Here is a 531154-nt window from a genome sequence, read left to right as displayed (position 1 = left end):
TACAGTTTGATTTTATTATGGGTTATAAGACAGAAAACTAGTAATATATTAAAATTATAACAATAAAAATGATCTTCCTCCCACACATAAACCCTGTGTTCTGTTGAGAGACTTTCACTGTTTATCGAGTGTTATCAAGTTGACATATAAATATATCTAAACTGGGAAGCATGCTTTAAACAGAAGTTGGTTTATAACCTTTCATAATCTTATGACAACTGATCATAAAACATAATGTCAAGTTGATATAACACGCAATGTACTCTGGCAGGAGATATATTTCAGAAGGTCTCCTTTTAAAGGTATTCTGGTCAGAAATGCTATTTAATAATAAGAATAGATAAATGTTATTTAACTTTTATTAATTATTATCGTCTCTGCTGGTAAAAGCGCTAAAATTAGGTTGTGTGATGATGATGCGGATGATGTAACCACACACAAAGAGAGACTCTTCAGCCTTATTTGCATATTTAACTGACCTCTCGCCAACCCGCTGCCTGCTCATTAAATATTCATGAACTCTTCATTCACTCAGAGCGGCCCGGGCGGAGTTTAGTCTGAGGGGCGGGACGAATGTAAATGAGCAGAGCTCCTCTGCTCATCGACGTACAATCAGGCCACGCTCGAGCGGGCGATCTGATTGGACGACAGCGCCCGATCTTACGACGGCGATCGCCGAGCGCGAGCCAATCAGGCGCCATCCTCACTGTTTGTGAATGACGTCACTGCTGAGGCGCAAGATGGCCGCGTCTAGTCGGTAAACGCTCGTCCGACCGCGGAACCGAGCGAGTGTGTAGATGCTGTGAGCGAGTGAATACACGGAGTGTGTGGATGCTGTGAGCGAGTGTTGAGGAGCGAATAACCCGACAGAGACTCGCGAGGATGGACGCCTCCGAGTTCATGGACACGATGGACCCGAGCCTATCCGAACTGGGCGATGAGTTCACCCTGGGAGACATCGACGGTGAGAGATGAGGATGATGATGATGATGATGATGAGTTCAGTGTGTGTGTGTGTGTGTGTGTGTGTGTGTGTGTGTGTGTGTGTGTGTGTGTGTGTGTGTGTGTGTGTGTGTTCAGATCAGTGTTTTTCTGTGTTGTTTGCACTGTTATAGTCGATCATGTGCGATTCATCTACAGTAAATCTTCAGATAACACGTAAAAGTACTGGATATATATTTATATAATAGATAGATATTATAACCTATGGCAGCAGAGAAACAGTTGAGTCTGGACTGGTTGTTCAGGTGATGATGATGATTATGATGATGATGATGATGAACTCTTCATCATCATCGTGTGTGTGTGTGTGTGTGTCAGCGTCAATCTGATGAATCAAAGAGTGCAGGATAAAGATATTGTGCTGACTGTTATTAATGCTGTTATTAGTGTTGTAATTGGTGAAATCGGTGTTAATATTGTTATTATTGTTGTTATTAATGTTATTAGAGCCATTTTAATTGTTTTCGGTGTAATTGGTGTTATTAGTGTTGTTTTTATTAGAGTTATTAGCGCTGTTTTTGGTGTAATTAGTGCTTTTATTGTTGTTGTTATTAGTGTTATTGTTGTCATTAGGGTTATTGTTAGTGTTGTTATTTGTGTTATAGTTGTTTTTAGTGTTATTGTTGTCATTAGGGTTATTATTAGTGTTGTTATCTAGGTGTTTTTGTTGTTATTAGTGTTATTGTTGTCATAGGGTTATTATTAGTGTTGTTATTTGTGTTATAGTTGTTTTTAGTGTTATTGTTGTCATTAGGGTTAGGGCTGGGCGATATGGCCAAAAAAAAAAATCACGATAATTTTTTTTATATCAGTCGATATCGATAATTATCACGATAAAAGTCAAATCTTTATTTCTTTCAAGTTTAAAGGCAGATTTTTGCTCCTAAGTGAAAGTTGTAGAAACCAGAGCGTTAACTGTGGTTTTAAACTACTCTTTATTGTCAGACTCAGAACATATCAGGACAAACACTCTTGCCAAACTGGTGAACATTTCACAAATCTGAGGAAGAACATTCAAACATTTGTCATTTTTCCTTAACAAAATAAAAAGCTTTATTGGATAATTAATTTCTTAGTTTCTGCATGTGCTAATTTTTATTTGGTAAAATGTAATATTCTGACTGTTTGAGTTTTATTAAACTTAACCACTGGTCATCCAGTATCATGCATTTAGATCATGATAACCACAGATAAACCAGGCATAGCCTGTAGCACCTCACTATCATGGCAAAATGTAACTTTATGGTTTCTATGGTATTTGTATGAAAAACAGTAGCCTAAATACTGTAATTATATTCCATTAGTCCTTTAATACATAGTCTACATGAATAATATAATACAATTCAATATGTATATCCCACATTTCATGGTGCAGTTAATATTACTAGGCTAACGTTACAGTAAATCCATGGTAAATGATGGGAATTTGTAGACGGAAAAGCCTTCTGACTGTATCGTTGCGCACAGTGTTTCTCCTGTTTGTCAGTGCTGTTTCATCTGCCTTTAAACTGGTTTAAATCACGAAGACATTTGTGTTCTTCGCTGAATTCAAGCGCTTCTCACTGGATCTCGTGACCGAGAGCGATCAGAGTAAACGCATCGGCTCTAGTGAGCTGCCGTTTGGACTTTGAGCCGAGCGGATAAATGGTCCGTGTGGTTTCAAATGAGTTTCGTTACGCTTTTGGCGCATAAACATTGTCAAACATTTATCGAACTCTTGATATCGTTTTATCGAGAAAAAATATATCGCGATAATTATCGTTATCGTTTTATTGCCCAGCCCTAATTAGGGTTATTATTAGTGTTTTTATCTTAGTGTTATTGTTGTCATTAGGGTTATTATTAGTGTTGTTATTTGTGTTATAGTTGTTTTTAGTGTTGTTGTTGTCATTAGGGTTATTATTAGTGTTGTTATCTGTGTTTTTGTTGTTATTAGTGTTTATAGTGTTATTGTTGTCATTAGGGTTATTATTAGTGTTGTTATCTGTGTTTTTGTTGTTATTAGTGTTTATAGTGTTATTGTTGTCATTAGGGTTATTATTAGTGTTGTTATCGGTGTTATTAAAGTTGTTGTTTTTAGTGTTATTGTTGTCATTATGGGTTATTATTAGTGTTATGTGTTGTTATAGTTGTTGTTTTTAGTGTTATTTGTTGTCATTATGGGTTATTATTAGTGTTATGTGTTGTTATAGTTGTTGTTTTTAGTGTTATTTGTTGTCATTATGGGTTATTATTAGTGTTATGTGTTGTTATAGTTGTTGTTTTTAGTGTTATTGTTGTCATTATGGGTTATTATTAGTGTTATGTGTTGTTATAGTTGTTGTTTTTAGTGTTATTGTTGTCATTATGGGTTATTATTAGTGTTATGTGTTATAGTTGTTGTTTTTAGTGTTATTTGTTGTCATTATGGGTTATTATTAGTGTTATGTGTTGTTATAGTTGTTGTTTTTAGTGTTATTGTTGTCATTATGGGTTATTATTAGTGTTATGTGTTGTTATAGTTGTTGTTTTTAGTGTTATTGTTGTCATTATGGGTTATTATTAGTGTTGTTATCGGTGTTATTAAAGTTGTGGTTTTTAGTGTTATTATTCAGGGCTCAATGTTCAGGATGTTTTGCACTGGCCTGGTCGCTCACCACTATACTGTAATGAATAAATAAAACAAATAAAACAGGCCTAGTTAGTTATTCTGTCCGCAATGTTTTTGACCCGTAACCTTAATAAATAAGGTTGTGACACCAAAAGCTACTAGCCTAACTCATATAAATGTAAAATACTAAAAGACAAGTAAACTGTCAGTAATACAATAAGAGCTAATAATAAAACTAAGAGCAACAGCACAAACACAAAAGAAAAGAAAAAACATACAAATAAAATAAACAGTGTTTTTCAGGTAGAAATAAATAATCAAATGTTAAATAGCACTGCATAGTCTTCACTGACTTAAATACAGATTAAAGTTATTTATGATACTTAGTCAGTTTAGTCGAGTGATTTTTTTTTCTTTGTTGTTTGATGAACATTAAAGCACAGCAGGTTTATTAGGCTACTGTCACTTTAAGAGCTGCAGGTTTATTAGGCTACTGTCACTTTAAGAGCTGCAGGTTTATTAGGCTACTGTCACTTTAAGAGCTGCAGGTTTATTAGGCTACTGTCACTTTAAGAGCTGCAGGTTTATTAGGCTACTGTCACTTTAAGAGCTGCAGGTTTATTAGGCTACTGTCACTTTAAGAGCTGCAGGTTTATTAGGCTACTGTCACTTTAAGAGCTGCAGGTTTATTAGGCTACTGTCACTTTAAGAGCTGCACTGGTCCAGTACACTGATACACACCTGTTTTACTCCTCAACTGTTTATGTTCATTAACATATAGTAGTGTTGTTGTTAGTGTTTTTATTGATGATGTTGTCAGTGTTGGTATTTTTGTTAATATTGTTGGTGGTTATAATTAGTGTTGTTATTTATTGGAGTTATGATTGTTGTTATTAGAGTTATTGGTGTGGTTATAAGTGACGTTAAGGTTAGTGTTGTTATTTGTGTTATCAGTGTAGTAAGTGTTGTTGTCGTCGTCGTTATATAGCTATCAAGGCCGTGCGTTTGATTCAGGGCCGCATGAACTGATAAGCATGTAAAAGTCAGTGAAAGTCATGAATGAAAGTAAATGTTTCACACACACACACACACACACACATCAGATGATTCTCAGTCAGTGATCAGAGCGTGATCAGTGATCGCTGATCATTTAAACATCAGGTTTACAGCGTGAGTCGACTCTGGTTCTCCTGAAGGAGTGTGTCGTGTGGAGATGAAGAGTGTGTGATCACACACACACACACACACAAGCTAAACCTCTCTGTGAAGGATCATGTGAACACACACACTGAATTTGATCGTCCGCTCCTGTGTCTCTCTGTGGTTCTCTCTAAAGACAGACACACTCGTGTCGTGTGTGTGTGGTTATTATTGTAATTTGCACGTTGTTGTGATAGTGAGTAATGTGATTATATGACCGTCGTTGTGTGAATGTGTGTGTGTGAGACTATGTGAATTAGTGTGTGTGTGTGTGCGTGTGAGGGAGAGAGTATGAGAGTGTGTGTGTGAGAGACTGTGTGAATTAGTGTGTGTGTGTGTGAGTGAGTGAGTGAGTGAGTGTGTGTGTGAGGGAGAGAGAGAGAGTATGAGAGTGTGTGTGTGTGAGTGTGTTTGTGAGAGAGTGTGTGTGTGTGTTTGTGTGGGAGTATGAGTGTGTGTGAGTGAGAGAGAGTAAGTATGTGTGTGTGTGTGTGTGTGTGTGTGTGTGTGTGTGTGTGTGTGAGTGAGTGAGTGAGTGAGTGTGTGTGTGAGGGAGAGAGAGAGAGTATGAGAGTGTGTGTGTGTGAGTGTGTTTGTGAGAGAGTGTGTGTGTGTGTTTGTGTGGGAGTATGAGTGTGTGTGAGTGAGAGAGAGTAAGTATGTGTGTGTGTGTGTGTGTGTGTGTGTGTGTGTGTGTGTGTGTGTGTGTGTGTGTGTGTGTGAGTGTGTGAGTGTGTGAGTGTGTGAGTGTGTGAGTGTGTGAGTGAGTGAGTGAGTGAGTGAGTGAGTGAGTGAGTGAGTGAGTGAGTGAGTGAGTGAGTGGGTGAGTGAGTGAGTGAGTGAGTGAGTGAGTGAGTGAGTGAGTGAGTGAGTGAGAACAGTTTCTAAAGCTTAGTAAGATCCAGAAGCTGTCGTGAATCTCATGAACCCCGTCAGACGTCCAGCACACACACACACACACACACACACACACACTCTGGTGTTTCGCTGATGTGAAACTCATGAACCTCGTCAGACGTCCAGCTCTCTCTCTCACACACACACACACACACACCAGCTCACCCACACATCAACACAAATGACAAGATATTACTTACATAATGACAACGAAGCATTTCCATGACTATTAAACACGTTTCACATGAACTGTTTGCAAATAAAGTTGGACACACTTATAAACGTAACTGCGTTAGAGATGCACCGATCTGACAAACCGATAATCCTTCATATTTGAAAGCCCATAACTGATCATATTTGCAGATAAATCAACATTTTCATATACTTTTTTTGAGTGTCTGGTGACAAAAACAAAAGCCTCACCATTAAAAGCTCAGCATAAATCACACATATAGTGAACCGGTGTGAGAGTCATCAACTTTGCACATTATTTTTACTCTCTGATGGCCAAAAAACATAATAATTTGCCTTGCAAAAAACATAAATAATGCCTAGTCATTGGACAACGTATAAAAAATAGAAATGCATGTGCCATGAATAAATAACAGTCTACATCCAGACAGTAATGATTTCAATTAAACCATATCGCTTATGAAAATAATACGAGACAAAACTGTTGTTTTTGGTAATAATGCATCAATGTTGTTTTGTTTCTGAAGAAGAAATGACTAACTAGGAACCCTGGGAAACTGAAGAGCTTATGATTTCAGTCATATTTCAAGCCATTCAATCCGTGAAGTGTCTCAGATGAAGGAATCATACATGATCGGCTTTCAGATATCGGCCTAATTTACTGATCGGGTGGATAACGATAAATCAACAATAAATGATCATATCAACCGTATGATACCGATATGATGGCCGAGATACTGCGCTTCCCTAAACTGTGTACATTACTCATATGTCCAACTTTATATGATCACAGCGATTTGATCTGAGAGCATTCTTCTTTATTCAGCCCAATCTGACCAGAATGAAGCGAGCCGTGAGTTTCGACTGGTTTAGTGGTGAAACGGGACACTCCTCCACTGGAAACACTGGTTTGGCTTGTCCTGTGCGCGCTGGGACGTGTTTTATGATGTGTCACTCATTACTGTGATGTAAATCAGTGCTTCACACACAGGAAACACAGCGTGTCGAGGTCTGATGTGTGTGTTATCTATCACTGGCCTTGAGTCACTGACCTTCAGCTCATTATCTCAGGTCAAAGGTCACGGTCAGGAGTGTGTTAGACAGCAATTGACCTTTATTAAAGCTCCGCCCCTTTCACCTTTACACAGCCCTCCCGTAATAATGAGGTGTATTCTCCTGATCCGTCAGTGTGAGGCTCGTGATGAGCTGTGTTTGTCATCGCTGCTTTCATAACATCGAAGTCGTTCACGGCTAGTTTTCAGTCATAATCTTTTGAGTTTTGACTAAAATGTCATTTTTTTAGTCATCTACAGTATTTAGTCCACTAAATATAATGGGTTTAGTTAAACTGTAATGCATTCATTTAGAATTTCTCTATAACTTCCAACCCCATTATATTCTCCTGGAGAAAACATCTATCAACCTGTTAATATGAATAATTTTTAAAGTTTGAACATGCAATAGAGCCACAGATTTAACATTAAAAATATCAAATCCTCCCTACTGAACAATGTCATCTAGTTTTTATTCATTATTCGATTTTCGTCATAGTTTTTGCCATTCAAAACTGGTTTATATTTAGTTATCGTCTCGTTTGCGTCTGTGAAAAAATGATGTTGACGAAAATAATGAAATTATTAATTATAATGAACGAAATTAACACTGAGGGCTTTTAGGCTCTTCGCTGAATGCAGTGAGGCTGTTCGTGATGTCGTGATTTCAGCATGTTACACACAACAGTCACAGTCTGTGTGTTATAATATGTTGTGTGTTTGTGTCGGTCAGAGATGCTGCAGTTCGTCAGCAATCAGGGGGATTTCCCGGATCTCTTCGAGGATCAGATGGGGGGCGGATCTGTGGCCCCCGTGAGGCCCCTCCCACTGACGGCCCCCAGCGCCATCCTGACCCCCCCACACACACCTGTGCAGACCAGCAGCCAGACACACACACAGACGCAGATACAGACGCAGATACAGGCACAGACTCAGACACACACACAGACGCAGATACAGACACGCACACCGCCGCTGCTGCAGCCTCGACCACAGCCCATCACACAGGTGAGTCTGACCACACCCCTAAAATCTGACCACACCCCCTCACACTCTGACCACACCCATCACACTCTCTGACCACACCCCCCACTGTCTGACCACCCCTCACACTCTGACCACACCCATCACACTCTCTGACCACACCCCCCACTGTCTGACCACCCCTTACACTCTGACCACACCCATCACACTCTCTGACCACACCCCCCACTGTCTGACCACTTCCCTCACTCTCTGACCACACCATCACACTCCCTGACCACACCCATCACACTCTCTGACCACACCAATCACACTCTCTGACCACACCCCTAAAATCTGACCACACCCCAACTGTCTGGCCACACCCCTCACTCTCTGACCACTCCCCTAAACTCTGACCACACCCCCTCACTATCTGACCACTCCCCTTACACTCTCTGGCCACACCCCTCACACTCTGACCACACCCCTCACTCTAACCACACCATCACACTCTGACAACACCCCCTCACTCTGACCACACCCCTAAACTCCCTGACCACACCTTCTCAAACTCTGACCACACCTTCTCAAACTCTGACCACACCCCTCAACTCATTGACCACACCCATCACACATGACCACACCCTCTCAAACTCTGGCCAAACCCCTCACTCTCTGGCAGCACCTCCTCACGCTCACCCAGGTGCGAGACACATAACTCATGTTGATTAAGCAGTCACATCTCACGCTGTGCTCTGATTGGTCAGGTGCAGACGTTCCCCATGCAGACGCTGGCTGTGCAGACGCAGGCGCAACCGCAGACGGTGATGCTCACGCAAACTGCCAACCCTTCCCGATTCATCCAGAACCAGGTGATCTGCCAGCAGAACCACGGCACGGGCTTCCAGGGTGAGAAACACACACACACACTCACACAAACATAAATAAATAAATGTATTTTGGTTATTAAAATGTAGTAAACCATGTTACTTGAAATGCGTTATTTGTAACATCAAAATCTGATTACGTGATGTACGTTTCTTGTAACACGCTATTTTACTCGTAACAAAAAAAGTGATCTGATTACGTAATGCACACGAGGAAAACACACGCACTAGCGCTGCTCACACAGCTGTATCTCCTCTCAGTCCTCCAGCCGCAGATGCAGAGCATTATGACATCACCGCAGGTCCAGCCAATGACGATCCAGCACCAGCGTGTGTTGACTTCGTCCGGTCAGACCATCCAGACGCTGTCGACGACGCCCATGCACACCATGTCACCTGTACGTCACATGCACACATTTACCCACAATTCCCTGCTGCAGTTCACAACCTGTATAATAGTGTATTCTGCATACAAACTGCGTACTGTGATGCTGCGTTCTGATTGGCCCTCAGCTGTTGGTGCACCAGCCTCAGATCCTGAAGACGGACTCTCTGGTCCTGACCACGCTGAAACCGGACGGGACGCAGGTTCTGTCGACCGTACAGAACCCGACGGGCATCACGACCCTCACCGCGCCCATCCAGACCACCATGCAGGTTCCTGTACGTCACATGACATGAACAGGCGTTACGCTACACTCACAGCCATGATAGACTGGCAGAAATATCAAATATCTTAAAAATATATATATTTTTTTTCTATCAAATATTAAACTGAAATTGCTTATGTATTTGTTACATTGTTGTAAGAAAATATAGTTAAATATTTTCTTTATTTATTGACATTTTTGTTACCATTTTAACCCTTTCACGCATAGAAGTCACTACAGTAGACAGCTATTAAAAAGCATTTTATTGCGTATGCATGGGTTTTGATGGCATAGTTGCACATCGACCACTCCAGTGGACCCTAGTGCATCACCCTACACACTGCCACCAAGTGGCAAGCCTTTGTATGTGGACACTTTTTTTTTCTCCAAACCAAGATGGCCGACGGCCAGTCAGAAATTTCAAGTTGTTCCGGAATATCCATCCATTCCTTCTATCCTAGGAGACTCTTGCAGGTAAAAAAAATGTTGTAACATCTAAGGAGTAATGTCATTGTTAAATTTCCCAAGTATTACTTTTAGATTGGGAGGGAATTCTAATTAATCATCTGTTTACTAAATTGGACACCATGCATCACTAGCTATATTAGAGGCTACAATTCGTACTATTACTGTGGCTGTTATTCTTGAAAATACGTCATCTGCAGTAACTTCAAATAAATGTATTTGTGTTATTAAAATGTAGTAAAGCATGTTACTTTTAATGTTACTTGTAACATCAAAAAGTAATCTGGTTACATAATGCATGTTACTAGTAATGCGTTACTTTACTCGTAACATCAAAAAAGTAATCTGATTGAGTAATGCACGTTACTTGTAGTTACTTTACTCGTTACATCAAAAAGTAATCTGATTGAGTAATGCACGTTACTTGTAGTTACTTTACTCGTTACATCAAAAAGTAATCTGATTGAGTAATGCACGTTACTTGTAGTTACTTTACTCGTTACATCAAAAAGTAATCTGATTGAGTAATGCACGTTACTTGTAGTTACTTTACTCGTTCAATCAAAAAAGTAATCTGATTATGTAATGCACATTATTTGTAATGCGTTACTTTACTCGTAACATCAAAAAAGTAATCTGATTGAGTAATGTACGTTACTTGTAGTTTACTCGTTACATCAAAAAAGTAATCTGATTGAGTAATGCATGTTACTTGTGGTTACTTTACTTGTTACATCAAAAAGTAATCTGAGTAATGCACGTTAATTGTAGTTACTTTACTCGTAACATCAAAAAAAGTAATCTGATTACGTAATGTACGTTACTTGTAGTTACTTTACTCGTAACATCAAAAAAGTAATCTGATTACGTAATGCACATTACTTGTAGTTACTTTACTCGTTACATCAAAAAGTAATCTGATTACGTAATGCACGTTACTTGTAGTTACTTTACTCGTTACATCAAAAAGTAATCTGATTACGTAATGCACGTTACTTGTAGTTACTTTACTCGTTACATCAAAAAGTAATCTGATTACGTAATGCACGTTACTTGTAGTTACTTTACTCGTTACATCAAAAAGTAATCTGATTACGTAATGCACGTTACTTGTAGTTACTTTACTCGTTACATCAAAAAGGTAATCTGATTGAGTAATGCATGTTACTAGTAATGCGTTACCCCAACACTGCTCATTTCAGATGAGATTGAAAACCCCTGATCGCTGGTTTTTCGGCAGTCTGAAAACATCAATAGATCAGTGTAGATTTAAGTCTGAGGTTTTCCCAGAGAGGAGAGCTAAATGTGTCCAAGGGTAAAGCGACAAACTCTGGTAGACTGGAGTGAGCCTAAGCGTTTTCCACATCAGTGTTTCCCGTGCCGTGGACAATATCAAATGCCAATAAATAAATAAATGGCCTAATGGTTAGAGTTAGACTAGTGACCTAAAGGTTGTGGGTTCGAGTCTCAATACCGACAGGACATGACTGAGGTGCCTTGAGCAAGGCTTGCAGTGTGTGTGTTCACTACTCACTACTCCTAATGTGTGTGCACTAACTGGATGGGTTAAATGCAGAGGACAATTTCCAAGTATGGGTTACCATACTTGACCCTAAAAAATAAATAAAAAAACTTGTATCTTGTAACCTCGTAAACGTCGTATTTTTGTTTTGTTTTATTTTTTAAAATCAATGCTATTGGTCACCCTTTATGTCTGTTACTGTATGTGGGTTTTACAAATATTTACAATGAAAAGTATTAAAAAGAGCTTGTGACTAAACCTCATAACTCCATTGCATCCACAATACCAGCTTTGATGACACGGGGATTAATTCTTTAAAAAATATGAGGTTTTCACCCGACAGCGATAATATGCAAATTTGTTGTTTTATCAACACCAACACCATATAGCTACTTATATGGCCTTATTGTGTTCATACCTGAATTTGCCGTGGGATTGCAAAAACCGGTTGGGAAACACTGCTCTATATAGTTGAGTTTCCACAGCTGTACCTTCACAATAATTGAAGCTGTATTATAGTTTTAGTACAGTTTTTACATGATTTTATATCACTTTAGTCATTGGTTTGTTAATACACACAGCATTGCTGTGTTATTACTGTATTATTTTTAATATCGTATGTCTTGATTTAAAAACATAAACGCATACTGTCCACTCAAATGGACATCTGAAAATCTCTTTGAAAAAAGAAGTTTCTTGTACAAAAAAAAAATCTTAGACTACGTTTAATGTTTTTATAATTGGTTTATTTTTTTAATTTTTTTGTAAGAAATGTCTTACTGCATATGATTTATTTATTGACGTTTTATTGTGCTTAAGATTATTTTATTTAGTTTCTACTATGAGTTTGTCATGAGAATAGCCTTTGCTGCTGATTTGCCGTTAAATAAATAATTAAGAATATCTAAAGAAATTTCGTTAATATATTTAAGAAAAAAGGGACTTGTTAGATTTTCTATCAAATATTAATCTGAAAGACCTTATGTGAAAGACTGAAAGATTATATATTAATGGATTCTTTATATGTTTGCAAGAATGTATTGTTTTATTATTGCACATGATTTTCTTAATTCATTAAAGTATTACTTTATTTATTATGATTACTAATTTCTACTACTCTGAGTTTGCGATGAAAGCAGCCTTTGCTGCTTATATGGCATTCAATAAATAAATAAATAAATAATATATTTTTTATTTACGATATTTAAAAATAATTATTAATATAAATATATAAATCAATAAATATAATTTTAAATATAGAATTATAAATTTTTTTTTTTTAAATATGAATGTCTTACAATGTCTAATGTAGTTTTCCCTCATGAGCATGTCTGGTAGTTTAAGAGAGATTTTAACTAGACAATAAAGTAAAAAAGATGCTTGTCAGAATGTTCTCTTTATGGTTGTGTCGTCGCTCTCTTTCACAGACGCTGATGAGCAGCAACATCCTGACCACCGTTCCCATGGTGATGGGGGGTGGAGACAAGCTGCCAATCAAGCAGCTGTCGACGGGCTCTGCCCACACTGGGGGCGGAGCCAGGGTGGTCCTGGATCAGGGATTGGCTGTTGCCACAGGACCGGGAGGAGTCGTGAAAGAGGGCGAGCGACGCACGACACACAACATCATCGAGAAGCGCTACCGCTCGTCCATCAACGACAAGATCCTGGAGCTGCGTGACCTCGTCATGGGCAACGACGCCAAGGTGTGTGTGCCGTGCATGCTGGAAGCTTTGGGGGTCTCATGAGCATCACAGTTCAGTTTAAATAAGTTCAGTGATGGTTCATTTCTGTTGTAAAAAAAAAATTTATTTAGTTCATTTATATATACTGGCGCTCTGGAGAAAACCGTGGTGTCATCGTCCTGCTCAGCTCAGTTCTCGTATAATGGTGTCAGTGCAGGAGATCAATAATATTGCTGAATATTAAGTGATTATCTGTGTTGAATGACAGATGCATAAGTCTGGTGTTCTGCGCAAAGCCATCGACTACATCAAGTACCTGCAGCAGGTGAACCACAAGCTCCGGCAGGAGAACCTGGCGCTGAAGATGAGCAGTCAGAAGAACAGTGAGTCCATCACACCGTTACTTCACTGGATATGTTTACATGCAGCCACATAATCCGGTAGTTATCGGATTGACGGCTCAATCGGACTGTAAAGCCTTCATGTGAACGCCTTAATCGATCCGACTGGGATCGGTGTTTATTCCTTTTCTAATCCGATCGAGAGAACATGTAAACACTCGATCGGATTGAAAACCAAAACTGAGAGGGAACAGCGGGAAACTCTGTATATTTGTGCCGTGTGCACATGTCAAAAATATATTCAGATTTGAAGCTTGTGACATATGAACACACACACCAACCCGATCACATGTTCAGCGCTCATGCTAACACTACGCTCAGGTTCATCATTTGGAATGAATTCAGTCCGACTGAAACTAAAGTTGTGCATGTAAACGTGGCCACTGATGCGTGTGTGTCTCTGTGTGTGTGTCCGAGTCTGTGTGTGTGTCAGTCAGAGTCTGTGGGTGTGTCTGTGTGTGTCTGAGTCTGTGTGTGTCTGTGTGTGTGTCTGAGTGTGTGTCTGAGTCTGTGTGTGTGTGTGTCTGAGTCTCTGTGTGTGTCAGAGTCTGTGTGTGTCTGACGATCTCTCTCTCTCTCTCTCTCTCTCTCTCTCTCTCTCTCTCTCTCTCTCTCTCTCTCTCTCTCTCTCTCTCTCTCTCTCTCTCTCTCTCTCTCTCCGCCAGAGTCTGTGTGTGTGTCTGACGATCTCTCTCTCTCTCTCCGCCAGAGTCTGTGTGTGTGTCTGATGATCTGGATCTCTCTCTCCCTCCTCCAGAGTCTGTGTGTGTGTCTGATGATCTCTCTCTCTCTCTCTTTCTCTCTCTCTCCGCCTCTCTCCGCCAGAGTCTGTGTGTGTGTCTGATGATCTCTCTCTCTCTCTCTCTCTCTCTCTCTCTCTCTCTCTCTCCGCCAGAGTCTGTGTGTGTGTCTGATGATCTGGATCTGAAGCCTGAGACGACGTTCATCTCTCCTCCTCCGTCGGACTCGGGCTCCAGTTCTCCCGCTCAGCTCTCGCCCTTCTGCCTCGACTCTGAGCCGGGGAGCCCGCTGATGGAGCACGAGCAGGTGTGCACACACACACACACACACACACACACACACACACACACACACACACACACACACACACACACACACACACACACACGCTGATGGAGCACAAGCAGGTGGATGATTATCACACTGTTGACACATAGGGCCCTAGCATATACATGGTGCTACGCGCAACGCAAGTGTGTTTTGCTATTTTCAGCCCGACGCAGTTTTCATTTTCGCGTCCTGCGCCACGTTGTTTAAATAGCAGCTGTGCGCCCATCGTGTGTTCAGGCGCATTGTTGGAGCGTTGCTGTTTCGAGGAACTGAAATAGACTGAGCCAGTAACCAACTAAAACCTGCTCTAAAGTCAATGGCGCAATATTTTTTTGTTATTTAAAGGGCGTGTTAGTAATGTGGTGCGCGTTAGTAATGTGCGCCTATAGGCGGGGCCACAATGTGCGAACTCTCTGCTTATTACACACACACACTCTGTTTATTAAACACACAGGAACGCGCAGCAGCACACAGACATGCCAAATATAAAAATAAAAGGATTACACTGTAAAGATGTGTACATAAAGATATGGTGAATCTTGTCCCGTAGATGGTCTGCTTGCGCTTTAACCTCGCACACACGCACACAGCTTTAACCTCGCGCACGAGCAGATCCGTTTGCGCTCTCGAGACGTGTTCAGTTTTTCCGCTTGCGATTCCGTCATGTAAATATCGATTTATTATTTTATATATTTATTTATTTATCGATCATGGCACGAGCGCAACTGGCTTTTAAAGGGAATGGGAGAAGAGACTCTGATTGGTTTATTGCACGTTACACACAAAACACACCCATTACTCATTAAGACAATAGTGACAACCCTTTTAGGCCATGCACCGGGAGCGCCGACCATTTGTCCCGTCATTAAATTAGCAAAAGTGGATTCGGTCACGCTCTGTGTGCGCTTTAGACCATGAGATGGTTAAAATAGGGCTCTGAGTCTCTAACTGGAGCTGGTGTGTTCCAGGTGAAGAGCGAGCCGGACTCGCCCTCGTCAGTCGGTGTGATGGACCGCTCGCGGCTGCTGCTGTGCGCGCTCACCTTCCTCTGCCTGTCACTCAACCCGCTGCCTTCTCTGCTGCGCGCCGACGAGGACCAGGCGGGTCTGAGCGCTGCCCACGGGTCCTCACGCTCACTCTTCTCTCTGCCCGGACACACACAGAGCTTCGGTGAGTTCAGGAGCGCAGGAGGAGTCATGTGAGGGGTGTGGTCAGAGTGTGACTGGTGTATGGTCAGAGTGTGTGAGGGGTGTGGTCAGAGTGTAAGGGTGTGGTCAGAGTGTGTATGGTCAGAGTGTGTGAGGGGTGTGGTCAGAGTGTAAGGGTGTGGTCAGAGTGTGTGAGGAGTGTGGTCAGAGTGTGTGAGGGGTGTGGTCATGTGAGAGGGTGTGGTCAGAGTGTAATAGGTGTGGTCAGAGTGTGAGGGGTGTGGTCATGTGAGAGGGTGTGGTCAGAGTGTAATAGGTGTGGTCAGAGTGTGAGGGGTGTGGTCATGTGAGAGGGTGTGGTCAGAGTGTAATAGGTGTGGTCAGAGTGTGAGGGGTGTGGTCATGTGAGAGGGTGTGGTCAGAGTGTAATAGGTGTGGTCAGAGTGTGAGGGGTGTGGTCATGTGAGAGGGTGTGGTCAGAGTGTAATAGGTGTGGTCAGAGTGTGAGGTGAGAGGGTGTGGTCAGAGTGTAATAGGTGTGGTCAGAGAGTGAGGGGTGTGGTCATGTGAGAGGGTGTGGTCAGAGTGTAATAGGTGTGGTCATGTGTTGACTCTCTGAAATTGTCGTCTGTCTGTCTGTCTGTCTGTCTGTTAGGGGCGTGGCTATGGTGTGTGCTGCCATGGTTTCTGGTGTGGCTGCTGAGCGGGGTGGGCGTGGTCTGGGGGTGTGTCCGAGTGCTGTACCTGTGGGAGCCGGTCACGCCCCTTCACTCGCCCACCTCAGTGCGCTTCTGGAGACAGCGCAAACAGGCCGACCTGCAGCTCTACCGGGTGAGCAAACACACACACACACACACACACACACACACAGTAAGCTAGATTTTTTGTGCCTGCAGTGTGATCAGTTGCTGATTGTGTGCATATGTGTGTCTCTCAGGGCGATTATGCGGGCGCTGTTGCGAGCCTGCAGACGTGTCTGTCCGCGCTATCCAGAGTCCTGCCCTCCTCCACGCTCGACGTCATGTGCTCCCTCTCCTGGAACCTGATTCGCTTCTGCCTGCGGAGGCCCGCCCCCCTGGGCCGGCTGCTGCGTTTGGTAGGAGGACGACACGAGGGGGAGGAGTCACAGACCAGCTCTCGGGACGCAGCGCTGGTGTATCACAAACTCAGCCAGCTGCAGCTCACAGGTGTGTGTGTGTGTGTGTGTGTGTGTGTGTGTGTGTGTGTGTGTGTGTGTGTGTATGTGTGTGTGTGTGTGTGTGATGATGTCACATGAGCAAACAGTGAGTGTGTGCTTGTGTTCAGGTAAGATGGAGCGGCGTCCGCTGTGGGGTGTGTGTGTGTCTCTGAGCGCCGTGAATCTGACTGAGAGCGCCGTGGGGAAGATGTCTGTGACTCAGCAGATCCAGATCTACGTGACGGCCGCCATCAGCCTGAGATCAGCTCTGGGGAAACACCTCAGCTGTGTGCCCGTGAGTACACACACACACACACACACACACACACACACACACACATCTGCAGCACTGGGGAAACACCTCAGTTTGATTTTTAATGTAATAAAATAAGAAATAATAAAAGTATTCTGTATTTAAAGCTTCGTCACCTCTCTCAGCCATGATGAGTTCGCGTCATTGACAAATAAACACAGTTAAAGAAAAGGATAGTTAAAAAATATATACACAATAATACATCAGATAAATAAGAATAGAATTAAATAATTGTCCTACTAATGATTAACAGTAACTGTCTGTCTGTCTCTCTCTCAGGGTTATTTGTTAAGCTGTGCCGAGGCTCTGGCCTGTCAATCAGACTCTAAGCCCCTCCCACCGGATGCTAAGCTCCTCCCAGACTGCCTGCGCTGGATCTTCACGCCATTGGGCCGTCAGTTTTTCCTGAGCTGTGATTGGTCGGTGAGGTCCGAGAGCAGCGAGCAGGTGTTCACCTCTCAGAGAGATGAAGGTAACAAACACAGACGGACTGACGGACACACGCCGAGTGTGTGTGTAGCTGCGGGTTTAACGTGTGTTTGTGTGTCCAGCGGATCCCATCGCACAACTGCACCGCTGCTTCTGTGAGAAACTCCTGGAGAGAGCCGTACACACACTGATCGAGCCTCAGAGCAGCAAACACGCCGAGGATGCTGGGTAACACACACACACACACACACACACACACACACACACACACACACACACACACACACACACACACACACACACACGTAAATTCCGTCCAGCTAGTGACGCTGTTTCCCATCATGCCTCTGTGCAGGGAGTTCACTGGTGTGTTGGAGTTCCTGCAGCTGTTGAACAGCTGTACTGAAGACTCCGCCCCCTCGACCGCCCCTTTCCCCGCGCTGGCCAATCAGAACTCAGCCTCAGGTGCGTGTCACTCCCTCCACACTGTGTTTTTACTCGCCTCCACACACGCTGACGTCTAAACAGTGTCGTCTGTGCAGTGAGGGACCCCGTGTGCCGCTGGTGGGCGTCGGTCCTCAGGGCTGCGGTTCATTGGCTGCAGGGTGATGATGCGTCGGTGAGGTCACTGCTGGCGGAGGCGGAGCGGATGCCGCGAGCGCTTCACACGCTAGAGTGAGTGTTTGACCGTCTGAGTGTGTTTAGACCCATGATGCCCCAGTCTAACGTGTGTGTGTGTGTGTGTGTGTCAGTCACCCGCTGCCCAAGGCCGTGCTGGCACTGTGTAAGGCGGTGCAGATGAGTGTGTGTCCGCAGAAGGGCGAGGGAGTCGTGAGCTGCCTCAGTCACTGCCAGCGCGCCAGTGCTCACCTGAACATCAGTGTGTGTCAGTCACACAACAACACCTGGCTGCACAAGGTACACACACACTCACTCACTCATGACCGATTTAACACACTCTACATGCACAGCATGTGTCACACGAACTACATTATTTAAAGCGACACACAACAAAACTGAGAATAAACAGTATGACATCGTCCTCTGATGTGGTTGCTAACATAGTTATCATTCTTATTATTACAGTTATTGTTAAAGTTATAGTTATCCTAGTTTTACACTCGATCACTCTCGACACACTTTCAGGGGGTGGAGCTTCTGGTCTGTGACCTCCTCCTGACTCTGAGAACCAGCCTATGGCAGCGCGGGGGCGGGTCCAACGGAGAGCCTGGCCCCGCCCCCGGATCCCAACTGGCTGGATTCCAAAGGGACCTGAGCTCTTTGCGGAAGCTCGGACAAGCCCACAGACAGGCCCAGCACAAGGTGACCTTTGACCCCAGCTACAGCTGACCTCTGCGCTTGACCTCTGCGCTTGACCTCTGCATGTTTAAACGCGTGTGTGTGTGATTTCAGCTGTTTCTGCACGAGACGACGGTCAGGCTGATGGCAGGAGCCAGTCCCACTCGCACACACCAGCTGCTGCGACACAGAACACACAACTACACAACAGCAGGTAAACACTCACACACTCACTCACAGGTTAGCTGATGCTGTACTGTATGTGTAGTAGATTGTGTTGACGTCCCACTGTGTGTGTGTGTGTGTTCCGCAGCCGCCGGTGGAGAGCGCGAGAGAGCTCATGCTATCCTGCTAGCGTGTCGTCACCTGCCGCTACCGCTGCTCACGCCGCCGGGTCACCGAGCTCGACTGCTGGCCGAAGCCAAGCGCACACTGGAGAGAGTGGGGGACCGGCGCTCACTGCAGGACTGCCAGCAGATACTGATACGCCTGGGGGGGGGCACCACCATCGCTGCGTCATAACACACACACACACATGAAAAAATACTATAGTGTTTACTATGAGTCCACACTCAGTGTGTTATAAATAACATTATGATGATTGAGCATTATTGATGAACACCTGCTGTTAACCAGCAGAATCACTGAAGGAGACAAATCACAGTTACGTCACCATTATGATGATCAGCGTGTGCTTTAGTTGGGCTCTTGACCCTTACATTATTCACATTACATTTAGTTTGGCTGCTGTAACTGAGTTAAAACTGCCAGATGAGCAAAGAGAAAAGATGATCTGATGGTGTTGATAATGCTTTAAAATGTAAGATTTCTTCTTTTTTGTATCAGAACAACTTTTGGATTACATTGAAAATGCTAAGAATATTGTGCTGTAGAATCACAGTGCTGCTATAATCAATAAAGTAAACCTAACTAAGAGATTAGAGGCCAACTAAAGCAAACACTGATCATCATAATGGTGACTTACATGTGATTTGTCTCCTTCAGTGATTCTGCTTGTTAACAGCAGGTGTTCATCAATAATGCTCAATCATCACTCAATTAATCACTTAATTATCTCATTAACTTTAACACTGCTTCAGTGTTACTAATAACTGAGTGTGGACTCATATAAACACTGATCAGTGTTCATTTAACATGGGAAGTTTGCCCTGTATGGTTCAAAAACACTATAGTATTTACTAGAAAAAATACTATAGTATATTATAGTAAAATTACTCATATGGGACACTCTCTCTCTCTCTCTCACACACACACACACACACACACACACACACACACTGCTGCGCCTCGGGGAAGTTGGTTATCGGTGGTTATCGACCACCATTGCTGCGTCATAACACACTCACTCTCTCTCTCACACACACACACACGCACGCGCACACACACACTCTCAAAACTCTCCTTTCAGGCTCATATTCATCCCTGAATATAGTTACCAATCAGTTATATTTAGTTTAAACAGAGTTTAGAAGTAAATGTTTAATTGTCATAATAATAATGCTAGATTACATGATCCAAGTGACAAATCAGTAATGCAGAGAACGTGCGTTTGCAATGGATGTACATGAAGAACACACACTCACTGTTGAGCCCTGATGTTTGAAACATGAGATTCACACTGAGGAACACACACACACGTTGTACAGAACTGTGTCATAGACCAAAGTCTTATAGAGCGCTAGTGCGGGACAGACATGGAGGTTTTTATATAATTATTTCACATGCCGACTTTAATGCCTCATCATGTGTAATTACTTCATATTTAGTGTCTGGCGTGTTTTTGTTATTTTGCTTCAGTAGTTTGTCTTTATCCTTTTATATATTTGGAAATGTGACAGCGGGACTTTTATTATGACAACACGTGATGATGATGATGATGATGTAACGGTCACACACACACGACAGAAGTGAGCTGTAAATAGAGTAACAAGGAATATAAAAACTAGCGTGTGTGTTATGTAGTGTTTTATTAATTTAATCTAAAGGTTCTGGTCGTGTTTTAATATCTAACTATAATAACTCTCTCCGCAGCTCCGTCACATTCACTCTTTCTTTCACGTGTTGGTATGAATTTCTACGTCTTTTGACTTTTTTTTGTAATAAAACAGCAGATGCCGTTGAAGAACCATCATGTCTCTGTGTGCATTTGATTAAACACGACATACTAGTTACTACACGACATACTCTTTAGGTTTATTATAGTGCTTTTTTGGTCATATGTACTATGGTTTGATGATGAATTATAAAATCTGTTACGTTGAAAACGCTTCAAAAATCCACATCTATTCTTTGTGTATTTATTACCTATAAAAACAGGATGTAAAACACATTTATAAGTGATACAAATAAGATTTTGTGCACACAGAAATTACTGGAATAATCAAACCCACATACTTTTAGATAATAGTGTATTTAAAATTTAGAAACATTCATGCAAACTATCATTTTAATGGTCAAAAATGTGTGACCGATTAGTGATGGCCGCTTCGTGAAGCTTCGAAACCTTTATGAATCTTTTGAATCGAATCAGTGGTTCGGATCGTCAAGAAAAGTCAATGCGGATTCACTGAAATCCCCCCCGGCGGCGAAACATTGAAGTGTCTATGATTTTTACATTTGTAGACGGTTTAATTAGACATTATGGTATTTAAAATGAATAATAGAAGTTAATAGTCGGGTATCGGCTTGTTTAGCGCAGCCATCCGTGCAACAAACAAAACAAGTCCTGAAAATGTATATAAGAACACATAGTATATTTAATCGTATTAAATGATTAGTCAATTGCATAGGATATATTTTACTTTCAATAAAACATTTGCAATGGGTTTGTAGAAGCTGTTTGTATGCATGTTTGGTATGAGTTGTTGTATTTACACCGTTATGATCAGCAGGGGTGGCAAGGTTTCGAACGCTTTGAAACACTGATTCATTTGAATCATTCAATTGATTCGATGCTTTGAAAAGCTTCGTCTCTCCCATCACTAGTGTGAACGAGATGAAGTCGACAATATTAGGGGTTTTTTCTCGATACATACACTAGCGTATAAATGACCACAAACGTGAAACGCTTTTCTTCAGGAGGACTTTAATTTTTCGATGCGCGTTCTGTGGAGGACCTTTATTTTGGCACTTCCGGCAGCTTCCCCAGAAGCGGAAGTTGAGCAGCGCGTCACACGTGTTTAGTGAAACTGATGGGAAATGGCGAAAACCAGCAAATTAAAGCAGAACTCAAAGTTTAAAAGTGGAGGGAAACAGAAGCAGCGTAAATGTGTGCTGATGTTCGATGATCAAGACAGACAGTAAGTGAAATTTATTCAGCACTTTAATTATTGAGAGGGTTTAAAAACCGAATTACACAGCAGCAGTAAATCAGTGTATTTGTGTGGATTAAATACTGTGGCATTAATGTATACCCATACATCAATACTTATGCATAACACACACAAACAAACAATAACATACATACACACACACACACACACACACATACACGTGTGTATAATGTCACAGTATATATACACACGCACGCAGTGTGTGTATATATAATGTCACAGTGTATATATATATATATATATATATATATATATATATATATATATATATATATATATATATACATACATATATATATATATATATATATATATATATATATATATATATATATATATATATATATATATATATACATATACATATACATAAATACATACACACATACACACACACGCACACACGCTGAGTTGCTGTGTAAAGGTGTAATGTCACAGTATATACACACAGAGTTGCTGTGTAAATGTGTGTGTGTGTTTGTATATTGTACAAGCCTAGATTATGTCCTATTTGGAAGGCAGAAGTTTTTCAGTGATGCTGTGTCCTCTTCGGCTCCTCTGTCGTGCGGAGTTCCTCAAGGGTCTGTCCTTGGGCCGCTACTTTTTTCAATGTACCTGCTGCCTCTTGGGTCAATCCTCAGAAGTCACAATGTTTCGTTCCATTTTTATGCTGACGACTGCCAAATATATGTGCCGCTAAGTCAGTCAAAAACCCTTTTAGAGTGTCTGAATGAAGTGAAAGCATGGATGGCTATGAATTTTTTGTATTTAAATGAGAGCAAAACTGAGTTTGTGTTACTTGCTCCTAGTGACTCAGCTGCTGCGGTTCCTGTTGACCTGGGTTGTCTAACCCGAGACATTAGCCCTGTGGTTACAAACCTGGGAGTCAAGTTGGACGGTCGTTTAAAACTTGATGCCCAGATTAGTGCAGTGGTGAAGACCAGCTTCTTCCAGCTGAGGCAACTAGTCAAAATAAAACCGGTTTTATCTCGACATGATTTAGAAATTTTAATCCATGCTTTTATCACCACTCATTTAGATTATTGCAATGCACTTTACACTGGTCTTAGTAAATCACTTATGGCACGATTACAACTAGTCCAAAATGCAGCTGCTCGTCTTTTAACTGGAACTCGAAAATTTGACCATATCTCACCCATCCTCCAATCCCTCCACTGGCTTCCTGTGCACTTTCGCACTGATTTTAAAATTCTTTTATTTGTTTTTAAATGTCTGTATGGCCTGGCCCCCCAGTACCTGTCTGATCTGCTCGTGCCCTACACCCCCTTTCGTTCGCTCCGGTCAGCTGACCAGGCACTGCTGGTCGTCCCCAAGACCAAACGTAAATCCAGAGGTGACCGTGCGTTTGCCGTGGCAGCTCCGAGACTCTGGAATGAGCTGCCTTTGCACATCAGACTGATTGAGTCTCTTCCTGTTTTTAAATCCCGTCTTAAAACTCATTTATTTTCTTTGGCTTTTAACTCAGTTTGAGGGTTGATTTTCAGTTTTGTATTACTGTTGCATTTATTTAAGTTATTTATTGTTTTATTATTGCGCCTCTGTTGTATGTTATTGTTTATTTGTAGACTGTGTTCAGCACTTTGGTCAACAGTGTTGTTTTTAAGGTGCTTTATAAATAAAGGTGGATTGGATATTGAGTTGCTGTCTAAAGGTGTGTGTGTGTGTGTGTCAGGGATTTCCTGACGGGTTTCCACAAGAGGAAGCTGGAGCGTCGGAAAGCAGCGCTGGAGGAGATGAGGAGCAAACTGAAGGAGGAGCAGAAGCGTGTCAGAGAGGAGGTGTGTATGTGTGTGTGATGAGGAGCAAACTGAAGGAGGAGCAGAAGCGCGTCAGAGAGGAGGTGTGTGTGTGTGTGTGTGTGTGTGTGATGAGGAGCAAACTGAAGGAGGAGCAGAAGCGCGTCAGAGGAGGTGTGTGTGTGTGTGTGTGTGAGTGTGTGTGTGATGAGGAGCAAACTGAAGGAGCAGAAGCACGTCAGAGAGGAGGTCTGTGTGTGTGTGATGAGGAGCAAACTGAAGGAGGAACAGAAGCACGTCAGAGAGGAGGTGTGTGTGTGTGAGAGAGATGAGGAGCCAACTGAAGGAGGAGCAGAAGTGTGTCAGAGAGGAGGTGTGTTTGTGTGTGTGTGTGTGAGTGTGATGAGCAAACTGAAGGAGGAGCAGAAGCGCGTCAGAGAGGAGGTGTGTGTGTGTGTGTGTTTGATGAGGAGCAAACTGAAGGAGGAGCAGAAGTGTGTCAGAGAGGAGGTGTGTGTGTGAGAGAGAGATGAGGAGCCAACTGAAGGAGGAGCAGAAGCACGTCAGAGAGGAGGTGTGTGTGTTTGATGAGGAGCAAACTGAAGGAGGAACAGAAGCACGTCAGAGAGGAGGTGTGTGTGTGTGTGATGAGGAGCAAACTGAAGGAGGAGCAGAAGCGCGTCAGAGAGGTGTGTGTGTGAGAGAGATGAGGAGCAAACTGAAGGAGGAGCAGAAGTGTGTCAGAGAGGAGGTGTGTGTGTGTGTGTGTGTGATGAGGAGCAAACTGAAGGAGGAGCAGAAGCGCGTCAGAGAGGAGGTGTGTTTGTGTGTGTGATGAGGAGCAAACTGAAGGAGGAGCAGAAGCGCGTCAGAGAGGAGGTGTGTGTGTGTGTGTGATGAGGAGCAAACTGAAGGAGGAGCAGAAGCGCGTCAGAGAGGAGGTGTGTGTGTGTGTGTGTGTGTGATGAGGAGCAAACTGAAGGAGGAGCAGAAGCGCGTCAGAGAGGGTGTGTTTGTGTGTGTGATGAGGAGCAAACTGAAGGAGGAACAGAAGCACGTCAGAGAGGAGGTGTGTGTGTGTGTGAGAGAGATGAGGAGCCAACTGAAGGAGGAGCAGAAGCGCGTCAGAGAGGAGGGGTGTGTGTGTGTGTGTGTGTGATGAAGAGCAAACTGAAGGAGGAGCAGAAGTGTGTCAGAGAGGGTGTGTGTGTGTGATGAGGAGCAAACTGAAGGAGGAGCAGAAGTGCGTCAGAGAGGAGGTGTGTGTGTGTGATGAGGAGCAAACTGAAGGAGGAGCAGAAGCGCGTCAGAGAGGGTGTGTGTGTGATGAGGAGCAAACTGAAGGAGGAGCAGAAGCGCGTCAGAGAGGAGGTGTGTGTGTGTGATGAGGAGCAAACTGAAGGAGGAGCAGAAGCGCGTCAGAGAGGAGGTGTGTGTGTGTGTGTGTGATGAGGAGCAAACTGAAGGAGGAGCAGAAGCGCGTCAGAGAGGGTGTATGTGTGATGAGGAGCAAACTGAAGGAGGAGCAGAAGCGCGTCAGAGAGGGTGTGTTTGTGTGTGTGATGAGGAGCAAACTGAAGGAGGAGCAGAAGCGCGTCAGAGAGGAGGTGTGTGTGTGTGTGTGATGAGGAGCAAACTGAAGGAGGAGCAGAAGCGCGTCAGAGAGGAGGTGTGTGTGAGTGTGATGAGCAAACTGAAGGAGGAGCAGAAGCGCGTCAGAGAGGAGGTGTGTGTGTGTGAGATGAGGAGAATGTGTGTGTGTGATGAGTGTGTGTGATGCTGATGAAGAAAATGATGATGATGATGATGTTGATGTTCCTCCTCCAGAGACACAGAGAGTATCTGAAGATGCTGATGGAGCGCCGACAGGCTCTGGGTGAGTGTCACGCGTGTGTGAGGTCAGAGGTCATGTGACACATCTATATATGTGTGTGTGTCCGGGCCTGAGGCCATCCTTAAAAATATTTTGGTTTGCAGTAACAGCAAAAAAAAAGAAAAAAAGGGGCGGTAGGTAGGTCTATATTTTTTTATATATAAAAAAAATAATATAAAAAAGTTTATTTTTTTTATTTTTAAAAAAAAAAATCGGGGTCGGGTCGGGATACATTTTTCACCTATGTCTAGGGGCTGTTTACACTAGGCCACTTCATGCGTTTTCTCAGATGGGATTCCAATCTGATTTATCAAAACGATTCCATTTACACCTGGTTACATAAATGTGTGTTGTTGTTTTTTTGCTGATATAAATCCGATCTTCAATTCCCGCTATATGCAGATTTAATGGAGTGCACGTCACCGAAAGCCACGAGATACATTATTTTATTGATCATTAGCTAAAATTTCTGAATCAAAGCCCGCAATAAGAGAAAGCGGAAACAGCCCTGGTAAGATCATTTCGTTTCTTTACATTTAATGAAGACGATTGTGTGTTAAGCGTCTGCGACTTACTTTCACTTTGATTTGCGATAGTTTGTACGTTGATGCAGCTTCTCATCTGCGGCGAGTGTGTTGCAGTAGCGTCGTCATATCTGACTAAAACACGCTCTCGCATGTTTATTTTTTAATAAACCATATTCAACAACATATAAAAATGAAATAATCTTTAGAGTAAAGCCGCAGCCATCATTACCAAGCGCGAACCGTTGACAGTGAATGAAACGAAGCGAACTTAGCTTGCAGGCTGTAGTGTGATGCGTTAACCAATGGTGTAAACATAATCATAGATGACGCGCCACGGGTTTTTATTTAAAAGAAAGAACGTAGCTTATGTTTGTATGTAGGTCTAGGCAATACTTCACAATACTTAATAACTAATATTATTTTATTGCATTTGTATTAGTTGTTTTAAGAGTTAAAAAAAAAATCGGTCGGTCTTAACGCAAGTTTACAACCGGCAAGTCGGTCGGACTAAAAGGGAAAAAAAATAAATAATTGGGTCGGTACTAAATTGACAGGGTCGGTCGGGTTACGGCAAACAAGAATATTTTTAAGGATGGCCTGAATTGTGTTTTGGGAATTCCCCCTTAGGTTTATTCTTATGGGGGGATTTTATTTTAGACATTTTTTTTTATTACATTTCACCTACATGTTTGCTCACTCTATGTGTTTTTACAATGGGGTCATTTTGTTGTTTAGAGTTTGATTTCAATCCTTAATTTAAATTGAAAAAAGTAGCAAAAATAAATACAATAGAATAAAGTGAAAAATAAAAAGAGAAATAAAAAGTAAAGTGTTTGTGTTGGTCTAACACTGGTATTCAGAAATACTACAGAAACTGAATAAAGTAATCAAATGTAAAATTACACAGGATAGTCTTTTAGTCCTGACTAAATGAAATGCAGATTAATCCTGGGGTCGACACTATGACGCCGGTTTAGGGGGCTAGCCAGCTGTGTTTGTAGTATTGATACTGACATAATGACATAAAATAAATATGGAAAATTGAAAACTGCACGATTGAGGGAGCAGACTACACAGTGAACTCCGAGAAAACGCTACGCTTGAGCAAACAGTTTGTGAATAGGCTACTACAAATGTGAACGCATTGAATAGGATATGTTTAGTTGGTGAATAGCATAGGCTACTATTACACAGTAGCGATAACGTTAAGCGTACCAGAATGAAATATAATATTCAGAAGTAAACGGTGAAGCTGACTTACAGATTCAGTTAACATCCACAAATGAATAAGTGTGACGGTTCAGCTCCGCTGCTTTCCTCAACCCTCTCTGTGTCTGGTCCTGCGCTGAGTTCACTCAGTGTGTGATGGGAAGTCCGGTTCTTTTCCGCGAACTGGTTCTTTCGGGCAGTTCGTTTCAATGAACCGGTTCACCAGTTCTTTTACGTCCTCACGCAATGACGTCAGTTCCATCATCCCGGCGGATAAAAATACATTCAAATAAAGGCATTTGTAATCATAACTGCAGTTAAATAATAATAATCAGCGTCATAATCATCTTGGATAAGTTTCTTACATTTACCTTTTGCAAATGAACCCTGTACAGTGTACAGGCGATAAGTGAATAAACTGGTCTCCATCAATTTGATTTGATTTGTTATTAAATAAACGTACATTTCGCTGAATTCGGCCCCTCATTTAAGTCCTCGGTTCACCCGTGCTCATGTCTCAGCACAGCATCAGTTCAAGTGAAAGTTCGGCTCAGAGACGGTGCGATCACGCATGCGCAGTCTCTCCAGCTCATCGGTTCTCCGTGTCCAGCGTGTCCGACAGAAACCGTTCTCGGTTCTGTATTGGTGATCAGAAATTAAAAGAGCTTTTCCTGAAAATAATGTTTTAGTATAATAATAATAAACGTTTAGTTTGACAGTTTTACAATCCTTTATAGTAATTATGTGATAAACATGTGTCCAACGTTTTATTTTGTTACACTTACTGATGTTCAACAAAATACTTAAGAAACGTGCATTTCGTTGGCAATATTCAAGCCCTGTGTGTGTGTGTGTGTGTGTGTGTGTGTGTGTGTGTGTTTAGACGAGGCAGACGAGCTGGAGGACGTGATCACGGCCACGACGGAGAGCGTTCAGTACGATCATCCCAACCACACCGTCACCGTGACGACCATCAGCGACCTCGACCTATCAGCAGGCAGAATGCTGGATCCGCCGAGAGAAGAGCAGGACGGCGAGGAGAAGACGACAGCCCTCCCCAAGGTCGCCGGAAACCCCCTGCTGTCCAAGAAGTATGACTGATCACTGTCATCATTCGCTTTCTATCAGGTCTAACGCTTTACACACAAGTAATAATGTACATCCAGTCGGTTATTATCTCGGAATAAACCCGACAGGGTGATCAGGACACACACACACACACACACACACACACACACACACACACACACACACACCTGAAGGGGTTTATTCTGAGATAACACACACACACACACACCAGAAGTGGGGTTTATTCTGAGATAACACACACACACACACACACACACACCTGAAGGGATTTATTCTGAGATAACACACACACACACACACCAGATGGGTTATTCTGAGATAACAAACACACACACACACGCCAGAAGTGGGGTTTATTCTGAGATAACACACACACACACACACACACACACACCTGAAGGGATTTATTCTGAGATAACACACACACACACCAGATGGGTTATTCTGAGATAACAAACACACACACACACGCCAGAAGTGGGGTTTATTCTGAGATAACACACACACACACACACACACACACACCTGAAGGGATTTATTCTGAGATAACACACACACACAAACACCTGAGGGGTGTTTATTCTGAGATAACACACAAACACACACACACCCACGCCAGAAGGGGTTTATTCTGAGATAACACACACACACACACACACACACACACACACACACAAACACCTGAGGGGTGTTTATTCTGAGATAACACACACACACACGCGCCAGAAGTGGGGTTTATTCTGAGATTACACACACACACACCTGAAGGGATTTATTCTGAGATAACACGCACACACACAAACACCTGAGGGGTGTTTATTCTGAGATAACACACAAACACACACACCCACGCCAGAAGGGGTTTATTCTGAGATAACACACACACACACAAACACCTGAGGGGTGTTTATTCTGAGATAACACACAAACACACACACACCCACGCCAGAAGGGGTTTATTCTGAGATAACACACACACACACACACACACACACACACAAACACCTGAGGGGTGTTTATTCTGAGATAACACACACACACACGCGCCAGAAGTGGGGTTTATTCTGAGATAACACACACACACACCTGAAGGGATTTATTCTGAGATAACACGCACACACACAAACACCTGAGGGGTGTTTATTCTGAGATAACACACAAACACACACACACACACACCCACGCCAGAAGGGGTTTATTCTGAGATAACACACACACACACAAACACCTGGGGGGGGTTTATTCTGAGATAACACACACACACACGCGCCAGAAGTGGGGTTTATTCTGAGATAACACACACACACGCGCGCGCGCCAGAAGTGGGGTTTATTCTGAGATAACACACACCAGTGATGGAGTACTCGAGTCCGACTCGAGACTCTATTCTCTGGACTCGTGACTTGACTTGGACTCGCGGACTAATGACTCGTGCTTGGACTCAGACTCGAGGATATATAAAATTGGACTTGAGCATTCATCAAATGAATGACGTTGGATGAAGTTTCTGACCAAATAGGTAATAACATTTTGATTTAAGATGTTACACTTTTCCTGTTTCGGGCTCCAAGACCGGCCGGGATCTCTTTTTTCCCGCATATAAGAACGAGCAGAGAGAAAGCCCCGGCCGCGCGCGCACTCACCATCTTCAAACAACACGAGCGCTGTCTTGCTCCCTCTCCCTCGCGCATATTAAATCAAAATCAATTGACACGATAGTAAAAGGTCGAAAGAATGAAGTTTCACGTGGAGCATTCTGAGATTTTTTTTCTCCTTAATTACCGCGGGGTGTGAATTATAAAAAAAAAAAAAAACGTTTGCCTTATCTTCTCTGAAAAGCGTTCCGCACATTCAGCTGACATAAACAACAATTTCAATAAACGAAAAAACCTATCCAGTGATGAAATGTTTTCTGTGTTGACACAAATCTTGTGCGATGTCCTAAACTGCCGAGATAATCACACAACGCGTGCTGTAGGCTACACGTCCATTAATGACACGTCCGATTCGCGAACTAATGACTCCTTTGAACCGACTCACTTTAATGGAATGGTTAAAACAACTGTCCATCTGTCCAACACTGAATTCACGAGTCTGAATCGGTGTATAACAAATCTGTAACACTTTACAATAATGTTCCATTTATTAAACTCTAGTTAACTACATTAGTTAACATTTACTATTAATAAACTGCACTTCTACAGCATTGTTAAAGTTTATTTCAACATTTAGGCTAATAATAGCCTACATTATTGAAATAATTTTTTTTTTAACACAGTGGTGTCATTTTTGTTTAATGTAGACCCTCTTTTACAATTATGTCAGCTCTTTAAAGGTGTCAGAGTGGAGAAATGTAGGCAGTCTTGAAATATAACACAGACTTGATGACTCGACTCGGACTCAAACACTGAGGACTCGAGACTCGACTCGGACTCGAACTCAGGTAATGGTGACTCGACTCGGACTCTTCTTTGGTGACTCGGACTCGAACACTGAGGACTCGAGACTCGACTCGGACTCGACAGTTGGTGACTCGACTATAACACTGACACACAAACACACACACACACACACACACACACACACACACACACACACACACACACACACACACACACACACACACACACACACAAACACCTGAGGGGTGTTTATTCTGAGATAACACACACACACACCAGATGGGGGGTTATTCTGAGATAACACACACACATATGCCAGAAGTGTGGTTATTCTGAGATAACACACACACACACACACACACACACACACACACACACACACACACCTGAAGGGGGTTTATTCTGAGATAACATACACACACATACACACGCCAGAAGTGGGGTTATTCTGAGATAACACACACACACACACACACACACACACACACACACACACACACACACACACCTGAAGGGGGTTTATTCTGAGATAACACACACACACACACCAGAAGTGGGGTTATTCTGAGAGAACACGCACACACGCACACACACCAGAAGGGGGTTTATTTTGAGATAACAAACACACACACACACACACCCCTGAAGGGGGTTTATTCTGAGAGAACAACCGGCCTGATGTACATTATCCCGCTGATTACACGACTACTTGCCACAGAAGTAAATAATTATCATCAGATTCAGATCGTGTTGTAAAGCTCTTTGAATGAGTCAGTGATTCATTGAATCAGTGATTCAGATGATTCAGATTTGTCGTGTGTGTGATTCTGCAGGATCCAGAGCCTCACAGCGTCACTCAACAGCCTCACTAAACAGAAGAGCACCAAGCGAAGGTCCAAAAAGGAAATGAGGCGCAGAAACCGTCAGAGCGACAGGAAGTCGGCGTCAGCGCAAGACAACAAGCTCCGTCAGGGCAGAAGCACCAAAGCTCAGAGACGCAGACAGACGGGCCGGAACGAGCGGCATCAGGACTGATGAACGGCAGACTCGTGGAGCGACTGATGCGCCACACTCATGAACTCTCGCCGTTCTGTGTGTTTGTGTTTTTACATGTTGATACTTTAAACGGACATTAAAAAATAAACTTTTCATGCTACAGTGTCAAACTCTCATTCCCACATTAGGCAAGTTCACAACCGGAACCATAACTGTAACGATAACTAACTATACTGTAATAACAAACTACAAGGACAACGATTTGAAAGACAATGTGTGGCGTAGCATTGCCAACCAACTCGGTTATCACGACTGTGAGTGTGTTGTGTGATAGTTTTAGTCGTTGTATAGTCCTGTGCTGTGTAGGCTAGCGGGCTAAACTACATCTGGGATAGAAAGCTAACACTATTATCATCAAAGATAGAGACAGAGACCGTGTTTACTTTGAACATGTAACAAAATGTAGTGAGACTATTTAGGGCTGCTTTTAGTCTACTATGCATTCTTTGTGTGATATCTACAGTTTCTAGTCGAATGATTTTAACTTGTTACTTCGTGTGTTACATGTAATGTGTATTGACATTACAAAACGCACTGTGTTTAGTTGAAGACGCAAAAAAACTGGAAAAACCTCAGGGACACCTATGAGAGAAAAGGAAACTAAGAGTGGACATTAGCATACTCCCCTTCAGACTCTCTGTTCTGTAAGATTGGCTGCACCCAAAACCTTCTTTTCTGTCTTTTAAAGAAAACGAAAAGCTCGTCTTCACTGGATGATGATGATGAAGTGTTTTCTCAGCTGTCGGCGCGAAAGTTTTGGAATGTTGAATCTCTGAACGTCACAGACATCGCAAATTCGCGTCGCGGCTGATGTGAATGGTTTCCAAGCTAAAGGCTGATTTATACTTCTGCGTCGGACCTACGCATGAATGACTACGCTGTAGGCAACGCGTTGGTTTTAATTTATACTTCTGCGTCGTTGTCCGCGTTCACGCGTGCAGAGAGAGCATGTGAAACCCGAGGGAGCGGTCCTAGCAGACCAATCACAGCGCTTGCATCCGCGTAGAGTTGACGCGTTTTTCCATTTTTGGAGAGGTGCACGTCAGGGTATGCCGAAGGGTACGCGCGCTACACACAGCCTTTGACGTAGCTACGGCGTTAGTTCGACGCAGAAGTATAAATTGGGCTTCACACACGACGTAACCGTTACGTAATGTATTCTTACTTTTTGGTCATGTCATGACTTTACTAATTGACAACGTAACTACAACGTTGCTTGCTCGTACTGGATGTTTACGGATCCAGGAATTTCACTTTTGCCACGACGAAAGTTTGATCACCAGATTACGTTGCAGTTACGTAACAGTCATGTATTTGTGTTAGCTGGGTTTGACGTGAACTATTCGCTTTTTCGTTTCGCTTTTTAGTTACGCGTCCGGTGTGAAAGGTTATTATAGCCTTAACTATAATAACCTTTGATAACTGTAACAATAACTATAATAACCTTTAACTATAATGATAACAGTAATATTATTATTACCTTTAACTATAATGATAACAGTAATAATTAATATAATAACTGTAACCATAACCCAGTTTACAATGACCTGGCGGTCCACCAGCGTTTTTTGGGCGGCACAAAGTCAGCGGCTTGGCACGGTCGGACCTCCAGCAGCACACCATCGGCAACCCGACCAATCTGAAAATCCCGTCGGTCTGCCCGCGTTTTTTGGGTGGCACGTACGCCACCGGCGGTTTTCCGCGGCTGGGCCACCGTCGGCACATATAGTCGGTAGTCAGTCGACCGATAGTCGATAGACCGATAGTCGACCGATAGCTAAGAAACACGTTGACCGATAGTCGGTCAACGTGTTTCTTAGCACTTACAGGACATCTTTAATTTATAAATGTATTTTTGTTTAAATTAATTTTCACAGTTAAAAAGAATCTGAAAGCACAGAATAAAAAAAATGGTGAAACTGACCTAATAGCTGTAGCAATATCAAAAGCAAAGTGTTGGTGGTATAAAAAATACTGCCTATGAGCATTTTTAGCACACGTTCAAATGAAATATGGGGCTTGAGTGTTCATAAAAACAACAATAAAAAAAAATCTGAAATTATAAAAAGCCACAGTTGTCCCACTATCACGTGCAGGAGTGGTAATTTGCACGAATGGGTCATATAACTTCAAAATGTGTTTTAAATTCATGATTTAATAATGAGATTTTTAAGTAATGTTCTAATTCTAGATGTTTATGTTTGTAAATGCTGTGTGACTTTGACGCGTTTTAATGTGCGTGCATGTGAACACTAGCCTGGTTAAAACCAGACCCTTCTCAGTTGAAACTGAGTATAGGGTCTGGCGAAGCTATGTAGACAAATCATTTCCAAAGGGGCGTCACCAACTGACGTAGCTCAAATTCCACTGGGCGCAATTGGATAGTCATAAAACCAATCAGATCGATGTATGCTTCGAGTGTTGTTCTTTGCTCCGGTTTTAAAGCGATAGTTCACTTTGAAATTAAATTTTGGTATGTTTTAGCTTACCTCAAGGGCATCCAAGATGTAGGTGTCTTTTTTTCCGCAGTAGTTTAAATTTTGATATTTTTAGGTCAAACCGTTCTTGTCTGTCAGTCATATAATGCAGGTCTATGGTCACTGTCTCAAAGAGCATGCACAGAGTCCAAATTAAAACAATTCCCCATCGTCCAAATTAAACAATTCCCCATCGTAAGTACACATTGATGGCCTAAGACACGAAACGAGCGGTTTGTGTTAGAAAACGAACAGTATTTATATCGTTTTTAGCTCTTATACACAGCCATGTCCAAGTGATTGAGGGCGCGCGCGCATCCTGGTGTGTGACGTGTACGCAGACTGGTGCATAGATATATACACTAGATGTCGCCTTAAAGACATTCGTTCCAATGAACTGCCGTAGACAAGGCGACATCTAGTGTATCTATGCACCAGTCTGCGTACACGTCACACACCAGGATGCGCGCGCGCCCTCAGATCACTTGGACATGGCTGTGTATAAGAGCTAAAAACTATATAAAACTGTTCGTTTTCTCACACAAACCGCTCGTTTCGTGTCTTAGGCCATCAATGTGTACTTATGATGGGGAATTGTTTAATGTCTACTGTCTATGATTCGAACGAGTGATGTTCCACGGCTCCTTCAGCGTCGCAGCGCTGTCGTCATCATGTAAATCCCTCCCCAAACGTTTCTGATTGGTGCCGCGATTTCGGCGGCACAGAAATGAGTTTGAATGGGCTCTTCTCCAGACTATCCTGGAGAGAGAATTAAAATTCGCCGGAAGTAGTCTGGGTTTTCCCAGGCTATGTGAACACACGAGTCGCCTTCAAACCCGCTCCAAACACTGGAGCGGAGATGAGTTGCCATGGAAACGGCGCGGCACCGCACTACTGCAACTGTCCAATAGAATTTGACATATCGTGTGGTTCTGTGTGATTTGGACAACTTCAAGTTACGCCCACTTCAAGTTACTCCCCTCTCTTGCAGTCCGCAGACAGACCCATCTCCAACTGTCAGCAAAACTCCGTTTCTCGCTGTTGTTTTCACTGCTTTCAGGTGAGTTTAGCCTCTAGAATCACACAAATAATACACACAACTGTTCTTGACACTTGTCTTACTTGTAATTGACACGCTTCTGTGGAATATTTACTTTATAGAAATGGTTAAGTGTCTTCGAAAAAGTCCGTTAGCATCTCAAACGTTGAGCTTTTGTCACCATGTTACTACACTTATGGTGTTCCCGGTCAAAAATGACGGGCCTACAAAAAAATTGCTTATAAATCACTTGTTATGCTATATTATCACCCAATTTTGGATTCAATATTTTTGTCAACTTGTTCTCTTTCAATTAGGACTGGTTTTATATCTCTATTTGCATCTGATTAATCGTAGGCAAGGCAAGGCAAGTTTATTTATATAGCACATTTCATACACAATGGCAATTCAAAGTGCTTTACATAGAAGAAATAAAAATAATAAAAAGAAATAAGAATAATTAAAACAGTTTAGAAAAATAAAATGAAATACAGTACAGTACAGTCGGACGAACAGTGGCACAGTGCTCATTCAGTAAATGCATAGCTAAACAAAAGTGTTTTGAGTCTGGATTTGAATGTGACCACTGTAGGAGCACATCTGATCTCTTCTGGAAGCTGGTTCCAGCTGCGGCTGGCATAATAGCTAAAAGCAGACTCACCATGCTTAGAGTGAACCCTTGGTATTTCTAGCTGATATGATCCTAATGATCAGTGATCTGTTGGGTTTATATTCAGTGAGCATATCTGCAATGTATTGAGGTCCTAGGCCATTGAATGATTTATATACCAGTAATAATACTTTAAAATCAATCCTAAATCTAACTGGGAGCCAGTGTAAAGACCTGAGGACTGGTGTGATATGTTCATATTTTCTGGTTCTGCTCAGAATCCTAGCGGCAGCGTTCTGTATGAGCTGCAACTGTCTTATGGTCTTTTTGGGAAGGCCAGTGAGGAGTCCATTACAATAATCCACCCTGCTGGTGATGAAAGCATGCACAAGTTTCTCTAAGTCTTGTCTGGAAACAAAGCATCTAATTCTTGCAATATTTTTCAGATGATAGTATGCTGATTTAGTTATTGCTTTGACATGACTACTGAAACTAAGGTCTGACTCTAGTGTCACACCAAGATTCCTGACTTGATTTTTAGTTGTTTGACCCCTGGAGTGAAGGTATGCGTTCACCTTGAGAACTTCATCTTTGTTTCCAAATGCAATGACTTCAGTTTTATCTTTGTTTAACTGAAGAAAGTTTTGACACATCCAACTGTTGACCTCATCAATGCATTGGCACAGGGAGTCAATGGGGCTGTAATCGTTAGGCGATAGGGCCAAGTACAGCTGTGTGTCGTCTGCATAGCTGTGGTAAGCAATTTGGTTCTTTCTCATTATTTGGCTCATTGGGAGCATATACAGGTTGAACAGGAGTGGCGCAAGAATTGAGCCTTGAGGGACTCCGCATGTCATGGATGTCCACTCAGACTTATGGTCTCCTATACTCACATAATAACCTCTCTCATCTAAGTATGACCTGAACCATTTTAGGACTATCCCAGAAAGCCCCACCCAGTTTTCCAGCCTGTCCAGAAGTATGTTATGATCGACAGTGTCAAATGCAGCACTGAGGTCGAGTAGTACCAGCACTGATAATTTGCCTGAATCAGTATTTAAGCGAATATCGTTTATTATCTTTATGAGCGCTGTCTCTGTGCTGTGATGCGGTCGGAAACCAGATTGAAAATTGTCAAAGTATCCATTCGAGCTTAAGAATTTGTTCAGCTGATTGAAGACAACTTTTTCTATGATCTTGCCTATGAAAGGAAGATTTGAGATCGGTCTATAGTTGCTTAATATGGTCTTATCCAGATTGTTCTTTTTCAGGAGGGGCTTGACAACTGCAGTTTTCAGGGAGTTTGGAAAACTCCCAGAGAGAAGTGAGGCATTTACCACTTCTAGAAGATCTGCTTCTAAACTGTTTAGCACACTTTTAAAAAAAGATGTGGGAAGTGTGTCAAGAGCGCATGTTGATGTTTTAAGGTGCTGTACGGTTTCTACCAAAATTTTGCCATCAATTTTATTGAAATCAGACATAGTAACTACTTTCTCAGGTGGTCTGATCTGTCTGACCCCAGAGCAACTCAAGGATGTGCTGATCACCTTTCTGATATTATTGATTTTGTCAGAGAAGAAGGAAGCAAACTCACTGCACTTGCTGTTTGAGAGCATTTCACTGGGAATCTGGCTTGGGGGGTTTGTCAGTCTCTCTACAGTAGCAAAAAGAGTGCGTGTGTTGTTTAAATTGCAGTTTATAATATTTGAGAAAAAAGTCTGTCTAGCTTTGCCTAGTTCCATATTGAAAGCATGAAGGCTGTCTTTGTAGATGTTATAATGGACTACAAGTTTTGTCTTCCGCCACATGCGCTCTGCTTTTCTGCATTGTCTTTTCATATTTTGCACTGCTGTTGAGTTTCTCCAAGGTGCTTTTTGTCTGCCACTCTTCTTCCTGACTTTCACAGGAGCAATATCATCAATTGCACTTTTAACTTTTGAGTTAAAAGAATCAAGGAGAAAATCAACAGAGTCAGCAGATATGCTTGGTGTTAAGGAAATAGCCTTCATAAATAGTACACTAGTGTTCTCATTTAAGCATCTCTTCTTGACAGACACAGATTTAGCTTCAGTGGCAGGAGAGATCAATATATCAAAGAAAATACAGAAATGATCAGACAGTGCTACATCCTTAATAACAATCGATGAAATGTTTAGACCCTTACTGATAAGTAAATCTAGAGTGTGTCCATGATTGTGTGTGGGTCCATGTACATGCTGAGTCAGATCAAAAGTTTTTAAAACAGTTTTGATTTCTTTTGCCATATTGTTTTCTGCATTATCTATGTGAATGTTAAAATCTCCAGCAATGGCAAAACAGTCAAGCTCTGAGGTAATTGTTGATAACAGTTCTGTAAATTCCTCAGCAAAGGCTGGAGAATATTTTGGAGGCCTGTAAATAATGATGAGTAAAATGCGTGGAGCACCTTTTAATACAATACCCAGATATTCGAAAGACGAGTAGTTCCCAAATGATATTTGCTTACATTGATAAATATCTTTAAAAAGAGCAGCTAGACCCCCACCTCTCTTAACAGCTCTGCAGACACTCATAAAAGTAAAGTTAGGAGGGGCTGTTTCATTGAGGATTGTTGCACTGCAGCTGTCTTCTAGCCAGGTTTCATTTAGAAGCATAAAATCCAGGTTGTTTGTGGTTATTAAGTCGTTGACTAGAAGTGATTTATTTTTAAGTGAGCGGATGTTTAAAATTGCTAACTTAACAGTCGTACTTTTTTTCCCTACACCAATCTTAGTTAGACGTGCAATAGGCACCAGATTAGTTGAGTTTGCTGTACGGCTATTGAAGGCCTTAGACTTTCTATCTTGTAATAGAACAGCAATAGAGAAAGATACAGGCACACTGGGTTCCCGCTTGTTCTGTAAACATTTGAGAAAGTTACTGTTATCAAAACGGGGACCCGACACACATCACTGAGAGCTGGTATCAGATGTTTTTGGTTCACCTCGAGCAGATGGAGGAGGGTGTGGGCCCTGGCGTTGTGGCAGAGGCCGAAGAGCTCTCACAGAGGCAGGGGGAGGGTGAGCTGGGCCTGCAGGCTTTGGTGGGAGCGGTGCCCTACGTTTTTTGGTTGATATCTGGGGGCTTGCAGCAAAAGAGTGTGATAGTCTGGTTCCAGCATGCACTAGTTCTTCCATTTTCTGTGAGAAGCACAGGAGTGGAGTTGCTGGCGAGAGGGTGAAAGTGTCTGGTGAAAGGGGCTGTTGCTCTGGTGTTATAGGAGGCTGTGATATGCTGTCCTGGCTTCCCTGGCTGTTTTCCAGGAAGTCGTCCTTGGGTGCTGAATCTTGGAGCAGTTCTAATTAGGCATGTGCCGGTATCACATTTTCATGCTGCGATTAATTGAGTGATCTTTTATCACGGTATACGGTATTATCACGATATTTTAATTGCACATGAGAAACAGATGGATTTGGGGGAGATGTAAAAAATAAAAATAAAACTTGCATCACAAGGTGTAATTGTGATTGTCAAAACTGAATTTTATTAAGTTTAGTGACAACATGTTACAATGATTACATGGTACAATGACTGGTAGGCTACTGTTTGTATTGCTTAACACAAATTTAACGATTTCAATTCAATACTTGGGATTTGATTTAAATCTTGATTCAATATTGACTTATTTTGGATAAATATTAGGAAGGCTACAGTAGATAGCCCACATGTTATATTTTTCTCAATGAAAAAAAAAAAAAAATCACATAATGCTATGTAACCATATAGAGCCCTATCAGCTGGTATTATTAAAGGTTACAAATAACTAATTAAATCAAATATAATGTGGTTTTCATTATAATAACAATTATGTAATGACACAAGTAAAAATATAATAAATATGTAAAAAAGTGCAGTGCACATATTCAGCAAAATACTCCTCTTTATCTATATGTTTTAGTCATCTAACATGCTGCTGGTCATTAAATAGTTTAAATGTAACGTTCTGTGACACAATTGTTCTCCTGTTTCATATCAAAAGTAACCTGCTCTGTCTTGTTTGACGGTCTTCGTGTCTTCTTTGCTCCGCGATATTTCTCTGCGTGAGAAAACGGATGTGTGGCGTGAGCGTGTGAGGAGTCTCGCGCTGAATGCGTCGAGTTGGCAGCTCTGCTTTTAGAAGCGGGATGGATCCGGATAGATCGGCGGCGGCCATAGACTGTAGGCGGCGGCGTTCCTCCTTCCGCCATGCTGCTTCTCCATGTGAGGACTGTTTACATTAGACTAGAAGTGCGCACCGGCCGCATGCTTATTATACACGTGGCGATTGTTTACATCAGAGTGCGCACGTGTTTCGCGCAGCATATACGCAGTGTTTGTTTAAGCGGTTGATGGAAAATAAGCTATAATGCGCGTTCTAAAAATCTAAATTCGGATCTATTATTTTTCACGGTATTTTGAAGTGCCCGCGATAACAATATCGTGCATATTCATTACCGCGATTTATCGCATTACCGAATACCGGCACATGTCTAGTTCTAATATGTCTGTCTGTGGTGAGCTCTGTGGGCATGGCTCAGCTGAGATGGTGTCCGTGAGCAGAGGTTGTTGTGGCTCAGTGGTGTTATCATTGTCCTTGTGTGATATGTCAACATCATGTCCAATCTGAAGTGAAGTCCTGTGGTCATTCATACTGTGTCCAGGTGTGTGTGTGCCGTTCTGATTGAGTGGATTGGCACACACTGCAGAAGGATGATTGAGGGAGAAGTAGATATTGTCCTTTAACACTCTTGAACCAAGTTTGTTTGGGTGATGGCCATCCCGATGAAATAGTTGTCTCTGACTCCAGAAGAGATTGAAGTTGTCAATGAAGTTTACTCCTTTTATATTGCAGGTTTTTTGCAGCCATGTATTAATCCCAAGCAACCGTGAAAACCTGTTTGTTCCTCTTGCTGGGAGTGGTCCACTGATGAATGTCTGAACTTTCAGTTTTTTAAGTGTTTCAAAAAGTTCATTGAAATCCTTCTTAAGGAGTTCTGACTGCTCTTTATGAATGTCATTCTTCCCCACATGAATTATGAGTCGATTTGCAGTCTTATGTTTCATCAGAATGTTCTGAAGTTCCCTGTTTATATCAGAAGTTGTTGCTTGTGGAAGGCAGCATGTAGTTGTATCCCTGCTGCTAATGTTTCTGATTATGGAGTCCCCCACTATCAGAGTCCTGGGCTCGGCTGTACTCTGAGCTGAGTGCCGCTGTCTGCTTGACCTTGAGCGCCAGTTAGCATCAGTGTTAGCTACTGGCTGATACAGTCTGTGTTCGATCACATTCATCACGTTTGGGGGTTCCTCATTTACATTCATTAGTACTTCAAATCTGTTCTCAAGATGTATAGGTGTTGGTAGGAGACCAATCTTTGCAATCTTTGTCATAGCTGTATCTGGGGTAGAGGATGCTACTGCGGTAATATGTGAGGCTCGTGACAATCTGATGTCTCGAGTGCCTTTGGGTCTCGCTCCCTGTTTGTGCCATCGATTTGTAAGTCGATCGGCTTGTTTCTCTACCTGTCGAGGAGCACTAGTTTCATGGGACTCACCGGCTATATGCTGAGGGTGTCCCTGACGAAGCTCTGTTGTGTGTTCCGTCTGGTTTGGTGGTCCCGTAAATAACTTTGTTTCAAGAACTGCAATCCTTTGTAAAAGTCTGTGGCAGTTAGTGCAGCAAGTAGATTCCAGAAGAGGCATTTTCTCTCTTATCCTTGTAGGCAGTTGTGTTTTCCTTTCCCCGGAATGTAAGCTGGTCGGGTAGAAGAATTCTGCGTTTTTGTAGTAATCCAAACTTTGTCGTTTGAGCACTGTGCTGATTTGAAGTTAAAGTTAGGTGATAAAAGGAGCTAAAATTATAAAAGTATAGAAGATAAAATATAAAAGCGATAGAGCAAAGCGCGGAGCTGTAAGCAAGAGCGTCCGAACAGTAGCTGAGCAGGAAGTAATCGTAGGCCTCATATATCTGAGAGTAGGCATTTCTGAATAATTTTATAACAATGTTATATAGCTCAACATGATGAAATGTTAGAATATAATCAGTACTAGGCTATAGTCTAATGTTGATCTAGCTTACTGCTAGTCTCATACAGCCCACAAACTAACACATAGAATAACATTATAACTTTCAACACACTCAAATGCAGTTTAGTAGGATAGTGTGGACCAAGTGAAACAGCGCTGTGTTACCTCACATTTTTAATTTGTCTAATAAACTGACCTGTGTTCAGAGTAATTTATTCAGCACTTGCGGGTAGTTCAGTTAAAGGAAATGTCCTCATTTCTTTAGGCTATATCCCGTGTGGCGCTGATTATCTGTCTCTCATTAGCTATCGCACCCTTATTCAAACCACAGTCACGTTACAAAAACATGAATGCATTCACTCATCCATAAACATTATTTCCCCATAAACATGATTAGATCCATCGGCATGACAAGAAGTTATATGATTACAATCATTCACTGCGTCATCAATCTACGCCTTTGTTATTGTTTTGAAGAGGTTAGCAACCCCTAGCAGCGAAAAACTACAATCTTATTCAGAGAAATAAGTATTCTCAGTGCCAGCTATTTGTAATGGAACATCTTAAACAATTTCAGCTGCTAATGTACAAATGAATGAATGCCCAAATTGTTAGGACTTTGTTTAGAATATTGGCAAAGGTATTCTGGTGGTGCTATGGAAAGTGAAAAGTGCATTGGTTAAACTTTAAAGACACTTTTAAGACTTCTAACTGTGTGCTTCATGCAAATGAGTCCCTCTAAATCCAGCAGCCAATCACAGCACTGGAATGGAAAAGTGCCAAATTTCAATCTCCCCCTGCTCTGAACGAAGAGGTGAGCCGCTGAACCGTCTGAGCGCGCTCTAGAACCGCTTCCAGGCTGGGAGACAGTGAGCTCTTAGTTGAATTAAGTCTGAGTCATAGGCATTTCAGATGGAGGAGCACAAATCTGTGAGAGATTAATTCTTCCTCCGACTGGGTCAAGAAGAGCCAGTCGTCAAGGTAGTTCAGGATGCGCATCCCCTTCTGACTCAAGGGGAAAGCGCTGCATCCATGCACTTCGTAAAAGTGTGTGGGGCCAGGGACAGTCCGAATGGTAGGAACCTCGAACGTGAAAGTGAACGGTCTGTGATGGAGGGGATATCTGGATATGAAAGTATGCATCTTTCAGTTCCACTGAGAAAAACCAATCCCCTGGGCGTACTAGCGCTAGGATTTGTTCCAAAGTTAGCATCCTGAACGGCCGTCTCATAAGGGCCTTGTTCAGATGTCTGAGGTCTAAGATGGGCCTGAGGCCACCATCCTTTTTGGGAAAAAGGAAGTAGCGACTGTAGAAGCCTGACTCACTGTGGGGCGGAGGAACTGTTTCCCTTCGCCAGTAAGCTCTTTACTTCGGCACGGAGGACGTGTGCCACATTGCTCCTTACGAAAGTATCGACTATGCCCGCGAAGTGGGGTGGTCTGCGAGCAAATTTGAGTGAGTAACCTCGTGTCACCGTGCTCAGAACCCATTTTGACACACCGGGGATGGCTTTCCAAGCCTCGGCCCGGGGCAGCTAGGGGCGGAATCATCTCGGGAGACAGCTTGCTGCATTGGGCCGGGTACCGACACCCGTAGAGTCTGGAAGAGTGCTCTTTTATTTTTTTTTATTTTTTTTTTATTATTTTTTTTTTCGCTTATAATAACTGTCAATTGCATGGGTGTGTGACCTCGAACGGGCCCAGAGTTTGCAATTGCAACATCTACTTCAACAGCCAAAACCGAACAGGGTGTTTGGAGGAACACAAGACTCTTTGGAGGGTAGTCTGGCCGCAGCGAGACTTAACCCTTCCCTCTTCCTTCCTGGATGATCAGAACAGCTTCGTGGCACAGGGTCCAGCGTTATCTTAAGCCTGATCCCTGACGCTTAGGAGTTAAGCGTTTAGACTGATGAGGGCGCTGTTGATGCTCAGGCGCTGGCTTGGCTGGCTGCTGAGTCTGCACAGTTTTATGGCGACTCGATGCTGCAGAGCTGGAGGTTGTGGCGCATTGCCTGTGAGGACTTCTGTGCCGCCGTGAATCGCTCAGTGAAGTTGTCTACCATAGGGCCGAAGAGGCCATTGGTGGAGACTGGTGAATCGCAGAAGGCAGTTCTGTCCGCGACCTTGATTTCAGTCAGATTAAGCCATAAGTGATAAAGCCATAAGTCTTCCAATGGCTTGGGTGGTGGCATTCGTAGCGCAGGACCAGGTCTGTAGCGCTGCGGAGGTCACAGAATGTGGCTGGGTCCAGACTTGTCCAAAGACCGAAGGAGTTTGGCCTAGGACACTTGGAGGACCGCCATGGCCAGAAGACGCGTAGGCCCTGCCACCGAGGGCTTAGATGGGTGTGCTACCTTGGCTTTCCATCGGATAGCGGTGGGTGGACAAAGGTACACAGCCATGACTTCTTTGAGGGGGGGGCAGCTTCTCGTAACCCTTCTCCATGGTGCCATCAATGGTAGAGAGCAGTGGATGTAGAAGTGCATGGCCGTGCCGAGTAGGGGGCGCACCATGACTTAGTAAGTTCATCGTCAAGTTCAGGAAAGAATGGTGCTGCTCGCTGACGCGGGACCTGCTGGCACCCCATCAGGAACCATTAATCCAGGTGGCTGCGTGCGGGTTCCTCTGGGGAGCCTATTCGAGTCCGAGCTCCTCGACGGCTTTAGAATAAAGCGCAGAATAATTCGGCATCCAGTCCAGCTCTGATGTCATTCTGGTCTCTTGATGGTGAGGGAGTGTTAACTATATAATAACAAACGATAACTGATTACAAAACAAAAACTGTTTTGAACTACCATGTGAATTCGACACACTCACACACATCAAGAATCAGCACATGAATCTCAACAATGGTGACAATTCACAAAATATTCAGATCTGTACATCACAAAACAAACAAAAAAATCACAAGGACTATAAAAAAAAAATGAAAATAAGACGACGCAATGTCACGATGCATCCTGGGAGTCATGGATGAGTTTTGGAGTATGCTACCCATCATGCATTGTGGCATAAAGCTTTATGTTGCTTGTCACCGTTGTTGAGATACATTTGCTGATTCTTGATGTCTGTGTGTGTCAGAATGATGCCACAGCTCAATATATTTTGTGTACTTTTAAGAAATATTGTAGTTGAGTGTCACTCAGAGTCAAGGCCATTCAAGACCAAAGAGCAAAATCCTCAGTGTTAAAGTACACAGTTCAGAGTCTATATGAGCCCAATCTACAGAGAGGACAAAGTTACACTGGTATAGTGTCACTATATAGCAACGGATGTAAACACTCGGTTGATCAGATGAGAGGAAGTTAATAACCACAGGAGGAGCTGAAGATGTTTAAAGGAAGAGCTGTATCTATATATAATGAAGAGAAAGAGCTGTAACTATATATAAGGAAGAGGAAGACTGACAAAAACAGAAAATGGCTGATAAGTGTGATCTGTGTCTGCTGGGACTGATCATTCTCTCTTCACTTCTCACAGGTAAAGAAATCTGTATTTTCTCTAAAGACATTTAGTGGAATTAGTCTGGAAAGAGTTCATTTGAACATGCTCAGTTTATTCTTGCACACATTCACGTTGTGATCTCAGAGTTGTGTCGTCCTACAACACATACTGTTTTATTACTAAATCTAGACATAGTGTGTGACCGGTCTTCGGTTAGCTCTGAGTTGTGTGGGAAGACGAACGAGACCAGGCAACAGAAATTACTCAGGCCGGTGGTCTTCTCTCGCAATTGTAACAACAGTCTGTCAGTGAAAGGCATTATTTTAGCCAGAGCTTGCACACTCATGCTCAATGAACTCTCTTCAAAAATGCATGCATCACATCATTAACACAAACGTCATACATGTTTGAAAATTAAAGTGCATTAAAGAACAAAATTACATGTTTTATTGCAATAAACAAAAACTCATATCAAACTTTTTTAGACGTAGCTTTTGCACAACTCAACGCTCTTCAGTCGCGCTTATCGCGAACTGAAGGACAGGAACCAGAACATGTCTTAAAGGAGCCACGCACCATATTTAAAAATACTGGGGGAAAAAAACATATAACCACAGAAACATGACATCTCAAATGAAAGAAATCAGTATTAAAAGAATAATTTGCAGAATACAAAATAATTGTATAAATATAACAAATTATAAAAACAAAGGGAGAGATTTTGAGTGAAATGAATAAATAAATATAACACCTATTACAAGTGTTACACTCAAACATCTGATGATGCAGAATTATCTTTATATTAAAAGTGTGTCAGTGATTTGAGCAGCTCTCTGATAAAGACTAATAGTTTATTCTGGAGAGTGTGTTGTTTGAGAAAAAAAAAGACTATGATTTAAAACTGATATGTTTTATGTTTTCATCTATTATATCATAACGATCACTTAAATATACTGTGTTTCAGGAACCAGTGGAGTGGATGAGACTCGTGCGTTCATCAGTTCTGGTGAAAATGTCTCTCTGTCCTGTAATAAAGCTCTTTCTGACTGCAAATCAACTACATGGATCTATAACAGCTTCGGACATTCAGAAGCAGTTGAACTGATTACTTTAGGGATAAAGAAGAAAAACACAGAGAGACATGAGAGACTGAGTCTGGAGTCTGACTGCTCTCTGAACATCAAGAACGTCACAGGAGAAGATTATGGATTATACAGCTGCCAAAAATATGTGAATGACAAACAACAAGGACCTGATGCACGTGTTTCTCTGCATGTTCTTCATGGTAAGTTTATGATTATGTGGTCAATTTAAAAACTCAGATGATAATTGAAGGGTCTGTGATTTGTGTCTTGTGTTCAGTTTCAGTGTCTCCATCTTCATCATCATCATCATCTTCTTCATCCTCACAGACTGAGATCAGTCCAGGCCGCTCTGTGACTCTCTCCTGTCAGTTGTATTCATATGCTGGACTCTCCTGTGATAATTGGGTTCGTTCTGAGGGAATTGAGCTGTTGTGGGTGAATCAGACTGGTTTTGATCTGAAGACAGACTCCAGATATCAGATATTATACTCATCAGATCACTGTATCATCACTCTGACTACAACACTCCTGAATGAAGATGACAACAGAGAGTGGAGGTGTCAGCTTACTCAGGGAAATCAACTCAAGACCTCAGTCAGATACACTGTCAAGTATTCAGGTGAGAAAACAACACTCACTTCCTCTAGCCTTTTGAATTGGGGCAAACATCAGACTGAGACCGCTTTTAAGTTTCACTTTTTGTTTACTTCCATTTTTGCATCCGAATTGCGCATACATACATTATCACCTGTGACATAAAGAACACATCAAAACAAATCAGTTTCTCTCCACATCTCCCCTCCTTCGAGAAAGACATACAGTTGTTTTGTATAACACAAACACAAATGTTACACTTAAAAGTTCCAACTCGTAAATAGTTTGTATACACATCTGTAGCATTCCTATGCCTCTATGAATTCAAAACATTGAAGAATTTGTGCAGGTTTCACTGATGAACTTTCTCTTTTTTTATTTTTATTGTCCGTTTCTCTTTCTTTTTTTTTGTGAGGTTATCCCCACCTATCTCAATAACCTTCAATAACTAAACTTTATTGGTGGTTTCACTATGCGTACTGAACGAGTGACAACGAGTCCTCTTTTACCCAGCCCTTGTTCTGGCTCATTGCTCTCCGGGGTAATACAGCCAGATTCTGGTTCTAAACTGCTCAACTGCTGTAGGGACTGAAGTAGACCCATTACTGTTTTCCTCTTGATTGGTGAGCAATAAGTGCCGTCTGACAACATCTCCCTCAGACGTCTTTAGTACAAAGGACCTGGGAGTACCTGCGGAATCCATAATCACTCCTGTTGTCTTCTAACAGGAGGTACACAACGAGACCTCTTCCATCTTTGCAGAAGGGAGACAAAAAGCGTGTGAAAACAGATGCAGAGAAGCAATGGATGTCCTCTCGTTAGCACCCTTCGCTTTAGCATCAAGTTTAACTTTGATGTTGTTAGGACATCTTGGTTCCAGATTTAGTTCGAACGTCCTGAGCTTACGGCCCATGAGAAGTTCGGCAGGACTCTCTGTAGTAGGTTCGGTGGGTGTGTCCCTATAGGAAAGTAAAGCCAGTGGCGGATTTTTCTGTCTGAGAATTGTCTTTTCAGTTTTCACAGCTCTTTCCGCCATGTTGTTCGCCTGAGGATAGTACGGGCTTGAAGTTATGTGTGTGATCTCAAATGCTTCGCTAAAGTCAGCAAACAACTGGGACCTAAACTGCTGCCCCTTATCTGTCACGATTTGCTCAGGAATACCGAATCTCACAATAATCCTGACGAGCTTTTGAATGACTGCTTCGCTGGATACAGAGAATCTCCAGCCAACGTGAGAAGTAGTCAATGACTACCAAGTATGTCTTAGGCTGGGTACCGAGTTCGATACTTTTTAGGTACCGACCGAATTGCCTCGATACTATCGAGTATCGAAAAATGACTTGTTTTTCAGTAGGCCTACCAGATTTCGATACCTAGGGGTTAACTCGTCAACGTCAGTGCTCAAACAAATACATATGAAATGCACAACGACACACCTAAAGTCGCTCACGCACATGCAAACTCTACACACGAGACGTGCGGAACTCTCCGCGCACATACTTAATTGAGACGCGAGCACACACACAAACTCTCCACGCACATACTCATATGAGACGCGTGCGCGCACACAAACTGTCCACGCACATTCTCATATGAGACACGAGCACACACACACAAACTCGCAAACATACTCAATGAGACGCGAGCGCACACACTCACAATACCTTAAAGATGTGGAAAAGTCGATCAAAAGTGTGGCTACATTTCTCCAGGCTCGATGCCAACAGCGCGCGATACAGTATTTGCGGTAAAATAATTGCTGCAAAGACCGGTACCACGAGAGATATGATGAAGACCTTGACAGTGCACGGAGTAAACATAAGAGCAGAAAGTTGCTCTGTCTTTGACTGGTAAATGAAGAGATACCTTTTTGATCACTCTGGCAGTGTTTATATTGCAATAATGACCTAGCCTACTGAATGAACACTGCCGTTCAAAAATGTGTTGGTTGGTCAGAATTTTTTTTCCAGTAAGAATGCATTAAAGTGATCAAAAATTACCTTAAAACGTGTAATGTTACAAAAGATTTCTGTTTCAAATAATTTTTATTCATCAAAGAATCATGGAAAAAAATGTATCATAGTTTCCAAAAACTGTTTTCATATTTCTGAAGGATCATGTGACACTGAAGTAATGATTTAGAAAATTCAGCTTTGACATCACAGGAATAAATTAAATTTTGAAATATATTCAAATAAGATTTTAAATTGTAATACTATTCCACAATATTACAAGTTTTACTGTATTTTTGATCAAACAAATTCAGCTTTGGTGAGCATGAGCTCTTTAGAAAAAAAATATTTTGTTTCTTATGTATATGTATAAGGAATATTTTGTTCCTTTGTGCTTTTTTTTTTTTGTTCCTTTGTGCACTGGCTAAGGAGCATGAGTCAAACTGAAAAAATAAAACCAAGTTTTTCTGAGGTAATGTGTTATGTAATCTTGTTAAAATGGATTTCATAAAATTGGTATCGAAAAAAGTATCGTTCAGGAACCGGTATCGGTATTGGTATCGAAATTTTTTGAACGATACCCAGCCCTAATGTCTTCCCATTTAACTCACATATGTCAGCTTCAAGCTTCTGACATGGAATTTCAGGCAATGGTGTAGTGATAAGCAGCTCACAGGGCTGGCTTGGTCTATTCTTATTACAGTAAGGGTACCTTTGAAACCTTTTCCTTTACAGCTTTGCTGATGTGTGGCCACCACACCGCGTCCCTGTATCTCCGTCTGCTCTTAGTCAGGCCCATGTGCCCATGATGGATTCTTTCAAGGATTTCCGTTCTCAAGATTGAAGGGATGACTATTTGATTCCCTCTTCTTATGATGCTGTTCAGTTGACTCAGAAACAGAACAGAAGGCAACGGGCCTGAGACCCCCTTCATACACTGACTCTCACCCCACCCAGGCCGTGAGCTGGCATCAGCACTCAACACTGTCTGCAATTTAGAATAAAAAAACCGAAGCACAGGCGCGGAAGAAATCAAAGCTTTTACCTTTTTAAAGGCTTAATTTTGCTCAGGCTTCCACAGCCATGCCACATCGGCTCTTAGCAAGTCATTCAAAAGGGTACAGCGCACTTTTTTCACACTTGTTTTTCATTCAGCGAGTCTTCAGCAAGATGTTCTTAAGATTTTTTTTTAGAACTTCTTAAGAAATTGTTTTAGAACTTTTTAAGAATTTAAAAAAAAATTGCACTTAGGAACATTCTTACGAACTTCTTTATCTTAAGAATTTTCTTAACAACTTTCCACGAAACCACGAAAGATTTTGTGAATCCAGCCCCAGGACCTTACTGAGTCTCCTGTCATGTTCCACCATCGTAGACCCGCACACCAGGATGTCATCCATGTATACAACAGTGCCCTCATGTCCACTCAATTGCTCAGACATTTTCCTTTGGAATATCTCTGGTGCCGAAGTAATGCCGAACGGTAGCAGCGTTTGAAGCAACATCTCCCTAGTGGAGTAATGAACGTTGTGAGTCTGGCACTCTTCTCATCCAAAGGAATCTACCAGAACCCACTAACCACATCCAGGCTGGAGAACACAGTGCTTCCGGCTAACCTGTGAAGAATGTCATCCAAGGTGGGGAGAGTGAATTTTTCTCTTTGTACTGTTTCTCATTTAACCTTTTAAGGTCGACACACATTCTTATTTTTGGCTCTGTAACACTCTCAATGATACCCAAGTTTTCCATTCGTCTCAGCTCCTCCTCCACTTTTGGCACAAGAGGGATTGGAATACGACGAGGGATAGTGATGCCATATAGCCGTGGATCGGTTTTCCGATCAGGCCGATCAGGCCATATCAGACCAAGGTGTGCTCCACCTTCTCAATTCAGCAAATTGTCTTCCCCTGTCTTTACAACTGTATTTCTGAAATGGCAGTCCAGTGTTCTCTTGTCTCTTTGTAGTTGGGTTTTAGCTATAAACTGCCCTTTTGTTAGCAATTCCCTTCCAGGACTCTGCAGCGGTGCTGTCAGTACTAATGTATTACTACATCTGTTTTTATCAGTCACTGATCCGAGGAACAAGCTCTCCACTTCCTCTGTTACTTTTCTGACTCTCTTTGTGAAGCATACCGAAGCGAAATGGCTAATTTGTTACATTTATTGCATTCCTTACCCCTAGCTGGGCATTCGTCTGACTGTGGATGCATCTGGTCACATCTACCGCTTTTTTTTTCTCTCTTAGCTCCAAACATTTGTTTTCTCCTGCAGAAAGTATGCTTTGCTTTTACATCACCAGTGCTTCCTATTGCAGCTGAGGCTTTAATAGGGTTTGTGCTATGTTGTGCTTTAACAAGCTTATAGTGTCTATCCATATCCACTGCCGATTTCAGAGTTAAATCACTGCACATCTGCATTTTCTGAAAGAGACTCGAATCTGCTATGCCAATCACTAGCCTACACAAATTTCCTCATTATTACATCTGAAATCGCAATACTCAGCTAGCTTGTAGTGGTGTCTTATAGCTTTCCACAGTTTCATTTGCTTCCTGAACACGGGAGTGAAACCGGGCTCTTTTGAATATGACGTTCCTTTTTGGCATAAAATAGTCATCAAACTTTGCGACGGTTGCATCGTATGTTATGGCTTCGTTCTCCCCAAAGATGAATGACATAAAGATATGTTCTGCCTCTGGGCCCACACAGCAAAATCCCCAGAGTTAAATTAACTCTGCTCAGAGTACATATGGTACCACTGTAAAGAGTTAAAGCAACTCTGAATCAGAGTTAAAGTTAATGAGATAATTAAGTGATTAAGTGATGATTGAGCATTAGTGATGAACACCTGCTGTTAACAAGCAGAATCACTGAAGAAAAGAGAAACACAAGAACTACAACTGACTTCAACTACAGCCTTAGATTAAATCAACTGAAGAAAAAAGAAGACATTAAATATCTGAAGATCTCAGCAGAGGAGGATTAAACAACTCTACAAACAACATTACCAGCTTCACTTATTACTAACCAGATTGACTTTGTCATGTGTAAATTCTTTTTGAGAATTTACAGATGTTTAGATGTTTGTTTTATTGAAAATTAACATGAATTCTACCTTTTTTTTATTAATCATTACTTGAATAAAACATTAAAATATAGAGACAATATTATGTAGATGAATAAAATGAAATGAAATTATATTAAGGTAAATGATATAGGTATATTATTTTTATTATTAAAATGTTATTTAGGCATTAACTAGATGTTTTACTAACAGCCAGGCGTTTTAATAATTTGTGGCATTGTTGTTAACTGTAAGGAAGAGATGATAATTTGGTGGATTTGGTGTATTCATTCGAATGTAATCATAACGGTCGCCTGAGGGCGCTCAACGACCACGTCATCTGTGAGCGTGAGAGTTTCTAACAATTTCAATCGACGAAACTACAAAGCTGGCATGAAGGTATATATAATTACAAAATAAAGTCATTATGATTGTTATTGCTATTAATATTCTTTTATAAAGTAAGTAACATGTAAGATAAAAGTTTTATCACTCAGTGTGACGAAGCCGTTTCTGCTCCAGCTCCAGCTCTCCAACGCACAGTGTATATGTCAGCATCCGAATTCACTCACTTCATTTCGTTCCCTCCTTGCAGATATAGTGCACTCAAATGCCTTACACTATATTGGGGTTAGTGAATGAGTGAGAGGTTTCGGACACAGCTACAGACATCAAGAATCAACATTTGAATCTCAACAATGGGGACAGGCTTTATGCCGAAATGCATGCTGGGAGCAATGAGTTTTATACTATGGTGGCTCCCAGCATGCATTGCGGCATGAAGCATGTCACCATTGTTGAGATTCATATGCTGATTCCTGATGTCTGTGTGTGTCTAAAGATTTTTTTTCCATATGTATTTTGAAAATCTCAATTCAGAATATCGGATCTGTTGCAAGAAAGTATTGTTGGTGAATATAATCTATTAATAAGAAATAACCACTTTTGGTCAGAGATGAGATCAGTGATTTATTCTACTTTATGATGCTGAAAACCATATCACCTGTAGTCGAGTCCCAAAATAGATAAATAGCCCTGGATAAGATGCAGTAGGCATTTTTGAGGAAAAGTATTTCAATCGTTGTTTCTATATGATTTTTAGGTGCTGAATCCATTTCTGCCGTATAACAAGTTGTAAACATCACTGTTTTGGCATAAACAATAAAAACAAAATGGCTGCCAAAAAAAAAACTTTTAATGCATTTATTGCAGTTTAAACATTAAACATTAGAACTAAACTGTGCATCAGTTTTATGGTGATATCTATAACTTAACATTTTTACCCTATCCACCTGTTGTGTTTCGGCTGTGAATAATGCACCTATTGTTTCGATAACAATTACAAGAAAATGGGACCCTTATTTCAACGTTATACGGTGGATCCTTATTCAGGAGACATTGAACTTTCTGAAAATGTGGTATAACAACTTTTCGTCAAAAATGCCTACAGAGTTACACAATCTTGAAGATTCGGACCTGACTACTGATCATCTTTGTTTCTAGTTCCCTTTGCAACAAATCATGTGTTTTGGTAAACACTGTAACAAAGACCACAAGAGTCAAGAGTCAAACTGACCAACTAATGGAAATACTGATCAACATAATGGTGACCAAACATTTTCATTAATAAAACATCAACATCAAAACATCTGTTAATTCTTAATAAGAACGTCTGTACACATATGATATAAATAAAGTCAGTCTGTTTATTAATAAGTGAAGCTGGTAATGCTGTTTGTGGAGTTGTTTAATCCTCCTCTGCTGAGATCTTCAGAGATGTCTTTTATCTTCAGTTGATTTCATCTAAGGCTGTAGTTGAAGTCAGTTGTAGTTGAAGTCAGTTGTAGTTGAAGTCAGTTGTAGTTCTTGTGTTTCTCTTTCCTTCAGTGATTCTGCTTGTTAACAGCAGGTGTTCATCACTAATGCCCAATTATCACTTTATTATCTTATTAACTTTTACTCTGATTCAGAGTTGCTTTAACACTCTTGAGAGTGGGACCATATGTACTCTGAGCAGAGTTAATTTAACTCTGGGGATTTTGATGTGCATACAGTATATCAGAGCACTTACTTGGACATCCTCGCTATCCGTGTTTAGTTTACTAGCAATCCGGTAACTCACAAACCGTTGCTTCCAATCTGGCCAATTCCTCCGGCTTGGGAAAGTTCAGTTGCTCTGGAGATCTTCTCAATAAAGTTCAGTACAGTACTTCTGACACCACGTGTCGCTCTTAAACTTTCTAGCCTTTTAAATTCGGGGCAAACATCAGACTGAGACTGCTTTAGCTTTCACTTTTTGTTTACTTTCGTTTTTGCATCCGAACTGCGCATGTACATACATTATCGCCTGTGATGTAAAGAACACATCAAAACAAATCAGCTTCTCTCCACAATGTCCTACAGGTGATGTGTCTGAACATTCATCTTCTGCAGCTCCAGTCGATTCACCAACACTGATTCCAGTGAGAAGCTCAAACTCTGAGAAGACATCAAGCCGAACTACAGCAGCAGCTCCTACACAAGGTTCATGATCACATGATCACTGTATAAATAGATTTATTTTTGGTCAATGGCGATAGTCATTCTCCTCCTGACAGCTTGAGAGTGAAGTAAGAAGATAATAGATGACAGACTCGTGCACATATTCATCATTTCTGTGATGTGAAGCTCAAGTATTATGTGATGATGATGTTGTGTATATGTGGCATTATGTGTTGAACTGAACTAACAGACGTGATCCACAGATCCAGCTGATACAGCATCAGAAACTGGAGTCAGTGTGACTGCTGGATCATTATACAGAGGTACGACACGTTCATTTATACTGACAGCTTTATAACATTAAACTATCAGTCAGTCTGTAAATGCTTCATCAATAACTGTTGATAGTTGAATACCCTTGACTTCAGTCATGTACAGTTTCTCTTCTTCCTCTCATGTTTCCTGCAGTGATTGTGATTATTGTTGAGATGGCAGTGTTTGCTGCTCCTACTGTGATTCTTCTTCAGATCATCTGTGCAAGAAGAGCTGGTGAGTTTTGAGCCGCACACAATCTGATAATTCACACTCATCTGATCTGGAACAATCTGCAATCATGATAAAAACACATACGAGAGGTCAGTCAATGCTTTTATTTTGCAGGGAGGAAGGACTCGAAGCACCCAGAGGAAATAGAGATGCCGACAATATTAGAATAAAATACTGATGAGTTTAGAGCCAATCTGCAGCAATATTTACAATAGCAAAAACTTAAAGAGGATTGTTCATTGTTTTATTTTCTTCTTCTCAGAAAACAGAGAAAAAACTCTGATCACCCTGAAGAAATAGTGATACCATCAAGTTTAGATTAACATTTATTTTATTTCTTTTTTTGCAAATAAAAGGCCAGATTTATTTTCATTTATATGGATTTTATGGATATTTGCCTAAAGTGTTAAAAGTCATTTTCTTGAGCTTCATATGTTAACTGCTTTAAATATAATATTAAATACAGTAATTAACAGATTCAGATTGTTTGTATAATCCTCTCTGTGTGATGGAGCTGATTTCATTGCTGTTTTTAGCATCTTTTTTTTCATTATGTATGATTGATACATTGATGTGATTGATGATTCGCAGGAGTGATGAGATACTTCGTAGACTGTCCTCACTCAATGGCTGGTTGTCTAAGTGGTGTCCGCAAAATAATATAGAATTCATAGACAATTGGAAAAGTTTTTGGGGCAGACCTGACCTGTTGAAAAGAGATGGTATTCATCCCTCCTGGGATGGTGCTGCTCTTCTCTCTAGTAATATGCCACATAGTCTTAGAGCTCAACCATGACAATCTGGGCCTCAGGTCAGGAAGCAAAGGGGGCAAAGGGGGAGTTGTTGCTGTAATTTATAGTAATATCTTCAGAATTACTGAGAAGTCTAGTTTTAAATATAATTATTTTGAAGTGTTTGTGCTTAATGTAACACTATCTAGTGTAAATGATAAATCACGTTTGAGATTTGTGCTGGCTACTGTATACAGGCCACCAGGGCACCATACAGACTTTATCAAAGAATTTACTGACTTTCTATCAGAGTTAGTACTGGCTGCAGATAAAGCCCTAATTGTTGGTGATTTTGATATACATGTAGATAACGAAAAAGATGCATTGGGATTGGCATTTAAGGACATTGTTAACTCTATTGGAGTTAGACAACACGTGTCAGGACCTACTCATTGTCGTAATCATACTCTAGATCTAATATTATCACACAGAATAAATGTTGATGCCGTTGAAATTCTGCAGCAGAGCGATGACATCTCAGATCATAATCTAGTCTCGTGTAAACTTCATTTAGCCAAGGCTGCAAAGTCGACTCCGTGTTACAAATATGTGAGACCTATCACTTCTGCCACTAAAGATTGCTTTATTAATAATCTTCCTAATCAGTTTCATCTCCTCAGCATCCAAGATATCTTAGAAGAACTTGATATTGCGACAGAAAAGTTTGACTCTCTTTTTTCCAGCACTTTTGCCACAGTTGCTCTGTTGCGCTTAAAGAAGATTAAAGAAAATAGTCCAATGCCGTAGTACAACGAGCACACTCGGGCCCTTAAGAGAGCAGCCAGAAAAATGGAGCGCAACTGGAAGAAAACAAAACTAGAGGTATTTTGCATTTCATGGAAAGAGAGCATGATTGCATACAGAGAGGCCTTAAAAGCTGACAGATCTGCTTATTTTTCAACCCTATTAGAAGAAAATAAACAAAACCCTAGGTATTTATTTGAAACAGTGGCTAAACTAACGAAAAATAAAGCTTCAAGCCCAGAAGTTTCCAAGCAGCACAGCAGTAATGACTTCTTCACTTATAAGATTGATAATATCAGGGAGAAAATTATAACCGTGCAACCGTCTACTACAGTATCGCATCAGGCAGTGCATTGTAGTCTCGCTAAGGAAAAATTCGATTCATTCATTGCTTTAGAAGAGAAAGAATTTTCTAAATTCGTTAAATCAATGTTAGACCCTATACCGACTAAGCTACTGAAAGAGATGCTTCCAGAGGTCATAGATCCTCTTCTTAATATCATTAATTCATCTTTGTCTCTAGGATACGTACCAAAAACATTTAAGCTGGCTATGATTAAACCACTTGTTAAAAAAAACGCACACAAGATCTGATGAAGGACCTGCGCCTGGACGTGATGACAACGCAGTCCTGAAATGTCAACTAGTCTCTCCCCTGTGAAGGCCTCCCCCCCTCCCTTTACCTCTTTACAGATAAAACGTTTTCGGGATAGTTCCGGTTTACGTGGCTACGCGGAAGCGATAAATAAATCTGTATTATACATTTTTAAGGCCAGACAAGTAGTTTGTTGAGGGTTGGTTTGTTAAGAAGGACTACATGCCTGCGCACATATATATTCAAACACGCATACCTATGGGCTAAACACGTGATGCGCATGTGCACGCCATCTGCATTTTCGCAGGTTTGCGTTTTTGAGGTTTGCGCAGAGATAGCCTATTTTTTCCCCAAAATTTTCAAGGCTTACACCTTGAACCTATTTCAGGGTTTGCGTTCTCGAGCCACCAGGCACTGTTTTGAGCGGATGACCGGGCCGGATCGCTTTGAGTGTTTTCTGTTAGAACGATGTCGTGTAAGCGTCCCTAAGTTAATAACTAATGATCTTTGCAACGGAAGTGAATCGATCAAAACTAACTTTAGCTGGACAATAACTTTATTATAGAGCTTGTAAGGGTGGATTCCTGCAGTGGTTCAAGCTGCAAGACTGCCGAATGACTAAAGAAACGTTATTAGCAAGATGGTAGAAAACTGCACATTTCTTGTCTATTCCACCCACTGCCACTTATACCAACGACGGAAATAAGCGCAGTTACAATAGCTTAATATGTGGGAGAGCGTTGCTGTAGAGAGTGATGATATTGTATTGCAATATGAAGCACTTCAAAGTCAATACCAATTCAAAACTAGTTAGCACATTATTTGTAATTGAGAAGGTTTAATGACAAAATATTGTTATGGTTACACTTAAAATAGTTACAAAATAGATGTATGAGATGATTATAACTTGTACCACTAATTGTACCCAGAATATATGAAATATGTTACCAGAGAGAGAGAGAGAGGAAGAGGAAGGAGGAGGTAAAGAGAGAGAGAGAGGAAGAGGAAGGAGGAGGTAAAGAGAGAGAGCCCCAAGAAAGGGACCCAGAAAAGAAGAGAGCCAGAGCATCAAAAGAGACAGAGCAACAGTTTCAATCTTCTTTTATCCCCCACCACACTAAAGGTGTGACAATTCATCGACCCCCAAAGTACACACATCTTGGCCTACAGGCCTTGTTCACTATCAGCCCCTGTAGGAACTACAAATGGTCCTTGTGGTAGAAAGAGGGGGTTGAAACAGTAAAGAAAATATCTTGGATTATTTTCAATCCTACAAACTGATGTAAAGCCAAAACAATCTCTGTTACTGTAATTTCCTATTATCACTGTAAAGCTGCTTTGAAACAATTTATATTGTTAAAAGCGCTGTATAAATGAAGGTGGCTTGATTTGACATTATTTCACACGTGCAAAGATAATGCACACAGTCATACCGCTAACATTAGCTTCACGGAAATACGAATATACTCAACATCAGAACGTTTCAACTAGGGCTGCATCTAACGATTATTTTTGTTGTCGATTAATCTATCGATTATTTCTTCGATTAGTCGACTAATCTAACGATTATTGTTTCGATTAATCTAATGCTTATTTTTTGGATTAGCTGATTTATCCATTGGCAAACTTTACAATAAATAATACGCACAACTTCTACCATAAGTATTTCAAACTTTTATTAATTCATTTTCTGAAAAATACTTTGAAATTTCCCAGTATAAAAAATAAAGTGCCAGAATTAAAATGCAAACAACACTTTAGTGCATCATGTAACAATGCCACATAAATTCTGCCAAACACTGTGCAAAAAATAAATTAATATGAAGGCATTGAGTAGTTTAAAGGAGCAAAGTCCAACATAAACACTGCCTAATACAGTGCAAAGAACACCTGAAATGTTTCCTTTAGTATAAACACTGCACAACCTAAACAGTGCAAAAAATTTGGAGACTGTGTTACTAATTTGGATAACTTCACTTCACTCAGTTCAAGTAACAGAACAGATAAAAAAAATGGGAAGTCACATGTGGGAGAAAAACAAACAATCCATGGCGATGGTTTTGCAATCCGTCCACTCAGTTTATAAACCATACTCACGAATTATCAAACTGTTCCCTTGTTAACAAATCGTGCCCACGAGTTTCTAATCCGCACTCTCAGATTTGTAATTCATGCCTTCAGTTTTTGCAATCTGTACCCACAAATTCATAAACCGTGCCTACACTTTTGCAATCCGTTCCCACGGGTTTGTGGCTCGCCCTCATTTTAGAAGAACACCAGGAGCTATGTTGTTAATGAATCTAATTGTTTTATTGTGTATTAAGTGGAATACAAATTGTCTTAACTGCATCTGCATGCTGAAAGTGATTCTCAATTATAGCGGGTATGGGGTGGAATATATGATTTAATATGAATGACGTGCATCAAAAATCATATATTCCACCCCATACCCGCTACACTTTAAGCATGCAGATGCAGTTAAGACAATTTGATGTATTCCACTTAATACACAATAAAACAATATACAATAAGATTAGTTAACAACGTAGCTCCTGGTGTTCTTCTAAAATGAGGGCGAGCCACAAATCCGTGAACGGATTGCGAAAGTGTGGGCATGGTTTATGAATTTGTGGGTACAGATTGCAAAAACTGAAGGCATGGTTTACAAATCTGAGGGCGCGGATTAGAAACTCGTGGGCACGATTTGTTTAACAAAGGAACAGTTTGAGAATTTGTGAGTACGGTTTATAAACGGAGCAGACAAATTGCAAAACCGTCGCCACGTATTGTTTTTTTTTTCTCCCACAGGTGACTTCCCGGGCTCCGTAAAAACAAAAAAAGGCAGATAATCTAACAAAAATTCTGCATATCAATATACATCAGCAAGATCTCAAATAGCATTGCAATGGAGGAATGTTAGCATGTTTACATGCTCTGATGTCAGGCTTGCTCTTTTTTTAGTCACAATGTTGCCAGCAACTGAGAAAAGGCGTTCAGATGGGGTTGAAGTTGCAGGCATAGACAAGTAACACTTTGCCAGCATGGCCAAGGTGGGAAATCTTGCTTCATTTCCTTTCCACCATTTTAATGGATTTTCATCCTTTGGGATGGCCTGCTCACCAAAGTACACAAGTGTCTCATTCCTCACAAGTATCTCATTCCTCACTGCTTTGCTGTGAGCAGTGGCGGATTTAGTAAATCGGGGGCCCAAGGCGAAGGTAGGCTATGGGCCCCTCCACATCCAATCTTTAAAAGAGAACGAAAAAATATGTAGGCCTACCGACTGAATGGTGGATAGGCAGGTAAAGCTAATCTACGGGGAAGTAAAGGTTAGAGAGGAGAAAAAAAACATCCCCTTTAAACCCTGCATAGGCTACACTTCTTTACTCCTAAACAGAAACATGTTACAATGTTTACATAGTACAATTTCTGGTAAGCTATGTTTTCTTTTCTTTTTTTTTCTTTCTTTTTTTTTTTTTTGCTTGACAAATTTCACCATTTCGATTCAATTCTTGTGATTTGATTCAATATTGACTCATTTGGATAAATATTAGGTAAAGTTTCACAAGATATGCATTACTTTTTCTCAAGAAAAATAGCCCTATCAGATGGTATAATTTAAGGTTAAAATAAGTAATATAGTACACATATTTAGCCAAATACTCTCTATAGCTCTTTTTTTTTCTAGCCAATTAAATGGCTTTCCTGAGGTAAATGTTATGTGACGATTGTTCTCCAGCTGTTCTACCTCTTTCCGCGGTTAAAAAACACTTATTGATCGATATTATGAATGAGGAATATACATTTCGGTAAGTTATACTGTATCTTTACTGTATCGCTATAGGAATGTCACATTAAAACGACAAAACGGTATTTATTGTTTGAATTTCGTAATAGAATTGACAAAATCTGAGAGAGCTGAGATTTTTTTCAATATCATGATTCATAAGTAACGTTAAACTGCTCAGTTTTGTCTGTCGATCTCCGTGTCCTCTGCACGATTTTTCTGTGCGTTGGACGCGGGGTTGGACGTTGTTGTTCCTGATCTGTATCTAACAGTAGCCGTAAAAAAGTTTGTCATCTTTGGCAGCGTTCCCAAATACTTATCAGCGTCTTTTCACTTATTTCTTTTATTTGAGCCGCTTGGGTAACTTCGAAACTTTACATTTTCGCGTTTAGACTCGTCTTGCTCTGTTTGTGTATTTCCCAGTCCTCCTGTTACTGCGTGTTGTTTATCTTTTGCGCCGCGCACCTTTACAGACTTTTTGCTTTCCTCCCGCCTTTTTTCAGCACCGCTTGGGTAGCTAGCTTCGCATCATTTTTACTCTGTCACTCACTTCTTTTTCTCCGTCAGTTTTTTGGCACAGCCTTGTCACTTTCGCAGATGCGCAGTAAGTGAGATAATGGAATAGTCCAATGTAGTGAGGCGGGGGGCCCCCTCCTGCGACACTAATGCTTTGATAACATTTTTCGCAAATGGTGTTTTAGAAATATATAATTTTTTATTTTTTTTTTATTTTTTATTAAGCATTTAATAGGGCATTTTGGGGGCCCCAAGGTAGCTCGGGGCCCAAGGCAATTGCCGACCTTTGCCTAATGGTAAAGTCCGCCCCTGGCTGTGAGAATCTTGATCTTGGACGTGACCAGTGTCTTCTTCACCGTTACTGTGCTCATCTGAATCCGAACCAAGCAAAGTATCCAGCAGAGAAACTGGCCTCCTCTCTGCACTGACTGAGTCATCCTGTTCCCCACCTTGATGTTCATGTGTTTGCTCCCTCTCTCTTCTTTTCTCTTCCAGTGCAAGACCTTGAACTTTGAGGTGAACTTTTACAATGTCCTCTGCTTGCAGGAATTTTAGTTTGCGGAATCTGGGGTCAAGGGCTGCTGCAATAATACATACATTTTCTCCATCATCTCTGAATTTAGTTTCCCACTCCCATCTTGATGTCATCTTCTGTGCAGCAACGCCTTGGAAAGCCTTGACAGCTGCGTTCTCAAATAAGGTGCTCTTTATGGACTTCTGTAGGCCCTTCACCAGCGGAGGTAGAGCGGAAACAGTCACATAGGACTCTCCACTCAGGAAGACAGTGGCACACTCAAAAGGCCTCAGGACTTGTTCTACTTCCTCAAGTAGGCTCTACTGATCACTTTTTAAATCCAGGAAGCGCTTCCCTTGTGGTGTGACATCAGGATCTGAAAGCGTTGCCGTCACAGGCCACCTCTGTTCAAGCAGGCGGCTGATCATGTGCAAAGTACTGTTCCATCTTACGGATACATCTTGTATTAACGTATGCTCAGGGGTACCCATTTGTTGCTGCTTTGCTTTCAGTCTTGTGCTGGCCAGCTCACTTTTTAAAAAATGTTCCACAAGGCTCTTCACAGCCCTCAGTGCCCTGCTGATCTGGGGATCCTTTAGAGCATGGTTGACAACCAACTGTAATGTATGACCAGCACACCTGAGAGAAGCAATCCCATGCTTTTCTTCCAAAATGCGTAAAGCAGCAACCACATTCGCAGCATTATCATGTACAACCACGATTACATTGGTCATGGATATCTCAAACTTCTCAGCTGCTTTTTCCACCCAGGTAGCAATATTTTCAGCTGTATGCCGATCTTCAAGTGGCATGGTGGTCAAGTTGAATGAAGTAAGCTCCCAGTCTTCATTAATGAAGTGGCAGGTGACACCCAAGTATGCCTCTGTGGCAATACTGGTCCATGCATCTGTGGTGAGAGTGATATTGGTTTTTACTTCTTTGAGTGAAGCTTTCACTCTCTCAAAATTCTCCTCATATTTCTTCTCCATCAACTTAGTGAAGTGGAACCTGGAGGGAAGTGTGTATCCTGGGTGGAACGCGTTGATCATCTCACGAAAGCCCTGACCCTCTACAATAGAAAGAGGTCTCATATCCTTTACAATCATGTTCAGAATGCTATCGGTAAGTCCGGCGGCCATGTGGGGCGTGCAAACAGTTACGTCCTTTTTATGGAAGAAATCTTGCACGCAGCTTTGCCTCTTCCTGAGAAATAAAACATTTTTAAACATGAAGTCTATGAATGCTAACAATATATCAGCTGTATTTTGAAGAGGGTAGTGTATCTGTATATTATTTTAACATAAAATCTATGAATGATGACAAAAAAATTGTATCTCAGAAAGGGTAATTATGTCATTTTATTATGAAATATGCAAACAGGAAGCATTTTAAACTTTATTTTGAACTAATGGTACTATTTCATAAAATGTAAGATGTATACAGTAACAGGCCTATTTAGGAAATGTGTTGTTTACTATAGTCTGTTATTACTGTAGTGGGAGTATGATTTACTCAATTAACTTGTCCAGTAACTTGTCCAAAAATGCACTAGTGTTTATCTGCAAAAAGGTTCACATACACTAGATTGCAGCCTAGGCTACTGTTAATGTAAATATAACGTTAGTCGTTTGTTTTTAAAGTCTACATTAGAGACCTGCGCGGGACGGATTTCTCCCTTAATAATTCCTAAAAAGCTGACATCTCAGTTCATCGCGAGCTCACACATATCTGTTATTATCAATGAAACAGGCTGCACAATGAATCTTTCATAATATCTACACTTTGTTTGCTATAATCAGATGATTTGCCAGTGTGCAGAATTCAGCACTGAACAAACGTCCATTTTGAGCGGTGAGGGGATTCTATCTTAAATGCATCTGATTGGCCATTGCGTTCAAGAAATCAACACAAATGTCTGTGATTGGCTAAATTGTTCAACGCTGCAAAAATGTTATAAATAGATAGAGACTCTGGCCTGTAAAGCGTTTCTATTTTGTTTTAGTTGTTCTTGTTGCTTTTGTGCAACAGATGAATGACAATTTATTCGTTCTTAGATGTTCAATTAGTAGATGTTTACATTTTGCGGGAGTCCCGCAAATCGTTTTATTCTCCCGCAACCAGCACACACACGAGTGCATTACCGCCCGCGCCCGCACTCGGCCCTCAGAACTATATTCCCGCGCCGCACCCCTGACAGCTTCAGCTCTAACGTCGATCCGTTTTTGACCGAAACACAGCAGGTATGACCGCAACAACAACTCCAAAAACTCACTGTAATAATTAGGCCTACTACTTACCCAGCTGGCTCGTCATTTTGAGTTCGCAGAGTCACAGGATGTTTCCTTTTAAGATGCTCGTTCAAAGCAGTTGTGCTGCCATGGTATGCCATTTCAGCTTTACATAGTGAACAAAGCACCTCTCTGTTTGGGCGTAGTTTGAAGTATTCCCATACTTTGGATGATCGTGGTCTTGATTTATGTGATAAAGCCAGATTGTCGTTTTCACCATGAGCGGGAGCAGAAGCCGCCATTACTCAAAATATCTCGTAATTAATGTGACGCGTCGACGCATTTCATGCGTGTCGACGTATTTTCATAGTCGACGTAATCGATGACGTCGACGCGTCGTTGCGGCTCTAGTTTCAACACATAATACAACAAATATCGATACAAACAATGTTTAAGACCGTATATGTGAAAATTAAACTTACTTTCAAAGTTACACACACTCTTCTATGGCTTGAATACACGAGAGCCCTCCACAGCTTTCAAGCGGAACATAAGTTGTGTTAAACTCTGAGGGTGGGACTAAGTTACGAATATCAATGATTCACAACCCAACAATAATTAAATTACTGAGCCTTTTCAACATATGGTGAAGCGGCGCACCCTAGTGCAGAGTCCGCCAAAGGGGGCGGGGCATCTGCCTATATAAGCAGCTAATTTGGCCATAGGATTTCAGGTTAATTCGACGAACGGCAAGCATGGTCTACGCAACGCTCGTTCCCGTTATCTCAGGGAACCGATATGTTCCCCTTCGAGACGTTTACTCGTATTTCGTCGCTAGATGCTACAGGGAACCAGTCCAATCACGCCTTGCTATGTTCAAGCAGAACGGCATGTTCTGCGGCCTTAAGAGCCCTGAGGGCAGTAGGGCTAAGAGAGGGCAGAATTGCGCCTGATCAGAAGGGGCTCGGACTGTGGTCGGAGCCTCTAGAGAGGTAAATGGTAGATCGAGCTTACTCAGAGGTCAAATCCAATTAGTCAATCCAAATCCAAAGAGGCCATACCTCCAATGGGGCATTGAAGGCCCACCAAAGCATAGGCCAATACGATAGCGTCCACTATCCAGCAGGACAATCTCTGCTTCGTGACTGGAAGCCCTTTAGTGTGGCCACTGAAGCATACGAAGAGCTGCTCCGACTGCCTATACTGTACAGGGCAGAGTAAGTGTAGTTGTTGCTCGTCTTCCGCAAGGGGAAGCAAACAGCAAAATAACTTTTGCTTTAAGCAAAATAACAGCAGTCAGTTCTCAGCTCCACACACACAGGAACCCAGACCAACCTCTCCCACAGCCAATAACCTTCTCTCCTCCTTCTCTCCGCTAACCAAGGAAGAAGTATCTAAACTTATTATGTCCAGTCATCCTACCACCTGCCCTCTAGACCCTATCCCCTCACACCTTTTACAAGCCATCTCTCCCACACTTCTACCAGCACTCACACACATCATCAACTCATCCCTCCACACTGGCACTTTCCCTACTGCATTCAAGCAGGCTCGGGTAACCCCACTGCTTAAAGGGGTGGTTGATTGCGATTTCAATTTTTTCATTTTAAATAGTGTGTAATGTTGCTGTTGGTGTATGAACAGTATCTGCAAAGTTGCTGCGCTGAAAGTTCATTGTAAGCAGAGATATCGTCTTTTAAAAAACAGGAAGTTTAATGCCTACAAAAACGACTCGACTGGGACTACAACGAGATACTTCCCGGGTTTTATACGTAACTAACCCATAAATTTACATCAACCCTCCCTCCGGAATATGCAAAAAAGTGGGCATGGCCATATTTCTGCGGCTTTGTCGAAGAGGAAGAGTTATAGTGGAGAGCTGTAGACATGCCGTCGAAAGTGTGCTATTTTCACCCATCTGTCAGGTCTTCTGTGTTCAGGCTTCCTACGGACGCTGTAGTTCGTCAACAATGGCTACAATTTATGTTTCGTTATGTTCCTGAAAATTACAATCGTAATTTAGCTCTTTGTGCTGCGCGTTTTACGGAAGACAGCTTCCAGAATCTGCACGAGTTCAATGCCGGATTCAACAAGAAACTGCTACTAAAACATGAAGCAGTTCCAACTTTAAAACCAGAGGCAGCAGTTGTTGGGCCACAACCTGTAAGTAAGACTTAATAATTTTAAATGTATTTTCATGTATAATTTCAGACGTAATGTTTTAGTTTTATCAAGGACGTAAACAAATGCCAGCGCTGGCTTTAGTAGCCACTTAGTTGCTATTTCGTGTGTCTATGACAAACGCGTACAAACAATTTGGACCTGAATTTGTAATTATGTACTAATTTTGTAAATGTATTTTCCATGTATACTTTATGACGTAATTTTTCGATTTGATCAAGAACGTAAACCAATGCCAACGCTGTTTGTTTATAGTAGCCAGTTAGTTCGATGTTAATTTGTGTGTATAAGACAAACGTGTATAAAGTTCCAAAAATTATATGTAATCGCAACAGCCAACTTCAGCTGCTGTTATCAGTGTACAGTAGCCTATGGTTTATTTACAGGTTTTATGTACTGTTTATCTATATACTTATTACTGTTATAGATATAAATTATACATTTATCTATAAATTATCATTAATTAGACATTGTCTTTTGTTACAGTCTACATCTCAGCAAGGTCCAAGTACCCAAGAGTTTCCCAGTATATCTGTAAGTGTTGAAGTTGGATGTCAGACAGACCCTATGAAGTCAGAAAGTCTGGCCACAGAGATATCGCCAAACATGCGATCAGTGGCCACACAACTTTCTACTGGCACATTGAGGGATTTTCACACAAGGAGCAGAGGTATGAAGTACACACTATGTGTTAATGTATTATTTGATCAAATTCATTATGACAACATTTTATTTTATTATAAGCTGCCGTGATGTGTATTAAAAATTGCAAACATGAAAATTGTCTCCATGTACAATTCATTTGTAATAGCATGACATGTGATTTATACTATTTTTGTTTTTGTCACTTGTAGGAATTCAGGCAACAGTTTCTAGTCAAAATGTTGGTACTGAAACAACTGTCATGTTGCAAGATATGCATCTGTCTTCAACACCAATAAAAGGCTCAATGTTCAGACCAAGCAAGAGACCTCGTCTGGTATTGGAGGAGGAGGAGGAGGATGAGGACGAGGAGGAAAAGGATGACACTGAATCACAAGTACAAGTGGAACCACATGACTCAACATATAACCCAGAGAGTACTGCCACTGAGGAATCTGAATTGTTGTAAGTTATAAAAACTCTGGTGAAAAAAAATACATTGTTTTTGAAAGTTGCCTAAGAGAGTTATTTGGGTCCTGTCCAATTTGTAAGACAAAATGTACAGACCAAAGCAGGCAAATGGGGACTTTTGTGGCATTCACTCAGCTGTGTGAGAAGTGTCAGTACAACAGACAGTGGCAGAGCCAGCCCATAGTAGGAAGTACACCAGTTGGTAACCTGTTACTGTCTGCTGCAACATATTTTACTGGTGGCTCCTTTGTTCAACTGCAGAAGGTATGTAAAACCATAATACAAGTTCATTTATAGTAAATAAACTGTGTTAATTCAGTTATAATGCAAATGCATGTTTCTGTATTTGTTCTTTCATAGATTTTCAAGGCCATGAACCTCCAGATGACAACATATAGCACTTTCAGGAAACATGCCAGGAATTTCATTGAACCTACCATCATACATAAGTGGAACAGAGATCAACTACATATTATTTCACAGCTGCAACAGCAGGGAAAGGTTCCATTAGCTGGAGATATGCGTGCTGACACACCAGGTATGCTTACAACAATATTAATATGTAGTAAGTTTATTTAGAAAGGATTGTAGTTGTAAAAAAAAAAAAAAAATGTGTTAGTGGTATCATTTATGGTCTACTTTGGATAATGTGTGCCATAGGACACTCAGCCAAATTCGGTAGCTACACTTTGATGCATGTGGAAACCAACAAAATTCTGGATCTTCAACTAATTCAGGTTAGTAAGTACTACATATCTATAATCATGTTGTCAATTTCTGCTATCTGTTACTCTTAACATTTACATATTGTTAATATGCTATTCCTCAAAATAGAGCAACGAGGTGGGAGGCAGTTACCACATGGAAAAGGAGGGATTAAAGCGTTGCCTGGATAAACTGGAGTCTAATGGTTTAGCTGTTGACTACCTAATAACCGATAGACATCCACAGATTCAAAAGTATCTGAGGGAACGCAGTATCACTCAGTTCTATGACGTGTGGCACTTTCAGAAAGGTAAATATTATTTTTTGTATTTAATTAATGATAAACATGATTACAGGCTTGTAAATTTAAATATCGCTTGATATTTGATTATGTAAAAGTAATGATTTTACAACAGACGTATGTGTTGGTGTAGGGCTGTCAAAGAAACTAGACAAACTGTCACAGAACAAGGACTGCAAGGTGCTGAAGACATGGTTGCACAGAATAAAAAAATCACATATACTGGAGTGCGACTTCCTCTGTGTCTGGCCCAGAAAAGCTGGCTAAGTGGACCTCCCTGCTGAACCACATTCAAAATGTGCATGTTCACGAAAACCCCCTGTTCCCTAAGTGTGAACACCCGGACAGAGTTTCCAGGGATCAAAAGAAATGGTTCCAATCAGTTATGACTATATAAAAAGTATAACTACAGATTTACAGTTCATTTTTATAGTTTCATCTCTGTGCCGCTACAGGATCAGTGGAACTCCACAAGTTGGGAAAGGTACTATACAACAAGAGAGTACTGAAGGACGTAGAAAAACTCAGTCATCACTTCCAAACATCGTCACTTGAGGCATTTCACAGCCTTATTCTGCGTTTCGCCCCAAAGAACGTTGTTTTCCCTTTCATAGGGATGTTGTACAGGTAAAAGGCATAATGTCATATTTAGCAATATTACAAAAAAATTCCTTATTTTATGTGTTGTTCTCTGTTTAAAGGTTGTATCTCGCAGCCATGCACTACAATGAAAATTCTGACCGTCACCAGGCAACAACAACTGCAGGACAGAATGTGTTCAAATTCGTTTTTCCGAAGTCCAAAAATGGGGAATGCACAGCAAAGCCAGTGAAAATCGACCCAACATACAGTAAGATGAACAAATATTTGTTTTATTTACAACAATATAAAGCTAATAAATAACTGTAAGAAATAAACGAGGAAATAAATATTACTAAACATTACACAAGAAAATTGCACAGCAAAGGTTGATTGTTTATCAATAGTTATATAAAACAATAAAGTGACTTTAGGTTTTCATCTCTTCTTACAGACTATGTCGATGAGCTTATCAGTCTGCTGGTAAATACAGTCTTTCTGGACCCAACACCATACACAGAAGAGCTGCATGCAGTCCCCATTCCCCCACCTCTGTCTTCAGAGTATGAAAAACCATCAAAGGAAGAGGTGATTGCACGCCATGTGTCCCGCTTCAGTCAAGGTGGGGGCGGAATCCAACATACTGGCCAGTTGGATCTGGAAACTGCTGGCGGATCCGGTCAACAACACATGACGGGATGACAATCCTCATATCTCGTCCTAGGTAGCCCCAGCACCAGCTGACAAAGCTACGGTAGCCCAGATAATGAAAACGTCTATGGCAGGAAATCACAATGTTGTGTGTTTGAAACATTTGATTTTACAGGAAAATGATACATGTCGTTTGAAAATATTGATTTTATAAATACATTGAAACAGAAAGATAATTATTTGTGAATATCTTATATTTCTTTTATTCGTTATATCTGTTTGCTATGTAACTGATTTTACAAAAGTTATTTCACTCATCAACCTTTTTGAACAATAAATAAAAACTTACTCTGCTTCAGTTCTGCGTCTCACTGCTCCATAGTCAGCTCTATAAATATTATGTATATTTTGTAAAGTGAATGCATTTAAGCAATTTGGTTCGAACCCTGGATGCAGAACCATGCATGTAGGTGGGTCAGGAATCTGCATCATTCGATGCACAACCTAAAAAGATTTGTTAGACAATAAGTAATTCCTGTGCATTGACCTTCCCTTCTTCTTTTTACATAATTCTATTACAGCTTATGACAAAAGGACAACACAAAGCTATAAAATATATAGGCATAGCCTATATATTTTTACAATACCTTTTGTATTTCCTTGCAACAGATGTTTTCACGTTCTGTTGGCATTTTAACACAGTTGCCACATGTACACCTAAAGAAAACGATACACTGAGTAAACTAAGTTTTGTGAATAGATAAACGGCTGTTCATTATATCGATAAAACAATAACTTTAAAAAACGGTATTACTCTGTCATTTATTTAGTTATATTAAATGTTCAATCAGAAGAAAACCGTATCTCAAAAGCTAACAAGCAGCAGTAGCATTTTCAAGTAACAGCGTATCGAAATTCTTATATAATAATAGTAGAATAGAATAGAATGGAATAGAATAATAATAATAAAATAAATGTACCATTCAGAAACGTTTTGTAAGAGCCGTGTTTGCGGAGGTTCTGCTTGACTCTCTTCATTGCCGCTTTCTGGGTCTGATTCTGGCTCAAACTGATACGGCAGTATCGACACCATTATTTACATTTGACTGGAGCACATGCAACTTTCGCCGGTAAAGGTAATGGGCGTGAAGTTTCCGGACAACGTGCACTACGCAGTTTAGCCAATTACAACACACCGGCCGAACTAACCAATCTGAGCCCATTGCCTGTTTCTGAGGGAGTGGTTTCATAGAATCAGGAAGTCAACCGGTCGTTCAAATGACAGAGGAGAAAGCGGCTTACAATAAAGGTGAAATTTATGAAAAATAAGGCAAAAAAAAAACAAAAAAACACGAAGACATGTTATATTGCACCCCATAAACACAATCATGCAAAGAAAAAAAGCAGTCAACCACCCCTTTAAAAAACCAACACTAAACACATGCAAAAACACTTGAAAGAGCTGTTTTCAACCAAGTAACATCATTCTTGTCTCTGAACAACCAGCTGGACGCCAACCAATCCGGCTTCAAGAAAGGACACTCAACTGAGACTGCATTACTGTCGGTCACAGAAGCCCTACGGATCGCAAAAGCTGCTTCCAAATCCTCAGTTCTCATTCTTCTGGATCTGTCTGCTGCCTTCGACACTGTGAATCATCAGATCCTTATGTCCAGCCTCTCAGCACTGGGCATCACAGGAACTTCACTCCACTGGTTTGAGTCCTATCTCACAGGTAGGTCCTTCAGGGTCGCATGGAGAGGCGAGGCATCCAGAGCACATCAGCTGACCACAGGGGTTCCTCAGGGTTCAGTTCTTGGTCCCCTCCTCTTCTCCATCCACACCACATCACTGGGACACATCATACAGGCACATGGTTTCTCCTACCACTGCTATGCTGATGACACAGCTTTTCCTCTCATTTCAACCAGATGATCCCACAGTAGCTGCACGGATCTCAAGCTGTCTGGCGGACATCTCGACATGGATGAAGGAACATCACCTGCAGCTCAACCTGGCAAAGACTGAGCTTCTCGTCCTCCCTGCCAATCCGTCTCTGCAACACGACTTCACTATCCAGCTAGACTCATCATCAATCACCCCATCAAGGTCGGTCAGAAATCTTGGAGTAACATTTGATGACCAGCTGACCTTCACAGATCACATTTCAAAGACAGCTCGATCATGCAGGTTTGCACTGCACAACATCAGGAAGATCAGGCCTTTCCTAACAGAGCATGCAACACAACTTCTCGTCCAGGCCCTGGTCATTACTAGGCTTGACTACTGCAATATTCTTCTGGCTGGACTTCCATCATGTGCAACTAAACCTCTACAAATGATTCAGAACGCTGCAGCTCGTCTTGTCTTCAACGAGCCCAAGAGGGCCCACGTCACTCCTTTGTTCATCTCACTGCACTGGCTACCTCTCTCTGCTCGCATCAAGTTCAAGGCACTGATGCTTGCTTACAGATCTGTCACAGGCTCAGCTCCGTCCTACTTTCACTCACTCCTACAAGTCTACATCCCTACCAGAAGCCTTCGATCGGTCAACGAGCGACGTCTCGTGGTCCCATCACAGAGAGCCAAAAAATCACTTTCCAGAACATTCTCATTCACAGTTCCATGCTGGTGGAATGATCTCCCCACCGGCATCCGGAATGCAGAATCCATGACAACATTCAAAAAAGAGCTGAAAACTCTTCTCTTCCGTGAGCACTTAACCTAAAAAAAAAAAAAAAAAAAAAAAAAATTATATATATATATATATATTCCTGTAAATTCTCGCTTATCGGGCTTATGCTACTCTGAATAATGCCTGAACTTCGTATTTTGAGCACTTCTTGCGTTGTTTTTTGCCTCTTCACGATGACTTGCTTAATTTAGTCCCAATTTGTAAGTCGCTTTGGACAAAAGCGTCTGCTAAATGACTAAATGTAAATGTAACTTGTGCTCTGGAGTAGAGAGCACTTTGGGCACATAGCCATGCCTGGGCTTGAGGACAACTTTGGAGTCGTTAGGCCCAAACTCAAGCCAGGAAGCGCTGATGGAGAACGCTTACAAATCATCTCTAGACTCACAGATGGAGTTTGGGACTCTCGCTGGGAGGTCCGTAAGATCCCGTTGAAGAGCCACACATGGAGGGCTCACAGCTTGGGCTGGGGATGACAGATTGTCCAGTTTCTCGGGGAAGAAGGTCTTTCCTCAGGGGTATTGGCCATGGGGCTGCTGAAAGTATGCATATGAAAGTCGTATCCCCTGGCCGTACTTTAGAGAGGATTTGTTTCAAAGTTATCATCTTGAACGGCCGTCTCATAAGGGTGCAATTCATACATGTCGCTCCTTACCGAAGTGTTGACTATGCCCCAGAAATCGGGGTGGTCTGCAAGCGAATTGGAGCGAGTTGCCTCGTGTCACTGTGTCCAGTACCCATTCTGACATGCCTGGGATGGCTTTCCACGCTTCGGCCTGGGGCTGAATTATTTCTGGAGACCGTTTGCTGCATTTGGGCAGGGAGCTGACGCCCGTGGGATTTGGAAGAGGAAAAGTGCTAACAGTGGTCAATTGCATGGGTGCGTGAACATGAACACAGCTTGCAATTGCAACATCTACTCCAACAGCCGAAACTGAACAGGGTGTTTGGAGGAATAATTGAGACTTTTTGGAGGATGGTCCGGCTGTGGCGAGACTTAACCTTTATTTCTATAGTGCTTTTTACAATACAGATTATTTCAAAGCAGCTTTACAGTGATAACAGGAAAATAATGCAACAAAGTTTGTTTCCAGAAGAAAATAGTCACAGTCCAGCTTAAGTAAGTTCAGTGATGGTTATTTTTTGTTGTAAAAAAGTTATTAATTTAGTTAATTTATATACATAGCCGCTCTGGAGAGAACTGTGATGTCATCGTCAAGCTCAGTTCAGTTCTCATATAATGGTGTCAATGCAGGCAGATCAATATTATTGTTGAATATTAAATTAAATTCCCCCAAATAAGCAAGACAATGGCGAAAAAAGCCGAAAAATGCGACAGCCTTTCTTTAAGCCAAATCTTTAACCCTCCCCTCTTCCTTCCTGGATGATCAGGATTGCTTCTGAGGCACAGGGTCCAGCGTTATCTTAGGCCCAGGGTCCCTGACGCTTAGGAGAGAAGCGTTTAGACTGATGAGGGTGCTGTCGACGCTCACTCAATACATTACATGGGGGTTTTGTACAGGAAAGTTGAGTGTCACTCAGAGTCAAGAACATTAAAGACCACAGAGCAAAATCCCCAGTGTTAAAATACACAGTCTATATATGTCTATATATGTCACTATATAGCAACGGATTTAAACACTCGGTTGATCAGATAAACAGGAAGTTAATAACCACAGGAGGAGCTGATGATGTTTAAAGGAGGAGCTGTAACTATATATAATGAAGAGGAAGACTGACAGAAACAGAAAATGGCTGATAAGTGTGATCTGTGTCTGCTGGGACTGATCATTCTCTCTTCACTTCTCACAGGTAAAGAAATCTGTATTTTCTCTAAAGACATTTAGTGGAATTAGTCTGGAAAGAGTTCATTTGAACATGCTCAGTTTATTCTTGCACACATTCACGTTGTGATCTCAGAGTTGTGTATTGATACACACAGATCATACTGTATTATTCCTGATACTGGACATAGTGTCACTCAAACATCTGATGATGAAGAATTATCTTCATATTAAGAGTGTGTCAGTGATTTGAACAGCTCTCTGATAAAGACTAATAGTTTATTCTGGAGAGTGTGTTGTTTTTCATGATTTGTTTATGAAGGGAGTACACAGGCTTAAGTGTAGTTGCATCTGCTTGTGACCAAGCTGTTATGCAATACGACAAGTGAGGGAGAATCAGAGTATGTACTAAAAGAAGTGCAGCTGATTCAGAGAGCTGGTGCCTGATGTTTTTTTAAAATTATTCAAGTTGAATTTAACATTATTTATAACCCTTTTTACTTGCTTTTTAAAAGACAGGTGTTGGTCTATTATTATTCCTAAATATTTAACATGTGTCACAAATTTGATTGCTTCACCATTAAATATGATATCTGGATTCACAGAGTTTTGTTTTCGTGCAGTGAAATACGTGCATACAGTTTTACTTACATTTAGAGACAAACAAGACTCATTCAACCAATTTGAGACTTTCACCATTGCAGATGACAGTTTTTTTTGCAGCTAGTTCTTTAGTTCTTGCATGAGTAAAAAGCACAGTATCATCTGCATACATTATAACATTTACACCTGGACATGCTTGAGGCAGATCATTAATATAAATACTAAATAAAATTGGTCCTAAAATTGACCCCTGAGGAACCCCCGTAGGACAGCTAGCAAATGAAGAGCATTTATCAGCCACTCTTGTGCATTGACTTCTATTACTGAGGTATGATTTCATCCACATCAAGGCAGCCTCCGATAAATTAAAATTCTGAAGTTTTGACATTAAACAGTTATGATTCACTGTGTCAAATGCCTTTGCTAAGTCTGAAAACACAGCTCCAACAACACCACCTTTGTCAAGTTGACTTCTAATTTGTTCGAGAAAATAACAATTAGCAGTTTCAGTAGAATAATTTTTTCGAAACCCAAATTGCATTGGGTGTAGATTCACTTCACTTTCGTTTAAATAAGAAACTAATTGATCACAAACTACTCTTTCTGCAATTTTTGATGCTATTGGAAGGATACTTATGGGTCTATAATTTGATGGAAGAGTCCTATCACCTGCTTTAAAAATAGGTGTCACTACTGCCACTTTCCAGCGATTTGGAAAATAGGAGTTTGTTATTGACAGATTTGTCAAGTGTGTTAGAGGTTTGCAAAGAATTGATTTATAAGTTTTAAAAAATCGTGCATCAGTATCATAAACATCTTTAGACCTAGATCCTTTTAAATTATCAATTATTTTCAATACAGTAGATTCTGAGACATTTTCAATAGTGAAGACAGGCGTTTCATTGTTTATGGGTTCTAGTACTCCAGATGTAGCACCAAATTTCCTAGCCAGACACTGTACAGAGTTCAAGAAGAAGCAATTAAAAATTTTAGCTATTTTTTCTTTATCTTCTATTAATTTCGATTGGTCCCGTACAATCCAATTTTGAACTGATTTATTCTCCTTCTTTGTAATTTTATCAATATTTTTCCAAATGAATTTACTATTTCCTTTAGAATCCTCAATTAATTTAATAAAATAATTAGCTTTGGCCTGTCTTAATTCTTTTACTACTTTATTTCGCAAATTCTGGAATTTTCTCTTATCATGTGGTAATTTAGATTTAAGAGCAACCTTTAATGCCAAGTCTCTCTGCTTCATTAGCTTCCAGAGCTGTTCATTTAACCATGGCAGATGTACTTTACTCGAGTAAGATATATTTTTACTAAATTCATTTTTAGTCGTATTAACTCTATCCATCATATAGATAAATGCTTGTTCTATATCAGGATCCGTGTTGGGGCCTCTTTTATTCACTATCTACATAAACAGTATTGATTATGATATTCAAGATGTAAATTTTCACTTTTATGCAGATGATACTGCCATGTATTGTGGTGCACCTTTGAAACAGCAAGCCTTGCTTAAGCTTCAAGCGGCTTTTGATGTTATTCAGTCTCGGCTTCATACACTAAAACTTGTTCTGAATGTGGATAAAACTAAAATCATGTTATTCTCAAGCTCAAAAAAGTTGGTAGACAATTTTATTCCTCTCCAGACTTCACAAGGTAATGTGATTGAGTTAGTAAAAGAATATAAATATCTTGGCATCATTATTCATGATAAATTATCTTTTGGGTCTCACATAACTCATTTAAAGAAAAAGTTGAAAATAAAGCTTGGGTTTTATTTTTTTTATTTTATTTTTTTTCATTTAATGTAAGAAAGAGGCTAGTTTCTGCTTTCTGCCTGTACTAGATTACGGTGATGTGGTGTATCAATTTGCTTCCTCTCAACTTCTTTCTTCTTTGGATGCTGTTTATCTTTAAGATTTATATCAGATTATATCTGCTTCCATAGTTTCACACGGGACGCGGAAAGCGCAAGTCGTTGTTCATTTTTTTTTTAAACGAGAGGCACACACACACACACACGCACACACAGTGGCAAATCGCGGGCGATTCTAGTAGCATCTGTCGCTTGCGCGTGCACGGCTCTTCGCAGCGGTTATAAATATTATTACTATTAGGCCTATATAGCGTTAAACACATCATAAATAACGGAAAACATTTTGAATTATCCATCTGTTTTTAAAAGCAAATGAGTGAACATTTTTGTGAGGCAATCAATCCTCCCTTCTAAATAAAGACAATATCAAGGTTTTTATACAGCTGTGTAACATGACATTTATAGATGAGCATAGTCTAAGCCATAGGCCATATGCTGTCTGATATTGATTTTAAAGCAATACTAAGGAAGATCTTTTCACCTTAAAATAATGTTTCCAAAATCGTTTCAGTGGTTCATCAAGTTGTAACAGGGTGAACGGCACTTCTGCACTTCTCCACTTTGCGGTCCTTTATCTGGCTTGCTTTACGTCAAGCGTTACAATAGTCATTATTTTGTTTTTCTTCGTTTCTGACGTTGCAATACATCATGCTTTCATGAAATCATGCAAAGTACTCTACCTTGTCTGTGGACATCATTCATTCCAAAGCCGGTGCTGGATAAACAGTGAGCGAGCGACGGTAGGCTAAATTATTTACGAAAGCGGGAATGGACAATTCCGCTTCCAACCTGTAGGGCGACTGAAGAGGAAAAGTTCACTGGTGTTGCTTTAATGCTGGTCTTGGCCATTAAAATTGCGGGATGAATTTTTTATTTTATTTTTGCGTGATGCTGCACAGACGGACGCCAGTAGGTGTCAGTATAAGTGAGTGTAGCACTGGCCAGCGCAAGATGACACCGGATGTGCCAATGCGCATAATGACATGTGCCAGCTTCTGTGCGTCAGATGCATAGACAGTATAAACTGGACACAGCGACCCCATAGGTTTCAACGGAGAAAAGTGAAGCAAATTAGAAGCACTCATTTCCTGATTGCCGAGCGAACTGCGCAGACTCAAACTGAGCTTGACGACGTGGATGTGACGTGAGCAGCCTGTCTGACAGTTGTAAGTCTTCTAGGAGCTGTGCCAAAAGAAATCTGAATCATTCCCTTCCGAAACTTGCAGAGACGGAGAGCGTGAGTAGGAGCTGTCCATGAGCTAGGAGCAGGAGCAACTTTATGACTCTCTATGGGCTTCTCCCTTGACTTTATCGGACTTTATGCCTCCACGTCCCCCCGATTGACTGCGAGCTTCTCCTCCTGTCTATACGGTAATTTCCAGAGAGTCGCGTGGTTATGACGCAATCGTTAGCCTGTTTTTACAAAAACTGCTTCTACGGGGCCATAACGTAAGATACAAGGTAATGGAGCATTTTATACATTGTCGTGTTTCTTTAGAAATAAATAATGGACAAATGGAGTCTTTAAACGCCTCAGATGTAAAGTTATTCGCTGTCAAAGTGACGCCAAAATGAATGGGAGTCAATGGGATGCTAACAGCAGGTGAAGGCTTGTTAGCCAATGGCGGTCGCCGGGGGTGGTACGGAAATCGAGAGCTCGATTACCCCCCTGGTCAGATGCCATGTCACTTAATGTTAATACCACTACTGTCGTGTGGCCACGACATAAAGATGACATTACCTCGAAAACATGATGAAATTTAGATTTTCCTCATCTACACATATCAGTGGGCAATAGCATAAATTATTTGTCAAGGAGATAACAGATTCTGAAATGCTGCAATGAATGATCCACACAACAAAATGGAAATGCAGAATGTTTATGCTTATTGTTGACAATACACAGTCACATATTCAAAACGGGAATGGCCTTAAATGAGAAATGATTTAATGATTATTTTGCATAGATGTTACAATCAAATGTCAATGCAATGCTTCTGTGTCCAGAGGCATAATGAGCAATTAGTATGAGCATCAAAGATTAGTTTCAGCAACTTGTTTTTTTTTTTTTAACTAAACGAATCAATGTTTTTGGACTAACCTGTTCATTTAATGGTTCAATTGCTCACTCATGAAGACAGTCACTTCAGTTCAGTTTGTTTTATTTATCCCTTAGGAAATTAGTTTTGCACAGGTGCCACACATCACATAAACACAAAAACGCACAAGTAGACAGGTTAAAAAAGGCAAATGGTTACAGACTATGCAGCATTAAAATAGCAGTTGGTATGAATGAGTTTTTGAACCTCTTCGTCCAAATAGCATCAGTGTTGGCATTAAAGTTTAATTTGTTATCAATCACAATACCAAGATATCGATATTCGTCCACAAGCTCAATGTCCCTTCCATTTATAACAGTAGGAGAGGCTAAAATGGCAGATTTTCCAAAGTCTATAATCATGTCTTTGATATATTTAAATTTAGATTACAATTTGCACACCAAGAGACAAAATCCTCCACCACATGTCCATGAGATGTCTCTTCATTTGCTAGGAGACTCACAATCACAGTATCATCTGCAAACTTTAACAGATATCTATTGTCAAATGTGCTCCTACAATCATTCGTGTACAAAATAAAAAGCAAAAGAACGCACCCTTGAGGGGAACCAGTAGAAGAACATAACTTGGAAGAAAGCAAACCATTGACTCTCACACACTGAGTCCTGTTCGATAAGAAATTGACAATCCATCCTACTAAATTAAGATCAAGGTTAAATAATGAGACAAGTTTATCAGCTAACACGTGGCCTAATTGTATTAAATGCGGATGAGAAATCAATGAAAGCTAGTCGTGCCCTTGTTTTTGGGGTCTCCAGATGTTGAGCTACTAAATGTACAAGAGTAGTTGTGGCATCCTCAACACCCCTCCCTGCTCTATACGCAAACTGGAGAGGATCTAAATTGTCTTCTACATGCTTCAATATCTCCTCTCTCACTATTTTCTCAAATGTTTTCATCACCAAAGAGGTGAGGGCTACCGGTCTGAAATCATTTAAAACCTTCGGACTCCTACATTTCGCCACAGGAACAATTATGGCATGTTTCCAGATTTGTGGGACGATTTGCATTTTAAGTGACATATTAAAAATCTGTGTAAATATGCCACTTAACTGTAAATTACACGCTCTCAACACGTTACTACTAATATTATCTGGTCGGTCCAGGGCTTTTTTTAAACTTTTATCCTTTTAAAAAACCTAGCCACCGTGGGAGCATCGATATTAAACACCATATTACCTTGCCAAGAATCATACTTCACATTATCATCATCCACATTAAATCTTAAAAAAAATTTGTTAAGTTCATTCGCTAAACACGTATTAGATGTATGCCCGTTTAAAGATATCATAGTTCTATCACTTTCATTAATTTCATTCCATCCCAAACCGCCTTTCGATCAGCATTTAAGAATCTGTATTCTATTTTTTCTTTGTAATTATGTTTTGCCTTCACAATAGTTGCTCTTACTTCCTTCCTATTAATAGAATAAGCAACTTTATCACCACTTTTAAAAACAGCACATTTTTCCTTAAGAAGATTTTTCAATTCTGCATTAAACCAGGGCTTATTATTTGAATGACGGTTAATAACCTTAGTATCAATCACATTATCAACACAGAAAGAAATATAACTACACACCACATCAGTCCACTCATTTATATTGTCCGACGATGCTTGAAAAACAGACTTGTCGCCCCCTACTGGCTTAATGATGCAAGTTACACAAACACACACAAGCGGAGTGATAGAAACAGTGAAAAGTCCCAGTGCTGATTGCTGATGAAATATAACATATTCGAGGACCATATACACATATTTATACAATACTTCTATTATTATTATTACTATATACAATACTATCGCTCATTTCTTGGACTGGGCAAATGTCTATTGTCCATTTATGTATGAACTGACTGTTTGTTCTTTACTGTTATTGTGAAGCGTCCTTGAGCTTGGGAAAGGCGCTATATAAATTAAACATATTATTATTATTGTTGTTATTATGGCATTATATTTATTAGGTGCTTGTGTTGTTAAATTGAGCTTATATTTTCCACATAATTAGCAAAGAACATATGTGTTAAATCGGAATACACTGTAATAATGTTAATCTCACCCTGGGCACCTGCTCTTCCTCTCTCATCTCCATTACATTCTCTCTTTCTTCTTCTCGCAGTCTCCTAATCTTTACCTGTATATCTCATCTTCCCAGAGCTGAGCTTTGATTGACACACTCTTTGCAAACTGATTGTTTTCGTACTTAACTCAATGGTGAGTACGGCCCTGTGTGTCAGTGATTTGAACAGCTCTCTGATAAAGACTAATAGTTTATTCTGGAGAGTGTGTTGTTTGCTTTAAGTCAGGAAAAATACTATGATTTAAAACTTCTGCTTTTTATGCTGGTGTGTTTTATGTTTCATTTATTAATATATATCATAATGATCACTGAGATATACTGTGTTTCAGGAACCAGTGGATATGATCATGTGTTCATCAGTTCTGGTGAAAATGTCTCTCTGTCCTGTAATAAAACTCTTTCTGACTGCAAATCAACTACATAGAACTACGATAGCAGACGTTCAGGGAATGTTCTACTGATTACTGGAGGGATAAAGAATAAAGACACAGAGAGACATGAGAGACTGAGTCTGGAGTCTGACTGCTCTCTGAACATCAAGAACGTCACAGGAGAAGATTATGGAGTATACATCTGCCGACAATATGTGAATGGAGAACAACAAGGACCTGGTTCTGGTGTTTATCTGCATGTTCTTCATGGTAAGTTCATGATTATGTGGTCAATTTAAAAAGGGCAGATTCTCCCTTTAAACTCAGATAATGATTGAAGAGTCTGTGATTTGTGTCTTGTGTTCAGTTTCAGTGTCTTCATCATCATCTTCATCATCTTCTTCATCCTCACAGACTGAGATCAGGCCAGGCCGCTCTGTGACTCTCTCCTGTCAGTTGTATACTGTATATGCTGGACTCTCCTGTGATGAATGGGTCCGTTCTGAGGGATTTGAGCTGTTGTGGGTGAATCAGGCTGGTGTTGATCTGAAGACAGACTCCAGATATCAGATATTATCATCATCAGATCACTGTATCATCACTCTGACTACAACACTCCTGAATGAAGATGACAACAGAGAGTGGAGATGTCAGCTTACTCTGGGAAATCAACTGGAGATCTCAGTCAGATACACTGTCAAGTATTCAGGTGAGAAAACACTCTTTTCTGACAGATTTGTGAAAACTTCCACAGATTGGCTCTACTCTTTCTGATGGCTTCATACGTTTTGAAGTTGTAAAATATTAGTGGTCAAAGTCATAAACTGCATAACAATCCTTATAATTCCCAATATTGGCCTCCTACATGGGTCATACATGATATATTGCATAAATCAGGCGAGTGTATTAAAGCCTAGTATGACCCATGTAGGAGGTCGGCTTTAGGAATTATAAGGCTTATATCCTTCATTCAAGCTGAAGGTTTATTTGCAGAAGCTCAACTGTGTTTCACTCTCATATAAACCAGGAATAAATTATACAGTAACACAGTAATACAGTAATACAGTACAGTCTCTTCTCAACTACTGCCATTCTCCTCCTGACAGCTTGAGAGTGAAGTAAGAAGATAATAGATGACAGACTCGTGCACATATTCATCATTTCTGTGATGTGAAGCTCAAGTATTATGTGATGATGATGTTGTGTATATGTGGCATTATGTGTTGAACTGAACTAACAGACGTGATCCACAGATCCAGCTGATCCAGCATCAGAAACTGAAGTCAGTGTGACTGCTGGATCATTATACAGAGGTACGACACGTTCATTTATACTGACAGCTTTATAACATTAAACTATCAGTCAGTCTGTAAATGCTTCATCAATAACTGTTGATAGTTGAATACCCTTGACTTCAGTCATGTACAGTTTCTCTTCTTCCTCTCATGTTTCCTGCAGTGATTGTGATTATTGTTGAGATGGCAGTGTTTGCTGCTCCTACTGTGATTCTTCTTCAGATCATCTGTGCAAGAAGAGCTGGTGAGTTTTGAGCCGCACACAATCTGATGATTCACACTCATCTGATCTGGAACAATCTGCAATCATGATAAAAACACATTCGAGAGGTCAGTCAATGCTTTTATTTTGCAGGGAGGAAGGACTCGAAGCACCCAGAGGAAATAGAGATGCCGACAATATTAGAATAAAATACTGATGAGTTTAGAGCCAATCTGCAGCAATATTTACAATAGCAAAAACTTACAGAGGATTGTTCATTGTTTTATTTTCTTCTTCTCAGAAAACAGAGAAAAAACTCTGAGCGCTTATAGTGACATAATCAAGTTTAGATTAAAATGTTGTTGTTTTTTTACATATAAAAAGCCAGATTTATTTTCATTTATATGGATTTTATGGATAGATTTGCCTACAGTGTTGAAAGTCATTCTCTTGCGCTTCATATGTAAACTGCTTTAAATATAATATTAATACAGTAATGGACAGACTCAGACTGTATAATCTCTCTCTGTTCTGTGTGATGGAGCTGATTTGAGGATTCTTGGATCTTGTCTGTTCAGTTTTTAGCATCTTTTTTAATTTTGAATGATTGCTATAATTTTCTCAATAAAACCTCTGCAGTTGTGTTTAATAAGTCTCCTTTCCTGAGATGTTTGTTCCCCTTCATGAGCTCGTAATGTATCGTAATATAGAATAGTAAGTGTGAGTATTAATGGGTCGAGTGTTGATGAAATATATGCGTTTTCAGCCGTTTCTTGAAGATGGCTAAAGCCTCATCAGCTCAGGTTGAGTTCGGCAGGTCGTTCCTCCAGCAGGATCAGTCCAGGTGAAGGTCTGTGAAAGTGATTCTGTGTCTCTTTGAGATGATGCACCACAAGACACCGTTCACCTGCAGAACACAAGCTTATGGAGACACATCGGTCTGGAGTAGTGAGTTTAGGTGTAGAGGAGCAGAGCCAGTGGTTGTTCTGTAGGAAAACATCAGGGCCTTGAATCTGGTGTGAGTGGCTGTTGGAAACCAGTGCAAGTTCATGAGGAGAGGAGTGACGTGTGTCTCTTCGGCTCGATAAACACACTCTTGCTGCAGTGTCTGGATCAGTTGCAGAGGTTTGACAGTGATGCTGGAAGGAGAGAGCATTACAATAGTCCAGTCTGGAGAGAACAAGCGCTTGGACAAGGAGTTGTGAAGCTCTGATAGGAAGGGCCTGATCCTCCTAATGTTGTATAAGGCTAATCTGCAGTTCTAGCACTGTGGTCTGTGAAGTTCAACTGATCATCAATAGCTGAATGGAGAAGTTGTGATGAAGTGTTGGGTTGGCGACACCATGAGCAGTTCTGTCTCAGCAAGGTTTAGTTGAAGGTCCTTCATCCAGCAAGAAATGTCTGTTAGATGAGCAGTGCAAGAAAGAAGAAATTAGATTTCTGATTGGCTACAGCAGTCAGATGACATCACAGGTGCCCTGATAGGCTGTAAAGCATCATCAGCTCTTTTGTCTTCAGAAAGCTGTTTGTCTGTGTGTGTGTGTGTGTGTGTGTGTGTGTGTGTGTGTGTGTGTGTGTGTGTGTGTGTGTGTGTGTGTGTGTGTGTGTGGATTTACCCTGCATGTTGTGTTTTTAAGAAAAAGTGTCACACTGATGGCTAGTTGGGTTAAAAAGTGCATCACGTCATGGAAATGCTCCACTACACCTGATGATGTGTGATCTGTTTTGGAGCAAAGCATGCTGGGTTAACTCTCGAGGGTCTGGCTGTACTCAATGCGATCGATTCACAGTGAAGACGCTCCGCTCCCGCCTGGCTCTCTTTAAGAGGGATGGGAGCAAAGCATTTGCACATAGCGGTCCAGTCCCACTGCTTTGTTTATGAGGCTCACAGGTGGAGCTGGCGGAGGAGTTTGAGTTGGATCTCTGCCTTTATCAAAACTCCGCCGCTAGCTCCTCATGCCCAAATCAGAAGCATCGGCAGGCCCGTCCGATCCGGCAGAGAACATGTTGTTGGCCCGGTCTATCTCTGAGGAGAGTTGAGACTATGTTTTAAGTAAGCCTGTCTCCTCCCTCTCTCCAGGAGTTGGACATGATGACCCTTGCTATGGCCGGTGGAAAAGAGGAATCTCCTCCAGATAGATTAGAGGAGTGATTCCTTGCCAGGCATGTGTGGCAGTGGGCCCGGCTGGAGGCGATTCCTGTTGCACACCAAGGCGATGTTGCAAGCCGACTAAATGAAGGACCTTATCAAGGCGAGGGAGTGTCCCCAGATGCAGTCCTGGAGCTCCGGCGCTCCACAGACCTCCTGAAGTCCTGAGCCATCGGCCGCTCTCTTCCTGCAATAGTTGCCATTGAGTGGCATCTGTGGGTAAACCTTTTGGGGCTCAAGGAGGAATAAAAGTCTTCCGGGCTTTTAATAACACCATTGAGACAGTGGTCCAGAAGTTCAGGGAGGCGAAAGATATATATATATATATATATATATATATATATACTAACTGTTTACTGATAGTTACCTAAAGCTATATCAGGTGCTATATTAGGTAACTATCAGTAAACAGTTAGTATATATATATATATATATATATATATATATATATATATATATATATATATATATATACTAACTGTTTACTGATAGTTACCTAAAGCTATATCAGGTGCCATTAGCAAAAGCCACATATACTACATAGCCTACCTTCATAATTATGAATAAATGAGGAGCCGTAAAACTTAAATCCCTTGCCTAGCAGAGTACTCGGGACTCTGGAAGTCCGTTTGACAATACAGTGTCCATCTGAAATTGATATTAGGGGCAGCTCCTGTAAACACCGGCTTTAGAAGGTCGCCATTACTACGCTGCTTTCCTCAGTAGATGATGGCCGGAAGTTGTTGAGCCCGTTTTGTAGAACCCGGAAGAATGTTACGCATAACCCCTATTAGCATTAGTCTAAAAGCCGAAATATAATACTGAAATTCTCGACATGTCAACAAAACATAAACAGAATATCTTCCCAAACACATATCAAGCTTATTTAAAAACCTCGAAAGCATAAACACTAATTCAAAGTACCTGGAAAAGGGAGATGTAAATAACCATAACCATAAGTTCCCGCCTCCTCAGCACGAGCTGACCGATAAATCTAACACACTAAGAGAGGCGGGACTTAAGGCAGAACAGCCAATCATCAGCCGGTCACACTCAAAGCCGGTGTCATGTTTGAGAGTGAGGGGGAGAGGAGGCAGCCGCAGCGAGCGCAGACACAGAGCGGCTAGAGAAACGGAGGAGTCACTGTAGTCAGGCGTTTGTGCAAAACTGCGGCAAAACTGCAGAAAAAGTGCGGGTGTTGAACCCTCTCATCGGGAAAAGTGTGTGTGTTCAAACACCCACATCCCCCATGGGTGCGACGCCCCTGCATGTGTAGAAACACTCCCTGAGACAGATGAATCTCTTCTTTAGAGACGCTCATGTAGTGTGTGCAAATACTTTCTGTTTGACCAAACTGGAACTGATGCTAATAATTACTTTTAAAATACTTTAAAAACTGTTTCATAATTCAGGAGTCATGGATAGTGGATCACTTTTAAGTAACAGAACAATTTTATCACTAATAATGTAATGATTGTATTTGTAGAATTTAACGGCATGCAGGAAACTGCTAAAATAAGAAAGTGAAACTAACAGTAATGCTCTCGTGTGCAAAAGAATATCCTTGTGTTCAGAGTAGATGTGTGTTGAGCCAGTGCGGTTCACAATATGCACTTCTCAGACATGTTTCACACACATGTAAAGACACTTAACTGTGGTATAGTGTCAATAAATATCAACTCTAGCATGATTTACACACTCAGATTGTCAGGAGTGTGACAGCGCCAACATGTGTATTACATGGTTCATGATACTTTAACATATACACATGTAGCGCCCTCTCCCTTAGATTTAAGCGGGAGGGGTCCTGGGTTAGTTTATTATTAGATCTCTCTAAGTAGCCTCTGAATATGATTAACTTTATTTCAATAAACCCTTATCTCAATATTGGTGTGCTTATGAACAGACTCAAATAACCACAAAGTCTTGTAAGTGAAATAGAAACTTTAAGTAGTTTATTCAAATAAAATAGTGAAATTCGAATAGCAATTGAAAGTAAAATAAAAGTCAAGACCACAGACACATACACTGTCAAGAGTTCAGGTGAGAAAACAGACAAAACTTTCAGAGATTAATTTTGACTCTGGCTTCATACATACTGTCATTGTGAAATAGTTCTGATCTAAGCCATTCAATTCCTAAAAGTGACTTCCGACATGGGCCTGTTACGCCCTTATTAGGGAGCAACAATGAAGGAGGAGGAAACGGTTGACGGCGGTTACAATACTCTTTTATTTTCACTTTCTTAATTACAACGACTGTCTCTCAAGTTCTCGCAGTACGCCGCAACGCCGATCAACTTCTCGGTCCTGGCCAGGGATCGATCTGACAGAATGGAACGCTCCATGAGGACGCCAAACAGGACGCTTTTAATGACAGGCACACCTGTGCACCGGTGCACCCAATCCACCTGATTGCCTCAGCTCCGCAGCACACCTGTAGGAGGAGCAACACACACCCAAACACGGCAAGGACGACAATACACAGTATACAGCCGTGACACTCCCCCCCTTAAGAAAAGGAAACCAATAAGTTTCCGCCAACAATAAGCATTCATAACCGCATCAACACATCATTTTAGTATAGGCCTATACATACACAATATCAAAACATTCCCCCACGTGGATAGAATAATAAATAGAAAAAAACAAACCTGTTAACTCTTCATCCAAGGCAACAGCTTACAAAGTGTTTTACAATGGTGCCCTAGACAGTGCATCGGCCACTATATTTTCTGAGCCCTTCAAATGCCTAACATCCAAATGAAAGGGCTGAAGAAACAGGCACCAACGCATCAGCCGTTGATTTGGATTCTTAAGAGAATGTAAAAATGTAAGCGGATTATGGTCGCTATAAACTATTACCGCTGAACTGTTCCCACCTACATACACTTCGAAATGTTGGAGTGCTAAAATTAACGCTAGTGCCTCCTTTTCAATTGTGGAGTAGTTCCTCTGATGACTATTGAACTTACGCGAGAAAAAACAAACCGGCCGCTCAATACCTGCATCATCCTCTTGAATTAACACTGCCCCTGCTCCCTCTTTACTGGCATCTACCTGAATCTTAAAAGTTTTCTCCAGCTGAGGTGCCATAAGGACAGGTGTCGTAGTAAGCAACGATTTCACTGCCTCAAAGGCATTCTGACAAGACTCAGACCAAACAAACAAGGCTTTAGCTTTCAATAGATCCGTTAAAGGGGCAACGACCGTCGAAAAGTTTCTACAGAAACAGCGGTAGAAACCCACTAGACCTAGAAAACTCATTAACTCCTTTTTAGTGACCGGCACAGGATATTCATCTATTGCTCTCACCTTCTCCTTCACTGGACGCACCTGTCCTTGCCCCACTACCTTACCGAGATACGAAACTGTCGCTCCTGCAAACTCGCACTTGGCAAGATTCAATGTAAGATTTGCTTGAGAGAGACGGACCAAAAGTAAACGTAAACGTTTAAGATGTTCTGGCCATGTATCACTTACCACGATCGTATCATCCAGATAAACCGTCACGCCCTTTAGTCCCGCAATAACTCTATTCATCATTCTTTGAAACGTCGCCGGTGCGTTTCGAAGACCGAAGCTCATAACCCGGTAAGAAAATAATCCGTTAGGTGTTATAAATGATGAAACCTCGCGCGCGCGCTCTGTCAGCGGAATCTGCCAATAGCCTTTCAGTAAATCTAATTTTGTCACAAATTTTGCGGCACCGACCTGATCGACACAGTCCTCCATCCTCGGCAGAGGGAAAGAGTCTGGTCTTGTAACAGAATTTAGTTTCCTATAATCTGTACAAAAACGGAACGTACCATCCGATTTTTTGACTAACAGACACGGCGAGGACCAGCTGGAAAATGAAGGCTCGGCTAATCCGTTATCCAGCAAATACTGGACTTCCTTTTCTAACACCTCTCGTTTGTTCAGTGGGACCCTGTAAAAACGCTGACGGATAGGAGCAGCCTCGCCCACCTCGATATCATGCTCTACCTGTGTCGTTTGGGTTGGAACATCCGAAAACAGCTCCGGAAACTCAGAAAGCAAACTCATCAATTCTTGACTTTGCGTCGCGTCTAAATGTTTAAGATTGAAAGACAGATTTTTCAACGTTTCAGAATTCTTTAAACGACCCAGTAACACACAGTCATCAGGAGATTCTAATTCGTCCACAGGCATCCTCATGTCCTGTGAAACAACTGACTGAGGGGAGCTGTCCACTAGCACCACAGGCGCCACTGAGACCGGTCGGTTTCGCTGATAATAAGGCTTAAGGAGATTTACATGACAGACTTGGGATCTCTTTCTTCGGTCTGGCGTCAGAATCGTGTAATTATCCATGGCCCCGCAATGTATTATCTCATACGGCCCAGTATATTTGGCTTGAAACGGGGAATCTACAACAGGCAAAAGCGCAATGACCTGATCTCCTACACTAAACTTCCGATGTTCAGTGTATCGGTCAAACAATTTTTTCATTTTCCCCTGAGTTTTATTTAAACATTTCCCAGCTAACTCCCCAGCTAATGAAAGCCGACGACGAAAACCCAGCACGTACTCTGAAATTTTTTCCGGTGGTTCTGAATCAATCCATTGATCACGCAAGACAGCTAATAACCCCCGGACTTTGTGTGCAAAAACCAGCTCGTTTGGGCTAAACCCAATGCTCTGCTGCGTAACCTCCCTGGCTGCTAACATCAACCACGGAAGACCCTCTTCCCAATCCCGCTGCATTTCCAGACAGTAGGCTCTCAATAGTGATTTTAACGTAGAATGAAAACGTTCGAGTGCCCCTTGACTCTGGGCGTGATACGCTGTTGACAAATTGTGTTTAATACCCAGCTCGAAAAGCACCTCCGCAAACAATTTCGAAGTAAAATTACTTCCTTGGTCTGATTGGATAATTTTTGGTAACCCAAAAATAGACACGAACTGAGTGATCGCTTTCACAATAGATTTTGTGTTAATCGAGCGCAATGGGAACGCAGCTGGATAACGCGTAACTTGACACATAACTGTCAACAGGTACTCACTTCCAGCCTTCGAACGAGGAAGAGGACCGACGCAATCAATTATAAGATGTTCGAACGGTTGACAAACAGCCGGAATTGGACGCAGAGGAGCCGGTTTTAACGACTGGTTCGGTTTGCCGGTAAGCTGGCACGTATGACAGGTCTTAATAAAACTGGCAACGTCCTTTTTAATACGAGGCCAGTAAAAGTATCGAAGAATTCTGTCATAAGTTTTCTGAACACCAGCATGACCGGCGAGCTGATCGTGAGCCATTTTCAACACTAGCGAGCGAAACTTTACTGGTATCACGACCTGAATGACAGAATCTCCCATACCATCAACAGCATGTGGAGACCACTTTCTCAGTAAAACATTCTGTTCAATAAAATAACCTTGCGATCTGTCACGAATTTCAGTGCTGTCAACAACCTGTTCAAATTGTGGTTTTAATGTTTCATCATTCTGCTGTTCAGTAGACAACTCTTCCCGAGAAACCACAATGGGATAATCACTCAAAACGAAACACGATTCAGCGTCACTGATTTTCTCTTCAGCCCTAGGTTGAGCACCAGAACGAGTCACTGCACACGCGACGAACACTTTCGGATACTGTTGCGCACTGTCATCCGGACCATCAGTACAGGACGGTGCATTAGTCACAACCAAAGAGGGCGACTGATTAACCCAAACGCGTCCGCCGGCCAAGTTATTTCCGAGGATCAGTGAAACGCCATCAACAGGTAGAATAGGACGTATACCAAGATCCACCACCCCATGCACTAATTCACAGGTCAAATCAACTTTATGCAGGGGTACGGATAATGTATTAAGCCCAATGCCACGAATCAAAAGCGAGCTACCAGTGTGCGATTCAGTTGAGAAGGGCAACACCGACTCCAAAATAAACGACTCGGATGACCCCGTGTCTCGGAGAATTTTCACTGCCACTCTCTCAACACCACCTGGAAGCGACACAAAACCATTAAAAATGAATGGTTCAAATAAGTGCTGGTGATTCTCTACATTCTTGGGCGCTACCACCGGCATTCCTTTCAAAGTACCCGCCTGATTTAATACAGGAACAGAAGTAGCCAGGACAGCAGGCTTCGCGGAATGGGCGTGTCTAACAAATTTTGACTTAAGCACTGGACAATTTGACTTCCAATGTCCTTTACCCAGACAGTAGTTACAGTTATCATAGCCACTCGCTGTTTTTCTCACAAAACGCCTGGCTGGACCGATAGGGACAACGGAAGAATTCCCCCGTGTATGAACCTGACGTTCACTGAATTTATCAGCACGGGGCTTATGAATAAGCTCCCAGTCATCCACCAGCAGTGCAGCTTCTGAAGCAGTTTTTACCTGACGCTCCGCAACATAAGTAGCTATCGTCTCGGGAAGTGTATTTCTGTATTGTTCAAATAAAATTAACTCTCTCAGCTTATCCATTGTTGTACTATCTGCCGCTGTACACCAACGATCAAACTGCACAGTCAATTCTCTTACGAACTCAACATTTGTTTCACTCCCCTTTCGCTGTAACGTACGGAATTTTTGCCGATAACTCTCTGGGACACGCTCATTAATTTTTAACACCGCCGCTTTAATGGCTTCATAATTCTGGCTGTCAGCATCAGATAGCGTAGAATAGGCTTGTTGGGCTTTACCTGTTAAAACGCACTGAAGCAGCATAGCGCGTTCAACATTACTCCATTTATATGCTACTGCGACTCGCTCAAATAGGAGAAAAAAAATCTCCACCTCAGCCTCATTAAACGGCGGTACTAAACGTAAATTATGACCCACACTAAGTTTCGTCGAATCAGTATCAAAACCTGCACCCACCGGCTTACCTTCCTCGTGTAACTCTAGTCGACGCCTTTCAATCTGTAAACGCTGTTGCTCTAACTGTTGCCGACTCTCCTCCAACTCTAACTCCAAACGAACCTTCTCACATTCCAAACGACGTTTCTCACACTCAGTATCACGTTGTATCATCAACAACTCTTTCTGTTGCTCAAATGAAAGAGTGCCTAAAGCAGACAACGGAAGGGTTGGAACAGGCGTACTCACGGCAGGCAACGCAGCTGAATCCGGCAATTTAGATTTTCCTCTCAAGATTTTAAGATCACACAGCGCAGTTTCAAGGATTAGCTTAATTCCGTCTTTTGACCTTTTTTGATTATACGTTAGCTCGATTTTATAATACGCAGCTAACTCTAACAATTGCTCTTTGGTCATTTCCTCTAACAATTCCTCGGACGGAGTCTGAGAAAATGCTTCAATAACATCGGTTGCCATAATTACCAATAATCACGCTTACAAAACACACGCTCAGCAAATATTACGCACAAAACTTGACTTTTTTTTTTTTAAGTGACAAATCAGGGTTTATTTAAAGAAATCAAACCATCCATTTAAACTAAATAAACCCTAGTCTTCAGTTGGCCCAAGACCGGGTACTTACGCACTAAATCCCGCAAGTTTGGGAAGACGACCAATTGCCGAGTCGCCCCCCAAACCTCGGATGTGCCCCCGAGACAACTGCTCTAAGCCCCGAGCCAACCAAAAATAACAAACTAAAATAAAAAACTACGTGCCCAAAGACACGCACTAAACCTACCCGGAAGGTTTGTTCTTCAAATACTCCCAACAAATTATGTTATAGAGCCTAACTAATTAATGGAGCGTTCCAACTTTTCAATTTACAAATAGGTGGATAATATACAAATATATTAAATTCAAATATCCTACCTCTTACCCTCCTTCAAAGACAACGTTTTTTCCAAAATCATTCGCACGAATCCAAACACAAATTTAGTTCGACGAGCCCCCAATTGTTACGCCCTTATTAGGGAGCAACAATGAAGGAGGAGGAAACGGTTGACGGCGGTTACAATACTCTTTTATTTTCACTTTCTTAATTACAACGACTGTCTCTCAAGTTCTCGCAGTACGCCGCAACGCCGATCAACTTCTCGGTCCTGGCCAGGGATCGATCTGACAGAATGGAACGCTCCATGAGGACGCCAAACAGGACGCTTTTAATGACAGGCACACCTGTGCACCGGTGCACCCAATCCACCTGATTGCCTCAGCTCCGCAGCACACCTGTAGGAGGAGCAAGACACACCCAAACACGGCAAGGACGACAATACACAGTATACAGCCGTGACAGGCCATAATGGGCTAAAATAGACTGTTGTTTGTGAAACACAGTGCAGGCTAGAAAATGAGGACAGTTTTACTCTTTTAGATCATTCTCATTAAATCCTCTATTCTCTTAAGCTGCTAATTACCTGTCAGCTTGCAGTAATTATGAGACTGCAGTCAGTTTTGCAGAAACAAAGGAGATAATGATCAGGGATGGGAACTGTAAAAAAAATATTTTGGGTTCCATTAACGATTATTTTAGTTCAGTTTAATTTAAAGAAAGGAATATTTGACAAAATTCCATTGCCAGATGATGAGAATTTTTATAATAAATAGATTTCTCTTTACAGCGAGGTGTCTGTGGGCTGTGCTCTAGGTTTGACATTACATGATTTCCGTTGTGTTTTCATAGCTGTGATCTCACTATTGAGGTCTGGAAACATGTTACTGCTGAGTGTGAGAACTCACAGTTTGACCACAATAGAGCCGTGATCATCTCTGAACACAGTTGATGAATTTAAAGACTGCCCTTCTGCTGGTTCTGGCATCGGTCCAGAGAGTTGGCGATCTGTCTTATCTGCTCTTTCAGTGGACGCATCGTGCCTCGAGTTTGGGCCTAATCTCCAGTCATCCTACCACCTGCCCTCTAGACCCCATCCCCTCACACCTTCTACAAGCCATCTCTCCCACACTTCTACCAGCACTCACACACATCATCAACTCGTCCCTCCATACTGGCATTTCCCCTACAGCATTCAAGCAGGCTCGGGTCACTCCACTGCTTAAAAAACCCACATTAAACACATCACTCAGAGAGTTACAGACCTGTCTCTCTCCTACCATTCATAGCGAAAACACTTGAACGAGTTGCTTTCAACCAAGTATCATCTTTCCTGTCTCAGAATAACCAGCTGGATGTCAACCAATCTGGCTTCTAGAAAGGGCATTCAACCGAGAAGGCATTACTGCCGGTCACATTCATCATCAGTTTTCATTCTCCTGGATCTGTCTGCTGCCTTCGACACTGTGAATCATCAGATCCTTCTGTCCACCCTCTCATCCCTGAGTATCACAGGTACTCCTCTCGACTGGTTTGAGTCCTATCTCACAGGTAGATCCTTCAGGGTCGCATGGAGAGGTGAGGTATCCAGAGCACATCAACTGACCACAAGGGTTCCCCAGGGTTCAGTGCTTGGACCCCTCCTCTTCTCCATCTACACCACATCACTGGGACCCATCATACAGGCTCATGGTTTCTCTTACCATTGCTATGCTGATGACACACAGCTCTTTCTCACATCTTAACCAGATGATAAGCCACAAAATCATTCTCATTCACGGTTCCTTGCTGGTGGAATGATCTCCCCACCCTCATCCGGAATGCAGAATCCCTGACAACATTCAAAAGAAAGCTGAAAACTCATCTCTTTCGTGAGCAAAAATAATTATTTTATTTTCCTTTAATCCTCCCTTGCCTGACTTGTGCTACTCTAAGCACTGCCTGAACTTTGTATTTTGAGCACTTCTTGCGTTGTTTTTGCCTCTTCATGATGACTCGCTTGCTGTATTCCTGTATTTGTAAGTCGCTTTGGACAAAAGCATTGTCACGGGATGCACACAAAAAAGGTAAGATCCATGTGCAGTTTAATGGGGTAATCCGTAATCATAAACCAGCCAAGCAAAATCCATACAAAGACAGTCCAAAAACAAGAAACAAAACAGGAATGGAACTGAGAAGTGCAATCTGACATCAAACAAGGACTCCATGACAATAAATGAAACAGACAGGGTATAAATAGACAGATACAAACAATGTGAGTGGGAACAGCTGTGTGCAATGATCAGTGATGAGTTCAGACAAAGGATTATGGGTAATGCAGTTCATGAAGTGGTGGTGACGGTATGGGGAAGAGACCTCTAGTGGACACCCAGGGTACACCAACCAGACACTGTGACAGGCATCTGTTAAATGACTAAATGTAAATGATTGGCTCGCCATGTCCAGACCACAGACAGAGCATCCATGGCAGGGACAGATCAGGATTCAATAGGGCAATGACTCAGATGACATAAGAAATAGAAAAAAATCAAGAAAAACAAAAAACCCGGCCTTGCAGAAACACAGCCAAAAATAATCATTATTCAGCTGTTCAATAAACTGTTTAAATTAAATAAATCGTCAGTTTCATCACTTTTGATTTGGCCTTAATCCAGATAGTTTCATTCTTCTTTCATGTGTATTTCTAACTTTTCCCGTTCGTCTCGATCTCTCTTTCCGTCGGCTTCTATTACCCTTAAAGCGTGACTTCTGAGGATATTTTTCTCTAAAATAATCTATTTTTAACATTACGTAACATTGCCTTCTAAAAGAATGACAGGTGACAGGTGAGCTCTTATATAGTCACTCGTCTTACTATTGAGTCAGAAGAGGAAAAGAGCTCTGTTGATGAGGCACTGAATGTTTTACGTTTATTGCAACAGAACACATCGGTTTCAATACAACACTTAAACATTCTCGAGGTTCTCCGCTGGCCGCCGAGGAAACTCGCTCTCTTTGTCGCTGGTCCTCCGTCGTTCACAGACCGCGCTCTTTTCCTCCTGGCACGAACATCAGGAATGCTGCATCTTTATGTGTCTGTAAGTCCACTGAAGCGAGTTGTAGTTGAGAACCCGTGTGCAGTTTTATTTAGATCCAACATATGAACAAATACAAGATAAACAAAGACCCGACTTGACTTGAAACTTGAAACAAACATGAACATGACCATAAACAAACTCAGTTGAGAACCCGCTTCAATAACCGAGAGCAGGGCCGTCTCAGTTTACACCAACAGTTTAGTTCAGTTTCAGTTTAGTGGCGCTTCTGAAGCCAGACTGGTTGTTGTCCAGGAGGATGTTCTGTGTCAGAAATGTAGATAGTTGGTCGAAAACGACGAGAGGTCGAGAAGTTCAGGGAGGCGGAAGTTAAATCAGTGGTGCTTGAGAAATACATCCCAGATCTTCCAGAGCATTTGTAGTGTTGATAAAGGAGTCTGGATCTGATATATTTCTCAAGGCTGGAGAGAGTAAAGCAGAACGTTATAATCCATGTGTAGAAACTCCCTGAAGACAGTTAATATCTGCTTTACAGACGCTCATGTGCAAATGCAGGTTTCTTTTACCAAGCTGATGCTAATAATTACTTTACAATACTTTTAAAATCTGTTTTATAATTCAGGAGTCATGGATAGTGGAAACCTTTTCAGTAACGAAACGATTTTATCATTAATAATTGCAAGATTTTACTTCTAGAGTTTAATGGCATGCAGGAAACTGCTAAAATAAAGAAGTGAAACTACGGCTGAGTCCCAATTCGCCTACTTATACTACGACCTAAAAGTATGTACTTTTTTTGTGATGCAAAAGTACATACTTTTGAGTGTGTAGCAAAAGAGTATGCACGGTCTGGGACATACTTCGATGACGTCATGCAACGTAAACGAGAACGTGGTTGCCTAGTTACGCACACCGCGACTGTTAACAAAACATTTTACATTTCATTCATTCTTATATCCAATATAATTTTATTTACTATTCCCATTTTTTTTTCACAATACATTTACAATGTGTTTTACCAAATGTAGGAGTGAAGCAGGGCGTCGTCGTAGATCAACCAAACGCAGGTCGTGTGTGAGGCGGCTGGTTCTGACGTTCATGTGCAAATGTGTGTAACGAAAGCTACTTATTTTCTGAGTTAAAATATTTAAAGTTTATAGTGTAACTATTGTTTAATGTATTTTATACTAAATCTTATACTTATGTATAATACTTAAAAATACCCCGATGAAAATGAACCATGCTTTTACTATAGTAAAAGTGTAGTAACCCTGTTTCTTTGGTTGGACTGATAAAGTTAACATTTGTACAGCTACAGTATTACTACAAATAAGTCAGACATCAACATCAAAAGAAATACATAAAAAAGACACTTGCATGACACTGTATTGAAGCCTTTTTATTTATTGTTTTGTAGCCTGCAGTGAGGCGCTCAGTATCTTCATCGGACCCTACAAGATAAACACGGTGCTTTATTGGCACAACATAAACCCATTAATATTACGAGACAATAAAATATAACTTTAATTAGGGTTAAACATTTGAATTCTTACACTTAAAAACTGAGGGCGCATCTCCGCTGCTGCATCCGGCTGCCATGTTTACATCAACATCATCACCACAAAGCTCCTCCCTCCCGCACGCAATGGGTTGTGGGCATGGCTTGACATTAACACCCGCCAACCCGCCAAATGCGGGTGGATTTTGCTCGTGGCGGGTAACACAGTCACTCCAACTAGCCACTTTGGCGGGTTGAATAATTGTAGTCTTTTCAAAAGGCATCTGAAATAAGCCATATTGCAGTGTGACACTACAACTCCCATGAGTATTACATGCACACAGTGTTGCCTTGCGCTTGCGCGCTAGTGACCGACAACACAGAAACGAAGGCTACAGATACATTTGAAAACGGCGTTTTCGTTTATAAACGCTCTCCGTCCACACTAGCATCTTCGGACGTTTTCAGTGTGGATGAGAAACTTTTGAAAAACGCCTGAAAACGCTTCACCTTACTGCGCATGCATAAACCCCCCCAAAAAATCACTGATATGATTCAGATGGGAAAATAAATAATGAAGTTATCGCGCAAATCTTCCGACAGGATCATTTTATTTAGTAAAATATCTCACCATTCACTAATGCGGTCCAGGTCGCACGCAGTCACCATATGTTTGGTCTAAAACGCGACTGCTCTCATATATGACAGCAAATGTGAGTAAATTCTGTCATCTTTGCACTGCAGGACTGTGATATGAAGAGTGTGCAATGTAGAATATTTTTAGCAACAGTGTGAAAGTGAATAGCATATAACAGGCACAATACTGGTATAAACATGAATATCTATTGGTACAATATGCGTCACATGACTAAATTTACGTCATCGTTTTTAAATACCTCCGGTTTCAAGTCCACACTACAACGTGAAAACGGCGTTTTCAAATGTATCCACTTGTAGTGCGTTTTCAAAAAAGCTTCGTTTTCATTAATAAAAACTACTACTTTTTTATGTCTTTATCTTAATACGTGGTTTTATAAAAAAAAAAAAAAAGGAGCTTTACACAACCTTATCAGAGCTAATGATAATGACCTGTATTGTTATACATTTATGTAGTCTTGATTTGGGTGTGTACAGTGGTTTTACATTTAAAAGGGTTGTAAATCTAGTTTTAGCACGCCATAGTCAACTTTTATCAGGTAATTTCACAACAACAAAAATGTGGCTAGTAAAAATGCTGTGTGGCTAGTAACTTTGGAAAACCACTAGCCACATTGGCTAGTGAGCAAAAAAGTTAATGTCAAGCCCTGGTCGTGGGCAATATTAGCCGTTAGAGTGTGCATTGATCTGCACTTCGAATTCTAACCGGAAATAGTAGACCATCCGGGTATCTTTGGAATACTCATTTCAACATACTACGATTTGGGACGACTTATTCTAGTTTTGCATACTATTTAGGACGGATAGTATGCGAATTGGGACTCAGCATACCAGTAATGCTAGGAATAGCCTGTAAGGGTGGATTTCCTGCAGGGGTTCAGTCTGCAAGACTGCCGAATGATTAAAGAAACGTTGTCAGCAAGATGGTAGAAAACTGCACATTTCTTGTCTATTCCACCCACTGCCACTTATACCAACGACGGAAATAAGCACAGTTACAATAGCTTAATATGTGGGAGAGCGTTGCTGAAGAGAGTGATGATATTGTATTGCAATATGAAGCACTTCAAAGTCAATACCAAATCAAAACTAGTTAGCACATTATTTGTAATTGAAAAGGTTTAATGACAAAATATGGTTATGATTACACTTAAAATAGTTACAAAATAGATGCATGAGATGATGATAACTTATACCACTAATTGTACCCAGCATATATGAAATATGTTACCAGAGAGAGAGAGAGTAAGAGGAAAGAGGAGGTAGAGAGACTTTTGACTTTTAAAACACCTTTTTATTTGACATTATAACATTAAAACAAAAAAGGTGTTTAATATACCTTTACACCTTTCCCATTACTACCACGGGAAAAGTAACTCTCCATCCTCCAAGGAAAACAAATTTGTGCTTAAGCACCACTTCATTCCAAAACTCAACATATCATCATTCATTTTATAATATTCATATTCTAATTTAATTCTAGATTTAACCAAAGCTTTAAACAAGGCTAATATATTAATATTTTTTCCTTCATTTTCAATTTTATATGCCTTCCAGATAGATAGTTTTGCTTGACCAATCAAAAAATTTGAGAGAGTACAGTTTTCTCTTTGAGAACGTGAATATTTACACCCAAAAATAAATATTGTTTTTGAAAAAACCCAACCAAGACTTGATAACATACCCTCTAAAAAACTAAAGAGAGCACACAGTCTTTGACATTCGCAAAAAGTATGAAAAACTGTTTCTAATACATTGCAAAAACTACAAACTGGTAATATTTCAGGATTACATTTAAACAGAAAGGTTTTTGTTGGCATTGCACAGTGCAAAATACGCCACTGCAGGTCTCCTGAGCGCTTCGGTAAAGGACTTTTATAAAACAACCGCCAAGAAGGTGACTGTTCTTGAGATACAGATAAGAAACTTCTCCATTTTGTATCTTTCTTCTCTATTAGTTGTTTAGAAAATGTAATTTTAACACATACAATATACAATTGTTTTTTATTTATTTCCAGAAATGATTCATGTTCTAGCTCTCGGAAGGAAAGGAGCGGTCTTTCTTCTTTAACATCTTGATAACTATGTGGAGTAATAAACACCTCAGGGAAGAGGCATTGCTTTAACCCAGTAGACAAAAACCTCTCAATAAACTGTCTAAGTAACACTGGAAAGGATTCTTTCAGCTTGTTTAAGATGTTTCCGACAATTCTCTCAGATTTTCCCCCAACTTGTCTACAAATTTCTTGTACTGAATTCCATTTTCTTTCTTCTAAATCAATTAAATCTTCTACTTTTGAAATACCTCCTGAAACAAAATTCTTGATTTCGGTATCTGACATATCTTTTTGGCAAAACCATGAATTATAAAAAAGTGGTTCGTCAAGACCAAAATGCTCTTCTCTGTCTGTTTTAAATTGATTCCAGACACTTAGAACATTCTTATGGAAACTAGTAAAAGATACATTTTTAAACATTTCGTTTGACATCAAAAATAACTGTCTGTCAAGTCCTCTTCCACCAGTGTTCCGTAAAATGGCTAAACTGAACATAATCCATGGCTGAGGGTTTCGATCATAAAGCAGTCTTTGAGCTATCTGTAATCTCATTGCTTTCACTTTTGAGACTAGATGGATAAGGCTTTGACCGCCCTCAAATACTGGCAAACACAGGACTCCTGAATTCAGCCAGTGATATCCTCCCCAAAAGAAATCCACAAAGTGTTTCTGGAGTAGTTGTAAAAGGTCTGTTGGAGGGTCTAAAACGGACAGACGATGCCACAACATCGAAGCAGCCAAATTATTAATAACTAATACCCTTCCTCTATAGGACAGCTGAGGTTGAATCCACTTCCATTTCTGAAGTTTCCCCAACACTTTTTCTGCTATTCCATCCCAGTTCTTTGTCATGTATTGATCAGTACCAAAGAAGACTCCAAGAATTTTAAACCCATCTGTTTTCCACTGACACATTTGAGAAAGATGAGGTGGACTTTCTTCCTGCCAATGGCCCAGAAGTAGTGCATTGGTTTTATTCCAGTTCACCTGTGCTGAAGACGCTTCCTGATACAGGTCAAGACTCATATTCAAGTGCTCAATATCTTCTTGAGATCGTATTATCACGGTGATGTCGTCCGCGTAAGCTGTAAGGCTTACGGTAGTTACTTCTGAGATATCAGGATTAAGAACTGAAATGCCATGTAGATTTTTCCTCAAAAGTCTCAGCAAGGGTTCTATGGACAAGGTATATAAAAGTCCAGAAAGGCTGCAGCCTTGTCTGACACCTCTGCACACTGGAAAAGTTCTTGTTAAAACTCCATTAATCTTCAACATACTGTATACATCAGTGTATAGTAGCTGAACTTGTGAAATGAATTTCTCTCCGAACCCGAAGGCAGTCAAAGTTTTAAAGAGGTAGTGATGGTCGACTCTGTCGAATGCCTTCTCCTGGTCAAGTGACAGAAGACCAACATCAAGCTTGTGTATGTCAGTTAACTGCAGTAGATCACGCACCAGAAACAAGTTATCAAAGATGGAGCGTTTCGGAACACAGTATGATTGATCTTCATGGACTATGGAAGCCAAGCATTCTTTCAGCCGATTCGTCAATGCCTTCGAGAGTATCTTGTAGTCTGTGTTTAAAATTGAGATGGGGCGCCAGTTTTTTAAGGACCTTAAGTCACCTTTTTTAGGTAATAGAGTTATTACGGCTCTTCTGCAACTAAGAGGTAAAACTTTCAATTTTTCACTTTCAGTAAAAACAGAATGTAAATCTGGTCCAATAAGTGACCAAAAAACTCTGTAAAATTCAGATGTTAAACCGTCCAACCCTGGGGATCGTCCAGCAGATTGTTGTTCACAAGCTGTACTTAATTCTTCAAATGACAGTGAAAGTTCTAGTTCTTTCTTGTTATCGTCGCTTAATTTAGGGACATCATTAAGAATACGTTCTACAGCTTTAGGATCACAAGACTGAGCACTGTAAAGATTTTCGTAGAATGACAAGGCTTGTAGGATAATCTCCTTTTTATCTGTTGTCTCTCTCCCATCGGGTAGTTTAAGATGATCAATTGATTTTCTCTCTCGAACTTTCCTTTCCAAGGCAAAAAAGAATTTTGAGGAAGTGTCCATGTTGTGAAGTTGAGCAATTTTTGCTCGAACTATTGCTCCTTGGTCTCTTTCTTCGTACAGATTTTTTAAAATAAATTTATTCTGTTCAAGCAGATCTTCACTTCCCCCATCTTCTCCACTTATAGAGCTACTTAGCTTTAAAATGTCATCTTCCAAACGTTTGATCTTCTTTTTAGTTTCATTCGTATTATTTTGTGTATACTGTTGGCAGAAAGACTTCATCTGGATTTTTCCAATGTCCCACCATTGGCTTAAGGATTTAAACTGTGACATTCTCTCTCTCCAAGCTCTCCAGAAAAGAGTAAAAGAGTGCACGAAAGAGTGATCTTTTAACAATCTATTATTAAAGTGCCAGTAAGATTTGTTATGAGTATTCAATGTTGTGACCGTGACAGATATGTAGTGATGATCAGATAGGGGTGTGGGACTAATACTGCTATTAAGAAAATACTGTCTCTTAGTTTTTTGAACATAAATCCTATCTAACCTGGCTCCAGATATAATTTTTGAACTCATCTTTAACCATGTATATTGTTTTTCTTTAGGAAACGATTCTCTCCACACATCAACAAGTGCATGATATTTTAAAACATTTCTAAGTGCTTCTGATGATTTTGGGTGAGGTTCATCGTGATTCCTATCAACTGTATGATTAACAGTGCAATTAAAATCTCCGGCTACAACGATTACTCTTTCTTGGGGAATTCCTTTAATCACTTCTTGTAATTTTCTAAAGCATTCAATTCTGTCAGAACCAACATTAGGGGCGTAAACATTAATAAAAGAAAAAGATAAACCTTGCAAAATAATATCTACTTGTTGCATTCTACCAGGTATAATATCTATCATACTGAAATCCTGTCCTTGGAGTTTATCAGATATCAGAATAGCAACACCAGCACTGACATTTGACCCATGATTGAGAAAAACTTGCCCTTTCCACTCACTAAGCCATTCTGGCTGGTTATATTTATCAGTGTGAGTTTCCTGTAAAAAAATTACACCTGTCTTCTTTAAAGTTAAAAAATTAAAAAGAGCAAATCTTTTCCTTACACTACGGCATCCATTAACATTTAAAGAACCAATGCTCAAGGATGCCATAATTATTAACAGGGAAAAAATAATGCAGCTGAGTACCATTATTGCAAGCTTCATCCTAACCTGTTACACCTTTTTATTGCTACGTTGGATCGTATTTTTCACTTTAGTCATTATTTTTTTGAGGCGATATCGTTTTTGTCTATTGAATTCTTCAAGAGTTGCATTTGTCATTACATATCTGGAGGAGGCAAGAAAGCCTTTCAAATCTGGAAAAAACATTTCCATCTGGGGATTCCTGGTACCTTTAGTTTTATCAAGGAAGACACTAATTTGTTTTACAGAATATGGTCTGGAGTTTGTATCACTCGTTTCTAAAGACCCTGCTTGTGAACCGGTTTCTTCCATGTCAAAAAAACTCCCTTCACTTTCACTTCCATCATCTAAATCATCATCTGACAGGATATTATCTGTACTTACATTTGACCACTGACTACTTTTCCCTTCTTCAGATTCATTTTCATTTGTCACAACACTTTGTTTTTCTGTGTCTTTTTGCGGTAAACTCGTATTTTCCTTACTTTTAGACTGAGAACATGCGTTTTCTGACTGACTTACATCAGAAATCTCAGCTCTCTGTTCTGATTGTTTGCCATCGTTTGTATTTTCCTCTCGGTTTTGAGGCTTTGAGTTTGTCTCTTCACGCACATTAGAGCTGCTCTCTCCTGCACTGTTATGAGATCTGGGGCACGTCTGCCGAACATGACCATGGTCACCGCAAACATAACAGCGCATTTGTTCCGTGCTGATAAAGATTGTGTAATCTTTACCCTCGATTGATATCTTTATCGCTACTTCAAGCGGGTCATATTGTGCGTTCGGTATTATATAAGTGAAACGTCGAAAGGACATAATGTGTTTTATGTCAGGATTTTTGAGTCCTAAAGGGATCATTCTGATCGGCGCAGTTATTTTACCGTAACGCTGAAGTATTTCTTTCAAAGTTTCATCTTTTATAAATGGCGGTACATTGGAAAGAACTACTTTTTTGGAGGGACTAGATAGTGGCAGTAATTGTAAAAACATATTGTTTACCTCAAGCCCTGTCTCGATTAGTTCATCAACCATATCAACTTCAGTAAGAAAAACAACAAGTGCTTTATTCATCCTGGCAGCTGACTTAATGTTTGAACCACTAACTTTCTGGCTGACGGCTAGCAGAACGTCTTCAATGTTCATGTTCTCCTGCGGCATGCACTTGAATCCGTGTTTGAGAGTCAGACGCGAGAAAGCGTCGTTTGATTCCATTATTACTCGCAACCCTGCGCTATGCGCAGTCTGCGGGTAAATACTATAACAATCTTTTCGTTCAAATTACGAATGACTATAAACAATGAAAGTTGAAAAAGGAAAAACAGAAAAGTTTTCGCACGCGTGCTCAAGCACCTGCAATCTTCCCGCTACCCACAATCCCTTGAGAGAGAGAGAGAGAGAGAGAGAGAGAGAGAGAGAGAGAGAGAGTAAGAGGAAAGAGGAGGTAGAGAGAAAGAGAGAGAGAGAGAGAGTAAGAGGAAAGAGGAGGTAGAGAGAGAGAGAGAGAGAGAGAGAGAGAGAGAGAGAGTAAGAGGAAAGAGGAGGTAGAGAGAGAGAGAGAGAGAGAGAGAGAGAGAGAGAGAGTGTAGAGAGTAAGAGGAAAGAGGAGGTAGAGAGATAGAGAGTAGAGAGATGGAGAGAGAGACAGAGGGCCCTATTTTAACGATCTGAAACGCAAGTGTCAAAGCGCAAAGCGCAAGTAACTTTGTGGGCGGGTCTCGGCGCTGTTGCTATTTTCCCGGCGGGATAAATGACTCTTGCGCCAGGCGCAAATCTAAAATGGGTTGGTCTGAAGTAGCTTCATTATTCATAGGTGTGGTTTGGGCGTAACGTGAAATAAACCAATCAGAGCGTCATCTCACATTCCCTTTAAGAGCAGAGGCGCTTTTTCCATAGCGGATTTCTATTGAAACGGCGGATTTGCCAGGCGCGCGCCAGGAGCGGTTCACAGCCAAGGAGAGCAACGCTCTCGTCACGGCCGTAAAAGAGAGAAGTTATATTGAAATGGAGAAACCCATCCAAATTAACTTCGGTTAAACAGGCGTATGATAATTTGGGTAAATGTGTAAGCTAGATGTATGCTTTTATAATAAATTATCTATCTATCTATCTATCTATCTATCTATCTATCTATCTATCTATCTATCTATCTATCTATCTATCTATCTATCTATCTATCTATCGTAATAATGTATGATTTGCAAAAATGAAAACTGCTGCTTCTGTGTAGATGAGAGAATCAAAGTGTATGCGCGTTGTGCACACGCTACATTGATTATGGCCAAGCATGCGCCCTTAAAATAGCCTATGAATAACATGCGCAACGTGCCACTGACTTTAAACTATTTTTTCCTGGTTAGTGGCGCAATTGTTTTCTAAACCTGCAAAATAGCAAGAAGGAACGTTTGCGCCGGAACACGCCTCCTCTTTGCGCTGAACCGCCTCCGCGAGCGCAAGTGTATTTCCTAACTTACCGACGTGCTTCTGTGGAGGGAAAAGTCCGCTTTGCGCGGGTGCAAAATAGGAATGATACATGCGTCGGTGTACAAAGTCACTTGCGCTGGGTGCAAGATAGGGCCCAGAGAGTAAGAGGAAAGGAGGTAGAGAGTAGAGAGATGGAGAGAGAGAGAGAGAGTGTAGAGAGTAAGAGGAAAGAGGAGGTAGAGAGATAGAGTAGAGAGAGAGTAAGAGGAAAGAGGAGGTAGAGAGAGAGAAAGGGGAAAGAGTTGGTAGAGAGAGAGAGAAAGAGGAAAGAGGAGGTAGAGAGAGATAGAGAGTAGAGAGATGGAGAGAGAGACAGAGAGAGAGAGAGTAGAGAGAGAGAGTGTGTAGAGAGTAAGAGGAAAGAGGAGGTAGAGAGAGAGAAAGAGGAAAGAGGAGGTAGAGAGAGATAGAGAGTAGAGAGATGGAGAGAGAGACAGAGAGAGAGAGAGTAGAGAGAGAGAGTGTGTAGAGAGTAAGAGGAAAGAGGAGGTAGAGAGAGAGAAAGAGGAAAGAGGAGGTAGAGAGAGATAGAGAGTAGAGAGATGGAGAGAGAGACAGAGAGAGAGAGAGTAGAGAGAGAGAGTGTGTGTAGAGAGTAAGAGGAAAGAGGAGGTAGAGAGATAGAGAGAGACAGAGAGAGAGAGAGAGAGAGAGTGTAGAGAGTAAGAGGAAAGAGGAGGTAGAGAGATAGAGAGTAGAGAGATGGAGAGAGAGACCGAGACTGTGTGTGTGTGTGTATATATATATATATATATATATATATATATATATATATATATATATATATATATATATATATATATATATATTAGAGGTGGGCATAGATTAATTTTTTTAATCTAGATTAATCTAGATTAATTTTGAAATTAATCTAGATTAATCTAGATTAAAATGGCTCATTTGAATTCTGCCGAAGGCATTCAGAATATGTGTGCTACCCAAATAATGACTATAAAAGTAAGTCTTTGAGAACGGGTTTCTCAAGCCAGGTGGCGCATTAGACCAGGGGCTCATCTCCTGTTTCCAAAATGCATCATAAACTGCTTGAGAAAGCTGTTCTACTCATAGACTGTAAAAGGTTACTACTGTACTGTTACCGTCCATAGGCAACATTAGGTAGGCCTATGTTATTATCAACTACTATAGGCTATCAATTAGGGATGGGCGATATGGCCTAAAATCTATATTGTGATATACATTGCAGCCTCTTGCGATAACGATATACAGTATATTATAATAAAACCATTTCAGAACAGATTACACAGACTGCTAAACAACTGCTAAATGTATTTTTTTTTAATGGGTGTATGTAGTTTTGAGAACATATATTGTGCAAAACTGTAAGTATACAACATAATTTTGCAGATAAATAAAATGTAAGTACACTAGCTGCAGAGACTTAAGTAGGTCTAATGTTTATTATGGCTTGGAGCTTATGAAACCCCAAATTTAAAATTAGAATATTGTCTAACTGATGTCTTTTCAGTTAAAAAGAAACACAACAACGATTCTTAAAATCGAGATTATGTGCTACACCACTAAGATATATTGGAATGGGAATAATACGCGCGCGCTGGTATTCAGTGATATCATGTTTCGTTTTGAATTTGAGGTGGTAGAACGGATTAGTCGTGTGTTAACTTACCGAACTGTTACCCCACACACTCTGTATATAGTTTGCTGCTGCTCGTCTGACGGCTTAAACCCGAACCAAGTCCAAATAATGGATGTTGCACCGATCTTTTTCACCAGCTTTCACTTTCAGCCGTGTTTACTTAAGATGACGACGAATATGCGTTGCAGCCGGGTTTACCTCGCGGCCGCGGGTAGATTGCGTCATCATAGCTTGTGTAGTATAGAGCCATCTCCCAACCCAACTTGGAGAATAGATTAACGGCGATATTTTTTTTATCGCGCGATAAGAGTCTCGCGTTAACGCAGCACGTTAACGCCGATAACGGCCCACCACTAATATATATAAATATAGAGCGAGAGAGAGAGAGAGAGAGAGACCCAAGAAAGGGACCCAGAGAAGAAGAGAGACAGAGCAACAGTTACAATCTTGTTTTATCCTTTCCTGATCATGTGACTTTATCCCAAATGAGAGACGTTCAAACTGGCCAATCAGATAATTACACTCCCCCCACCGCACTAAAGGTGTGACAGTTCATCGACCCCGAAGTACACACATCTTGGCCTACAGGCCTTGATCACTATCAGCCCCTCTGTGCCTTTAGGAACTACAAATGCTCCTTGTGGGAGAAAGAGGGGTGGAAAACAGTAAAGCAAATGTCTTTGTTCGTTTCAGATATCTTGTATTATTTTCAACCCTACACTGAATATCCGATTCAATCCCTCCGCAGAAGTAGCAGTGCTTCGCCTTCTGAGAATATAGTTCCCAGTGTGTGTACGGTTAGAAGAGGCTGTGTCTCATGTGTAAGACTGAAAATACTGGTTGAGGCCTGAATTATGGGACAAAAGGGCCCTGCTGGCTAATTAACATTCGACCTCCCCCAATACAGCCTTTCTTCCTCTCAGAAACTAGGAACTCACACAAGAACATGGTTTAATGTGAATATTTATCATTGACTGTTATGCTTTTGGTATCATTTGAAATGTCTCAAAGTGAGTGGTACAGATATCTCATATCCAGATAGATAAAATAAAAGGAAATAAGGTTTAGAGAAGTTTAGATAAAACTGGTTTAGAGATAAGGCCAGATAAGACAACCCCCCTTCTGTGGGATAGAAGCCATTTGAGGGTGGTGTCCCCCATCCCCCATATCACCTGGCCAAAGGAGGATAAAGGAAGGTGTTCTCGGGCTCTCGGGGTTCTTCTTGGCTGGGTACGAATGGAGTAGGTGGTCTTTATCTCTCTCTCTCTCTCTCTCTCTCTCTCTCTCCCTTTCTCTCTCTCTTTCTTTCCCTTTCTCTCTCTCTATCTCAGGTACAAGCTGGGTAAGATTCTTTGGTGTAACCAATGTATAACCATGCTCTAGATATTTGAATTGATTGTGGAATTGATCTTTGATATCTGAAATATTAAATTGCTACAATGTGATTATTCCAACTGATTTTGAAGGAATAGCCAAACATTCGCTCACGTTTAGTGAGGCACAGATATTATTAAAACCTTTCATTTGTGGAGTCAGATGAATTAAAGAGTAAATACATATAATTAATGTATTACAAATTTAACCAACCAGTACTTTGCATGAGTGAGGATAGAACACGTGATACCTTCCCCGTGTATTGGCGAACCGGAGATTGGACCAATATAGCGGGCCTTACACATGTGACCTTGTTTCTTGAACACGCTGTGACTATACAAATCACAACATGTAAATAGGAAAATGTTGGCGTTATTTTGTCACTTATTGGGAGCAGTCGGGACATTTATTTATTTTATTTTTTACAGATCGGGCTCGGGTCGGACTCGGGCTCATTTAGCTTCTCTCCTTTCATCATGCTCATAATATACTGCACGCAGATACGTAGTGGCTGAGTCAGATAACAGACAACGATGATAGTACAAAACAGTTTATTCAGAAAAACACCAGTTAATAAAATACAACACGATCTTTAATAATAAATCGTAAAATCATATAGGTCACACATCACACACACACACACACACACACACACACACACACACACACACACACACACACACACACACACACACACACACACACACACACACCTACCACTTCAGAACCTGGGGAATTTGTCCTGACTATCAGATCAACACAGCAACCACTCGTGCTCTCTCACAACACTCCACCCGTTGTGAACACTGCAGACTGTCAATCAAACCACCACCACACCCAGGAGACTTCAGGGACCACGGGTACCCCAGATTCTGAAGGGGAAAAGACAAGAACAATCAATATAAAAGCAATAAACACAAAAAAACACATACACTTTCTACATAAAACTCTGGCAATGAAGCGTATAATCAAACCCGGCCAAAAAGGCCTGTCTTTCTCTTAATAGCGACACCAGCCAACCTGCCGATGCTCGTGGACCGTGATCAGCACAATAGCGGGCGATAATGGGTCGTTCCACGACTTCTTGACAAATAAATAAACCCAAAATCACAAACAGAAAATCAATTCAACACAAACAGAACAAAAATGCAAAACCCAAACGCTCCTAATAACATACAGGGTGACACACATAGACCTTCGTCACTAGGTTACCCCCCGTCCTCAGTCCGCCAGTCGAGGAACACTGTCACAGCACCAATTTAGATGTCTCCTGGCAGGCTGCACGCCTGTCCCCAATACGGATTTAATTGGACATTTCAGTGAAACTTAAGGTGTGTGAAAACCCTGTACACGTCCATACACTTGAGATGCTCAGAGATGATCAGATACAGGACATTTCTGATTACACACACTAGATGTGTTCAGAGATTTCCAGTATACCAGCAATTGCTGATGTTGTAATGTTTAAATCCTGGTAAGCATGAGGCCAAGAAAATTCTCAATTCTTAAAGATTTAAAGTAATCCAACAGTGCCAGATGTTACATAATGGTCAGCATGTACAACACACTTCAACTCTTACTCTACACCTTTTCTAGGTGACAACATGTGGACTACAGCGCCATCTCCTGACTAATACACAAACACTATATTCCCCCATTACTTAAAGGATTAGTTCACATCAAAATGAAAATGTCCTGATAATTTACTCACCCCAATGCCATCCAAGATGTTCATGTCTTTCTTTCTTCAGTGGAAAAGAAATTAAGTTTTTTGAGGAAAACATTTCAGGATTTTTCTCCACACAATGGACTTCAACGGTCACCAAATTGTTGAAGTCCAAATCAATGCAGTTTCAAAGGGCTCTGAAGTGCTTCAAAGGGCTCTGCACGACCCCAGCTGAGGAATAGGGTCTTATCTAGCGAAACGATCACTCATTTTCTAAAACAAATAAAAATGTACATACTTTATAACCACAATTGTTGGTCTTGTACTGGTGTGCGACGCGCCAGGCATTACGTAATCACGTTGGAAAGGTCACGCTGGACGTAGGCGGAAGTACCGCCCCATTGTTTACAAGCGTGGAGAACACTTAGCGGGCGTTACCCTCGGTTTGGGACGGGACTGGAGTATTTTGCACCATACTCCCAAATTCCATGGCTTGGTGGAACAGGAAAAAACACAGGAGCAAGATGGGCTAACGCCGCCGATGTACCCGAGTCACTCTTAGCCACCCGTGCTGCCAACTTGGTCAGTGTTGCTATATTCATAGACACGCACATTCCACTCTTACGCACACACACTGCACACATTCCACTCTTACGCACACACACTGCACACATTCCACTCTTACACACACACACTGCACACAGTCCACTCTTACGCACACACACTGCGCACATTCCACTCTTACACACACACACTGCACACATTCCACTCTTACACACACACACTGCACACATTCCACTCTTACACACACACACTGCACACATTCCACTCTTACACACACAGCACACATTCCACTCTTACGCACACACACTGCACACATTCCACTCTTACACACACACACTGCACACAGTCCACTCTTACACACACACACTGCACACATTCCACTCTTACACACACTGCACACATTCCACTCTTACTCACACACACTGCACACATTCCACTCTTACACACACACACTGCACACATTCCACTCTTACACACACACACTGCACACATTCCACTCTTACTCACACACACTGCACACATTCCACTCTTACGCACACACACTGCACACATTCCACTCTTACGCACACACACTGCACACATTCCACTCTTACGCACACACACTGCACACATTCCACTCTCACACACACACACTGCACACATTCCACTCTTACGCACACACTGCACACATTCCACTCTTACGCACACACACTGCACACATTCCACTCTCACACACACACACTGCACACATTCCACTCTCACACACACACACTGCACACATTCCACTCTTACACACACACACTGCACACATTCCACTCTTACGCACACACACTGCACACATTCCACTCTCACACACACACACTGCACACATTCCACTCTTACGCACACACACTGCACACATTCCACTCTTACACACACACACTGCACACATTCCACTCTTACGCACACACACTGCACACATTCCACTCTTACACACACACACTGCACACATTGCCGCATATTTAAAAAGTGCAGATTTCTTGTTTATTTTTATTTATTTTTCTTTCTTACGCTTTTAAAGTTGAATTGTGTTTCGGTAACACTTTATAATAACTGCACTCTATTAATCATTAGTTAAACATTAGTAAACAGTTAATTCATCATTTATAAAGCATGGATAGACATTAATAAGCAGTTTATAAATACAGCTATAAATGCTTTATTTTTGATTCATAAGCATATCTATAATGTGTTTAATAATTGTATTTTCTCACTTTTTAATGATCAATTTATCATTTCTAAATGAAGTATTGCATTATTTACAAACCGGTTATTTAGGAGTTGTTGTCAGTGGTTCATAAGATCGCTTAGAAAGTGTAAGTAAACGATTAATAAAGTATTTAAATGTACATTCATACATCTTAAATATTTCTATGTTCTGTATCACTGTGTTGTGTTTGTTTCCTTTTTCTGTTTAGAAAATAACTGTAAAATCTCCTTTGTAAAAGCTTTACAAGGCATAACTAGTCCTCACTTTAGATGAGCTCACAAAAAAAGTGAACTGACCACAACTAAATGCTTTATACCTACCTGAATTAACCATTAATTATTGACACACTAAGTAACTATTACTATATGTCTGAATAAAAAGATGTATGAATGTACATTTAAATAGTTGATTTATGTAACCCAGGTCATTAACTCGGGTCACTAATATTAATAATTAGTATTATTTTATTTATATCGCTATAAAACTAATAGTAAGAAAACAACATGAAGTAATTTTTATTTAATTTTATTATAAAAAGAAAAGGTTCGTGAACTGATTCCTGATTGGTGAGGTGAAAGGTTAGCCCCGCCCCCTGTTGGAGAGTCTCCAGAAGATCGCGCACAAGCAGAAATGTCGAGAGATTGCGAACGACACGAGAGTGAGAGCAGATGCGATTGAGTGATTTGAGTGAGAACAAACCAGTAGCGCGGGAAGGGGGGTGCTGCGGGGGCTGCAGCCCCCTCGTCATAGCATCAGCACCCCCAAGTAGGGGGCTGTGGACTAACATAATATTGTACCTTAAAAAATGTGAAATAAAAATAAATAAAATGGACAGCGTTAACTAACTCTCGTTTGCCTAATGTAGTGAGTGTTCAAGCTACGGAGAAAATGAAATAAAGTTTGAATTTGTCATGCTTTGTTCAGATCAGAGCTCGTGAGCGCAGAGCGCATTTCTGAATATTCCGCTCCCTCGCTCATTCCGCTCAGGGTCGCTCGCTCAACCCAGAATATGTGGAATAAGGGCTGCCTCCGACTAAAGTTTTTTTCTAGTCGACTAGTAGTTGTTCATTTAGTGGACAAATCGCCCCTTTATATTAATTGTATAACTTTAATAGGCTAGCCTATATACAGGATAATGCGTGTGTACATAATATAGCCGCACTCAAGCGCACGGCCGCACGCAAAGATTGCCACAAAGAACCGGCAAAAGTATTGTCAAGGAGACATTTAATTGTTTATTAATAAACTGGTGTTTTCTGTGTCGCTGCAAAGATGAAGTTGGCGTGGGGACTCGCTAGCCTGACTACGTCAGACTTCCTACTTTCGCTAATTTCATTTCGCTTCTGTAGTCAGTCTGAGATAGCAGCCTATCTTTCAGTTTTCCACCGGCCTGAAAACAGCCGGGCCAATCAGCGAACAGAGGGCGGGGCTGAGAGCGTGACGTAGACGCTGATTGTACTGTGGATGCGTAGATTTACTTCACATAATCTGCAAAAGTCATTCACAGCCATGTTCACTCCGGTATTTCGCTCGATGGTTTAGTTTTTGCATCATACATGTGTTTACAGTGGAAGTTAGATGCGGCTGAGCATGCGCATAACACACGCCATAACCAAACGTTATGTGATTGGCTTACGGGTAACCAATGATTTTAAACTTCAGACAAGCGCCCCCCCGCGAGAGAGAAAACACTTCTCTATTATGCCCTTCCAGACTCTGTCTACGAAGCAAAGCGAAGTAGCAGAGTCTGGTATTACCAGGCTAGGGACTCGCATGAACGTCAGAGAGAAATGCATGTGAAATGTGATAATTACATAATCAGAGTGTAGCCTATTTCTTTGCGTTTTGAATAGTTTCGTTTAAAAGTAGACATTTCAAGCTTTCTATAATAGATAGCCTATATTTCTCAAATCTGTGAGGCACAAGCTGAGTTTCGGCGCCCTCCAGTTCACGTGCAATGCAAGTGATTGTGCCGGCGCCTTATTACATTGTTATATATTTTCTATATTTATTAAATACAGGCAATTGGTTCATAAAACATTGATCAAAATTAAGATACAATTTATACAAAACGAAAATCTTTTAAAAATAGTCTTTCTACAAAACAAAACTCAATGAAGTGGTCAAAATCATGTCTTACCCACTCCATGTCTCCAGCCATATTGCCATCTCATGATGTATCTTTATCTTTCTCATGCTGCATTCTCACTTTCATAATCAACATTGCTTAAATAAAAAAAATAACATTAGCCTATAATATTTAAACAAATATGAAACTAAATGTTTTCTTTAATGGCTACAACACATAGGCCTATACAGTACAGAGAAATTTCATGTCTTGTCGTCAGCCACACCATAATGACGTCACATATTTTCCAACCCAGCCCTCAGCCCCAGCCCCCCCCCGCATGAAACAGCTTCCAGCGCGCCTGGAACAAACTGTTTAATAATCCAGCAATAGATTATTAACAATTTGAGAAGTAGATTTATGAGGTATTAATTCTTTAAAAAGCCCACTGTTATGTCCCCGGCGTGTCTAGGGGTTTGGGACATACAAATAAATCTACCCAGGATGGAAAACTCAAGGATGACTCGAAACAGGTGTCAAGTTTGGGTATTTATTGATAAACTAACAAAAAACTTAAACGCTAACTAGAAAAATATAAACAACACAACACACAATCTCCACGGCTTCCACCGCGCAGATGAAATGCACACGAGGATAGCCCGCTGCTCACCCCACCTCCCCAGCTGATCACGAACACTGGTCCGACAGCTGGTTTCACACAGACAGTGCCGGGCAAAGATCGCGATCTGCTGCACCCAGCCGAATTTATAGTCCACACAGCAGTTCACACAGTAGTCCCAGTTTAGTAATCCACAGATTTCAAGGGAAAAGAAAGAGATCTCGATCGGCTGCACCCAGCCGAATTTATAGTCCACACAGCAGTTCACACAGTAGTCCCAGTTTAGTAATCCACAGACTTCAAGGGAAAAGAAAGAGATCTCGATCAGCTGCACCCAGCCGAACCTCCCAGAACACTTCACTAGCCCTGTTTATACACCTCACTGATTTCCACTGATCAGCTTCAGCTGCGGGATTATCCGTGTCAACCTCCAGACACCTGCAGGAGAGAGAGAGCGCGACACACCCACACACACACACACACACACACACACACACACACACACACACACACACACACAACACCCACAGACCTCACGGGTCGTAACACCCACGCTTTGAGAAGAGTGCGATGTGAATCTGAACGCGACGAGAAGAAAAGACACTGACGTGATAGGATCTGAACTAAATCTTTTTCTTTGAGAAAATACTTTTTTTTTTTTGTCTCTGATTTATATTTCTCCTTGGTGAGTACCAATTTCTTCATAAGAGATGTATTTAGGTAATGTGGATGCTGTTTTTGGACTCTTAACTCTTTCCCCGCCAGCATTTTTTTGAAAAGTTGCCAGCCACCGCCAGGGTTTTTGACGATTTTCGCTAAATTTTAATGGCCCACAGAATATTTTGTTCTATGAATATATGAACATGCTACATATCAAAATAAAGATCTGAGCGTCTGCTTTTAAACAAAAATAAAAATAAAAAAAATGTATCTTAATTTTTTCTTTTTTTATTGCCACTTGAACATAGATAGGTTTTGTCAAAAACACAACATTCTGGACAAAAAGCTGAGAAAAAGGCATTTTTATCAAACAAGTGCATTTTCAAGCAGAATACATTCAGATGTCTTTTCCATCATATATAAAACCTTCCAAAATAAATTACAATTATAAATAAATCTAAAATATATAAAATTTAGGCACTGTAATTTGCTTTTGAGTGGTACACTGAGTAACATTTCCCAGGATGTGGAAACATTTCCCCCTCGCTGTGTTCTACCTGTAAATAATTATATGAATAATTGGAATTACTTTCAATAAAAAAGACATAGATACACACACACACACACACATACATTATATATATATATATACACAGGTGAAACTCGAAAAATGTGAATATCGTGCAAAAGTTTATTTATTTCAGTAATTCAACTTAAAAGGTGAAACTAATATATTATGTAGACTCATTACATGCAAAGTGAGATATTTCAAGCCTTTATTTGTTATAACTTTGATGATTATGGCTTACAGCTTATGAAAACCTTTTCACAATATTCTAATTTAGAATTTGGGGTTTACATAAGATGTAAGCCATAATCATCAATTTTTGCACGATATTCTATATCTATAGTTCCACCTGTAAATACATATTACAGTGTGGTAAATGTGCACAAAGAGAGAAACAATTTGGGCATTACACGCTCATATTTATGCACACAGCCACACAAATAGCCTACATGCACACTCACACACAAACATTATAGTGTTTATATATATATTATCCAACATTGTGCATAAAGACATGAACATCTCTCTCACTAACTACTTCGTCCCAATCAGATTCAGAATGATCAAATAAGGAGTGATCGGACTCCGAGTCCATCAACACCTCCAGTACTTGATCAGCCGTAAACCTCTTCGTTTCAGATATTTTGACCTAACGTTACATTCTCGCTACTCCATTCATGTTTGAGCCGATCGCAGTCGGTTTCTTTGATCTTCTTCTTCTTCTTATATAGGATTCCGGCAGTGTAGACGCTGCTGAGCGTATTACTGCCCTCCACAGGTCAGGGTTTGACTTAAATTCTTACATACAGTCCTGTATCATGCAAGAACTGAAGAACTGCCTTTGAGATCAGTTTATGCTCATCACTGTGACCAAACAAAGATAAAAGAGAAAAAGCCTTAACTCCAAGTCCTGTCAGTTTAATAAAGAATATATTTCTTTCTGCCCTATACTTTCTGCATTCCAGGAAAACATGCCCTACTGTCTCAAGACTCCCACATTCACACAAGCCAGAAACATGCTTTCCTACAATGCACAAAGAATAATTTAACCCACAGTGCCCCAACCTCAATCTACACATTTTAACTGAGTCCCTACGTGACAAAATGTTAAATGAACGTCTTTTCCTAACTTTAGGTTGTATGGAAAAGTAGTGTCTACCCCTAATTTCCTTTTCCCACCCTCTCTGCCATTCATTTATTAAACCCTCTTTAATTTGTTCCCTCAGTTCCACCCTCCCTAATAATACATGGACATCTACTTCTCTTCCTAAGCTCTCCTTTGCTATTTTATCTACCCGCACATTCCCCCTCACCCCAGCATGCCCGGGAACCCAGCAAAAACTGATGTTAGAATCAAACCTAATTCTAAAAAACACATTCAAGATGTCAAATACAATGTCAGGACGAGCTTTAGATTTTCCTACTTTTAAATTTTCTAGAGCAGCTGCAGAATCAGAGCAAATAATTACTTCTCTAGGTTTTACTTCCTCAATCCACCATAGAGCCCATAAAATTGCCATTAACTCAGCAGTAAGAACAGAACTTCCATTAGAAATACGTCGACCAATTTCCAACCCTAACAGTTCCACATATACCCCAAATCCAGCTTTCCCACTAACTAGATCTCTAGATCCATCTGTAAAAATAATCATAGTGCTCTCACTGATTGAATTAAGATATTCCTCTATTTTTGGTGCCACCTCACATTTATTTTTTTCCTGAAGAAAACCAAACTCAACACACATTTCAGGCAGCACCCAATAGGGCATAGGTAACCAATTTGTGTGTTCTACAATACCTCCCTGATCCATGCTCATCTTCCCTGCCCACTTATTTATTATGACAAAAAAATTATTGTATCTATTATCTCCAGAAACCTCTTGCAACAGACACCTTGCTGGGAATGTATGATTACACCCACTAAGTTTTACCCAGTACTGTAACCCTAGCTTAATGCGTCTTAACCATAAGGGCATTTCTCCCATTTCAATGAGCAGGGCAGGTACTGGGGTAGCTCTGAAGGCCCCACAGCAAAGCCTCAAAGCTCTTGCCTGCAACACATCCAACCTAGCCAGAACAGTTTTGGAAGCAGATCCATATACAAAGCACCCATAATCAAGAGCAGATCTGATCATAGCCTGAAAAATTAGCATCATTGTCTCCCTATTAGCCCCCCACTCACACCCAGCCAGACTTCTCATCACATTCAAAACTTTTTCACACTTTAACACAATTTTACCTACATGCACAGCCCAAGTCATACGCTCTTCAAACCAAATACCCAAAAATTTAAAAAACTTTACCTTCTCCAATGGAGACCCATACATATGTAGCCCTATTTTAGGTAACTTTCTTTTAAAACCAAATATCATATATTTAGTCTTAGAAGCAGAGATTTTGAAGCCCCATGTATTTCCCCATTCCTCTACAGATACTAACACTCTTTGTATCTGTTTTAAAACAAACTCTACATTACGCCCTCTTTTCCAAACGGCCCCATCATCTGCAAATAAAGATAACCCAAATCCTCTCTCTATTTTACCAAAGATATCATTAATCATTATATTAAATAAGACTGGACTTATTACACTTCCCTGTGGGGTTCCATTCTCTATGTCCACAGTCTTTGAACTAACACTACCAACCTTTACTTGAATTGTTCTTTTCATTAAAAATTCCTTTATCCAATTAAACATTCGTCCCCTAACTCCCATGTCAAAAATTTTAATCATCAATCCCTCCTTCCACAAAGAATCATAAGCCTTCTCAATATCCAGAAATACACTCACTACTATTTCCTTATTGCTAAATGCCCTTTTAATATCTTGATCCAAAACTGCAACTGACTCCATTGTAGATCTTCCATTTCTAAAACCATTCTGAATATCAACAAATTGTCCTCTAGTTTCTAAAAAATATACCAATCTGTTAGTTACCATCCTCTCCATAATCTTACAGGTCACTGCTGTGAGTGCTATAGGACGGTATGAGTTAGGGTCAGATGCCTCTTTCCCTGGTTTCAAAACAGGGACCACAACTGCATGTTTCCACTCCTTGGGCAAATGACCCTCTGCCCACACAGTATTAAACAAAGCTAAGATTTCTTCAAGTACAAAATCATCCAGATATTTAAATAACTCATAAGACAGCCTATCTCTCCCCGGGGTAGTATTTGCTCCAGACATAATTGCATCCTTTAATTCTTTTAAAGAAAAGAACAAATTAATAGGATTTTCATTTTCTAAACTCCTCTCTAACTTCCACTGATTAACTTCCATCAATTCATCCCTCTTCCTACACCTCTCAACCCCCATTCTCTCTGATCTATGCACAGCTTGAAAACTCTCAACAAACATGTCTGCTTTTTCCTTATTGGAAACTGCTACCACCTCACCCTTCTGTAACACTGGTATCAATCTTCTTTTATATATCCCTGACATTCTACGTACCGCTGACCACAAATGCCTTACTGGTGTATCAGGACCTAACGTACCACAAAACTTCCTCCAACTATTTCTTTTTGCATCTTTTATAACTCGTCTTGCTATTGCCCTCAGACGTTTGTACTCTATTGCATTAACCAACATTGGATACTTTCTTAACCTTCTATATGCTTTATTCCTACTCCTTACAGCTTCATCACATTCTTTATTCCACCAAGGAACCAGCATACGTGACCTAGGTTCCTGCTTCACAGGTATAGTATAGCAAGCAGCCTCATGTATCATGAGACTAATTGAAGTATTCCAGTTATCTACAGAACCCTCACTATCAACATTTCCTACTAAGCTTTGAGCTTTCTCCTGGTATTTATCCCATCTGGCCTGAGAAAAGTTATATCTAGGGGCATTCTTTTCCACTTCTCTTCTCAAATCCCTACCAAACCTACATAAAATTGGATAATGATCACTACCTAATGTATATGAATCTATAACATCCCACTCACCAATTCTAGCTAAGTTTGATGAGGCAATTGATAAATCTATATGGCTGTAGGTATTTCTCCCAATATTATATCTAGTTGGTCTTCCGTCATTTAACACTGCCAACTCATACTTATCTAAAAATTCTTCTACTATAATACCATTTCTATCCCTGTGATCACTCCCCCATATTGGATTGTGCGCATTAAAATCCCCGACCCATATAACAGGACACCTTACCTTCTCCATTATCTCATCAAAATCTAACAATACCAAAGGTTGACAGGGGTTATAATAGTTTATCACAGTGATAGAACTGATACTACTCCAAACCTCCACAGCCAAACACTCAATATTAGAATTAATGTCAACCTTCCTATACTGCAACCCATTCTTAACAAAGGTTGCACAACCCCCGCCTGATCTATCAAGCCTGTCTAATCTCAAACATTCATAACCTGGAATTACAAAATCTAGACAGGGCTTTAGCCATGTCTCCTGGATACATATCAAAGCTGGTACTTCTTTAAAATCATCTACAAACCTTTTTAACTCCTGACCATTTCCAATCAGACTCCGGGCGTTCCATTGAAGAATATACCACATTAAAATATTAATGAGGATCCTCATCATCCACCTCACTAACGTCCTCCATACTGCTAGCCTTCGACAACTGTGACCTGTTTATACACTGACTCTTCATCATGTATTGATGTAACTTTTCTGGCAACTGCTTTATACTCAGATACCTTTCGGCTGCACCCACCACTAACCTAATGACATCCGACCGGTTAGCTGCTTTCTTAGTTCCCACCAACACATCAGAAACAAAAGACAAAAATGACTCCTTACTAAAGATGATCGTGTCAGATGAAGGTACAGATGGTAGATTGGACATAGGGACCTGGCATCCTAGTACCTCTCTTTCAACAGAACTTCCATTTCCGCTTTCTCTAGCCACTCTTTGAACCGCCTCTGCATATGTTACCTTGTTCTGATCCCTCACAACCTGCACCCGCTTAGCTTGGACAAAGTGCACACAACCGTGAAACCCTGCTGCATGAACCCCATCACAGTTAGGGCACTTAGGAGTCTCTGCCTTACAATTTTGTATTATATGATCTCCACCACACTTTGCACACTTTCTTTTGCCCCGACACGATCCAGCAACATGCCCAAACTTCTGACAATTATAGCAGCGCAACGGTGGTTTAATGTACTCCCTCACATAATATGCCATACTTCCTAGAAACACTCTCTGTGGCAATACACCATCTTTAAACGTTAACATGATGGGCGGATCCCCAGCTCCATCTCTACGCTTAAATCTTACCACATCAGTTACTTGGGCTCCCTTAACATTTTCTAAGATTTCCTTCTCAGATAAGCCAGCAAACATTCCATATACTATTCCCTTGACACCCTGTTTGCTTCCTCTTGGGACCAAAGTCTCCACCTTAACCACCAACTTCCCCACACCTCTAGCATCATCATACTGTTTCTTATTTTTGCAACAAACTCTTAACATTCCATTGTATAATATCTTGGCCTGAAAATCCTTGCCTATCTGACTCTCCAAAGCATTAGTAACCTTTAATGGATTAATTGCTCTGAATCCTGCATCTCCTTGATTAGCTCCCTTGACTTTAAACAGCACAACTAACTCCTCAGAACTTCCTGTTCTCCTAACTTTATTTCCTTCATCTCCTGACATTTCAGGTCTTTCACTCGATGCCTCCCTCTTAGAACCCCCCTTTTCCTTAACCACCGTATGCCACCCACCATCCTCATCATCATCCCTTCCACTCCCTGAAGCCATAGGCCTCCAATATCACTTCCTTATCTCAACACTAATCTAATATTATTATAACTTCCACTACTAAAAAGAAAATAGGAAAAAACAAGGTCCTTCCAGCATAGAAACACCAACTGACCTCCAGACAGACTCAGATATCACTTTAGAGCAGTCCCATATATTTCACTTCGAAACTGGTAAAAAACCCTCGGTTTCTTTGATCAAAAAGTTCCGTACTCTTTCAGAGCATGCGCGCGGATCTTCCTTACCGTATACCACCTAAAACACGGATACCCGGAAAATTCCGTGTTTGGCGGGGAAGCGCTTTTTCATAAAACCCGGAAAATTCCGTGTTTGGCGGGGAAAGAGTTAATGTGAAAAATAAATTTGAAAAAGTGATGAGTGATATAACATTTTTTTTTTTTGAAAATGCTTTAAGTGTTTTCTAATACAATCTGTGAGTGCATATAGTTATGTTTAAATGTTTGAAAGATTATATTTGTTCTGTTGTGAAGTGTGTGCCATGCGCTGCTAGCTTTGCTAGCTCTGTACACAGAGTCTAGTGTGTTAATCAAGCACATGGTGACTAGCATGTTTGTGTTGCCTATATCCAAATAATTGAAACAGACATTTTGGTCATTAGAAACTGTTTATTTGAATGAGTTACTGATGATTGTTTTGGCTTTGTTTTTGCAAGGCCGGGTTTTGTACTTGTGTTTTATTTTTCTCTTTTGTGAGTGTCTGAAAAATTGCTGCTGTGATCCTGAATCCTGTCCTGGCTGTGGACTCTTATCCCGGGTTTGGACTGGCGAGCCATCCCATCGTTTCGTACCTGGAAACAGAGGAAAAGGAGTTGTGAGAAAAGGAGTTTTCTGATTGGGTAGGACAAAACTGCATACATTGCGTTTTTCAAGTTTTCCAGGATTTCCCTGAAGACAAAATTAATTGTCTTAATGGACTGAACTGCGTTCATTTTTGAACAACTTTCCTATTCAGTAATTTTTTGGAATTTGAAAACAAGACATGAGACATGAAAGCTCTAATAACATGGGTACGGGAAACAATACACACCACATACACACTGCACACGGGGTATGTGTGAAAGGGGCGTTACTCTGTGTTTAGCATTTATTAGAAATACTGTGTGTTACTGTTATCTGTTTGTTTTTATTTAGTTTTTCTTTCATTCTTTCAATTTTAAAAGATACAATTCATGCAAAAGAACAAACAAATAGAAAAACACACTTACCTTTTCATTAATTAGCTGCATTCCAGTGGTCTGAGTGGATCATTGTTTTTATTCTTTTCTTACGATCGTCTTTGCTAATTTTTGCTTCAGTGAGTCGATCCAAATCTTCTGATTCTGGTCCATAGTTTTGCTAAATAAATGTTGCTTGCCCACTAGAGGGAGACATAGGATAAGGATGGAAACTATGAATGGAAATAATCGCATTGATCTAGTAAATTAATTATCATGATTTAGTAACATTAACCAATGGAATTTTTTTTTATATATATTATAAAATAAAAGTAAAAATTTCAAAAAATTTCAAATGTTATAAATGCATGAATGTTATATTTATATAAATTTTATAATTATATGTTATTTTCATAAGTGTTTAAAACACGTATAATAAATAAATGTTGCTTGCACACTAGAGGCAGACACAACATAAGGATGGAAACTATGAATGGCATTAATCACATTGATCTAGGTCATTTTTATAACTTATGATGTACTAACATTAGCAAAAATTAGCAATCGAAGCATTCGATTCGATTGCTCCTGTCTGCCTCGCTGCCTGCTGTGAGTGTGTTTGCTTCTGTGCTGTAAGCTCCGTCTTAGCCTCGTATTTCCTTGTTTTGAACCATCATTTACTACAATTTCTAGTTGTTTATACTACTACTAAATACAGCTTACCCAACATCGCTAAGCAGTAAGCTTCCGTTACTACTAGCACAACACGCTAGTAATTCGCTAGCCTGTTAACGCGCCACCCGTGCGCTCAGCTATTTTTATTTATTTATTTTCTCTCGCGCGCTCGCGCCTTTGAGTTCATAAAAGCTCAGGTGAGTAAGAATCACTCAACAAACACGGTGAGTAATGTCTTGTCCTGTTATTATCATGCGTCGCGTCTGAATACGTTGTTGTTTTTGGAGCTCTATCGATTTGATTTATAATTCTTGATTTTTCTCTCTGCCTCGCTGCCTGCTGTGAGTGTGTCTGCTTCGGTGCTGTAAGCTCCGTCTTAGCCTCGTATTTCCTTGTTTTGAACCATCATTTACAACAATTTCTAGTTGTTTATATTACTACTAAATACAGCTTACCCAACCCTGACATCGCTAGCTTACGTTACTACTAGCACAACACGCTAGTAATTCGCTAGCCTGTAAACGCGCCACCCGTGCGCTCAGCTATTTTTATTTATTTATTTTTCTCTCGCGCGCTCGCGCCTTTGAGTTCATAAAAGCTCAGGTGAATAAGAAACACTCAACAAACACGGTGAGTAATGTCTTGTCCTGTCATTATCATGCGTTGCGTCTGAATGCGTTGTTGTTTTTGGAGCTCTATCGATTTGATTTATAATTCTTGATTTTTCTCTTTAAACTCGCTTACAACGAACATTTTCTACTTTTCCTCACTGAGAAGCACTAACGTTACTGCTCAAACCTCATTGTTACAACGCGGACTGTTGAGCAGACGCGTCTCAAGCCTATTAGTGATCCAACGCTGCATACTCTTAAAGGTTACGTCCGTGGATCACGGCTGAACGCGTCTTCTCCACACTCACTTATAAACAAAAAAAATTTTTCGCCTATCGTGCGTCTACTCTACACCCCTACCACTAAAAAACCTAAAAAACCTCATAGTTACAACGCGGACTGTTGAGCAGACGCGTCTCAAGCCTATTAGTGATCCAACTCTGCATACTCTTAAAGGTTACGTCCATGGATCACGGCTGAACGCGTCTTCTCCACACTCACTTACAAACAAACTTATAATATAAATTAGTATTAATATTGATAGCATCACTGGTAGCTTCGTTGCTAACTCACTGTCCATCTGTTAAAATGGCGAATATATCAGATGTAAGTAGTCTACCGCTTGGTGCAGGTGAGGACACATTTGAGCTGCACACACTGCAGTCTGAGCTGGAAGCTGTTGAGAAACAGATCCACGACCTTTTATTGAGACAGGCCGAGCTGAGAGACCGGTGTTTGGCTCTTGAAACATCACGCGCCGATGCACACAAATCAGTGTTTAACGTTACTAACCCGCTGACTCCGACCGCGTCTACTCCGTGCGTTCCTCAGCATCGGTCGCAATCAGCCATGGTCTCGTTCACTCCGGCTCCAACACGCCACCACGAAGCCTGGGTGGTTCCGCAGCGGAAGACGCGAGTCAGGTTTAGACCAAGACTTTCTCCGACCCTCCCGGTTTTCGAGTTATCGACACAAAACCGCTTCTCCCCTCTACGCGAAACAGAACGCGATGCTGTGATCATCGGCGATTCCATCGTTCGGCACGTACACGCTACGTTAGGTAAAAGTAAGGTGCACAGTCACTGCTTTCCTGGTGCTCGTGTTTCTGAAATCGCTGCTCGCGTTCCCGAGATCCTGAACGGTGACGAGCGCGTCGGAACTGTGGTCCTGCACGTGGGAGTGAACGACATCAGGCTGCGCCAGACGGAGATTCTGAAGAAAGACTTCAGGAATCTAATCGATACGGTACGCAGCACATCGCCTGAAACAACGATCATTGTGTCAGGACCGCTTCCCACGTACCGACTAGGGCATGAAAAGTTCAGCAGATTATTTGCGCTAAATGAATGGTTAATGTCATGGTGCAATGAGCAGAAACTGCTCTTTGTAAATAATTGGAATCTGTTTTGGGAGCGTCCTAGGCTTTTCCGTGCTGATGGCTTACACCCAAGCAGATTCGGAGCGGATCTTCTGTCAGATAACATCTCCAAAATGTTAAATACCCTTTGACTAGTAACCAAAAGTCCAAATCATAGTCTCTGCTGCACCAATTCAATTGATATAAATACTAGTGTAGAACATTGCATAGAAACCGTGTCTATTCCTCGTTTAGTGAGATCAAATAATAAATCTAATGCAGGATCTAGGAAAAATCTAATTGTTATTAAAACAGAAAATGTTGCTATTAGTAAACAAAAACTATTTCTAAAGCTAGGTCTTCTAAACATTAGATCACTCACACCTAAGGCAGTTATTGTAAATGAAATAGTCACAGATAATAGCTTCGATGTACTTTGCCTTACTGAAACCTGGCTTAAACCAAATGATTATTTCGGTATTAATGAGTCTACTCCTCCTGGATACTGTTATAAGCATGAGCCCCGTCTGATTGGTCGTGGCGGAGGTGTTGCAACCATTTATAAAGATATTCTAAATGTTACCCAGAAAACGGGTTATAAGTTTATTTCATTTGAAGTACTTGTACTAAATGTTACGCTCTTAGATGTTAGAAAAACATCCCTATTATCTCTAGCCTTGGCTACCGTATATAGACCGCCAGGGCCTTACGCTGATTTCCTAAAAGAGTTTGCAGATTTTCTCTCAGACCTATTAGTCAATGTCGATAAAGCACTAATTGTTGGAGATTTTAACATACACGTAGATAATCCAAATGATGCGTTAGGAGCTGCGTTTACAGATTTATTAAATTCATTTGGGGTCAAGCAAAACGTCACCGGACCAACACATCGTCTTAATCATACACTCGATTTAATTATATCACATGGAACCGATCCAACCGATATAGATATCATTCCACAAAGTGATGAAGTCACTGATCACTACATGGTAACTTGCATATTACGTACTGCTGTAATATGTCATGCGGCGTCGCGTTATCAACCAGGCAGAACAATCCTCCCATCCACCATAGATAATTTCTCAAATTGCTTATCTAATCTGTCTCAGCTGCTGCCTGAACCCAAACAAACAGATGAACTAGAAGAACTAACTAGCACTATGAGCACCATTCTCTCTAGAACATTGGATGTTGTTGCACCTACTAAATTAAAAAAGGTCAGAGAGAAAAATAAAGCACCATGGTACAACAATACTACGCATGTTTTAAAGAGAGAAACCCGTATTTTAGAGCGTAAATGGAAACAAACTAATTTAGAGGTCTTTAGAATCGCGTGGAAAGACAGTGGGCCCTATTTTAACGATCTGAAACGCAAGTGTCAAAGCGCAAAGCGCAAGTAACTTTGTGGGCGGGTCTTGGCGCTGTTGCTATTTTCTCTGCGGGATAAATGACTCTTGCGCCAGGCGCAAATCTAAAATGGGTTGGTCTGAAGTAGCTTCATTATTCATAGGTGTGGTTTGGGCGTAACGTGAAATAAACCAATCAGAGCGTCATCTCACATTCCCTTTAAGAGCAGGCGCGTTTGTTCTAAAGCGGATTCCTATTATAACGGCGGATTTGCCAGGCGCGCGCCAGGAGCGGTTCACAGCCAAGGAGAGCAACGCTCTCGTCAGGGACGTTGGGGATGGAGAAACCCACCCAAATTAACTTCGGTTAAAAAGGCGTATGATACTTTGGGTAAATGTGTAAGCTAGATGTATGCTTTTATAATAAATTATCTATCTATCTATCTATCTATCTATCTATCTATCTATTGTAGCGTTTATACGCCCACGTATAAATATTATTAATTATTATTCATAACGGAATATGACCAATAATTAATATTTTAATTATTTTTAATTATCTTCAGAATTTACTGTAGCAGAATCAATAGTATGATCATTTTATCAGTTCATCCAATGAACAGAAAGCATAAACAAGTATTAACTCTAGGAAATATAATATCTTCCTGGTCAAGAAAGAATTAATCCCCAGCTAACAATAAATTACGAAGTAAATTAAGGGTAACAGCATAGGTAACTTAAATCGAAGTTCAAGACAATAAATCTGATAAGCACACACGAGTAATCTCTTTTAAATACAAACAATACTTTATTGATTATATAGACTACTAACACATAAAGCTAATATCTAACACAAACACACGCACACACACACATACACATTCATACGCGTTGCAGAAAGGGATAGAGTGAGGAAAGAGTGGGTTTAAGAGTGAAAGGATGAAATCTCACGATTTCATATACACTAGACATGACCTGAACAAACCATCAATCATTAATTTAACCCTTCTATCGTTTTAGGCAGGTTATTAAAGTTATATAAATACACCAGTTAAGATTTTAGCCTGCATGGAGGTACTTGCGTATTTGCTTTTGGGGATTCCCTTTTTGTTGCGTGAAAGGGGTTTTCCCGGTCCATTCGGTCTCCTCGTGCCTGATGTCTGGATCACGGGGTCAGTCACGTGGTGTGCTGGCGGAATGAGAGTCTTTGTTTGAAGCTGGCTTTGCAGAAGAAACGTGGCTCGAAATCTTGTCGCAAAACTTAACTTAGAACCGACACTCACAACGGAAAAGAAATGAAACTAAGAAAAGAAAGGAAATTGAGAGTAGATGATGATGGCTTGAATGAAGCTATTTAACCCATGTTCTTCAGATCTTGATTTGGGTTATTTCGTTTGCGCGTTTACATGGTTCCTATAGAGAGAGAGAGAGCTTCGAGAGCAGCGAGAGAGAGAGCGAGAGAGAGCAGCGAGAGAGAGAGCTTTGTTTTTGGGTCTAAGGTTTTAAACTAAAATTTTGTCCAACCTCCAGGATGAGTTCTGGCCAATTAGACACTGGCTGAATTTAGGAGGTGACGTTCTTTTCAGTTCTGATCGTAAATCATGCTTATCTGTGCTCTCCTTACTAACAGAGAGAACAGGGGCCACAGTTTAGACATGATTTCTAATTAAAAGAAGATCAAAACATATTACACCGATATCATTCAAGCCATCTTGCTAGTTGTGTTCGTAAGATAGCATTGATATGAAACAGTACACACTTTCATTCATTCACTCCTTCTAATAGTTAATATAATAACTATTACCTGAATTAAATGGGATCAAAACATATTATCTTATTAAAATATACATATAAGTGGTGGAAACAACCCAGGATTAGGTAGTTGCATGATTGTTTGATCATGAGTCCATTGAAAATTGTTCTTGAATGATTTTATGTATAGTTATTGATAAGAATCAGTTCTCTGGTGAAGAGACAGAACTCTGTTTGTTCAGAGGTCTTAATGAGGAGGTGTTCAGGAATGTAGTCGGGGGTTTCAGTAACATCTGCTGGTGTCGATTCTTCTTCTAAAGGGTCTTTTGCAGACTCTCTGGCACCGGGATGGGTGACTTATGGCTCTGGTCTGTGCGGACACTGTCTTTATCTTAACCAGTCCGTATTAGGCCACAAAGCTAGCCATTGACCAGTTATGTGATAGTGCCGGGGGCTCCTTCAATTAGTCAGACCGGTGATGATCATGAGACGTTCTGAACAAATCTTCCCCCCTCAGTCATCGAGAAGTAGAGAATTTGAATTAATATTCAAAAAGAAGATTAGTTGGTGGTTGCTTTCTACCCATTGTCGTTACATATCCCCCCTCCGTTCGACGATGTGTTGAGTAGAAGACATCGGTGAACGCTGGAGAAATGGGTAGAGGAAGCAAACACACACGGCAAACAACAAGACAACACCTCCATGACTGGTCACTTTACTGGTGCAGGACATTAGATTACCTAGGCATAAACAGGTTCACTCTCTCAATGTAGTTAATCACGTTGAATAAAGTTTAGTTCAATCTTAGGACCGTTATCCTAGTTCGTTTTGGGACGGTGATTAATCAATTTTGTGATTAAATTTGATTTGTTTGTTTTATTCTCTTCTAAATTGTTCTAGGTTTGGCCCAATTTACCTTTCAATTTGTGATACGAATGATGCAGGGAGTTCTCTGGCTCACATTCGTTTTAAGGTGACTTACAAATATTAGGCGTGGTGTGTCAATCCTATTATTGCGACCTTGACCCTTATAGGGTGGACAGGCATTTTACCTCATAAAAGAAGAAGGAAAGGAAGGAAGAGGTAAAACAAAACAAAGCAGTTGAGTGTTCCTGGTATGACTTATAACTACTGTTGCGCAGCTAAGGTGTCAGGTATCACGATGTAATGAGAGGTGTTCTCAGGTGTACTTGTTGGATGGGTAGTTACCATGTTTCCTATGGTAAGTGTAGCTACGTTGTTAAGCTAGTTTCTGAAGTTAGTTTTTACCTGTGGGAGAAAACATGTTTGTTGCGTGTTTTGCACGGTAGAGGTGGTTAACTTCTATATGTTAGTGAGTATGTTAGGGGTGTTGTGTAGTGTATGCATGTATGCATGCATGTATGTATGTATGTATGTATGGTCAGATCTGTTTCAGTCTGTTTTGCTCCCCCCTTTGCTTGATGGCTTAGCTTTGATGAGCTTGTTGCCTCTTTGCCTTGGAGAAAGGATCTTCTGTGATCTGCTGGGGGTCAAACCAGTAAGGCAGGAAGTTCTCTGGCAGACATGGGGAGGTAGTTTGGCATGGCTGCGTGAAGCTGTAGTGCGAAACTTGGTCTCCGTTGTTGCATTCCTCCGATGATGCCTTCTGGTGGTGACAACCTTTCTGATCTTCTGTGCTTACTGTTGTTGCTGTAGCACACACATGGTTCTTGAGTTGGAGCTCGTTTGGTGGTTTCTTTATGAGTGATGGGTAACCAGGATGGTGTTTTCTGGTACCTCTGGGTGTTTGTCAGTGGTTGACTGTGAGAGACCACTTTGTTCTGTGTTGTTGTAGAACAAGTGGTTGTCATCTTCATTATGAAGGTGTATCAGATGAGTCGTGGGTCTTCCGTTCCATCGCTAGTCATAGCAAATTTGACTCATCTTGTTGGTCATCCGTGTTCAGCCTGCTTTCTAGGAACACTTCCCGTTGCCTCATTAGTGGTTCCATGTCTTTTCCATGCGGTTGGTGTGGTAGCTGTCATCGGCATGGGAGTCACGTTCTCTGTGCTTCTTACGAAGAACTGTGGTGTTGTCATGCCACTGGTTGTCTTCCAGTGCAAGGCTTGTGTCTTGGCTGAAGGAGTTTGAAATTGTGGATGTTTTCAAACCTTTCTTTGAGGACATCTTCTGTTTGATGTGGGCCTTGTGTGTCAGGTCACGCAGCTGTTGAATTGTCATTGTGTCTGCGCAGGCCTCGAGACCAAGATAATAACTCAATCCGGGGTGCAGATTTCTCAGGAAGAGGTTTTTGAAATTCACATCCTCTTCATGTTCAGGTGAGTTATGTGCACCAAAGAAGGCTTGTCGAAAACGGTGGTAGTAGGCTTGAGGAGTCTCTTGCCGACCTTGCTTAGTTTCCAAAGCGATTAACACACCATGTTCCGACTCTGGGCCTGTGAATTCTTTAATCAGTGTCTCACATAGCAGCTGGTAGTTTGACTTGACATGAGCAGGTTGTCGGTCTAGGAAGCTTCGTACCTTTGGAGTGGATGTCGATCTGAGGATGTAAAACCTGTCTCTGTCAGTCACATGTGGTCTCACCTCTAGGTGGAAGTTGATATCTCGGATGTGGGCCTGGATGTCTGGGCCCTCCGTGGAGTTCAGGTTGAACTGAGTGATACTCTTAACCAGCTGGTTGAGATCTTTACAGGTCATCCCCTGTGCAGCTTTGGAGTCTGCCTGAATGAGCTCTCTTTGTTTGTTGGCAGTGAACAGTTCTGTGGTGAAGGCTGGTGACCTTTCGGGTTGTGGCCATTCACTTCTTTCACTGTATGCCAGTTCTTGGATGGAGGACTCTGTTCTGCTCAGCAGTGGTGATGCTGAGGGAGGTCTCTCCCTTCTTGGCTCTGGTTTCTGTTTGAAAATGTGCTGGAGTTCATCTCTGACCGCGTAGAGCTCGTCGTTGACGTCATCTCGCTGTTGGGTCAGATGGTCGATTTCAGCACTGCACCTTTCCAGGTGGTCTTTCAGAGCAATGATCTTAGAGTTCTTGACTTTAATGTCAGCTTTAGCTTTCTCTAGCTGGTGTTCAGCAGACTGGAGTTGGTTTACCAGGTGCTTCTGGACAGTCTTTAATTCTTGTTTGTCACGTTCAGTGACTGCAAGGGCTTCTTGGAGCTTGTAAACTTGCTTCTTTGTTTCTTGCTTCACTTTGTCGGGCACTTCGAGTTCGACTTGAGCTTTCACTTTGAGCTGGTCAGTGCAGAGTTGAGTGTGCATCAGCTCTCTCAGGAACTCAGTGGTCTGAAGCTTGAAGTTGTCCTGGACTTTCACTTCCAGCTTGTCTATGCGGCTCTGGGCACGTGTCAGCTCCTCCTGAAGGTGGGTGATGTGCTTGTCGCTTAGTGTCAGCTGGGCTGTGAAGGCATTGCTTAGGGAACAGATAATCTTGGTTAGTTCCGTGTGGTTGTGGTTCTGATTCTGGCTTGAATCATGTGTCAGGAATCTTCTCAGCGTTATGATTATTATTAAAAATAATAACAGTTCAAATGTCTTTGGTGTGAGGCAGTCTGCAATGCCTCCGAGCCAGGCGTCCACGTCAGTGGGGTTTGTTGTCCACGACATGTTGGCACGCTGGGGTGAAGAGACTGACGCAGATCTGTGTGGGGTGTAAGCCTATATGTGGTTGAACAGCTAAGTGTCGTTTCAGTGACAGTACAACAATAGTGAAGTGTTGTAATGTCTAAGTGTTGGTCTCAGTGTAGACAGGTAGGTTAGTGATGTGGAAACTTTGTCACTCAACTAAGTGAGGGAAAGAGAGAAAAAGGTTAAAACAAATCTCAATTGAAAGGATTTTTTTTTTTTTGAAAAGCTGGTTTAAACTCGTGATGTGTCACTCAACTGAGTAAGGGGAAAAAAGAGAGAGAGGTTAAAACCAATTTCAATAAAACAAGAAAGAAAATTCTTAAGTAGGAGAAATATTATTTTTCTCGTAAATGCTTCCTATCGGTGAGAATCTGTTTCCAGAAAGGTTTAACAATATTATTGCTTATGTTTACAAGGAAAAATAATACAATAATAATGCTGATACCTTTTTCCGAGTTTTACAGGATTGACACCACACACCGTCAGTTGGACCGCTTACAGCTGGGATGCTATGAAGGCGACGGTTGCTCAACACTGGTCTCTGTTAATTGATCTTGGATAAGATGTTAAATTGTAAATTGCGTTTACAAAGACAGAGAGAGTATGGAGAACAAGAGAGGGTTTGATTACAAATCAAATACCTAATAATTGTTTTCTTTGGAAAAATTATCTTTCTCTTTCTTTAGACTCGATTGATGGTTCTTCCAGGTTTGTTTCCTACAAATGTGAAGGATGGGAAATCAGGACAGAACAGGAAGGATGTAAGAAGGAAAGGAGGGAAGGAGATTGGATCCACAAATGGCTCTGGAGCCTTTGTCGAACTACAAGTATAGAATTGATAGTTGCCAACCAACTAAACATTCAAAAATAAAGCTTTGTAAAGAGAGGGTTATCTCTGATTTATTTGAAACTTGTAGTGAGATACCAATGTCTCCTATTGAGGCTCAGGTGTGTCGCTCCACAGCGACAAAAAGAGGTAAATGGGTAAAATAGAATGGTTAAGTTTATAACCACAACTTGAGAAGGAGGTTACAACGCAATAACAATAAATGAGCAAGTAGGAGTCTAACAATATTTGAAATAGGGAAATGTGGGTTGAATAAGTTTACTTAACTTTCAAAGTTCAAAACGTATTCACCTTAAGTGATTAAATCTAAAAGAGTAATTTAGAAATTATGAAAATTATGAAATTAGATTTATTAAAAATAAATCTAGAAATCATTAGAAATTACCTGTTTAGAAAAATAGATTTTCAATTTTAATTTCCTTTTTTAAATCAAATTAGAATTTGACAATTAATAATCATAAACCAGTATTTTCTTTTTCAAGTAAAATGCAGGTAAACGAAATTAATAATTGCAAACGAAATTTCCTTTTCACGGAAAATATGGGTAATTAAAATATTAGACAGGTAAAATAAGAAAGAAGAAAAGACCAACAGGTGTAAAAATCAAGGTGTTTAAATGGTTAAATCACTTTAACGTTGTTCAAACAGACACTGTATTTAACCACTGATGTTAATACAAATGACAAACGTAAATAATGCTTAAGGCTTTAGCATATAGGCCTCACTGTGAACAACTGCCTAGGTTAGGTTAGCTTAGCCAAGGGTTAGCAGCTAGCTTAGCCACCAAAGGGTTTGTTTACACTGTGGTCAGGGCTTTGCTGTGGCTCTGATCATGCGAGGGTCAGAGTTCCCCCGGAAGCGTTGGTTAAGACTTCCGTGTCACGATTGTAACTATGGCGACAAAACAACGCTAGTGGGCAAACATGTGAATTGCAGTTTGTAAACAGTAATGCATGTTACATGAAATGTCGGCACATTTCAACAATGTTCAAAGAATATGCACGTCGATCATATTACGTGAAATGTCGGCGCATTTCAAAAATACAAATAAAGGACACCACTCGTAGTTTTTACGACGTGGGGCTTCACTCAGTTGTTTAAGAGTGAGATTAACTTTAAAGGGCAGCTTTGCGCTGTAATAGATGGAACAATAGCGATCTCGGCGGATCGTCTCTGTGCAATGTTATCTGAGCACACAAAAACAACAGGGTTCCTAACTGTTGGTTAAGTTTCAACGTCAAGCTTTACTTGAACACAACTTTAAATAATTCCTATTCAACTACACTCGGACATACGCAGTGTTTACGCGAGAATTAATTGAACTGACACAGATAAGCTTATAGTTTATCACGGGGATTGCCGTGGGACACGCACGGACAACCTGAGAAATAAAGACTAATCTGTGAGGAGAATATTCGTCCTTGCAGTGGAACACGCACTGAGTGACAATCAGATAAATAAGGAACGTTAGACGAGGGACACGCTCATCCGTCCTTTACATGGTTATTTTAATTACTGCAGTATAATTTCGTTAAGCTCTCTGGCTGATACAAACACACATAAGTTACAGCTTTGAAAGACGCTGGAACACGCAGACGTCAGTAAGCTATAATTAAAGTATTTCAGAGATTGAGGGACACGCTCAATCCTTACCTTATCATTGTGTGAGATCTTATATCTTGGGTTATTTTACTGCAGTTTAAAATAAAATAAAAATAGGCAGGCAGCCTAGACTAGAGTAACAGCTCTCTCTGTGTATTCACATTCATTCAAACAGGGCGCGCGGCGCTCGCTGCATACGTCATACACACAGACTCGGAGGTTCGGATCTCTCCCTTCGCATACTATGAAAATATAATTACTTCGTATATGCTTACAATTTAGGTTAAACTGCCCGCATTCTCCACCATTTAATGTAGCGTTTATACGCCCACGTATAAATATTATTAATTATTATTCATAACGGAATATGACCAATAATTAATATTTTAATTATTTTTAATTATCTTCAGAATTTACTGTAGCAGAATCAATAGTATGATCATTTTATCAGTTCATCCAATGAACAGAAAGCATAAACAAGTATTAACTCTAGGAAATATAATATCTTCCTGGTCAAGAAAGAATTAATCCCCAGCTAACAATAAATTACGAAGTAAATTAAGGGTAACAGCATAGGTAACTTAAATCGAAGTTCAAGACAATAAATCTGATAAGCACACACGAGTAATCTCTTTTAAATACAAACAATACTTTATTGATTATATAGACTACTAACACATAAAGCTAATATCTAACACAAACACACGCACACACACACATACACATTCATACGCGTTGCAGAAAGGGATAGAGTGAGGAAAGAGTGGGTTTAAGAGTGAAAGGATGAAATCTCACGATTCCATATACACTAGACATGACCTGAACAAACCATCAATCATTAATTTAACCCTTCTATCGTTTTAGGCAGGTTATTAAAGTTATATAAATACACCAGTTAAGATTTTAGCCTGCATGGAGGTACTTGCATATTTGCTTTTGGGGATTCCCTTTTTGTTGCGTGAAAGGGGTTTTCCCGGTCCGTTCGGTCTCCTCGTGCCTGATGTCTGGATCACGGGGTCAGTCACGTGGTCTGCTGGCGGAATGAAAGTCTTTGTTTGAAGCTGGCTTTGCAGAAGAAACGTGGCTCGAAATCTTGTCGCAAAACTTAACTTAGAACCGACACTCACAACGGAAAAGAAATGAAACTAAGAAAAGAAAGGAAATTGAGAGTAGATGATGATGGCTTGAATGAAGCTATTTAACCCATGTTCTTCAGATCTTGATTTGGGTTATTTCGTTTGCGCGTTTACATGGTTCCTATAGAGAGAGAGAGAGCTTCGAGAGCAGCGAGAGAGAGAGAGCGAGAGAGAGCAGCGAGAGAGAGAGCGAGAGAGAGCAGCGAGAGAGAGAGCTTTGTTTTTGGGTCTAAGGTTTTAAACTAAAATTTTGTCCAACCTCCAGGATGAGTTCTGGCCAATTAGACACTGGCTGAATTTAGGAGGTGACGTTCTTTATGTTTTGATCGTCTTTTAATTAGAAATCATGTCTAAACTGTGGCCCCTGTTCTCTCTGTTAGTAAGGAGAGCACAGATAAGCATGATTTACGATCAGAACTGAAAAGAACGTCACCTCCTAAATTCAGCCAGTGTCTAATTGGCCAGAACTCATCCTGGAGGTTGGACAAAATTTTAGTTTAAAACCTTAGACCCAAAAACAAAGCTCTCTCTCTCGCTGCTCTCTCTCGCTCTCTCTCTCGCTGCTCTCTCTCGCTCTCTCTCTCTCGCTGCTCTCGAAGCTCTCTCTCTCTCTATAGGAACCATGTAAACGCGCAAACGAAATAACCCAAATCAAGATCTGAAGAACATGGGTTAAATAGCTTCATTCAAGCCATCATCATCTACTCTCAATTTCCTTTCTTTTCTTAGTTTCATTTCTTTTCCGTTGTGAGTGTCGGTTCTAAGTTAAGTTTTGCGACAAGATTTCGAGCCACGTTTCTTCTGCAAAGCCAGCTTCAAACAAAGACTTTCATTCCGCCAGCAGACCACGTGACTGACCCCGTGATCCAGACATCAGGCACGAGGAGACCGAACGGACCGGGAAAACCCCTTTCACGCAACAAAAAGGGAATCCCCAAAAGCAAATATGCAAGTACCTCCATGCAGGCTAAAATCTTAACTGGTGTATTTATATAACTTTAATAACCTGCCTAAAACGATAGAAGGGTTAAATTAATGATTGATGGTTTGTTCAGGTCATGTCTAGTGTATATGGAATCGTGAGATTTCATCCTTTCACTCTTAAACCCACTCTTTCCTCACTCTATCCCTTTCTGCAACGCGTATGAATGTGTATGTGTGTGTGTGCGTGTGTTTGTGTTAGATATTAGCTTTATGTGTTAGTAGTCTATATAATCAATAAAGTATTGTTTGTATTTAAAAGAGATTACTCGTGTGTGCTTATCAGATTTATTGTCTTGAACTTCGATTTAAGTTACCTATGCTGTTACCCTTAATTTACTTCGTAATTTATTGTTAGCTGGGGATTAATTCTTTCTTGACCAGGAAGATATTATATTTCCTAGAGTTAATACTTGTTTATGCTTTCTGTTCATTGGATGAACTGATAAAATGATCATACTATTGATTCTGCTACAGTAAATTCTGAAGATAATTAAAAATAATTAAAATATTAATTATTGGTCATATTCCGTTATGAATAATAATTAATAATATTTATACGTGGGCGTATAAACGCTACACTATCTATCTATCTATCTATCTATCTATCGTAATAATGTATGATTTGCAAAAATGAAAACTGCTGCTTCTGTGTAGATGAGAGAATCAAAGTGTATGTGCGTTGTGCACACGTTACATTGATTATGGCCAAGCATGCCCCCTTAAAATAGCATATGAATAACATGCGCAACGCGCCACTGACTTTAAACTATTTTTTCCTGGTTAGTGGCGCAATTGTTTTCTAAACCTGCAAAATAGCATGAAGGAACGTTTGCGCCGGAACACGCCTCCTTTTTTGCGCTGAACCGCCCAGGGAGCGCAAGTTCATTCCCTAGTTTACCGACGTGCTTATGTGGAGGGAAAAGCGCGCTTTGCGCGGGTGCAAAATAGGAATGATACATGCGTCGCTGTACAAAGTCAAATGCGCTGGGTGCAAGATAGGGCCCAGTATGTCACGTTATAAAAAGGCCCTAAAAGCGGCCAGGGCTGAGCATCTCCGCAAACTAATAGAAAACAACCAAAACAATCCAAGGTTTTTATTTAACACCGTGGCTAGACTAACAAATAAACAGACGTCACCTGAACAAAATATCCCGTTACAGTTCAGTAGTAATGATTTCATGAACTTCTTCACTGAGAAAATAGAAAGCATCAGAACCACAATTGTAAACGTTCAATCTTCAATCGCGCCTTATAATTCAGCTTCAATTATCACCCCGAAAGAACAATTACAGTGCTTTACAACTATAGAACAAAAAGAGTTAAATAAACTTATCACTTCATCTAAAACAACAACATGTTTATTAGATCCTATACCAACTAAACTACTGAAAGAAGGGTTACCTGTAGTGGAAGAGCCTCTCCTCAATATTATTAACTCGTCTTTATCTTTAGGTCATGTTCCAAGAACATTTAAACTGGCAGTTATAAAACCTCTCATTAAGAAACCACAATTAGATCATAATAATGTCACCGGGTGAAAACCTAGCAAATCCAAAAAGATTCCTCATTGGTTCTAAATCTGGCTCTGTTGAGTGTTGGCCATAACGAGCGCCAGCTGAAGCAAATCAGCTGCGCTTCATTGAAGCATGTGCTCAGGAAAAGGAGCATAAAAAGGGAGTGTTTGAGCAGTGTGGAAGGACGGGCAGGCAGCAGTGTGTGTTCTGACAACGGCGGTGAAATAAGAAGGCTGAAGGTTTAATGCCGGATCGGAGTTCTACTGTGAGATTCCCCGAGGCATGCTCATTTAGTGAGTTTTCTGAAGAAACCACAGACAGCAACGCAATGAAGTAAGTGAGAGAGAAAACCACTGCAGGATGTTGAGTGACTCACCGAGGAAAAGTTAAGTGCACCCTTCCATTTATTACCCGTTGAGAAAACCACATTTGAAGATTGACCATCACCAGTGTGCAACTAACCTTTGTTTGCGGGCAGTGTGTGTGATCTTGTTGACAGAACGAAGCGTAGTAACTGAAACAGCTGGGAGGATCGTTGATGTGTTCATGCTGATCTTCTGAAAACATTATTCCTCGAGTCATCCACCCTACAGAGAGAAGAGAAACGAGTCGATTAATCACTGTGGAGATGAAGTGAGTTTGCAGTGTCTGAAAGAGTGAAGCGCACCCGTGTGAAGATTTATAAGAGTGATTTATGCACAAGTGTGGTGAGATCAAACGACTGCGTTTCCTCTGAAACTTTGATGGATGAATATTGACTTATGACTGTGAAGATTCTTTCAAATTGATCTGCCTAAAGCTGTGTCCAGGTTCCCACTTGAGTGTATGGTGGGAGGAAAGAGCTCAACGCACCCCGAGTACCACACTCCACGAGCACTGTCTCTCACGTCCACGAAAGTCCAGTCTCACGAACTCTCCCAACGACGCCGCTCTGCTACGCACGGAACGAGAGTAAAGGCGGGTAAATTACCACAGTCCTGTCTCACTTGTTATTGCCTGATCCACCGTCACTGTCTGTCCCTCAGAAGAGGTGAGGAAGCTGCTGTCATTCGATCGGCTGTTCCATGAACACGTCCCCAAGCCGAGTCTGAGCACCGTCACTGTCTGTCCCTCCGAAGAGGTGAGGAAGCTGCTGTCATTCGATCGGCTGTTCCATGAACACGTCCCCAAGCCGAGTCTGAGCACCGTCACTGTCTGTCCCCCCGAAGAGGTGAGGAAGCTGCTGTCATTCGATCGGCTGTTCCATGAACACGTCCCCAAGCCGAGTCTGAGCATCGTCACTGTCTGTCCCTCCGAAGAGGTGAGGAAGCTGCTGTCATTCGATCGGCTGTTCCATGAACACGTCCCCAAGCCGAGTCTGAGCACCGTCACTGTCTGTCCCTCCGAAGAGGTGAGGAAGCTGCTGTCATTCGATCGGCTGTTCCATGAACACGTCCCCAAGCCGAGTCTGAGCACCGTCACTGTCTGTCCCTCCGAAGAGGTGAGGAAGCTGCTGTCATTCGATCGGCTGTTCCATGAACACGTCCCCAAGCCGAGTCTGAGCACCGTCACTGTCTGTCCCTCCGAAGAGGTGAGGAAGCTGCTGTCATTTGATCGGCTGTTCCATGAACACGTCCCCAAGCCGAGTCTGAGCATCGTCACTGTCTGTCCCTCCGAAGAGGTGAGGAAGCTGCTGTCATTCGATCGGCTGTTCCATGAACACGTCCCCAACCTGAGTCTGAGCACCGTCACTGTCTGTCCCTCCGAAGAGGTGAGGAAGCTGCTGTTATTCGATCGGCTGTCCTAAGAACACCTTCACGAGCCGAATACTTACCTGCTCTGTCCGTGGGGAAAGCTGAAGGCGAGAAGCCTCGGTCCGTCCTACAGGTACATTTCGACGAGTCAAGGAAACGAGAAGAAATTTCTGTCTGTCCCATAAGCACCTTTCTGACGAGTCGAAAAGACGAGAAGAAGCCATTGTCCCACCCACGAGCCAGTAGAGAAGAGGAATATTTCCCCCCCAGTTCCTCTTCCCCAACCGGGTTCCAGCCACGAATATTCTCAGCACTGTTTTTATTCTTTTAAATTAATAAAAGACCTACCTTTAAAAGTCATCCTGTTGTCTGCCTCTGGTGTCTGCTCCTCCGGAGTGTGGTAATTGTCCCTCGGCCCTAACATCGGTTACATAACTTTTGGCGTAAGTCGGCAGGGTTACCACTCGGAGTTGAGCGGCCAGAGGACCCAGGATGGCGGACGAAGATTTGCCAGCTGCCCGACAACCAATGGCATCTATGTTTATGGGAGTCCCGTGGGCCCAGAAGTATGGTGGGTCTGGCTCAGAGTTAAGTTTAACGGACTGGAGAGCGCAAGTAGAATACTTGGCCGGACTGCAAGGGCTCCGCGAAGCCCAGAAGATACAATTCGTATTGAATTCGCTTGAGGGGGAGGCGAAGAGGGAAGTCCGAGCAGCGCCTGAAGCCGTCCGAGCCACCACACAGGCCATATTTGAATTCTTGTCCGGGCAGTATGGTGATTCCACTCCAGTGGCAGTGCTACGAACACAGTTCTTTAACTGTAAGCAGGGACCTGGACAGACCATACGAGCATTCGCTTTGCGATTACGAGAACAGTTCTCTAGACTGAAGAGTCGAGAGCATCATGGACTGGGTGAGGAAGAGACACTACTCAGAGATCAGTTCCTCTTGGGGTTACGAGAAGGTCCAATACGACAGAGTCTGAGACTGCAGCTTCGAAGGGATGCCGCCTTGACATTCGAAGATTTACGTAAGGAGGCCCTAGCCCTGGAACAGGATCACCAACAGACCGTGGAGACACCGGTGTGTATGGCTGCAAGTGGAACGAGTGCCTCAACACAGCCCGAACCGACAGACTGGAAGCAAGCCCTACGTGCGGAGCTGATGAAAGACGTCCGAGAAGAGATGGCTGAATTCTCAAAATCCATTCTTGAGGAACTCCGCCGTGGGCGGCCAGAGCCCTTGCCTTTACCTCGGGAACGGTCGTATTCTGACGGAGGGAGGGATCCAGGAAGACGCACCAGCCGCCCGTTCAGTTCCAGGTTCCAGTGGGATGAACAGGGGCGCCCGATATGTAACACCTGCGGAGAGTCAGGACATTATAGCCGCCAATGCGGCTCCCGACGGAACTCGCAGGGGGGTTTTTTAGAACGACCGGCCACTGTGGGTCAAGTGGTCGGGACCCCCCGGGTGGACCCTTGCGTTAATCCAGCCCCACGAGATGGCCTGGTGGGACATTGCCCCCTCGTGGAGATCAAAATCAATGGTGTTACTGTTCGGTGCCTGGTAGACACAGGATCCCAGGTTACCATGCTTGCTGAGAGTCTGTCCAAAGATCTGTTCGAGGCTCATCACTTACCTGAAGCTGAAGTCCCCTGGCTCACCCTGCGAGGAGCAAATGGCCTGAACATCCCCTACATCGGGTATCAGGTTACCAACTTCGAGATCCATGGCACCACGATCCCGCAAAAGGGAGTCGTGATTGTGCGAGACTCCTGTCTGGGGGAACATCGAGCCCTGTTGGGGATGAATGTGATCATGGACTGTTGGGAAGAGCTGTTTCGGGCTGGTCCTCTCCGTTACATCTCCACAGCTGAGAAGAACGAGTGGGAGCGTGTTGTGACCGACTGTCGGCGAGTGCAGGTTGCAAGCTCCCAACGAGATCGGGAAGACGTTGGTCGGGTAGCCTGTCGCTATGCTGTCTCTGTCCCTGCCCGGAGCGAGGCTGTGGTCTGGGTTCGGCTTCCAGAGCGGGCCTATGGCCCCGAAGATTGCATCCTTGTTGAGCCCCACTGGGAGTGCCAGACTATTGAAGTCGCTCGGGGGTTAACAGTAGCCCGTCGGGGCCGAATTGCAGTCAAAGTGAGGAACATGAATACTTACCCTGTTCACCTCTACCGGCACCAACGACTGACCCGTATCACGCCAGTAAGTCCCCATCAGGTGAGGGAGGAGCAGGAGGTCCGCTTCTGCCAGGTGAGCGCAACAGTGGTTGAAGTCGGTTTGGCAAGGGAAGAGTCTTGTCCTGGTCCCGCTACACGAGGCATGCCGATCCACCTACTGAGCGAGTCCCTGCAGGGGGAGGGCCTATTAGAGGAACAAACCCGCCGACTTCAGAGTCTACTGGCCAAGTGGCAACACGTCTTTTCCACCCATGATGAGGACTATGGGTGCACCGATATAGTCAAACACGCTATACCTACCGGAGACGCTCCACCCAGTTGAGAGCGGTACCGTCCGGTACCCCCGACTTTATATACAGAAGTCCGTGCCTTACTAAAAGGAATGTTGGGACGTGGAGTAATTCGAGAGAGCAGCAGTCCATGGGCCGCCCCAATTGTCCTAGTCCGTAAGAAGACGGGCTCTTGGAGATTTTGCGTAGACTATCGCAAACTGAACTTGGTGACGAAGAAGGATGCCTTCCCCCTGCCCCGGATCGAGGATTCCCTTACGGGGCTGACCAACGCCAGCTGGTATTCCACCTTGGACTTGGCGAGTGGCTACTGGCAGGTGAGAGTGGAGGAACAAGACCGCGAGAAGACTGCCTTTACCACCCCCTTCGGCCTGTTTGAATGGGATCGTATGCCCTTCGGCCTCTGCAACGCCCCTGCGACCTTCCAGAGGCTTATGCAGCGATGCCTGGGAGGGCAGCTGATGGACTCTACCCTGGTCTATCTGGACGATGTGATCGTCTACTCCCCCGACTTCAATTCCCACTTGTCACATCTGGAGCAAGTCTTCCGGGCGATGGAGCGGTATGGGCTGAAGCTCCAGCCAGGGAAATGCCAGCTCCTCAAAAAGGAGGTTCAGTTCCTGGGGCACCGAGTGAGCGCTGCAGGGGTGGCCGTCGATCCAGAGAAGGTGTCCGCGGTGCAGGGTTGGGTCCCACCGAAAACCGTGAGGCAGGTGCGATCCTTTCTGGGATTCGTCGGCTACTACAGGCGCTTCATAAGAGACTTTTCAAAAATTGCAAAACCCCTGAATCAGCTGTTGGCCGGGGCTGGTGTGTCACGGAGCCGGAGTTCCCCCACCATCACCTGGAGTCCGGAGTGTGAGACCGCCTTCCACCGACTTAAGCAGGAGTTGTTACAGGCCCCCATTCTGGCTTTCGCCGACTTCACCCAGCCTTTCATCCTCTACACCGACGCTAGCAACAGCGGATTGGGAGCCGTACTGGCCCAACGACAAGACGGAGCGGAAAGGGTCATTGCCTACGCCAGTCGGAGCCTCCACCCTGCTGAACGGAACGATGCCAATTACAGCTCTTTCAAAATCGAGCTGCTGGCCCTGAAGTGGGCTTTATGTGAGAAGTTTAAGGATTACCTGTGGGGAGCCGAAGTACTGGTGGTAACCGACAACAGTCCACTGATGCACCTCCAAACCGCGAAGCTAGGGGCGGTGGAGCAGCGGTGGGTGGCCCAGCTCGCCAACTTCAACTATCGGCTACAATATCGACCAGGCCGAGAGCACATAAATGCCGATGTCCTGTCCCGATTACCACCAGCTAGAGAAGGGGGAATGCCAGGGCCAGAACCAGAAGAAGGGCTGATGGTGGGAGTAGTGGAAGCACCTGGAGCACGAGCGGAGGGAGTACCAGTAAGTTGGGGATGGGACCCCCGTCGATGGAGGGAACGGCAAGAACAGGATGCAGGGTTGGCTACCCTACGTACCTACCTGGAGCGGAACGAACTCCCTGGGGCGGAAGAACGACGGGAACATCCGGGGAGAGTAAGGAAGCTTCTGGGGCAGTGGAAAAGATTGAAGTTGCGAGATGGTGTGATCTGCAGGTCCGTTCTGGACTCCAGGACCCACGAGCTGGTATCCCAAGTGGTGGTGCCCGAAACCCAAATCCAGCCGTTGCTCCAGGCCTATCATGACCAGCTAGGACATCAGGGCCAAGAACGGACGGTGTCACTACTGCGCCGGCACTTCTTTTGGAGTGGGATAGAAGAGTCGGTGGGGAGGTATGTACAAGGATGCCCCCGTTGTACGCTGTTCAAGTCCCGGCGAGACGTGAGGGCCCCCATGGTCTCAGTGAGACCTAGAGCCCCGTTACATATGGTGGCTATGGATTTTTTGACCTTAAGTCGCCCTACCGATCGCTACCAGAACATCTTGGTAGTCACCGATTTATTCACCAAATATGCCTGGGCCATACCAACCTTAGATCAGACCGCCACCACCACTGCCAGTGCTCTATGGAGACACGTCTTCCAGCCCTTTGGATGCCCTGAGACGCTCCACTCCGACCAAGGGCCGAACTTTGAGTCCCGTGTCGTCCAGGAGCTATGCAATCTGTACGGATGCCGGAAGACCCGCACCACGCCTTATCACCCACAGGGGAACGGGGGGTGTGAACGTTTTAATCAGACGCTCCTGAGTCTGTTAGGGACATTGGATGCGGACCACCAAGGGTACTGGACGGACAGTCTACCGGCCCTGGTACAGGCCTACAATAACAGTATCCACAGCACAACGGGGTATGCCCCTACTTACCTGATGTTTGGGAGACATGTACGTCTGCCCACGGATCTGCTGTTGGGGACGGCTCCAGCTGAGGCCCCCGCCACCATGTACAATGGGTACATCGACACCACCGCCAACTCCACTCTGCCTATGACAAGGTATCCAAACATCTCGATGTAGCAGCCAAGAAAAACAAGCGCTTGTACGACCGCACTGCCCGAGAGGCCCCTTTGTTGCCCGGAGAACGGGTGCTGGTGCGGGATAACCGGCGCCAAGGGAAGGGGAAACTTAGCGACCGGTGGGAGACCACCCCCTACGTAGTGGAGCGACGGCAGAGGCCTGACCAGCCCGTGTACACCATCCGTCCCGAGGGTAAGCCCGGCCCCGTGAGAGTCCTGCACCGAAACTTGCTGCGCCCCTGCCCCAATTACCCGAGACAAGAGCCAGAGGCACCAGCGCCTGTGGCCCCTGCACCCCCTTGGGTGGGCTGGGCTATGATCCGTAGAGCCCCCACTCCGGAGCCAAGAGAGGAAGAACCCGCTGCCCCAGCTCGACGCTCCCAACGGGAGACCCGAGGAGTACCCCCTGCAAGATACGGAGAGTGGGAGTCTGAGCCCCGTTCTCGGGACTAGAACGGATCCGGTGGGGGAGGGTGTCACCGGGTGAAAACCTAGCAAATCCAAAAAGATTCCTCATTGGTTCTAAATCTGGCTCTGTTGAGTGTTGGCCATAACGAGCGCCAGCTGAAGCAAATCAGCTGCGCTTCATTGAAGCATGTGCTCAGGAAAAGGAGCATAAAAAGGGAGTGTTTGAGCAGTGTGGAAGGACGGGCAGGCAGCAGTGTGTGTTCTGACAACGGCGGTGAAATAAGAAGGCTGAAGGTTTAATGCCGGATCGGAGTTCTACTGTGAGATTCCCCGAGGCATGCTCATTTAGTGAGTTTTCTGAAGAAACCACAGACAGCAACGCAATGAAGTAAGTGAGAGAGAAAACCACTGCAGGATGTTGAGTGACTCACCGAGGAAAAGTTAAGTGCACCCTTCCATTTATTACCCGTTGAGAAAACCACATTTGAAGATTGACCATCACCAGTGTGCAACTAACCTTTGTTTGCGGGCAGTGTGTGTGATCTTGTTGACAGAACGAAGCGTAGTAACTGAAACAGCTGGGAGGATTGTTGATGTGTTCATGCTGATCTTCTGAAAACATTATTCCTCGAGTCATCCACCCTACAGAGAGAAGAGAAACGAGTCGATTAATCACTGTGGAGATGAAGTGAGTTTGCAGTGTCTGAAAGAGTGAAGCGCACCCGTGTGAAGATTTATAAGAGTGATTTATGCACAAGTGTGGTGAGATCAAACGACTGCGTTTCCTCTGAAACTTTGATGGATGAATATTGACTTATGACTGTGAAGATTCTTTCAAATTGATCTGCCTAAAGCTGTGTCCAGGTTCCCACTTGAGTGTATGGTGGGAGGAAAGAGCTCAACGCACCCCGAGTACCACACTCCACGAGCACTGTCTCTCACGTCCACGAAAGTCCAGTCTCACGAACTCTCCCAACGACGCCGCTCTGCTACGCACGGAACGAGAGTAAAGGCGGGTAAATTACCACAGTCCTGTCTCACTTGTTATTGCCTGATCCACCGTCACTGTCTGTCCCTCAGAAGAGGTGAGGAAGCTGCTGTCATTCGATCGGCTGTTCCATGAACACGTCCCCAAGCCGAGTCTGAGCACCGTCACTGTCTGTCCCTCCGAAGAGGTGAGGAAGCTGCTGTCATTCGATCGGCTGTTCCATGAACACGTCCCCAAGCCGAGTCTGAGCACCGTCACTGTCTGTCCCCCCGAAGAGGTGAGGAAGCTGCTGTCATTCGATCGGCTGTTCCATGAACACGTCCCCAAGCCGAGTCTGAGCATCGTCACTGTCTGTCCCTCCGAAGAGGTGAGGAAGCTGCTGTCATTCGATCGGCTGTTCCATGAACACGTCCCCAAGCCGAGTCTGAGCACCGTCACTGTCTGTCCCTCCGAAGAGGTGAGGAAGCTGCTGTCATTCGATCGGCTGTTCCATGAACACGTCCCCAAGCCGAGTCTGAGCACCGTCACTGTCTGTCCCTCCGAAGAGGTGAGGAAGCTGCTGTCATTCGATCGGCTGTTCCATGAACACGTCCCCAAGCCGAGTCTGAGCACCGTCACTGTCTGTCCCTCCGAAGAGGTGAGGAAGCTGCTGTCATTTGATCGGCTGTTCCATGAACACGTCCCCAAGCCGAGTCTGAGCATCGTCACTGTCTGTCCCTCCGAAGAGGTGAGGAAGCTGCTGTCATTCGATCGGCTGTTCCATGAACACGTCCCCAACCTGAGTCTGAGCACCGTCACTGTCTGTCCCTCCGAAGAGGTGAGGAAGCTGCTGTTATTCGATCGGCTGTCCTAAGAACACCTTCACGAGCCGAATACTTACCTGCTCTGTCCGTGGGGAAAGCTGAAGGCGAGAAGCCTCGGTCCGTCCTACAGGTACATTTCGACGAGTCAAGGAAACGAGAAGAAATTTCTGTCTGTCCCATAAGCACCTTTCTGACGAGTCGAAAAGACGAGAAGAAGCCATTGTCCCACCCACGAGCCAGTAGAGAAGAGGAAAATTTCCCCCCCAGTTCCTCTTCCCCAACCGGGTTCCAGCCACGAATATTCTCAGCACTGTTTTTATTCTTTTAAATTAATAAAAGACCTACCTTTAAAAGTCATCCTGTTGTCTGCCTCTGGTGTCTGCTCCTCCGGAGTGTAGTAATTGTCCCTCGGCCCTAACATCGGTTACAATAATCTAGCAAATTATAGACCCATTTCAAATCTTCCATTTATGTCTAAAATATTAGAAAAAGTGGTGTCCGCTCAACTGGGCTCTTTCTTGCAACAAAATGAGATCAATGAAAAGTTTCAGTCTGGATTCAGACCGCATCATAGCACTGAAACTGCGCTCGTTAAAATCACAAATGATTTACTTTTAGCTTCTGACCAAGGCTGTATCTCAATACTAGTTTTACTTGATCTTAGTGCTGCGTTCGATACTATAGATCACACAATACTCTTAGATCGACTACAAAATTATACTGGTGTTCAAGGACAAGCACTAAGCTGGTTCAAATCATACCTATCTGACCGCTACCATTTTGTCTATTTAAATGGAGAAAAATCGATCATAACTCCAGTAAACTATGGAGTGCCGCAGGGATCTGTATTAGGCCCTCTGTTATTTTCAATATATATGATGCCACTTGGAAATATTATAAGGAAACATGGAATTAGTTTCCATTGTTATGCTGATGACACTCAAATATATATTTCATCACGGCCGGATGAAAACGCTAAATTTTCCAAATTGACAGAGTGTGTTAAAGATATAAAAGATTGGATGACGCGTAATTTTCTTTTATTAAATCCAGACAAGACAGAGGTAATACTTATCGGTTCAAAAAAACGCCCTCAAAACCTCGCACAATACAACTTTAACATCATAGGATGTCCTGTTACTTTATCCTCTGCAGTAAAAGACCTGGGTGTTATACTCGATTGCAACCTGTCTTTTGAAAATCATATTTCATATGTTACAAAAACAGCCTTTTTCCACCTTAGAAACATTGCTAAGCTACGTAATATGCTATCAGTTTCTGATGCAGAAAAGTTAGTTCATGCATTCATGACCTCGAGACTGGATTACTGTAATGCTTTATTAGCTGGTTGTCCTGCATCCTCAATAAACAAGCTACAGTTAGTCCAAAATGCCGCCGCTAGAGTTCTTACGAGATCAAGAAAATATGATCATATAACACCGATTTTATCATCACTGCATTGGTTACCTATAAAGTTCCGTATTAATTACAAGGTATTGCTACTGACTTATAAAGCCCTAAACGGCATATCTCCAGTCTATTTAACGGATCTTCTATCGCCCTATAATCCATCGCGCTCTTTAAGATCACTAAATTCAAGGCTTTTGGTCATACCTAGGATATCCAGAACCACCAAAGGAGGGAGAGCATTTTCACATTTGGCTCCAAAACTCTGGAATAGTCTTCCTGATACTGTTCGTTGCTCAGACTCGCTCTCCCAGTTTAAAACTAGATTAAAGTCGCATCTCTTCAGCCAGGCATTCATATAATCCTACAGTTCAAACTACAATCCGGCCTCTAGCTCATAAATGCCAGAGGAGAACTGGCCCCCGACTGAGCCTGGGTTCTCCCATGGTTTTTTTCTTCATTAGGTCACCTGATGGAGTTTTAGGACACCATTAGGTCACTTGATGAAGTTTTTCGGTTCCTTGCCACTGTTGCCTTTGGCTTGCTCAGTTGGGGATATTTTGGGGATATTTAATTTAATTTTATCAATCAATAAATTCCTCTTGAAACAAACTTTGTTGTATTATTTTAATTTAATACTGTGAAGCTGCTTTGATACAATCTGTATTGTGAAAAGCGCTATACAAATAAACTTGACTTGACTTAACAGAATTGTTTTATACAATTAGTGTACATAGAATCTGTGAAATGCTTATGGATTATTAAATGTTATAACATATATATTATACACATATGTTATATTTATAAGTATTTATACCATATATGGTGCACTTATTATAAATGTTGTAAACACTGATTTATTTTTTCACACAGGTAAAGGATTCACACAGGTAAAGTAATCAACAGGTTTATTTGCAGAAGTATGTGATCGCAGCGATGGAAGCAGGAGAGTAACTGATGAATACAGTGTTCAGGATAGATGTCTGTTCTGAAATGGAGATCGAGGCAATGACTGAAGACGGATGAAGGAAGCAGAGATGACTGAAGACCAGTTGTTCAGGTAGGTATCGTGCAGGTAAGGAGTCAGGTAAGTGCATGCAGGTGAGGGCCAGAGAGGATGATGGGAAATGTAGTGAGGAGGTGGTGACTAGCTGGTGACCGTGACAAAGTGCACCATAAGTGAATAAAAACCCTCACCATTTATCCGGGCTTGGGACTGGCAGGGGCGCCGCCAGGAATTTTGAGCTCCATGACAAAAAAATCAAATTGTGCCCCCTCTGCGCAGCTGTTGTCCCCACATCTCTAGGATCTTACTGTCCCATCAAAAGCTTTACATAACTTTAATCAAAGGCTTGCAACTGTCTTGCTTCTTGTATTCAATACTAGTACTAGCACAATATTTACTGCTGGTGATTAGTAAATGCAAGTCTGCATACAGTATGCAGTTCACTATTTGATGCAAGATTAAAAGCCACTATAAAAATGTCCTTAAGGCAATCCTTTACAGTCTCAATGTATGTAAAATGAATGACAGATTTTAAAAAAAGAAAACGAAAAAACCTATATATATTAACTTTTTAATTAAAATAAATTAACATCATCATCTCAAAACAATGAAAACAGCAGATTTTTTAACCTAACTGGCACTGCACATATATGCCAACAACAAAATAAAGTTGACGTATAAAACGGAATTTCCACATCAGGGTTATTATAGTGCTACAAAACAGATCAAGCGATCACTAAATCAATAGGTTTTGAGGTCTGGAATGATGGGAAATGAACGCATCAAACTGGATTATTTTAATATTGTCTGTAACTTACATGCAGGTTGAGGTAAGCTACTCATTGTTTCTAACTGCATCCAGTACAGACAAGAGGTTGTTTTTTTATTTATTTTTTATTTATGTCATAATGGTCATTATGTGAGAAAATAATTTGTGTTTGATTTCTGTCATTAATAAATATTTCATTTTCTTTTTTGTTATGGTAAAAAAAGCAAGAGAGACAGTCTTGGCAAGAGAGGAGTAGTTATGGGGAGACTGGGGTGCTGCTACTCCTCTGTTGTTAAGTCTGCTAAAAGGGGCATGGACAATGATTTAATATGAATATCTTGCTAAATGTTTCCCTGCACTGATTAAATGTTGATGAAATGTAGGCTAACACTAGCCTACAGCTAGCTAGCTTATTTCACTATGGACAACAGGGTAATACCACTCACAGACTAAAGGCTACCCACCTTTCTTGGTGAAAAAATGGGTTACAGACTGACACCCTTTCTTTTGTCTTTCCTCTCTCTCTTTTCTCTATCCTTTTTTGAAAACCAGATTTTCTTTTACTATGCAACTGTGTTTCTGTGTTTCTGGCGCATCGACTGACTGTCTGCAACTAAACACATCACTGATGAGTGCGCTAAGGCAGGACCAAACCATTTCATGCAGATACAGGGGGGTGGTCGGTCAATATGGATGTTTACTTTTTGGTCGATGGGGATATTTAACTTTTATTGCCAAAATAAGTAAAATCAAAGACATTCATTTTAATATTATTTGAAATATACTCAATGATGATGTTTTATATAGTGTATAATACAATTTTTAAATGAGTTTTTACCTATTTGTTGGGGCCCCTGTCAGTCAGTTGGAATTGTCCTAACTTTTCCCCCCTATACGGCGCCCATGGCTTCCCCTGCCAAACTACACTAGTTTTAGCAATAGTTCCGCGATTATACAACATGATTGTTGTATCGGATTTTGCTGCCTCTAGGGGTGTAAGCTTCCCCCAATAGATCCCATACAATTGTTAAATTGGCTACAGCAACACGCTTGTTGCAACGTGTCCTTGCTTGCTCCAGCTTGGGGTGATGCTTCCCCCATAAGATTGGATCTACAGTGCTCAACATATGACGCTAACATCAGGATGTAACCATTCTTTCAGCATCAGTCGTGGTGGGGGAGTGTGTAAAAAATAAATAACAAAAAATAATATATATATATATATCTTTTTTTTTTTCTTGGTTTCTACAGAAGTAAACTACAACCAAGTATAACAAGGTTATGACATCATTGACAGGTGACCGTGTACGCAGTACACGTCAACAAATAACTTGTCTAGTGATTGGAATTTATTCAAACCTACACATATTTGTGACTAAATATATCCAAGCATCAGCATCACGCGTGTTACATTAAACCATCCAGCTGTATTAATGACATGTGTTACTAATTCTGTAAGAAGATATTTAGAAAAATGTCTGTAACCAAACAGTTGATGGACCCCATTGACTTCCATAGTATTTTTTTTTTCCTACTATGGAAGTCATTGGGGTCCATCAACTGTTTGGTTACCTAGATTTTTCAAAATATCTTCTTTTGTGTTCAGCAGAAAAATGAAATTCATACAGGTTTGAAACAACTTGAGGGTGAGTAAATGATGACAGAATTTTCATTTTTGGGTGAACTATCCCTTGAAGGTCCTGGTCTGATGGGGCCAGCATGATAACATCATCCGAAAAGAGCAGAGATGAAATCGTGTGGTCCCCAAACCTGACACCTTCCATAAAAATTATGAACAGAACCGGCCACTTTCCATTTATAATCTTGCTCAGCCAATCACAGGTTGACATCAAATATAAAAAGACCAATCTTGCCCTCCTATTTTGCTGTCAAGTGAAGTTCCCCTCCATCCCCCCCCCCACCATCACCAGATTGGCTCCCATCCACTCGTCCGTGGGTAGGCTCCGCCCCTACCTCTATCATCAGGCAGGCCCTACCAGTTAACTTCAAGACCTGGACGAGGGGACGGGGCCTATGCCAAATAACTTAATACATATTTACATATTTATTTTGTCTGTAAATCATTTAACAAAATTAAATTCATTCATACGAGAATCCTCCTGAGTCTTTTTGGTAGAAACAAAGGAGATCATGATAAGGGGTGGGAACTGTAAAAAAAAAAAATAAAAAAAAAAAAAAATTCTGGATTCTATTAACCCTCTGAGGTCGAGAAACGCGCCGACGCGTTTTGCTGGATTTTTTTCACATAGCAGCAACATAAACTTAAATTACTCCGTCATTTATGGTTATACAGAAAAAAGAAATATAAAAAAATAATCTGTGATATTTCTACTTTTGTATGTGTCCACTTACAATCAAATCAAAACATTGTGCTTTTGTAAAATAAAGAAAATAAACAGGGTGTGCGTTCTGCCTCTCCGTCGCGGTGAACTTTTTTTTCTTGAGCACGTCTATAAACTGAAACAAAACTCAGCGAATACTTGTCACACATTTATGAGCCATATACCTTTATACACATTTAAGTGTGTACTTTTAAATGATCAGATTCAAACTGAAAACAAATATTCTCTGTTTAAGTAATTTGTATAAAACCAACAGGATGTCCAGTATCTCAAACGCTTGCTAATTACTTTTTAATTCGACACGCCCACTCGCGCAAAAGTGATTCACATGCAAATCTCCACATGGAACGCGAACGCCCTCGTTACCTCAAACACAAAACACCAAAACACTTCACAAGTCTCTGCTTTTCGTCGAGTTTGGAAGACACGTCTGAGCTTACATTGGATTTACCTCAGAAGAAGAAGAACGCGATTTGAAGACAAGAAAGATGTAAGGTAAGAAATTCTTACTTATTAGTTTATGGTATTGTTGCATAAACTTCACATTGCAGTTGAACTGTTGCTAGATATATGGTGAATATTATACTATTTAGACCCGTGTTTCCTGTTAAATACTGTTTGTGGATATCTGCTCAAACATAGATATGTATAACCATAATGTTTAATATTTTGGAGCGCGATGGCGTTTGAATGTATCATATTTTGGAGCGCGCTGTGGGTTTTAATGTATCATATTTTGGAGCGCGATTGCGTTTGAAAGGAAAAATGCACCAAACATTAGGCTTTATGTTTTTACTATTATCTCATTTCATATCATCATAACGAATGGAAACATTTGAAGTAACATATGATAATCAATATATTTTTCTCTAGCATAGTTGTTCTTGAAATCTTTTGGAAGATTTAATTTATTGTTATTATTATTTTATGCAGCACTGCGTAGCCTATGCCTACAAGGCACAACAAACCTGGTGTTCATTATATATTGTTGGAAACGTGTGTGTGTGTGTGTGTATTCTGTGAATTTTAAAAAGAAATTTTAACCAGAAAAATCTAAAATCTATTCCCAAAATCGTGCAGCCCTATAGTTTCTCTTGATATCAGTATGTTCACAGTTTTTTCTTTATTTTCTTTTCTTTCAGGGACCAGATGCAACTGAGTCCTGCTGACTTCAACATTCACATGAGTCTCTGTACATGAACATGGTAAAGTGAAAATCAAACACCTTGGAAATGAAAGGTATGTACAATGTTTTTAGGAATGGCACAAAGGTCTCTGTCTTTGGATCATTGTTTTCAATGTGCTCTTTTGTCATTTGTATTTTTGGATTGTGTTGTGTTGTGAATAAATCCAAACAATCTAAAAGCCATTCTTTTTTAAATCTCCTCATTCTTTGTGCAAGGTTGCTCTGAATGACAGGGCCTGATCGCTCCTAATTGGGCAGTTAGGGGAGTGTCTTTGTCTTTCTCAGGTGTTTAAAGCTTACATATTAATGAGATGATCACGCCTCTTCGCATATGGCTTTGTCACACAAAACACGTCTTAGAAATTTTAAATCAATATATTGTCTTATCTGAATGAGCAGTCAGGGTGATTTTCACATAGTTTTGGAGCAAATATTCTAGGCTATGTCATACAATTTTCAAAAGTCTTGTGAAGAAATAATCAGTATGGGTTTCATGGCCTTATTTCAGTGAGAATTTTTTTTTGTATTTTCACAAACCACGCATAAATGTCATTATCTCAAAACTACAAACTTTTACATACATGCTGCTGATATATTACTGTAGCAGAGTTTGTGCTGAATACAGTGTAATTAGACTTTAGCCATGACAATGTCACTAGTAACAGAAAAAAACACAAATGTCAGAGCATGTCAGAACACCTCCAGAGCCCAGAAAACAGCTCAGACCTCAGAGGGTTAACGATATTTTTAGTTCAGTTTAATTTTAAGGAAGGAATATTTGGCAAAATTCCATTGCCAGATGATGAGAATTTTTATAATAAATAGATTTCTCTTTACAGCGAGGTGTCTGTGGGCTGTGCTCTAAGTGTGACATTACATGATTTCCGTTGTGTTTTCATAGCTGTGATCTCACTGTTGAGGTCTGGAAACATGTTACTGCTGAGTGTGAGAACTCACAGTTTGACCACAATAGAGCCGTGATCATCTCTGAACCCAGTTGATGAATTTAAAGACTGCCCTTCTGCTGGTTCTGGCATCGGTCAAGAGAGTTGGCGATCTGTCTTATCTGCTCTTTCAGTGGACGCATCGTGCCTCGAGTTTGGGCCTAATTTCCAGTCATCCTTAGACCAAGACGAGGCTATTTGCTGAAGGTGCTTTCCACACCCTTTAGAGAACAGGTCATCTCATTGGAAAGTGGACAAATTTAATCCTAATCCGTGTAATCTTGGGCTTGCAGTGCCCTATATGCTGAAAGGGTCCCTAAGAAGAGATCAGTGCCCTATAGGGGTGAGGGCCCACTCCACCTGGGGAATGGTCTCCTCTTGGGCTGGCAGTGCCTTATATGGGTGAGGGCCCACTCCACCTGGGGAATGGCCTCCTCTTGGGCTGGCAGTGCCTTATAGGGGTGAGGGCCCACTCCACCTGGGGAATGGTCTCCTCTTGGGCTGGCAGTGCCTTATAGGGGTGAGGGCCCACTCCACCTGGGGAATGGTCTCCTCTTGGGCTGGCAGTGCCTTATAGGGGTGAGGGCCCACTCCACCAGGGGAATGGCCTTCTCTTGGGCTGGCAGTGCCTTATAGGGGTGAGGGACCACTCCACCAGGGGAATGGCCTCCTCTTGGGCTGGCAGTGCCTTATAGGGGTGAGGGCCCACTTCACCTGGGGAATGGTCTCCTCTTGGGCTGGCAGTGCCTTATAGGGGTGAGGGACCACTCCACCATTTTCCACTAAAAACAGACAACCTTTTATGCGTTTTGGGCGTTTATTTACGGCGTATATTTACGGGCATTTTTATACGTTATTTTCAAAGTGCACATTTAAAAAAATTATACCGCTCTCTTCTCCATGTAAACTACAAAGACATGAATCTGTGAAAACAGTGATGTCATGCGCATGTGTATTACGTGTTCAGTCTATAGGCATGCATGTTTGGTGCGAGTATGTGCACAGGTGTGTAGTGTTTCTTCACAAAGTCACATCGCCATCTACTGGCATGATCATAGAGCGATTTAAGTAGTTTTCGCGGATCCGTGTGAAGTCATTGTTTTGACTACATTGATGTCTGTACAAAGGAAGAACTTTTCTGTTTTTATGTTGTTGTGTAAACATACAAGTGTTACTTTATATCAGTGGTTCCCAAAGTGGGGGTCCCGGCGCAGGGGTCGTGAGATGATTTCTTTAAAAAAAAGTGAAAAAAATATATAGGCCCTATATATTTTTGTTGCAATTAATTTAACCCTTTCGCACGTACGATCACACCGGGTAGATTTTCTGTTTGGCGAGTAAATCTCAAAAGGCTATTCGCCACACTGGCGGGTGAATGTTCATACCAAAATATAAAAATTTTGCCTCTTCTGCTCTTCTGCCTCTAAGAACGAGCAGAGAGAGAGAGAGAGCGAGAGCGAGAGCCCCGGCCGCGCGCGCATGCGCGCGCACTCACTATTCAGAGCGGCCCAGTGTCAAGCTTCCCCCATACTTTTTGACAAGCGTCCTTGACAGGACGGCCAGAGCTTCTTTGCAGCTCAAGTCGGCGGCGGTGTGTACACAGTTAACGCTCTATCTGTTGACGGCGCTGAGGAAAAAGCTCCCGCCACTGGAAGAAGCGGTCGCCGCCCATTTGTGTCCTGCTGGCAGTTGGAAGGTTGCGCACCCATCTAAGCCGTGCAGAACGTCTTCAGCACTCGCGGATCGTGCATACTCTGCCGCTGGCCAGGCTGCTTCTGCTTTACACACCATGGCCGTTCTTTTCTCGAGAAAAGGAGTTTTCCCATAGCGTTCGCAACGCAATACTCGTTCCCTTATCTCTCAGGGAACCGAGGTTACGTTCTGCCTTCCCTTCCACATGAGTCAGGTAACAAAACTAAAAAAAAAAAAAAAAAAAATTATTTCACCCCAATGATAGTAATATTTCATATATTTCTCACATTTTGATCAATATATATATATATATATATATATATATATATATATATATATATATATATATATCGATTTTTTTATTATACATTTCAAATTTTGAATTTTTTTTTACATTTTTTTACATTTGTATTCAACATAATAGGCCTACCCTATTTTCTCAATTAAAAGTACTGAAATTAATGTATATATGACAAAAAAAAGGCTGTTTATTATTTTGGCCGGTAAAAAATATGCTTGGCTGGTGGATTTTTTCATCTACCAGTCCCCGTGGCAGGTGAGCCAAAAAGTTAATTTCGGACCCTGGGGTGGGGGAGGTGCGGGGTCGCGGGGCAGCAGCGCATTTATCATGGGGGTCGCGGGCTAAGAAGTTTGGGAACCCCTGCTTTATATGAGTGTGGACTTATATAGACACCAGCAGTGTTAATTTAACACTAGAGATTTTGCTAAATTGATAAATAAAACACAAAAAGAAAGAGCCTTGGGTGTTTTTATTATCGAAATTTCTGTTCTCGTGTTCTTTCTGATCTAATGTTTTCTAGCATTATACCTGAGGGAGTGTCAATGTTATTTCGTTTTGAATGCATTTCTTATTTTTCTTCAACTTCCTCTAGGTTCATTGCATTTTTTTATTCAGCGCCACAAGAACAGTACATGGTCAAATGGTGATATTGTTAACAACATTAGCTGACAAGAAAAAAATTTATTATAATAATTACAGTTTTCTGTATTAAGTAATCTCAAGTAAATACAATGATAAAACTTGTATTTTGATCAATCAAACGCCATTTCATGACACACAACACTGTCATTATTAACAGGAGCGCTTGTCACGGTTCATGAATTCACTGTTTCCTTCTTGTCTCATGTGTTTGATGTCTCCAGTGTGTGTGTGTATCCAGTCCCAGTCGGAGGTTCATTCGTGTCTTCATTTCCTGTTTCGTGTTCTACTGGTTTTCGTTCGTCACCTGGATTACTTCACTGTTTCATCGTCACGTCACCTCACCACCGGATTGCTGACCATCTTGTCCCTGCGTCACCAGCCTGCTAGAGACTCTGTACTTTCATCATTTCTTCCATTAAAAGAGTTTTACTTGCATCTTTGCTTCCGTTTCATTGTTCGTGACAGCGCTAGAGGGCGCTTGACCGTAAAACGTAACTATAGGTGGTAATAAGCTGTTATTACTGTAATAAGCTCATACGACCTTCTCTATTAATCACTTTCACCCTCTTTTATCCAGTCTAAAGAACTCGGTTCAACAAAATCACTGCCCACTTACAAGATTATGAAACAACAAAACTTCCAAGAACGCATTTATTTATTTATTTATTTATGTGTGTGTGTATATGTTAATGTATCAAGCCTTTTTAAACCATCTAACACACATGTTGGTGCTGTCCCGCTTGTTGCAGAAATGATCTGTTTAGTGGTGAGACTGCAATGAAAAGCAAAACCCCTTGTCTTTGAAGTACTTTATTCTTGCAAGAAGGCCATTCACACACAGACTTCAGAGCTTTCTGCTGCCTTTTCATTCACCCCTCACACCTCACTCTGCTGTGTTCCTGTTATGTTCACATTTACATTTACATTTATTCATTTAGCTGACGCTTTTATCCAAAGCGACTTACAATTGCTATATATGTCAGAGGTCGCACGCCTCTGGAGCAACTAGGGGTTAAGTGTCTTGCTCAGGGACACATTGGTGTCTCACAGTGGATTCGAACCCGGGTCTCTCACACCAAAGGCATGTGTCTTATCCATTGCGCCGCCACCACCACCAGAAACTTTTCATTTCTGAAAGAAGATCTGTATCATACAGTGGTTAAAGTAGGATTTGGCAGGTAAGGGAACCCTCAAATATTGTGCATGCAACAGGGAAAAATGACTGATGACACCGTGGGACAACATATTGAGTATCGTGGTATACAAATACTTTTTGGCACAAGAGTGTCACTGTGGCACCACGTATCAGGGTGGGGGACTGTTTCTAAGAAATGGCAGGATGTGGAGTTGACATGTAACACCTTTTGTTGCAAAGATCTTCAGCTCACATTTGAAGACAGTACACAGTAATTTTCCACGAAACTATTGTATGTTGTCATGCAAGCACATACATTGCATGAACTAAATTTATTTTTTCCTAACACCACTGAGGTTTTTTTCTGCACAATATTTGCATTGAGATTTAAAGCTTCATGAAGCTTCATCTCAACTTCAGGTTCACTTAGCTCAACAGTTATACGGTATATTAGCAATAATGATTATTTTCATCCTTCATTCTGAACCCTGTCTGAAATGACTGGTGATAGTGGCGTGTCTCTTAAGGCTTGACAGTGAAACTGGTTAATGTCATTGCATATTTTGAAAACATTCATATGTAACTATCATTTACAGACAAAGCATTATGAAATAATTCACAAATAATTAGCATTATGAAATAATTCACAAATAATTTTAAGTTGCTGCTTCATGTTTCAACAAAAGTTTCTTCACAAACTGTACATTACATTATGCCTCGTTTACAAAACAATCTGCAGTAAATTAAATCTTGAGTTAAATAGTTAACACATTTCATTTGCTTTTCATAAGCAAATTGTTTACAAAACAAAAAAACGTGTGACTTCGAGACGCGCGCGCGCACACACACACACACACACACACACACACACACACACACACACACACACACACACACACACACACACACATCAAGAATCAGTATACGAGTCTCAACAACAGTGACAATCAACAAAATATTCAGATAAACAGATCAACTCTGACATCACAAAACAAGCTACTAAACAAATCACAAGAACTACAGAAAAAAAATGAAAATACTAAGACGTTGCATCTGCATAATTTATTCATGCTACAATGCATGCTGGGAGTCATGGACGAGCTTTGATTGGTGGTTCCCATCATGCACTGCAACATTAGGCTTTATGTTTATTTCACCAGTGATGTCTGTGACACAAAGTAATTGTAGTCTGACTACAAGTATATTAAAATGTAATGTAATCTAATTACAAGTACTATATATTTGGAATCTGATTATTTAATCCAGATTACATGAACCAGTTCCTACCCCGGGTTTACATCCAACACTCAACACATTACATGGGGGTTTTGTAGAGGAAAGTTGAGTGTCACTCAGAGTCAAGACCATTCAAGACCACAGAGCAAAATCCTCAGTGTTAAAGTACACAGTTCAGAGTCTATATGAGCCCAATCTACAGAGAGGACAAAGTTACACTGGTATAGTGTCACTATATAGCAACGGATTTAAACACTCGGTTGGTCAGATGAGAGGAAGTTAATAACCACAGGAGGAGCTGATGATGTTTAAAGGAGGAGCTGTAACTATATATAATGAAGAGGAAGACTGACAGAAACAGAAAATGGCTGATAAGTGTGATCTGTGTCTGCTGGGACTGATCATTCTCTCTTCACTTCTCACAGGTAAAGAAATCTGTATTTTCTCTAAAGACATTTAGTGGAATTAGCCTGGAAAGAGTTCATTTGAACATGCTCAGTTTATTCTTGCACACATTCACGTTGTGATCTCAGAGTTGTGTATTGATACACACAGATCATACTGTATTATTCCTGATACTGGACATAGTGTCACTCAAACATCTGATGATGAAGAATTATCTTCATATTAAGAGTGTGTCAGTGATTTGAACAGCTCTCTGATAAAGACTAATAGTTTATTCTGGAGAGTGTGTTGTTTGCTTTAAGTCAGGAAAAATACTATGATTTAAAACTTCTGCTTTTTATGCTGGTGTGTTTTATGTTTCATTTATTAATATATATCATAATGATCACTGAGATATACTGTGTTTCAGGAACCAGTGGAGTGGATTATTTGTTCATCAGTTCTGGTGTAAATGTCTCTCTGTCCTGTAATAAAGCTCTTTCTGACTGCAACTCAACTACATGGACCTACTATAACAGACATTCTGCATCAGTTGAACTGATTGATCGAGGGATAAAGAATAAAGACACAGAGAGACTGAGTCTGGAGTCTGACTGCTCTCTGAACATCAAGAACGTCACAGGAGAAGATTATGGATCTTACAGCTGCAGTCAATATGTGAATGGACAGAAACAACGAACTGATGCTGATGTTTATCTGCATGTTCTTCATGGTAATTTTATGATTGTGTGGTAAATTTAAGAACTCAGATGATGATTGAAGAGTCTGTGATTTGTGTCTTGTGTTCAGTTTCAGTGTCTCCATCATCATCATCATCATCATCATCATCATCATCCTTACAGACTGAGATCAGTCCAGGCCGCTCTGTGACTCTCTCCTGTCAGTTGTATTCATATATTGGATACTCCTGTGATTTTTGGGTCCGTTCTAGGGGAATTTATGTGGGATTTGAGCTGTTGTGGGTGAATCAGGCTGGTGTTGATCTGAAGACAGACTCCAGATATCAGATATTATCATCATCAGATCCAGATCACTGTATCATCATCACTCTGACTACAACTCTCCTGAATGAAGATGACAACAGAGAGTGGAGATGTCAGCTTACTCACAGAAATCAACTCAAGACCTCAGTCAGATACACTGTCAAGTATTCAGGTGAGAAACAACACTGTAAAATATGATGTTAATGTCCTACAGATGATGTGTCTTGTAGCAAATTAGCACAAAAAAATTATTAATGAATCATAACTTGATAAAATTGATTATGAATATTTGGATCAGTTAATAGAATTAACTGAATGTAGTTAAATTAATATTACAGTCAATTAACCTGTTTGTGCCGTGAACACTCAGTGTTAATTGTTTATTAATTCTAAGAAATGTACATTTCCGGGGCATGGGAAATGTATTTCTTACTGTACAGTACTACTCAGAGCCTGTAGTCAAGATCTATGATTAGAGACTCCAGTTATGAGCTTGAGACACAGACAACTTTACGTGTGACATGAACAAGACTTTATTAACTAAACATTTAAACTACTCTAACATACACATACATACATGCATACAGTTTACCAAGGGAAAGAGAGCTGAAGCAGAATACTTAACCCCTTAACTGTCACCTGCCCGTTGTCACGGATTCAATCATCAATGACACCACTCCATCAATTTCAACTCAGCGCACCTGGTCCCGCTCGTCATCCCCGGAATTCTAATCGCTCCCACCTGCTCTTCATCATCACTCACCCTGATGCACGCTGTTCTTAAACCTCAGTCAACCTTCACTCAACGTCTGGTCTCGTCTTTCGTTACCTGACTCTCTGGTTCCTGGAGCTCGTTGTCCGGATTCAGATTTAGCATTCCTTCAAGTGGTTTACACCTTATCCTAACGTCCTGTTTATATCTCCTCTGCAGCGTCCGTGAAGTGGGTTTCCAGAGATTCACAATCACCTTCCTGTGTTTCTCCTGCACTGATCACAGACACTTCAAGTATCCTACAGTAAGACCCAGCGGATCCATTCAAGCTCTTCCATTATCACTCCTTCACACGTATCCCCGGGGACTTTGGATCTCCGTGTGACATCACGAGCCTTCAAGTATTCTGAAGTTGCTGATGCTTGTTAAATAAACATTGTCACTCTACCTTGGTGTCTTCGTTCATCAGTACAAACGTGACAGAAGACCGGACCACACTATGCAAGCTTCATCGGCTCATGATGTCCCGCTCCCCGGTGCAGAGACCGCTCAGGGTGCCACCGTATCGACTGCTCCGGTACGTTCGCCTCTCTCCGCTGCAGCCGCTGCATCATCCACTCCGCCCACTACACTCCAAGAAACCCTCGCTGAACTCAGTCGCACACTACAGAGCCTCAGACCCGCCTCCAATAGCCCTATGGCTCGACCCTCATCATATTCGGGAGAAGAGGAGTGCAGTGGATTCCTCTTACAGTGTTGACTTTACATGGAGATCCACGCCCATCAATTCACCTCTGAAAGAGCCAAGATAGCCTTTGTTATTTCATTACTCACAGGTCGTGCATTAAGTTGGGCACAAGCCTTATGGAATTCCAATGCACCTGCTCTACAATCGCTGAATTGTTTTGTGGAACATTTTCAAGTTGTCTTCGCGCAAACCTCGAATGCTGTTTCCATCCACGATCAGCTGCTACGCTTGCGTCAGGGCCGTTCTACGGTGTCCGACTATGCCCTGCAGTTCCGCACTATCGCCGCTAACAGTGGGTGGAATGAAGTTGCTTTAATGACTGCCTATCGACGTGGATTGAATCCAGACATCTGTCTGCAGCTCGCCATCTATGAAGATTCAATTGGAATTGAGAAACTAATTCAGCGATCAATCCTTATTGCTCAACATCGTACTGCTTGTCTCAGTTCTTCCACACCTTTTCCTCCGCGATCCTCTTCTGCCAGCAGTCCAAGATCGTTCACTGAATTCTCTTCACCACACTCCCCGTCTGTAAACTTCCCAGCTCCTGAGCCTATGGAGATCAGTGCAGGACATCTAACCACCACTGAGCGTACTCGCCGTCGCAACAATAATCTGTGCCTCTACTGCGGAGCTGCCGATCACTATCGCTTGGACTGTCCTATTCGCCCCAGGTGCTCGGCGGTGAGTACCATTGATCTTCCCTCTTCAGTTCCTAATCTGACACTAACCCCTGTAATTCTTAAGTATCGTGAATACTCTGTTCCAGCAAAAGCCCTTATAGATTCCAGCGCGGCGGGGAATTTCATCTCTGCATCGTTGCTCAACCGCCTCCATGCCCGCCGTCGACGGTTAACTCGCCCGTTGAGTATCCTTTCCATTCTGGGCAAACCACTGGGGAGAGGAAGCATTCAGCATTACAGTCCAGTGGTACATCTGTCCGTGGGCTACTTACATGGTGAGGAAAGTTCGTTTTATGTCTTGGAGGACTCGACTGCAGACCTCGTGCTGGGACGCCCATGGCTCGATCAGCATTCTCCTGTCATCCGTTGGTCCACCGGTGAGGTATGTCAATGGAGCGAATACTGTAAAGAGAGCTGCCTTCAGTCTGTTAAGAGGAATCTGTCTAAACCCTCAACTCCAGTGCTTCTGGGATCCACCTCTGTTGAAAGTCCAGTCTCTGACTCGGTTCCGAACATACCATCTGAATACCAGACATTCCAGGACGTGTTCAGTAAACAAATGGCCACCACACTTCCGCCTCACCGACCTTGGGATTGCGCTATTGAATTACTGCCTGGGGCTACTCTACCGCGGGGGAAGGTTTATCCCTTGTCCATTCCAGAACATAAGGCCATGGAGGAATATGTGAAGGAGGCGTTACAACAGGGATATATCCAATCATCTACGTCTCCAGCCGCGTCTAGCTTCTTTTTCGTCGGAAAGAAGGATGGTGGTCTTCGTCCGTGTATCGATTACCGGGTCCTGAATGCTTCTACGATCAAATACAGATATCCACTGCCATTGGTACCCGCTGCTCTTGAACAACTACGATCTGCGGTAATCTTCACGAAGCTCGATCTACGGAGCGCCTATAACCTGGTCCGCGTGCGCAAGGGTGATGAGTGGAAGACGGCGTTCATTACCCCCGCAGGCCACCATGAATACCGGGTCATGCCCTTCGGCCTGTCCAACTCACCATCGGTTTTCCAGGGTTTCATGAACGAAATCTTCCGGGACTTCCTTAACCGGTTCGTCATAATCTACATCGATGACAACCTCATCTACTCCACCAGTCCCGAGGAACATGTAGGTCATGTACACCAAGTACTGAAACGGCTTCGTGAGCACCAGTTATATTTAAAACTCGAGAAATGCGAGTTCCACCAAACAACCATTCACTTCCTGGGTTACATCATTCATCCAGAAGGTATCTCCATGGATCAAACCAAGGTGAAAGCGGTTCTCCACTGGCCCAAACCTCAGACTTTGAAAGAACTACAGAGGTTCCTTGGCTTTGCTAACTTTTATCGTCGTTTTATCAAAGACTATAGCAAAACCTGTGCTCCGGTAACATCCATGGTACGGAAGGAGGTCAAACATCTCACCTGGTCTCCGGAAGCCACTGCAGCCTTCGAGAATTTAAAGAAAGCTTTCTGTTCCGCTCCCATGCTCTGCCATCCGAATCCAGATAAGCCATTCATCGTGGAAGTCGACGCCTCGTCCAATGGTGTTGGAGCTGTACTGTCCCAGCGGCAGGGGACTCCTCTTCAACTTCGACCGTGTGCCTTCTTTTCACGCAAGTTAACACCAGCGGAACAAAATTATGATGTGGGCAATCGGGAGTTGTTGGCCATCAAACTGGCTTTAGAAGAGTGGAGACATTGGCTGGAAGGAGCAAACCATCCATTCCAAGTAATCACAGACCATCGCAACTTGGAATACCTTCGAGACGGCAAGAGGTTGAATCCACGCCAAGCCCGGTGGGCATTGTTCTTCACCTGTTTCAATTTCTCGGTAACCTTTCGCCCTGGAACCAAGAACCTCAAAGCCGATGCACTGTCTCGCTTGTTCCAACCTGAAACTTCTCCGAAAAGCACTGAACCCGTCCTTCCTTCAGCCCTGATCATGAGTCCCATCCTCTGGAACCTCAACGACCTCATCGCTGAGGCCACTCTGTCTGAACCTGCTCCACCGGGGGGTCCTGAGTAGGGCTGGGTATCGTTCAAAAAATTTCGATACCAATACCGATACCGATACCTTGATTTCGATACCGGTTCCTGAACGATACTTTTTTCGATACCAATTTTATGAAATCCATTTTAACAAGATTACATAACACATTACCTCAGAAAAAACGTTGGTTTTTTTTTTTCAGTTTGACTCATGCTCCTTAGCCAGTGCACAAAGGAACAAAAAAAAAAGCACAAAGGAACAAAATATTTTTTTTATAAAGAGCTCATGCTCACCAAACCTGAATTTGTTTGATCAAAAATACAGTAAAACTTGTAATATTGTGGAATAGTATTACAATTTAAAATAGTATTTGAATATATTCCAAAATGTAATTTATTCCTGTGTTGTCAAAGCTGAATTTTCAAAATCATTACTTCAGTGTCACATGATCTTTCAGAAATATGAAAACAGTTTTTGGAAACTGATACATTTTTTCATGATTCTTTGATTAATAAAAAATTCAAAAGAACAGCATTTATTTGAAACAGAAATCTTTTGTAACATTGCACATGTTTTAAGGTAATTTTTGATCACTTTAATGCATCCTTAGGGACCGTTCGGTATTTATGGAAGGGGCCACCGGAGGAAAATAGGGGAGGGTCATGTCTTTTTATTCTTTGTTGAGGGGAGGGTCATCCAATTTTTTTTAGTCTAGGGGGAGGGTCACCCAACTTTTATATTCATGAAAACGGCAACATTTCAAAGTGGCTTGTTTGGTGCTATTTTTTTCCATTTAGATCGATGTTGATCTCGCGTTATCAGCCCCCCTTCGATATCAGATGGGTCTGACCCAACAAAAATCCAGTTTGGCGCTGTTTGACAGTGTGTGTGCGGCGCACTTCAGTTCGCGCTTAGAAAAAGTGCATCATGTCAGAACAGAATGCCAATGAAATGTTTACCCGGCAAAGCTTTAAAGCACGAGCAAACAATGAACTTTTGTGATTGCGAATAAGTGCACAGTGTCCTGTGAGTGTAACTCTAGCGCTGCATTAACATGTTGTGAACGTAGGCCTCCGTCGAGTTTTACAGTATTGGGACTGAGGCGCATAGGCTACTACCATATTTTAGTTTCCATTCTTATTTTGTTTCCACGATGTGTAAGATGTAGGGCTACCACATCTTTAAATTACTATTAGATTTATTTAAGTTAACATAAATACGTGGACCTACACCACAAAAACTAGTTAAATTCGATAAATTCGTTAAACTTGGGCGATTCCAGTGTTATGGACGTGACATTTGCAGTCAATACTTGACATATCAATTCTCAGAAAATGCATTTAATACCAATATTTTGAAACGTCTGAAAGGAGTCAAGACATTAGAAAAATATCAGTCTACTACACATGCGTTTTATATTTAATATGAGGGAAATACACATGTGACGTGACACAAAAAATCTTTAACTTTTAGGTGGCAAAATATTTTTTAGTAATTCTATAAATTACACTGTGCAAACCAAAAGATATATACCCACCGGATGAATAAAGATCGGCCTCCACAGAACATAACATATTATTTTTATTTTATTTTTCGTGGTCGCATTTATGCCAAAAAAAAAAAAAAAAAAAAAAAAAAAAATGTTACGGGCGTGACAGTTCTCCATTACGGACATGACTGCTCTGAAAGCGACTTTAAAAATTTCACAGAGACCTCAAACAGAAAGCACAAAGCCTTTCTTTAAAGTGAATTTCGTTTTTTTATTAATTGTATCTTAATTTTAATCAATGTTTTATCTGGATTTAAATAGCCTAAGAAGTAAATATAGTAGAAAATAGATAATCGTGACACGGAGGCGCGGGCGAGAACTGGACTCGTCTCATAAATGAACCGAAACTCAGCTTAAGGCTACTTGCCTCACAGACCTGAGAAATATATAGAAAGCTTGAAATGTCTACTTTTAAACAGAACAATTCAAAATGAAGGAAAACAGATTGCTTTCTGCTTATGAAATGTGCATTTCTCTCTGGCGCGTTCTGAGAAGATCGCGACGCATCGTCAACTTCATCTTTGCAGTCGACACAGAAAACACTTGTTTATTAATAAACAATTAAAATGTCTCCTTGCCAGAGCCGATCCTGACCTCCCTGGGGCCCTAAGCAAAATTCTGTTTAGGGGCCCTCATACCTGACCCGTGAGCCATGAACTATTTGCCATTGCCACACAGTCACACCTGACACCCCAGTGTTCCCACTACAATCCCTCCTTTAACTAGTTCTAGTGAAAATGTAATTCCTGATATCAGAAGACATTGTTACTAGTAAAAAGTTAATTCTTAATATCAAGATTTCAAATTTTAAATAGTACAAATTGAATTATTGATATCAAAAATGCATATCCTGTGAATGATTAAAAGCTAAAATGGCGCCATAGCATGTCACTGTGTTTTTAAATGATAAAAGTAATTCTTGATACTCTTGATTCTTGATGGTTATTATTTACTGAGGGATGTGCATCCATATTGACCAGAATCTCCAGCCAATCAACATTTTAAATTCAATGGAGCCTATCAATAGTCAATGTCAATACATTGCTTTCCATATTGCATTAGTGCAGAGTTGTAACTAAACCTTGACTGAGCGACTAGATAATCATCGTCTTGTTTTAAAACTATAATGAGGAGTGCCATCACGCCCATATTGTACTGGTCCCAACTCACAACAGATGTTTCTGCTGGAAGATGCGCGTTTCATTTCATGCACGCGCATATGATCGCATGTTAAGGTGCGACGCGGTTATCTTTTCCGAGCTGCAGTTTATAAACAAACACCGTTGTCCTTTGTCGTTTATTAAACATAATAAATCAACGCACATCAACTTAACTTTAGCCTACTGTTCTTTGCTGACATCAAACTTTGAGAGGAGAGCACACAAGTCTACCTGATAACTGTTGCCGCAATTAACTCTCATGGTGTTTTTTCTCTCTCTCTTTTCGTGACCAGAAAGATAGTTCCGCTTCATTGTCTCATCGATATTGTAAACATTGATTGACGCGCTTTGACACGAGGGGAGGCGGGGCCTTGAGTAATTTGCGGGGCCCTACGCACCTTGCGTAGTGTGCGTATAGGGCTGATCGGCTCTGCTCCTTGCTATATTTGACATATTCATAATAATTACTTTTGCCGGTTCTTTGTGACAGCTTTTAGATGCTTTGTTGGCAGCGCCACCCACATGTTGAACGAGTCACACCGCATCAGCACCAAAAACATGATTTTTTTCAAATCTAAAATCAAAAATCGTGATACGAACCGAATCGTAGGTTTGGTCTATCGTTACAGCCATAGTAAGATGAGAAAGCAAGAGTTTATGGTTTTAAAAAACAAACAAACAATGGCTATCTGAACATCTTTGCCAAGCGCAGTACAGAAGTAGGCTAATCAATCAATTATCGGGGAGGGTCATGCCTTTTTTCACAATCATTTTGGAGGGTCATAGAAAAATGTATTGCTGGCGAAGGGAGGGTCATGTCTTTTTTGACAACAGATCTCAAAACTCCTCCGGTGGCCCCAGTCCCTTACTGAAAAAAAATTCTGACCAACACATTTTTGAACGGCAGTAGGTCATTATTGCAATATAAACACTGTCAGAGTGATCAACAAGGTATCTCTTCATTTACCAGTCGAAGACGGAGCAACGTTCTGCTCTTATGTTTACTCCGTGCACTGTCAAGGGCTTCATCATATCTGTCGCGGTACCGTCTTTGCAGCAATTATTTTACCGCATACTGCATCGCACGCTTGGCATCGAGCCTGGAGAAATGTAGCCACACTTTTGATCGGCTTTTCCACATCTTTAAGGTACTGTGAGTGTGTGTGCTCGCGTCTCATTGAGTATGTGCGCGAGTTTGTGTGTGTGTGCTCGCGTCTCATATGAGAATGTGTGCGTAGACAGTTTGTGTGCGCGCGCGCGTCTCATACGAGTGTGCGTGGACAGTTTGTGTGCGCGCGCGTCTCAGAGTATGTGCGCGGAGAGTTCCGCGCGTCTCGTGTGTGTAGAGTTTGCGTGTATGTGCGTGAGCGACTTTAGGCGTGTCGTTGTGCATTTCATATGTATTTGTTTGAGCACTGATGTTGACGAGTTAACCCCTTAGGTATCGAAATCTGGTACCGAAAAACAAGTCATTTTTCGATACTCGATAGTATCGAGGCAATTCGGTCGGTACCTAAAAAGTATCGAACTCGGTACCCAGCCCTAGTCCTGAGGGTAAAATCTTCATTCCATCCCGACTTCGGATAGCCCTTATGGATTCAGTGCATACTTCTCCGGGATCCGGACACCCAGGTAGCCATCAGACCCTAACACAACTCCAAGAACGCTATTGGTGGCCCAGGATGTGCCAGGATGTCTTACGATACGTACAAGGTTGCACCGCCTGCGCCATGGCCAAGGTACCTCGGCGTCTACCTGAGGGCAAACTGATGCCTCTCCCCATACCGAATCGACCTTGGTCACACATCGCTGTCGACTTCATAACTGATCTACCCTCATCTGATGACAATACCTGCATACTCGTCGTCGTCGACAGATTCTCGAAATCCTGCAAACTACTAGCACTTTCCAAACTTCCCACAGCATTCAAAACCGCCGAACTCCTGTTCACAGAAATATTTCGCCACTTCGGCATTCCAGAAGACCTGGTCTCTGATCGAGGACCCCAATTCATATCTCACGTCTGGAAGTCCTTCTTTAAGTTATTGGGAGTGTCGGTTAGTTTGACGTCGGGGTACCATCCCCAGTCTAACGGTCAGGCGGAACGGAAGATCCAAGAGATCGGGAGGTACCTACGGACCTATTGTCACGATAAACAAGACCACTGGAACAAGTACCTACCATGGGCGGAGTATGCTCAAAACTCCCTCCGTCAGTCCTCCACTGGTCTAACACCTTTCCAGTGCGTCTTAGGCTACCAACCACCATTGTTCCCCTGGTCTGGGGAACCATCTGATGTTCCAGCAGTTCAGCATTGGTTCGTGGAGAGTGAGAGGGTCTGGGATTCTGCCCATGTCCACCTACGAGGGGCAGTTCGGAGGCATCAAGTTCAGGCCAATATCCGTCGCAGGGCCACTCCTCTCTACACTCCAGGCCAGTTGGTGTGGCTCTCGACCCGGGACATTCGCCTCCGGCTGCCTTCACGTAAGCTGAGTCCCAGGTACATCGGGCCATTCGCGATAGAGAGGCAGATCAACCAGGTATCCTACCGCCTAGCACTTTCTCGTCACTACAGGATAGCTCCCACCTTCCATGTCTCTCTGTTAAAACCTTACATCACACCCCTCTCATCTCGGCCCACAGAATCAAGCGCCGACGAAACGCCCCCTCCCCCCCCAGTAGACCCCACAGAGGATACAGTATACCAGGTTCACACCCCCTTAGACTCCCGTCGTCAGGGAGGACAGCTTCAGTACCTCGTGGACTGGGAGGGGTATGGACCGGAGGAACGCAGCTGGGTGCATCGGGATAACATCTTGGATCCCACTCTCCTTCAAGACTTCCACCGGGATCATCCGGATCGTCCAGGACCCCGTCCGCGGGGGCGTCCGCGTCGTCGGGGTCTACGGCCCTCAGGAGCTGGCCGTGGAGGAGGGGGTACTGTCACGGATTCAATCATCAATGACACCACTCCATCAATTTCAACTCAGCGCACCTGGTCCCGCTCATCATCCCCGGAATTCTAATCGCTCCCACCTGCTCTTCATCATCACTCACCCTGATGCACGCTGTTCTTAAACCTCAGTCAACCTTCACTCAACGTCCGGTCTCGTCTTTCGTTACCTGACTCTCTGGTTCCTGGAGCTCGTTGTCCGGATTCAGATTTAGCATTCCTTCAAGTGGTTTACACCTTATCCTAACGTCCTGTTTATATCTCCTCTGCAGCGTCCGTGAAGTGGGTTTCCAGAGATTCACAATCACCTTCCTGTGTTTCTCCTGCACTGATCACAGACACTTCAAGTATCCTACAGTAAGACCCAGCGGATCCATTCAAGCTCTTCCATTATCACTCCTTCACACGTATCCCCGGGGACTTTGGATCTCCGTGTGACATCACGAGCCTTCAAGTATTCTGAAGTTGCTGATGCTTGTTAAATAAACATTGTCACTCTACCTTGGTGTCTTCGTTCATCAGTACAAACGTGACACCCGTATATGGGCAACCTAAATTTACTTCACTATATTACTATTAAATCCTAATCTAGTCATGACAAACTATATATCGTTGGAAAAGTCTAAGACTCCTTAATAGATATTTCAGCATTGTTTTTTGTTACAATTTATGCCGGAGCAGTAATAGATGAATTTATGACAAGAGCGCACCTCAAAAAATCTACATCATAACAGGCGTTTCTGGCGTTTGTCACAAAAAGTCAACGCACACACTTTTAATAATTGAAACTTTGGTTTTCAAGCTAAAAGTTCATAATAAAACATTTAATCTAGAATTTGTCAATAAAAAAATTTATAAAATAATATTATCCTCTAAAAAGTATAATATACATATTATCCTCTAAAATATAATATTATCTTTTTTTATTACATCACATATTTTAGTAGTTATCATAAATTAGGTATCATTTGAAAGCTTACGATCTCAGAATTCATCCTGTGAAAACTGTTTTGAAATTGGACATTGTGTTACCATAGAAACGGTACTCTAAATTATTTTATCAGGCTCCTCCCCTTTTGGGAGTCGTCATGTTTCATAATTTATGATCAAAATATTTTCTAATCTTGACAAAACACATATTGTCAGAAAGGTCTGAGTCTCAAGGTTGCATATTTTGTGACAGAAGTGATATTTGGATAGAAATGTATTCATTATTAAAGGATCTACCGCCAGCAGTCGATTTTGATATTCTAGATATTATCAACTGGCCAGAATTTTGAGATCGCAATAGACTTGAAGGACTATAATGCGTTAAGAGCTCGCTCAAGTACTGCGGAGCTAAACCATTTAGTGCTTTGTAAGTAATCAGCAATATTTTAAAATGTATACAATGTTTAATAGGGAGCCAATGCAGTGTTGACAGAACCGGGCTAATATGGTCATACTTCCTGGTTCTGGTAAGAACTCGAGCTGCTGCGTTTTGAACTAGCTGTAGTTTGTTAATTAAGCGTGCAGGGCAACCACCCAGTAGAGCATTACAATAATCTAGCCTTGAGGTCATGAACGCATGAACTAACTGTTCCGCATTTGTCAATGAGAGCATATGGCGTAATTTAGATATATTTTAAAAATGGAAAAATTTGGTTTTACAGATACTTGACACGTGACTTTCAAATGAAAGATTGGTATCAAAGAGCACACCCAGGTTCCTAACCGACGACGAAGACTTAACAGAGCAGCCATCAAGTGTTAGACAGTATTCTAGGTTATTACGTGAGGAAGTTTTTTAGTACAATAATTAGAATCTCTGTTTTTTCAGAATTAAGTAGTAGGAAATTACTAGTCATATAATTTTTATATCACCTATGCATTCCGTTAATTTTGTGAATTGGTCATTTCTTCGGGGGGCGCGAAGAAATATAGAGCTGAGTATCATCAGCATAACAGTGAAAACTAATGTCATGCTTCCTAATGATAACTCCCAAGGGTAGCATGTACAGAGTGAACAGCAACGGTCCTAGTACTGAGCCTTGTGGTACGCCATACTGAACTTTTGATCAATAAGACATCTCTTTATTTACTCCATGCTAATCCAATTCCACTAATGCCAACATAATTTTCGAGTCTATTTAAAAGAATGTTGTGGTCAATAGTATCAAATGCAGCACTAAGATCGAGTAACACTAATAGAGAGATACAACCACGATCGGATAATAAGAGCAAATCATTTGTTACTCTAATGAGAGCAGTCTCAGTACTATGGTACGGTCTAAATCCTGACTGAAAAAACTCTACTATAGTTTTCTTCCAGTTGCGCTCCATTTTTCTGGCTGCTCTCTTAAGGGCCGAGTGTGCTCGTTGTACCACGGCGTTGGACTATTTTCTTTAATCTTCTTTAATCGCAACGGAGCAACTGTGTCTAAAGTGCTGGAAAAGAGAGAGTTAAAAGTTTCTGTTGCAATATCGAGTTCTTCTAAGCTATCTGGGATGCTGAGATGATGAAACTGATTAGGAAGATTATTAATAAAGCAATCTTTAGTGGCAGAAGTGATAGGTCTAACTTATTTGTAACATGGAGTCGGCTTTGCAGCCTTGGCTAAATGAAGTTTACACGAGACTAGATAATGATCTGAGATGTCATCGCTCTGCTGCAGAATTTCAACGGCATCAACATTGATTCCATGCAATAATATTAGATCTAGAGTATGATTACGACAATGAGTAGGTCCAATTCTCTGCAAATTAATTTTTTGGGTCATAAAAGTCTTATCAGTCTCAATGTGTCCTGTAACAGCACACCGGGTTCTGCCAGTGTGTTAGCTCCATTTGGGATGTTAGTTTTGGGGGAAGTTTCATAGACCTTTGTTGGGAGAGTGAGTTTGCTGGATTATTCATTTAAAATAATGAATAATGTGCATGTGTCTGACTGGTCCAGATGCATGCAGGTGCATGTCATGATCAATATGAAAATATGATGTGACACAGATGTCCTACAGATGATGCATCTGAATATTCATCTTCTGCAGCTCCAGTCGCTTCACCAACACTGATTCCAGTCAGAAGCTCAAACTCTGAGAAGAAATCAAGCCGAACTACAGCAGCAGCTCCTACACAAGGTTCATGATCACATGATCACTGTATAAATAGATTTATTTGACAGACTCGTGCACATATTCATCATTTCTGTGATGTGAAGCTCAAGTATTATGTGATGATGATGTTGTGTATATGTGGCATTATGTGTTGAACTGAACTAACAGACGTGATCCACAGATCCAGCTGATACAGCATCAGAAACTGAAGTCAGTGTGACTGCTGGATCATTATACAGAGGTACGACACGTTAATTTATACTGACAGCTTTATAACATTAAACTATCAGTCAGTCTGTAAATGCTTCATCAATAACTGTTGATAGTTGAATACCCTTGACTTCAGTCATGTACAGTTTCTCTTCTTCCTCTCATGTTTCCTGCAGTGATTGTGATTATTGTTGAGATGGCAGTGTTTGCTGCTCCTACTGTGATTCTTCTTCAGATCATCTGTGCAAGAAGAGCTGGTGAGTTTTGAGCCGCACACAATCTGATGATTCACACTCATCTGATCTGGAACAATCTGCAATCATGATAAAAACACATACGAGAGGTCAGTCAATGCTTTTATTTTGCAGGAAGGAAGAACTTAGAAGCACCCAGAGGAAATAGAGATGCCGACAATATTAGAATAAAATACTGATGAGTTTAGAGCCAATCTGCAGCAATATTTACAATAGCAAAAACTTACAGAGGATTGTTCATTGTTTTATTTTCTTCTTCTCAGAAAACAGAGAAAAAACTCTGAGCGCTTATAGCAGGGGTCACCAAACTTTTTTCTCTGGGGGCCACATTATCGTTCCTGACTGTGATGGGGGGCCGGGTCAGCTATATAACATAGAATTGTATGACCCAGACCAAAATGACCACCAGCAGGCCTCATTGTGTAGTAGAGATTAGAGCAATTTTATTTAATAAAGTAAAGGCATAGAACCAGTTTATTTGTGCACTGACAATAGTTTTATATAAGTAGTTCATTAATTCAATTAATAAAAATACCTTGATATGTTTGGTAATTGTACCTGAATGAATTGAAAATTAATCTGCTACATTTCAGATTCATATATTTGTTTTTCTTAAAAAATTAATTAACAGTAACTTAAACACTTTGCAGTTTGAATGATGTCCTGCATAAACTAAATGACGGAGTATGTTTTTATGTTTCCACTGTTCGATCGCGGCCGCGCCTCACACACACACACACACACCACGCACACAAATATAAGTAAACACTTTACGACTTTTCGATCGCGCCCACCTCTCTCTCTCTCTCAACATATTCCAGCATAGCAATCTTGAGCCTGCTTCAGAGTTTCAGAGCTAAGGCGGAGCTAAAGATTAGGTGTCCCTAAAGAATCCGCGTATCTAACAGTAGTTCCGCATTCAATTAATTAAATTGCACGTGAGTTTTATTTATTTTTATACCGTGTATTCTCCGTGTAAATGTATGCACCAAACCGTGACGCCCGAACCATGACGTACCGTCCATGACGACTTTTGGGGATTGCCTCATAGGGCCGGGTCAAGTAGTGGGGGGCAGAGGGGCTGGGGGGCCAGTCAAAGGGGGGTGGCGGGCCTGAGTCGGCCCGCGGGCCTTAGTTTGGTGACCCCTGGCTTATAGTGACATAATCAAGTTTAGATTAAAATGTGTTTGTTTTTTTTACATTTAAAAAGCCAGATTTATTTTCATTTATATGGATTTTATGGATATATTTGCCTACAGTGTTGAAAGTCATTTTCTTGTGCTTCATATGTAAACTGCTTCAAATATAATATTAATACAGTAATGGACAGACTCAGACTGTATAATCTCTCTCTGTTCCCTGTGATGGAGCTGATTTGAGGATTCTTGGATCTTGTCTGTTCATTCCTGTTTCTATCATCTTTTTTCATTTTATATGTTTGCTATTCATTTCCTTAATAAAACCTCTGCAGTTGTGTTTAATAAGTCTCCTTTCCTGAGATGTTAGTTACAAATTTGTTAATTCCCCTTCATGAGCTTGTGATATATCTGTAACAAAAGTCCACTGAAGCGAGTTGTAGTTGAGAAACCCGCTTCAATAACCGAGAGATAAACCATGTTTCTGAATGAAATCCTAGTGATCCTAGTGATGTCATATAGATGGAGAAGAGAAGAGAGCCCTGAGGCACTCCAGTAGCTAGATATTGGGTCTTAGACACCTCACCCCTCCACGACACCCTGAAGGACCCACTGAGAGGTCAGACTCGAACCACTGAAGTCCTGTAACTGAGATGCCCTTCATCTTTAGGATTTAGGATCTGGTGGTTAACTATGAGAACTGAGGATTCGGAGGCGCAGGGCCGTCTCAGTTTAGTGGCACTTCTGAAGCCAGACTGGTTGTTGTCCAGGAGGATGTTCTGTGTAAGAAATGTAGATAGTTGGTCGAAAACGACTCGTTCAAGTGTTTTAGCAAAGTGGTCCAGAAGTTCAGGGAGGCGGAAGTTAAATCAGTGGTGCTTGAGAAATACATCCCAGATCTTTCAGAGCATTTGTAGTGTTGATAAAGGAGTCTGGATCTGATATATTTCTCAAGGCTGGAGAGAGTAAAGCAGAACGTTATAATCCATGTGTAGAAACTCCCTGAAGACAGTTAATATCTGCTTTACAGACGCTCATGTGCAAATGCAGGTTTCTTTTACCAAGCTGATGCTAATAATTACTTTACAATACTTTTCAAATCTGTTTTATAATTCAGGAGTCATGGATAGTGGAAACCTTTTCAGTAACGAACCAATTTTATCACTAATAATTTCAAGAGTTTACTTCTAGAGTTTAATGGCATGCAGGAAACTGCTAAAATAAAGAAGTGAAACTAACAGTAATGCAAAGAATAGCCTATAAACTTTGTTTAGAGCAGATGTGTGTTAAGCCTGTGTGATTAACAGTATTTGCACGTCTCACTCGTTTCAACACTTCACTGTGGGACAGTGTCACCAAGAGCAACTCTAGCAGGGTTTCAGCACTGAGTTGGTCAGAACAGAGGAAGTTACTGTGAATTAGCAGCGCTCAAAGTCGACACTCATGGGCTGTGTTCCAGATCACACCCTATACCCTCATCATTTCTTTCATACATGTCCAAAAGTTCTTGTTGAGAATGAACAGAGGTTTAGATGTTTTATTAATAATAATAGAGTCGCCGTTATGGTGATCGGTGTTTGTATTAGTTGGTCTCTTCACCCTTGACTCTTTAACATTAGTTTTCCTCTGGTTGCTGTGACAGTGTTGTATAACCCCATTGTGCTGAAGAGTAGAGCCTGTGCTTCAGTCCAGGAGAAGTCCTCAAGTCTTTCTCTTGTGAAATGAGCAGTGTGTGTTCAGGTGAAGGAGTGTGTGTGTGTGTGTGTGTGTGTGTGTGTGTGTGTGTGTGTGTGTGTGTGTGTGTGTGTGTGTGTGTGTGTGTGTGTGTGTGTGTGTGTGTGTGTGTGTGTGTGTGTACATGACTTAAACCTGAATGCACACAGACTCATGTGGACTCGTGTCACTGTGGGACCTAAAGTGAAGAGTAGTGTAGGGTTAGAATAAGAATAGCCTGTAAGGGTGGATTTCCTGCAGGGGTTCAGTCTGCAAGACTGCCGAATGACTAAAGAAACGTTGTCAGCAAGATGGTAGAAAACTGCACATTTCTTGTCTATTCCACCCACTGCCACTGATACCAACGACGGAAATAAGCGCAGTTACAATAGCTTAATATGTGGGAGAGCATTGCTATAGAGAGTGATGATATTGTATTGCAATATGAAGCACCTCAAAGTCAATACCAAATCAAAACTAGTTAGCATATTATTTGTAATTGAAAAGGTTTAATGACAAAATATGGTAATGATTACACTTAAAATAGTTACAAAATAGATGTATGAGATGCAGTGTTTCCCCTACAATGTATTAGGCAGCGGCGCAGCGCCGCCGCTGGATTTTCAGCGCCGCTGCAAAATCTTCACATGATCAGTAATATCACGACATTCACTTACACACCTAAAAACACTGAAACATGGCGACCGGCGGCGCTGCTAATGTGATGGCTCTGAATCCACTTGTTGACAAGGAAAGAGCAAATGGAAATATTTTTGATTAGGCTAATGTCACGTTGCCATAAGGGGCCGTTCACTTCACATTCACGTTCACATGCAAATATTTCAAATGTGGGCGCGCGGCAAGCGCGCTCATATAGAAGCGACGCGGCGCGCTCGTTTTCTCAGGCGCGCCTCTCTTCATGGTTCATGTGTGTGTGTGTCGGCGCACTGCGCTATCTGCTCAATGTTCCGCTCCGTCTTTCCGCTCCTTAACGGCCCAAACGCTCCAATCATGTTGGCTACGTACCGATCACGCACTGGAAAAGCAAAATCCGCTCAAATAACGTGACATTTTTCAGTAGTAGACTTCTGTTTGCTGAGCTGGTATAGCCATGCTGGCCAACAATGGTAAAATAACCTGCTCTGATCACATGCTCTAGTAATAATAGCTTTGTATGACTATACTTTATTTTGATAATTAGTCAGTTGCATAGGACTGAATGAAGAATAATATATTGGTGTTTTATATTTTAATATAGGGCTATTTTCTGTCCAATTTGTGTGGACATTTTTCTTTTTTCCCCCTTTTTTGTGTGTTTAATTTAATTAGTGATTCTACATTTAAATATGGATGATTACAAGTTTGGGGGAAATGCGATTAATTGCGATTAATCACAGCATTTTTATTACATTACCGTTTCTTACATTTGAGCCCCTGCCCCTGATGAACTCTTTGCACGTCCCTGGAGGTTAGTGAAGTAAAATAGGCTATGCAAGCTAGTCACCTTTTAAACTAATGAAAAGTTTCATTTGGATTTTAATGTTCAAAATGTCTACAGGATAAAATAAATGAAAGTACTGGTTACATGATGATGTATCTAAGTGCTAAAGTGTGTTACAGAAAAAAAGATCAGTAGTGCAGGTAAGGTGGAAAGAGTTTCATTTTTCCACTATCAATTTCTACCTTACAGCTGAAAATTAACACAAAAGAAAAACAAATAACAATAATCCTGTCCTAATCCTGTTTGTGACCAGTTCAAGGTACGTGCTGCAATAATCATGCCTTCTGTTGATGGTATGTCAAATTTGTATGTCTCAAAATGTCCATTTCTATCCACAAAACTTGCCAGAAATCATGGTTTAAGGGGTAATAATAAAAAAAAAATCTTACAGGGGTGCATGCCCCCGGACCCCCCGCGAGCGGCTTGGTAACAACCTCCGGCACGTAACAGCACCGCTGCTGGAAAAATTTATAGGGGAAACACTGAGATGATTATAACTTGTATCCCTAATTGTACCCAGCATATATGAAAAAGAGAGAGAGAGAGAGAGAGAGAGAGAGAGAGAGAGAGAGAGAGAGAGAGAGAGAATAGAGTAAGAGGAAAGAGGAGGTAAAGAGAGAGAGAGAGAGAGTAGAGAGAGAGAGAGTGTGTAGAGAGAGAGAGCCCCAAGAAAGGGACCCAGAGAAGAAGAGAGACAGAGCAACAGTTGCAATCTTGTTTTATCCTTTTCCTGACCATGTGACTTTAAGCCAATCAGATAATTACATCTTCCCCCACCGCACTAAAGGTGTGACAGTTCATCGACCCCCGAAGTACACACATCTTGGCCTACAGGCCTTGATCACTATCAGCCCCTCTGTGCCTTTAGGAACTACAAATGCTCCTTGTGGGAGAAAGAGGGGTGAAAACAGTAAAGCAAATGTCTATGTTCGTTTCAGATATCTTGGATTATTTTCAATTCTACACTGAATATCCGATTCAATCTCTCCGCAGAAGTAGCAGTGCTTCGCCTTCTGAGAATATAGTTCCCAGTGTGTGTACGGTTAGAAGAGGCTGTGTCTCATGTGACCTTGTTACTTGAACACGCTGTGACTATACACATCACAACATGTAAATAGGAAAATGTTGGCGCTATTTTGTCACTTATTGGGAGCAGTCGGGACATTTATTTTTTTATTTTTACAGATCGGGCTCGGGTCGGACTCGGGCTCGTTTAGCTTCTCTCCTTTCATCATGCTCATAATATACGTGCAGAGCGCAGGCTACTGTATGAAATATTGTTATATTGATAATATTATAAATATGCAACACAATATGTGATTACGCGAGTGCAATGCATCAGGTGACAGTTGACCATGCAGAGCATCAGGGAGAAGTTGGAGCGTGGGGAGTTACTAAAAGTTCCCAATGCTTCAGGAAAAGCTGCATTTTGAAAGAGTTTTGATTTGATTACCACAACAAACAATGAGCCTGAAGCCTTCAACAGTGGATGCTCTTCTTCTTCTTCACAACACTCGCGAATAACCAGCGAATGATGACCAACGTACATGTAGCCGACTCAGTTCAACAGAGGTTTTATTTATTATATTTGTATTATTATTTAACGTTAGCCAGTTGGCGAAGGATTCTTTCAGAGAGAGTGTCAGAGAGAGCTTACAGTGATATTGATGTTGGTCTCGGGTCGGGTCGGGTCGGGTTCGGGCTGATAAATTGCAGATGTTGTCAGGCCAGGGCTGGGTTAATGCTTGAGAAAACTGCCCGAGTTGGCGCAGTGTGTGTGTGTGTGAGTGTGAGTGTGTGTGAGTGTGAGTGTTTGCCACATTGAGAATGTTGTACAGGATCACCCCCTCATTTGTGTGTATGTATGTATGCATTGTTTTGGATCTATTTTTTTTTTTTGGGACAAAAAAAAAAGAAAAGGCTCTGAATTACAGTTTTCCCCATTCATTCCTATGGGTGCCCATTTCTGTCCACGAAGGCGAGATTAAGGAGGTTTTTTTCCGCCCACTTAACATTGTAGAATCGAGTCAATTTTTCTTGTGTGTTTTCAGGTGGCAAACTTAGGAAAAGTAGCCAAGTCTTGTACCGCTCAGATTAAGTAAAGTTTTTTTTGTTTTTTTTTAATAAATACAAATGATTTTGCCCACATTTGTCCCCAATACGGTTTTAATTGGATATTGGAAATTTCAGTGAAACTTAAGGTGTGTGAAAACCCCGTACACGTCCATACACTTGAGATGCACAGAGATGATCAGATACAGGACATTTCTGATTACACACACTAGATGTGTTCAGAGATTTCCAGTATACCAGCAATTGCTGATGTTGTAATGTTTAAATCCTGGTAAGCATGAGGCCAAGAAAATTCTCAATTCTTAAAGATTTAAAGTAATCCAACAGTGCCAGATGTTACATAATGGTCAGCATGTACAACACACTTCAACTCTTACTCTACACCTTTTATAGGTGACAACATGTGGACTACAGCGCCATCTCCTGACTAATACACAAACACTACATTCCCCCATTACTTAAAGGATCATTCCGGTATTTAGCACTTTGAGTCTCTTTTCTGGTTTGTTTTGGATGAACTAGAGTGGTGGACACAGAAATGTTGACGATGGGTCCTGTCTCGACTCTTTGACTCGTTCAGAATCGCCTTTGACCGCTTCAGAGCGGCTGGCTATGGGCATGCACGAACATGTCCTTAAAACAACCCTTAACGTTCGTTTTCAAAACTGTGCAACTAACCGAGTGGTTAGTGGTGTTCGTTGATGATTAAAAACAAATATATCGACGCAATCCGATTTCAATCCGTGTTATTGGCTATAGTGGAACTATTTTTTCAGATACCTCACAACCGCGTATAAACTTCCGCTCGATATTTGAGTCTGAAGCGTCTTTTCCGTTTCCAGTAGCGCAGTAATATCAACGAGCAATGAGTCCTCCAACAGAAATCAATGGGATTTTACAAAATGTTGCTTGCCCGCTAGAGGGAGACATAGGATAAGGATGGAAACTATGAATGGAAATAATTGCATTGATCTAGTAAACTAGTTATCATGATTTAGTAACATTAACCAACAGAAATCAATGGGATTTTACAAAATGCCAAATAAAAGACGACAGAAACTGTATTTCGCTACGCTACTTGTTTTGGAACATCAACATCATTATATAAATATATAAATCATGAAGGTTGAAGATGGCGCCGGTGTGTGCGGCTTGCCGTCTACCCATTGCATTACTTGGTATGTTTTTTATTGACTTTGCTGCTTCTACATTGTCACTCGTTGATCGCTTATGATCGGCAACAACTTTTAGATATTTATCATGCCATGCCAAAGCTTCTCTGAACTTATAACACCTCCCATGATTCAATGAGAACTTCTAGTTAGGAGATACGGCCACTTCCGGTTAACCCTCTGAGGTCGAGAAACGCGCCGACGCGTTTTGCTGGATTTTTTTCACATAGCAGCAACATAAACTTAAATTACTCCGTCATTTATGGTTATACAGAAAAAAGAAATATAAAAAAAGAATCTGTGATATTTCTACTTTTGTATGTGTCCACTTACAATCAAATCAAAACATTGTGCTTTTGTAAAATAAAGAAAATAAACAGGGTGTGCGTTCTGCCTCTCCGTCGCGGTGAACTTTTTTTTCTTGAGCACGTCTATAAACTGAAACAAAACTCAGCGAATCCTTCTCACACATTTATGAGCCATATACCTTTATACACATTTAAGTGTGTACTTTTAAATGATCGGATTCAAACTGAAAAAAATATTCTCTGTTTAAGTAATTTGTATAAAACCAACAGGATGTCCAGTATCTCAAACGCTTGCTAATTACTTTTTAATTCGACACGCCCACTCGTGCAAAAGTGATTCACATGCAAATCTCCACATGGGACGCGAACGCCCTCGTTACCTCAAACACAAAACACCAAAACACTTCACAAGTCTCTGCTTTTCGTCGAGTTTGGAAGACACGTCTGAGCTTACATTGGATTTACCTCAGAAGAAGAAGAACGCGATTTGAAGACAAGAAAGATGTAAGGTAAGAAATTCTTACTTATTAGTTTATGGTATTGTTGCATAAACTTCACATTGCAGTTGAACTGTTGCTAGATATATGGTGAATATTATACTATTTAGACCCGTGTTTCCTGTTAAATACTGTTTGTGGATATCTGCTCAAACATAGATATGTATAACCATAATGTTTAATATTTTGGAGCGCGCTGTGGGTTTGAGTATCATATTTTGGAGCGCGCTGTGGGTTTGAATGTATCATATTTTGTAGCGCGATTGCGTTTGAAAGGAAAAATGCACCAAACATTAGGCTTTATGTTTGTACTATTATCTCATTTCATATCATCATAACGAATGGAAACATTTGAAGTAACATATGATAATCAATATATTTTTCTCTAGCGTAGTTGTTCTTGAAATCTTTTGGAAGATTTCATTTATTGTTATTATTATTTTATGCAGCACTGGGTAGCCTATGCCTACAAGGCACAACAAACCTGGTGTTCATTATATATTGTTGGAAACGTGTGTGTGTGTGTGTGTGTGTGTGTGTATTCTGTGAATTTTAAAAATAAATTTTAACCAGAAAAATCTAAAATCTATTCCCAAAATCGTGCAGCCCTATAGTTTCTCTTGATATCAGTATGTTCACAGTTTTTTTCTTTTTTTTTTTCTTTCAGGGACCAGATGCAACTGAGTCCTGCTGACTTCAACATTCACATGAGTCTCTGTACATGAACATGGTAAAGTGAAAATCAAACACCTTGGAAATGAAAGGTATGTTTTTAGGAATGGCACAAAGGTCTCTGTCTTTGGATCATTGTTTTCAATGTGCTCTTTTGTCATTTGTTGTGTATTTTTGGATTGTGTTGTGTTGTAAATAAATCCAAACAATCTAAAAGCCATTCTTTTTTAAATCTCCTCATTCTTTGTGCAAGGTTGCTCTGAATGACAGGGCCTGATCGCTCCTAATAGGGCAGTTAGGGGAGTGTCTTTGTCTTTCTCAGGTGTAAAAAGCTTACATATTAATGAGATGGTCACGCCTCTTCGCATATGGCTTTGTCACACAAAACACGTCTTAGAAATTTTAAATCAATATATTGTCTTATCTGAATTAGCAGTGATTTTCACATAGTTTTGGAGCAAATATTCTAGGCTATGTCATACAATTTTCAAAAGTCTTGTGAAGAAATAATCAGTATGTTTTTCATGGCCTTATTTCAGTGAGAATTTTTTTTTGTATTTTCACAAACCACGCATAAATGTCATTATCTCAAAACTACAAACTTTTACATACATGCTGCTGATATATTATTGTAGCAGAGTTTGTGCTAAATACAGTGTAATTAGACTTTAGCCATGAAAATGTCACTAGTAACAGAAAAAAACATAAATGTCAGAGCATGTCAGAACACCTCCAGGGCCCAGAAAACAGCTCAGACCTCAGAGGGTTAAGAATTAGAGTGTCAATATCTCATGACCCACACAGAGTAGACTTGTTGGAAAGGTGAGAACCAAGGAGGTTTCCAAGGAGTCTAATCTGATGTCTCTGTTATGTGTGGGTCATGAGATATTGACACTCTAACTCTATATTCTATAATTCTAATTCTAATTCGGCCAGATATCAATATCTCAATATCTTCAAACCACCCAAAACCACTCAAAACCAGGACCAGACCCCTCCAAAACCACTAAAACCTAACCCAAACCACCAAAAACCAGGACCAGACCCCTCCAAAACCACTAAAACCTAACCCAAACCACTCAAAACCAGGACCAGACCCCTCCAAAACCACTAAAACCTAACCTAACCCAAACCACTCAAAACCAGGACCAGACCCCTCCAAAACCACTAAAACCTAGAATTTCAGGGTCCTACAACATTCCGTCTCCTTACGGACGTGTGACCCTTTTTTGACCTTTTGACCCCTGTCAGCTTATGACATTTTTGAACGAGGCCTCATTCGTTTTAAACACTAAAAACGTGTATTAACCCACCTCTACTGTACTAAGCACACTCAACTGGACACGTTACAGTAATTTTCAAGTGATTTCAGTGGTTAATAAAAAATTTACATGAATTAAAAATATATAATAAAGTAAACTACTTATCATGATTTAATCAATGGAAAATCACAAATTGTAATATTATAAAATAAAAGTGCAAAATTCTAAAAATTCTAAATGTTATAAATGCATGAAATGTTATATTTATATATATATATATATTTTAAAAATATATATATTTTCATAAGTGTTTACAACATGTATGATAAATAAATGTTGCTTGCCCACTAGAGGGAGACACAACATAAGGATGGAAACTATGAATGGCATTAATCACATTGATCTAGTTAATTTTTATAACTCATGATGTAATGACAGAATTGTTTTATACAATTAGTGTACATAGAATCTGTGAAATGCTTATGTATTATTAAATGTTATAACACACACACACACACACACACACACACACACACACACACACACACACACATATATATATATATATATATATATATATATATATATATATATACACACACACATATGTTATATTTATAAGTATTTATACCATATATGGTGCACTTATTATAAATGTAGGGGTGGGGTGGGGGGTGTTTTGTTTTTTATGAACACGAGCCCATCATATTATCACTATATACAAGTTTGGTAGCAAATTAAATATAAATAAATAAAAATGTAACTTCAAAAATAAATATTTTTGTAAAAATGAAACATAAATACACATACTACTAAAAACATTTTTTTTTTTTAAATACAAAACTACGAAATATGGGCTAACTTTACATCTAAAAGAGTGAAGTGAACTTTTGAACAAAAGAAATGGACTGGGGCGTACTCATCCAGCCACTCGAGATCTAACCCCTCCCCACGGCACGATTTACGACTCACCCCACAGTCAAATACTCCTGATCAACGGGGAAGTTCTGCAGAGCCTTAAATAAAACCACTTCCTGGTCTTCTCCATTAACAACCATTTTCCAGCAGAATGGCTTTATATTGGCCGACTTGGAGGAATGATTGATGCGGCGGCCAGACGTGTCTGCTAGTGGGTGACAGCTGCAAGGGAAGGTCTGGGCATCAATGCACAGGCCTTTCTCCCCGGATTTAGAAAGGTCCCCTGCCTCTTCCTTCAGATCCTCCATCATAGCTCTCCCCTCAGATGCTGTGATGATGACCTTGCCGTGGTAATCACAGACAATGTCACCACTAAAAAAGTTTCTGGTCGCAACCACTCCTGTAATTAGGAAAACATCACATTTCGAGTCACTGAATATACTTTGCATGTAGACAAACGTTTCAGGATTTAATTCTAGTTCTTGGTGCAGTTAATGGCTGTTAAAAGGTACAATTTACATTTTTGTATTTTCTTGCCTTGAAAATAACTGAAAGGTTTTCTTACCGAAACCTTTGGGAGGACCAAAATCTGTAATAGCAAGACCTGTCCAGGCCGGCTCAGCCACACAGTGCTGCACATAAGGGGCGGTTTCGACCTTCTGCTTGGTGGACGGCTTCCACATCTTGACTACCTCCTCTGCTTTGGGGCAATTGGTCGTCCACCCCTCCTGACCAATCAGCCTTGCCACTTTTGTGGCTGAAGGCCTCCGCAGACTGAAGTAACCTGAAAGACAGAATGACAAGACTTTACTCATGCAAGTCATTTGTCACAGTGAATCAATGTCGAATTAATGGGTGCCAATGCTGTATTGATAGATTTGGAGACTTACCGAGAAGATAGTCTTTCCTTTGAACATATTGTGAAAGCCGCCACTTATCATAGAACGCTCTGTCTCCAGAAAAGCCAGATTCACTGCGCTGCCTCTTAGATGGAGGCTGGCCCTGCAGTGAGACAGGAAACGCCTCCACAAACTGGCAGAAAGACCGCCGAGTGCTGGTTCCTTATAAATTTTGATACAGAATTGTATTTAATTTTTTCACTTCGGGGTAGGTACGCAAAACAAATTTTCCCGACAACGCTTTATCTGGAGTGGTAAAGGGATCCTCCATAGGGAGAGACTAGTTGGCACTTCAGCACTGCGTTGTCATCGGTCCAGGCGAAGGTCCTTCATGAGATCTGGATACGGCCTGGATCCGGCAGGCTGCGGGAAAACCTCGGGATAAACAAAGACACTAAAATTAGCGTAGATGCCATTCTTCTTATGATGTAACAAGTACATCAGGATTTATGGGAAGTGTTCCCGGTTCCGGCTGATCTAATCTATGCAGCCTAACATTGAATTATAGAAGTCTATAATGTATTATGTGAATGCTAGGTCAAAGAGATGTGTCTTTAATCTAGCTTTGAACTGACAGAGTGTGTCTGCTTCCCGGACAATGTTAGGAAGATTGTTCCAAAGTTTTGGTGCTAAATAGAAAAAGGATCTACCGCCAGCAGTCGATTTTGATATTCTAGGTATTATCAACTGGCCGGAATTTTGGCCAATAATCTAGCTTTGAGGTCATGAACGCATTAACTAATTGTTCCGCATTTGTCAATGAGAGCATATGGCGTAATTTAGATATATTTTTAAGATGGAAAAATGCGGTTTTACAGATACTAGACACGTGACTTTCAAATGAAAGATTGGTATCAAAGAGCACACCCAGGTTCCTAACCAACGACGAAGACTTAACAGAGCAGCCATTAAGTGTTATACAGTATTCTAGGATATTACGTGAGGACGTTTTTTGTCCAATAATTAGAATGAAGGTGGACTGCGAGGACCAGCCGGCCGCCGCACAGATGTCTCCAATTGACTATGTGCACGTTAGCATATGCTACTTCCGGCTGCGAAACCGATAGGGGGTGTCTAGTTTCCGGTAGCCTGATGGACGACGCAGAGGATGTATATTTCTCCAGATGTCTTGGACATTTGCCAAATATTACAGTCGATGATGTTCATCGACTGGTTAGTGATTTTTCCCCAGCTCCCCAGAGCAAGAGAGAGAAGGGGTTTAAATATTACATCTCTCAGTATTTGCATAATTTTGAAGGTAAGTCACAAAAACATCCATGCTAAGTTACGTGCTCAAGCTATGCTATCTGGTAACTGTTATGTTATCTCTCTATACATTATAAAAGTCATATATAAAAATCATGCGTTAGATAGTGCATTTTCCCGAACAGTTTGTGTTAGCCGTTGTTTTGTTTATGATGTTCGGAGGCTATGTTGTTGACAACCACTCCTACACATGTCATACAGGGAGTAAAGGTATCCGACGTTGTTCGTTCGTTATCAAGTTAGGCTGTTTTCACCATAGACTGTAAGGTTTTCACACATATTTCTAGACAGGTCTCCCTTGCAAAATATGTTCTAACCCCAAGGGCTTCTCCTGGTTAAAGGGTATAATATAATAATAATAAATAAATAATTAGTAGCCTAAAATCTTCCGTCTAGTTGTCATGGATACGCAACGCTCCACTCTGTAAAGCGACTGCTTGGGTGCGGTGACAAAAAGCAGATGTGAAAACATTGTTTACTTTTCACAATGCAGCAGCGCCTGGCTCCACCCAAATATGTGTGAAAACTGTGTTGATTGACTTGACTATGAACAAACGAACATAGTTTTAGATAAATGGATTTAGATAGCCTAAGCTTTAGATAGCTTGACAACAATATGTTCCTATTACAGTTGCTAATTATTATACTTACCAACTAACTTGCATGTTATTCTATTACTAACTTGCTAATATTGTTATTTTTCTGCAGTGTCTGAGAAAGATCAGGGCTCAGGAGAGGTGGTTGTCAGGGCAGAGTGCTTCAGGTCCATGAGGAAAGCTGAGAAACCTCACAAGCTCAGAGTATGGTTACAGTCAGCAGCAGTGTGAAATTGTGTTCAGTGTACAAATCCTAGTAGGCCTAATGTTGGGTAGGGTATTGTTAGGCTGTAGGGTAGTGATGGACGTAGGGTATTGTTATTTTTCTAGGATCATGTCAGGCTGCATCATGTCAAGGGGGTGTTCAGACAGGCTTTTTTTTTTTAAGAAATGAGTAATACTGTCAAGGGATATGCATTGATTACATTAAATACATTGATATGTTTTACTTAATAGGTTGTCCTAAAAGATTTGCAGCCTGTGCAACTTCTGCACTTCTGCTGCACCTGCAAGGCTGGGAAAGCTTTATGCAACCATTGTGTAGCTCTTCTGTTTCAATCTGCACACTATTCGCAATTGAAACTCCAAGTTGTTCCCCCAATATTAGGCTGCACTGAAGGTGAACAACAGTGGCATAAGCCTAGAGTTATGGTGAGTTCAATCAATCAAACTTTATTTATAAAGCACTTTTCGTAAATACATTGTACCTGCTTTACAGTGGATTAAAAACAATCCTACTTGCCTACATTCTCTATTTATTTTTCACTATATTGACATAGGGGATAAAGCCGGGCCCTGTTGACAAGATGGCTGTGATCTCAGCCAAACCAAAAACAAGAAAGACCGCAGAGGGAGTGCGGTAAGTGCTCCATTTATGGGATTTTAGAAAACAACATTCCATTGGACAATAGCATTTTAAACCAGTGGGGGGAAACTGAAATTATTATTGTTACAAGGTAGGTTCTATGTGTTTTACATCTAGTGAGTTAGAGGTCCAACCAATTTCATAAATGAATGATGCCACTTAAAATGTGTCAAATCCTTCTGCAGGTGTCTTTCAAGTTGGCCAAAGCAGGCACACCTTAAAGGGATACTCCACCGTCTTTTCATATTAAACTATGTTATTCCCTTAACTAAGACGAGTTGATACATACCTCTCTCGTCTCAGTGCGTGCACTCAATCGCTCTGGCGCGCGACGAAACTTTGTTCACTCAGTTCATTCAATATGGGCCAAGCAGAGAAGCTACCAAACACCTCCACGTTTTCCCTATTTAAACACAGTTACTCGCGTAGTGTAACTCGACCTAGGACGGTGACACAAAACAAAACGTTGCGCTTTTCTAAGCGTGTAAAATGGATAACTATATTGTATGGCGGAATACCATAGCAAGTGCTTGTAAGCACTTCGTCTTGGCGGAGTAATATCTTCACTAGAGGGAGCGGGGGCCGGTGAGAGGATTTTTCACGAGTGAAGATATTACTGCGCCAAGTCGAAGTGCTCATAAGCACTTGCTATGGTATTCCGCCATACAATATAGTTATCCATTTTACACGCTTAGAAAAGCGCAACGTTTTGTTTTGTGTCACCGTCCTAGGTCGAGTTACACTACGCGAGTAACTGTGTTTAAATAGGGAAAACGTGGAGGTGTTTGGTAGCTTCTCTGCTTGGCCCATATTGAATGAACTGAGTGAACAAAGTTTCGCCGCGCGCCAGAGCGATTGAGTGCACGCACTGAGACGAGAGAGGTATGTATCAACTCGTCTTAGTTAAGGGAATAACATAGTTTAATATGAAAAGGCGGTGGAGTATCCCTTTAAATCATGAAATTCAATTTTATTATTAATTCTGATGACCTGTCACTGTACTGGTTATTGTATTCTATTTCCAGAATGCTCTTCCCCTCAAGCAAAATGTATTACTCTGTTGCAGATTTTTAGCGTGTGTGTGTGTGTGTGTGTGTGTGTGTGTGTGTGTGTGTGTGTGTGTGTGTGTGTGTGTTTTCTAACATACAGGAGTAAACTGTACAAAGGCCTTCATGGGGAACTTCCTGACCTCTCAGTTCTTCGGGTGTCCGAGGTGTACAAAGATTTAGCTGATGCTGACCGCCCTATGATCTGCAGCATGGGAATAACTGAGGATATCCCACTTGTGGACTCACTGTTCGGCAAGGTGCAACATGGAAGTCCCCTTTCTTATCAGCAACCTGCCAAAGAGAAAGCAAAGACTCTCCATGATGCTCCACCTCCTCCATCATTGCCACTGCAAGGCTACAGACTTGAACCATCAGAGTGCATGTTTGTCTGTTCCAGGAAGCAACAGCTGCACATGAAAAGTCTCGAGGTTACCCTGGAATTGGCCCAGAAGATTGAATGTGCTACGCGAGAGCAGAGTTTGTGTGCCGATTGGTACAATGTACGGAAACCACGGGTGACTGCATCTCGTTTTAGAGAGATCTGCCATGTGGGCAAGGCCTCTGAAGAGGGACTTGCTGAACGCATTCTAAGAGGTACTCATCAGACAGGGCCTATGAAGAGGGGTTTGGAGTTGGAGGCAGATGCGATCTGGGAATATTGCCAGATAAAACGTGTGAACCACTACAAATGTGGGTTTGTGGTACAACCGGATGCACCATGGATTGGTGCCTCACCAGATGGGGTTGTTTTTGACCCCTTGGAGCAGCCTCAGTTTGGCCTTCTGGAAATAAAATGTCCAAACATTCCAAATTATGTAGACGCACCGTATCTCAAGGTCATCAATGGGTCATTGCAGCTCAAACCAACCCATGCCTATTATTGGCAAGTTCAGGGCCAACTACTTGTCACCGGTATGAGTTGGTGCGATTATGTCGTCTCCGCTCAAGATGATGTTTTCATACAAAGAATACAGAGGGATGAGAGTGTGATGGAACAAATTAAGCGTGGGATAGATAAGTTCTACTTCCACGTGTACATGGACAAATACCTGGCAGTGGCGTAAATTGGTTGCTTGTCATTCCTGAGTTTTGGGCACATTTTTACAGAAGACTCCTTTAAATCTGTTATTATCTTATGTTATATGTTATCTTATATGTATACGTTATATATTCTATTATTATAAATGTTCATTTGTGCCTTTGTATGCATTGTTATTGAAGGGCAGTGACACTTTCATGTTAACCATTTATGAAATTGAAGTTTGTCAAATATAGTTCACTTGAAATCTATTATGTGTTTTTGCTTTCTGAAGAACAGACAAATGGTCTTTGCATTTTTACAAAATCAAATCAAAATTTATTTATATAGCACCTTACAACAACGCTCAGGTTGACCAAAGTGCTTTACAACTGTGAAACCCACAAAAACAGATAATACAGAACAATACAGAGCAAGAATCACATATATATATATATATATATATATATATATATATATATATATATGTATGTATATATATGTATATATATATATGTATGTATATATATGTATATATATATATATATATATGTATATATATATATATATATATATATATATATGTATGTATATATATGTATATATATATATATATATGTATGTATATATATGTATATATATATATGTATGTATATATATGTATATATATGTATGTATATATATGTATATATATGTATATATATATGTATGTATATATATGTATATATATGTATGTATATATATATGTATATATATATGTATATATATGTATGTATATATATATATGTATGTATATATATGTATATATATGTATGTATATATATATATATATGTATGTATATATATATATATATATATATATATATATGTATGTATATATATATATTTATGTATATATATATGTATGTATATATATATATATATATGTATGTATATATATATATATGTATGTATATATATATATGTATATATATATGTATATATATATATATGTATATATATATGTATATATATATGTATGTATATATATATATATATGTATGTATATATATATATGTATGTATATATATATATATATATATATATATGTATATATATATGTATATATATATGTATATATATATATATGTATATATATATGTATATATATATGTATATATATATGTATATATATATGTATATGTATATATATATATATATGTATATGTATATATGTATATGTATATATATATATAGATAAAAAACACATCAAAACCATATAATAACTAAATTATTAAAATATAAAACACCTTAAGATAAAATATGAAAGTGCTAAAAAAAATCAAAAAGCCAGTTTAAATAAATGGGTCTTCTAAAAAAAGATATCACAGTCAACAGGAAGCACACAGAACAAAGCTGTAGACAGCACTAAAAGTAAAGCAGTTTTATTTGCAGAGTAACAGCAAATCATTTCCAAAACTTTATGAGTATTGTGTGATGTGTTATTGGCCTTTATTTAGCCAGGAGAGTGTGGTGTCAAAGTTCATTATAGAATGGATTAGGAAATCCGGCCACCAGAAAATCAGACCATCCATTTCTTGACCAGGGGTCCGTACTGATAATTAGTGAGGAGACATGCAACAGTAAAAAGCTGGTTTATATTCCCACAAATGGAGAGAGGGATGACCGTGTCAAAAAGTTTGTTCTCTTTGACCCTCCTAATGAGCCTCTCGACGTGGACTCTCAGACGTGCAATGGCCTGGGTTTTAAGGACGTCCACCTCTGACATTTGATCCTGTTTGGACATAAAAGCTGGGCGATGCACTTTCCCGGAAACTAGCTCATCTATCAGAAACCCCTTGTCTACCATAACTTCCATGTCGGGTGTTAGGAGGGAGGTGATGCCGGAGTGACGAAAAATCTCCTTGTCACTGATGGAGCCTTCAAAAAGTGCCGACACAAATGTCAATGCTCCATGGGGGGAAATGCCAATAAGCGCTTTGAATGTACAGTGCGACTTGTATGTTGAAAATACCTCACTTTGGAGCAGAAGGGAGGTAGGGGTTTGGCACCTCATTTCTGTGCAGTCGAGGATGACCTGGGTGTTTTCATAAGTCCCATGGAAATCTGTGGGGCAGTTTGCTCTCACTGATCCGCTTGTCATCCATATCGAGAGAGATCCAAGTAAAGTATATAGAAAGTTGGACCACGTCACAACTATTCGACTCACTGTAGCTCTGTGGATGTTGAACTTGTGAGCAAGTTCCCTTTGTGTACAGCCGGTTGATAGATAGTTAAGGAAGAGGAACAGCTCGTCAATTGGCAGCAATTTCTGGGGAAAATAGTTACCGTATTATTAATAGATAGAAACACTATACAAGAAAGATAAAATACACAAACTAAGGTGATTAAAATATGCAGTGCATGTGGGGGTGTATGTAATCTAAAAATTGGAAACTTTCATCAATGATTTAACTGGTGGTAAAAGAGTAAGCTGCCTATAGCAGGCCAGCGTGGAGCTGAGCAGCCAAAGGAGCAGAGCAACAAAAGCAGGTAGTCGCTTGCACAGACAACAAGAGTGCCAGAGCAAGCAAAAAACAAAACAGCTAACAGTGCAAAATGTGTAATTCACATGGACCAAGCTGGTAGTATATATGAAGACTTCAGATGCAAAAGCCTCTAAGTGCCATCTGAAATTTTCTTCTAGAATGATCATTTTTTGTCAAGCTTGTATGTTTATGTTCAGTTATTTCACTTTAATGGCAATTCAAATTACCTATTAATTGTAATAAAATGAAATTACTTAAATATACAAGCTTGATAAAAATGCTAATTTTTGAAGAAAATTTCAGGTGGCACTTAGAGGCTTTTGCATCTGAAGTCTTCATATGTTTATTGTAGAACTTACTGTTGATCTGTTCAAAGGGCTCTCAGTGGATGTACTGGTGGAAAGGTTCTTCTGACCACTGGTGACTCTCACCATTCTGCTCGTTGCCTCTTGGATTAGATTCCAAAAGGCCATGAAATGCTCATATGATGGAAATCTGCATACAAAAAGCACATATCATATAGTTTTTCTATTGATGGCATTCAGATTACATCAAAACATTCTCATGTTGTGAACATGGAATCTAGCGTTGTTTTCTCTAGATCTGTTAATTATATTTTATTCTTCTTTACTGAAACACACAAAGTCACAATCCACACACATCAGACACACACCACACACGCATTGTATGGAACCGCAAAAATCCATACTAGCCAAACTATTATACAGCTATCGTGAAACTTTAAAGCTAATTACATCACCGGCTGCTGATAAGTTTTTTATTGCCTCGTCAGCAAAGACATGTATGTATATATTCATAATGTATTATTTACAGAACAAAGTAAATAAAATACACCAAATGTGATGGTGTGAAATCTCTGATTTCTTACCTGGTATAGTACCGAAAGTCATCAGGTGATGTGGCAAACCGCTGCAACCCAAATCTCTCCAAATGATGTGACTCGAGCTGCCTTGTGAGCTCCTCGATCTGCCTCGACATGTTCTCAAATTTCATCCGGTCGACCACGATAAAAGAGCTGGCTGTGTAATCGTGGTCTTTCATCAGGGGTGTCGTAGCCAACTCAGCACAACCAGAGACAGTGTTTTCATCCACCTCAGTCACCATGTCCACGGCGGAGTCATCCTCTGGAGCGCGGTCCAAAGCCTGGATTGCTCGAGGGCGGCGCTCCCAAACTCCGGGTCGCTGGGGTTTTTTAGTGTAATTATTCCAACCGAACAACGATGGAACTGCCTTTGGTCGAAGACACCGCTTTCCCGAAGAAGATATTACTATCTCTTCTTTCTCGAAGTGGCGACTGCACACTCTGGAGTTGGTGGTGGGGGTGAAACCTTCCCTTCTGATTTTAACAAGCCACTGGGCGCGTAAATTAAGTTCCTTTGGGAAACTATGGAAGCTCAAGGTTGTGTTGAATCTCCCCCCGGCGGTACATAGTGGCACGCAGCAATGGTGGTTATTACCACCGACTGCCCTTTGAAAAGTGAATCGTTTTTTTTTATGTTTTAGGTCCATTGCGAACGGTTAAACTAACTTAACGCCGGTTAACGCCGGTCCACTGATGTAAACAAGGCGGCAACCGGAAACGAAGTACCCACCTTCCGCCCTCAAACCGGAAGTTAGCATTTTTCTCGTGCACAGGGTCAATTGACACACCACTGGTCCACGCCCAGGAAGAGGCCATGCCTCCGATGGGGCATTGAAGGCCCACCGAAGCGAAGGCCAATACGATAGCGTCAACTATCCAGCAGGACAATCTCTGCTTCGTGACTGGAAACCCTTTAGTGCGGCCACTGAAGCATACGAAGAGCTGCTCCGACTGCCTATACTGTACAGGGCAGAGTAAGTGTAGTTGTTGCTTGTCTTCCGCAAGGGGAAGCAAACAGCAAAATAACTTGTGCTCTGAATGGAGTAGAGAGCACTTTGGGCACATAGCCGTGCCTGGGCTTGAGGACAACTTTGGAGTCGTTAGGCCGAAACTCAAGGCAGGAAGCGCTGACGGAGAGCACTTACAAATCATCTCTAGACTCACAGATGGTGTTTGGGACTCTCGCTGGGAGGTCCGTAAGATCCCGTTGAGGGGCCACACATGGAGGGCTCACAGCTCAGGCTGGGGATGACAGATTGTCCAGTTTCTCGGGGAAGAAGGTCTTTCCTCAGGGGTATTGGCCATGGGGCTGCTGAAAGTATGCATATGAAAGTCGTATCCCCTGGCCGTACTTTAGAGAGGATTTGTTTCAAAGTTATCATCTTGAACGGCCATCTCATAAGGGTGCGATTCATACATGTCGCTCCTTACCGAAGTGTTGACTATGCCCCAGAAATCGGGGTGGTATGCGAGTGAATTGGAGCGAGTAGCCTCGTGTCACTGTGTCCAGTACCCATTCTGATACGCCTGGGATGGCTTTCCACGCCTCGGCCCGGGGCTGAATTATTTCTGGAGACAGTTCGCTGCATTTGGGCAGGGAGCTGACGCCCGTGGGATTTGGAAGAGGAAAAGTGCTAACAGTGGTCAATTGCATGGGTGCGTGAACATGAACACAGCTTGCAATTGCAACATCTACTCCAACAGCCGAAACTGAACAGGGTGTTTGGAGGAACACTTGAGACTTTTCGCAGGATGGTCCGGCCGCGGCGAGACTTAACCTTTATTTCTATAGCGCTTTTTACAATACAGATTATTTCAAAGCAGCTTTACAGTGATAACAGGAAAATAATGCAATAAAGTTTGTTTCCAGAAGAAAATAGCGTCAAGTAAGTAAGTGATGGTTCATTTTTGTGGTAAAAAAGTTATTAATTTAGTTAATTTATATACATAGCCGCTCTGGAGAAAACTGTGATGTCATCGTCAAGCTCAGTTCAGTTCTCATATAATGGTGTCAATGCAGGCAGATCAATATTATTGTTGAATATTAAATTAAATTCCCCCAAATAAGCAAGCCAATGGCGAAAAAAGGCGAAAAATGTGACAGCCTTTCTTTAAGCCAAATCTTTAACCCTCCCCTCTTCCTTCCTGGATGATCAGGATTGCTTCTGAGGCACAGGGTCCAGCGTTATCTTAGGCCCAGGGTCCCTGACGCTTAGGAGAGAAGCGTTTAGACTGATGAGGGTGCTGTCGACGCTCACTCAATACATTACATGGGGGTTTTGTAGAGGAAAGTTGAGTGTCACTCAGAGTCAAGAACATTAAAGACCACAGAGCAAAATCCCCAGTGTTAAAATACACAGTCTATATATGTCTATATATGTCACTATATAGCAACGAATTTAAACACTTGGTTGGTCAGATGAGAGGAAGTTAATAACCACAGGAGGAGCTGATGATGTTTAAAGGAGGAGCTGTAACTATATATAATGAAGAGGAAGACTGACAGAAACAGAAAATGGCTGATAAGTGTGATCTGTGTCTGCTGGGACTGATCATTCTCTCTTCACTTCTCACAGGTAAAGAAATCTGTATTTTCTCTAAAGACATTTAGTGGAATTTGTCTGGAAAGAGTTCATTTGAACTTGCTCAGTTTATTCTTGCACACATTCACGTTGTGATCTCAGAGTTGTGTATTGATACACAGATCATACGGTAACACTTTACAATACGGGTGCACTAATCTGCATTAATTCATGCTTAACTAATGCACAGATAATGATGTGTTAATGTATGACTCATGAAGAACTAAACCATTAATTAATGATTACTGCATCAGCAACTAATAAAGATTCTAAATGATTTATAGATTAAGTAATATATGAATTGTTATTAATTAAATGTCATAACGTATTAATTCCTTAATAACATATTTTATTAACTAATAGTGTAAATGAATGCGTTAATTACCACAATGGGTTGAAGTCATGTACTTCAACTTCCAGTTGTCTGCTTTAATTAATCATTAGCTAATGATTTGCAAATGTATCATTATGTTATGACTTTACTTGTTGAGGCACATGACTATTAACTAATTGTTAAGTAATATGCCATTTTGGTTTTGACATCGGTAACACTTTATAATAACTGCACGCTATTAATCATTAGTTAAGCATTAGTAAACAGTTAATTCATCATTTATAAAGCATTAATATACATTAATAAGCAGTTTATAAATACAGTTATAAATGCTGTATTCTTGATTTATAAGCATGTCTATAATGTGTTTAATAATTGTATTTTCTTAATTTATTAATGATCACTTTATCATTTTTAAATGAAGTATTGCATTATTTACAAACCGGTTATTTAGGAGTTGTCAGTGGCTAATAAGATCACTTAGAAAGTGTAAGTAAATGTAGTAGATTCAGGTAGTTATAAAGCATTTAGTAGTGGTCAGTTAACTATGTTTGTGAGCTAATCTAAAGTGAGGACTAGTTATGCTTTGTAAAGCATTTATAAAGGATATTTAAAGACTCAGTTTTCTTCTAAACAGAAAAAGTAAACAAATACAACACAGCGATACAGAACATAAAAATATTAACAGCCTTTAAATCTTCTTTATAAACGCTTTACAAAGCATAACTAGTCCTCACTTTAGATTAGCTCACAAACATAGTGAACTGACCACTACTAAATGCTTTATAACTACCCGAATTAACCCTGAATTACAGTAGAAATACATGTTAATAAACCATTTATTAACACACTAAGTAACTATTACTATATGTCTGAATAATAATATGTATTTAAACAGTTTATTAATAATTTACTTACACTTTCTAAGTGATCTTATGAACCACTGACAACTCCTAAATAACCGGTTTGTAAATAATGAAATACTTAATTTAGAAATGATAAATTGATCATTAATTAAGTATGAAAACACAATTATTAAACACATTATAGATATGCTTATAAATTAAGAATACTGCATTTATAACTGTATTTATAAACTGCTTGTTAATGTCTATTAATGCTTAATAAATGATTAATTAACTGTTTACTAATGCTTAACTAATGATTAATAGCGTGCAGTTATTATAAAGTGTTACCCTGACGGTCACACTTAGCAATGGATTTGGTCTGTCATGTCCAGTATAGAGACAGCTGGTCTCGTCCAGTTTAAACACAGTGTAACAGCGTCAGGAGTTCAGATTCTGGTGTGCTGATATTTGTGTGCAGCCCAACTCACCCATCCTTCAAACACATTCTTTGAAGTTACATTCACTGCACGTGCAACTGTCAAAACCCATAAATGGCATATTACTTAACAATTAGTTAATAGTCATGTGCCTCAAGTAAAGTTTGGTTTTAGCCAGGTTTCTGTCAAACACAGCACATCTAGATTATAGTCAGTAATCATATTATTAACAATAAGTGCTTTTGAAGTAAGGGGTCTAATATTCAGCAACCCAAGCTTTATTATTTGCTCATTTGTATTATATCTATTTTGCAATATCTATAGCAAAGGGGGAGGTGTTGCTGTAATTTATAGATATTTTTAGAATTACTAAGAAGTCTAGTTTCAAATATAATTCTTTTCAAGTGTTGGTGCTTAATATAGCAATATATAGTGCAAATGATAAATCACCATTGAGATTTGTGCTGGCTACTGTATACAGGCCACCAGGGCACCATACAGACTTTATCAAATAATTTGCTGATTTTCTATCAGAGTTAGTACTGGCTGCAGATAAAGTCCTAATTGTTGGTGATTTTAAAATACATGTAGATAACGAAAAAGATTCATTGGGATTGGCATTTAAAGACATTCTGAACTCTATTGGAGTTAGACAACACGTGGCAGGACCTACTCATTGTCGTAATCATACTCTAGATCTAATATTATCACATGGAATAGATGTTGATGCCGTTGAAATTCTGCAGCAGAGCGATGACATCTCAGATCATTATCTGGTCTCGTGTAAACTTCATTTAGCCAAGGCTGCAAAGCCGACTCCGTGTTACAAATATGTTAGACCTATCACTTCTGCCACTAAAGATTGCTTTATCAATAATCTTCCTAATCAGTTTTATCATCTCAGCATCCCAGATAGCTTAGAAGAACTCGATATTGCGACAGAAACTTTTAACTCTCTCTTTTCCAGCACTTTAGACACAGTTGCTCCGTTGCGCTTAAAGAAGATTAAAGAAAATAGTCCAACGCCGTGGTACAACGAGCACACTCAGGCCCTTAACCCTCTGGGGACCAAGCTGTTTTTGGGGCCCTTGAGATGTTCTGACATGCTCTGACATTTGTGCTTTTTTCAGTTATTTATAAACATGTTAATGGCAAAGGTGTAAATTCACTCTATATAGCACAAACAGGCCTACCATAATATGCGAGCAACATGTATGTAGATGTTTGTATTTTTAAGAGAATAATGTTTATGCGTGGTTATTTAAAAAAATAAAAATGAAAGTTGCTGAAATAAGACCACAAAACTCATACAAAATATGTGCCCACAAGACTTTTGACTAATGGATGTTGTCCCTTTCAGTTCTAGCTTCAAAATTATGTGAAAATAGTCTTGCTTTATCGTTCACAAAAAAAAATACATTTATTTAAATGGTGTAAAACAGGTTTTGCTTGGAAAGCCAATATGCGAGGGGGAGGAGTAGTTTACACCTTAGTCCCACCCACTCTGCATAATGACTCTGCATAATTAGCCATTCATTCAGGTGTGACACTGACTGAGCCACAATGCAAAGACAAAATATATATTTTGAAGAAGACTTATATTGACCATTTAAGATTTTGCTTACATCTATCTTGTAAATATGTTTTGCTATTTTATTAAAAAGGTTACAATTACAACAATAATTACAATTTCAGCAATATTTCTGCAAAAAAGTACTCTTTCTTTGTAAAAAAAAAAAAAAAAAGATTATAGGCCTACATTTTATCATATGTATTCATTAGTTTGAATATAGCCAACATTGGAACATCTTAGTCTATGACTTTATTTTTGACAAAATAGTATTTTATATATATTCAGAAAAGCTTATTTGATGTGACAGTATATTCTACAGTAAAAACTGTACCCAAATCTAGTCAACAAAATGTTGTCTTTCATACTTCGCCTGACTGTAACGCAGTAACTGTAACTGTAAAAGCAGTTTATTCTTTCACACACAGACGCGCGATTCATATTTAGGCTAAACACTCTTTACAAATAGACGCGCGATTCATATTATAGAAACGCGATTCATCTTTTTGTTTACATAAGCCTACAACGTTATTCCATAACGTTATTCCACATTAACACTTGAGAAAGGATAACTTAGCCTACCTCACTCCTCAGCGGGATCTGCTCCTCATATCAGCACGGAAAATTTTCTCCATAAGGTAGGCTATATTATGCCTCTTTGTTTACAGCTGATGTGGGGGCGTTTCACAGACTGAAATGGTTCTCAGAATTTGCGTTTGAATAGCACGCGCTCTCCGGGGAGTGGTCACATTACTTTTGAATGGCTCCTAATGAGCTCGACTGGAGTCGCTCTCTTTTTATACAGATTACAGAAGCTGATAATATTTGTTTTTTATATAAATTACTTCATTTAAAAGCTGCGATCTCAAGCTTTATGCCCGTGGGTCTGTTTGCCTGTTTGACTGAATTTTCGCGGAGTTATAGATAATTTTCGAACGCGTTTCAAATGGGAGTTTACTGACAGAGAGAAGGCAGAAATAGCATCATGTTAGTTTTTCTTTATTTGTCAAAAAGCAAAACACTTTATTTGTATTGTGAGTATACAGAAAAAAAATAGAAACTGAACAGGATCGATTGATGTATTACACGAAAATGAAAGATCAAAATTAACAGAGCATTTTGTGTTTATTTTTTATTGCTAAAAAAAAAAACGAGCAAAACGCGTGGGCGCGTTTTTGGTCCCCAGAGGGTTAAGAGAGCAGCCAGAAAAATGGAGCGCAACTGGAAGAAAACAAAACTAGAGGTATTTCGCATTTCATGGAAAGAGAGCATGATTGCATACAGAGAGGCCTTAAAAGCTGCTAGATCTGCTTATTTTTCAAACCTATTAGAAGAAAATAAACAAAACCCTAGGTATTTATTTGAAACAGTGGCTAAACTAACGAAAAAGAAAGCTTCAAGCCCAGAAGTCTCCAAGCAGCACAGCAGTAATGACTTTATGAACTTCTTCACTTATAAGATTGATAAGATCAGGGAGAAAATTATAACTATGCAACCGTCTACTACAGTATCGCATCAGGGAGAGCATTGTAGTCTCCCGGAGGAAAAATTTGATTCATTCGTTGCTATAGGAGAGGAAGAATTTACTAAACTCGTTAAATCATCTAAATCGACAACATGTATGTTAGACCCTATACCGACTAAGCTACTGAAAGAGTTGCTTCCAGAGGTCATAGATCCTCTTCTTAATATCATTAATTAATCTTTGTCATTAGGATACGTACCAAAAACATTTAAGCTGGCTATGATTAAACCGCTTGTTAAAATACCGCAACTTGATCGTACAGAATTACAGGCCGATCTCGAATCTACCTTTTCTGTCAAAGATACTAGAAAAGGCGGTATCCTCACAACTATGTTCCTTTTTAGAAAGAAATGATATCTGCGAGGATTTCCAGTCAGGATTTAGACCGTACCATAGTACCGAGACAGCTCTCATTAGAGTTACAAATGATTTGCTCTTATCATCCGATCGTGGTTGTATCTCGCTATTAGTGTTACTTGATCTTAGTGCTGCATTTGATACTATTGACCACAACATTCTTTTTAAATAGACTCGAAAATGATTGATTGATTGATTGATTGATTAAACTTTATTGTCCTCAAAGGCAATTCTTTGTGTAGACAGCAGTATATACATACACATATAACAACATATAACATATAATGTTATATATATATATACAGTATACACATTTAACAACACAACACGCAAATTACAATAAATCATTTAAAAACCTAATTGCAGCAGGTATAAAGGAATTTCTATATCTATTTGATTTACACAAGAGGAGTTTAAATCTCCGTCCTGAAGGAAGTAGTTGAAGTTCAATACACAATGGATGAGTGACATCAGAAAGGACTAACTGGCCCTTCCTAGTCGTCCTATGCTCATAAATTTGTGTGATAGTCCTTAATTCGATCCCCACTCTCTTACTGCACATTGTAACTATGCTTGTCAACTTCCTCCTATTCTTGACATTAAGATTACCATACCAACAGATAATAGAAAAACTTAAAACAGCTTAGATAAAACAGGTATAAAACATTTTCATAAAAGAAACATCCATGTTGAACGTTCTAAGTTTCCTTAGAAAATACATACGCTGAAGAGCCTTTCCTCTAATGATATCAGTGTTTGCCTCAAATTGTAGTTTATCATCAAATACAGTCCCTAAATATTTATACTGTGTAACCACTTCTACCTGATGTCCCTTTATGGCAGAAGGCAACACAGGTACAGAGTTCTTCTTACGGAAATCAATGAACATCTCTTTTGTTTTTGAAGCATTAATATTTAAAAATGAAGCATCACACCATTGGATAAAATGATCTGTCACTGGACCAGAATCTGATTCATACTCATTAAGAAGAGACACAATCACAGAGTCATCCGCAAATTTAACAATGTGTCTCCCATTAAAAATACTACGACAATCATCAGTATATAAAGAAAACAAAAGAGGGGACAAAATGCAACCCTGTGGGGTACCTGTGGAAGACAACAATACATTCGACAACACTACATTGACACGTACTCTTTGGGATCTATTGGTTAAAAAATCCACCAACCAACGCACAATGTTTAAATCTAAATGAAAGTTATCAATCAATTTCTTTGCCAAGACAAAAGGCTGAACACAATTAAAAAGCAGAAGAAAAATCAATAAATAGTAAACGTACATGATTTTTATTGCCTTCCAAATGTCTTAAAATCATATTCAGTAGGGTACAAGTGGCATCATCAACTCCTCTACCAGATCTAAATGCAAACTGCATAGGATCAAGTGCTGACTGTGTTGAGGCTAAAAGCTAATGATGTTGGCATTAGTGGAATTGCATTAGCATGGTTTAAATCATAGTTATCTGACCGTTATCAGTTTGTAGCAGTAAATGAAGAGATGTCTCATCGATCACAAGTTCAGTATGGCGTACCACAAGGCTCAGTACTAGGACCTTTGCTGTTCACTCTGTACATGCTACCCTTAGGAGATATCATTAGGAAGCATGGAATTAGTTTTCACTGTTATGCTGATGATACTCAGCTCTATATTTCTTCACGCCCTGACGAAACTTACCAATTCACAAAATTAACGGAATGCATAGCTGATATAAAAAATTGGATGATTAGTAATTTCCTACTACTTAACTCTGAAAAAACAGAGATTCTAATTATTGGACAAAAAACTCTCACATGTAATAATCTAGAATACTGTCTAACACTTGATGGCTGCTCTGTTAACCCTCTGGAGTCTGAGCGGTTTTCTGGGCCCTGGAGGTGTTCTGACATGCTCTGACATTAGTGCTTTTTTCAGTTATTTATAAACATGTTAATGGCAAAGGTGTAAATTCACTCTATATAGCACAAACAGGGCTACCAAAATATGTGATCACCATGCATGTATATTTGTTAATTTTTAAGAGAATAATGTTTATGCGTGGTTATTGAAAAAAATAAAAATGAAAGTTGCTGAAATATGACCACAAAACTCATAATAAATATGTGTCAATAAGACTTTTGACTAATGGATGTTGTTCCTTCGAGTTCTGGCTTCAAACTTATGTGAAAATAGTCTTGCTTTATCGTTCACATAAAACTATACATTGATTTAAATTGATGTAAAACAGGTTTTGCTTGGAAAGCCAATATGCGAGGGGGGCGTGAACGAGGAGTGGTTTACACCTGAAAATACAATGTCCCACCCACTCTGCATAATTAGCCATTCATTCAGGTGTGACACTGACTGAGCCACAATGCAAGGACAAAAGATATATTTAGATTTTGCTTACATCTATCTTGTAAATATGTTTTGCTATTTTATTAAAAAGGTTACAATTACAACAATAATTACAATTTCAACAATATTTCAAGTGTACTCTTTCTTTGTAAAAAAAAATGATTATAGGCCTACATTTTATCTATGTATTCATTAGTTTTAATATAGCCAACATTGGAACAGCTAACATCTTAGTTGATGACTTTATTTTTGACAAAAATAGTATTTTATATATATAGAAATTGCTAAACAAAAGCTTATTTGATGTGGCAGTATATTCTACAGTAAAAACTGTACCCAAATCTAGTCAACAAAATGTTGTCTTTCATATTTCGCCTGACTGTAACGTTGTTTTTATGAAATATTAGGGCATATAAATGTTAATTTGCAGTTTAATACGTTGCTTATACAAATAGCCTACATTTCGATTTTTACTCATCTCAGTATAGCAATACAGTTTGCTAAAACATCATCATTCATTCACACACGCGATTTAAATTTAAACTGTCTTTTTGCGAGCTGTGGTAAACAGCATCTCTGCCGTTCATTCATTCACAAACAGAAACGCGATTCACGTGAGAAGGAATAAAACTTACTACAGTTTTCCTCAGCTCAGTCGGATCCTTGCTCCTCGATATACCCGCACTTCTGAGGGACATTTTCCATTATTATTATTCCTCACAGCGCTGCGAGGCGGTGTAAACAAGTAATGATCTGAATAAACTTGTGTTTTCTCGAGCTGATATCGGGGCGTTCACAGGTTTGCGTGGATTGCCTCATTCATTTGCGTTTGAATAGCGCGCGCTCTCTGTGGGCGGAGTCACATTATTTTTGAATGAGCTGTAATGAGCTCGACTGGAATCGCTCTCTTTTAATACAGATTTCACAAGATGAGAATATTTGTTTTTTATATCAATTACTTCATTTAAAAGAAGTGAATTCAAGCTTCATGCCTGTGTGTCTGTATGCCTGTTTGACTGAGTATTCGCTGAGTTATTGTTCATTTTCGGACGCGTTTCAGAATGGACTTAACTGACAGAGAGAAGGCAGAACTCGCTTCGTGTTTATTTTTCTTTATTTGGCAAAAAGCACAACACTTTGTTTTTATTGTGAGTATACACAAAAATAATACACATTTAACAGAATCGATTGATGTATGAAACTCCTATGGAAAATCAAAGTCAACAGAGTATGTATGAGTTTCTTTTACATTGAAAAAAAAAAAGCAAGCTGGTATCGCTGGCGATACCGCCGACCTCAGGGGGTTAAGTCTTCGTCGTTGGTTAGGAACCTGGGTGTGCTCTTTGATACCAATCTGTCATTTGAAAGTCACGTGTCTAGTATCTGTAAAACCACATTTTTCCATCTTAAAAATATATCTAAATTACGTCATATGCTCTCATTGACAAATGCGGAACAATTAGTCCATGCGTTCATGACCTCAAGGCTAGATTACTGTAATGCTATTATGGGTGGTTGCCCTGCACGCTTAATAAACAAACTACAGCTGGTCCAAAATGCAGCAGCTCGAGTTCTTACCAGAACCAGGAAGTATGGCCATATTAGCCCGGTTCTGTCAACACTGCATTGGCTCCCTATTAAACATCATATACATTTTAAAATATTGCTGATTACTTACAAAGCACTAAATGGTTTAGCTCCGCAGTACTTGAGCAAGCTCTTAACGCATTATACTTATTATATTAATTATAATAATTATATATTATAATTCACGTCTATTGCGATCTCAAAATTCCGTCCAGTTTATAATACCTAGAATATCAAAATCGACAAAATCCTTTTCCTATTTAGCACCAAAACTTTGGAACAGTCTTTCTAACATTGTCCAGGAAGCAGACACACTCTGTCAGTTCAAAGCTAGACTAAAACATCTCTTTGGCCTAGCATACACATAACACATTATAGACTTCTGTAATTCAATGTTAGGTTGCATAGATTAGGTCAGCCGGAACCGGGAACACTTCCCATAAATCGTGATGTACCTGTTACATCATAAGAAGAATGGCGTCTACGCTAATATTAGTCTCTCTGTTTAGACCGAGGTTTACCGTAGTCCGCCGGATCCAGGCCGTATCCAGATCTGATGAAGGATCTGCGCCTGGACGCGATGACAACGCAATCCTGTGTCCACTAGTCTCTACCCTGTGAAGGCCTCTCTCCCCTCCCTTTACCTATCTACAGATAAAGCGTTGTCGAGATAATTCCGGTTCGCGTGGCTACGTGGAAGCGATAAAAATGATGTATTATAAATTTTAAGGCAGGACAAGTAGTTTGTTGAGGGTTGATTAGAAGAGAAGGACTACACGCCTGCGCACATATATTCAAACGCACATACAGTGGGGAGAATAAGTATTTGCTACACTGACGATTTTGCAGGTTTTCCCACTTACAAAGCATGCAGAAGTCTGTAATTTTTATCATAGGTACTCTTCAACTGTGAGTGACGGAACCTAAAACAAAAATCCAGAAAATCACATTGTATGATTTTTAAGTAATTAATTTGCATTTTATTGCATGACATAAGTATTTGATACATCAGAAAAGCAGAACTCAATACTTGGTGTAGAAACTTTTGTTTGCAATTACAGAGATCATACGTTTCCTGTAGTTCTTGACCAGGTTTGCACACACTGCAGCAGGGATTTTGGCCCACTCCTCCATACAGACCTTCGCCAGATCCTTCAGGATTCGGGGCTGTCGCTGGGCAATACGGACTTTCAGCTCCCTCCAAAGATTTTCTATTGGGTTCAGATCTGGAGACTGGTTAGGCCACTGCAGGACCTTGAGATGCTTCTTACGGAGCCACTCCTTAGTTGCCCTGGCTGTGTGTTTCGGTCGTTGTCATGCTGGAAGACCCAGGCACGACCCATCTTCAATGCTCTTACTGAGGGAAGGAGGTTGTTGGCCAAGATCTCGCGATACATGGCCCCATCCATCTTCCCCTCAATACGGTGCAGTCGTCCTGTCCCCTTTGCAGAAAAGCATCCCCAAAGAATGATGTTTCCACCTCCATGCTTCATGGTTGGGATGGTGTTCTTGGGGTTGTACTCATCCTCCTTCTTCCTCCAAACACGGCGAATGGAGTTTAGACCAAAAAGCTCTATTTTTGTCTCATCAGACCACATAACCTTCTCCCATTCCTCCTCTTGATCATCCAGATGGTCATTGGCAAACTTCAGACTGGCCTGGACATGCGCTGGCTTGAGCAGGGGGACCTTGCGTGCGCTGCAGGATTTTAATCCATGACGGCGTAGTGTGTTACTAATGGTTTTCTTTGAGACTGTGGTCCCAGCTCTCTTCAGGTCATTGACCAGGTCCTGCCGTGTCGTTCTGGGCTGATCCCTCACCTTCCTCATGATCATTGATGCCCCACGAGGTGAGATCTTGCATGATGCCCCAGAACGAGGGAGATTGACCGTCATCTTGAACTTCTTCCATTTTCTAATAATTGCGCCAACAGTTGTTGCCTTCTCACCAAGCTGCTTGCCTATTGTCCTGTAGCCCATCCAGCCTTGTGCAGGTCTACAATTTTATCCCTGATGTCCTTACACAGCTCTCTGGTCTTGGCCATTGTGGAGAGGTTGGAGTCTGTTTGATTGAGTGTGTGGACAGGTGTCTTTTATACAGGTAAGGAGTTCAAGCAGGTGCAGTTAACCCTCTGGGGACCAAAAACGCGCCCGCGCGTTTTGCTCGTTTTTTTTTTTAGCAATGAAAATAAACACTAAATGCTCTGTTAATTTTGATCTTTCATTTTCGTGTAATACATCAATCGATCCTGTTCAGTTTCTATTTTTTTTCTGTATACTCACAATAAAAATAAAGTGTTTTGCTTTTTGACAAATAAAGAAAAATTAACATGATGCGATTTCTGCCTTCTCTCTGTCAGTAAACTCCCGTTTGAAACGCGTTCGAAAATTATCTATAACTCCGCGAAAATTCAGTCAAACAGGCAAACAGACCCACGGGCATAAAGCTTGAGATCGCATCTTTTAAATGAAGTCATTTATATAAAAAACAAATATTCTTAGTTTCTGTAATCTGTATACAAAGAGAGCGACTCCAGTCGACCTCATTACGAGATGATTCACAGTAATGTGACCACTCCCCGGAGAGCGCGTGCTTTTCAAATGCAAATTCCGAGAACCATTTCAGATCTGTGAAACGCCCACATCAGCTGTAAACAAAGCGCGTCGCGAGTGAGACATTATAGCCTTTATGGAGAAAAGTTTCCACAGTGCTGATGAGGAGAAATATCTCCTGATATGAGCAGCAGATCGCGCTGAGGAGTGAGGTAGGCTGTTTTCTTTTCTCAAGTGTGGAATAACGTTATGGAATAACGTTAGTGTAGGCCTATGTAAACCGCAAAAAGATGAATCGCATTTCTATAATATGACTCGCGTTTCTGTGAGATGAATGAAGGGTACATATTTGTAAAGAGTGTTTAGCCTAAATATGAATCGCGCGTCTGTGTGTGAAAGAATAAACTGCTTTGCTATAGCCTACTGAGATGAGTAAAATCGACTGGAATATGTTGAAATAAAATGTATTTGTATAAGCAACGTAAATTAACATTTATATGCCCTGATATTTCAATAAAACAACGTTAGTCAGGCGTTAGTCACACTATTTTTGTCAAAAATAAAGTCATAGACTAAGATGTTAGATGTTCCATTGTTGGCTATATTCAAACTAATGAATACATATGATAAAATGTAGGCCTATAATCTTTTTTTTCTTTCTTTTTTTTTTTTACAAAGAAAGAGTACACTTGAAATATTGTTGAAATTGTAATTATTGTTGTAATTGTAACATTTTTAATAAAATAGCTAAACATATTTACAAGATAGATGTAAGCGAAATCTTAAATGGTCAATATAAGTATTCTTCTAAATACATTGTCCTTGCATTGTGGCTCAGTCAGTGTCACACCTGAATGAATGGCTATTCAGAGTCATTATGCAGAGTGGGTGGGACATCCCAGGTGTAAACTACTCCTTCACGCCCCCCTCGCATATTGGCTTTCCAAGCAAAACCTGTTTTACACCATTTAAATCAATGTATTTTTTTTGTGAACGATAAAGCAAGACTATTTTCACATAATTTTGAAGCCAGTACTCAAAGGTACAACATCAATTAGACAAAAGTCTTGTGGACACATATTTAATATGTGTTTTGTGGTCTTAATTCAGCCACTTTCATTTTTATTTTTTCCAATAACCACGCATAAACATTATTCTCTTAAAAATACAAACATCTACATACACATTGCTCGCATATTTTGGTAGCCCTGTTTGTGCTATATAGAGTGATTTTACACCTTTGCCATTAACATGTTTATAAATAACTGAAAAAAGCACAAATTTCAAGGCATGTCAGAACATCTCAAGGGCTCCAAAAACACCTTGGTCCCCAGAGGGTTAATACAGGTAATGAGTGGAGAACAGGAGGGCTTCTTAAAGAAAAACTAGCGGGTCTATGAGAGCCGGAATTCTTACTGATTGGTAGGTGATCAAATACTTATGTCATGCAATAAAATGCAAATTAATTATTTAAAAATCATACAATGTGATTTTCTGGATTTTTTAGATTCCGTCTCTCACAGTTGAAGTGTACCTATGATAAAAATTACAGACCTCTACATGCTTTGTAAGTAGGAAAACCTTGTTCTCCCCACTGTACCTATAGACTGAACTTGTAATACGCATGTGCACGCCATCTGCGTTCTCACTGGTTCGCGTTTTTGAAGTTTGCGAAGAAAGAACTTATGAGTTTTCTGTTAAAATGGTGTCGTGTTAGTGGCCCCTAAGTTAATAACTAATGATTGTTGCGACGGAAGTGAATCAATTCAAACTAACTTTAGCTGGACAATAAGTTTATTCTAGAGCTGCTATAAAGCCAAAACAATCTCTGTTACTTAAATTTCCTATTATCAATGTAAAGCTGCTTTGGAACAATCTACATTAAACATTAAAAGCGCTATATAAATGAAGATGACTTGACTTGACTTGACAAACATGAGTAAAATGTGTTAAAAAAAACTGCAAAACATGGCGGATATGCGCGACCGACGGTGAGGGATTTAGATAAAGGTTTGATTGACTAATCAAAGTTTAACCTGATAGAAAAATATTTATTTAATATTATCCGTGTTATATTCCATTTGTAATAACAATGTGGACTTTTATAAAGATCCGTTTGGCCATTAACTTTTAAATGCATCATCATTATGCATTAATATAAGGAGAGTCTCTGCATTAAAAAGACCCGAGACTGCAGATCAACATGCTTCTGCATTTCTCTCCGATAGAGTAGGAAATCAAATTAAATGAAATGTGGATGATTTTAACTGTGACAAGATGATTGACATATCAGTTTACTGTGTCAGGATGTGACAGAGAACAACCGGTAAAGCCGCAATTGTATGACTTAATAATTTGTCCCAAAGCTTGTCTACTCTTTTGCTACACACTTAAAAATATCTACTTTTTCGGTAACACTTTACAATACGGGTGCACTAATATGCATTAATTCATGCTTAACTAATGCACAGATAACCGTGTGTTAATGTATGACTCATGAAGAACTAAACCATTAATTAATGATTACTGCATCAGCAACTAATAAAGATTCTTTATGGTTAATATATTAAGTAATATATGAATTGTTATTAATTAAATGTGTCATAATGTATTAATAATATTTTTTTTTTTAAATCTATTAATTTCTTAATATATTTTATTAACTAAAAGTGTAAATTAATGCATTAATTACCACAATTGGTCAAAGCAATGTACTTAAACTTCCAGTTGTCTGCTTTAATTAATCATTAACTAATGATTTGCAAATGTATCATTATGTTATATGATAGATTAGATGGCATATTACTTAACAATTAGTTAATAGTCATGTGCCTCAAGTAAAGTTTGATTTTAGCCAGGTTTCTGTCAAACACAGCACATCTAGATTATAGTCAGTAATCATATTATTAACAATAAGTGTTTTTGAAGTAAGGGGTCTAATATTCAGCAACCCAAGCTTTATTATTTGCTCATTTGTATTATATCTATTTTTTATTTGTTGAACATCAATTAAATTTTTACCCTTAGATGGGTTTGTAAGTTTTTTGTAAGTCCTAATTCAGGGAACAGACACAGTCTCTATATGATCTCATATATTTGTAGTTCCTCCTCAAAAGCGCAATGGATTGTGGGCAATATAAGCCTTTATAGTGAGCACGGATCCACACTTCGAAAATCCACCGGAAATAGTAGACCATCCGGGGACTTCTGGCATACTCTTTTCAACATACAATGCTTTGGGACACACTTTTTTATTTTCTTCTTCTTATTTTTTTATTGCAGATATACATACAGAAACTACAAAATACATACATCGACCATAAAACAAACAGATCAGATAACAACAATATAAGAACAGATGAGGAGAAAGAAAGAAAGAGATGAAGAAAGAAAAGAAAAGAAAGACCTTATAATTTGAAATATATGTCCTTTGGGGGTGTTGAGTGTTTTAAGGTATTCAGTAATTTAACATATTTTACCCGTTCTCTCGTAATCCCGCTCTCCTCTCCTCCCAGTCCTTCAAACAATAACAATGATAATGAAGTAATACGACTTTATGATTAATATAGCTATCTGTGCACATCCCCGGGTGAAGGACGGTGCGCCTCCCACAGAGGCAGTCCCGCCCAGAAGCCCACACCCACCCAAACTTAGACTTCCTTTCCTCCCCCATTGTAAGACATATACTGTATGCAGCGCACACATCGAAAGGTGAAAAGAAGAGAAGGTCTTGCTGACCTCATTAAAGACAAGAGACAAGACAATAAATTTCATTATATACTCTAGTATCCAATGTAATATGACGACATTGAATATAATATCAGATACAACCAGATATTATCTACTTATCTTGATAAAAGAGGAGAGGGGCAAATTGTTTTGCGAATGTGTCCAGTAGATTTTTTGGCTATTGTAGTTTGTCTTTCATTGGATATGTGTTATCTTAGTAATTGAGTCCATTGTTTGATAGAAATTTGTTTTTGTTTTGTTTTTCCAGTGTGAGAATTGTTTTCTTGGCAATAGCTAGAGACAAAACAGGCACAGTGATGGGGTGACTGGAATGTTGCAGTTAAAAAGTGTTGAGATAGTTATGATGACTTCCTTCCAGAACAGAGGGACAGGTGGGCATAACCATAGCGCATGAAGATATGTATCCGGTGTGTTGAGAATACAGTGTGTGCATTTGTCTCAGCAAAACCCATTTTAAACAGTTATTTTTTTTGCATTAGATGAGTTCTGTGTATAACTTTGTATTGGACTTAATGAATATTTTTATTAACACTGAAACTGAATATATTTTTACATATTTGATTCCAGTAGTTGATGTCTGTGCATATATTGAGGCCCTGTTCCCATAACTGTCACGTGTCAGTGCTTGTTTGGACTTTCAGCTTGTTTTGATTTGTTCCTGTTTTCCTTTGTTCTTTTCCCACCACACCTTCGTTACCATGGTTACTGGCATTATCAGTTCAGTTGTATCACCTGTTTAGTCATCATCGTCAACTGTATCACCTGTGTTCTGTTAATCAGTGTAATCTGTGTTTGTATTTAAGTTCCGTCTGTTCTGTCAGTCTCTGTCTGTTATATTTGTGTGTTGCTACCTGTTCTGCTGTCCTGTCCTTAATTAAAGTAAACCTTTGTTTTAGAAAACATATCCTTGTCTCCGTCTGCCTTCCTGCAACCCACCGTAACAGAAAATCGGACCAGCCCATATGGACGACAGGGCTATATTTGTCGCCATTGCTCAAGAGAGCACAGAATTTTTCTCCTTTGTGGAGAACTTTGTTCGTCGAGCCGTCACTAGCCCCCTCGACAATGAAGCCTTCAAGCTGCTTTTCTGGATCGGGGCCAATTTCCACCAGGCCATCGACCTCCCATCAGCAGGTGTTTGGTGAGCGTTGCGTCCCGATCCAGAGAACAACCTCCATCACCAGCAGCCGTCGAGACCACCCTTCCAGAGTCTCGTCCCACCGAGACCACCCTTCCAGAGTCTCGTCCCGCCAAGACCACCCTTATAGAGCTTCTTCACGTCATGCCTGTCGAGCCCTTGGCAAAGCTAGCCGCTGCCTCACCGCCTGAGTCCTCAGCCACGATGGCCGCCGCCGCCACACCGCCTGAGCCCTCAGCCAGGATGGCCACCGCCACGTCAGAGCCTGTTCCTGTCCCTAGACCTGTTCCTGCCCCAAGAACTGTTCATGTTCCAAGACCTGTATCTGTCCCCGAGCATGTATCTGTCCCCGAGCCTGAGTCTGTTCCCAAGTTTGAGCCTGTTCCTGTTCCCGACCCTGAGTCTGTGCACGACCCTGAGTCTGTTCCCGAGCCTGAGTCTGTTCCCGAGCCTGTTCCTGAGTCTGTTCCCGAGCCTGTTCCTGAGTCTGTTCCCGAGCCTGTTCCTGAGTCTGTTCCCGAGCCTGTTCCTGAGCCTGTTCCCGAGCCTGTTCCCGAGCCTGAGCCTTTTCCTGAGTCTGTTCCCGAGCCTGTTCCTGAGCCTGTTCCCGAGCCTGAGCCTGAGTCTGTTCCTGAGCCCGAGCCTGTTCCCGAGCCTGTTCCTGAGTCTGAGTCTGTTCCCAAGCCTGAGCCTGAGTCTGTTCCCAAGCCCGAGCCTGAGCCTGTTCCCGAGCCTGAGTCTTTTCCCAAGCCTGAATCTGTTCCAGAACCTGAGCCTGAGATGGTTCCTGAGCCTGTTCCTGAGCCTGTTCCCAAATTCCCACCCAGCCTCCCTCTCCCATCTCCCATCATAACCTCCTCATCCACGCCTCCGCTGCTTCCTGTCAGCCCCTCAGCTCACCCTTATTCCAACCTTCAGTGATGTGGGGTCTGCGGTCAGCGGTGGCGGGTCTGCCATTCTCCAGCTCCATCATGGTCGGTGGATCCCCGGTCTCCGCCTCCGTGACCAGGACTCCACCTCGGCCTGTCGGTCCATTAACTCTACCTTGGCTCCCACCTCCCTCATCTCCACCGTGGCCCATCAGTCCACCAGCTCCGCTGGTCTCCCTTGTCCCTCCGGCTACACCTTGGTCGTTCATCGGCCTGCCCTCACCTCGGGACTACACTCCTCTGGCTTCGCCTCATCCCTTTGTCCCTCTGGCTCCGTTGGGCTCCTCACTCCCTCCAGCTCCCCCTTGGTCCTCTGTCGCTCCGGCTCCAACGCGGCCTTCTGAATCCCTGCCTGTGCCTCGGTCGCCAGAGCCGTCGGCATCGCCATGTCCCTCAGGATCCTCTGCATCGCCCTGGCTCGTCGGCTCTCCGTCTGCGTCAGTCGGCCCCCTGGAATCGTCAGCCCTTTCTCCACCATGGCTCCTCCCTCTGTCGTTTCCGTCATGGCCGCTTGCACGGTCGCTGAATGACAATGACTGAAGTAAACCTTCGTTTTGGAAAACATATCCTTGTCTCCGTCTACCTTCCTGCAACCCACCGTGACAGGCACAGAGCATGTTTTGTTTGCAGATGATATTAAATTGTATATTTTCCTTATTAATTTCGCTTATTTTATTTATTTTTTGCCAGGTTTTAATATGACTTGGGTTATTTGATTTATCCAGTGAAGGATTAAGGACAGTATTGAAATCCCCTTCAATAATAATGCTGGATTATGGGAAAGTAGATACTATTGAGAAAACTTTATGGAATATATCATCATTGTCATCATTGTCATCATATCGTGTTTGGCCTATATATGTTAGCTATAGGGATCTTCAGAGCAGAGTCCAATGCCAACCCTCCAGGACCTGTACTCTTCCAGAGTGAAGAAGAGAGCAGGCAAAATCATCACAGACTCCACTCACCCTGGACACCACCTGTTTGAACTGTTACCATCAAGACAGCGACAGATCACTGGCCACAAGAACATCTAGGCACAGGAACAGTTTCTTCCCACAGGCCATTTCCCTTCTGAACATTTAAATACCTCCCAAGGCATATTAGTCTAGATGGGAAGTGCCCAAAAAGTGAAAGTGAGGAGCATTTATGGGTACAAGTCGGGAACCGGCCTACCTTACATATTTCAAGGGTGCTGAGTCCAAAAAAACTGGTTCCCAAGCAAAATTTTGAGTTTTTGACCTTCTAATTTGCATATCAAAATGGCCGCCAAATTGCCTATCTTGCTCAGTCGTTGGACCATTTTCCCCTAGTTTTTTTGCAAGTAGGCAATCAAGATGAGGAAATTAAGTTTCTAGATCGATAGTCAAGGGTCAGAGCAAAGATATAATGGAGGCTCACTGCCTTTTTTATGTATATATTTATGCAAAATACCAACTTTTAAGGTGAAATTAAGCATTATTTGTGTCATTTTTTAAGGCCGACATACATATTCAATCAATATCACTCTTAAATGTTCCCAGTGTATATATGATATGTGATGTATTCCATATTACATAATAACTAAGAAAAACACCATTGCAAGTTTTTTTATGCAAATTAAGGCGAGACACTACAGGTGAATAGGGTAACATTTTTAACTAGCAGATATCACCATGAAACTTTCACAGTTGATTACCTACATTAAGATGAGAAAAAAAATGTATTACAAGTTTTCTGTAATTTAATGTTTAAATATGCAAATTAGGCAATATCTAATCAAATGTGCACTAATTTGCATATATTTAAAACAACGAAATCTGAGTATTGGATAAAGCCAGGTTAAAAAAGATTTTTTCATTGTGTTCACATATTAGATGGGAAAAAAAATACAGAGGGATTTATGGATATCTACTTTCGTTATCCTGTAAATCAGAAAATGCTGTCAATAGCCTTAAAAAAATGATTTTCGCCATGTTTTTTGGAATAAAATGTTATATAAATCAGGCTAGGAATAATATATTTACAAATCCCTCTGTAAATGTCTTCATAATATAACTAGGTACAAGACTGGAAAGTTTGGTGTATAGGTGCTACTGAAGTGGAGCGTCATCCATGTGGTTTCCTTAGTCTGCTTCCGAAGCCTTCACCGGCCCCAAGCAGGAGGACGGCACTGCCCGTCTCCGCCCCTTAGCCGGCCAAAACGCCAGGCTAAGCAGCACTCCTGAGATGGGCAGCTTGGAGTTAGGGTTCAGTTCTTCTCAGGAGCTGGTAGCAGGACCACTCCTTCCCCCGGTGGAGGGCCGGGGGAGAATCTTTTTTCTAAGAACTGATGCCCCTTCCTCCGAGCCCCAAGAGGCCATGGATGGCAGTGTGCGACGCTCTGCCTCGCCACTCTTGTCCCCCTCTATCACCAGACCTCTGTCAGAGCAGGCCCCCCGTGGAACACCGGTCCTTCCCTGGCCTCCTCTGTCAGGATGCGGCAATGACCGTGCCCCCACACCGGGTCGCTACGCCGCCCACGTCCGGACCGTTCATTCCACTTCGCTGCCCTACCGAGGGTACGTCTGTGGTTCCCATGACCCCGCTGGTTCAGTTCTTGGGAGCCTGGCTAGAGCTTCCCAACCTGTCCCGCTGGGTTGAGAGAACCACCAGGCTCGGCTATGCGATTCAGTTCGCACGATCTCCTCCCCGCCTCCGGGGAGTCCGTTACACTATGGTGGGTGGCAATGCCCCTGTTACTGGCGAAAGGTGCAGTCGAGATTGTCCCTCCAGCCGAAATGAAGTCCGGGTTCTACAGCCCTTACTTCATTGTACCGAAGAAAACCGGTGGGTTACGGCCAATCCTGGACCTGCACGTCTTGAACCGATCCCTTCACAGGCTTCCGTTCAAGATGCTCACGTGCTTTCATGGCTTCAGCCTCTCCCTGGAGAATGGAGACTCCATCCAAAGACAGTTCAGCTGATTTGGGATCAGTTCGGGGACGCACAGGTAGACCTGTTTGCCTCCCACGACTCGTCCCATTGCGGCACGGACACACTGGTGCACAGCTGGCCGCGGGGCCTTTGCAAGTATGCATTTCCCCCAGTGAGCCTTCTTGCACAGACCCTGTGCAAGCTCAGGGAGGACAGGAAGAAGGTAATTTTGGTTGCCCCTCATTGACACAACCGGACCTGGTTCTCCAAACTAGTCCTCCTCGCGACAGCACCTCCTTGGCCAATCCCTCTGAGGAACGACCTGCTTTATCAGGGACGGTGCACCCTATGGTACCCTCATCCCGATCTTTGGAACCTTCACGTGTGGCTCCTGGATGGGATGAGGCAGGTTTGAGTACCCAACCACCAGCGGTAGTGGCTACCATCACTTCCGCTAGAGCATCGTCCACGAGACATGCCTACGCGTTGAAGTGGAACCTCTTCGTCACCTGGTGCTCTTCTCGCAGAGAAGACCCCAGAAAATGCCCGATCAGTGTCGTGCTTTCCTTCCTGCAAGAAGGGTTGGGCCGAAGGCAGTCTCCCTCCACCCTGAAAGTGTACGTTGCCGCTCCTCGGCGAAGAAACATATCTGCATGGTGCCAGCATACTTCCTTATATACCCATGAGGTAAGGCGGAGTTACGCAATGCAAATTCCGCAGACCCATGGCATTTCTTTGCCAATGGCTCGTTTTATTTCTCGAAGATGAGAGGCTTTCTAAGCGAAACCCCATTCGTCGTCATGATGTAACGTCTCCGTTCCCTACTCAGGGAACGAGGGTTACATATGTAACCGAGACGTTTTACGCCCCCCTCTCAGAAGCCTTGGACATTTGGGACAATGTTTCAAAAAATATTTTCTCTAACTTCAAACCCTTTCTCCCATATTGTATGTAGTAGCAGCAACCATGTGTGGCCCACTATAGTCTTCTATCAAATAGCAGTTTTCATTGGTTCCATGAGAGTGGGGCCAGCCCATAAAAATATCTTAAATTTTAACGTCTAGTCGGTCCACAGTCTAATTCTGCTCTTTTTGGTTTTCAGCTATTGTTTTTGTCTGACTTATATTATGAAGTTTTGTCTGTGGGTCATAATTTGTCATTTTCTTTGCAGTTTCGTCTGAGATGCATCTGAAATCGGTCACAAGTTCACTTGTTCATTATAGTGAATGGCACATGTACTTTATGGAGAAAAGAGAAATGAAATTGAGTGAGCAGCTTAAGATGACGGAATTTGTGTGTGCCAACTATTTTACACCTTAAAAAATAATGACGATAATAACTTTATATGGTATAATGAAAATAAATAACTTGTTCACTTGTTCTCATATTCATGTCATATTTAATAGATAGTTCATTCATTTTAATAGAATAATAATACAAAAACTACAAAAAAGAATTAACACAATGATATAATTTTATTATTTTTACTTATAAATTTGCCATAAAAAGCAATAAATAGAGCACATAATACATGAAAGCTGTATTCCTTTCAGGGTTATCTGGTTTTGTTTATTTTTAGTTTTCTCCACATGGACTCTGTTTGTGTTTTCACCTTGGTTAGCTTGTCTTCATGGTTGTTAATTTGATTCATTACTCAGTTCAGGTGTGTGTTGTGTTCAGGTGTTCATGTCTCATTATCCTCTAACTACTTAAGTTCAGATCAGTTTGTGTTTCGTGTTGAGTCTCGTCTATGTGTAGTTGTGTGTTTGGATGTACCTCTTTGGAGTACTCTGTTGGAGCATTAAAGCCTAACTTTCGTCGTCGATTCTTTGGTGTTTTTGTTTTCCGTCTTGTTTGTGTTTTGCTTGGGGCTGGTGAATGCTTCGGAAGCAGACTAAGGAAACCACATGGATGACGCTCCACTTCAGTAGCACCTATACACCAAACTTTTGTACTTGTACCTAGTTATAGTTATATTATGTTATATTATGAAGACATTTACAGAGGGATTTGTAAATATATTATTCCTAGCCTGATTTATATAACATTTTATTCCAAAAAACATGGCGAAAATCATTTTTTTAAGGCTATTGACAGCATTTTCTGATTTACAGGATAACGAAAGTAGATATCCATAAATCCCTCTGTATTTTTTTCCCATCTAATATGTGAACACAATGAAAAAATCATTTTTAACCTGGCTTTATCCAATACTCAGATTTCGTTGTTTTAAATATATGCAAATTAGTGCATATTTGATTAGATATGGCCTAATTTGCATATTTAAACATTAAATTACAGAAAACTTGTAATACATTTTGTTTCTCATCTTAATGTAGGTATTCAACTGTGAAAGTTTCATGGTGATATCTGCTAGTTAAAAATGTTACCCTATTCACCTGTAGTGTCTCGCCTTAATTTGCATAAAATAACTTGCAATGGTGTTTTTCTTAGTTATTATGTAATATGGAATACATCACATATCATATATACACTGGGAACATTTAAGAGTGATATTGATTGAATATGTATGTCGGCCTTAAAAAAAATACACAAATAATGCTTAATTTCACCTTAAAAGTTGGTATTTTGCATATATATACATAAAAAAGGCAGTGAGCCTCCATTATATCTTTGCTCTGACCCTTGACTATCGATCTAGAAACTTAATTTCCTCATCTTGATTGCCTACTTACAAAAAAACTAGGGGAAAATGGCCCAACGACTGAGCAAGATAGGCAATTTGGCAGCCATTTTGATATGCAAATTAGAAGGTAAAAAACTAAAAATTTCGCTTGGGAACCAGTTTTTTTGGACTCAGCGCCCTTGAAATATGTAAGGTAGGCCGGTTCCCGACTTGTACCCATAAATGCTCCTCACTTCTTATAGAAGGCCATTTTTCAAAAATCCGTCTAGACTATATGCCTATACGTCCAATACTCTCACTGTTCAGTGCAATATCTTCTAAACTCAGGTGATATTTATATTTATCATACTATTCAAAATACTGTAAATATGTTCATAATCTATAAATGTTTATTCTGACTAAACCCAACAGTAACCTTATACTTTTATACTTTTTTCATATTTATTTTTTCATATTTTTATTTTTATTCTTAGAATTCTTATTACTATGTTTCTTGTTGTATTTGTCTTTGTATATGTGCACTGGAAGCTTCAGTACCAAGAAAAAATTCCTTGTGTGTGCAAGCACACTTGGCAATAAAGCTCTTTCTGATTCTGATGAATTATTTTATTTCGTCTTCTGGGTTGTCTTGTGTTTGCTCGGGTATGCCGGAGAAAATTAGTTTGTTGCGCATACCATGACACTGAAGATTGAGTATTGTTTCTTTCATTACATTGTAACAGTTCCGGAGTGTTTTCACTGTTTTGCCCTCAGGTAAGGGGGTTAGAACACCCATATAAAGAAGAATGAGTGATCTAGCTTTTAAGCAATGTGTTAGCTCAACTTGGGCACGGCTCTTTTAAATTAAGAGGTGTTTTGAGTTAAGGCTCAAGTTCCATGCCTTCTTGTGGTTACTAATCGAGGAACAGTTTGCCAATTTATATAGAAAGTGGATGTTTGTATAGAGTGGTTAAAATATCAAATTTGATTTGTTTACACGAAGATCTTGTGTTGGACAATAGAGCTGATAGATGATTAGTAAATAAGTTTGACACAGCTGTTGTAGCCTATTGAGTATGACCGATTGTTATTTACTGTGAGTAAATTAACATTGCATTGAGTGGCAGGGTTTTTCCTATTATAATTGAGCATTGATTTATTGTCCTCGTTATAACACTGAAATTGTTGATGTGACTTTAAGGTCTGTTTGATTAATTTGAATAATAAAAGCCGGATTTTTGTCTTGGACTTATTAATTAACTTGATCTTTATGAATTTGTAGTGTTATAGTGGATTGAGGTAGGCTGTGCGAAATGGTATGTCAATGAGTATTATTGAATAATCATTTGGGCTTAGGCTGTTTTCTGGCACTTTTGTTTTGGGGAGGTTTTATTAGAATTATTTTGGATTTGTTGTGGTCAATTAACTAATCTTCATTGTGTGAATTTTATGTTAGTCCAAAATGACTTCCATTCAGGGACTGAATGTAGAACTTTCTGAGAAGTTTCTAGATAGGTGCACCAAAGAACAAATCGCAGAGAGTCATGCAATCATTTTGACTGGGAATGATAAGAAGCGCAAGCAGGATTTGTTAAGAGCTGTTAAAAGCCAGTTGATAGCCAAGGGAATTCTGGTTGTAGGAGATGAAGCTGGTCTTGGTAAGGTAGCGTATCCACTGGTTGAGAGAGATTTAATGTCCATAGAGAAACAAACACAGTTTGAAACTGAGAGACTATCGTTTGAAGGTGAAGCTTCAAAATCCGTTCAGGTTGCCTCTTTTATGTTGCGGTATATGAGCCAGCCGTAACAGAGGGGAACAGACTATGATTTTTAACATGTGTTTTTTTTTATGCTGGTGTGTTTTATGTTTCATTTATTAATATATATCATAATGATCACTGAGATATACTGTGTTTCAGGAACCAGTGGGGTGGATGTGTTCATCAGTTCTGGTGAAAATGTCTCTCTGCCCTGTAATAATGCTCTTTCTGACTGTAAATCAACTGTATGGACCTACTATAACAGATTCAGTCATTCAGCAGCAGTTGAACTGATAACCGGAGGAATGAAGAATAAAGACATGATCGAGCCACATGAGAGACTGAGTCTGGAGTCTGACTGCTCTCTGAACATCAAGAACATCACAAAAGAAGATTATGGATTTTACACCTGCAGACAATATGTTAACAAACAAAAACAAGGAACTGATGCTTATGTTTATCTGCATGTTCTTCATGGTAAGTTTATGATTTTGTGGTCAATTTAAAAAGGGCAGATTCTCCCTTTAAACTCAGATGATGATTGAAGAGTCTGTGATTTGTGTCTTGTGTTCAGTTTCAGTGTCTCCATCATCATCATCATCATCATCATCATCTTCATCCTCACAGACTGAGATCAGTTCAGGCCGCTGTGTGACTCTCTCCTGTCAGTTGTATTCATATTATAGATTATTCTGTGATGATTCCGTCCCTTATGAGGGAATTGAGCTGTTATGGGTAAATCAGACTGGTGTTGATCTGAAGACAGACTCCAGATATCAGATATTATCATCATCATCAGATCACTGTATCATCACTCTGACTACAACACTCCTGAATGAAGATGACAACAGAGAGTGGAGATGTCAGCTTAGTCTCAGAAATCAACTCGAGACCTCAGTCAGATACACTGTCAAGTATTCAGGTGAGAAACAACACTGTAAAATATGATGTTAATGTCCTACAGATGATGCGACTGAACATTCATCTTCTGCAGCTCCAGTCGATTCACCAACACTGATTCCAGTCAGAAGCTCAAACTCTGAGAAGACATCAAGCCGAACTACAGCAGCAGCTCCAACACAAGGTTCATGATCACATGATCACTGTCACACATCATCAGTCTCTCACTTCAGTGGTTTGATCCCGCCACAATAAAATCAGCCTGATAATTCCATCAATTCAGGATTGAAACCTCAAAGGATTCGTCAATATTTGTGCGTTTGAATATTTTCATACATCACGTTGTCAAGTCAAGTCACCTTTATAAAGCGCTTTTTACAAAAAATATTGTTTCAAAGCAGCTTTACATTGATAACATGAAAATAATACAACAAAGTTTGTTTCTAGAAGAAAATGGCATCATTGTCCACCTTACGTAAGGCAGATCAATAATATTGTTGAATATTAAATGTCCCCAACTAAGCAAGCCAAAAGCCAAGACAACAGTGGCAAGGAACCAAAACTCCATCAGGTAACAGAATGGAGAAAAAAACCTTGGGAGAAACCAGACTCAGTCGCTCAGTTCTCCTCTGGCCAACGAGCGAACAGTGTATGATTATGATTCAGGCAGCATTACAAGTCAGAGGTCAGATTGGATTGGAACAATCAGATTATTATCCAGTAATAATGAAGATCGGAGTCACGCCGGTATGGAGACGGGTTTGTTGAGGATCAGTGCTGATAGCTGTCGTGTCGATGAGGCCTTCACAGGGCTGATGAGGCTGGCACTTCAGGGATGCGTAGTGGTCGTGTCCAGATGCAGGTCCACCATCAGATCTGGATACGGCCCGGATCCGGCTGACTTCAGTAAACCTCGGAATAAACAGAAAAATTAACATTAGCGTAGATGCCATTCTTCTTATAATGTAACGAGTACATAAGGTGTTATAGGAAGTGTCCCCGGTTCCAGCTGACCTAATCTATGCAGCCTAATAATCTTTAACTCATTTGAATAATAGAAATGTATAATGTTCTATGTGAATGCCATGTAAAAGAGGTGTTTTTTTTAGTCTAGAAACTGACAGAGTGTGTCTGCTTCCCGGACATTGCTAGGAAGACTGTTCCAAAGTTTAGGTGCTAAATAGGAATAGGATCTACTAGGTATTATGAACTGGCAATAATTTTGAGATCGCAATAGACGTGAAGGACTATAATGCGTTTAGAGCTCGCTCAGGTTCTGCGGAGCTAAACCATTTAGTGCTTTGTAAGTAGTCAGCAATATTTTAAAATGTATACAATGTTTAATAGGGAGCCAGTGCAGTGTTGACAGAACTGGGCTAATATGGTCATACTTCCTGGTTCTGGTAAGAACTCGAGCTGCTGCGTTTTGGACCAGCTGTAGTTTGTTTATTAAGCGTACAGGTCAACCACCCATAATAGCATTACAATAATCTAGCCTTGATGTCATGAACGCATGAACTAATTGTTTCCGCATTTGTCATTGAGAGCATATGACGTAATTTAGATATATTTTTAAGATGGAAAAATGCAGTTTTACAGATACTAGAAAAAACTATCAGGGTGCTAAATTATATAGATGACTCGTTTATTATGGCCCAGTCACAAGTGCTGGTAGTTCGGCATCGAGATGCCATCCTTGCCCACATCCAGAGCCTGGGGTTGAGACTCAACACAAAGAAAAGCGTGTTGGCACCAGCCCAGAGAACAGAGAACATACATCCCAGGGGATCAAAATCAGGGAGCAGACATCCTGTTGAGGCAAGGACTGGGGAATGGAGACTCCACCCTGAGGTAGGGGAATCGATATGTCAAGAGTTTCGGCCCAGTGGAAGTGGATCTATTTGCGTCTCGAGAGATGACACACTTCCCACTGTGGTTCTCCCTCATGCATTCAGCCCCGCTGTGGATTCGGCTGAGGCCAAGAACCTTTCCCTCAAGTCAGCCTTTTTGCTAGCCATTACTTCTCTGAGGAGATTAGGAGATCTTCATGCGCTCTCGTTATCTCATGGTTGCCTGGAGTTTGCTCCAGGCAATGTTAGGGCTATCTTGCATCCCAGGCCAGGCTATCTGCCTAAAGTACCATCGAATGTGGCATGGCCTACGGTTCTGCAGGCTTTTCATCCTCCACCTCATTTGACGGCGGATGAGGAGAGACTTAATTTGCTCTGCCCTGTCAGAGCTTTAAAAATTTATATTGAGAGGTCTTCTTCATGGCGGAAGTCAGACCAGTTGCTAGTGTATTTCGGGTTGCCAAAGAAGGGGCTTCCCACATCCAAACAAACCATCAGCAATTGGATTGTTCAGGCGATATCTATGGCCTATCAGGTGCGCAGTTTAACGGTCAGATAAATATGATTTAAACCATGCTAGTGCAATTCCGCTAATGCCAACATAGTTTCCGAGTCTATTCAAAAGAATGTTGTGGTTGATGGTATCAAATGCAGCACTAAGATCGAGTAACACTAAGAGAGAGATGCAACCACGATCGGATGATAAGAGCAAATCATTTGAAACTCTAATGAGAGCAGTCTCAGTACTATGGTACGGTCTAAATCCTGACTGAAAATCCTCGCAGATACCATTTCTTTATAAAAAGGAACATAGTTGTGAGGATACAGAAAAAGTAGATTCGATACCGGCCTGTAATTGACTAATTCTGTAGGATCAAGTTAAGGTTTTTTAACAAGCGGTTTAATCATAGCCAGCTTTAAAAGTTTTTGGTACATAGCCATGTTTCTGTCAAACACAGCACTTCTAGGTTATAATCTGTAATCATATCATTAACAATAAGTGCTTTTGAAGTAAGGGATCGAATATTCAGCAACCCGAGCTTTATCATTTGTTCATCCATATTATATCTGCATTTTATTTGTTAAACATCAATTACATTTTTACCCTTAAATGGGTTTAGGAGTTTTTTGTATTTCCTAATTCGGGGAACAGACACAGTCTCTATATGATGATATCTATGTGACAGAGTTTCTATGTGATGGGATTTATCTGACCTTGGTGACGTGAGACAGCTAGCAGACAGTCGGTTTAGCCAGTCTGTCTGCTTCCTGACCTGAGCCCCAGATTGTCATGTTTGAGCTCTAAGACTATGTGCCATTTTACTAGAGAGAAGAGCAGCACCATCCCAGGAGGGATGAATACCATCTCTTTTCAACAGGTCAGGTCTGCCTCAAAAACTTTTCCAATTGTCTATGAATTCTAAATTATTTTGCGGACACCACTTAGACAGCCAGCCATTGAGTGAGGACAGTCTACTAAGTATCTCATCACTCTGGCGAACAGGAAGGGGGCCAGAGCAAATTAAAGTGCCTGACATCGTACTTGCGAGTTCACACACCTCTTTAACGTTAATTTTGGTGATCTCCGACTGGCGGAGTCGAACATCATTAGTGCCGACGTGAATAATAATCTTAGAGAATTTACGATTAGCATAAGCCAGCACTTTTAAATTTGCTTTGATGTCAGGCGCTCTGGCTCCCGGCAAACATGTGACTATGGTGGCTGGTGTCTCTATTTTCACGTTCCATGTAATAGAATCGCCAATAACTAGGGCACATTCAACAGAATTCTCAGTGGGTTTTTCACTGAGAGGGGAATCTATTTGTTGTGGTAATCGGAACAGAAGAGCTGTGTTTTGTCCTGCGACTACAGTGTCTCATGGTCACCCAGTTGCCCTGCTGCACGGGCTCTACAGCCGGACAGAGTTCGCATCCAAAGCAGTATCTAAAGCCCTTGCATTCTTACAATTAACCTTGATTAAAGTTTGGATGCGAGTCTCTAGTTCTGAAATCATCTTCCACAGCCTGACTGTTTCCCTGCATTTATCACATGTAAATCCTTCATTGCTGACAGAGAAGGCTTTACTATACATGTGACACGAAGTGCAAGTGACAATAACAGGAGAGGACATGACTCACCGTGTTTGTTGACTTATCCTACTCACCACAGTTGTTTGATAGACTTGTAAAGTTGCGAGCGAGAGAAAAAAAGACGGCAAGCACGGATGGCAGGTTAAAGGGATAGTTCACTTTGAAATTAAATTTTGGTATGTTTTAGCTTACCTCAAGGGCATCCAAGATGTAGGTGTCTTTTTTTCCGCAGTAGTTTCAATTTTGATCTGAGAGCGCGGGCGGGTATAGATATATACAATAGAAGTCGCCTTGGCTACGGCAGTTCAATGGAACGAAACCATAGCCAAGGCGACATCTAGTGTATATATCTATACCCGCCCGCGCTCTCAGATCACTTGGACGTGGCTGTGTACAAGAGGTAAAAACGATATAAATACTGTTCGTTTTCTCACACAAAGCGCTCGTTTCGTGTCTTAGGCCATCAATGTGTACTTACGATGGGGAATTGTTTAATTTGGACGATAGGGAATTGTTTTAATTTGGACTCTGTGCATGCTCTTTGAGGTGGTGACCATCGACCTGCATTATATGACTGACAGAGAAGAACGGTTTGACCTAAAAATATCAAAATTGAAACTACTGCGGAAAAAAAGACACCTACATCTTGGATGCCCTTGAGGTAAGCTAAAACATACCAAAATTTAATTTCAAAGTGAACTATCCCTTTAACAGGCTAGCGAGATACTAGTGTGTTGTGCTAGCGATAACGATTTAGATAAAAGCTAGTGATGTCAGATTAATGTGATAGGCAATATTAGACAATATCTAATATATGTTGATGAGTAAGTAAAATTTAGTCTTAGCTAAATATATAGTTCGCTTTGATTAAATTATAATATAGTTAGTATATTATAGTTTAGCTTTACTTAGTTGTATGTTTTAGATGCCGTCAGTAAATAGATATTCCACATTTCAATGTTTATGCAAACTTAGAAATGTAAGTGTGCTAAAACCTCACTTAACATGATTATCTATAAATGAATAAAGCATAAAATAGATTTTTTTTTCTGTAAATGGTGATGAACAGTGGAACAGTGGAAACAGTGGAAGTTTACACAAAGTCCAGGATATTTTCATCATTTCTGTGATGTTGATGTTTTGTTTATATGTGGCATTATGTGTTGAACTGAACTAATACACATGATCCACAGATCCAGGAGAAACTGAAGTCAGTGTGGCAAGTATTATGTGATGATGATGTTGTGTATATGTGGCATTATGTGTTGAACTGAACTAACAGACGTGATCCACAGATCCAGCTGATACAGCATCAGAAACTGAAGTCAGTGTGACTGCTGGATCATTATACAGAGGTACGACACGTTCATTTATACTGACAGCTTTATAACATTAAACTATCAGTCAGTCTGTAAATGCTTCATCAATAACTGTTGATAGTTGAATACCCTTGACTTCAGTCATGTACAGTTTCTCTTCTTCCTCTCATGTTTCCTGCAGTGATTGTGATTATTGTTGAGATGGCAGTGTTTGCTGCTCCTACTGTGATTCTTCTTCAGATCATCTGTGCAAGAAGAGCTGGTGAGTTTTGAGCCGCACACAATCTGATGATTCACACTCATCTGATCTGGAACAATCTGCAATCATGATAAAAACACATACGAGAGGTCAGTCAATGCTTTTATTTTGCAGGGAGGAAGGACTCGAAGCACCCAGAGGAAATAGAGATGTGTACAATATTAGAATAAAATACTGGTGAGTTTTGAGTGAGTCTGCAGCAATATTTACAATAGCAAAAACTTACAGAGAATTGTTTGTTTTATTTTCTTCTCAGAAAACGGGAAAAACTCTGAGCACCCTGAAGAAATAGTGACTATCAAGTTTAGATTAAAATATTTTTGCAAATAGCAAGCAAGATTTATTTTCATTTATATGAATGAATGAGGCATTTATTTATATGGGTTTTATGGATATATTTGCCTACAGTATTCAAGTTCATTTTCTTGTGCTTCATATGTAAACTGTTTTACATATATTATTAAATACGGTTAAGGACAGACTCAGACTGTATAGAGATCTTCTGTATACAGAACATCTATATGTTCTGTGTGATGGAACTGGTTTGGTGATTCTTGTATCTTGTCTGTTCATTTCTTTTTTAGCATCTTTTTTTTTTTCATTTTGATTAATTGATTCAAATTTTCTTAATAAAACCTCTGCAGTTGTTTAATATGTCTCCTTTCCTGAGATGTTTGTTACAAATACTGTATGGTTATTCTCTAGTCTGGCTATGACCAGACCAAGCTCAATCTTTTAAGATTGAACATTAGTCTGGAGAGTCTGCTCTGTATTTCTACTGCACAAGAGGCGTGATCAACAGGCATAGTTCAAATGTACGCAACTGGATAGTCGTTCAACCAATCAGACCAACGATCCGGGTGACGTTCTTTGCAGCGAAAACTCCAGGCAGGAAACGTGTCAACAAAGTGTTGGTTTGTAGCATTGATCAACGGTTTGCAGCATGTTTCTTTCCTAAGAGTGGGCTTTAAAGCTTATTTGTTAAATGTAACAAATAGTTATGTGTCTGATTGTCTCAGTCATTACAGAAGAATGTACAAGTTTCCAGCCTGAGCTGCAGGGCGAAATCAAATTGCCGGCAGTCTAGTGATTCCCCTTAATAAGCTCATAATGTATTGTAACATAGAATAGTAAGTGTGTATATTAATGGGTCAAGTGTTGCAGAAAAAGAAGCATCTTCAGCCGTTTCTTGAAGATGGCTAAAGCCTCATCAGCTCAGGTTGAGTTCGGCAGGTCATTCCTCCAGCAGGAACAGTCCAGGTGAAGGTCAGTGAAAGTGATTCTGCGTCTCCTTGGGATGTTGGCACCACAAGATGCCGTTCACTTGCAGAACACAAGCTTCTGGAAAACACGTAGGTCTGAAAGTAGTGAGTTTTGGTAAAGGAGTGCAGAGCCAGTGGTTGTTCTGTAGGCAAACATCAGTGCCATGAATTTGATGCGGGCTGCGATTGGTAAACAGTTCAAGTTTATGAGGACATGCGTCTCTTCGGCTCGATAAAGACACTCTTGCTGCAGCATCTTGATCAGTTGCAGAGGTTTGACAGTGATGCTGGAAGGAGAGAGTATTACAATAGTCCAGTCTGGATAGACCAAGAGCTTAGACAAGGAGTTGTGTAGTTCCGATAGGAAGGGTCTGATCATCCTTATGTTGTATAAGGCAAATCTGCAGGACCAGGCAGTTCTAGCAATGTGGTCTGTTAAGTTCAACTGATCATCAATCACAACTCCAAGGTTCCTGGCTGTCCTGGATGGAGTTATGGTTGATGAATAAGCTGAATGGAGAAGTTATGTTGAAGTGTTGGGTTGGCCGAGACCACAAGCAGTTCTGACTTCATAAGGTTGAGTTGAAGGTCCTTCATCCAGCAAGATATTTCTGTAAGGTGAGCAGTGAGCGGTCCCAGAACTGAGCCTTGAGGCACTCCATTAGCAAGATGATAACAGTGATGGGATAAACCATGTTTCTGAATGACTGATCCTAGTGATGACATGTAGATGGAGAAGAGAAGCAGTCCCAGCACTGAGCCCTGAGGTACTCCAGTAGCTAGATGTTGGGTCTTAGACTCCTCACCCCTCCACGACACCCTGAAGGACCTACTGAGAGGTAAGACCTGAATCATTGAGCGCTGTTCCTGAAATACCCTTCGTCTTTATGTTTGACAGGAGGATCTGGTGTTTAACTGTGTCAAAAGCAGCAGACAGATCCACCAATATGATTACAGATGATTTGTAAGCTGCTCTTGCCAGTCTCAGAGGTTCAATAAATGAGAGCAGAACAGTTTCAGTTGAATGACGCTTTTGAAACCAGACTGGCTGTTGTCCAAGAGGTTGTTAAGTGTAAGAAAGGTAGATAGATCGTCGAAAACGTAATTCCCTAGAATTGCTAGAACCCTAATAGCAGTGGGGTTACCCGAGTCTGCTTAACCCCCTGGGGTCTGCAGTCGCCAGCTCGCTTTTTTTCTTAGTGCAAAAGAGACTCAAAATACTCTGTTGATTTTGATCTTACATATACGTCTTATACATGATTCAGTTCAACTGGTAAATGTTTTATTTGTGTACACTCATAATAAAAACAAAATGTTGTGTTTTTCATAAAATTAAGAAAATAAACATGATGCGCGTTCTGCCATCTCTCTCAATGTGAAGTTCATTCTGAAACGCGACAGAAAATTATCTGTAACTCAGCGAATGCTAGTCACACTTACATGAGACATATATGTCTTTACAAAGCTTTAAGTCTCTATTTTTAAATTATGTAAATTATATCAAAAACAAATATTCTCTGTTTAAGTAATCCATATGAAAGCAACGACAATTTCTCAAACGCATCCTCATTAACTCTAATGTGACCACACCCACGTGCGCACGAGCAATTGACATGCAAATTGTCCATGTGAAGGAACGCAGACCTGTAAACGCCCTCATTGCCTCTAAATAAAGCATTAGACTTACTCAGTCCTCTGATTTTCATTGAGTTTGGAAGACACGTTGTGTTTGTGCTGTGCTTTTCTGTTTACCTTGGATTGACCTCAGAAGAATTAGAAGAACGCGATTTGCAGATGAGAAAGATTTTTAAAGTAAGACATTTCCACCCATAATAGTAAGCATGTTATTGTTGTATAAACTTTACATTGTAGCAACTAGTCAAACTGGTGCCAGACTATGAAACATGAAGCCTAATGTCGTACATGCAGGGTGCGATTTGTGAAAAAAACAGAGGGGGGGATGTTTTAAAACATTTGTATTCATAAAAATAAATCATGAGAACATGAACTTCATCACTGCATTTGCAGGAATTGTAAAATCTTTTTTCTTATTAACTCATGAAGTAGCCTAGGCAATTATTTTAACGCAATATTTTTACTCTAATGGCTTATCTAAACGCCGCAGGACCTCTAGACGCGCGTAAACGCGTCTTTACATTGACTTAACATTGAAATATACATTTGAAATATACATTGAAATCCATTCCATTCTGAATAAACAAACAACGCAGTTTACATGCTTCGTCCTTGTTGCATTTTTCACTAAGATAATGATTAATAAATGCACACACAATTATCCGTGAACTTGATAAATGTTGCAGATATGTTTTACTATGCACAAACAAATGCCTTTCAACTTATGTGAGCAAAATCCAGAAGTAAATGAATGTGCAGCAATTTGTACAAATAAAAAGTCTGTAGGCCTAATATATGTGTTGTAGCCATTAGTTTAATATTTGTTAAAATAGTATAATGTAATTTTTTTTCCATCTATGTTGATTATGAAAAGTGAACAGCACGAGTAAGATAGGGTGCGCAATATATCAGGAGACATGGAGTTGGTCAGACATGATTTTGAACACTTCATTAAGTTTTGTTTTGTAGAAAACCTTTCTTTAAAGTGAATTTCGTTTTGTATAAATTGTATCTTAATTTTAATCAATTTTACATCAACAAATATTTAATAAATAAGAAGCAAATATAGCAGACAATATAATCATAGAGGCGCCGGCGCGCCGCGATCACTTGCATTGCATTGCACGTGAACTGGAGCGCACCTCATCATAAATGAACCGAAACTCAGTGTATGCCTTACAGACATGAGAAATACACTCACCTAAAGGATTATTAGGAACACCATACTAATACTGTGTTTGACCCCCTTTCACCTTCAGAACTGCCTTAATTCTACGTGGCAATTCTACTAAGGTGCTGAAAGCATTCTTTAGAAATGTTGGCCCATATTGATAGGATAGCATCTTGCAGTTGATGGAGATTTGTGGGATGCACATCCAGTGCACGAAGCTCCCGTTCCACCACATCCCAAAGATGCTCTATTGGGTTGAGATCTGGTGACTGTGGGGGCCATTTTAGTACAGTGAACTCATTGTCATGTTCAAGAAACCAATTTGAAATGATTCGAGCTTTGTGACATGGTGCATTATCCTGCTGGAAGTAGCCATCAGAGGATGGGTACATGGTGGTCATAAAGGGATGGACATGGTCAGAAACAATGCTCAGGTAGGCCGTGGCATTTAAACGATGCCCAATTGGCACTAAGGGGCCAAAAGTGTGCCAAGAAAACATCCCCCACACCATTACACCACCACCACCAGCCTGCACAGTGGTAACAAGGCATGATGGATCCATGTTCTCATTCTGTTTACGCCAAATTCTGACTCTACCATCTGAATGTCTCAACAGAAATCGAGACTCATCAGACCAGGCAACATTTTTCCAGTCTTCAAATGTCCAATTTTGGTGAGCTCGTGCAATTTGTAGCCTCTTTTTCCTATTTGTAGTGGAGATGAGTGGTACCCGGTGGGGTCTTCTGCTGTTGTAGCCCATCCGCCTCAAGGTTGTGCGTGTTGTGGCTTCACAAATGCTTTGCTGCATACCTTGGTTGTAACAAGTGGTTATTTCAGTTAAAGTTGGTCTTCTATCAGCTTGAATCAGTCGGCCCATTCTCCTCTGACCTCTAGCATCAACAAGGCATTTTCGCCCACAGGACTGCCACATACTGGATGTTTTTCCCTTTTCACACCATTCTTTGTAAACCCTAGAAATGGTTGTGCGTGAAAATCGCAGTAACTGAGCAGATTGTGAAATACTCAGACCGGCCCGTCAGGCACCAACAACCATGCCACGCTCAAAATTTCTTAAATCACCTTTCTTTCCCATTCTGACATTCAGTTTGGAGTTCAGGAGATTGTCTTAACCAGGACCACACCCCTAAATACATTGAAGCAACTGCCATGTGATTGGTTGATTAGATAATTGCATTAATGAGAAATTGAACAGGTGTTCCTAATAATCCTTTAGGTGAGTGTATAAAGAAAGCTTGAAATGTCTTTAAACGAAACAATTCAAAACTAAAAGAAATAGGCAACTCTCTGATTATGTAATCCATGATGTGCATTTCTTTCTGCGCGTTCACTACGGAGATGGCGATCATCAACTTCATCTTTGCAGTTGCAGCCGACACTGTTTATTAATAAAAATCAATGCATGCCTGTCACCTGATTTACAAATGCACATCTTGCTTGTTGCACGCACACATTATGTACATATTACGAAATAACGAGATGATATGTTGAAATAACATTATTAATAATAGCCTAATAAATCTTTAAGAATATTTGATTGAATGCTGAATGTTGTGCTTGTTCAATTTAATAAAATTAATACTTTAATTGTGATAATTAAAATAATTGAATATTAAATCAGATAACGCCGTAGGCGGGACATTGAGCAAGTCTGCAGAGTGGTGATTACAGAGAGCCAGCCAAAGGCAGGGGCAGAGGCAGGGATACATTGACCAGAAAGGGGGGAAATCCCACGCATCCCCCCCGGCAAATCGCACCCTGCGTAGTGCGTACATGTATATAAATTTAGCATTGAAAGGTATAAATTTGTATACATGTACGACACAAGGATGTTTTTATGTACAATAATAAAACAAAGCATGATATAAAAGTAGGCTAGTATGAGTGTTTACTCTAATATGGTGAATATTATAATGTTTAGACCCGTGTTTACTGTTAAATACTGTGTTTGTGGATATCTGCTCAAATGTAGATATGTATAATGTGGTAACAATAATGTTTCATAGTTTGGAACGGCTCGATCGCTTCAGTAAATGTTCTCTGCACGCGTTGTGAGTTTGAGTCAGTCACGCTGCGCGTTTGAAAAGCAAAATATTAGGCTTCATGTTTTTACTTTTTTTTTTTTACAGGGACCAGATGCCCCTGATGAGTCCTGCTGACTTCAACATTCACATGAGTCTCTGTACATGAACATGGTAAAATGAAAAATCAAACATCTTGGAAATGACAGGTATGTACTATGTTTCAGGAATGGCACAAAGTTATGTAAAGAGATGTGTTTTTAGTCTAGCTTTGAACTGACAGAGTGTGGTAGGAAGACTGTTCCAGAGTTTTGGTGCTAAATAGGAGAAGGATCTACCGCCAGCAGTCGATTTAGATATTCTAGGTATTATCAACTAGCCGGAATTTTGAGATCGCAATAGACGTGAAGGACTATAATGCGTTAAGAGCTCGCTCAACTACTGGGGAGCTAAACCATTTAGTGCTTTGTAAGTAATCAGCAGTGTTGGGGTAGTTACTCAAAAAAAGTAATTAGTTACTAGTTACTAGTTACTTCTGTAAATTGTAATGAGATTACTTTACTAGTTACTGCATTTGAAAAGTAACTTCACTACTTATTATTTTACTTTCCCATTTCTTAATTTACCCTGTAGATAAGGACAAACATCATAGCCCTATCATCACTTAGCCTGTCCGCATAGTGTTTATAATGTAGCCTATACAAAATGCCATGTAAAACCATATGAAAGAACAATATACATGTCTGCACAAAGAAATATGCCTCACTGTAAAATCCACAAACAACAGGATAAAGGACAAATGTCCGCGGTGGTAGACACATAATCTGGACTGGGACAAAAAAAATCGGCCCTGGCATTTTGGCCATAATAATAATAGCACACTAATAGACATATATTGTAAAACAAATGCACTGAAAAATAAAGGAAACTTTCATAATTAGTTTTGTACTAATTTCTATACTTGAAAGAGATATAAGCACATGATTTTTTATTTTGACGGAAAACATGGTTTACAAACGCGTCTCATTAAATTTATAGTAAATTACGGTAATCGTCAACTATGCAGATGTGGAAATAATGCGTTACTGGGTAATGGTTCCTGCACTCATGACATAGCCTAAGTGTTTTGAAAGTAACTGTTAGTTCTGCTTACCGCAGGCTCTACACTTTCTCATCTCTGTCCTGATCCTCCTCACTATCCTCATCATCAGCCACAGGAGCTGATGAAGGTCATGCTGCTGCAGAAAACATTTTGACACATTTTACAGCGTCTGCTTGAAGGGCCTGTGTCTATTTTTCACCCTATTTCTCTGCACAATCCTTGCGTTTTTTCTCCATCTCTCAGACTATTTTGACAGATACACACTGACACACTGCACGCTCGCTCAAAGCCCAAAGGGGGAGGTGTTTAAAGATGTGATTGGACCAGCCCAGTGTCAATCAAGAAAAGATCCAATGGGCCAAGGTGTTTCATGGGCCGGTCAGCTATCAGGAAATATTTTTGTCCTTTCGAGCAATAAACTGAAAGAAATGTGAATATCGCCACTGGCCGAAACCCCGTCTCCGTCTCCGTCTCCATTTCCCGCTCCCCTTCGCACCAGCAGCTACGTCACTCAAATCGATCTCTATGACAACGGTGCAAGCGCGCGCGCGCACACACACACACAGACAGACAGACAGACAGACAGACAGACATGCACGCACCACAAACAGATCAGAGCTTTACACGCAGGCAAACACGGCTTGGGTAACGCAGGAAAGCGCATTCCTATAGTCTAGTAAAGTAGTGTAGTTACCGATATTTTTAGTGTAATGCGTTACTTTATTTTGTTACCCAAAAAAGTTATATCGTTACTGTAATCCGTTACTTTGTAACTCGTTACCCCCAACACTGGTAATCAGCAATATTTTTTAATTTATACGATGTTTAATAGGGAGCCAATGCAGTGTTGACAGAACTGGGCAAATATGGTCATACTTCCTGGTTCTGGTAAGAACTCGAGCTGCTGCATTTTGAACTAGCTGTAGTTTGTTTATTAAGTGTGCAGGGCAACCACCCAGTAGAGCATTACAATAATCTAGCCTTGATGTCATGAACGCATGAACTAACTTTTCCGCATTTGTCATTGAAAGTACATGTCGTAATTTAGATATATTTTTAAGATGGAAGAATGCGGTTTTACAGATACTAGAAACGTGACTTTTAAATTAAAGATTGGTATCAAAGAGCACACCCAGGTTCTTAACCGACGACGAAGACTTCCATTAAGTGTTAGACAGTATTCTAGATTATTACATGAGGAAGTTTTTTGTCCAATAATCAGAATCTCTGTTTTTCAGAGTCATTTGTTCGGGACTACACCAGTCATTTCAATGCAACGAAAACAAGTCTGTACTGTTTCCTTCTAAACCCTGTTTAAGACAATATATGAAGGATTGTATTTTTCACATATAATATTTCCTTTCCCTTTGTTATTCTGTGTATTGTATTTATACTCTATGCGTAACCTTTTGTCTGGTTTTAATTGAGCGAGGTGTCAGTGGGCTGTGGTCTTAGTATGATATTACTTGATTGCCGTAGTGTTTTCATAGCTGTGATCTCACTGTTGAGGTCTGGGAAAATGTTACTGCTGAGTGTGAGAACTCACAGTTTGACCACAATAGAGCCGTGATCATCTCTGAACCCAGTTTAGACTGATGGGAACGGATGTAAAGACTGCCCTTCTGCTGGTTCTAACATTGGTCATGTGAGTTGGTGATCTTTTATATCTGCTCTTGTTGTGGTTTCTCTTTTGTGAAAAATCACTTCTCAGAGATCTTTGATGCCAGGATTATTAGACTTTATTTTACAAAAAAGCCGAGCATCTTTTGCAGAAGACAACACCAGATTTTGCTCAGCTCACACATACAGTGGGGAGAACAAGTTTTTGATACACTGCCGATTTTGCAGATTTTCCTACTTACAAAGCATGTAGAGGTCTGTAATTTTTTTTTATCATAGGTACACTTAAACTGTGAGAGACGGAATCTAAAACAAAAATCCAGAAAATCACATTGTATGATTTTTAAATAATTAATTTGCATTTCATTGCATGACATAAGTATTTGATCACCTACCAACCAGTAAGAATTCCGGCTCTCACAGACCTGTTAGTTTTTCTTTAAGAAGCCCTCCTGTTCTCCACTCATTACCTGTATTAACTGCACCTGTTTGAACTCGTTACCTGTATAAAAGACACCTGTCCAAGACATTTGTAAATGCATATTAATTACTTAAAAATCATACAATGTGATTTTCTGGATTTTTGTTTTAGATTCTGTCACTCACAGCTGAAGAGTACCTATGATAAAAAATAGAGACTTCTACATGCTTTGTAAGTGGGAAAACCTGCAAAATCGGCAGTGTATCAAATACTTGTTCTCCCCACTGTATATATATATATATATATATATATATATATATATATATATATATATATATACATATATATATATATATATATATATATATATATATATATATATATATACATACATATCCTGAAAATTTAATTGAGATGAGTCAGCAATTTTATTGTCTAAACCTGGTATGTGTGCTGCTCGCAAAGTAAAATTACCCATTACGCATGACCAAGTAAGACGTCTGATGAGTTTATTAATGAAAGGAACAGAAGAGCATTCTTTAATAATAATGTTTACAGTAGCATTATTATTGCAGCACACTACATTTTGCTTTCTGCACCACTGTTTTCCCCAAATAATCATGCTGTCTAATTAGCATCTTGATATGCCACACCTGTGAGGTGGATGGATTGTTTCGGCAAAGGAGGAATTTATATTACGACCATATTATATTAATTTATATTATTATATGATTTATATTCACGCCCCCATGCATATTGCCTTTCCAGAGAAAAAGTGTCCTATAAAATTTAAATCAATGTATTGTTTTATGTGAATGGTTAGGCAGGATGATTTTTACATCACTTTGAAGCAAAAACTCTAGGCGACAACATCCATTAGTCAAAAGTCTCGTGGACACATATTTAGTATGTGTTTTGTGGCCTTATTTCAGAAACTTTAATTTTTTGTTTTTTCAATAACCATGCATAAACATTATTCTCTCAAAAATACAAACATGTACATACATGTTGCTCACATATTATGGTAGCCCTGTTTCTGCTAAATAGAGTGTAATTATACTTGTGCCATTAATATGTTTATAAGCAACTGAAAAAAGCACAAATGTTGGGGCATGTCAGAACATCTCAAGGACCCCAAAAACACCTTATACCCCAGAGGGTTAAACTTCCTCTTCCACTTCTCTCTGTCCAGTCCATATTAATCACTTTCACCCTCTTTTATCCAATCTAAATAACTCCATCATTCCCCTCTGTTCAACAAAAGCACTGCCCACTTACAAAATTATGAAACAACAAAACATCCAAGAACTCAATTATTTATTTATTTATTTATACATGTGTACATGCATGTATGTGTTAATATAATATAAACCCGTCTAACACACATTTTGGCGCTGTCACACTCCTGATGATCTTTGTTCTGCATGATATTAGCATTGAACAGCAGGTGTCGCTGTGTGCATTCGAAACCTGGAGAAATCAACCACTTTTACACACATCAGGCTGGATCCTTAATTTTGGTATTTATTGTCAACGCAGTGCAGCAGCAGGCAGACCTAGAGCAGGCTATCTAGCGTGCTCATTGGCTGCCGTGTGGCAACTGCAGCAGCCTACCACTGAGCCTTGTGTGACGTCGCGCCCTCACGCGTCATAGCCTGCCAGAATGGGGGTGGCTTAGCGTATATAAGGAAGGGCTCGGGGGCTGCTTACCTGATTTTCATCTCTTCAGCGAAGCTCTACGCATCGCTGGACTCTGAGAGAAGCCGCCGCCGTTGAAACAAGCAACCAGCAAGCTTAGGACAGCATCTGAGGAAGCCGGTCTTCTTCGCCGCCTTCAGCCTTCCATGCCTGCTACGCTATCCGGCGACAGTATCCTTTTTTGCTACTTCTCTGTGTGTTCGCCGCCGTGACGCACGTGTCTAAAAGAGCACGAGGCGTTTGTTGCAAAATGCCTCGCACTTCCTGCGGCTCTTGCAGAGCCCCGCTCAGCGACAGAGACCGCCATGTGATTTGCGCTCTCTGCCTGGGACGAGACCACGCAGCCCTCACTCTGTCTTCGGGAGGCTGCGTCCACTGCGAAGAACTGACAATGTCGACCCTGCGGGCTCGACTTGCCGTGTTCGACGCCGAAGCTGTCACTCCACCTGTCTCTGGCGGGCCGCGCAAGAAGAAGCGCCGCTCCCAGAGACCACCGGAGCCCGATGTGGCCTTCAAGTGCTCGCCGGAACCCTTCCCTCAAGCCTCGCTCTCCCCCTCCCCGTTCCCCCTCCCCGACGTGCAGCTGCCGGCTTCGGCCCTCACTGCCGTCGCATCAGGGGATGAGGCGGAGGGAGATGCCATCGGTGACAGCTGTTCCCTCCTGGCCTCGGACAGTGAAGAGTGGTCTGGATCACACCGCTCTGCCTCCTCTTCGACCCAGGAGTCTGGCCGGGCCCGGGCCAGTGTGGACGCGGAACTGCTTCGCCTCCTCACCAAGGCCGTCGACCAACTAGGCATCGAGTGGTCACCGCCTAAGGCGCCCACGCCCAACAGGCTCGACGGGTGCTTTCTACCTCGCCCAGCACCTGCTTCTAGGTCAGCACCCTTCTTGCCAGAGCTCCACGCTGAGCTCTCTAAATCGTGGAACGCTCCATTCTCCGCGAGACTCCGCTCTCCTGTCTCCTCTACTCTCTCTCAAGTGGACGGAGCCGCCGAGAAAGGATACAACCAAATACCCCCAGTGGAAGAGGCGGTCGTAGCGCACCTTTGCCCGACATCTGCGAGATGGCGCTCAAAGTCTGCCCTCCCGTCTAAGGCCTGCAGGACCACATCAGCTCTCGTCAGCTGTGCTTTCCGCCGCCGGACAGACTGCTTCCGCCCTGCATTCGATGGCAGTCCTGCAGATTCTCCAGGCCGATCTCCTCCGCGAAATGGACGAGAAAGGCCCGGACCAGACTGTCGTCACGGACCTGCGCAGCGCAACAGATCTTTCCCTTCGCGCCACTAAGTCCGCAGCCCAGGCCGTTGGGAGATGCATGGCCTCGCTCACTGTCACGGAGAGACATCTTTGGTTGACGCTTGTTGAGCCGACATGGGTGAATCAACGCCCTGCTCTCCCCCTCCGGTCTCTTCGGCCCAGCGGTAAGCGGGATTGTTGAACGTTTTTCGGAGGTACAGAAAACCACGCAGGCCATGAACCTCTTCCTGCCACGACGCTCGAGCTCAGCTGCAGGCCGCTCTCAAGCTCAGCCTCCTGCACGAAGCTCTACGCAGCGCTCGTCTCAGCCTCCTCCTTCACAGCGACGACAGGGCGGCCGCCCTAGATCGTGCTCAACCAGCCGTCACAGGCCGCCTCCCTCCCGGGGACCCCGGCCTAAGATCGCGTTGAAGCCTGAGCCCGCGAAGTCCTCCTAGCAGCCGCAAGGAGGAGAACATGGTCGAGTCCCGCCGCGACTGGACCGCCATCAAAGCGACCCGCTCTGTCAGTCCCCTTAGAAAAGGCTACTGCAGCAGTGTATACCGCAGCCAACGAGTCAGTTGCACAACTCACTCGCCTGCACACAAACGCCGTTTTTCTACCCCTAGCTATACATGCAAAAGCATGGGAGGCGATTCCGGGCGTGTCAGAATGGGTGCTGAATACTGTAAAGCAGGGCTATTCACTACAGTTCGCTCTCCGTCCCCCGCGCTTTCGAGCACGGACCGAGACGAGAGTGAATTTGGAAGTAGCACACCTACTTCGTGCAGAAATAGCAAAGCTGCTGTGCAAGGGGGCAATAGAACCAGTACATCCTTCTCTGAGCGAGTCAGGCTTTTACAGCTTCAAACGTGGTTCCCAGAGCTGATGCGGCTGTCAGACTTAGCCCCCTGGCCGATCCCGGTGAGAAGAGATCTCCTCTCTCAAGCTGGCGGTTCGATTTGGCATCCTCATCCAGAGTGCTGGTCTCTGCATGCATGGATAATCAACGGATACCCGTTGCCCTGCCAGAAGGGGTTATGAACACGATCACGCAGTCTAGAGCTCCCTCTACGAGACGGCCCTACGCGTCCAAATGGTCTGTGTTTACTAAATGGTGCACCAGCAAATATTTTGACCCACAAACTTGTGGGGTTTTGTGGGTGCTTTGCTTCCTTCAAGAGCTGTTGGACATGGGCAGGTCCCCCTCCAAGTATATGTTGCGGCCATTGCAGCGTTCGCAGAGTCGACGCTCTGCCAGGCAATAGGAAGGAACGAGCTCATCCGCTTCCTTAAAGGAGCCAGGAGGATGAATCCCCCGCGGCCCCCATCGGTTCCTATTTGGGATCTTTCTTTGGTCTTGGAGGCCCTGAAAGCTCATCCCTTTGAACCCTTAAATACTGTGGATCTGAAATACCTCACGCTCAAAACTGTTTTTCTGATAGCCCTATCATCAGTCAAACGCGTGGGTGACTTGCACGCGTTATCTGTTAACGCCGCGTGTCTCGAGTTCGGACCTAATGACTCTAAAGTCATCCTCAAACCGAGACATGGTTATGTCCCCAAGGTGATCGGCACCCCGTTCAGAGCGCAGATCATTTCGCTCTCGGTTTTGCCGGCATCCGGCAGCGAGGTCGACGGTAACCACCTCTGCCCGGTCAGAGCGCTGAGAATTTACATCACGCGCTCCGCCGCCTTCAGGCGCTCGGAGCAGCTTTTTGTTTCATTTGGTGGCCGCACCAAGGGTCTCGCCGCCTCGAAACACAGTCTGTCCAGATGGATAGTGGACGCTATCGCGACAGCTTATGCGTCTAAAGACCTGCAGTGCCCTCTGGGCATCAGGGCTCATTCCACCAGAGGCATGGCTTCGTCGTGGGCTTGGTCCAGCGGGATTTCTATTCATGACATTTGTATGGTGGAAGGCTGGGCCTCCCCCTCTACATTTGTTAGGTTCTATAACCTGGAAGACCCCGCCTTGCAGGCTAGGCTCTTATCAGTCTAAGTCGCGATTTAGCTCTCCTGGTTGAGCTGCACTATAAGGGTCGATCAATTTTCAGTACAGACCGGCTGCGCCGCTCTATATATCCCCTACCGTGTGCTTATGTACATGTGCGGGCCCACTCTGTTGGCCGCCTCATTCCCACTTATCTGTGTCCCCCGGGCTTCCCCCCCTGGGACTTATGTAGTGGATGCTTGGCGCTGACGTTGACAAAGGGTTCCCGTAGCGTAAGCAACTTACGCAATACGAGAGAACCTCTCATAAGAGAACGTACTCGGTTACCTAATGTAACCTCGGTTCTCTCTAGAAGAGGGAACGAGTATTGCGTAACCTGCCGTGCTCTCGCCACAAGCTCATTTCACTTCAGTCGATGAAAACCAGGTAAGCAGCCCCCGAGCCCTTCCTTATATACGCTAAGCCACCCCCATTCTGGCGGGCTATGACGTGTGAGGGCGCAACGTCACGCAAGGCTCAGTGGTAGGCTGCTGCAGATGCCACACGGCAGCCAATGAGCACGCTAGATAGCTTGCTCTAGGTCTGCCTGCTGCTGCACTGCGTTGACAATAAATACAAAAATTAAGGATCATTTTTTGGCTTCATATCTCGAGAAAAGATGACTTTACCCGTAGCGTAAGCAACTTACGCAATACTCGTTCCCTCTTCTAGAGAGAACCGAGGTTACATTAAGTAACCGAGTACGTTTCTTGCCACTGTCACATTCGGCTTGCTCAGTTAATTAATATTCTGAAAATATTATCAATCAAACTGTAGCCTACTTGACCCTTTTAGAACACAAAAAGTTAATTGATTTGAGCTGGATAAAGACACTATTGTTTTCTGTCACGATTTGGTTTTGTTTCATGTTCCTTTTTCATGTCTGTCATGTGATCCCCTGTTCTAGTCATGTGATCCTGCCATGTGTTCTGTGTTGTCATTGGTTCATTGTTCACAGGTGTACCATGTCTTGTAATCAGTCCTTGTGTATTTAAGTATACCAGTATACCAGTATACCAGCAATTGCTGATGTTGTAATGTTTAAATCCTGGTAAGCATGAGGCCAAGAAAATTGTCAATTCTTATAGATTTATTAAAATCTTAAAGCAATCCAACAGTGCCAGATGTTGCATAATGGTCAGCATGTACAACACACTTCAACTCTTACTCTACACCTTTTATAGGTGACAACATGTGGACTACAGCGCCATCTCCTGACTAATACACAAACACTACATTCCCCCATTACTTAAAGGATTAGTCCACATCAAAATGAAAATGTCCTGATAATTTACTCACCCCAATGCCATCCAAGATGTTCATGTCTTTCTTTCTTCAGTGGAAAAGAAATAAATTTTTTGAGGAAAACATTTCAGGATTTTTCTCCACACAATGGACTTCAACGGTCACCAAATTGTTGAAGTCCAAATCAATGCAGTTTCAAAGAGCTCTGAAGTGCTTCAAAGGGCTCTGCACGATCCCAGCTGAGGAATAGGGTCTTATCTAGCGGAACGATCGCTTATTTTCTAAAACAAATAAAACTGTATATACTTTTTAACCACAATTGTTGGTCTTGTGCTGGTGTGCGACGCGCCAGGCATTACGTAATCACGTTGGAAAGGTCACGCTGGACGTAGGCGGAAGTACCGCCCCATTGTTTACAAGCGTGGAGAATACTTAGCGGGCGTTACCCTCGGTTTGGGACGGGACTGGAGTATTTTGCACCGTACTCCCAAATTCCATGGCTTGGTGGAACAGGAAAAAACACAGGAGCAAGATGGGCTAACGCCGCCGATGTACCCGAGTCACTCTTAGCCACCCGTGCTGCCAACTTGGTCAGTGTTGCTATATTCATAGACGCGCACATTCCATTCTTACGCACACATACTGCACACATTCCATTCTTACGCACACACACTGCACACATTCCACTCTTACACACACACACTGCACACATTGCCGCATATTTAAAAAGTGCGGATTTCTTTCTTGTTTCTTTTTCTTTCTTTTTCTTTCTTACGCTTTTAAAGTTGAATTGTGTTTCGGTAACACTTTATAATAACTGCACGCTATTAATCATTATTTAAACATTAGTAAACAGTTAATTCATAATTTATAAAGCATGGATAGACATTAATAAGCAGTTTATAAATACAGCTATAAATGCTTTATTTTTTATTTATAAGCATATCTATAATGTGTTTAATAATTGTATTTTCTTACTTTTTAATGATCAATTTATCTTTTCTAAATGAAGTATTGCATTATTTACAAACCAGTTATTTAGGAGTTGTTGTCAGTGGTTCATAAGATCACTTAGAAAGTGTAAGTAAACGATTAATAAACTATTTAAATGTACATTCATACATCTTAAATATTTCTATGTTCTGTATCACTGTGTTGTGTTTGTTTCCTTTTTCTGTTTAGAAGATAACTGTAAAATCTCCTTTGTAAAAGCTTTACAAGGCATAACTAGTCCTCACTTTAGATGAGCTCACAAAAAAAAGTTAACTGACCACAACTAAATGCTTTATACCTGCCTGAATGAACCATTAATAATTGACACACTGAGTAACTATTACAATATGTCTGAATAATAAGATGTATGAATGTACATTTAAATAGTTGATTTATGTAACCCAGGTCATTACCTGGGGTCACTAATATTAATAATTAGTATTATTTTATTTATATCGCTATAAAACTAATAGTAAGAAAAGAATATGAAGTTTAATGTATTTATTTTATTATAAATAATCCCAAAAGAAAGAAAAGGTTCCTGAACTGATTCCTGATTGGTGAGGTGAAAGGTTAGCCCCGCCCCCTATTGGAGAGTTCCAGAAGATCGCAAATACAGCTCGCTGCATCCTGCGGTGGATATCCAACCTGGCCCACATCCAAGTGTGACGTCAGAAGCCACGCCCATCCAAGTGTGACGTCGGAAGCCTCGCCCATGTCCAAATACGGCACGTGACTCGATTTGTTGTACGCATGCGCAAAATGGCGCTGCTTCCTGTCGGAAATATGTTTACGGTTGTTATCATAGTTATTGGTTTATAATAAAGATGAGGTTATTGGTGGTGAGGTGTGACGCTACAGATTATTGATGCAGTTAAATTGTGACGCTTTTGGCAGGCTTGGAATGGTCTAATTCATGGTTTTGTAAGTTAATGACGTGGTAGTACAAGTAAACAATGTACCTTAAAACGATATTTTTGTATTTCTCTTGTATTTCTGTTACACAAATGGTAATCAATAATCATGGTTTTGCTATAATAAACGTATAAGGGAGCATTTATACTTAAACTAAAACGAGTTTTTGTCACTTTCTTAATTATATGGACTCCAAACTGCACTTATAGTTACCCCTTCTAAATAGAGAAAATAAATGTAAACTTTTTTTTTTACATTTCTTTCTATGTGGTTATAGAAATATTGCATTTTTACAACCAAATTAAGAATTCACTTATTAGTTAATGCCTGTTATAGCAAATGACTTTGAAATCAAATTAAAGAACATCAGAATTAAATTTATGTTAACCTTAAGTTAAAGAACCAATATGGTGAAACTCGAAAAATTAGAATATCGTGCAAAAGTTCATTTATTTCAGTAATTCAACTAAAAGCTGATACTAATATATAATATAGACTCATTACATGCAGAGTGAGATATTTCAAGCCTTTATATGTGATAAATTTGATGATTATGGCTTACAGCTATGTTGAATTACTGAAATAAATGACCTTTTGCACAATATTTAAATACATAAAAACCAGTTAATCTCTCGCTTCCCCTTCTGTACAGGTTTTATGAGTTTAACATATCAAAATATAACATCAAAATATCATCATAGTTCAAAATATCTTGGTCACAAATTAATATTTTAATTTAATATTTTGTGTTAATACATCAAGTTTACATCAAAATATTGTGCTAGAACAAAAGCACCAAAAAGATCCCCTTTTCCACCAGTTGCTGCAAGAATGGCTTCAACTCTGAGAGTGAGAGAGAGAGAGAGAGAGAGAGAGAGAGAGAGAGAGAGAGAGAGAGAGAGAAATAATAGAAATTTGTTTAACATGTTCAACTGAAATATATATTTCTGATATATATATATCAGAAAAGTGATATATACGTAAGTGATATATATATATATCACTTACGAAATGTTGTAGAGAGAGAAAGTCAAATAGAATATTCATGTTACTGACGTCTAATTCCAAACTCCAAATGTGTAAATGTAAGAGCAATACCCACCAATTGAATGGTCTCCCTTCTTTCCTCAATTGTTTGTCAATTCGTCTGTTAAAATCTTCCACTTCACTGAAATAGTTATCAGAGAACAGTCACTGTTGTGTTAACAGAAATATCAGTAACAAAAGGGTGCACTGGGCATTGTGCAAAAATAATTAATAATCTACTCTGACCTGCAATGATAATCCGGACCAGAAAGGAAGACCTGCTCCGCCTCCTGTAAGGAGACATCCCGGAGGACAGCCAGGGCATTTATGATGGCCTATGAAAAACGTTAATATAAATATACAATAATATCACTACTGAACAGCAAACCATTATATAGTATAGTAGTGCTAGCATGCAGTTTATACAGTACATTTTGTAAGCACAGGAGCAGGACACACAAACACATTACATGGTTCGGCATACCTCTGGAAAAAGAACACCACAGATGAACTGCACTTCATCTGTGACGCTCAATTGTGTTGGTATCCTATCCAGCAATCCTCTTAGATATGAGAACAAGATGTCCTGTTGTTCCTCACTGTCGAGGTAGACAGGCACCCGGGAAGAAGTTCCGGGTAGGCAGTATTGATCTGCATCAGGCTCGAACTGAAAATGTGTAGGATGCTGTAAAACATGACAATGACAATAATTATGTGATCTTTCCATTAATCTAGAATAGATAGAAGGATACATAGATAATTTGCCACATACACAGAGTTATCAAGTAAGATGTAGTGAAATGATTCAGTTGCTCAACCAAGTTACTTTGCAAGGGTTGTAAGTGATAAGTGATCAGACCAAAACGTTTTAACCTAGCTATCATTAAGTTGTTAATTCCATTTCAGACAAACCTTTGGCCCGGCAGTTAACAGTACGCTAACTTGATTAGGATACAAACCAAAGTTTATTTTTACTTACCGACATGGCAAACAGTCACTTGCTTTCAAAATTGTAGTACTCCTGAAAATAAATATAATATAGTTAGGAAAGACTGCTGATGTGATGGCTGGCTTGCCGTCACTGTATTTAAGTCAAGTCAAGTCAAGTCAAGTTTATTTGTATAGCGCTTTTCACAATACAGATTGTATCAAAGCAGCTTCACAGTATTAAATTAAAATAATACAACAAATTATTTACTATGAATCAATAATAAAACTTATGCATATTACAACAGTTTATCATCACATTACATTATCTAAACATGTATAACTTCTTTGCATAGCAATGACTTTTTCAATATGCAGTATTTACAACTGACAGAGTGACAATCAAATCTCATATTCTTTACGAGCAGAATACGATTTACAGGATGTAATGTCACACATAAGCACTGAAATAATATATTTTTCATATTTACCCTTAATCCAAATAACAACATGAAATTGGTGATGTAATAATGCAGTTAGAATAGTATAATAGTAATAGTATACAAAACAAAATTCTCAGTTGAGAATCTAACGTAGTTACTGATACGAAATTCACTCAGCCAAATGTAACACACAACTCAGTTATGAGACATCACAGGGGAGTTAAATTACCAAATATGTAAGTTGAAGATAATTCATATTTCTAAAACAACATCATCAAATCTTATTGATTCGAATTACATCGATATTTTGACAATATTACATATCGTGGGCTTTCGCGCTAATTGCGGAGCAGGCATGCTAGTCAAGTGATCAGCCGCACCACACTGACCTCATTACAAACTATTATTAAAGTGATAAGAGCTGCTTTCAACAGGTAACATCTCATTCTCATACAACTCAATTCGTATTATGTTGAACAGTGTTTATAACGTACTAAAACCGCAACTGTGTTTTGTGCATTTTGTTTCGCAGTTACCTTCGTCTTCCCTTCTCGATGCTTCTTCCTGTTTTTAAATGTTAACGTTAATGAGACTGCAGGATGCAGCGAGAGGCTACTCGAAGATCGCGCACAAGCAGAAATGTAGAGAGATTGCGAACGACACGAGAGTGAGAGCAGATGCGATTGAGTGATTTGAGGGAGAACAAACTGTTTAATAATCCAGCAATAGATTATTAACAAGTTGAGAAGTAGATTTATGAGGTATTAATTCTTTAAAAAGCCCACGCTTTGAGAAGAGTGCGATGTGAATCTGAACGCGACGAGAAGAAAAGACACTGGCGTGATAGGATCTGAACTAAATCTGTTTCTCTGAGAAAATACTTTTTTTGTCTCATATATTTCTCCTTGGTGAGTACCAATTTCTTCATAAGAGATGTATTTAGGTAATGTGGATGCTGTTTTTTTGACTCTTAATGTGAAAAATACATTTGAAAAAGTGATGAGTGATATAAATTTTTTTGAAAATGCTTTAAGTGTTTTCTAATATAATCTGTGAGTGCATATAGTTATGTTTAAATGTCTGAAAGATTATATTTTTCTGTTGTGAAGTGTGTGCCATGCGCTGCTAGCTTTGCTAGCTCTGTACACAGACTCTAGTGTGTTAATCAAGCACATGGTGACTAGCATGTATGTGTTGCCTATATCCAAATAATTGAAACAGACATTTTGGTCATTAGAAACTGTTTATTTGAATGAGTTGCTGATGATGGTTTTGGCTTTGTTTTTGCAAGGCCAGGTTTTGTTCTTCTGTTTTATTTTTCTCTTTTGTGAGTGTCTGAAAAATTGCTGCTGTGATCCTGAATCCTGTCCTGACTGTGGACTCTTATCCCGGGTTTGGACTGGCGAGCCATCCCATCGTTTCGTACCTGGAAACAGAGGAAAAGGAGTTGTGAGAAAAGGAGTTTTCTGATTGGGTAGGACAGAACTGCATACATTGTGTTTTTCAAGTTTTCCAGGATTTCCATGAAGACAAAATTAATTCTCGTCATGGACTGAACCGCGTTCATTTTTGAACAACTTTCCTATTCAGTCATTTTTTGGAATTTGAAAACAAGACATTGAACTTGAAATTGAGAAACTTGAGGTTGAATTTCAGAAATTGATATTGGAATTTTTACCCCCGTTTCACACATCCTCCGTGTGCATTGTGTGTGCAGTGTGTGTGCGGTGCAGGAGCAGCACGCTATAGTGCTTTCACACATCCTCCGTGTGCAGTGACTGATCCGCGGCTGTACCACAAACACATACTCACTATTTTTATTTAAAATCCAGAAGTTATCAGCAACTTTTATAAAAAAAAAAAGTTGTCAACATTGTGTTACGTCAGAAACGAGGATACAATATGCAAGTGCAAAAACTCTTTATTGATAGTCAATAAATGATGATGATGATGATGATGATGAAGTCCAGGTGGTGCAGGCTGTGGCGCAGGGACTTTGATGGTCAGACAAGTCTTGGTCTTGGTCTTGGTCAGACACGGAGTGATGAATGAAGTGCAGCGTGCTCTGATGAGTGAAGACGTGATCCAGACATGTAACGTAATCCAACTAGACGTGAAACAGGAACACAGGAACTCCAGACGGGACACGAGGCACAGGAACATGATCAGACAACAACAGAGACTTCATGCAACGATCTGACAAGGAGATGAGAAAGCAGTGAGCATATATAGGAGATGAGATGAGTGGCAGCTGGTGATGATGATTGATTGCAGCTGGATACTGATCAACAGTAATGATCCGGACACACCCACTCACACACTCACACACATGTAAACAACAAAGCACAACACTAGAGAGAGACATTGGATCTATGAACCGTGACAGTACCCCTCCCCCTAGGAACGCCTCCTGGCGTTCCCAGGTCCCCTTACCTGCCGATTGTAATCATCGATAAGGGAGTGATCCAGAATGTCTCTAGCCGGTACCCAACTTCTCTCCTCTGGACCGTAACCTTCCCAGTCCACCAAGTACTGGAATCCGCGTCCCCTCCGCCTTGAGTCCAGCACACGATTGACCGAATAAGTGGGTTCCCCATCTACGAGTCGCGGCGGGGGAGGAACCGGGATTGGCGGATTAATACGAGAATGAAATACGGGTTTAATTTTGGATACATGAAAGACGGGGTGAATCCTCCTGTATGCTGGAGGTAGGTTGAGGCGGACTGCCACCGGACTAATGATCTTGGTGACAGTAAACGGGCCAATGAATTTGGGAGCAAGTTTATTAGACACGGAACGGAGAGGAATGTTCTTGGTAGAAAGCCACACTTTTTGACCAGCGACGTATACGGGAGGCCTAGACCGGTGGCGATCGGCTTTGGCCTTGGTGCGCAACCCCACCTGGAGTAGAGTCTCACGGGCTCTAGTCCACGTGCGGTGACACCTCTGGACGAAGGCGTGAGCGGAGGGGACCGCGACTTCGGATTCCAGACTAGGAAAAATTGGTGGCTGGTACCCTACGCTACACTCAAACGGATATAGGCCCGTAGATGACACTGGCAACGTGTTGTGTGCGTACTCGACCATAGAAAGTTGTTGACTCCACGAGGAAGGATTCTTGGAAACCAAACATCGTAACGTTCTTTCCAAATCCTGGTTGGCTCTCTCAGTTTGGCCATTGCTCTGGGGGTGGAACCCTGAGGACAAACTGACAGTCGCCCCCAGAAGCTTACAAAATTCTCGCCAAAATTTGGACACAAACTGGGGTCCCCTGTCAGAAACCACGTCCATCGGGAGGCCATGTAACCGAAAGACGTGGTCAATGACAATCACCGCTGTCTCCTTGGCTGAGGGTAATTTGGGCAAGGGAATGAAATGGGCCGCCTTCGAGAACCGGTCCACCACAGTCCAAACTACTGTGTGACCCTGAGAGGGTGGGAGGGCGGTAACAAAATCTAGAGCGATATGGGACCAGGGTCTCGAAGGGACCGGCAGCGGTTGGAGTAACCCATCTGGGGGTCGATTGGAAGTTTTACCAGTGGCACAAACTGAGCAAGCCAAAACAAAATTGTGAATGTCACGAGCCATGAGAGGCCACCAGAATCGTTGCTTGACTAAAAATCTAGTGCGACTGACTCCTGGATGACAAGCCACATTGGAAGAATGCCCCCACTGAATGACGCTGGACCTCAGACACAAATAAACGATTCGGTGGGCAACCGACCGGAGGCGTTACCCCTTCTAAGGCCTTCTTGACCTTCGATTCGACCTCCCATACGAGTGTGGCGATGAATAGAGTCTCCGGTAAAATGCACTCGGGAGTAGACGTGCGTTCGGAACGATCAAAAATGCGCGATAAAGAATCGGGTTTGATGTTTTTAGAACCCGGGCGGTACGAGAGAGTAAAATCAAAACGACCGAAAAAAAGTGCCCACCGAGCCTGCCTGGAGTTCAATCTTTTAGCAGTCCGAATGTATTCTAAGTTCTTGTGATCAGTCCAAACGATAAAAGGTACCCCCGACCCTTCTAACCAGTGCCGCCACTCTTCCAATGCTAACTTGACTGCCAACAACTCTCTGTTCCCAATGTTATAATTGCGTTCGGCAGGAGATAAACGATGAGACAAAAACGCGCAAGGATGCATCTTGTCGTCTGAAAGAGAGCGCTGGGATAACACTGCTCCTACCCCCACCTCTGACACATCGACCTCCACCACGAACTGACGTGATGGATCAGGGGTTGTCAGAATAGGGGCTGAAACGAAGCAACCCTTCAGTTTGCCAAACGCAGCCTCGGCTGCGTCTGACCACCTGAACGTCGTTCTGGGGGAGGTCAAGGCGGTCAGAGGTGCGGCTAGTTGGCTGAAGTTGCGAATAAAACGCCGGTAGAAATTGGCGAACCCCAGAAATCTCAGTAGGGCCTTACGAGACTCTGGACTTGGCCATTCCACCACAGCCTTGATTTTCTCAGGATCCATGCGCATTCCCTCAACCGACACGATGTACCCTAGGAATGGAACAGACTGTGCATGAAAATCGCATTTCTCCGCCTTGACAAAAAGCCCATTCTCTAGCAACCTCTGAAGCACTCGTCGGACGTGCTGCACGTGTTCCTGGAGAGAAGAAGAAAAAAATCAGTATGTCGTCCAGGTAGACATAAATGAACTGATCTATCATATCTCGCAGCACGTCATTGACAAGTGCCTGGAAGACCGCTGAACTGTTGGAAAGCCCGAAAGGCATAACCAAGTATTCAAAGTGTCCCCTGGGGGTGTTAAACGCGGTCTTCCACTCATCCCCCTCCCTGATGCGGACCAAATGATAAGCATTACGTAATTCCAATTTTGTGAAGATGGACGCTCCCTGCAACCTCTCGAAGGCTGAAGACATTAATGGCAAAGGATAAGTATTCTTTACCGTGATGTTGTTCAACCCCCGGTAGTCAATACAAGGTCGCAGAGACCCGTCCTTCTTCCCCACAAAAAAGAACCCCGCCCCCGCTGGAGAAGAGGAAGGGCGGATGAACCCCGTTGCTAGAGAATCAGAAATATATTTCTCCATAGCCTCCCTCTCAGGTGTCGAGAGTGAATATAACTTGCCCTTGGGCGGAGCTGTACCTGGTAATAAGTCTATGGCACAGTCATAGGGATGATGCGGGGGGAGAGAAGCAGCCCGAGACTTACTGAACACCTCCTTCAGGTCCAGGTACTCCGCGGGCACGTTAGACAGATCCACTGCCTCCTCCTGCAACACAGGGACAGAAACAGATGGACAGGCAGACACTAGACAAGACTTATGACACTGATTACTCCATGAGGACACAGACTTGAGCTGCCAGTCCACTTTAGGGTTGTGACGGGTGAGCCAAGGGTGACCAAGGACAATGGGTGCAAGGGGAGTGTCCAGGACATAGAAAGAGATGATCTCGGTGTGGTTGCCTGATGTGATGAGGGTGATGTCTTCTGTGGCAAAAGTGATGGTGGGAAGTTCTTGTCCATTAAGTGCGTGCACAGCAATCTGATGTGTGAGGGGTTTGAGGGGAATCTTGAATTGACGTGCGAATGAGTGATCCATGAAATTACCTTCTGCCCCGGAATCCAAAAGTGCTTGACAGTCGTGAGTGAGTGCTGACCATCTCAGTCTTACCGGAAGGAGGGTAGATGTTGATGAGGTCTTCTCGGCGGAGATCCCACCCGATAGTAGCCTCATACTTACTATCGGGCTTGGCCTTTTACCGGACAGTTGTAAGCATAGTGTCCGGCTCCTCCGCAGTATAGGCAAAGGCCCTGGGACCTCCGCCTCTCCCTCTCTTCCCGGGAAAGCCGAGCTCGACCCACCTGCATGGGCTCGTGATCGTCGACGGGGCTGACCGCGTCCCCGCCTCCAAATCGTGGACCCTCGGCACCTGCCAGAGGGCGTCTACACGTGGCGTGACCCCCAACTCGGGATAGTCGAGCATCAACTCTGAGAGCTAAAGCGATGAGTTCATTGAGAGGTCCAAGGCGTAGATTTCTCTCTGGACGCGGTCAGCCAGCCCATGCAGGAACATGTCCCACTGCGCCTCCTCGTTCCATTTGCTCTCCGCTGCCAGGGTCCGGAACTCGATCGAAAAGTCTGACACTGATCTCTCTCCTTGACGTAAATCAGCCAGCATTCTTGCGGCTTCTCTTCCACCGACCGCCCGGTCGAAAACTCTTTTCATCTCAGCGGAGAGCTCCTGGAACGAGGCGCAGCACGGATCTTCATTCTCCCACACTGCCGTTCCCCATAAAGCCGCTTTCCCAGTCAGAAGGGTGAGTACAAAGGCGACCTTAGATCGCTCGGTCTGGAAAGTCTTGGTCTTGGTCTTGGTCAGACACGGAGTGATGAATGAAGTGCAGCGTGCTCTGATGAGTGAAGACGTGATCCAGACATGTAACGTAATCCAACTAGACGTGAAACAGGAACACAGGAACTCCAGACGGGACACGAGGCACAGGAACAGGATCAGACAACAACAGAGACTTCATGCAACGATCTGACAAGGAGATGAGAAAGCAGTGAGCATATATAGGAGATGAGATGAGTGTCAGCTGGTGATGATGATTGATTGCAGCTGGATACTGATCAACAGTAATGATCCGGACACACCCACTCACACACTCACACACATGTAAACAACAAAGCACGAGACTAGAGAGAGACATTGGATCTATGAACCGTGACACATTGAGATTCTCTTTGTACACATACACTCTTTAATAGACGTATTCATGTTTAAACACAATTTAAACAACGTAGGGCTATTATTCCATGCATTACTTCTACTTATATTAAGTTACTGTTGTGAGATCTGATATTATCTCATCTCCTGATTAGCTTCATAGTAACCAAAGTTATCTAAAATAGCCTTGTGCTGTCAGGTCAGGTTTACAAAGATAGTCTCCCTCGGCTTGTCTAATATATATCAGCAAATCTAGGAATATAATAACCTTACTGTGAAACAATACATTTCTACAAGTACGAGCCTATGGACCAAAAGTTATGCTTACCTTCCAGCAGTATCTTGTCCAAGGGCTTCTTGAAGAATAATCAATAGCGTAACTCTAATTATAATGCTCTGTTGCTATTATTATAGAACTGTCTTGTGATGAGCTGAAATACGAATAAACGGTACTTGTCTTTATAAAATAAAATTTATTTATACAAAGGATTAAAATACTGGTTATACAATAAAAAGATGTGTAGCAAAATCAACAAAAGATTACAGGTTATAATACTTTCAGCTCTATCCAATTCCAGGGCAGTCCTGTGAATGGATTCACAAAGGCTAAATACTTTATATGCAGTTCAAGCAATATATGAATAACTTGTTCTCATCCGAGTATATCAAGTTATAAATTTCAGCAGAGCAATTATCAATGAAGAGTCTAAATAATCTGAAGATATATTGATTCTCTCCAGGGCTGCATCGACATCAAAATCAAAAAGCACTCACTCATACAAAAGCACCCATATATATAGGAACGTTTTGGTTACATCAGTTCCTCTGCCTACGCTAGGGTTTTTCCCATAAGAAGTAAAACCATGTGACTTAGTAAATCATATGACAATGTGAACATGTGACATATATAACTCATGAAACAATGTGACATATTTAGTACTACATTGTATTACCTCTTGGAAGCTGTGTTTACATTGTGTTCACCATAAGTGTGCATTCATTTCAGCATTCTTTCTACCTTTCCTTCCTTTCCCTCTTGGAAATCTTTGTGTATGTGTTCTGGAGTATAGGTCTGGAAATGGAGATGTATTTGATAGTGCATTAACCATTCCAGCATCAATCCGTACATTACTCAAGCAAGTGGTCAAATATTTAATCATGTACTTATATTAAAATCGCAAACATTTTAAATTAAAACTTAAAATTGACAGAAACAGCCGACTCTCATGCCTTTTCTTTTGCATTTAAATTTTAATACAATAAATCTTGCATGTCACAAAGAACTTGTTTTTCCACCTCCACGAATGAGACGAGTGTTGTTCATAATGTCGCCTTGTTGAGGTAAATTGTAGTTTTCCTTGCTTTACCCCGGTCTTAAAGTACAAAGATGACTGTGAAAAATAGTAGTATTTATTAAATACATTTATGGTGAAATGACTACATTTTCAGGTCAATCTGTGTTCATTTAGACCACGAAACATGCGTTGTCACTTTAATTCAGTGTTTGCAGCACAGCAGAAATAGACTCGGTGTGGAAACGATCTCTGCACTGCTGTATACACACCGCTCCTGGAACGGATCGCCGGACCACATCCGTGTGCAGTGTAAAAGCTCTAACCTGATAACATGGGTACAGAAATGGGTTTCTTTCATTCTTTCAATTTTAAAAGATACAATTCATGCAAAAGAACAAACAAATAGAAAAACACACTTACCTTTTCATTAATTAGCTGCATTCCAGTGGTCTGAGTGGTTCATTGTTTTTATTCTTTTCTTACGATCGTCTTTGCTAATTTTTGCTTCAGTGGCCCCGTTTACATGCACACTTTTTTGCTATTCTGATTAAGATCGTTCTGATTGACGGATTCCGGTTGACTGTTTACATGGGATGTTATCTAAACCGATCTGGTGTTTACATGTGCTGACGCTTTCAATCGAAATCATTTTGTGACATGCGCACACTTGCCTGCCGGATCTGGAAGCTCATTATTTTCCACGTTTTCAATCCTGTCAAGATGGTGCATCACTTAATCGTTGCGTTAGTTGTAGGCATTAGCAGCGTTTCCACTGTCGGGCCAGTGCGAGCCAGGGCTTTAAACGGGCCGTGCCAGGCTAATAGCCTCGGACCAGTAGCACAGTGCCCAAAATCTGCTGCGTTTCCACTGTCGGGCCAGAAGCTGCACAGCGCTTCACTTAAAGCACGCCCGTAACACGCCTCTCTGGAACAACGTCACACAAACCCATCATTTCACCAACGAAATGGAAGTTTTATCAGAAAACTAATCGGAAAGAAATCACTGGAAACAGCGTGATCGCAAAACAAGAGCGACCGTTTGGTGGCATTTTTGTTGTTTAATTGATTATTTAAAACCCAAGCATCGATGTTTTACCACAGGTTTACAATAAAAAGCGACACATTGATCATAATGAATTAATTTGTTTCAAAATTGCACATTAGTCACACAGAAATAAAGTGGTTTACCGTTTATGACGTTTGTGAACGTCTAATTCACAATAGAAAGAGGACACGCAACTTATTCAGTCACGTCTGTTTCTGTTTATTTGGTAGCCTAGTTACAGGACATATTTACATCACATTTAGAAAGAATGATAATTTCTACAAATATGCCACCAAAAAATATTACCTGAGGAGCTTTAGCACTCTCTCCCAGAAGGATACAGTTATATTTTCAGTCAGAGATAAAGAGGATAGACGTAGGCTACTGACAGATAAAATAAAAACAGGATTATGATAACCTATATGATTTGTCTGATTTCTTGATTTGTCTGATTTCTAAGCGTTCATATTTACCATGTTTACTATAGTAATGGTTAGCGTGCATAGTTTTTTGCATCTGGTCACAAACAGAAGGCATTATGTTAGCTGACAGAATTATCTGGCGCAAAACCAGGCATGCGCAGAAAGAGGTACACTCAAAGTAATCGGATCAGCTCGTTTACATGGTGTAATCTTTAATTTGATCGGTTCATGAAAAGGTTTATTCCACCCCCTTCAATCCGACTGAAATTTCAATCGGTTTGAGCATGTTTATTCCGATTGAGGTGTTGACATGGAACATTTTCATTCTGATTGGACTTTTAAACTGGTTATAATCGGAATACAATGCTACATGTAAACGGGGCTACTGAGTCGATCCAAATCTTCTGATTCTGGTCCATAGTTTTGCTAAATAAATGTTGCTTGTCCACTAGAGGGAGACATAGGATAAGGATGGAAACTATGAATGGAAATAATCGCATTGATCTAGTAAACTAGTTATCATGATTGAATAACATTAATCAATAGAAAATCACAAATTGTAATATTATAAAATAAAAGTAAAAATTTCTAAAAATTCCAAATGTTATAAATGCATGAATGTTATATTTATATATATATTTTATAATTATATGTTATTTTCATAAGTGTTTAAAAAACACGTATAATAAATAAATGTTGCTTGCCCACTAGAGGGAGACACAACATAAGGATGGAAACTATGAATGGCATTAATCACATTGATCTAGTTCATTTGTATAACTTATGGTGTACTGACAGAATTGTTTTATACAATTAGTGTACATAGAATCTGTGAAATGCTTATGGATTATTAAATGTTATAACATATATATACACATGTTATATTTATAAGTATTTATACCATATATGGTGCACTTATTATAAATGTTGTAAACACTGATTTATTTTTTCACACAGGTAAAGGATAGATAGATAGATAGATAGATAGATAGATAGATAGATAGATAGATAGATAGATAGATAGATAGATAGATAGATAGATAGATAGATAGATAATTTTATTGTCCCTTAACGGGAAATTTGTTCTCACAGATTATCATACAGCACACGCAACTGGCATGTAACAGCAACAACAAAACACATGTAACAGCAACAACAGAAACACAAAAAAGTGAATGTTCAACTTTGTAGCCTATTAAGGATTGAAATTGCAGATGGTACAAAGCTCTTTTTGAAACGAGCCCTTCTCCATGTTAGGGTCCTGTATCTTCGCCCGGAGGGCAAGAGAGTGAAGTGGAAGTTGAGGGGGTGCTCTGGGTCTGTTATTATTGTCCGGGCAAGGCGGGCTATTGCTCTGTCATTGAGTTCTGAGATGTTGGGTGTAGGGGAGTGTATTATTTTTGAAGCTATGTGTGTGATTTTATTCAGTTTGTTTTTGTTGGTAACTGACAGCATGGTGTAAAAACTGGTGGAGCAGTATAACAGAATGGGCTGGATAATACTTGTGTACAGTAGTAACAGAAGATGAGGGGCAATGTAAAGGGAACTTAGTTTTCGTAGAATATGCAGACGCTGTTGGGAGCGTTTATGGATGTCCTTTATGTGATAGTCAAAAGTGAGCTTGTTATCCAGGGTGAGTCCAAGATATTTGAATTTCTCAACCTCTTCTATTATGTTGCCATGAATGGAGATCCGACTGAGACTGGGTGCATTAAAGACCAGTTCTTTTGTTTTCTCAACATTGAGATGGAGAAAATTGTCTGTGCACCAGTGTGTAAAGTGTGATATCGTGTCATGGTAAGCAGCAATGCTAGTGTGATCGTTGAGGAGAGCCAGGATTGCAGTATCGTCTGAGTATTTGTAGTATGTTGTGATGGATGAAGGACTAATACAGTCATTAGTGTAGAGTGTGTAAAGAAAGGGAGAGAGGACAGTGTTGGTTATGGTGGTGCCCGATGTGACAGACCCTATCCTCACAGCCTGTGGCCTGTTGCTCAAGAAACTGTGAATCAGATGGATGTAATGAGGTGCAACGCTGAGTTTACGTAGTTTTTTAATCATCTGATGACGTTGAATTGTATTAAAAGCTGAGCTTAAGTCCACAAAAAGAACTGCAGCAGAGTTACCAGATACTTCCAGGTGTTGAAGGAGGGAATGAAGGAGACATACAACAGCATCCTCCGTCCCTCGCCTGGCTTTATAGGCAAACTGATGTTTGTCCAGCTGTGGATTGACAGTTAACAAGATGGTGCGCAGAATCAGTTTTTCATAACATTTGCTTGCTATGGGTGTGAGAGCAACAGGTCTGTAATGGTTGAGCTCTGATGGACGTGGGTTTCTTTGGTAGAGGAATGATGGTGGACTTTTTCCATAGGGTGGGCCACCGTGCTGTACTGTATGACTCATGCATTATGGAATACAGAACCGGGGAGAGTTCCATTGCACAAAGCTTGAGCACCCTAGCAGGGATGCCGTCCGGCCCCATGGCCTTGCCGATTTTACACCTACTCAGCTCCTGTCGAACATCCACCTCTGTAAACGGAGGAGTTGTCGGTAGATCTGAAGGGAGAGCGTTAAGTAGCTCATTGCAGACAGCTGAATAATCAGTGATGTCAAATCTGGAGTAGAAGGTATTAAGGCTATTTGCAAATATTGTGGGGTTAGAAATAGTGCTATGATCTTGTTTCACATTCTGTCCCGTCAATATTTTTATTTTCTTGAAGGCTTGTTTTGTGTTCATCGTAGAAAACTCATGTTCTATTTCAATTCACACAGGTAAAGTAATCAACAGGTTTATTAGCAGAAGTATGTGATCGCAGCGATGGAAGCAGGAGAGTAACTGATGAATACAGTGTTCAGGATAGATGTCTGTTCTGAAATGGAGATCGAGGCAATGACTGAAGACGGATGAAGGAAGCAGAGATGACTAAAGACAAGTTGTTCAGGTAGGTATCGTGCAGGTAAGGAGTCAGGTAAGTGCATGCAGGTGAGGGCCAGAGAGGATGATGGGAAATGTAGTGAGGAGGTGGTGACTAGCTGGTGACCGTGACAAAGTGCACCATAAGTGAGTAAAAACCCTCACCATTTATCCGGGCTTGGGACCGGCACTGACATTGCACTGCTTTGTGTAATGTCAGAGGCTGGGTCTTTTTGTTTGTTTGTTTGTTTGTTTGTTTTTTGTTTTGTTTTTATGAACACGAGCCCATCATATTATCACTATACAAAAATTTGGTAGTAAATTAAATATAAATAAATAAAAATGTAACTTTAAAAATAAATATTTTTGTAAAAATGAAACATAAATACACATACTACCACTAAAAACTTTTTTTTTGTAAATACAAAACTACAAAATATGGGCTAACTTTACGTCTAAGAGTGAAGTGAACTTTTGAACAAAAGAAATGGACTGGGGCGTACTCATCCAGCCACTCGAGATCTAACCCCTCCCCACGGCACGATTTACGACTCACCCCACAGTCAAATACTCCTGATCAACGGGGATGTTCTGCAGAGCCTTAAATAAAACCACTTCCTGGTCTTCTCCGTTAACAACCATTTTCCAGCAGAATGGCTTTATATTGGCCGGAGGAATGATTGATGCGGCGGCCAGACGTGTCTGCTAGTGGGTGACAGCTGCAAGGGAAGGTCTGGGCATCAATGCACAGGCCTTTCTCCCCGGATTTAAAAAGGTACCCTGCCTCTTCCTTCAGATCCTCCATCATAGCTCTCCCCTCAGATGCTGTGATGATGACCTTGCCGTGGTAATCACAGACAATGTCACCACTAAAAAAGTGTCTGGTCGCAACCACTCCTGTAATTAGGAAAACATTACATTTCGAGTTACTGAATATACTTTGCATGTAGACAAACGTTTCAGGATTTAATTCTAGTTCTTAGTGCAGTTAATGGCTGTTAAAAGGTACAATTTACATTTTTGTATTTTCTTGCCTTGAAAATAACTGAAGGGTTTTCTTACCGAAACCTTTGGGAGGACCACAATCTGTAATAGCAAGACCTGTCCATGCCGGCTCAGCCACACAGTGCTGCACATAAGGGTCGGTTTCGACCTTCTGCTTGGTGGACGGCTTCCACATCTTGACTACCTCCTCTGCTTTGGGGCAATTGGTCGTCCACCCCTCCTGACCAATCAGCCTTGCCACTTTTGTGGCTGAAGGCCTCCGCAGACTGAAGTATCCTGAAAGACAGAATGACAAGACTTTACTCATGCAAGTCATTTGTCACAATGAATCAATGTCGAATGAATGTGTGCTAATGCTGTATTGATAGATTTGGAGACTTACCGAGAAGATAGTCTTTCCTTTGAGCATATTGTGAAAGCCGCCATTTATCACAGAACGCTCTGTCTCCAGAACAGCCAGATTCACTCTTAGATGGAGGCACACATTTTTTATTTCTTGTGATTTGAATCTGATTTTGATTCAATCTTAATTTCGATAAATATTAGTTAGAGATACATGTTAATTTTTCACAAGAAAAAAAAAATCTCACCTAATGCTGTAAATATATAATGCCCTGTCAGCTTTTATTATTATTAAAGGTTAAAAATAACAACTGAAATGAAATATAATAGGGTTTTATTATAATTTATAATATTTCAACGATATATGTAAAAAATATGTAAAAATAAATAAATATTAATATTGTGCACATATTTAGCAAAATACTCCTCTAGCTAATTTGTCTAGCCAACTAGCGCGTGCTATGGTCATTAATGTTCCTGAGGTAAATGTAGCGTCACGTGTAGGTTATAGTGTTCTCCAGCTGTTATTGAGCTCTTCCACGGGTGAAAAACACTGACTGATGGATATTATGTATTCGGGATATACATTTCGGTAAGTTGTACTGTATCTTTCAACACACCTATTGTTCATTCGTGTTTATTTGCTATTAACTAGCAGTGAAGAGTAAGAGATGATCGGTTCAGGAGATACAGCGATCTGTCACGTCACATTTACAAGCGCCAAAACCGTATTTATTGTTGAATTTCGTGATAAAATGGACAGAATCTGAGAGCTGAGAGTGTGTTTCATATCAATAGGAACCTTGTCTGTCGGTGTCAGTCCTCTTTGCTTCATGATTTTCCTCTGCGTGAGAAACTGGATGTGTGTCGTGAGAGCGAGTGAAAAGTGTCGATTGCCTGATTCTCAGCATTGGCAGCCCTGCATGAAGTCAAATTAATCTCCATAACACACCACTGAGGATTTGTTCTGCATGATATCAGCATTGACCAGCAGGTGTCGCTGTGTGCATTCCAAACCTGGAGAAATCAACCACTTTTACACACATCAGGCTGGAAAGCTTTAAAGCTTCATGAAGCTTCATCTCACCATCACTACCTTCAGGTTCACTTAGCTCAACAGTTATACGCTATATTAGCAATAATGATTATTTTGGGAGACATGGATGAGCTTTGATTGGTGGTTCCCATCATGCACTGCAACATTAGGCTTTATGTTTATTTCAGCAGTGATGGTTGGTTGGTCAGATGAGAGGAAGTTAATAACCACAGGAGGAGCTGATGATGTTTAAAGGAGGAGCTGTAACTATATATAATGAAGAGGAAGACTGACAGAAACAGAAAATGGCTGATAAGTGTGATCTGTGTCTGCTGGGACTGATCATTCTCTCTTCACTTCTCACAGGTAAAGAAATCTGTATTTTCTCTAAAGACATTTAGTGGAATTAGTCTGGAAAGAGTTCATTTGAACATGCTCAGTTTATTCTTGCACACATTCACGTTGTGTTGATCTCAGAGTTGTGTATTGATACTAGTGATGGGTCGTTCGCGAATGAGCCGGATCTAAGAGCCGGCTCTTGTAGGTGAACGACGGGAGCCGGCTCGCATATCTGAAGAGCCGACTCTATTTTTAAAAATATAGCCTATAGAAATTAAATCATTATGTAGGCTAATAATTAAATAATGAATGATTTTAATTGTATTTAAAATAATTGACTAATTCAAAATCCAACAAAAACATAATTATATAGGCCTAAAGGCGCACACACATTTGTTTCGACTGTCTGATCAGCCTCACATTCTGTTCCTGTCAATCATAGACGCGATGTCAACCAATTAAACTGCATGAGAGAGCTAGGGCCGAGCTAACTCACACACACACACACACACACACACACACACACACACACACACACACACACACTCACTCACACTCTAGAGATGCGGGTAAACCGCGGATCGGGTGGATGACGTGACGAAAAATAATATTTTAATTAAATTCGGACGGGTGGCGGTTGAACCAGTCAAATGAAAAAGTTTGCCCAGCTGTGAGTAATATTGGAGGAGGCCTAAACGTCTCGTAGATGAGACTGCCTGGGTTATTTTGTTATTTTGTTTCGATATTAGTTATATTTTAAAACAGCCAGTCGTAGCCTACCACTCGGGGAATGGGCATTTAAAAGAGAGACAGATTATGGTCTGATATGACTCACAAATGACATTGGGCAATGGCAGCGCAAGATGTTCAGAAGAACGCAAGAGCTAAACTTCTACAAACTCATTAACATCCACATAAAAAAAATTTAAAACGAAGGTAAGAAAAATAGTCAGTCATAACTTAGCCCATTAATTAGATATGCAAGGCAAGCAGACAAGTTTTTGGGTTGTTATGGGCAATTAAAAATGTGAATATTCACGTTGCACAGTTGTGCGGTGGACTTTCAGCGAGTTAAAACATATATTTTTGAAAGAGCCGTTTGTGAGTCAAACGAGCCGGCTCACGAAAAAGAGCCGGAATGCCCATCACTAATTGATACACACAGATCATACTGTATTATTTCTGATACTGGACATAGTGTCACTCAAACATCTGATGATGAAGAATTATCTTCATATTAAGAGTGTGTCAGTGATTTGAACAGCTCTCTGATAAAGACTAATAGTTTATTCTGGAGAGTGTGTTGTTTGCTTTAAGTCAGGAAAAATACTATGATTTAAAACTTCTGCTTTTTATGCTGGTGTGTTTTATGTTTCATTTATTAATATATATCATAATGATCACTGAGATATACTGTGTTTCAGGAACCAGTGGAGTGACTAGTGTGTTCATCAGTTCTGGTGGAAATGTCTCTCTGTCCTGTAATAAAGCTCTTTCTGACTGCAAATCAACTACATGGACCTACTATGACAGACGTTCAGGAATTAAACTGATTACTGGAGGGATAAAGAATAAAGACACAGAGAGACATGAGAGACTGAGTCTGGAGTCTGACTGCTCTCTGAACATCAAGAACGTCACAGTAGAAGATTATGGATCATACTTCTGCAGACAATATGTGAATGGAGAACTACAAGGACCTGTTGCTGGTGTTTATCTGCATGTTCTTCATGGTAAGTTTATGATTATGTGGTCAATTTAAAAAGGGCAGATTCTCCCTTTAAACTCAGATGATGATTGAAGAGTCTGTGATTTGTGTCTTGTGTTCAGTTTCAGTGTCTCCATCATCTTCATCATCACCATCATCTTCATCCTCATCCTCATCTTCATCTTCATCCTCACAGACTGAGATCAGTCCAGGCCGCTCTGTGACTCTCTCCTGTCAGTTGTATTCATATTATTCACTCTCCTGTGATGATTGGGTCCGTCGTGAGGGATATGAGCTGTTGTGGGTGAATCAGGCTGGTGTTGATCTGAAGACAGACTCCAGATATCAGATATTATCATCATCAGATCGATATCACTGTATCATCCTCACTCTGACTACAACACTCCTGAATGAAGATGACAACAGAGAGTGGAGATGTCAGGTTACTCACAGAGATCAACTCTTGACCTCAGTCAGATACACTGTCAAGTATTCAGGTGAGAAAACACTCTTTTCTGACAGATTTGTGAAAACTTCCACAGATTGGCTCTACTCTTTCTGATGGCTTCATACGTTTTGGAGTTGTAAAATATTAGTGGTCAAAGTCATAAACTGCATAACAATCCTTATAATTCCCAAAATTGGCCACCTACATGGGTCATACATGATATATTGCATAAATCAGACGAGTGTATTAAAGCCTAGTATGACCCATGTAGGAGGTCGGTTTAGGAATTATAAGGCTTATGTCCTTCATTCAAGCTGAAGGTTTATTTGCAGAAGCTCAACTGTGTTTCACTCTCATATAAACCAGGAATAAATTATACAGTAACACAGTTATACAGTTATACAGTAATACAGTACAGTCTCTTCTCAACTACTGCCATTCTCCTCCTGACAGCTTGAGAGTGAAGTAAGAAGATAATAGATGACAGACTCGTGCACATATTCATCATTTCTGTGATGTGAAGCTCCAGTATTATGTGATGATGATGTTGTGTATATGTGGCATTATGTGTTGAACTGAACTAACAGACGTGATCCACAGATCCAGCTGATCCAGCATCAGAAACTGGAGTCAGTGTGACTGCTGGATCATTATACAGAGGTACGACACGTTCATTTATACTGACAGCTTTATAACATTAAACTATCAGTCAGTCTGTAAATGCTTCATCAATAACTGTTGATAGTTGAATACCCTTGACTTCAGTCATGTACAGTTTCTCTTCTTCCTCTCATGTTTCCTGCAGATCCTACTTTGGAATATCTATGTATTGACGGCATCTAAAACATACAACGTTTCATGTATGAAAACATTCAAATGCACAAATATTGATGAATCAATATAAAAAAAAACCTGTTACTGCGTTAGATTAAACTGAAAAGGGTCATAGCACTTGCATATTGTTGTCCTATTGTTAGTTTAACTGCTTCTGTTGTTCTCATTTGTAAGTTGCGTTGGATAAAAGCGTCTGTAATGAATGTAAATGTAATGTAATAAATCAATCCTTGAGGTTTCAATCCTGAATTGATGGAATTATCCGGCTGATTTTATTGTGGCGGGATCAAACCACTGAAGTGAGAGACTGATGATGTGTGACAGTGATCATGTGATCATGAACCGTGTGTCAATGTTTCTGCTAACGTATAAATGCTAGTGTGCTAGAACCTCACTTAACATGAATATCTATGAATGAATAAAGCATCAAATACATTTATCTTTGGTCAAGGGCGATAGTCCTTCTCCTCCTGACAGCTTGAGAGGGAAGTAAGAAGATAATAGATGACAGACTCGTGCACATATTCATCATTTCTGTGATGTGAAGCTCCAGTATTATGTGATGATGATGTTGTGTATATGTGGCATTATGTAATATTAAATAGTGACACCATAAAGTTGTGTGAAAATAACAGCCAAGATTTATTTACACATATGGATTTTATGGATATATTTGCCTACAGTGTTGAAAGTCATTTTTCTTGCGCTTCATATGTAAGCTGCTTTAAATATAATATTAATACAGTAATGGACAGACTCAGACTGTATAATCTCTCTCTGTTCTGTGTGATGGAGCTGATTTGAGGATTCTTGGATCTTGTCTGTTCATTCCTGGTTTTAGCATCTTTTTTCATTTTGAATGATTGCTATAATTTTCTTAATAAACCTCTGCAGTTGTGTTTAATAAGTCTCCTTTCCTGAGATGTTTGTTAGGAATATGTTAATTCCCCTTCATGAGCTGGTAATGTATCTGTAAGTCCACTGAAGTGAGTTGTAGTTGAGAAGCCGCTTCAATAACCGAGAGCTAGATATTGGGTCTTAAACACCTCACGACACCCTGAAGGAGCCACTGAGAGGTCAGACTTGAAGCACTGTTCCTGAGATGCTCTTCTTGGTGGTTAACTGTAAGCAGCAGACAGATCCAGCAAGAGGAGAACGTCTCGGGTTACGTATGTAACCCTCGTTCCCTGAGTAGGGAACGAGACGCTGCATCAATACTCGATACTTTGGGGAATGCCTTCGGCATGAAGCGTCTGAAGTCAACTATGGAACTATTCCAATCTTGATTGGTGCAACGTCACCCGTGACGTCGCATGTGACGGTGATCCGGAAGCTACAAAAGGGTCACAGGAACCAGGAAATGTTAGCTTCTAATTGGTCAAAGCAAGTCGTTCTCAGGGGCGCGAAAAGTGTGGCCGAGGGATGCAGCGTCTCGTTCCCTACTCAGGGAACGAGGGTTATATACGTAACCCGAGACGTTCCCTTTCGTAAAGGGAACTCCCGCTGCATCAATACTCGATACTTTGGGGAACGAATACCCACGCCGCCACACTGAGAGTAAAAACGCCCTGGTATAAAGCATCTGGTACACTCACGGACGATAGAATGAGTAGAGGGCAGATCCAAACTAGCTTGTCATAAGATTTGGTGCAAGAAGGGGAGGTCTGGAGCCGGAGGCTCGACTGACCTCATGGCTGGGAGCCCCAGACAGTAGAAAATATTAGATGAGAGGTGAAGGCAGAAGCGCACCTTGTACTTCAAATATGAGTGGTTTTAGATAACCAACTGTACTCTTAATAAAGGGAATAGCTCCTAACCCTTGATGCATAACTAGATGGACTGACTCCTCTCAGCCTGAAAGGCTATGACCTTGACCATCCGACACATGCGATGGAGGATGGAATACCTGAAGAATCTTAACATTGCCTACAAGTACCTCAGTACAGGGCAAAAATAACGTTGAGTGGCTCCCACGCTAGCAAGTAAGAGGGGGCAGCACCACCACTCTTCCAGGGAGTAAGACGAGCAGGAAGCAGACTCAATATATTCTCCTATATATACTTATATATCTCAAATATATATTCGTATACCTCACCCACAGGACATGATGGGTGCCAGGGATAACCCATCAGCCTGAAGCCAATAGGCTGGATGAAAAGCATTCATCCTCCAATCTACAGGAACATGGAGTTTCAGTGGGAACGTCCTTTCGAGAACACCCTTAGAGACTTGCAGAGGGCACTGAGGCCGCCACAGAGGCCCTAAGCATGAACAGGAGATCCCGTTAGAGAGCGGGATGGAACACCAGTACTGAAGCCAGTGGGCAGTAATAAACTGGGTTCAATGCCCTCCCTAACTTAATTGTTTAGTTCCTAGTAGAGTGGGGTTCTAGTATGGATGTCCTGACCACCTCGGTGGAAAGGGCAACCTAATTATGGGTGGGACCCCCTCAGGGGCCAGACCCATAGTCTCCATAACTCTGGTCGGGGATGAAATAATATACCATCAGCCTGAGACAGAAGATCTCTCCTAATAGGAATTTTCCATGGAGGACTCTCCGAGAGACTAATAAGGTCCGAAAACCAAATTCGGGCCGGCCAGTACGGAACTACAAGGAGTAGTCTCACTCCGTACCTCCTGACCCTTTCTAGAACCCCAGGGAGCAGAGCGATCGGGGAAAAAGCGTACAGATGTGACCTCAGCCACATCTGTACCGTGGCATCCAAGCCCAAAGGAGCTGGATGTGAGAGAGAGTACCAGAGCGGGCAATGAGAGTTCTCATGAGAAGCGAACAGGTCAACCTCCGCCCGGCCAAACTCTCTCCATATAAGGCAAGGCAAGGCAAGTTTATTTATATAGCACATTTCATACACAATGGCAATTCAAAGTGCTTTACATAGAAGAAATTAAAATAATAAAAAGAAATAAGAATAATTAAAACAGTTTAGAAGAATACAAAATAAAATACAGTACAAACAGTCGGACGAACATTGGCACAGTGCTCATTCAGTAAATGCATAGTTAAACAGATGTGTTTTGAGTCTGGATTTGAATGTGACTACAGTAGGAGCACATCTGATCTCCTCTGGAAGCTGGTTCCAGCTGCGGCTGGCATAATAGCTAAAAGCGGACTCACCATGCTTAGAGTGAACCCTTGGTATTTCAAGCTGATATGATCCTAATGATCTGAGTGATCTGTTGGGTTTATATTCAGTGAGCATATCTGCAATGTATTGAGGTCCTAGGCCATTGAATGATTTATATACCAGTAATAATACTTTAAAATCAATCCTAAATTTAACTGGGAGCCAGTGTAAAGACCTGAGGACTGGTGTGATATGTTCATATTTTCTGGTTCTGCTCAGAATCCTGGCGGCAGCGTTCTGTATGAGCTGCAACTGTCTTATGGTCTTTTTGGGAAGGCCAGTGAGGAGTCCATTACAATAATCCACCCTGCTGGTGATGAAAGCATGAACAAGTTTCTCTAAATCTTGTCTGGAAACAAAGCATCTTATTCTTGCTATATTTTTCAGATGATAGTATGCTGATTTAGTTATTGCTTTGACATTACTACTGAAACTAAGGTCTGACTCTAGTGTCACACCAAGATTCCTGACTTGATGTTTAGTTGTTTGACCCCTAGAGTGAAGGTATGCGTTCACCTTGAGAACTTCATCTTTGTTTCCAAACGCAATGACTTCAGTTTTGTCTTTGTTTAACTGAAGAAAGTTTTGACACATCCAACTGTTAACTTCATCAATGCATTGGCACAGGGAGTCAATGGGGCTGTAATCGTTAGGCGATAGGGCTAAGTAGAGCTGTGTGTCGTCTGCATAGCTGTGGTAAGAGATTTGGTTCTTTCTCATTATTTGGCTCATTGGGAGCATATACAGGTTGAACAGGAGTGGTGCAAGAATTGAGCCTTGAGGGACTCCGCATGTCATGGATGTCCACTCAGACTTATGGTCTCCTATACTCACATAATAACCTCTCCCATCTAAGTATGACCTGAACCATTTTAGGACTATCCCAGAAAGCCCCACCCAGTTTTCCAGCCTGTCCAGAAGTATGTTGTGATCGACAGTGTCAAATGCAGCACTGAGGTCGAGTAGTACCAGCACTGATAATTTGCCTGAATCAGTATTTAAGCGAATATCGTTTATTATCTTTATGAGCGCTGTCTCTGTGCTGTGGTGCGGTCGGAAACCAGATTGAAAATTGTCAAAGTATCCATTCGAGCATAAGAATTTGTTCAGCTGATTGAAGACAACTTTTTCAATGATCTTGCCTATGAAAGGAAGATTTGAGATCGGCCTATAGTTGCTTAATATGGTCTTATCCAGATTGCTCTTTTTCAGGAGGGGCTTGACAACTGCAGTTTTCAGGGAGTTTGGAAAACTCCCAGAGAGAAGTGAAGCATTTACCACTTCTAGAAGATCTGCTTCTAAACTGTTTAACACACTTTTGAAAAACGATGTGGGAAGTGTGTCAAGAGCGCAGGTTGATGTTTTAAGGTGCTGTACGGTTTCTTCCAAAATTTTGCCATCAATTTCTTTGAAATCAGACATAGTAACTACTTTCTCAGGTGGTTTGATCTGTCTGACCCCAGCGCAAGTCAAGGATGTGCTGATCACCTTTCTGATATTATTGATTTTCTCAGAGAAGAAAGAAGCAAACTCACTGCACTTGTTGTCTGAGAACATTTCACTGGGAATCTGGCTTGGGGGGTTTGTCAGTCTCTCTACAGTAGCAAAAAGAGTGCGTGTGTTGTTTAAATTGCTGTTTATAATATTTGAGAAGAAAGTCTGTCTAGCTTTGCCTAGTTCCATATTGAAAGCATGAAGGCTGTCGTTGTAGATGTTATAATGGACTACAAGTTTTGTCTTCCGCCACATGCGCTCTGCTTTTCTGCATTGTCTTTTCATATTTTGCACTGCTGTTGAGTTTCTCCAAGGTGCTTTTTGTCTGCCACTCTTCTTCCTGAGTTTAACAGGAGCTATATCATCAATTACACCTTTAACTTTTGAGTTAAAAGAATCAAGGAGAAAATCAACAGAGTCTGCAGATATGCTTGGTGTTAAGGATATAGCCTTCATAAATAGTACACTAGTGTTCTCATTTAAGCATCTCTTCTTGACAGACACAGATCTAGCTTCAGTGGCAGGAGAGATCAATATATCAAAGAAAATACAGAAATGATCAGACAGTGCTACATCCTTAATAACAATCGATGAAATGTTTAGACCCTTACTGATAAGTAAATCTAAAGTGTGTCCACGATTGTGTGAAAGTGAAAGTGAAAGTGACACGTGACGTCCAAGTATGGTAACCCATACTTGGAATTTGACCTCTGCATTTAACCCATCCAAGTTAATGCATACACATTAGGAGCAGAGTAGTGAGTAGTTAACACACACACTGCAAACGTAGATACACACACCCAGAGCAGCGGGCAGCCTTTGTGTGGCGCCCGGGGAGCGATTAGGGGTTAGGTGCCTTGCTCAAGGGCACCTCAGTCATTTCCCACCGGCTCTGGAATTGAACCAGCATTTGGGTTACCAGTTCAACTCCCTAACCACTAGGCCATGACTGCCCCGTGTGTGGGTCCATGTACATGCTGAGTCAGATCAAAAGTTTTTAAAACAGTTTTGATTTCTTTTGCCATATTGTTTTCTCCATTATCTATATGGATGTTAAAATCTCCAGTAATGGCAAAACAGTCAAACTCTGAGGTAATTGTTGATAACAGTTCTGTAAAGTCCTCAGCAAAGGCTGGAGAGTATTTTGGAGGCCTGTAAATAATGATAAGTAAAATGCGTGGAGCACCTTTTAACACAATACCCAGATATTCGAAAGACAAGTAATTCCCAAATGATATTTGCTTACATTGATAGATATCTTTAAAAAGAGCAGCTAGACCCCCACCTCTCTTAACAGCTCTGCAGACACTCATAAAAGTAAAGTTAGGAGGGGCTGCTTCATTGAGGACTGTTGCACTGTAGCTGTCTTCTAGCCAGGTTTCATTTAGAAGCATAAAATCCAGGTTGTTTGTGGTTATTAAGTCGTTGACTAGAAGTGATTTATTTTTAAGTGAGCGAATGTTTAAAAGAGCTAACTTAACAGACTTACTTTTCCCCACAGCAATATTAGTTTGACGTGTAATAGGCACCAGATTAGTTGGGTTTGCTGTATATAAGCTCAACCACTTCAGGGTGGAGCCGCCATTCCCCGGGCCTCGGCCCCTGCCTCGACAGGATGTCTGCACCCATATTTTCAACACCAGGAATATAAATAGATCTGACAGAGAGAAATTTGTCCTGGGACCAAAGAAGAATTTGATGCGCCAGTCTACAAAGAGGGCGAGATCTCAAACCTCCTTGGCGGTTGATATAAGAGACCACCGACATATTGTCTGTCCTAACAAGAACATGATGGCCTCTGAGGTCTACAAGGAAGTGCCTCAGGGCAAAAAAATACAGCCAACATCTCCAAGCGATTAATATACAATGTGAGATGATGGTCCTTCCAAGTACCTCGGGTGTAACGGCCCTCCATAACCGCACCCCAGCCCGTGAGGGACGCATCCGTGGTCAGAGTTTTTCTCTCACATGGTGCTCCCAAAACCATGCCCTGAGACAGGAACCATGGTTTCTTCCATACGACAAGAGAACGAAGGCATCTGCGCGTAACTCTGATCGTACGAAAAGGGTTTCCCAGAGGAGAAAATCCCTTGTTCCTGAGCCACCACTGCAAGGCCCTCATATGGAGCAGACCAAAGGGTACTACCGTGGAAGCTGCAGCCATAAGACCCAAAACTCTTTGAAAGTGTTTGACAGTGATAGCCTGGCCTAACCTAATACTCTTCATTGTGTTTAAGATAGTATTTATACAAGCAGGAGACAATTGTGCCCGCATTGTGACTAAGTCCCACTCTACTCCCAGGGACGTAGTCCTCTGAAGAGGAGTTAAAGAACTTTTCTTCACATTGAGTCTCAACCCCACGCACCTCAGATGGCGCAAAACAACATCTCGATGTTGAATTGCTAGTTCTTTTTGACTGAGCCAAAATGAGCCAGTCAGCTATAAGATACGGACACCCTGAAGTCTCAATGGAGCAAGGGCCGTGTCCATACATTTAGTGAAGGTGCGAGGGGATAAGGCTAGGCCGACTGGAAGAGTCCAGAACTGATGCGCTTTTCCCCCCAAAAGCGGATCTCGGAAACTTCCTGTGATGGGGTTAGAAGGGAAAGAGGAGTTAAGGAGTTTGTGGATCTATCAAGACAGACCAGTCCTCGGAGCTGGTCTGACTGACAGTCGGTAACTTGAATCTGAACCCCCTCGGAGGTTGATCCAGTACCCTGAGATCCAAAATAAGGCCTAACTCCCCCCCTTATAGGAACTATGAAGTGCCAGCTGTAGAACCCGGTCTCCCGTCAACCAAGGAAGAGCCCACTTTGAGGTTTCCTGTGTTAAGAGGGACTAGACTTCCTGTTCCAAAAACCGACCCTGCTCGGGGCTGGCCGACATGTGAACCACCCTTAGTAGATAATATTTGTATATTAGCTCCACTGTAAGCAGGACCCCCTAGGCTATATTTTGAAGACCCCTCGGGGTGTCTAAATATGCCATTATGGGGACCAGTCCCTCGAGACTGGCCTCGGCTATAAATTTCCAAATGGCTTCGGTGACCTGAAGCAGCTAACTGGCAGGAACTAACCGAAATATGCTCTCTACAGACCTCCTGAGAGGCGGCGAACTCGACAGTGCCGCAACGTCTTCGGGCAGATACTGCGATTTGTGTTCGCTGGAAGCCGATGTGTCCCGAAGCGCCATCGGCGGCGGGAAGCGAACATCGATTTCCTAAGGGCTGCATAAGGGGGCGAGACTCCTGTACTCGCTCTCCTGGGGGAACGCCCATAAGGGTCTGCGTGTTACGACAAGACCTCTTAGTTGAAGCCGTCTTAGCCCGAGAGACAGTCCTCAGACCTGTCTTCGGTATGGAGAGCTTCGTGCGAGAATGTTTCCTCTGGCCCCAAGCCTTATACGGGGGGGCACAAGAGGGAACCCTCTCAAAATATGAGGAGCTGGCGGCTGTCCCATGAGGCTACCCCCTGGCAGCAACCCCATGAGACCTGGACTGACAACTGGGGATAGCTGATTGTCGCTCTGTCTCCTGAAGCCTCTGGACAACGGTTCTTGCCGCATCACCAAAGAGGCCAGAAGGTGAAAGTGGAGCATCGAGAAGGAAAGCCCTGTCTTTCTCCCCGATCCACAAGCGATTAAGCCATAAATGTCTCTCTGAGACGACTAGTGCTGCCATAGAACGGCCAATAGCACGGGCCGTCTCTTTAATAATACGGAGAGATAAGTCAGCTACTCTACGAAATTCAGTAATATAGAGTGAGACCTCCCAGTTATAGTCCACCTGCTTGAGGAGGTCAGCCGGGTATGCCTGTAATAACCCCATCGTGTGTGGGCATGCACCAGCTCGACCACCGCCATATATGCTTTCCCTAACAAATTCGATGTACGAGATTTGGAGGGAAGTGTCTGAGCTATCAGGGGTGACGCAATGTCGGGGAGAAAATATTTCGCAAAATATTCCTCAACCCGAGCCATCACCTAATAACCATTTTCATTAGATTCCCTAATGGATGAGTAAATATATACATGGGGGAAATTAATTGAGATGAAAATGGATTTTTCCATGATCTTGATACCTCAGTATGGAGATCAGTGAAAAAGGGAAGGCTCTGACACGGAGATTGTGACTGGGTCTGCAGGAAGCGCTCATTCATTTTATTTTTCTTAGTCGCTTCCTGCTTATTATATGGCCATTTAACATTTAATTTAACCACTGCCCTGATTACAACCTCCAGCAACTCCTCACTAACGGGAATATGGGGTGGCGAATCCCCATATCCATGTGATTCAGTGTTAATAGATAATATCTAACTCCTCGGAGCCAGATAAATCAAACGCTGTGTCTTTAACACGGTCGGAAGAAGCCGCAGCGCTGGCTTCCGAACCGTGCGCGAGACCAGTGGAGCTGGTTAATAAACACTGAGAAAGGGTCGCAACCGTCTCAGTATCATATGCCAGCCCCACGTGCGAATCACATGCATACAAGCGGCGCGCTGCCTCAACAGACGCGGGACCTGATGCACTGGAAACGCGAGCCTGATCTAATTGATCGAACAGGCTCAAACGGGAGCGGAGCTTTTTCATTGAAAACAGTTTGCACAGACAGCGCCCTCGAGCACCGCCCCTGCATGCTCCACTCCCAGACAAACTACACAAAGCGTGTGTGTGTCATCCTCGCTTAAATAACGTGGGCAAGGGGACGCACACTGCCTGAATAGCTTCTTTTTTTTCGCCATAAATAATACTCTTTTCACGGGACAAACAACACCAAATAGAACAGACAAGATGACATAGAGCGCTTGCTGAAGACCAGAAGCTAACATTTCCTGGTTCCTGTGACCCTTTTGTAGCTTCCGGATCACTGTCACATGCGACGTCACGGGTGACGTTGCACCAATCAAGATTGGAATAGTTCCATAGTTGACTTCAGACGCTTCATGCCGAAGGCATTCCCCAAAGTATCGAGTATTGATGCAGCGGGAGTTCCCTTTACGAAAGGGAACTGAGGATTCGGAGGCTCCTCTTGCCAGTCTCAGAGCTTCAATAACCGAGAGCAGGGCCGTCTCAGTTTAGTGGCGCTTCTGAAGCCAGACTGGTTGTTGTCCAGGAGGATGTTCTGTGTGAGAAATGGAGATAGTTGGTGGAAAACGACTCGTTCAAGTGTTTTAGCAAAGTGGTCCAGAAGTTCAGGGAGGCGGAAGTTAAATCAGTGGTGCTTGAGAAATACATCCCAGATCTTCCAGAGCATTTGTAGTGTTGATAAAGGAGTCTGGATCTGATATATTTCTCAAGGCTGGAGAGAGTAAAGCAGAACGTTATAATCCATGTGTAGAAACTCCCTGAAGACAGTTAATATCTGCTTTACAGACGCTCATGTGCAAATGCAGCTTTATTTTACCAAACTGATGCTAATAATTACTTTACAATACTTTTAAAATCTGTTTTATAACTCAGGAGTCATGGATAGTGGAAACCTTTTCAGTAACGAACCAATTTTATCACTAATAATTTCAAGAGTTTACTTCTAGAGTTTAATGACATGCTGGAAACTGCTAAAATAAAGAAGTGAAACTAGCAGTAATGCTAAGAATAGCCTGTAAGGGTGGATTTCCTGCAGGGGTTCAGTCTGCAAGACTGCCGAATGACTAAAGAAACGTTGTCAGCATGATGGTAGGAAACTGCACATTTCTTGTCTATTCCACCCACTGCCACTGATACCAGCGACGGAAATAAGCGCAGTTACAAGAGCTTAATATGTGGGAGAGCGTTTCTGAAGAGAGGGATGATATTGCATTGCAATATGAAGCACTTCAAAGTCAACACCAAATCAAACTAGTTAGCACATTATTTGTAACTGAACAGGTTTAATGACAAAATATGGTTATGGTTACACTTAAAATAGTTACAAAATAGATGATGATAGCTTATACCATTAATCTTGCCCAGCATATATGAAATATGTTACCAGAGAGAGAGAGAGAGAGATAGTGGAGAGAGAGAGAGAGAGAGAGAGAGGGATAGTGGAGAGAGAGAGAGAGAGAGAGAGAGAGAGAGAGAGAGAGAGAGGGATAGTGGAGAGAGAGAGAGAGAGAGAGAGAGAGAGAGAGAGAGAGAGAGAGAGAGAGAGTAAAACAAGTACATCACCCATTGGACACCATTCAAAACCAACACAAACTGGAATGTTATTCGGCTCTAAATCGAGAGTACACTGTTGCGAACTACCTAAACATAGTGAGTGATGTGAAGCTCAGGAAAACCCTGACGATGTACAGACTCAGCGAGCACAGCCTGGCCATCGAGTGTGTGTGTGTGTGTGTGTGTGTGTGTGTGTATAATAATTGTAGTCTGACTACAAATATATTAAAATGTAATGTAATCTAATTACAAGTGCTATATTTGGAATCTGATTATTTAATCCGGATGTTCCTGGATCCCGGGTTTACATCCAACACTCAATACATGAAGCTTGTTGCATTTTTATACCGCTGTAACACATAAATCATTCTCAGACATAATCATAATCTGTTTAAATTAAACATTGCCCTTACCTTTCAGATTAGGGATGTCTGATGTCTATTCAGGGTTCTCGGCGGAGCACACACACACACCCGCGCACACAGACACACACACGCGCACACAGACACACACACACGCGCACACAGACACACACACCCGCGCACACAGACACACACACGACGGAGCCTCGAAACAGATCAATCTGGAGTTCGAATGCACTGGGTGTTCGCTAGCATTAATATTTCATTACTAAATTCATGAAATATTAATAGGGAAAATTACTCTGAGACTTGTTTAACAAGTTTTACGAATCACCACAACATGACTTTGTTTTATTAAAAAGATTCAGAATAATAAACACATGAGAGTCTTCACCCGAGTTGTGGACCCGAAAAAACCCTCACAAAAACCCTCTTTTTTGGGCCGCCTTCTATCTATGGGCTGTCATCTTAGTACACTTAATTCACTAACATAAGCTTGTGAAAGCACATATTCAGATTTTCTACAGATTGTATCACCCTTGTCTTACGCAGCACACACACCAAAAGCTCTATATGGAAAGTTCCCCTGTTCCCTTTGACCCTCTTCGGCTTCACACCTTTTCTATCTGTGAATCTAGAGATGCTCCAAGTCCTCTTCAGAAACACATGTGGTTTTAACACCCTGAAACATGTCCTGTACGTATAGCTACACACACACACACTCTCTTCCTATGACCCTTAAAGGGATAGTTCATAGTTTATACCAACCTTCTTTAAAATATCATCTTTTGTGTTCAGCAGAAGAAAGGAAATCATACAGGTTTTAGTTCATAGTGTCACTCAAACATCTGATGATGAAGAATTATCTTCATATTAAGAGTGTGTCAGTGATTTGAACAGCTCTCTGATAAAGACTAATAGTTTATTCTGGAGAGTGTGTTGTTTGCTTTAAGTCAGGAAAAATACTATGATTTAAAACTTCTGCTTTTTATGCTGGTGTGTTTTATGTTTCATTTATTAATATATATCATAATGATCACTGAGATATACTGTATTTCAGGAACCAGAAGAGGTCATCATGTGTTCATCAGTTCTGGTGAAAATGTCTCTCTGTCCTGTAATAAAGCTCTTTCTGACTGCAAATCAACTACATGGATCTACAATAGATGTTCAGGGGAAGTTGTCACGGGAAAGTGAGCGAGAGACGAGGATTCAAGTGCAGAGAAGATTTAATTAACAAACACAGACAAAAATACAGAAAACTCAGAACTCAGATAATCAACAGACAGGAACATCAAAGACAGGTAACTCGGACAACGAACCAGCACAGGACTACAAACACAAGGAAGCTAAATAGGGGAACAAACAAAGGAGGGTAATGAGACTAACAGGTGGGATAAATTAACCAATAATCAAATAACAAGCTGGGAGGGGCTAGACAAAAGACACGAGCACATGGCCCAACATAACAAACACCCATGTGCAGCACAAGACAGGACAGGCATGTGACATTACCCCCCTCCCTACGGAGCGGCTACCAGACGCTCCATAAGACCAGGGCGGGACGGGAGGGACAGACCAGGGCGGGACGGGAGGGACAGACCAGGGCGGGACGGGGGAAACAAAATGTCTGGGACACCAGAGTGGTCCACAGGGTTCAGGAGGCCAGGACGGGGCAGGCTGTGCAAACGGCCAGGGTGGAGACTTTCCTTCAGGCGGCCAGGGCGGAGTGGCCAGTTCATCGGGCGGCCAGGGCGGAGACTTTCCCTTGGGCGACCAGGGCAGAGCGAACAGTCCATCTGGCGGCCAGGGCGGTGAAGACCCCTCGGGCGGCCACGGCGGTGAAGACCCCTCGGGCGGCCACGGCGGTGAAGACCCCTCGGGCGGCCACGGCGGTGAAGACCCCTCGGGCGGCCACGGCTCAGGAACTGGAACTGACACCACCGGTTCAGGAACTGGAACTGGCACCAATGGCTCAGACACTGGAACTGGCACCACCGGCTCAGGCACTGGAACCGGCACCACCGGCTCAGGCACTGGAACCGGCACCACCGGCTCAGGCACTGGAACTGGCACCAGCGGCTCCGGCTCTGGAACTGGCACCACCGACTCAGGCACTGGAACTGGCACCACCGGCTCAGGCACTGGAACTGGCACCACCGGCTCGGGAACTGGCACCACCGGTTCAGGAACAGACACCACCGGCCCAGGAACCGACACCACCGGTCCAAATGTGTGCGTAGCCCACACACACCACATGGCTGTGGCCATAATGGCCAGTGTCGCGGTCACTGAGGGCTCAGGAACAGACGGCTCCGGTTCAGGAACTGGCAGCACCGGCTTGGGCACTGGAACTGGCACCACCGGCTCGGGTACTGGAACAGACACCACCGGCTCGGGCACTGGAACTAGCACCACCGGCTCGGGAACTGGCACCACCGGTTCAGGAACAGACACCACCGGTCCAAGTGTGTGCGTAGCCCACACACACCACATGGCTGTAGTCATAATGGCCAGTGTCGCGGACACTGAAGGCTCAGAAACAGACACAGGCTCAGGAACTGGAACAGACTCAGACACTGGCTCCGGCTCAGGAACTGGAACAGACACAGACACTGGCTCCGGCTCAGGAACTGGAACAGACACAGACACTGGCTCCGGCTCAGACACAGACACTGGCTCCGGCTCAGGAAAAGACACTGGCTCCGGCTCAGGAACAGACACTGGCTCCGGCTCAGGAACAGACACTGGCTCCGGCTCAGGAACAGACACTGGCTCCGGCTCAGGAACAGACACTGGCTCCGGCTCAGGAACAGACACTGGCTCCGGCTCAGGAACAGACACTGGCACCGGCTCAGGAACAGACACTGGCACCGGCTCAGGAACAGACACTGGCTCCGGCTCAGGAACAGACACTGGCTCCGGCTCAGGAACAGACACTGGCTCCGGCTCAGGAACAGAAACAGACACAGAAACAGACACAAGCACAGGCACAGACTCAGAAACAGACACAAGCACAGGCACAGACTCAGGAACAGACACTGGCACAGACACTGGCTCCGGCTCAGGAACAGACACTGGCTCCGGCTCAGGAACAGACACTGGCTCCGGCTCAGGAACAGACACTGGCTCCGGCTCAGGAACAGACATTGGCTCCGGCTCAGGAACAGACACTGGCTCCGGCTCAGGAACAGACACTGGAGGTTTGAAGGGCGTCTCCAGGATCCGAGCTAAACGCTCTAAATAGCCGATCAGTGCCCCCCCGGCCATGAGAATGGGCATCTCCCGATCTATCTCCGACTGGGCAGACGTGGCTTGAACCATCTCTGGCTGGGCAGATGTGACCTGAACAGTCTCTGGCTGGGCAGACGGGACGTGAACAGTCTCTGGCTCGGCAGACGTGACGTGAGCAGTCTCTGACTGGGCAGACTGGACGTGAACAGGCTCGGCGGCGGCCATCTTGTCCGAAGACACAGGCTCGGCAGGCGTGACGTGAACACTCTCGGTGGCGGCCATCTTGTCAGGGGACACAGGCTCGGCAGACGCGACGCGAACACTCGCGGCGGCGGCCATCTTGTCCGAAGACACAGGCTCGGCAGGCGTGACGCGAACAGGCTCGGCGGCGGCCATCTTGTCCGAAGACACAGGCTCGGCAGGCGTGACGTGAACAGTCTCTGTTGCGGCCATCTTGTCTGAAGACACAGGCCCAGCAGACATGACGTGAACAGGCTCGGCGGCGGCCATCTTGTCCGAAGACACAGGCTCGGCAGGCACCACCGGAACTGGGACCACCGGAACAATTATGGAGGGAACCCTTCTCCTCCTCCTGTGTCTTGAGACCACCGGAATTGGGACCATCGGACTCGGGACCACCGGAACTGGGACCACCGGAATAGTCACAGAGGAGGTCTTCCTTCTCCTCCTCCGTCTCCGGACCACCGGACCACCTCCTCCGATCTGATCACCGTCTGACATGGTGCTCTCCTCCTCCAAAGTCCTCTGAACACATCTGGAGAAATATTCCAATAGGGAAATGGAATTTCCCTTCTCCTCCTCTGAAGAAAAAATCTCGCTCCGCTGAATCCACATTTGGCTGGTTCGTTCTGTCACGGGAAAGTGAGCGAGAGACGAGGATTCAAGTGCAGAGAAGATTTAATTAACAAACACAGACAAAAATACAGAAAACTCAGAACTCAGATAATCAACAGACAGGAACATCAAAGACAGGTAACTCGGACAACGAACCAGCACAGGACTACAAACACAAGGAAGCTAAATAGGGGAACAAACAAAGGAGGGTAATTAGACCATAGATATCATATAAAGGCTAGATGTCTCGTGCGCGCTGCTGGCCAATGGAGGTCGACGTCCGCACACAGCGGCCATCTTACCACAGGGTGCTCGCTCACTCACAACATGGTGCATGTACTTTTAAATAACCATAACTTGTTCAATTCTCTACCGATTTTCAAACGGTTTGGTTTGTTATAATCGTCAGAGATGTAGCTATGAAACTACATACATATGAATAATTATACAAATGGACTTCCATATGAAAGAATTATAGCCACGTTAATGACGTTTGTAAGAAACCAAACCGTTTGTAAATCCGTCCAGATTTCAGCGAGATAAGAGGATTTGTGTGCGTGCTGCTCACTCACCTTAATTCACAGAGCCCTGTGGTAAGATGGCCGCCGGTGATGCCGGAAGTGACTCCGCCTTAAGACATCTAGCCTTTATATGATATCTATGAATGAGACTAACAGGTGGGATAAATTAACCAATAATCAAATAACAAGCTGGGAGGGGCTAGACAAAAGACACGAGCACATGGCCCAACATAACAAACACCCATGTGCAGCACAAGACAGGACAGGCATGTGACAGAAGTTAAACTGATTACTGGAGGAATAAAGAATAAAGACTCAGAGAGACATGAGAGACTGAGTCTGACTGCTCTCTGAACATCAAGAACGTCACAGGAGAAGATTATGGATATTACATCTGCAGTCAATATGTGAATGGAGAACGAGTGGCAGTGGACCTGATGCTGATGTTTTTCTGCATGTTCTTCATGGTAAGTTTATGATTATGTGGTCAATTTAAAAAGGGCAGATTCTCCCTTTAAACTCAGATGATGATTGAAGAGTCTGTGATTTGTGTCTTGTGTTCAGTTTTAGTGTCTTCATCATCATCATCTTCATCATCATCTTCATCATCATCATCATCATCATCTTCATCATCATCACAGACTGAGATCAGTCCAGGCCGCTCTGTGACTCTCTCCTGTCAGTTGTATAATGTATTCTCCTGTGATGATTGGGTCCGTCGTGAGGGAGTTGAGCTGTTGTGGGTGAATCAGGCTGGTGTTGATCTGAAGACAGACTCCAGATATCAGATATTATCATCATCAGCTCCAGATCGATATCGCTGTATCCTCAGTCTGACTACAACACTCCTGAATGAAGATGACAACAGAGAGTGGAGATGTCAGCTTACTCTCAGAGATCAACTCTTGACCTCAGTCAGATACACTGTCAAGTATTCAGGTGAGAAAACACTCTTTTCTGACAGATTTGTGAAAACTTCCACAGATTGGCTCTACTCTTTCTGAAGGCTTCATACGTTTTGGAGTTGTAAAATATTAGTGGTCAAAGTCATAAACTGCATAACAATCCTTATAATCCCCAATATTGGCCTCCTACATGGGTCATACATGATATATTGCATAAATCAGACGAGTGTATTAAAGCCTAGTATGACCCATGTAGGAGGTCGGCTTTAGGAATTATAAGGCTTATGTCCTTCATTCAAGCTGAAGGTTTATTTGCAGAAGCTCAACTGTGTTTCACTCTCATATAAACCAGGAATAAATTATACAGTAACACAGTAACACAGTAATACAGTAATACAGTACAGTCTCTTCTCAACTACTGCCATTCTCCTCCTGACAGCTTGAGAGTGAAGTAAGAAGATAATAGATGACAGACTTGTGCACATATTCATCATTTCTGTGATGTGAAGCTCCAGTATTATGTGATGATGATGTTGTGTATATGTGGCATTATGTGTTGAACTGAACTAACAGACGTGATCCACAGATCCAGCTGATCCAGCATCAGAAACTGGAGTCAGTGTGACTGCTGGATCATTATACAGAGGTACGACACGTTCATTTATACTGACAGCTTTATAACATTAAACTATCAGTCAGTCTGTAAATGCTTCATCGATAACTGTTGATAGTTGAATACCCTTGACTTCAGTCATGTACAGTTTCTCTTCTTCCTCTCATGTTTCCTGCAGATCCTACTGTGGAATATCTATGTATTGACGGCATCTAAAACATACAACGTTTCATGTATGAAAACATTCAAATGCACAAATATTGATGAATCAATATAAAAAAAAACCTGTTACTGCGTTAGATTAAACTGAAAAGGGTCATAGCACTTGCATATTGTTGTCCTATTGTTAGTTTAACTGCTTCTGTTGTTCTCATTTGTAAGTTGCGTTGGATAAAAGCGTCTGTAATGAATGTAAATGTAATGTAATAAATGAATCCTTGAGGTTTCAATCCTGAATTGATGGAATTATCCGGCTGATTTTATTGTGGCGGGATCAAACCACTGAAGTGAGAGACTGATGATGTGTGACAGTGATCATGTGATCATGAACCGTGTGTCAATGTTTCTGCTAACGTATAAATGCTAGTGTGCTAGAACCTCACTTAACATGAATATCTATGAATGAATAAAGCATCAAATACATTTATCTTTGGTCAAGGGCGATAGTCATTCTCCTCCTGACAGCTTGAGAGGGAAGTAAGAAGATAATAGATGACAGACTCGTGCACATATTCATCATTTCTGTGATGTGAAGCTCCAGTATTATGTGATGATGATGTTGTGTATATGTGGCATTATGTGATATTAAATAGTGACACCATAAATGTGAAAATAACAGCCAAGATTTATTTACACATATGGATTTTATGGATATATTTGCCTACAGTGTTGAAAGTCATTTTTCTTGCGCTTCATATGTAAGCTGCTTTAAATATAATATTAATACAGTAATGGACAGACTCAGACTGTATAATCTCTCTCTGTTCTGTGTGATGGAGCTGATTTGAGGATTCTTGGATCTTGTCTGTTCATTCCTGTTTTTAGCATCTTTTTTTCATTTTGAATGATTGCTATAATTTTCTTAATAAACCTCTGCAGTTGTGTTTAATAAGTCTCCTTTCCTGAGATGTTTGTTAGGAATATGTTAATTCCCCTTCATGAGCTGGTAATGTATCTGTAAGTCCACTGAGGCGAGTTGTAGTTGAGAAGCCGCTTCAATAACCGAGAGCTAGATATTGGGTCTTAAACACCTCACGACACCCTGAAGGACCCACTGAGAGGTCAGACTTGAACCACTGTTCCTGAGATGCTCTTCTTGGTGGTTAACTGTAAGCATCAGACAGATCCAGCAAGATGAGAACTGAGGATTCGGAGGCTCCTCTTGCCAGTCTCAGAGCTTCAATAACCGAGAGCAGGGCCGTCTCAGTTTAGTGGCGCTTCTGAAGCCAGACTGGTTGTTGTCCAGGAGGATGTTCTGTGTGAGAAATGTAGATAGTTGGTGGAAAACGACTCGTTCAAGTGTTTTAGCAAAGTGGTCCAGAAGTTCAGGGAGGCGGAAGTTAAATCAGTGGTGCTTGAGAAATACATCCCAGATCTTCCAGAGCATTTGTAGTGTTGATAAAGGAGTCTGGATCTGATATATTTCTCAAGGCTGGAGAGAGTAAAGCAGAACGTTATAATCCATGTGTAGAAACTCCCTGAAGACAGTTAATATCTGCTTTACAGACGCTCATGTGCAAATGCAGGCTTATTTTACCAAGCTGATGCTAATAATTACTTTACAATACTTTTAAAATCTGTTTTATAATTCAGGAGTCATGGATAGTGGAAACCTTTTCAGTAACAAACCAATTTTATCACTAATAATTTCAAGAGTTTACTTCTAGAGTTTAATGGCATGCTGGAAACTGCTAAAATAAAGAAGTGAAACTAGCAGTAATGCTAAGAATAGCCTGTAAGGGTGGATTTCCTGCAGGGGTTCAGTCTGCAAGACTGCCGAATGACTAAAGAAACGTTGTCAGCAAGATGGTAGAAAACTGCACATTTCTTGTTTATTCCACCCACTGCCACTGATACCAGCGACGGAAATAAGCGCAGTTACAACAGCTATATATGTGGGAGAGCGTTTCTGAAGAGCAGGGCTATTCACTTAGCTTCATTCGAGGGCCAGATTATTAAATCGAAATGTTGAGGAGGGCCGGTGGGTTTAGCTGATTTATTGAAACATTATTTATTACTTATTGAAACATAACAGTATCAATAAATAAGCTAAAGTAAACCTAAAAAAATATTGTATATACTTGGAAATGCGGTACCCAACATTATGCAGATTTATGAGTCTTTAATAAATAACTTATTTACAGCTATGTACAAAAATATGAATTACACAAGATCATAGCTATTGGTAAGAAGTATTTTATTTATAATTATTATAGGTTTAAATGAAATATTCTGACAGTGAGACTTGATAACCACAGGTAAAACCATGCATGGCTACTCATTCACTACCACTGTATAACAAAATGCCTAAACACAGGTAAAAACTATACACAAAATGAATTGTATATTCCTCTACCCACCTGATTAATCTACTGCAATATAAATTACTATAAGATAGTATTCAATTTAAATATTCCACATTGCTACCCAAACCATAGTAAATTACTACAGTACATTCCTGGTAAATGTTTGTAAAGGTGGTGATTAGGGGATTTAAAGTCTTCTAACTTCATTCATGGCACAATGTTTCTGCTGTTTACCTCATCAGTTGTGTTGGGAATGTTGAGGCCGCTCGGGTAGAATGGTATTAAAGGCTGCACTGAAATCTACAAACAACATCCTTACATAGGAGCCAAGAAAGTCGAGATGGTCCAGAGCATAATGCAGGCTTAAGTTGACTGCATCATCAACTGAGCGGTTTGCCCTGTAAGCATACTGCAGTGGGTCAAGATGGGGAGCTGTGATGGGTTTGAGATGAAACAGAACCAACCGCTCAAGACATTTCATGACCACTGATGTAAGGGCCACCGGTCTGACTAGCGCAGTGCTTCAGGGTGGCAGGCGAAATTCCATCGGGCCACCTGCTTTCCTTACATTCTGCCGGCTAAATAGCCGGTACACATCCTTCTCCTCAATATTAAAGGGGACTTGATCTTGAGGGGCAATGTTCTCCTCCTCCCTGAGTGGGACTGATGATTATGAGCCAGATCCCATCTGGAAGGGCAAGGGGAAGGGGGAGGGGGAGGGCAGGGAGATCTCTCAAATCTGGTATAAAATACATTGAACTCATTGGCCAGTTTAGCAGATGGAGTGACTACTTGTATTTTATTTTTATAGCCTGTTAAGTTCTTCAGTGACCTCCAGGCTGAAGAGGAGTCATTAGTGCCAAATTGTTCCTCCATCCTCACCTTGTAGACAGCTTTTGCTTTCCTAATGGCTTTATTTAACTTTTGTCTGGCAAGCCTGTATTCATCTCCATTTCCTTCCCTGTAGGCCTGCTCTTTGGTCTTCCTGAGCAGCCTGAGGGATTTTGTGAACCAGAAATTGTTGTTATTATATTTCACCACAGTTTTGGTGGGAATACAGGTATGCTCACAAAAGGAAATATATGAACACACAGTGTCTGTATATGAGTCACAAGAGGCACGCATGGATTCCCAATCAGTGGTGTTTAAACAGTCTTGTAACATCCCAATTGCCTCTGTTGTCCATCTTTTAGATGTACAGTATACTGAACTGCTTTGGCTAGTTTTAGTTTTAGTTTGTAGGTTGGGACTATCTGAATTAAACAATGATCAGAGTTCGTGAAGGGGGCATGGGGAAGTAAACGATATGCTGCTTGTTGGACAGAATAAAAATGATCCAGTATATTTCCTCCACGAGTCGGACAGCTGACTAGTTGTTTGTATTTGGGCAGATCAAAATCCTGCTTTGCAAAACATTCCTCAAAAGATTTAGAAAAAAAACTCTAGAAGACTAAACAAAAACGTAAGTCTGTTACAAAACATAAAACAATGAAACACAGTCTCCCTTTCATTGCAAAAAGGACAATTCTCACTTACATTTGGGTTCAAAATTGCCACAAAAGAGTTAGCTGCTATAGCCCCATGGAGTATCCTCCATTGAAGATCACTAACTCTTTCAGGTAACGGAGGTTTGTACAGGATCCTCCACACTGGGCTTGTTTTTTCAGTGATCTCCAATGTGTCTCTCCATACAGTATCACTTCTATTTAACCATCTAATATTGGTCACTTTCACAATACTTCTGTACAATGCTTTCCCTTTAACTTCAAAGAAATCAATTTGCACATCAATTTCCTTCTTCAACAAGGGATTAATGTCATTAAATGAAGAAAGATCAGGTACAATACTTATATCTGGGAAGAAATCTTCACAATCTGGAAATATGCATTTCTAATTGTACTCAGCAAGTAAAATTCTTTCCTGTACATTCAGAGCCCCCTGCAGTTTATCTAAAAAACGTTTAATGTATCGTGCAGACTTTACCTTTAAAAAAGGCTGAAACTGCTCCTACATCGTTAAAATCAGGACATGCCTTATTTATAATGAGTTTCAACTGTAGAGATCCACTTCTGTACATCAAATCCTTAAGACCTGGTATTTCGTTACCAGATACATCGAGACCTGCTCCACACACAATGGGCTCTTCGAGTAACCAGTACAGGGACATTAATGGTTCCATCCATTGAGGCTTAAACAGACTCCATATTTTAAAAAGACTTCGATAGAAAGCAGGAACTCCTCTAAAATATACATGAGTCCATTAAAAACAAAACATTGTCCAGGCCAAGTCCACTTATTCTGCATAAAATGCATTGAGCCACTGGTCTCCATACCAGTCTTTCAGATCCTAGAATAAACTTCTGCAAAAACTGAAGATGATAAGCAGCACATCTACTTATAAAAGTACATATTCTTGTGTGATATTACAAAAACTGTTGTCTTTTTTTATCCATGGCCATTAGTGATCGATAATGATAATAATACAGTGTCTTTGATTGTGTTATCAGTATGCTCACAGTATATTTTGTTTTGTTTTTTACAGATGTGACAATGAACTTGTCCAAGCACCTGTCCCGAAGAGAGCCAAGGCTAACCAGCAGGCAAGCAACAGGCAGTCCACTCTGGCATGGAAAACAGAGACTGATGTTGACATGGTTCCACAGACTGTGCGATTCCGTCCTGCACGAGAAACTGGACCGTAACTGAGCCCTGTAGACTCACATTCGCCCATGAGTGTATATAAACAATTTTTTTTCAGAAAGTGCTGTCTCAACTCTGTGCCACAACACAGGAATTTACTGTGAGATACCTGCCTTTACTTTTGTTTATCGCTCACAATTGCTTTGTTTATAGCAGACTGATTCATTTATTTTGCTCACATTTGATTTGCTTAGAGCAAATTTAGAACATTTAGTTCCTCCACATAGAGGAATTACAATAAAACAGATTGAAAAACAAAACCTTTGAATCTCCTCTTCTTTGTTCAGGCACTTGATGGCCCATAAGCCACTGGAAGAGTGTATGTCACACCCCTGGTCTGAATCTCATTAATATTGATGGCCATTGGGCCATTAATATTGATGGGCCTATACCCCTCCCATGCATAAACCTCTTCTGACAAAAAGACTGTTTTAGAAAGTTCAAATCAATGTACTGTTTTACGAGAACGATAAGGCAGGATGATTTTCACATCATTTTGAAGCCAGAACTCGAAGCTACAAAATTCATTAGTCAAAAGTCTTATTGACACATATTTAGTATGTGTTTTGTGGTCTTATTTCTGCAACTTTCATTTTAATTTTTCCAATAACCACGCATAAACATTATTCTCTTAAAAATTCAAACATATACATGCATGTTGATCAGATATGTTGGTAGCCCTGTTTGTGCTATATAGAGTGAATTTACACCTTTGCCATTAACATGTTTATAAATAACTGAAATAAGCACAAATGTAAGAGCATGTCAGAACACCTCCAGGGCCCAGAAAACAGCTCAGACTCCAGAGGGTTAAAAGACAACTGAGGAAGCAACCATTTCCATTTTTTCAAACGTCCAGTTACTTTATCTGCCATTCCTTCCCAGTTCTTCTGCATGAAAGCTTCATTGCCTAAGAAAACACCAAGATATTTTGGTAACACTTTAGAATACTGTATCTTACTTACTGCATAACTAATAAGTAATTATTGAAGAACTAATAGGTAATTATTCATTAACTACTTCTTCACTACTGTTAACTACTAAGGAAGATGTGTTAACTAATCAGTATGTAATATATTTTTTATGATTGTGTTAAGTAACAGTTAGTTAATCAATAACTAATAAATTATGTCATAACTCTTGAAGAACTACTACTAATTATCTACTAATTAAGGTTCAAGAAAAATAACTAAGAAGTAACTACTAATGAACAGTCATACAAAACTAACCTCAGATTAGTTTTTATATTTTATATACAGTATTGTGTGTGTCTGTTTTCCTCAGCATAGAATGCCATTGAGTAAATTCATGTTTGAGGCAATGACTGAGGGAAATTGAAAATATAGGGAACTTACTTGTAATTCATAAATAATTATCAAATAATTCTGCAGGAATTACTTAGAACCTGGAACAGTATTCTAAAGTGAGAATATAGGGAACTCATTAGTAATTAATAAATAATTATCCAGGAATTAGGCTACTTGTAACCTGAAACAGTATTCTAAAGTGAACATATAAGGAAATTAATTGGTAATTAACAAATAATTATTAGATAATTTTTCAGGAATTACTTGGAACCTGGAACAGTATTCTAAAGTGAGAATATAGGGAACTCATTAGTAATCCAGGAATTAGGCTACTTGTAACCTGAAACAGTATTCTAAAGTGAACATATAAGGAAATTAATTGGTAATTAACAAATAATTATTAGATAATTCTTCAGGAATTACTTGGAACCTGGAACAGTATTCTAAAGTGAGAATATAGGGAACTCATTAGTAATCCAGGAATTAGGCTACTTATAACCTGAAACAGTATTCTAAAGTGAACATATAAGGAAATTAATTGGTAATTAACAAATAATTATTAGATAATTCTTCAGGAATTACTTGGAACCTGGAACAGTATTCTAAAGTGAGAATATAGGGAACTCATTAGTAATTAATACAGAATTACCACATACTTCTGACTCAAATCAAACTTACTGTAAAAAAACACATTATTAACGGTATTATCTAAACCTTTGTAAAATAGATAAGTTATCATACATTATGACATTTTGACATATATTACATTTTGCTAATTAAATAAAAAAGTTTGCTTATTTGCAGATCAATATATAGCCTAGTAAATGTCTGCACTTGTCTTTCTTATTAGTGCTGAAGAATGACTAAAACTGGCTAGAAAATAAAATAAAAAAACATTGATCAGTGCTTTTTACTTTTCAAGTAATTACCTTTGTACATTTACTAAGGTAATTTTGAAAATGAATAGGCCAATAGTTTATCATTTTACTGGAGTAATATTTTATTGGGTTATCTGTACTTTTACTCAAGTACTTGATTTGTGTACTTCATCCACCACTCCACTGCTAAAATAAAACGGTTTATTGTAGTAACCACTGTGTATGACTGTTCATTAGTAGTTACTTCTTAGTTATTTTTCTTGCACATGAATTAATAGATAATTAATAATAGTTCTTCAAGAGTTAAGACATAATTCATTAGTTATTGATTAACTAACTGAAACTTAACACAATCATACAATTCTATTACATACTAATTAGTTAACACATCTTCCTTAGTAGTTAACAGTAGTGACTTAAGTGTTAATAAATAATTATCTATTAGTTCCTCAATAATTCCTTATTAGTTATGCAGTAAGTAAGATACAGTATTCTAAAGTGTTACCGATATTTTAACCCATCTTTTTTCCATAATAAGCCTCCTGGTAGAATGGGATTTCCTCCTTCCCATTTTCCAATCAATAAAGCATCACTTTTTCCCCAATTTGCTGATGAAATATCCTTAAAATCATTAACAATTATTTGCAACGTTTCAACATCACCACTATAATTTATAAAAGCAATAATATCATCAGCATATGCAGATAAATGGAAAGCATTATTACACTGTGGCAATGTTAAACCCTTTAACTTGTTTCGTAACATGGACAACAGTGGTTCTATAGCCAGCACATATAATAGCCCAGACATGGCACATCCTTGTCGAACCCCTCTCTGTACACCAAAGGGAGCACATAAACTACCATTCATTTTAATCACACTCTCAATTTCTCAATACATTGTTTTAATCATATCAATAAAACGTGAATTAAAACCAAAGGCTTCTAAAGTATGCCACAAATAAAGGTGTTCAACCCGATCAAATGCCTTCTCTTGGTCTAGAGAAATAAGGCCAATATTTATACCAAACAGCTATATTATCAAAATTCGATCTATTTGGTACACAATATGTTTGATCGTAGTGTATCACCTTCCCTATTATTTTACTCAATCTTGTAGCTAATGTTTTAGACAGGATTTTACACTCTGAGCACAGCAGAGAAACAGGCCTCCAGGTTTTTTATGTTTTTTGGGCAATAAAGTGATAACTGCTGTGGTAGATTTTTCCCTAAACCTAACTATCTGGGGCGTCTCCAAATCGACACCCAATTGATCTTATTACCTGAGGCGTCCCCAAATCGACACCAATACATTTATACTCTAGCTCTTGCGTCTTCAGTCGACAACTGGCTGAGTTTTACTGTAACTAACTTGCTTCCTTAAACTAGCTTCCTTCCTAAACTAGCTTCCTGCGCAGGAATAAATCGACAAACAGACTCAAGCAAATGTCCTTTAAATGCTTTAATCACGGCCAGGAGATCTTCCCGAGCAGTTCTCAGGGAATCTCTCCCAAGAAGCAAAGGCCGGAGGATCTCGGACAAATTCCATTGAGAATCCCACCAGAAAACACGGATACAACAGTTTTTATAGAATCGACTAACATGTCACCTTCAATATGATTGGTTCAAAAGCCCCAACCTTTATCCTCTGTCACTGTCATAAGCAAACTCTGACTATTGATTATTATTTATACACACACACACACACACACACACACACACACACACACACACACACACACACACACACACACACACACACACACACACACACACACACACTCACACTCAAAGTCACAAGTTTTCCCCAAATACTTTGGACACATTTAAAAGCATATGAATGTCATTCCTGCAAGAAAAACAAATGTTAGTTAATTAATTAAAATCCTTCACACTGTCCTTCTGCAACTAAGGGGAAGAAACCCATTAATAAGGCTTTCATCACTCACTCTTCAGAAAACAAAGATATCTTCTCTTAAAACGGGCCAGAAAGTTTTATAGAATTCAATGGGTAACCCATCAATCCTGGGAGATTTCCCATTCTCCATGCCCATCATTGCTGTATAAAGTTCTTGTTCTCTCAGAGGTTGTTGCAAACTTTGATTTCTCTCTTCATCGAGTTTTGGCAGACCTTCAAAAAAACTACTAATAGTCATCTTCTCATTTATCAGATCAGCTGTATATAATGTTTTATAAAACTGTACAGCAACTTATCTTAACTCAGAAGATTTAGTTAATTCCTGTCCTGTATCAGAGACCAAGGAATGAATTATTCTGCTTTGACAATTTTTTTTCTCCATACTGAAGATAAATGTGGAAGGTGCATCCATTTGTGTGATATTCTGGAAACATGAGCGAACCAGCGCTCCCTGTGCCTTAATGTCCAACAGGTTTGCCAATAAAGTTTTCTTCGATGTCAGAGCTTCAATGTGTTCTTTTTTGCCTGTAGATGCAGACAAACTGTACAAATCAACTATCTCAGTCTCTAACGTATTCAATGATCGAGTTATTTCTTTTGTAACATTAAGAGTGTATTGCTGGCAGAAGTTTTTGATTTGTATTTTCCCGCAATCCCACCACTGTTGTAGAGAGCTACTGTATATAAATACTTTTGTTGTTTAAAAACTTCCTAGAAAAAAAAGTAAAAGAATCTTTAAAATGTTTGTCATCAAGCAAAGATGTATTAAAATGCCAATAGGCACTGCTTGACTTCACACAACTTACTAATACAGAACAAAGAACCACACTGTGATCTGAAAATCCTACAGGATTAATTTGACAAGATTTAAAAATATTGAACTGGTGCTTAAAGCTGTAAAACCGATCAAGACGTGCCAAAGGCAATGAATTATCTTTACAATGAACCCATGTGTATTGCCTTATTTTTTTATGCATTATTCTCCATATATCACAGAGATCAAAAGTTTGAACGAGTTGCTTAATAACTCTTTGAGATGCAACATTAAATGATTTTGATCTACTTTATCATTCTCGGTACAGTTAAAATCTGCCCCTAAAACTAAGAAATCATCTGTATAGGCTTTTCAAAGTAGTGTTGACTAAATTTAAGAACAAAACTCTTTCCACTCCACTATTAGGAGCATAGATATTTAAAAAAAAAACTTTTTTTTTATTTTTTTTATTTAACAATAACTTTTAAAAAACGACCTTTTTCAATTTCAACAGATTCATACGATACTGGAGTCATATTTTTAGAAAATAAAATTGCAACACTTCCACTTACAGAGGATTTTGTGACTAAGAAAAAGTTGACCTTCCCACTCTCTTTTCCAGTCCACCTCATTTCTTTGATCACTATGCGTTTCTTCTAAGTACATGACATCAACAGACTTCTGATTTATATATTTATATATTCATACAACATCATCCTTTTACGAACATCTCTAGCTGCATTTAAATTGAGAGTTCTGACTCATAGTTTTATTTAGGTTCAACAAGAAACTCAGATGGGAAAAGACAGAGATTATGCATATGGTAAAAAAAAAAAAAAAAAAAAAACTTAGGGATTTAAACCATGGCATTCTTATCATCTCTAGGATTTTTTTTTTTTTTTTTTTTTACTTGTTTACAAATTTCCATAAACGGTACACTTCCAGATCTGCGAAAGCCCCTTCTTTTATCAAATATCTGGTGTCCTTCACAAATTGTGCACTATTAGGAAAATAATCCTCAATTTGCACGCCTTTTAACCCTTTCATTTCCTGAAGAAAAACACTAATGTCTCCAGCTTTGTACAAAACATTTAGGCCTGCTTCATTTTGAGAACAAGCAGAAAACTCTGAACACAGTCAGAATCATCATCGTCAGAAGCTATGATTTCATCTTCAGCAGCGTCTTTTATTTAGATTTGTTTACTGACTTTATCGTTTTGACTCTTTCTTCTTTTAATTGGTGTTTTGAAGGTTCAACTTCCATGTCCAATCCACAGTCATTCGATCTCAGATCTTCCTTTACAAGTTCTCTGTCTTGTTCTACAAGCACAGAAGATAATGTACTTCATACTTCGGATGAGACGTTAAACCGAGGTCCTGACTCTCTGTGGTCATTAAAAATCATGACGCCCGCGCCTCCGCGCTGTTCACTCGAGCTTCTCGATCGGTGTATTCGCGGGATTCACCACAGCTGCACTAGTTTCGGACGCGCTAGATTCATCAACAGCGCCCCCCTCTTTACCTGCATCAATCTGCTCTGTGTTCGTGCTCATTTTATCAGGGCAATTACGACTAAGATGTCCGATTTTCGAACAACCAAAACATTTCATCGTTGTATCAGATGGTGTGAAGACAGCATAATCAAAGCCTTCTATTTTAAATTTAAAAACCAGGTTCATCCTCGCCATTCTTCAGAATCATAAACGCCTGTCTCCTAAAAGACACGAGATGTTTCACAAAAGGTGATTTACATCCAAGCAGAATTTTTATTGATGTTGGTCTCGGGTCGGGTCGGTTTCGGGCTGATAAATTGCAGACGTTGTCGGGCTGGGGCCGAGTTAGGGCTTGAACACCACGGGCCAGGGCTGGGTTAGGGCTTGAGAAAACTGCGCGAGTTTGAATGGAGTTTGTCTGTGTGAGTGTGAGTGTTGAGAATGTTGTACAGAATCACCCCTTCATGTGTGTGTATGTATAATATGCATTGTGATTGAGCTAGTGATTTTTATTTTTTAATTTTTTTGACAAAAAAATAAAAATGCTCTGAATTACAGTTTTTCCCATTCATTCCTATGGGTGCCCATTTCTGTCCACAGAGGCGAGATTAAGGAGTTTTTTTTTTTTTTTCACCCACTTAACATTGTAGAATCGAGTCAATATTTCTTGTGTGTGTTCAGGTGGCAAACTTTGGAAAAGTAGCCAAGTCTTGTACCGCTCAGATTAAGGAAAGTCTTTTTTTAAAATAAATAAAAATTATTTTGCCCACATTTGTCCCCAATACGGTTTTAATTGGACATCTCAGTGAAACTTAAGGTGTGTGAAAACCCCGTACACGTCCATACACTCGAGATGCACAGAGATGATCAGTTATAGGACATTTCTGATTACACACACTAGATGTGTTCAGAGATTTCCAGTATACCAGCAATTGCTGATGCTGTAATGTTTAAATCCTGGTAAGCATGAGGCCAAGAAAATTCTCAATTCTTATAGATTTATTAAAATCCTAAAGCAATCCAACAGTGCCAGATGTTACATAATGGTCACCATGTACAACACACTTCAACTCTTACTCTACACCTTTTATAGGTGACAACATGTGGACTACAGCGCCATCTCCTGACTAATACACTAACACTACATTCCCCCATTACTTAAAGGATTAGTTCACATCAAAATGAAAATATCCTGATAATTTACTCACCCCAATGCCATCCAAGATGTTCATGTCTTTCTTTCTTCAGTGGAAAATAAATTACGTTTTTTGAGGAAAACATTTCAGGATTTTTCTCCACACAATGGACTTCAGCGGTCACCAAATTGTTGAAGTCCAAATCAATGCAGTGTCAAAGGGCTCTGAAGTGCTTCAAAGGGCTCTGCACGATCCCAGCTGAGGAATAGGGTCTTATCTAGGCAAGGCAAGTTTATTTATATAGCACATTTCATACACAATGGCAATTCAAAGTGCTTTACATAGAAGAAATTAAAATAATAAAAAGAAATAATAATAATTAAAACAGTTTAGAAAAATTAAAAATAAAATACAGTACAGTACAAACAGTCGGACGAACATTGGCACAGTGCTCATTCAGTAAATGCACAGCTAAACAGAAGTGTTTTGAGTCTGGATTTGAAAGTGACTACTGTAGGAGCACATCTGATCTCCTCTGGAAGCTGGTTCCAGCTGCGGCTGGCATAATAGCTAAAAGCAGACTCGCCATGCTTTGAGTGAACCCTTGGTATTTCTAGCTGATATGATCCTAGTGATCTGAGTGATCTGTTGGGTTTATATTCAGTGAGCATATCTGCAATGTATTGAGGTCCTAGGCCATTGAATGATTTATATACCAGTAATAATACTTTAAAATCAATCCTAAATCTAACTGGGAGCCAGTGTAAAGACTTGAGGACTGGTGTGATGTGTTCATATTTTCTGGTTCTGCTCAGCGTTCTGTATGAGCTGCAACTGTCTTATGGTCTTTTTGGGAAGGCCAGTGAGGAGTCCATTACAATAATCCACCCTGCTGGTGATGAAAGCATGCACAAGTTTCTCTAAGTCTTGTCTGGAAACAAAGCATCTAATTCGTGCACTATTTTTCAGATGATAATATGCTGATTTAGTTATTGCTTTGACATGACTACTGAAACTAAGGTCTGACTCTAGTGACACACCAAGATTCCAGACTTGATTTTTAGTTGTTTGACCCCTAGAGTGAAGGTATGCGTTCACCTTGAGAACTTCATCTTTGTTTCCAAACGCAATGACTTCAGTTTTGTCTTTGTTTAACTGAAGAAAGTTTTGACACATCCAACTGTTGACTTCATCAATGCATTGGCACAGGGAGTCAATGGGGCTGTAATCGTTAGGCGATAGGGCTAAGTAGAGCCAGACATGGGCAGTATTTCAATTAAATGTATTTTAAATACGTATTTAATTACTTTAGTGTATTTTGTAATTTGTATTTTTCAGTTTGTAACAAAATATTTTGAGGGAGTGTATTTAGAGTATTTCAAATACTTAAATACTTAAGAAAAATCACCATAATGCTTATCACCATAGTAAATGATTTTGCCATATTTTCAGTCTGATGTTGGCAATGGCAATGGCCAGGTTAGATGCACGAAAATCACGTGACACCCTGTAGACCGGGCTCCCTCCAAGAAGTGAATGAGTTTTGAACACAGGAGAAGAAGTGGCACTGCTCGTCTTAAAGGGATACTCCACTTTTTTTGGAAATAGGCTCATTTTACAACTCCCCCAGAGTTAAACAGTTGAGTTTTACCATTTTCGAATCCATTCAGCCGATCTCCGGGTCTGGCGGTACCGCTTTTAGCATAGCTTAGCTTAGCATAGATCATTGAAACGGACGAGACCATTAGCATCTCTCTCAAAAAAATGACCAGAAGACCAGAAAGAAGACTTAAAGGTAGGGTAGGTAAGAATTTTGTTTGTTTTGTTTGTTTAAACTGTCTTTATATACCAATACATAATTAAAATGTAAGTGCTCTGAAAAAGAGAGTATAAAATTCGAGTGACTGTAGACCTTTTAATCTGCAATAAACACAGCTCATTATTTCCATTCACTCCACCCCCTCCCTTCTGAGCTCCTTCCAAAGCCACGCCCGCAAAACACATGAACGCGCGACGCCAAACGCTCAGGCTCAGCTGGAAGACGCATTTATTACCTGAGACGAGTGGAGAGGAAGGAGCGCAGTACATACAGTGACATCATGTCAGAATCACATGTAATAAAATACCTAACTTTATCACTATGAATATAAACAAATAAGATTTCTTTTAGTACTCACTATCAAGCTAGCATATTGATACTGGTAAAGTTTAAAATATATTTAGTTTGATTCGGTAACAAGCTATATTTATAGGTAACGAGCTATATTTATAAGGCAAAGCTAAAAACAGGTTGCATTAATACATGTTTTTCCATTACCATCAGTTACACTGTGATGAAGGTGAATTTCATGTAAGATTCATAACATATACGGTGTTTTGCATGTAAGAGTTTCCATGATGAAAACATTGTTGACTCTGATGAGGACTAACGTTACACTCCAGAGACAAGTACCGCATCGTCGGTTCGAGGACAGGTCCGGGGTCGAGGGCGAAGCAGAGGAGGTCGTTTTGAATTTTGAATGCTCTTTCTCTGCCATAATTTTACTCTTCGTAGATCCGCGCCTCTGCACTCCTCAAATCAAACGGGTGCGTGCATATGGGCAGATCTTGTAGCAACAGGGGTGGTAGCCATTGGTTGCGAGAGAAAGTGACAGTCGCCCAAACCAATCAATTGTTTCGTCCCGGATGGAAATAATGAGCTGTGTTTATTGCCAATTAAAAGGTCTACAGTCACTCAAATTTTATACTCTCTTTTTCAGAGAACTTACATTTTAATTATGTATTGGTATATAAAGACAGTTTAAACAAACAAAACAAACACAATTCTTACCTACCCTATCTTTAAGATTATTGTTGGAGTATTTTTGTATTTTTAAAATACTAATTACTTGTATTTTATTTAAATACATTTTTCACATCAGTATTTTGTATTTTATTTTGTTACATTTCATGAGCCAGTATTTGTAGTTTGTAACAAAATAGTTTTTGATGTATTTGTGCCCACCTCTGAGTAGAGCTGTGTGTCGTCTGCATAGCTGTGGTAAGCAATTTGGTTCTTTCTCATTATTTGGCTCAGGCTTTGGTGGTAATGGTGCCTATCTTTTTTTGGTTGGTATCTGGGGGCTTGCAGCAAAAGAGTGGGATAGTCTGGTTCCAGCATACACCAGTTCTTCCATTTTCTGTGAGAAGCACAGAAGTGGCGATGCTGGAGAGAGGGATAGCGTGTCTGGTGAAAGGGGCTGTTGCTCTGGTGTTATAGGAGGCTGTAATATGCTGTCCTGGCTTCCCTGGCTGTTTTCCAGGAAGTCGTCCTTGGGTGCTGAATCTTGGAGCAGGTCTGATATGTCTGTCTGTGGTGAGCTCTGTGGGCAGGGCTCAGCTGAGATTGTGTCCGTGAGCAGAGGTTGTTGTGGCGGAGTGGTGTTATCATTGTCCTTGTGTGATATGTCAACATGTCCATTTTGCTGCTGAAGTGAAGTCCCATGGTCATTCATACTGTGTCCAGGTGTGTGTGTGCCGTTCAGATTGAGTGGATTGGCACACACTGCAGAAGGATGATTGAGGGAGAAGTAGACATTGTCCTTTAACCCTCTGAGGTCGACAAACGCGCCGGCGCGTTTTGCTGGATTTTCTCCACATTGTAGCACTATAAACTTAAATTACTCCGTCATTTATGGTCATACAGAAAAAAGAAATATAAAAAAAGAATCTGTGATATTTCTACTTTTGTATGTGTCCACTTACAATCAAATCAAAACATTGTGCTTTTGTAAAATAAAGAAAATAAACAGGGTGTGCGTTCTGCCTCTCCGCCGCGGTGAACTTTTTTTTCTTGAGCACGTCTATAAACTGAAACAAAACTCAGCGAATACTTGTCACACATTTATGAGCCATATACCTTTATAAACATTTAAGTGTGTACTTTTAAATGATCGGATTCAAACTGAAAACAAATATTCTCTGTTTAAGTAATTTGTATAAAACCAACAAGATGTCCAGCTTCTCAAACGCTTCCTAATTACTTTTAATTTGAACACGCCCACTCGCGCAAAAGAGATTCACATGCAAATCTCCACGTGGAACGCGATCGCTCATTACCTCAGAAACAAAACACCAAAACACTTCACAAGTCTCTGCTTTTCGTCGAGCGCCGTGAGCTTACATTGGAATTACCTCAGAAGAAGAAGAACGCGATTTGAAGACAAGAAAGATACAGGTAAGAAATTCTTACATATTAGTTTGATATTGTTGCATACATTTCACATTGCAGTTGAACTGTTGCTAGATATATGGTGAATATTATAATATTTAGACCCGTGGGTACTGTTACTGTGTTTGTGGATATCTGCTCAAATGTAGATATGTATATGGTAACCATAATGTTTTATATTTGAGCGCGATCGCGTTTGAATGTATCATATTTGATACATTCGAAAAGCAAAACGCACCAAACGGCTTCATTTTTTTTTTACTATTATCTCATTTCATATCATCATAACGAATGGAAACATTTGAAGTAACATGATAATCAATATATTTTTCTCTAGCTTAGATGTTACTGAAATATTTAGGAAGATTTATAGGCTGCTATGGTTATTGTTATTATTATTTTATACAGCACTGCGCATAGCCTATGCCTACAAGGCACAACAAACCTGGTGTTCATTATTATTGTTGGAAACATTTGTGTGTGTGTGTGTGTGTATTCTGTGAATTTTAAAAAGCAATTTTAACCAGAAAAATCTAAAATGTATTCCCAAAATCGTGCAAGCCTTTCTCTTGATATCAGTATGTTCACTTTTTTTTTTCAGGGCCCAGATGCCACTCCTGCTGACTTCAACATTCACATGAGTCTCTACATGAACATGGTAAAGTGAAAATCAAACACCTTGGAAATGAAAGGTATAATGTTTTTAGGAATGGCACAAAGGTCTCTGTCTTTGGATCATTGGTAATCTTTGGATTATGTTGTGTTGTAAATAAATCAAACAATCTAAAAACCATTCTTTTTTAAATCTCCTCATTCTTTGTGCAAGGTTGCTCAGAATGATAGGGGCCTGATCGCTCCTAATAGGGCCGTTAGGGAGTGTCTTTGTCTTTCTCAGGTGAGTACTTGAGAAAAGCTTACATATTAATGAGCTCTCGCATAAGGCTTATTCACACAAAACACGTCGTAAAAATTTTAAATCAATATATTGTCTTCTCTGAATGAGCAGTCAGGGTGATTTTCACATAGTTTTGGAGCAAATATTCTAGGCTATGTCATACAATTTTCAAAAGTCTTGTGAAGAAATAATCAGTATGGGTTTCATGGCCTTATTTCAGTGAGAATTTTTTTTTGTATTTTCACAAACCACGCATAAATGTCATTATCTCAAAACTGCAAACTTTTACATACATGCTGCTGATATATTATTGTAGCAGAGTTTGTGCTGAATACAGTGTAATTAGACTTTAGCCATGAAAATGTCACAAATAACAGAAATAACCATAAATGTCAGAGCATGTCAGAACACCTCCAGGGCCCAGAAAACAGCTCAGACCTCAGAGGGTTAACACTATTGAACCAAGTTTGTTTGGGTGATGGCCATCCCAATGAAACAGTTGTCTCTGACTCCAGAAAAGATTGAAATTGTCAATGTAGTTCACTCTTTTTATATTGAAGGTACTGGCCCATTCAGTCTGTGTTCGATCACATTCATCACATTTGGGGATTCCTCATTTACATTCATTAGTACTTCAAATCTATTCTCAAGATGTATAGGCGGAGGTAGGAGACCAGTGTTTGCAATCCTTGTCAGAGCTGTGTCTGGGGTAGAGGATGCTACTGCGGCAATATGTGATGCTCGTGACAATCTGATGTCTCGAGTGCCTTTGGGTCTCGCTCCCTGTTTGTGCCATCGATTAGTAAGTCGATCGGCTTGTTTCTCTACCTGTCGAGGAGCACTAGTTTCATGGGACTCACCGGCTATATGCTGAGGCTGTCCATGACGAAGCTCTGTTGTGTGCTCCGTCTGGTTTGGTGGTCCCGTAAGTAACTTTGATTCAAGAACTGCAATCCTTTGTAAAAGTCTGTGGCAGTTAGTGCAGCAAGTAGATTCCAGAAGAGGCATTTTCTCTCTTATCCTTGTAGGCAGTTGTGTTTTCCTTTCCCGGTATGTAAGCTGATCGGGTAAAAGAATTCTCAGTTTTTGTAGTAATCCAAACTTTGTCTTATGAGCACTGTGCTGATTTGCTGAAGTTAAAATTAGGTGATAAAAGGAAATAAAAATAGGAGATAAAATGTAAAAGCGAAATAGCAAAGCGCGGAGCAGTAAGCAAGAGCGTCCGAACAGTAGCGGAGCAGGAAGCAGGAGTGAAAAACAGAGTAAACTAGAATGTTATTTGGCCCTAAACAGAGACTACACAACCGCAGAATACCTGAGTGCAGTGAAGGACTGCACACTCAGAAGAAGAATGACGAGGTACAGACTGAGCAACCACAGCCTGACTGTGGAGACGGGCAGATACAGACAAAGCTGTGTGTGTGTGTGTGTGTGTGTGTGTGTGTGTGTGTGTGTGTGTGTGTGTGTGTGTGTGTGTGTGTGTGTGTGTGTGTGTGTGTGTGTGTGTGTGTGTGTGTGTGTGTGTGTGTGTGTGTGTGTGTGTGTGTGTGTGTGTGTGTATGTGTGTGTGTGTGTGTGTGTGTGTGTGTGTGTGTGTGTGAGATACCGTACTGTGACCAGGGAGAGGTGGAGACAGAGCAACCCTTTCTCACCAGCTGTCCCAACTATGAGGACATTAGAGGGACTTTCTACACTCAATTTGAAATACTTTGCCCAAACTTCCTAAAATTGAACAACAAAACACAATTTCAACACCTATTAGGTGAAAAAAGAGATTGTATCACACTAGCGGCAAGATACATCGATGCCTGTCACAAAAAGAGAGAGTTGACAACCAATCAGTGATGCGCTCACACACACACATGCTCGTACACAAAACAAACACACAAACACTTACACACTGAATTCTAAGTTGTTCACAGAATTTTGAAATGTTCATAAACTGTTTTACTATTTTTATTTATTATTTTTATTTAATTGAATTATTATTATTTTCTGTACTAAATGTTCAAAATCATTTTATATGTCGTTTTCATGCTTTGGCAAATGTATTTTTGTCATGCCAATAAAGCTTTATTGAATTGAATTGAATTGAATTGAATTGAATTGAGAGAGAGAGAGAGAGAGAAAGAGTGTGTGTATAGAGAGAGAGAGAGAGAGAGAGAGAGCCCCAAGAAAGGGACCCAGAGAAGAGAGACAAAGCAACAGTTGCAATCTTATTATATCCTTGTCCTGACCATGTGACTTTAACTCAAATGAGATAAGGCGACATCTAAGTATACATCTATACCCGCCCGCGCCGTCAGATCATTTGGACGGTGTGCTGTTTTCAAGAGCTAAAAACGATATAAATACTATTTGTTTTCTCACACAAACCACTCGTTTCGTGTCTTAGGCCATCAATGTGTACTTATGATGGGGAATTGTTTCATTTGGACGATGGGGAATTGTTTTAATTTGGACTCTGTGCTTGTGTTTTGAGACAGTAACCACAGACCTGCATTATATGACTGACAGACAAGAACGGTTTGACCTAAAAATATCAAAATTGAAACTACTGCAGAAACAAAGACACCTACATCTTGGATGCCCTTGAGGTAAGCTAAAACATATCAAAAATTTATTTCAAAGTGAACTATCCCTTTAAAAATCTTTGGGAACTTTTGGGATACTGGAAGTACACAACTGCAGGAAATATATCACACTGCAAGTGATTTTTGGTTATTTTATTTAAAAGAAAAAAAAATTAAATCTTACATATTGTAGCTTTAAAAACCTTACATTTTGATTCCCTGTTAACAGTAGTAAACTATCAGAATAATATACCGATTTGTTAACATTTAGCGAGGTTATGTCTACCTTCAACAATAAGGGTGTCCTCCCTTGAGGTGTAGCCACATCCTCCAGTGTCATATTGCATCAACCAAAACCATTGTATCATTTAAAGAAATAGTGTAAGACCATTGTCATGCTCTTAAAGTGTTAACCCATTGAGCACAGTAAATCAAACTAAACGGCCCACTTTGCCTGCATTCACCCTACATTTATTTTTAAGAGTGCATTTACTATTGGAAGCTATGGCCAAAAAGCCTCTGAAAAGACCAAGAAAAAAAACATGGGAATGTTCAGGTTATGAAATATTCTTTAATGTAGGACACATATAAAGAATACACAAGGAAAATCATGATTATCCTATTTGAATCTGCCCTCCCACCATATCCGACTCCCTCATCTTTGACTCTCAGTGCCTTCCTCCACATATTTTCTTGGGGGGCACTTCAGTCTTCTGCCACAGACTTGGAGTAGTAATACCAATCACACCGAGAGCAATTCTCTCTCCAGCATTCCCACTGAGTTTACTCTCCTCATCTGAACCCATTCCCAGATCATCCTCCTTCTCATGAACCGCCACCGCACGTCCCAGAATGGAATAAGGCCCAAAGAGCTTGGCGTCTGGAAGCGTCAGGAACTGCCTTATAACTCCTTTCTCGGAAGCAAAGTTGCCCAGGTCTCCAGGATGATGAGGGTGGTCAACGCCGTTTGGATTATAATGAGGACCAACAGTGATGCAGCCTTGACTGAGGTCTCCATACTGATGGATGTGCATGGCACGCTCTTGACGATCGATGGCAGGCAAACCACGGAGGTTGATTTTCACTTCTAAATCTCCATTGGGGAAGACCTGCTTGAAGAGGATTTGCCCAAAGATCTTTGGCTGGTTACGTGGCAAATTGGAGCCGGGAGTTACTTCACAAGTGGCATAGATTGTGTTGTCAAACTCCACGACTTCCGGCTGTGGAGCTTCGGCAGGCAAACACTCCTCCTTGTGGAACTCTCCTCCTTGTATATGCAGCACCAGCAATATCAGAGGGAATATTAGGATGATTTTCTCCATGTTGATCTTTAAAGCCTACAATGAAGAGTGGATTCAGTGAAATCATGCCATTTGGTTTAAGAATGTAATATTTTTTGATAAAAGGTCAAAGCTTTGTTGCAGGGAACTTTGAGAATGGAAGTTGCATTAGGTAAAATAGCACAACCAGATTAGTTTGCAACGGAAAACCATACAAGAACCCAGACAGCAACCAGATCCGGCCCACATCTGGGCCGCGTGTAATCCATGTGTACCAGATGTGGGCCGACACCATGTTGCTGTCTAGAAAACTCTATAATTTGAATTGCCATGTACCCTTGTGAAAATAATCAAATAAAAAATGTGCTTATTGGCATTGGATGTGTACCTGTAGTATCTTGAAAGTACAATAATAATAATAATAATAAAAAACCTGTAGGTCCACTTGCAGATAATAACACTGATGAATTATAAAAAGCCACTTAAGTGTACACACGTACACTTTCATAAGCGTCACACCTGCCAGCCAAAGTGCCTATGATACAAACCAATGACATACAGGTGGATGTAATCACACTAAAATGAGTCCAGGCAAAGGTTTATGGAAATGGAAAAGGTCTAGGGAGAAGTGCCCTCTGGTGGCCATGATAGGGCTTCTGCTGGCAGGAGTGACATTAAGTACATGTACACTTAAAAAAAAAAAAAAAAAAAGTAATGCCAAACTAAGAGTTTTACTTTAAAGTACATTAAGTTTTAAAAATCTTTTTGTTGTGCTTTAAAGTACACTTAATTTGATCTGTTGTAGCCTACATGTTATTCAATATTAAATATAAAGATAAGATTTCTTGATTCTGATATTTTTCACAGGTAAAATAAAAGACAATATCCATACTTTTGCTTAAACTAAACTTTTTTTTAGTTGTACTAAATCAAGTCAGTTGATGGAGAAAATGGAATGAAAAAACAAGCCTAAAACAGCACAGGTGCACTACCGTACAGCTGAAAAGTTGTCCTCAATCCGTGTGGAGCCTGAATATTGCAGTCACAAAAATACTACAACGCTTAATCCATGTGCAGTCCTGACCTGGGGTTGAGAGAATGTTCCTTTTGGCTGCTCTTATAGGAACTCATGTTGAGCTACAAGTTAACCATGATAGTCTGTTAGTCACTAATTAAGTTCACCTGTGTTTCATTTAGCTCCCTTTGTTTGCCTGTTGATATATAGCACTCAGTTTATTCAGTTCTTTGTCTTGCATTGCACAATGTGTTCTCCAGTGTTTTGTGTTTATTAAAAGAAGTACTGCTATAGATTCCTTTTCTCTTCATTTGGTGGCTCATTTGTGACTCATTCATTCTTAGTGTACAATTCCACTTGACGTTCATGCTTGACACCACTTCTTATAGCAGATATTCATCAAACATAAGTGAATAGCTGACAGTTCTTCCTTTTCAAGAAACCATTTCTACAGACTCTGATGTACCAAGCCTGACAAGCCTATATTACACTGTAAAACTTTACTGTAAATTTACAGCGAATTTCCTACAGAATTGTACTGTATTTCCATAATACAGTATTCGGCTGTATCTTTTACAGAACAGCTGTAAATATACAGCACATTTCTGTTTTCAAACGGATAAATTCGTAATACAGTATCATACTGTAAAAGCACTGCATTGTGGGATTGATTTCTTTCGCGCTCAATTCAGTTCAAATGTGACGCGAGCAGACAGTAGCTACTACAGGCAAACTTGATTTGTCAGCGGGATTCAACTGAACAGAATAATCATTCCTGTTATCAAGATAAACAGTGTCTGCGAATCTGTGAGCAATTTTTAAGCTTTTGTGAGCTTCGGTTCGTGTTTCAAACATTAGTTGCCTGTGACGCAGCAGAAAATGGGAGACATTAACGTTACATGAAGACGGATGGAAGAATTTGTCATCTGAATAACCTGCGCCTGTGACGATTAGTGGGATTTAGAGTTTGAGAAGATGGAAAATTGTTCAACTGAGTGATACGGTAAGCCAATATATATATATTTTTTTTTTTTTGCGTTCGCATTTCTAACATACGTTGATTTCACGAATGCTTATTTGGTTTGAATTTGCGAACGCGGTTTTCTACCGCGGCCGCGCAAACAATTCACTCTGTTCCACCTGTTTACCAAGTAACGTTAACGTTAACGTTAACTTCGATATTTCACATAATAGACAACATATAAGTTACCATGTTATTTGCATGACCTGCTTTTGATATATATATATATATATATATTTCGTTTCAGGCTTTGTAATCTGATGACGGTCCAGTGCTAATGTAAGTACTTTTAAGTAGTGTTACAGTTATAGTCTATGTGGTAAAAAAAAAAAAAATGCCATCAAATGCTGTCAGTTCTGTGATCGTGCTTTTGAATCGTTGTCATAATTTTGCTAGCACAAGAAAATCCATGTTCCTAAAGCTGTTTTCAAATGTAGTATTCCTGATTGCCATGCCATGGTCCTACAACTAACAATTCAAAGAGAAGTTAGACGGTGTTATCCTTCAAGCAGATAACTAGAGATTATTCAACAAATCTCATTAATCTGTAATATTTTTTATGTTTTGGTTCTGTTGATCATGGCTGTTCTGTCCTTTTTAAAAATTGTTTCAGGAATTTGCAACGCTGATGTCCAGCAATCTACACTTGCCAGAGAGTCCATGCCTTATTTCCTGGTATGTAAACATTAAAGGGGTAGATGAAACCTAAAATGAAAAGCCATCATTTACTCACCCCACTGCAAAATATGTTTTTCTTAATTAGTGTTTTTTTCTTGTTTCCAGTCCAGATATATAAAATTCTTACATGAAGAAGCATTTAATAGACAAGTAAAAATTGTCTTGTTTTCTGAAAGAATATGTCAAAATTTTGTGAGTTTATGCTTAAAACAAGCAAAATAATATGGCAGTGCGTTTTAGTGTTCTAACCCTAATCAATTTTAATTTTTAGGTGAAAATTTTAATTTATAGAACTATGAATAGATAGACAACTACATCGAACCACAGTGGAACCCACAATAGTTATTTTAATTATTAATATTATTTATTAATTCATTTTATTATTATTTTTTCAATTACAGGTCAATCTCTAAGCAACCAGTGCTGGACATTACGTTTGGAAGGTCAAGGTGTGTGTGAAAGGATCACAGCCTCTTCATCACTGGCCTGGCAGCGCTGTTTGCCTCCTCCTATAACTTCAGCTTGCAGTACCAGGAAGAGGCAGCACCAGGAAGAGGCAGTACCAGGAAGAGGCAGTACCAGGAAGAGGCAGCACCAGGAAGAGGCAGTACCAGGAAGAGGCAGCACCTTGAGTTTGTTCAGAGGTTAGTCATTAGCATATTTGCCATTCATATAAATATTAGACTGAATTGTGACTTGTCTTGACAGTATTTATTATGTTGACTACTGGTATGAACAATATGGCCCTGGTTTCCATACTGGGCTTAGCTTAAGACAGGTCTAGGCCTTAATAAAATTAGGGTATTTAAGCAGCTTTTATAAAAATGTCTAATAAAAAAAAAAAAACATTACTGGTGTGCATCTTGAGACAAAACAGTGACAGTCACATATTTCAGATATGTCAGTGCAAGTTGTTTTCAGTTGAAGGATTAGTGAAAATTCTGTCATTAATTACTCACCCTCATGTCGTTCCAAACCTGTAAGACCTTCGTTCATCTTCAGAACACAAATTAAGATATTTTTGATGAAATCTGAGAGGTTTCTGAACCAGCCATCTACAGAAACATCTTTGTAACTTTCAAGGCCCAGAAAGCTGGTAAAAACATTGTTTAAATAATCCATGTAACTACAGTGGTGCAACCTTAATATTATGAAGCGATGAGAATACCTTTTGTGCACAAAAAAACCCAAATAACGACATTATTCAACAATCTCTACTCTATCACGTCATTCTCCTACGCTGTTGACGTAGTGTAAACAGTGTCAAGTCACCTTCATTTATATAGCGCTTTTAACAATATAGATTGTTTCAAAGCAGCTTTACAGTGATAATAGGAAATTACAGAAACATAGATTGTTTAGGCTTTACAGCAGCTCTAGAATAAAGTTATTAGATCGACTATTTTTGACCGTCAAAATGCAGGCGGACACAGTTTCCGTGAGTTGTTCAAAATCTTTCTTTTTAGTAAACTCTGTGTACACAAACAATGTTCTCCATGCTGGAGTTCATGTGTAGAGCCCCTGGTGATACTGAGAGCACAGTTTCATGTTGTGTTGAGCCTTCTTAGTGTTTTAAAAAATAGCGATTTTTAATGCTATCATAGTCGTGCCACAAGCACTCCCATTCAAAAGGCAATTTGACCGAAAACGAAAATACGGTCAAACTTAAAAGTGGCGTTTCCATCCTAATTATGCTTTTAAACGAAGGTTTGCCTCGGGTAGATTAACAAAAAGAACCCTAGGTTGCATTTTGGCAAGAGTTATCCTTTAATACACTCCGGCCCACTCATCCTCACAAAACAGTGTAGGAGAATGACATGTAAAAGAAGAGATTATTCAACAATGTCGTTATTTTGGGGTTATTTTGCACACAAAAAGTATTCTCGTCACTTCATAATATTAAGGTTGAACCACTGTCGTTATATGTACTATTTACCAATGTTTTTACCACCTTTCTGGGCTTTGACAGTTGCAATGACATTGATGTCAATGGAGGGACAGAAACCTCCCAGATTTCATCAAAAATATCTTAATTTGTGTTTCAAAGATGAACGAAAGTGTTAAGGATGAGCAATAATGACAGAATTTTCATTTTAGGGTGCAACCATGCATTTTAGTCTGGTAAATGTCATGTTTAACATTATCATGTAGTCATGTATGCAATAAACATTGCAAGGCTTGCAATTAAAGTTAAATTATTTCTGTCACAAAGGTTTGGGCTGGATTCTGGCAATGTGTGCTCTATATAAACAGAGTCTATGGCTGCCTTTCCACTGATACTCTGATAGGACCTGATGAGGGGATGATATTAAAAGTTGTAGAATAAAACTTTAAATCTGGCAACCCCACTTCCAAAAGTTTAGTTAGTTGACAGTGCACATGTAATCAGACACATTGAGTTGATGTATTTTAACCAGGGCAGAAAAAATATCAGTTATTGATCACAACATCCAACATTGCATTTTTTTTTTCATGTTGTTCAGTTTTATCCAAACAGTTTAGTCGTTAAAACCGATATCTGGTTTTTATTTACACATCTTTTGTGCTGTCTCTCTTTGTCAAAATATATAAACTCAGTCCATAATATTTCATTGTTTTTTTTCCCTTTCTTTTCTGCCTTTTAGACGATTTCCTGACATCAATCCTGAACGTGGATCAAAAACAAAGAAAGGACAAGTAACTTCAAAGAAAACTGGCCAAGTTGTGCAAAAAAAGAACACTGTAAGCCTACATGTTTCCTCACTTCTGCGAAAACTTGAAGACTTTGAATGGGATTTCGTTTGCACTTTTATGGACTTCAAAACAGAAACAGCAATTCACTGCCATTATAAAGCTTGGAAGAGCCAGGACATTTTTTAATATAACTCCGATTGTATTCGTCTGAAAGAAGAATGTCATATAGACCTAGGATGACTTGAGGGTGAGTAAATCATGAGCTAATTAAAATTTTTGGGTGAATTATCCCTTTAATTAAGTGCTAAGTGTTACCTGTTTGTTGTTAAGTGTTAAAATTGCATTTTATGTTTAAAAAAAATTCAGCCAACATGTTCACAGAAGGCAATTTTCTGATCTTTGCTTTTAACCAAAATAAATGTTTTAAAACCCAGAAAATGTTGTTTTCTTTTTCATAGTGTGACTACTATACAATTTATTGCTGTAGACAAGTTTAATATTGTAAAATTATGTGGTATATACTGTATTTGGTAATTACAGTGGAGTACTGTAAATGCTGTTTACTGTACTAGTGCTGTAAAAATACAGTATGTGGCTGGCAACCCAGCTGCCAGTATTTTACTGTAAATTTACAGTACAACATTTTACAGTACAATACTGTAAATGCTGTTTACAGTACTAGTTCTGTAAAAATACAGTATGTGGCTGGCAACCCAGCTGCCAGTATTTTACTGTAAATTTACAGTGAAAAGTTTTACAGTGTACACATGCAATTGGACTGTTATTTGCAGGTTTTTTTTACAATTGCTATGACAGATTTTTCAATACAATTTTCCAAAACTCTTAACACGGTTAGTTAGCACTACATCCGTCTGTGTAAGCTATACTATTAACACATTTCGTGTTGCTTTAACACAAAATGCATACAATTCACACAAGCTCAAACAAGACCAAAACAATGGATTTGTACTGGCAAATTTACCAATGCTTTAACACTGTATGTCAGAACAGATAACACCATGTTCTAAACCTAACCTTACAGGCTAAAGTCAAGGTAAACAGCTGTTTATATTGTGAATTGAAACACAAATATATCCCCTGTATTTTATCCTATTGTTACTGAGAAACAGCTGATTGAATTATGCAATAATATAAATCACAGCTGATTCCCATCTAGGAAACACACTCAGGTGTTGAGGTTCTTTCAATCGCATGACCATATGGTATACTGTAACCGTACATTCTATAAAGCACTCTGAGATGGGTCTTTTTTTATTGAATTTCTGCAGCAAAAGACCTACAGTAAACCCAACAAAACAAAAATGTAGAGAGGCTTCAAAAGAAACTGCAGTGCAAAACACAATCTATGATCAATACAATATACTGTCTGTTGTATAAGGGCAGACCTGACACGTATACAATAATGCAGTTTCTGTAATTCCATCTGATGTTAGTGTTTTTATGACATTGTGCTATGATTGACTAAATCTTCCTGTTGGACGGCTATGTTATTTGATTTTGAGACATGTTTGCAGTGTTTTGTAGGCATAGTGTATTATTGTATTTAGAAAATTAGTGTTGGAGCTTAGTGTGTTGTAGGTGTGTTGGTGCGTTAAGAGTTTAGGAAATTTGTTAAAAGTATTGAAAAAATTGTCATAGCGATTGTAAAAAACTGTACTTGTCTTTGAAGGCAGAAGTAAAAATTTCTGAGGGAATGATTCTTCTATGGCATCGATGTTAAAATCCCCTTTTAGTAGATTGAATGCAGGTAAGGTGGGACACTTGTCATTTAGATACAGTACCTAGATGTTTCTTTCTTTTTATTACTTTTGTTAACTTTAAGGTTCAACTTTAATATTTCATTTTGAATACAGTTGATATGTGTTATTTGCAAGGTATATACCAATAAACATTTTGAGATCATGCACTCCAGACAAATTTCTTTTCAGGTAATGTGACCCATCCCTAATTTATCAAAAATGATCCTGGATCTTAAAAACACATGATTTATTAACACATCACACAAACATATTCCACAGCATATTTAACAGACCCAAAAGCACATAGATAGGCTATGATGAGTAATACTCATCAGTTCACTCAATGCATGTGTAAAGTTCAAAACAACTAGAACATGTTGTGTTGACATGAAATTTTATGAAATTTGAATTTCAGATATCTTAATGAACTCTACAACATATTACAAATGGAACTACAACACATGCAACAACAAATAGGCTAACAAAAATTCAATAAGAGGAACATTTTAAATGGTAACCATATTGTAAAACTTTTTTTCTGTCTGTTTTCTCTAAACACTGTAGATGAACTTAAATTGTGTCCATATTTTAAAGCGTTATATTCTGCATCTACATTTTAAGAATAATAATAATAATAATTCGTTACATTTATATAGCGCTTTTCTGGGTAATCAAAGCGCTTTACATGGAAGGGGGAATATCCTCAACCACCACCAATGTGCAGCATCCACTTGGATGATTCGACGGCAGCCATATTGGGCCAGAACGCCCACCACACACCAGCTTAATGGTGGAGAGGAGACAGTGATGAAGCCAATCAGTGTATGGGGATGATTAGGAGGCCATGATGGACAGAGGCCAAGGGGCAAATTTGGCCAGGATGCCGGGGTTACACCCCTACTCTTTTTCGAAGGACATCCTGGGATTTTTAATGACCACAGAGAGTCAGGACCTCGGTTTAACGTCTCATTGGAAGGATGGTGCTCTTTGACAGTATAGTGTCCCGATCACTACACTGGAGCGTTAGGTCCCACATAGACCACGGGTGAGCACCCCCTGCTGGCCTCACTAACACCTCTTCCAGCAGCAACCTGGTTTTCTCAGGAGGTCTCCCATCCAGGTACTAACCAGGCTTGCTAACCTCTTACAATAACAAAGGTGTAGGTTGATGACGCATAAGCGGAATTATGGAACTTGTGGTCATGCCGAAGGATCTAATAATGTTTATGGGTGAGTGAGTACATTGATGTTTTTAACATGACTGTGGTATGAAGCAGGTCGCGATTGCCAATGAGAGACAGATATCAGAGCCACATGCGAGTCCCGCGGATATAAAGGAATAAGGACATTTCATTCTACCGATCTACCCGCAAGTGCTGAATTAATACTCACACATATCCCTTTTCCACCAGCATGAACCAGGTGCCAGTTCAGAGCCAGAGCTACAGTATTGCCAGTCCGGAGTTGGTTCGTCTGACGAGCTCTCTAAGATCCGGTTTGACTTTCCACAAGGTCACTGTATACATCTCATGTTGCCCAGCAACGCTAGCGTGGCAGCACCAAACACAAACACACCAGGCTTGTTCGAGATGGTTCGGCTTCTCGCAGACCGATCGGCTCATGACATCAAAGCACTGCGAAAGCGATCCAAAAGCACAAGGAGTCGTATGCTCTCCAAACACTCCCGCAGCTCCGATCGGTCCGTGCCGCTCCGATGCATCTCGAACAAGCCTTCCATCAACAATGGAGGTCGTTGCGTTACTACAGTATTGATGCTCATGGCTTTGCAAACCTACATCGGCATCCAAACACGGCGAATCCAACGTGTTCGTGCAGCTCGCCGTAACTTGCATAGACGGAGATTACAATCAAGCTGCTATTAGCTTGATTAGCTGCTATTTGAAAAATGGTGATCACAAGTTTCTGTTCATCTTGTTGGTCACGGTAACCCAGCCCCCAGTCCCTGACGCAAGCGGTTCTTACTTCTAGACCAGCAATGTTTTGGTGCTACTTAACCCTCTGGGGACCAAAAACGCGCCCGCGCGTTTTGCTCGTTTTTTTTTTTAGCAATGAAAAATAAACACAAAATGCTCTGTTAATTTTGATCTTTCATTTTCGTGTAATACATCAATCGATCCTGTTCAGTTTCTATTTTTTTTCTGTATACTCACAATACAAATAAAGTGTTTTGCTTTTTGACAAATAAAGAAAAACTAACATGATGCTATTTCTGCCTTCTCTCTGTCAGTAAACTCCCATTTGAAACGCGTTCGAAAATTATCTATAACTCCGCGAAAATTCAGTCAAACAGGCAAACAGACCCACGGGCATAAAGCTTGAGATCGCAGCTTTTAAATGAAGTAATTTATATAAAAAACAAATATTATCAGCTTCTGTAATCTGTATAAAAAGAGAGCGACTCCAGTCGAGCTCATTACGAGCCATTCAAAAGTAATGTGACCACTCCCCGGAGAGCGCGTGCTATTCAAACGCAAATTCTGAGAACCATTTCAGTCTGTGAAACGCCCCCACATCAGCTGTAAACAAAGAGGCATAATATAGCCTACCTTATGGAGAAAATTTTCCGTGCTGATATGAGGAGCAGATCCCACTGAGGAGTGAGGTAGGCTAAGTTATCCTTTCTCAAGTGTTAATGTGGAATAACGTTATGGAATAACGTTGTAGGCTTATGTAAACAAAAAGATGAATCGCGTTTCTATAATATGAATCGCGCGTCTATTTGTAAAGAGTGTTTAGCCTAAATATGAATCGCGCGTCTGTGTGTGAAAGAATAAACTGCTTTTACAGTTACAGTTACTGCGTTACAGTCAGGCGAAGTATGAAAGACAACATTTTGTTGACTAGATTTGGGTACAGTTTTTACTGTAGAATATACTGTCACATCAAATAAGCTTTTCTGAATATATATAAAATACTATTTTGTCAAAAATAAAGTCATAGACTAAGATGTTCCAATGTTGGCTATATTCAAACTAATGAATACATATGATAAAATGTAGGCCTATAATCTTTTTTTTTTTTTTTTTACAAAGAAAGAGTACTTTTTTGCAGAAATATTGCTGAAATTGTAATTATTGTTGTAATTGTAACCTTTTTAATAAAATAGCAAAACATATTTACAAGATAGATGTAAGCAAAATCTTAAATGGTCAATATAAGTCTTCTTCAAAATATATATTTTGTCTTTGCATTGTGGCTCAGTCAGTGTCACACCTGAATGAATGGCTAATTATGCAGAGTCATTATGCAGAGTGGGTGGGACTAAGGTGTAAACTACTCCTCCCCCTCGCATATTGGCTTTCCAAGCAAAACCTGTTTTACACCATTTAAATCAATGTATTTTTTTTTGTGAACGATAAAGCAAGACTATTTTCACATAATTTTGAAGCTAGAACTGAAAGGGACAACATCCATTAGTCAAAAGTCTTGTGGGCACATATTTTGTATGAGTTTTGTGGTCTTATTTCAGCAACTTTCATTTTTATTTTTTTAAATAACCACGCATAAACATTATTCTCTTAAAAATACAAACATCTACATACATGTTGCTCGCATATTATGGTAGGCCTGTTTGTGCTATATAGAGTGAATTTACACCTTAGCCATTAACATGTTTATAAATAACTGAAAAAAGCACAAATGTCAGAGCATGTCAGAACATCTCAAGGGCCACAAAAACAGCTTGGTCCCCAGAGGGTTAATGAGTTGAGGGGAGTGGTCAGAGTGTGATGGTGTGGTCAGAGTGTGAGGGGAGTGGTCAGATAGTGTGGGGTGTGGTCAGAGAGTGTGATGGGTGTGGTCAGAGTGTAAGGAGAGTGGACAGATAGTGAGGAGGTGTGATCAGAGAGTGAGGGGTGTTTAGAATGTAGTATTTTTGATAAAAGGTCAAAGCTTTGTTGCAGGGAACTTTGAGAATGGAAGTTGCATTAGGTAAAATAGCACAACCAGATTAGTTTGCAACGGAAAACCATACAAGAACCCAGACAGCAACCAGATCCACACCCACCACTTTTCCTGGATCAGAGCTGGTGCTCTGGGTGTCGAAAAACAAAGAACCCATTTGAAACTAGGCTCTAGCCGTGAACCAGCACCAGCACTGCCTTGGTGGAAAAGGGTTAACAAGTCAGTTTATTTGGCGAATTAAACTTGTGAGGTAACGCAGCGCTGTTTCACTTGGTCTGCACTATCACACTAAACTGCATTTGAGGTATAGGTCTTTTGCTGCAGAAATTCAATAAAAAAAGACCCATCTCAGAGTGCTTTATAGAATGTACGGTTACAGTATACCATATGGTCATGCGATTGAAAGAACCTCAACACCTGAGTGTGTTTCCTAGATGGGAATCAGCTGTGATTTATATTATTGCATAATTCAATCAGCTGTTTCTCAGTAACAATAGGATAAAATACAGGGGATATATTTGTGTTTCAATTCACATTATATAAACAGCTGTTTACCTTGACTTTAGCCTGTAAAGTTAGGTTTAGAACATGGTGTTATCTGTTCTGACATACAGTGTTAAAGCATTGGTAAATGTGGCAGTACAAATCCATTGTTTTGGTCTTGTTTGAGCTTGTGTGTAAAAGAAGTTCAAGCATTTTAAATTTGTGTTAATTGTATGCATTTTGTGTTAAAGCAACACGAAATGTGTTAATAGTATAGCTTACACAGACGGATGTAGTGCTAACTAACCGTGTTAAGAGTTTTGGAAAATTGTATTGAAAAATCTGTCATAGCAATTGTAAAAAAACTGCAAATAACAGTCCAATTGCATGTGTAATATAGGCTTGTCAGGCTTGGTACATCAGAGTCTGTAGAAATGGTTTCTTGAAAAGGAAGAACTGTCAGCTATTCACTTATGTTTGATGAATATCTGCTATAAGAAGTGGTGTCAAGCATGAACATCAAGTGGAATTGTACACTAAGAATGAATGAGTCACAAATGAGCCACCAAATGAAGAGAAAAGGAATCTATAGCAGTACTTCTTTTAATAAACACAAAACACTGGAGAACACATTGTGCAATGCAAGACAAAGAACTGAATAAACTGAGGCCCCGTTTACACGTACATGGTTATTTTGAAAAACGGAGACATTTCCCTTCGTTTGCGCCCTTCGTTTACACGCAAACGGAGGATTCGCCAATGAAACCGATTCTTTCTAAAAACTCCGGCCAGAGTGGAGATTTTGAAAATCTTCGTTTGCACGTTTGCATGTAAACAGAGAAAACCGGAGTTTTAGGTAGCGACGTCACAGAATGTGACTATTTTCGGGATTCTGATTGGCTAAGGTGGGCTTGAGCTTCTCGTTACACTGACACCTACAGGTTTGGCATGCTCTTGACAGCATATACACAGGTTCGTGTGTACGATTTTATTTTTGAAAACGAAGAGGGGTGAAATGTCCGTTTATGAAAATAGCCACCTACGTGTAAACGTAGCCTGAGTGCTATATATCAACAGGCAAACAAAGGGAGCTAAATGAAACACAGGTGAACTTAATTAGTGACTAACAGACTATCATGGTTAACTTGTAGCTCAACATGAGTTCCTATAAGAGCAGCCAAAAGTGTGATTCTCTCAACCCCAGGTCAGGACTGCACACGGATTAAGCTTTGTAGTATTTTTGTGATTGCAATATTCAGGCTCCACACGGATTGAGGACAACTTTTCAGCTGTACGGTAGTGCACCTTTGCTGGTTTAGGCTTTTTTTTTTTTTATTCCATTTTCTCCATCAACTGACTTGATTTAGTACAACTAAAAAAAGTTTAGTTTAAGCAAAAGTATAAATATTGTCTTTTTTTTTACCTGTCCTTGTGAAAAATATCAGAATCAGAAAATCTTAACTTTATATTTAATATTGAATAACATGTAGGCTAAAACAGATCAAATTAAGTGTACTTTAAAACACAACAAAAAGATTTTTAAAACATAATGTACTTTAAAGTAAAACTCTTAGTTTGGCATTGTTTTTTTTTGTTTGTTTTTTTTTGGTACAGGTACACATCCAATACCAATCAGTGCATTTTTTATTTTATTTTCACAAGGGTACATAGCAATTAAAAAATTATAGAGTTTTCTAGACAGCAACATGGTGTCGGCCCACATCTGGTACACATGGATTACACGCGGCCCAGATGTGGGCTGGATCTGGTTGCTGTCTGGGTTCTTGTATGGTTTTCCGTTGCAAACTAATCTGGTTGTGCTATTTTACCTAATGCAACTTCCATTCTCAAAGTTCCCTGCAACAAAGCTTTGACCTTTTATCAAAAAATATTACATTCTTAAACCAAATGGCATGATTTCACTGAATCCACTCTTCATTGTAGGCTTTAAAGATCAACATGGAGAAAATCATCCTAATATTCCCTCTGATATTGCTGGTGCTGCATATACAAGGAGGAGAGTTCCACAAGGAGGAGTGTTTGCCTGCCGAAGCTCCACAGCCGGAAGTCGTGGAGTTTGACAACACAATCTATGCCACTTGTGAAGTAACTCCCGGCTCCAATTTGCCACGTAACCAGCCAAAGATCTTTGGGCAAATCCTCTTCAAGCAGGTCTTCCCCAATGGAGATTTAGAAGTGAAAATCAACCTCCGTGGTTTGCCTGCCATCGATCGTCAAGAGCGTGCCATGCACATCCATCAGTATGGAGACCTCAGTCAAGGCTGCATCACTGTTGGTCCTCATTATAATCCAAACGGCGTTGACCACCCTCATCATCCTGGAGACCTGGGCAACTTTGCTTCCGAGAAAGGAGTTATAAGGCAGTTCCTGACGCTTCCAGACGCCAAGCTCTTTGGGCCTTATTCCATTCTGGGACGTGCGGTGGCGGTTCATGAGAAGGAGGATGATCTGGGAATGGGTTCAGATGAGGAGAGTAAACTCAGTGGGAATGCTGGACCGATAATTGCTCTCGGTGTGATTGGTATTACTACTCCAAGTCTGTGGCAGAAGACTGAAGTGCCCCCCAAGAAAATATGTGGAGGAAGGCACTGAGAGTCAAAGATGAGGGAGTCGGATATGGTGGAAGGGCAGATTCAAATAGGATAATCATGATTTTCCTTGTGTATTCTTTGTATGTGTCCTACATTAAAGTATATTTCATAACCTGAACATTCCCATGTTTTTTTTTCTTGGTCTTTTCAGAGGCTTTTTGGCCATAGCTTCCAATAGTAAATGCACTCTTAAAAATAAATGTAGGGTGAATGCAGGCAAAGTGGGCCGTTTAGTTTGATTTACTGTGCTCAATGGGTTAACACTTTAAGAGCATGACAATGGCCTTTAATTAAAGATACACTATTTCTTTAGATGATACAATGGTTTTGGTTGATGCAGTATGACACTGGAGGATGTGGCTACATCTCAAGGGAGGACACCCTTATTGTTGAAGGTAGACATAACCTCTGACATACGATTTTATTTTCTAAATTATAAGGTTTCTTGCTAAATGTCAACAAATGGGTATTATTCTGACAGTTTGTTACTACAGTTAACAGGGAATCAAAATGTAAGGTGTTTAAAGCTACAATATGTAAGTTAGTTTTTTATTTTTATAAAATGACCAAAAATCACTTGCAAAGTGTGATATATTTCCTGCAGTTGTGTACTTCCAGTATCCCAAAAGTTCCCAAAGATTTTTAATTTCAGATAAATTTTAAATTAAAGCTGCAAGCAGCATTTATCGGGGTTCAAGCATTTAAGGCCTTTAAGCACAAATGCATAAAAAGACATTAAGTTTTATTTGGCAACCATTTAACCACTGACATCATACATGGAAAAGACCATTTCCAGCCAATTTAACATAGGAATCCAGCATATTTAACATATGGTTTTCAAAGCTTTTTAACAGTTATAGCGCCACCTATGGTCTGATCTCCATAAAATTGTGCATGCTTGTTTACAATGTTATTTCACATATGCTCACCAATTTTCGTGAAGTTCTGAGTTTTCGTTTAGGATTTAAAGGCTTTCGAGTTCATTTTCTAAATGACCCTGTTATAGCCATCCAAATGCAAAAGTTCAACACACAGTTTTGAGATAAATAAATAATCAGTCAGCTATAAATAAAGCAATTGTGAGCGATAAATAAACAAAAGTAAAGGCAGGTATCTCACAGTAAATGCTTATGCCCTGAGCATTGGTGTAGTGGCACAGAGTTGACACTGCATTCTCAGAAAAAAAAACATTTTGAAGAGACTCTGAGGAGTGTGTTGTAACGGTGGCAAGCCCAAACGAAATGTAAATCAACAAATGAAAGATGTATGTAAAAAAAAAAAACAATTAGTTCGGGCGCCAGACAAGCTTAATCTTGTCAAATGTTTTTTTCCCAGAATAGCTCTTTAAGCCACCGGATACGAATAAACATGAATCAGAGATCACACAAGGAAAGTTCAGATTCACAGTTATATTTTCATAATTTTCAAAGAAATCAGACAAAATCTCAGTTTCACCATAAGCAAAGAATCAAAACAAACTAAACACACACCAAATAACTTTGGTTCCAGTTCAAAATCCTACAGACTTTACACCACTGGTTTTGAATTGGTAATAAAAAAATAAAAAAATAAAAAATTACATTAAATCAAACTGACAATGAAATCAACCGTTTAAACATAACGAAACACTTCACTGTATTTTACAGATACGAAATACGTGGTGAAAGTGGTTGCGTGAATGTTTGGTTGGCTTGAAGACGGTGCATGCGTGTGCGTGCGGGCGTGTGTGTGTGTGTGTGTGTGTGTGTGTGTGTGTGTGTGTGTGTGTGTGTGTGTGTGTGAAAGAGCGTTGGCCGATAATGGCAGGAAGGAAAGTTTTCGAAGTGAGGGTAAAACAAGGAATAACCTGGAGAACTTGCTCACTCGTCAGCCTCAAAGACAAGCTTCGCTGTGCAGCCGGTGTCCAGAGGTGCAGCGCACCCTCAGTGACAATCGCTAGGCAACTCACGCTCACTCTAGATCCACGCACAGCCCAAACACAGCGTCTCGCGTCTCACTGACTGTGGATTCGTCTCAGGTAACCCGTTCCTTTTTTTCTCTACTCCCCCTCTTACAACTCCACCTTATATACTCATTTCCTCACTTCCGGATAATTTATTTCCCTCCTCCATCCAGTCACGCAACTTACGTTTTTTCCTTACCGCCACAGTGTGCATCAGCAGGACTCATCTGTGGTCCAGGTTCCCGTGCAGGCAGGAATCCCAGAGTCTGTGGAACCATATCAATGTCAGTCTCTGTTTTCCATGATAGAGTAGACTGCTTGTTGCTTGTCTGAATGTTTGTCTTGGCCCTCTTTGCAACAGGTGTCTGATGATCACCATCATCTTTATAGCTGTAAAACAAACAAACAACTGTGAGCATGTTTATTACACAAAATACAACAACTGTATTTCAATCACTAAAAGTAATAGTGCCCAGATATTGAAAAGATATGGATGGATTAGATTTTTTTTCAAAACTGAAGTGCCAGTGCGAGTTGCAGGTGAGGGTGAGAGTGATGCTACCACATTCCTATAAAAAATATAATATTAATAAAGGTTTAACAAAGTACTATGCCAGCACATGCATAACTGATGGGCAATCAGCATGTTGATAAAACAACAAAAATAAGCTATTTTATGTTAACATTACCAATCACTAATTGTAATATTGTGCGTACATGACACCACAATTTTTGCAAAGCCACACAGGCACATGTACATTTGTATCATCACAAAGTATATAAACAAAATTGGTAACACTTTACAATAATAGTACATGAATAATCATGTACTAATACCTGAATTAATAATTACTTTACTATGAACTAATGATGAGTTAAGATATGTATTAATGAGGTACTAACCTTAATTACGACATGAGTATCATGAATTCCTACATGAATATACCATCTTAACTACGCGTTAGTACATGCTTGTTAATTAATGTATTAATTAACATTTCGAGGTAAAGTAAATCAAACATGCTCTAGATCAGAAGAAAGATGTACTAAAAGGGCACAATGTTAAATTGTTCATAAATTTAACACCATCAATTGTCACATACATCATTGAATGACACAAGATGTCTTGAAATATTTATATTAAACCTACTCATTGAACACACATTCCGTTTTAAGTGATTCCACTGCTGCCTTCAAGTGTAAAATACCTACTACACTAGCATATTCATTAAACAGATGCAATTTTCAAAATTAAAATCAGTGTTAGCACAGATGATGGTTATTTTCTGGATTTGTTTACTGTCTTTATATCATAATGCATTCGGATGTTAGTCTTGTTTGCTGGCTCTTCTTTGGGGCCACTATTGCCCCTTCAAAATTTGTCCACTTTTTTCCTACCGTTCAGTTCCTTCTCCATCTAATTCAGGCACAGCACCTCTGCTCTTCCACTTCTTTACAAACCACCGACAAGCACCAAATGATATCTGATTTAGAAGAGCTGAATATGTATAAAACATGTGTAATTGATACATTTTTGAAGATTTACTCTTGGATTTTCCAAGTAATTAATGATGAGTTAGTAATGATGTGCCCCCCCAAGTAAAGTCATGACATTATGATACATTAACAAGTCATGAATTCATGTTACTTTCCAAGTAATTAATGATGAGTTAGTAATGATGTGCCCCTCCATGAAGTAAAAGTAACATGAATTCATGACTTGTTAATGTATCATAATGTCATGACTTTACTTGGGGGGGCACATCATTACTAACTCATCATTAATTACTTGGAAAGTAACATGAATTCATGATTTGTTAATGTATCATGTAATTTCTTGTGTTTGCCCTCCAAGAGTAAATCTTCAAAAATGTATCAATTACACATGTTTTATACATATTCAGCTCTTCTAAATCAGATATCATTTGGTGCTTGTCGGTGGTTTGTAAAGAAGTGGAAGAGCAGAGGTGCTGTGCCTGAATTAGATGGAGAAGGAACTGAACGGTAGGAAAAAAGTGGACAAATTTTGAAGGGGCAATAGTGGCCCCAAAGAAGAGCCAGCAAACAAGACTAACATCCGAATGCATTATGATATAAAGACAGTAAACAAATCCAGAAAATAACCATCATCTGTGCTAACACTGATTTTAATTTTGAAAATTGCATCTGTTTAATGAATATGCTAGTGTAGTAGGTATTTTACACTTGAAGGCAGCAGTGGAATCACTTAAAACGGAATGTGTGTTCAATGAGTAGGTTTAATATAAATATTTCAAGACATCTTGTGTCATTCACTGATGTATGTGACAATTGATGGTGTTAAATTTATGAACAATTTAACATTGTGCCCTTTTAGTACATCTTTCTTCTGATCTAGAGCATGTTTGATTTACTTTACCTCGAAATGTTAATTAATACATTAATTAACAAGCATGTACTAACACGTAGTTAAGATGGTATATTCATGTAGGAATTCATGATACTCATGTCGTAATTAAGGTTAGTACCTCATTAATACATGTCTTAACTCATCATTAGTTCATAGTAAAGTAATTATTAATTCAGGTATTAGTACATGATTATTCATGTACTATTATTGTAAAGTGTTACCACAAAATTGAACTAACATCTGTAAAATAGTGGGTAAATATGTACTTACTCTTTCTGATTTCTGTCTGTGTTGCCGCGTGCCCTCTTAGTGCGAGTTGCAGTGAGAGGTGAGAGTGAGCAACATACATTCCTTTCAAAAAAAGTTAAAAACTATTATTATCATATATTTTACTATTCCAGCACATGCACAACTGATGGGCATTATCATGCTGATAACACATTAGCCTATGTAACATTATCAACCAATCTCCAAAAATAAATAATAAAGTCATACAGGCTCATATTGTATTATCTAAGTATATAAACAAAATGTAACTAACATGTGTAAGTATGTACTTACTCTTTCTGATTTTCGACTGTGTTGCTGCGTGGAGTGCGCGCCCTCCGAGCTGTAGGTGAAGGTGATGCAGCTACATTCCTTTTTTTTTTTTAAAGTTGAAAACTATTATTACATAAATATTTCATTGCATTACATAAGTATAGTACCATTAGTTTATATGAATAACTGATGCGAATAATTGTAGACACGTGCTGTATGCCTAGATATTGCGTGTCAATGGGCCATTACCGGAGATAGCACAACGCAAACATTAATACATTTGCAATTCATCAGCTGGGCATATTTACACATTTCAGCACATTTATACACATTTGCAACAGATATTTGCAAGCACTCTTTGTTGATGATAAGGCAGCATAAACGCTATAGTCAAAATATAATCTAAAATAAACCCTTGTGATAATGAGCTGATGAGTTGAATCAGGCGTGTTTGATTAGGGAGACAAAGAAAACGTGCAGTGTTGGGGTGCCTTCAGGACAGGTTTGGGAACCACTGGTCTAGACCACTCAAATATAACTCAAACCTGCCTATTAAAATATATTTTAAATGTCAATAGGCTACTCTGAATTGCAAGTATGGAAATGGTCCAACCAGTAAAATATGTACATGTTTATATAAAATAGCTTGTCAACTAATGCAAGTAAATTTAAAAAGACTTACTCATCCGAAATATTATCCACGGCTGGATCAAGTCGCTCTTCAAAATGCAAACGTTCGTCATCAGAGTCCCGCTCTTCTTCTGAGGAAAATTCGAACTCTTCATCACTATCCAGGACGAGCTGAAGGGCTTCCTCACCAGTAAATCGTGTCATCTTCCAACGGCGCAGGAAAGTGAATGAATGAAACTTGCTGGTTTTAAGACATTTGCCTGGGGGCGTTTACCTATTTTGCATAGATCACCTCAACACATTATCTTATGAATAGCGCGCTCTGCGAGTGGGTGTGAACTCATTACAGATAATTAGATGAGACGGGAGAAACTGTACTTCTCTTTAGTTTCTTACAGATTACATTGCAGGAGAATATTTCTTTTAAATGTGAATTGTTTTATTTAAAAGTAGAAATTTAAAGCTTTCTTTAGACGCATGTTTCATGGTTGTGTGATAAGTATTAGCTGAGTTTCAGTTCATTTTCCAGACTTGTTTCAGAAAGATTTTTGCGGAGACAGAGTGAGCTGAAAGCGCACCCTGTTTATTTTATTTATTTAAAAAAAAAACAAGGTTTTGATGTTAATGTGAGTGTACACAAAAAAAAAGAAGACACTCTATATGTATTTATTTTATTTATATGACCATAAATGACGGTGTATTTTAAGTCTATGTTGCTGCTATGTGAAAAAAATCCAGCAAAACGCGCGGGCGGTTACCCCAGAGGGTTAAAAGAGTGAAGTGAACTTTTGAACAAAAGAAATGGACTGGGGCGTACTCGTCCAGCCACTCGAGATCTAACCCCTCCCCACGGCACGATTTACGACTCACCCCACAGTCAAATACTCCTGATCAACAGGGATGTTCTGCAGAGCCTTAAATAAAACCACTTCCTGGTCTTCTCCGTTAACAACTATTTTCCAGCAGAATGTCTTTATATTGGCCGGAGGAATGATTGATGCGGCGGCCAGACGTGTCTGCTAGTGGGTGACAGCTGCAAGGGAAGGTCTGGGCATCAATGCACAGGCCTTTCTCCCCGGATTTAAAAAGGTACCCTGCCTCTTCCTTCAGATCCTCCATCATAGCTCTCCCCTCAGATGCTGTGATGATGACCTTGCCGTGGTAATCACAGACAGTGTCACCACTAAAAAAGTTTCTGGTCGCAACCACTCCTGTAATTAGGAAAACATTACATTTCGAGTTACTGAATATACTTTGCATGTAGACAAACGTTTCAGGATTTAATTCTAGTTCTTGGTGCAGTTAATGGCTGTTAAAAGGTACAATTTACATTTTTGTATTTTCTTGCCTTGAAAATAACTAAAAGGTTTTCTTACCGAAACCTTTGGGAGGACCAAAATCTTTAATAGCAAGACCTGTCCAGGCCGGCTCAGCCTCACAGTTCTGCACATGAGGGTCGGTTTCGACCTTCTGCTTGGTGGACGGCTTCCACATCTTGACTACCTCCTCTGCTTTGGGGCAATTGGTCGTCCACCGTAAGATGTACTGTATCTTTCAACACACCTATTGTTCATTCGTGTTTATTTGCTATTAACTAGCAGTGAAGAGTAAGAGATGATCGGTTCAGGCGATACAGAGATCTGTCACGTCACATTTACAAGCGCCAAAACCATATTTATTGATAAAATGGACAGAATCTGAGAGCTGAGAGTGTGTTTCATATCAATAGTAGCCTTGTCTGTCGTTGTCAGTCCTCTTTGCTTCATGATTTTCCTCTGCGTGAGAAACTGGATGTGTGTCGTGAGAGCGAGTGAAAAGTGTCGATTGCCTGATTCTCAGCATTGGCAGCCCTGCATGAAGTCAAATTAATTTCCATAACACACCACTGAGGATTTGTTCTGCATGATATCAGCATTGACCAGCAGGTGTCGCTGTGTGCATTCCAAACCTGGAGAAATCAACCACTTTTACACACATCAGGCTGGAAAGCTTTAAAGCTTCATGAAGCTTCATCTCACCATCACTACCTTCAGGTTCACTCAGCTCAACAGTTATCCGCTATATTAGCAAGAGGAAGACTGACAGAAACAGAAAATGGCTTATAAGTGTGATCTGTGTCTGCTGGGACTGATCATTCTCTCTTCACTTCTCACAGGTAAAGAAATCTGTATTTTCTCTAAAGACATTTAGTGGAATTAGTCTGGAAAGAGTTCATTTGAACATGCTCAGTTTATTCTTGCACACATTCACGTTGTGATCTCAGAGTTGTGTATTGATACACACAGATCATACTGTATTATTCCTGATACTGGACATAGTGTCACTCAAACATCTGATGATGAAGAATTATCTTCATATTAAGAGTGTGTCAGTGATTTGAACAGCTCTCTGATAAAGACTAATAGTTTATTCTGGAGAGTGTGTTGTTTGCTTTAAGTCAGGAAAAATACTATGATTTAAAACTTCTGCTTTTTATGCTGGTGTGTTTTATGTTTCATTTATTAATATATATCATAATGATCGCTGAGATATACTGTGTTTCAGGAACCAGTGGAGTGGAAGTGTTCATCAGTTCTGGTGAAAATGTCTCTCTGTCCTGTAATAAAGCTCTTTCTGACTGCAAATCAACTACATGGACCTACTATAACAGATTCAGTGATTCAGAAGTTGAACTGATTACTGGAGGGATAAAGAATAAAGACACAGAGAGACATGAGAGACTGAGTCTGGAGTCTGACTGCTCTCTGAACATCAAGAACGTCACAGGAGAAGATTCTGGTTATTACACCTGCAGACATTATGTGAATGACACAGAACAACAAGGACCTGATGCTTATGTTTATCTGCGTGTTCTTCATGGTAAGTTTATGATTATGTGCTCAATATCAAAACTCAGATGATGATTGAAGAGTCTGTGATTTGTGTCTTGTGTTCAGTTTCAGTGTCTCCATCATCATCATCTTCATCATCATCATCTTCACCTTCATCCTCACAGACTGAGATCAGTCCAGGCCGCTCTGTGACTCTCTCCTGTCAGTTGTATTCATATTATTCACTCTCCTGTGATTATTGGGTCAGTTCTGAGGGAGTTAAGCTGTTGTGGGTGAATCAGGCTGGTGTTGATCTGAAGACAGACTCCAAATATCAGATATTATCATCATCAGCTCCAGATCTCTGTATCCTCACTCTGACTACAACACTCCTGAATGAAGATGACAACAGAGAGTGGAGATGTCAGCTTACTCACAGAAATCAACTCAAGACCTCAGTCAGATACACTGTCAAGTATTCAGGTGAGAAAACACTCTTTTCTGACAGATTTGTGAAAACTTCCACAGATTGGCTCTACTCTTTCTGATGGCTTCATACGTTTTGGCGTTGTAAAATATTAGTGGTCAAAGTCATAAACTGCATAACAATCCTTATAATTCCCAATATTGGCCTCCTACATGGGTCATACATGATATATTGCATAAATCAGACGAGTGTATTAAAGCCTAGTATGACCCATGTAGGGTTTAGGAATTATAAGGCTTATGTCCTTCATTCAAGCTGAAGGTTTATTTGCAGAAGCTCAACTGTGTTTCACTCTCATATAAACCAGGAATAAATTATACAGTAATACAGTAATACAGTTATACAGTTATACAGTAATACAGTACAGTCTCTTCTCAACTACAGCCATTCTCCTCCTGACAGCTTGAGAGTGAAGTAAGAAGATAATAGATGACAGACTCGTGCACATATTCATCATTTCTGTGATGTGAAGCTCCAGTATTATGTGATGATGATGTTGTGTATATGTGGCATTATGTGTTGAACTGAACTAACAGACGTGATCCACAGATCCAGCTGATACAGCATCAGAAACTGAAGTCAGTGTGACTGCTGGATCATTATACAGAGGTACGACACGTTCATTTATACTGACAGCTTTATAACATTAAACTATCAGTCAGTCTGTAAATGCTTCATCAATAACTGTTGATAGTTGAATACCCTTGACTTCAGTCATGTACAGTTTCTCTTCTTCCTCTCATGTTTCCTGCAGTGATTGTGATTATTGTTGAGATGGCAGTGTTTGCTGCTCCTACTGTGATTCTTCTTCAGATCATCTGTGCAAGAAGAGCTGGTGAGTTTTGAGCCGCACACAATCTGATGATTCACACTCATCTGATCTGGAACAATCTGCAATCATGATAAAAACACATACGAGAGGTCAGTCAATGCTTTTATTTTGCAGGGAGGAAGGACTCGAAGCACCCAGAGGAAATAGAGATGCCGACAATATTAGAATAAAATACTGATGAGTTTAGAGCCAATCTGCAGCAATATTTACAATAGCAAAAACTTACAGAGGATTGTTCATTGTTTTATTTTCTTCTTCTCAGAAAACAGAGAAAAAACTCTGAGCATTTATAGTGACATAATCATGTTTAGATTAAAATGTTTTTTTACATATAAAAAGCCAGATTTATTTTCATTTATATGGATTTTATGGATATAAAAAGCCAGATTTATTTTCATGTATATGGATTTTATGGATATATTTGCCTACAGTGTTGAAAGTCATTCTCTTGCGCTTCATATGTAAACTGCTTTAAATATAATATTAATACAGTAATGGACAGACTCAGACTGTATAATCTCTCTCTGTTCTGTGTGATGGAGCTGATTTGAGGATTCTTGGATCTTGTCTGTTCATTCCTGGTTTTAGCATCTTTTTTCATTTTGAATGATTGCTATAATTTTCTTAATAAAACCTCTGCAGTTGTGTTTAATAAGTCTCCTTTCCTGAGATGTTTGTTAGGAATATGTTAATTCCCCTTCATGAGCTGGTAATGTGAAGCGGGTTCTCAACTACAACTCGCTTCAGTGGACTTACAGATACAATAACCGAGAGCTAGATATTGGGTCTTAAACACCTCACGACACCCTGAAGTAGAGTCCTGCATGGGTGCGGGTACCCGACGGGTGACCCGCAAATTTTGCTCAAACGGGTGAACGGGTGTCGGATACGGGTGCGGGTCAGGTCGGATACGGGGAAAACACGGGTCTAAACACGGGTTTAAAACAATCACATGCAAACGTAAAAATAATATATGCATATTTTTAGGAACACATCTACAAAAATATGCCTTTATTTCAAGTTAATAAAATAATTAAAAATCCACATCAGTTTGTTTGTGCCCACGCGCGCGCGATCTGCTTGCAGTCGTCGAGATGGATGCTGCAGAGCTAAAGAAAAGAATAGCTAGTGGAGATTGTAAAGTTGTCGACAATACGTCATCAAAAATCAAGTCCAGTGTGTGGGAGAAATTTGGAGTTATCTGAAGAAAATATTGTGAAAGGCTTTGCTGCATTTTCGTGTTGGATAGCCGCAGATGTGGAACTTCATCGCCGAGGAGGCACGCAGATAACTGTGGTAACAAAGCAGTTAATAATAATAATAATAATAATTTGTTACATTTATATAGCGCTTTTTCTGTGACCTCAAAGCGCTTTACATAGAAGGGGGGAATCTCCTCAACCACCACCAATGTGCAGCATCCACTTGGATGATGCGACGGCAGCCATATTGCGTCAGAACGCTCACCACACACCAGCTTACTGGTGGAGAGGAGACAGTGATGAAGCCAATCAGTATATGAGGATGATTAGGAGGCCATGATGGACAGAGGCCAAGGGGCAAATTTGGCCAGGATGCCGGGGTTACACCCCTACTCTTTTTCGAAGGACATCCTGGGATTTTTAATGACCACAGAGAGTCAGGACCTCGGTTTAACGTCTCATCCGAAGGACGGTGCTCTTTGACAGTAAAGTGTCCCCATCACAACACTGGGGTGTTAGGACCCACACAGACCACAGGGTGAGCGCCCCCTGCTGGCCTCACTAACACCTCTTGCAGCAGCAACCTGGTTTTTCTCAGGAGGTCTCCCATCCAGGTACTAACCAGGCTCAGCCCTGCTTAGCTTCAGTGGGCAACCAGTCTTGGGCTACAGGGTGATATGGCTGCTGTGTTCTATCGAACAGTATTTTCAGATATAACACTGTTAAGTATGTGTGGTGTGCAGGGCGTGTTTGAACCCAAAATGGTCAGATGTAGGCTAGACGAAATTGCGTGGCATATAGTGTTGTAGCCGCGTCTGTTCGATTGGTAAAATGTGATAAAGCTACTCAGTTTTGTGGTAACGTTATGTTCTTCATGTACCGGCCTTTTGACAGCTTTGGCTGAAGTTGTCCTTGTGTTAATTGTCGTGTAATAACTTCTGTATGACCTGGCGACTAACATTTTTGTAAGTGTGTCTAATGTGATTGGCTAAACTGATTTTATTTCGGGTGCGGGTCGGGGGTCGGGTGTCGGTTCTATTTTAAGTGGGTCGGGTACGGATTTTAATTAGTGCTGTTGACGGATAACGGGTCGGATGCGGTTTTAAGCACTGCGGGTACGGGCGGGTGCGGATTTACAAAATCGGACCCGTGCAGGACTCATCCCTGAAGGACCCACTGAGAGGTCAGACTTGAACCACTAAAGTCCTGTAACTGAGATGCCCTTCATCTTTAGGATTTAGGATCTGGTGGTTAGACTTGAACCACTGTTCCTGAGATGCTCTTCTTGGTGGTTAACTATAAGCAGCAGACAGATCCAGCAAGATGAGAACTGAGGATTCGGAGGCTCCTCTTGCCAGTCTCAGAGCTTCAATAACCGAGAGCAGGGCCGTCTCAGTTTAGTGGCGCTTCTGAAGCCAGACTGGTTGTTGTCCAGGAGGATGTTCTGTGTGAGAAATGTAGAAAGTTGGTCGAAAACGACTCGTTCAAGTGTTTTAGCAAAGTGGTCCAGAAGTTCAGGGAGGCGGAAGTTAAATCAGTGGTGCTTGAGAAATACATCCCAGATCTTCCAGAACATTTGTAGTGTTGATAAAGGAGTCTGGATCTGATATATTTCTCAAGGCTGGAGAGAGTAAAGCAGAACGTTATAATCCATGTGTAGAAACTCCCTGAAGACAGTTAATATCTGCTTTACAGACGCTCATGTGCAAATGCAGGTTTCTTTTACCAAGCTGATGCTAATAACTAGGCTACTTTACAATACTTTAAAAAACTGTTTTATAATTCAGGAGTCATGGATAGTGGAAAACTTTTCAGTAACAAACCAATTTTATCACTAATAATTTCAAGAGTTTACTTCTAGAGTTTAATGGCATGCAGGAAAGTGCTAAAATAAAGAAGTGAAACTAAGAGTAATGCCAAGAATAGCCTATAAACTGTATTCAGAGCAGATGTGTGTTGAGCCAGTGTTATTAACAGTATATTCTCACTCGTTTCAACACTTCACTGTGGGACAGTGTCACCAATAGCAACTCTAGCAGGGTTTAAACACAGAGTTGGCCAGAATAGAGGAAGTTTATAACCACAGGAGGAGCTGATGATGTAATATTCCTAATGATATCTCTGTTCTCATGAATATCTCTGATATCATAACAGAAAGAGCTGTAACTATATTTATTACATGGCTTGGTTGAATTATAATGTAGAATGCGGTGTGTTATTTCTTGATAACAGCCGTTGCTAAGGATAACACACCGTTGCCATGAAAAACAGAGCGTTGCTATGGACGCAGGATTCTAACCGTAGAGACGGAACAGACTATTTTCTTTAGTGGAAGCTATACAATCGTTTTTAAATCAATAAACTCCTTTTTAAATCAATATTTTGTGTCAAATTATTGATTTATTTGGTAGGTAGCCATGTAATAAGCAGGATAATGTAGAGTGAGGCGGTTGTTATAGCGAATACAACCCCTTCAGGCTGATTCAAGAACCCTCCGCTTCGCCTGTCGGGGTTGTATTCGCTATAACAACCGCCTCGCTCTACATTATCCCTTACTTAATGAAGAGGAAGACTGACAGAAACAGAAGATGTCTGATATGTGTGATCTGTGTCTGCTGGGACTGATCATTCTCTCTTCACTTCTCTCTGTCAAGGTTCTGTCAGTCGTGTCACCCGCCAACAAAAAACTGCTCATTAATCTCTGGTTATTATGATATATTCTCACAAAATATTGGGTTCAATCTTTTTGTCAGCTTGTTTTCTTTCAATTAGCATCTGTGTTTCTTCTTGGATCTGAGCTGATGCACCTCAGTGATTTTGAGCTCAATGACACTGTAAAACCTTGCTGTAAAAAAACGTCCAAATTCTGAGTGTGTCATACCGTTTCCATTAAAACACTAATATACCATCGAAAATAATGTATTCTGGGTAATATTTGTTGTTTTAGAGAAAGTGGCCTACAGGAAGTTACTGTGAATTAGCAGCGCTCAAAGTCAACACTCAGAGGCTGTGTTCCAGATCACACCCTATACCCTCATCATTTCTCTCATACATGTCCAAAAGTTCTTGTTGAGAATGAACAGAGGTTTAGATCAGTGGTTTTCAAACTGTGGGTCGCGACCCACTTGTGGGTCACACAGTGAGAAAAGGTGGGTCGCACAAAGGCACTTGGCTGCAGCTAAATTTACATTACGATGAGTGAAACAAAACCAGTCCGATTAATGACCAAACGACTATGAGTTTTAGCGCCCGCCAAAGTGTTATTTGATCGCTGAGTAATGTAGATGAACTGCTGTGCTTGTGACAGAGTCACAGTGCATGTTTAACTGAAAGAAAGAGCAGAGAGAGTACTCGGTCGCGCGCTCTCTCTCTCTCTCTCTCTCTCTCTCTCTCTCTCTCTCTCTCTCTCTCTCTCTCTCTCTCTCTCTCTCTCTCTCTCTTCGGAGCCAGGCCTCCAAACTAAGCGCTGTCCTGCTCTCTCTCCTCCCTCGCACATATTAATCAAAATAAATCGACACGGTGGTATAAGGTCGGAAGACCAAAGTTTCATGTGGAGCATTCGGAGATTTTTTTTTTCTTCCTCAATTACCGCTGGGTGTGATTTGTGCTAAATAAGTTTCCTTATCTTCTCTGAAAAACGTCCCAGACATTCAGCTGACATAAAACAACACTTTAATTAAACGAAAAAAAACTATCCAGTGATGAAATGTTTTCTGTGTTGACACAAATCTTGGATGTCTATGTCCTAACTGCTGAGATAATCACACAACGCGCATGACACGTCCAATTCGCGAACTAATGACTCCTTTGAACGATTCATTTTAATGAATGGACAACTGATCTTTCCAACAGTGAACTCAGGAGTCGTTTGAATCAGTAACACTTTACAATAAAGTTCTATTTATTACATAAATTACATAAAAAGTACAGTTTGCTTACTCTTAAGCTTTAAAATAAATAAAACCCCTTGTTTTTTTTTTTGAAACGCATATGACTACATTTTTCCACACAGTGCTATCAAGAATCGATAAGAGAATCGTTAAAGAATCGGATCGATAATCAGAATCGTCAGTGGCATTATTATTATTGATAAAATCGTATCATTTCCCATCCCTATGTGAAGACGGTAAAATTAAAATCAAACATTAAAGAACATACATGTTTTTTAAAGTTTTTTTTTTAAGAGTTAAAAGTTTAAAATATTTTGCTAACATGAAGGCTTGTCACTGTCAGTCTTTTTACATCAGTGCAAGACTAGGGAATGCAGATTAAGACCATCAGCATGCATTGATTGGCATGTAGCAAAAAAAAAAAAAAAAAAAAGTGCAACCAAATCATGCTGGTGCGACCAACTGAGAAAGTTGGTAGCACCAGTGCAAGTGGGTCTTGAGATTGATTATACTTGTCTAGGTGGGTCCTAGAACGAAAAAGTTTGGGAACCCCTGGTTTAGATGTTTTATTGAAAATAATAGAGTCGCCGTTATGGTGATCAGTGTTTGTATTAGTTGGTCTCTTCACCCTTGACTCTTTAACATTAGTTTTCCTCTGGCTGCTGTGACAGTGTTGTATGACCCCATTGTGCTGGAGAGTAGAGCCTGTGCTTCAGTCCAGCAGAAGATCTAGAAACAGTGATGATTTGCTGCATGTGGTTTTATTTAACAGGCGGTGACTGTGTAGCTGCTGATCCAGTGGAAATCTCTGCATTTAAAGTATTTTTAAGTGGACTCACATTAATTAAGGTCTAGGGAGTTGATTTGAATGTGTTTTCCTTATGCCTAATATTCCTCAAGTCTTTCTCTTGTGAAATGAGCAGTGTGTGTTCAGGTGAAGGAGTGTGTGCGAGAGTGAGTGTGTATGTATGTGTGTGTGTACATGACTTAAACCCGAATGCACACAGACTCATGTATGAGAGAGAGAGAGAGAGAGAGAGAGAGAGAGAGAGAGAGACTTTGACATCTTCTTTAATTATTCAATATAAACATAAGTGACCTATATTTTTAAGGTAAAAACCGTTAAAATATTCATACATTTATATTTTCCACAAAACAATTAATAATAAATAAAGAAAAATAATAATAATAATAAAGAAAAAAAAAAATAAGAAAAAAAATAACAATAATAATCACTCCTGAACACTCAAATTAAATACAAGATCTCCATGAACATCAGCTTCACATAAAAAAACCATCAACTCCCCACACATGAAAAAAAGAATTGACATCATTAATAAGTCTGAAATACACATATTCCATCATTAATCTCTTCTTTATAAAACCTCTCATCATCAAAACAATGTCCACGCTTTCCCTCCCTTCTACTTTATTTCTTCTGGTACACCAAATTGCCAACTTTGCTGCTCCAAACAAGAAGTTCAATAACACCACTTTGGATTTATATTTTGTTGAATAATTAGGACCAAAAATAAACAATTCTTGATTAAACCTGCCCATAAGCTGCATACTCCAGCTTTCCATTAAACTCAAAATTTGATCCAAACGTGGACACTCAATAAAAAGATGAAAAACAGTTTCAGATACCCCACAAAAAGGACAACCCTCATCATCTGAAACATTAAGGAGTGCTTTGTGTCTGTTCGTAGCTAAAATCCCATGCACAATTCTCCACTGAAGATCCCCCACCCTCTTTTCAATGGGTCTTTTGTACAGGGACCGCCAGCTACCTTTCGGGGAAGAGCCTGATTCAAACACCATTGTCCATTTAGTGTCTCTCACATCCTTAAGATGTTGGAAGTTGATGGTTTTTACACAAGCTCTGTAAAGTGTTTGTCTGCTCAAAATACCAAAAATATTCAGTTCTGGTTTATCCATAGAGAGCAATTTTCCGTCATCTTCCTGCCAGTCCCCTTTTTTTATAGAAACATGCAGTTCAGGAAAATGGGCATTTTCTGTAGCATCACAGTTCTTCCCCACAGGATAAACTTTCATAAAATCCTTTATAGGAACAGGGAGGGCCTCCTCAAGATCATCCAGCATCCTCTTGATAAAACGCTCAGACCTGAAGCCCACCTTCTGTGTCAGTTCCTCTACCGATATCCAGCTCAGTCCCCTTCGTAGGTGGCATATTTTAGAGACTCCTGCTTTCAACATTGCCGACCTCACAGAGACAGAACTCAACACCTCAACAGAGATAAGTGGATTAAAAAACAAAGGCTCTTCGTATACCCACTGATTGGATCCTTCCCATACTCTTGAAAATGATAGAGTCTGCCAGGCTTGCAATACACTCTGGTAGAAGACAGTCAATCCTTCCATTACTAGTCCATCAAAAGACATGACAAACAGTTGTTTATCCAACCCCATTCTTCTGTTTTTCCGCAACAACGCACATGCTACGTCCATCCACTGCTGATGCTGATGATATAAGAGACGCTGTGCCACTTGCAATCGGAATACAGCAATCCTCGAACAAATGTCAATTAGTCCTTGTCCTCCCTCATTAACGGGAAGGTATAGGACAGCAGCTTTTAGCCAGTGTTGTCCTGACCAAAAAAATTTAACAAGAGTCTTTTGAATGTTTTCTATTATATTTCTTGGAGGATCCAAAACCATCAACTTATGCCAAAGGGTGGACGCTATAAGATTATTGGCTATCAGGACTCGTCCCCTGTAGGATAACTGGGGTAGCAACCATTTCCATTTAGACAACTTTACAAGCACTCCATCTACTAACCCCTCCCAATTCTTCATCTTACATTCATCTTTACCAAGATATACTCCTAAAAATGTAAAACCGGACTTCCCCCACTTGACATTTTCTGGTAATTCTGGTAAAGAGCTTTCTTTAGAACCACACCATAAGGCTTCTGTTTTTTGCCAATTAAGTTTGGCTGATGATGCCCCTTCATAAATCTTTAAAGCTTCCTTTATAACTTGAACATCATGTGTATTCCTAACCATAACAGTTACATCGTCTGCATAAGCAGAAAGTTTAATAGCTACAGCTTCTGGCTTATTACTTACCAGAATACCCGTCAATTTATTTCTTAACAAACAAAGTAGAGGCTCTATTGCCAAGGTGTATAACTGACCTGACACAGGGCACCCTTGCCTTATCCCTCTTTTCATTTGGATTGGTACACTTAAACCACCTCCTATTTTAACCATGCTTACAGCATCAGTATATAAAATTCTTATCCATGCTAAAAAATGTTCTCCAAACCCATAACACTTAAGAACCTTGAACAGATAGTGATGGTCTACACGATCAAAAGCTTTCTCCTGATCTAGAGAAAGCAGACCAAAATCAACATTATATATCCCAGCATAATCCATAATGTCTCTCATTAAAAACAAATTATCATAAATAGACCTTTTTGGTATACAGTATGTTTGGTCTTTCTGTACTAACACATCAAGAACACCTTTAAGTCTGTTAGCCAAACACTTAGATAAAATTTTATAATCGGAACATAAAACAGCTACTGGTCTCCAGTTCTTAAGTAGACAAAGATCTCCCTTCTTTGGGATCAAAGAGAGCACTGCTCGTTGGCAGCTTTTTGGTAGAACCCCAGCTTTATAACTTTCTTGTAAAACTGTAAAAAAGTCTCTTCCGATTATTCCCCAAAAAGTTTTATAAAATTCTGCTGGTAAACCATCGATTCCTGGTGCACGACCAGATGAAAGTTGATTCACTGCTTTTGTAACTTCCTCAAATGTCAGATCAGAGTCCAAGTTCTTTACATTTTCTTCATCCAGCACAGGCAAATTATTAAAAAGTTCATCCACGACTTCACTTCCTGTGCACTCTTTACCATATAAGTCCACATAAAAATCAACAGCAAGTCTCCGCATTTCCAAAGGATCAGAAGTAACATTCCCATCAGGTGTGCGTAATGCATGCATATAATTAGTATGACAACACTTCTTATTCAAATTAAAAAAGAATTTCGTGGGAGCATCCATATCATGCAATGAAACAAAATGTGATCTCACAAGAGCTCTATTTACCTTTTCATTTAACATATTACTTAACTCCTGTCTCTTTTGACTAAGATCATCTTGTACATTAACATCATTTTGATCAATTAACATATTTAGAATTTTTAGAATATCTTTCTCTAATTTGGCCATTTCTTGTTTAATTTGACATGCAGTATGTGCCATAAATTGTTGACAGAAAAGCTTAATCTGCGTTTTACCTATTTCCCACCACTGAAGCAGATTTTCATAATCATTTTTAAATTCAACCCAACAATTCCAAAACATTTTAAAATTCTCATAAAAATTTACATCCTGAATTAATTTGATATCAAAACGCCAATAAAAGAATTGTGGTTTTGTTTCTGATAAAACAACATTCACTGTAATGAGCTGATGATCAGAGATAATACAAGGTGTGATAGATGCACCAATCACCCGATTACTTTGATTTTTATATAAATAAAATCGATCCAAACGAGCCGCACTAACTCTACCTACTGCCACTTTAATCCAGCTATATTGTCTCACTTTTTTATTTTTTTCCCTCCACACATCTACTAGCCCCAACTGAGTGATTATTGCTTTCAAAACTTTAGCAGAAGGAGGATGTGGTTCTTCTCCATTCCTATCAAGAACAAAATCAAGGGTGCAATTAAAATCTCCTCCTATAATTAATAAATCATCTTGTGAAAGAGAAACAAGAGTATTTTTAAGCATCTCAAAAAGCTTAATTCTGTCCCTACCAATATTTGGCGCATAAATATTTACAAAGACAAAACATAAATCTTTTATTTTAGCTTTAATTAGAAGAAGTCGCCCCTTTTCCAATTCACTAATTGATAGAATGTTTACATCTAACTCAGAAGAAAACAAAATTGCCACCCCTGCACTTAAATTTGTCCCATGGCTAAGAAAACACTGACCATCAGACCACAAACCCCAATCTACTTCATTATTTATGTCACTGTGTGTTTCTTGTAGGAACATCACATTAATTTCTTTTAGCTTTATACTTTCTTTTAACAATGACCATTTATTACTTGCCCTAATCCCATTTACATTTAAGGACCCCACTCTTAGGACATCCATAATAAAATAGGGTATGAAAGCAGAAAGAAACAGTATTGTGAGAAGAAAAACAAGAAAAGGACAGATACCCATCGTGCACTTATTTTAGTTTACCTCTCACAGCCCGGCGTTTCGCCTTGCCTGATTTTACTCCATGCCTAATTGTTGTTATGTATTTTTTTTAATCGAAACCTTTTCTGCTGGGATAACACTTCTAGGCTGCATTCCTGTCTCACATTCATAACAGATAGCACAAATTTGTCTAAATCTGGAAAAAATTTACCGATGTCAACACTTTTGCCCTTTGTCTCATCCAAAAAAGCATTAATCTGCTCAACTGTATACAAATCACTTCCACAATTTGCCACATCAAAGTCCGCACATGAATCATCATCTCTACAACTCTCTAAAGTTGCTTCTGACATATCATCCATTTCTTCACTTTGCCCATCATTCGTCTCATTATCCTGTACTAGGCCACCACAAACATCACTCCTACCAACATCACTAGACCTACTACAACTTGGAACCTCAACATCAGCGACAGTATTTTCAGAAACATTTGGCCTTACCTCGATACTCGTATCTGCCTTTTCAGGTTGTTGTGGTGTTCTTTCCTTCACAATCTGCGGCCTTTCAGATGTTTCAGTTGGGCCTTCCACTTCAGTATTACGCGCTTTATGCGGGCAGGTGAAACGTTTATGACCAATATCTCCGCATTCGAAACAACGCAAAGTCTCCGTACTAGCGTACACCATATACGCACTCTCACCGTGAGATATCCGAAAAGATACATCAAGCGTTTTAGTGGGAGAGCTCAAAAACATATAAACGTGTCTCCTGAAAGATAACACGTGTTTCAGTGCGGCGTTTTTACAACCAAGCGGAATTTCTTTTATAGCGCCGGCAATTTTGCCAAATCTAGTCAGCTCTTTAATAATATTCTCATTACCAACGAATGGGGGCACGTTAGAAATGACAATTTTCGTTGCCGGTGCCGACAATGGTGTAATAGGCACATACGTTTCATTAACCCAAATTCCGCTTTCAATCAAGTTTTTTACTTGATTTTCATTTTTCAAAAAGACGACGACTGCCTTATTCATTCTAGAAGCAGAACTAATATTTTCATTGCCAACCTTAGCTCCTACAGCAAGGAGAACATCCTCAATAGAGGTATTCGCCTCCGACGCACACCTGAAACCATTCCGGAGGGTGAGAGGCGACGCTCCCCCCGCAGGGGTAGACGTCATACTGCCTCACACACACACACCACGCGATATAACCTTAAAACTACCCTAAAACCAAGAAACGTGCTCGGAGAGGTAAAACAAAGAAAAAAACACCTCAAAAGAGAAAGAAAGAAAATAAGTAATAATATAGAAGGAAAAGGAAAAAAAAACAGCTTGAAAAAAAAGCAAAGCGCTCTCCTACACGTGTCTCTCACACACGCACCCACTCCCAGCATCCACTCAGAGAGAGAGAGAGAGAGAGAGAGAGAGAGAGAGAGAGAGAGAGAGAGTGAGAGTGAGTGAGTGAGTGAGTGAGTGAGTGAGTGAGTGAGTATCTGGGCCAACCAAATTACAAAAGCAAAATTACATTACCTATTGGAAAGATGCTACTAAATCACAAAAGAGGATGGAACTCTATTTACACCTGAAAAGAGATTATAAACCAGGGGCCGTATTCACAAAGCATTTTATCTTACCACTAGGAGTACTCCTAAATCGCACTAAAAGATTTTAGCCAGGAGTTTTCTCTTAAAAGTTATTCACAACGCCTTTCAGACCTACTCTTAGTAAAGAAAAATGAAAACTCCTAAACTAAGAGCGAGTCTTCGTTGCTATGGATGACGTCATTACTCATGCACGCGCTTGACTGAAGTGACAACCTTGATTGGCTGATGATTGTAACGCGGTAATGATTCCAAACCCCTCCCCTACGATAATGAGTGACAGGTGACAGGTCTGAGAATGCGTGCGCTACACAAGTAGTAGTGCGAAGGACGGAAGATGATGAATAACTGAATAAATAGCCTAAATGAATAAAGAGTAAGGCAAAACAAATATATAGTAGCCTAATGAAACATATGGATTGATGCAATATCTTTGCAACATTATTGAATTAATCTGTCACTATATGCCTCTGCCTACGTTTGCAAAGAGAAGAACATTTTAATTTGATTCACAATGAAACGTTACAATTAGTTTACATGCAATGAGTAGCCTAGGTTTGGTTGTTGTTGGTGGCGTTATTGCATCCAATACAAAATTGTTCTCTCGCGATGGGAAGCTCCTGTATATATCCCGCATACGCATTTCAAAACATCGCAACGTGAAATGCCACAAAAAGCGGTTTGTGAATAGGTCTTAGTGAGTTAGGAGTCCTCTCGACTTCTTTTAAGCTGTACCAGGCTTAGGTGCTACTTTTAGGGCTAAAATGCTTCGTGAATTACTCTTAGTCAAACAAATTAGGAGTCCTAAAGTTACGAGTGACACGCCCATTATTTTTAGGAGTTGCTCCTAAATTCGCCAGTTAGGAGCTACTTTTAGCCTTAAAATTCTTTGTGAATACGGCCCCAGCAGAATACCTGAGCTGTGTGAAAGAGCATAAAGTGAGAAAGACCCTGACCAGGTACAGGCTGAGTGACCACTGTCTGGCTGTAGAGAGGTGTGTGTGTGTGTGTGTGTGTGTGTGTGTGTGTGTGTGTGTGTGTGTGTGTGTGTGTGTGTGTGTGTGTGTGTGTGTGTGTGTGTGTGTGTGTGTGTGTGTGTGTGTGTGTGTGTGAGAGTGACCACTGTCTGGCTGTAGAGAGGTGTGTGTGTGTGTGTGTGTGTGTGTGTGTGTGTGTGTGTGTGTGTGTGTGTGTGTGTGTGTGTGTGTGTGTGTGTGTGTGTGAGTGAGTGACCACTGTCTGGCTGTAGAGAGAGGATGGCACAGGCAGAGATGGCAGCCGAGAGAGCATTCCCCTTATTATTTGCTTTTTTTTTTTCTTGCTTTTTTCTCTTCTCTTTTTTTTTTTTTTTTTTTTTTTTTTCTGTTTATGGTAAGAAGAAGAAAATGTGAAAATAAACAGTTTAGAAAAGAAATACCCAAGTTACAATGTGCCAATCTAGACAAACTATTATATAACTGTATATGGAGGAAGAAGCCCCATAAAATCAAGAAAAACATCTTGACTAATAAAATTGAGGACGGGGGCTTATCGGTAATTGACTTCTCACTTTTCAATGAGATATTAAAAATCAACTGGATTAAAAGATTTTTGAAAAATCCAAACAGTTTGTGGAACATTGTGCCAAACTTTATCTTTGAAAAACTTGGTAAAATCACATTCTTACTTCAATGCCCATACTCCACCAACAGACTGCCAGTCAAACGTCCATAAACAGGCTCTAACTTGTTGGTCACTTTTGTACAAACACAATTTCTCCCCTCACAAATGTTTTATCTGGAACAACATGAACATCATATATAGAAACAAGACTCTCTTTATAGAAAACTGGTTTAAACATGATATTCTACTGGTATCCCAATTATTAAATAACTCAAATCAAATTTTAACTTGTGACAACTTCACACATAAATTTAATCCCCAGCCCCCATTGGAAAATTTTGACTCTGTTTCTGTGTTTATAATTTATTCGAAATACTGTGTGTTACTGTTATCTTTATTTTTATTTCGTTTTTCTTTCATTTTTTCAATTTCAAAAGATACAATTCATGTAAAAAAAGAAACAAACAGAAAAACACACTTACCTTTTCATTAATTAGCTGTAGTCCAGTGGTCTGAGGGGTTCATTGTTTTTATTCTTTTCTTACGGTCGTCTTTGCTAATTTTTGCTTCAGTGAGTCGATCCAAATCTTCTGATTCTGGTCCACAGTTTTGCTTTTATAGCGACCTAGTAACTGAGACGAGTGCTACCCGCCGTGAGCTACATTTATCATTTACTTACACTTTAGATCTGATGAACCACTGACAACTCCTAAATAGGCCTATGTGTGGATTTACTGCAGTAAATCACTTGCAAAAATTTTTGAACAATGTCCAAAAATGTAAAAAATAATAAAAATAAAGGTTTTGTTGTCTTGCCACTGTCACATTCGGCTTGCTCAGTTAATTCATATTCTGAAAATACTATCAGTCAAACTGTACTTGACCCTTTTATATGAGAACACAGCATAATTGAATTGAATTGAGCTGGATAATGACATTATTGTCTTCAATAGAGGTGAAGTTTACAGAACATCTTCAGTTTGCTGTATACAGTGACACTTCACATGAGAGCATCCGCTAAAGAATGAGTTCCCTTTCAGACTGTAAGGTTCGACGTCACATCAGAACGCACCGACGAATTGGGATCTGGAGATTCTGCTGTTTATTCAGCTTGAAAGAGTGAGTGCTGCTGCCGTTTCCCCTGTGCACTTCAGCACTATAAAGAGAGATACAGTTCCCTGAAAGAGCATTATACACGTGTGACACTGCGTCTTTTTCAAGATGTCGTTCCACCCGTGTGTTTCTGGATGGGGTCGGTTCCTGGCGCCGGCTGATGGTCTCGATCGTTGCCTGGCGTGTTTGGGCATTAAGCACACTGAGGTAGAGTTCGTGGTTCAGTGATGTTCTCACTGCGGGAAGATGATAGTCTCTGTGTTACGGTCGAGACTCCAATACCTCAGGAGTGTTCTGAAAAGGAAATCATTGTTTACGGTCTGGTGTTACCCGGACACATTATTATTATATATTTTTAATTCTTTATTTTCAGTCAGCAAAATAGAATTACAGAATAAAAGTAGTAATAGTATCTGTCCATTTGCTGTTTTTTTAAACAGAACATATATATACTTTGACAATTAAGGAGAGAAAAACTTGTGCATTACAAAATATACAAATAACTACATTGTTTGGGACATAAAAGGAGAGGATAGGTAGGAGGACGGGAAAATGAAGCACAGGATCATTAATTCAGCACCTCTACAAAGTCTGATCTTAAGGGCCTTACATATTTGGCCCACAGACTAACAAATATACTTTTCTTTAGACGGATGGAAAAGGTAATTGCTTCCATTACATATATCTCATTTACAATATCTATCCATTCTGAGACTGTGGGAGGGTCAGGAAGAAGCCAACGTCTTGTAAATGCTTTTTTGCAGGCAGATGTAAGAATGGCATATAAATACTTATCAGCAGTTCTGGCCAAGAACTCACAATTCCCCCAAAACAGAGAGAAAAACTGTAAAGGTACTTTATTATTGAGTATAGTAGTTAAGATCTTTTGAAACTCTGCCCAAATATGATTTGATCTTTAGGCATTCCCAAAACACATGCCAGTGATCAGCCTCCCGAGCGCCACACAGCCTCCAGCATTTAGCTCCACCTGGGTCAAAATGTGCTTTTTGCTTCGGTGTTATAAAAAAACCAATAAGACATTTCCACTTAAACTCACGCCATGTATGAGAGTTTGTACATTTCCATTGAAACTCACATATATTCAACCAGTCATCTGTAGATATTGACACATTGCTTTCATTTTTCTTTTATGTAGTCTGTGGAGTGGGTATTTTTCACCAAGAAACCTTTGTAAAACTTAGAAATAACCCCCTTAACAGTAGCATTTATATATGCAATCAAAATTGTTTTTAATATTGGGTCATTAAGGTCTGTTTTAGGTTTAATACTATGTTCAAAATAATTGCGTACTTGCAGGTATCGGAAAAAATCAGAGTTTTCAAGATGGTATTCATTTTTCAGACCCTCAAAATCCCTTTGGAAATCCATGATTTAAAACGATTATCCGTCAAATTTGGCCTGAAGCCAGGGTCAAAAGCACACCATTGGATTATCTGTATTTTATAATTTAACTGATACTCTCCTTTTACTTTATTCCAAATTTTTAATTGGGTTTTGATCCACGGATTTTGAGTATCCTTTATAAGCTTGTCTAGATCTGTACAAGCCAGTAATGCGTGAATCGGAGGGTCCTTCATGATTGAAAGTTCAATATCTTTCCATCTGGCCTGAAAATTTGGAGAACATAGGTTAATAAAGGGTCTAATTTGGGCCGCGTAGTAATATCCTTTAAAATGAGGTAACCCCATTCCCCCCTCCTCCTTCAAGAGCTGCTATGTTTTAAATTTAACCCTAGGTTTCTTCCCTGGCCAAATAAACCGGGAGATGATTTTATCTATTTCTGAAAATTCTTTTAAGGAGATTTCTACCGGAAGGGCTTGAAATAAAAAAAGATATCGTGGAAGGATATTAATTTTCACGCAATCAATGCTATGACTCAGACTAAGAAAGGAAACAGAGTTCCACCTTTTGATATCTTCTCAAATTTTTATCAAAAGGGGGCCATAATTCATCTCTGCAAGCCGTGAAACATTATTTGGTAGGTGTATACCTAAATATTTCAATGAACCATTATCCAAGCCTTTTGTACATTCAATTTATAACCAGAATAACTACCAAATTTTTGTAAGAGGTTCATAAAATCAGGAAATGTATTAGAAGGGTCACTTAAATATATCAAGATATCATCTGCGTATAGAACTATCTTTATGATCCTCCCCTTTTATATTAACTCCCCTGATACTTTCTGTCTCTCTCAGCCATTGTGTGAGGGGTTCGATATAGAGAGCGAAGAGTAAAGGGGAGATGGGCACCCTTGTCGTGAGCCTCAGTGTAATGTAATAGTGTTTGAAAGATTGCCATTAATTTTTATTTGAGCTGATGGTTTGTCATAGAGTGTCCGTATGACATTAGAAAAATTTGAATGAAAGCCAAATCGTTCAAGACCTTTGTATAAGAAAGCCCAACTGACTGAGTCAATGGCTTTTTCTGCATCGAGGCTTACCAAAAGAGCTGTTAATTTATTCTGTTCTATATGATCCATAATATGCAATGAACGTTTAACATTATCCTGCGTCTGTCTTTGTAAAATAAAACCGGCTTGATCAGTATGTATGAGCGAGGGTAGTATTTTTTCTAATCTTTTAGCAAAAATAGCCGTAAATAACTTAACATTTAGCACCGAAATAGGTCTGTATGATCCACAGTCTGAAAGATCCTTTCCCTCTTTAGGAATAATAGAGATGACTGCTTCCCTCCAGGTGGGCGGCATCTTTGAATCTTTAAGAACAGTATTGCAGGCCCTAAGAAGGCTAGGTAACAGCTCAGTTCGAAATGCTTTATACCAATCTGAAGGGAAGCCATCTGGGCCAGGTGACTTATTTGCCTTCAACCTGGAGATGGCGCCATTTAATTCGATTTCAGTTATTGCAGCAGTCAAAATTGTATTGTGTTCTTCTGGGACAGTTGGTAAATTAAGAGATTTAAGAAAGGCTTCAATTTGTTGTCCATTCTCTAATGGCGGTTGTGAGTACAGAATTTTTTTGTATTTCTCCAATGAATTTTGTAACTCTTCTTGTTTATACTGTAAAATATTGGAAGCTGGATGCTTTATTTTGTATATGGTATTATCTTCTCTTTGTTTTTGTAACCTCCTTGCAAGAATATTAGGCGATCTAGGTCCGGATTCAGAGTATTTTTGTTTAGCAAAAATCATCTTTTTTTCTATTTCTTGGGTATATAATAAGTCATTTTTTCATGTCTGAGCATTTTCCGTTTCATTTTTGATAAAGTTTTACTTCTCTTACCTGGGTTTGAAATGCCCTTGACATTAAGTGATACTATCTTAACGTCCTGTATATTTATACTTTTCTTATCTGGTAACCCTGTATAAGGCCTCCCCCATGCGCCATGTCCAGTTTTATAAAGCTTATGCACCAACAAAATCTCTCCCATAGAACATGTATTAAACAATAACGAACAAAGTAAACAATGACAACATTATCATGATGAAACCAAAATAAAACATGTGTTTCCAATGTTGAGGCTCGTATCAAGAGAGCCCTGCAAGGCCTTGAATAGTCTAGGTCCCAATAGGGAGAAGTCCCACCTCGTCGCGTAGATGGGGCCCTATATATTGTCCACACACTAGCAAGATTTTGTGTTGAAAAAAACATAAGCATACTCAAAATTTGGTTGTCCCGACCCTTCATTATATTAACTAACAAAAAAAGGGGCAAGTTACTCATACTTCTAGTAAAAGTAATCCGACTTTATGAGGTGACCTTGAAGCATCAGTCCTCAATAGGTAGTCTTCTGAATCCCTGGAGCTTTTCCTTGAATCGTGCGTGATGGCTTTTCTGTGTATTGTCCCCTGTTGCACCGAGCTCTTGGTCGCCGCTCCGCACATGTCGTGGTCTTCTCACCGTCTGCCACGAAGACGAGTTGAATCTCCTCATGATCTGGGACTGCTGCGGACGGTACGACGGCGACGGGAAACCCGCGAGCTGCTATATCTCTCGTCGCTTCTGCTGCGTCCTGGTAGAGACGGGTACCATCATCATAAAACACCCGCATCTTCGCTGGATATGGGGTTTGAAACCTGATACGTTCATTTTTCAGTATTGTTTTGGCACCCGAGTACTCGTTGCGTTTTTTAAGCACTTCAACTGGAAAGTCATGGTCAACAAAGAAACTAATTTCATCACAGAATACTTATTTTTTCTGCCATGCTTTCCGGAGAACCTCCTCTTTTATGCGGTAGCTCCTAAACTTTACCACGAAAGAGCGGGGCTTCCCTTGCGCACTGTTCGGTTTTTGAGTCAGTGCTCGATGTGCTCATTCAATTACCAGATCCCGGTCTTCAGAAAGGTCTAGCGCTTTTTTAAACAAATTATCCAAAAAAGGAACCATATCGGCCCCTTCCTTATTTTCGGGTATACCGTAAATCCGCAGATTCTCCCTGCGTGCACGACCCTCCTGGTCTATCAGCCTAGCTTCCAACTTAGCTTGGCGTTGGGTTAGCCTCTTAACCCTCTGGGGTCGGCAAACGCGCCCCCGCGTTTTGCTGGATTTTCGTCACATTGTAACACAATAAACTTAAATTACTCCGTCATTTATGGTCATACAGAAAAAAGAAATATAAAAAAAGAATCTGTGATATTTCTACTTTGGTATGTGTCCACTTACAATCAAATCAAAACATTGTGCTTTTGTAAAATAAAGAAAATAAACAGGGTGTGGTTCTGCCTCTCCGTCGCTGTGAACTTTTTTTCTTGAGGACATCTATAAACTGAAACAAAACTCAGCGAATACTTGTTACACATTTATGAGCCATATACCTTTATACACATTTGAGTGTGTACTTTTAAATGATCAGATTCAAACTGAAAACAAATATTCTCTGTTTAAGTAATTTGTATAAAACCAACAAGATGTCCAGTATCTCAAACCCTTGCTAATTATTTTTAATTCGACCACGCCCACTCGCGCAAAAGTGATTCACATGCAAATCTCCACATGGAACGCGAACGCCCTCGTTACCTCAAACACAAAACACCAAAAAACTTCACAAGTCTCTGCTTTTCGTCGAGTTTGGAAGACACGTCTGAGCTTACATTGGATTTACCTCAGAAGAAGAAGAACGCGATTTGAAGACAAGAAAGATGTAAGGTAAGAAATTCTTAATTATTAGTTTGTTATTGTTACATAAACTTCACATTGCAGTTGAACTGTTTCTAGATATAAGGTGAATATTATAATATTTAGACCCGTGTTTACTGTTACTGTGTTTGTGGATATCTGCTCAAACGTAGATATGTATAATATGGTAACCTTAATGTTTCATATTTTGGAGCGCTCTGCGTTTGAATGTATCATATTTTGGAGCGCTCTGCGTTTGAATGTATCATATTTTGGAGCATGCTGTGCGTTTGCATGTATCATATTTTACTTTACTTACTTTACTTTATACTTTATTAGTCCCATCACTGGGAAAGAACGTTTGAAAGAACACTTTTTAAATGTTTTGAAAATATACATTACATTACATTTGGACATTCTCCTGCCGAGAAACTGCTGATAAAAGACAAAAAATATATATAATTTTTATAATGATAATGCATATCTTTCTTATTTGACATGGGATAACTCAGGAAGGAAATAAGGTACATTTACATTTACATTTATGCATTTGGCAGACGCTTTTATCCAAAGCGACTCACAGTGCACTTATTACAGGGACAATCCCCCTGGAGCAACGTGGAGTAAAGTGTCTTGCTCAAGGACACACTGGTGGTGACTGCTGGGATCGAACCAGCAACCTTCAATTTACCAGTTCAGTGGTTTAACCCACTAGACCACCATCTCCAAGGTAGGAGGAAAATTCTTTTTTGGGGAAGTCCCTCTACATATGAGCTGCATCTGGATAAAATTTTGTGGTGATTGGATAAAGCAGTCAAAAGTCATAGCATTTGGAACCAAGATAGCCTTTTTGTTGAGACCTTGACGCCCCCACATGGGCATTTTTTAAATTGTTTCACCATGAAGAATATCTTGTCATAAAAGCAATAGATTAAGTTAATTTTGGGCTCATTTTAATTGTATTAATATGCTGTAAAAAATGAAGTGCCATTTTCAACGATTTTTGAATGTTTTATGAGATGTATGATGTTTTTGACACATTGCAGTGCATAGTACAAAAAAAGTGTTTTATAGATTATGAAAAAAAAAATTCTATTTATCAGCAAATAACTCAGCAATACTTAGGAGTTTTTCAAATTGGCTACATTCACTGTAAAGTTCAGACTCTAAGCTTTCAAATGACACCAATTTTGTTTGAATCAAGGCAATATTTTTGAAAAATATGATAATTCCTATTTACGCAGCTAGGTGGCGCCCGCGGGCGGTACACTCCGGTTTAGAGAGACTAGTCAGCACTCGTTCATTCCACGTTTGTTATTCCACGTTTGAAAACGAGCACGGATGGTTCCTGGAAAATTGGAAAACACTTTGCACCCCGGGAGGATGAGAGACTTGTTTTTTAGACAAGTATGCATCACTTCGTGAGGAATATCTCGTGATCAAAGCAATGGATTATGTTGTAATCGTGAGAATCTGCTGTCAATAAAGATGTTCGATTTTTCACAATCCATGCATGTTTCATTGAGTTATGAGCTGAAACGTCACATCAAAACAACATCGCATCACTGCTATTGCTACTTCATAGGTTCGTCTCTGGCATTTTTTGTGTTAGAACGCCATAAGGAATATCTTTAGATCTGAGTGATGGATTATGGTGAGTTTGGGCTCTTTTTAATCGTGAGCTCCCGCTGTAAATAACGGTGTGTCATTTTTCATGATCGATGTATGTTTCATGAAGATACGAGTAAAAAGGCCAAGTCTAAGCTACCTTGCTAGGCTACGTGAGTCTGTGGATTTTTTGTGTATTAGAACTCAATGAGGAATATCTTTTAATTCTGCATCAAAGCGTATATAACATATCACGCTTTGATGTCTGCTGTATTGTTTTTATCTTGTTTTTTAACGCTAGCAAGAAGGCAGAGTTTTTCTCGTATTTGTATTGTGTGTGTGATTGTATATGTTTTCAAACTTAACTGTTTTGCTGCAAAACAATTTGCCTCAAGGAGGACAATAAAGTAATTTGAATTTGAATTGAATTGATGGATTATGTTGAGTTTAGACTCATTTTAATTGTAAGCATCTGCTGTAAATAATGATGTGTCATTTTCCACAATCGGAGCATGTTTCATGAAGTTACAAGCAGAAATGTGTCTAAAATTCAGAATCCATATGTTTTACCCATGGGTCTCTTGAGGGGCTTATTTTACAAAAACCTTGCTCAAGTTTAGTAAAAAGCCTGAAACAATTATGCTTGTTGTATTCTACTCATTGAGACCTTTCAAATGACATATGACACAGGACTATCTGAGCTGTATGATGTTTTTGACATATTGCAGTATGTAGTACAAAAAAAATAGTTAAAAAATTATGATTTATTTTCTTTCTATTTATCAGCAAATAACTCAGCACTACTTAGGAGTTTATCAAATTGGCTACATTCATTGAAAATTTCAGACTCTAAGCTTTCAAATGACATCTATTTTAAGTTGATCAAGGTAATATTTTTGAAAAATATTATGATTATTAATTTCGCAGCTAGGTGGCGCCTACGGGGTGTACACTCGTTTTTAGAGGAATAACTCAGCACTCGTTAGGAGTTGATCAAAGTTATTAGATGCATTAAAAAGCTGAGATTCTAAGCTTTAAAATGATACCTATTTTTTATTGTTCCATTCAGTGGTTGCTTAGTAAATTGATTATGAATTTTTTTCCCGGGGGTGTGTCCCGCCGGCGGGACACTTCGGGGTTAAGGGGTTAATGTCCGCCAGCTGCATGTTATTATCTTTTCTAAATTCACGTAATCTGTCCAGGATACGTTGCAGGCTGGGCTCAGGTGTGTCGCCGCCCTGAGGGCTTATCTCTGGGGAGTAGCCTCGGTCACCATGGCTCGAAGTGGTCTCGTCCTCAACCAAATTTGCGTTTTTTCTACTTCTGGTAGAAACTCCCCTTTCCATCTTGACAAAAATTCCCAGATATTAGGAAAAAGAGTAAATTAGGGGTATATTTTTAAGACACCGTCGGGAGCTAACAAATTAAGCTGCCATCCTCTCGCTAGCGGAACCGGAAAACCGTACCCAGACACATTTAAATGGTGAACAGACATGAAGTAAAGCTTGTTATGATATGTTACTCCCTGTGTCCGTCTCATGCTTTCCGCTAACACAACATTGTGTCAGAAGTTTAGAAAAAACAATTAACTGTTAGTTGCGATGCCACCATAAATGCTCGGGAGAGAGTGTGTGCGCGGACAGAAACGAAGATTAAAGTGGAGATCGGAGAAGCCGCGAGTGAGCGAGACGGAGAAAAGAGGACAGATGAGCTGGTGAGATACAGCAGGAAAAATAAAAGGAGGTGACAGTGGATGACGAAGCAGCAAGTATGCGGCATCTTATGCCGTCGCTGATGCCCCCAGGCAAGTTTGGTTTCAGCCATATTAGTGAAAGGCCCAAATGGATGCAACGCTTTGAGCGTTGTAGAATTGCGTCAGGCCTAGACAAGCAGTCACAAGAATATCAGGTTAATACGTTTATGTATACCATCGGTGACGAAGCTGAAGATATCCTGAATGTTCTTCCTCTGTCTGAGGAGGACAAAAAGTCATATGAGACAGTGGAAACGGCGTTCACACGGCATTGTGTGAGCAAACGTAATGTGATTTTTGAACGTGCACGTTTTAACAGACGTAATCAAGAGGCAGGAGAGAGTCTAGAAGCTTTCATCACTGCTGTACTTGCTCTGGCAGAACATTGTGAGTTTGGAGCGTTAAGAGACGAACTGATAAGGGAATGGGGGATGGCAAACTCCAGCATATTGCTATAGGAGAGGAAGCAACAACAGGTATGTTAGACCCTATACCGACTAAGCTACTGAAAGAGATAGATCCTCTTCTTAATATCATTAATTCATCTTTGTCACTAGGATATGTACCGAAAACTTTTAAGCTGGCTATGATTAAAGCACTTGTTAAAAAAACGCAACTTGATCCTACAGAATTAGTCAATTACAGGCCGATCTCAAATCTACCGTTTATGTCAAAGATACTAGAAAAGGCAGTATCCTCACAACTATGCTCCTTTCTAGAAAGAAATGATATCTGCGAGGATTTTCAGTCTGGATTTAGACCGTACCATAGTACTGAGACTGCTCTCATTAGAGTTACAAATGATTTGCTCCTATCATCCGATCGTGGTTGTATCTCGCTATTAGTGTTACTCGATCTTAGTGCTGCATTTGACACTATCGACCACAATATTCTTTTACATAGACTCGAAAATTATGTTGGCATTAGTGGAATTGCATTAGCATGGTTTAAATCATCCTTATCTGACCGTTATCAGTTTGTAGCAGTAAATGAAGAGATGTCTTATCGATCACAAGTTCGGTATGGCATACCACAAGGCTCAGTGCTAGAACCTTTGCTGTTCACTCTGTACATGCTACCCTTAGGAGATATCAGTAGGAAGCATGGCATTAGTTTTCACTGTTATGCTGATGATACTCAGCTCTATATTTCTTCACGCCCTGACGAAACTTACCAATTCACAAAATTAACGAAATGCATAACTGATATAAAAAATTGGATGACTAGTAATTTCCTACTACTAAATTCTGAAAAAACAGAGATTCAAATTATTGGACAAAAAACTCCCACACGTAATAACCTAGAATACTGTCTAACACTTGATGGCTGCTCTGTTAAGTCTTCGTTGTCGGTTAGGAACCTGGGTGTGCTCTTTGATACCAATCTTTCATTTGAAAGTCACGTGTCTAGTATCTGTAAAACCACATTTTTCCATCTTAAAAATATATCTAAATTACGTCATATGCTCTCATTGACAAATGCGGAACAATTAGTCCATGCGTTCATGACCTCAAGGCTAGATTATTGTAATGCTCTACTGGGTGGTTGCCCTGCACGCTTAATAAACAAACTACTGCTGGTTCAAAACTCAGCAGCTCGAGTTCTTACCAGAACCAGGAAGTATGACCATATTTGCCCAGTTCTGTCAACACTGCACTGGCTGCCTATTAAACATCGTATAAATTTGAAAATATTGCTGATTACTTACAAAGCACTAAATGGTTTAGCTCCGCAGTACTTGAGCGAGCTCTTAACGCATTATAGTCCTTCACGTCTGTTGCGATCTCAAAATTCCGGCCAGTTAATAATACCTAGAATATTAAAATCAACTGCTGGCGGCAGATCCTTCTCCTATTTAGCACCAAAACTTTGGAACAGTCTTCCTACCATTGTCCGGGAAGCAAACACTCACTCAGTTCAAAGCTAGACTAAAAACACATCTCTTTGACCTAGCATACACATAACACATTATAGTCTTCTATAATTCAATGTTAGGCAGCATAGATTAGGCCAGCCGGAACAGGGAACACTTCCCGTTAATCCTGATGTACTCGTTACATCATCATAAGAATGGCATCTACGCTAATATTAGTATCTCTGTTTATACCAAGGTTTACCGCAGTCCGCCGGATCCAGGCCGTATCCAGATCTGATGAAGGACCTGCGCCTGGACGCGACAACAACGCAGTCCTGAAGTGTCAACCAGACTCTCCCTGTTTACTGAAGTGAGGTGGACCCCGGCCGTATCCAGATCAGATGGTGGATCTGCACCTGGACCCAACCATGACGCATCCCTGAAGTGCCAGCCTCATCAGCCCTGCGAAAGCCTCATCGACACGACCAATCTGACTTCTGACCTGTAACGTTGCCTGGATCATAATCATGCACTGTTCGCTCGTTGGCCAGAGGAGAACTGGCCCCCGACTGAGCCTGTGTTCTCTCAAGGTTTTTTTCTCCATTCTGTCACCTGATGGAGTTTTGGTTCCTTGCCACTGTTGCCTTGGCTTTTGGCTTGCTTAGTTGGGGACATTTAATATTTAACAATATTATTGATCTGCCTTATTTAGGGTGGACGATGATGCATTTTTCTTCTAGAAACAAACTCTGTTGTATTATTTTTATGTTATCAATGTGAAGCTGCTTTGATACAATCTGTATTGTAAAAAGCGCTATATAAATAAAGGTGACTTGATTTGACTTGACTTGACAACAAAAGAGTGATTAAGTCAGACGATTATGAAACACAACAAACCTGACTGTGACAGACACAAAGACAACTATTTCTGTGGAGAGCAAGTTCGGTCCAACTACGGCATTATTGGTATCATTGTTCCCGGTGTGATTCAAGAAATCTGTCGAGACCCGTTTCATTACAAAAGGAAACAATTAAAGATATTATCTTTTTTTCCTCCTTTTTCTTCATTATATTTTTACAAGGAAGCAATATCTTGAGTATCTTCAGAGCATGGTGTCGATGACACATACTGACTTTCATAATGACACACCAAGGTATTCATAAAATATAGCCAACACTGGCTCATTGGAAAAATTTTGCAAAAGGCAAAATACATTCCAATATTTACATATTACTGCCATTTCTAAAAGAAATTAAGACTAGAGGCAGTAAAACAGCAAGTACGTTTAATCGTTTTCACACACATTTGTGATAACTTATTAAGCTTGCTCAGTAGCTCCGCCTTGGGTTCGAATCCCGTGAAAGACGAGTCATGATATAAGAGCTCAAAGTTCATAAATAATCTGCCACTCACTGGTCATTTCACGCTGAAACTGTTGCGAAACGTGCACAACACAACACAACGTATTTTTGCAAAAATGTTGCCACAGGAACGTTTTTCAAATGAAGCCAGGGTTGCAATATCGCATTTTGCAGCAAATGAAATTCAAAATAGACTTTAAAGCATCTCTGAATCGCTTTTAACAGCTCCGTCTGTGTCACAGCACACAAAACCAATCATCCCCGTCAGAGCGGCTCGTGCCACTGCCAAATCCACCGGCCAAAGGGAAAATGACTGGCATTTGGTGTTTGTCGTGTTAATAAAGGAGTCTGGATCTAATATATTTCTCAGGGCTGGAGAGAGTAAAGCAGAATATTATAATCCATGTGTAGAAACTCTTCCTGAAGAGATATAATCTCTGCTTTACAGACGCTCATGAAGTGTGTGAAAATACTTTGTTTCACCAAACTGGAGCTGACATTAATCATTTCAAAATACCTTAAAAACTGTGTTAGAATTCATTTTCTACAAGTTAGTCATGGATATTGGAAACGCTTTCAGTAGCAAACCAATTTTATTTCTAATAATGCAATTATTTTATTTCTAGATTTTAACATCATGCGGGAAACTGCTAAAATAAAGAAGTGAATCTAACAGTAATGCTCTCGTGTGCAAAAGTTGCCAATAAACTGTTCAGAGCAGATGTGTGTGTGAGACAGTGCGGTTCACAGTATATGCACTTCTCACACGTTTCACGTTCAAGTTAATAACCACAGGAGAAGCTGATGATGTTTAAAGGAGGAGCTGTAACTATATATAATGAAGAGGAAGACTGACAGAGACAGAAAATGGCTGATAAGTGTGATCTGTGTCTGCTGGGACTGATCATTCTCTCTTCACTTCTCACAGGTAAAGAAATCTGTATTTTCTCTAAAGACATTTAGTGGAATTAGTCTGGAAAGAGTTCATTTGAACATGCTCAGTTTATTCTTGCACACATTCACGTTGTGATCTCAGAGTTGTGTATTGATACACACAGATCATACTGTATTATTCCTGATACTGGACATAGTGTCACTCAAACATCTGATGATGAAGAATTATCTTCATATTAAGAGTGTGTCAGTGATTTGAACAGCTCTCTGATAAAGACTAATAGTTTATTCTGGAGAGTGTGTTGTTTGCTTTAAGTCAGGAAAAATACTATGATTTAAAACTTCTGCTTTTAGATGCTGGTATGTTTTATTTTTCATGTATTAATATATATCATAATGATCACTGAGATATACTGTGTTTCAGGAACCAGTGGAGTGGATGATGTTCATGTGTTCATCAGTTCTGGTGGAAATGTCCGTCTGTCCTGTAATAATGCTCTTTCTGACTGCAAATCTAAAACTACATGGATCTACTCCTACAATATCAGATTAAGACGTTCAGCAACAGTTAAACTGATTACTGGAGGGATAAAGAATAAAGACACAGAGAGACATGAGAGACTGAGTCTGGAGTCTGACTGCTCTCTGAACATCAAGAACGTCACAGGAGAAGATTATGGATATTACATCTGCCAACAATATGTGAATGACAGACGACAAGGACCTGATGCACATGTTTCTCTGAATGTTCTTCATGGTAAGTTTATGATTATGTGCTCAATTTAAAATTCTCCCTTTAAACTCAGATGATGATTAAAGAGTCTGTGATTTGTGTCTTGTGTTCAGTTTCAGTGTCTCCATCATCATCATCATCAACATCATCATCAACATCATCATCAACATCATCATCATCATCATCTTCCTCACAGACTGAGATCAGTCCAGGCCGCTCTGTGACTCTCTCCTGTCAGTTGTATTCATATTATACTGGACCATCCTGTGATGATCAGGTTCGTTCTGAGGGAGTTGAGTTGTTGTGGGTGAATCAGGCTGGTGTTGATCTGAAGACAGACTCCAGATATCAGATATCACCTCCAGATCACTGTATCATCACTCTGACTACAACACTCCTGAATGAAGATGACAACAGAGAGTGGAGATGTCAGCTTACTCGCAGAAATCAACTCGAGACCTCAGTCAGATTCACTGTCAAGTATTCAGGTGAGAAAACAGTGTTAGAAGACCCTCATAATGTCAGTAACAGTAAGGTCTGTCAGTATCACTGAACCCGAACAACCTGAGGGAACAAAAGCTTCTTTGACTCTCACAGAAGAGTAACTCTCACATCACACACTCTCAGGATCCCTCAACTATAAACACACATGTTTCTAAAAGTGCTTTTCAGTGCATAATGCTAGAGTTATCTTTAGTGTTAACTCATCAAAATATGACTGTCATATTCTACAGTATGATTGTCACATTGAGTTGTTGTTTTAGTTTCATTTCATGGACTTTTATGGGGGGGTTGTCTGGGGCTATGTTGTCTGGGGCTATATGCCCCTGGTAGGGTCTCCCAAGGCAAACAGGTCCTAGGTGACGGGTCAGACTAAGAGCGGTTCAAAAAACCCCTATGATGGCAACAAATTCGAGGACCGTGACATCGCCCGGCATGGCGCAGCCAGGGCCCCACCCTGGAGCCAGGCCCAGTGTTGGGGCTCGTTTGCGAGCGCCTCGTGGTCGGGCCTCCCCCCATGGGGTCCGGCCGGGCTCAGCCCGAATGAGCGACGTGGGGCCGCCCTCCCGTGGACCCACCACCTACAGGAGGGACCGTAAGGGGCCGGTGCTTTGTGGATTGGGCGGCAGTCGAAGGCGGGGGCCTCGACAATCCGATCCCTGGACACGGAAACTAGCTCTAGGGATGTGGAACGTCACCTCTCTGGCGGGGAAGGAGCCTGAGATTGTGCGTGAGGTTCAGAGGTTCCGACTAGAGATAGTCGGGATCACCTCCACGCACGGCTTGGGCTCTGGAACCACACTCCTTGAGAGAGGATGGACTCTTCACCACTCTGGAGTTGCCCATGGTGAGAGGCGGCAGGCTGGGCTGGGTTTCCTTATAGCCCCCCAGCTCAGCCGCCATGTGTTGGAGTTCACCCCGGTGAACGAGAGGGTCGTTTCCCTGTGCCTTTGGGTCAGGGATAGGTCTCTCACTGTCGTGTGCGCCTATAGGCTAAACGGTAGTATAGAGTACCCGGCCTTCTTGGAGTTTCTGGGAGGGGTGCTGGAAAGTGCTCCGACTGGGGACTCCGTCGTTCTACAGGGGGACTTCAACGCCCACGTGGGCAGCGACAGTGACACCTGGAGGGGCATGATTGGGAGGAACGGCCCGCCTGATCTGAACCCGAGTGGTGTTCTGTTATTGGACATCTGTGCTAGTGCTAACCATGCTAACCATGCTCAAGCATAAGGGTGTCCATCAGTACACATGGCACCAGGACACCCTGGGCCGAAGGTCGATGATCGACTTTGTGGTCGTTTCATCTGACCTCCGGCCGTATGTCTTGGACACTCGGGTGAAGAGAGGGGCGGAGCTGTCAACTGATCACCACCTGGTGGTGAGTTGGATCCGATGGCGGGGGAGGAAGCTGGACAGACTCGGCAGACCCAACGTACTGTGAGGGTCTGTTGGGAACGTTTGGCCGAATCCCCTGTCAGAGAGATCTTCAACTTCCACCTCCGGCAGAGCTTCGAGTCTGGAGATATTGAGTCCAAGTGGACCATGTTCTCCACCTCCATTGTCAACGCGGCCACTCGGAGTTGTGGCAGTAAGGTCTCCGGTGCCTGTCGAGGCGGCAATCCCCGAACCCAGTGGTGGACACCGGAAGTAAGGGATGCCGTAAAGCTGAAGAAGGAGTCCTATCGGGCCTGGTTGGCTTGTGGGACTCCTGAGGCAGCTGACGGCAGCCCGGGTGGTTGTGGAGGCAAAAAATTGGGCTTGGGAGGAGTTCGGTGAGGCCATGGAAAAGGACTACCGGTCGGCCTCGAAGAGATTCTGGCAAACCGTCCGGCGCCTCAGGAGGGGGAAGCTGTTTTTGGTCCCCAGAGGGTTAAAACAGCAGTCAGAGTAAAACCCCAGTTAGTTTGCTTCAGGTGTGTATTTCCTCCATTACACCCGCTTATAAAAGTAGGCAACATATTGCAAAAACACACTGATTAAAAACTTCACATTATATAAGGCACTTATATATTTCCACATGTAAAATAAAACGTATAAACACGTAAAAGTCTTCACCCGAATTGCGTCCCCAAAAAAATACTCCAAGGCTTTTTATACGAACCCTGTTCTGGGCCGCCTTCTAACTATGGGCTGTCATTATAGCACAGCCAATTCCCTTATAAGGTCAAACTCTGGACTTATCCTAGTCCTTTATTCACATACGCTTGCAGAAGCACATATTCAAAATATCTATTTTCTTTTCACAATTATTTTATGCAGCACACACACAGAAGCTTTATTTGCTACGTTTTTCTATCACAGCCTTTTGACCTTTCTCTAGTTTCACACATTTTCTATGTCTGAGGCAAACGATGTTCATAGTTCCCCTTTAAAGTTACATGTGGTCCTAACAACCTAAACATGTTACGACCCCACACACACACACACACACACACACACACACACACACACACACACACACACACACACACAACACCTCTAACAGGCTTTAAGTAATTTGAGCTAGTCCTGCAGATTCAACACATCCTCATTTGAGCCATCTATTTTTTTTTCAACCATAAAACTGTTCTCAGTGTGTATTATTTTCTTATTTAATCGTCCGGCTCGTCTGATAACTTGTATTAACTGCTGTGCACGATGGATCGGCCCGTTCTTAGGGAGTTGAGCGTTAGTGGAAGATCTCCAGCCTTTCTCTCCTTCTTCTCCGCCTTGCGAGCTCTCCTGGCGTCGTCCCTCCGGAGGTGTTCAACTAAAAGGTGGTCCGTAAAAATCTCAACCTTGTCTTTTACATTAACATTTCTTATTTCTGGTTCATCTCCATCCGTTACATTCAAAGCATGCAGACAGTCTTTAATATATACCATTTCTGTGGATTTATCAGAAGAATTCATAATCATTTGTTATCCAGTTCCAACATTTATTACAGAGGGGAAGAGACAGGGCAAGAGAAAAACAAAGAGAAAAAGAGAGTGATGGAGATGAGGAGAGAAAAATAATCTACTGCTCACTGAAATGGTTTAAAGCTGTTATTATCCAATTTTTTGGCCTTCAAAACATCTTAAAATGCGCAAATGTAGATCAGAGAAATCTAAACCGAACCCCCCTAACTGCCTCACATTTGGGACCTCAGTGATTATAAGACTCTGCCTTTATACCAATAAACAGCCGATATCCTAGTAATATGCATGTTAACAAGCAACTAGTTAATAGTGAGAATTAGATCCTAAACTAAAGTCAAGTCAAGTCAAGTCAAGTTTATTTGTATAGCGCTTTTCACAATACAGATTGCATCAAAGCAGCTTCACAGTATTAAATTAAAATAATACAACAAAGTTTGTTTCAAGAGGAATTTATTGATTGATAAAATTAAATTAAATATCCCCAAAATATCCCCAACTGAGCAAGCCAAAGGCAACAGTGGCAAGGAACCGAAAAACTCCATCAAGTGACCTAATGGTGTCGTAAAACTCCATCAGGTGCCTTAATGGAGAAAAAAAAAAAACCTTGGGAGAACCCAGGCTCAGTCGGGGGCCAGTTCTCCTCTGGCATTGGATAGAGGCCGGATTGTAGTTTGAACTGTAGGATTATATGAATGCCTGGCTGAAGAGATGCGACTTTAATCTAGTTTTAAACTGGGAGAGCGAGTCTGAGCAACGAACAGTATCAGGAAGACTATTCCAGAGTTTTGGAGCCAAATGTGAAAATGCTCTCCCTCCTTTGGTGGTTCTGGATATCCTAGGTATGACCAAAAGCCTTGAATTTAGTGATCTCAAAGAGCGCGATGGATTATAGGGCGATAGAAGATCCGTTAAATAGACTGGAGCTAAGCCGTTTAGGGCTTTATAAGTCAGTAGCAATACCTTGTAATTAATACGGAACTTTATAGGTAACCAATGCAGTGATGATAAAATCGGTGTTATATGATCATATTTTCTTGATCTCGTAAGAACTCTAGCGGCGGCATTTTGGACTAACTGTAGCTTGTTTATTGAGGATGCAGGACAACCAGCTAATAAAGCATTACAGTAATCCAGTCTCGAGGTCATGAATGCATGAACTAACTTTTCTGCATCAGAAACTGATAGCATATTACGTAGCTTAGCAATGTTTCTAAGGTGGAAAAAGGCTGTTTTTGTAACATAAGAAATATGATTTTCAAAAGACAGGTTGCAATCGAGTATAACACCCAGGTCTTTTACTGTAGAGGATAAAGTAACAGGACATCCTATGATGTTAAAGTTGTATTGTGCGAGGTTTTGTGGGCGGTTTTTTGAACCGATAAGTATTACCTCTGTCTTGTCTGGATTTAATAAAAGAAAATTACGCGTCATCCAATCTTTTATATCTTTAACACACTCTGTCAATTTGGAAAATGTAGCGTTTTCATCCGGCCGTGATGAAATATATATTTGAGTGTCATCAGCATAACAATGGAAACTAATTCCATGTTTCCTTATAATATTTCCAAGTGGCATCATATATATTGAAAATAACAGAGGGCCTAATACAGATCCCTGCGGCACTCCATAGTTTACTGGAGTTATGATCGATTTTTCTCCATTTAAATAGACAAAATGGTAGCGGTCAGATAGGTATGATTTGAACCAGCTTAGTGCTTGTCCTTGAACACCAGTATAATTTTGTAGTCGATCTAAGAGTATTGTGTGATCTATAGTATCGAACGCAGCACTAAGATCAAGTAAAACTAGTATTGAGATACAGCCTTGGTCAGAAGCTAAAAGTAAATCATTTGTGATTTTAACGAGCGCAGTTTCAGTGCTATGATGCGGTCTGAATCCAGACTGAAACTTTTCATAGATATCATTTTGTTGCAAGAAAGAGCCCAGTTGAGCGGACACCACTTTTTCTAATATTTTAGACATAAATGGAAGATTTGAAATGGGTCTATAATTTGCTAGATTATTATGATCTAATTGTGGTTTCTTAATGAGAGGTTTTATAACTGCCAGTTTAAATGTTCTTGGAACATGACCTAAAGATAAAGACGAGTTAATAATATTGAGGAGAGGCTCTTCCACTACAGATAACACTTCTTTCAGTAGTTTAGTTGGTATAGGATCTAATAAACATGTTGTTGTTTTAGATGAAGTGATAAGTTTATTTAACTCTTTTTGTTCTATAGTTGTAAAGCACTGTAATTGTTCTTTCGGGGTGATAATTGAAGCTGAATTGTAAGGCGCGATTGAAGATTGAACGTTTATAATTGTGGTTCTGATGCTTTCTATTTTCTCAGTGAAGAAGTTCATGAAATCATTACTACTGAACTGTAACGGGATATTTTGTTCGGGTGACGTCTGTTTATTTGTTAGTCTAGCCACGGTGTTAAATAGAAACCTTGGATTGTTTTGGTTGTTTTCTATTAGTTTGCGGAGGTGCTCAGCCCTGGCAGCTTTTAGGGCCTTTTTATAACGTGACATACTGTCTTTCCACGCGATTCTAAAGACCTCTAAATTAGTTTGTTTCCATTTACGCTCTAAAATACGGGTTTCTCTCTTTAAAACATGCGTAGTATTGTTATACCATGGTGCTTTATTTTTCTCTCTGACCTTTTTTAATTTAATAGGTGCAACCACATCCAATGTTCTAGAGAGAATGGTGCTCATAGTGCTAGTTAGTTCTTCTAGTTCATCTGTTTGTTTGGGTTCAGGCAGCAGCTGAGACAGATTAGATAAGCAATTTGAGAAATTATCTATGGTGGATGGGAGGATTGTTCTGCCTGGTTGATAACGCGACGCCGCATGACATATTACAGCAGTACGTAATATGCAAGTTACCATGTAGTGATCAGTGACTTCATCACTTTGTGGAATGATATCTATATCGGTTGGATCGGTTCCGTGTGATATAATTAAATCGAGTGTATGATTAAGACGATGAGTTGGTCCGGTGACGTTTTGCTTGACCCCAAATGAATTTAATAAATCTGTAAACGCAGCTCCTAACGCATCATTTGGATTATCTACGTGTATGTTAAAATCTCCAACAATTAATGCTTTATCGACATTGACTAATAGGTCTGAGAGAAAATCTGCAAACTCTTTTAGGAAATCAGCGTAAGGCCCTGGCGGTCTATATACGGTAGCCAAGGCTAGAGATAATAGGGATGTTTTTCTAACATCTAAGAGCGTAACATTTAGTACAAGTACTTCAAATGAAATAAACTTATAACCCGTTTTCTGAGTAACATTTAGAATATCTTTATAAATGGTTGCAACACCTCCGCCACGGCCAATCAGACGGGGCTCATGCTTATAACAGTATCCAGGAGGAGTAGACTCATTAATACCGAAATAATCATTTGGTTTAAGCCAGGTTTCAGTAAGGCAAAGTACATCGAAGCTATTATCTGTGACTATTTCATTTACAATAACTGCCTTAGGTGTGAGTGATCTAATGTTTAGAAGACCTAGCTTTAGAAATAGTTTTTGTTTACTAATAGCAACATTTTCTGTTTTAATAACAATTAGATTTTTCCTAGATCCTGCATTAGATTTATTATTTGATCTCACTAAACGAGGAATAGACACGGTTTCTATGCAATGTTCTACACTAGTATTTATATCAGTTGAATTGGTGCAGCAGAGACTATGATTTGGACTTTTGGTTACTAGTCAAAGGGTATTTAACATTTTGGAGATGTTATCTGACAGAAGATCCGCTCCGAATCTGCTTGGGTGTAAGCCATCAGCACGGAAAAGCCTAGGACGCTCCCAAAACAGATTCCAATTATTTACAAAGAGCAGTTTCTGCTCATTGCACCATGACATTAACCATTCATTTAGCGCAAATAATCTGCTGAACTTTTCATGCCCTAGTCGGTACGTGGGAAGCGGTCCTGACACAATGATCGTTGTTTCAGGCGATGTGCTGCGTACCGTATCGATTAGATTCCTGAAGTCTTTCTTCAGAATCTCCGTCTGGCGCAGCCTGATGTCGTTCACTCCCGCGTGCAGGACCACAGTTCCGACGCGCTCGTCACCGTTCAGGATCTCGGGAACGCGAGCAGCGATTTCAGAAACACGAGCACCAGGGAAGCAGTGACTTTGCACCTTACTTGTACCTAACGTAGCGTGTACGTGCCGAACGATGGAATCGCCGATGATCACAGCATCGCGTTCTGTTTCGCGTAGAGGGGAGAAGCGGTTTTGTGTCGATAACTCGAAAACCGGGAGGGTCGGAGAAAGTCTTGGTCTAAACCTGACTCGCGTCTTCCGCTGCGGAACCACCCAGGCTTCGTGGTGGCGTGTTGGAGCCGGAGTGAACGAGACCATGGCTGATTGCGACCGATGCTGAGGAACGCACGGAGTAGACGCGGTCGGAGTCAGCGGGTTAGTAATGTTAAACACTGATTTGTGTGCGTCGGCGCGTGATGTTTCAAGAGCCAAACACCGGTCTCTCAGCTCGGCCTGTCTCAATAAAAGGTTGTGGATCTGTTTCTCAACAGCTTCCAGCTCAGACTGCAGTGCGTGAAGCTCAAATGTGTCCTCACCTGCACCAAGCGGTAGACTACTTACATCTGATATATTCGCCATTTTAACAGATGGACAGTGAGTTAGCAACGAAGCTACCAGTGATGCTATCAATATTAATACTAATTTATATTATAAGTTTGTTTGTAAATGAGTGTGGAGAAGACGCGTTCAGCCGTGATCCACGGACGTAACCTTTAAGAGTATGCAGCGTTGGATCACTAATAGGCTTGAGACGCGTCTGCTCAACAGTCCGCGTTGTAACTATGAGGTTTTTTAGTGGTAGGGGTGTAGAGTAGACGCACGATAGGCGAAAAAAAAGTGTTTGTTTATAAGTGAGTGTGGAGAAGACGCGTTCAGCCGTGATCCACGGACGTAACTTTTAAGAGTATGCAGCGTTGGATCACTAATAGGCTTGAGACGCGTCTGCTCAACAGTCCGCGTTGTAACAATGAGGTTTGAGCAGTAGTGCTTCTCAGTGAGGAAGAGTAGAAAATGTTCGTTGTAAGCGGGTTTAAAGAGAAAAATCAAGAATTATAAATCAAATCGATAGAGCTCCAAAAACAACAACGCATTCAGACGCAACGCATGATAATGACAGGACAAGACATTATTCACCGTGTTTGTTGAGTGTTTCTTATTCACCTGAGCTTTTATGAACTCAAAGGCGCGAGAGAAAATAAATAAATAAAAATAGCTGAGCGCAAGGGTGGCGCGTTAACAGGCTAGCGAATTACTAGCGTGTTATGCGTCAGGGTTGGGTAAGCTGTATTTAGTAGTAATATAAACAACTAGAAATTGTAGTAAATGATGGTTCAAAACAAGGAAATACGAGGCTAAGACGGAGCTTACAGCTCCGAAGCAAACACACTCACAGCAGGCAGCGAGAAAAATCAAGAATTATAAATCAAATCGATAGAGCTCCAAAAACAACAACGCATTCAGACGCGACGCATGATAATAACAGGACAAGACATTACTCACCGTGTTACCTTTCTTTAAATCGTACACTCACGCTAAAATGAAAATCCTAGAATCACCCCTGTGTGAAGCTCAAGTATTATGTGATGATGATGTTGTGTATATGTGGCATTATGTGTTGAACTGAACTAACAGACGTGATCCACAGATCCAGCTGATACAGCATCAGAAACTGAAGTCAGTGTGACTGCTGGATCATTATACAGAGGTACGACACGTTCATTTATACTGACAGCTTTATAACATTAAACTATCAGTCAGTCTGTAAATGCTTCATCAATAACTGTTGATAGTTGAATACCCTTGACTTCAGTCATGTACAGTTTCTCTTCTTCCTCTCATGTTTCCTGCAGTGATTGTGATTATTGTTGAGATGGCAGTGTTTGCTGCTCCTACTGTGATTCTTCTTCAGATCATCTGTGCAAGAAGAGCTGGTGAGTTTTGAGCCGCACACAATCTGATGATTCACACTCATCTGATCTGGAACAATCTGCAATCATGATAAAAACACATACGAGAGGTCAGTCAATGCTTTTATTTTGCAGGGAGGAAGGACTCGAAGCACCCAGAGGAAATAAAGATGCCAACAATATTAGAATAAAATACTGATGAGTTTAGAGCCAATCTGCAGCAATATTTACAATAGCAAAAACTTACAGAGGATTGTTCATTGTTTTATTTTCTTCTTCTCAGAAAAAAGAGAAAAAACTCTGAGCATTTATAGTGACATAATCAAGTTTAGATTAAAATGTTTTTTTTTTGTTTTTTGTTTTTTTACATATAAAAAGCCAGATTTATTTTCATTTATATGGATTTTATGGATATATTTGCCTACAGTGTTGAAAGTAATTCTCTTGCGCTTCATATGTAAACTGCTTTAAATATAATATTAATACAGTAATGGACAGACTCAGACTGTATAATCTCTCTCTGTTCTGTGTGATGGAGCTGATTTGAGGATTCTTGGATCTTGTCTGTTCATTCCTGTTTTTAGCATCTTTTTTCATTTTGAATGATTGCTATAATTGTCTTAATAAACTTATGCAGTTGTGTTTAATAAGTCTCCTTTCCTGAGATGTTTGTTCCCCTTCATGAGCTCGTAATGTATCGTAATATAGAATAGTAAGTGTGAGTATTAATGGGTCGAGTGTTGATGAAATATATGCGTTTTCAGCCGTTTCTTGAAGATGGCTAAAGCCTCATCAGCTCAGGTTGAGTTCGGCAGGTCGTTCCTCCAGCAGGAACAGTCCAGGTGAAGGTCTGTGAAAGTGATTCTGTGTCTCTTTGAGATGATGCACCACAAGACACCGTTCACCTGCAGTACACAAGCTTCTGGAGACACATCGGTCTGGAGTAGTGAGTTTAGGTGTAGAGGAGCAGAGCCAGTGGTTGTTCTGTAGGAAAACATCAGTGCCTTGAATCTGATGTGAGCGGCTGTTGGAAACCAGTGCAAGTTCATGAGGAGAGGAGTGATGTGTGTCTCTTCGGCTCGATAAACACACTCTTGCTGCAGCATCTCCCATACAAAAATGTAATATATGGCCATATATGTACTTATATTTTAAATAGCATGACATATATCTATACATATATTTGACTTATCTGAGAACACAATATATGACTGCAACATATCTATACATATATTTGACTTATCTGAGAACACAATATATGCCTGCAACATATATGAACATTTATGTGTCCAAACATGTGAAGAAAATATTTGAGTTCATCCATATATGATACCATATATCTGCATATATTACAGTATAGTATTGGTTTCTCGCATATATGGACAACATTAATTATAAATATGTGACATACATATTTGTTTTCCACATATTTAATAAATGTATGTAAACATACACTGTAATCCTTTACTGTAAATTTACAACGAATTTCTTACAGAATTGTACTGTATTTCCATAATACAGTATTAAGCTGAATCTTTTACAGAACAGCTGTAAATATACAGCACATTTCTGTTTTCGTCCTGATAAATTCGTTATATTGCATTGTGGGATTGATTTCTTTCGCGCTCAATTCAGTTCAATTATGTGACGCGAAATGCGAGCAGACAGTAACGTTAGGCAGCTACAACAGACAAACTTGTTTTGTCAGCGGGATTCAACTGAACAAATAATCATTCCTGATAAACAATGTCTGCGAATCTGTGAGCAATTTTAAAGCTTTTTTGAGGTTCGGTTCGGTTCGTGTTTCAAACATTAGTTGCCTGTGACGCAGCAGAAAATGGACGACGTTAAAGGTAGCAGCTACCTGAGGACGGATGGAAGAATTTGTCATTGAATAATCTGCGCGTGACGATAAGTGGGATTTAGAGTTTGAGAAGATGGAGAATTGTTCAACTGAGTGATACGGTAGGCCAATATATAAGTTATTATTTTTTATTTTTTTTGCGTTCGCATTTCTACATTGTTTTCACGTAACGTTATTTGGTTTGATTTTGCGAACGCGGTTTACTACCGTGGCCGCGCAAGCAATTCACTGACTCTGTTCACCTGTTTACCAAGTAAAGTTAACTTCGACATTTCATATAATAGGCAACCTTTACCATGCTATTTGCATGACGTTCATTTGATATATATTTTTTGAAAACAGTTCCTAATGCTGTTTTCAAATGTAGTGGGCCTATTCCTGATTGCCATCCCATGGTCCTACAACTACTCCCTAATTCAAAGAGAAGTTAGACGGTGTTATCCTTCAAGCAGATAAATAGAGATTATTAAGCAAATCTCATTAATTTGTAATATGTTTTATGTTTTGGTTCTGTTGATCAAGGTTGTGCTGTCCTTTTTAAAAATTGTTTCAGGAATTTGCGTCGCTGATGTCCAGCAATCTACATTTGCCAGAATGTCCACGCCTTATTTCCTGGTATGTAAACATTAAAGGGGTAGATGAAACCTAAAATGAAAAGCCATCATTTACTCACCCCACTGCAAAATATGTTTTTCTTAATTAGTGTTTTTATTTTGTTTCCAGTCCAGATATCTACAATTCTTACATGAAGAAGCATTTAATAGACACGTAAAAATTGTCTTGTTTTCTGAAAGAATAAGTCGGTAACGCTTTAGATTACAGCCCGGAAAGTACTGCGTAATTAAAATGAAAGTACAGTGTAACGTTCGGTAATTACAGTGTACCTATAAAGTATTTACGTGTAAGTATAGGGGAACAATATGTAAAGTCTTGGGAATAAAGGTGTAACAACCAGGAAAATACTGCGTAATTAAAACAAAATTACAGTGTAACTTTCAGTAATTACAGTGTACCTATAAAGTACGTACGTGTAAGTATAGGGGAATAATATGTAAAGTTTTGGGAATAAAGGGGTAACAACCAGGAAAATAACAAATTATTTAGGCAAATTATTTAGACTGTAAGTATTCCATGTAGTTACAGGGTAAGTATGACATTGCGGGCTGTAAATTAAAGTGGTGTTTCTTACCCTCTTGTTTCATGTAGTTACAGGGTAAGTATGACATTGCGGGCTGTAAATTAAAGTGATGCTTCTTACCCTCTTGTTTCATGTAGTTACAGGGTAAGTATGACATTGCGGGCTGTAAATTAAAGTGGTGCTTCTTACCCTCTTGTTTCATGTAGTTACGGGGTAAGTATGACAATGCGGGCTGTAAATTAAAGTGGTGCTTCTTACCCTCTTGTTTCATGTAGTTACAGGGTAAGTATGACATTGCGGGCTGTAAATTAAAGTGATGCTTCTTACCCTCTTGTTTCATGTAGTTACGGGGTAAGTATGACAATGCGGGCTGTAAATTAAAGTGGTGCTTCTTACCCTCTTGTTTCATGTAGTTACAGGGTAAGTATGACATTGCGGGCTGTAAATTAAAGTGGTGCTTCTTACCCTCTTGTTTCATGTAGTTACAGGGTAAGTATGACAATGCGGGCTGTAAATTAAAGTGGTGCTTCTTACCCTCTTGTTCCATGTAGTTACAGGGTAAGTATGACATTGCGGGCTGTAAATTAAAGTGGTGCTTCTTACCCTCTTGTTTCATGTAGTTACGGGGTAAGTATGACAATGCGGGCTGTAAATTAAAGTGGTGCTTCTTACCCTCTTGTTTCATGTAGTTACGGGGTAAGTATGACATTGCGGGCTGTAAATTAAAGTGGTGCTTCTTACCCTCTTGTTTCATGTAGTTACAGGGTAAGTATGACATTGCGGGCTGTAAGTATGACATTGCGGGCCCGTTTTCAAAGTTGAAAACGGGTTGGAAGATGGCGCCGCTGTGTTTGGCTTGCCACTTGCTACTCTGTTCTCTATTGTTTGTTTTAGCTGTCGTTTCACCGGCTATAGTTTATGATCGGACTACGCTGCTGGAATTGCGTTTTGCATCAATTGGGCTCCTGAACGCCCAGTCCTTCAAACTACCATCGCCACTGTTGACACCAATTCCTCCTCTTCTGAGATGGCCTGTCTGTCTGCTATCAGGCAGAAAGCGCCGCAGAAGACGCGGTCGGAGAGGCGGGTTACATGTCAGGCTGAGGACTCACCTGGATTCTCCGCCGCTGAGGTGTGGAGATCGACTGGAGCTTGGCAGTGTAATAAGAAGATCGCGGGAATGTTACAGGTGGCTTCAGCTGGTTAGCCCCGACACCGGCGTTTCATCTGCGTGTCTCCGCCACGGAAAAACAGTCACCCGGAGCTGTGTCCAAGGTAATCTCCGTCTTATTCCTCGCGTGACATCGCCGCCTGTCAACTCGGCCACGTTCCGTATGGCACTTTGTAACACTAGATCGCTCAATAACAAAACATTTGTCCTCAATGATGCCATTTCCTCTCATAATCTGGATTTGTTTTTTCTCACTGAAACCTGGCTCTGCCCAGGTGACGTTAGTGCCTTTTCGGAACTTCTCCCCTCTGGCTATCTCTACCTCAACACCCCGCAACAAACGGGTAGGGGCGGGGGGATAGCCACCACATACAGACAGTCACTGAAGTGTCGCCAGCTGACCACTAGAGGGTTCTCTAGTTTTGAGTTACAAGTATTTGTGCTCACATTGTCCTGTCCTATTTTATGTGCAATAATTTACCGGCCGCCTAAATTAAACAAGGACTTTTTGAATGATTTTTCAGAGTTTTTGTCAGAGTTCATGCCAAAGTTTGACAATATCCTAATTTGTGGTGACTTTAACATTCATGTTTGTTGCCCCGCTGATAAATTTGCTAATGATTTTAATGCACTTCTCCACTCACTGGATCTGACCCAGTCCATATCCTGCCCGACTCATAGGTTAGGTCATATCCTTGATCTCATCATCTCGTGTGGGGTGATAGTGTCAATCTGTGAGGTCCTGGATTTTCCTGTATCTGATCACTCTCTCATACGTTTTGACATCCGTGCTGCTCCATCTGCACCCACATCCACTGCCCCCCAACGTCGGCGAATCATTACCTCTACTACAGTTAATGACTTTGTTGCTGCATTTACTGCCTCTGATCTCTGTTCTACTGCTGACTTGGCATTACCTATGTGTCCTGAACTTTTCCTCTCCTCCTTTCACACCATTTGCTCTCAGATTATGGACTCTGTTGCCCCCTACAAGGTAATGGGTACCAAAAGCCCATCAGACCCCTGGCTCAATGATACAACTCGGGCCCTTAGGCGTCGGTGTAGACAGGCTGAGTGTAAATGGAAGAAGGACAGGCTGCAGGTGTCACTGGAGATGTTTAGAGACAGCCTTTCCACCTATCAGAGAGCAGTGAAGGAAGCTAAAGGACAGTACCTCTCCAATCTCATCAACAGCAATAGTCAACGCCCTGGAATTTTGTTCAGCACTATTAACCCTCTGGGGACCAAAAACGCGCCCACGCGTTTTGCTCGTTTTTTTTTTTAGCAATGAAAAATAAACACAAAATGCTCTGTTAATTTTGATCTTTCATTTTCGTGTAATACATCAATCGATCCTGTTCAGTTTCTATTTTTTTTCTGTATACTCACAATACAAATAAAGTGTTTTGCTTTTTGACAAATAAAGAAAAACTAACATGATGCTATTTCTGCCTTCTCTCTGTCAGTAAACTCCCATTTGAAACGCGTTCGAAAATTATCTATAACTCCGCGAAAATTCAGTCAAACAGGCAAACAGACCCACGGGCATAAAGCTTGAGATCGCAGCTTTTAAATGAAGTAATTTATATAAAAAACAAATATTATCAGCTTCTGTAATCTGTATAAAAAGAGAGCGACTCCAGTCGAGCTCATTAGGAGCCATTCAAAAGTAATGTGACCACTCCCCGGAGAGCGCGTGCTATTCAAACGCAAATTCTGAGAACCATTTCAGTCTGTGAAACGCCCCCACATCAGCTGTAAACAAAGAGGCATAATATAGCCTACCTTATGGAGAAAATTTTCCGTGCTGATATGAGGAGCAGATCCCGCTGAGGAGTGAGGTAGGCTAAGTTATCCTTTCTCAAGTGTTAATGTGGAATAACGTTATGGAATAACGTTGTAGGCTTATGTAAACAAAAAGATGAATCGCGTTTCTATAATATGAATCGCGCGTCTATTTGTAAAGAGTGTTTAGCCTAAATATGAATCGCGCGTCTGTGTGTGAAAGAATAAACTGCTTTTACAGTTACAGTTACTGCGTTACAGTCAGGCGAAGTATGAAAGACAACATTTTGTTGACTAGATTTGGGTACAGTTTTTACTGTAGAATATACTGTCACATCAAATAAGCTTTTCTGAATATATATAAAATACTATTTTGTCAAAAATAAAGTCATAGACTAAGATGTTCCAATGTTGGCTATATTCAAACTAATGAATACATATGATAAAATGTAGGCCTATAATCTTTTTTTTTTTTTTTTTACAAAGAAAGAGTACTTTTTTTGCAGAAATATTGCTGAAATTGTAATTATTGTTGTAATTGTAACCTTTTTAATAAAATAGCAAAACATATTTACAAGATAGATGTAAGCAAAATCTTAAATGGTCAATATAAGTCTTCTTCAAAATATATATTTTGTCTTTGCATTGTGGCTCAGTCAGTGTCACACCTGAATGAATGGCTAATTATGCAGAGTCATTATGCAGAGTGGGTGGGACTAAGGTGTAAACTACTCCTCCCCCTCGCATATTGGCTTTCCAAGCAAAACCTGTTTTACACCATTTAAATCAATGTATTTTTTTTTGTGAACGATAAAGCAAGACTATTTTCACATAATTTTGAAGCTAGAACTGAAAGGGACAACATCCATTAGTCAAAAGTCTTGTGGGCACATATTTTGTATGAGTTTTGTGGTCTTATTTCAGCAACTTTCATTTTTATTTTTTTAAATAACCACGCATAAACATTATTCTCTTAAAAATACAAACATCTACATACATGTTGCTCGCATATTATGGTAGGCCTGTTTGTGCTATATAGAGTGAATTTACACCTTTGCCATTAACATGTTTATAAATAACTGAAAAAAGCACAAATGTCAGAGCATGTCAGAACATCTCAAGGGCCCCAAAAACAGCTTGGTCCCCAGAGGGTTAACTCTGTGATAAATCCGGTGTCTGTTGGTTTGAATAATGTATCTGAACACTCCTGTAGTGCATTCAAACAGTACTTTCTGGACAAGGTTTTGTCTGTTAGGCAAGCCATCACACAAGCCCCTGCTGCTGTCATACCCTCACAAGCGGTACAATGTGTGCTGGAGAACTTTGAGGCAGTTACCCTTGTGGATCTCAAAAAAGCTGTCCATGAATTGAAGGTTACCACCTGCCCTCTAGATGCTGTTCCTGCAAGGATTATGAAGGAAGCTATTGACATCGTGGGCCCCTGCCTTGTCTCCTTTATAAACAGTTGTCTCAGTTTGGGCACTGTTCCAACTGCCCTCAAGCATGCCATTGTCCGACCACTGCTAAAGAAACCAAACCTCGATTCTTCTATACTGTCCAACTTCCGCCCAATATCTCATTTGCCATTCCTGGCTAAGCTGATGGAGAAGATTGTTGTCACCCAGCTTCAGTCTCATCTTCAACTGCACGCCATTGTCGATAAATTTCAGTCTGGTTTCAGGTCTCGGCATAGCACGGAATCTGCATTACTTAGGGTCCATAATGACATTCTTGGAGCCCTGGACAGTAAAAGCTCTGTGGTTTTGGTGTTATTGGACCTGACCGCTGCATTTGATACCATAGATCATGCCATACTCATCTCCCGACTTCAAAACACTGTCGGATTGCAGGGCATGGTTCTCAAATGGTTTTCATCATACCTCACAAACAGAACCTTTTCAGTTATGCTTAATGACCTCTCCTCTTCAGCCGCTCCTCTGTCATCTGGTGTCCCTCAGGGATCCATTCTGGGTCCTATACTGTTCTCACTCTATATGCTGCCACTTGGTCAACTCATCTCCAATTACAATGTCCGTTTTCACTTTTATGCAGACGATCTTCAGATCTACCTTCCCGTGGTTCTGAGTAACCGTTCTGCACTGGATCCTCTTCATAACTGTATTCACAACATCAGACAATGGCTTTCTCAGAATTTCCTTCACCTGAATGAAGAAAAGACTGAGTACATCTTGTTCACCCCGGACTCTCCCAACAGTTCCCCCAGTTTTGGTCTTCCAACACCTCGGTTTGATACGGCAGTGCGAAACCTGGGTGTTATTTTTGACAGTGGTATGATTTTTGGAAAACAGATAAGTGCAGTTGTGAAAGCAAGCTTTTACCAGCTAAGACTACTCAGTAAGGTCAAACCATTTCTGTCCCGAGCTGACCTAGAAAAAGCTGTCCATGCCTTCATCAGCTCGCGGATTGACTACTGTAATGCCCTCTACACTGGACTTAATCAATCACTCCTCAATCGGCTCCAACTGGTACAAAACGCTGCAGCACGTCTCCTCTCCAATACCTCCAAACGCTCTCACATCAGCCCAGTCCTCCGCTCTCTCCACTGGCTCCCAGTGCGATTCAGGGTGGAGTTTAAGATCCTGATGTTTGTGTTTAAGGCCATCAATGGTCTGGCCCCTGTTTACCTCACGGAGTTGGTAATGGTCCACCAACCAGTCAGAACTCTGCGCTCCTCAGATCACACCAGGCTGGTCACACCCAAGTTCAAGTATAAAAAGTTTGGAGGCCGGTCATTTGCCGTTCAAGGTCCAAAGCTGTGGAATGCACTTCCGGGACAGCTGAGAAGCATCACTGAGTTGCGTGTTTTTAAATCGCAGTTAAAGACACATCTTTTCAGACAAGCTTTCGATATGTAGCCACTGACTCGATTGTTGTTTTTATGTATATTTGTGCTTTTATTTATTGCTGTTTGCTGTGTTTCTTGTTTTTATTCTGGAAAGCGCCCTGGGCACCTTTCAGGTTGTTGTAAGGCGCTATATAAATAAAATTTGATTGATTGATTGATTGATTGTTTCATGTAGTTACGGGGTAAGTATGACAATGCGGGCTGTAAATTAAAGTGGTGTTTCTTACCCTCTTGTTTCATGTAGTTACAGGGTAAGTATGACATTGCGGGCTGTAAATTAAAGTGATGCTTCTTACCCCCTTGTTCCATGTAGTTACAGGGTAAGTATGACATTGCGGGCTGTAAATTAAAGTGATGCTTCTTACCCTCTTGTTTCATGTAGTTACGGGGTAAGTATGACAATGCGGGCTGTAAATTAAAGTGGTGCTTCTTACCCTCTTGTTTCATGTAGTTACAGGGTAAGTATGACATTGCGGGCTGTAAATTAAAGTGGTGTTTCTTACCCTCTTGTTTCATGTAGTTACAGGGTAAGTATGACATTGCGGGCTGTAAATTAAAGTGATGCTTCTTACCCCCTTGTTCCATGTAGTTACAGGGTAAGTATGACATTGCGGGCTGTAAATTAAAGTGGTGCTTCTTACCCTCTTGTTTCATGTAGTTACGGGGTAAGTATGACAATGCGGGCTGTAAATTAAAGTGGTGCTTCTTACCCTCTTGTTTCATGTAGTTACAGGGTAAGTATGACAATGCGGGCTGTAAATTAAAGTGGTGCTTCTTACCCTCTTGTTTCATGTAGTTACAGGGTAAGTACAATAAAAACACATGTACACACACACAATCTGATATCACTCGGAAAACTTTATTTTAAAAAAAACAACTTATTTAAAAACGGATTTACAGCACTTTCGCTTGCTTGGTTTCCTCCTCCTCTTGTTCCTCTTCTTTTTCTTTCTTTCCACTGATGAATCTTAAGAAGGAATCCCATGACATGTCTCTTGCTATTCTGTATTATGTGTTAAAAGAAAATAGCCTACAGTAGGCTACAGAAATGTCCTCACCATTTACTCATCTTTTACCCTGATGTATTTTAGTGTCTGTGTTTATCCCGAGGTTTTCCTGCAGCCTGCCGGATCCGGGCCGTATCCAGATCTGACGATGGACCTTCGCCTGGACCCGATGACAACGCAGTGCTGAAGTTTCAACTAGTCTGTCCCTATGGAGGATCCCTCTACCACTCTACAGATAAGGCGTTGTCGGGAAAATTCGTTTCGCGTTCCTACCCCTAAGCGACAAAATAAAATAAAATTCTTTATCAAAATTTATAAGGAAAGACAAGTACTTTTACTTTGGCTTTTAGGCTTGGCTTGTAGGGAAAATCCAAACCTGCGTAATTTCAAATGCACATAACTATAGAACCCATTCTAAATGCGCATGTGAACGCCATCAGCGTTTCTCACAGGTTCGCGTTTAAAGTCTGTGTAGAGGGAATGGTGTCGTCTTAGCGGCCCCTAATTTAAAAACAAATGATCGTTGCGACGGAAGCAAATCAATCAAAACTAACTTTAGATGGAAAATAACTTAACTCTGCTATAAAGCCAAAACAATCTCTGTTACCTTAAATTATACGCTTATCTCTGTGAAGCTGCTTTGAAACAATCTACGTTGTTAAAAGCGCTATATAAATGAAGATGACTTGACTTGACTTGACATGTCATCCGAGATGTATACAAATTTCCTTCTTCAGATTAACACAAACAAAAGTTTTTAGAAAAATAAATAATCTCTGTAAATGCATATAATGCAAGCTCATGTGTTCCTAAAAGTTGACAACAGCACATACAACAATAACTACAGTAATCCATACGACCCCAATGGATGAATCAATGTCTTCTGAAGTGAAACGATAAACGTTTTTAAGAAAAATACCAAATATAAAAAAAATTTAAACTGTAGACTATCGCTTCCGACCAACTGTCACCTGCGCGTTCATGAGAGGGTTGAGTACGTTTACGCTTGAAAATTTAAAGCTTGACGTAAGCGCACCGAAAAACCGAATGTCGAATTATTATTATTTTTTTTATGTTTTTATTATTGCTCACAACAAAATACAAACAATAACAGATAATACTAATGAAAAACAAACCATGCAGAAGAACAGAGACACCAGTTCTCGCGCGAGTTTCACATCAAACTCCCGCGAGGATGCAATGGACGCTTAAAGCTTCACCAAACGCGAAGCCATTCAAGCCGACCCTGTGAAGCCGACTCTCATGCACTCGCTGGTGACAGTTGGTCGGTAGCGAAAAGATGAGTAAATTATGAGAACATTTCTGGGTGTACTGTATTTTCTTTTAATACATAATACAGAATAGAAAAATACTCCTTCTTATGATTAGGCAAATCAGTGGAACGATAGAAAAAGAAGAGGAGGACCAAGAGGAGGAGGAAACCATGCAAGAGAAACAAAACAGGACAAAACATGCTACTTTCTGTCAGGACTTTAGTATTTGAAATGAAAAGTTGATTAAAAAAAAAAAAAAAAGAATAAGAAGTGTAATATGTTGTAAATCTGTTTTGAAATAAGTTGTTTTTAAAAATAAAGGTTTACCAAGTGATGTCAGATTGTGTGTGTAGGCCTACATGTGTTTTTATTGTAGCCTACTTACCCTGTAACTACATGAAACAAGAGGGTAAGAAGCACCACTTTAATTTACAGCCCGCAATGTCATACTTACCCTGTAACTACATGAAACAAGAGGGTAAGAAGCACCACTTTAATTTACAGCCCGCAATGTCATACTTACCCTGTAACTACATGAAACAAGAGGGTAAGAAACACCACTTTAATTTACAGCCCGCAATGTCATACTTACCCTGTAACTACATGGAACAAGGGGGTAAGAAGCACCACTTTAATTTACAGCCCGCAATGTCATACTTACCCTGTAACTACATGAAACAAGAGGGTAAGAAGCACCACTTTAATTTACAGCCCGCAATGTCATACTTACCCTGTAACTACATGGAACAAGAGGGTAAGAAACACCACTTTAATTTACAGCCCGCAATGTCATACTTACCCTGTAACTACATGGAACAAGGGGGTAAGAAGCACCACTTTAATTTACAGCCCGCAATATCATACTTACCCTGTAACTACATGGAACAAGGGGGTAAGAAGCACCACTTTAATTTACAGCCCGCAATGTCATACTTACCCTGTAACTACATGAAACAAGAGGGTAAGAAGCACCACTTTAATTTACAGCCCGCAATGTCATACTTACCCTGTAACTACATGGAACAAGGGGGTAAGAAGCACCACTTTAATTTACAGCCCGCAATGTCATACTTACCCTGTAACTACATGAAACAAGAGGGTAAGAAGCACCACTTTAATTTACAGCCCGCAATGTCATACTTACCCTGTAACTACATGAAACAAGAGGGTAAGACACACCACTTCAATTTACAGCCCGCAATGTCATACTTACCCTGTAACTACATGGAATACTTACAGTCTAAATAATTTGCCTAAATAATTTGTTATTTTCCTGGTTGTTACCCCTTTATTCCTAAAACTTTACATATTATTCCCCTATACTTACACTTATGTACTTTATAGGTACACTGTAATTACCGAAAGTTACACTGTAATTTCGTTTTAATTACGCAGTATTTTCCTGGTTTTTACACCTTTATTCCCAAGACTTTACGTATTGTTCCCCTATACTTACACGTAAATACTTTATAGGTACACTGTAATTACCGAAAATTACACTGTACTTTCAATTTAATTACGTAGTACTTTCCGGGCTGTAATCTAAAGCATTACCAATAAGTCAAAATTAAGTGAGTTTATGCTTAAAACAAACATAATTATATGCCAGTGCATTTTAGCATTCTAACCAATTTTAATTTTTAGTTGAAAAATTTAATTCATAGAACTATGAATAGACAACTACATCGAACCACAGTGGAACCCACAGTAGTTATTTTAATTATTTAATTATAAATAATAAAAAAAAAATATATATATATATATATATATATATATATATTTTTTTTTATTTTTTTTTTATTCCATTACAGGTCAATCTCTAAGCAACCAGTGCTGGATATTATTAAGTTTGGAAGGTCAAGGTGTGTGTGAAGGATCACAGCCTCTTCATCACTGGCCTGGCAGCGCTGTTTGCCTCCTCCTATGAGTTCAGTTTGCAGTACCAAGAAGAGGCAGCACCTTGAGTTTGTTCAGAGGTTAGTCATTGGCATATGCGCGATTAACGCCTAACAAACTTTGTAGTTTTGTTTCACATGCTTTTGCAACAACTAGTAACGTTAGTAAAACTACAACACCACCGGATCTAGCTAGACCGAAAACAAAACAACAGGCACGCCGCACACACTTGTTTGGGCTTGCGAGCCGGCCGGACGAGAAGCCGCGTCTAGGACAACTTGTATCGCACATCGGACGCGCACTTTCTCAGTTTATGGCCAGCAATAAAAACGCCGAATGGCGCCGCCGGTGTGTGTACACTCATAGAGAATAATGTTTTCGAATTTTAAATACGACTCGCTGCGCTTCGCTTCTCGTCCAGTGTGCGCCTTTAACATTACGTTTTGAGTGGATGAATGATGAGCGCGAGACGCCGAAATGGATGCCAATAAGATTCTGAATGGAAAGTTTAATTTTAAAAATGTGGCCAAATGGTTCAATTGACAAGACCAAAGTGATCTGTGTGTTTTGTCACTGTGAACTGAGCTATCATCGCAGGCTTCGCAGCACGTCCAGTCTGAAATACCACTTGTTGGCCAAGCACACACAGCTGATGCGAATTCTCCGCCCCTCGTCAATATCAGGACCTCGTCAGTATTTCTTTCACCCTTTTATTGATGGACAGTGTTACATTGTGTGAGAGATTATTTGCTCCAAGTGAGAATGTTAGTGTCAAATTGAACACTACAGTATGCCAATGTTGTTTTCAATAAAAAAAACATTTGCACAAAGCAAGCCGATCCACTTTTCCATGTTGATAAGAGCATTAAAATCAGAAAAAAATAATGGGACAAAAAGAAATCAAGAGACATTTAGAATAGATAAAAATGTGCGATTAATCGCGAGTTAACTACTGTATGACATTAATGCGATTAATCGCGATTAAATATTTAAATCGTTTGACAGCACTAATATATATATATATATATATATTAGACTGAATTGTGTCACTAACCTTGACTTGACAGTATTTATTATGTTAGTAGTAAGTACCAGACACCTCCTGTCAAAAAATGATTGATTGACAGGTGCCACGCCCCTTCCGGTGACAGGTCCCGCCCCTTCCGGTGTCCCGCCCCTTCCGGTGTCCCGCCCCTTCCGGTGTCCCGCCCCTTCCGGTGACAGGTGTCCCGCCCCTTTTGACTTTTGATTGACAGTTTGACAGCTAGTTTTGACTTTTGATTGACAGGTTGACAGTTAGTATGACTTTTGATCATGTTTTGACAGCTAGTTTTGACTTTTGATTGACAGTTTGACAGCTTTTGATCATGTTTTGACAGCTAGTTTTGACTTTTGATGTCTTTTGAAGTCTTTTGAAGGCTTTTGAAGCCTTTTGATATTGACAGAAAGTGTTATAACAATATGTCATGGTATCTGACAGCTAGTTTGATGCCTTTTGAACATGACTGTTATGTTCTGCCTTCTGTTATTCAAGAAGTCACGCATGAACATTTGTGCTGCTAGCTTCTGTGAGCTGCAAGCTATCTTTATTTTATCAACAGCCACCACATGGTATGTCCAACAACATTGTCTGTACTTGTTCGTCTATCAACAACATGTAGAATCACACAAAAGGAAAGGCTATACTGCCACCTTGTGTTTACTCACTAGAATGCCTATCATTACATCCCCTTTCCAAAGTTATAAAACAAAGGTTAATTAAACAGCTCTTTTTTTTTTAACTTAACTTTTAACTTTTGCTTGCAATAAAACCTTACGACCATGCAAAAGGTCAACATGTTGTACAATACAAGTACCTCATAAAGAAATAACAAAAACAAGGCACTCTACTCTAAACAACAATGTAAAGCATCATACTTTTTCAATAAGTCTCTCAGGTGGTTTTCTAGGTCTAGTAGACCTTCTGATTGGTTCAGTCATTTGAGAGGCTGTGGTATTAGGCTCAGCTTGGTGTGCATTTGGTGTATCACTTTGTTTTTCAGATTCAGCTTCACCGTCTTTGTCAGTGTCCTCATGAGTCTTTAACAGACTCCTCCTGTTTCTCCTCACTTTATGTCCATCCTCTGTTTCCACAACGTAAGATCTAGGTCCGACTTCACTGAGCACGGTCGCTTTTCTGTCCCAGCAATTAGGTCCCTCGATTCTCACAGTGTCCTTTTCACAAAGAGGTTCCAGACCTTTTGTAGCTCTGTCATAGGCCATTTTTTGTCTGATTTTAAGTCTCTTTTTGTTGTTAATCCAGTTGTTATTGTCTCGTCCTGGTTGCAATTGCGGTAGTGTGGTGCGGAGCTTGCGACACATGAGTAGCTCAGCAGGGGACGCTCCACACTCCAGAGGTGCAGCTCTGTAGCTTAGTAAAGCAAGGTGAGGATCAGTCTTACCGTCCTTGGCTTTCTTCAGTAGTCTCTTAACAATTTGTACTCCCTTTTCAGCCTGACCATTGGCTTGTGGGTACAATGGGCTTGAGGTAACATGCTTGAATCCGTAGTGCTTCGCAAACTCTTTAAACTCTCCACAGTCATACTGCGGACCATTGTCACTCACAACACATTGTGGGATTCCGTGTCTGGCAAAGAACCCTTTCATATGCCCTATAACAGACTGTGCTGTGGTGCTGGAGAGTTGCGCAATCTCAGGGTAGTTCGAGTAATAGTCTATAACAAGAAGATAGTCCTTGCCATACAGATGAAATAAATCTGTGCCCACCTTTTGCCAAGGAGCAGTGGGAAGGTCGGCCACCAGCATTGGCTCCTTGACCTGTTTGTAGTGGTGTCTGAGGCAGATGTCACATTTCTCAATCATTTCCTCTATGTCTTTGTTGATACCTGGCCAGTAGATGGCTTCACGTGCTCTTCTCTTACATTTTTCCACTCCCAGGTGTCCTTCATGAAGACGCTGAAGCATGTCCTTGCGCATGGTCTGTGGGATCACAATCCTGTTCTTTCTCAGCAGGAGTCCTTTTGACATACACAGCTCTGCCCGCACCGGGAAAAACTGTGGGCAAACTCCTTTCGACCAGCCGTTGTTTACACAGTGAGACACTTTGTGTAGCATAGAGTCTTTTGCTGTCTCTTTAACAATCTGCTGCAGCATGATGTCTGATGCAGGCAGTGAGGCAGTGACCATGTTAATGTGTGTTTCAGCATCTTCTGCTGCGGTGTTCTCAGCTGTGCCACTGCTGAGTTCTGGTGCTCTAGAAAGTGTGTCAGCAAGCACTATGTATTTACCTGGCGTGTATATTAGGTCAAAGTCATAGCGCTGCAATGTCATCATCATGCGTTGTATTCTGGGCGACATGTCATTGAGATTCTTTTTACGGATTGATATTAGTGGTTTATGATCAGTTTCTGCTGTGAATGTGGGCAGTCCATAAACATAAGTGTGAAATTTCCCACACCCAAACACTAGGCCCAGCGTCTCCTTCTCAATCTGAGCATAGCGTTTTTCAGTCTCTGTCATTGATCTCGATGCATATGCTACAGGTTGCCATTTTTCTTCATTCATTTGTAGCAATACGGCCCCTAGTCCGTCTTTTGATGCATCAGTGGAGATTTTGGTTGGTTTTGTTGGATCAAAGTAGGTTAAAACTGGTTCAGCAGTCACAGTTCTCTTCAGTTCTTTCCATTCTTTTTCATGTTTTGTTGTCCACTCAAACGCAACGTTGTGATGCAGCAGTTCTCTGAGGCATTTCGTTTTTTGAGGAGAGGTTGGGAATGAACTTACCCAGAAAGTTAACCATCCCCATTGCTCGCAAAACTCCTTTTTTATCAGTTGGAGCTGGCATATTCAGTATGGCTTGCACTTTTGTTTTGTCTGGGAGCACGCCGTTTGCTGTGAGCTTGTCTCCTAAGAAAGTCATTTCTGTCACTCCAACAAGACATTTCTCTCTTTTAAGTTTTAGTCCATACTTTTTCACTCTCTTTAACAGCTTCTCAAGTCTCTCATCATGTTGTTGTTTTGTGTTTCCCCAGACAACTAAGTCATCAATGTACACTCGTGTTCCTTCCAGACCCTCTATGATTGACTCCATAGCTCTGTGAAAGATCTCTGGCGCTGACTTGATGCCAAATGGAAGCCTCAGAAAACAGTAACGCCCAAATGGTGTGTTAAAGGTGGTGTACCTGCTGCTTTCTGGGTCCAGTTTCAGCTGCCAAAATCCATGCGAGGCGTCTAATTTGCTGAAGTACTTTGCACCGGCCATGTCACTCAGAATTTCTTCTCTTTTTGGGATTTGATAATGTTCTCTTTTAATATTTTCATTCAAATCTTTAGGATCTAGGCAGACACGTAACTCAGGGGAGTTTCTTTTTTTAACACATGTGATGGAATTAACCCAGTCTGTGGGCTCTTCCACTCGCTCGATGACTCCCATCTGTGTCATTCTGTTCAGTTCCTTTTTAAGTCCTGCTTTAAGAGGTGCTGGCACTCTCCTTGGGGCATGCACTACAGGTTTAGCATCTTCCTTGAGCTGTATTTTGTAAGTGTAAGGTAGTGTACCATGTCCTTTAAAGACAGTTGCATATTTGTTCACAATACTTGTACTACCTTCGCTTTGTGACAGCCTTTTGATTTGATTGTCTATTTTTATGTTGTCACTGTTGATCTGGTAAATCCTTTTGACTAGTCCAAGATCTTCAGATGCTTTGTCTCCAAGGATCGACTCGTGTCCACTTGGCACTATTGTAAACATCAAGTTGTGTTGTCTGCCTTTTGCAGTCACTTTGAGCTTACAACCACCCTTCGTTTTTATTGGCTGATTGTTGTATGCTTTTAATGACATTGCTTTGTCTGCAACTCTTTTTGGTATCTCCGCAAGAGCTTTCAGATCATTTTCATTAATCAAGTTGGCTTTGGCTCCAGTGTCGATTTTGAAGGTTACTAGTGTCCCATTGACTAACAGAGGTGCAGTCCATTTGTCATCTTTTACTGCATGTACAGCATGCTCTGTGTCACTTGCATTTTGGGGCTGCACATAGTTTTTCTCACACGACACCATTTTGATGAAAAATGTCTCGCTCAAATCATCACTGTCATCTGTGTCTTCCTGCACTGCGTGTATCTTTTTTCTGGTATGACACATTTTCGCATAGTGATTTAGCTTTTTACACTTTGCACACGTTTTCCCAAATGCAGGGCATTGTCTCGGTCTGTGCGTTTCACCACACTTCTTACAGTCAAACTGTGTTTGATCATCGTCTTTGTTTTTGTCTTTTTGTTTAAACTTGAACCGTGATTTTCCTTTCATTTTCACTACGTTCACGGACTCGCTTTCTTGGTCATATGGCGCCGCTTGAAAAGTAAGAGCATGTTGCTTTGCCAGCTCATTAGCTTGACATATTTTTATTGCACTTTCCAGTGTAAGATCCGCTTCCCTCAACAGCTTTTCTCTTAGCTTCTTTTCATTTGTCCCAAATACAATCTGATCCCTTATCATTGAGTTTTTTAGATCACCAAAGTTGCAGGACTGAGCTTTTATTTTGAGATCAGTGAGATAATTATCAAACGACTCACCAGACTGTTGGAGACGAGAACGAAATACATATCTCTCGTAAGTTTCATTTTTCTTCGAAAGACAGTGTTCATCAAATTTCTTTAGGACCTCGTCAAACTTGTCTTTATCGTCGGGTTCCTCATATACAAAGGTGTTGAATACTTCAATAGCCTCCGCTCCGGCAATCGTTAGCAAAAGGGCTATTTTTCTTTCTTCCGCCCGACGATCAACTCCAACCGCGGCAATGTAGAGCTGAAATTGTTGCTTGAAAGTTCGCCAGTTCGCGTCCACATTCCCCGTCATTTTCAGCGGAGTTGGTGGTTTTACAGCGTCCATCTTGCATCAGTTCTTTTCTTGACCCGACTCCTGGTACCATGTTATGTTCTGCCTTCTGTTATTCAAGAAGTCACGCATGAACATTTGTGCTGCTAGCTTCTGTGAGCTGCAAGCTATCTTTATTTTATCAACAGCCACCACATGGTATGTCCAACAACATTGTCTGTACTTGTTCGTCTATCAACAACATGTAGAATCACACAAAAGGAAAGGCTATACTGCCACCTTGTGTTTACTCACTAGAATGCCTATCATTACAATGACAGTTAGTGTTTTTGAAGCCTTTTGATCGTTTGAAGACACTGTGATTAAATAATACGTCATGGCTATATGACAGCTAGTTTTAATTGTTTGAAGCCTATTGAAGCCTTTTGAACATGACAGTTAGTGTCTGTGAGTGTGTGTGTGTTTTTGAAGTTGGTATCACACACACGATCCTCCCTACATATTCCTGAGCGTATCCGGGCTGTACTGTGAAACTGATAAGGGGAAAACTGGAAGTTTATCTCACACACAAATGTTGAAAAACCATTCAGTTCTTTTAAAAGAATATAAATGAAATGTTTATAAAGATCTTACTAAAATCTCACTCCAAAAGTTTAAATAAAATGGAGTCATAAAAACAATTGCAATAAGTCTCTCAAAGCATCGTCTGTGTGGGCCGCGCGCGCGTCTCTCTATCTCTCTCTCTGTGTGTGTGTGTGTGTGTGTGTGTGTGTGTGTGTGTCACGGGATTCCCCCTGCCTCCCTTTTGAGCTCTGACATCTGAAACGTGCTGTTCAGACACAGTGATTAAACAATGTCGTACAAAAACATTCTATCCTTTAAAATAATGATCGTGTCAATTAAACTAAAGTTGAAAAAACATACTGTTCTAATGATCATTTAACTAAGGTTGAAAAACTGTGGAAGTTTATCTCACACAAACGTTGAAAAACCATTTGGTTCTTTAAAAGAATATAAATGAAATGCTTATAAAATATATCTTACTAAAACCTCACACCAAAAGTTTGAATAAAATGAGAGTCACAAAAATTGCAATCAGTTAAATGTTTATATAGTTAAACAAGTATATGAATGGGTTCAAAATTGTTTTACACAACTTGTTTACTGAATTCATATAGTCATTCCTGAATGACCTCACACTGTCTCAAAACATAGGGAGTCATAGCGTCTCTCTCTCTCTCTCTCTGTGTGTGTGTGTGTGTGTGTGTGTGTGTGTGTGTGTGTGTGTGTGTGTGTGTGTGTGTGTGTGTCAGAGAGTCACACAAATTCAGTGATCAGGATATCAGGTGCTGAGTTTATTTATAAGAAGTATAATAAAGTTTAAATGATATATTTTAAAAACAAAAGACTGTTTAAATAAAATCTTTAAAGTTTGAATACATACACATCTTCTATTTATCTTTTAGAAGATTACTGTAATGATTTTGTGTAACGGTTATTAAACAATGTCTGTTCAAAAACTGTACTTAGTCGTCTTAAATCTCATTTCAATTCAATCATTCAATGAATCATTTCAAGATTCAATCAGCATTTTTTTGTCCAAGCGGAGTCTCAATTTTTGTGGCTTTCCACAGCCATAATGATTTTTGTACCGTAACTGCATATTCTATCCCTTACACCTAAACACGCTGATCTTTCTGAATTTATTTCAAAGCATAATCGTAAAAGTTTAAATATGATCTTTTAAAAATGAAAGATTGTTTTAGTTTGAAGTTTAAAGTTCTTAACTTTCTTGCTTGAAAAAATCTTTAAAGTTTGAATACATTGATATCTTCTATTTATCTGTCAAGAACTGCTCCGAGACACGAAGGTTAAGATCCAAGTGCAGCTTTTATTGAAGGGGTAATCCAAAGGCGTAATCCAAAGTACAGGCAAAAGGTCAAAACACAGGTAGGCAGTCCAAACAAACAAATAAAGAAACAAACTAACGAAACAGGCAGGGACCAGAGGCAAGAGAGTAATCCAGGGACCAGGGCGAGATATTCAAAAACCAGACAAGAAACCAGGGAAAATGCTCGGAAATGCAGACTAACAGTACAACAAGACTTCGCAGTGAGTGAATGAATGAACATGGTATAAATAGACAGACTAACAGGATGAGACAGGTGAATACAATCAGTGAATGAGGTACAGGTGAATGTGATCAGTGATAAGTGATGATGAGTCCAGGCAGTGAGTTATGGGAATTGTAGTTTGTGAGTGAATAGGAGAGTCTTATGTGGAGTGCCCTCTGGTGGCTCTCAAGGGCACTCCAGCTGGTGATCGTTACATAGCCCCCCCTTTAAGGAGCGGATTCCAGACGCTCCTAAACTGTCCAGGAGGGAGGTGGAGCGGAGGCGGACCCGGGGGCGGGATGGAGGGCCAGGCCCGTGGAGCGGCAGAGGACCTGGATACTGCAGCAGGATGGGAGGCCAGGGCGGATCAGGCTGTGCAGGTGACCAGGGTGGAGCAGGGTGTGCAGGTGACCAGGGTGGAGCAGGGTGTGCAGGCGACCAGGGCGGCGCAGGCTGGGCAGGCGACCAGGGCGGAGCAGGCTGTGCAGGCGACCAGGGCGGAGACAACCCTTCAGGCGGCCAGGGAGGAGACGAACCTTCAGGCGGCCTGGGCGGAGACTTTCCCTCGGGCGGCCACGGCGGTGAAGACCCCTCGGGCGGCCACGGCGGTGAAGACCCCTCGGGCGGCCACGGCGGAGGAACTGGAACAGACACCAACGGCTCGGGAACTGGAACTGGCACCACCGGAACTGGCACTGGAACTGGTACCACCGGAACTGGCACTGGAACTGGCACCAACGGCTCAGGAACTGGAACTGGCACCACCGGAACTGGCACTGGAACTGGTACCACCGGAACTGGCACTGGAACTGGCACCACTGGCTCAGGAACAGGAACAGACACAGACACAGACACTGGCTCCGGCTCAGGAACTGGAACAGACACAGACACTGGCTCCGGCTCTGGATCTGGAACAGACACCGGCTCAGGGAAAGGCATGTCGGCAGCCATCTCTGCTGAGGGTAACTCTGCTGAGGACACTGGCTCGGCGGAGACCATCTTGTCCCGAGACACTGGTTCGGCGGAGACCATCTTGTCCTGAGACACTGGCTCGGCGGTGGCCATCTTGTCCGAAGACACAGGTGTGGAGTCGGCCATCTTGTCTGAAGACACAGGCGTGGAGTCGGCCATCTTGTCCGAAGACACAGACGTGGTTTCGGCCATCTTGTCCGAAGACACAGGCGTGGAGTCGGCCATCTTGTCCGAAGACACAGGCGTGGAGTCGGCCATCTTGTCCGAAGACACAGGCGTGGAGTCGGCCATCTTGTCCGAAGACACAGGCGTAGGAAGAGGAAGAGGAACCGATTCAGGCTCAGGATCAGATTCAGGCTCAGGCTCAGGATCAGATTCAGGCTCAGGAACAGATTCAGTCTCGGCTGGACGAGACTCTGGATGGGCGGACGTGACGTGAAGCTCTGACTCGGCAGGACTGACGTGAAGCTCTGGCTCTGGCTCGGCAGGACTGACGTGAAGCTCTGGCTCTGGCTCGGCAGGACTGACGTGAAGCTCTGGCTCTGGCTCGGCAGGACTGACGTGAAGCTCTGGCTCTGGCTCGGCAGGACTGACGTGAAGCTCTGGCTCTGGCTCGGCAGGACTGACGTGAAGCTCTGGCTCTGGCTCGGCAGGACTGACGTGAAGCTCTGGCTCTGGCTCGGCAGGACTGACGTGAAGCTCTGGCTCGGCAGGACTGACGTGAAGCTCTGGCTCTGGCTCGGCAGGACTGACGTGAAGCTCTGGCTCTGGCTCGGCAGGACTGACGTGAAGCTCTGGCTCTGGCTCGGCAGGACTGACGTGAAGCTCTGGCTCGGCAGGACTGACGTGAAGCTCTGGCTCTGGCTCGGCAGAAGTGACGAGAACAGTCTCTGGCTCGGCATAAGTGACGTGAACAGTCTCTGGCTCAGGATCAGCACGCTCTGAGCTTGACGGGACCAGCAGCGAGGGCTTTGAGCTGGGTAGGACCAGCGGCGAAGAGGACTCTGAACTGGTTAGGACCAGCGATGAAGAGGACTCTGAACTGGACAGGACCAGCGATGAAGGCTCTGAACTGGACGGAACAAGCGGCGAAGAGGGCTCTGAGCTGGGCAGGACCAGCGGCGAAGAGGGCTCTGAGCTGGACGGAACCAGCGATGAAGAGGGCTCTGTGCTGGACGGGACCAGCAGTGAAGAAGGCTCTGTGCTGGACGGGACCAGTGGTGAAGAGGGCTCTGTGCTGGACGAGACCAGCGGTGAAGGCTCTAGCTTGGCGGGCATGTCGCCTGCTGTCACAGGCGCGGCGGGCATGACGCTCTCAGTCTCAGGGGCGGCGGGCATGACGCATACTGCCTTGGCTTCGGCAGATCTTGCGTGAAGTGCGGGCTCGGCTGGACTGGCGTGAAGTGCGGGCTCGGCTGGACTGGCGTGAAGTGCGGGCTCGGCTGGACTGGCGTGAAGTGCAGACGGTGACATGGCGTGCCACGGAAGGAAGCTCTCCAGACATCTGGAGAGTGCCTCTCTCCAATCCAGACCAGAGAGATCAGGGAGCTCCCTTGGGTCGACCTCCTTAGCCCCCAGCCGGTAGCACAACTTAATTGCCTCGTCACCTAGAGAGCAAGAGGCAGCGAGAGGAACAAACCCCCAGGTGTACTGGAACAGATCGAGGCTATCCAGGGCCAAGGCCGCGATCTGTCCAGCGAACTCCCGGCTCATGCTGGGAAGATCAGGAGAGACCCGTACTGCTGGATTGCTGGAGGTCATAGCTGCTGGATCTGGGTGTGGCGAAGTCTTCTGTCAAGAACTGCTCCGAGACACGAAGGTTAAGATCCAAGTGCAGCTTTTATTGAAGGGGTAATCCAAAGGCGTAATCCAAAGTACAGGCAAAAGGTCAAAACACAGGTAGGCAGTCCAAACAAACAAATAAAGAAACAAACTAACGAAACAGGCAGGGACCAGAGGCAAGAGAGTAATCCAGGGACCAGGGCGAGATATTCAAAAACCAGACAAGAAACCAGGGAAAATGCTCGGAAATGCAGACTAACAGTACAACAAGACTTCGCAGTGAGTGAATGAATGAACATGGTATAAATAGACAGACTAACAGGATGAGACAGGTGAATACAATCAGTGAATGAGGTACAGGTGAATGTGATCAGTGATAAGTGATGATGAGTCCAGGCAGTGAGTTATGGGAATTGTAGTTTGTGAGTGAATAGGAGAGTCTTATGTGGAGTGCCCTCTGGTGGCTCTCAAGGGCACTCCAGCTGGTGATCGTTACATTATCTTTTAGAAGATTACTGTAATGATTTTGTTTAAATTGAACCTAAGGTATAATTGTTATTAAACAATGTCTGCTCAAAAACTTTAGATGGTTGAAAAACTGTACTTAGTCGTCTTAAATCTCATTTATATGTAAAGATTCAATCATAATTTTTTGTCCATGCGGGGTTTCAATTTTTATGGCTTTCCATAGCCATTATGATTTTTGTACCGTAACTGCAAATTCAGCAATCAGGATATCAGGTGCTTAATTTATTTCAAAGTATAATCTTACAAGTTTAAATGATATCTTTTAAAAATGAAAGATTGTTTAAATAAAATCTTTAAAGTTTGAATACATACACATCTTCTATTTATCTTTTAGAAGATTACTGTGACCTAAAGTATTATTGTTATTAATTAAACAATGTCTGTTCAAAAACTTTAGATGGTTGAAAAACCGTACTTAGTCGTCTTAAATCTCATTTCAATTCAATCATTCAATGAATCATTTCAAGATTCAATCAGCATTTTTTGTCCATGCGGAGTTTCAATTTTTGTGGCTTTCCACAGCCATAATTGATTTGTGTACCTTAACTGCATATTCTATCCCTTACACCTAAACACGCTGATCTTTCTGAATTTATTTCTAAGCATAATCGTAAAAGTTTAAATATGATCTTTTAAAAATGAAAGATTGATTTAGTTTGAAGTTTAAAGTTCTTAACTTTCTTTCTCGAAAAAATCTTTAAAGATTTATTAAAATCATATCTTCTATTCATCTTCTTAGAAGACTTATGTAATGATTTTGTCTAACGGTGACCTAAATTATAATTGTTACTAAACAGCGTCTGTTCAAAAACTTTAGATGGTTGAAAACCTGTACTTAGTCGTCTTAGATCTTATTAATACAAAAAATTTTGTCCATACAACATGTTGTCAAAGTCTGTCACAATGTTTTGTTGTTTTTAAGACATCCGAGGACTCTACATTGCTCCTACTTAGACTAAGTTGTATCATTTGGAAAATCACCACACAATTATATTTTCATCTGTGGGTGGCTGAAGGATTTCCTTGTAGTTTATGAGTCTCTGAGCTGATGTGTTTAAATTATGTGTCGATCTGCCAGATCTCATGTTCTCTATTGATGGGGTCAGTCTCATCATTGATGATAAACAGTTCAGTGTAGATCTTGTTTAGAGAGACCGACTGTGGTGCACTTCCCTCCAAAGTCCTCTCATTCCTTACATTCTGAAGAATTTCTAAAAATCAGGACAAAGTTGGATAGTCATATTATTAACAGGAGCATCACGCTTATGAATGCACAGTGTTCTACAACAGGAGATCTTACCATGTTCGTTTACCGAGGTAGAGTGAGACACCTGAAAAACAAAACAAAAAATACTCATACATAAATATATATATATAACATACACAAATCATTTCTTAACTAAGCAACTGTTTCTTAAATTTTCAGACACTCACCACACTGATGTTAACATCACCATATATTGTCTTGTCTACCATGATTGGAGCAAATATTGACCCACCATTCCTCTGGACAATTGTTAAGTTAAGCTGTCCGAATGATGTAGAATTATTATTATGCTCTCGTTGTGGAAGGTTGTTAGGCTGTTGATTTGTCATGTTTCCAGAATGTGCACCATCTGTTAAAAAATGTACAATTAAATACACAACCAAAACCATGTAAAGCTTATTGAAGATTGAGAAACATATTGACTACTAACAAAGTAAATTATAAATCTTTTCCTACATTTGATATTCTTTTTTCTGATTTTTTTCACAATGTACTTGATCCTTTTTAATGCTGTTTTCTCTCCATATTTATTCTGTAGTTCCTCTACTGTGTCTTCCAACCTCCCTGTTGTTCTTCTCCAGCTATGTTAACCAAAGACAAACAATTAGAAGAATAAAATGTATGTACAATAGCAAAAATAAAGTTGGTCATTAGTTGTTAGGGTTAGATACACCTGCAGACACATTCATACACCTGTTCACCTGTTTTCATTTAGCATACACCAGAGTTCAAACATTCACTTTTTCAAAGGCCAGATTAGCTCATAAATATGGCAACCAAAGCCACATGGACAGTGAACAGATGCACAGCAGGTTAAAACAATAGTCTATGTTAGGACAATAACAATAATAGTCTATGTTAGGACAATAGTATGTTCACAGGAGCCGCTGAGAGCGAGTTCCTGCTGACAACGGTCATAAAGTGCGAGATAAGGTGCAAGTAGCTAAACTAAACATTTCAAATTTGACAGAAAAGTTTTGAGAAATGTTAAACAACGAAAAAAATAATCAAGGCAAACTAATCAACTTTTTTTCTAATTTCACCATTTTGAACTTAAAATAGGCCTATATAATACATGTGATTTAATGTGAGAGGAGAAGAAACAAATAACAGCCTTTTTCATCATATTAGGCATAAGATTAATAATGAATGTGTACATATTGTGAATTAATTTAATAAACATTTACCTAAAATCCATAGCCTTCAGTAAATTAAGGCTAGACAAGAACAACAAAGTTCCTTTTTAACTCTGCCCCCTGCTCTAGTTAGAACTTTGGAGCGCTTAAAATTGTGGGGCTCAAAAATAAGTGTCATTTGGAACTCTTTTATAGTTATTTTTATCAAAAAATATGTTGATAATGATTAAAAACTTTAGTGCCCTTCGAAGGCACCATTTTAGATAGTTTGGCATGCATGGGATTGTGTGTCCATATGCTAGTGAGAGCGAGCGTCTGGTGCTCAGAAATACATTCTACAATGATATAAAATATATCTTCATTAAATGCCTATTTTGTCTATTCTACTAATGTCTATTCTTTAATCCACACATAAATCGTAAGCGCATAATATCACCTGCTCAAGTACTTCTTGATGAGTTTCTTCTGTATTAAACAGCGAATCTTCTCAGTCAGATCGTCGCAAGATCTCAGGAATCCTCCCACACTGCTCGTGTTCACGCGCTCCATCGCTGCACTTGTGTGTATGACTCCAACGATTCAAACTTCCATAAAGCGCGCCAAAACAGCAGCGCGGAGATGTGACGTCACGTGTCGAGCGGGCGTTCGTAAAAAGCACAAAAATAAATAAATAAATTACATTACCTTCCGTCTTCAGCATCTGGTGATTCCCGATATTATAGTTACTTTATTCCTTTATGACTCTGTTTTTCGGTTCAGCATTTAATATCAAATTAGAGGTTATGGTTTTATTGTTTTACACTTCTCAAGCGATTTCTGTTTGCTTTAAACAAGCGACTTTTTATTTAAATTTTTAGATTTGATAGAGTATTTTATATTACAGCGAATTTTGTCCAACTGTTTAATACAGATGTGAATTTGTTTGATCATTTCAATGCTAAAAACTCGAGTTTTTATTAAACCAATGTGCTTCGACATTAAGTAGGCTAATTGTTGAGTATGATCTGAAATATTTAATCTTTTAAATCATGTTTTTTTTAAAAAATGATTCTAAATATTATTATTATGTATACTATTATAATACTATTTTTATGTGTTGCAACTGCGGTAGCCGTTATGTGCCAAGAAGCTATGACAACATGTCTTCCAATAGCACTTCATCGAGTTTAATTGTACTTGTTCTACTGTTATGCTGCCTATATAATGATATAATGATATAATGATTTACACAACCAAGCAATGAAAAAAGCTTGTCATTTAGACCGTAACTTTGACTTACCTGTCGAGAAGAAAGCAGGCAACTTCAGCATCCCTTTCAAAGTAAATGGTAAATGGACTGCATTTATATAGCACTTTCACAGACCTATGGCCACCAAAGTGCTTTACATAGCCTCACATTCACCCATTCACACACCGACGGCGGTGTCAGCCATGCAAGGCGCCATCCAGCAAAGTCTTTCTCCTTCATTAGCTCTTTCCACCTGTGAAAAGCTATCCCGATATTTACCCTCGTTTTGAATTCGCCGGTCACGTTTCCTTTTAAATAAATGTTTTGCTTTTTGGCGACGAGGATTCCTTCTCCTGTGGCTCTGCATAACTATGATCCTGCATTATATTGTACCGTGCAGTGCAGCCTTTCAAATGTGCCGGGGCAGTATCAACGCCTCCCATAATGTCTAACGGTTAGGATTCCTGGTTTTCACCCAGGCTGCCCGGGTTCGACTCCCGTTATGGGAAGGCAATTTTTTTATATTGCCAACAAAATTCAAGTTATTCAAGTTCATCAATAATCATTTTTAGTTATTCATAGTCTTAGAGGCCTACACGAACTGCAGAAACAAGCAGAAGATATGTAAAAACTCATAAATGCTGTTTCAGTACTGAATCATTTTCACAAATACAATTATACTAAATTCAGAAAATTTCACTATGGAATATTTTACTTTATCTATCATAATTTCAATTTAGTATGTCATCATTTAAACTTTTCATCTCATAATTATGACGCATAGTCATCATTTTAATTTCAACTTTTTAAGTCATAATTTCGACTTTTTGTCATAATTATTACTTAATTCAGAATTACAATCTTTGTCAATTACGCCTTTTTAATGTAATACTTAAAACGTTTTTAAGTCATCATTTGGTAGCAGTTGCTGTTGACTATAGTAGTGTTGCACCTGCATGCCCACTAACTCGCTTGTGAGAGTCAGAGTGTGTAAAGTAAACTCTCATTAGTGTTAGTAGAGTATTAGTGGACTGGTAGGGTTAGGGTTAGAATAAGTTGAGATATAGTTGAGTTACTTATAGTCAGTAGAATATCTGTTGGGGAGCATCACAATAAAGAGTTAGCAGATATTAAGCACAGTCTATTTTTTCAGATGTTTAAATGACAAAATACCATTTTTTCAACCGAGTGAATCAAGGCCTTCAGAAGTCATAACTTCAGGGGTCAACGGTTTAGGTCAGTTGGCGAAAACACTGCGTGTGTAAAAATCAAATACTGTATTACACTTTTCAAAGGATAATCTAGCTTTAAAGTTAGAATAAAAAGTAAATAAAAACCAGACATATCTTCATACCTGTTGTGTTCTGACACAAGGCCATTAACTTGTTCTTTTTTGTTTTATAAATGTATTTCTACAAATATCAACCTGATGGACTGAATACACGATTAAACAAGATAATCATGCTACCAAATACGTCTGACACAACATTTTTAAGAAAAAACAGTGTTTTAAAATACAACTAAACCATGATAACAGATGATTTTTGACAGTCCTACAGTTTTTGACAGTCCTACATAAATGCATGTTGATTACTGAGTTTCAGGCATAGTGCAATGTTCGAGAAATCTAATATTGGCGTAATCTTTGCGAGGTCTCACTCACAACGCACAACTTTGTGTTGGGCATACCTTTACTAAAATAAAATATTATGGAAGTCATTTTCAAACTGTAATTATACCATATTTTATTTATTAATATTATGGCTTCATGTTGATTTTAAGTTTTTTATTTGTTTGTTATTAACTAATACCTTCATCTTTTAACTAACATCCAGCACAAAATTAAAGAGATGTATGAGCTAAGGATGTTCTCTGACCCCAAATAAACTGCAATGTTCACAATCTACAATATACAGTTAGATATTCTCCTACATAGTATGTGTGTAAATAGTTGTGCTTAAATCTTTGGGTGTATTTTTACACACCATAGTGATGCAAAGTTCCACACCCTATGGACTAACTTTAAAACATCATCTTATTCTTTATCTTTAAGATTCAAAAGACCGAATCCCTAAGAAAAGAGGATTGAAAAGCTCCGTTTATAATAAAAAGTATCCAAATGATGGTTTTGTTACTCCGCTAGATTTAGTCATCTTGTTCAGACGACACTGTTTCACATTTTGTATGTTGGACTGTGTGTGTGTGTTTTAGGTGAAGACGTTTCTTTGAGAGCCGTCAACATTCAGTGTTTATATAAATAAATGACCATTAAGAATTTAAGTGAAATTTTAAGAAGAAACTTTCCCTCTATCTACGAATCACACAAAGTGCATGCTGTTTTACACTTAAACTATTACAACAGAATCACATCTGACTATGGCACTGAGAGAGGCATATTCATCAAAGCTTGAGGCTGTTAAACAAAGTTCCACACTTTGGTAAAATTGCACAAAAGTAAATTCTAGAGGTCAACTAGGTTAAAAGTAAATGAGCCATTTAAAACAAATACAGAAAAGCCACTATAGTGATCAGTTTTAGCTTTTGAATGTCTGTAATTGATCTTGTTTTTGTACAGTTTGCAAAAAGTATATAGTCTCCGAGCGTGGTCAAACATGTTCATATAGGAATGTATGAAAAACATGAACAAATATTGCATAAAGAGAATTAAATAACGGTCCTTCTAGTATGAGAGTGTTTAAGACTAAACAAATGATATTTATTTTAGAACATCTTTCTGCTATGTCTACGAAACATCGACGTGAAAGATGAGTATTGCTGTTTTTTCTGTTACCTACTATTACGCTTCAAACTTGTCTAACTATTACACTTATTTTGTTATTATTACACAGTTATTTTGTGTATGTCGCTAAACAACAGTTAAGCTAATGAATCACAGTTGATACGTGAAAGGAGGGGTGATTCATTTTATTACGTCCCCACCAATACTTTGAGTTTTAGGCATCTGTCTTTTAGGCCCGATCCAGAAAACAGACGTTGTGTTTATGTCTTAATAATTGTTCTTCTTTTTATGATCTTCTTTTTATTCGGCATAATGCTGAATGTTTTAACATATCATAAATTTCAATGGTTAGAAAAATCATCTAACTATTATATCTAACAATCAACAGTTATATGTGAAACAAGCTCAGTCGCATTAGAGTCGGATTCTTGTTTATATTGAACATTGTTATTGAAGCGCATGTTTAACAGCGCTATTATTCTTGGCCTCATCAAAGTTTTCACCGGAGCATACCGATAAATTTATATTTTATATTTTAACCCTTTATGCGGATATAGAATACCACACAAGGTTCTCTGTTCTCTGGTTCTATGTTTTTAAAAATACAACAAAACACATGTAGGTGTACTATGATTTATCAGAAAATTACCTTTGTTTGAAGAAAAACTTCAATCAGCTGGTGCTTGATAACTATTGAAGTTATTAAACAATAGTCTATGTTAGGACAATAACAATAATAGTCTATGTTAGGAACACCCGTGAATTCAGTAATGATGCGTTTAATGGGATATCACGTTTTCATTTTAACTCAATACGCTAAAGGTCTATGAACTTTAACATCTTCATAGTTGGTAAAATTAACTTAAAGCATGCACAAAATGAAATACATCCTAACTACTTTCTAAATGTTTGTTACAGAACTTATGGTGAACAATTCACCCATGCATATGTTTTAAACGTTTTTTTAATTTTCAGATTTAAAAAAATCTGATTTTAAAAAATCTGATTTTGTAACTGGATTGAGTGAAAATAATAATAAACTTCTCTCTGGTGGCATATGCATAACTTCTCCATGATGCTACTTCTGTTGCATCGTGACTATAATTTACATAGGCTTCCCTGATGACGACACCCTATTCAACCCCTCCAGTGGGGCGAGGGGGCGGACCCCAATCGCTGTCCTGATAAATATTTCAGGACATCGCACGCTCTAGCTCTACTCTAGCTCTACTAGCCACGGACTGCTGTGCTACTGCATCATCTCATTGATCAAAAGCCGCTTCAGCATTCCTGTTTGCCTGAACCTGACGCAAACTACGCTTCTACGACTCACGCTTCTGACCCAAAAACACAAACTTCCGAGCATTAACGCACAAACCCTGGACGATTGTGCCGCAAGGACTCACTCAGGAGATTCCAGGATTCCAGGCATCTTTCATCATCGAATAGTGGACTATTCGGAAAGTTGGAAAAAATGGCGACGCAAAAACGGATGGAGAACAAGTATCATCCGGCGTGTAAGTGCGCCACGGGCAAAGAGTGTCCTTTAAGAGCTACGCTAGACTCTATGTTTAAAGATCATTTTAGAGGTCAGATGGTTGGCTTGATGCACAGGATCATTGATGCTGCGTGTGGTATGAAAAACGATTGTGCGCAGGATACCAAACGTGTGACAAATCTCAAAAATGAAATGGATGTCGTAAGAGGCTTGACAAAGCCATGGCCTGATGTAACGCCCATGTTTTTCAACGGCAAAGAGCCGAACGGCGTAATCCTCAGAAAAGTTCTGGATGTGTTGCGTGAATGTTGTGACGAATTCGAAATCACCGAGATACTCGCTATATGGACTTTTGTAACAGATCTCTGCATGTCACTGGTGTCAAAAAATGCAAAAACTGACGTTGGTGAAATAGTTGAAAGTCTGGTCAACTATACCGTAGAGCAAAACATGATAGCCTGCAGAGATTTTCTATTCTGGTTAGACCATCTGTAAACGTCGTTTTACTTTATGTACTGCCGATCTATCATTTTCTTCACTACTTCAATGTATACTCGAAAGTATAATGTTGAAATAAAAAAAATCTGGTTAAAAAATGTCTGAGCTCATAATAATAGTATTATAATAGTATACATGATAATATTTAGAATAATAATATTTAGAATAATTAAAAATACTACATGATTTAAAAGATTAAATATTTAAATATTTGATTTCTGCATTTAAATGACTGTATTCCCGAGGTGGCAACCATTTCCAAGATGTGAATACCTGAAATTGTGTGGTGATTTTTCAATTTTTGAAATTGTGGTGTTTGATTTTGTTTTTAGCATCGGTTCCTGCATCATAGAGGGTATTTAATAAGTTTAATAAGATTATGTGTTCTGTCATGGACGACTAGACACTAGTCATGGGATGTCCAGCAGAGAGAAGGGCTTGAGTGGACACACCCTGTGGTCACATTTTTACCCCCCACCGCAAACCTCCTGTCGTCCTCTCACTCTGCCTTTTCCCCCGCTTCGCAACGTAGCCATCTTACAGCTTTCCAACCCTGCGACAGCCGTAACATCAACCGCCACGGCATCTTTTTCAAGCCAAATGGAGGAGCAGGTGGGTTACTTAAACACGGCATTCAGCAACCTGGCCCTCTCCAGCCCCATTTCCTCCCGTGGAGTTGAGGATATGTCTCACCAGCGACCTCCGACTTGTCACAATCCTGGCATGCGTCGGGAACTGGAACGCCTTGACACCTTTCAGAATTGGACTCTTGCTACATTAGCTCCAGCTGAGCTTGCCAAAAGTGGTTTCTACTACGTTGGCCAGGGCGACAGAGTGGCTTGCTTCAGTTGTGGAGGCCAGCTTAGCAACTGGGAACCGGGAGATCGGGCAGCATCAGAGCACCAGAGGCATTACCCCAACTGCCGCTTTGTTCAAGGTGACCGTGCAGATAATGTACCTTTATCTGGTGGCGGCCTTTCCAATGGATCGGCAATGCAACAGTGTGAAGAAAGGTTGCTCACATTTGTCAACTGGCCCTCAAGAATAACTGTTCGACCAGACCAATTGGCTAAGGCTGGTTTTTACTATGTTGGTCGTAATGATGACGTGAAGTGCTTTTGTTGTGATGGTGGACTCAGATGTTGGGAGTCTGGTGATGATCCATGGAGAGAACATGCTAAGTGGTTTCCAAGATGTGAATACCTGTTGCAAGAAAAGGGCCAAGAGTTTGTTCATCAGATTCAAGCAAGATTTCCAAGACTATTTGAACAGCTATTGACTAATGGAGACAGCGACTCAAGAGAATTTGTTGATCCAGCTGCTGTACACCTGGGTCCTGGAGAAGATGCAGTGATGATGAACAATCCTGTGGTGAAGCAAACCGTTCAAAGCAAAATTCTCGCAAGTGGAGAAAATTACGAAACCGTTCAAGAATTGGTGTCTGATTTACTACGTGCGGAAGATGAGAAGAGAGAGGAGGAGCGAGAAAGTAAGTTTCTTACTTTTCTTAAGAAACATCATCTTGCCGTGTCACAGCGGCTAAAAAGTGTGCAGTGCTTAATGGACCATCTTCTAGAGGAGAACGTCATCTCACAGAAAGAGTATGACATTATTCGTAACTGCTCTACAGTCAAGCAGCAGACAGGGCAGCTCATTGAGTTAGTCCTGTCGAAAGGAAATGCAGCGGCAGAGGTCTTCCGCAACTGGATCAAGAAGAATGATGTCTGCCTGCTGAGAGAACTGATGGCCCAGACAAATGAAGCTGCATCACCGAGTCAAGATCTTTCAGACTTGCCTATGGAGGAACAGTTAAGAAGACTTCAAGAGGAGCGCACATGCAAAGTTTGCATGGATAAGGAAGTGAACATTGTCTTCATCCCCTGTGGTCACCTAGTTGTGTGCAAAGAATGTGCGCCTTCTCTACGCAAGTGCCCCATATGTAGAGGCTTGGTCAAAGGCGCTGTCCGTACTTTCCTATCATAAAGTTTTCCTATCATTTGGATTTGCAAATTTACATTTAACTCGATGATACAACTTAGTCTAAATAAGAGCAACGTAGAGTCCTCGGATTTCTTCAAAATAACGCAACAACAAAACATTGTGACAAACTTTGACAACATGTTGTATGGACAAAATACTGTTTGAAATATTTTTGTATAAATAAGATCTAAGACGCCTAAGTACAGTTTTTCAACCATCTAAAGTTTTTGAACAGACGCTGTTTAGTAAAAATAATACATAAGTCTTCTAAGAAGATAAATAGAAGATATGATTTTAATAAAACTTTTATTGACATATATAAATATCTAATTTAAACTTTTAAGGTTATGCTTTTAAATGAATTTAGTATAAAACTCTGGATGTACTCTGGAACGCGGACTAGATTTACTGTGACATTGTCCCCCGAGACTCATCTGGTCTGTTACCCTATATCCTGAAGCTTCAGTTCACACTGTAGTTTATCTCTGAAGGATCTGGGGGTGTTTTGTTTGACAACTTAAACTATTTGCTTTTTGGATTGTTTTTTATCGTTGCATAAAGAACTACTTCACCTCTCTGGAAATGTAAGGTGTTTTTATTTATATATTTATTTAGCTAAAACTTTTTTTTACATTTTGGAAAATGTAGTTTTCTGTGATGGTCGTGTTTAGGTGTAAGGGATAGAATATGCAGTTACGGTACAAAAATCATAATGGCTATGGAAAGCCATAAAAATTGAAACCCCGCATGGACAAAAAATTATGATTGAATCTTTACATATAAATGAGATTTAAGACGACTAAGTACAGTTTTTCAACCATCTAAAGTTTTTGAACAGACATTGTTTAATAACAATTATACCTTAGGTTCAATTTAAACAAAATCATTACAGTAATCTTCTAAAAGATAAATAGAAGATATCAATGTATTCAAACTTTAAAGATTTTTTCAAGCAAGAAAGTTAAGAACTTTAAACTTCAAACTAAAACAATCTTTCATTTTTAAAAGATCATATTTAAACTTTTACGATTATGCTTTGAAATAAATTCAGAAAGATCAGCGTGTTTAGGTGTAAGGGATAGAATATGCAGTTACGGTACAAAAATCATTATGGCTGTGGAAAGCCACAAAAATTGAGACTCCGCTTGGACAAAAAAATGCTGATTGAATCTTGAAATGATTCATTGAATGATTGAATTGAAATGAGATTTAAGACGACTAAGTACAGTTTTTGAACAGACATTGTTTAATAACCGTTACACAAAATCATTACAGTAATCTTCTAAAAGATAAATAGAAGATGTGTATGTATTCAAACTTTAAAGATTTTATTTAAACAGTCTTTTGTTTTTAAAATATATCATTTAAACTTTATTATACTTCTTATAAATAAACTCAGCACCTGATATCCTGATCACTGAATTTGTGTGACTCTCTGACACACACACACACACACACACACACACACACACACACACACACAGAGAGAGAGAGAGAGAGACGCTATGACTCCCTATGTTTTGAGACAGTGTGAGGTCATTCAGGAATGACTATATGAATTCAGTAAACAAGTTGTGTAAAACAATTTTGAACCCATTCATATACTTGTTTAACTATATAAACATTTAACTGATTGCAATTTTTGTGACTCTCATTTTATTCAAACTTTTGGTGTGAGGTTTTAGTAAGATATATTTTATAAGCATTTCATTTATATTCTTTTAAAGAACCAAATGGTTTTTCAACGTTTGTGTGAGATAAACTTCCACAGTTTTTCAACCTTAGTTAAATGATCATTAGAACAGTATGTTTTTTCAACTTTAGTTTAATTGACACGATCATTATTTTAAAGGATAGAATGTTTTTGTACGACATTGTTTAATCACTGTGTCTGAACAGCACGTTTCAGATGTCAGAGCTCAAAAGGGAGGCAGGGGGAATCCCGTGACACACACACACACACACACACACACACACACACAGAGAGAGAGAGAGAGAGACGCGCGCGCGGCCCACACAGACGATGCTTTGAGAGACTTATTGCAATTGTTTTTATGACTCCATTTTATTTAAACTTTTGGAGTGAGATTTTAGTAAGATCTTTATAAACATTTCATTTATATTCTTTTAAAAGAACTGAATGGTTTTTCAACATTTGTGTGTGAGATAAACTTCCAGTTTTCCCCTTATCAGTTTCACAGTACAGCCCGGATACGCTCAGGAATATGTAGGGAGGATCGTGTGTGTGATACCAACTTCAAAAACACACACACACTCACAGACACTAACTGTCATGTTCAAAAGGCTTCAATAGGCTTCAAACAATTAAAACTAGCTGTCATATAGCCATGACGTATTATTTAATCACAGTGTCTTCAAACGATCAAAAGGCTTCAAAAACACTAACTGTCATGTTCAAAAGGCATCAAACTAGCTGTCAGATACCATGACATATTGTTATAACACTTTCTGTCAATATCAAAAGGCTTCAAAAGCCTTCAAAAGACTTCAAAAGACATCAAAAGTCAAAACTAGCTGTCAAAACATGATCAAAAGCTGTCAAACTGTCAATCAAAAGTCAAAACTAGCTGTCAAAACATGATCAAAAGTCATACTAACTGTCAACCTGTCAATCAAAAGTCAAAACTAGCTGTCAAACTGTCAATCAAAAGTCAAAAGGGGCGGGACACCTGTCACCGGAAGGGGCGGGACACCGGAAGGGGCGGAACACCGGAAGGGGCGGGACATGTCACCGGAAGGGGCGGGACCTGTCACCTGAAGGGGCGTGGCACCTGTCAATCAATCATTTTTTGACAGGAGGTCCAGGGTATCAACTACTTATGTTGACTACTGGTATGAACAATATGGCCCTGGTTTCCATACAGGTCTTAGCTTAAGCCAGGTCTAGGCCTTAATAAAATTAGGGTATTTAAGCAGCTTTTATAATAATGTATCATAAAAAAAAAAAACCTTACTGGTGTGCATCTTGAGATAAAACAGTGGCAGTCATATATTTTAAGATATGCCAGTGCAAGCTGTTTTCAGTTGAAGGATTAGTGAAAATTCTGTCAGTAATTACTCACCCTCATGTCGTTCCAAACCTGTAAGACCTTCGTTCATCTTCAGAACACAAATTAAGATATTTTTGATGAAATCTGAGAGGTTTCTGAACCACCCATAGACAGCAACGTCTTTGCAACTTTTAAGGCCCAGAAAGCTAGTAAAAACATTGTTTAAATAATCCATGTAACTAGTGCAACCTTAAAGGAGAACTCCGGTCAATTTTAACATTGAGCTCATTTTTTTGTAAATTTGGAGTGCTGTCAATACAGAGAACAACGACAAAAATTGGTGTTGCCTACACCGTGTTATCCTCTTTTTAAAATTTGCACCCTGTTGACTTCAATGGGGCAAGTTTTAAACCTGCTTTTAGCCTCTTAATATCCTTGATGTGTCATACAAGTGCCCAGCCATGTGAGTGATTCCTTCAGCGTGAACACGGGTGAATCTGACTGCAGTAGATGTGAAAGATATCTTGTTGAAACATCTACAAATGTCCATATATAGGTGAAAATGCCCCTTGAAATCTATTTAAGGTGGCAAATATTACCCCTTAATAAAAAATGTAAATTTCTGTCAGTGCTGTAAACTGACCACTGCATAGAATATGAAAAATATGAATATCTTTGTCAGTCAGCTGTCAACAGGCCTAAACAAGCCATGGCACCAAGCACAGAAACACAATCAGTAAAATGTTATCTAATTATTATCAAGAAAACTTTGAAAATATCGATCGAGACATATTTTGTCAATATTGCGCACCCCTAATGCATGGTATTCATTTTGATTTCTTCGGGTCTTAAAAAGCCTTAAATTTGACTTTAAAAAATGTGCAGAAACCCTGCTTCATAATATTTAGGTTGAACCACTGTAGCTATATATTTACCAATGTATTTACCACTTTTCTGGGCTTTGACAGTTGCAATGATATTGATATCAATGGAAGGACAAAACTATCGGATTTCATCAAAAATATCTTCATTTGTGTCCCGAAGATGAACAAAAGTCTTGAGGGTGAGTAATAATGACAGAATAAAAATTTTTGGGTGCAAACATGCATTTTAGTCTGGTAAATCATCAGAATCAGAATCAGAATCAGAAAGAGCTTTATTGCCAAGTATGCTTGCGCATACGAGGAATTTGTCTTGGTGACAGTAGCTTCCAGTACACATACAATATAAAGTGACAAGACAAGTGACAAGTAACATAGGTATAAATAAAAAATAGAAAATCATGTTGTCATATATGCAATAAACATTGCAAGGCTTGCAATTAAGTTAAATTATTTCTGTCACAAATGTTTGGGCTGGATTCTGGCAGTGTGTGCTCTATATAAACGGAGAGTCTAAAGACTGCCTTTCCACTGATACTCTGATGGACCTGATGAGGGGATGATATTGTTAATGAGCTGGGTGATGAGTAGACAAAAGTTGTAGAATAAAACTTTAAATCTGGCAACCCCACTTCCAAAAATTTAGTTAGTTGACAGTGTGCATGTAAACAGACACATTGAGTTGATGTATTTTACCAGGGCAGAAAAAATATCAGTTATTGATCACAACATCCAACATTGCATTTTTTTTTTTTTTTTTTATGTTGTTCAGTTTTAGACAGCTTTTGTGCTGTCTCTCTTTGTCAAAATATATACACTCAGTTAATAATATTTAATTGTTGTTTTTTTCTGCCTTTTAGACGCTTTCTTGACATCAAGTCAAGTCAAGTCAAGTTTATTTGTATAGCGCTTTTCACAATACAGATTGTATCAAAGCAGCTTCACAGTATTAAATTAAAATAATACAACAAAGTTTGTTTCAAGAGGAATTTATTGATTGATAAAATTAAATTAAATATCCCCAAAATATCCCCAACTGAGCAAGCCAAAGGCAACAGTGGCAAGGAACCGAAAAACTTCATCAAGTGACCTAATGGTGTCCTAAAACTCCATCAGGTGACCTAATGGAGAAAAAAAAACCTTGGGAGAACCCAGGCTCAGTCTGGGGCCAGTTCTCCTCTGGCATTTATGAGCTAGAGGCCGGATTGTAGTTTGAACTGTAGGATTATATGAATGCCTGGCTGAAGAGATGCGACTTTAATCTAGTTTTAAACTGGGAGAGCGAGTCTGAGCAACGAACAGTATCAGGAAGACTATTCCAGAGTTCCAGAGACATCAATCCTGAACGTGGATCAAACACAAAGAAAGGACAAGTAACTTCAAAGAAAACTGGCCAAATTGTGCAAAACAAGAACAGCACTGTAAGCCTACAGGTGTCCTCACTTCTGTGAAAACTTGCAGACTTTGAATGGGATTTCGTTTGCACTTTTATGGACTTCAAAAAAGAAACAGCATTTCACTGTCGTTATAAAGCTTGGAAGAGCCAGGACATTTTTTAATAGAACTCTGATTGTATTCGTCTGAAAGCAGAATGTCATATACACCTAGGATGACTTGAGGGTGAGTAAATCATGGGCTAATTAAAGTTTTTGGGTGAACTATTCCTTTAATTAAGTGCTAACTGTTACCTGTTTGTTGTTAAGTGTTAAAATTGCATTTTATGTTTAAAAAGTAATTCAGCCAACATGTTCACAGAAGGCATTTTAACTAAATAAATGTTTTAAAACCCAGAAAATGTTGTTTTCTTTTTCCTAGTGTGACTACTCTTATGAAACCTTAAAGTATAATATTTTAATTATGTAATAATAAAAGCAGTATTCCCTGTAAAAATACAATTTATTGCTGTCGACAAGTTTAATAATGTAAAATGTGGTATAATTGGTAATTACAGTGGAGCACTGTAAATGCTGTTTACTGTAGTAGTGTTGTAAAAATACAGTATGTGGATGGCAACCCAGCTGCCAGTATTTTACTGTAAATTTACAGTGAAAAGTTTTACAGTGTAAATGCATGTGATACTGATGCATTTTTAAAGCTGTGGCATATAGTTATGGTACTTTGTGGATGTATTTGTCAAAAATGACAAAGAAAACACTGCATTATTGTATTAAAATACTATATTTGGTATTTACACAATAGACAAAATCTCCAACTATAGGCATTTAATTTCAAGGCATTCAGATATAAGATTTGTATCCCTAATATATGTGAAAGTATGTACTATAGAAATAAGTACATATATGCATGTATACATATATGCGCCATATATGCATGTATACATATATGCGTCATATATGCATGTATACATATATGCGCCTTACATGTATTTCACATTTATGTGCATATACAGGAAAATATATGGCACTTACATGAAAACGGCCATTTTTGCTATATTTTGAAATATATGTTTCATATATGTCTATGTGTTTTACATATATGAATTTTGCATATATTCTCATATATGCAGCAGACATACATGGGCACTAACATTATATATGTAATTTACATATATTGACATATTACATTTCTGTATTGGGCTGGATCAGTTGCAGAGGTTTGACTGATGCTGGAAGGAGAGAGCATTACAATAGTCCAGTCTGGAGAGAACAAGCGCTTGGACAAGGAGTTGTGAAGCTCTGATAGGAAGGGCCTGATCCTCCTAATGTTGTATAAGGCTAATCTGCAGTTCTAGCAATGTGGTCTGTGAAGTTCAACTGATCATCAATAGCTGCATGGAGAAGTTGTGATGAAGTGTTGGGTTGGCCGAGACCATGAGCAGTTCTGTCTCAGCAAGGTTTAGTTGAAGGTCCTTCATCCAGCAAGAAATGTCTGTTAGGCGAGCAGTGCAAGGAAGAAGAAATTCGATTTCTGATTGGCTACAGCAATCAGATGACATCACAGGTGCCCTGATAGGCTGTAAAACATAATCAGCTCTTTTGTCTCCAGAAAAAAGACAAAAGACAACTAGCCACAGATGGCTAGTTGGGTTAAAAAGTGCATCACGTCATGGAAATGCTCCACTACACCTGATGATGTGTGATCTGTTTTGGAGCAAAGCATGCTGGGTTAACTCTCGAGGGTCTGGCTGTACTCAATGCGATCGATTCACAGTGAAGAAGCTCCGCTCCCGCCTGGCTCTCTTTAAGAGGGATGGGAGCAAAGCATTTGCACATAGCGGTCCAGTCCCACTGCTTTGTTTATGAGGCTCACAGGTGAAGCTGGCGGAGGAGTTTGAGTCGGATCTCTGCCTTTATCAAAACTCAGCTGCTAGCTCCTCATGCCCAAACCAGAAGCATCGGCAGGCCCGTCTGATCCGGCAGAGAGCATGTTGTTGGCCCGGTCTATCTCTGAGGAGAGTTGAGACGATGTTTTAAGTAAGCCTGTCTCCTCCCTCTCTCCAGGAGTTGGACATGATGACCCTTGCCATGGCCGGTGGAAAACAGCAATCTCCTCTAGATAGATTAGAGGAGTGATTCCTTGCCAGTAGGGGTGTAACGATTCATCAACTACATCGATGTATCGATTTATATTCCTACGATCCAACTGGATCGATCTGTGCTCGGCAAGTTGGCCTTCCGGACGACATATATCGATCTAATATCGTTTTAAAAGGTAATGAATCGATTGTATCGATACTAGGTGTTGCGTCAAAGAACAAAACACACAAAATTAGTACAATGGCAGCTTTTCCTTTAAAAAACTCCAGGCCTGAAGAGGGCAGAATTTTCCAAACACACGAGTGGAACTGACAGTTGAGCCAGCATTTCTGGAGGGACTGCTTTTACCTGCGCACCTGGCAGATAAGCATGGGTATAAAATGTTTGGGGTTAGCTTTTACTTCAGTCCTCAACCTACAAACAAGAAAGAACAGCTCATTGTTCAACACTAGAGACGCAACTGGTATGTAATATTTGGAATAATTTACTGTTGCATTCAGTGCTTAGCACAAATTCCATGTTTAATTCTGGTAGGAGTGGTGACTCCTTTTGTTGTGAATATTTCCTGACTGCAGATAATGTGGCAGTGATGTGTGCTAGATTAAGTTGAGATGTTTAAACATTTACTTTATTCAAAGGCATACTTTGTTGCTGTGTCATGCATTGTTTATTGTGTAAAGTAATGCATGTTTGTTTTCTGTTTTAAGGTTATCAACCTATTCCTCATTCCTTAGTCCTTAATTCTATGTCATTCAATTCATTTCAACTACTTAATTCAACTGTTTCAACATAATCAACCAATTGCATCAAAACCATCTGGGAGAAAAATAAAGCATTAAAAGGAATTGAGTTGTCCCTTTGCATCCTTCATGTGTTGAGCAAGCCGTTTTCAAGTTTGGGCAGAGCTGGACTTATTATAACACCTAGACAACTTGACAGTTGATAACCACCGTGGCAGTGAAGACAAAAGGATTAACGGCCTGAAGTCAGGAAAGCTGTCGTCGTAAAGAGGAGGATTGGCATCTCAAGATGGCGAAGGAAGCTCTTGGAAAAACAGTGAAGGAGCTGAAGCAAGAAAGAACTTTGGCTAAGAGCGCTTTTACCAAGCAAGCAAACTTCCTTAGCAGAGGAGATAAACACATGACTAAGGGCGAACTGCGAGAGGAGTTCAAGAAGCTCACGTCGGAGGCGAGGAAGGTCAGTGAGACAAATGATGAATACAGGGCTGGCCTTCTGGCAGACATTGAAGCTGAAACCGATGAGGGTGAAGAAGCTGACCTGAGCAAGCAGCAGCAGACTGAACTTGAGAAGACGTTCCAAGAATGCGAAGTACGATTGGATGAGGTCAGAGAGGTGATCCAGTCGAACCTATGGCCTAGATACGGGGAGAACGAGGTGAAGTCTGCAATTAAAGAAGCCGAGACAGCCTGTGATGGAATTGCTCAAATACCTGTTACCGCTGTAAATAGAGATGGCTACGAGCTACGGTGGGATGGTGCGAAGGCACAAGTGCAAGATACAGTCTCAAGCCTAGCAGAGTGGGAGATGTGGATTCCAGTAGCAGAAAAAGAAAGGCTGGAAGGCAGAGTAAAAGACCTGAAAGCATTCAGCAAAAGCCTTGAAGCAAGGAGGGCAGAATTTCTCACAGCGCAAAGAATGGCAGAAGAGGAGAAAGATGGAAGGAGAGTGCCGCAGACGCCCGTGCCAGCTCCACAGCCAACACTGAGAATAAAACCGACCTGTTTACCCAGGTTCAGTGGGTATAAAAGGAATTTCCATCGATGGAGAAGAGACTGGGAGAGTCTACAAAAGCAGGGGGAACCGACAGGCTCAGTCGAAGTAAAGAAGATCCAACTCCTTGACAGTGTAGATGAGAGAATGTGCAGAGACCTACGTTTGTCTAGTTATAATACTGCGGAGGACATGTTCAGGGTGCTTGAGAACAGGTATGGGAACAAATCTACAATAGCCTTGGAGATAATTGAGGATTTGGAGAAAGTTCCTGTTTTAAGAGCAAATCAGCCTAGAAAAGTTATCGAGATGATCCAAATTATAGAGAAGGCCCTGGATGACCTCACAGAGCTTGGAAACACAGGAGCCATCAACAACCCTCTAGTGATTAAATCCATAGAAAGCAAGTTACCTGACAATATCAAGCGAGATTGGCTTGTCTACATGGTTAACCCGAGGAATAATGTCACACCGAACAATCACTTTGAGAACCTTCTTAAATTCCTGAAAACACAGGAGGAAATTCTTGAAAAATTAGAGCAGCTGTCGGTGAGTGAAAAACCAGAAAAGAAATATGCTTGTATGGAAAGAAGATATGCGTCCACACGTTCCACAAGGAAAGGCGGCTGTGTTGTCTGTGGAGATGAAAAGCATAGAGAAAAGATCTTCTTTTGCAAGCGTTTCAAAGAACTGAAGCCTGTGGAAAAGTTGGATGCTGTAGAAAAGCTGGGGGCCTGCAAGAGGTGTTTGGTCTGTCATGGAGAAGATGATGAATGTAAAGACACTTACCTGTGCAGGAACAGAGACTGTAAAAAAGACCATCATTTCTTTCTTTGCCTGAAGGGAGGTTTCAGGAGGAGTGACACAGACAGAAGACAATCCAATGTGAGAAGACATAAGCTTACAGAGGAGCAGGAGGAATTTGTATCTAAGCTCTCCCCAGAGATGGTGGAGAAATTCAAGAAAGCATTCACCAACATTACTGGGAAAACAAACTGTGTTGGAAAGAATCAGCTTGGAGTGACTGAGACTGAGTCAAGTGCAGTAGAAGAATTGCCAGTTATTCTAATGCTGCTCGAGGTAACTGCCAATGCAGGACAAAGAATTGGAACCCTGATCGACTTGGCATCGGACACAAATTACATCACTCACAAAGCTGCCAGGAGACTAAATCTTCGAAGTGAAAACATCACTTTAGTCGTTCATGGAGTCGGAGGAATGGCCATGAAGGTTAAAACCAAAAGATATCTCCTCAGAGTGAGGGTCAAAACGCCCATAGGCACGGAAAGAGCTCATGAGCTTATCTGCTATGGTTTGAATGAAATTGCCAACATCCACAGAGTCATCAAACCTGAGCAACTCAAGAAGTTCTTCCCAGAAGTCAATCTAGGAGATCTGAGGAGACCGGAGAGTATTGAGCTACTGATAAGCCACCGTGAAGGAAGACTTGCTCCTCAAAGAGTGAAGGTGATTGGAGATCTTGTCTTATGGGAAGGACCACTAGGAAAGACTGTTGGTGGAGCACATCCAGATCTGTTTGAAGAAGTGGATATAGCCGCACACAGGTCTGAGACACACTTTGCTCGATCCATGAGAGTAACCGCTGTCAAGTATCAAGAGATAACTAAGCTGTTCACAGCTGAAACCAAAAGCACAGTCGCTCGCAGAGAGTTCTTGGATTGGTGGAAATGGGACAGCATTGGAGTAGCTTGCGAACCAAAGTGTGGAGGATGCCGGTGTGGCAACTGTCAACCAGGAGGTAAGGAAATGACTCTGAGTGAGGAAAGAGAGCTGGAGATCATAAGGAAAGGCCTCACCTACATCAAAGCTGATACTCACAGTGATGAACCCCACTGGGACACAAAATACCCCTGGATTCAAGACCCAAGTTCCCTTCCCAACAACAGGAGTGGGGTGGAAGCCACCTTTTTGAGAACAGAAAAACAACTCAAAAAAGAGCCAGAGTGGAAGGTAGCATATACAGCTCAAGTCCATGAGATGGTGGAGAGACGAGCAGCGAAGAAACTCACCAAAGAGATCATTGCCAGTTGGAAAGGGCCAGTATGGTATGTCAGCCACTTGGTGGCGCCAAACCCGCACTCTCTCACAACACCTGTGCGATTGGTATGGAACAGCAGCCAGAAGTTTAAAGGGGTCAGCATGAATGACCTTCTGCTGAAAGGGCCTGATGTCCTCAATCCCATCAGAGCAGTACTACTCAGGTTCAGGAGAGGCGTCCATGCTGCCCTTGGCGACATCAAGAAAATGTACAATTCTGTGTGGTTGGAAGACCTGGAGATGCACCTCCACAGATTTCTCTGGAGAGACACTGAGGAGGAAGAGATTGAAGAGTATGTGGTCACAAGGGTCAACATTGGCGATCGACCAGCAGGGTGCATTGCACAATTGGCTATGAGAGAGACAGCCAAACTGCCCATGTTCGCTCGCCTGGAGGAGGAACGTAGGATTCTTGAAGAGGATACCTATGTCGATGACATCCTGACTTCCCATAATGACTTGCAAAAGCTGGATCAGAACATCAAAAGAGTTGAAGAGATCCTAAAGACGGGTGGGTTCTTCCTCAAGCCCTGGGTCCGGTCAAGTCAAAGCAGGAGGCAGGAGATCGTACCAGGAGAAAAAGGAGCGGAGTCAAGCGCAGTACTCATTCTCCCAAACCAAATGAGGGAAGGAGACAATAAGGCCCTTGGAGTGGGATACCTTGCTGAAGAGGATAAACTGTACCTCATGACTTCAATCAATTTCTCAAAGAGGAAAAAGAAAATGAGAGTCGGCCAAAATCTTTTTGATGAAGAGGTGAGAGGGAAAACTCCAAACCCACTGACGAGAAGAGTACTACTAAGCCAAGTAGCTAGCCTGTATGACCCAATAGGCCTCGTCACACCTGCCAAACAAAAGGGCGCCATTCTTGTCAGAAAGGCGTTCCAGGAAGCTGGAGTCAAAACTCTCACCCGAGATACTTGGGATGAACCTTTGTCTGAAAAATTGAGGGAAGAAGCCATCCGATTCTTTGAGGAATACACACGTCTTGGCCAAATCACTTTCCATAGAAGCCTCACACCAGTCAACTGGATTGGAAAACCTTGGGGAATAACATTCTCTGATGGAAGTGACCAAAGCTATGGAGCCGTAGTGTACTTCAGATGGGAGACCGAGCAAGGCATCCAAGTCAGACTGGTTGAGTCTAAAGCAAAGCTCACACCATTGGACCAAAAAGGAGAACCAGTAAAAGCTGAAATCTGCGGTGCTGTCTATGCAGCACGACTTCGAAAGTATGTCGAAAAGCACAGTCGAATAGAAATGGAACGATGGCTTCATCTACTAGACAGCCAAACTGTGTTGGGAGCAATCCAGAGAGACAGCTATGGATATCAAACTTTCTTCGCAAATAGAGTTGGAGAGATCCAGAAATCCACATCCGTTGAAGATTGGTGGTGGATCCCGGGAGGCCTGAACAGTGCTGACATTATAACAAGAGGGGCAGCCCCAGAAGACCTCCAGGAAGATTCCATGTGGCAGGATGGACCAGCGTTCCTGCGGCAACCTGTGGAAGAGTGGCCACATAAGTCAGCCAAAGAAGTCGCCGCGTATGCCAAGGAAGGCATAAATAAACTTCAAAGGAAAGCTTTTCGGCAGCACTGACTAGAGCGCAGGCAAAGAGAAACAGGAGTGATGCACGGCAAAATAACCCAGATGAACCTAAGACTCAGATCCGAAGATCGCCAGCCTGCTCTGCGGTAACCAAACTGATTGACATCAGGAAATTCAGCAGCCTGACCAGGCTGATTAGGGTCATTGCCTGGGTGTGGAGAGCTGCAACGAGATGGAAAAAGGTGTTGGCCAAGAATTCAGTCTCAAATAAACCAAAGTGGGAGGAAGCTCTTTCAACAAACTGGAGGTCCAGAGCCAAACAAGCTGTACTCACTGTCGGGGAGTGTGAAGATGCACTAAGAGACCTGTTCCTTGCAGCTCAAGAAGGTATAACCTTTCAAGACACCACTCTCAACAGACTTGCTGTTTACAGAGAGCAAGAGACTGGGCTCTTAGTTTGTGGAGGGAGGTTCCAGATCTTTGATGAGGACGAGACTGCTGTACCAATTCTACCATATGAGGCATGGATATCCACTCTCCTAGCTCAAGAGGCCCACGATGCAAACCATGAAGAAATAGCAGGCACACTCCTCCGGATGAGGAAGAAAGCCTGGGTGATTAAAGGCCGGAAGCTGGCTAAAAAGAGAGTTGATAACTGTGTGGTGTGCAGAAAGGCCAGGGCCAGAAAGTGCCAACAGATCATGAGTGACCTTCCGTCCGAGCGGATAACACCAGCCAGACCATTTGAGTACATATGAAGTCAAGGACGAGGTGAAAAAGAGATCCAAGCTCAAGGTGTGGGGAATTGTTTTCTGCTGTATGGCATCCAGAGCTATACACACAGATGTTGTCAGTGACCAGTCAACTGAAGGCTTCCTCCTGGCTTACCAAAGATTCACGGCACTGAGAGGGCACCCAAAGAAACTTGCGCTAATCCAATAGCGCATTGGATTTAAGCACGTTAGACTTTATATGGATGTTTTTTCTTAAAGGCGTTAAACGTGACTTGATTCAGTCTGCCTATCTGTGCCGTCGTCGCCATGCGTGACGCGCCAGCAGCAGCGCGACAACAGTCAGGCAGCGCAAAGTCTCTCACCTCAGAAAAACGGACTTTCCTGCGCTATAATGCTGTAGCGCGCACTCTTCAACTGCACGCGCAAATGCAGCGGAGCGCGCTGTATCACTTCACTAAAGTCATACGAGAATGCAACGTCGTAAATTAGTAAGTTAAGAAATAAAAGTAAAATACCAATAAATTACGTTATTGGTACGCCATGTGTGTTGCTATTTATCAGGAGCAGTTTGTTTCTTTACCAGTGCTTCTAAGTATTGTGTATCACCATGGTAGCCTAATTGTTGTTTGTTTCCATAACAAAATGCCACTTACTGGTTATTTTGTATATTTTTATATGACTGTGGTGGCTCATACCAAGATTGTATTAACAAAAACTAGTTTGGGACTGCTATTTAACCCTCTGGGGACCAAAAACGCGCCCGCGCGTTTTGCTCGTTTTTTTTTTTTAGCAATGAAAATAAACACTAAATGCTCTGTTAATTTTGATCTTTCATTTTCGTGTAATACATCAATCGATCCTGTTCAGTTTCAATTTTTTTTCTGTATACTCACAATAAAAATAGAGTGTTTTGCTTTTTGACAAATAAAGAAAAATTAACATGATGCGATTTCTGCCTTCTCTCTGTCAGTAAACTCCCGTTTGAAACGCGTTCGAAAATTATCTATAACTCCGCGAAAATTCAGTCAAACAGGCAAACAGACCCACGGGCATAAAGCTTGAGATCGCATCTTTTAAATGAAGTCATTTATATAAAAAACAAATATTCTTAGTTTCTGTAATCTGTATACAAAGAGAGCGACTCCAGTCGACCTCATTACGAGATGATTCACAGTAATGTGACCACTCCCCGGAGAGCGCGTGCTTTTCAAATGCAAATTCCGAGAACCATTTCAGATCTGTGAAACGCCCACATCAGCTGTAAACAAAGCGCGTCGCGAGTGAGACATTATAGCCTTTATGGAGAAAAGTTTCCACAGTGCTGATGAGGAGAAATATCTCCTGATATGAGCAGCAGATCGCGCTGAGGAGTGAGGTAGGCTGTTTTCTTTTCTCAAGTGTGGAATAACGTTATGGAATAACGTTAGTGTAGGCCTATGTAAACCGCAAAAAGATGAATCGCATTTCTATAATATGACTCGCGTTTCTGTGAGATGAATGAAGGGTACATATTTGTAAAGAGTGTTTAGCCTAAATATGAATCGCGCGTCTGTGTGTGAAAGAATAAACTGCTTTGCTATAGCCTACTGAGATGAGTAAAATCGACTGGAATATGTCGAAATAAAATGTATTTGTATTTAGCAACGTAAATGAACATTTATATGCCCTGATATTTCAATAAAACAACGTTAGTCAGGCGTTAGTCACACTATTTTTGTCAAAAATAAAGTCATAGACTAAGATGTTAGATGTTCCATTGTTGGCTATATTCAAACTAATGAATACATATGATAAAATGTAGGCCTATAATCTTTTTTTTCTTTCTTTTTTTTTTTTTACAAAGAAAGAGTACACTTGAAATATTGTTGAAATTGTAATTATTGTTGTAATTGTAACATTTTTAATAAAATAGCTAAACATATTTACAAGATAGATGTAAGCGAAATCTTAAATGGTCAATATAAGTATTCTTCTAAATACATTGTCCTTGCATTGTGGCTCAGTCAGTGTCACACCTGAATGAATGGCTATTCAGAGTCATTATGCAGAGTGGGTGGGACATCCCAGGTGTAAACTACTCCTTCACGCCCCCCTCGCATATTGGCTTTCCAAGCAAAACCTGTTTTACACCATTTAAATCAATGTATTTTTTTTTGTGAACGATAAAGCAAGACTATTTTCACATAATTTTGAAGCCAGTACTCAAAGGTACAACATCAATTAGACAAAAGTCTTGTGGACACATATTTAATATGTGTTTTGTGGTCTTAATTCAGCCACTTTCATTTTTATTTTTTCCAATAACCACGCATAAACATTATTCTCTTAAAAATACAAACATCTACATACACATTGCTCGCATATTTTGGTAGCCCTGTTTGTGCTATATAGAGTGATTTTACACCTTTGCCATTAACATGTTTATAAATAACTGAAAAAAGCACAAATTTCAAGGCATGTCAGAACATCTCAAGGGCTCCAAAAACACCTTGGTCCCCAGAGGGTTAATAGCTTAACCTCGCAGTGCCTACTGTCTATCAGTATTTGTCAAATTCTTAAATTTTTTTTGTTAAGTAAAGGGGGACAGAACTTGTGTGCCAACAATTTTTGTGTAAACAAATGTATTATAATAGGCTTATATAATTCCTAAAAAGGTGGGTCGCGGCTTGATGACCATGGGGAAATGTGGGTCCCATAGCCAAACTATTCAAAACATCATTCAATGTTGTGATAATCGTAATTAATAATCACAATTACAATTTCAAGGGAATAATCAACAATTATCATTTTTGTCATAATCGTTCAGTCCTACCTATTAAAAATAAAATGTGAATGCATTTGACATTAATTTGTGTTTTACTTGTTTGTTTATATCCATAATTAATTGATACCTGATTCACTTACAATAATTTTTGGCTAAAAAGTCACTGAATCGATTTCAAGTCACTGAATCGTTTCGGATCGTATTGTTCTAAATGAACCAATATCGTCCTTGAATCGTATCGACAACCATGAATCGTGAATCGAATCGAATCGTTGTTAAAACGAATCGTTACACCCCTACTTGCCAGGCATGTGTGGCAGTGGGTCCGGCTGGAGGCGATTCCTGTTGCACACCAAGGCGATGTTGCAAGCCGACTAAATGAAGGACCTTATCAAGGCGAGGGAGTGTCTCCAGATGCAGTCCTGGAGCTCCGGCGCTCCACAGACCTCCTGAAGTCCTGAGCCATCGGCCGCTCTCTTCCTGCAATAGTTGCCATTGAGTGGCATCTGTAGGTAAACCTTTTGGGGCTCAAGGAGGAATAAAAGTCTTCCGGGCTTTTAATAACACCATTGAGACAGTGGTCCAGAAGTTCAGGGAGGCGAAAGTTAAATCAGTGGTGCTTGAGAAATACATCCCAGATCTATCTTCCAGAACATCTGTAGTGTTGATAAAGGAGGCTGGATCTGATCTTTCTTCCTCAGAGTAAACAGCACATTATAATCCATGTGTACAGGGGCGTAGCAAGCTTTTCAAAGGTGCGGGGGATGGATGTGGTTTGTTTATTAACAATAAAAACTATGAATACAATGACAGAAGGGTACAAAAAGTATTACATATAAGATATAAAAAGCTTCCCATTTAAATGAGTGGTACTAGAAAAGTATAAAAACACACTTGCTAAAGAATCAGAATCAGAAATACTTTAATAATCCCAGGGGGAAATTATTTTTGTTACAAACTCCAGATATACAAACAACATATATTAAGAAAATTGTATATATATATACAGTATTTTTTTTATCAGTTCAAAAGAGATTAATTTTGCTCTGTTGACTTTGATATTACAAACACGTTTCATACATCAATCGATTCTGTTAAATGTGTATTATTTTTGTGTATACTCACAATAAAAACGAAGTGTTTTGCTTTTTGCCAAATAAAGAAAAATAAACACGAAGCGAGTTCTGCCTTCTCTCTGTCAGTGTAGTCCATTCTGAAACGCGTCCGAAAATGAACAATAACTCAGTGAATACTCAGTCAAACAGGCATACAGACACACAGGCATGAAGCTTGAATTCTCTTCTTTTAAATGAAGTAATTTATATAAAAAACAAATATTCTCAGTTCATTTAATCTGTAAGAAAAGAGCGAGATGTCAGTCGTTCTCATCTCATCTAATTATTTTTTATGTGACCCCGCCCACGGAGAGCGCGCGCTATTCAAACGCAAATTACTGAGGCAATCCACGCAAACCTGTGAACGCCCACATATCAGCTCGAGAAAACACAAGTTTAATCAGATCATTGTACTTGTTTACACCGTCTCCAGCGCTGTGAGGAATAATAATAATGGAAAATGTACCTCAGAAGTGCGGGTATTTCGAGGAGCAAGGATCCGACTGAGCTGAGGAATACTGAAGTAAGTTTTTTTTCCTTCTCAAGTGAATCGCGTTTCTGTTTGTGAATGAATGAACAGCAGAGATGCGCTGTTTACCACAGCTCGCAAAAAAAAATTTAATCGCATTTCTGAGTGTGAATGAATTATGATGTTTTAGCAAACTGTATTGCTATACTGAGATGAGTATAAATCGACTGAAATATGTTGAAATAAAATGTAGGCTATTTGTATAAGCAACGTATTAAACTGCAAATTAACATTTATATGCCCTAATATTTCATAAAAACAACGTTACAGTCAGGCGTTTCTGTGTGTGAATGAATGTTTCGTTTTTAGCAAACTGTTGAGTAAAAATCGACTGAAATATGTTGAAATAAAATGTATTTGTATAAGCAACGTATTAAACTGCAAATTAACATTTATATTTCTTATAATAAAAACGAAAGACCTATGTTACAGACATATGAAAGATTTCGTTGATTAGTTTTGGATAGATTATACATTTTTACTGTAAAATATCTGCCACCTCAAATAAGCTTTTGTTTGCCAATTTTTGCTCATATGTTAAATATAGTATGTTTTGTCAAAAATAAAGTAATCAAATAATCAATCAAATCCTTAACTTTGAAATATGTATGATAAAATGTATACTTTAGTTTTTACAAAGAAAGATTACACTTGAATTGTTGTTGTAATAGTAACCTTTTTAATAAAAAAATATATTTAGAAGGTAGATGTAAACAAACTATTAAAAGGTAAATATAAGCCTTTTCTTTAAATAATTTTTATTGTGTTTTATTAGTGACAAATTTGGGGAGAGGATAAATATTCCAAAACGGAAAATACAGTATAAGAATTAACTGCACAATTACTAGACATGTTTTCCTTGGATATTATAGGCCAATTTGCAAGCACAATTTGTAAAAAAAAATAAAAAAAAAAATAAAAATGAGATGCTTCCAACTGTTGCTCTTGCATTCTTTCTTGTGGCTATAGGTGACACACCTGAATGAATGGCTCGTTAAGTATGCTGGCCCCATTGTCTCCTCAGGTGCGAACCACTAAATATGCATGATGGTGTTAAATCGTTGACGCCCACTTGAATATTGCCTTTCCAAACAGAAAGTGCTTTGCAAAATTTAAATAAATGTATTGTGTTATGTGAATGATAAGTCAGGGTGATTTTCACATCATTTTGAAGAAAAAACTCTAGGCGACAACATCCATTAGTCAAAAGTCTTATTGACACATATTTAGTATGTGTTTTGTGGCCTTATTTCAGAAACTTTAGTTTAACTTTAGGCACGGACCTGTTCAAAAGCATGTTTTAATGACTCATCCTGAGACTGTTCCAGGGGAAAATCATCACGCTCCGAGAGAATCTGTCTCTCAATTGCGCTCTGTTCCCCTGGTTCCAGTCCCGGAGGTCCCGGTTCAGCCTCTCCCATCCGCACGGCCACCCCCCTTTCCTGCTTTTCCTTTCCACAAGAAACATCCGCACATAATAACCCCAATAATTCACTAAAAGCAGGCCAATTGGTTCCCAGAATCAGCGGATGTCGGAGGTGCGGCTTAAAGGGTAACTAAACCCCTGGTCAGAACCTGACTCCACCCACTGGCAATATTTGAAAAATGCTAGAAAAGTGGGCAAACCCCAGCGGAGATAGAGGGGATGAACCGTGAGCGGAAGGGCGTGCACCTGAGACCTGCTGTCAGACTCTCTAAAATGGAGAGTGACTCACAGGGTCGCAAGACGACGTAAAGTACATGCATCTGATGAGTTTTATCGAGTTGATGTCAATAGCGCGCGCTCTCTATAGGCATATTCATATTTTGCCGCTATGTGAAAAAATCCAGCAAAATGCGCCGACGCGTTTGTCGACCCCAGAGGATTAACTTTAGCCTAACCATAAATTGTGATTAAAATATATATAATCACTCACATCAAGACGCCGCTGCGGTGGTGGAGTCCATGCAGGATCGAGGAGCAGCGTTTGGCACTGCGTCGCTGTTCAGCGCGAGCTGTGTGGAGAAGCCAATTTCCACCTCTATTGCGTTGGAAAAGCCAATTCCGCGTAAAATGCAGGTTTTACACTCACGGTCTTCCAGGCCAAGTGCATGCAAACACTGGCGCCTAATTTCCAAGTCTGCTGGAAAGCTATGCAGTCCAGCAGTGCAGTTGCACCCAGCAACAGTACACCTACCACTGTACTAAATACAGATAAATCTACGCTAGCTCATCCAAGGGCGTGGTGAGCTCGTACCAAGGGAGGGCGTGGTGAGCTGGAACCTGCCTACGTCACGCAGTACCGCTTACGTCACGCAGTACCGCAACATCCAATAGGAAAATTCAACTGCAGTAGCCACCGTTCAACCTGAAGAGGGCAGCACTCAGACGTTTTTACACCATATATTGTAGAATTAAAACACTTTATACCCAAATGTCAAAAAAGTTACTCGAATCAATGAACAGCACTAATAAAGCCCCATTCTTACAGATCATTAACTAAAAAAAGTTGGTTTAGGGTTTAGTTACCCTTTAACTGCCACCTCTACACTATGTTTTTGACCCTTAAATTGAATCATAGTAGACTAGACGGATTTCAGAAAAATGGCCTTCTATAAGAAGTGAGGAGCATTTATGGGTACAAGTCGGGAACTGGCCTACCTTACATATTTCAAGGGTGCTGAGTCCAAAAAAACTGGTTCCCAAGTGAAATTTTGAGTTTTTGACCTTCTAATTTGCATATCAAAATGGCCGCCAAATTGCCTATCTTGCTCAGACGTTGGACCATTTTCCCCTATTTTTTTTGTAAGTAGGCAATCAAGATGAGGAAATTAAGTTTCTAGATCGATAGTCAAGGGTCAGAGCAAAGATATAATGGAGGCTCACTGCCTTTTTTATGTATATATATGCAAAATACCAACTTTTAAGGTGAAATTAAGCATTATTTGTGTCATTTTTTAAGGCCGACATACATATTCAATCAATATCACTCTTAAATGTTCCCAGTGTATATATGATATGTGATGTATTCCATATTACATAATAACTAAGAAAAACACCATTGCAAGTTGTCTGATATTTTTTTTTAATGCAAATTAAGCATTTGTTCTCTAAATTCTAAGACGGGAAAAACCCAGGTGAATAGGGAAAAATATTCAAAAAGAGACCACCATGAAACTTCCCAAGTTGAATATTTAGATCAGGACATAGCATGGTCAGTCCCATCTCTGAGGACCCTTTGCCTGAGGTGAATGTAACAGCAAAGAGGATCATAACAGTTTCACACGCTTTGGTAAATTTCCAATTTTTTTTATTTTTTTTAGACAAACAATGTCAATATTCCTTAGTTATTGATTGAACTTCTTACCCTATTTATCCAAAATGATACTTTTTCAACCATAGTGGGTCAAAATTTAGGGCCATATGATTTCCGCGATCACGGAATCGCGGACGGAATTGCGAAGGCGGAATCTAGTTTTAACATGGAATTTCGCAGAATTGTACATATTTGTAATGGAGTACCGGTACTCACTAACGTTTATAGGCTCGGCTGCTCTCAGATGCTTCCATGTCTCTGAATGGCAACTGCAGCAGCCTACTAGTGAGCCCTGCGTGACGTCACGCCCAATGAGGGCGCTTTGCGCCCTCCATGCGCCTCAGCCCACCAGAATGGGTGTGGCTAGCGTGTATAAAAGAGGCTGAAAGGCTGAAATTCTGGTTTTCATAGACTGAAGCGAATAAGCTCATGGCGCGACACGGCAGGTTACGCAATACTCGTTCCCTCTTCTAGAGAGAACTGAGGCCACGTTAGGCATATACTGATTGGCTTCATCACTGTCTCCTCTCCACCAGTAAGCTGGTGTGTGGTGGGCGTTCTGGCGCAATATGGCTGCCGTCGCATCATCCAAGTGGATGCTGCACATTGGTGGTGGTTGAGGAGATTCCCCCATCTATGTAAAGCGCTTTGAGGTCTCAGAAAAAGCGCTATATAAATGTCTATAGGTAACCGAGTAAGTTCTCTTACGAGAGGTTCTCTCGTATTGCGTAAGTTGCTTACGCTACGGGAACCCCTTGTCAATGCCGTGCGCGCCGAGCATCCACTGCATGAGTCCCAGTGGAGCCCGGGGAACACAACATGCGGGAACAGGCGGCCAGCAACGCGGGCCAGCACATGTCATAAGCACTTCATAGGAATACAGAGCGGCTCTGCCGGTCTATGTATAAGCATGGAGAATGTGGCCAGTAGCGCGGGCCGGCACAGTACATAAGCACATCATAGGGAGAATATAGAGCGGCTTCACCTGGTCTATGTATAGAGAGTATAACCCCTAGCGCAGCTGAGTGGAGAATAGGCGGCCAGCAACACAGGCCAGCACCAGTGCACAAGCGCGTGATGGGGAAAATACAGAGTGGCTCCACCGGTCTGTATATAGAGAATCTCATTCCTTAGTGCAGCTCACCAGAAAAGCTAGTAGTACACGAAAGTAGTCTGCACATGAACGACTGGGCAGAACATACATATCACTTAAACTGATATCAGTTTAGCCTGCAAGGCGGGAACTTCCAGGTTATAAAATCTCACGAATGTAGAGGGGGAGGCCCAGCCTGCCACCATACAAATGTTGTGAATAGAAATCCCGCTGGACCAAGCCCACGATGAGGCTATGCCTCTAGTGGAATGGGCTCTGATGCCCAAAGGGCACTGCAGGTGTTTGGACGCATAAGCTGCTGCAATAGCGTCCACTATCCATCTGGACAGGCTCTGTTTCGAGGTGGCGAGACCCCTGGTGCACCCACCAAACGAAACAAAGAGCTGGAGCTGCTCAGATTGCCTAAAGGCGGCGGAGCGTGTGATGTAAACTCTCAGCGCCCTGACGGGGCATAAGAGGTTATCACTGTCCTCACTATCGGATGCTGGCAGTGCTGACAGGGAGATGATCTGCGCCCTAAAGGGAGTGCCAATCGCTTTGGGGACGTACCCGTGTCTCGGTTTGAGGATGACTTTGGAGTCATTTGGTCCGAATTCGAGACATGCGGGGCTAACAGACAGTGCATGTAGATCCCCCATGCGTTTTACTGACGACAGACCTGTCAGAAAATGGTTTTGAGCGAAAGGTATTTCAGATCCACAGATTCTAGCGGTTCAAAGGGAAATGCTTTCAGGGCCTCTAGGACCAGAGAAAGATCCCAAATAGGAACTGAGGGGGACCGCGGGGGGTTCACCATCCTGGCTCCTCTAAGGAAGCGAATGATAAGCTCGCTCCTTCTTATTGCGTGAACGCTGCAATAGCCGCCACATACACTTTGAGCGTGGAGGGGGACCCGCACTTGTTCAACAGCTCTTGCAGGAAGGAGAGCACCCATGAAACCCCACGTGTGTGTGGATCCAGGCTCTTAGTAGCGCACCATTTGGAGAACACTGACCATTTAGACGCATAGAGCCTTCACGTGGAAGGAGCTCTAGACTGCGTGATCGTGTTTACGACCTTCTGGCAAATCAACGGGTATCCGTTAATTATCCAGGCATGCATGCTTGATAGAGAAGATCTTTCCTCACTGGGATCGGCCATGGGGCTGAGTGCGACAGCCTAACTAGCTCTGGGTACCAGATTTGGTTCTCCCATCACGGGGCTATGAGGAGCAATGAGTGGCGCGTTTCCCTGATCCTCTTGATTACCTGTGGTAACAGCGAGATCGGAGGGAAAGCATACAGCGGGCGGCTGGGCCAGGTTTGGGCCAGCACATCCTCGCTCTTTGAGAAAAACGTCGGGCAGTGAGCGTTATCTTTTGACCCAAAAAGGTTGACTTCCGCCCTGCCAAACAGGTGCCACAGTAGCTGGACTGTCTGGGGGTGCAGGAACCATTCTCCCGGGGGAATGTCTCTGGACAGTCTGTCTGGACCGACATTCAGGTGGCCTGGCACGTGCACGGCTCCCAGATTCCTGGATCTGACACCACCCTGTTGGTTCACGTAGGACACCATGGACATGTTGTCTGAGCGGACTAGCACATGGTGGTCCCGTATATGTGGGAGGAAGCGCTTGAGCGCGTTCTCGATCACTATTATCTTATCATTAACAGTTTATGTGGAGGCATTTCTCCTGGTCTGACCACAGACCAAAGACCGGTTTGCCCTCGAAAAGAGCGCCCCAACCTAAGTTGGATGCTTCCGTCGAGATAACTTTTCGGTGCGAGACGGCTCCCATTGTCACTCCCTGCTGCAGTCGAATGCCGCCGGACGCCCAGGCTCGGTGAGGCACTCGAGCGTTCAACCAGCGTTGTAGTGGGCGCATACGCAGTAGATTTAGCTGAAGCACTGCTGCAGCTGATGCCATACAACCCAGCATCCTCTGAAATGTTTTTAGAGGTGCGGCGCTGCCCAACTGGAAAGAGGCGGTCAGGCGTCGGATAGTGTCGACAGCCGGGCCGTCATTGCCACAGAGTCCAGTTCCAAACCCAGAAAAGAGGTTGACTGACTGGGCAGTAATGAGCTTTTGGTCCAGTTGACCGTGAGACCCAGGCTTTCCAGGTGGCTGAGAAGCACTGTTCTGTGAGAGATAAGTTCTTCCTCTGACTGTGCTAGAATCAGCCAATCGTCCAAATAGTTCAAAATCCGCATGCCCTGACCTCTCAGGGGAGCGAAAGCCGTGTCCATGCACTTCGTGAATGTACAGGGTGCTAAAGACAGGCCGAACGGCAGAACGGTGTACTGATATACCTGACCGTTGAAGGCGAATCTCAAGAATGGCCTGTGACAGGGTATTATCTGAATCTGAAAGTAAGCGTCTTTCAGATCGAGGGGAAATAAACCAGTCCCTCAGGCGAATCTGCGCGAGGATCTGTCTGGTTGTGAGCATTTTGAACGGTCTTTTCATAAGAGCTTTGTTCAAATATCTCAGATCTAAAATCGTTCTGAGAGCTCCGTCCTTCTTGGGCATGAGGAAGTAACCGCTGTAAAAGCCTGACTCACTCAGAGAAGGGTGTACCGGTTCTATGGCCCCTTTGCACAGAAGTTTCGCTATTCCTGCACAAAGTAGGTGTGCTACTTCCCCATTCACTCTCGTCTCGGTTCGCGTTCGAAAGCGCGGGGGACGGCGAGCGAACTGCAATGAATAGCCCTCTCTTACTGTGCTCAGCACCCATTCTGACGCACATGGAATAGCTTCCCACACTTTCGCATGTACGGCTAGGGGCAGAATGGCCTCCGGGCTCCGATTGCCGCATTCTGCGGGCTCGAGAACCTGATTCGGAGGCGCGGGCGCAGTGTGTGCACTCTCGGTGCTTGAATACGGCGGCTCGCAGACAGCGATGGTTGGCTGTTTTACGCACGATGTCCCGGAGGAAGTTACAAGGTGTTTTTTTTCCCTATTCACCTGGGTTTTTCCCCGTCTTAGAATTTAGAGGACAAATGCTTAATTTGCATTAAAAAAAAAATCTCAGACAACTTGCAATGGTGTTTTTCATAGTTATTATGTAATATGGAATACATCACATATCATATATACACTGGGAACATTTAAGAGTGATATTGATTGAATATGTATGTCGGCCTTAAAAAATGACACAAATAATGCTTAATTTCACCTTAAAAGTTGGTATTTTGCATATATATATACATAAAAAAGGCAGTGAGCCTCCATTATATCTTTGCTCTGACCCTTGACTATCGATCTAGAAACTTAATTTCCTCATCTTGTTTGCCTACTTACAAACATAATAGGGGAAAATGGTCCAACGACTGAGCAAGATAGGCAATTTGGCGGCCATTTTGATATGCAAATTAGAAGGTCAAAAACTCACAATTTCGCTTGGGAACCAGTTTTTTGGGATTCAGCACCCTTGAAATATGTAAAGTAGGCCGGTTCCCGACTTGTACCCTCCTCACTTTCACTTTTTGGGTACATCCCATCTAGACTATAGCAGACATGAGCGGATACTTCACCACATTCCCGTGTACACACCTTACCCGAACCAAAATGCTCATATCCAATGCCTCAGGTTGAATCAGGCTTTGGTGGATCGAGGTTTGGTTACATCTTGAATCCACCAGAGCCTGATAGGTACCCCCCTTTATACTCACAGGTATTTGGTACCGGCCAGCCTGATCGTGGGCAGCCTGCGGGACATCCGGGACCAGGATCATTGTCCCGTCATCCATCACACCTGTCTATAAAATGCTCCGGGTCCCCGCAACGCCAGCAGGGCAGAAAGTGGGATAAGTGATTGGCGTGGGGAGAGCGGAGGAAGAGGAGTTGTGTCAGCCCCAGCGGTGGCGAACCCCATGCCCCTGGGTTGGGGTCTCGGGCCCCCTGGCAGGTCCAGCGCTGTCCCACCCCGCCCCCGGGGTGAGCCTCGGAACGGTCCGGGAGGACGGGACCTAGGGAGGGGAACAGGTCGAGGGGAAGAGGTAGAGGTAGGAGAAGGAGAAGAGGATGAAAAGGAGGAGAGAGAGATTGTTGGCAAAGTTTCGCTGACCCTGGAGCACGCCACCAGCTGGTCCTCCGCCAGTTGAATGGCCAAGTCCAGCGACGTCGGTCGGTGGCACTGGACCCACTCCGCTGTCTTCCTGGGCAGACGGGCGATGAACTGCTCCAGTACCACACGGTCGATGATCTTCCCGACGTCGCTTCCCTCAGCCAACAGCCACTTGCGGCAGGAGTCCCGGAGCTGTTGAGCCATCACGAAGGGCCGGCCGCTCTCACCCAGATCCAGCGAACGGAACCGCTGGCGGTGTTGCTCTGGGCTCCGGCCGACCCGCTGTAGAATGGCTCTTTTGAGGTCGTCGAAGACCAGGAGGTTCTGGACAGGCAGTTGTTGGGCCGCCGCTTGCGCCTCCCCGGACAGCAGTGGGATGAGGCGCACCGGCCATTGCTCTCTTGGCCCCCCACCTGCCTCTGCTGACTTCTCAAAAAGGTCCAGGAACACCTCCGGATCGTCCTGTGAGTCCATCTTATTCAGCGGCAGGTGGGGGAGCTCTACCGGCGGCGGCGTTTCGGTCCGAACCTCCCGGGCTATCCAGCTCCGGAACCTCTCGCGATCCTCTTGTTGGCCCTGAACGAGCACCTGGAACCGATGTTCCAGATCGTTCCGCATTTCCATCAGGGCCCGGTGATGATCTTGGTGGAGGACCGCGAGGGATGAAATCACATCCGCAAGCGGCGACGGTGGCGGAGATTGCATGCTGGCGGCGGCTTCCGTCTTCCTTCCCGGGTTTCGGCACCAGTGTAACAATGTTCAAGATTCTGGGAAGGAAGAGGGCAGGGTCGGCTTGCGGAGACTGTGGGTCTTTATTGGAAACCAAAAATAAACAGCACAAAAACAAAGTCACGCACACAGCGCTATGTAATCAAACTCAGTCCACTAGCATCAGCTGTCAATCAACACGTTGCTCGCGCTCGCGCTCTTACTCTCACTCGCGGCGTTCTTTTGAACAACTCTTCCCGCTGCCTTCAGCTGTTGTGCGATCGCCCACAGATCTCCGCTGGTCTCTCTCTCCCGCATCTCGTTTCCTCGTGGCTTTTATCGGTCTCCCCACGCCAATTACTGAAACAAGACACAGGTGTTTGTCATTCACACTCACGCCGCAGCGGTCTCCCGATCTTCTCTCCTGTCACAGACCTCGCTGAACCACGCCCCCCTTGCCACACCAAATGTGCAATAACCGTCTGCAAATGGTGCAGAATGCAACTGCTAGGCTCCTTACTGGTGTGCGCAAACGAGAGACCATTACCCCTGTTCTTAAATCTCTGCATTGGCTCCCAATCCGTTACAGAATTGATTTTAAAGTTTTGATGCTGGTTTTAAATCCTTGAATGGATTGGCTCCTGTATACGTTTCTGATTTACTTTCCATCCACAATCCTGGAAGGTCTCTTAGGTCATCCAACCAGAGACTATTAAATGTTCTGCGGGTCAGATTAAAAACGAGAGGAGATCGAGCTTTTGCCGTTGCTGCACCAAAACTTTGGAACAGCCTACCTGTTTTTATTAGAACTGCCACTACACTACATGAGTTTAAAGCTAAACTCAAAACCTATCACTTTTCTTTGGCATATAATTGTAGCTGATTTGTGCGGTGTCTGGTATGTTCTGTGTTTTGTCCTGTATTTTATGTTGTAAATGGTGTTAATTCCAATGTTATGTGCAATAATTTACAGCACCTTGGTCAACAACCGTTGTTTTTAGTGGTGCTATATAAATAAAGTTGAGTTGTTGTTTATAGCATTCTTTTATGTTTTTTTATGAGCATAATAATTATTAAACCAGTTGAAAACAGGGTGATGGTTTACAGTTCAGTCCAGACGAAAGTTCAATCTGTTTAACTAAAAATGTGTTTTCCTTTCTCTGTGGTTTGATATAGAGAAGTTTCATCCACTCCTACCCACAACAGCAAAAAGTACATAGTGTACGAGAACTGCATCATGGATAGGGTTGGGTACCGAGACCCGGTTCCAATAGAGAACCGGTTCCGACGTAAACGGTAGTATCGAGACCGAATAAGAACGCAACTTTCGGTGCCTGATTTCGGTGCCTGACTTTTTTCACCGCCCCCTATAAAACATCTCGCGGCATGAATGATCCAATAACAAAACATCTCCAGTTAACCAGCAGAGCATTCATTTAGTTCGTTTGTTAAATAAGAGACGATCTAGCGCTCTGATCTAGCGATCTGCGATCAGTGGCGCGGATTCTTGTGGCTCGCGCACACCGCACTTTCTTCACGCGCGCTTCAATACGTTGGACGCGGACGCGCTTCAATACGTTGCAGAGATCGATCTATTTATGAGGCGTCGTCTAGTATGTGCGCGGAGAGTTTGTGTGTGCGTGCTCGCGTCTCAGATGAGTATGTGCGCGAGTGTGTGTGTGTGTGTGAGCTCGCGTCTCAGATGAGTATGTGCGCGGAGAGTTCCGCGCGTCTCGTGTGTGTAGAGTTTGTGTGTGTGTGTGTGTGTGTGTGTGTGTGTGCTCGCGTCTCAGATGAGTATGTGCGCGAGTTTGTGTGTGTGTGTGTGTGTGTGTGTGTGCTCGCGTCTCAGATGAGTGTGTGTGTGTGTGTGTGTGTGTGTGTGTGTGTGTGCTCGCGTCTCAGATGAGTATGTGCGCGGAGAGTTCTGGTTAAATAAAAAAATATAGCCTAATGCACACAAAGTGTCCCTGCTTGATTTACAACCACTGATGAGCATAATCGGTTTAAAAAAACAACAACAACAAACAAAAAACTACGAATGCGGATTAGAACCCAAAACCTCTGACATTCTTGACTAAAGTTCAAGTTCAGCTGCAGTGTTCCTCTTCGGGTAAGTCTAGTATTTTAATGCCAACTGCAAATCTTGCATATCAAGTATGAAGTATATCAAGTATATTTATATGAGGCTATACTATGTGTGTTAAATATTTCTGCTCAGTGTCAGATATTTTTCTGTTTTGTAAAAGTCTATAATATATAATACGTAATATAATATATAATATATATAAATAATATGAGAAGAAATTTTTTTGATCTTAACTTAAGTGTTTTCGGCTACATCAGTAGCCTTTTAAACGGCACAATTTTTTATTTAATCAGAAATCAGAAAATCTTTTTCAGAAAACACACACAGGTATTATTTTTTTGATAAAGTGTGTGCGGTTTCGTTTTCTTAAGTACCGGTTTAAGAACCGTTTAAGCACCGGAACCGTTTGAAAAATACCGAGTAAGTACTGGTATCGGATAAAACCCAACCGATACCCAACCCTAATCATGGACTTGTTTAATTTATGTCCGGTCTGCACGCGGGCATGTGATGTGAGGACCCAAAAGGCTGGGGACATTCCTGTCTGTGAAGCAGCTGTGCCCCCATTGCACATTTTCAAGACAATGGAATAGCCAGCCTATCCTTGGTAGCATGCCAGCTGGAAATCTGAACCTTTCTGTCGCCGTTTACCTGAGTGGTGCATCTTTCATACAAATCGAAAAGGTAAATGATGTGCAACTGTAGTTTTTTTAAACTGAATTACTTCGATTTAGCTCAAATTACATGTATTATTTATCCACCCACATTAACGGGTCTTCAATACAATGAAGCTACAGTTGTTTCGGTATAAAACTTTTCGCCGCCATGCCAGAGATTTCATTGAACCCGCAGTTATTCACCACTGGAAAGTCACACAGGATGTGAATCTGCAGCGGCTAAGTCAGGAGGAAAAAGTTATACTTGGTGGTGACATGAGAGCTGACTCTCCAGGTATTGATACTTTACTGAAATAGTGTAGTTTATACATGGGTTACATATTGAAGTTAAAAGGAGTGAACTAAATAAAATGCCAGACATAATACCAAAGTATTGAATGGTGATTACTAATGTCAGTATTTAAAAAAAAAAAAAAAAACACAACAGGGTACTTTGCAAAATATGGGAGTTATACAATGATGGACCTCAATACTAACACCGTTGTGGACATTCAGTTGGTTCAGGTGAGTTGTCAAAAAAGATGTTTTAAAGTGGTTATTTATTGATTGCAATTTGAAAATCAAAGTCTATAATGCATTTTCAATTAATATATTGTTTTTCTGTGTTAACAGAGCAACGAGGTTGGTGGTAGCTGCCTGACGAGGAGTCTAGCATTACTGGAGTCGCGTGGCGTCAACCTTGATTGCATTGTCACTGATCGTCATCCACAAGTACAGAAGTTCCTCAGGGAGAGAAAAATAACCCATTACTATGATGTCTGGCACATGGCAAAAGGTATATTGTCAAGTGCCAATATGGAGCGCCTTGATGTACATAGTCCATTATATCATACAAAATCCACCAGATAATCACCAGTGTTTGTGACACCCCACAGCGGGTTCTTATGGGTTAACTAACTAACTATGTATTTTGCTTTCATTGTAGGACTTTCAAAGAAACTGGAAGCTATCAGTAAGCAGAAAGACTGTTACATACTCAAAAAGTGGATGAAAAGCATCAACAATCATATTTACTGGACTGCAGCTGGCTCAACATCCGAGCCAGAGAGAATTGCAAAGTGGAGCGCAATCCTGAACCATGTTCGAGATGTCCATACACATGAGGATCCTCTTTACCCGAGCATGTAATCCGCAAGACAACTGACAATGGCTCCAAGCAGGTATTTCATCAATATACAGGCTAAATGTCAAAAAAGAAAACGGACAAATACACAAAGTTATTTAGTCACTTTCAGAAATTTACCAGAGATCAGCGTTGTAATATTCTGTACTGTATTGTTTTCTAATATATTTTCTTATTGTCTGCAGATTCTCAAACTTTCAACAAGTTGCTAACAAACAAAAGAATGCTGAAAAATGTTGCAGAACTGAGCCCCCACCACCAAACTTCATCGTTGGAGGCTTTCCATGCCATCATCCTTCGTTTTGCCCCAAAGAATGTTGTCTTTACCTTTATTGGACTAGGGACCACTAAGGCCTATATTAAAGCCTACAAAAAATAGCATGTCATGGGACCTTTAACATATAACGTATATCGAAAGACAGGAGTGTTATGGAAATTAATTTGACTTCATGTAATGTGTGTGATTGCATGACAACAGGCAATAGTTTAGTGGAAAATTACTGTGTGTGTACTGTGTCTAAATGTGAGCTGAAGATCTCTGCAACAAAAGCTGTCACATGTCAACTCGACATCCAGCCATTTCTTAGAAACAGTTCCTCTTTCTCTGGGTCAAGAGAATAAGACAATACAGTGTCCTCATGTGATATAGATCTTCTTTCTGAATGATTATAACAGGAACACAGCAGAGTGCGGTGTGTATGTGGTGCAGGAGCAGCGCGCTATAGTTCTTTCACATATGCTGCGTTTGCAGTGACTGATCCGCAGCTGTACCACAAACACACACTCAGTATTTTTATTTCAAATCCAGAAGTATTCAAAAATTTAAAAAAAAGTTTAGTCAGCATTGCGATTCTCTTTGTACACATACACTCTTTAATGGACGTATGCACGTTTAAACACAATTTAAACAACGTATTATTCAATGCATTACTTCTAGTTATATTAATGCTGGGTACACACCAAAAGATTTTTTACATCTTATAAGATTTTCAAAATGTGATAGACCACAAACATGAGGACAAAAAATCCTAGATTTAAGCATTTTGCTCCTATAGTAAAACAAATGACAAATGAACACACACAAACAGATTTTCAACCTGAGTCTCGACTAGGGCTTGCATAGACTAGTCGAGTAGTCGATAGATTGACTACTTCAACCACTAGTCGACGCTGTCGGAAACAATCGACTACTCGAGCATCCATTAATCATAAATGAATTAAAAATGGCGAACGTCACCAACAGACACCACACGTCAGATGTGTGGAAGTATTTCATCAAGGATGACAAAAATATTGTAATTGGCCAACTCTGCAAGAGGCCGTTCACATATTGCGTCTAAAAACGTGTGGAAAGCGCAGCCGTGCCGCTGTCTCCTACAAGCGCTTGCGCTCCCATGGCGTCTGTCGTTGTTATGCAACCATGAACGGCGCTCTCCATGATGACGACGAGGAAGTATCATTCAGCAAAGGATTAATTGATTTCTAGCCCTTGCATTAGCTTTACTACTAGATATATTTCTGGAGATGAGAAGGAAAAACCCGCCTGGAAAAACTAGCGCACCACGTTGCTTCCATTATGAGCGCGCTCGCCGCGGCCGCGCGCCTACATTTGAAATAACGACCTTGAGCGCGAAAAAGACGCGATATGTGAACGGCCCCTAGAAGCAGACGTCTGAAATGAAAGGCAAGAACGGCTATTTATTTGGCTTTAGACTATTACATGAAAATTTAAAAATGAAATGTCATAATTATAATGTTTTGAGAGTGTACTTATGTAATTGTTGCATTAGCCTATGAATTAATAAATGTTTATTGATAAGATCTAGCTATTTCATGTCTTTTCATTTACAGAAGCATGAACCACGAGTAGTCGAGTAACTCGAGTATTGTTTTGATAAGAAATCGACTAGCAGAAATCAACCCCTAGTCTCGACTGTGAACACAGGAAATCTCGCAAAATCTTGCGAGACTTCAGAATAAGCATGGCGGATGATATGCAGGAAGAAATTGCGATGATAGTGTTTGGAATGATTTTCACAGAAAATTCAAGTGAAAAAAAACATTGTTCCCACCATTATATATAACATTTTATACAGAAATATATTCATTCTTTATTGTCTTTATTTATTCTTTATTGGATTTATTGTCTCTTTAGAAAAGGTTATTTAATCCCTCTATAGAACCTCACTGAATCCTTAACACTCAGCTTCCTGCAAGTATGTGTGTGTGTGTGTGTGTGTGTGTGTGTGTGTGTGTGTGTGTGTGTGTGTGTGTGTGTGAGAGAGAGAGAATGACCGTGTCTTCCATCATCTCGCTTTCTGATTGGATATTGTTTTGTTTCACGTAATGATCTCCAGAACGTGTGCGCGTTTGTCCTCGGAGTTCCCCCCACACATCAGGATTTCTGATCGTAAATATTAAACATGTTGAATATTTACGATTCGCGATCGGGGCGGCTCCGACGTTCTTCCGATCAGGTTCGGACACTCTTAACACACCTCACACCAAGGGAAAATCTGATAAGATAATCTGTTGAACCATCAAGATAATCGGGAAAAAGCTAGGATTGTCGGAAGGGGGGAAATCGGCCCAAAATCAGCCCGATTATCTTTTGGTGTGTACCCAGCATAAGTTGCTCAAGCAAGTGGTCAAATTTTTAACCATGTACTTATATTAAAATCGCAAACATTTCAATTAAAACTTAAAATTGACATAAACAGCGCATTTAAATTTTAATACAATAAATCTTGCATGTCACAATAAAGAACTTGTTTTTCCACCTCCACGAATGAGACGAGTGTTGTTCATAATGTCGCCTTGTTGAGGTAAATTGTAGTTTTCCTTGCTTTACCCCGGTCTTAAAGTAAAAAGATGACTGTGAAAGAAAAGTAATTAAATTAATTTATGGTGAGATTACTCTATTTTATTTAATTAAATGCATTTATGGTGAAATTACTGCATTTTCAGGTCAATCTGTGTTCATTTTGACCACGAAACATGCGCTGTCACTTTAATTCAGCGCGTGCAGCACAGCAGAAATAGAGTCGGTGCGGAAACGATTGTATACGCACCGCAACTGGAACGGATCGACCGTATCCGCGTGCAGTGTGAAAGTTTCCCAAAGCGTTTCCCAACCCAAGCCGTCAAGCCTATGTCATCAGAAAAGGAACGCCATTTCAGACCGGAAGTAACTTTTCAGACTTTGATTAAAGATTACCACGGCAAACACATTTTTTCTGTGTATTAACTTGCACGAATTAATTTTTCACCACAAGACTAGTAATATGCGCTAACAAAGTAAATAGGGTAAATTTTGATTTCATGACTTTAAACTGCATTTACTTTGGGAAACACTTTTTTGGAATGTGTCCTTTCTACATGCATTTACTGTAGTAAATCACTTGCATAATTTTTTTTAGAATGTTCAAAAATGTAAAGTTTTGGTTTCGTGACACTGTCACATTCAGCTTGCTCAGTTAATTAATATTCTGAAAAAACTATCAGTCAAACTGAACTTGACCCTTTTGAATGAGAACACAGAATAATTGAATTGAATTGAGCTGGATAACGACACCATTGTCTTCAATAGAGGTGAAGTTTACAGAACATCTTCACTTTATGTTTATTGTCACCAGTGATGTCTGTGACACAAAGTAATTGTAGTCTGACTACAAGTATATTAAAATGTAATGTAATCTAATTACAAGTACTATATATTTGGAATCTGATTATTTAATCCAGATTACATGAACCAGTTCCTACCCCGGGTTTACATCCAACACTCAACACATTACATGGGGGTTTTGTAGAGGAAAGTTGAGTGTCACTCAGAGTCAAGACCATTCAAGACCACAGAGCAAAATCCTCAGTGTTAAAGTACACAGTTCAGAGTCTATATGAGCCCAATCTACAGAGAGGACAAAGTTACACCGGTATAGTGTCACTATATAGCAACGGATTTAAGCACTCGGTTGGTCAGATGAGAGGAAGTTAACAACCACAGGAGGAGCTGATGATGTTTAAAGGAGGAGCTGTAACTATATATAATGAAGAGAAAGACTGACAGAAACAGAAAATGGCTGATAAGTGTGATCTGTGTCTGCTGGGACTGATCATTCTCTCTTCACTTCTCACAGGTAAAGAAATCTGTATTTTCTCTAAAGACATTTAGTGGAATTAGTCTGGAAAGAGTTCATTTGAACATGCTCAGTTTATTCTTGCACACATTCACGTTGTGATCTCAGAGTTGTGTATTGATACACACAGATCATACTGTATTATTCCTGATACTGGACATAGTGTCACTCAAACATCTGATGATGAAGAATTATCTTCATATTAAGAGTGTGTCAGTGATTTGAACAGCTCTCTGATAAAGACTAATAGTTTATTCTGGAGAGTGTGTTGTTTGCTTTAAGTCAGGAAAAATACTATGATTTAAAACTTCTGCTTTTTATGCTGGTGTGTTTTATGTTTCATTTATTAATATATATCATAATGATCACTGAGATATACTGTGTTTCAGGAACCAGTGGATTTGTGTTCATCAGTTTAGGTGAAAATGCCTCTCTGCCCTGTAATAAAGCTCTTTCTGACTGCAAATCAACTACATGGACCAACAAGAACAGACATCCAGCAGTTGAACTGATTACTGGAGGGATAAAGAAGAACGACACAGAGAGACATGAGAGACTGAGTCTGGAGTCTGACTGCTCTCTGAACATCAAGAACGTCACAGTAGAAGATTATGGATATTACAGATGCGAACAATATGTGAATGGCAGACGACAAGGACCTGATGCAAATGTTTATCTGCATGTTCTTCATGGTAAGTTTATGATTATGTGGTCAATTTAAAAAGGGCAGATTCTCCCTTTAAACTCAGATGATGATTGAAGAGTCTGTGATTTGTGTCTTGTGTTCAGTTTCAGTGTCTCCATCATCATCATCTTCATCATCATCATCATCATCATCCTCACAGACTGAGATCAGTCCAGGCCGCTCTGTGACTCTCTCCTGTCAGTTGTATACTGTATTCTCCTGTGGTTTGGTCAGTTCTGAGGGATATGAGCTGTTGTGGGTGAATCAGGCTGGTGTTGATCTGAAGACAGACTCCAGATATCAGATATTATCATCATCAGGTCCACATCGTTGTATCCTCACTCTGACTACAACACTCCTGGATGAAGATGACAACAGAGAGTGGAGATGTCAGGTTACTCACAGAGATCAACTCGAGACCTCAGTCAGATACACTGTCAAGTATTCAGGTGAGAAAACACTATTTTCTGACAGATTTGTGAAAACTTCCACAGATTGGCTCTACTCTTTCTGATGGCTTCATATGTTTTGGAGTTGTAAAATATTATTGATCAAAGTCATAAACTGCATAACAATCCTTATAATTCCCAATATTGGCCTCCTACATGGGTCATACATGAAAATATATAAATATATAAAATGTAAATATAAAGATATTAGCTCAAAGGGGAAATATTAATAATAATCCATAATTACCAATTACTTCTTTGCAACAAATTGCAAAGAAGAGGGACAAGGATAAGGAACGCGCGAAGTCCCGAATTTACATCGGAAAAACCCTCGAAAGGTGGCGAGAACTCCGCCGGCAGAAGGGCTTCCAATCCGACATTCAGTTGCTCTGTTTTTGCAGAACAGGTAAATCCATTTTTCTTTCTAAATTGACGTTCATGTTCGCCAAACCAACACAAGGATGTAATTAGCTAGAACTATGCAGTCAGCGTTAACTTTGGTGAATACAACATATGTTTCAGCTAGCGATCAATCTCTATTGTAAATGATCAAGCAAATTCACAGTAGGGCGACAATTTGTGTGAATTATTGTTTTCACCCACTGTTTGTTATGGATTTGAATGTTCATTTATAGGCTATTGACGACTTTGACTAAATTTGTTTACGACGCCGCCATTGTTTATGCTCACTGGGAAACGCGAAGATAACGTTATCTTGCTATTATTGTGTCCTTGTATGGGAGCTAACGTTATAGTTATAACCTCAGGTGGCGAAACGATTTTAAGATAATGTTTCTCTTTTTCTGCATTCTGTTCTGCAATATACAAAAGCATTTATCTAACTTGGTGACATTACACATTGAATGAAGTATCAGTAAAACTTAACTTTGTTTGTAGTGACTACTTTGACTTTCCTTTATGCCGGAAGGGAGGGGAGGAGGGAGGAGACGGGATGAGGAGGAGGGAGGGTCTAGCTAGCCTCCATTTTGTTTGACAACAATTTGAATGTCAACACTCCCGGCATCACTTAGAGCACCTTTAAATACAATGCTGGCAAATATATATTAATAAAGTAACACTGAATTAGGAATTGCAGTATTAAATGAAATTAAACTAATAACCACTAGGATATCTGTAAAACAGGATTCAAAGAAAGAGACAAGAGAGTCGCGTCTGCTCTGATACAGCTCCTCTGCAGATATATTTATTTTATACACAATAAGTCAATTTTAGCACAACAGTTGCTTTTAAACGTACACTATGGAATTTTTTCTCCACTAGGGGTCGCTAACATATTTACAATAACAAAGGCGTAGTTTGATGACGCAACATTTGCTAAGAATTATGGATCTTGTCATCAACGTCAAGCCGACCGATCTAATAATGTTTATGGATGACTGAATACATCGATGCTTTTATCATGACTGTGATATGAAGCAGTTCGGGATTGCTAAGAGACAGCTATCAGCTCCACACGCGACGCGAGTCCCGCGGATATAAAAGGAATATGGACATTTCATTCTACCGAACTACACGCAGAATTACTACTCACAGGTCAGTTTATTAGACAAATTAAACTTGTGAGGTAACGCAGCGCTGTTTCACTTGGTCTAACATTACACTATCACACTAAACTGCATTTCAATGTGTTGAAACGTATGTGTTAGTTTGTCTGTATGAGACTAGCAGTAAGCTAGATCAACATTAGAATAACATACAGATCATATTCTGACATTTTATCATTGTTGAACTATATAACATTGATTAGTTTTATGTAAATGTGCTCACCTGTTTAATAAAGTACATGTAGGAGTTGTCGAAGTCTCGGACGTGGAGCTCTCGTTTATATACTGTCTATGGGAGCTCTAGGCATCTCGAAAACACCGCGCTGATATTGATTCTCGTTTTAGTTCTCCTTTTGTATCCAAAGTCTGCTTGCCATGGTCCATAATGTTTGAACGAAATAACAACAGCGTGCAGATAGACATTGCGAACTACAGTGGTCCACGTCTGTCGTCTTGGTTACTATCACAGGGTGTCTACAGATATAAACAAGTTAAATTTAAGACTTTTTAAGACCTTTTTAATGCCACTTTGAATTAAATTTAAGACCAAACCTGTGATGGAAATACACATTATATTACATGCGTATATGTAATATTTAACCTAAGTAATTGAAATAATTTAATATTCACTCAGGGCCTGAATTTCATTTTGGAAAATGGGGGGGAAATCCCCCCTTAGGTGATTCTTATGGGGGGGAATTTTTAATTTGAGGAGGGAGTTTAGACTTTTTTTTTATTACATGTATCTGGCCTAAATGTTTGCTCACTCATTGCATTTTTACAATGGGGTAATTTTGTTCTTAAGAATTTACACAACACAAGGAAGCTTGATTTCAATCTTTGAATTAAATTGAAAAAAGTAGCACAAATAAATACAATAGAATAAAGATACCAATAAATAGAAATAAAGAGAAAAGTTTTTGCTTAGGTCTAACACTAGTATTCAGAAATACTACAGAGACTGAATAAAGTAATCAAATGTAAAATAACACTGGGTAGTATTTTAGTCCTGACTAAATTAAATACATAGGCTATTAATCCTGATTCCTTAAAATGAAAGCTATGGTTTGTTGTTTTGACAACCAAATTAATGACAGACACATATGGCTGCTGTCCCTTTAAGAGCTATAGTGCACGGATCCTGTGTTCATTATACGGTCACGTGCGATTAATGCTTATTTAAGACACAACCGACTGTGTTTAGAGGATACTCACCAAGACCGAAATTAACATTATTTTCGCATGTTTTTGACTGTTAAAGCGATATAATACATGAAAAATAACTTTGGTTACCCGCGAGCTGTGTGTGAGGCGGCTTTACTCTATGTATGTGTGAAAAAAACCATCTCTCAGACAGCGCGCACGTACTGAATAGTTTCAAATCGCGTGAATGTTTAAACTGGTAAAACTTTAAAAGACGTGCAAATGGTAAACTTTAGTTACTCATGATGCAATGCTGGCCCGATTATGCAAGTGACAATTCCGTCTATCCCGACTCCCGAAACCCGAGAGTGTATTATCGCCGCCTGGAGCTCTTCACGAGCTGATAGAAGACCGAAATTCGAGCCCTGCACTACTTGTTTATTGAACTAAAATCAATGTAACATTTGCAATCGTGAGAATATTCAGCAAAATAGCTCCCGTCATGTTATGTTACTTAACTATATCACATGTTATAAATAAAAAAACTGAACATTTTGAATTTTTACCTCAGTATGTTTCTTCTGGGAGTTTTTTTTTATGTTTGCCGTTATGCTCATTTGTCATAAAATCTATCAAAGAGACAAGCAGCGCGAGCCTCAACAGCGTTACCAGAAAAAGCCTACATTATCATTATCAATAGCTGTTTATGTAATAAAATCTGAATCATTCTCGCGATTCGATGCTTCACTGGTTATTTGACGGATATTAGGTCCGTCAGACTGGAGAAATTTTAGCGGTAACGTGACCAGAAATATTTAAGACCTATCGAATCTGAATTTAAGACATTTTAAGACTTTTTAAGGCCTTTTATTAGGAAAACTTTATTTAAGACATTTTAAGACTTTTTAAGGACCCGCGGCCACCCTGTATCAGAGGGCTCTGGTTCATAGCTCTGGTTACCATGGCAGTACAAGCGCAAACGTACTCGGTTACTAACGTAACCTCGGTTCTCTCTAGAAGAGGGAACGAGTACTGCGTTTTTGTAAAAACGCTACGGGAAAAGTCTCTTTTCACGAAATACTGAAGCAAAAAATTATCCTTAATTTTCATACATGTAAAGCGCGTTGCGGCAGTGCTTAGCTATGGCGAGACGGCTCGCTCGCTCATTGGCTGCTCTGCAGCAACTGCATAAGCCTATCGAGCGAGGCCTGAGGTGACGTCAGGCCAATGAGGACGCTTCGCGCCCTCCTAGCCATTTCCCGCCGAGATGGGTGTGGCTAGCCTCTATATAAGGAGCTCGAGAAGGCTGATTCACTTGATTTTCATCGCCGAAGCGAACCAGAGTGAACCGTATGCACGGCAGAGAACGCAGTACTCGTTCCCTCTTCTAGAGAGAACCGAGGTTACGTTAGTAACCGAGTACGTTCTCTTACGAGAGTCCTCTCGTACTGCGTTTTTGTAAAAACGCTACGGGAACCCCTTGTAAAGCGCCGTGCGTGCTGGGATAAAGACACCAATCACTGGAGCAAACCAGGTGTACAGTGCATAATCACCAGATAGACTCACAAAGAGTCTGATTACATAATTCCCCATATTGCAACGTCCACGGACGTAAAACATGACCTCACAGAGAGAGTCTAGAGACAAGAGGGGATTCCTCTGTCCTTATAAGGTTGCGTCAGCAGACGCGAATATGACATAGCATAGACAGGGTGGGGAAACCTGAGCTAAATGCGGGAAATGTGGGTCTTACACAATTCTGCCCATAAGACAGTCGGCAGCGCATTGCGCATGCGATTTCAGTGTTCTAGTTAGACAGCTGAATCGGCTACACCGATAGTAGCTTAGCCTGCAAGGCGGGAACCTCTAGGTTGTAAAACCTAATAAATGTAGACGGCGAGGCCCAGCCCGCCGCCGTACATATATCCTGTAGGGAAATCCCGCTGGACCAAGCCCACGAGGAGGCAACACCCCTCGTGGAGTGCGCTCTAAGTCCCAACGGGCACTGGAGGCCCTTGGCAGTATAAGCCAGCGCTATGGCGTCAACTATCCATCTGGATAGGCTCTGTTTCGAAACAGCCATTCCCTTGGAACGTCCACTGAACGAGACAAAGAGCTGCTCAGTCTGTCTGAAGACAGCAGAGCGGGACACGTAAGCTCTTAAAGCCCTAATGGGGCAGAGAAAACTTGAGTCCCCTTCCTCACTTGATCCCGGCAGGGCAGACAGGGAGATGACCTGAGCCCGAAATGGTGTGTTGAGGGATTTTGGCACATATCCATGCTTAGGTTTGAGTATGACTTTAGAGTCATTAGGTCAAAACTCTAAGCACGTTGGGCTCACAGAGAGCGCGTGCAGGTCGCCTATGCGCTTCACTGAAGCGAGAGCCATCAAAAACACTGTTTTGAAAGACAAATGCTTGAGGCTAATAGATTGGATAGGCTCGAAAGGGGCACCTTTCATGGCCGCCAAAACCGTAGAAAGGTCCCACATAGGAACTGAAGGAGGTCTGGGAGGATTTAGCCTCCTAGCTCCCCTGAGGAAGCGGATGACTAAATCGTTCCTTCCTAGAGACTGCCCCAGCGTTGTTCTGGAAAACGCTGTAATAGCCGCCACATAAACTTTGAGCGTGGAAGGGGATCTGCCCTTATCCAACAGCTCCTGTAGGAAGGAGAGAACCTCCGTCACCTCACAATTGAGAGGTGATATGCTCCGAGCTGTACACCAGCCGGAGAAAACCGACCACTTCGAGGCATAAAGCCGCCGAGTCGACGGCGCTCTGGCCTGAGTGATGGTGTTTATCACTCCCTCTGCGAGGTTAACGGATAACCGTTGAGCGCCCACACGTGAAGCGACCACAGCTCCGGGTGCGGATGCCAAATCGAGCCCCCGGCCTGCGAGAGGAGATCTCTCCTCAATGGCACTGGCCATGGAGCGATGTCTGCTAGCTGCATCAGGACTGGGAACCATGCTTGGTTCTTCCAGAACGGTGCTACAAGCAGTATTGAGCATTTCGTTTCCTTGACCCGCTCTAACACCTGAGGCAGGAGGGAGACGGGGGGAAAAGCATAAAGCGGGCAGCGCGGCCACACGTGGGACAGCGCGCTGTCGTTCTTGGAAAAGAACACGGGGCAATGAGCATTTTCGCGGGACGCGAATAGGTCCACCTCCGCTCTGCCGAATCTCTCCCACAACAGCCGGGCTGTTTGTGGGTGTAGAGACCATTCGCCCAGGGGAATGTTGTTCCTGGACAGTCTGTCTGGGCCCACATTCTGGAGCCCAGGCACATGCACTGCTCTCAGCGAGCGCAAACTGTGCTGAGCCCATATTAGGAGGCGTTTCGCCAGCCTGTACAGGGATGTGGATCTCAGACCGCCCTGGCGATTTATATAGGACACCACGGCCGTGTTGTCCGAACGGACTACGACGTGTTGGTCCTTGATGTGGGGATAAAAGCGCGTTAGCGCGTTGTGCACTGCCAGCATTTCCAGGCAGTTGATGTGTTGGAGCTTTTCTCGTTTCGACCACAGGCCGAAGAACGGTCTGCCCTCGAGCAGCGCTCCCCATCCCGAGGTGGATGCGTCGGTCGACACCATCCTCACTCTCGAGGAAGTCCCCAGGCTTACACCTGATCGGTACCAGTCGTCTGCCAACCAAGGTGTCAGGGCTGTGACACAGCTCTGATCGACCTTGAGACGCAACCGGCCGGACACCCACGCTCCGCGCGGTACTCGCGCTTTCAACCAGAACTGCAGAGGGCGCATGCGGAGCAAGCCCAGCTGGAGAACCGTTGATGCTGAGGCCATGAGACCTAGCATCCTTTGAAACGTTTTGAGCGGGGTAGACGCGCCGCAGCGGAAAGATCTCGCCACGCGCTGAATGTGCAGCACGCGCTGTGGCGACAGCCGCGCTGTCATAGACTGTGAGTCCAGAATGGTACCCAGAAACGAAATCGTTTGACTGGGGTTCAGTGAACTCTTCGTCCAATTGACCGTGATACCAAGATTCTCGAGGTGGTCGAGTAAAATGGTTTTGTGCTCCACGAGCTGTGATCGTGATTGAGCTAGGATCAGCCAGTCGTCCAAATAGTTCAGCACTCGCATGCCTCTGAGTCTGAGAGGAGCGAGCGCCGCGTCCATGCATTTCGTAAATGTACGAGGTGCCAGGGACAAGCCGAACGGAAGGACTGTATACTGGTATATCTGACCCTCGAAGGCGAATCTCAAGTATCGCCTGTGACGTGACGCTATCTGCATTTGAAAATACGCGTCCTTCAGATCTATTGACATGAACCAGTCTCCTCGGCGAACCTGCGCGAGAATTTTCCTGGTCGTGAGCATTTTGAAACTGCGTTTCACTAATGCTTTGTTCAGCCGTCTTAGATCCAGTATGGGTCTGATACCACCGTCCTTTTTGGGGACTAGAAAGTATCTGCTGTATAGCCCCCCTTCGCTTTGAGCCAGGGGTACATGCTCTATCGCCCCTTTGCATATCAGTTTTGATATTTCGGCGCGAAGTAGGTGTGCTACTTCTAAATTCACCGTAGTCTCGACGCGCGCTGTGAAGCGGGGAGGGCGTCGACAAAACTGTAGCGAGAAGCCTCTCTTTATAATGCCTAGCACCCAGTCCGAAACCCCTGGAAGCGCTGCCCATGCTTCTGCATGGCTGGCTAAGGGCTGGATGCGAAGCGCGCTCTGTTCGCCGTGCGACAGAGGTGCTTCGAGGTGCGATAACATAGGCGTTATGCCTGTGGCATTCGAGGCGGGGGGCGCGCTTAATACAGCGGGCAGAGCGCTCGTCCTCGACCTTACTACAGTGCTTAACTGAGTGAGGGAGGTCTGAGCGAGCCCCGCGGGACTCATGTCTGCGAGTAAACGTGGGCGGGAAGCGGGCACATTTACTGCTTTGGCCGCGCTGCCTGTCTGAGCAGAGCGAGCGCGCACAGGTTTCGTTTTTACAGAGAGCCTGTGGTCTGTGAGACATAGTGTGTGTGGGCACTGGGGAGTGGGCACTTTCACTATATTGGAAGCGCAATCGACCTGAGTCGATTTTATGTGCGCGAGCCCTAAGTGTAGGGCTGTGCTTGTGTGTAGGGATGGGCACTGAGGAGTGGGCATCGACACTACATTTATAGCACCAACGGCCGTGGCCGGGACACCAGAAAATACACTCTTTTCGGGATATATCTGGGTAGCCGTGAAAACGGCTTTTGTGTGCAGGCGAGCGGGCAACTGTGCAGGCTTGCGTCTTGCAGAAAACGCTGGAACAGTCGCAAGTCTTGGGACTGAAACAGCGGTGCGCTTGGGTGAGAGACCGGCCGCAGCGGGGCTCACACACCTGCGCTTCCCTAGGAGTGCTAGGACTTCTTCGGGGCTTCCGGCTTCACCACAACCCTCGGCCGAGGCCCGCGCTGAGCAGGGCGTCGGCTGGTAGAGCGAGAGCGGGACCTAGAGCTGTGCTGCTGTCGCTGCTGTCGCTGCTGAGAAGGTGTGGCGGAAGGCGGGGGCTGCTGCTGAGAGCTTCGCGGATTCTGTTTATCGCGATTCGCTGCAGAACCGGAGCGCTTCGGCAGGAAGTGCTTAAAGGCTTGCAGATAGCCTCCGGTTTCTGGGCCTCGGTAAATCTCTCCACGAACTCGGAGAGAGAAGAACCGAAAAGGCCAGCGGAAGACAGCGGGGCGTCGAGAAACGCGTTGCGCTCGGAATCAGCCATTTCCGTGAGCGTAAGCCATAGGTGCCTCTCAGCAACAGTGGCGGAAGCCATACATCTTCCCATGGCCTGTGCAGCAGACTTGGTAGCGCGGAGTGTTAGATCCGAAGCGCTCCTCAGATCCGCGATGCAGATAGCCTCCGGTTTCTGGGCCTCGGTAAATCTCTCCACGAACTCGGAGAGAGAAGAACCGAAAAGGCCAGCGGAAGACAGCGGGGCGTCGAGAAACGCGTTGCGCTCGGAATCAGCCATTTCCGTGAGCGTAAGCCATAGGTGCCTCTCAGCAACAGTGGCGGAAGCCATACATCTTCCCATGGCCTGTGCAGCAGACTTGGTAGCGCGGAGTGTTAGATCCGAAGCGCTCCTCAGATCCGCGATGCAGATAGCCTCCGGTCCCATCTCGTCCAGCTTACGGAGGAGATCACCTTGGAAAATCTGCAGTGTAGCCATGGTGTGTAGCGCTGACGCAGCCTGCCCAGCGGCGGAGAAGATTCGCGCGAGCAGCGTCGACGTCATGCGGCAGGCTTTAGAAGGCAACACCGGTTTAGTCCACCGTCCAGCAGAGGGCGGGCAAAGGTGGGTCGCTATCGCCTGTTCCACCGGCGGAAGTGAAAGGTAGCCTCGGTCTTTCGCATTATCCAGGGAGGAAAATGCTGGCGACACAGACGAGCGCGTTCGCGCAGAGTAGGGCGCATTCCAAGCCTTCGCCACTTCTTCGTGAAGCTCAGGAAGAAAGGGGGCGGGCTTAGATTCCGGAGAAGTGCGCTCACCAGGGAGGAAGCTACCATCCAGCCGGGTACGAGAAGGGAGTTCCGGTGCAGACCACTCGAGGCCGAGGCTCGCCGCGGCCAGCGCGAGTACTCGCATGAGCTCCTTCTCTATGTTGGCTCTCGTAGTGGGCTTGCGGGCAGGAGGCGCGAGGTCCTCAGAGCTCGCCCAGTCCTCGCTGCCTGAAGCTAGCAGAGAGCAGGAATCCTTCTCTCTCGACGCGGCCTCAGAAATGACTTCCTCTGATGAAGCGGCGGCAGACTGCGGGCGCTGAGCATCAGGAAGTGAAACAGGAGAAGCCGGTGAAGCAGGCGGGCAAACCGGCGAGCTTGGTCGAGCTGGAGCGGGTTCCGGGGCCCGCTGCGAGCGGCGCTTCTTACGGCGCGGCAGCGCGGCGGGGAGTGCAGACTCTGAGAAGGATGCCAGGCGAGTCCGCAGAGTCACCATCGGCAAAAGGTCGCAGTGAGGGCAGCCGCCGTCAGCGAGCGCGAGTGCTGCATGGTTCTCACCCAAACAGGAAACGCAGATGACGTGTTGGTCTCCCTGGGCGAGTGGGGCTCGGCACGAGCCACATGAAGGCATCTTTAAAAAGACGCAGCTCTTTTAGGGGGTGAGTGTCGTGGCGGCGAACACACACACACACACACAAACAGAGTGATAAAGGATATATAGCGCCGGAAAGCGCAGCAGGTACGGCTGTAGAAGGCGGCGTTGCCAGCAGCTTCGAGTGGCTCGTCCCGCTGAAATTCTTGCCTCAAACGACGCTTGCTTCCTCGTGATCCAGCGATGCGTGAGCTTCGCTGAAGAGATGAAAATCAAGTGAATCAGCCTTCTCGAGCTCCTTATATAGAGGCTAGCCACACCCATCTCGGCGGGAAATGGCTAGGAGGGCGCGAAGCGTCCTCATTGGTCTGACGTCACCTCAGGCCTCGCTCGATAGGCTTATGCAGTTGCTGCAGAGCAGCCAATGAGCGAGCGAGCCGTCTCGCCATAGCTAAGCACTGCCGCAACGCGCTTTACATGTATGAAAATTAAGGATAATTTTTTGCTTCAGTATTTCGTGAAAAGAGACTTTTCCCGTAGCGTTTTTACAAAAACGCAGTACGAGAGGACTCTCGTAAGAGAACCAGGGACAACGCGGATATGACGCCATTGACTGCGACAAAACGGAAATAAAGAAACGTGCCGTGTCTAAAAATTAAATTAAAATTTCTCCTGGTTTGAAAGTTGTTGGAAACAGTCGGGATAATGTAAGTACACAACTAAAAAATATATATAACATAGATATAGTGATTTTTGCTATTTTTAAAGCAAAAAATTACATATTGTGCCTTTAAAGCATTAATTCACATTCTTTTGTCTGTCTCATCACATCACTTTTGTCACCGACATCAAAATAAATCACTTTCAGAATCAGAAGTCTCATTTCTTCACTTTACCATGTAAACATTTAAACACATATTAAATGTTAACACTTTAATATGTGTTAACATTTAACTTATATATGTATTATATTTTATAAACAGTAATAGAAATATTCATTAACACAATGATATTTAATATGAATTTACTTCATATATACTGGGAAAGACTGTTTTCCAAAAGGCACTTGCTTTTTAAAACAGTTGTGAAACACAATTCACTCTTTTACCTCCACAGGGATGGATTATAATGAATACAGAGAGATTCAGTAACTTTCCATGCTTCTCTCAGTGCCTGGTCACGTGACTGGCAAGCGCAGCAAATGTGATCACAGAGTGAGCTTCAAATATACACTTAACTCTACCTATTCACTCATTAACACGAGCAAACAAACTTTTTTATGATCAAACAACTATTAATACAATACTAGTTCGATTATAATGACCACTGGAGCATAACTTAACTTATTTTCTTCACGTTATAGAGAGCATACATCAAGACGAACAAAACGTCATCATATAAACACATTTAACATTTTACATTCTCCATTCGTTTACCAAACATGGTAATAGTGCAATTGCTGTGGTATATTTCAAGGGTTTCTCTTTTGTATATCCATATTTTTACCTGTAAAACAGGATTAAAAAAAAAAGACAAGAGAGTCGCGTCTGCTCTGATACAGCTCCTCTGCAGATATGAGGAAGCATGCGCAGTTCACTGCTCCGTTCGCGACTCTCGAGCCAGAATGCCAAAATAAGAGTCCTTCATTTCTCTCGTAAATATACATTGGTTAATTAGTATTTCAACACAACATAAGAAAATAATGCAATAATTGTATACAGATACATATTCAGAAAAGGGAAAAGAAAACACAATTGTGTACATACTTTGTGTGTATCACATATGCATCTGCAGTAAACACAGAACGTGATCGTCTATTTGTCAATGTCTGTTAATCGAAACTATTTTCTTAGCACATGCATAAATATCACGACAAAACAGCATTGAATAAACATACATATGTCTACTTATACACATACATGTTCATCTAAAGTATATTGATGGAAACTTACGTTGTCAAGAACGCACACACATCAAACAAACAATGATGTCTCGTTACAGCGGCAGATATAAACTTGCTCGTGCATGTCCCCGACTCCGCCCATATGTGATGTCACAGAATAATTCAAAATAAGAGTTCGACAGGGATTTTATACAATCACTGTATAAATAGATTTATTTTTGGTCAATGGTGATAGTCATTCTCCTCCTGACAGCTTGAGAGTGAAGTAAGAAGATAATACACAAACTGCATACATGATCGATATGAAAATATGATGTTATTGTGCTACAGGTGATGCGTCTGAACATTCATCTTCTGCAGATCCAGTCGCTTCACCAACACTGATTCCAGTCAGAAGCTCAAACTCTGAGAAGACATCAAGCCGAACTACAGCAGAAGCTCCTACACAAGGTTCATGATCACATGATCACTGTCACACATCATCAGTCTCTCGCTTCAGCGGTTTGATCCCGCCACAATGAAATCAGTCTGATAATTCCATCAATTCAGGATTTAAACCTCAAAGGATTCGTCAATATTTGTGCATTTGAATGTGTTCATACAGGAAACATTGTATGTTTTAGATGCCGTCAATATATTCATATTCCACATTTGAATGTTTCTGCAAACTTATTGATTCAACGACACTGATTCCAGTCAGAAGCTCAGTGTTTCACTCTCATATAAACCAGGATTAAATTAACAGTAACACCTCTTTCAATGTAAACTGTGATGATGAACACAAACTGCATGTCATGATCGATATGAACATATGATGTTAATGTCCTACAGATCATGATGCGTCTGAACATTCATCTTCTGCAGATCCAGTCGCTTCACCAACACTGATTCCAGTCAGAAGCTCAAACTCTGAGAAGACATCAAGCCGAACTACAGCAGCAGCTCCTACACAAGGTTCATGATCACATGATCACTGTATAAATACATTTATTTTTGGTGAATGGCAATAGTCATTCTCCTCCTGACAGCTTGAGAGTGAAGTAAGAAGATAATAGATGACAGACTCGTGCACATATTCATCTTTTCTGTGATGTGAAGCTCCAGTATTATGTGATGATGATGTTGTGTATATGTGGCATTATGTGTTGAACTGAACTAACAGACGTGATCCACAGATCCAGCTGATACAGCATCAGAAACTGAAGTCAGTGTGACTGCTGGATCATTATACAGAGGTACGACACGTTCATTTATACTGACAGCTTTATAACATTAAACTATCAGTCAGTCTGTAAATGCTTCATCAATAACTGTTGATAGTTGAATACCCTTGACTTCAGTCATGTACAGTTTCTCTTCTTCCTCTCATGTTTCCTGCAGTGATTGTGATTATTGTTGAGATGGCAGTGTTTGCTGCTCCTACTGTGATTCTTCTTCAGATCATCTGTGCAAGAAGAGCTGGTGAGTTTTGAGCCGCACACAATCTGATGATTCACACTCATCTGATCTGGAACAATCTGCAATCATGATAAAAACACATACGAGAGGTCAGTCAATGCTTTTATTTTGCAGGGAGGAAGGACTCGAAGCACCCAGAGGAAATAGAGATGCCGACAATATTAGAATAAGGGTGTACTCACACTAGGCACGGTTGCCATGAACCGGGCCCGAGTACGATTGTCCCCCCTCCCCACTCCCCCTCTGGCCTGCACTCACATAGGGTTTCAGCATTCGTGCCGGAGCACGCTTACTTCATTATGGTGCGACGGTTTCGGGATAAACAGGAAGAGCGGCGCTCTCACTGAACACAATGGAGTCCAGCACGGTTAGCGCTCACACTGCATGCGAACCGCGCCCGAGTCCAACTGAACCGTGCTCTGGCCCACCTCTTCCAAGCGGGCCAGGGCCGGCTAATCGAGCCGGCCCTTTTTTTACATTTCTGTCAAATATTAACCATTTTCAAATAAACGGGGTAGTGTTAACCTTATTCAGCACTGAAATCTGTCAAACTTCTTTCAAAGTCCTTCATCACATATTAATATTAAAATAACTTAATTTCAGAGCACCACAAAGTCAGACCTCAGGACCTTTATGTACCTTTAATGTAAGATCGTTCTTAGGTCACATACCAATTATCATAACATAAAAACTGCAATGGTACTGTTTTTAAAATCATGTGTAGTAGGCCTAAGTGTACAGTAAGTGTGTGTGTAAACAGGCTTTAACGAAGTAGACTTCAAAAGCTTTTGAATTTGAGCTTACAGTTCTTTCATCAACCTGTCTTTTACATAAACTTACAATATAGATACTTTAACTTAGTCCTCAGATAGAGGAGGGTTGCTGCTAGCTCCGTTAAGGTATTTCTGTCCCTCCCAAACTGCATTGAAATGGTATGTTTAGCAGCCAGAATGAAAAAAAAATTCTCCCCCTGACCCCTCCAAACATGATCCATATCACCCGTCAGAAAACAATTGCAACGTCTCAGATTGTGCCCCCCCAGAATTTTGGCTTGCATGACGCCCCTGGTTCTGTGTGATGGAGCTGATTTGAGGATTCTTGGATCTTGTCTGTTCATTCCTGTTTTTAGCATCTTTTTTCATTTTGAATGATTGCTATAATTTTCTTAATAAAACCTCTGCAGTTGTGTTTAATAAGTCTCCTTTCCTGAGATGTTTGTTCCGAATATGTTAATTCCCCTTCATGAGCTGGTAATGTATCTGTAAGTCCACTTTCACACATGTAAAGCAACACTTCACTGTGGGACAGTGTCCAATAGCAACTCCAGCAGGGTTTAAACACTCAAAATGGAAAATTAAAATTAACAGAAGATGTCTGATAAGTGTGATCTGTGTCTGCTGGGACTGATCATTCTCTCTTCACTTCTCTCTGTCAAGGTTCTCCTCTGACCGTTCTGTCAGTCGTGTCATTGTTCAGTGTCTCTTTGTTTGTGTTGTGTTTGAGCACATGGCTCTGTCTCTGGTTGTGTTGGTCATGTGATCCTCTGGTCCCGCCTCCTTGTTTCCCGTTACCACGCCCCCTTGTTTAGTCCTCGTACCGCAATAACTTGTTTTAAATAATATATTGAATGTTTTTGACTAGGGGTTGAGTGGCATTGTTTTTGGGTATTGAGTGTGTATGTGGGTATGGGAATTGGAGGTGTTTTTGAATTTATGTTAAGTAGGTAATGGGCGTTGTATGGTAAACCATATCTATTTGTAATTAATAGATATTCAGATTATTGAGATTATTGATTGATTGTATTGTCTATTTTGTTATGCATGTTGTCTCATTTCTGTTGCTGTTGTAACACCTTAATTTCCCCTCTGGGATTAATAAAGAAAGTCTGAGGGCCCTATTTTAACGATCTGAAACGCAAGTGTCAAAGCGCAAAGCGCAAGTAACTTTGTGGGCGGGTCTCGGCGCTGTTGCTATTTTCCCGGCGGGATAAATGACTCTTGCGCCAGGCGCAAATCTAAAATGGGTTGGTCTGAAGTAGCTTCATTATTCATAGGTGTGGTTTGGGCGTAACGTGAAATAAACCAATCAGAGCGTCATCTCACATTCCCTTTAAGAGCAGATGCGCTTTTTCCATAGCGGATTGCTATTGTAACGGCGGATTTGCCAGGCGCGCGCCAGCAGCGGTTCACAGCCAAGGAGAGCAACGCTCTCGTCACGGCCGTAAAAGAGAGAAGTTACATTGAAATGGAGAAACCCACCCAAATTAACTTCGGTTAATTTGGGTAAATGTGTAAGCTAGATGTATGCTTTTATAATAAATTGTTTATCTATCTATCTATCTATCTATCTATCTATCTATCTATCTATCTATCGTAATAATGTATGATTTGCAAAAATGAAAACTGCTGCTTCTGTGTAGATGAGAGAATCAAAGTGCGCGTTGTGCACAAGCTACATTGATTATGGCCAAGCATGCGCCCTTAAAATAGCATATGAATAACATGCGCAACGCGCCACTGACTTTAAACTATTTTTTCCTGGTTAGTGGCGCAATTGTTTTCTAAACCTGCAAAATAGCATGAGGGAACGTTTGCGCCGGAACACGCCTCCTCTTTGCGCTGAACCGCCCCCGCGAGCGCAAGTGTATTTCTTAGTTAACCGACGTGCTTCTGTGGAGGGAAAAGTCCGCTTTGCGCGGGTGCAAAATAGGAATGATACATGCGTCGGTGTACAAAGTCACTTGCGCTGGGTGCAAGATAGGGCCCTGAGTCTTAGTCTATTCCTAGCATCAGTTCTCCTTTCTTTAGTTGTAGTTCTTTTCTAGCTACTGCTTAGCTTCAGTATCTGTCATGTTGTGTCTTGTCTCGTGTTTGTTGTGTCTCTTGTTCTAGTCCTGCAAGCTGAGCTTTTATACCTGAGTGTAAGTTCATGATGATGAGGTCAATTTAAAAAGAGTAAATTCTCCCTTTAAACTCACATGATGATTAAAGTCTGTGATTTGTGTCTAATTTTGTGTTTCAGTTTCTACATCAAGTATTCAGGTTGTACAGCATAAAATAGAGATGATGGTAGAAGAGAATGGAGGGACGCACTTCACCAATGACATGTTTGAGGAAACAGAGAAACACATTCAGGAGATTCAGAAGCAGAAGTTAGATGAGAAAGTGAAGCAGTACAAACAGAAACACAAAAGGTCACTCGCTAGAAGTGAAGATATACTGGAGATTGACAGATGAGTCACGAGATGACAGTCAGGTTGAGATTATTAATCTAATATTCAAATATGCTCCTGTCCATCTGAAGAGAAAATTCCCTACAAACCCTGAATTCATTCCTATAGAAGAAACAAAGTCTATAATAATCAGGGTCATGCAGAAACTTGTGAAAGAGAGAATGTGTGTAATGCAGTGAGAAAAGTCATTCATGATCAAGTTCACTGCAACATTTGTCTTAAAAAAACGTCATCTTGTAAGAATAATTGTTTGAAATGCTATATTGTGACCCTGATAAAAGAGTTGGATTAGTTATATCGGCATACGTTCTTTAAAGGTGCATTGCGCAACATTTCATGTTAAAAATACCCGTTTTTCTAACCCATACATGCTTAAACAATTGCCTGATGGGCTGAATGAGCCCTTCTCTGATCACTGCGATTGCCTCTATAATCCTGTACAGTAAAATAAATAAGATGGATTCGGGACGGAATTTGAGACTGGGCGTGACATCATGCGCGTTCACACTCACCTGGCTATGTCTGGCAGGTTTGTGTATTCGCCGCCATTCTCCGTATCAGCGAAGACAACTCGAGCGACAAAACTTTAGTCAACTTTCGACAAAAGTAGAAGATGGATTCAAAGAGACCGGCTAGTAGTTCATTCCAAACCCCAACGCAAACTCCACGTAAGACAAAGAAAAGAAAACTTTTGTCTAGTGCCACCAAAAGGGCCAAATTGGAGTCAGACAGGCGTCGGAATAAGACGAGAGTCAACATTGGGAAGGCTTTCAACAAATGGAGAGATCTCCGGTCTGCTCTAGGGCTCAAACGGGATCCTCAGTTGGCTTTTAGTTGGCTAAATGTATTTTTGCTAGGTATTGCTAGGTATTGTGTTGTATTATTGGATGTAAGTCGCTTTGGACAAAAGCGTCTGCCAAATGCATAAATGTAATTGTAAATGTAAGTGCGATACGGGGCGAATCCAATGTAAAATGCTAGACTTATCAGCTGGGGAGCACGCGGTTCGCGCGCAAATCGTTCATGTGTTTATGTAACGGTAGGGTGATTAAATGTATACGGTTGAATTTATATAAATTGCCCTGTTTAGTTAAAGGTCGATGTATGATCTGTGTTGTCACGTGTTTTATGTGAGATTGGGGCTTGTGAATATAGAGTGTCGCTGTTTTAAGATGCGCACTACTTTAAGTGCACTCATTTATTCACGGTGAACTTGGGATGCGATTGTGGTGGGAAAGCCCTTTACCTTCCCTTATAATTATATGTGGATCGTAAGCCAATTGGCTGTCACCATGGGGATATAAAGTGCGATAGACCTGTGCTTGAGGTCAACGTCATTTGTCGACGTCACTGACGCGCCGCAAACACTGTACTGTGGCTGCTTCCGGCATCAGGTGTGGACATTAGAGAGGTGGGAACGCTTGGTGACTTTATGAGATTGTTTCTAAATTTAGTAACTCATTTTCCCTGGTTGCGTGTGTTTTTCTTGCACCTTAGTAAGCTCTTGATTGCTTGATTGCCATTTCCTCTCGTAAAGTGCGAGTCAGCTGTTCCGTTTCCTCGTGCGGGTCTCGCACTACTGCTGTGACTGCCGTTGTTGGGTGTGTGCGCTCCTGATTATGCACGCATCATATTCGTCATTGGTATGTCTAACAGGCATTTACTTAGTTCGGGTGAGGCTCTATAGACGGTTTCAACGGCAACAACATAAACAAACGTTACTGCGCATGCGCGCTTTTGTGGCCCAAACTTAACTTCCGGTAAAATCAATAACAAACAACAGAGTTCATCTGTAGAAACCTGTATAGAAACAAGCAAATTACATTAGCTAGCAAGTATGTCTAGTCAGTATTATTTGGGACTACCAATAGAAGAAAAGAGCCGTTACTTGGCCAAACTTAAATGTGACAACATTACACTACCAGACCCGTTCAACAAAAATTTGAGGCAAACGTTTTTTTCTACAGACCTGTCTGATTTACCGGAGGTCAGTCAGGTAAATATCTTTGAGTACTTAGTCGAGAAGGAATGTGTGTACACAAGGGAGGCGTTCAAGGCATATCGCAGCTTGGATGCCTATAACTATTTTCATTCCGGAAAAGTTAAAATGATTCTTACACACACGGATGGAAATACCTGTGTCATTTACGGGGAAATCGAGGTGGGTCAGACGCTTTCAAAGAGTTACTCCGCCTGGATCATTGCGAAGAAGTCCGGCGAAATCCAGTGTGGGCATAAGTATTAGGGGTGTAACGATACATCGATATGGATCGATGCATCGATATAACGTCTAACGATACGATGCATCGATTCCACTCTTAAAATATCGATATACACCTTTTGTCATGATAGATTACTGGAAGCAATTGCGGGTGAAAACAGTGTTTATTTTGAACAGCAAACTCAATGGTAATATCACTAAATAGTCAATGATGACGAATCCCTCAGGGGGGAGCAGCAATCAGGCTCTCTCGCAGGGACTTCGATGGTCAGGTGAAGTGGTGCTCAGATGAGGTGAACCAGTGGAGATAGCCCGTGCGCGGTGCTCGATGCAGTGAAACAGAGAAGACAATTCCACAGACAAGACAGGATCCGGTAGACTCGGCACGACACACTCAGCGGGACTGCAAACAACGGATGGACACTGGAATGGAGAGATGAGTGAGTATTTATGGAGAGCGGGAATTGATAGCAGCTGGAGCGGGGAGTGAGTGTGATTGATATCAGCTGGAGCACTGAACAACCACGCGAGCGGGACAACGCCCACTCACGCACACTCACAGACATGAAAACAAACAGTGACACGCGACACAGAGGAAACAGTGCATAACTCAACCGTGACAGTACCCCCTCTCCTAGGAATGCCTCACGGCATTCCCAGGCCTCCTTACCTGTCGATTGTAATCATCGATAAGGGAGTGATCCAGGATGTCACGAGCAGGGACCCAACTTCTCTCCTCCGGACCGTAACCTTCCCAATCCACCAAGTACTGAAATCCGCGTCCCCTCCGCCTAGAATCCAGGATGCGATGAACCGAATAAGATGGTTCCCCGTCTACGAGTCGCGGCGGTGGGGGAACCGGGACTGGCGGATTAATACGTGCAAAAAACACGGGCTTTATCTTTGAAACGTGGAAAACCGGATGAATTCTCCTGTACGCTGGAGGAAGGTTGAGGCGGACTGCCACCGGACTAACGATCTTGGTGACAGAAAACGGGCCAATGAATTTAGGAGCTAATTTATTCGATACGGAGCGGAGAGGAATGTTCTTGGTAGAAAGCCACACTTTGGAACCGACGACGTATACGGGAGGCCTAGACCGGTGGCGATCGGCTTTGGCCTTGGTGCGCTCCCGCACTTGGAGGAGTGTCTTGGAGGAGTGTCACCGCGACTTCGGATTCCGTACTAGGAAAAACAGGTGGTTGGTACCCTACACTACACTGGAACGGAGACAGGCCCGTGGATGACACTGGCAACGTATTGTGGGCGTACTCCACCATAGAAAGTTGTTGACTTCAGGAGGAAGGATTCCTGGAGACCAAACATCGTAGTGTTCTTTCCAAATCTTGGTTGGCTCTCTCAGTTTGACCATTGCTCTGGGGATGGAACCCAGAGGACAGACTGACCGTCGCCCCCAGCAATCTACAAAACTCTCGCCAGAATTTGGACACAAATTGGGGTCCCCTGTCGGAAACCATGTCTGTCGGGAGGCCATGTAACCGAAAGACGTGTTTCATGACTGCCACCGCTGTCTCCTTGGCTGAAGGCAGAGAACCGGTCCACCACGGTCAAAACTACCGTGTACCCCTGGGAGGGTGGGAGGGCGGTTATAAAATCTAGAGCGATGTGGGACCAGGGTCTCGAAGGCACTGACAGCGGTTGAAGTAACCCATCTCGGGGTCGATTGGACGACTTACCAGTGGCACAACTTGAGCAAGCCAAGACAAAATTGTGAACATCACGAGCCATAAGTGGCCACCAGAACCGCTGCTTAACTAAATAGATAGTACGACTCACCCCTGGATGACAGGCTAGATTAGAGCAATGACCCCACTGGATAACGTCTGATCGTAATCCCTCCGGCACAAATAAGCGGTTAGGTGGGCACCGGATCGGAGGCGTTACCCCTTCCAAGGCCTTCTTGACCCTCGATTCGACCTCCCATGTGAGCGAAGAGATAATTAGGGTCTCTGGAAAAATGCGCTCGGGAGTAGGTTCGTGTTCGGGACGATCAAAAATACGCGACAAAGAATCGGGTTTGATGTTTTTGGACCCTGGACGATATGAAAGAGTAAAATCGAAACGACCGAAAAAAAGTGCCCACCGAGCCTGCCTGGAGTTCAATCTTTTGGCGGTTCTAATATACTCCAGATTCTTGTGGTCTGTCCAGACGATAAAGGGTACCCCTGATCCCTCCAACCAGTGACGCCATTCCTCCAACGCTAACTTGACTGCCAACAACTCTCGGTTACCAATGTCATAATTTCGTTCGGCAGGAGATAGACGATGTGACAAAAACGCGCAGGGATGCATCTTGTCGTCTGAAGGAGAGCGTTGTGAAAGAACTGCGCCTACCCCCACCTCTGACGCATCGACCTCCTCCACAAACTGACGTGACGAATCAGGGGCAATTAAGATGGGAGCTGAAACAAAGCAGTTCTTGAGTTTGGCAAACGCAGCCTCAGCTGCGTCTGACCACCTGAACGTAGTTTTGGGAGAGGTCAAGGCGGTCAGAGGTGCGGCTAGTTGGCCGAAGTTGCGAATAAATCGCCGATAGAAGTTGGCGAATCCCAAAAAACGCTGCAGGGCCTTGCGGGAATCTGGGATTGGCCACTCTACCACAGCCTTAACTTTGTCAGGATCCATACGCATACCTTCAGCCGACACGATGTGTCCCAGAAAAGGAACCGACTGTGCATGGAAAACGCATCTCTCCGCCTTGACAAAAAGTCCATTCTCTAGCAATCTTTGAAGCACTCGTCGGACATGTTGCACATGCTCCTGGAGAGACGAAGAAAAAATCTATATGTCATCCAGGTAAACATATATGAATTGATCGATCATGTCTCGCAACACATCATTGACGAGCGCCTGGAAGACTGCGGGACTATTGGACAGGCCAAACGGCATAACCAAATATTCAAAGTGCCCCCTAGAGGTGTTAAAAGCAGTCTTCCATTCATCCCCCTTCCTGATGCGGACCAAATGATAAGCGTTACGTAAGTCCAATTTTGTGAAGAGTGATGCTCCCTGCAACCTCTCGAAGGCTGAAGACATCAATGGCAAAGGATAAGTGTTCTTCACCGTGATGTTATTCAGCCCTCGGTAATCAATGCAAGGTCGCAGAGAACCGTCCTTCTTCCCCACAAAAAAGAACCCCGCCCCCGCAGGAGAAGAGGAAGATCGGATGAACCCGGTTGCTAGAGAATCAGAAATATATTTCTCCATAGCCTCTCTCTCAGGAACCGAGAGTGAATAAATCTTGCCTTTAGGCGGAGACTTACCTGGCAGTAAATCTATTGCACAGTCATAGGGATGATGCGGAGGGAGAGAAGCAGCCCTTGACTTACTGAACACTTCCCTCAGGTCACGGTACTCTACGGGCACGTTTGACAAATCCACTGCTTCCTCCTGCAACACAGGGACAGAAACAACAGAGCAAGCAGACACTAGACACGAATTATGACACTCAGTGCTCCAAGCCGAAATAGTTCTTAGTTTCCAGTCAATGCGGGGATTGTGTAAGCTTAGCCATGGGTGTCCTAAAACAATGGGGGTGAGATGGGAGTCCATGATGTAAAGGAAATGGTTTCTGCGTGATTACCAGATGTGATGAGTGTGAGACTCTCGGAAAACTTGGGAGATGGCTGGTAGTGATTGTCCGTTTAATGCATTGACGGTGATTTTCTGAGGGAGTGTTTGGAGAGGAACTTGAAACTGTAACGCAAAACGGTGATCCATAAAGTTACCTTCGGCTCCAGAGTCTATAAGTGCATTGCAGTGGTGATCGTGAGTTGACCATCTCAGTCTTACCGGGAGGAGGGTGGAAGTGGATGAGGTCTTCTCTGCGGAGATCCCACCCGATAGTAGCCTCATACTTACTATCGGGCTGGGCCTTTTACTGGACAGCTATGAGCGAAATGTCCGGCACCACCACAGTATAAACAAAGGCCCTGGGATCTCCGCCTTTCTCTCTCCTCCCGGGAAAGCCGAGCTCGCCCTATCTGCATGGGCTCGGGATCGTGGGGACCGAACGCTTCCATGCCGCTGGACCGCTGGTGTTCCACGCTGCTGTGGATTCTGTTGAGTGACGTATGTTGGCCGATCCGAGACAAACGAGCGTCCACCCTCAGGGCCAGATCCATGAGTGCGTTAAGAGACGAGGGTAGGTCCAGGGCGTAGATCTCTCTTTGGACACGTTCGGCCAGCCCATGCAGGAATAGGTCCCACTGCGCCTCCTCGTTCCAGCGACATTCGGCCGCCAGGGTCTTGAACTCAATGGAATAGTCCGAGACGGAGCGATCTCCCTGGCGCAGATCTGCCAGAACCCTGGCAGCCTCTCTTCCCGCGACGGCACGATCAAAGACCCTCCGCATCTCCGCCGAGAGCGCCTGGAACGAGGAGCAGCACTGGTCTTGATTCTCCCAGACCGCCGTTCCCCAAAGCGCCGCTCTCCCCGTTAGTAGCGTTAACACGAATGCCACTTTCGATTCCTCCTTCTCGAAGGTCTTAGGCTGTAGGGAGAAATGCATGCTGCAACGTGTTAGAAACGGGCGGCAGTAGTTGGGCTCACCAGAGTATGACTCGGGGGTAGGAAGTCTGGGTTCTGATTGGGAGAGCGGCACAGCTGGTGTGGGGGGAACGGCCGGTGGGTCTGGGGGTGCTGGCGCAGTGGGAGGTTGAAGTTGATGGAATCGCTGGGTGAGCTCGGACACCTGCGAGACAAGAGCCTGAATTGCTCGTCCAGTCTCCCCCTGGCTGCGTTCTTGTGCATCCATCCGGCCGATGCACACTCGAATGAAATCCTCTAACGAGGCCGAAGAATCACCCGCTGCTCCCATGGATTGGTCCATCCGTTCTGTCATGATAGATTACTGGAAGCAATTGCGGGTGAAAACAGTGTTTATTTTGAACAGCAAACTCAATGGTAATATCACTAAATAGTCAATGATGACGAATCTCTCAGGGGGGAGCAGCAATCAGGCTCTCTCGCAGGGACTTCGATGGTCAGGTGAAGTGGTGCTCAGATGAGGTGAACCAGTGGAGATATCCCGTGCGCGGTGCTCGATGCAGTGAAACAGAGAAGACAATTCCACAGACAAGACAGGATCCGGTAGACTCGGCACGATCCGGTAGACTCGGCACGACACACTCAGCGGGACTGCAAACAACGGATGGACACTGGAATGGAGAGATGAGTGAGTATTTATGGAGAGCGGGAATTGATAGCAGCTGGAGCGGGGAGTGAGTGTGATTGATATCAGCTGGAGCACTGAACAACCACGCGAGCGGGACAACGCCCACTCACGCACACTCACAGACATGAAAACAAACAGTGACCAGTGTTGGGGGTAACTCATTACAAGTAACTTGAGTTACGTAATCAGATTACTTTTTCAAGTAACTAGTAAAGTAATGCATTACTTTTTCAATTTGCAATAAAATATCTAAGTTACTTTTTCAAATAAGTAACGCTAGTTACTTTTTCACATTTATTGACTGGCAGCTCTCCTGTCCCCATGTTGAGAGAAATAAAGTGAGGTGGTGGTGTGTGCGCTGTGTAAACATGATGGTTATTGTAGTTCTAGACTAAATGTGAACTTGCATTTACTCATCTCACTGCCACGAAAACATTCAGTGTTCCTCAAAATGAATAAAAACAGTAAAATGCAGTCTCAGAATTTTACTCAACTTTTATAATTAACTATTAAATTACACAAATATACTTTGTGTATTTAATCTCACTTTATTAATCAATGTCTTTGCTGCTGACCTTCAATTATCTAATTCAACCATACTAAGCAAAAATTACTTTAGATAAGATTTAGAAATAAAAGTGTTGAACTTCCTTCTCCTGTATATTATTGTTCTTTAATCCAGAAAGGCAGCGCAGCTGAAAGGTTAGTTTGAGCGGCGCCCTCTACTGTACAAGCTATTTATGCATTTCCTTCAGCCTGAGGCTTATTCAGTTCATTTTTGGTGTGAAAGGGCCTTAACATTTGCCAAAAATATAACTTTTTTGTTGTTCTTGTTATTAAAAAAACAAACAAGCAAGCCCAGCCCAGCCCAGGTGAGGAAAAAGTAACGTAAAAGTAACGTAACGCACTACTTTTCATAAAAAGTAACTAAGTAATGCAATTAGTTACTTTTTTTGGGAGTAATGCAATGTTGTAATGCATTACTTTTAAAAAGTAACTTTCCCCAACACTGACAGTGACACGCGACACAGAGGAAACAGTGCATAACTCAACCGTGACACCTTTATTTTGACACTCCACATTCTCACATAACATCCTTCTGCCAAAGCGCACATTTTCGTTTACTCACCAACCGCCTGCCGGTGTGTCTTTATAACGTTAATCTCCTCATCTGAAATAGACGCCTGACAAGACTGACTAAACCCTACGTTTTTTCACAAAAGCCGGTTGTCCGCTGTCAAGGCATCGCGAGTTCATGTTTTACAGAGCAGAGACAAGCACTCGCACCCTTGTTGGTGAACGCGAGTCCGTTTTAGCTACTCAGCGCGCAGTATTCAGGTCAGATGTCACTTTGAAAAGACGCGCTGGCTAAGAGGAGTTTCGTCAAAGCTGACTAAGTGATCGAGGGTGGATAATTTCAATGAACTCGTGATATCTTCTTCAGGGCGTAAAAGGAAAATAAAACCGGAAACATTTTCACAGAACCTTACTAAAGCAGTTCGTTTAGTGGTGAGAGAAAAGCTCTCTGTACTGCGTGTACGTTATCACAACAACAAAGTTTGTCAGGCGTCTATGTCAGCTGAGGAGATTAACGTTACGAAGATTAACCGAGTGTTGTATAATTTATCATAGCAATTACTTGATTTTGTTTGACTCAGAGAAATGTGAATCTGCTCTGCAAAAAAAAAAAAAAAAAAAACTTTTAACATATTAAAGCATACTTTCAATTAACTTTGATTTTGTAATTTACCTGTATTTAAGTTATTATTATTATTATTATTATTATTATTATTAATCAAAACAACCCAGCTGCAGTTTGATTGATATTACTTGGAATGCACAATAATAATAATAAAAAACATGATTTATGAAAATGAACAAGAACGAAGTACTTGCAAATGACCTCTTCTGTTGTAAATGTCCCAATTGGGAGAGGGTTTGCAATTTTCAAAGAGTTTAATTAAACATTCATGTTATATATTTTGGTTGCATTTGTGAGTTAATAAAAACGTAACTGGTTGTGTGAACATAATATCTAAATATCGATTAATCGATCGATATAGCCCTGAATCGAATCGAATCGAATCGTATCGTAGAATTTTTTTGAAGTATCGGCAAATATCGTATCGCTGGCTGAGAGAATCGATATCGTATCGTATCGTGATGAACTGTCCGAGTTTCACCCCTATCTTTCATATCACTGTATTAGTCCATAAAGCTACGTTAAGCATTTTATCCCGAGATGGAAGGGGAATCCTTGAGTATGAGGTATTGAGGGAAACCGATTATAATCCTGTTCATGGTAGAGAAAGCTGATGACATGTAGGCTACACAGGGAAAGTAACAATGAAGTTATTGAATGAAACATAAACACACCTTTTGTGTGTTTATCATCTTTTCCGCATATATACTGACACAGATAATCATTTCCATTTTATGAATGAATGGTTTGCTCTTCTAACTGTTGCTGGTCTTCGTCAACAACAAGCGCTTTTGCACCATCTGCTGGTGAGGTCGACTAACAGCAAAGGGAGAGTATGCTCGGCAATCTACTGCTTTTCCTGCAGTTCCTGGATGTCAATGTTGAATTTACTGTCGAATTTGAACCACTGAATTTGTGGAAGCGAATTTGCAAAGCGAAATAAAATGGACCGAAAAATGCCTGTTGAATATTATAGGTTGTATTTTTAAACAGTTTGAATATTTTGGAAGTGAAATATGAAAGGTGAATATGGATTATTGCATTTTTAATAATGAAAATGTGTTTGAAATGTTTTTAATTGAAATATTCACATCTTAAATATTCAACCATGTTGAATTTCAGCCCATAAAAATGCAAGCCCTAAAAATACAATGCATTAAAATGCAAGCATGGTTAATGTAATGCCTATTTTTTTTCAAGTAGTGCAATTCAACAGGCTTTTTATTTCAAAAACATTTGACATTATTTTTCTTCCATATTTAACAGAGGACACTGTAACTGTCTTCTCGGAAGACAGCGCATCTGTAAAATCTGCGACCTTCTTCAGCGCTGCATTAACGGATTCGAGGACTTCGATGTCCTGCCACGTCGGTATCAAATGTTGGCTGTGCCGGTCATCCATCAACACCCTCCTAATGACTCGAGAACACGCGCAACCATTTTCTGCTTAGTGCCCCACCTGGTAGGACAATCCTGTGAATACATTAAAAACACAATTGTAATCCCCAATTAGGCTATGTTTTTTGTCCTGTGCAATAAAATGTATACACCGTGCCACTACCTCCTTTTCGCGACCAGTGCAATGTTCACATCAATCTGTATTTTGTAGCCTAGGCCTATATATGATGCTCTTATTCTTATTTTCCATTTCTTTATTTTTTAATTTAATGTGTATTTTTGCCATCTGTTGTGTTTTATCTTACTGAGCCCTGCACATTACATGCAGGAAAAAACTAGGCTAAATCGTACGCAGGATTTATAAATAGAGGGAACAAATTAGTAAATCGTGTGGACGGTTTAGCAAGTCGAGGGAACAAAGTAGTAAATCGTCAGCACAATTTAGCCTACTTTTTTTCTCTTGCACCATGTGCAGGGCTCCTTAGTATCTGGAGCTGCTATAACAAGCGAATTTCTCCAGCTCGGGATCAATAAAATCTTATCTTATCTTGATCATGAAAATGGGCAGCAGAAATTCAGAGCATTGATTGGCGTTTCCATAAGTTTTGCCCAGTTATTTACAGGATTTTAGATTTTGTTGTTTCGTTTCGTATTCGCTTTGAAAATTTCTAATTAATACATCATAAAAATATTAACAATAATATGAAATAACATTTATTTATATAATTTTTTTTTTTTTTTGGTATCCTTTGGGTTTAATAGGAATTATGGAACAGGTTTTGTCATTGTTTGCAACCCATTATTTTGTAGAATAAATTATTCAAAGTTTCAACAAGTTGCGTTTGGACGAGTGCGTTTATATCCATGGACTGTTACCTGAAAAACAACATCTAAAGAAATAAGAATCGAAGTTTAGCACAACTCACCAGAACTAAGCAATGTTGGGGCAGGTTGAGCTCGACTTGTTCTTTCTGCAGCTTTCTCTTCTTATGCCAGCTCTGCGAGAAAGTCGTCACCAATGTTCGTCACCAAAGTCGTCACCTACCTGCAGGAGGGGGGGGACAACTGGAAAACATCAACTGGAAAACAAACAAATTTGTGCATGAATGACATTTGGACGACAAAAATAAACCATTACTGAACTTACTTAAGCTGGACTATGACACTATTTCCTTCTAGATCTGCTGTACAGGAGAAGCTAACTTTTTTGCATTATTTTCCTGTTATCTCTGTAAAGCTGCCTTGAAATAATCTGTATTATAAAAAGCGCTATATATGAAAGGTGACTTGACTTGAATGCTAGATGTAATGCTCTTGCTATTTGTGTTTAGGCTGTAATGTGTGTGTGTGTGTGTGTGTGTGTGTGTATATATATATATATATATATATATATATATATATATATATTAGTCTATATAATCATGAACACAATGAAGGGGTGAAATGGGCTGTGATGCATGGGGACCAGGTAAAATCTTGCCTAGGGCAGCAAATTGGTCAGGGTCGGCCCTGTGATGAAGAATTATCTTCATATTAAGAGTCTGTCAGTGATTTGAACAGCTCTCTGATAAAGACTTAATAGTTTATTCTGGAGAGTTTTATGTTCCCTTTCAGTCAAGAACGTCAGACGTAGTAGACGTCGACTGAATGGGCATCTTCTTCGAGCATGCTTGGGAGTGATTTCACTCCATGTCCCAGCGGTACAACCAAGGTGTAATTGTAAAGCACTCATAGAGACCCAATGACACCAATTACGAGTCGTTCAACTTTCCTAGGCCGAGATAATTTTTGGATACACAAATATATTAAGTCCCATAGCTCCGCCCCCAAAGCTCAGAACAACATAAGTATGGTGTCATTTTAAAGGTCTCACGAAGACCTTTCTATTAACACCTCCCATGATTGAATGAGAACTTCTAATTAGGAGATACGCCCATTTCCGGTTAAGAATTAGAGTGTCAATATTTCATGATATCAATATCTCAATATCTTCAAACCACTCAAAACCAGGACCAGACCCCTCCAAAACCACTCAAAACCAGGACCAGACCCCTCCAAAACCACTAAAACCTAGAATTTCAGGGTCCTAAAACATTCCGTCTCCTTACGGACGCGTGACCCTTTTTTGACCTTTTGACCCCTGCTTATGACATTTTTGAATGAGGCCTCATTAGTTTTAAACACTAAACATGTATTAACCCGCCTCTACTGTACTAAGCACACTCAACTGGACACGCTCCACTAATTTTCAAGTGATTTCAGTGGTTAATAAAAAATTTACATGAATTAAAAATATGTAATAAAGTAAACTACTTATCATGATTTAATAACATTAATCAATGGAAAATCACAAATTGTAATATTATAAAATAAAAGTACACATTACTAAAAATTCCAAATGTTATAAATGCATTAATGTTATATTTATATATATTTTATAATTAATATGTTGTTGTTTTTTTGTTACAGAGAATCTTGGCCATGGATGGAGCTGCACAGCCTCATGAATTCATTTTTCATTGATGAAGCTGGATTTGACCTGAGCAAAACAAGACGACGGGGTCGTAATGTAATTGGACAAAGGGAAATTGTGCACGTCCCGGGGCAGCGCGGGGGAAATATCACATTGTGTGCCGCCATAAGCCTTCGAGGGCTTCTGCATCATCATGCAAAACTAGGTCCATAAAATAGCCAACATATACTCACATTTCTAGATGCTCTCCATAATATAGTTGTACAGAACAGACCAGATCAGACAGACCAGATCAGCCCAGGTTTGTGGTGGTATGGGATAATGTCAGTTTCCATCGGGCTGCTCTGGTCCAGGCCTGGTTCACCAACCACAATCAATTTGAAGTGGTATACTTGCCCCCTTACGCTCCATTTTTAAACCCTATAGAGGAATTATTTTCGGCTTGGAGATGGCGTGTATATGACCGCCAACCACATGCCCACATGCCTCTTCTGCAGGCAATGGAACAGGCCTGCGGCGACATTCAGGTGACAGCAATCCATGGATGGTTTTGACATGCAAGGGGATATTTTCCCCGGTGCCTAGTGGGAGAAGACATTGCTTGCGATGGCCAGACCCCTTCTGTGGCCAGACCCCAACAGACGGCAGGATCCATGAGCCCACGTATGCACAATTGCCATGATTTTCTGTGTTTACAGTATAGTGTTTTTTCTATTATTTTTTTTTTATTTATTTTTTTGTTGCTTTATCTGAATTCATGTTACTGCAATGTACAATATTGAGTAGGCCTATTTGCTTTTTTGGTTGTTTGAAAATGTGCCTCCTGAAAATATGCCTTCTGAATAAACAGTGAAAATCAAAGACTGTAGTGTTTTATATAAAGTAGACTAGTGTGTTCCCCCTGATCTGAAAGTGTATGCATATGATGCAAGTATGTAATTTTGTCAGCAGAGTTACATTTTGACAAAGGAATGTTAGGTTTTGATAGCAGAGTTAAGGTTTTGATAGTAGAGTTTCAATTTGACACAGATGCGAATGGTATATTTCCCAGTGTTGTGTCATGTTTACTTGTGTGTAGAGTTTTGGCACAATGAGCGAAGTTTTGCAAAATGTGTTCAAGCAACGGGCAAAAACTGTAATGCCATTCATAGTTTCCATCCTTATGTTGTGTCTCCCTCTAGTGGGCAAGCAAAATGTATTTATTATACGTGTTTTAAACACTTATGAAAATAACATATACTGTACTACAGTGCTACACATACAGAACTCTCACCCCATCACACAGGTACCTGTGTAGCTCTCCGAATGGATCCATGTGGTACTGATATGGTACATATTCAGCTGCTACTGGATTTCACCAATACTGTATTGTAAATGTAAAGAACAGTTACACTTACCCGTACATATTCATCTCGAAGTCCTTTGACCCTGACACTGTTCCTCTCGAATGGGACCCTGTAGAGCTGCTTCATGGTGATGTTGTGTTTTCCCAAGATGCGTCTGATGGTGGTGATGCTCACATGGTTTATGTTGTTGAACACTTGCCTGTCTGCAAGTATTTTCTGTCGTAGCTGGTGGAGACGGATGGCATTGTCTGCCCTCACTAGGTCCACAACGGCAAGTTCCTGCTGTTGTGTGAGCAGGCGTTGGCGTCCTCCCCCAGAAGGTCTTCTAGTCATTCTAGAGAAATACAACCACAAATTGTCATCGGTTTGCTTATTTTTCATACAGTACTTTACTGTATATACTGTATCATCCACTGTACTGAAACATCTCAATATACTGTAAGTAATCATGGCAGGGGCATAGCACAAGATCCCGGGCGGCAGTCCTGATGGGCCCCCATGTTCCAAATAAACTATATTCCAGACTTTTCAAGGGCCCGTTCTCCCCTTGGGGCCCTGGTAATCAGTACTGGTTTTACCCCCAGTCCGACGCCCCAGAATCATGGTATGTTTCACAAAAACTACCACTTTGGCTGCAAAAGGAGCATTAGCACCCTGCAATACCCTTTACACGTGATGTGGTAATGTGATATACTGTAGTACAGTGCTGTAAATACCATCTGAGTAGAGTAGAAGGTAGAGAGGTGAAGACATACCTGTTTTCTAGTCGGAATGTTCTTATTACAGATGCCACTGTGAAGCGGCTTAGATGTGGGTGGACTCTCTGCCCAGCTTCCCTCATAGTCAGGCCATGGTTGATGACATGGTCCACAAAAGTTGCTCTTATATCATCAGAAATAGGGGGCCGTGCATGGCCTCTTCGACCTTGTCCTCCTCCTCCTCCTCCTCCTCCTCCTCCTCCTCCTCCTCCTCCTCCTCCTCCTCCTCCTCCTCCTCCTCACCATTTATCCGGGCTTGGGACCGGCACTGACATTGCACTACTTTGTGTGATGTCAGAGGCTGGGTTAAAAAATATATTTTTTATTTTTTTTTATGAACACGAGCCCATCATATTATCACTATATAAAAGTTTGGTAGTAAATTAAATATAAATAAATTAAAATGTAACTTTATAAATAAATATTTTTGTAAAAATGAAACATAAATACACATACTACCACTAAAAACATTTTTAAAAAATACAACTTTACATCTAAAAGAGTGAAGTGAACTTTTGAACAAAAGAAATGGACTGGGGCGTACTCGTCCAGCCACTCGAGATCTAACCCCTCCCCACGGCACGATTTACGACTCACCCCACAGTCAAATACTCCTGATCAACAGGGATGTTCTGCAGAGCCTTAAATAAAACCACTTCCTGGTCTTCTCCGTTAACAACCATTTTCCAGCAGAATGGCTTTATATTGTCCGACTTGGAGGAATGATTGATGCGGCGGCCAGACGTGTCTGCTAGTGTGTGACAGCTGCAAGGGAAGGTCTGGGCATCAATGCACAGGCCTTTCTCCCCGCAGATCCTCCGTCATAGATTCAGATCCTCCATCATAGCTCTCCCATAGAGTCAGTATGTGAGTGTGTCTGAGTGAGAGTGTGTAAGTGTGTCAGTAAGTGAGTGAGTGAGTCTGTGTGTGTGTGGTGGGTGAGTGAGTGTGTGAGTGCCTGTCGGTGTCAGTCCTCTTTGCCTCATGATTTTTCTCTGCGTGAGAAACTGGATGTGTGTCGTGAGAGCGAGTGAAAAGTGTCGATTGCCTGATTCTCAGCATTGGCAGCCCTGCATGAAGTCAAATTAATCTCCATAACACACCACTGAGGATTTGTTCTGCATGATATCAGCATTGACCAGCAGGTGTCGCTGTGTGCATTCCAAACCTGGAGAAATCAAACCACTTTTACACACATTTGCTTTTCCAGTGCGTGATCGCCGATCGGCACATGATTCGAGCATTTGGGCCGTTAACTACAGAGCAGAACGCGCAGCGCGCAAACACGGAGCAGAGAGCGCAGCGCGCCGAGTTGAGTAAAGTTGGCAATAAATTCACAGATTCGAACTTCCCGGGTCAATAACTCGTGAGCTAAACGTTGTTACTACACAAATAACACCTCTTTTTAATCGTAGTATGTAGACAAGCAGCTACAACCTATTTTTTCTCAAAACGAGCTTTCCCTCACAGTGGACAAAATACATTGATCTCTATGCGCAGGCGGCAGAGAGGCAGATCCGAAGGGACCGTCTGCAAAGTGCAAAACCCGAAAACAGTCAATAACTTCACTGTCACACACTATAGTGTCATCAAAATAAGTTCACACATCACTGCTGTCCTGATGGTTATACTACAACACTTATTTTGTATAAATATCTTTTTCCATCATCTTCATCTTCATCATCCTCACAGACTGAGATCAGTCCAGGCCGCTCTGTGACTCTCTCCTGTCAGTTGTATTCATATACTATATACTCCTGTGATTATTTGGTCTATTTTGAGGGAGTTGTGCTGTTGTGGGTGAATCAGACTGGTGTTGATCTGAAGACAGACTCCAGATATCAGATATTATTCTCATCAGATCAATATCGCTGTATCATCACTCTGACTACAACACTCCTGAATGAAGATGACAACAGAGAGTGGAGATGTCAGCTTACTCGCAGAAATAAACTCGAGACCTCAGTCAGATACACTGTCAAGTATTCAGGTGAGAAAACACTCTTTTCTGACAGATTTGTGAAAACTTCCACAGATTGGCTCTACTCTTTCTGATGGCTTCATAAGTTTTGGAGTTGTAAAATATTAGTGTTCAAAGTCATAAACTGCATAACAATCCTTATAATTCCCAATATTGGCCTCCTACATGGGTCATACAGTGGGGAGAACAAGTATTTGATACACTGCCGATTTTGCAGATTTTCCCACTTACAAAGCATGTAGAAGTCTGTAATTTTTATCATTTTTATCATAGGTACACTTCAATTGTGAGAGAATCAAAACAAAAATCCAGAAAATCACATTGTATGATTTTTAAATAATTAATTTGCATTTTATTGCATGACATAAGTATTTGATCACCTACCAACCAGTAAGAATTCTGGCTCTCACAGACCTGTTAGTTTTTCTTTAAAGGTCCCGTTCTATGCGATTCCATGTTTCAAAGTTTAGTTAGTGTGTAATGTTGTTGTTAGAGTATAAATAATATCTGTAAAATTATAACGCTCAAAGTTCAATGCCAAGCGAGATATTTTATTTAACAGAAGTTGCCTTTCAAAGCCTACAACGAACGACTCGTTTGGACTACACCCCTCTACTTCCTGCATTCATGATGTCACCAGAACCGTTTTTGGACTAACCTCTTGTTGCGCTCCCACGGAGAAGAGGAAGAGTTGCGTTTGTAGAGTGTGTTTGTTGTCATGTCGGCGAAACGCTGTTATTTTCATCCTGGAGTCAGATCATCGTTGTTTGGCCTTCCCAGGGACGCTGTACTTCGAGATCAATGGTTACAATTTATGTTTAACTCGGTTCCCGAAAATTATAATCCACATGTAAAACTATGTTCAGCACATTTTTCTGAGGACAGCTTCGTCAATCTCACTGAGTTTAATACCGGATTCGTACAAAGATTACACTTGAAAGATGGAGCAGTTCCCTCTTTGTCTGGAGAAGGCGTTGTTTATGGACCACAACCGGTAAGTGTATTTTATTATTTAAGTTGGTGCGTTTAACAGTTTCTGTAACTTAAAGGGCAACGCTGTTTAGCTTTGTTAACTAACGTTAGATGGTAATTGAAAGTAATCCGACAATTTTTTTTAAAAACTATACACAACAAAAAATGATTTTATTAGGTGTTACGGTACTTTTTGTATTTCTTTGCAGCAGATGTTTTCAGCCTCCGTTGGCATTCTGTCACAGTTACCACATGTACACCTATAAAACATATATTACTAATCAAAACTCGTGCTCACGTGCAACTAAGGTAGGAATAAACAATGCACTTATTTTAAAAATTCAACAACACCATCGTTAATTCGAAAAAACATATACCACAAGCTTTTATAACAGTTTGTAACATTTAACATTACAATTTAACCAATTCAAGGTAACAGCCAAACGTAAAAGTATGACAACTACTAAATAATCAGCTTACCATTGTGAAACATCCTGCAAAAGTCGTGTTTGCACAGGTTCTTCATCTGTGTTCTCCGGGTCTGATTCCGGCTCAAATTGATACGGTAATATTACAGACCTTTCCGGGCAACGTGCGCTAAGCTGCTGGCGAATCACAACACAGGAACCGCTGGCACAATCAGAACTCGCTACGTATTTCTGAAGGAGGGGCTTCATAGTACAAGGAAGTCATCAGCCCGTTTTTATGACAGTGAAAACAGCGGTATACAGATAAGTAAATTTTGTGAAAACTACTGTGTTTTTTTACACGCGAAACATGAACACATGTTACATTGCACATTATATACACAATCAAAGCTTCAAAAACATGCGAAGAACGGGACCTTTAAGAAGCCCTCCTGTTCTCCACTCATTACCTGTATTAACTGCACCTGTTTGAACTTGTTACCTGTATAAAAGACACCTGTCCACACACTCAGTCAAACAGACTCCAACCTCTCCACAATGGCCAAGACCAGAGAGCTGTGTAAGGACATCAGGGATAAAATTGTAAACCTGCACAAGGCTGGGATGGGCTACAGAACAATAGGCAAGCAGCTTGGTGAGAAGGCAACAACTGTTGGCGCAATTATTAGAAAATGGAAGAAGTTCAAGATGACGGTCAATCTTCCTCGGTCTGGGGCACCATGCAAGATCTCACCTCGTGGGGCATCAATGATCATGAGGAAGGTGAGGGATCAGCCCAAAACTACACGGCAGGACCTGGTCAATGACCTGAAGAGAGCTGGGCCCACAGTCTCAAAGAAAAACATTAGTAACACACTACACCATCATGGATTAAAATCCTGCAGCGCACGCAAGATCCCCCTGCTCAAGCCAGCGCATGTCCAGGCCCGTCTGAAGTTTGCCAATGACCATCTGGATGATCCAGAGGAGGAATGGGAGACGGTCATGTGGTCTGATGAGACAAAAATAGAGCTTTTTGGTCTAAACTCCACTCGCCGTGTTTGGAGGAAGAAGAAGGATGAGTACAACCCCAAGAACACCATCCCAACCATGAAGCATGGAGGTGGAAACATCATTCTTTGGGGATGCTTTTCTGCAAAGGGGACAGGACGACTGCACCGTATTGAGGGGAGGATGGATGGGGCCATGTATCGCGAGATCTTGGCCAACAACCTCCTTCCCTCAGTAAGAGCATTGAAGATGGGTCGTGGCTGGGTCTTCCAGCATGACAACGACCTGAAACACACAGCCAGGGCAACTAAGGAGTGGCTCCGTAAGAAGCATCTCAAGGTCCTGGAGTGGCCTAGCCAGTCTCCAGACCTGAACCCAATAGAAAATCTTTGGAGGGAGCTGAAAGTCTGTATTGCCCAGCGACGGTGCCGAAACCTGAAGAATCTGGAGATGGTCTGTATGGAGGAGTGGGCCAAAATCCCTGCTGCAGTGTGTGCAAACCTGGTCAAGAACTACAGGAAACGTATGATCTCTGTAATTGCAAACAAAGGTTTCTGTACTGTTGTATTACAAATTTATTAAATGTTTAATTTAGGTTGCAACAGTAAAAGTTGAGTACATTGAAGTTAGATTCTGCTCAGCAAAGTTGCAATTCCTGTTTTCTCCATTGTAAGTTAAATGAGTCAGATCACTGGGACATACCTGTCAAGTATCCCGTTTTGGCCGGGAAAGTCCCGTATTTTACCCTTCTTTCCCGCCGTCCTCCCGTATTAGTATTTTCCCGTAAATCTCCCGTATTTTAACCTGCGTTATTAAAAAATAATAATACCCCGCCGGGCCGGGCGGAGTAAAAAAAAAAAAAAAATACATTCCCAATCTGAGCTCTGTCACTACCCTCGCAATAACTGCCACCTGCAGTAGCCTACATGACTACAGGTGGCAGTTGTCGCGAGGTTAGTGTGTGAGGTCAGATGATGAGTGACAACGCGAAAAAAAACAAAAAAAACAGAGACGGATGATGGCTACGACAGAGACGGAAGGCACTCCTGCCAAAAAACCAAAGCCCTCATGTAAATACCAAGAATGCAAAGTCTGCAACAAATTTGTAAAATAACTCACTAAAAGAGTACAGAAAAGTTATGTGAAATGAACAATGTGCTCTGTTTAGTGTCCAAGTTTAGTGTTTTGTTCTCTCATATTTAAAATATATATAAAAAAAGAAAAACTGTAAAAGACAAGCAATGTTAAATGAACAGAAAATATGCAAATAAGCCTTTAAATAAATGCTCTTCATATATACCCCTTTGTGTTTTCATATAGGGTGGGGTGGTGGGACTGCTCGCGGTGGGCGCAGGAAAATTTCCCTTATTTTCAAATCCCAAACTTGACAGGTATGCACTGGGACTAGTTGAATAGTTATGCTGATTGGATTGAGACTGGTAACACGCTGGAGTCTAGGGCGGTTCCTTAACCTGTATACTTAATTTACATGCTTTGTTCAACCTCAATGTAAATCCCTCCCCCTAAATGTATATAAAAGTGCAAGGCAACTTTATTTAGATTAGACTTGATGAACTACAGAAATGGAAGAATAAATCTCTTCTGCTTATAAAATCCATCTCAAGTCTCCTGGTTTCTGCTTCGATGAAGGAATAAAAGTTTCCAACAGTACCAAACAATAAGTTCTGCTTTTCTGATGTATCAAATACTTATGTCATGCAATAAAATGCTAATTAATTACTTAAAAATCATACAATGTGAATTTCTGGATTTTTGTTTTAGATTCCGTCACTCACAGTTGAAGAGTACCTATGATAAAAATGACAGACTTCTACATGCTTTGTAAGTGGGAAAACCTGCAAAATCGGCAGTGTATCAAATACTTGTTCTCCCCACTGTATATGATATATTGCATAAATCAGACGAGTGTATTAAAGCCTAGTATGACCCATGTAGGAGGTCAGGTTTAGGAATTATAAGGCTTATGTCCTTCATTCAAGCTGAAGGTTTATTTGCAGAAGCTCAACTGTGTTTCACTCTCATATAAACCAGGAATAAATTATACAGTAACACAGTACTACAGTTATACAGTAATACAGTACAGTCTCTTCTCAACTACAGCCACTGTAAACTGTGATGATGGAACACAAACTGCATGTCATGATCAATATGAAAATATGATTGTTAATGTCCTACAGGCAGGGTCCGAAATTAACTTTTTGGCTCACCTGCCACGGGGACTGGTAGATGAAAAAATCCACCAGCCAAGCATATTTTTTACCGGCCAAAATAATAAACAGCCTTTTTTTTTGTCACATATACATTCATTTTAGTACATTTAATTGAGATAATAAGGTAGGCCTATTATGTTGAATACAACCATAAAAAAAATGTCCAGAGAAAAATTATAATAAAGTAGGCCTATAATAATAAAAAAAAATCTATATATTGATCAGAATGAGAGAAATATATGAAATATTACTATCATTGGGATGAAAATGTCAGTTTTGTCAGTTTTGTTACCTGACTCATGTGGAAGGGAAGGCAGAACGTACTTGGTTACTTACGTAACCTCGGTTCCCTGAGAGATAAGGGAACGAGTATTGCGTTGCAACCGCTATAGGAAAACTCATTTTCTCGAGAAAAGAACGGCCATGGTGTGGAAAGCAGAAACGTTATGCACGATCCGCGAGTGCTGAAGACATTCTGTACGGACTTTAGATTGGTGCGCGCCCTTTGCTCTCCAACTGCCAGCAGGACACAAATGGGCGGCGACCGCTTCTTCCAGTGCGGGAGCTTCACATATCCTTTTTCCTCAGCGCCGTCAACAGATAGAGTGTTAACTGTACGTACACACCGCCGCCGACTTGAGCTGCAAAGAAGCTCTGGCCGCCCGTCAAGGACGCTTGTCAAAAAGTACGGGGAAGCTTGACGCTTGACGCTTAGGTGTACGTAGTGATGTGATTTTTCGATTGCTCCGTTCTGCCGTGAGTGTTTTTGCTTCGGTGCTGTAAGCTCCGTCTGAGCCTCGTATTTCCTTGTTTTGAACCAGAATTTACTACAATTTCTAGTTGTTTATACTACTACTAAATACGGCTTGCCCAACATCGCTGGCTTCCGTTGCTACTAGCACAACACGGTAGTAATTCGCTAGCCTGCTAACGCGCCACCCGTGCGCTCAGCTATTTTTATTTATTTATATGTCTCTCGCGCGCTCGCGCCTTTGAGTTCATAAAAGCTCAGGTGAGTAAGAATCACTCAACAAACACGGTGAGTAATGTCTTGTCCTGTTATTATCATGCGTCGCGTCTGAATGCGTTGTTTTTGGAGCTCTATCGATTTGATTTATAATTCTTGATTTTTCTCGCTGCCTGCTGTGAGTGTGTTTGCTTCGGAGCTGTAAGCTCCGTCTTAGCCTCGTATTTCCTTGTTTTGAACCATCATTTACTACAATTTCTAGTTGTTTATATTACTACTAAATACAGCTTACCCAACCCTGACGCATAACACGCTAGTAATTCGCTAGCCTGTTAACGCGCCACCCTTGCGCTCAGCTATTTTTATTTATTTATTTTCTCTCGCGCCTTTGAGTTCATAAAAGCTCAGGTGAATAAGAAACACTCAACAAACACGGTGAATAATGTCTTGTCCTGTCATTATCATGCGTTGCGTCTGAATGCGTTGTTGTTTTTGGAGCTCTATCGATTTGATTTATAATTCTTGATTTTTCTCTTTAAACCCGCTTACAACGAACATTTTCTACTCTTCCTCACTGAGAAGCACTACTGCTCAAACCTCATTGTTACAACGCGGACTGTTGAGCAGACGCGTCTCAAGCCTATTAGTGATCCAACGCTGCATACTCTTAAAGGTTACAACGTCCGTGGATCACGGCTGAACGCGTCTTCTCCACACTCACTTATAAACAAACACTTTTTTTTTTCGCCTATCGTGCGTCTACTCTACACCCCTACCACTAAAAAACCTCATAGTTACAACGCGGACTGTTGAGCAGACGCGTCTCAAGCCTATTAGTGATCCAACGCTGCATACTCTTAAAGGTTACGTCCGTGGATCACGGCTGAACGCGTCTTCTCCACACTCATTTACAAACAAACTTATAATATAAATTAGTATTAATATTGATAGCATCACTGGTAGCTTCGTTGCTAACTCACTGTCCATCTGTTAAAATGGCGAATATATCAGATGTAAGTAGTCTACCGCTTGGTGCAGGTGAGGACACATTTGAGCTTCACGCACTGCAGTCTGAGCTGGAAGCTGTTGAGAAACAGATCCACAACCTTTTATTGAGACAGGCCGAGCTGAGAGACCGGTGTTTGGCTCTTGAAACATCACGCGCCGACGCACACAAATCAGTGTTTAACGTTACTAACCCGCTGACTCCGACCGCGTCTACTCCGTGCGTTCCTCAGCATCGGTCGCAATCAGCCATGGTCTCGTTCACTCCGGCTCCAACACGCCACCACGAAGCCTGGGTGGTTCCGCAGCGGAAGACGCGAGTCAGGTTTAGACCAAGACTTTCTCCGACCCTCCCGGTTTTCGAGTTATCGACACAAAACCGCTTCTCCCCTCTACGCGAAACAGAACGCGATGCTGTGATCATCGGCGATTCCATCGTTCGGCACGTACACGCTACGTTAGGTACAAGTAAGGTGCAAAGTCACTGCTTCCCTGGTGCTCGTGTTTCTGAAATCGCTGCTCGCGTTCCCGAGATCCTGAACGGTGACGAGCGCGTCGGAACTGTGGTCCTGCACGCGGGAGTGAACGACATCAGGCTGCGCCAGACGGAGATTCTGAAGAAAGACTTCAGGAATCTAATCGATACGGTACGCAGCACATCGCCTGAAACAACGATCATTGTGTCAGGACCGCTTCCCACGTACCGACTAGGGCATGAAAAGTTCAGCAGATTATTTGCGCTAAATGAATGGTTAATGTCATGGTGCAATGAGCAGAAACTGCTCTTTGTAAATAATTGGAATCTGTTTTGGGAGCGTCCTAGGCTTTTCCGTGCTGATGGCTTACACCCAAGCAGATTCGGAGCGGATCTTCTGTCAGATAACATCTCCAAAATGTTAAATACCCTTTGACTAGTAACCAAAAGTCCAAATCATAGTCTTTGCTGCACCAATTCAACTGATATAAATACTAGTGTAGAACATTGCATAGAAACCGTGTCTATTCCTCGTTTAGTGAGATCAAATAATAAATCTAATGCAGGATCTAGGAAAAATCTAATTGTTATTAAAACAGAAAATGTTGCTATTAGTAAACAAAAACTATTTCTAAAGCTAGGTCTTCTAAACATTAGATCACTCACACCTAAGGCAGTTATTGTAAATGAAATAGTCACAGATAATAGCTTCGATGTACTTTGCCTTACTGAAACCTGGCTTAAACCAAATGATTATTTCGGTATTAATGAGTCTACTCCTCCTGGATACTGTTATAAGCATGAGCCCCGTCTGATTGGTCGTGGCGGAGGTGTTGAAACCATTTATAAAGATATTCTAAATGTTACTCAGAAAACGGGTTATAAGTTTATTTCATTTGAAGTACTTGTACTAAATGTTACGCTCTTAGATGTTAGAAAAACATCCCTATTATCTCTAGCCTTGGCTACCGTATATAGACCGCCAGGGCCTTACGCTGATTTCCTAAAAGAGTTTGCAGATTTTCTCTCAGACCTATTAGTCAATGTCGATAAAGCATTAATTGTTGGAGATTTTAACATACACGTAGATAATCCAAATGATGCGTTAGGAGCTGCGTTTACAGATTTATTAAATTCATTTGGGGTCAAGCAAAACGTCACCGGACCAACTCATCGTCTTAATCATACACTCGATTTAATTATATCACACGGAACCGATCCAACCGATATAGATATCATTCCACAAAGTGATGAAGTCACTGATCACTACATGGTAACTTGCATATTACGTACTGCTGTAATATGTCATGCGGCGTCGCGTTATCAACCAGGCAGAACAATCCTCCCATCCACCATAGATAATTTCTCAAATTGCTTATCTAATCTGTCTCAGCTGCTGCCTGAACCCAAACAAACAGATGAACTAGAAGAACTAACTAGCACTATGAGCACCATTCTCTCTAGAACATTGGATGTGGTTGCACCTATTAAATTAAAAAAGGTCAGAGAGAAATATAAAGCACCATGGTATAACAATACTACGCATGTTTTAAAGAGAGAAACCCGTATTTTAGAGCGTAAATGGAAACAAACTAATTTAGAGGTCTTTAGAATCGCGTGGAAAGACAGTATGTCACGTTATAAAAAGGCCCTAAAAGCTGCCAGGGCTGAGCACCTCCGCAAACTAATAGAAAACAACCAAAACAATCCAAGGTTTCTATTTAACACCGTGGCTAGACTAACAAATAAACAGACGTCACCCGAACAAAATATCCCGTTACAGTTCAGTAGTAATGATTTCATGAACTTCTTCACTGAGAAAATAGAAAGCATCAGAACCACAATTATAAACGTTCAATCTTCAATCGCGCCTTACAATTCAGCTTCAATTATCACCCCGAAAGAACAATTACAGTGCTTTACAACTATAGAACAAAAAGAGTTAAATAAACTTATCACTTCATCTAAAACAACAACATGTTTATTAGATCCTATACCAACTAAACTACTGAAAGAAGTGTTATCTGTAGTGGAAGAGCCTCTCCTCAATATTATTAACTCGTCTTTATCTTTAGGTCATGTTCCAAGAACATTTAAACTGGCAGTTATAAAACCTCTCATTAAGAAACCACAATTAGATCATAATAATCTAGCAAATTATAGACCCATTTCAAATCTTCCATTTATGTCTAAAATATTAGAAAAAGTGGTGTCCGCTCAACTGGGCTCTTTCTTGCAACAAAATGATATCTATGAAAAGTTTCAGTCTGGATTCAGACCGCATCATAGCACTGAAACTGCGCTCGTTAAAATCACAAATGATTTACTTTTAGCTTCTGACCAAGGCTGTATCTCAATACTAGTTTTACTTGATCTTAGTGCTGCGTTCGATACTATAGATCACACAATACTCTTAGATCGACTACAAAATTATACTGGTGTTCAAGGACAAGCACTAAGCTGGTTCAAATCATACCTATCTGACCGCTACCATTTTGTCTATTTAAATGGAGAAAAATCGATCATAACTCCAGTAAACTATGGAGTGCCGCAGGGATCTGTATTAGGCCCTCTGTTATTTTCAATATATATGATGCCACTTGGAAATATTATAAGGAAACATGGAATTAGTTTCCATTGTTATGCTGATGACACTCAAATATATATTTCATCACGGCCGGATGAAAACGCTACATTTTCCAAATTGACAGAGTGTGTTAAAGATATAAAAGATTGGATGACGCGTAATTTTCTTTTATTAAATCCAGACAAGACAGAGGTAATACTTATCGGTTCAAAAAACCGCCCACAAAACCTCGCACAATACAACTTTAACATCATAGGATGTCCTGTTACTTTATCCTCTACAGTAAAAGACCTGGGTGTTATACTCGATTGCAACCTGTCTTTTGAAAATCATATTTCTTATGTTACAAAAACAGCCTTTTTCCACCTTAGAAACATTGCTAAGCTACGTAATATGCTATCAGTTTCTGATGCAGAAAAGTTAGTTCATGCATTCATGACCTCGAGACTGGATTACTGTAATGCTTTATTAGCTGGTTGTCCTGCATCCTCAATAAACAAGCTACAGTTAGTCCAAAATGCCGCCGCTAGAGTTCTTACGAGATCAAGAAAATATGATCATATAACACCGATTTTATCATCACTGCATTGGTTACCTATAAAGTTCCGTATTAATTACAAGGTATTGCTACTGACTTATAAAGCCCTAAACGGCTTAGCTCCAGTCTATTTAACGGATCTTCTATCGCCCTATAATCCATCGCGCTCTTTGAGATCACTAAATTCAAGGCTTTTGGTCATACCTAGGATATCCAGAACCACCAAAGGAGGGAGAGCATTTTCACATTTGGCTCCAAAACTCTGGAATAGTCTTCCTGATACTGTTCGTTGCTCAGACTCGCTCTCCCAGTTTAAAACTAGATTAAAGTCGCATCTCTTCAGCCAGGCATTCATATAATCCTACAGTTCAAACTACAATCCGGCCTCTAGCTCATAAATGCCAGAGGAGAACTGGCCCCCGACTGAGCCTGGGTTCTCCCAAGGTTTTTTTTTTTCTCCATTAAGGCACCTGATGGAGTTTTAGGACACCATTAGGTCACTTGATGGAGTTTTTCGGTTCCTTGCCACTGTTGCCTTTGGCTTGCTCAGTTGGGGATATTTTGGGGATATTTAATTTAATTTTATCAATCAATAAATTCCTCTTGAAACAAACTTTGTTGTATTATTTAAATTTAATACTGTGAAGCTGCTTTGATGCAATCTGTATTGTGAAAAGCGCTATACAAATAAACTTGACTTGACTTGACTTGACTTAGGCCGGTCTGAATAGTGAATGCGCGCGCGCGGCCAGCTCTCTCTCTCTCTCTCTCTCTCTCTCTCTGCTCGTTCTAGAGGCAGAAGAGCGCGTGCGCGCTGAAAATTTCAAATTTTGGTATAAACATTCACCCGCCAGTGTGGCGGATAGCCTTTTGAGATTTACTCGCCAAACGGAAAATCTACCCGCATTTGGCGCTTGGCGGGTGTTAATTTCGGACCCTGCCTACAGGTGATTCGTCTGAACATTCATCTTCTGCAGCTCCAGTCGCTTCACCAACACTGATTCCAGTCAGAAGCTCAAACTCTGAGAAGAAATTAAGCCGAACTACAGCAGCAGCTCCTACACAAGGTTCATGATCACATGATCACTGTATAAATAGTAGAGGTGGGCATAGATTAATTTTTTTAATCTAGATTAATCTAGATTAAAATGGCTCATTTGAATTCTGCCGAAGGCATTCAGAATATGTGTGCTACCCAAATAATGACTATAAAAGTAAGTCTTTGAGAACGGGTTTCTCAAGCCAGGTGGCGCATTAGACCAGGGGCTCATCTCCTGTTTCCAAAATGCATCATAAACTGCTTGAGAAAGCTGTTCTACTCATAGACTGTAAAAGGTTACTACTGTACCGTTACCGTCCGTAGGCAACATTAGGTAGGCCTATGTTATTATCAACTACTATAGGCTATCAATTAGGGATGGGCGATATGGCCTAAAATCTATATTGTGATATACATTGCAGCCTCTTGCGATAACGATTTACAGTATATTATAATAAATCCATTTCAGAACAGATTACACAGACCCATGCTAAACAACTGCTAAATGTATTTTTTTTTAAAGGGTGTATGTAGTTTTGAGAACATATATTGTGCAAAACTGTAAGTATACAACATAATTTTGCAGATAAATAAAATTTAAGTACACTAGCTGCAGAGACTTAAGTAGGTCTAATGTTTATTATGGCTTGGAGCTTATGAAACCCCAAATTTAAAATTAGAATATTGTCTAACTGATGTCTTTTCAGTTAAAAAGAAACACAACAACGATTCTTAAAATCGAGATGATGTGCTACACCACTAAGCAAGGCTGGATTAGTACCCCCAGGGGCCCCTGGGCACTGAAGCTCATGGGCCCCCTTCCCCTACCTGACAACCACACCCTCCAAAGGAACACACACCAGGTGTGGGATTTAACATGCCAATCACTATTGATCAAAAGCTGAATGACTAGTTCACAAGACAATGATACGAAATAAATTTTTCTGAAAAGTATGGCTGCATGATTTGGGGAAAATGTCATATTGTGATTATTGAGGTCAATATTGCGATATGCGATTGCGATATAGTAAACAAATGGTTTCATGAGTTAACTTGCTTATTTCTCAAGTAAAATGCACACACAGATTAGTGATAATGCTGAAATTTGTAGCCCATTTCTCAACTCAAACTAGAAACAACAACTAAATGCACTGTGTTTTCAAATTAAAATAAATTCAATATTGTTATTTGTCTCAATAATACAAGAGTTAAAAATAAATGTCATATTTACCTGTGCCTGTCAAACAGGTAGACCTAGGACATATACCGAAATTGTCAAACTGCACTGCATAAATTATAAATTAAATATAGACTAATCCTTATTATAGCAAAAAAAAAAAAAAAAAAAACTTTAGTCAACAGCAGTGAGTCATTTTCTCTGTTCTTTTTGTTCTTTGATTAACTTTACTGACAGAAAGCTTTATTGGCTGCTGTCTCTTTAAGACCAGCTGACGGAGACGCGGCTCTCGCACGCGCCAATGGCGATTCTAGGGGGTGGCCTGGGGCCACCCCTGAAAGCTCATTGGCCACCCCTGCGGCCACCCCAGATCTGATAGGTAGGTCAAGTTCGTCAACACAAGAAACGAGAAATGTTGTCAATCAGTGATGACAGCTGATCAACTGATTTAGGGCCAGTTTCACATTTTTAACTAACACAGGAACGGTCGTACTGAGACTGTGAGAGCTGATTTCTGCTCAGCGGACGTTTGGCCATGCAGGTCAGATGACCCATGAGATAAGAGCACGCGCGCTGCACGGTGCACCTGCTGCTGCTGGTCCGTGAAACAAGAGGACGGTCACACAGTTGCAACAATACAACAACGATAAAAACGCTGGAATCAGTCGATTGAGAGGTATGGTCGGGACCCAACGCAACAGAGTGCGGCACGGGAATATAGATCTGATGGCCGAGTGCGGGCGCGGGCGGTAATGCACACGTGTGTCGATTCGCGGGAGTCGGGACTCCCGCAAAATAGAATTATCTATAAATTGAACAAATAAAAACGAATAAATTGTCATTCATCTGTTGCACAAAAGCAACAAGAACAACTAAAACAAAATAGAAACTATTTACAGGCCAGAGTCTCTATTTATAACATGTTTGCAGCGTTGAACAATGTAACCAATCACAGACATATGTGTTGATTTCTTGAACGCAATGGCCAATCAGATGCATTTAAGATAGAATCCCCTCACCACTCAAAATTGACTTTTTGTTTAGTGCTGAATTCTGCATACTGGCAAATCATCTATTATATCAAACAAAGTGTAGATAATATGAAAGATTAATTATGCTGCCAGTTTCATTGATAATAACAGAGATTTGTGAGATCACGATGAACTGAGATGTCAGCTTTTTAGGAATTATTAAGTGAGAAATCCGTCCCGCGCAGGTCTCTAATGTAGACTTTAAAAACAAACCACTAACATTATATTTACATTAACAGTAGCCTAGGCTGCAATCTAGTGTATGTAAACCTTTTTGCAGATAAACACAAATGCATTTTCGGACAAGTTAATGGCCAAGTTAATTGAGTAAATAATATCCCCCTCTATGGCAATTAATAACAGACTATAGTAAACACATTTCCTAAATAGGCCTGTGACTATATCTTACATTTTATGAAATAGTACCATTATTTAAAAATAAAGTTTGCACTTTGTTACTATTATTAAAATCCTCTATTTCCTCTAATCTTACATATAAGAGTTTAAAGGTTTACATAACATTACTTTATAGTATATATGGCCACCCCACTCTAGTTTTGTGTCCCATCTTGGCCACCCCAGTAAAAATGTCCTGGATACGCCACTGGCACGCGCCTCATTCTTTCACAACTCTTGACGTTCATCATAAGACAGCTCTTATGTTATGAAGATACTCGACAAAACGGACATTTTGGCATAATTGTGTGTGTTATTGTAAGTTCAAGCACGAAAGATAACTGTATTCTGGCGTGCTGTCTGTGCGCACGATACTGGCGCGCGCGCGTCTTTCTGTGTGTGTGTGTGTGTGTGTCACAGTCAGACTTTTGTCTTGTCGCACATGAATTGTTTAAAAGCATTTGCATGAATAAGAGATCATATAATGTAATATACACTTTTTAAAAATTCTGATTGGATAATTATCAAGATCGAGGCAAAGCCTTGTGTAGGCCTATACTATTTTTATGTAGCAGCGAACGTGGCAAAAAAAAAAAAAAAAAAAAAACTCCGATCACGGAGGGCCCCTCTCTGCGCAAGGGCCCCTGGGCATGTGCCCAGATTGCCCATATGGTAGATCCGGCCCTGCACTAAGATATATTGGAATGGGAATAATACGCGCGCGCTGGTATTCAGTGATATCGTGTTTCGTTTTGAATTTGAGGTGGTAGAACGGATTAGTCGTGTGTTAACTTACCGAACTTTTACCCCACACACTCTGTATATAGTTTGCTGCTGCTCGTCTGACGGCTTAAACCCGAACCAAGTCCAAATAATGGATGTTGCACCGATCTTTTTCACCAGCTTTCACTTTCAGCCGTGTTTACTTAAGATGACGACGAATATGCGTTGCAGCCGGGTTTACCTCGCGGCCGCGGGTAGATTGCGTCATCATAGCTTGTGTAGTATAGAGCCATCTCCCAACCCAACTTGGAGAATAGATTAACGGCGATATTTTTTTTATCGCGCGATAAGAGTCTCGCGTTAACGCAGCACGTTAACGCCGATAACGGCCCACCACTAATAAATAGATTTATTTTTGGTGAATGGCAATAGTCATTCTCCTCCTGACAGCTTGAGAGTGAAGTAAGAAGATAATAGATGACAGACTCGTGCACATATTCATAATTTCTGTGATGTGAAGCTCAAGTATTATGTGATGATGATGATGTTGTGTATATGTGGCATTATGTGTTGAACTGAACTAACAGACGTGATCCACAGATCCAGCTGATACAGCATCAGAAACTGAAGTCTGTGTGTCTGCTGGATCATTATACAGAGGTATGACACGTTCATTTATACTGACAGCTTTATAACATTAAACTATCAGTCAGTCTGTAAATGCTTCATCAATAACTGTTGATAGTTGAATACCCTTGACTTCAGTCATGTACAGTTTCTCTTCTTCCTCTCATGTTTCCTGCAGTGATTGTGATTATTGTTGAGATGGCAGTGTTTGCTGCTCCTACTGTGATTCTTCTTCAGATCATCTGTGCAAGAAGAGCTGGTGAGTTTTGAGCCGCACACAATCTGATGATTCACACTCATCTGATCTGGAACAATCTGCAATCATGATAAAAACACATACGAGAGGTCAGTCAATGCTTTTATTTTGCAGGGAGGAAGGACTCGAAGCACCCAGAGGAAATAGAGATGCCGACAATATTAGAATAAAATACTGATGAGTTTAGAGCCAATCTGCAGCAATATTTACAATAGCAAAAACTTACAGAGAATTGTTTGTTTTATTTTCTTCTCGGAGAACAGGAAAAACTCTGAGCACCCTGAAGAAATAGTGACTATCAAGTTTAGATTTTGCAAATAACAGGCAAGATTTATTTTCATTTATATGAATGAATGAGGCATTTCATTTATTTGGGTTTTATGGATATATTTGCCTACAGTATTCAAGTTCATTTTCTTGTGCTTCATATGTAAACTGTTTTACATATATTATTAAATACGGTTAAGGACAGACTCAGACTGTATACAGAACATCTATATGTTCTGTGTGATGGAGCTGGTTTGGTGATTCTTGTATCTTGTCTGTTCATTTCTTTTTTAGCATCTTTTTTTTTCATTTTGATTAATTGATTCAAATTTTCTTAATAAAACCTCTGCAGTTGTTTAATATGTCTCCTTTCCTGAGATGTTTGTTACAAATATGGTGATTCTCTAGTCTGGCTATCACCAGACCAAGCTCAATCTTTTAAGACTGAACATTAGTCTGGGGAGTCTGCTCTGTATTTCTACTGCACAAGAGGCGTGATCAACAGGCATAGTTCAAATGACTCTGTACGCAATTGGATAGTCGTTCAACCAATCAGACCAACGACCCGGGTGACGTACTTTGCTGCGAAAACTCCAGGCAGATAATGTGTCAACAAACATGTTGGTTTGTAGCATTGATCAGCGGTTTGCAGCATGTTTCTTTACTAAGAGTGGGCTTTAAAGCTTATGGAAAACACGTAGGTCTGGAGTAGTGAGTTTTGGTATAGAGGAGCAGAGCCAGTGGTTGTTCTGTAGGCAAACATCAGTGCCATGAATTTGATGCCGGCTGCGATTGGCAAACAGTTCAAGTTTATGAGGACAAGCGTCTCTTCGGCTCGATAAAGACACTTTTGCTGTAGCATCTGGATCAGTTGCAGAGGTTTGACAGTGATGCTGGAAAGAGAGAGCATTACAATAGTCCAGTCTGGAGTGAACAAGCGCTTGGACAAGGAGTTGTGAAGCTCCGATAGGAAGGGCCTGATCCTCTTAATGTTGTATAAGGCTAATCTGCAGGACCGGGCAGTTCTAGCAATGTGGTCTGTTAAGTTCAACTGATCATCAATCACAACTCCAAGGTTCCTGGCTGTCATGGATGGAGTTATGGTTGATGAATAAGCTGAATGGAGAAGTTATGTTGAAGTGTTGGGTTGGCTGAGACCACAAGCAGTTCTGACTTCATAAGGTTGAGTTGAAGGTCCTTCAACCAGCAAGAAATTTCTGTTAGGTGAGCAGTGAGCGGTCCCAGAACTGAGCCTTGAGGCACTCCAGTAACAATATGATAACAGTGATGGGATAAACCATGTTTCTGAATGACAGATCCTAGTGATGACATGTAGATGGAGAAGAGAAGCGGTCCCAGCACTGAGCCCTGAGGCACTCCAGTAGCTAGATGATAGCAGTGATAGCAAAAACCATGTTTCTGAATGACAGATCCTAGTGATGTCATGTAGATGGAGAAGAGAAGCGGTCCCAGCACTGAGCTCTGAGGCACTCCAGTAGCTAGATGTTGGGTCTTAGATTCCTCACCCATCCACGACACCCTGAAGGACCTACTGAGAGGTAAGACCTGAATCATTGGAGTGCTGTTCCTGAAATCCCCTCTGCTTTATGTTTGACAGGAGGATCTGGTGGTTAACTGTATCAAAAGCAGCAGACATATCCAGCAAGATGAGTACTGATGATTTGTAAGCTGCTCTTGCCAGTCTCAGAGGTTCAATAAATGAGAGCAGAGCAGTTTCAGTTGAATGACGCTTTTGAAACCAGACTGGCTGTTGTCCTAGAGGTTGTTAAGTGTAAGAAAGGTAGATAGATCGTCGAAAATGACTTGTTTAAGTGTTTTAGCAATGAATGGAAGAAGGGATACCTGTCTGTAATTCCCTAGAATTGCTAGAACCCCAATAGCAGTGGGGTTACCCGAGACTGCTTAACCTCCTGGGGTCGGCAGTCGGGCCGGCAAGACCAGCTCGCTTTTTTTCTTAGTGCAAAAGAGACTCAAAATACTCTGTTGATTTTGATCTTACATATAAGTCTTATACATCATTCAATGCAACTGGTAAATGTTTTCTTTTATTTGTGTACACTCATAATAAAAACAAAATGTTGTGTTTTTCATAAAATTAAGAAAATAAACATGATGCGCGTTCTGCCGTTTCTCTCAATGTGAAGTTCATTCTGAAACGCGACAGAAAATGATCTGTAACTCAGCGAATGCCAGTCATACTTACATGAGACATGTCTTTACAAAGCTAGAAGTCTCTATTTTTAAATTATGTAAATTATATAAAAAACAAATATTCTCTGTTTAAGTAATCAGTATGAAAGCAACGAGATGTACAATTTCTCAAACGCGTCCTCATTAACTCTAATGTGACCACACCCACGCGCGCACGAGCAATTGACATGCAAATTGTCCACGTGAAGGAACGCAGACCTGTAAACGCCCTCATTGCCTCTAATTAAAGCATTAGACTTACTCAGTCCTCTGATTTTCATTGAGTTTGGAAGACACATTGTGTTTGTGCTGTGCTGTCCTGTTTACGTTGGATTTACCTTAGAAGAATTAGAAGAACGCGATTTGCAGATGAGAAAGATTTTTAAGGTAAGACATTTCCACCCATGTTAAGTAAGCATAGTAAGCATGTTATTGTTGTGTAAACTTTACATTGTAGCAACTAGTCAAACTGGTGCCAGACTATGAAACATGAAGCCTAATGTCGTACATGTATATAAATTTAGCATTGAAAGGTATAAATTTGTATAATGTATGACACGAGGATGTTTTTATGTACAATAATAAAACAAAGCATGATATAAAAGTCGGCTAGTACGAGTGTTTACTCTAATATGGTGAATATTATAATGTTTAGACCCGTGTTTACTGTTAAATACTGTGTTTGTGTATATCAGCTCAAATGTAGATACAGTATGTATAAAGTGGTAACTATAATGTTTCATAGTTTGGAACGGCTCGATCGCTTCAGTAAATGTTCTCTGCACGCGCTGTGAGTTTGAGTCAGTCGCGCTGCGCGTTTGAAGAGTAAAACGCGCCAAATATTACGCTTCATGTTTTTACTACAGAGACTCATGTGAATGTTGAAGTCAGCAGGACTCATCAGTGGCATCTGGTCCCTGTAAAAAGAAGTAAAAACAGTGTTGAGATGAACATGGTAAAATGAAAAATCAAACATCTTGGAAATGAAGGGTATGTACTATGTTTCAGGAATGGCACAAAGGTGTGTGACTGTTCAAGTCTCTATCTTTAGATCAGTGTGTTAAATGTGCTTTTTTGTCCTTTGTTGTGTATCTTTTGTCACGAAACAGTTAACGTGAGACGAGGATACAGATGCAGAGGAAATTTATTAGTAACATGCAGACAAGGTACAAAAACTCAAAAACTCAGGACTCCAGGAACGGGGAAACTCGGACAAACGAACCAGCACAGGACTACAAACACAGGGAGGCTAAATAGGGGAACAAACAAGGAGGGTAACGAGACAGACAGGTGGGACAAATAAACCAATAATCAGATAACAAGATGGGAGGGGCTAGACAATAGACAGGAGCACATGGCCCAAAATAACAAAACACCCATGTGCAGCACAAGACAGGACAGGCATGTGACATTACCCCCTCCCTACGGAGCGGCTACCAGACGCTCCATAAGACCAGGGCGGGACGGGAGGGACAGACCAGGGCGGGACAGGGGGAACAGGAAGGACAGACCAGGGCGGGGCAGTTCGGGAGGCCAGGGCAGAATGTCAGTCCATCGGGCGGCCAGGGCGGAGACTTTCCCTCGGGCGGCCAGGGCGGAGACTTTCCCTCGGGAGGCCAGGGCGGAGACTTTCCCTCGGGCGGCCAGGGCGGAGACTTTCCCTCGGGCGGCCAGGGCGGAGACTTTCCCTCGGGCGGCCAGGGCGGAGACTTTCCCTCGGGCGGCCAGGGCGGAGACTTTCCCTCGGGCGGCCAGGGCGGAGACTTTCCCTCGGGCGGCCAGGGCGGAGACTTTCCCTCGGGCGGCCAGGGCGGAGACTTTCCCTCGGGCGGCCAGGGCGGAGACTTTCCCTCGGGCGGCCAGGGCGGAGACTTTCCCTCGGGCGGCCAGGGCGGAGACTTTCCCTCGGGCGGCCACGGCGGAGACTTTCCCTCGGGCGGCCACGGCGGAGACGACCCCTCGGGCGGCCACGGCCCCTCAGGCGGCCACGGCGGAGACGACCCCTCGGGCGGCCACGACCCCTCAGGCGGCCACGGCGGAGACGACCCCTCGGGCGGCCACGACCCCTCAGGCGGCCACGGCGGAGACGACCCCTCGGGCGGCCACGGCGGAGACGACCCCTCGGGCGGCCACGGCGGAGACGACCCCTCGGGCGGCCACGGCGGAGACGACCCCTCGGGCGGCCACGGCGGAGACGACCCCTCGGGCGGCCACGGCGGAGACGACCCCTCGGGCGGCCACGGCGGAGACGACCCCTCGGGCGGCCACGGCGGAGACGACCCCTCGGGCGGCCACGGCGGTGAAACCCCTTCGGGCGGCCACGGCACAGGAACAGACACCACCGGCTCAGGAACAGACACCACCGGCTCAGGCTCAGGAACAGACACCACCGGCTCAGGCTCAAGAACAGACACCACCGGCTCAGGCTCAAGAACAGACACCACCGGCTCAGGCTCAAGAACAGACACCACCGGCTCAGGCCCAAGAACAGACACCACCAGCCCAGGAACAGACACCACCGGCTCAGGAACAGACACCACCGGCTCAGGAACTGGAACTGGCACCACCGACTCAGGAACAGGAACTGGCACCACCGGCTCAGGAACAGGAACTGGCACCACCGGAACTGGCACTGGAACTGGCACCAACGGCTCAGGGACTGGAACTGGCACCACCGGCTCAGGGACTGGAACTGGCACCACCGGCTCAGGGACTGGAACTGGCACCACCGGCTCAGGCACTGGAACTGGCACCACTGGAACTGGAACTGGCACCACCGGCTCAGGCACTGGAACTGGCACCAACGGCTCAGGCTCAGGAACAGACACCACCGGCTCAGGCTCAGGAACAAACACCACCGGCTCAGGCTCAGGAACAGACACAGGCTCGACGGCGGCCATCTTGTCAGGGGACACAGGCTCGGCAGGCGTGACGTGAACAGGCTCGGCGGCGGCCATCTTGTCTGAAGACACAGGCTCGGCAGGCGTGACGTGAACAGGCTCGGCGGTGGCCATCTTGTCCGAAGACACAGGCTCGGCAGGCGTGACGTGAACAGGCTCGGCGGCGGCCATCTTGTCCGAAGACCCAGGCTCGGCAGGCGTGACGTGAACAGGCTCGGCGGCGGCCATCTTGTCCGAAGACATAGGCTCAGGAACAGTCTCTGACTGGGCAGACGTGACGTGAACAGTCTCTGGCTGGGCAGACGTGACGTGAACAGTCTCTGGCTGGGCAGACGTGACGTGAACAGTCTCTGGCTGGGCAGACGTGACGTGAACAGTCTCTGGCTGGGCAGACGTGACGTGAACAGTCTCTGGCTGGGCAGACGTGACGTGAACAGTCTCTGGCTGGGCAGACGTGACGTGAACAGTCTCGGGCTGGGCAGACGTGACGTGAACAGTCTCGGGCTGGGCCATCTTGTCCGAAGACTCAGGCTCGGCAGACGTGCTGTGTCTCCTCCACGCATGCAGTACCACTATAGCATAGAAGAGATGCACGGCCCTCCTGGCCATGGCAGGACTGATGATAGGGAGTTCTGGGACCACCGGAACTGGGACCACCGGACTCGGGACCACCGGAACTGGGACCACCGGAACTGGGACCACCGGAACAGGCATGGAGGAAGTCTTCCTTCTCCTCCTCCGTTTCGGGACCACCGGAACTGGGACCACCGGAACTGGGACCACCGGACTCGGGATCACCGGACTCGGGACCACCGGACTCGGGATCACCGGAACTGGGACCACCGGAACTGGGACCACCGGACTCGGGACCACCGGAACAGGCATGGAGGAAGTCTTCCTTCTCCTCCTCCGTTTCGGGACCACCAGAACTGGGACCACCGGACTCGGGATCACCGGAACTGGGACCACCGGAACTGTCACGGAGGGGTACTTCCCTCTCCTCCGTTTCGGGATCAGCGGTGAAGGCTCTCCTTTCAGCTGACTGTCGTCAGCCGTGGTCCTCTCCTCCTCCAAAGTCCTTTGAGCACACCTGGCGAAGTATTCCAATAAGGAAATAGAAGATCCTTTCTCCTCTTCCCGAGGAAAAATCTCACTCCGCTGTATCCACATAGTAGGCTGGTTCGTTCTGTCACGAAACAGTTAACGTGAGACGAGGATACAGATGCAGAGGAAATTTATTAGTAACATGCAGACAAGGTACAAAAACTCAAAAACTCAGGACTCCAGGAACGGGGAAACTCGGACAAACGAACCAGCACAGGACTACAAACACAGGGAGGCTAAATAGGGGAACAAACAAGGAGGGTAACGAGACAGACAGGTGGGACAAATAAACCAATAATCAGATAACAAGATGGGAGGGGCTAGACAATAGACAGGAGCACATGGCCCAAAATAACAAAACACCCATGTGCAGCACAAGACAGGACAGGCATGTGACATCTTTGGGTTATGTTGTGTTGTAAATAAATCCTAATTATCAAAAAGCCATTCTTTTTTAAATCTCCTCATTCTTTGTGCAAGGTTGCTCATAGTGATAGGGCCTGATAGCTCCTGATAGGGCCATTATGGGAGGGTCTTTGTCTTTCTCAATATTCATAATGATTCACACCTCCTTACATAAAGCTTTCTTACACAAAACATGTCTTACAAATTTTAAATCAATATATTGTTTTCTCTGAATGAGTACACAGGACAATTTTCACATAGTTTTGGAGCAAATATTCTAGGCTACGTGATACAATTTTCAAAAGTCTTGTGAAGAAATAATCAGTATGGTTACTGATTATTTTCACAATTGTTGTCTTTGCTGAAGAAGCAGTCGAACAACAAGAGAGATCATCAGTCTGTGAGTGTTTACTTTTCCCAGTAGATTTTAGCGCGGCTCTGTGTTGCTAGGAAGCTTGTTTTGTTTACTGTGTTTTTACTCTGGTAAAAGTGCGTTGTGACGTGTTAGTTTCGCTTGACTAAATAGGAGGGCGGGACCTGCTGTATTCAAAAAATAAAATAGGTCAGTGCACCGCGGCAGCGGTCGCGGCAGCCCTCGTGTGAAGCCCTCATCGTGTGAAGACCGAAGAGTGTAAAGACCAACGACTCTACCTGTGCGACTCCACCGAGCAAGGACATCGACAAGGCACTTGAGTATTAATTTTCTTGTTTTTTCCTTTCTCTTCCACACAACTTTTCATCTGATCTGCCTGTTTGTAACCCCTCTTACACTATGTGTTTTCAAATCCCTACTATTACTAACACGCGTAAATCAAATGTCACACGCCAGAGGCAGTCCAATCCTAACAACCTGCGTACTTTTCCGGTGTCTTCTAGTTTTCCTATTGGTCTCTAGAATTGCCAGTCCGCTGTAAACAAAGCTGATTTCATTACATCTATTTCTAGTCATTTGGGTCTCAGTCTACTGGCCCTGACTGAGACCTGGATCAGACCAGAGGACACTGCCACACCGGCTGCCCTCTCCACTAAATTCACTTCCTCACACACCCCTCGCCTGATTGGTAGGGGTGGTGGTACTGGTCTGCTCATCTCAAACGATTGGAAATTTGATAATTTACCACCTCTGTGTGACAACAGCTCATTTGAATCACATTCAATTACTATCACTAGCCCTATTAAAATCCATTTTGTAGTTGTATATCGTCCCCCAGGGCAGCTCGGCAGTTTCTTGGAGGAGCTTGATGTGCTACTCTCATCCTTCCCTGAGGACGGTACTCATCTCATAGTTCTTGGAGACTTCAACATCCACCTAGAAAAACCTCAGGCTGCTGATTTCCACACTCTGCTTGCCTCATTCGACCTCAAGCGAGTATCTACTGCGGCTACTCACAAATCAGGTAATAAATTGGACCTTATCTACACAAGTTACTGCTCCACTGACCATACACTGGTCACTCCACTGCACACCTCAGATCACTTCCTCCTCACTCTCAACATCAACCTGCCACAGAACACAACACACACTCCTCCACAGGTCACCTTTCGGCGAAACCTACGCTCACTCTCACCCTCTCGCCTATCCTCTCTGGTCTCATCCACACTTCCTCCACCTGATCAGCTCTCAACACTAGGTACTAACAGCGCAACTGCTAATCTTTTCTCTACTTTAACATCCCGCTTGGACAACTTCTGCCCCCTTTCCTCCCGCGCCACACCCTCTGCCCCCTGGTTATCTGATGTTCTCCGTGAACATCGTTCGAAACTCAGGGGTGCAGAGAGGAAGTGGCGCAAATCGAAAGATCCTACTGACCTTGGTCTTTATAAGTCCCTCCTCTCTTCCTTCTCTGCTAATATCTCTACTGCTAAAATGACTTACTATCACAACAAAATTAACAATTCTTCAGACTCTCGCATGCTTTTCAAAACCTTCTCCTCTCTTCTCAACCCTCCTCCTCCTTCATCAACACTAACAGCTGACGATTTTGCTACATTCTTTATAAATAAAACAACCTCCATCAGCGCCCAATTTACCAATCCACAAACTGACACACACACTTTACCAGCTAACACACACTCTCTACCCTCCTTCTCTCTACTTCTCTCTACTGCAGAAGTCTCCAATCTCCTCCTTTCCAATCGCCCTACCACCTGTCCGCTTCATCCTATTCCCACTAACCTACTTCAAGCCATTTCATCCTCGGTTGTACCCACACTCACACACATCATAAACACCTCTCTTCACACTGGTACCTTTCCCACAGCATTTAAGCAGGCTTGTGTAACCCCACTGCTTAAGAAACCCACTCTCAATCCAGCACATCTGGAGAATTACAGACCGGTATCTCTCCTTCCATTCGTCACAAAAACACTTGAACGAGTTGTTTTCAACCAGATCTCTTCCTTCCTTACACAGAACAACCTCTTGGACAACAATCAGTCTGGTTTCAAAAGCGGACACTCAACTGAGACGGCCCTGCTCTCAGTAATTGAAGCTCTGAGACTGGCAAGAACAGCCTCCAAATCCTCAGTTCTCATCCTGCTGGATCTGTCTGCTGCCTTAGACACAGTTAATCACCAGATCCTCCTGTCAATCCTAAAGATGAAGGTCATCTCGGGAACCGCACTCCAATGGTTCAATTCTTACCTCTCAGGTAGGTCTTTTAGGGTTTCATGGAGGGGCGTGGTGTCTAAGACCCAACATCTAGCTACTGGAGTGCCTCAGGGCTCAGTGCTTGGACCACTTCTCTTCTCCATCTACATGACATCACTAGGATCTGTGATTCAGAAACATGGCTTTTCCTATCACTGCTACGCTGATGACACACAACTCTACTTCTCATTCCAGCCTGACGATCCGACGGTAGCTGATCGTATCTCAGCCTGCCTGACAGACATTTCTGGCTGGATGAAGGACCACCACCTTCAACTAAACCTTGCGAAGACAGAGCTACTCGTGGTCCCGGCCAACCCAACACTTCACCACAACTTCACCATTCGGCTAGACTCGTCATCCATAACTCCATCTAGGTCAGCCAGGAACCTTGGTGTAGTAATTGATGATCAATTGAACTTCACAGACCACATTGCTAGAACTGCCCGGTCATGTAGATTTGCCTTGTACAACATTAGGAGGATCAGGCCCTTCCTATCAGAACATGCTACTCAACTCCTTGTCCAAGCGCTTGTTTTATCCAGACTTGACTATTGTAACGCTCTCCTGGCTGGTCTTCCAGCTTGCACAGTCAAACCTCTGCAACTGATCCAGAACGCCGCAGCTAGAGTGGTCTTTAATGAGCCGAAAAGGGCACACGTCACTCCTCTCCTCACAAAATTGCACTGGTTGCCAGTTGCCGCTCGCATCAAATTCAAGTCACTGACGTTTGCCTACAGAACAACCACTGGTTCTGCTCCCTTTTACTTTAACTCTTTACTTCAGACTTACGTGCCATCCAGGAACTTGCGCTCTACAAGTGAACGACGTCTTGTGGTGCCATCTCAAAGAGGCACAAAATCTCTTTCTGTGACCTTTACCATGACTGTTCCCTGCTGGTGGAATGATCTGCCTAACTCAACCAGAACTACTGAGTCCATAGCCATTTTCAAGAAACAGCTGAAGATGCTTCTTTTTTGACAGCACTTGATCCAGTAATACTAACACTTTCTCTACTACTCTATTCTATTCTGTTCTGTTCTATAAAAAAAAAATAAAAAAAAAAAAATTCTGCGTTACATTAAACTGAGAAGGGTCATAGCACTTGCATATTGTTGTCCTACTGTTAGTTTAACTGCTTCTATTGTTCTCATTTGTAAGTCGCTTTGGATAAAAGCGTCTGCTAAATGAATAAATGTAAATGTACTTGCTGCTGCACTATTTGTGTTTGCTGTTCATGTTTAGATTGATTTTTTATATTTTATACATACTATACATTATATATATACATACATACATATATACCGTAAAACTTCAAATAATAGCTACAGGTTTGGATAAATAAAGGCTGGTCTCAAATAGAGGCCCGGTCTGTTTTTTAGTTTCGGGTTGTATTTAATCTTCTAAAACCCGTCAGATCGTCTGTTTAAGCCAGTTTTATGGAGCAGATTGCGCACGCAAGAGAGCCCTGCGCATCTGGGCGGGAGCTGTTAGCGCAAGCAAGACAGGCAGAGTTAGCGGAGGCAGAGTTAGCGGAGGCTGGAGAGGGAGAAGTGGAGGAGAGCAACGAGGAGGAGGAATATGCCAATGAACTTGTAGTTGAGGATCGCGGTGATGATGATAGTAATGAATAGGGTCCTTTTGTATCACATGATTGCAGTTGTTTTACAGGGTAGCCTTCATTCTTTCTTGTTGATGTGTTTCTGGCAACTAGTTCATAGGCTCGATGGATATTACCGGTAACTTGTATTGTTCAGCCCATGGCTGTCACATCGTTTCGTTTTTTTATGCCGCCAATAATCTAAAGTGGGTCGCACACCGACACACTGCTGCGCTGCGCTTCTCGTCTGGTGTGCGACCCCCTTTATATATACACAAATATAGTAGGCTAATTCTGACAAACACAGATTTGGTAACCTCCTACTGTCATGCTCATCTCAACACTAAATTAAAGGCCTGTCTCCGGTGCAGTTCGGCGATTTGGGAAAATAAAAGCCCGGGCTATTATTTGAAGTTTTACGGTATATATATATATATATATATATATATATATACAGTATATGTATATATATATAGCATTTGGACATTCTCCATTGGCAGTAAATTTAAAAAAACACAGAAAAGCGTCTATAAAAATGGCAATAACTTGCTTAAGGATTGTCTGGAGATCTAGAACATCCAAGTATAACTTTCTAAAGGGAAAAAAATCCAAACTTCAGGCGGTTCTGTTTGAGGTTCTGTTTCAAAGTTAAAAAAACCAACAAAAATATGCTAACTGTTTTTCTTGAATCTGGTAATTTCATTCATTCTCAGACAAAACAAATCAAAAAATGGGACTTTAAATGAGATTTTCAAGTTCTCCTGTTTAAAATGATATATGGCACTTGATACTACTATAATGGGTTAGAAAAACAAAGAAAAGTGTGCCCCAAAAAGTGTGACGAGTCAGGTGTCTTTTCTTTAACGAGTCAGGTCTTTAAGGGTTAATTTCTGCTTTGCAGACGCTTATGTAGTGTGTGCAAATACTATTTGTTTGACCAAGCTGAAGCTGATGTTAATAATTATTGTAAAATACTTTAAAAGCTGTTTTAGGATTCAGGAGTCATGGATAGTGGATAACCTTTCAGTGACAAACTAATTTTATCACTAATAATGTACTGATTATTTCTAGAATTTGATGGCATGCAGAAAACTGCTAAAAGAAAGAATCGTAACTAACAGTAATGCTCTCGTGTGCAAAAGAATATTCTGTAAACTGTGTTCAGAGCAGATGTGTGTTGAGTCAGTGTGGTTCACAATATGCACAAGGCTTCGAACGTCACTGGTAAAGTCATTTCACTAAAACAATTCCAGCCTCGATACAGAGCTCCGGTGGGAAGTACCTGATGTTCTCAAGTCTCGACACAAGCTTTCGAAGCCTCAGTATCAGGCGTAACATCACTAGTTCTTCCTATTGTTCCAGAGTATCCTAGCTATTCAGCTGTTGTGGGTGAATCAGGCTGAATCACCATTTATTTATTTTTTACAGTATAGTGTGTTACTGGCTAAGACCTTTCAGTCTGATGCATCCAATGGAAGAGTGTAGAAGATTGTATTATTTAGAAAATAAGTTTGATTTTTTTTTTTTTTTGAAAATATGTAATTTAATATAATATAGCTATATGTTTGTACACTATTATTACATCTGTGTGTGACTTTGGTTTGACTTTCTGAAGCCTGAAGAAAGGCTTAGAATGTTGCTTGCAGCAGAAAATTCTATTCTAGTAAGTTACAATGTACAAGACTTTTTACCCAAGAAGATCTATAGGGTGTGTTACCATCTTTGGAAAAGGATGTATGGTATATACAGTGGGGAGAACAAGTATTTGATACAATAGGGATTCTGGACCACTCCTCCATACAGACCTTCTCCAGATCCTTCAGGTTTCGGGACTGTCGCTGGGCAATACAGACTTTCAGCTCCCTCCAAAGATTTTCCTTTGGGTTCAGGTCTGGAGCTAGGCCACTCCAGGACAGAATGATGTTTCCATCTCCATGCTTCACGGTTGGGATGGTGTTCTTGGGGTTGTACTCATCCTTCTTCTTCCTCCAAACACGGCGAGTGGAGTTTAGACCAAAAAGCTCTATTTTTGTCTCATCAGACCACATGACCTTCTCCCATTCCTCCTCTGGATCATCCAGATGGTCACTGGCAAACTTCAGACGGGCCTGGACATGTGCTGACTTGAGCAGGGTGACCTTGCGTGCGCTGCAGGATTTTAATCCATGACGGCGTAGTGTGTTACTAATGGTTTTCTTTGAGACTGTGGTCCCAGCTCTCTTCAGGTCATTGACCAGGTCCTGCCGTGTAGTTCTGGGCTGATCCCTCACCTTCCTCATGATCATTGATGCCCCACGAGGTGAGATCTGGCATGGTGCCCCAGACCGAGGGAGATTGACCGTCATCTTGAACTACTTCTATTTTCTAATAATTGCGCCAACAGTTGTTGCCTTCTCACCAAGCTGCTTGCCTATTGTCCTGTAGCCCATCCCAGCCTTGTGCAGGTCTACAATTTTATCCCTGATGTCCTTACACAGCTCTCTGGTCTTGGCCATTGTGGAGAGGTTGGAGTCTGTTTGATTGAGTGTGTGGACAGGTGTCTTTTATACAGGTAATGAGTTCAAACAGGTTCAGTTAATACAGGTAATGAGTGGAGAAAAGGAGGGCTTCTTAAAGAAAAACTAACAGGTCTGTGAGAGCCGGAATTCTTACTGGTTGGTAGGTGATCAAATACTTATGTAATGTAATAAAATGCAAATTAATTATTTAAAAAACATACAATGTGATTTTCTGGATTTTTGTTTTAGATTCCGTCTCTCACAGTTGAAGTGTACCTATGATAAAAATTGCAGACCTCTACAACCTGCAAAATCGGAAGTGTATCAAATACTTTTTCTCCCAACTGTATGTGTGAGCTGAGCAAAAAACTGGTGTTGTCTTCTGCAAAAGATGCTCGGCTTTGTTGTAAAATAAAGTCTAATAATCCTGGCATCAAAGATCTCTGAGAAGTGATTTTTCACAAAAGAGAAACCACAACAAGAGCAGATATGAAAGATCACCCACTCACATGACCAATGTTAGAACCAGCAGAAGGGCAGTCTTTACATCCGTTCCCATCAGTCTAAACTGGGTTCAGAGATGATCACTGCTCTGTTGTGGTCAAACTGTGAGTTCTCACACTCAACAGTAACATTTTCCCAGACCTCAACAGTGAGATCACAGCTATGAAAACACTATGGCAATCAATGTCATACTAAGACCACAGCCCACAGACACCTCGCTCAATTAAAACCAGACAAAAGGTTACGCATAGAGTATAAATACAATACACAGAATAACAAAGGGAAAGGTAATATTAAATGTGAAAAATACAATCCTTCATATATTGTCTTAGTCAGGGTTTAGAAGGAAACAGTACAGACTTGTTTTCGTTGCATTGAAATGACTGGTGTAGTCCCGAACAAATGACTCTGAAAAACAGAGATTCTGATTATTGGACAAAAAACTTCCTCATGTAATACTTCCTGGGAAGGCGTCCAGGAGGCATGCGGAAAAGATGCCCGAGCCACCTCAGCTGACCCCTCTCGATGTGGAGGAGCAGTGGCTCTACTCTGAGCTCCTCCAGAGTGACCAAGCTTCTCACCCTATCTCTAAGGGATCGCCCAGCCACCCTGCGGAGAAAGCTCATTTCGGCCGCCTGTATCCGGGATCTTGTCCTTTCGGTCATGACCCAAAGCTCATTACCATAGGTGAGAGTAGGAACGTAGATTGACCGGTAAATCGAGAGCTTCGCCTTGCAGCTCAGCTCCATCTTTACCACGACAGACCGGTACATCGACCGCATTACTGCAGAAGCTGTGCCGATCCGTCTGTCAATCTCCCGTTCCATCCTTCCCTCACTCGTGAACAAGACCCCAAGATACTTGAACTCCTCCACTTGAGGCAGGAACTCTCCACCAACCTGAAGTGGGCAAGCCACCCTTTTCCGACTGAGAACCATGGCCTCGGATTTGGAGGTGCTGATTCTCATCCCAGCCGCTTCACATTCGGCTGCAAACCTTAAAAATTACTTCATATACATATATATATATATATATATATATATATATATATGTGTGTGTGTGTGTGTGTGTGTGTGTGTGTGTGTGTGTGTGAATGTGTATATATGCAGGGGTTAAAGTTGGCCGGAACGGAAATTAATTATTTATTAATGAATCAGATTAATTAATAAATAAATAGATTCATTAATATCAATGATAGGGCGATGGTAGGCTATTGTTAAAATAAATGTTGCGTGTGCACTGTCAAATTGCAGCCAGCCTGGTGCTTCTGATCTGAAGGAGTCTTTACGCATCAAATCAAAACGTAATATCACCCCCTGGCCCCGCCTTCACAAACACGCCCGACGTTATGTTCTCAGTCACGGTTCTCCTGTCTGATTTGAGGGCATCGCCGGTTCACGCATGCAGACAAAGTCGTTGTGTTTACAGTTGCTGTTCTAGCCATAGCTAGTGGATGTTGCAGTGGAGTTAAAAGTCTAAGGTGAAGTAGGCTAATGTAAAATTTCCATAATTTAGACAGGGCAACAAACACAACTTAAAGAAAGAGCAAGGCTCCGAGTTAGACTATTATTTGCAGGGCGGTATGGCTCTGTTCATCTGCTAGTCAGAGGAATTCACCAAGGATATTTTCGTAAACAAAAACTGAAACTAAGACTTAAACTATTGGTCAAAAAAAATATTCGTAAACTGGAATAAATAAAAAAATTCATAAATGAAAAACGAAACGAAACTAACAACAGTTACTGAAATAAAATATTAATTAGCAAAAATCTATTAATTAGTAAAGCTCTTTACTGTGGCGGAAATTCTGACCTGTGGCTGTTTAGGGAAATGCCTGTTCGCGCGTGAAGTTGCTGAGGTGATTAACCGCTCAATGAAGGACCATAACTTTGAACACATCGCTAACGTTAGTCCTAAGCGGCTGATCATAAAGGATGCGTCTGTGGCAGTGGAATGGGAAATAACACAGGTTATGAGACAGAAGTTGAACTTTAAACTTGAGCGCTGCATTTTTTGTTTCTTGTGCGAGTAGCAGGTGCAACAGCAAAACAAGTCCATCAAGCACAAAAAAAACTTTATTGTAGCCTACTACTAGCCTACTGTATGTTTGAGATGTCATTTTCACGAAGGTTGACAGGTGCTGTTATTAGGGCCCAAGCCCTGAAAGGGCCGGACTGAAGCTGGTACCCGGGAGTGGCAGGGGGGCTCGACAGCGCCCCCTGGCATGGTGTCCGAAAACTTGGTCCATAAATCAAACACGCTTGCATGTAATAATATGAAACTCAGTACACATATAGATCTCATCGGGCCGAACAACTTTCGTGCTCTAAGTTTTACAAAAGTCAAGTCAAGTCAAGTTTATTTGTATAGTGCTTTTCACAATACAGATTGTATCAAAGCAGCTTCACAGTATTAAATTAAAATAATACTATTGTGAAAAATAATACTTGATGAAAAAGCCCAACAGGAAGTCGGTTATTATACATTGTTTGGAAAACGCAGACAATAGAATGTGAAATACTCCTCCTAGGGAATTCATCCGATCGCCACCAAACTCGGTGTGAATGAAGTCAAGACATTGAGGATGAATTCTTGCGAACAGATTTTTGATATCTCGAACGGTTTGGCCGTGGCGAGGAAACGAATTTATGGCGAATAATGGTACACAGGAAGTGTGTTATAACTTCTGCATACATTAACTGATCTTGATGAAACTTCAGCAGTGTGTTCGTTGTAAGAGGCCGATCACATGGATGTGACTATTGTGAGTCAAAGTTATAGCGACACCAACTGGCAGCTGGAAAGTGTGTCACTTTCAAAATGCTTTGAAATCACTCTCTTATTTTTACCCGATTTGCATAAAACTTTATGTGTATAATGTAGACACACGGCAGATGTAGACCTGTGAAAGGATTATTGATATCTTAGATACTGTTGCCATGGCAACGCATCGAACTTTAATATTCTTTTTTGATGCTTTTGAGACTCTTAGCATGCTTGAAATTGCATGAAACTCGACAGACACATCACATTTATTAGCCAGTAGACATGTGCAAAGTTTCAGAAACGGGCGTGGTGGAATGGCTCAGTAGCGCCACCTTTTGACCAAAGTGGGGGGTTAGATTCATCTACAGCAATAAAACTTGGTATGTATATTGTACTCATCAAGCCGGACAACTTTCTAATTGATAGTCATTAGCTCCGACCAACAAGAAGTCAGATATTTTGGTTTGAATGTGGATTTTTCTGGAGAATTTTCTCTCTCTCTCTCTCTGTGTGTGTGAGGGGTGGGGGGGATTTTTCACCCTTGAACGGGGTCTGAAAACTTGGTCCATAGATCAAACACGCTTGCATGAATTAATATGAAACTCGGTACACATATAGATCTCATCGTGCCGAACAACTTTCCCTCAGTCAAGTTTTACGCCAGCCCAACAGGAAGTTTTACCTACAGTTTAAAAAATCAATATGTATATTGGTTTATATTGGTCTTGACGGGACGCTAGTCCCGAGGTAAATAGAGTACGTCAGCTCCAGTTTGTATCCAGCCTCTCATGGAAACTTCAGATGCCCCAACACCCATGCAGAGACGACTCGAAGCCCGTGAGGAGACGACTCCACGCCCGTGAGGAGACGACTCCACGCCCGTGAGGAGACGACTCGACACCGGCGATATGTTATGCCCTAAATTAATGCATGATTAACTAACTGTATTTTTCTATGTACATTTTTTGAAATGCACTTTCTGTAAAGCTGCTTTGAGACAATATGTATTGTGAAAAGCGCTATACAAATAAATTTGAATTGAAATTTGAATATTGGGCTCATCGAGCCGGACAACTTTCTAATTTACAGTCATTAGCTCCGAGCAACAGGAAGTCAAATATTTTGGTTTGAATGTGGATTTCTTTGCAAAATCAGCCTCTGAATTTTTACCTACTCCTCTTAAGTGTTTTATTTTATTCCCACCAAACTTTTTCAACATGATGAAAATACATAAAAAATGCTAAATTGTGAACAGATAATAAATATCTCAAACGGTTTTGCTTTGGCGAGGGATTAAAGTAATGTCAAAAAAGGAAACACTAAAAGCCTCATATCTTCTAAAGATTTAATTATACACCATTTATTTCTATATAAAATTATAGACATATCAGAACTAAACCCATTTTATTCTTTTTTTTCAATTGAATATTTTTTTAAGTTTAAAAACAGTATTAGTTAAAAAAAATCAAGTCATATATAGGGCTATACTGCCCTCTTGTGTTCAAAATCAGGTAGTCCTATTGTATCTATATAAAAATATACTAGGTATTTGATAGTGAGAATATTTTACCACCGGGTTAATTGACGTGTGACACCGCTGGGGGCTTTTGAATCGCTAACTTAAAAACGAAAGTAAAATATGTTCGTCCACACGGACATGGATAATGGTGCGGAGCAGAGCTAGCGTATATATATATATATATATATATATATATATATATATATATATATATATATATATAAAAGCCCTGTCAGCTTTTATTAAAAATAACAACTCAAATGAAATATAATAGGGTTTTTATTATAATACTTCAATGATATATGTAAAAAAAATGTATAATAAATATGTAATATAGTGCACATATTTAGTAAAATACTCTCTATAGCAAATTTGTCTAGCCAACTAGCGTGCTATGGTCATTAATGTTCCTGAGGTAAATGTAGCGTTACGTACGTGACATATTAGTCAGGTTCATTATATTCAGATTTTAACCTTTGTGGGAATTTTTGCTATACATTTTATAAAACTATACATTTTTGGAAAGGTTATCGTACAAGGAGTCAGAAAATCTATAGCTGTGTCCCAATGTTGAAGGCTGCATCCTTCGAAGGACGCAGACTTCAAGGATGCAGCCTATGCGTCCTCTGAAGGACGCTCCATGTAGCCTTCCTTGGATTTCCTAATTGCGCAGCCAGGTGTTCCCGATCACCGCTCCTGGCGCCAAGCAACAGTGCGAGAGGACAGCTACTATCCTGATCATTCATTTTGATACAGTAAACAGCTATGGAGCCAGAATTGGCTATTGTCATTTTTATGTTTTATATTTTACTTGAGGACATGGTGAGGATGTTTCAGCCCCGGCGCTGCCAGGTCATGTATTTTCGGTTTAGCCCTGTTTGAATACAAAACCCAATTGAATATAAAAAGTCCAGTATTTCTCGCGCTCGTCATCGGCAGCTGTCACAGTTGCCAGGCGACAAGAACAATCCTTTGTAGGCTAGACCGGTCCGAGCGCGTCAGATGCGCCCTTTGATATGGGACGCTGCTGTAGTGAGCAACAATTTGTTAATATTGTGACTAATTTTGTTACTTTAATTAACTGCATATTTCGTTAAGTATTCACTTACAAATGTGAAGTAACCTACTGAAGTACTTTTTTCCTCACATCACAATATAGCCCCTTTCACACAGCGCTTTGAACCCGGCAAATTGCCGGCAAATTGCCAGAGCGCCTTCTGTGTGAACGCAAACTCGACCCGGGATTTATGCCGGGATCGATGCCGGGTCGGGACCTAGTAACATTGCCGTGTTCAGTCCCGGAACGCGTGCTGTGTGAACAAAAGCCGTAATAATGCCGTGTCGTAGTGATGACGCTGAAGCCGGGCTCGTTCTCCAGCTGTGAAACGGTACGTAATGCGCAAGTTTATGATCGAATCAGAGAAAAAAATGCACAAGCGTGGTTTCTCGAGAGAGAGATCGCAGCTCATAAGCAAACTTAAGACGCTGCTGAGATTACAAGTCACATCGATGTCACGTGTCTTTACGGCATTTTTACGGGTTGTGTGTGAACGCACTCTCTGATTCCGGAAAATCACTGGCAGTGTGAATGAACCAAAATCAAACGAACCCGGGTCAAATCCCGGGTCACTTTATCCGTGTATTTTCCGGAATCTCTGTGTGAAAGGGGCTTATGATTACATTAAACTACACAAAAGTAGCTATATAATGTAACAACCAGATATTACTGTATATTGAAAATATACAGAAGTCAAATGCAACATATACGCAGTAATGCAGTAGTAGCCTAATATAAATGCAGTAGTTATTAAAAGTACTTTTTTCAGAAAGCCGTCGATTGAATCAGCCCTGCAAACCTGTTGGTAGACAACTTATGGCGCTTTTCCATTACCAGTACCAGCTCAACTCGACTGGACTCGCCTCGTCTCGGCTCGGCTCGCTTTTCGCTCCGTTTTCCATTGCAGATAGTACCTCCACAATAGTACCTGGTCGTCATAGCGACGCCGCAGGAAACTGCCGTGACTTAATCTTTTACGCGAGACGCGCGAGATACACCCGCTACCCACACACACAGGACAATGGAGGAAATCGAGTGTATGCTGTTTTTGGATGTTTTTGTTTTTGCTGTTTTTTTTATTCAGGATACTCCGTCTGGCGCGTGCAATGATGACGCAGTGAATAGTGACGATTCTCTCTGACCAATCAGCAGTCTGCCTTGTTTTCACGTCACATTTTAGTATCGCCTCGGCTCGCCTCAGCTCGCTCAGAACCGCGCCGGAGGTGGTACGAAAAAAAGTACCTGGAAGCAGGTACAGGTACAACTTTTACACAGTGGAAAACCAAACAGAGCCGAGTCGAGGCGAGCCGAGGCGAGCTGGTACTGTGTAGTGGAAAAGCGCCATTAGTGGATAGTGGAAATATGCACTCAAACGCTCTGGAGACAATCCCAGATGATGTCCCACCAGCAGGAGGCCTTAGGGGCAGCCCATCCCGGTCCAGCAGCTCAGCTCAATAGAGTCTACATCATTTTTTTCTTATTTTATGTATTGTAAAATTAAATGTTTATGTTGATTTTGATATGTTTAACGTATTTTGTAAATAGTTGGAAAAAGTGCTTTAATGTAGCCTATAGAACAAATGATTTTCATTTACCAATTTTATTTGAAAAAATAAAAAGGTATAGAATTTGTTTCATGCAGAAAGTATTACTGTCATTACAAAAATAAACAATGTCCAGAACAATTAAATCTCTTTTATTTACACAATTAAAGTAGCATAAAAATAAATGTACATAATTTTTCTTTTAAAAAATAAAAGTGAAAAAAGTTAAACAAGAATATGTAGAAAATTTTTCAATCATTCTCTCAAGAAGAGAAAACAGCCTGTCCATCCTCTCCCTTCTTTCCTGTGCACTCCTCGCCTCTGCCTCCCTCTGTAGTTGAATTTCTTCTCTGATCAAGTTCAAAACCCCGTCCTGTCTCGCCGCCTTCGTGCTGGTGCTCCTGCTGGTGCTACTGGTGGTGCTGGTGCTGCTGCCCCTGGCTCCTCCTCACCGTGGGCACCTACTACTGAACTCGGCCCTGGTGTGTCCTCAGGGATTGAGGCGATGAGGACAGGGGGGTTGGTGCAATGCCTCTGTCCCAAAACCTCATCCATGAGGACAAACCAGGGCCAAGTTTCAGCAGTGGGTTTCCCACTCACACCCTCTCCTGTCCCAGGACACTTGCAATCCTAAAGGCAGAGCAAATGAACCATGGCTTGTTAACAACAACAGGACAATACATTTCAGCAAAGATGTGTGTATTACTTTTCTTTATATATATATATATATATATATATATATATATATAAACCCATTTTTTCCTGAATTGTTCTAAAAAAGCAGAAAAGGGTACTTAACACAGAGGAGCAATCTTAAGTGCATTGTTAACACTGCAAAATATGACACATCAAGACATGCATACAAAATACTTAAGAAATCATATTTCTGTATACTAAAATTTGGTTAAAACCACATAGCATGACAGCACTACAAAAACACATCAAAGTGAAACCCCATTGCCTTATCTACTGCTTTTCTTATTGTTTTGGGCTTTATTGGGTGAGTGATATTTCTTATAATACACAAGTGCAAATATTACAAATAGGTCGTTAAACTAATAACGTTATTACCACAAGTTTTGCCTAAAACTACATGATAAATGTAGCCACGCAATGGTGACGAAGGAGTTAAGAAGAAGTTTATAAGAAATTTAACTCTGGTCTCGCTAGCTATTTGAGTAAATTAAAACAAATTAAATGTGAATTTGCTGTCCACCACCGATCTCTAGTCTCGGCCGCCTTTAAAAATAAATAAATAAATGCTGTCGTCAACGGCGCGCAATGACTTATGGGGTAGAATAGGCCGCTAAGTGTCCATTTATGTATCCTTCTTTTCACGGGGAAACGAAGGGTGCATTTGGCGTCGCTTTTGAATCAGGGAAGCCTTCGTCGCGGCGCGATGACGCAACCGGCCTTCGAATACGGCCTTCGAAGGATGGAGAATTGAATTGGGACAGAGAATGTCTAATAGGAAGAGGATTGGCACTCTCTGCTTACTTCCGGTTTCTGGACTGGCTGCAGTAACACGTCTCTGTCCATGCGGGGGCGCTCGCAGGCGAGTGCAGAATGAATGGAGGTCTATGGCGAAAAACCCTCAAAATCCACTTTTCTCAGGATATAATTTTTTGTCTAGTAATTTTAATGTTGTATTCGAAAGGAGATGCAAAGAAATTACACATTGCTGGGTGTTAGATTTTTTAGACTCACTTATTTGGTTTAAAAAGTCTTTTAAAATGTCAATGACGTCAGAATGCTGACGTCATTAGCAGAATGCTAGCGTGTTATGGGCAACAACAACTCAAACTGTAAGAAATCGAAAATAAATAAGTACTCGTTCATTCAACTTTCGACCTATAACCCATGTTGAACTTGCAAAACCTACAATAAAATCTGAGATTTCTCAACGGCAATCGGGTGAAAGAGACACATTTAGCCGTCTAGCCCCATAAACTCCCATTCAGTCTGCACTCGCCCGCGATCACCTCCAGTGGAACTCTAATGGAACTGCAACCAAGATCGATACAATGGGGCTAATAGGAAGTGCCAAGGCTCTCCGTAGACGGGCTCTGATTGGGACAGCCTTCATCGCGCCGCGGTGACGCAATCGGCCTTCAAATGCGACCTTCCAAGGATGCAGCCTTTGAATTGGGACGTCCTTCGTCGCGCCGCGGTGACGCAATCGGCCTTCAAATACGGCCATCCGGCCTTCAAATACGGCCTTCGGAGGATGCAGCCTTCACTTTGGGACACAGCAATAGTTTGCATTTGCTCAGATGTCTATGTGGCGGCCATATTGGAGTTTAAAAAATGGCCGCCGTAAAATTTAAAATTGTATTATTTCGACTTCTGAATAAACTGGAATGTTGATTTTTACTGCTAAAACCCACATTGTAGGGGTCAAGGAATCTAACACATGTATTATCTTCATTTTACCTCAGAAAATATGTTGTACATTTCAACAACATATTTATACATATATGACTACAGCTAACTAAGCTAGCTAATATTACTGTACAGTGTGTGTCATATATGACTTCTGATATACTGGGATAGTTGTTGTTGAACACACAACATATTATATCAGCTGTGTCATCCCTCAAGAACACTGTTTTACAGAGCATCTGGTACATGTATAGTAAGTAGCCTATTATCTTAATTTTTACCTCAGAATGTTATATTTCAACAACATATACATTTATGGCTGCTGCTAACAGGTCGCTAACATTACTGTATAGTATGTGTCAGTGTCATAAATGATGATTGTTTGAAAGAGTACAATTATTGTATTATTTTTTAGGAACATGGAATATTAAATGCGAACAACTTTTCATTACAATGATATTGCACGAAAACGACCACACCGGGTCATTTTTGACCCACTTATGCATCTATGGGTTAATGTGGTAAAGTCTTGTAGCTTTGTAACTAGCACCATTGGATTCCCTGACCCTGAAAATGTGGCTTTAGCAGTTCATATAAATATATATTTAAATATTCGAGATATAAAAAAAATAAAAAATAAAATGTGGCCGCCACATAGACATATGGCCAAATGCAAACATTGATTTTTTTGACTCCTTATACAATAACCTTTCCAAAAATCTATAGTTTAGCAAATCCCCACAAAAATATATAGTGAACCTGACTATATAGTGTTCTCCAGCTGTTATTGACCCATTTCCGTGGGTGAAAAACACTTATTCATCTATATTATGTATGAGGGATATACATTTCGGTAAGTTGTACTGTATCTTTCAACACACCTATTGTTCATTCGTGTTTATTTGCTATTATCTAGTAGCCTAGTAGTGAAGAGTAAGAGATGATCGGTTCAGGCGATACAGAGATCTGTCACGTCACATTTACAAGCGCCAAAACTGTATTTATTGTTTGAATTTCGTAATAAAATGGGCCGAATCTGAGAGCTGAGAGTGTGTTTCATATCATCAGTAACTGATCTGTTGTCTGTCGGTGTCCTCTTCTTCGTGACTTCAGTAATACTGCAAATCTCGATTCCCTCCTGAACATTTGTCTTTTACTTTAATCTAGTGTTTATCTCTTTCTCTTATAGTAATACTAGAATATTTTTTAAATGGGTCCTGTAAATAAATTAGGATCCTGAAGTCAAATACACAAAACACTTTTTTTTTTCTTTACACACAGACTACCAAGTTCTGTTTCTGAGTCTCTTCTGCTCACCAGTAGGGTTGGGTATCGTTTGAATTTGAACGATTCCGATTCCGATTCCGATTCCTTGTTTCGATTCCGGTTCCTAACGATTCTCGATTCCGATTCTTTTAAGAGGCAGGGTCAAAAAAGTTTAGATCAATTTTAATTCTATGAACTTTTTACTTTTTATGAAATTTACTATTAATTTCTCACAGGGCTGTTTTCAACTACAATATAAATATCAAATCTATTTTAAACAACTTTTTTATGACATTTTAAATGAGCTAGCTAACCAACGGTCTTTCTGAAGGAAATAGTCTGACCTTCTCCATCAATTGAAATATAAAAAAATTTGCATCACAATAAGTGTATTGTATTGTATGTGATTGTCACTAACATTTTAGTAACTAAACTGAATTTTATTAGGTTTAGTGACAACATGTTACAATGTTTACATGGTACAATTTCTGGTAAGCTACGCTTTTTTATTATTTCATTTCAATTCAGTTATTGTGATTTGATTTAATATTGACTCATTTGGATAAATATTAGGTACTCAAGATAGGCGTTAATTTTTCTCAAGAAAAAAACAACTCACCTAATGCTGTAAACATACAGAGAGCCCCATCAGCTGGCAGTATTATTTAAGGTTAAAAATAACTCAAATTAAATATAATGCGTTTTTTTATTTATTATAATAACAACTTTATTTAATGATATAAACTACAAATATAATAAATATGTAATATAGTACACATATTTAGCAAAATACTCTCTATAGCTCTTTTTTTCTTGCCAACTATGTGCTATAGCCTATATGTTCATTAAATGGCTTTCCTGAGGTAAATATGACATAATTGTTCTCCAGCTATGTTATTGACCTCTTCACGCTGATAAAAAACACTGATTGATCGATATTATATATGAGGAATATACAGTTAGGTAAGTTGTAGCCTACTGTATCTTTCAACCAGTGTTGCCAGATGTACGATAATTATCGTATTTGTACGATAATTTTGACCTCTGTACGATGTACGATCAATAATGGAAAAAATCCTATAATGTACGATCATTTCAGACCTATGTGACACTTCAAATGATGGTCGTTGTTGTAACCATAGGGTTTCTCATTGATCTAGCTGTGGATTCTACGTCTACCGGGGGAAGAACGTGTAGAGAGAGGGAGCGAGAGACCTTGCGTGTGTGTGCTAGTGTGCCTCACGAAGCGCATGTAAAGACCCAACCAATTAATTGTAAGAATTAATTGGTTGGGTTCTTACAATTAATTGGTTGGGTCCTTACTGAAGTGTCAATTGCGTGTCTCACGGTAAATGCGTGAAAGTTGGCAGCTCGTAAATGTGTTTTCATGAATATATTTTTTTTTTTACGTTTGCCGGCATCGCGCTCAGTTTCCAAACGGACGAACAGAGGACGAGAGAATATAGTTGCAACTTGCAAGATACCGAAGAATAAGAAAACATCATATGTACGTTTTTAAGGTTTAACGTCAGGGTTGTTTGCTTTACGAGACGCTGTGTGAGTTAATAAGGCAACTCACACAGCGTCTCATAAAATGTGTCGGTTCGCAGTTTAGCATAACAATCAATATACGCTTACACCTGTGCTTGTACACGCATTTACCATGCCGTGTGTACGTTACAAATGTTTAACTAAAGTGTCAGCGAGTTAACATTTGGCAGTTTGAAATCGATTATGTAGTTACTTCAGTTCAGAATAGGGCTAGAAATGACTTAGACAGCGGTTTCTTCTTCCGGTCGGCGGACTGTGAATCGAAACTAGGAATCGAAATTTAAACTTTTGAACGATTCCGGGAAAATCGCAAAGCTAGTCCCGGTTCCAGTCGATACTCGATACCCAAGCCTACTCACCAGTGACCAAAACAGTGTAATATTATAATGTAAATCATGTTTTCTATGTGAATATACAGTAAAGTGTAATTTATTCCTGTGATCAAAGCTGAATTTTCAGCATCATTACTCCAGTCTTCAGTGTCACATGATCCTTCAGAAATCACTCTAATATGATGATTTGATGATCAAAAAACATTTATGATTAATATTTCTGTATAAACCATCATACATTTTATTTCTCAGAATTATTTGATGAACAAAGTTCAAAGAAACAGCATTTATTTGAAACAATCTTTTGAAACATTATAACCGTCACTATCTGAATAAAAGTGTGTTTCCCAAGAGCAACAGTTGAGCACAGGAACACATGTGGTAATGAACACGGCAGAGAGACAGCGGTTATAAACCAAGATCTTTACTGGAGAAAGAAAGAGTTGACAGAGGTTAAAAGCGAACACAAACAGGGGTCATCTCTGAGATGATGATGATGATGATGCGGGGTTATATCTTGATGCGGAAGGCGGTGGCGTGCGCTCCAGCCCCAGTCTCTGCTCCTCCTCCACTGGTGCCGCTGGGGCCACTGGTGCTGCTGGGGCCACTGGTGCTCTTGAACAGGGCCCTCAGGATGGTCTGTGGATCCACCTCTGCCCCTGCGGGTCTGGAGCTCGAGCGAGATGATGACGACGAGTCCTTCTGGGCCGAGCCAACCGCACCGGGGGAGTCACTCAACCTCCTGGAACATCATGTCATGATCATTATTATCAACATCATCATCATCAGTCACTCAACCTCCTGGAACATCACCATTATGATGATCATTATCATCATCATCATCATCATCATCAACAACAGAAACTAAACACGTCATGCTTTACATATCCTAATTATGACGAATAAAGTCGAAATAATGACATCTAAATCACGACATAAATTGAAATTATGACGTTGAAATAATGGCATGTTGAAATTGTCATAGAAATTGAAAAAGTATAAAGTCGAAATTATGATATAGTAAGTCTTAATTACGATAAAGTCAAAATGATGAGGTTTAAATGTCGAAATTGACATACCAAGTCAAAATGATGACTAATTGAAATGATATAAATTTAAATTATGACATTGAAATTATGTTAAAAAAAGATGACAAATCAAAAATGACTAATTGAAATAAAGACGAAATTATGACGTAGAAATTGACTAGTTGAAATTACGCCAAATTGTAATTGACAAATTGAAATAATGACCTGTTGAAATAATGACGTAGAAATTGAAAATGTAAAATAAATTGAAATTATGACATATTGAGATTGATGTTGCAATTATGACGTAGAAATTGACATTTAATTTATGCCAAACTGAAATTGACAACTTGAAATTATGACGTTGAAATAATGATGTAGAAATTGTTAAAAAAGATGACAAATCAAAAATGACACATTGAAATGAAGACCAAATTATGACATAAATTGAAACGATGGTTGAAATAACAAATTGTAATTGACATAAATTGAAATAATGACCTGTTGAAATAATGATGTAGAAATTGACATTTAATTTATGCCAAACTGACAACTTGAAATTATGACGTTGAAAAAAATGACATGTTGAAATGATGTAGAAATTGACTAATTGAAAATATGACAAATTGAAATTAAGACAAAAGACAAAATTATGACGTTGAAATTATGACATGCTGAAGTTATGATATGTTGAAATTATGACAAATTATCACGTGTGTCAATTTCAATGTAGGATTCGCACAATTTCTCAGAGAATGGCCAGTTCGTACAGTGTGAACCCGGATCGATGTTCAAAGTGACCGTCAAAAATTACAAACTGAAAATATAGCTGCAAGCAGCAATTATCGGGGCCAAGCGCAAGCAGATGACAGGATATGCCAACATGGCTGAAGGTGTCAGACCAACTGCAACAATGAGCAATTAAAGACATTTAAAGAGGATTTTAGGCAAAATGGCTGAAAAATCATATAAAAAGTAATTTAGAATATGATTTAATGGATTATCACTTTCGACCAATAGGTGGAGCAGTTACAAAACTGATGTGATGTGGTCAGAGTGAAGTGACAATGACACATACAAAGTTTGGTGTCAATATGTCAAGGCATTGCAGAGATAAAGCCTGAATAGTGCTTTTGGCATCATGCCTCAACTTTGCTGCTGCGGTATACGAAAACGGTTTCGTCTATCGACACGAAATCCATAACTTTTAGTCGGCACGGTCTGGAGATGATGCGATTCGATTTTGGTGAAAATCGGACAAACGGTCTAGGAGGAGTTCGAAAAAGTAGGTTTTGACTGAATATCAAGATAGCGGACAGGAAGTTTGGCCAAATAAGGAAAACTTGGTATCTATGTTCTCGGATTTACCCAAGGAATCTATTAAGACCAGTGGCATTTCAATAGGCGGATTTATTCAAAAGTTATTAGCCTTTTTGTAAATTTTGTTATAACTTTTGACCACTAGGAGGCGTTGTTTCGAAATATTTTGGGTACCTTCAGGGGATGGTGCTGATGGCACATTCTGAGTTTCGTAAAATTACACCAATGCATTTGTTTAGTATAGCATTTTAATTCACAAAACTGTATTGAAGTCAATGGGAATTTCATGTTTTGTTCTAATATAGTGCCACCAAGAGGCTCAGTACCACCATTTTTTTAATGTGTCCTCAGAGTGAGCCCATACATATGTGTGTCAATTTTGGTGAAAATATCTCAATTTGCTTCGGAGTTATAGACATTTGTATGAAAAAACACGTAAAAAATGACTGACACATGACTTTGATTGGATTTTACTACCCCTTACTATCAATATTTTCGCATTTGGGCATTGACATAATGCTATTGACCTATGTTTCCAAACTTCTGACGGTGGTTTCGTCTCGATCGGACTAGCGGTTTCGAAGATATAGCCAAATGTTTTTTAAGCGCTAAATCACAACGCTACACAAACCGTAAGGCGAAACCTAGCATGTTTGATATCGTTGGACTCTGCAACGATTCAGGAGTCTAAAGAGATGACTCTTGTGAAAATAAGTCGACCACACCCAAAGTTATAAGCATTTGGGGAAAAAAATTCCCCACTAGGTGGCGCTGTTTCGAAACTTCTCAGGCTCCTTCAGGACATCGTGCTGATGACCCATACTGAGTTTCGTAACAATCCGTTCATGCGTTCATAAAATACAGCATTTTAGCACATAATTCAAAATGGCCGACAGCCAAAATGACTGATCTGGGAAGATTGGATATCAGTCGACTCAGCATGACGCCCTGAATCTAACGTCACTTTTATGATTTTTGGACAAACTATTCAGAAGTTATAAGCAAAAACAGCCATTTTTTATATCTCCGGACCAGTAGGTGGCACTGCGCCGAAACGCAGCATGTAGCCTCAGGTCATGCTTGTGATGATATGTACCAAGTTTGTTCTGAATACGATAAAGCGTTGCGGAGATACAGGCTTGTGTCTGTTTTCGCAAGCACTACGTAAAATTAGTTTGCGCTGTATTCGAGAACGGTTTGATGAATCAACACGAATTCCATAACTTTTTGTCGGCATGGTATGAAGATGATCTGATTCAATTTTCGTGGAAATTGGAGCAACGGCCTAGGAGGAGTTTGAAAAAGTAGCTGTTTCTGAAAATTCAAGATGGCGGCCATATTTTATGACGGAAAATTACGTCATAGGGTGCAATCGAACCGTCATGAGCTCAGGAATCAGAGGAAAAAGGAATTTTGTTGTTTGACTTTACGGTTCAAAAGTTATTAGCAAAATAAAAGTGAATTTTTGGACAGGTGGTGGCGCTAGAGGGAATGACTTAGAAACACCAAAATTGGTGTATTTAATGTTGGGACTGTCCTCTATCAGAATGTCAAACCATTACAACTTTCCCGCAATCGGTTCTATGGGCTGCCATAGACTCCCAGTCGGAAGAAGGAAGAATAATAATAATAATAGGAACGGGAACGAAAACAATAGGTGCCTAGCACCTTCGGTGCTTGGCCCCTAATTATGATATAAAAAGCTGAAATTATGATGTTGAAATTATTAAATAAGTAAAAAATTATGACAAATTGAAATTAAGACATACAAAATTGTCTTCATATAAAAGTCGAAATTGACAAAAAAATAATAATTAGAACAAAATGTTGAGATGATGTAGTGTGTGAATAATGAGAGTGTGTGTGTGTGTGTGTGTGTGTGTGTGTGTGATGGGAACTCACAGGAGGATGGGCTGCTCTGACGTGATCACATTGCCCTGCATGTGCAGGTTACACTTCATCGGCTGACCTGAACACACACACACACACACACACATCATCAGGGCATGTTCTTCACTTTCACTTATACAAATTATGACTGAAAATATACCATATTGTTCAGAATATAAGACCCTTTTCAAGATGTACTATTTGCGCCAACTATCTTTTGCGCGTGTGTTATTGATATGTGAAAGTCTAGACCTGAATATAAGATGAACATGTTTATAGAGATGAATTTCTAAGAAAAAAAAACTCTTATATTCGGAACAATACGGTATATATACACATAATACACAATAATATATACAATATCATAATAATATATATATTACACAGTGGAACATTATTATTATAATTTTTATTATTATTAACTCTTCCCCTGCCATGGAGTGAATGTTCGGTCAGTGTTTCCACTGTTATACAGCAGGGGGCGCTACTGGACTCGATCGACTCCATCTGTGTTTATGATCATCCTTCTGAATCTGATCTGGACCAAGTCTTGCACAAAAAACACAATTTTCTCAGATTTTTGCTCAAAATGTTTAGCCTAAAATGTTTAGCCTGACGTCATCATACTCAGATTCTAGTCAAAATATGAGACTGCTCCATTGGGCTGTGATTATGGGGCGTGTTTCTGGGCCGTGTTTCAACCGAACCAGGAAAGAAAATGCCTCTGCACTCAATTGGCTAGACCTACAACCAATCAGAGCAACGGAGTAAGTGACGCATGTTCTTCATTCATCTTTCCGATCGACAAATGCCTTGAGGTTTCTGTTCCTCTTTTAAAATGAATGCGCTGTCGATATCTTCTATAACAGACGCGATGGCGGAATCTACACATCTCAGTTCTCCAGCGGCAGCCATCTTTGCTGTTAAAGAATTAAACCCAAGCGCTCTTTGGTGACGTGGATGATTACGTTCCTGTTGATCATCTGTCCATCATCGTATAAAGCCCGCCCTGACAATCTGATTGGTCCGAACAGCTCTGGTTCGAGCATAGTTGCTCCACAGCGGATCAAGTCCAGACCGAACTTCCCGACATCGAATGTTGTGGGCGGGGCTAAGTTCAGCTGGCATCCAGGCTACAAAATGTTGCTTTTTTAAATGGAACTTGCCCACATTCAAGTGTGGATAAAAAATAAGTAAAATAAAACTTCTTTCGATACATTGACTGTTCAGATGTTCATACAACAGGCCAGGAAACTTTTGTTAAAATGATGAAAAGCGCTGGCGGGGAAAGAGTTAAAACAGAACCCATGAAGTTCCAGCAGAAAGCATGTAGTTTGAGGAAGCCACTGAAACAGATTCAGTGAGCAGTAAGAGAGATGATGACAGGTGTTAATGGTCTCAGAGCACATAGAGGGTGTTGATTATGATTATAATATAATAAGCCTTACCATCCAGGCAGCGGTTGTTGTACTTCCTGTAGGCACTGACCGCATCATCCTTACGCACGAACACCACCTCGGCCACACCCACTTTCAGCAGCCGTGCACGCTTCAGCGCGCCACACACACAGAACAGCTCCTGCACACACACACACTACTGTGACATCTGTACACGACACACATGTGCTACACAGTGAGTATAGTAATAGTGTTTGTAACAGTGAGTATAGTGATAGTGTGTGTAACAGTGAGTATAGTGATAGTGTAACAGTGAGTATAGTGAGAGTGTGTGAGTGTGTGTAACAGTGAGTATAGTGATAGTATGTGTAACTGAGTATAGTGATAGTATGTGTAACTGAGTATAGTGATAGTATGTGTAACAGTGAGTATAGTGATAGTGTGTGTAACAGTGAGTATAGTGATAGTGTTTGTAACAGTGAGGATAGTGTGTGTAACAGTGTGAGTATAGTAATAGTGTGTAACAGTGAGTATAGTGTGTAACAGTGAGTATAGTAATAGTGTGTGTAACAGTGAGTATAGTGATAGTGTGTGTAACAGTGAGTATAGTGATAGTGTAACAGTGAGTATAGTGAGAGTGTGTGAGTGTGTGTAACAGTGAGTATAGTGATAGTATGTGTAACTGAGTATAGTGATAGTATGTGTAACTGAGTATAGTGATAGTATGTGTAACAGTGAGTATAGTGATAGTGTGTGTAACAGTGAGTATAGTGATAGTGTGTGTAACAGTGAGTATAGTCAGTGTGTGTAACAGTGTGAGTATAGTGATTGTGTGTAACAGTTAGTATAGTGATAGTGTGTGTAACAGTGAGTATAGTGATAGTGTGTGTAACTGAGTATAGTGATAGTGTGGGAGAGTGTGTGAGTGTGTGTGAGTGTGTGAGAGTGTGTGTATTGTAATAGTGTGTGTAACAGTGAGTATAGTAATAGTGTGTGTAACAGTGAGTATAGTGATAGTGTGTGTAACAGTGAGTATAGTGATAGTGTAACAGTGAGTATAGTGAGAGTGTGTGAGTGTGTGTAACAGTGAGTATAGTAATAGTGTGTAACAGTGAGTATAGTAATAGTGTGTAACAGTGAGTATAGTAATAGTGTGTGTAACAGTGTGAGTATAGTCAGTGTGTGTAACAGTGTGAGTATAGTCAGTGTGTGTAACAGTGAGTATAGTGATAGTGTGTGTGACAGTGTGAGTATAGTGATAGTGTGTGACAGTGAGTATAGTGATGTGAGTATAGTGATAGTGTGTAACAGTGAGTATAGTGATAGTGTGTGTGACAGTGAGTATAGTGATGTGTGTGTAACAGTGAGTATAGTGATAGTGTGTGTAACAGTGAGTATAGTGATAGTGTGTAACAGTGAGTATAGTGATAGTGTGTGTGTGTGTGTGTGTGTGACAGTGTGAGTATAGTGATAGTGTGTGTGACAGTGAGTATAGTGATAGTGTGTGTAACAGTGAGTACAGTCAGTGTGCTTTAAAGCCAAATATGTCGTTCTTTCCAATGACGAAAAACAACATAGAAAACTGTTAATGTTTTGTCGTGTTTTATGCAGGGTCAGATGTTATCAGGGGGTTGGGGGCAAAATGCCAGCAGAATTAATATGCACCCAAAATTCAAAATGTGGTGGCAAAAATTGCCCTAGTATGAGTTATTTTTATAATTATAACATATGATATTAAAAAATATTTCCAGAATATTGGCGCGATTGCAAATGTGATAATGATTTTATAAAACAGTTCAGTAAACAAAGAGTGAATATTGTGATATCTCTGATCCTTTAGCCTATACCTAAAAGCTGCTCTGCTGGATCCTTCATTCAAAAAGAAATCGCTAGTTAATACCACTAACAAGCACCCTCATTATGCTACAGTGTGTGCGGGGCTATTTTGAGCCTTGTTAGTGGTATTAACTAGCGATTTCTTTTTACTTACTCTATGCCCCATATACTAGCGTTATAAGCTAATCAGTTTTTAGAGATAGAACTCTACAACTGAAATCATCAAACGTTTGTATGACTTGCCAGTGACTTGTGACCCAAGCTACGACTTGACTTGACTTGACATAAAGCAGTGACTTGACTTGACTTGCTTTTCACAAAATTGACTTGGACTTGCTTGAGACTTGAAGGTTAAGACTTGAGACTTGCACATGTGTGACTTAAGGCCAATTTATACTTCTGTGTCGAGTGTACGCCGTAGTGTACGTCGTAGGCTACGCACGTAGGCGACGCCGTCGTGAGCATTTATACTTCTGCGAATGTCTGTGTTGCTCTGCAGTTACACTGCCGAAACGCTAGTTGGCGCGGGTGGGTTTTAATGTTCCAGTTCCACTGTGTTTACATTCCTCGCGGCTGTTTTGAGTTTAGGTTTCTACAAGCAATGGCGACTGAAGGAGTCATACAGATGGCTGTATTTCCGCACTTCTTCAAGCAATCTCTCGGTCACTTGGTCTATTTCCATGGCTCTTCACTGATCTTCGGAATTTAAAAATGGCGGGCGGGCGGTGCAGAGTGCAGAAGATCATTCCGGAAATGCGTAGGAGGAAACGCGATGCTATCCAGCCGACCAATCACAGATCTTGCGGTCCGCGTCGCGTAGTTACGTTTTTGAGGAGGTGCGCGTCAGGGTACGGCGAAGGGTACGACGTATGGTACACGTCAATGCGTATGCTACGCCATACCTTCTACGCGCACCCGACGCAGAAGTATAAATTGGCCTTTACTCCCACCTCTGGGTAATAGTGTGTGTAACAGTGAGTATAGTAATAGTGTGTGTAACAGTGTGAATATAGTAATAGTGTGTGTGACAGTGTGAGTATGGTAATAGTGTGTGTAACAGTGTGAATATAGTTCACACACTATAGATCTGATCACTGATCTGAGTAAACTCACCACTATGTCCTCCTCCGTCACTCGAGGATGAAGATTGTGGACCGTGATCTTAGTTCCCTCCAGTGGACTGAGCACAGGCTGAGACACACACACACACACAGGTTAACCCCTTCATCAACAGCACACAGGTAACAGTGCTGCAACCACACAATACTGGGGTAATCCATTAATCTGAACATCATTCTTAACATTCCACAAATATTGAAAAAAACACCACTTTCACCAGCTTGTCAATCTATTCACATACAAGCACTGGAGTGTGAGAGAGAGAGAGAGAGAGAGAGAGAGAGAGAGAGAGAGAGAGAGAGAGAGAGAGAGACTGTGGGTGTGTGAATGAGTGTGTGTGTGAGTGTGAATGTGTCTGTGTGAGAGTGAATGTGTGAGAGTGTGTATGTGGGTGTGTGAATGACTGTGTGTGTGTGTGCGCGTGTGCGTGTATACCTGGGGGGGTGTGTGTGTTTGTCTGCTGGCATCTCCACCCGCCTGTTGCGTGGCGACGGTCGTCCTGGAGACAGGCTGCAGGGTCTGTGTGGGGGGGCGGGCCGTCGCCGTGGAGACGGAAGGGGGCGTGTACGAGTCGTTCTTCACCACCTTAGTGATGGGAGTCGAGAGAGAGACAGGCAACGGCTGCAGAGAGAGTGTTAGATATATGAGAGAGAGACAGGCAATAAGACAGTGTGTGTGTGAGTGAGTGAGTGAGTGAGTGAGTGAGTGAGTGAGTGAGTGAGTGAGTGAGTGAGTGAGTGAGTGAGTGAGTGAGTGAGTGAGAGAGAGTTGGTGAGTGGGTGAGTGAGAGTTGGTGAGTGAGTGAGTGCATGAGTTGGTGAGTGAGTGAGTGAGAGTTGGTGAGTGAGTGAGAGTTGGTGAGTGAGTGAGTGAGAGTTGGTGATTGAGTGAGTGCATGAGTTGGTGAGTGAGTGAGTGAGTGAGTGAGAGTTGGTGAGTGAGTGAGTGAGAGTTGGTGAGTGAGTGAGTGAGAGTTGGTGAGTGAGTGAGTGAGTGAGTGAGTGAGTGAGTGAGTGAGTGAGTGGGTGAGTGAGTGAGAGTTGGTGAGTGGGTGAGTTGAGTGAGTGAGTGAGTGAGTGAGTGGGTGAGTTGAGTGAGTGAGTGAGTGAGTGAGTGAGTGAGTGAGTGGGTGAGTTGAGAGTTGGTGAGTGAGTGAGTGAGTGTTGGTGAGTGGGTGAGTTGAGTGAGTGAGTGTGTGAGTGAGTGAGTGAGTGAGTGAGTGAGTGAGTGAGTGAGTGAGTGAGTGAGTGAGTGAGAGTTGGTGAGTGGGTGAGGTGAGTGAGTGAGTGAGTTGAGTGAGTGAGTGAGTGAGTGAGTGAGTGAGTGAGTGAGTGAGTGAGTGAGTGAGTGAGTGAGTGAGTGAGTGAGTGAGTGAGTGAGTGAGAGTGGGTGAGTTGGTGTCTCACTCGTGTCTGCAGGTTGTTGGCTGTGGTGAACTTCATCTGTTTGTTGGGCATCACTCCACCACCATCACCATCCTCATCTTCATCAGCAGCAGACACACCCTACAGAGAGAGAACAGAGAGTGTGTTCAGCGTGTCGTTCACCATAACAGTGATGCGTGAGTCATGTGACACACCCTTACAGTGAGAGACCAGAGAGTGTGTGTTCATTATAACAGTGATGCGTGAGTCATGTGACACTGACCGGAGCCGCTCGGCTGGGAACGTTGATGCGGATCCCGCTGGTCATTCCCACAGGCCTCTGCTGCACACACACACACACGAACAACATCAGTTACCTGTCAATCACGGGTCAGAGTGCTCTGATTGGCCAGCTACAGTAACAGCTGACAGGAAGTGACAGATCAGCGCTCCTTAACTAAAATTACTGAAAATCACTTCTATACATCAAGTTGATCTGAATCAGCTTTTATTTCAGTAAACATTTATTTTATTTCAAGTAACAATAAAGCTTTTGTTCTGGTTTTATTCAACCCTTGTGCACTGTTCGGGTCTTTTTGGACTCCAAATGACATTTGCTGAACCTTGCACCTTTTTTCTCCAATCATATTTCAAGCAATTCATAATCATGTTGAACAGTCGCATCTGAAGTGTCTCAGCTGAAGGAAATAATACATTTATATGCTTTAATATATCGGACAAATTTTCTTATTGGGCCGATAACGATAACATTAAAAATAAACCGATATCGGCCGATACCGATACGGTGGCCGATATATCGTGCATCTCTAAAAAATAGAATAAAAAATTATATATATATATGCACATTTTATTACAAAATACCATTTTGTTGCCTGGGGTCTCTGGAGACCCCAAACAGCCTGAGTGTAAACCGCAAACGAACAGCGCACAAGGGTTAACAGTAACCCTGATCTGAACCATCTTTTGGGTCACATGATATTAATCTTGCCTGTCATTGGCTCACCTGGATGGTTTTGGTGATCTTCAGAGCTGCTGCAAGCTGATTGGACGTCGGCGGGACGCTCCTCTTTAAGCTCAGCCTATCGCGTGCGTCGACGACTCTGGTGATCCCGCCCCCGGGCTGCAAGGCCACGCCCCCTCTGGGTCCAGTGTTGTGGATGTGTATGTGTGGGACGACGGGTTTGGCGGGTGACGGCGGGACTGAGGCGATCGCGGGCGTCAGCTGGTGTTTGCGCGAGTTGATGGTCTGCCGCGCATCCTGTACCACTGCGCCTGCACTGCCCCCTCTGGCCCGGATGCGGAACCGCGCGTCTTTCTGCGCTAGCTTCTCCCGCGCATCCTTCTGTGCTAGCTTCTCCCGCACATCCTTTTGTGCTAGCTTCTCCCGCGCATCCTTCACCTGAAAAGCTGGACGACAGACAGAAAACTAGAGTCTGCAGCACTGTAAACCCGAATAAGTTGGCAAAACTCAAAATATAAAACAATCAGTTGCATTCAAATTTTTAAGTTTAGAAATTCAAAGATTTTTATTTTGTATTCATACATTTTGTTCTTAACTTGAAATGTTTGAGTACACTAATTCAGACATTTACAGTGGGTACAGAAAGTATTCAGACCCCCTTACATTTTTCACTCTTTGTTATATTGCAGCCATTTGCTAAAATCATTTAAGCTCTTTTTTTCCCCTCATTATTGTACACACAGCACCCTATATTGACAGAAAAACTGAATTGTTGACATTTTTGCACATTAATTAAAAAAGAAAAACTGAAATATCACATGGTCCTAAGTATTCAGACCCTTTGCTCAGTATTTAGGAGAAGCACCCTTTTGATCTAATACAGCCATGAGTCTTTTTGGGAAAGATGCAACAAGTTTTTCACACCTTTGGGTATCCTCTGCCATTCCTCCTTGCAGATCCTCTCCAGTTCTGTCAGGTTGGATGGTAAACATTGGTGGACAGCCATTTTCAGGTCTCTCCAGAGATGCTCAATTGGGTTTAAGTCAGGGCTCTGGCTGGGCCATTCAAGAACAGTCACGGAGTTGTTGTGAAGCCACTCCTTCGTTATTTTAGCTGTGTGCTTAGGGTCATTAGCTGTGTCCCAATGTGAAGGCTGCATCCTCCGAAGGCCGTATTTGAAGGACGATTGGCCGCATTTGAAGGCCGATTGCGTCACAGCGGCGCGACGAAGGACGTCCCAATCCAAAGGCTGCATCCTTGGAAGGTCGCATTTGAAGGCCGATTGCGTCACCGCGGCGCGACGAAGGACGTCCCAATCCAAAGGCTGCATCCTTGGAAGGTCGCATTTGAAGGCCGATTAAGTCACCGCGGCGCGATGAAGACTGTCCCAATTCAGTTCTGCATCCTCCGAAGACCGTATTTGAAGACCGGTTGCGTCATCGCGACGCGACGAAGGCTACCCTGATTCAAAAGCGACGCCAAATGCGTCCTTCGTTTCCTCGTGAAAGGAAGGATACATAAATGAACACTTAGCGGCCTATCCTACCCTATTCTACCCCATAAATCATTGCGCGCCGTTGACGACAGCATTTATTTATTTATTTTTAAAGGCTGTCGAGACTAGAGATCGGTGGTGGACAGCAAATTCACATTTAAATGTAAGTATTATGTTTTCATTTATTTAAATGGCTAGCGAAACCGAGTTAAAGTTTATTATAAACTTCATCTTAACTCCTTCGTCACCATTGCGTGGCTTCATTTGTCAGGTAGTTTGAGGCAAAACTTGTGCTAATATTAGTTTAACGACCTATTTGTAATATTTGCACTAGTCTACTCACTTGTGTATTATAAGAAATATCACTTGTATTATAAGGGTTTCACTTGTATGTGTTTTTGTAGTGCTGTCATGAAAGCTATGTGGTTTTAACCAAATTTGAGTATATAGAAATATGATTTCTTAAGTATTTTGTATGCATGTCTTGATGTGTCATATTTTGCAGTGTTAAGAATGCACTTAAGATTGCACCCCTGTGTTAAGCTTTTTTAGAGCAATTCAGGAGAAAAAAATATATTTGTTGCTGTTGTTGTTAACAAGCCATGGTTAATTTGCTCTGCCCTTAGGATTGCAAGTGTCCTGGGACAGGTGAGGGTGTGAGTGGGAAACCCACTGCTGAAACTTGGCCCTGGTTTGTCCTCAGGGCCCACGGTGAGGAGGAGCCAGCACCAGCAGCACCAGCAGCACCAAGGCAGAGGCGAAGAGAGTAGGGAGAGGATGGACAGGCTGTTTTCTCTTCTTGAGAGAATGATTGAAAAATATATTTTTTTCTACATATTCTTTAACTTTTTTCACTATTTTTTAAAAGGAAAGAAAATCTGTACATTATTTTTATGCAACTTTAAATGTGTAAATAAAAGAGAATGTATTGTTCTGGACATTGTTTATTTTTTTGACAGTCATAATTTCATGTAATATTTTTAATGTAAAATCATATGTGAGGGAAAAAAAGGTACTTCAGTAGGTTACTTCACATTTGTACGTGAATATTTAATGAAATATGCAGTTCCGAAAATTAAAGTCCCATATCAGTTTGAAAAGTCTCATAGGCTATAAGTTTGATATGTCCCATATCAAAGGGCGCATCTGAAGCGCTCGGACCGGTCTAGCCTACAAGGACTGTTCTTGTCGCCTGGCAACCGTGACAGCTGCCGATGACGAGCGGGAGAAATACTGGACTTTTTTATATTCAATTGGGTTTTATTTTCAAACAGGGCTAAACCGAAAATACATGATCTGGCAGCGCCGGGGCTGAAACATCCTCACCATGTCCTCCAGTAAAATATAAAACATAAAAATGACAATAGCCAATTCTGGCTCCATAGCTGTTTACTCAATTAGGCTATATCAAATTAATTATCAGGATGGCAGCTGTCCTCTCGCACCGTTGAGGAGCGGTGATCATAAACACCTGGTTGCGCAATTAGGAAATCCTATGAAGGCTACATGGTGCGTCCTTCAGAGGACGCATAGGCTGCATCCTTGAAGTCTTCAGTCCTTCGAAGGATGCAGCCTTCACATTGGGACACAGCTATTGTCTTGTTGGAAGGTGAACCTTCGGCCCAGTCTGAGGTCCAGAGCACTCTTGAGAAGGTTTTCGTCCAGGATATCCCTGAACTTGGCCGCATTCATCTTTCCCTCGATTGCAACCAGTCGTCCTGTCCCTGCAGCTGAAAAACACCCCCACAGCATGATGTTGCCACCACTATGCTTCACTGTTGAGACTGTATTGGACAGGTGATGAGCAGTGCCTGGTTTTCTCCACACATACCGCTTAGAATTAAGGCCAAAAAGTTCTATCTTGGTCTCATCAGACCAGAGAATCTTATTGATCACCATCTTGGGAGTCCTTCAGGTGTGCTTCCGTCGGGCCACTCCGCCATAAAGCCCCGACTGGTGGATGGCTGCAGTGATGGTTGACTTACTACAACTTTCTCCCATCTCCCGACTGCATCTCTGGAGCTCAGCCACAGTGATCTTTGGGTTCTTCTTTACCTCTCTCACCAAGGCTCTTCTCCCCCGATAGCTCAGTTTGGCCGGACGGCCAGCTCTAGGAAGGGTTCTGGTCGTCCCAAACGTCTTCCATTTAAGGATTATGGAGGCCAATGTGCTCTTAGGAACGTTAAGTGCAGCAGAATTTTTTTTTGTAACCTTGGCCAGATCTGTTCCTTGCCACAATTCTGTCTTTGAGCTCTTCAGGCAGTTCCTTTGACCTCATGATTCTCATTTGCTCTGACATGCACTGTGAGCTGTAAGGTCTTATATAGACAGGTGTGTGGCTTTCCTAATCAAGTCCAATCAGTATAATCAAACACAGCTGGACTCAAATGAAGGTGTAGAACCATCTCAAGGATGATCAGAAGAAATGGACAGCACCTGAGTTAAATATATGAGTGTCACAGCAAAGGGTCTGAATACTTAGGACCATGTGATATTTCAGTTTTTCTTTTTTAATAAATGTGCAAAAATGTCGACAATTCTGTGTTTTTCTGTCAATATGGGGTGCTGTGTATACAATAATGAGGAAAAAAATGAACTTAAATGATTTTAGCAAATGGCTGCAATAACAAAGAGTGAAACATTTAAGGGGGTCTGAATACTTTCCGTAACCACTGTAAAGGTGCAGTGTGTAATTTCAGTGGCATCTAGTGGTGAGGTTGTGAATTGCACCCAACAGAAGTTTAGGTGGTCGACAGGAAGTGATGTCGTCGTCTGAGACAGCAGAGAGTAGCCAGTTAAGAAATGAGGTTTCTTTACAAAGATAAATTAAGAAATTAGGTTTACTTGATTATTCAGTAAAACGATATGTTATTGTGAATTATTATTGTTACTTGTTCATCATTGTATCAGTGTTTTATTCGCTGAAATCAGCTCGCTTCTTTGCACGAACAACAACAGTGGCAAAACGCGTTTGTCCGTTCAGGGCCACCGTAGAAACATGTCGATGTAAGTGGACCCGCGGTGTGTGTAGAGAGAAATGCCTCATTCTAATCTAATAAACACATAACGGTTCATTATGTGAGGTCTTTATACACCACTGAAAACATAGTTATGTATATGATATTGCATTTGTCAACAGATCCTCCTAAATATTACACAATGCACCTTTAACTTAAAATTTTCATGTAACCTCAATGAGAGAATTTGTAATAGTTTAAACTTAGCTAGCTAACAAGCTAGTTCAATAAACGTTAACTTGCTAATTTGCTAACATGTTAACGGTAGCATAGCATAGCACTTGCTGTATGAGTGCAATTTACAATCATCAATTTACAAACTATAGACCGGTTTCTCTGCTTCCACAATTCTCAAAAATTCAATAAAAACTTTTTCATCACTCGTCTTGACAATTTTTTGGAAAAAAATAGTATATTTAATGAATGCCAGTATGGATTTAGAGCAAAAAGGGCAACATCACTTGCATTGTTAGACTTCATAGAAGAAATATCAAGTTCAGTAGATAACAAAATGCATACTATTGGAATATTTATAGATCTACAGAAGGCGTTTGATACCATCAATCATGAAATTTTGTTAGGAAAATTAGAGCGATATGGGATCCGAGGAAAGGTATTAGACTGGATAAAAAGTTATTTGACTCAGCGAAAGCAGTTTGTGAAACTGGGAGATTATTTTTCTGAATGCCTGGAAATTTCTTGTGGAGTCCCACAGGGGGCAGTGTTAGGCCCGAAATTGTTTCTTCTTTACATTAATGATTTATGCCAAGTGTCAGAAGTATTGAAATTAGTGTTGTTTGCTGATGACACTAATATTTTTTGTTCAGGCAGTGATCTTCAGTTGCTAGTGCAGGAGACAAATAAGGAATTAGAGAAGATTAAATTATGGTTTGATACAAACAAATTATCACAAAATTTAAAGAAAACAAAATTAATGATGTTTGGTAATGGTCAAAATAATTAGCAAATTGAAATTAAGCTGGATGGAGTGAACATTGAAAAGGTTAATGAAATAAATTTTTTAGGAGTCATAATTGACAATAAAGCGAACTGGAAACCTCACATTAGTCATGTTAGGAGTAAGGTTTCAAGGAGTACAGCAATAATTGGTAGAGCAAGGCAAGTTTTAAATCAGAAGTCTTTACGTATGCTCTATTGTTCATTAGTTTTGCCATATTTCACTTATTGTGTAGAAATATGGGGAAACAATTACACAACAACAGTTCAGCCACTTGTCATTTTACAGAAGAGAGCTTTAAGGATCATTCATGGGGCGGGTTATAGGGAACATACCAATATGTTTTTTATGGAGTCCAAATTACTCAAATTTAAAGATTTGGTGGATTTACAGACTGTGCAAATTCCATATAGGGCAAAGCATAATGATTTACCTCAAAATGTACAAAAGTTATTTACTCGGAGAGAAGGAGGGTATGTGTTGAGAGGAAAATTAAATTTTAAATTTCATATTATTACCAATGGTACACAGTAGGAAGAAAAGTTTTTGTGTTTCCATTAGGGCCGCAACGACGCGTCGACGTCATCGATTACGTCGACTAGGAAAATACGTCGACACGCATGAAATGCGTCGACGCGTCACATTCATTATTTACGTTTAAATATCGAGTAATGGCGGCTTCTGCTCCCGCTCATGGTGAAAATGACAGACCACGATCATCCAAAGTATGGGAATACTTTAAACTACGGCCGAACAGAAAGGTGCTTTGTTCACTATGGAAACTATTCCCCATTCGGCGACAATAAAATGGACTTTAATTTATAACTTCAACTTAAATCTGTCAACGAAGCTTTCAGTGCATTTGCCAGTTTTTAAAAGTTTTGTATGCACATGTAGACTAGAGAGCTGCACTCCCGCGGGATACAACGCAACAGAGTTCGGCGCGGGAATATAGATCTGATGGCCGAGTGCGGCGCGGGAACATAGATCTGATGGCCGAGTGCGGGCGCGGGCGGTAATGCACTCGTGTGTGTGCTGGTTGCGGGAGAATAAAATGATTCGCGGGACTCCCGCAAAATAGAAATATCTATAAATTGAACATCTAAAAACGAATAAACTGTCATTCATCTGTTGCACAAAAGCAACAAGAACAACTAAAACAAAATAGAAATGATTTACAGGCCAGAGTTTCTATCTATTTATAACATGTTTGCAGCGTTGAACAATGTAGCCAATCACAGACATATGTGTTGATTTCTTGAACGCAATGGCCAATCAGATGCATTTAAGATAGAATCCCCTCACCACTCAAAATGGACTTTTTGTTCAGTGCTGAATTCTGCATACTGGCAAATCATCTGATTATAGCAAACAAAGATATTATGACAGATTCATTGTGCAGCCAGTTTCATTGATAATAACAGAGATTTGTGAGATCACGATGAACTGAGATGTCTTTTTAGGAATTATTAAGGAAGAAATCCGTCCCGCGCAGGTCTCTAATGTAGACTTTAAAAACAAACGACTAACGCTATATTTACATTAACAGTAGCCTAGGCTGCAATCTAGTGTATGTGAACCTTTTTGCAGATAAACACAAGTGCATTATCGGACAAGATAATGGACAAGTTAATTGAGTAAATCATACTCCCACTACGGTAATTAATAAC

The 531154-nt window shown here is 41.1% G+C and overlaps 12 protein-coding genes and 9 long non-coding RNA genes across 25 annotated transcripts in view; 15 read left to right on the top strand and 6 right to left on the bottom strand.

Annotated features, from left to right (window-relative positions):
• Positions 1 to 710: 710 nt before the first annotated feature.
• Positions 711 to 21092, top strand: srebf2 (sterol regulatory element binding transcription factor 2). Of its 2 annotated transcripts, XM_082143848.1 has the most exons (21): positions 711 to 964; positions 7667 to 7941; positions 8667 to 8808; positions 9048 to 9184; positions 9300 to 9449; positions 9833 to 9910; positions 12851 to 13126; positions 13374 to 13488; positions 14402 to 14553; positions 15546 to 15747; positions 16381 to 16556; positions 16663 to 16912; positions 17031 to 17197; positions 17495 to 17687; positions 17767 to 17872; positions 18000 to 18109; positions 18187 to 18319; positions 18397 to 18562; positions 18791 to 18967; positions 19058 to 19157; positions 19257 to 21092. In XM_082143848.1, exons 1-21 carry the CDS (start codon positions 883 to 885, stop codon positions 19463 to 19465), a joined length of 3396 nt encoding a protein of 1131 aa, XP_081999974.1. In that variant the 5' UTR covers positions 711 to 882; the 3' UTR covers positions 19466 to 21092. The 2 variants fall into 2 exon arrangements, with proteins under 2 accessions (XP_081999974.1, XP_081999975.1); XM_082143849.1 differs by lacking the exon at positions 9833 to 9910.
• Positions 21093 to 22100: 1008 nt separating this feature from the next.
• On the top strand, positions 22101 to 32306 carry nol12 (nucleolar protein 12). Its single transcript, XM_082144857.1, has 5 exons — positions 22101 to 22263; positions 23990 to 24095; positions 25881 to 25929; positions 28546 to 28753; positions 31987 to 32306. The coding sequence occupies exons 1-5, from the start codon at positions 22163 to 22165 to the stop codon at positions 32186 to 32188; spliced, it is 666 nt and encodes a 221-aa protein (XP_082000983.1). The 5' UTR covers positions 22101 to 22162; the 3' UTR covers positions 32189 to 32306.
• Positions 32307 to 45769: 13463 nt separating this feature from the next.
• On the top strand, positions 45770 to 450941 carry LOC309478494 (uncharacterized protein; the record flags this gene model as incomplete). Its single annotated transcript, XM_082142080.1, has 15 exons — positions 45770 to 45836; positions 46765 to 47085; positions 47163 to 47504; positions 54896 to 55015; positions 161126 to 161428; positions 161506 to 161871; positions 174494 to 174613; positions 223620 to 223739; positions 357224 to 357556; positions 357646 to 358020; positions 449644 to 449763; positions 450145 to 450267; positions 450489 to 450548; positions 450694 to 450774; positions 450886 to 450941. The coding sequence occupies exons 1-15, from the start codon at positions 45776 to 45778 to the stop codon at positions 450939 to 450941; spliced, it is 2901 nt and encodes a 966-aa protein (XP_081998206.1). The 5' UTR covers positions 45770 to 45775.
• LOC309505742 (uncharacterized protein) lies at positions 67482 to 69261 on the top strand (the record flags this gene model as incomplete). Its single annotated transcript, XM_082179216.1, has 7 exons — positions 67482 to 67545; positions 67730 to 67914; positions 68070 to 68252; positions 68349 to 68526; positions 68649 to 68725; positions 68823 to 69003; positions 69128 to 69261. The coding sequence occupies 7 exons, from the start codon at positions 67482 to 67484 to the stop codon at positions 69259 to 69261; spliced, it is 1002 nt and encodes a 333-aa protein (XP_082035342.1).
• Positions 74610 to 82210, top strand: LOC309480564. The gene is made up of 3 exons (XR_014199684.1): positions 74610 to 74728; positions 81721 to 82032; positions 82130 to 82210. It is a non-coding gene; the product is annotated as an uncharacterized lncRNA (long non-coding RNA).
• LOC309480102 (uncharacterized protein) lies at positions 187930 to 192270 on the top strand. Its single transcript, XM_082144471.1, has 4 exons — positions 187930 to 188462; positions 189523 to 189717; positions 189846 to 189925; positions 191081 to 192270. The coding sequence occupies exons 1-4, from the start codon at positions 188313 to 188315 to the stop codon at positions 192042 to 192044; spliced, it is 1389 nt and encodes a 462-aa protein (XP_082000597.1). The 5' UTR covers positions 187930 to 188312; the 3' UTR covers positions 192045 to 192270.
• Positions 194011 to 195500, bottom strand: LOC309482118. The gene is made up of 3 exons (XR_014200198.1): positions 195416 to 195500; positions 194886 to 195021; positions 194011 to 194309 (listed from the first exon to the last, which is right to left on the bottom strand). It is a non-coding gene; the product is annotated as an uncharacterized lncRNA (long non-coding RNA).
• LOC309497168 lies at positions 247117 to 247833 on the bottom strand. Its single transcript, XR_014205435.1, has 3 exons — positions 247679 to 247833; positions 247509 to 247574; positions 247117 to 247249 (listed from the first exon to the last, which is right to left on the bottom strand). It is a non-coding gene; the product is annotated as an uncharacterized lncRNA (long non-coding RNA).
• On the top strand, positions 262782 to 279200 carry LOC309480319 (uncharacterized protein). 2 transcript variants are annotated; one of them, XM_082144732.1, is made up of 5 exons: positions 262782 to 263931; positions 265329 to 265637; positions 265735 to 266109; positions 266661 to 266720; positions 266866 to 267990. In XM_082144732.1, exons 1-5 carry the CDS (start codon positions 263871 to 263873, stop codon positions 266901 to 266903), a joined length of 843 nt encoding a protein of 280 aa, XP_082000858.1. In that variant the 5' UTR covers positions 262782 to 263870; the 3' UTR covers positions 266904 to 267990. The 2 variants fall into 2 exon arrangements, 1 of the variants encoding a protein (XP_082000858.1); XR_014199587.1 differs by lacking the exons at positions 265735 to 266109; positions 266661 to 266720; positions 266866 to 267990 and adding an exon at positions 279106 to 279200 and having other exon boundaries at positions 263849 to 263931; positions 265329 to 265350.
• Positions 305110 to 306984, bottom strand: LOC309512942 (extracellular superoxide dismutase [Cu-Zn]-like). 2 transcript variants are annotated; one of them, XM_082188697.1, is made up of 2 exons: positions 306829 to 306984; positions 305110 to 305888 (listed from the first exon to the last, which is right to left on the bottom strand). In XM_082188697.1, the coding sequence occupies exon 2, from the start codon at positions 305871 to 305873 to the stop codon at positions 305220 to 305222; it is 654 nt and encodes a 217-aa protein (XP_082044823.1). In that variant the 5' UTR covers positions 305874 to 305888; positions 306829 to 306984; the 3' UTR covers positions 305110 to 305219. The 2 variants fall into 2 exon arrangements, with proteins under 2 accessions (XP_082044823.1, XP_082044824.1); XM_082188698.1 differs by having other exon boundaries at positions 306824 to 306950.
• On the top strand, positions 308426 to 311437 carry LOC309480596. Its single transcript, XR_014199692.1, has 3 exons — positions 308426 to 308542; positions 308947 to 309189; positions 311170 to 311437. It is a non-coding gene; the product is annotated as an uncharacterized lncRNA (long non-coding RNA).
• Positions 318549 to 320273, top strand: LOC309481870 (extracellular superoxide dismutase [Cu-Zn]-like). 2 transcript variants are annotated; one of them, XM_082146955.1, is made up of 2 exons: positions 318549 to 318681; positions 319330 to 320273. In XM_082146955.1, exon 2 carries the CDS (start codon positions 319345 to 319347, stop codon positions 319996 to 319998), a length of 654 nt encoding a protein of 217 aa, XP_082003081.1. In that variant the 5' UTR covers positions 318549 to 318681; positions 319330 to 319344; the 3' UTR covers positions 319999 to 320273. The 2 variants fall into 2 exon arrangements, with proteins under 2 accessions (XP_082003081.1, XP_082003082.1); XM_082146956.1 differs by having other exon boundaries at positions 318557 to 318676.
• On the bottom strand, positions 321392 to 326098 carry LOC309480616. The gene is made up of 3 exons (XR_014199696.1): positions 324890 to 326098; positions 324599 to 324679; positions 321392 to 322329 (listed from the first exon to the last, which is right to left on the bottom strand). It is a non-coding gene; the product is annotated as an uncharacterized lncRNA (long non-coding RNA).
• On the top strand, positions 326958 to 329998 carry LOC309480279 (uncharacterized protein). The gene is made up of 6 exons (XM_082144690.1): positions 326958 to 327653; positions 328043 to 328357; positions 328435 to 328791; positions 329345 to 329404; positions 329550 to 329630; positions 329742 to 329998. Exons 1-6 carry the CDS (start codon positions 327593 to 327595, stop codon positions 329795 to 329797), a joined length of 930 nt encoding a protein of 309 aa, XP_082000816.1. The 5' UTR covers positions 326958 to 327592; the 3' UTR covers positions 329798 to 329998.
• Positions 349693 to 350835, top strand: LOC309505399. The gene is made up of 2 exons (XR_014208422.1): positions 349693 to 349851; positions 350058 to 350835. It is a non-coding gene; the product is annotated as an uncharacterized lncRNA (long non-coding RNA).
• On the top strand, positions 379849 to 407224 carry LOC309480555. The gene is made up of 3 exons (XR_014199682.1): positions 379849 to 379995; positions 405471 to 405565; positions 406714 to 407224. It is a non-coding gene; the product is annotated as an uncharacterized lncRNA (long non-coding RNA).
• LOC309480569 lies at positions 392099 to 393349 on the bottom strand. The gene is made up of 4 exons (XR_014199686.1): positions 392868 to 393349; positions 392579 to 392760; positions 392445 to 392475; positions 392099 to 392355 (listed from the first exon to the last, which is right to left on the bottom strand). It is a non-coding gene; the product is annotated as an uncharacterized lncRNA (long non-coding RNA).
• LOC309512580 (putative inhibitor of apoptosis) lies at positions 399616 to 401519 on the top strand. Its single transcript, XM_082188241.1, has one exon. The coding sequence runs from the start codon at positions 399929 to 399931 to the stop codon at positions 401492 to 401494; it is 1566 nt and encodes a 521-aa protein (XP_082044367.1). The 5' UTR covers positions 399616 to 399928; the 3' UTR covers positions 401495 to 401519.
• Positions 450942 to 469149: 18208 nt separating the features above from the next.
• On the top strand, positions 469150 to 490032 carry LOC309478487 (uncharacterized protein; the record flags this gene model as incomplete). The annotated part of the gene is made up of 7 exons (XM_082142064.1): positions 469150 to 469206; positions 470699 to 471089; positions 482251 to 482340; positions 486240 to 486299; positions 486445 to 486525; positions 486637 to 487711; positions 487743 to 490032. 6 exons carry the CDS (start codon positions 469150 to 469152, stop codon positions 486690 to 486692), a joined length of 735 nt encoding a protein of 244 aa, XP_081998190.1. The 3' UTR covers positions 486693 to 487711; positions 487743 to 490032.
• Positions 490033 to 513349: 23317 nt separating this feature from the next.
• Positions 513350 to 531154, bottom strand: part of poldip3 (polymerase (DNA-directed), delta interacting protein 3) — a 21440-nt gene continuing 3635 nt past the window's right edge. Inside the window, exons 3-10 of the mRNA XM_082144448.1 lie at positions 524057 to 524460; positions 523316 to 523375; positions 523075 to 523173; positions 522104 to 522289; positions 521663 to 521740; positions 518765 to 518894; positions 517329 to 517395; positions 513350 to 513820 (exon numbers count right to left, since the gene is read on the bottom strand). Of these exons, the coding sequence (XP_082000574.1) occupies positions 513589 to 513820; positions 517329 to 517395; positions 518765 to 518894; positions 521663 to 521740; positions 522104 to 522289; positions 523075 to 523173; positions 523316 to 523375; positions 524057 to 524460 (1256 nt within the window). The 3' untranslated portion in view covers positions 513350 to 513588. The remainder of the gene's footprint in view (positions 513821 to 517328; positions 517396 to 518764; positions 518895 to 521662; positions 521741 to 522103; positions 522290 to 523074; positions 523174 to 523315; positions 523376 to 524056; positions 524461 to 531154) is intronic.
• On the top strand, positions 522296 to 523183 carry LOC309480601. The gene is made up of 3 exons (XR_014199693.1): positions 522296 to 522673; positions 522909 to 522929; positions 523049 to 523183. It is a non-coding gene; the product is annotated as an uncharacterized lncRNA (long non-coding RNA).

This window comes from Leuciscus leuciscus (genome assembly GCF_965113295.1).
Source record: "Leuciscus leuciscus genome assembly, chromosome: 1".
NCBI lineage: Eukaryota > Metazoa > Chordata > Actinopteri > Cypriniformes > Leuciscidae > Leuciscus > Leuciscus leuciscus.
Note: the sequence above shows the minus strand (reverse complement) of the source record. Positions and strands in the feature narration are given on the sequence as shown.

Excerpts from the sequence above, each read along its gene's own strand:
- srebf2 (XM_082143848.1), top strand. The coding sequence starts at position 883 with ATGGACGCCTCCGAGTTCATGGACACGATGGACCCGAGCCTATCCGAA. Across the intron at positions 9,450-9,832 it reads AGACCACCATGCAGGTTCCT|ATGGCCGACGGCCAGTCAGA; the intron begins GTACGTCACATG and ends CTCCAAACCAAG. Across the intron at positions 19,158-19,256 it reads ACACAACTACACAACAGCAG|CCGCCGGTGGAGAGCGCGAG; the intron begins GTAAACACTCAC and ends TGTGTTCCGCAG.
- LOC309480102 (XM_082144471.1), top strand. The coding sequence starts at position 188,313 with ATGTATATTTCTCCAGATGTCTTGGACATTTGCCAAATATTACAGTCG. Across the intron at positions 188,463-189,522 it reads GTATTTGCATAATTTTGAAG|GTTGTCCTAAAAGATTTGCA; the intron begins GTAAGTCACAAA and ends TTTACTTAATAG. Across the intron at positions 189,926-191,080 it reads AAGACCGCAGAGGGAGTGCG|GAGTAAACTGTACAAAGGCC; the intron begins GTAAGTGCTCCA and ends TCTAACATACAG.
- LOC309481870 (XM_082146955.1), top strand. The coding sequence starts at position 319,345 with ATGGAGAAAATCATCCTAATATTCCCTCTGATATTGCTGGTGCTGCAT.
- LOC309480279 (XM_082144690.1), top strand. The coding sequence starts at position 327,593 with ATGGCTTATAAGTGTGATCTGTGTCTGCTGGGACTGATCATTCTCTCT. Across the intron at positions 328,792-329,344 it reads ATACACTGTCAAGTATTCAG|ATCCAGCTGATACAGCATCA; the intron begins GTGAGAAAACAC and ends CGTGATCCACAG. Across the intron at positions 329,631-329,741 it reads CATCTGTGCAAGAAGAGCTG|GGAGGAAGGACTCGAAGCAC; the intron begins GTGAGTTTTGAG and ends TTTATTTTGCAG.
- LOC309512580 (XM_082188241.1), top strand. The coding sequence starts at position 399,929 with ATGTCCAGCAGAGAGAAGGGCTTGAGTGGACACACCCTGTGGTCACAT.
- LOC309512942 (XM_082188697.1), bottom strand. The coding sequence starts at position 305,873 with ATGGAGAAAATCATCCTAATATTCCCTCTGATATTGCTGGTGCTGCAT.
- LOC309480319 (XM_082144732.1), top strand. The coding sequence starts at position 263,871 with ATGGCTGATAAGTGTGATCTGTGTCTGCTGGGACTGATCATTCTCTCT. Across the intron at positions 265,638-265,734 it reads TTATCTGCATGTTCTTCATG|TTTCAGTGTCTCCATCATCT; the intron begins GTAAGTTTATGA and ends TCTTGTGTTCAG. Across the intron at positions 266,110-266,660 it reads ATACACTGTCAAGTATTCAG|ATCCAGCTGATCCAGCATCA; the intron begins GTGAGAAAACAC and ends CGTGATCCACAG.
- nol12 (XM_082144857.1), top strand. The coding sequence starts at position 22,163 with ATGGCGAAAACCAGCAAATTAAAGCAGAACTCAAAGTTTAAAAGTGGA. Across the intron at positions 22,264-23,989 it reads TTCGATGATCAAGACAGACA|GGATTTCCTGACGGGTTTCC; the intron begins GTAAGTGAAATT and ends TGTGTGTGTCAG. Across the intron at positions 25,930-28,545 it reads GGAGCGCCGACAGGCTCTGG|ACGAGGCAGACGAGCTGGAG; the intron begins GTGAGTGTCACG and ends GTGTGTGTTTAG.